The sequence below is a fragment of the Crocodylus siamensis genome, chromosome 4 (assembly GCF_052110815.1).
Source record: "Crocodylus siamensis isolate JL-2025a chromosome 4, ASM5211081v1, whole genome shotgun sequence".
NCBI lineage: Eukaryota > Metazoa > Chordata > Crocodylia > Crocodylidae > Crocodylus > Crocodylus siamensis.
In genome coordinates this window covers 43,474,884-44,051,599 of record NC_143398.1, presented here as the reverse complement: position 1 = coordinate 44,051,599, position 576,716 = coordinate 43,474,884, and the positions used below count along the sequence as shown (strand labels likewise).

Sequence of the window (576,716 nt, the reverse complement as noted above, 5' to 3'; positions counted from 1 at the left end):
TTGATAGTGATACTTTATTTTCTATTAAAAACTACAGCAAGCACTCATGAAAACAGCTAGCAATATTTTCCTCTCCTTGTCCCCAACAGATTTGGCTTTAAAATTTGTGTAACAAGTCTGTGTTGTAGAAATACAAAATACTAAGAAACATACTATCAAAAATACTAGGAACCTTTCATACTTCCAGCATACCAAGATTTCTTCTTTCTACAGTTGCCACCATGGTGTCTTGGCATATATAATATGAATAACTATCCATGCCTGAGGAAAGAGTAGAATTTACTAGGTACTCTTTGGAATCTGAATATACATGGCAAAAGTTGGCTTTTTTGTGTATTTCTTCCACAGCATATTTATCAGCAGAAAGTATTTTGACCCAGGGCAGCAATTCAGAGCTTCAAATTAGTTTGACTTATCCTTTTACAATAAGGACTAATTTATAAATTATTGGAGGGTGAAACCTTTGTCCCAGTGGTTAATGCTAATTTTGTTGTTGACTTTAATGGAGCCAAAATTTCACCTTCTATGTTCTGCTGCAATTAGAAAGTATTGAAATCACAAAGGTGGTATTGATTACTCAGTAGTCTGGCTTCTGATTCTTATTTTTCATGAGAGTAAGGAACTAACAGCACTAACTAAATCCACACAGATCCCAGACAGGCTTGTGCGAGCTTCCATGCAAGGCTGTTTCATTTGAATTTGCAACATTTCTCACTCCACAGAACTTCTTCATCAGTTTAAGCTGGAATGGCCATGTGCATTATATTTTCTGATGTGTTCTTTGAGGGGAAAAAAGCTTTTGCAGAATTAGACGAGAGCAGCATTACAGACAAGATTTTGTAAAGTTCTGAGTACTTCCTGTGAGATACATTGTGTCCTCTGTTCCCAATGAAGTTAAAGAAAGTTGAAGACATGTAGTCCTAGAGGATCAGGACCATAATCTTCTGACCTAAACTCCAATAGGTCTCTCTTCCTCCCACTGAAGTCAATAGCAAAATACCCCAACCCCCTATTTTAATAATAAAAGGATCAGGATTAACCCAGCTTACCATATATAGCAGTACTTAGTATGCCATAGTGAATGGCCATAAGGAAAATAGCTAGAGTGCATGGGTGGCTGGCTGCCAGTGCTACTGCTTTAAGTTTTTTATCTAATCCATTTAACTTTTAGTTGTGTAATGCATTATCACAGCAAATTAATAACACAAAGAGTCTTTGGATCAATATATGGGACATAAAGATGATTCTGTGGATGTTTAAACTTCATGCTGTTGTTAAACACAATGCAAAATTTCAATCTTTGGTGATTTTTTTTTTTTAAACAGCAAGGGTTAGAACAACTGAACATATAATGAATCAACTTCAGCAGTAGCAACACAGGTGACATTGGTTGTCACTGTGTTTGATAAAGCCATGTGAATACAGCTAGATTTAGTTTGTGAAAATAACTTGTAGTTTTTTTCTCTCCAGAAACAGAAGATGCATTTGCTTAAGATGTAATGGTCATCTGCATAGTACTGATAAAGTGTGATACATACAAAGAAAAAAAATCCCACCTTCACATAGAACAGTAAACTAGGCTCTGAAAACTAACATCCATACTTTTGCTTCAATTCTGGCTTTTCAAGGATAAAAAGCTTTCATTTTAATCAGTGGGAAACAACACTATGGCTGCATCCCCATGAGCAGGGGTGTGCAGTTGCTGCAGGGAAAAAAGCAGCAGCACAAATTTGTGCCTCTGCTTTTGCCCTGCTGCACACCCCTGCATGTAAGGAGAAAATGCTCTGGGTGGGTAGGGGAGGCTGGAGCCAGCACCTAGGCTGGCCCCATCAACCTTACCTGGGGTCCTGGGGGCTTCCTGGGGCTCCAGTGGCAGGAACCCAGGTACGCAAAGCCTGTCTGGCAGCTGGAGTGTGGCTCTGGGCAGCAAAGGTCCAGTTTCAGCTGGTGCGTGCTGCTGCCATGTGAGCCTCACCAGTTTTCTCCACATGCTTTTTTTGATACCAGGATTTCCTGGTATCTAAATTTGTCTCCATGCTGCAAATATGCAATGTGGAGAACCAAATCACGTGCGCAGGGTACGTTTTACGGTGCCTCAAAACTCACATGCATGCTCATGTGTACGCGGTGTATGTGTCCAAAGGCAGGTTTCTTGGTCCATGTATGTAACTAGTTGACAGAATATTTGAGTAGAAATGAATTTGAATTTACAAACTCTTGGCACAATATAAAATTAAAGAAAATATAAGGACTAACCTTTTAGGCTAGGTACAGACGTTCAAAAAGCCTAAGGTGAAATTGATCAAATCTATGCAGGTTTCTCTAAGCTGTGTAGATTAGATTGGGAGTGAACAGAACATATGTTCACCCTTTAGTGTGGGGGGGAGGGGGAAGGCACCAGATGCCTGCGTTGGCCAAAGCCAGAAGGTGGGGGAGCTCCCACATACCTCCCACTATGGCCTCTCTCCCCAGCTCTGCCTCTTCCGAGCAGTGGCTGTATTAGTGATAGCTGAGCTGGGCAGTGGCAGGGGTGGGTTGGGGTGTGGCGGTTCCTCCCAATCACACAGCCCCACCCAGCTGTGCTTGCTTGGGTCATGGGGGTCTGGGGCCAGGCTCATGCTGTGGTCTCCCACCCTCCTGCACTGCCCAGCTCAGCTGACATGGACAGGCAGGAGCTGTGGCTGAGAGGTGTGTGAAATTGTCAGCAGAGCTGGGTAGTGCCAGGGGAGGTGGAAAAGCAGAGGTCCACTGCTCTCTGGACACCCCCCCCCCAGCTGTGTCTGCTTGTGGTTGGGGGGGGCAGGGTTGGGGCTGGGTCCATGGGGCAGGGGCCTCTGCTTTTGCACCCCCCAGTGTTGTGTGGTTCCTGCCATCTCTGAGACAGCTGAGCTGGGCAGCAGTGGTGGGGAGGGGTGAGAGCAGAGGGGGCTGGGATGAGGCCCATGGAGTGGGAGCCTCCCCCTAGCTCTGTGTGGCTGCCAGTCCAGGCTCCTACCCTCTCTGTAACACCCTAGGGGCATAGCTGGACTGGTGCTTGGCCACAGCTTGGCCAGTTCAGCCAAACCTAGCATTCTGCCTTATGTGGGGGTGGGGGAGGGCTGCAAAGCAGCCTGGGTTGCCAGCAGACTGAGACCTAAGTTGAGTCAGGAGTGGATGTGGCACAGAAGTTCGATAGTGTGGTCTAACCTAAACCAATTATGTCTGATGCTACATCCATCCAAGTCTAGACAGGGTTCTACCATTTTTAAACCAGTCGACATATGCTGAACTTCTGTTCTGTTACAGGTTTAGACTGGTTTCCAGTTTATGTGTAATGTTTGTGCCTAACCTTAAGGACTAACAATAGGAATCTTTCACTATTATTTTATTTCACGACTTGAATATTTATAAAACATGTCCCTGAAGGTAAGGGCATATAGTGTTTCTGAAGTCATTCTCAACCATAGACAAACATAATGGAAACTGCATGCTGCATCTAACCATAGGGTCATCTTGTGTAGCAAATACAGAGTAAAACTAAGACAAAATTAGAAACAGCTAGTTATTTGCTAGCTTTATAAGGAAGCTTCAAATGGCAAAGTGATTGCATTGATAATTCTTTTCCTTATATCTAAGAATAACTTGCAGCTTGCATTTTGAAGTGCAAACTATGGTAAGTAAAATGCAGACCTGTTCATGCAGGAAAATACTATCATGTACTCACAAATGTGTATTTGTGTACACATGTATTTCAAATATTGGTCACTTTGTAGGACCAAATATTTAAGATTGGCCTGCAATTTACTTTTTTTTCATAAACTTAAAAAGGATTGATATGTACCTTAAAGGTTGTGTCCTTGTAAATGTATCTTGATTTCATGGGGGTTTTTTAAATTGAGAGTCAGAAAATTTAGCTGCATCTTAAGTATGAGAAAGGGTGGTTCCTTAGGTTTGAAGGAATCAAGTACATGTGGGATATTCAGCCTTCAGGTGATTGTCAAGTCCCTCTGTCACTTGCAGACCTGTAGGACACCACCTGCCGGCCAACTCAAGTGAGACAGTTTCTAATTTGGAGAACTACACGCCCACGCTATTTGCCTGCCACAATTTGGTGTTAAAGGAGTTGGTTCAGTATCTGGATGTGTAGTCCTGTTAGTCATCCCAAGGAAGTCCTATGTTCCTGAGGGCTCCGCCACCCCTACACCCTCGCCCATTCCACTGGTCTCTGATTGGCCTCTTGGTCCTTCAACGTGACTTCCATCCCGAGTAGAAGAAGAAACAACAACAACAAAAAACAAAAAAAACCCCAGGCACTCCTGGCCCTTGGTTACTGTTCCAGCTCCTTTTAGCTGAGCGAAAACAACATTGACTTTCATGAGGTCAGTCCCTCCTTTCAGCCCCTACTCACTCTTTGGGGGGTCTTCCCAAGCCTCTCATTGAGGTTGTCATGATTCCTCTCATCCCATTAGGTCCATCTGTGACACCATTTTGGCTTGTGCCATTCTTAGGTACTTTACAGTATCACAATTCTATGGTGCCCCTTTATTAGGGACTTTACAGTACAAAACTCTGCCGGGCTCCACCAGCTTCTGGGGTGGTAACAAACAGTTCCAAGCACTGCTGGGTCAGCAGTCCTCACTCTAAGTTCCCTCTGGGGAGCTCGCTCTCTGCAGGAGTTTCCTACCGGCTCTCCGTGTTGCTCTGAATGTTCCCTGCAGCGTGTGTCAGCTCGGTCCTCCTCCTTCCAGTTCTATGCTCCCCTCTTTGCCTGTTCTGGGCTCTTCTTTACACCTGGGTAAGGAGGGTTTCTGCTGGGCTCTTTGGGGCTGTGGGTCTGGGCTACTGACCCTTTGCTTAACCCTTGTACTTTTGAGCCCTGTGACTCTTTCGCTTCCTCACAGTGATACACCCAGTACCATACAGCTTACTGCAGGGGTGGACAACTGTAGGAGGCTTGGTGTCACACTGGTGTCACAGTTAGTATCCAATGCACTTAGCAGTCAGCCTGTTTTCCTACCCTGGCCTCCCTGGTTTTGTGTACCACATCTTTGGGCACCTATACACATGATAGACCTCTGCCCTGACACATGCTATTTAGCATACAACAGAGCAGACTTGATTAACATCAGAGAAGACTTGTGCCAATTAGCATGCTCCAGCAGCCTCCGTGCCATGTGCATTCAGTGTCTTGGTATTTCAAAATGGCAGTGGGGGCTCTTTAACTAGAGTTCATCAAATACACTGTAGTTTAAGTGCCCCACTGCCATTTTCAAGCATGTGACACTGAATAAATGTGATGCTGTGGGCGCTTTAATTACAGTGACTCTCAGAGCCGCTTTAATTGAAGCACCCCTCATCCACCCCGGAGCATGTGTACAGATGCTTTTTGTTCTTATATTTTGTTATAAATTCGGAGTCAGCCTTCAGGCCTGCCAGAGCGGCACTCTGGTGCCTCTTCTCACAGTATTTAAAGTATGTCCCTGCTTTAATCACTGTGTGGTAAACCACTCCAAACAACTGCTTGTTCTTTTCTCCAGGTTATTAATCTAGCCAGCCTGTCAGCCTTATTGGCTTCCCACAGCTCACTCCAAGTCATCTGTCACAATTCAGTGCTGCAAGGTCCCAGGGCCTTCCATTGTTGATGCAATATATTGGAGGCTTGGACACCTTCCCAGCTAGTACTTCTAGCCTCCCCATAGGCCTGCTCAGAATAATTCCACTACCTGCCTCTCTAGGAATTGTTTGCATTAAGGCTTACAGCCTTTAACAAGTCCCACAACAACTCACTAACAGGATTGGGGACTATGCTCTTTCTCAGAGTTTCTTCATTGCTGTCCCTGTACCTGAATAAACCATCTCAAGCCTTGCAGCAAGGCTTCTAGTCCTGGAAGTCCTGGAACTTGTCTTGCCAAAAAGCAACCAAAGATACAAACAAACCTCAAATGAAAACTGTCCAATTCACAGGGGACCTTTCCCTTTATTGCTGGTGTCTGCTAAATCTAGCCCTTCGGGGATTATGCAGCTTGTTGCTGTGTATCAGGGTCTGTCTGAAAAGAGCTCCTTCTTCCTTCCTGGTCTGGATCACAATGTTCTGCTCTGCTTCCGCTAGGAGTTATTCTGGCCTGGGGTTCCACCCTTCTGGGTCCTAATAGTCAGCTCTTAAAGAGGCCTCTCAGGGCTAAGAGGGCTATGGTTCCCTATTACACCAACAAATGGCGCAGACAGCCCCAACAGCATGTGGCAGATCTGGAAAGGGTTGAACACTGTGGTAAATAGGTCAGAGAGCAGAAAAAGCAACAGATCAGACAAGGAGCACAGGGCAGGGAACAGAAAGCAAAGCAGCAGACTGACCAGGGGAAGAGGATCAGAATGGCACTTGGATGGGCAGAGGGCTAATTTTTGGCATGCTTGCAAAAAATGTTGGCCTCCATCGGTTTACTGTATGTGGGATGATCTGAAGACCTGTCTGCTCTCTGGGGACAACAAAGAGCCTACAAATATTTATGTAAGCATAGAGGACTCCCTTATTTAAAATCTCCCCTTAAAATTTTGGGTATTGTTCCAGTAAGTTACCACCCCATTTAAAGATACTACAGACTAAAATTAAATGTAAAATTTAAAAAAACCCCAAAATACAAAAATTATGTTCATGTTTCCATTTCTTGGCTCCACTACGAATGGTTGATAAGAGGTAGGTGAGCTGGATTTGAAAACTCAGGTAATCAAGAGGTAATAGCTGTTTACTAGAGTGAACCTTTAAACATAAACACAGCTTACTCTCCCTTTTAAGGTTTTCAGCCAAACAGGAGAAGTTTTTATGGAAACACACAAAGGTCGAGCACACAGAATCAGTGTTCAGAACTGAAATTCTCAGGTCCAAAGTGGGGTGGGAAGAGAATAAATAGTACATGTAATTGCAGCTGTAGATTGGTAAACTACACGCAGACATGCTGCACTTATGTGCCGTAAGGGTAGAGTGATATTCACAGATTCACAGAAGTTCAGGGCTGGAAGGAACCTCATGAGATCATTGGGTCCAGCCCCACCCCTGCTCTAGGCAGGAAAAACTGCTGGGGTCAAATAACCCCAGCAAGGTGAGCGTCCAGTCTTCTTTTGAAGATCTGCATTCTAAAAGCCCAAGGCAGAATTGATTTAAGTTATGCAGTTTTCTTTAAGTAGTGTAGTTTAGATCAGTAGAGAACAGAACACACATTCACCCCGGGGGAGGGGAGGGGAGGGGGAAGCATTCTTAGACCAGCTTCCACCATTTTAAAACCAGTCTATGTGGGCTGAACTTCTATTCTGTTATGGGTATAGACTGGTATTCAATGTTTATACTGGTAAAAATGTAATGTTTGTACCTAGCATAAGTAGCTGTACATACAGCCAAGTAAGTACTACTGTATTTACTAGAATAGATGACTTTGATTATGAGATGACCGCCCAATAATTAGATTTTATCTATGGAAATTTATAAATTTGTTATAATTGTCAAGTATAGAATCTAATTATTAGAGGTTTGCCTTGAATATGTCCCCCTCCTGCTTTGGTGGAGGAGGGGTCATGTAGTTCCTTTGCTCTCTGTTTCTCCCCAGTTTTCCCCTTGGCAGCCCCTTCCCCCCTCCACCTTTCCTTACTGTCAGACTCTGTTCTTCCTGAGCACATAGAAATAAAGAGCAAATTTGAAAGCAATGACCTTGAAATTAAACATGGCCGTAGCAATTTGCGTATAGTACCCATGCAATTAATTTTTCTTGAATTGATTTATGTTACCTTTTTTCAAAACTGCTGCAAGTTTTAGCACAAGCAATCTATAAACACGCTTATGAGTAACACTTTAGCACCTGCTTATTTGTAGTACAAACTATGCACGATATTAGTTTAAAGCCAAAAGCTTGTGATTTACCACATAGATCATTGGGCTGGGCCCCACCAGATTTAACAGAATTTCAAGCCACAAACCCCACAGCTCAGCACTGCTCCAAATGTATGTATCCTCCAGATACCCCCTCACAAAGGATCCATGTGATAATTAGCCTCCACTCATGCTTGGAACAAGATGTTCTTGTCACAAGTCCTGGAATGCTCCAAAACATATACTGGCAGGTGAGGCACATGGCAGCCTGGTCCAGCTGATGATGAAAGACCAGAAGTAAGACACTGGATTCCTTCACTCTCAGGTGGCCTGCTTCCCCATCTGGGACTGAAGGCCAATGTTTTGTAACACTAAGCGTTGGTAGACAAAACATCCAATCATTGGGAAGTGGAAAGGCTGGGCAGACAAGGGATCCCCAAAGGTTGAAGGGTCATGCTTGAATCTGTTACACCATACTGGATGCATCTACACATGACACTATGTCACTGTAGCAATGTGCTATTGTGACATAGCATCTATGGGTAAAAATTGTGATGCTGCATCTATGTTGCCATAGTGATGCACTCCCTCGGTATAGTGCATGGCTATGGTGACAAAACAGCTAAAAATAACGGTGCGCATGGCACAGTAACAATGGCACCATAGGGGCATGTGTAGATGTGACCTTTGTGTATTATAACTGATTACTAGAGTTTTATGCAATCCTGTTGAGATCTTTACCCTCAGCCTTTTACTTCTTCTGTGTTTTATGACTTCAGGTGTTTTATCTTGTTGTATGTTTTGTGGTTATCTCCACACTTTGATTCTCTGAGAAATGATTCCTTTAAAGCAGTGATTCTCAGTTAGGGTGTCATGGCACTTGGGTGCCATGGCATCCTTTGGCAATATTAGCACTGGTAGGAGTACCAATGCCTATATGATTCAGAAGACGATAAACCTGTAGGAATACATAGCATCATTCTGACCTGTTGCAATCTTTCTGAGTCCTTTGCAACAGAATAATTGCTTTAGTTCTGTTCTGTAGTCAAAAAACAAGTGAAAGCTAAGAGGTGACAATTTCTGAGGGGTGCTTCGAGTTTAATGTGGGGTAACTTGAGTCTACCAATGTTGAGAACCACTGTTTTACAAATAAGCTGGGTTTGGCAAATTATGGGAGATCATTTTCTTATAGCTGAATAAGATTCTTTGGCCACATTCTCTACCTTAAAAATAAAAGGATGGTAACATGTGAAGAAGTTACTTTCTTCCACTCCTATTCAAATACTGCACTGTAGGTCTGATACTTACCTTTACATATTATTTATTTATTTTAATGATTGAGACAGTCACTTTCATTATTGACAATGCCCTCATTCTCCACCATCTGATGAACTATATGAGGCAGAGAGGAGGACAACCTAGTCATTGGACTGTGTGCTAGGGGAGAACACAAGCCTATAGAATAGTAATGGGGATTCTGCTGTGGAATCAGTCTTTCCAGCCCAAATATTAGCTGCCTTCAGGGTTTTTGCGCCTGCAAGAATTGGAACAAAGAAGGATAGAGACAATTGCTGTAGCCAGTATGAGTAATGCAATAAAACAGTAGGCGGTATGAATAATGAAACATTTATCAGCAGTTTATTCACTCTACAGTTTTAATCTGCACAAAGACATATACAAATAGAGGAAGTTAATATTCTTCAGAATAAAAGGACCATACATCCCTTCTCTGTATTAAACTAGGATGAGGAATATACAGAGGCATAATATGGTTCTCAGGGGCAAGATATATTGGTGTGACAATATTGATAAATGAATAAAATGCAGCAATGGAGGAGCTAATAAAAATGCCTTTAACTGTACTCAATATTGAAAAAAGGAGAGATCTTAGCATAGAGGCTTGGGCTCACTTTAAAGGATGGTTGCATACAAACAACTGAGAAAATTAAGTGGGAACATTAGGCTGATGCCCAAATTCAAATTGAAGTAAATTTATGCACTCCTTCCTCTGTGAGATTTATACTTCTGTATCCCAGTCTGTCAGCACTACACAAGCTTGGGACATGCAGAAATGCTGCCTAAATCCAGGGGAGCAGTCTCAAACACTCCCTACTTTTCCTTACTTCCTGTTAACTGACTGAACTTTACAAAGCATTCTAGTTGCTGTGAATCCCATCCAAATATGCCTACGTGTCTACTTCCAAGGTAGAGGCCTGGAACAGTCAAATGTTTTATTTTTTAATTCTGCATATGTCTATACATGCATGAATTTTCAGCAAAAAAATGCATGGAGAAGCAGTGATGAAAAGCCATAATGAACTGGGGGCTCCAAGTCATAGAATGACAGAATACTAGGACTAGAAGGGTCTTCAGGAGCCATCTAGTCCCACCCTCTGCACAGATCTAAGATTCACTATTTCTAAACCAGCCCAGACGAGCATTTACCTCTTTCTGAAAACCTTAGAGGAAGGAGATCTTACAACTTCTTTAGGCAGCTTATTCCATTGTCCTACTGCTCCAAAAGGAAATTGTCCTTGAGGTTTGATCTAAAACTCCTTGACTCTTTTTTAAAATACATTTGAATAGGTCCTACCTTCCCTGGTAAAGGAGAACATTTTTCTGCCTCTTCATGGCAGCCTTTCAAATATTTGAAAACTGCTATCAGATCCTCCTTAATCTTCTTTTACCCAAACTAAACATTGTCACATGTTGTATGGATGTACCCAAATTTAATGTGAAAAAAAATACAGCCAGTTTAATTGACAATTTTTTCCTGCAATTAACGTACTATTAAAGGGAATTGTATAAAGAATTTCTGGGCAGCTCCTTTTGATTCTAACTGCTACTTTTGTGTAATTTTTAGCTCAAATAGCATTGTATGATAGGGAATCATGATACCAAAGCCAAACTCCCAGTTACCAATTGTACTTGCCTGCTTGTGTAGATAACAGGCTACAAGAGCCCTGGAGTAAGCAGAAGAAGTTACATAAAAGCTGAAAGCTGTAGGTAAAAAACTTGGGATCATTAGATAGGTCTGCCTTATTTGTATATGCGTTTGGCAGTCTAGTAAAGAAACTGGCTATCGTAGCAGCAATTTTCAGTCATGATAGTGGCCCTGACTCTGCAGCAGTATCTGAACTATTGCTAGCTTTATTAGCCAAACGTAAGTGAACAATTTGAAGTTCAGGAGGATAGGAAGCTGGCCTAATTTACCTCCCCCATGTACTCTATAAAGTGTCTCCAGTTCCTGATATGAAGAAATAGCTAAAGCTTTCAGCTGCCCCCAGTGCTTGTGAGGGATGAAGTGAGCTAAGTGGCTAGAATGCCAGGGCTGGGGGGAGAACTGCCAGCTGTCCTGGCTGTGAAGAGTTGAATGCACTCTGCATGTTAATGCAACAGGCTCTCTCTTTTGAGCTAAGCTCAATGGCAGGCTCTTACTCTGCCTTCCACAGAATTCAGACTGCACACATATTTTACTTTGAAACATAGGATTCTAAATAGCCAGCTAGATCTAAATGTGAGCAGATCAACACGAAGATATGCCTAGGATAAGATGGTCAGAAAAATGGCTGTATTAAAATTCTAATGAATGGAAGGAGAAACTAATTCTGCTTTTAGAAGAATCATAGTCCATCTCTAAGTGACATAAAATTGCTAGATTATATTCTGTGTAAAGCTCCAGCAAATAAAGATGAGCATTACTGAGCTCAATAAATACACCTCCCCTTCAAAAACAAATGACTTACTTACTTTAGTTTTGTAGTAAAACAGAATCATCTGCAAAGCCCACCCATTGCTAGACAGTGAAGCTATAAATAAATGTGAGGGGTGTGTGTGGTAAAACAGCAGAGATTTACAGCTTATATATGGCTCCTTTACAGAGACAAAAAATTAAGGTTACTCCTTGTGCATTCATGTAGTTTATGAGCAAATGACCACCACAAAGACCTTCCCAGCATATACAATGCAAGTGAACACAGAGACACAGCCTAAGTACAGGCATTCAAGAAGGCTCCACTGGAAGTAGCCTAACTTTTGAGCTTTATTCTAAACATCCAAGACTAGATCTGGAGGAAGTCAAACATACGTTAGCCCTTGTGGCAGGGAGTGGCGAAGGTGGGGACTTGGAGCCTGCCTGCATGGCTAGAGCCCAGCAGGTAATGGGGGCTGTGGCATACCTTTCAGCATACCCCATGGGCTCCCTGGGCTGTTGAAAATTCCTGAGCTGAGCTAAATGGCCAAGCCATCCCTGATCAGCTGGTGGGGACATCATGGCTGCCTGCTTGGACCTGATGCAGTAGCCACTTGCCATTACATATGTCCTCGTGGCTACAGCTAGCCATTCTGTGCATGCCCACCCAGTACACCCTGTGCCCACCAAGTGTGTGTGTGTAGTCCTGGGTGCTTGTGTTCTGTGTGTATGTGTGTGTGCGTGTGTGTATCCCAGATGCCTGTATTTCTCCCTGCTGATATTGGTGGTTCTGGCCCCACACAGTGGCAGGCTATCTGGATCCACAACACTCTGGCCAACTAGCTCCTCACCCGCATAGACCAGGAGCCCTCCCTGTATGAGTAGGTCTGGAGGGCTTCAAGTGCCCCTGCCCTGGCACTAGGCTATGGGTCTCCAGCTCCAGGCTCCTCTGCCCCTGCGTCCTGATTACTCTTGCCCACAACCCACACTATCCCCCATATACTCTCCCTGCCCATTTGCTGCCCCCAGGGTCACACACAGGGGTGCAGGGGAATGTGGCATGAGGAAGAGACTTGCCTCATTTTAATCAAATGTTGAAACTGTCAAACATTTAGTGCATTTGTTAAACAAAAACTGTGGAATGTAGCCTGCTCCAAAACCTGGAACCTTCTTCTCAGTTAACACTGAGAGCGTGGGGAAAGACAATGGCTGCATTGGGCAGTTATGATGTTGAGGTGGGGGGTAGTGGGAGGGCTGGCAGCTGCACAGGGGCTTGACTTAAACACAATAGACCATGTAGCCTATTTTGTCAGAATGAGCTGGTAGGATTTAGACTGACGAAAGAACTTTCTTGCTAGTATCAGCTAGGTCGCTAATAAAAGGGTTTTGCTCAGGGTTTGAATTACACTTTGATTCCTGGGGTGGGAAGTAGGGAGAGTCTGCAAAAAAAAATTAAACTAGTTCATTGATTAACAAGTCCACCTACGTGAAGGATCAATCCAATCAGAGACTTCCTTCCCCCCCACACGCCTCCCCCAGTTATGATTTCAAATCTTACAGGGGGCTCTCAAATCTTATGTGGGGGGGGGGCGCTCAGGTTCACCAAGCTTCCCCTTAATTCATGTCCTGGTTTTGCTGGAAAAACTGTAATAGTATAGCTTAGACTGTAGAGACCCTCAGAGTATGGACATATGTAACATTTAGATTCATTTAAATGCAGTATACTCTTGAAGTGGATAGACATACAAGCCAGATAATCTGGTTTTAAAGGTGCACAAAGGGGTTAAAAAGTGTGCCTAGACACAGAGGAGCATGTGGATTTACTAAGAAAAGGACAATCAGTTCTGGTTTGTTTTTGTACCTTAAGAAGCTAGTTCTTCTAATTTAGCTTGTGATCAAAGTAAAATTGGATGAGGTTAAATAAACATCAAGCTGTTTGCTGGGATAAAGGATTAGAGAACAAAGATTTTCAGACAACTAAATAAATAACAAACAAGGAGATTGTTGACAAAATGGTCCAGAAAAGAGAAAGAGGCTCACAGAATCTGCATAACAATAAGCATTTGATATACATGGAACAATATATTCAGACATCCATCTGAGGACAGGTAAGGGCAAGATGCCTAATGGGAAAGTGTACGCTTAGAAGGCATGACTATATTCTGTCACTGCTGCTGCTGCTGAGGCACCCACATGCCCTTCCCATCTTTTCCATGCACCAGACCTAGGAAGGCAGTGGAAAAGCCACTCAAAAGGCATCTTCAACAGTTGCTCCCAAATACTTGAAGATCCAAGTTTTGAGAGTAGCAATGAGGTGACTCCTCAGAAAGATTCCACAGCCACATGTCCAGGTGTCATGTGTATGAGTGGGAGGAGGTGAGTGGGGTGTGTTCAACAGTGGGTGCCCTCAGCAGTGGCATGGACACAGCTTAGGCATACCCAGAGAGAGCAGAAATGAGACTAGCTTTACCTCTGTCTGCTAATCACAATGGCTTCCCTTACTGGTCTGTGTGGCAGTGGGCATGTCTACACAAGACACTTAATGCACAGTAGACTAATTCTTCTGTACATCAATGTATCATGGCAAAAGCTGTGCTAATATGTTAAAGTGCAGTAGAATCAGCCTATTGTGTATTAAGCAGCATGAAAAGACCATGCACAGGCGCTACCACGCAGTGCCTCTGGTTACTATATATATAGCTACCACCTCATATTAGAGGTACTAAACTTAATATGCAGTAACAACAGTGTACCTAATGCATGCGTAGACACACTCAGTGGCTTTGTTGAGTGGCAGACCTATGCAAACATTTTCCCTCTAAATATAAGTACAGGGAGCTGCTCTCCAGTGTTTTTACTGAAGGATTCAAAGGGATTTTTTTTGCCTACAAAAACAGTTGGATGTTAGTTAGGAATAGGAGTCAAAAGGCAGCAAAGACAATAAAACAAAATCTTAAGTTTTCTCCTGTACTTAAAATACATCCCCTTCCCCTTTCTGTACCTGTTCCTGGCTGCGTTCTATCCTTCCTATCCCTTCCCTCATTCTCTTTTGCCTTCTGATAATTCCTTCTGTATTGCCTGTCTTACATCCCCCATCATTAAAGTGTTTTCATTTATTTTTCAATCCTCTCTTTGTAATGATTCTGCCTGTCTATTGCCCTCTGGCATCTCAACCTACAGAATCTCCAACTGCTAAGGAATCCTCCTGGAAGCTGTAATTTCTGGCAGTAATTGAGAGAATATTCTTTTATCCAGCAATAACGAATTACAATTTTCCTGAAAGTTGTTGCTTTTAAAACATTGAGAATGTGATGTCTCAATAAAAGTCTGGAGGGGGCATATTCAAAGTGAAATTTTTTAAGAAGAAATTAATATTAGAAAAGACTGAGAAAAACACAGAAAGTCTCCTTAAATTAAGTGGTTTTCAGCTCAGGTATACCACATAGTCCCTATTCTTTCCATTTATTATCATAGTAAAAATAGGTTCTTCTCTAACTTTGTGATCCTTCCTTTGGACCCAAGTTTTACTAACTACAGAGCTGCCTGCTATTAGGTCATCCCCCCCCCCCCCGAGAGTTCAGCCCCTGTCATCATTACCATGTTAAGAGTTAAAACTATCCCAGTTATTTGCAGGAGATGCAAACTGAAATTGGCAAATCATTACACACTTCGGGCCGCCTATTTACAAAAGAGAAATTCTGCGCTGAAGTGCATGGAACCAGAAAATGAAGCATAGCATGGGACTGCGATACTGTTAGTTATTTTCTGTAGCATAATGGTATTTTTACAGAAAAATCCAAAAAAATGAAGCAGCAGAAGGCTAGTTAAATACACTGAGTTTTGGGAAGGCTTTTAGGAGAGAATGGGGACTAGACAAGCTATAGGATTCACCCCTGTGCCCCACTCCCTCTCTCACCATGGGGGCCTCAATCTGCCCCCTCCCCTCCTCCTAGCCCTTTCCCCTTTGCAGAATCAACTGGTACTTGCCTGCCTGCTGGGCAGCCAATGATCCATGCACCAGGCTGTGATTCTGGCTGCATGTACAGCCCTCCCTACCTCTGCAACAGCTGCCCCGGAGTCCATGGTTGGGCTGCCTTGCAGTCTTACCCATTCCCCTGGTGGCAGAGGGACTGCTTACCCTTTGGAGTAAGACTTTTTCACTGTGTGACTTTTGGCTCCACCTTATGCCTGTATTGAAAGGACTTCAGGGTACTCTTTCCCCTTTGAAGAGGTAAAATCCTTCTCTCAGGAGCTGAACTGGAGGGTAGCTCTCTACAGAAGGGCTAGGTATAACCAGGAAGAATCAAGGGACTGGAAGTCTCAGGTATCAGAGTCAGAGGGAGCCAAAGTTCACCCCACTCTAGAAACCACATCTGGGCTGGTTTCAGGGAGTACTTGGCAAGACCAGACTAACTGGGGGAGCTGAGCCAGCAGTTCCCTTGGGGAACCAATTAACAACCCTATCCTCCTTTACCTTTAAAATGTGATGCAGATGTATTGGTTACTATATGTCACAAAGAAAGAGGAGGCCTCTAACCACTGATCTCAACCACTCTATCTCATCCAAAACACTTAGGTTCTTTAATAATCAAAAGAACTCATTTCATTGCACTTGGAAACTAATTGTATAAATAATATACAATATAAGATTTTGTAATGCTTTACTGCTGAGCGTTTAAAATAGTAATGTCTAGGTTTTTCCCTCTCTAATGAATGATTATAATCATCCTATGTGCCTGGAAGGCAATACAAATGAACTGTGCTGTAGCCTTAATGAGATTGTTTGTGAACTTTTTAAAACAAATGATTAACTTGTTTTTTGATAGAGTATTTAGCTACATTACAAAAATCCTCTGCAACCACTGGCTGTGAATCTACTTCAATGTATTCAGTCTCTGTCAAACCACCTTGGTATTTGATTAGTAAGACGCGAAAAAACTGAAAAAACACAGACTTAATCAATGCAGGATACCTTACAAGTGGTGTTTAAAGTTACACTGTGTGTCACAGGCAATTTTAGCAATAAAAAGCATTAAGGAACCCGCAACTCCTTTTACCATATGAAAGGTAAAATGCCACGGTTTTTAAGTTAAAATATGAAAGAATTATTTGAGCTGCTCATATCTTAGGACTGTTGACTGTTCTGATGATCCACATAATCTTATTGATTCTCTGTGCTACCTAATCTGTCTGTTCTCTTTCAACTTGTTAGCTCTTTAGATTAGGGACCAAGTTTTTTCTTTGTTTTGCTTGTAAAGTGTCTAGCACAGTGAGATCCTACTCCTTCACCAGGGCTTTTGGGCACAATAAGGGGAGAAATAACAATGACCATTTTTTTACATTTGAAGTCCTTGGTTATTTGCTATGAGCCAAATCTTGAAGCCCTTGCTTCAGTAGAAATTTGTCTGATTAACACCATTAATATTTAATACTGAGTCTAGTTGCTGTGGCTACCATACTTAATGGAAATAAGATAATATTTTTAATGGTTATGTATGCCATCTTGATTAATGTACAATTTTAATTTAAACCTCAAGTCACATATAGGTCAGTCTTCTTCCAAAGAACTGATGGCAGAATTCTTATTGAGAGAAAAGTCAGGCCCATATAGACCACAGGTAAAATCTGAGATGGCTTCAGGAAAGTCAATGGAAATGTTGCCATTCATCTGAACAGAACCAACATTTCACCTTTAGGTCCTCTAAAATATCATTGGTCTTCAAATATATGAGTGGCTCAAATTTTTTCAAACATTTTATTGGCCTTCAATCCCTAAGAGAAGAGTGGAAATCCAAGATTTTAAAGTTCTGTATTCATATAACTAAAATACCGACAAGAGTATCACTTGACTAGAGTATTAATATAATCTTGCTTCTCCAAAAACTAGGAAGGACAAACATTTTATACTAACAACCAAGAGCAGAGGGATGAAGGGAGAGTATTTTCTCTCTGTGAAACTTTTACATAAACTGAATTACAGTCATCTTGCACCTGCATCAGCTACAAACCAACACAGCAAAACCAGGATTCAAAATTTTACATTCCCTGCAGCACCTGACTTCTAGTAGCTTTGCTCCATGTGTCAACAGCACATTAATCAGGGTCTTAACAGACAGTTGATGTAAAAGATCCAGTCCACAATGACAAACACACATTCCCATTCTCATTCATGTTATATCATGGAGTTTTGTTTTTGTTTTTTTGTTTTTAGGTTGTTGGTTTTTTTTTAAATCAGAGTGGTTTAGCAAAGGACATTATCTGAAAAACTGAATTTTATTCCTTGTACAGAACTGTGCTGTGGAGCTATCCATCAGCACTGACATTCATAACTGTGCTCTTTGTGCCTGTGATGTGACCACTGGTGCCTTACCAAATTTCTTGCTCTCTTGTTTGTTTTTTAGCTTCATCTATATGGCTCCTCTTGTGCATGGCATCTTCCCAATCATTGCTTAAATCCCTACCTTCTTTTCACTATGGCTCTAATCCAATGCCCACTGAAGCCAAAAGGCAGGTTGCTCCCATGGTATTGGATTAATGCTTCACTACCATTTCTAAAAACTCACTTTTGCAATTTCCCTGATTTTTTAAAAATGATAAAAATAAATGTACATCTGTTAACAGACTCATCAAGCTCTGTGTATAAGTAATTTTTCCTAACTGATCCTCTTATAACCCTGCTGTTTGTTTGTTATCCTCACTTGTTTCACACCTAAAATTTAATTTTTAAGCTCTTCAGGGGAGATGGCTTGTCTCTTTTCTGGATTTTTGCAGAATAATTATCTCTTTGGGCAATGGAAACAATTACAATAGTATGTCTGGTTAAAAAATTCTTTGAGAGGTGAGGGTTTCTTTGGGTGATATATGTTATTGGACCAGCTGCTTTCTAATGCAAGACAGTCTTCTTCATGTCTGAGGAGAAAAGAAAGCACAGAGATAGAAAAATGAGTTCCTGTGCTGTATGTATGTCTGTGTCCTTTTATATTTTTGTTTCTGTGAAGGTTCATTCTGGTGCACTGTTGCTTTTTATTTTCACCCACGTAGTTGTCAGGTAGTTTGGTAGACTGCATCTGTATTGGTCAGACATATCACATTTTAGGAAAGGCATATGTATGGTCTATGGATGATGATGATTTTGTTACCTGTAGTAACAGTAGGGATTGCAGCAAGCTTGTGGGTCTGCCTCAGTGCCTGATGCCCCCATGGGGTCAGACCCACCTGCTGCACACTCTGACTTCTACCTCCAATGTCTTGTCTGCCATGCCTTGATGTTATTGCTATTCTACTGGGGAGGCAGCCATTAGAGGCTGGAAGTAGCTTCCATGGCTTTCCCTCCCTAACCACTTTTTGGTTCCTTCCTTGAGCTTCTCTGCCTAAACAAAGTCCTGAGGGGTCTCTATGATTCCCTATGAGTGCTTCCTTTTTAAGACAGCTAGCCTCAAAGCACTTGTTGAGGCTTGAGTCATCCTGGCCTTGGGTTCATTTTTTCCTGACCAAACTCTCAGCGTAGGTCCATTGCCTTGGACCTCAGCTCCTGGCCTTTGGCCCTTCACACCCCTGTCCAGAGCAGATCTCATCCTTCAGAGTATGCCTGGCTCTTTGTCACATGGCCTCCAAACCTCCCCCACAGACATTACCCAAACCTTCAGTCAAACTTGACCACAGAACACCAACCTAAAGGGTTCAAACTCAAAAATAAACTTTTCCTTCAGTTTTTATTTCCTTGAGCCCTCTGACCTAGGCAAGCTTGTTTCCCCCCAGCCAACCAGGCACCTTGATAAGGCCAGCCACGCTGCAAACTGAAGTCAGTTTTGGTCGCAGCTCCTTGTCCTGTGGCAGCCAAGGTCAGACTGGCCCCTCCACATCCAGCTTTCAGCACACATGGCCCAGGTGTTGTTGATTCCTTCAGCAGCAACCTGGCTTTCTGTGGCCAGTGGCTCAGTTTACATGGGTGGCTCACACCTGCTGCTCTTTGCCATCAGGCCTTCTACCATCTTCCCTGGCTATGCTTCCCCTTCCTAGTAACAAGGATAGGTGTTCCCTGTTGACAGGTTAAGTGTTGATAGGTTATGTGTTTCTTGTTCCCACTTGTTGTCTGTTGGGCAGTATGGAGCTTGCTTCTGATGATGAGTTTGGCATGTCAAAGGGTTGTTTGAAAGCCAGGATCAAAGGGGCTAAGAATATTTCTCTCAAGATTTCATCTTTGTTGAGTATAAGTTTTAGCTGTTCAATTCTTCTGTTAGGTTTCAGTGTGATGATAGGTGAGCACCAGTGGTGTGCAGTCCCTGGGGTATTTGGATAGGTCTTACACATGTATTGTCTGTTTCTCTACTGGAGTATCTTTGTTGCATAAAGGAGGATTTTAGGCTGGTCAGGTGGGCATCCCAAGTGTTGTCTTCAGGGTCAATGTGGTAGTATCTGAGCACCTGTCTGCAGAATACAGCTTAATATGGTGTACTTGGGATGACTATTGATCTTGTGGAAATAATTATAGTAGTCTATTTAGTTTTTTTGTATCTGGAGGTTTGTAGGGTGTGGATTGTTGTATCTAGAAACTTGATATTAGCATAGAAGTATTCCATAGTTTCATAGTTTCATAGTTGGTAGTGTTGGAAGGGACCTAAGCAGATCATCAAGTCCGACCCCCTGCCATGGGCAGGAAAGAAGGCTGGGGTCAAATGATCCTGGCTAGGTGTTTATCTAGCCTCCTTTTGAAGACCCCCAGGGTAGAAGCGAGCACCACTTCCCTTGGAAGTTGTTTCCATATCCTAGCCACCCTGACTGTGAAATAGTGCCTCCTGAATCTACTCTCAGTCAACTGATGGCCATTATTCCTTGTTACTCCTGATAGTGCTCAGGGGAACAGGGACTCTTCCATTGCCTGCTGGTCCCCCTTGGCCAGTTTATAGATGGCCACCAGATCCCCTCTCAACCTTCTCTTGTGGAGGCTGAACAGGCTCAGGTCCTATGACGTCCCGTCATAGGGCCTGCCTTGCTGCCCCCTGATCATGTGAGTGGCCCTCCTCTGGACCCTCTCGATGCTGTCCACATCCCTCCTGAAGTGCAGCACCCAGAACTGGATGCAGTACTCCAACTCCAAAAAAGGTTTGATCAGGGGGTGATAACTGTTAACCCTGTGGTGGGAGCCAGTGAGTGAATTTAGGTTTTCATCATCTATGTAATACAGGTGTACTTCAGGCTTGGTGCAGTTTTCTAGAAATTCTTCCTCCAGGTGGCTCATAATGAGGTTGGAATATTGAGGGGCCTTCAATATGGGCCATAGCTGTATCCGTAGTTTGAAGGAAATGTCAATTTTGAACATGAAGTTGCTGTGGGTGAGGATGGAGTGGATGATATGAGCAACATGTTGCAAATATAAGTACTCCTTGTTCTTGTAGGTATTTTGGGCAGGCAGCTGTGTTCATGGTATGGGATGTTTGTGTACAGGCTGGTGACATCCGTGGTTGTAAGTATGGCCTTGGCCTTATATAGATTTATGTTCTGTATTCTGCTGAGAACATCTGTGGTGCCTTGTAAAGAATGTACTCTGAGCAACAAGTGGTTTCAGGATAGTTTCTATGAATACTGATAGCTCTTCAGTGAGGGTACCACAGTTAGACATGATGAGTTTTTGCCAGGGTTATCTTTGCCAGGTTTTGTAAATCTTTGGGAACATATGAGCATATAGAAAGTTCCAGGGGTGAGTGTAAATAGCTAAAGAAGGTGTGGGAAGGATTTGATGGTATTTCCGAGTTGCAGAGTGAATTCTGGTGTAAGGGACTGGGGTGTAGGTAATCTTGCCTAATGGTCAGACCACTGAGGGAAGGCAGGGGCCAGAGGCTGGTTCAGAGTTCAGAAGCCATATTACCAAATCCAGAGGGAAATCCGGGGCAAAGTCCGCTACACACTGGAGGGGCAGGATCTGTGGATCAGACGCTGAGTTAGCAAATCTAAGGGACAGTCCACAGGATGAAGTCCAAGAACAGAGCCAAACCAGGGTCAGGAGCCAGGAAATAGATCCACAGGGAAATCCAAAGCCAAAATTCAGAGTAAGCTAAAACCAGGGTCAGGAACCAGGAAAACTAGAATACAGGCACCAGAAGGCTTGTCACAGCAGCTTGGGTCAGAATTCTTGACGGGCCTGGAAGCTGTTGGTGAGACTAAGTAGGGAGCCTGAGCGCCACCAGCTCTGCTGTTTTGATTACTATTTCGTTGTTGAATCTTAGGGACTGGTATAGCTTTTGTCTCTGAAGAAGGATGTTGTTGTGGTCCTAGCTTTTGTTGAGAATGTTACTGTTACCTTTCTTCCTGAAACAGTCAATGTAGTACTCCAATGTGTTGTTACATATGCTGGTTATTGCAGGAGGGTTGTTAGAGGTGGTTGTGTCCTGGTTGTGGAAGTATTCTTTCAGACAAAGTCTGAGGAAGACTTCTTCTAATTCTACACATTAATATCTGGGCAGGATTTTTTTTCTCTGAGCAGAAGTTTAGGCCCTTAGAGTACATTTCAGAATGGGATAGGGCGTGTTGTGATAAGACAGCAGCACCCAGAATACCAATTTGATTCCCTCTGGTGTTGCTGGTGCATGGTCCATGACATGACTCCTTTTGTATAGCAGATTACACTTTTGCTTATGTTGGATGACTGTCATTGGGTGTTTTTGATAGTATGTTTGGGTCTGCTGCATAGTAGTCAGCTATGTCTCCAGGTTAATAATTCTTACCTTAGTAACATTAGTATCTCCTCTTTAAGTTGATCCCTATTGGAGTAGGTTAGGTGAAGAAGATGGTTTCTCAGTTTTTCCGAAGTTCTCCTGTACAGCTGTGTTGCATATATGGAGCTCTGTGTGTAGCTAGAGGGTTGCAGATGAGTCCCTTGGGATGATACATTTCTTCAGCAGGCTTGAAAGAAGATGTCACTGTAGTCTGGCTAAGTACGAAGAAGTAGGGACGCCTGATCTATACAAGCAAAGACTTTAGTAGCTTTTGCAGGATAATTGTATAAAGTATAAGGAAATTTTATTATTGTAAAAGACCATTTTATGGTCTCACAGGATGAAATTAACAGAGCCTGATCATATGAAGAACTGAACACATATAACTGTGAGGAAAATACTGGTAGATATTGAGCCGACCACCTAAGCCACCATTTATTGTGTATCAGGATAAGCCCATAATGAGAAAGAGAAATTGGATCAGATCCACACTATTTAAACAGATAATAATAATTAAAAAATGTAAAATGGACTAGAAAGTTTAAGAAAACCATAATGAAAATTAACTTAATGAAAGATAACTTGATGAAAGAAGAAAGGAATGGTTTAATTGTAAATCTGGACTAATTGTAAACTCCTAGGCAGTTTTAAGCCATATAGATTGCTTGTAGATATTAACACCCCCACCCCCACAACAGAGCCTTACTTTAAACTTGGCATGCTTCTGCACTGAGCCCAGCACATGCCCAGAAGAGGCAGTGCATTAGATGGACCCAGTTCACCCCAAATCTGTATAGATCAGGTATTTTAGTGGGGCTTTTTTGGTGCTTTTATCTAATAGCTGACTGAATCAGCTTTAGATAAAAATGCCAAAAAGCCCCGCTGAAGCACCCAATCTATACAGATTCGGTGGAGCTGGGTCAAAGTAATGCACTGTTTCTTCCAGGAAAGCACATTTTTTTGTTTCTTTTAACATCTGCAAGCAGCGGAATAATCTAAACAGGCAGAAAATCATTTGTCTTAAAGTGACTTTTTGTTCTTGAACCCAGTATTTTACTAATACTTGGGACATATACACACAATTTTACAAGCTTCACTTTAAGTCACATCAAAATACTGTACCTATCTAAATAATCATAGCTGGATTTTGGCACAGTGGGAGCAGAATGAATTATTCATTACTACCAGCATATAAAGTTTCACCTGAAGGATTGAATTACACTAACTTGTTCATGCTTTCCGTATTTACAGGGGGATTAGTCTTCAAATAAAAGAAGATAACCTGTGATTAAATTCAAATAAGGGGATACTTTTTGATTAAATTGAATCATCTAACCCAGGACCTCCATCTAACCCAGGAAGTGCACAGCCCCACCAGGGGAGACGCCTTGTTGGACCTGGTGCTGGCCACAGGTGATGACCTGGTAAAGGGGCTGCAGGTGCTCGACCACCTGGGCGACAGCGATCATCGCCTGCTGGAATTCACCATCCAGCGCAAGGTGGCAAAGGCCTACAGCAAGGCAGCAGCCCTAGATTTCAGGAGGGCGGACTTCAGTGAGATAAGGAGAATAGTCAGGGAAGCACTGAGGTCCCAGAGGAGAAGGGAGCCAGGTGTCCAAGAAGAGTGGTTGCTCCTTAAGGAGATGATCCTCCAAGCCCAAAGGGAGGTAATCCCAACACGGATCAAAGGGGGCAGGAGGGTGCAAAAGCCCCCATGACTCACCAAAAGCATCCAGGAATGTCTCCTAGCTAAAAGGGAGGAGCACACCCAATGGAAGGGAGGGGCCATCACCAGGGAGGATTATACTGCGGTTGCTCGGGGATGCAGGGGGCAGTCAGGAAGGCCAAGGCAGAGTTGGAACTGGGACTAGCTTCCCAGATCAAGGACAACAAGAAGTCCTTTTTTAAATACAAAAAGAAGGTTCTGGGTAACATGGGGCCCCTGCAAGACAAGCTAGGAAATTTGGTCATCACACCAGATGACAAAGCCAACATATTTAACGATTTCTTTGCCTCCATTTTCCTGAGCAGGGACCAGAACAGCCACCCCGACTCTGAGCCCCCTTTAGACCCCAGGGGAGGCGCACCTAGGCCAAGGGCTGGTGAGGAACTAGTTAGGGAACTTCTGGAGGGACTGGATGTATTCAAATCAGCTGGTCTGGACAATCTCCACCCTCGAGTACTGAGAGAATTGGCTGAGGTCATTGCGGGATCCCTGGAACGACTTTACAAGCACTCGTGGTGCTCTGGTGTGGTGCCAGAGGACTGGAAGAGGGCCAATGTGGTTCCCATCTTCAAAAAGGGGAGGAAGGAGGACCTGGGGAACTATAGGCCAGTTAGTCTTACCTCGATCCTGGGCAAGCTTTTTGAGATAATTATTCTGGCACATATCCACAAGGGGCCAGCAGGGGAGGTTATGCTTAGAGGCAACCAACACGGGTTCATCAGTGGCAGGTCCTGTCAGACCAACCAGGTGCCCTTCTATGACCAGGTCACCAAATCCTTAGATGCAGGGGTAGCAGTGGACATAGTCTTCATGGACTTTCGGAAGGCCTTCGACACTGTCTCTCACCTCGTTCTCATCAAGAAACTGAGGGACTGTGGTGTCGATACCCACACAGTCAAATGGGTCGCCAACTGGCTGGAGGGCCGCACCCAGAGAGTGGATGGGTCATTTTCGACCTGGAGGGATGTGGGCAGTGGGGTTCCGCAGGGCTCGGTCCTCAGGCCCACACTGTTCAACATCTTCATCAGTGACTTGGACGAAGGGATAAATAGCACCCTGTTCAAATTTGCTGATGACACTAAGATGTGGGGGGATGTGGGCATGCTAGAAGGGAGGAATAAGCTGCAATCAGACCTAGACAGGTTACAGGGGTGGGCGGATGAGAACAGGATGGGATTCAACACTGACAAGTGCAAGGTGATGCACCTGGGGAAGAACAATCAGCACCGTATCTAGAGACTGGGGAACTCCCTTCTCATCAGTGCAGAGGCAGAAAGGGATCTTGGAGTCATCATTGATGACAAGATGAACATGGGCTGGCAGTGTGGGGATGCAGTCAGGAAGGCCAACTGCACTTTGTCATGCATCCACAGATGCATCTCAAGCAGGTCCAAGGAGAAGATCCTCCCCCTCTATGCGGCACTGGTCAGGCCGCAGCTGGAGTACTACGTCCAGTTCTGGGCACTGCACTTCAAGAGGGATGTGAACAACATGGAGAGGGTCCAGAGGAGGGCTACTTGCATGATCGGGGGCAGCAGGGCAGGCCCTACGAGGAGAGGCTACGGGACCTGAACCTGTTCAGCCTCCACAAGAGATGGCTGAGGGGGGATCTAGTGGCCTGTTACAAACTAGTCAGAGGGGACTAGCAGGCATTGGGGGAGTCCCTGTTACCTCAAGCACTGCCAGGAGTGATGGGGAATAACGTTCAGAAGCTGGCAGAGGGTAGATTTAGGCTAGATATCAGGAGGCGCTACTTCACGGTCAGGGCGGCTAGGGTCTGGAACCAACTTCCAAGAGAAGTGGTGCTGGCTCCTACTCTGGGGGTCTTTAAGAGGAGGCTCGACGTACACCTTGCTGGGGTCATTTGACCCCAGTACTCTTTCCTGCCATGGCAGGGAGTCTGACTTGATGATCTGCTCAGGTCCCTTCCAACCCTAGAAACTATGAAACTATAACAGTTTATAAGAAATCTGGCTGAAATATGGTGTTGGAAGGTGTTAATGGCTGTCGTCAAGTCTCTGGTGTATAGACAATCACAGACTTGCCCAAAACTATTGGGTATGTTAAGAAGCCTCCTTTCAAACCCAATGGAAAAAGAATCAAAACCATTCATTAAATGTGATAGCACTTCTTCTACCACTCCAGTAGCCTACATGGGAAGGCCTCATCAGAAGTTAATTCATGAGTGGTTCCCCAATTGCAAGTGGAAGGGGTAGGAATCATTTGGCAAATGTGTGGGATTGAGGCAGACAATGGAGAAAATCCAGTGGGATGTAAACAAAGAATCAGAACTCCTTAAGCATAGAACTGACTATCAGACTTGGATTATGCCTACTGTTTGCTTTTTATATTTAGGGTAACAGCACTTTGTACCTTCTTTCTAGACAAAGGACTGCTCCAAAGAAATATTTGACTCCAAACATCCAGTGAACAGAGGCTGCAAACAGGGTAAGCAGTTTGCAGGCAGTTCTCAGGCCAGTTCCAAGGCCAATTCATGGGCTCTCCCCTGCTTTTTTAAGGGGCAAGTCTTTCAGTTTGACATGAGGAAGCAGAAGAAAAAAAGGAACCCTTTGGGGCCAACAAGAAATAAACAGGCCACTCCCAGGTGAAGGTCTGCTTGGAAGAAGAGCAGTAAGAGACAGAAGGCCGATTAAGAGGCCCAAGGACATGGCTGGAGGACATTGCAATGCCAAAGCCACTGCCACTGCCACTGCCTCTGCCTCTGTCTCTGCTTGTACCTGTGAGGCTTCTGTCCAGGCAGGACCACTCACCATCGACACTTCCACCCAGGTCCAGGTTTGGCGCTGTGGGGCTGTGGCTTGCAGGTTCCTTCCAATGATGGCCAGGCCAGGGAGTGCCTGAGGTGTGAGTGATGCTGCTGGTGGTGTCTCTCAGGCAACAGGCAAGAGAACTAAAGAAGGAGGTGGCAAGGCTCCAAAGCATCTTTTGCCATGAGGCGTTCATCAATTTAATGCTGGAGGAGCCCTCTGGGACTGTGGAGGAAGAAATGCCAGATGCAGCACTAGAGAAGAGAGAGGACATGGACACCCAAGAGGGTGGAAGCTGGAGGCTTGTGTTTTCTGGCAGCAAGCAGAAATCTTCACCTCCACCTGCAGTCATTCATCTGGAGAACAGATATGCAGACCTAGCAGCAGATAGGAAGGAGTGGTGGAGGAAGACAGGCCACACCTCACTAAGGTGGAAAGGATCAAGACAACCGCCGCCAACAAGAAGTGACTGGTTGTGCTGGTTGGAGTCTACCTTCTGCAGGGGATGGAGGGAGCTATCTTCTGACCTGACCTGTTGTCTCAGGAGGCTGCTTGCCTGGAGCCCCAATCCGAGAAGTCATAGAGGGACTACTGAGGCTCATTTGGTCCTCTGACTATTACCCCATGCTGCTCATCCATGTGGGCACCGATGGTACTTCCAGAGGAGATCCTGAGCATATCAGGAATGACTACAGGGCTCTGGGTGCAAGGGTGAGGGGGTCCAGGGCTCAGGTTGTAGTCTCATCTATCCTTCTGGTTAAGGGAAAGGTCCAGGCAGCAGCAGGTGCATCTTGCAGATAAACACCTGGCTGCACAGGTGGTATCACCAGCAGGGATTTGGCTTCTTCAACCATGGGATGTTCTTCCAAGAAGAAGGATTGCTGGGAAGAGATGGGATACACTTGACGAAGAGAGGGAAGAGGATCTTTTCAGACAGGCTCACTAACCTAGTGAGGAGGGCTTTAAACTAGGTTCACCAGGGGATGGAGGCCAAAGCCCTGATGTAAGAGGGGAAGTGGGAGACCTGGAGGAAGAGCAAGGAGGGAAATGTTTTCATACTTCCTGTGAAATCAGGGCGATCAGCTATTTACCTCAGGTACCTGTACACAAATCCACAGAGCCTGGTAAACAAGCATGCAGAATTGGAAGTCCTTGCGCAGTCACAATGTGTGATGTGACTGGAATAACAGAGATGTGGTGGGATAGCTCACAGGACTGGAGCACTGTCATGGATGGGTACAAACTGTCCAGGCAGGAGAGGCAGGGGAGAAGAGGAGGAGAAGTTGCACTTTATGTAAAAGAGCCAGATGATTGCTCAGGTCTCCAGTATGATGCTAAAGATAGACCTGTTGAGAGTCTCTGTGTGAGGGTCAAAGGGGAGAGCAACAAGGGTGATGTCATGGTGGGTGAGTGCTGTAGACCACCAGACCAGAAGGAAGTAGTGGATGAGGCTTTCTTTAAACAGCCAGTGCAAGTTTCCTGATCACAGGCCCTGGCTCTCATGGGGGACTTCAATCACCCAGACATTGGCAGGAAGGGCAATACAGCAGTGTACAGGGAATCCAGGAAGTTTTTGGAGAGTGCTGGGGACAACTTCCTGGTGCAAGTCCTGGAGTGGCCAACTAGGGGTCATGCTTTTCTTGACCTGTTGCTCACAAACAGGGAAGGATTGGTGGGGAATGTAGTAGTGGATGGCAAATCAGGTAGCAGTGACCACAAGATGATTGAGTTCAGGATCCTGAGGAAAGGAAGGATGGAGAGCAGCAGAGTAAGGACCCTAGGCTTCAGAAAAGTAGACTTGGACTCACTCAGGAAACTCATGGGCAGGATTCCCTGGGAAGCCATACTGAGGGGAGAGGAGTCCAGGAGAGCTGGTTGCACTTGAAAGAAGCCTTACTGAGAGGGCAGGAACAAACCATCCCAGTGTGCAGGAAAACTAGCAAGTATGACAGAAGACCAGCTTGGCTTAGCAGGGAACTCTGCAGTAAACTATATCACAAGAAGGAAGCTTATAAAAAGTGGAAACTTGAACAAATAACTAGGGAAGAATAGAACAGCATTGCTCAGGCATGCAGGGCTGAAATCAGGAAAGCCAAAGCACAATTGGAGTTGCAGCTAGCAAGGGATGGGAAGGGTAATGAGAAGGGTTTCTACAAGTATGTCAGTAGCAAGAGGAGGATCAGGGAAACTGTGGGTTCCTTACTGAATGGGGGGCCAACCTTATGACAGAGGATGTAGAAAAGGCTAAAGCATTCAATGCCTTCTTTGGCTCAGCCTTTACAGGCAAGATCAGCTCCCGGATTAATGCACCTGGCAGCACAGTTTGGGGAGGAGCTGAGCAGCCCTCAGTGGTGAAAGAACAGGTTAGGGACTGCTTAGAAAAGCTGGATGTGTACAAGTCCACGGGGCCAGATGGGATGCACCCAAGGGTGCTGAGGGAGTTGGCTGATGTGATTGCAGAGCCATTGGCGATAATCTTTGAAAACTTGTGATGACTGGAAGAAGTCCCAGATGATTGAAAAAGGGTAAATATAGTGTCTATATTTAAGAAGGAGGATACTGGGAACTACAGACTATTCAGCCTCACCTCAGTCCCTGGAAAAATCATTGAGCTGATCCTCAAGGAATCCATTTCTCAGCACTTAAAGGAGAACAAGGTGATTAGGAACAGTCAGCATGAATTCACCCAGGGCAAATTAAGCCTGACCAACCTAATTGCTTTCTATGACAAGGTGACTGGCTCTCTGGATGCAGGTAGACCAGTGGATATAGCGTACCTTGATTTCAGCAAGGCTTTAGATATGGTCTCCCACAGTGTTCTCACAGGGAAGCTAAGGAAGTATGGGCTGGATGAATGGACTGTAAGGTAGATAGAAAAATTGGCTGGAACACCAGGCTCAGACAGTAGGAATCAATGGCTCAATGTCTGGTTGACAGCTGGTATCAGGTGGAGTGCCCCAAGGGTCAGTCCTGGGGCCAGTTTTGTTCAATGTCTTCATCAATGACCTGGAAGATGGCATAGAGGGCACCCATGGCAAGTTTGCAGATGACACCAAGCTGGGGGGAGGAGTAGATATGTTGGAGGGTAGGGCTAGGATTCTGAGTGACTTTAGACAAATTGGAGGATTGGGCCAAAATAAATCTCATCAGGTTCAACAAGGACAAGTGCAAAGTCCTGCACTTAGAACAGAACAATCCTATGCATCAGTACAGGCTGGGGGCTGACTGGCTGGGTAGCAGCTCTGCAGAAAAGGACCAGGGGGTTACAGTGGATAATAAGCTGAATAAGCCAGCAGTGTGCCCTGGTTGCCAAGAAGGCTAATGGCAAACTGGGGCACATTGTTAGATGTGTTGCTAATAGATCAAGGGAAGTGATTATTCCCCTCTATTCAGCACTGGTGAGACCACATCTGGAACACTGTGTTCAGTTTTGGGCCCCCCACTACAGAAATGATGTTGACAAATTGGGGAGAGTCCAGCAGAGGGCAACAAAAATGGTGAGGGGGCTGAGAGACATGACTTATGTGGAAAGACTGAGGGAACTGGGCTTATTTAGTTTAGAGAAGAGAAAACTGAGAGGAGATTTAATAACAGCCTTCAGCTACCTGAAAGGGGGTTCCAAAGAGGATGGAGCTAAACTGTTCTCAGTGGTGGCAGATGACAGAACAAGGAGCAACAGTCTCAAGTTGCAGCAAGGGAGGTTTAGGTTAGATATTAGGAAGAACTGTTTTACTAGGAGGGTAGTAAAACACTGGAACAGGTTACTCAGAGAGTTGGTGGAAGCTCCATCCTTGGAGGTTTTCAAAACCTGGCTAGACAAAGCTTTGGGTGGGATAATCTAGTTGGGGCTGGTCTTGCTTTGAGCAGGGGGTTGGACTAGATGACCTCCTGAGGTCCTTTTCAACCCTAACTTCCTATGATTCTATGATCCATATTTTTTCCCAAGAGGATCAGTTCTAGAAGGCAGTTACTTCTGGCTAACTGCTTGGGTAAAAGGGGCAACAGTATCTTTGGACAGAAAATATCTTGGAAGATGAAAGAGAGTATCTAACTTAGGGTACTGAAATAGTTTTAAAAATGTGTATGTACATGTCTATGCAAAACTGTAATTGAGGATAGCTGATATTGAGGATAGCCAAGAGAAATTTACAGCCACAGGAGGTATTTGACCAAAACACCAAGATGTGACGGACATCCTAGGATTAAAGTTCTGTATACAAGAAGTTATAAGGAGGAGGCCAGGAATGGATGGAATGTTATGACAGTATTGAACTACTAATAAATATTTCTCTTTTATCACTCTTTTTAAAGGACAGCTCTTCCTACAGCAGTCAAATCATTCCTTCCTACACTGTAATCTGCACATGAAGTGGCAAGAAAAACAATTCCATTTCCTCAAGACTATGTTCCTGGCTGTGAAGTTCTGTGAACACTTAGCTTCAGTTTCAATTAATATAATTAATTCACAGGGCCTTTTGGTTGGCTAAATGTGAGCACTTTATTTTGGCTCAGTGCCATTAAGCACAGTACAAAGAGTACAAATAGTTGAATTTCTGTTGCACATTGCCTTTTCTGATACCTGCTGGACAGGAAGATGTTAGAGCCATCAGTTTACATCATCATAGGTGGATCTGTGAAAGCTCTTCCAAGTTCATTTTGTAGGAGGTTGGCAAATTCTTTGTTGCAATCTGCTTATGGATCTTGAAGCTCAGAAATGGTCAGGTTCAACTCAGCCTGTTTCCGTGACTGAATTTCACTGCCAACAAGAATAAATTAAGGATGCAGTTAAGCAGGAAATGAATTAAACTGAGTAAGCTGCTACAACATAGAGCCAAGTGCAAGCACCCAGCAGCTAGCTTAAATGATTGGGCTGTTTGCTGGAATTCTTGCTAGGAGCTTTTGGAAAAAAATCCTCTTATAATAATATGGAGCTATCTCTGGGGTTTCAGAGCTGCAGTAACATGCTGGGCTATTATGTTCTGCCTGCCTGGGAGAGTGTAGCGGATAGATAGGCATAGTCATAGATACATCAGCATCATTCCTGCTCCTCCTTCATCCCCTAGACTCTCAGATACAGGGGATCTGATAAAAAAGCTGTGTAGTGCAGAGTTTAGATACCTTCTAAATACCGTCCCATTCTTCTACTTGGGCTGAGTTATGGTCAGGATTTAACTAATTGTTGTTGTTCCTTATGTTGTAGCTGCAACCTAAATATATATTTTTGAGTTGAAGATAAAATTCATAAAACAAGTAAAACCTTTTCTTCCAAAGCATTTTAGTTTGGTTGCTTTATATATTGTATGTTGGATAGATAATACAAGTTTCTCTCACTTTATGCTGTACATGCATTCCTGGAAAACAGGGCATAACTCAAAGATGCATATAGGGAACCCAATTTACAACATAACAAATAGGGATATGTTCAAAGAACTCAATGGTACTGACCCCAAGACCCATTCCTACCACTTTTACAAGACAATGTTGGTATTCACCAACAGCAGACAGCACACACAAGCACACGGTGCTAGTGAATGTTTAGATGGTGGGGATGGCACCTAAAGAAACACATGTTGGAGACAGCACAGATTCACACAGGAGACTATATTGTGGTGTGTGTCACTCCCACAATGCACCACACAAAGCAGCTGACTGAGCTTTCCCACACCGATCGCATAAGAGTGAATTTACCTCACTGTGGCAGGGCACTGTTTGTACCTGCCACTTTAAGGGCCCAGCCAAGCAGCCAGCAGGTGCTTGATTGCAGCGGCCATTTTAGCTCTTTGGCCGCCTACATAAACAGAGCATTTTGCTGATGACAGGCCAGGCAGTAACATTGCCTGTCTGCAAGGCTGCATGTAACAACCTTGAGGTAAGGGCAGGAGCTATAGGGGATGGCTTGGAGGCTCATGGTCCTGAGCATGACCTAAAACTGCACCCTGCTAGGTGTGGGTGGCCTGATGGAGCTCTCAGTGGCATGGGAGTCCCCAGGAAATACCAGGCCAGTTACCAGCCCGGTGAAAGTTGGGCTGGGGAGCCTTAATAACCCCAGCTCCCACAACTGGGTTGGTTACCCACTACAAAGGTTCAGAAGGCAGACCCAGGAGTGAGAATGGGGTGATAGACTCAGAAGCCTGATTTGGGATCCCCTGACTGGTCAATGCTGGGGCCAGGACCAGAAGGTTCAAAGGACCAGGGGCCCACCGTGAAAGACACTGTGGGCCTGGGGTTCTGACTGGCCTAGAGGTGAGGCCAGGGCCTGTGTTGCCAAAGGTCCCGGGGGGACCACATCCATAAGGGGGAACAGATCAGGGAGCTAGGAAGCCATGAATGGAGGTGGAGTAGGCCACCTGAGGATTCTGGAGGATTCTGGGGCCCAGTGTGGTGAGGTGAACAACTCTGGATGCCATCTGCAAGGCTTGGGCTGCAGTGTAGGGGAGGAACAGAGCCGTAGATAGTGTTCCCTGGCATCGGGCCAAGAAATGGGCCTAATTAACATCTTAATTAGATAACAACAAGACATGGCAGGAGAGAAAGTGGGGGGTTGCCCCAGAACAGGTAGGTGGGGCAATTGGTAGGTGGGCCCCAAGAAGGCCCCCTGTTACACTTGCATATAATGAATTTTTGGTATAAAAAGGGTCATTGCATAACAGCAAATGCACACATACAGAACCTGCATAAAGTGAGGTAAACCTGTAATTAATAAGCTGGATAAGCAGAGGGGGCAGGAGCCCAGCACTCAAGGAAAGCTGAACAGACCTTAGAGGAGATAGGACTAGGAACAGAGGGGCCAAAGGCCCAGAGCCCAAGAAGGCTGGTGATGAACAATGACTGGTGGTAGAGGAAGGGACAGAAGGGGAGGCATGGAGGTCCTAACTGGCCCAATGAGAGAGACAGAGCAGGGGACCAGAAGGATGGAGGGTCTGGGTCCAAGAGGCAGAAAGCCAGAACCCATGAGGGGTAGAGTAAGGGGGCAGGGCAGACCTTGGAAGAGATAGGCCTGAGGCCCACAGAGAGAGAGAACCCAAAAAGGACTAGGTACTTGGGAGAAGGTCCAGTGCCTGGGGGGCCAGAAGAGTCTGGTGCCCAGGGTGGGACTAGGCACATAAAACAGTCCAGCGCCTGGGAGGGGACCAGGACATAGGAAGAGAGTCTGTATCTGAGGAGGGGACCAAGAGGGTCTGGTGCCCAGAGGGGACTACTCCAGGGTCTAGGGTCTGGGAGCCCATAGTCCATGAAGGGCATATGTCAGCAGATCACCTGCAAGGCTTGGGAGTGGGTACTGGGGATTCTGGAGCCCAAGAAAATAGCCCTTACAGCAATGACCATGAGCACCTGTGGTCTTAAGAGTAAGACAAGGCTTGGGAAGCCCTGTGGCAGCCTCCTTTTTATAAAAAAATAATAACATAAAAGAGTGGTGGGTGAGAGAGGCTCTAAGGGGAGCCAAGTTGACTGAGAGGCCACCAAGGGACATCGTGGCCACTCCAGGGATGAGCACTTGCTATGTCATGTCTAACAGTGCAACTGAATTCAGTAGCAAAGTTCCCCTTGTGGTTCAAGGCCAGACCTTGTGGTAAACTTTTTGCTACAGTCTAATCCAGAGGCGGGCAATTATTTTGAGTGGAGGGCCACTTACTGAGTTTTGGCAAGCAATGCAGCCCTCAGGGGGAGGGCTGCATGACAGGCAGCCAGAAGCAGATAAATATGAATTTTCTAAATTTTTTAGGGGTCCCGTGGGCCAGATAGAATGGCCTGGTGGGCTGCATCCGGTAATAAATAAAACTTATGCATATTCAATACTAATGTAATTATATTGTATTTGATGGAAGGCAGGGCATGGTGGTACTATAGAAACTAACTCATTTGGAGGCATATGCTTTCTTAAGCAACAGCATACATTAACATTGGACAAAAAGCTGCATCCTATGAATGCTCATGCCTCTCTTAATGAGTTACCATCCAGAGTCCCACCATGACCAGTTTTGCTTGACTTCAAACTAACACGGCCTCTCTCGATTCCATATGTGTGGCTTAAACATAAGCATGAGAGAATAAGAAAAGTGAGACCATGGTGCAAGGGTGGTGATCAATGATTACTTAAGTAGGTCCCATATTAAATTTAATATTTTATCTTAATTTTCAACCAGGATGCTGATACTGAATGTGCGGACATAGGGAATCAGGATATGGATGGGAATTACCACATCTTTAAGTAAAAACAAAAAACTCAAAGAGCTTTGTGTATTCAGTCTTAGAACTCTGAAAGATACATGAAACAGCATGAATCCAGTTGAAAGAATTTTTAGTACACATATTAAAGAGGAGATCATGCTACATGATTAATAAGAAAAAATATAATATCTACATTTTAAGAAGGAGCAAACGTGTCCCAAGCAGCAGTACTGCTAGCCAGATCCTCAATAGGATCCAATTTGTTTTGGGACAATTTTTGAAGGAAAACATGATGAAGACAAGAAGGAAATGGAGATAAGTAGAAAATGGGATAGAATACAATATGGATTTTTCCAAAGGTGAGCATTTCATGACATTTACTGATGCCTGAAAGTTGCTTGCTACTATTACAGAGGATTGGAGTACCAAATAGGAAAAACTGAAGATTGGATTAAAATAAAAAAAGGATGAGATTTCATAGTACACAAACAACTCCATGTCCTAAAATCAAAGTCTAACTTTACTAGTACAACAAATACTATCTTAGCAGTTTCTATATTCAGAGAGAGAAAATCATTCAGTACAATAATCTCACCCAATCCCCGATGTTACTTTGCTCAACAGAAAAGACAGTCGCTCAGTTCCTGGAAGCAAAGAGTACCATCGTTGGCTGGGATGGTCCAGACAGGTATTGAAGACTGGATTTATGATGATGACAACAATGCCTAGCTTTCTTGCTGCCCCCTTTTATGCTTTTCTTCAACTTCACTCCTTCAATGACTCTTTGCTTTTGTATTGGTCTCCCTGCGGTCAGCATACTGTCTGTCTTTTATCCTGTCAACATATTCATATTCCTTTGTTCAACAGACCCATCAAGAGCACACCTTTTAATTTGGCCTTTTTCTGGGGTCTTATGTTGGGGATTGTCCATTGGTGTCCCTTATCACATTTCATTAACATATCAAATTATTTCATCCCTCTGATTCAGCTGGTTAGTGCCAAGTTCAGTTAATCTGAGCTGGTAACAAGGCATTGCTATGTTATTGTAACCCAGGCGGTACTCCAAGAGGTACCCCCTCTCCAATTGAAGGGATCAGAGCAGGTGCACAAGTGCTGTGGGAGGTGTAGGGACTCGCCTCCCCCTATACAGCAGAGCCAGACCACTAATGGGGGACTTAACCATATACCTTTTAATACTGGGAACATAACAGGCATAAATCAGAGGGTATAGCAGACACTACAGTGCCCCAAGGAGGCAGGATTCAACAAAGGTTAGACACTTACAATCACTGACAAAAAACAGGGTTAACAAAATATAAAACACAAACAGCAGAACAAACAATATGGGGTGGTGAAATATAAAAAGGCACAAAATGCAAAATGTCAAATGACAAGAAAATATAGGGCCTTGGTACCTGGAAGGGGAAAAAGCACAATGGCCCCTTTCCACTGCAAGAAGATTTGCTTCTTGTTGTCTCACTCACCCCAAGTCATCCTAGCTAGAACTTGAACCCAGGTCTCCCATGTGATAGGCAGGAATGCTGCCACACAGGCACCACTGGTAGCAGTGTTCTAACCTGCTAGGGGTCTTGGTGATCCTAGAGCCCTGGCCTCACATCAAACTGCCTGGCCTCTGATTGGAGGAGCTGGAAGCAGAGGTGGGAACCTCTCAGATCACTGCTCAGATCCTTCCTGGAGCGGGGAAGCCTCTCCTGTTGGCTGCAGCCTCTCGTAAGGGATCCTGGAACCCAGTGGGGAGCCTCTCCTGCCGGCCGCACGCCACGCTGCTGAGGGTCCCACTGCTGCCTGCAGGTCCTGCCCTTTCAGGCTCTTCCAGGGCACTGCTCCTGCCCCGCTGGCTCAGCTCTTGCCAGCTCTGTGAAGCTCCTTCCTTGTTGTCCCTCACTGGTCTCTCCCCTGAGTCAGCCCGCGTTGCCCCTTTTATCCCCCTCCAGGTGACCCAAGGGGCCAATCGGGACACGGGGCAGGGGGGAATGAGTCTTTTGGGTCTGATTGATGCAGAAAGGGAATCCCAAGTCCTCCAATCATCTTTTGCCCTTTCAAAACCCCTGGGCTAAGTTGCTGCCAGCTAACCTGTCACATTATGTTAAAAAAACTTCTCACAGTGATTAAAAGAAAAGAAAAGATATAACATAATGAACACTATGAGCTCCACAAAAGCAACTCAAGGCCAGGTGATAAAAAAAGAAGTTAATAACGCTATGTAAAACTTAAGCAATGATAAAAATAAGGCTAAATATAAATAATACTATAATTCACCACTCTATAAGCAGGTGCAACTTCAAAGCATTACATATAACAAGCTACCCTAACAGTGGCATGAGCAAAGCTCCCAGCTGCCTGGCCCCAACCTGGGTGCAGGCAAAGACCCCTGCTGCTGGTACCTCACCCAAGGCCCCCAGCCCATGTTAAATTGGAGCCAGGCTCTTCCAGCTGGTCGCTTGTAAAGGCTGCTGACCTAACCAGCTTGAAAGTGGTATCTGATCAGTTCATAAAATGACTGGATGACATGGTTGCCTGTAAAAGCCAGGGTCTGGATTCAACCTAAATCTCCTTTTTAATGTAACATGTCTATCTTATTATCATTAAGAATAATTATGTGACTTGAACAGATATACCATATGAGTGGGTAGGGGCTTCAGAAGTTATGGCAACATTTAGGCTTGTTTCACTGCACTGGTCTGTTTGGCACATCTTTCTTCCTGTTTCCTGCAGATTTCCATGTATGTGGAATGTAAAATACTGGAGGTAAGAGCCCTGTGTGATTTGGCAAACTTCTTTTCTCCTATCATTTGCAAGCAGCTTGCTGAAATTAATCTAAAAATTCTTACACCCTGGCAAAGGATTTACTGTAATTGATTGTCATTTACAAGAACCACATAAGGTCACCTTTATACAATAGTGTTTTGCTGCAGTATTATCAGAAAATTGTTCCTAGCATTTGAAGAGCTGTAGTTTATCTTCCTTGGCCTTAGTGTTACATTTCAAAAAGTCATCTATTGAATGCTACTGCCATTCAATGAGAGGAAAGAGAAAACACATTCTGCATTGTGCATGATGAGTATTGTTAAACAATTGGTTCCAATTGTTTGCAATTTTTAGAGGTAAAGAAACAAAAACTGACTTCCTGGATAGTTGTAGTCATCCATCTATGAAAACAGTCCTATTGTGATGAGGAACCCTTGCTATAAATTTAATCCAAAAGGAAACATTACAACATTTCATTTTCCATATTGCTATAGATGAGAACCCAATGCTTGAGGATATTCATCGTCTTCACAGAGAGAGACCATCAGAACCATCAGAGTGGATCCAGCTAACTACAGGCCCAGTAGCCTGACTTCTATCCTGGGGAAGATCTTAGAAAAGTTTATTAAGGAGGCCATCCTTGATGGACTGGCCCAGGCTAACATCCTAAGGGATAGCCAGCACGGGTTTGTTGTGGGTAGGTCTTGTTTGACCCATCTCGTTTCCTTCTACGACCAGGTGACCTATCACCTGGATGAGGGAGAAGAGATTGATGTCATATATCTTGACTTCAAAAAAGCTTTTGATCTGGTATCCCATGATCACCTCTTGGCCAAACTGGCCAGTTGTGGCCTTGGCTCCACCACAAAATTGGCTGGGAAACTGGCTCCATGGTCAGACCCAGAGGATCGTAATTGATGGCAGTCACTCATCATGGTGCCCTGTGACCAGTGGGGTCCCTCAAGGCTCTGTCCTTGGACCCATCCTGTTCAACATCTTCATTAATGATGTGGACATTGGAGTCAGGAGTGGACTGGCCAAGTTCGCCGATGACACCAAACTTTGGGGCAAAGCATCCACGCCAGAAGATAGGCGGGTGATCCAGGCTGACCTGGACAAGCTCAGCAAATGGGCAGACAAGAACCTGATGGTGTTTAACACTGAAAAATGCAAGGTTCTCCACCTTGGGCGGAAAAACCTGCAGCATCCTTATAGGCTCGGCAGTGCTACGTTGGTTAGCACTACAGAAGACAGAGACTTGGGGGTCATCATTGACCACAAGATGAACATGAGCCTGCAATGCGATGCTGCGACTAATAAAGTGACCAAAACGCTGGCTTGCATCCATAGATGCTTCTCGAGCAAATCCCGGGACGTCATTCTCCCCTTGTACTCGGTCTTGGTGAGGCCGCAGCTGGAGTACTGCATCCAGTTTTGGGCTCCACAATTCAAAAAGGATGTGGAGAAGCTTGAGAGAGTCCAGAGGAGAGCCACGTGCATGATCAGAGGTCAAGAAAACAGATCTTACGATGATAGGCTGAGAGACATGGGACTCTTTAGCCTGGAAAAGCGCAGGCTCAGGGGTGATCTGATGGCCACCTATAAGTTTATCAGGGGTGACCACCAGGATCTGGGGGAACGTTTGTTCACCAGAGCGCCCCAAGGGATGACTAGGTCGAACGGTCACAAACTCCTGCAAGACCGTTTCAGGCTGGACATAAGGAAGAATTTCTTTACTGTCCGAGCCTCCAAGGTCAGGAACAGTCTGCCAGCGGAGGTGGTTCAAGCACCTACATTGAACACCTTCAAGAGTAAATTGGATGCTTATCTTGCTGGGATCCTATGACCCCAGCTGACTTCCTGCCCTTTGGGCAGGGGGCTGGACTCGATGATCTCCCGAGGTCCCTTCCAGCCCTAATGTCTATGAAATCTATGAAATCTATGAAACCTACAATGCCTGTTGACTTGCAGTATGTTAACCACCTTGTCATGAACCCCACAATATTTTGAGCTGTTCATGAGTTGTCATGCATGTTTTCTCAAGTTTGTCTAGCCCCTATGTATGGGTAGCACTGAGCTATATTTGACCTTGTCAAATCAGAAGCTGCTCATGCAGTCAGACTTCTCCCCTATGCTTGCTCCAGCACAGCTCCTTCTCCCTTGGCTGCTAGTGGGGAACTGCCATCCAGGCACCAGCCCTGGGGTTTAAATGTGAACCAGGCCCTGCCCCCTCTGGTCAGCTGACCACTGGCAGGTGTGGGTCACCAGCTAACTCTGGTTGCCCTGGCAACAGGCAGCTGGGGCTCCTCACTCACTGCTATGTCTCGTCCCTAGCAGTTTCCCTCTTTAAAAGGAGCAGGGCACCTAAGTGCTCTGCGACACACCTCCCCTGCTTAAGACTCAGACTTACCAGGATGAGTCTCCACATTTTCAGGTAGCACTGCCATTCGGGACTTCTCTTGGCTCTTCTTTGGTTGCCTGACAAGTCAGGAATGGGAGGCAGAGGTTTTTAGGCACCTCCTACTTGCCTTTTCCCCAAGGTCGCACCATGTGGGATTTGTTGGGAGTTACCCCGCCACAGGTAGTCCCCCCCACATTAGCCAGCCTTGGTAGGGTCTCACTTAGGCCTGTAGGGCCCCAGGCTTGGTGTATCCTTCTGGCCAAGGTGGCAATTGCCGTATCGTAGCCATGGGGGTCCGCCTCTCTGACGTCCCTCTATTTTTTTCTCCTCTCCTTTTATAAGGCCTTGACTGTCCTCCTCCTGTCACCTGACAGGCTGGCCATGACTGGAAGGGTCTGTACTTACTAGGAAGCAGGATGACTCCCCTAACAGGGTTAGGTTTCCCTGCTACACAACCCCTTCTCTTCTGTCTTGTCCAGGGTCTTTCCATTTCTCCTGGCCCCTCTTCTTCCTCGTATTGACTTGAGAAGAAGATGGCATTTGTATTCTGGGTCCCAGGGTGATGTTTTTTCTCAAAACAATATGGCTGCAGACTAAGGACCCACCTCATCAGCCTAGCAATGTCTGTCTTCATGCTCTGTAATCAGCGTAGGGGCACGTGATCGGTGATCTGCGTGAACCGACGTCCTAGTAGATAGTATCAGAGTGTTTCCACAGCCCACTTAATCGCCAAACACTTCTCTGTCATGGTGTAATTCCATTCTGGTGGATGTCATTTCCTACTTATGTAGACTATAGGGCTCTCTTCTCCATCTCTCTGAACCAACACCACTCCAATAGCTAATTTTGATGCATTGGTCTGCACCTGGAACGGTTTATTAAAGTCTGGTGTATATAGCAGGGGTTGTAAACATAGTACATCATTCACTTCTCAGAAAGCCTCTTCCGCAGCTGGTGTCCATCTCATCTTGGTAGGAGCCCCCACCTTTATCATGTCTGTCAAAGGCCTTACCAACTCCACAAAGTGAGGTACAAACCTCCTATAATAATTGGCTAATCCCAAAAAAGCCCTCATTTGTCTTTTAATAGGAGGAGCTTGATACTTCTGCCTTGCTTAATAATGGTCTCACCCTTCCACTTCCTACTAGGAAACCCAGGTATTGTATTTCCTTTTTCCCTATCGTGCATTTCTTTGGATTGACTGTCAGCCCGGCCCTTCTCAAGTCTTGCACTACTGTTCATAGTGCAGTGAGGTGTTCCTCCCAGTTCTTGGTGTAGATAATAATATCATCTATGTAAGCTGTGGTGTAACCCCCATAGGGAGCCAAAACTCTGTCCATTAGATGTTGAAATGTAGCTGCGGCTCCATGTAATACAAACAGCATGTGCTGGAACTGGGAAAGACCCTAAGGGGTGGCAAATGTTGTCTTTTCTTGATCTTTGGGTGCCACTGGGATCTGCCAGTAACCTTTTGTTAGGTCTAAGGTGGAGATGTAGCGGGCTTACCCAATATTTTCTATCAGCTCATCTATTCTCGGCATTGGGTAGGCATCGAACCTAGCTACTGCATTTACCTTCCAGAAATCAATACAGAGACAAATTTTTCCATCAGGCTTAGGTACTGCTACAACGGGGCTCTGCCAGTTGCTGTGGGATTCGCATATGATGCCCTTCTCCAGCATCATCGCTATCTCTGTCTTTATCTGGCTTTGCAGTCGCTGGGGAATCCGTTGCCAGTTCTCACAGATCACCTGGCCCAGAGGAACCCCAAGCTTCCCCAGGAGTTTCCCAGAACACATCTCCATACTCCCTGATTAGCTTGGTGGCCTGTCTTCTCTGTTCTTTTGATAGTCGCGGGGCCAATTCTACGTCCCCCAGTCCACTCTCCTCTGTCAACGAGGGTCCCAACTCTAATCCCTCAGGATGTAGGGCTAGGTTCATGCATTCCCAGTCTTCCCACTTCTTTAGTATATTAACATGGTATACCTGCTTCTTTTTCTTCTTATCTGTCTGGTACACCTCATAGTCTATGGGCCCCACGTGGCATATAACTTCATAGGGTCCCTGCCACCAAGCAAGTAACTTACTCTCCCATCCGGCAATAAAATCAACACACAGTTTCCCATGTCAAACTTCCTTTCCTGGGCACCTCGGTTGTAATATCTCACTTAACATTGCTGTGCCTCCCTGAGGTTTCCTAAGACTGCGCTCCAAGCTGCTTCAAGGCATTCCCGCAGGTGTATTACATATTGGATCAAGTTCTGGTCCTTACTCTTCTATTCTTCCCAACTCTCTTTCATCAGATCCAGGATCCCCCTTGGTTGCCGGCCGTATAATAATTCAAAGGGTGAAAACCCACTTGAGGCCTGGGGTGCCTCACTTACTGCAAACAACAAAGATGGTATCATTTTATCCCACTCCTGAGGGCTCTCGATCACAAACTTCTTTAACATCTGTTTCAGTGTTTGATTAAAATGTTCCACGAGCCCATCTGTTTGGCACTGCCGTCCTCAGGTGTTTAATTCCTAAAGTTTTACTCCCTCAAACACCCATGATGTAAAATTTGTTCCCTGATCCATCAGCAGTTCTCTAGGGAGTCCTACGCAGGAGACATCTTCACTAGCTCGTTTGCCACCTTTGGGGTGGACACTGTCCACATCAGCACAGCTTCCAGGTACCTCATTGCATAATCCAGTAAAACTAATATATACTGGTTTCTGGTGCTACTTTGGGAAGCGGCCCCATGATGTCCAGCACCACCCACTCAAAGGCAACCTCCACCAAAAGCATCAGAATTAAAGGAGCCTTTGGGGAATATCTTGGATTCACTTTTTGGCACATGGGACATGAAGTGCAATACCTCGCCACTTTCCACAACAGTCCTGGCCAAAAAAATCTTGCCTGAATACGGGCTTCAGTCTTGTCCCTGCCCAAATGTCCCCCCATAGGGAGTTCATGAGCCACCTTCAATAAAACTCGTCGATAGCGCTGAGGCACCAGCAACTGTATGACCTCCCCTCCTTCAGGCTTCCCTTGTTCAACCTGGTACAGGACGTTGTTTCTTATCTTGAATCTTGGCATCATCTTCATTAGCTCCGGCCGTAATACCTCGCCATTTCATTGGGCCAAGTGTCCTTGCAACGCAGACCGAAAATCTGGCTTCTGACTCTGCTCCAACTGGAAATGTTCATCTTCCCACAAGTGTGTGATGTCCACCTCTTGTTCAGCCCTTTCTTCAGGAGGAGGTTGTTCGATTGTGCCTGCAAACACTTCAGCCCTGTCCCCTGGCCTCACGCTGGTTATCTCTTCCAACAACTTGGGCCAGTCACAGCCCAGTACTACTGGATAGGGTAAATGCTCAGCAACCCCAACTAGCATCTTGCCTACTTGTAGGGTGGCCACCACCCTGTCAATTTCAAGGGAGTCTCCACACCAACATTGCACCTTTACTCAATTCACTACTCCCCTTTCCTTTATTGGTACCATATCACTCCGCACCATAGTCTGTAATGAGCCTGAGTCTAGCATAGCCTGTACCTTTTTCCCATCCACTGTCACTTCCATCATAAGGACGGGTGGCTCATCTCCCACCTCAGTGTCAACTCTGATTCAGTAGCTGCACATCCCTAACCAGATCGTTGGTCATGGGTGGGTGCTCCCAATCTTGTTGGCTAAGAGTGTCTGTTGTCCTGCAGCAGGATTCTGTAGGCCTTGTATTGTTAGACATAGCTGGTTCTCAACTTGCTGCTGTGACTCTGGGTCTGGGATTAGCGTCTGCTCCCGTTGCACTCTCTTGATGGACCCATTGGCTCTTTTCCTCATACGGGCAAACCACTGTCATATGATGCATACTGCCATATGAAAATTTCCCAGCCAATGCACCATTGTGACAGGTGCACCCCTTCGGGGTCTGTCCACTGGTGACCCAGCCCACCTGTTATGGGTCAACCGCCCGCCTTCTCGCCTGCCATGCCTTGTTAATTGATTAATTAGAAGATGTTAATTAAGTGGGAGGCTGCCCATTTACTGCCTCGATGCAAGCCTTGCTATCTGTGGCTCCTTTCCTCCCCTACACCACAGCCTCACAGATGGTACTCACATCATTTAGTCTGGGCCTTACTCTACTCTGGCCCCCTTGTCCTCCCTGGGCTCTCCACAGCCCTGTCTCACTCTGCGCCACACAGGGTGTTCGTCAGTGCTTCCCCCTCTTTGGGGACTCTCCCTGCCCCCCTCACAAGGGCTTCTCACGGCCCCCTCTCTGGGGGACTCTCACTGCACCCTCTCTGGGGCTGGGGTCTCCACGCTGCCGTGGCTCCCCTATGAGGCCTCCTCCAACCCCTGATAGCCTCACCCAAACTTCCAGTTCTAAACAGCAAACACAAAACACAAGCCCCTGGGTTATAACATAAAATCTAAGCCACCTGGCTAAAACATCATTCAATCCCTACCAGGGAATTCTCCCCCTCCATAACAGCAATCAGGAGCTGCTCATGCAGTCAGACTTCTCCCCTTTGCTTGCTCCAGCACAGCTCCTTCTCCCTTGGCTGCTAGTGGGGAACTGCCATCCTGGCACCAGCCCTGGGGTTTAACTAGGGCTGCCATCCTGGCACCAGCCCCTTCTGGTCAGCTGACTGCTGGCACATGTGGGTCACCAGCTAACTCTGGTTGCCCAGGCAACCAGAAACTGTTGCTTCTCAACCACCACCAGGGCTCTTCCCTAGCAGTTTCCCCTCTTTAAAAGGAGCAGGGCACCTAAGTGCTCTGCAACAGGGGGCCATAAGAATAACACCTGTCTATTTGAGGAAAGCCATTTCTTACAATGGGGAAGTTAAGTATGAGACAGTATCTTCTAGATATGTTTGAAGGGATGCAAATATTCTCCTGTCATTATGACTGATGACAGATATGAAAAAAAAACAAAGCAACACTTTACTGGAAGAGGAAGTGTGTTAGTTCAACCTGGCTCCCCAGCATCTGCATAGATCACGTGCTTCAGCAGGGATTTTTGGTGCTTTTATCTAATAGCTGATTGAATCAGCTATTAGATAAAAATGCCAAAAAGACCTGCTGAAGTGCATGTTTTATACAGACATTGTGTGAGCTGGGTCAAACTAACAGGATGCCTGTTTTGCGCATGCACTGTGCTTAGTGTGTGGTTGCACCATGCTTAAAGTGCTGGCTTTTTTCAGATCTGTATGCTGCCAATTACATCAGAAGAGACTTCCAGTCTGATAATGTTTCTCTCTCTCCCTCTATCTCTCTCTCTCTCCCAGGAGACAGGAGCATCTGCATAGTATGGTCTCCCCAAGAATCCAATGAGTAATGTATGTAAATGGACAGATAAGAAACCATACTTATCCTTGCCAGGAAAGCAAGTATTGTCTCTAGTTTTCTTGGGCATAGGGAAACATTATGGGCCTCCAGCTAGTATAAAGACTGAGTATAAATTAGATTAATGTATCTAAGATGCAGGGTAAGATCAGATTATTGTTCTGACATTTTCTTTTGTTTGCTCCTATATCTCTGTCTGTATCTCATCATATGGCTACTGATTTATGCTTGCTCTTGTTATAATGAATCTTCTTGTTATCTTTTATAAACTGTTTATTATCAGCGACAACTGTGATTTAAGAGCATTCAGCCATAAAGGCAGGCCTCTTCCAAGGAAGGGGGATCTCTCTTTTCTGAACACATAACTGGACTGGAGCATGTTCCTTCTAGCTGGCAGAATCATCTCTGCTAGAAGCTGGCAAGACCTAAGTGAGATAGGTAGGCTGAGGTGACGTAGGCCAAAAAGTTGGTTCCTGGCACAGTTGGTTCTCAGTGGTCAAACAGTGGATGGCAGAAAGGGGCTTGGAGTGGAAGGGCATCCCTGAAGGTAGGAGAACACACTGGGAGTATGTCTTAAAGGTGTACTTGAGAGAATCTGAGATCAGGGTATATTGCACACTCTATAAGATCCAACTTATTGTGACATTATGGCCCCTGCCACATGTTACATTTGAGATGTGATTACCTGGTCAGTCACATCTTAAGTAGTGACCTAGCCAGGCATTCACTCAATTTATGGTGTGTAACAAGGAACCCTTATACTGTGACTGAATGCAGGAGAAAGAGAGAGATGGAGGGGCAGAGGCTAGAAGGACTAAGAAGAGAGAGAGGGATACTGGGTAGGAATGAAGGGCCAGTCTCTTTAAAGATGAAACAGCAGGCAGCATAATAGTTCATAGATTAAGTAATTAGCAGCTCATTCATAGGTGCTCAGAGTTGAGCTGGTAGAGAGAGAAGGAACACCTGCCTACTTAAACACTGACAGGAGGATCAGAGAGGGGGAGGGAAGAGTATATGAGTGGGACTAGAGGCAGTGTCTGTGGAAGAAGGCTGGAGAAGCCAAAGCTTGGAGTTACTGAAGCTGGGGCAGTGTGTGGTAACTCAGCTGCAGGGATGCAGAGAGAGACTGCTGAGCAGGGAAAGGCAGCCTATTGGTGAGGCTTTACTGCACAAGGAGAGATACTATCATTAGACAGAACACTACTTTCAATTTCCATTTGTTTTCTGGTATTTTACCAGAGGTTGGGAATTTCTGTTGCTAAGTGGACATTTCATAGAATCATAGAATCAATGAGTGGGAAGGGACCTAGACAGATCATCGAATCCAACCCCCCTGCCATGGGCAAGAATGAGCACTGGGGGTGGGAGGGGTCATAAGACCCCAGCCAGGTGCCTATCCAGTCTCCTCTTGAAGATGTCCAGGGAAGGTGAGAGCACCACCTCTCTGGGAAGCCTATTCCAGGCTCTGGCCACCCTTACAGTGAAGTAGTTCTTCCTAATATCTAACCTAAACCTATCCTCCCTCAGCTTGTGGCCATTGTTCCTGGTGACTCCAAGGGGGGCCCCGGTGAACAGACTTTCCCCGAGTCCCTGCTGCTGATAAGGTTGTAGGCAGCCACAAGATCCCCCTCAGTCTCCTCTTGCGGAGACTGAAGAGATTCAGGTCCCTCAGCCTCTCCTCATAGGGCTGGCCATGAAGGCCCTCAACCATACCCTCCTCTGGACCCTCCTCGGGACCCTCTCCAGGTTCTCCACGTCCCTCTTAAAGTGCGGTGCCCAGAACTGGACACAGTACTCCAGCTGCGGCCTGATCAGCACCACATAGAGGGGGAGCAAGACCTCTCTGGACCTGTTAGTGATGCCCCTGTTGATGCATGACAGGGTGCAGTTGGCTCTGCCTATTGCTTCGTCACATTGGCAACTGATATTCATCCTGGAGTCAATCATGACTCCAAGATCTCTCTCTGCCTCTGTGCTGCCGAGAGGGTCAGCCCCTAACATATAACCATAATGCCGGTTCCCTCTCCCCAGGTGCAGCACTCTGCACTTGTCCTTGTTGAACCTCATCCTATTCGGATCCACCCACTTCTCCAACCTATCCAGGTCTGCCAGGATGCGGTCCCTGCCTGCCTGTGTATTCACTTTACCCCACAGCTTGGTGTCATCAACGAACTTGAACAGGGTGCTTTCCACACCCTCGTCCAGGTCGCTAATGAAGATGTTGAACAGCACCGACCCAAGGACCGAACCCTGGGGGACTCCATTGCCTACACCCTCCCAGATTGACATCAACCCATCCACCACCACCCTCTGGTTCGCCCCTGGAGCCAGTTTGCCACCCATGTGACTGTACATTCGTCAATGCCACAGTCCCTTAGCTTGACCACCAGAATTGGGTGGGAAACTGTGCCGAAGGCCTTCTGGAAGTCCAAGAAGATGACATCGACTTCCTCCTTCATAACTAACCTTTTTGTTACCTGGTCATAGAAAGAAACCACGTTGGTCAGGCAGAATTGGCCTGGTACAAACCCATGTTGGTTACCCCTCAACATCACTTCCCCTGCAGGGCGCTCACAAATGTGGCCCTTGATAATTTTTTCAAAGACCTTCCCCAGGATAGAAGTGAGGCTGACTGGCCTGTAGTTGCCAGGCTCTTTCTTCCTCCCCTGCTTGCAAATAGGGACCACATTGGCCCTTTCCAGTCCTCAGGGACTTGGCCTGAGCACAAGAAATCCTCAAACAGCCATGCTAATGGCTTCACATTGACACCAGCCAATTCCCTCAGCACCCGCAGATTAAGATTATCCAGGCCTGCCGACTTGGGTACATCTAAGCCCTCCAGGTAATCCTTAACTAGGTCTGAACTAACAGTCAGGGGACTTGCATCCTTCCTGGGCCTCTCTATGCTGTCACCCAAGAGCACCCCATTATCAGCAGACAGGAACACAGAGGCAAAGAACTTGTTAAAGAGTTCTGCCTTCTCTCGCACATCTGTCACCAACTGCCCTGTCCTGCCTCGTAGGGGTCCAATTTTACCCCGAGACTTCTTCTTGCTACCTATATACTTGAAGAAGGACTTTTTGTTATCCTTAATCACAGAAGCTAATCTAAGCTCCAGTGCTGCTTTAGCCTCCCTTACCAAATTCCTACAAGCTCGGGTCAGGGAGCTGTACTCCTCCTTGGTCCCTGCCTCCTGCTTCCACCGCCATTATGCTTTTTTCTTTGCCCTCAGGCCAGCCTGGATATCCGTGCTCAGCCATGAATATTTCTTGGACCCTTTTCCCGCCTTCCTGCGCAGTGGAATTGTGTCCTGCTGCTCCCCAAGGTTAGCCTCCTTGAGGAAGGACCACCTTTCCTGGACCCCCATACTAGCTACACCCTGGGCTCCAAGTGCCTCCCTGACTACTGCCCTGAGCACATCAAAGTTGGCTTTCCTAAAGTCAGGCATTTGCGCTGTGCTAGTTACCCTCCCCACCCTTCTCTGAATAGCAATGCTTTCGCCAGGCCTTGATCATCCCGTCCCTCGTCGCTTGGCTCTGGATCTTGATGATGGTCTTCCGCTCCGTCCCAAAGGTAATAGGGCCGCGAGCGCTCACCTCGGGCAGTCTTATCCCCTCCTAATCCCACCTGCCACGACTTTGATGATTCGATCACTGGTGGAGGGGTCCAACCGTCCGGGTTCGGTTATCTCAGGCTGAGGGGTGATGATCTTCACAAGGCTCTAACCTCCCCTGTACCTCGCCCTTTGCCCAGCCTCGACGGTGTGCTGATGTTGCCTTTCATGGCCAGCCCTCTCTATGCAAGAATGTATCCTTGGGTCTCGCTTAAGCCTGAGTTTTATGGCCAAGTCAACCTAGGCCCTCTAAATCCTTGGCCCGTTGTAGCCCTCTGCCTTACTTTACCCTGGCGTCCCAGGCAACAAAAGGGAAAATTAACAAGTAACAGGAAAAGATGCTAGCAGCAAACTGCTTGCTACCTCTCAATAATCTATAAATAGCTATTCTGTGGCATCTAAGTTACAGTGTGCCCCCCACCATCGACTGCCCCTTTGTGCTATCTATTCCCTACCCTTAGTGTACCCTATGTGTATCCAACCCCTGACGTCCCTTCCGCCTCGGAGAAGAAATCTTCCTTCAGAGGGCTCTCCTGAGTCTTCCTTCCAGGACGAGATGGTCTTAGCTAGCCCTTCAACTGTTCACCTTTCTCCTGTGCAATCCACTGGGACTGCTCTCTGTCACTGAGGACCCTCCTGCATGCTCTTCTCGCGGCTTCAAAATGATATGCAGCCTGGATACCTCAGTCCTTCTAAGCCCAGTAACAGTGTCTGTATGCTGGTGCTTGTCTGGGCATTCCCCTGCCCTGTGGGCAGCATTCTCCAGCTCCCCCTCCTCCTCAGTGGGTCCGGGAGCTACCTTCTCTTCACCCTTCCTCCACCTCTCCTCCTCTTCTGTCTTGCTGTTTCCCCTTCTTATCCTTCCGTGCTGGCTCTCCTCCCCCTTCTCTCTAGCTGCTGTCACTTTAAAAAAACCGCAGCTAATGAGCTGCGCGGGTCCCACCACCGCTTCTCGTCCTGCCGTGGTTCCTGCAGCAGGTAGGGTGTTTTTGTTTGCTTTTCTTCCTCTTATGTTTTCCCTGGGGTGTGTTGTCCCCCAGAGTCCCTCCTTGACCCTTCGGGGTCCAGGTCCTCCCCTTGCCCCGGGACAAGCAAACTGGATCATTTCTTGATCACTGTCCCTTAGCCTCCCTTGTACTAGCACATCCCCCACCAGGTCTAACACCAGATCCAGTATAGCATTTTCCCAAGTGGGGACGAGTACCTCCTGCATGAGGTGTAGGTCCTGTATGCACGTCAGGAACCTTCATGAGTGGCTAGACCTGGCGGACTGCTCCTCCCAGTTGATGTCAGGGTAATTCATGTCACCCATGACCACAACATCCTTTGCATGCACGGCCTCCCCAAACTGCCTGGAAAATTCCAGATCCAGCTCTTCCTCCTGATGTGGTGGCCTGTAGTAAACCCCTACCACCTCATTAGCTCAATTATTATTATTTTTTTGTTTATGAACTAGATAGTTGCTTGGATTGGGTCTGCTAGGGGAGAAGAAGGTCCCACTGGTGCCCTAAGAGGGCCAGAGACAGGGCAGAGGGACCATAGCCAAAGCTGTATCTGAGAAGGGCAAAGACAGGGCAAGGGCCCCAGGAGCTTGGACCAGAATAGTGAACCTTGAGCTAACAGCTCCAGCCAGAGAAAAAGGGGTTAAGCAAGATTTGAATTCTGGGGGAGCTCGGGGAGGAGGAGGACTCAGCCCTCCTCCCCACCACCAAGAGATGAGAGCCCTTCTGTAAGATTTGAAAATCATAACCTGGAGCAGTCTCTGATTTTATTAGGGCATTGTGATAGGAAGCCCATTTTTTTGCAGACCCTAGCAAGATTCAAAGTGTAATTCAAACCCTGGGGTTAAGGCTGCAAGTTGAGACCTCAACAAAGTTTACAGCTACAAGAAGGTCTGAAATCAAGGAAGGAGATGGGGATGAAGGAAGAAAAGGGCTTTGTCTGGAGAAAGAAAAGGACATCACTGATGAAGCTCCCAGCTACAAAAACTCAGAAACTCTGGAGCTGGGAGTATCAACAAACTGACAGGGTTCCCAGCCATGGGAGTGAAGACCACTGGTGTAGGGGGAGGCTGGGAGGTGACTGTGGCAGGGCACCTTTGGTGTCTGCCACTTTAAGGGCTAGAATAAACAATAGAGCAGCCTGCAGGTGTCTGCACTCTCAATCAGGAGTCATATGGCCAGCAAAAGGCCACCTGATTGGGAAGTAGGACCAACTGCTAGATATAAGAGCAGGCTTTGAGCAGTAGGGCCAGCAGTTTGCTACAAGCAGCCAGAGTGGGAACATTGCCTGCATGGAGCCACTGCATACATAACAACTTGGAAGTACAGGGAAGGAACTATGGGGATGGTGGAGGTTCCTGGTCCTGGGGCATGACCTAAAACTACACCCTGCTAGGGCTGGATGGTGGGGTGGAGCTGCTTCTGTTGGGGTGGTCCCTAGGAAATGCCATACCAGGTGCCTCTGTAGCGAAAGGTGACGATGGGGTGCTGTATAACCTCAGCCCCCAGAACCTGGTGGGTAACCTGGCAGTAGGGACAGGAAGGGGGGACAGGCACATCTACAAGCACCTGAACTCCTTGGGGTATAAGACTCTGAGGCCCCAGTGAAGGGGGACTGAGTGGTGGCCCCAGCAAGGGGGTGAAAGGTGGCCCCAGTGAGGGGCATAGAGTGGGTAGAAGGCCACACAAAGCACGGTCTGCAGAGGCAACCTGAAGGGCTGTGCAGGATGGTGCAGAGTCGGGTCTACATAGGCAGGCTTGAAGGGGTGCACAGGGGCATGTAGAGTAGGGTCTGTGTGACCTGAAGGACTGCGCAGAGGCTGGCTCCAACAGTTAAGTGATGGAGGTCCTAGTGAAAGGGCATAAGCTGGAGGCCCTAGTGAAAGGACCTCCAAGACGGCAGGAGGTCCAGGCATGTATGAGGAGGCCTGAGGCATTGTTTTTACTTTGGATGCCATCTACAAGGCATGGAACCTGGTATAGGGAAGGTCAGAGCCATGTATAACTCCCTTGGCATCAGGGCATAAAATGGGCAGCATCCTGCATTATTACATCTTTCTTTATACATCACATCATGGCAGGAGAGAAAGGACAGACTGCCCTAGACAGGTGGGCAGGCCAGCTTTGTGCCCGGCCTCAGGACATCCCCCTGTCCCAGTGATCCTGGCCTCCCTGTGCACAAGCAATATTGTGTGATGAGATCTAATGCTTGATTCTACAATTGTGCCTCCATAAACATGTGGCATGACAGGAAGTCTATAGTTGGGATTGTGTATTGTATCCCGTCATGCTTTATTTTTAATGTTTGTCAGTCATTAATTGGTATGCGTATTCTGGCCCAGCAATGATCCCAAATCGATTGCCAAGAAATAAATCCATCCCATGCTGTTGTGTGGGTGTGTTAGAGCAGTATCAGGAATATCTATCCCCAGTCTCAGGAGCGCACACAAAATGTCAGGGATGCCATCCCTAGGCACACTCCAAAAACTGAGCAGATTCTGCTTTTTCAGTATGTGGTAGGAGGGAGTCTATGGGGCTTGAAGATAGTGCACATATACAACTAATTCTCCTTTGAATTCTTATAGAGGGCTTAGTGAAGAGACTATGGACTACATCTGGTCTAAGCTGCCATTGATGATAGCATTTATGCCAGCAGAAGGCCCACCCCCAGGATTTTAACCTGCTCTTAAATTCTCTGGAGCTTGCTTTTGCAATGAGCTTGCACTATCCCCTCACAAATCCTATGTGCCAGTCTTGACTGTACTTGTGTCATCCCAGAACTGATAATCAGGGATCCTGGTTTTCTCTGATTTAAAAAAAAAATCCCAAATTTTCAGTTAAAAAAAAGTAACCCCAAACCCACATTTTTCCATGATTAAAATGAAACACCACTATATATATATAATTATATACACACACACACACACACATACACACACACACACACACATATATAATTATTGGTGTTTCATGTTAATCAAATTGGCCTCTAAGATGATGAGAATTTAGATCTCACTCAGGGATGCCTGGGGCAGCCTTCCATTTCTAAATACATATTTACACCAAGGCAGGTGGACAGAAGGGGAGGTGGCCTCAAGAGCAGGGTAGAACAGAGGCTAAGTGGTCTCTAGGTGACATCACAGCCACCCCTGGGGCAGGCCTTTTTTACAATATCCCCATGTTGCACTGCACTGTGTGTTGCAGTCATATTCAGCAATTTATTACTAAGAATCTCATTCCACTGAAAGCAGTATTTTCAACATGAGGGTCGCAAAGTTGAACCCTAATTGTGCTAATCAGAGAAATTTTTGAATGTGTGACAAATTCTACTGTGTTTTATAAGTGTAACTCCAACAATTTGACTTTAACTGAGTTGCTCTGGATTTCCCAAGTGTAACCATGAACAGGATTTAGCCTTTCAAGTAAAAAGAGTAACTTAATTCCACTGCTCCCTCTACACATGAAACTTAAACAATTCCACACTGTTTAGGTTGTTGAAGTGTAAATAATGTTGAAGCAATTGACTGAGTGCAGGTTATTATCTCCTGTGTGGGAGCACTTCTACTGTAGCGTAGGCGGGAGCTGAAGCAGGGGAAAGCTGAAACCAGCACTCAGACACTGACAAGTGAAGGCTCACTGCCCCTGACCTGTGGATGCTGCAAGCATATACAACAAACATTCATCACCCAAGTCACTAACAGAATATTCATCCATGCTGGTAATACATTTTCTCTCTTCTGCAGTTTAATGTATTTGCAGGATAGGGAGAAAAAAGAAAGCTGCTTGGTATATCATAATGCAAGAGGAAAAAATATGTAACTTCCTATTTATAGTTACTCTTCCCCCAGTGTGCCAGCAGTAGTTCATTTAGCATGGGTGTGATTGGAGATTTTTCTATTTATCTTGCTTCCGTCTTGGTCTCTCTTAGTCATAGGTTCATAGGAAAGTAGGGCAAGAAGGGACATCATAAGGTCATCTAGTCCAACCCCTTGTTCAAGGTAGGATCATCCCAGACTAAACCATCCAACTCAGAGGTCTGGCTTACCTACTCTTGAAAATTTCCAAGGATGGAGATTCCACAACATCTCTAGGTAGTCTGTTCCAATGCCTGATCAATCAGAAAATCCATCTAATCTCCAACCTAAATCTCCCCTGCTACATAGATTTCACAGACAATAGGGCTGGAAGGGACCTCAGAAGATCATTGAGTCCAGCGCCCCACCCGAAGGGCAGGAAGTCAGCTGGGGCCATAGGATCCCAGCAAGATAGACATCCAAATGTCTCTTGAAGGCATTCAAAGTGGGTGTTTGAACCACCTCTGGCGGCAGTCTATTTCAAACCTTGGGGGCTCGGACAGTAAAGAAGTTCTTCCTTATGTCCAGCCTGAAATGGTCACGGAGGAGTTTGTGACCATTCAACCTTGTCATCCCTTGGGGCGCTCTGGTGAACAGATGTTCCCACAGATCCCGATGAGCACCCCTGATAAACTTATAGGTGGCCACCAGATCACTCCTGAGCCTGCGCTTTTCTGGGCTGAAGAGCCCCATTGCTCTCAGCCTCTCATCGTAAGGTCTGTTTTCCTGACCTCTGATCATGCACGTGGCTCTCCTCTGCCCTCTCTCAAGCTTCTCCACATCCTTTTTGAATTGTGGAGCCCCAAACTGGACGCAGTACTTCAGCTGCGGCCTCACCAAGGCCAAGTACAATGGGAGAATGACATCCTGGGATTTGTTTGAGAAGCATCTATGGATACAAGCCAGCATTTTGCTTACTTTACTAGCCACAGCATCACATTGTTTGAGGCCATTGCTCCTAGTTCTGTCCCCCAAAACCACAGAGAAAAGCCCATCACCATTCTTTCTGTAATTGACCTTTGGATATTTAAAGACAGCTATCAAATCCCCTCCTCAATCTTTTTTTTTTGCCAGACTAAATAACCATAGCTCTTTCAGCCTCTCCTCATAAGTCATGCTTCCAAGACCCCTAATTATTTTTGTTGCTTTGTGTCAAACTCTTTCTAATCTCTGTATATCCTTCATGAAGTGTGGAGACCCAAATTGGATGCATCACTCCAGGTAAGGCCTCACCAGTGCTAAATACAGCAGAGGCATTACTTCCCTTGATTTGCAAATGACACTCCTGTTGATACAACCGAGTATACCATCGGCCTTTTTTCACAAAAGGAGCACACTGCTGGTTCAGATCCAGCTTATGGTCCACTATAACCCCCAAGTCCTTCTCTGCAGTACTGCAACCTAAACAATCATTTGTGCATGCAGTTTTCTGTCTACTTGTGCATGAAATTATTGTGTCCCAAGTGTGATTCCATCATCCATTTGGATATATCATCTGACAATGTAATAAGTTGAATATTGGAGGCTGCCCTTTTTCACTTCTCAATATTTCAGCTTCTCAGACAAAAACATGAGGCCTTTTTCCTCCCAGAAAACAAGTGTTCAAATATGGATTGCTTGAATGGTAATATAATAACGTATTTAAGAAGACAGCAGGTGCACCTGAAGTAGCAGGTGCAGTAGCAGAAGCTATCTACCTTTATATTTATAGCTTTTGCTGCTATACGTGTGCGCACACTCATACACTTCATAAAGTAAATGATTCTGGAGCAGCAGTACTGAAGGTTTTAAATAAGTGTCTGAACTGCATGCTTATACAATACTGAGCACAACCTTTAGGTTCTCACATCAGTAAATTGCAAGACTGAATATCCAAAAATTGGGCTTATAGATGCAGTTCCCCCCTGGCCCTTGGTGTTTGCTCCATATATAGTTTTAAAATGGAACATAAGGATGTCTTTACATGTGCTCCAGAGTGGTGGTGGGGGGACATTTTAAATTATAGCAGCTCTAGAAGCTACTTTAATTAAAACACCTGCAGGGTCTCATGTATTCAATGACCTGCACTTCAAAATGGTAGCAAGCAGTGGCAATGCACAGGGGGTGCACAAGGGTGCACGTGTACCCTCTGAGAGCGCTGGCACACCCCCTGACAGGCCACACTCCCCGCTTAGGCGACGGGCAGAGGAGGCAAGCAGGAGCACCAGGACACTTCCAGGAGTACTGCAGCCTCTTCCCAATTGGTGCAATCAGCTGCAGGGGGACTCCCCCCCCCGGTCACTGACTTGTTGCTGGGAGGCCATGTGCCCCCCCCCCTTACTAAGGTGGCACAGCACCAGTTACCCATGGCAGCAAGGGTGCTTTAACTAAAGCTCGCTTGATGACCTTTATTTAAAACACCCCCGCCGCCATTTTGAAATGTGGGGACACTAAATACATGTGACACTAAGGATGCCGGCGCATTCTGAGTTGAACAGTCCAGCAGACTTGATTAATGTTGATTGAGCAGACTTGATTAATTGAGTCTTCCCCGATGCATGCTAATTAAAACATGTTGGAGCAGGCATTGGACCTATGTATAGGTGCCCTAAAAGAAAAATATAAAATTCCTTCAAGCTCCAGAGAATTTAGCTGCCAAAGTCTAACAAACTTACATTATGAACATATGTGAATGGAGATTATTTCAGAGGGCTATAATGATCAAATTAGGCAAATGTTCATGGAAACTCTAACAGGTGCATCCCAGGTACTAGGCAGCCTCTTCCCATCATCCAATTTCAAGTTGCTGCTGCAAAATTTCTCAATTAAACAGTTATAATATAGCTGACTTATATGTAGCAATTTATTTTCTACTTTCTCAGAAATATCCAAACATTTTTAGCTGAAGCTTTCTAATAATTGTCAGTCTGTAGAAGCCACCTCACATTCAACTTTTCAGCTGAAATGGTTAAAAAGTTTGACAACTTTATAAGCAACTAACAACAGGATCATATAATGGGAAAGTACTGGCAACCTTAAATACAAGTATACTTCCTGGGCTGCCTATAATGAAATTAGACTCTGCACATATTTGTAGCCCTTGACTATTAAAAGTTTTAAATAATGAATTACAAAAAATACTAGTAAACTTGATCTCCAAATGAGTCCCCTGTGATTATACATTTACCTAAAGACATGACCTAAAGATCTTTTTATGGTGTTCATTCTGAATTTCCTTTAGGAAGACAACACCTAAATCCACTGAGTACTAAGGAGTAGACTGTGCCTTTGAATGTGCTCCTGAGGAGAAGCATAAGGGAAAACAGTAACTTCTCTTCCAATGTTATATAGATTACATTAATCTGAGGTGCATCTTGTTTAGGACTTCCTGGACTGAGCCACAGCCAGATTTTCATCTTTCATCTTCTGAGTTCTTCCAGGCACTGGCACATCTTAGGCCCGCTCTGCACATTACAAGTATTGTGCTATTAATGGGTTAATTATGAAATTAAGACCAGATAAATATGCAAAGTACTTATCATATGATAAAAAGCTCTACCAGCTACATAATTAGACCTAGAAGTGTGTATATTTTTATAGCTAGTTGCTTCAAGTTTTAATTTGCACATTTAGCAGGGTCTCCCCCATTACTGGGAGCTCTGTCAGCTGACAGGGCTCCCAGACACAGGAATGCCACAGGCCCAGCATGAAACCCCTTGGCCTGCGGGATCGTGACAGCCATGATCCCCAAGGCTCAGGGGTGTGTGAAACCCCCAGGCCTGCAGGACTGAGGCTGCTGCTATTCCCAAGGCTCGGGAGTGCCTGGGCCTGGAGGATTAGGCTGCCATGATCCTCTAGCACCAGGGTTGCATGAGGGAAGCTCAACTAAGGGGGCTTCCAGTTGCAAGAGCTTACTTCTTGCCGGTGCAAGGAGAGCCTGGATCGGGTTTCCCCTGCACCAGCAATAAGGCACAATGGGATCTAATGCACTATGTCCCAGGGAAAGGGTAGGACATGGACCCCAAAGGGTCAAGGAGGGACTCTGGGGAAAACAGAGGAAAAGAAAAAACAAGTAAAAACACCCTACCTACTGCCGGAACCGCGGCAGGACCAGAAGCGGCGGCGGGACCAGCGCGGCTCATTAGCCACAGTTTTTTTAACGTGAAACCAGCTGGAGAGAAGGGGGAGGAGAGCCGGCACGGAAGGATAAGAAGGGAAAACAGCAGGACAGAAGGGGAGGACAGGCTGGGAAAGAGCACAAGGAAAGTATCTCCCGGACCCACCGAGGAGGAGGGGGAGCTGAAGAATGCTGCTCATAGGGCAAGAGAATGCCCTGAGAAGCATCAATATAAAGACGCTGTTACCGGACTTAGAAAGACGGAGGTGACCAGGCTGCATATCAACCTGAAGCTGCAAGGAGAGCCTACAGGAGGGTCCTCACAGGCAGAGTCTGGTTCCAGCAAATCGTCCAGGTGTTGGTGTCACTGGGCATAACCCTAGGTAACTCAGAGGGATGGAAGACCATGAGTGTCGATGAAGCCCCTCTGCTCTAGGCCCGGGCAAGCCAGGGCCCACCCCCCCCCCAAACCTTTTTAACCCTTTCCTTGAACTTTTTGTAACCTCCTGTAATACTGGAAAAACAGGATGAGTAGCAGGCAAGCTGAAACTCCCTAAAACTGTTATCTGTGGAATGCAAGGACACCGCTCAGAGAGAGAAGGGAGGAGGGAAGGGGGTGGGGAGGGTGGAAGCCAACTAGTGGAAAACTACTGCTGGAAGTGACCAGGGTATAAAAATACACTGTTGCAGGGCTAGGGACACAGGATTTGAGACCATACAGTCTCCCTGCGCCTTTTACTTGAGCTCAAATAAACTCTGTCTACTTCTCCCCCCAGTGTGTTTATTGGCGTGACGCACACCGGGCAACGAACCCAATTGTTGCCTCCCTTGGGCACCTTGTGCCGGCAACAGTTTTGAAAGACGGAGGTGGCCAGGCTGCATATCATCCTGAAGCTGCAAGGAGAGCCTACAGGAGGGTCCCCACAGGCAGAGTCTGGTTCCAGCGAATCATCCAGGGGAGAGGTGAACGGTCAAGAGGCTAGCTAAGACCATCACGTCCTGGACGGAAGACCCAGGAGAGCCCATCGGAGGAAGGTTTCTTTTCCGAGGTGGAAGGGACATCAAGGATTGGATTTATACAGGGTACACTAAGGGTAGGGAATAGGTAGCACTAAGGGAGCAGTCGGTGGAGGGACGGTATAATCGTGGGGGGGGGGGCACGCTGTAACTAAGATGCCCCAGGATAGTGATTAGTGGATTATTGGGAGGCTGTAGGCAGTTTTGTTGCTAGCGTCTTTTCCTTTTATTTATTATTTTTATTGCCTGGGACGCCGGTGTAAAAGCAAGGCGGAGGGCTACGAAAAGTTGAGGATCTACAGGGCCTAGTATGACTTAGCCATACAGCCCAGGCTCGAGCAAGACCCAGGGATACGATCTCATATAGGGAGGGCTGGCCGTGGAAAACAAAATCAGCATACCGTCGTGGCTGGGTATAGGGCGAGGTACAGGGGAGGTTGGAGCCTCGTGAAGACTATCACCCTTCGGCCTGAGATAACCAAACCCGGGTGATTGGACCCCGCCACCACTGATAGGGTCATCAAAGTCATGGCAGGAGGAATTAGAAGGGGATAAGACTGCCCGAGGTGACAACTCGTGGCCCTAATACCATTGGGACGGAGCGGAAAAGCATCATCAAAATCCAGAGCCGAGTGGCGAGGGACCGGATGATCGAAGCCCGGCGGGTGCACACTATCCCACAATTGCACCTCCTACCATGTATGTGTGACATGGCAGGAGGCATTATTGTGTAGATCACGCATTAGATCCCATCCTGCCTTTAATTGAACATGTAGAGGGGCCTTAATCAGTAGCAGAATTAGGGAATGACAGGCCCATTGCAAGCATAATTTGATAAATGAAAATGATACAATGATTAATTATTTTCTATAAAAAGTTACAAAATGCACATAGTAATAAATAATATATACAAATAAATAAATAGTAACATAGTATTTGGGGGGGTTTCCATATACCACTGCTACTGAAACTTTATATTTCATACCTTCCTCTCTGCAAATTCATCAATAATTTGGTCTAAGTTACATTTCCTAGCCAAAGTCAAAAATGGTAATCCACAAAGCCTTTCATTGTCCTATGCAGATTTTTAATTATTTTGAGTTTCAAGAAGAAACGTTCAGCATTTGATACTGTTATGGAGATGGTTAAAAACAACACAATCACTGTACATACTTTAGAAAGCTTAATGACAATGCACTATTTTTAACAATCTGTAATTTAACCAAATCTTCCACTGTAAATTAATTTGAATTTTCTGATTTTAAACATGCTCTAAATGCAAGCAATTCTCCAGACAAGGCAATAGAAAAATCCCTGTCATATTGTTTAACAAAATTTTCAGCTTCCTCATACATACCTTCATCACTTGCTGAAATAAGTGTCTTTGTAGAATTACGTTAAATTTTATAATGATTGCATTGAAACTGAAAATGATTTGACAGATAAGCTAAAATTATATCCAAACAGCCAAAGAACACATTAACTTTGAAACATCCCTCAGCATCATTCAATCTTTCTTCCTTGCATAATTCATGAAAAAAATTCACTTTCTTTCCACATTTTAGTTCAGACTTAACCTCCACGCCACACTTTCTGATATTTTGATGGCATTTTGTTTGGTTTATTTTAAAATATTTTGAAGCAATACAAGCAATTCCATTATGTTGCAAAGTAATGTTGCAGCTGTGTCTATGCTTATGGCTTTAAATGGTAGACACAGGCTGCTTCCAGATGAGCATGGCCATGCTGTATGTGGCTCTGCAGATAGGTCTGTGGTGCTACATACTGCATATTCAGCTGTTCTTTGCACTGCAAGGGAGCAGTGTGTGTGTGTGTGGGGGGGTTGACCCCCTGATATCTAGGGGTAAAAAAAACACACCTATGCAAACAAAATGTGGAGCAGCAAACCAGAGCCTGGCTGGCTGGAGCCGTGCTGGAGCTGCCGGTCAGGCTCCAAGTGGCAGGATCACTGCTGCTGCAGCCCCAGGAGTCCCCCAGGACCCTAGGTAAGGCTGCTAGGGCCAGCCCAGTGCCATCACCAGCCTCTCCGACCCCACCCGGTGTAACCTGCTGTGTACCAGATGGCATGTTGGACAGGCATTCCCTGGGGCCAACTAGCAGTGGCACAAACTGTCCCTGATTTGATATGGCCCAATCCAAATCTGAAGATTCAGTGCTGATTGAGATAGACACAGCTTTAAAAGTTTTTTCTACATACCTTGAAGTAACAGGCACAGCTTGTGAATGCTGCAATGCAGGGGCGCATGGAGCGTCCCCCTGGAGTGCGGGGGGGGGGCCTCCACATGCTCAGTGGCAAACCTGGAAGTGGACCAGAAGTACTTCCAGTCCACTTCTTGGTTTGCTTGGGAGCACGCAGGGGACTCCCCTGTTTTCCCCGGCTTGTCTGAGACCTGGTTCTTGGTATGTTATCTTGCATTCCTTCCATGAACTCACAGTTATTACTCTCCTTGTTGTTACAATCACTGATGTCAAAATATGCATATTTTGGGTAGCTTCCATCTTCTGCTTTGTGCACCACTTCTGTGTTTAGGGGGCATGCTCAAGAGCAGCAAAATCCGAGTGGTCGCAAAGCATCTTATCATGCATGGATTACCTCTACCTGATTCAAGAAGTCTATGGGCCAATGAGAGGTAAAGTGCTGCTCAACCTGGTACTGGCTACTGGGGATGACCTAATCGGCAACCTAGTGATTGATGGGAAGCTGGTGACAGCGACCACAAGCAGATCACCTTCACCATCCACCATAAAGCTGACAAGTTAGTCAGCAACACTGAAGTCCTTGACTTCAGGAAAGCTGACTTTGACAAGCTCAGGAGGCTTGTCAGTGAGGCCCTAAGGGACCATGACCCCAGGGGAAGGGGAGTTCAGGAAGAGTGGTTGCTCCTCAAGGGAACGATCCTCAATGCACAAACTAAGTCTATTCCATCTCGGAGGAAAGGCAGCAAGAGGGCACAGCAGCCCCCTTGGCTCTCCAGGGATCTAGCAGACCTTCTGAGGCTAAAAATAAAGGCCTCCAAAGGATGGAGGATGGGATTCACCTCCAAGGAGGAATATTCTGCACTGGTCCGGTCCTCCAGGGAGCAAACCAGGAAAGCCAAGGCTACAACTGAACTCCAACTAGCTTTGAGTATCAAGGACAATAAAAAGTCCTTTTTCAGATATGTGGGGAGCTGGAGGAAAAGCAAGGGCAACATTGGATCCCTGCTAAACCAGATGGGACAACTGACGCCCAGGAAAAAGCCAACCTATTAAATGGGTACTTTGCATCAGTCTTTCATCAGTCCCATGGGATGCCCATGCCCACTATGGGACAGGGAGGTCCAGGTGAGGGAGATTCCCTGCCCTCCATCAATGCTGACCTTGTGAAAGAACACCTTGAGAGCCTGGATACCTTCAAGTCAGTGGGCCCTGACAAGCTATACCCAGGGTACTCAAGGAGCTGGCAAGCATTATAGCCCAGCCTCTGGCATGGATCTTTGAGAACTCCTGGCACTCTGGTCTGAAGACTGGAAGAAGGCCAATGTGGTGCCTATCTTCAAGAAAGGGAGGAAAGTGGACCCGGCTAACTATAGGCCCATCAGCCTGACCTCTATCCCGGGGAAGATCTTAGGAAAGTTTATTAAAGAGGACATCCTTAATGGATAGGCCAATGCCAACATCCTAAGGGATAGCCAGCACGAGGTTGTTGCGGGTAGGTCTTGCTTGACCAATCTCATTTCCTTTTTATGACCAGGTGACCTGTCATCTGGACAAGGGAGAAGAGAGTGTCATGTATCTTGACTTCAAAAAAGCCTTCAATCTGGTATCCTATGATCACCTCTTGGCAAAACTGGCCAATTTTGTCCTTGGGTACACCATGATCCGCTGGCTGGGAAATTGGCTATGTGGTTGGACCCAGAGGATGGTAATTGACGGAAGTCAATTGTCATGATGCAATGTGACCAGCAGGGTCCCCCAAGGCTCTGTCCTTGGACCCATATTATTCAACATCTTCATTAATGATCTGGACATTGGAGACAGAAGTGGACTGGCCAAGTTCACCGATGACACCAAACTTTGGGGCAAAGCATCCACACCAGAAGATAGGCGGGTGATCCGGGCAGACCTAGACAGACTCAGCAAATGGGTGCATGAGAACCTGATGGTGTTTAACACTGAAAAATGCAAGGTTCTCCACCTTGGGAGGAAAAATCTGCAGCATCCTAATAGGCTCGGCGGTGCTATGCTGGCTAGCACTATGGAAGAAAGGGACTTGGGGGTCATCATAGACCGCAAGATGAACATGAGCCTGCAGTGTGATGCTGCAGCTATTAAAGTGACCAAAATGCTGGCTTGCATCCATAGATGCTTCTCAAGTAAATCCCAAGACATCATTCTCTCGCTATACTTGGCCTTGGTGAGGCCGCAGCTGGAGTACTGCATCCAGTTTGGGGCTCCACAATTCAAAAAGGATGTGGAGAAGCCTGAGAGAGTCCAGAGAAGAGCCATGCGCATGATCAGAGGTCATGGAAAACAGACCTTACGACAACAGGCTGACAGCTATGGGGCTCTTTAGCCTGTAAAAGCGCAGGCTCAGGGGTGATCTGATAGCCACCTATAAGTTTATCGGGGGTGACCACCAGTACCTGGGGGAACATTTGTTCACCAGAGCGCCCCAAGGGATGACGAGGTCGAATGGTCATAAACTACTGCAAGACAGTTTCAGGCTGCACATAAGGAAGAATTTCTTTACTGTCCAAGCCCCCAAGGTCTGGAATAGCCTGCCATCAGAGGTGATTCAAGCACCTACATTGAACACCTTCAATAAAAAATCGGATGCTTATTTTGCTGGGATCCTGTGACCCCAGCTGACTTCCTGCCCTTTGGGCGGGGGCTGGACTCAGTGATCTTCCGAGGTCCCTTCCAGACCTAATACCTATGAAATCTATGATTACAACATTACAGAATTAAAACAAACTATCCCTATCACAAATTTGCATTCATAGGAGGAAAATGTTCATGTGAAATGTGGGCTGAGGCATAGATGAATCCAAGCCTCATGATGAGTTGCTTACTCTTCATGTTTATCGTGCATTTAATCTTGTCACTTGAGCTTGCTCAGGAAAATGACTGCCTGGAAACACCTTTGTCATTTGTTATGGGGATTTGGCCCTCATAATGGGAGAAAATCAAATGTCTTAAATCTTGGGATTCCAGTGAAGTTTCAGTGAAGTAAATTTATGTACAAACTCAGCAAATGATATTTGCTACCAAACATGGACACATCTAGCATTTTGAAAAGTGGCATGTTGGGAAGGTGGGGGTGGTGAGGCAGAGGCATACAGCACTCTGGGCAGAGGGGAGGCAGGGTGGAGGGAAGATATTTTGCCCACTGTAGGAGAAGTGAGAGAAAATAGTGTTTTGCCTGCTGGGTCCCCAGGCTCCCTGTACTCTGGTACTTGTTATACCAGCCAGGGATGCAGCAGCTGGGGCACATAGGGCTGAAGCAGTCCTGGGGTTTAGGCTCCCAATGGAAAGCCCATCCCCAAGCCCCCAACAACTGAGAACAGCCTGCCCCATGGAGGAAGCCCAGCTAATGGAGGGGTAGGGGTTTGGGGATTGGGCAGACCCTGTACCGCCCTTGCTGATTGGTGTAGCCAGCTATTTCTTTGACCTGGGAAGAGGGTGAGGGTGGTGAGGGGTTTGTGCTGAGCCCAAGAGATTGCAGAGGAGTGGGGAGGAAGAATCTTCCCAGCTGTGGCAAGGAATCACCCAGGGGCTGTTGGATCCAGCCCCACTAATCAGAAGCTGGATCCCACTTCAGAGACATTAGATATTAGGGCTGGAAGGGACCTCAGAAGATCATTGAGTCCAGCCCCTTATGCCTTCTTACACTGTGTCCCCCTGGTATGCAGCCAGCAGCTACTGCATGAGCCCTTTAGGTGCTACTGCCTGTCCATATGCAGAACTGGGCTGCAAAAGCCTCAGTTGGTCAATGACTAACAGTAATGGTTGGCTACACAGCAACGGGAGGGGAGTAAGGAGTGGGATCCTGCCTCCAATCAGCCTGGGTGGAGCCAGTAGGAGTTTCTACTGGTTCTTCCTGGTGAGTTCCTACTGAGCACAGTCCCCAGTTGTCACTCTGGCACCCTCTGCCTCCATTCCAGACCCCTGTGAGCACCTGGGGTGCCCTGATCTCTAACCCTAGTTACACTACTGCCCCTTGCTGCTGCTGCCACCACTGCAACAGGCTCAGCCAGCACTAGAAGAGAGAGAGAGAAGAAAGCCCTAGCTCCTGTGCACAGCAGAAATGGAGGAGGAAAGATGGGAAATGCAACTGCACCACCCTTGGATCTGCCGCTGCTACCAAATAATGTTAATATTTGGCATAATTATAACCTCCTCTGCCCCCAAGCCAGATCTGGCCCCCAGAACCAGGCCATCTGGCCTGTGGGGCTTCCCATGTTTATGTGCAGAGCACCATGGGCAGTGTCTCAGCATGCTAGATCAGGCATGCAGGAGAGCCTGATCCTGACACATCTGGCTGGGTGGCAGAGGCAGGGCTCCAAAGCCTGATCAGGGCACATGGGGCTAGGTGGGCTCTGAGGCCCCAGTTTTGGTGTATGGGGGCAGGCAGGGATGGTGCAGGGGATTGAGACCCAATCCCAGTACATGGGACCAAGAGGGAGCAGCTCTGGGCCCTGGGACCTGATCCAGGCAGAGGGGGACAGCACAAGGAGTGATCCCACTGCGCAGGGTGCAGGTCAGCCCACAGATCAGCCCTGCACCATTATCTGACCCATGGGGTCAAACTGCTGGGCACTGTTGTTTTAACCCATTTGCTCTTATATAAAGACAAATCTAAAACATTACATAAAATAGTTTTTTAACTAATGCATGGCAAACACAGACACATTCAACCATTATGTTGCAATTGATAACAATAGTAATTACTGATGTTTGTCATAGGCTAGATTTCTGCTAAATTAAATAAATCTCATGGAATGAAATATTCTATATCTGTGTATATGAGAGACGATGATCTTTAAATATTACCCTTATAAGGACATTATGACTACACTGCACAATGAATCCCATAAGTATTTCAAGCACTGGATGTGAGCAATGTTGAATATACTTAGCTTATCAAGAAGGAAGGGCCTGCTGTTTTATCTGTGTGGCCTGGTACAGTCATGCTGACTGCACTGGCTATTGCTTCACCCCTGATCTTAGTGATAGTAAAGTTTGCATCAGTGGAGGAGATGGCTGTGGATATCTCCATAAACTGTTAAGAGATGAGTGGGAGGAGGGGACAAAGTGTTAAACTTTCATAGGAAGGAGAGGGCAGGACTCCTCCTGAGTTGCTTGCTGTTCTGTCCCTAAAATGTAGCTGTTAAAATATTTCATTACCACAGCAAACATAAATGAACTGCCTGAACAGGTGTAAAGCAAGAGATAACCTGGGGCAGTTTCTTCATTATACCGCCTTCCGACTGAGCATGAAGCCAACATGATTACTCATGAGTGCTTCTCTTCAGGATGCCAGCACATTTCTAAGAGCTGTGTTTACAGTTCCTCACTGCCTGTGACACTGTCATATGATCACTCCAACTCCTCAAAGCATTTCCCTGCTGCTGCAGCTCTACTTTTGTCAAAATGTGCATGTACCTATAAGTAGGTGTCCACATGACTATAGCATTATGATTTTCTTTTATGACTCCATTTTTAACTTACTATTTGTTGCCTCCACTTCTGAGTCACAGTTAAAATGCCCCAGGCTCAGCCCTGAGTATGATTCAGAGAACAGCCATGCTGTCTCAGACAGGTAGTGGAGCAGAGTAATTTATTAGCCATCCTTTTTTGGAGTGCAGGATATTCTCCCTACACAACTCATGGGAAGATAGGGGGTTGGAGCTACACATCACCACGCTGCCCATACACTTGTCTGCACAGAACTCCTCATTTCCGTACAACTCAGGGCCTTGATTTCAGCAGGTCTTATGTGGCTATGCTGAGGGGCAAGGAGGACTACATTCTCCGCTTTCCATTGTGTCAGCAGAAAGACAACAAGGCTAAGTACAGTCAAAAAGCCCCAGGATGAATTGATTCAATATTTTCAGGTTAGTCTAAGCCAGGGTTAGGCGCAGACTCCAGGTGGCTGCAGCAAGAATGGCCCAGCAGCGGTGAGGGGAAGGGGCCACTTTTCCCCCACACCAGCAGCAGCTTCACACTGCTCAGCGTGGGCAGGTAGTGTGGAGCACACATGGGTCACCAGGTTGGGGCTCTGCGCATGGGTTTTAGCTGGCCAGGGTAAATCTGGAGTGGGCTCAGGCTGCGCTGGGGTTGGGGCTGCATGCTGTTGGTGTAGTAGGGAGGAGCCATAGGGTACATGGGCTCCTGGCTGTCTTGGGCTGGAGCCAGTTTGCTTATGCACATGTGGCCTCCCTTAGAACAGCTCCTTTGCAACCATCTCTTCTCCCCTGCATGGCAAAACCACACTAATCCTGGGGCTTGAAGACAGTGGCCTCAGGAGCTCGTCAATACCACACCCCCTAGCCCAGGCCCTGCAGCTGCCACTGCCATGGGGGCCTTTTGGCTTCCATAGCAATGGCTGGGGTGAGCAAGCGTGGCAGGTCTGAGTCCAGGTGTTCCCAGTCACTAGGGGAAGGCTGAGCAGAGGTTCCAGTAACCAGGACCGTGAGTGCTACAAGCTGCTACCAGCAGCAGCCTAGGGCTTAGTGGGCCCATCTGCCCTGCCCTTACATGGGGGTTTGCTATCTTGGACCTGGAAAAAAAACAAATCATATTTTAAAAATCAACCATCTATTATAACATATTTTATTTCAAAAATATTTGTATGTGGGGTGTGGTTGGAGGGGCTGGATATCTGTGTGTGTCGTGGGGGTGTGTGGAAGGGGTGTGTGCCATGTTGGTGTGTGTAGTCAGGGGTTGTGGGGGGGGTTGAGGAAGGGTGTGAAGTTTGTGAGCAGGTGTGGGTGTGTGAGAAGGTGTGTGGGGGGTGGATATGTAGGTATGATGGTGTGTGCATGACACACACAGATATCCAGCCCCTCCAACCACACCCCACATACAATATACAAGAGTAAGACTTTATTTTGAGCTATTTTGCAATTGACTCTATACACACTATGCAAACACATGTAACAAATATTTTTGAAATAAAATATGTTATAATAGATGGTTGATTTTTAAAATATGATTTGTTTTTTTTCCAGGTCCAAGATAGCAAACCCCCTTCCCAAAAGGAGTACTTCTGGGGGCAAGGAGAGGGACTTCTGGTGGCAAAGTTCAGGGGTTAGGGGTGGCACTTCCAATCCCAGAATGGCAACCAGGGGGCGGGGCACCTGTCAAGGGTTGGAGCTACCCTTGTGGCACTCAACAGCTCACCAAAACTTATTAAGCAGCCTTCCAACCGAAATAATTGCCCACCCCGGTCTAAGCTGTATAGATTGAACTGATAAGTGAACAGACATTCACTTAGAATCACAGAATCATAGAATCAATGAGTGGGAAGGGACCTAGACAGATCATCGAGTCCGACCCCCTGCCATGGGCAGGAATGAGCACTGGGGGTGGGAGGGGTCATAAGACCCCAGCCAGGTGCCTATCCAGTCTCCTCTTGAAGATGTCCAGGGAAGGTGAGAGCACCACCTCTCTGGGAAGCCTATTCCAGGCTCTGGCCACCCTTACTGCGAAGTAGTTCTTCCTAATATCTAACCTAAACCTATCCTCCCTCAGCTTGTGGCCATTGTTCCTGGTGACTCCAAGGGGGGCCCTGGTGAACAGACTTTCCCCGAGTCCCTGCTGCTGGCCCCTGATAAGGTTGTAGGCAGCCACAAGATCCCCCCTCAGTCTTCTCTTGTGGAGACTGAAGAGATTCAGGTCCCTCAGCCTCTCCTCATAGGGCTGGCCACAGAGGCCCTCAACCATATGAGTGGCCTCCTCTGGACCCTCTCCAGGTTCTCCACGTCCCTCTTGAAGTGCGGCGCCCAGAACTGGACACAGTACTCCAGCTGCGGCCTGACTTCTGATTCTAGAAATGCAGCCACTTGCCTGTACTGGCCCAGGCCAGAAGCTGAGGGGCACTAGAGCACACCCTGCTGCTGAGCTGGAGCAGACAGCTTGGGTCAAGGATATCCTATGAATCCTGTGAGCGGGGTGGGATTTGCAGCGGAATTGCTAAGCATCCTGTGTTGCTGGGGATCTGTGAGTTAACTTGAATCTGGAGGGGATCTGGGTTAGAAGTTCAATAAACTGATTTAACCTAAATCAGTTAAGTCTGACACTACGTCCATCCAAGTTCATCTTAAACTGGTTTCGGCCATTTTGAAAGTGGTTTATGTTCAATGAACTTCTGTTGTGTTACAGATTTGAACCAGTTTCTCATCACATATATGGGTTCATGTATAATTCCTGTCTCTAGCCCATGACCCAAGGAACTTAAGCTGAGAACTAAAGGATGATCTCATATAAGGAAGTAACACAATTTAAGCTCTTTCTATAATATGACTAGCTCTCTTTGGGAATTGCAGGAACAAGAACTCTGAGTTTATCTTAATGAACGTGCATTTACACAGGTGCAGGGAGTGATCCAGATGATGATGTAAATCACTTTAGATTGCAATTGTCTTTTTATGTCTTCTGTCAAGCACTTAGCATTCAGAGGGCAGACTAGCAATTTCAGTTGTGAAATAAATTGGTTTTCCTGTAATTCCATTGCCTCAGTTCATCTGTTCTTTTCATTGATGTTGTTAACAAGTCAGCAATGTTTTCTTATGTAGGTGAAAAACAGAGAATGTACCATATATGCAAACTACTCTGGTCAGGCTATGGATATGCCAGGTTTGTAAGACTAGTTGCCAAGCCTTCAAGGGACAGGAGTACAGAATAAGAGCCAAACTGGAAAAGACATATACAAGACAAAAACAAAGAAGATGCCTAAAAAGGAGAACACAAAGGGCAGAATTAAAAGATAGATAGATATGGGAGCTCAAAATCAGGAAAGATAAAAAAGTGGAGCCCTTAAACAGAAACTCTATTGACTTCTCTCCATTAAAAGAGGAGAGAGCTGAATCTCTATATTTCTTAAGTGAAAGTCTTCTAGAGATGAGCAGTTCTCCCTGAGAAGATTACCAGGCCTACCTCGCTTTAGAATGAAATATGCCATTTTTGCTGTCAGTGGGTGGGTCTACACATTCATTAATGCACTGTAATTACAGCACATTAAGTTTAAAGCCTGTAATAACAGGTACTAACTTAATGTGCCATAATCAATGCTACTGCGCATTAGCGCAGATTAATGCTTATTAGGTGATGCTTAATGTGAATTGGACTAATGACTGCGCATTAGCTCATTAGCAAAGCTTTTGCCAGCTGTGTTAATGTACAGTAGAATTAGTCCAATGGGCATTAAGGGATTTGTGTAGATGCGCCCAGTGTACCTGATTGGAACTCCACCAAGGGGACCTCTGTTATGGGAATTGTAGAAATGTAGGGTTGTATAGTCTCCAAAGGTGTGACTAAGTTTCCAAAACTCTGGGTGGTTACCCGTACGGTCTGAGGCCCTGAATGAGGGTGTTCATATTTAAATTAGCGTAAAGTGCTCCAGAATACACATGAAAAGCCTCTGATAAATAAGAGCCTAACACTGCTCCCACAGACCCCAGACTTGGAGAACTGTCCTTGGCAACATGTCTGCAGTACTGGCAACTATGAATGTCTCACACAGCGACTGCCCTCTTAACACCCCTTTCTCGTTCTTCTTTTGTTGCTTTGTAGTTTACTCACTTCCTCAGACCAGGCTTCAAATTCTCACAGAGAGCTCACTGGGGAGGTGGCTCTCCTTATTTTAGAGCCAATTTTTGTCTTTCACTTTTGTGTTATACAGTATTTAGCCTCTTGTCCCTGGAAAACCTAGAAAGTTTAAGGCCTAGACAGAGAACATTAATGGGAAGGAGACAGCTGACAAATACATTTTGGCAACCATCATGCTGCTATCACCAGAATGACACTGCATAAGAAAGTGATGGACAGCAGTATTCATGTTAGGTGCCCTCTAGGTTGAAGAGGGATGAAGCAAATGGAAACCCATCCATGGATATAGCATTTAGCATGCACTGGATGATGCAGAGTTTCTGGAAAAAACTGAAGGAGAAAACCTGCATTTGTTCTCTTCCTTCAATATATGCCATAGACTAGATTTTAAGATACTGTCTGGCTTTTCTTTGAGAAAAATTGCGGGTGCAGATACATGTGTGTGCTCAAATGCAATTATAAGCCTAAGGCAATCAGGACTTGTAGTAGAGATGATATCTTTTATTAGACCAACAAGATTTTTGCAAAAAAAATTCCTTAATTTTTTTGCAAAAATCTTGTTGGTCAAAATAAAAGATATCATCTCTGCTACAAGTCCCAATCGCCTTTTCCTCTAGACCAATAAGGCTACAAAATGGATACCTGACATTATAAGCCTACAATTTTGAGCAGCTATAGCCAAATCTTTGGGGTCAGCATTGGCTACATAGGAGCAAATTGCTCCAAAACTGAATGCAGTATATGTTTGAAGTGTATAAGGTACAAAGATTCCCTACACCATGCCAGCATAAGACTGTATCAATATAATAATATAATTATAATAATATAATTAGATATTTCCCAGGTGTGTTGGAAGTTTCTTACTTTTCCTATGGTCACTTGCTTGGGAATTTCTTTGTATTATAACTACTTACTCAAAATAAAAATCAAATTATAAAATCAATTACATGAGCTTCCTGTGCCTTCTTTTTCTTCTATTGGACCCAGAACACTGAGAAGAAGACCCAGAAAGTTTATATCAGAGCCTGCATCTGATCCAACTTTACAGCAGTGGAAATATTATTGTCAGGTCTCAGAGTCTGGATTGTTGCCAGCCAAATATAGCTTTAATAGGATCACTCTCTGATTACTGAAGCGGTGTACAGTGTTTGCCTGCCATATGTTCTCTATAGCCTTCATTTCTGTAAGTGTTGTGGAAGTGAAATTGTCTTGCTTATAGCTGTTCTAGGACAGATCAGATTGTTAAATGAACAGGGAGTTGAAGAGACAGGATATCAGAAAGACTTATGAGTTTGTAGATTGACCCATACATCATGAAGGCTAAGAACTAGTGAAAAGTGGCAGAAAATCAAGGTGCAGATAAAGACACAAACATTAAAACAGAGTGTACTATACAAAATTTAGAGGCGTGGATCAGCTTCCCAAGTTGGAAGCAACCATGTCAGTCATTATTTTATGAAATATTTATACATTTTAAACACAAATTCTAAAGCAGTGCTATATCTCAATCCTATTTTAATCAGTGTGCATGTAAAATCAACTTTGTGTTGAAGGCCTGGAATTTTGTTTTGGCAAAGTCCCAAGTTTTCTCGGAAAATTTGCCAGTGGACATGAGGGACAGAAATGTCTTAGCAGTAGTGGTTATTGACTTTTCAGCACTTCCTATGGCTGATAATTGTAAGAAGAAACATGAAGAACACAGTGAGTGACTAGGGAGTGATAAATATAAATGTCAATAGTTCATTTAGTGCTATTCTTCCCTGAGAGGTGTCAAATATCAAGAGCCAAATGTTTAGTCTCCATCCAGGTCTGCCCTGCATTGCTGTGCCAGAAGCAGTGCCTTGCAGCACTTATTTTGTCAAATCTATGATTTTACCAGTATAGGTTGTTTCATTTGAGGGTGATTGTTCTGTATGACTGCAGCTAATCAACAGACTTTATTTGGTACATTTTACCTGTATTCCTACAAGGTAAACATTCCTAGTGCAGATATAGTCTAAGGTCCCCATATACAGTGGCTGAGAAACGAGATACAGTTTTTAAATGTTGTTCAAGGCCTGCCTGTATGACAGAGCACTGACCAACCTGGTTATGGGATGCCTAGTGGAGATGTGGCATATGCCAACAGAAAGAGTTTTTCTATCCACCTAGCTGCACCACCTCCCAGAAGATACCAGCTAGGTCAGTGGTAGCCAACCTTAGAGATAAGCCCTGCCCGTACAACGTTATACTTGATAGTCTGCACCCTGAGGCCCCAGAAAAAGAGGAAGAGGGCTCAAGAATCTGGCCATGCAGATTGGAGCAGGACACTGCTGTAAGAGATGTCACTGCCAAAAGCCAGGCTAACCCTTCCCCAGCCCCACAGTTTTGTAAAGCAAGCAAGGTTCTAAAGCCCTTCATTTCATGGTGGCCTCAGGACCAGTAGCTCTGGGAAGTGGCATTGACACACAAGCAGAAAAACTTCTTTAAGCATATGCTGTCTCCACCAGGGGCTCTGCTAATTGCAATGCTTATGCAATTAGGCTCTGGGAATGGCGAGAGACACGCGGGTGAAAGCCCACTATGCCCCTGCTCCCCTGAAGTCTCCCAGAGATGCCCCAGCAGCTGTGGAGCCTCACACCGAATCCCAGCACAGCCAGAGGTAAGCAGGGCCTGTGGTGGGAGGGGGTTAACCCCTAGAGAGTGGGAGGAGGTGGCTGAGTGGGAGCTGCACCAGGTCTCACCCCACCCAGGCCCCTACTTTGCCCAGCTCCCCAGGTAGCCACGCGAACAGGATGCACTTGTCTGCCGGCACGTGAGTTAGCACAGAGTTCACACAGGAGGGTGCATGGGAGGGCCTGAGGCCCTGCCTGAGAGCCCTCTAGGGTAGACAGTTCCAGCTGTAGCCAGCCTACCAGTGGCATGGTGCGGATGGGCACACGCTGCACCCCAAGGGTCCCCTTGGGGTCTGCAGCTCTCCCCCCCGGCACCTCAGAGACCGCTATCCAAACTGAGCCCATGGTTCCAGGCTCCATGCAGACGGAGCCCCTGGCTCTTGGCTACTGGGGCTGCCTGTCCCTTTTTCAGGCTCTGGGGCCTGGGAGCATGGCTACCTCCCCTTGTGGGGTCTGCTTCATACTGGGATCTCTGGTGCTCCAGCTGGAGGAGCTCCAGGCCACAGTCCAGAGACTGCATGCCATCAGGGACTGTAAGCAGGAGATAGACTCCTACTGCCATGCCCTTCTCCCCCGGCACCCGAAGGGTAGACCACAATCTCCCTCCAGGACAAGGGAAGACTCTGGGACTTCCCATTCTATCCAGTAAGGGGATGGACCAAGGTGGTCAAGGGCCCTAAGGCCCACCACACCAAGGCCCCTGCCCCACTGGAGCTTAGCAACAGATATGAACCTCTTGCAGCCCCAGTAGAGCCTGCTAAGTTGCCAGATCCCGCAGGCAACACAGGCCTAACTGCAGATACTACACTCGCTCTCCCCAAGACAAAATGTAAAGTGTTTGTTGTGGGAGACTCCATCCTGAGGGGGACTGAAAGGGTAATCTGCTGCCCCGACCCCTTAGCCCAGGAAGTCTGCTGCTTCCTGGGGGGCCGCATCTGAGACATTGTGCAAAAGATCCCTAAGCTCCTCCAGCCCACAGACCACTATCCCATGCTCCTTATTAATGTGGGCACCAATGACATGGCTCGGAGCGCTCCCAACCAGGTCATGAAGCGCTACATGGATTTGGGAGCAGGGCTAAAGAGTCTGGGGGCACAGGTGGTGTTCTCTTTGATCCTCCCAGTCTCAGGGTATGGGCTGAGGAGGGAGAGGAGGATCCAGGTAGTGAACCAAAGACTGCAGCGCTGGTGTTGTCAGGAGGGCTTTAGCTTCCATGACCACAGCCCGCTCTTTGGCAAGAGAGGCAGTGAGCTGCTGGGAAGGAATGGCCTCCACCTCTCTCCCCTGGGGAGAAGGCTCTTCTTAGCCAGACTGGCTGACCTGCTCCACCGGACTTTAAACTAAGCCCACTGGGGGACAGGAGGACTACTATCACTGCTGGCCCACTGAGCAATCCTTGAAAAGCCAGCAGGCCAAGGCACTTAAGAGAGCCCACCCCTGCCCCAGCCCTGGAATGATCTGTGGGAAAGGCAGCAGCCCCCAAGGGGACACTTGCCTGCCTGTACACAAATGCCAGGAGCTTGGGGAATTAGCAGGAGGAACTAATTAGAACATCATAGGGATAACGGAGACCTGGTGGGACTCCACCCATGACTGGACCACGGGTATAGATGCCTATACCTTGTATAGGAGAGATTGAGTAGATTGAGTAAAGGGGCATGGGTGTAGCTCTCTACGTTAAGGAAAGCTATACAACCCTGCAAGCTGATGTTGGTGACCAAGGTGGACAACTGGTCCAGGTGGGGGAGATCCCCTGCCCTCCATCAATGCTGATCTCATAAAGGAACACTTTGAGAGTTTGGATACCTTCAAGTCAGCGGGCCCTGACAATCTACGCCCCAGGGTACTCAAGGAGCTGGCAAGCATTATAGCCCAGCCTCTGGTATGGATCTTTGAGAACTCCTGGCACTCTGGTGTAGTGCCTGAAGACTGGAAGAAGGCCAATGTGGTGCTGATCTTCAAGAAAGGGAGGAAAGTGGATCTGGCCAACTGTAGACCCATCAGCCTGACTTCTATCCCGGGGAAGATCTTAGAAAAGTTTATTAAAGAAGACATCCTTTATGGACTGGCTGACACCAACATCAGCCCTAATGTCTATGAAATCTATGAAACTACACCAGAAGAGGCTCTGCAATGAGAAACCCTCCATTTTTTCTAACAAAATCAAAGAATATTTAAATAAGCGAAACAGTACAGACATTTGCAACGTTACGAAACACTGATTTTTATGTATTGTTAAATTTCCAGAGCTGGTGAAAAGTTTTTTTTCACAAAAAAATTTAATTTTAACCAATCGCGAACCAGTTCTGTAAGTTGGAAAATTTTGATGCTCTGAAGATATTGATTTGAGCATGAGAATATGTCCAGTTTCATGACTGGGGCAAAGGGGTTGTTGTCTATGACACACCTTGTGGGGCATTCACATTGTCAAGGAATTTGTATCAGCTCCAAGCCCTTCTCTACCATCTGCTGTTTGACCACTGAGAACAAGCTGAGATGTGCTAGGGACAGACTCTAAGCTACTTCTGTCTTGTTCAGACCTTGACAGCTCATAGCAGAAGAGATTTTTTTTTTTTTACCAGAATAAGAATCGTACCCTTTTGCCTGGCTGAGCTAGAAATTACAGATCCCTGTCTCTGCAGAAGAAGCCCATCTATATTGACAAATGCTCTGAAATTAAACCACGCAAGGTATAAGAAATATAAAAAGGGTTTATTACATAAACATGGGAAATCATAAAAAGCATTAATCGCACGTTGAATACAAGGAGATACGATAGCAAACCAGAAGACTATGCTATTATCCCTGCATCTTTACCAAAATCGAAGTCCCTGCAAACCTAGCTATCAGCCTCCTCATCTGAGGGATTAAGCTATCCAGAGGTTCATGAATTCTTAGATACTATTTGTAATTAAGTATAGTTTGTATGGGAGTGCTTGTCCTAAAAGAGCTTCGTCAGTGGACAATAGTCCTGAGAGGCTAGGGGCCAGCCGATGCTGATATTCCACTAATCGGGGTGGAGCCACCAGGTAGCTTAAGAACTCCAGAGCTAGCAACAGAAATTACACATAAAGCAGTTTAAGTGTCCAAAAACTGGTTTAAACTTGTAACAGAACAGAAGTTCAGTGCACATAAATCCATTTCAAAATGGCTGAAACTGGTTTAAGATAAATCTGGTTGAATGTAGTATCAGACTTAACTGATGATAACTGATTTATGAAATTTTTGTCCCAGAACCATTCCTGGTTCAAGTTAAAACACAGTCTCCCTACATCCCAGCATGCTTTGCAGCCCTCTGCTGTGCTGTCTGTTCCAAAGAGCAGGGTTGGCCCTGCCCCTTTGCTCCCTAGCTGAAGCAGGGAGGGCTGGCTAGAGAATCTAACCCTATCTTTCCCACTTTTCTCCATTGTAAATACCTTTCTGAGAAGTTGCATCAGGATTATTTATCTCAGGCCATTTTTTCAACAGTGGTTAGAGATTTTTTTGTTTTCTTGCCACATCAAGCTACAGACTAATTAGGAATGAAGCTGGGTCCTTCTGAATACATGACATTTGAAAGGGCTTATTTATTACACCCTGACTACTGAGTTTATTACTTACAAGTTAAACAGAAGACAGTCAAAGTTCTTTTTGAAACCCAGGGGAAGAGCTGGATCCACCTGCTTGTGAAGCTGGGTGGAGAGGTGAGGGCGGGGTGTGCATGTGCATGGCTGGGGGCAGAGGGGCAGTGGCAACCTGAGAGTGCAGAGAGTGGGAGGAAGCCTCATACCCAGCTGGCAGCATGAGGAATGTGCAGCTGGTGGGGGAGGCAGCATGGGGCAGCCTGTGCATGAAGAGGCAGAGCAAGGTGTACACCCCAAGGGTCCTGGGGACCCCAATAGGAAAGGGCAGTGGCTGGCTGGGCAGCAGTGCAGAGGTGACACTGCAGCACCTGCAGGCAAGCACTTTGGCGGTGCAAGACTTAGCACTGTGGTGGCTAGCAGCAGTCATTCACTTGGGGGAGAGAACTGAGGTGGTAGATTATGCAGGGGAGGGGCAGTTAGTGCCTTGACAGCTGATGCTTTGGGACCTGGGCTGGGGTCTCATGGTGGGGGGTTTAAAGCATGCCTCCCCCTGACCTCACCTGTGCTAGCCCTGGGTTGCAGCCTAGCTATGCCCCCTCCGCTTGAGCAGGGATGGGGAAAAGCCTTGGAGGGTTTCTCTCTTCCCTTCCCTTTGGCAGTGGCTGTCAGGCTGGGAGGTGTGCTCTAGCACCCTGCAGCTTCTGGCCTGAGCCACTGCAGGCATGTGGCTGCATTTCCTGAATCAAAAGTGAATGTCTGTTCACTTCTTTCTCAGTTTAATCTTAGTTTAGACTAACCTGCAAAGACTGAATTGATTCAGCCTTGGGCTTTCTGACTGTATGTACTTAGCCCAGGAGGAAGAGCTGGAGGTGGAGGTAGGCTGTTGTGCTGAGGGCAAGTACTAAGCTAAAATTATTTCTCTCCTGAGGGCAGAAGGAAGGTAGAAGGGGGTGGTTAGTTTGTGTGTTTGTTCTGTTTATTGTGGAGGCAAGGTTTTTCTGTGTAGAATAAACTGGTCTGAGAATCTTAAAACCAGACATGACTTGTGTATTTGAAGACCAGGGTAAGTGACCTGCTTTCAGTTTTCATACCTGATCGTTTGCAGACTCCTTCCTTGGAATTCTGGGGAAGGAACTATAACGTCTGTCCCCAGGTGTGTGTCTGTTTATTAGACCAGATGTCTCTCCTGATCCAATTATGTTTAGAAAGCATTTGTATCTTTTTCTACCACAAAGATGTCTAATACAGTCTTTCATTTCTAAACAAAGGCTGTTTGGACAGAAGACTATTTCCCCCACTAACATCTCTTCCCTTTGAAATACAAGTTATCATGGTCTGGGTCTGGCTTCAAATGCATCCAGTATGCATAGCCATGCAAATGCAAATTCTCAGTGATTACTTCTTTCAGGGATCTAGGCTTTCATCCTCTTCCAGGTGTGAACAGCCTTTATCTGTCTTCCCTCCCCCTTCTTCCCCTTCTGGCCCACACCTAATCAGCTGTCACTTGACTCACTAATGTGAGTTTCTTTACATCAAATAGTATGGTTCCTACAAACATGAGAGGTAAAACATTAGCTACAAATAGATACAAAACACTGCACAGTAAATATAAACTAAACTTAGTATCAGCTATAAACAGAGGCTACACACTGCATCAGCAGACCTCGTTCATGAAACCATCTATGAGTGATATTCCATAATCACCCCAAAATATTGTGTGTTTGTAAAATAGTGAAAGACCAGCAAGAAGTCAAACAGCATATTATCACTGTTCTGGGATTAATGGTCTCAAGAATGATTTAGTTCTTAAATTAGATACCTGTGACTCTGCTATCTGACTTAAGGATGTCGTGAGGTGGATCCTCTATTGCAAAGTTGTCCAACTTCTGAATGCCTGGAAGCCACAGTCCCCCTGGTCACTCATCTTGCAGGCTGCACATGCCACCCCATGGAGTGGGTAGCACCGCCCACCAGCTGCTCTTTGTGGCAAACCCCTGTCTCCACTCCCAGTGCTGCACCTTATGGCAGGCACTCCCTGCCATACTGTGCCAGCATGTCAATGTCTTGTACACCATGCCATGCTACATCATGGGATTTCCCCGCCCCCCAATTCCAACTGTACTGTGCCAGTACCCCTGTATTACATACGCTGTGCAAGATCTCAGGCCCCCTCAAGCCATCCAAGTCCCCTCCCTTGGCCCTGCTGACTGCCCCACCTCCAAGCATACAGGCAGGCAGTGGAAGCCAGAGGAGGGAAGGGAACCCTGGAGACTCTGGCAATAGCAGCAGTTGGAGCAGTGAGGGGAACTGGACCCAGACCTAGAGCCTGGAAGCTGCACGTTAACTTCTCAGGAGCCTAACTCTTATTTTCACCAACTTACCAAGCCTTGCAACAGACCCAGATGCCAGGTGTACTCCCCTCATCAGCATAGTCCACATCATCACTGACCAAAAATGAAGAATTATAACATCTGGGGTTCATTCAGCTATTTGTCTACCAATGTCATATACAACACCCCTGTTTACAGTGTCCCTCAGCTGTCTACATTGGACATATGAGGTGATCCCTACATGAAAGAATGAATGGACACTGATATGACATCAATTCCAGAAAGACACAAAAACCAGGGCAGAATGCTTTAACCTCCCTGGACGTTTCATCGCTGACCTCAGAATAATTGTTCATAAACAACAAAGCTTTGTAAACCTCTCTGGATGTGAGACTGTGAGGCAAAAGATAATCCACAGATAGGATTGTGTTATGTATAGTTTTAGTAGAGACTCTGGGGGTGCCTATACATGAGTACCGAGTAATTGTAGTGCATCAGAACAGACTCAATTAATTGAGTCTGCTGGATCATGGTAATTACCATGCTCCAGCAGTCTCTTGCGTCTCATGCATTAGTATCCTGTGCTTCAAAATGGTGGTGGGAGCACTTCAACCAAAACTCGTTGAACAAGCTTTAGTTCAAGCATGCCTGCCACCATTTTGAAGTGAGGGGATGCTGATACACAAGATGCTGTGGCACTTTAATTAGAGTGGCTCTTAAAGCCACTCTAATTAAAGCATACCTCTGCAGCATATATAAAAGTGCTCTGAATTTTTATCCCCTTATCTGGATTAGCTTTTAAAACACAGTTACGTTGCTCAAGCGGTTCACTTCTTCATTTATCCTTTTTGATCTCTTCAACTGACATTCTCTCAGCCATGCCCCATCCCCCCTCTCCACCCCCACCCCACAGTCCTCTAGTACCCCTGCCCTCTGCAAGTCTGTTTGTAGCATCTGGCAAAGCAGGTCCATGGGCAGATCTGGCTTGCAAAGAGACTGTATCTAGTTTGTAAGGCTAGGGACAGACATTCAAAAAGCCTGAGCCTGAATTGATTCAATCTTTGCAAGTTAGTCTAACCTGCAGAGAATGAACCAATTTGCAAGTGGATAGATATTCAATTTTGAATCAGGAAACGCAGGCATGTGCTGGCAGTGGCTCAGATGAGAAGCTGGGGAGTGTTAGAGCAAGACTTCTCTTCGCTTCCACAGTTTTGAGCTGAGCTGGGGTGGACACTATGATTAGGGAGACAAAGGGGGAGGGGGAGGAGGAGGGAGGACCACTTGTGTGGAGTGCTTGCATCTGTTGATGATACTGAGCTTTCTAATCTCCCTCTGCCTGCTTCTTCATGCTGTCTGCAGTAAACTGACAGGCACTGTATTACTTGCAAACCATGTCATTTCTCACACCTTTCTCTGTCCCCTCTTGAATACTGACAGATTGCTGCCTTTGAAGTAAGCAAGCCAGCCAGGATCTTATCAGCCCATCAAGAAAACAAAGCCTCTCTCATTAGTTCAAGCTCTTCTTAAACAGCTTTTTCCAAGGAAGGAACAGGGGGACATTACCAGCTGACCTGTGGATTAGTTCCAAAAGGCCATAAGTGGACACTGTCCTGCCTGCCTTTGTTCCAGGGAAATTGGAGACACACCCACAGACACCTCTCAGCATTAGTTATCATGGGGGTGTGTAACAGGGAATTCTAGCCCTGTTACTAGAAAGCAGGCCCACCTCTTTAAAGCCCTAACCTTCTGGGCCCAGAGAACTGGCGTGGAAGAGGTTAATAGCTGGACCGAGCCATCTAGTCAGCTGACTGGAAGAGGAAGGACTATAAGAACCCAGGGCAGAATGGCAATAGGGAGGCAGGCAGCTGAAGGGGAGGGAGTGCATCCCAAAGCTCCAGGGAGGAGCTTGGCGACCTGTCACAGGAACCATGGAAACCCAGTGAGACAACAGACACCCCATGAGACAACAGATGGGATGTGAAACAAGAACCTGGTGTAAATGTATCACTTGGGGTTTTTTATTATTATTTTATTGAGGGCAGTTATGGCACTCAGACGGGACTGTCCATATTTCTTTTGATTATTAAAGACCAGTGGTTTGGGAGAGGCTATTAGCGGACAGAGGAGGCCTCATTTTTGGGACCCTTTATGGAGTGGGTATCCCAGTGCCAATGAGGGCGCAACTTTTGGGTGTCACAGACCCTAGTGCCAGTGAGGGCATAGCTTTTGGGGGCACAGACCCCGGTATTTGAAGGACAATTTTAAAAAGCCAGGTAGGGATGGGTGCACTGGAGTACAGTTATATTTTGTCTTTTTTTTTTGGATGGAAAGAGACAGGCTCAGGTTGCACCTGAGTTTTGAACCCATGACTCACTGGTTGTGGGTCCAGCTCCCATGTCTCTGGGCAAGGGAGTACTGGGCTCCATAAGGGAGCAGGAAAAGCTAGAGCCTCGGAGTCGAACCCTGTTTAATGGGTTTGGATGGGGAGGCCTAGCCAGAGAAAACAGGGGTCAAGCCCTAACAGGAGAGACCCCAACATACCCAAAATAATAGGCAGTCTCCAACTCAAAAAAAAAAAAAAAATTCCATCAAGTCGTGGCAGGAGAGATTAGGGCAGGACTGAAGAATTACAGAGAAGGCCCAAGGGCGCCCCGCGTAAGGCATAGATAACCAGAAAGATGGCACTGGGGAGGGTGACCTGTCACAGGATGGCATGGCCAGATGCTGGCTGGGGTCCATGTTGCTGGGGTCCCAGCTGTGGGAGAGGGAGGATCCTTCCTTGAGCAGTGAGCAAGGGGAGCGGGGGAAGGGGGAAGCCACACAGATGCTGCTGTCTCCTGGCTGCAGTCCCCCACCGCCTTCTCAGCCAGCTGAAGCTCTGGCTAAAGAGCAGAGAAGGCAGGGCCAGCCCTGCTCTCTTAAGCAGACAGACAAGACCAGCCTAGCTCAGGGCTGAAAAGCAAGCTGGGATGCTGGAGGACTCTGATTTAACTTAAACCAGGAAGGGGTCTGGGACAGACGTTCCATAAACTGATTTGACCAATTCTATTTTTTTTTTTAATAGATTTTATAGACGTTAGGGCTGGAAGGGACCTCAAAGATCATCAAGTCCAGCCCCCTGGCCCAAGAGCAGAAAGTCAGCTAGGGTCAAAGGACCCCAGGAAGATAAGCATCCAAGCATTTATTGAGTAAGTCCAGAGTAGGTGCCTGCACCACATCTGGATGGAGTCTATTCCAGGTCTTGGGGGCATGGACAGTAAAGAATTTTTTTCTTATGTCCAAACCAAAATGATCTTGTAGGAGTTTATGGCCATTGGTCCTTGTTTTTCCTTGGGGCACTCTGGTGAACAGATGTTCTCCCAGATCCTGATGAACACCCCTTGTGTACTTATAGGTGGCCACCACGTCCCTCCTGAGCCTGCGCTTTTCTATACTGAAGAGTCCCATGGCTCTCAGCCTCTCTTCATGGGGCCTATTCTCTTGCCCTCTGATCATGCACGTGGCTCTCCTCTGGACTCTCTCAAACTTCTTGAATTGCAGAGCCCAGAATTGGATGCAGTACTCCAGCTGCAGCCTCACCAGGGCTGAGTACAGCAGGAGGATGACATCCTGAGAGTTACTTAAGAAGCATCTATAGATGCAAGCCAGGGTTTTTCTTGCTTTACCAGCTGCAACATTGCATTGGTGGCTCATGTTCATCTTGTGGTCAATCACGACCCCCAAGTCTTTCAGCAGTGGTGCTAGCAAGCGTAGCACTGTCGAGCCTATAAGAATGCTGCAGATTTTTTCCCCCCGAGGTGGAGTACCTTGCATTTATCAGTATTGAACATCATCAGGTTTGTGTCTGCCCGCTTAATAAGCTTATCCAAGTCAGACTGGATCACTAGCTTGTCCTCAGGTATGGACACTATTCTCCAAAGTTTAGTGTCATCGGCTAACTTAGCCAGTGTGTTTCTGACACCAATGTCCACATCATTGATAAAGATGTTGATGAGAACTGGTCCAAGGACAGAGCCTTGGGGGATGCTATTGGTCACCGAGTGCCATAACGATTCACTACCATCGACCACTACTCTCTAGGTCCGACCTCGGAGCCAATTTCCCAGCCATCGGACCATAGTGTAGCCAAAGCCACAGTTGGCCAGTTTTTCCATGAGGACGTCATGGGACACCAGGTCAAAGGCTTTTTTTAAGGTCTAGTTATATGACATCAATCTCTTCTCCCTTGTCCAGGTGATATGTCACCTGGTCATAGAAGGAGATGAGATTGGTCAGGCAAAACCTATACGTGACCAACTCATGCTGGCTATCCCTCAGTATGTTGCCCTCAGCCAGCTTATCCAGAAGGGTGTCCTTGATAATTTTCTCAAGAATCTTACCAGGGATTGAGGTTAAGCTGATTGGCCTGTAATTCCTGGGATCTACTTTCCGCCCTTTCTTGAAGGTGGGTATCACATTGGCCTTCTTCCAGTTTTCAGGTACTTCACCTAAGTGCCACAAATTTTTTGAATATTTTTGCCAATGGAGCTAGCAGGTGTCATAGCCCAACCTTGAGTACCCTAGGGTGTAATCTGTCAGGACCAGCTGACTTGAAGGTGTCCAGCCTCTCAAGGTGATCCTTTACTAGATCAACACCAATGCTGGGTATAAATATGCCTTCACCCTGGCCATCCCATGCCTTGCTAGGCTAGGCGGTCCCATTGGACTTATGAAAGACCGACATGAAGTACCCATTAAGCAGATTGGCCTTTTCCTGGGTGTTGGCTATCAGCTGTCCCATTTGATTCAGCAGGGGTCCAGTGTTACCCTTCCTTTTTTTCTGACTCCCTACATATCTGAAAAAGGACTTTTTGTTATCCGTGATATGTGAAGCCAGATGGAGCTCAGTTGCAGCCTTGGCTTTCCTGATCCACTCCCTGCAGGTACGGACCAGTGCTGAGCACTCCTCCTTTGTCATTCCAACCTTCCATCCTTTATAAGTCTCTCTTTTGAGGTGAAGGAGGTCTTCAAGTTCCCTGCTGAGCCAAGGGGATTGCTGCATCCTTTTGCTACCCTTCCTCCGAGATGGGATGGACATCCCTTGGGCCATTCCTTGCTCCCTTGAGGAGCAACCACTCCTCTTGGACTCCTCTTCCATTCGAGTCGTGGTCCCTTAGGACCTCAACAACAAGCCTCCTGAGCTTGTCAAAGTCAGCTTTCCTGAAGCTGAGGACTTCTGTATTGCTGGACTGACTTGCCAGCTTTGCAGTGGATAGTAAAGGTGATCAATTCATGGTCACTATCACCCAGCTTTCCATCGATTCTTAGGTCACTGACTATGTCATCCCCTTTGGCCAGTACCAGGTCCAACAACACTTTACCTCTCATTGGCCCATAGACTTCTTGAGTCAGGTAGAGCTTGTACACGCACATGAGGAAACTGCGACCAATTGGATTTGGCTGAGTGCTCTTCCCATGAGATGTCCGGGTAGTTGAAGTCTCCCATGACAACCATGCACCAAGAGCATGCAGCCTCAGCCAGTTCCCTGGTGAATTCCTGGTCCAGCTTTTGTTTCTGGTTAGGAGGTCTATAGTAGACTCCTACCATGATGTCCCCTGAGCCATATTCCCCACTATTTTGACCCAGAGAAACTCCAGTCATCACTCCTGGGTGCCAATGTCAATCTGGAGGGATGTATAGCTATCTTTGACATAGAGGGCCACACCCCCACCCTTTTTATCTGTACGATCACACCTGTACAGGGTATAGCCATCTACCTGTGGCCCAGTCATACGTGGAGTCTTACCAGGTCTCCATTATCCCTATCAGGTAATAGTTATTCTTGTTTAGCAGGAGGACCAATTCCTCCTTATTTATTCCCCTAACTCCTGGCATTGGTGTACAGGCAGACAAATGTCCCACTGGGGGCCCTTGCCTTCCCCACATATCATTCCAGGGCTAGAGTAGAGGTGGGTTCCCTTAAGTGCCTTAACCTACTAGATTTACAAGAGTTGCCCAGCGGGCTAGCAGTGGTGATAATCCCTGCAACCCCCAGCAGGTTTAGTTTAAAGCCCAGCCAACAGGTCAGCCAGTCTGGCTGAGAAAAGCCTCCTCCCCAGCGGAGTGAGGTGGAGGCCATCCCTCCCCAGCAGACCACTGCCTCTCTCACCAAAGAGTGGACTGTGATCATGGAAGCCAAAGCCTTCACTTTCAGTTAAGTCTGATACTATATTCAACTAGGTTTATCTTAAACCAGTTTCTGCCATTTTGAAACTGGTTTGTGTGCACTGAACTTCTGTTCTTTTCCAGGTTTAAAGCAGTTTCTGATTACTTAAACTGGTTTATGTGTAATTTCTGTCCCTAGCCTAAAGGGGTGATCTGGCCCCATCTTACCACAGGCTTGTCAATTTCTCAGCCTTTTGATCTGGTCAGTGTTTTACTTATGGCAAAGGGATCCCTCTGGTTGCTTCAGCCAGCTGCGGTAGCCCATGTGAAGAGCTGCTTTTCCTCCCTGCAGCCTCTGCTCACTGTTGCAGGAGTGGGCAAAGGCCCCTGGTGGTGGCAGGGTAGCAAGCTGTTTGCTAAAGCTTGCCAGCCCCTCAAGTAGGCTATCACTTATGAAAGCTTATGTCTTCAATGGAGTTAATCTCTTAAACTGCCACCTTTTCCTGCTTTCTGCCTGACTTCAGGTTAACACTACTAATGACCTTTCTCTCAGTAATGTCATGAAGCCTGTATTAACTATAGGGTGAGCAAAAGGAGAATTCAGCAGACATTTGGATTTAATTTTAATAGAATTGCAGGCTACTATTAGTTTCTTCACTTAATATTTACAGCAGTGTGTGTGTGTCTGTACAATGCTAGACATTCAGTAAAGTCTTTTTGTAGACAATTGTTGCATTCTGCAATCTGTTTGTTGTTGTTTTTTCCAAGGAGCCTTACTTTGTGTAATTGTAAAGCACACTCAGTAGCCTGAAGCAGCTACAAGCATAATGTGGTGGACTTGCCAACAGAGGCCAGCACGTTGGGCTCAAGAAATCTCCAATGTAACTGGTGGAGCATTTTCACCAATCCAACAATGGATTGAAAACTCACAACACAATTGGTGGCTCATTTCCACCAATCAGGAAAGAACAGGAAGGAGACTGCCCAAGAGTCTGGACCTGATTGTGAACTGCACTTTTCAGGCCCAACAGACTTTGGGGGCAGAGTCCCTGGGGGAAATAAAAGGAGCAGTGTGCCCAGCATGTGAGAGATGCATCAAGGAACGGAGGTGAGAGTAGGACTAAGATGAGCTGGGGGTGAGCTGCCCTGTGGGTAGATGCTGCTGCTGCCCTAAAGAGCCCCTCGCCAGACAGGAGAGGCGGACAGCTTCAGCCATAGTCAGTGCTCAGTGCAACTCATGGGGCCAGACCCTGGGAGCAAGAGGCTTGGGTCTGCAATCCCTGGAGTGCAGCCAGGGCTCCCAGCACACAGCACAGAGCCAGACCCTGGGAGCAAGAGGCTCAGGTCTGCAACCCCTGGCATGTGGCCATGGCTCTTGGTGCACAGGGCCAGCAAGACCCCAGGAGCCATCCTTGGCAGCTCAAGACGCCATCTCCTGGCATGTGGCAGGGAACCCGGTGCAGGAGACACTTCATGGAGGGTCTGGGAGTGGACCCAGCCTTGGAGCTATGCAAGGTGGTCTGGGCTTCCAACCCTGAGGGAAAAGCCAAAGCCCCCCAAGAGCACGCGACAGTGCTTGAGGCTCTGACCAGGGAGCAGCCCAGGAGGAGCCAGAGGTTCCAGAGGCTTCTCTAAACAAGAAGTCACTCACCTGAGGGGATGAGGACCACTCGCCTGGACACTGGATTTGTGAGCTGCTGAGGAATAGGGTTCCCACAGGGGAGGGTAAACCCTTCTTGGGCAGAAAGTGGCTTCTGGAAAGAGGGACTGGGGAGGGTCCCTTCTGAGTTTGTGAGCATCCTAGGGGGCTTCGTGTGAGGCCCAAGGGGCAATAAAGGATTCCCTCATGGGTCACTAGAGCGTAATCCAGGCCCCAGGAATGTGGCGGGGCCTTGGGGACCCTTTTAATAGTTTAAGGTTACTTCTATGCTTATGTGCCTTATAATTTGATATTGAGCCTTATATTTCATGATATTGTATTTTATATTTTGTGATATTGTATCTTGTGAAGTGTGTGCTTCTGTACCAGTAAAAAAATGAACATTAGAACGTAAGATCCATATTGGGGTCCTGCTAGGACCCCTCCCCATTACTTACCTGTTTTTACTTGTAACTTACCTGAACCCCAGCCATGGTCATTCATTGTAGGGAAACAAGGTTATTAGTTGTATATTATATGTAAATATCTGCATCAGTTTTATATTAACAGTTATCTTTTAAGGTTCCCTGTAAATATTAATACATTTGTATATAGCTTAATATTGTCCTGGCCTGGCTGTATAGGGAACAGGGAGACTGCACTCCGCTTGCAGTTCTCTCTCACAGCACCCCTGCCTGCTGGCAATTCCTTTCAATCAGAAAAGAGGCTACATACCCTGGGTACACCCGGGCTACAGTAATTTTTCATATATGCTGCTTCTAAATCTGAGTCTTAACAAATTTATTCTTAAACTTGATTTATGATCATTACCACTGGCCCATGAATTATAGGGGTCTGTCATGTATGCTTAGACTCCTCATCCCCATTGGACCATGAGTTAACTGGGTCTGCTCCATCTGTTCGTGGATTCCGTATCACTGGACTATGATAATTTGATTGGGTCTGTTCTATCTGTGCTTGTTTGTAGCATCTGTGGCTATTTCTGTAGATGGGGTGAGGTTTTAGTTAACAGGAACATCCTGAAAGATTTTCAGCCCTATTCAAGAGAAAATCTTTCAGTATGTTCCTGAAACCTCACTCTCTGGCTGCAAAAGCAGCTGGGATCTCCAGGATTCCTCTCCCTCTTCTAGCTTTTGCTGCCTGTCCTGCCACAGGTGGTGGGGCAGTGCAGCATGGTCCAGCCTAGGGAGCTGAGGGTGAGCCTAGGACTGAGGGCACACAGTGCAGCAATTGTAGTGTGAGGGCATGCAGATGTACAGTGCAGCAAGAGAAGTGTCCACATGGTGTGCAGTAGGGCTGTGTGAAGCTTCAATCCCTGATGCGATTCAGCCTGATTCAGTGGCCAAATCTCCGAATCCGAATCAAATCAGAGGACTCTCTAATCTCTCCTAATTGAATCGAAACCCTCTGAATCAATTTGGAAAGAGTTGGAGATTTGGGCATAGACACAGCTTTAAATGTTTTTTTCTATATACCACTAGGCAGCAGGCAGATCTAGCTAGTGAGTGGCTCTGTGGTGCTGTGGGTAGCATATTAGACCTCTAGAAGGTGAAGGGATGCAAAGGTTCTGGGTTTGAGTCCTAGCAGAGTCATACTTTTCTCTTACTGGGGTCAGTTGATCCCAGCTGACTTCCCACCTGTGGTGGTGGTGGGGGTGCTGGACCCGATGCTTTCATGAGGTCCCTTCCAGTGCCTAGTGTCTATGAAATCTATGGATGCTGGGGCGCATGGAGTGAAGCGCTTCTGGGTTCACCACTGAGCATGTGGAGGCCCCCCCCTGCACTCCTGTGGGATGGTCTATGTGCCCAACTTCGCAGCATTTGCAAGTTGCTCTGGTATCTTGAGTTACGTAGAAAAAACATTTAAAGCTGTGTCTATGTCTATATTCTCTGAATCGGCATCGAATCTTCAGACTCAGATTTGGCCGAATCAAATCAGGAACAGTGATCCAAATCAACTGTCCCTGATTCGGGCTGAATCTGAATCCGAATTGAACAGGGCCTGCTTCACACGCCCCTAGTGTGCAGCCTGGAGGGTCTGTGGTTCACCCTGGTACAGCCCATGGGTACGTAACCTCCACTGATGTGACCACAAGAGCAGCAGTTGTTTAGAAGTTAGACAGACCTGATCTAGATGTTAGTTTTAATCTGTAAAATCATACATGGCTTGTTCTTGGCTATTTAGGGTCTATGCCTGAAGTCTGGCAGAGATTATTCTGACCTCAATGGTGCAGAATTAACCTGTTATGTGTTCAAATTAGTCATTTAGGTGCATAGATCAATACACTTCTTTGAATAACCCTCCCTCTTATCAATCTGCTTCATAGCTACTGAGACCAGCTGAAATATTTGAGCTGACTAGCCTTATATTGATCTGTCCCAGTGCCAGCAGCAGGACATTTCCAGATGAGAACCCTCAGCTAGAACTTGCTTTCTCTAATAAAACTAATTATACCTTGATTTCAAGGTTCTTCTAGTTACACTTGGGCATTTATTGATGGGGAGAACTAGATGGATGGACTACATTTGACTGTTTAATAATGTATGTTTATTTTATTCTGGCTTTGGCTCGAGTAGCATGAGACATTAATTTTATTTTCCAATTCGTGAAATGAGCAAATGGGAAAGTTCTGCTCAATTGTACACTCAACAATCTTGAATATGCTTCATTTTCAAAGAATTGCATAGAATTTTATCTGCACAAGGTCTGTTAAAAAACATGGCAAAGTCCAGTGCCTTAGGCTCTGACCTTAAACATGAACCCATTTTGGGTCTGGAAGGAATGTTTAGGATTAAAACCCTCTATATAAATTTGAAATAAATACAGATTTTTTTTTCAGGCAGAATGGAGGTAGGGATCTACAAAAACAATTCAAATGCTTTTGTAGATCCCTATCAAAGATAATAAAAAATTTGACTCAAGTTGAACATGAAGATGACGTATGTTGATAATTGTAATGTGGCTTCTTTTCCCATTCTTTGAGATTTCTAGGATTTTTCTGGGACTGGGGAGCTACAAAGCTTGCTACAAAGCTCAATTTTAGGATCATTGTTTTTTCTGATTTGCTTTTCACATTCTTGTGCACCTAATTAGATTCAGATCAAATGAAGTCATAAATGCCTAGGGATAAAGAGAAGAAACATAAAGGACAATGGGTTTAGATATGGCAGGCCTACAAGTGGAGATGAAATGATGGATTGGTTATTTGAACTTCATATGCAGAGTTGTTCTGACAGGACAAGTATTTTCATGCCAACTGGCTGAATCCATAGTTTAAGCAATATAGTTATATAAGAACAGTACAGAGGGAAAAAAATAGTACAGCCATTTTACAGACATCTGTAAGAATATCTTTAAGATGGCTACATGACAACTTTGCTTTGTGTTTCGAAATGCAATCTTAACCTCACCCACTAATTAGAGCATTATACTGAAGTCTAGAGAAGTTCCTAAACTCTGACAGATTGTGCACTACCAATTTAAAATGATACAGCCACCAGCAAATTTTTCCATTCAGCCTTAAGTACCATCAGCAAATTTTTGTCATGTAAAGTAATTAGAATAAATCTGTCAATATGTACCATTGACAGGTGTGCCCATACCACAGATTGGGAGCTGCTGGTCTAGATTGGAGTGGGGGTTCATGAACGGTGTGTCAAAGCTGACAGGTTACTTGTGTTGAGAGAATTCATGGGAAATACACTGTACTGCCTGGCTGATCCAGACCTGTAGTCAGCAGCAGCCACATGGAAGAGGAAGTGAATGCAGGGTTGGTCAGCCCCTCTGCACACAGCCAAAAGTCATCTAGGGCATCAAGCGCTGGGGTCTCTTCTCTACAAGACACTCATTTCACACTCTGAGCATGTCTTGTTGAAAAGTGGACTCCCCACTAGTAGCAGCTTTCTGACCTCATGAAAACCGTTCAGTCTCAAAATGTGAACCCTCACATTTCTTTTCACTTACTAAATCAGAGGGTCTCTAATTTTTCCCACCATGGCTTCGCAGAGAGCTAGGTCACTACTGCACAGCAGTCCTGTGGCCACCACAGCAATGCTTTAACAAAGCCAAATCATGTAATCAAATACTTCATGCATTGTTAGCTATTTTATTCAGTTAACCAGCTGGAAATAAGGAGCCAGCCTGCTCTCCATGGACCACACCGTGAAACTTCTCTGTTAATAATAGTCTTGCTCTTTGACCTGTTCCTATCTCTCTCCTCAATTGCTACATGCTCTCTGGCGTGTCTGTGCTGAGCTAGCTTGGGTGCTAAAAGCAGTATAGCTGCATAAGCATGCCCCTTGGCTCTGCCCAGACAGAGTACTGTGCCAATGGAGCTTTACTGCTTATAGTACTCTGGGCTGCTTATTTCTGCATTGCAGTACTTTGTGCTACCTGGACACACTGTTTGTGGCCAGACTTAGGTCTCTGTAATCCTAATGCTTCAGTCATCCTCCTGCTTCATCCACTACTTTTTCTTCCTTTCCTCTTCCCATCCTTCCTCCTTTTCTCATCTCTCTCCTGATGAAAACTCATTCCTTCCCCTATAAGAACCTTTCATTTACATCCCTATCACAAAACATCATATTTAAACACAATTAAAAAAAACCTGAACCAGTAAGCCACCTGCAGAGCCAGAAAAGCCCCCTCTGGATCTTGGATTTAGAATCCCTGGCCTTCATTTCACCTTCCCACTTCTCTTTTTTGGCAAGACTTGTTAGATCTCTGCTTAAACTGAATCAGTGATTTAGGACATGGTCTTTGCCCCATGGTTTCATAGATTTCATAGATTTTCATAGACATTAGGGCTGGAAGGGACCTCGGAAGATCATCAAGTCCAGCCCCCTGCCCAAAGGGCAGGAAGTCAGCTGGGGTCATAGGATCCCAGCAAGATAAGCATCCAATTTACTCTTGAAGGTGTTCAATGTAGGTGCTTGAACCACCTCCACTGGCAGACTGTTCCAGACCTTGGGGGCTCGGACAGTAAAGAAATTCTTCCTTATGTCCAGCCTGAAACGGTCTTGCAGGAGTTTGTGACCATTCGACCTCGTCATCCCTTGGGGCGCTCTGGTGAACAGACGTTCCCCCAGATCCTGGTGGTCACCCCTGATAAACTTACAGGTGGCCATCAGATCACCCCTGAGCCTGCGCTTTTCCAGGCTAAAGAGTCCTGTGGCTCTCAGCCTGTCATCGTAAGATCTGTTTTCCTGACCTCTGATCATGCGCGTGGCTCTCCTCTGGACTCTCTCCAGCTTCTCCACATCCTTTTTGAATTGTGGAGCCCAAAACTGGACGCAGTACTCCAGCTGCGGCCTCACCAAGGCCGAGTACAAGGGGAGAATGACGTCCCGGGATTTGCTCGAGAAGCATCTATGGATGCACGCCAGCATTTTGGTCGCTTTACTAGCCGCAGCATCGCATTGCAGGCTCCTGTTCATCTTGTGGGCAATGATGACCCCCAAGTCTTTTTCTTCTGTAGTGCTAACCAACATAGCACTGCCGAGCCTATAAGGGTGCTGCAGGTTTTTCCTCCCAAGGTGGAGAACCTTGCATTTTTCGGTGTTAAACACCATCAGGTTCTCGTCTGCCCATTTGCTGAGCTTGTCCAGGTCAGCCTGGATCACCCGCCTATCTTCTGGCATGGATGCTTTGCCCCAAAGTTTGGTGTCATCGGCGAACTTGGCCAGTCCACTCCTGACTCCAATGTCCACATCGTTAATGAAGATGTTGAACAGTATGGGTCCCAGGACAGAGCCTTGAGGGACCCCACTGGTCACAGGGCACCACGATGAGTGACTGCCATCAATCACAACCCTCTGGGTCCGACCACGAAGCCAATTTCCCAGCCAGCGGATCGTGGTGGAGCCAAGGCCACAACTGGCCAGTTTGGCCAAGAGGTGATCATGAGATACCAGATCAAAAGCTTTTTTGAAGTCAAGAAATATGACATCAATCTCTTCTCCCTTGTCCAGGTGATAGGTCACCTGGTCATAGAAGGAAATGAGATTGGTCAAACAAGACCTACCTGCAACAAACCCATGCTGGCTGTCCCTTAGGATGTTAGCCTGGGCCAGTCCCTCAAGGATGGCCTCCTTAATAAACTTTTCTAAGATCTTCCCCAGGATAGAAGTCAGGATAATGGGCCTGTAGTTAGCCGGATCCACTCTCCTCCCTTTCTTGAAGATCGGCACCACATTGGCCTTCTTCCAGTCTTCAGGCACTACACCAGAGCGCCAGGAGTTTTCAAAGACCCGTGCCAGGGGCTGGGCTATGACGCTCGCCAGCTCCTTGAGTACCCTGGGGTGCAGATTGTCAGGGCCGGCTGACTTGAAGGTATCCAGCTTCTCAAGGGGTTCCTTCACGAGGTCAGCATTGATGGAGGGTAGGGGATCCCCCTCACCCAGATTTCCCTGTCCCATAGCAGGCATGGGCATCCCGTGTGACTGATGAAAGACTGACGCAAAGTACCTATTTAATAGGTTGGCTTTTTCCTGGGCGTCAGTTGTCAGTTGCCCCATCTGGTTTAGCAGGGGTCCAACATTGCCCTTGCTTTTCCTCCGGCTCCCCACATATCTGAAAAAGGACTTTTTGTTGTCCTTGATGCCTGAAGCTAGTTGGAGTTCATGAATCCCGTGAATCCCGTACATGGTTATGTACCTACAGCACCGTTACATGCCAACTAAAGGATGATAAGGTGTGCTTTGTTTCATACTGCATGTGTTATGCAGGGACTTACCTTTTTTGTCAGGCTATTGGCCTGCAATAAGAGCAGTCTTAGCGTGAAGAATGACATGTGGACAAGTTCAAACAATGTCCCACATTGTTGACACATGTCCATTACTAGGCTACCGGGTGGCATTTAAGCTCTTCACACTGCTGATGACATCGCTTTAAGATGGTTGAAACAATAAGCCAAAACTGCTTACATTAAATAAATAAATAGCATGAAGAACAAATCCGCTTTTTAGGTAAAGGACTGGGATTTGTTTCATGGCCTATTTCATATAGCAAGCTTTTGCCATGCACCTTTACAATTTCCTTTTGAAAATTTATTTTTGACTGAAGATGGTGTGTTTTACTTATATGCCCTCCTTTCCGATTTCTAGGGCTGTCCACTTCATACAACTAGAGTAAAGAGGACAGTGAGGTTATAATGTGACTATTCCCCATAAATTTCCCATACCACCTTGGTTCAGTGGCTCAGCACCTCTAATTTGCATTTCATTCCCTTCTCCCTTGCCGTCATGCCTTGGGTGTATTCAGGTACTCTCTTCTCTCCTGTTTATAAGCAACAAAAATTTAAAATAAATAAAAGCTAACCCTTCCCACCGAAACCAACATTCTTAGGAAACTTAAAAAATTGCCATGGTAGTGGGCTGCCTTATAAGTCTGCTATCAATTGGTTTAGTCTAGTGAGTCCTCATGCTTCATGAGGATCATGCCTAAGAGCTTGTCTGGGTTATTCCTCAAAGCTTTCCTGGAGTTCACTTGCTCATAGTAGGAATAAATGCCATATTTTGTGTATTAACAACTGTTTTTCTTATTTAAAAGCATTTGGGTATTTCTCCTCTTTATTTGTTTAAATATTAATAAGGTATTTCTAGACCGCTTCTCAGTAAATTAAAAAAATCCAAAGTGGAAACATTACTGGGAAAAGGCATAAAAAGTACAAGGAAGGAGGAAGGAGCAAGTGGGTACAGCAAGGGCTGCTAGGAGGGAGCCAAAAATATGGGAGTTAGGTAGATGGGAGACCATTCAAGCGGAGGTAGAAGGGAGCAGATGACTCAGTGAGGAAAGGCCAACTCTGCTGCCAGATAGACAGAAGGGCAAATTCCCAAGCTAAATAACTTCGTGGCTGATTCTGCCATGGGACAGATATGCTTTGGCTGTAAAGCAATTCTTGATTAGGTTTTGCCCAGTGGAAACCTAGCAGCTCCAGACCTAGAAGCACATGGTGTTCTTGCTGTGCTAATTATGCAATGCACTAAGGGAGTGGGGCAGGCTTGTTCTTCATCTGGTTCTTTGCCAAGTACTAATGAGTTATTACAAATATTACTGGATTAAAAACATTAAAACGCTTTGAAGAAGTGATATAAAAGTACTTGCTATTTCATATCATGTTCTGTTTATTACAAGAGTATTTGCATGTTAAAGGGACACTTCAGATTCAGAATTAGGTTTAACACCTTTACTCTGTTGCAAATAGTCTCTGATTGTTTGCAAGTGATCGTACATTATTTGCAAGTGAATGAATATTGAAAATATAATTTTCTTTTCACCACCCATTCTGCTTACATGCTTTCTGCATATTGTTCAGCTGTGATGATGAGCACAGACCTTCGGGGTATCTTTGTTTCTACTCAGCATTACATGCACTATCACGTTGCTGTAAGCATTGCTGAGGGATTTTATTCCAAACCAGCGCTTCTCACCAATTGTATATTTAAATATATTGAAAAGAACTGAGTTCAGTTTTGTAAAGCTTTTCCCTGTCAGACAACAAAACAATCACAACCCCGAGCCAAACCCTTCCCCCAAGCTCTAAATGTTTGGACCTAAAATTAAGTCATGTTAAGCCATGTTCCAATGTTTAAGGATGTCATGAAGATGGTTGTAAAACTACGCTGAACTCCAATGTGTCAAGTGCTGAAGCCTCCAGGGGACTCTAGATGAGTTGCTAGAGTGCTACTTACACTTTCCTTTAAGATAGCAGTATATACTCACTCTTCTGAAGTCTTAAATTTTGAAGATGATTTAAATGTAAGTATAAGACTTATGCCCTGATCCCACAACAAGAAAGACAGACTTCTGTAGTCTCCAAGCCTTCAGTAAGGCTTTTTGAGGCTCCAGGATCTACCTGCTTCTACCACATTGTAATGTTTGAGGCCCTTATCTTGCAAAAAAAAAATCAATTTAAGGATTATTGGAAAATACATATCAAAATCTTTGCACGCTTGTGGGAAGTGAATCCAATACATGTCCTATTTCTGAATCAGGTATCTAAACAATTAATTCCCAACTAAGCTCCCATGAGATCTAGATTGGTGGTAGAAGGCATTAAAAATCCACCCAACTCTCAGATCTGTTAGTCAAGTATTAGGCTTTAAGACAGCCTGACATCAGGAGCACTGATGTTTTTATAAACACAGCATGTCATGCTCATCCTTAAACACAGACAGTGATAATGGTGCCCAATTTTTTTCACAATAATCTAGAGTTTAAAACACTCTCCCTAGAAACAACAAGATCCGAGTTTTAGGTCTATCTCACCCTGAAGGTATTCAAATCCATATTTCCCAGTTTCCAAGACAGTTTCCTAACATTTAGGCTCTACCTCTTCACTTGCTACCAGGCAGCCAAGATGATGAGATTTATGGGGCCAGAAGGAGAAACAACAAAAGGGAGCCAGACTCCAATGATGAGTTCTCTGGGAGGAGGGAGACCTGGCTTCTCATCTCTGCTGTCACAACTGTTGTTTGTCCTATGTAGGCAAAGACAACAGCATCCAATGGGGTCGGAGGAAGAGGGGAAGAAGAGAGAAAAGAAATGGGAAAGAAACAGGGAGGGAGAAAAGAGAAAAAGAAGGGAAAAAAGGGAAAAAGGAGAAAAGAGAAAGGAGCAGGGTAGAGGCTAGGTCATGTGGGTTCGTAGATGACTTATAAGCCCGATATTTGCTTTCAACAGTCTGCTGCAGCAGGGGCAGGAAAGCGATGAGGACTGGGTACAAGAGGTTTTCATTTTCCTGGACACATTTCTTCATTGTTTCTGCCGTGCATTGCTGTTCAAAGGCCAGTACTCTGTTCCGGATTGATGACCTCTAGGATGGATGGTTACAAATGATTTGCTCCCACACCTCCAGGTTGATGCCAAAACTTTTTAGTGACACCCTTAGGGTGTCCTTGTACCACTTCTTTGGTGCGCCATGAGAACATACTCCATTTGACATTTCGCCATAGAAGATTTTCTTCGGCAGGCGCGTGTTGGGCATTCTTGAAAGGTGGCCAGCCCATCTTAGCTGTGCCCGTTTCAGTAGAGTGTGAATCTTGGGGAGAACTAATTTTCCAAGCACCTTGGTGTCCGAAATCCTGTCCTGCCACTTGATCTTTAGTATCTTTCACAGGCAGCACAGGTGGAAGTGGTTTAGTTTCTTGACACGACACTGGTAGACAGTCCAGGTTTCGCAGGCATAAAGGAGGGTCGGGGAATGATGGCTGCCACAACTATTTCCTTTTTAATCACTGGCTGATCAGGGGTCCCCTTCAAAAGAGAGTGGATGGGGCTCATAGCCTGCTGGTTTATAACCTCGTGGGGCTCATACCCTTGGGTAGGGAATATTTGGGATTAAGTCCCTTTGTCTGCTAAAGGCCTAGAATTTAAATGCTTCACTTCCTGAACAAATGTTCTGACCATAAGGATATTATGTGAAAAAGTGGAACCACATGTCCTCGTATTCAAGAACAAACATGAGGTGATGTGCTTTGCATTACAGTCAGGATTGCTGTCAGTGCAAGTTTGGCATCCTGGTTCAGGTACACACCTTCCCCCCTGGGTAGTGTGGATCCTAACATGATCAAGGCATTTATTGTGCAGTTCTGAGTCACATGCCTATGCTCCAATTTGGAGCAGAAACTCAGGCCACCCCTCTGTCTTGCCCTAGGCAACTCCAGAACACCTAGGCATTGAGTAAGAATCTCCTTTGGAAGAGCCTCTCTTTTCATTGAGTAAATGGGGAGATCAGGCACTTAACTCTTGTTTATTTTGGTTTGCCTGTAATTCAGTGTGATATTTCGAAAGCTTAATTGATTATTTAAAAACAATGCATAACATCTCGTGTTCAAGGTATTTAAAAATAAATTCATTCTATTTTCTTCTAGAATTTTGAGCAAATACATGTGTAAACATAAAAACATGAAAATGCTACAAATAATATTATTTAGTTTAAGAAAATCTTTCAGGGTCCAAACTGTTCAAAATAAGTAAAATATTAGGATTCTTGACCTCAGATGGAGGACCTCCCCAACTCCCTACCTTCCCAATTTCCTCTTCCTGCAACCAGGCATCTGTTCTCCTGAGCAGATCAGATGCCTGGTTGCAGGAAGAGGAGAAATTTAGTCACATGTAGAGAATGTCAAAAAATGTTGCTGTGGGATTAAGAAGAGAGAAGTACAAAGGCTTTGGGAGATGAGAACATGGTGCTAAGGAATAAGTGTATCTCCTGTGGATAAGGACACACATGACACTTAGAATTGTTTAAATGTAGTTTAAACCTTAAGTAGGCAATCATATAAGCCTGTTAAATGCAAACAAAGCTGCCTGGAACTGTTCAGAAGTGTACCTTGACAATCAGTACTACTTTGAACCAGTTCACTGTGAATCAGTTCAGTGTTATGTGTGGACACTAAACATTCCATAATATGGGTCTGGTTAGTTCTCCAGGCATCCCACACTGCACTGCTCCTAAGTCCTTTCTCCCTCCATCCCCCTTCCTTCCCCCCCCACAAATGCTGCAACTGGCCTCTGGTAAGCAGCCAGAACTTTACTCCCCCCTCCTCCCTTTTTATCCCTCTTGTTGCCACTCAGTTATTCAATGAGCAATAGTTCTAACAACTGATTCAGCTTCTAACAACCAGCCCTGCTATCACCCCCTACTGGACTGTATTCCCTCCCCAGCCCTGACAGTGTGATTCCAAGTACTCCCTGCCCATCCAGGCACCCTCAAGTCAGGCAAGCATGCTGTAGAGTGTGATCAAGTGCAACCTACTGTACTTTACTGAACTCATGTTTAGAAGAGAAGGGAAAGCAGAAAAGTTGAAAACTCCCCTAGCCACAGGTCACCCACCCTGTGTGATCCCAAAGCATAAGTACAGGTATTCCCCTCCCTCCTTCCCTTCACCTATTCTGAGGCAATCTAGGCACTTGCTTCCACGCCTCGGTATTGCAGCCACAGCGCTTAACACAGCTGAGAACTGGTTCCCAATCAGTGACATCTGGGAATGGTTCAGTTATTACATGCATGTCTACATCCTCAGGTTTGCCTGTGCTAGAAATATTGCTTTATGCATATGCTTACATATACAGCCTGACAAAAAAGAGACTTCTCTTTTACTTAAAATTAAATGCATGAAGTTTATATGGGACAAAACAAAATTTATATAAAAAGAAAGTTCAAACAATAATGAAAACTGGTCCCAAAGTGCCGGTCAAACAGATGTTTAGAGTTGTGCTTCTGCAAATGCTTTCAACCAGCACAGCTTTAAACGTCGGAAATCTGCCTTGAAATCAGTGGAATGGTATCTGTGATTCTGAGTATATGTGAAGCTGTAGCCAAACTTTACAGTGGCCATTGTACATCCATCCTCATCTAGTAAAACTGACTCTACATTTTGCTATTAATACTCAAGAGATTTTAAATCCTTCGTCTTTAATGGTAACATTTTGGATGTTGGCTCAGATACCTGCTAAGTCAGTTGCTGGTGTTGGTTGTCTTCATTAACTTGAAAACAGCAAATTTCTTCAATCTGTAGCTCCTTGGAAATATTTCCCAAAATTACCTAGTGAATGATACTCCTCCTTGAAACACTTAAAGTCTGTCTAGCTTTTGTTGAATGATCTACAAGTTCATCAAAATATTTTAGGTATAAAGATTTTCTTCCATGCTGTGTCAGTATAATAATGTTCACAGGAAAATTAGCATGGACCAGCTGGAATCCAGGCTGCTTTTTATGACATTTTTATTTTATCTCCTAAAAGGTCAGTAACATTTTTCAATGGATCTATATTCCCAATAGGCACCTAGTTCTCTTCTGTAGGTACCTAAAAAGCAGACCAGTTCAAAGATACCTGGGAGAAATATTTTGTCGACACATTCTTCTCTGGTAACTTTAAATTTTCAAAGGTATTAAAACAACTAGACCAGGGGTTGGCAACCCTCAGTTCTCTGAGGGTGTGCCAGAGCATGGCACATGAGACCATGTTGCTCAGCATGCCAAAATGGCCTAGGCTCTAGGTAGCTGCTGCCAGCTATGGAGCCTGGGTTGCAAGCCCTGCTGCAAACAGCCCAGGCTGTGTGGCTGTCAGCAACTACCCAGAGTCCAGACCAGCTGCAGCCAGGATGCTGCAAACAGCTGCACTGGGCTCCGGAGCACTTGGCTGGGCTCCGTGGTGGTACGGCTGCACGTGCACCTCCAGCTGGACAGCAGGGAAGTGGCTGGGGTTGCGCTACCCCAGGCCCTTCTCCTGTCATCTGCCCAGAGGCACGTGTGCACCCACCATCATCATGGAGCCAGTGCCAGGGCTTCAGAGCCTGTTGAAACTGTTTACAGCCTCCCAGCTGCCTGCCACAGCTTCCCCAAGCTCTGAGCAGCTGCAGCAGGCAGCAGGTAGGCTGCAAACAGCTGCGCTGGGCTCTGGAGTGCCGATGCTGGCTTTGTGGTTGGTGGCAGCTGCATGCACACTCTGCACACCTGGCCCCTTCCCCGCCTTCCACCCGAAGGTGCACATGCACCCTCCACCAGCAATGAGGATCAGGCCCCTCATGGCTCCTGCAGTCTGCCCCTGGCATGCCAAGCTGAGGCATGGAGTACTCTGGCCAAAAACATTGCCAACTCCTGAACTAGACCATGTTTTAGAGCCAGAAAGTCCTCAGAGTAAGACAAATAATATAGGTGTGTGTTTGTTGCTTGTACAATCTCTCATTTGCTAATTACTTTGTCAGGATCTGCTTTTTGTTTGCCTTAGGTTGTTTCTAAAGATATTCCAATGAGATGTGCATCTCAATGGAAATTGGATAGTCCCTGTCCCCACCCCGTTCCTCTCCCCCCACTTAAAGCAAGACAGCAGTAAAATATCTATTTTGCAAACAAATAAGGGACATGGCCAAAATAAGGGGTTTTGTGTGTGCTACAAAGTCAGTCAGAAGTGTTTAACTAGCATATATGTTAGAAATCTAAGGGTGGGATACTCCTCTGAGATTTGGACCTGCCATTACTACTGAAGAAGAGTTGGGTAAGGGTTCTTTTAGCCCTATCCCCCCTTCATTGGAACCTCCTTTTGTGGTGAGAGACCTCAGAGCCACTGTAGCTTGGTCAGCCTTCTTCATAGCTGGTTGCAACCTATAGCTGCATTGCCAAGTGCCAGAATTGAATTCACAAGTATCGCCCGTCAGCAGTGAGACTTGGCAGGAGAGCATGTAACAACAGCCACACAGGGTATTATTATTATTATCAGTTTCATCATCAGTGCATCTCGTGAGAAGTAACTCATTAAACCTCTAAAGATGCCTGTGAGGAAGCAAATACATATTATAGTGTCACTTTGGACAGGTGAAAAAAAATGCAAAGGAGAGGTTAAGTGATACTCAGGGTTAGAACAGGAGAGAAAGAGTCAGTATTAAAGAAGACAGAGTTCCAAATAAAACATGTCTGGATTTCTAACTTACGTTGAAGTCACTAAATCAACATTCTTTACATATCCTGTCCCAGCATTTGCAGACTGAATAAGATTTGGCTATCTCCAAAGTCTGGGCTGCCTTCTCTGTCCTGCTGACAAAATCTTTGTTCTTTATGAATCAGCTGTTACTTTGACTACTGCAATCCTCTTCTCTCTAGGTTCCCTGACTCACTTCTTTCCCATGAACCCTGTCCACAACATTCTGAAAAAAAAAGTCATCTGCTCTCCCAACGCTACAAACTCCCCATTTCAATTTCCCACAAATCTCCCTCCTGCACAACTTTACTTAGAAGAAACTTCTTGGTTCTTCTAAACCAGGGTTTGGCAATGTTTTTGGGCAGAGTGCCCAAAACACCCACAACCTCGCTTGTAAGACGTTAGCATGCCAGGGGAGATGGTGGGGGAACCATAAGGGGCCTGATCCTTGTTGTGGCAGCATAGACCCGGTCCCCTCCCTGCTGTCTGCTCCAAGGCATGCGTGCAAAGCAAAATGCCTTTGTATGCCATGCTCTGGCACCCATGCCAGGGGCTGCCTACTCCTGCTCTAAACTCTACCCCTGCATAGCTCCATTTACCTATTAGCCCCCTTTGCACATCTTTTGCTCTGCCTATTTGACCTATGTCCTTGCTCCCATTCACATCTCTATGCTTCATGTTGCCCCTATTACCATGTTGCTAGGTACCTATCTCCACTAAGATGCCTAGCAACCTTGTTTCCTTCCTTTTATAACCTCACTTCTTGCCTTTTACCTTTCCACCAAGAAAGGTGTACTAGTGGACCCCCTTTTTTAGTATTACTATCTTGTCCAGTCATAGCTGTGTTAAAATAACACTGATTCAGTATACTCTGCCTTCCCACTAGAAGCAAAATGCACCCAAAAAAATCAACAAAATGTAGCAACTCAGAATGATTGTAATCAAGTCAGGTTTCCCAAGTGGCTTTCTCCTACTTGTATTTTGTAACTACTTAATCCTTCCCTCTCTTATGACACACACAATTAGTTGATGATCTCTTTGTGTTCATGCATAAATTATCTGTTGCTTCTACGTAAATTAGATTGCAGGCTCCTTGAGGCAGAGTGCTTGTTTTATAGCCAGTAATTATTTTTAGTTTCTATATAGCAATAGACCACACACACTGGTCTATTATCAGTTCATCCATGTTTAATATTCCCATTCTGGCAGTCCATAAAGACCTCCACCCAGTGGGGTCTCCACTGGTAAGTAGTGTGCAAACATAGTGATGGTGTTCAGTCAGTGGTGATAATGCCAAGCCGGGGTGATTGAGTCAAGAGCAGTGGCTGCTGACCCATGTGCAAGAAGTAGGGTTTTTTGTTTTGTTTCTAAAATCCAACAAGTTACAGTTCCTGCCTTAAAGCAGCAATACAATCACACTGTCACCCACAAGACAGGGAAGAAACATTTTGCTCTGTTATAAGCAGTCAAGAAGTTAATTTTTGAGTGTTATCCCACCTGTATATATGCCCCAGTGACATTGATATGCCTCTACACTTACAGCAGTGTAAAATTATGCAGTAATTCCAGTTTGTTTGCCCACCTTTTAATAGCTTGCACCAAATCCTTGGCAGAACCAAGATAAAAAGGGAAAGTGAGATTGAATTTCCTAGTTTAAAAGGACTCTGTTTTCTATCCTTTAATAGCATTGCTGCTAAGAAAGTTAACTTTATCTGTTTTCAACAAAGAATCCCTGTCAGTAGAGTTCTTCCACTAGATGGGAAACAGGAGCCGACTGGATACACCAGTGGGACCTGATTCTGATACTAAGCTGTTTTGTTTTCATACATTTCCTATGCTAGAATAGTTCACTGTTCTGAAAACCATTCTCAACCCTTTGAATGGCTTTTAAATACTTGGAAGCCACCCAGAAAATACTTGCAAGGAACTTCAGCTGGTGTAAATCTACTTATCACTTTCCACTTCAGAAGGACTATGCCAATTTGCACCAGCTGGGGATATAGTTCCTCAGGATTTCCACGTACCTTCTGATTTAGAGTTGATGTCAGTTAAACTAAGAACAGCTTCTTTGAGAGCTACTTTAGTACCATTGTGGGCTCAAGGTAGATGAAAATGTCAGTAAATCCTGATACTATAAGGCTGTGGATTAGTGGACAGTTTGAAATTTCCCAGAATCCACTGGATTTGGAAACTGCCAGAAACTGTAAGTACTTTGAGATCTTGGTAAGTACAGGAGTTTAGAACAGTGTTGGTTCTAACAGGAGCCAGGGCAAAAGTGAAAGTTCATCTGAATTCCTAATGACTGTGGGGAGTATATTCATTCTCAGGTTGGGAAACTGCCTCTGGCTCCACCCTGATGGGAAAAAGGACCTGTCACTCTTCTAAGTATGCAGGGAAATATGCTTGCCTTGTATAAAGGACAAGGATTTTTCTTTGTGAAATATTTTTACAAATATATATTTGATGTAAATGTTTGGATTTAAAAGAAAGGTTAAGTATTTCTTCTGTAGCTCCCTTCTTATAAGACAAGGCCTACACTGATTCTTCCTATTATTTAATAGAAAAACCACACCTGCCTTTTCCTACCTTAACTCTATCTTGGAGCAATTTTTTCTAGAGATCTAAAAATCTAGACTTATCCAAGTTATACCTTATATTATTTTAAGGGTCTCTTTCCTTCCTAAAAGAAGAGAGGAATGTTTACAGTATGACTTTATTTCATTTGGTATGCAGAATCATTGTTAACTGCTAATCTACTTGTTAAAACTTTTCTATCTCCCTCATCTAGTTGCATTGTAAGTAATAGAGGCTGGCATTATCTGGTAACACAGGATGATATCTTGCAGTAACAAAGAAAAGGTGCACACAGGGACAGAACCCATGCCTTATACATCTAGTATTTAACTTTTACTTTTCCATGAAGTAGGCAGGAAAGCAGCACTGTTTTACAGTTAGTGTGGCCAACTTTTGCTGTTGTTTAGTAACAGTGGTACCTAGGGTTACGTCTACATGGCACAATATAGAATTGTACGGAAATATCTGAGCTTGCTCTAAAATAGGTTAGCTTGGGTACCTGAGCAGTGTAACTGTAGTAGTTACTGCTGCTGAGAAGCAATATATAAATTAACTGCAGCAGAGCACTGCACTAATGAATCTATGCTACTTCCAGTAACCAAAGTAATTTGCTCAGAGTTAGCTTGGTGTTGCAGAGCACTTAAGTGCCCTGCTCTTTAGCAGTGAGTGGGGAACCCCAGCTGCTAATTACCAGGGCAACCAGAGGGAGCTAATGGCCCACACCTGCCAGAGGCCAGCTGACCAGAAGGGACAGGGCCTGGCCCACATATAAAACCCAGGGCTGAGGCCAGAAGGGTAGTTCCCTGCTAGTAGCTATAGGGGAAACAGCTCTCCCAGAGCAAGCAGAGAGGAGAAGCTGGACTGGGGGAAGGATAGAGCACCCCTGATGTGGCAGGAATAATGTTATAGATGAGCAGCTTGAATTTATGTTACAGCACAGGGGCTTGTGTTTTGCTTCTTGTTGTATAAAATGCTAGTGGTTTGGGTGAGGCTGTTAGGGGGTGGAAGAGGCCTCTTAGGGGACCTACAGTAGCGTGGGGGCCCCAGCCCCAGAGAAGGTGGCTGTGATTCTATGAGTGCCCAGAGGGGCGCGGTGCAAGCCAGTGTTGCAAAAAGCGGTTCGTTTCTTTGGAGGCCCGCAAAGATCACAGACACACAAACATCAGCCGGCACAAAAAGATATATATTTGTTTGCAAACAAGGTCAGAGTGGGGCATTGATGCCCAAATCAGCTTCTGACAAACTAATTGTGTTTGATGGAAAATGGAATTTATCTTCTCTCTCCTGAGCACGTGTGCAGACACCGGAACTCTTACAGCTACTTCCGTTTCATACAAGCATACATGTAGTTACATCATTACATACATCGCATGTATAGTATAATTTGCTACTTAAGTATGCAGGGCGGAGAGGTAAATATGCATCGGCTTATTAAGCATGCCCAGAAACTACAACAGTTCGCCAAAAGTTCATACCCCAAGGCCACAGTCAATTGAATTCCAGCTTCTGCAATCAGCATGAGAGAGGAGCCTTGGGCAGTATTTCTTTCTTATCAGGTGCAAGATGCAAGCTGCGCATTTTTAACAACAGAGCCCAGACCAAACAACGTTGGTACCATCTACGAGGCTTGGGCCATGGTAAAGGGGCAGTTGGAGCCATGCATAGCCCATAAGACTGGGGTGCACTGAGAAACCCATTATAGAACAGGACCAGGGGACAGCAGGAAACCGTGTCCAAAAGGATGAATAGGCAGCCTCCCTATTATACCATAACATCAAAGACGTGGCTGGCAAGACATGAGGGTGCTTTGAGGCAAACTTGGCATGGTAAGGGGGAGCTAGGGGACGTCACAGCCACCCCTAAGACCCTGCTCCATGACACTTTGCTATTTCTAGATAGCACTGTAAAGACTCCTAGATTATTTGGCTCAGCAAAACAACTTGCTCTGTGACTTTGGTTAAATCACTTAACCTGTCTGTGCTTTACCTGTAAAATGAGGATAATGGTGTCTACCAGGAGAGTTGTGAGTATAAAATGAGCTTTGTTAAGTTCTTGGTAGAGCTAGCTGGAAAACTTTCATAAACATTAAAAACTCCTAGTTAACACATTGAAACATCTGATTTTTTTTCTCTTCTGTTTATATTCTAATGAAACAGTTTGCTTAAGGAAAACTAACCTAAAGTTTAAGACTTTCATTAAAACAGATAGGGTACGCTGCCGGAGAACACAGGATATTTTCTTAGCAGCTGACCTTACTCAAATTTATTGTCATCTTTAAAAAAGGGAATATTTCCATGAATTGACACTTTATCACCTGCTGTATTATGCACTCTCTTATCCGTCAAGTAGAAATATGAAAAGCATAAACTTTGACACGCAATTATTAAAAAAAAAAATTAAAAAAAAAATCTTAGTTTTTTTTTTTATATCTACTACTTTTGAAAATAAGAGTTTTTACTCTTTGGAACAACATCAAATTTCATCTGTCAGAATTTTCCCCCTAAATGGAAATTTTTGAATGTCCGCCATCTCTAGTGCTGAGTGGTCCTTCAAGGAAAAGTGGTATAGAAATGCAAAAAATGTATGGGCCATCCAGGTCCCAATCTTTTTCAGAGATTCAGAAATACATTCAGCCCCATCACTCTTGGAAAAGGGCCAAGCCTGCATACCTCTTCTCTAGAAGCCCAGTCTTAGATTTGACACTTGCAAGTGGGTGGAACCTGCTCAAAATGTGTCATGTCCTTGACCCCTTTGCCTACCCACAAGTTTTGCTGCAGCTCCCTGACAGCTGTCAGTGCAGAAGGCAATCTCACTTTTCTCCAGGGAAAAGTGAAATTGTGCTTTTAAAAACAAAAAAAACAAAAAAAAAATCCCTTCATTTTGTGAGAGCACTTCCAGCTGACCTACATTTCTGGTGGGGAAAATTCCTCAACAGCTCTATTTACAGTTGTCAATTTGAGGTGAAGGAAGAAGTAGGATTAACACTAAGAGAAAGGGAAACACACTGGATATGGTGGTACAATCTCATGATTATTCAGGTATTGTGTCTGCACATGGTTCCATTGAATTATTTTTTAATGTTAAATATAACTTACTTGTTGCAGGCAGGGTAGAAGCAGTGCTAGGCATCTGTTACCTTCTGATTTTTATTAAAAGGTTGATATTTTGGTCTACAAAAAATGAGACTGCTCGCAGCTAATTAACATGTCAAATCACATTAAGGCACATAACAATTCAGAGCATGGCTGCAGTCGGAGGAAAACTCCAGATGATTATTTATCACTCTTATTTACAGAGACTCTTTGATGTTCTTGGCACTGCACAAAAAGAGATGAGCACAGCCGTTTTCCTGTGGAATTTGTAACCTAAGGACCTTGTGCCACTTAAGCAGAGGTCTAGGTTGGGAGAGAGCAGAGTTGCAACATTTCATGCTATGGGAGCGTGCCAGCTGTGATGCTCTTTCAGACAGTAAATCATACGTACAAGGATTGCTTGGCCAGCTCTTCCATTTTCCTTTGGGCAATGTGCATACCCATGGCCTCAAAGAATTGTAAATGCAATGAATGTTTGAACAGGGTGACTGTCCCAACAGTCTTTATAAGCACCCATCCTAATCAAGCCCTAATTCACTAGACCAGTTCAGACATAAAATATGCTGCATATGCAAACAATGGTCACATCTCAAAGTGGTCCAAGTCACTACTCTAACTGAAAGCAGTCTTACAAATATTTGTTTATATACTCAGTTTAAGTGCACTTGGCATAGAAAAGTGTGCTCAAGATGGGGGAACAAATAATGGTGGTCATCTGGCTGTCAGGGTTGCTAAATGGGTTAGACAATGGCTTGCTGTCAGCCTTGGCCATTTTCAAGAGGCCTAGCTAAGCTACAGAAGTGCTGCTAAACAGAAGGCCCAAAGGCTGTTTATGAGTGCCTGTAGTATGAACTTTTGCAGGTTCATAGATGCTAGGGTCAGAAGGGACCTCAATGAATCATCAAGTCCGACCCCCTGTCAGTGGCAGGAAAAAGTGCTGGGGTCATCTTACCCCAGCCAGGTGCTTGTCCAGTCTCTTTTTGAAGACCCCCAAGGTAAGGGGAAGCCCATTTTAGATTCTGGCAACCCTAACCATGAAGAAATGTCCAGCCTAAATCTATTCCCCATCAGCTTTTGGTCATTGTTCCTGGTTATTCCAAGGGGTGCCCTGGTAAACAGCATCTCCTATCTTCCTGCTGCACTCCCACCACCAGTGAATTTGTATACTGCCAGAAGATCCCTCCTCAGCCTTCTCTTACAGAGGCTAAAAAGGTCCAGGTCCCTCAGGCTTTCCTCCATAGGGCTTTTCCAGCAAGCCTCTAACCATACGAGTGGCCCTCCTCTGGACCCTTTCAAGGTTGTCCATGTCCCTCTCTAATTGTGGCACCTGGAATTGGATGTAGTAGTCCAGCTGTGGTCTGACCAGTGCCACATGGGGGGGAAGCATCACCTCCCTGGATCTGCTTGTGATGCACCTACTAATGCATGACAAAGTGCGGTTAGCTCTGCTAATTACTTCATCACATTGACTTGTATTCATCTTGGAGTCCACAATGACTCCAAGATCTCTTTCTGCTGCTGAGAAGGTCATCCCCTCCCAGCCTATAAGTATGCTCATGATTCCCTCTCCCTAGGTGCAGCATCTTGCACTTGTCCTTGTTGAACTGCATCCTTTTGTTCTCTGCCTAACACTCTAACCTGTGCAAATCTGCCTGGATTTGGCTTTTTCCCATCAGTGTGTTTACTTGTGCCATAGTTTGGTGTCGTCTGCAAATTTGGACAGAGTGCTTTCCACGCCCTCCGTGTTGCCGATGAAGATATTCAACAGTACCAGCCCAAGAACTGAGCCTTGGGGGACCCCACTGCCCACGTCTTTCCAGGTCGATACCAACCCGTCCACCACCGCTCTCTGGGTACAACCCCTAAGCCAATTTGACACCCACATGACTATAATCATCTATGGCACAGCTGTTCCTATCCTTTATGAGAAAAGGATGGGATACTGTGTTGAAGGCCTTGTTAAAGTCCAAGTAGATGATGTCTACCTTGACTCATGCATCTAAGCATTTAGTAACCTGGCCACTGAAGAGCTCTACTTTCTCTCTCCTATCTGCCACTAGTTGCCCTTTTTTTATCCTGTAGAGTTCCTATGCTGCTTACATGTGTCCCAGGACTAGGCAGGGAAGATGTGAACTAAGGTTCATGGGTTCATAGATGTAGGGTCAGAAGGGACCTGAGCAGGTCATCAAGTCTGACCCCCTGCTCTGGGCAGGAATGAATACTGGGCTCATATGACCCCAGCTAGGTAATTATCAAGCTGCCTTTTAAAGACCCCTAAGGTAGAAACCAGCACCACTTCCCTTGGAAGCTGGTTCCAGATCCTAGCCACCCTGACTGTGAAGTAGTGCCTTCTGATATCTAGCCTGAACCTACTCTCAATCAACTTGCGGCCCTTATTTCTTGTTACTCTGGGAGGTGCTCAGAGGAACAGAGTCTCACCCATTCCTCACTAGTTCTCCTGTTAAGTTTTGTAGATGGCCACTAGATCCCCTCTCTGACTTCTCTTGTGAAGGCTGAACAGGTTCAGGTCCTGTAGCCTCTCCTCATAGCGAGGAGATCATGTAAGTGGCCCTCCTCTGGACCCTCTCAATACTGTCAACATCCCTCCTGAAGTGTGGTGCCCAGAACTGGATGCAGTACTCCAACTGCAGCCTGACTAATGTTGCACAGAAGGAAAGGATCGCCTCCTTGGACCTGCTCATGATGCATCTGTGGATACATGACAAGGTGTGGTTGCCTTACTAACCACGTCATCACATTGGTGGCCCATGTTCATTTTAGAATCAATAATGATTCAAAGATCTCTTTCTGTTTCTGCTTTTGAGATGGGAGTTCCCTAGCGTATAGGTACGCTGCTGGTTCTTTCTGCCCAAGTGCAGCACCTTGCACCTGTCAGTATTGAATTCCATCCTATTCACATTTGCCAACCCCTGTAACCTTTCCAGGTCCAGTTGTATCCTGTCCCTCCCTTCTAGCATGCTCACCTCACCCCAAATCTTGGTGTTTGTCAGCGATTTTGAACAGGGTGCTTTTCACCCCCTTGTTCAATTTCTTTATTAGCAATTTGGACAGTACGGGCCCCAGGACCAACCCCTGGCGGACTCCACTGCCCCCGTCCCTCCAGGTTGAATAAGACCCATCCACCAGCACTCTCTACATGTGGCCTCCTAGCCAACTTGTAATCCACCTGACTGTGTAGGTATCAATGCCACAGTTGCCTAGCTTTTTAATGAGAATAGGGTGGGAGACCATCAAAAGCCTTCCTGAAGTCCAGAAGCTATCCACCACAACAACTACATCCAATGATTTTGTGACCTAATTGTAGAAGGGGGTTAGTCTGACAGGACCTGCCCCTAATGAACCCATGCTTGTTGCCCTTGAGCATCATCCCCCCTGCTGGTCCCTCACAGATATGTTCCTGGATACTTTCGTCCTGGGGAAGCACTTTGAGAAAGTTAAGACTAACAAGCCTATAGTTGCCTGGGTCCTCCCTCCTCCCTTTTTTGAAAATGGGGACCATATTGGCCTTCTGGCTAGGTGCACTTCTGGAAGAGCACCACGTAAACAATGGTCACATCTCAAGGCAGTTCAGCTGGGAGCTAAGCCAGCCCAATGCTGCTTTTTCCAGCCCCCTGCTCTCCAGCTACAGCCTAGGCACCGCTTTCAGCCAGTGAGAAGCTGCACTGGGGCCAGGCAGTTGGAAGCTGTATCTGCACTGCCACTGCTTCTCCCCCAGCTCCTGCTCCTTCATTTCTGGGCTCTGACATGGCTCCCCACTAGCTAGAGGCTATACCTGCACCACAGCCAAGGAGCAAGCACCTGGCGGAAACAACAGTGGCACAGGTACAGTTGCCTGGACCTAGTGCAGCTCCTTGCCACCCATCCCTGATACAGGCAGGTCAAAGCCTTCCAGCTCTGCAAGCTAGATGCAGCATCTCTTCAGGTTAGAGCTGGTCTGCAGACCATATGTTGCAAATGCCCTGTCTACAAAGATCATACTCATGTTAAGTACAGGTGAACTAGTAACTTTATATTTGTTAATATTTATTCTCTAGGTTAGGGCCATCCAACTAGTGCTGTGTAGGTTGCATGTGGCCTGCTGCCTGGCAACCACTTCCCACATCCTTCTTGCTGAAACAGAAGCCAGTCTCTGGGATTCTGATTTTGCTACCTGTTCCTGCCCTGGCCCCTGGGCTGAGAATGTACCTGGGGTCACACCAGCACACAGTGTAGTAGCTGGGGGAAAGGGAACAGTTCAGAGGGGTGCCTATAAAGATGCATGGTGCAGTAAAGCAGGGGAAGGGGGGGAGGGGCATCCATGTGTCATACCATATGGCATCAGGGCATCAGGTGACATCCCGCAGGTGCTGTTGACAGTGTTGATGGAGCCTTTTCACTTGTGGCTTGCCCCAGCATTTCCCATAGGTGTGCAGCTTCTGGTCACTTAGAATTTGGACAGCCTTGCTCTAGATAAATCATGATAAGGTTTCACATGCATTTAACAGTTGGTATTCAAGCCAAACTTGTTTGGTTCTGATTGTTTGCGGGCCTGATAAAGCCTGAAACTAGTCTTTTGAAGTCATTAAGAGTTTCCATTTTCTTCAGTAAACATTAGTTCAAGTGTGTCATGGGGAGGACCCGAGGGACGGACCCCAAGGAGCCAAGAAGAACCCCAGGGGTCAGGAAATCACCGGGACAGTGAAAAGGGGGGGAAAAAAAAAAAGAGAAAATTCCTCGCTTGTAGCAGGATCCACGGCGAAACCGGAAATGGTAGCGGGATCCAAGCGGCTCGTTAGCCACGCCTTCATACAACTGCGGCCAGCTGAGATGATGGGCAGCAGGGACCAGACGAGGGAGATGAGAGGCACCAGTGAGGAAAACGGGATGAGACCCAGGGGATCGCCAGCCAGGAAGCCACTCTCAGAACCCACACAGCAGGGAAGGAGAAGGAGGATTGTCTCCCGCAGCATGGAAGAGTGCTGGGGAGCCTGCCGCAGGGAAGACGGTGCTGGCAGTGGCTCAGAGAGAGACGAAGCAGAGGTATCCCGCCCTGACCGAAGACGCGAGTTAGATGACCAAGAGAAGCAGGAGGAGGTGAACAAATCTGTGGCGGTAGCCCTAGGCGGAGAGGCCAGCAGTGGTCAAGACACCAGAACAGGTGGGACCATCGTGTTCTCAGGAGGGCGCGAGAAGGTATCCCCAGTGGAGGACAAAGGACATAGGCAGTGTGAAGAGCTACGGAAGATGGACCCCAGCATTACAGAGACGACCCAGTGGGAGACGTGGGGAAGATGTACCCAGAGGGACCACCCTGGGGTCCAGCGAACTCGCAAGCTGGGCTAAGAGTAGAAGGGGGGACACAGCAGTCTGCAGTCCAGGACGGACTCAGTTTAGGGCCAGCTAGAGTCCTTAGGGGTCCGGGGGCCTAGTGTGGTAGGACCAGCTGTAGGAACAGGTGATAAGGGAGCGGAGTGCCTCTTGTAAGTATCTTTCGTATTTTTTTTTTTATATTTTTCCTTTCTGTTTTATGTTGCCCACCTTTTGGAGGGGTTGTGAGGCATGGTAGAGAGCCCAAGTGTTGACTAAACCAGAAAAAGGGGGTTTACAGTCTCAAGGAAGGCTAGACAGCTGTGAGACTCAGCGGGTAGGACAAGGGTTTGGTCCGGCTGACCTATAGCCCATCTCTGCGAAAGGATGCAGGGCAACAACAGTCGGGGATTTGGCTGAAGAACATCAGGAACCCGTCGAGGCAGAGGGGAGGTGGAGCCTTGCAGAATACCATCGTCCAGTGGTGCCACAATGAAAAGGACCCCAATAGTTGGACTCCCCTCACCACTGAAGAAGATACAAAGTCGTGACAGGCAAGATTAGGGGAGAGACTACCTAGGGAAGGGACATCTGGACAGGACTACAGGGATGGACAAGTGGGCAACTTCCAACATCCGGGGCCATGCTGTGTGTGACCGGATGTTCGAGGCCAGATGGGCACAAAGTGTTTAAACAAACATGACTCTTGTAATCGTGACAACAGCTTGAAGCAGTCATTCGGACTTTGACTCTTTCTGGGTGGGAGAAATTTATGAAGAGAGGAACAATTGGGAATTAGTAGGTTCTTTAAAATCTTCTCCTTAGCTGCATGTGACTTGGCCAGCACATCATTCCTCATCTGCTATAAGATTTATTGCTTTATGGCAATGTGTTTTTTCATGCTTATATGAAAGCTTATATGAAATGGTGTATGTGTTAGCAGGATGAAGGGAAACTGAAACAATAAATATTATACCCCTTTTCATCTTGCATCTCAGATTAACTGTTTGCTGAATTCTGTCTTTTTTTGGGAATCTTCAATGTATGATGCAGAGTTAAACCTCAGGGCTATTGCATGTAAATCCCTAATAAGTAATTCTAGTAGTCCCCCCCATCAACTTCGGAAGAGAAAGCAGGAAGAAATGGTATGGTGTTCTGTCAGGCCTTATCTAGACACAGGATTATTTTGCAATAGCTATTCTGATTTTAAATTCATAGCCTACTTTATTCTAGAATAACTTTTGCCTGTAAACATTGCCATTAATGTTTGCCATTAATAAAGCACATCCAGGAGACATTGTAAACAGTATTAAAAACATAATAAATAATATTTGGAGTACAATGAATAACTTATAAACAAAACCTGCTAAATAGTAAATCTACTGGTATTCATTCTAAGACTCCTTTATTGCTGTTATTTAAATATAAATGCAAAGTTAACCAAACTATTTCAAATTTCATGCTTTACACATGCAAACATAGTCCTCTCTGATCTCCTTGCAAAGATTCTTTAGGCTCCATAGTGTGATCTCTGACTTCATAAACAGGCAAATATTAAGCAGAAACTAAGAATTACATTATCTTTTAAAATGGTATTAGAAAGCCCAATACAGAAACACTGTCCAGATTTAGTGTCAACACATGGCAACAAGAGTGCTTGAAAGAATTCAGAAAAAGTAAAGAATGAGCTTTTTCAGTACTTACCCATACAGTTTTATTCAAGTGAAGGTCTAGCATTGACTTGATCACAGTCTACAAGTTCCCACTTGGACAGAACTTGTAGTGTGAAAAGGTTCCTGATGATGGAGGGTTCCAATCCTAGCAGACTGCAGACAAAGAATAGATTTCTAACAGTCAAAGTAATTAAATGTTGAAGCAACTTGCATACAGCTGTGACTTAAAATCTTTAAATCAACATTGGAATTACCACTCCAGCACAACCAGAGGAATGGGTTTGGTAACAGGTATTGCTTGGGCAGAACATTAAGCCCAGAATTTGAATGTAGGTCAGATAAGAGGCCTTTATTGCAGTCCTTAGGGATGTAATATTTATGGAAGGTTAAGTGGGCTTTAGCTTGCACACTTATGTGAGCTTTTAAGGGAAAGCAAAACACCCTCAGTAACGGCATCTTCGATAGTGTAAATCTGGTCAAATTGTTGTTTCTTTTTTTTCCAAATATGTCAGTAAATGCCTTGCATGTTGTTTGGCAGATGGAGCTCTTTGGGTACATGTGATATCTTTTTTATTAGACCAAATGAATAGTTGGAAAAATTGTTCTGTGCAAGCTTTTGGGCACAAACGCCCTTCTTCAGGAACAGGAAAACCCTGTTGGTGTTTATGTGCTTTTCTCAGTAGAATAGAAGCCAAAATGCAAAATGGAGGTCTGTGAAAATGCAAATACCTGGCAGTGAGGTTCAAAGGAAATGGGAGACGATAGGCGTGAAAAAGTAGTTGGGGAGGGGACAGGGTGAAAGGTGATAAAATATAGCTGATAAAATGCAGACAAGTTACCACATGACAGGCAGGTTATAATGTGCCATACATCCAATATCTATATTTAGTCCATGATTTTCTGTATCCAGGAGACTTATGAAGTGGAGCTTATAAGTTCATTTACAAAAGGTGTTTTGTAAATTCACTTTTGAGGCTTAGAACTGAGAGACTGGAGAGACAAAGTGGCTATCTTGTGAGAAGTGTGCACCTACAGGTAACTGGCGAACAAGGGTCTTTGGGTGAATCTGATATCTTTTATTAGACCAACTTAAATAGTTGGAAAACAATTTTTAAGCAAGCCTTCGGATTCAAAAACCCTTTATCAGGTTAAGGAAGTTTTAGCAGTTAATGTATGCTCCTCCTGGATGGAATGAAAAGTAAAGAAGCCAGAGGCTGGGCTGGCATGCATACAAGATGGGCAGTCCGTGAAGATGTAGAATGAGGAGTCAATGGGTGAGAGACAGGCTGGGTGGTAGGGGAGAGAAGGGGGATGAATAGTGGAGAAATACCTGGGAAGTCAGCAGTCAGGCAGGTTATAATGTGTCATAAATCAATGTCTATATTTAGTCCATGATTTTTAGTATCCAGGAGTTGATGAAGTGGAGTTCATAGGCTCGTCTCTGAGAGGTGTTTTGTAAGTTTCCTTTGAGGAACAGGACTGAGAGATTGGAGACAGAGTAGCTTTCTTGTGAGAAATGTGCCCCCACAGGTAATTGGGTATTCTAACACGGCTATGACCTACACCCCTGTACAGGCAATTTGATGTTTTTGTCTTTGATAGATTTTAGGCATGCATTTATTCTGGTACACAATTGTTTGTTTTTTCTCCTACATATCTTCCACCCAATTTTGGGTTCCATTCTTTTCTTCTTGGGGCCCTTGTACACATGATGTGGTGGGGGATTAGTCCTGTAGGGTTGTATTCTATGTTCCCTAAGTTGAAATGGTGGGTTTTATTTTTCTCTCACTGTTTACATGTCATCAGTCTTAAATCTCATGAAATGCTCAGTATGCTATTCACAATAAATTACTGCAGGCGGTACTGCATAACAATCCACCCTGCTGATCTCTTCATATTAAGTTACAGCAGGGGGTGCCGCACACCGCTAATCGCTGGTACAGACCAATGATGTCTATAGCTCACCACTTGCAGATATGTACAGGTGACTGAAACTGATGCAATTTCATTAATTTAATTGTCATTTCTTATTTATTTATTTTTATGTGTTTACACACTTTTAAAAAACCACTTTGAATTTTTATATGAATATTTTAAATTTTCTTTGTCTTTTCATTCCTGTCTCTATTTTTATTCTTACCTTTTATTTTATTTTCCTACCTGAATGTCACTGAAGGGGGAAGAGCGAACCCAGGAGCTAACCCCTCCCTGTTACTTACCATAGCAAAGGCAGCAAGCCAGCTAGCTCCAGCACATCATTTCTGGAGCAGGACCACCCTCCAGATCTGAAGCAATGTGGACCAGCAGGGATACTTCCAGCTGTGGAGAGGGGCCTCCAGGGACAGCATTACTATGCGTTAGTGATGAAGAGGAGGTGAGACAGGCGAGCACTGGGTGGGGGGGAAGAAGAGCTTATGGAGAGTAATGTGTTTTTTAGTTGTTAGTACTGTTGTTTTTATAGGAAATTAGGGAGTGGGCATTATTCCTGCATTAGTTTGGTTCTGTTTTAGTTACTGACAATAAAATAAATGCTTTGGTGAAATTAAAATGTATTTTCATCCATGTCTCCCTGCTGTAATGGGAAGGGGTGTAGGGGCATGGGTTGTGAGGGTGAGGTAAACCAAAACAAAGAAAACCAGGGTTGTTTCAGACGCATTGCATTAATGAAAGAGAGGACACACCACTTCTGGGCTGAAGAGGGAGCGGTGTTTGCTTAGAATGTGGGTAGTGCAGGATATAGTGATGAGCAGTAATTGGGGGTGCTGCACAGTGCCCTAATATTTACTCTGAAAGCATACAGCTTCTCAGCGCTCCCCAGCCACCCCACACAAGAGAGGAGCTTTCAAGGCCTGAGCTTTTATTACTGTGACCAGAGAAAGACACAGTGGCCAAACTAAAGCAGGCTGGTGGTGGGCTAACCCAGAACTTTGTTAATGTGGGGAGCAGTAATCGGGTGGGTGCTGCACAATGCATATAATAGTTCCTCTGAGTGCATACAGCTTCTCAGGCTTCAGGTGTTCAGCTGGTAATTGGCAGTGGAGGAAAACAAAGCAAACTTAAAACCAAGCAGGCAGGCTTGACTAGCTGCTAATGGCCACTACTGAAAGACACTCATGCCCATCAGCAGGTCATGCATGCCCCTCGCCCTACAAGCCAGCAACCCTCCTCCCCCAACCCTTCTACACTTCCCCTATTAAACACAGGGAACATGAAGTGAAGAATCAAACAAAGCAAATTTAAACACTTATTTACAAACCAAATATTAACCATAGTTAAACAAAACAGCTTTTGTAAGAAAGCGATGCATACTTACAACAGAAGATTGTTTTGTTTTACTACCATCACAATGCATGATTCATGAAAAAAAGTCAATTTTAAGCAATAATAAGTTTTAATTAGAAGAATTTGGCTTTAAGGGACTTTCCAAGCTTGACTGAACTGGCGGATGGCAGAGTATGGATTCATACTGGTATCTCCTACTCCTGGGCAGGCCTGGTGCCAACAACCAGCAGGTATAGAATCATTTCAAGGAGCCTGACCATTATTTGCCAGTCCTCCTATGTCTGGGAATGCCTCCTGGACTCAGAATGATTCCTGTTGTGCTGGATGGCAATGAATCTGCCCATATCCAGATGAACCTGTCTCACTCTCATGCAGCTAATCCTTACAGTCCCTGAGGGTATTCATGATCCTATCAATGCATGCATGCATTGCTGGCACCCTTCCCTGGTAGCTTGGGTGTCCTTGGTGGTAACATTGCAAGCAGAGCTGAAAATCAAGAAATGCAGGAAACAGTGATTTAAAAACATGCAGGTAGTGAATTTTGCAAGTGAATAAGAAGTAGTTGGCCCAAAATAACCAAGAAGAGGTAAGGCAGAGCTGTGTGGCTTTTGGCCTTGGGTGGGGAAAAGGGACCAGACAGGGGACTCACCAGAGGTCCCTTGATGCCTCTCTTGTCTGCAGGCTCTGCATTTGTGCATGCAACCCAAGATGCTGGATCCAGGATGGTTACCTGGACACCTGCAGAGCACCAGAGACAGGTGCATAGAAGGTACCAGTGACATGAGGACCAAAGTGGATCCTTGGTGTGGGCTGTTCCAATGGACAGGTTGTTGACTGCTCACCTGTGCTATGCTGTCGCACTCAAATGAGCTGCAGGCCCAGGAATGTACTGCAAATGTCCAAGAACAAGACCGCTGTCTGAGGGAGGCTGCATGTGCCACTATGGGACAGAGAGTCACAAAGGCAAAATATGGAGTTCATGCACAGGGTGAAAAATCACTTGGGATCCAGCTATGAAACCCCTGAGTGGTATCAGGGCCACCTCCTGCGGGGAGACCATTTCCCTCCCAGGCAGGTGTGGTGGGGCAGGTTGCATACCCCTGCCCACCCCCCCAGCATGGAGAGCCCTGCTCCAGGAACTACCCCCTGGGCCAGTATGCCTGGGAGTCCCATGGCAGGGGGCCCAGATGGCAGCCATGGGGGAAAACTCCATATCATGCATTCATTGGGAGATGCTGAGGGGGGACCTGGAACAGGAGATACGATGCATGGAAGCTGCTGACCTCTGCTCCAAAGAGCCAGGAAGGCAACCAGCAGGGCCTGCTCTGGGGAGTAGCACTGGGGGAGGGAGGGCAATCAGGGTGCCCAAGACGTGATGCCAGGCCTGGCTTTGAATCAGCCTGCCTTCCAGGGCCAAGTCACTACCCGCAGCTGCTGGCAGTCGCCAGCATAGTCACAGGACCCCGAAGAGAATGAGGAGGAGCAGCCTAGCAGGCCAGGCTGCTGCAGGCTCAGGTTCCACTGTGGAGCAGTAGCACAGCCTCTGTGAAGATAGGCAGCCCCTGGGTTTCCATCCAAGTTCTGGAGTGGGCAACGTTTCACAGTTTTCTTTATTATGAACACACAAAGTTTGGCAGCTGCAGCAATTAATTAAACCAGGGGGGCAGCAGTTTCACACAAGGCATTCCCCCAAGGTTTCATATTTGTTGAGCTCTCTGCAGCTGCCCACTCCCTCCACCTACATCATAACTGCCTGGTACAGCCAAAGTCTTTCCCCACTCTCTCAATGTTAACTGAGAAGAAGGTTCCAAGTTCTGGAGTGGGCAACATTCCCCAGTTTTTGTTCAATAAAAACACTAAAGGTTTGGCAGCTACAACATTTGATTAAAATGAGGCACATCTCTTCCTTGCTCTGCATTTCCCTACATCCTGGTGTGTACCCTTGGGGAGGGAGAAGGGAAGGGGGATGATGCTGGGGCAGCCTGGGTTGTGAGCAGCAGTGCCCGGGATTCAGGGCCAGAGGAGCCTGGAGCTGGAGACCCATAACCCAGTGCTAAGCTGTAGGCACTCAAAGCCCTCCTGCCCTCCTCATCTGGGAAGGGCTCCCAGTCCTTGAGGTTGAGGAGCTACTCAGCCAGGGCTTCACAGATATGGATAGCCTGCCCCATTTCAAAGCCAAGGTCAGGGCCACCAATATCGGTGGATGGGGGGAAATACAACAACACCCACACATAAAACTTGAAAGTTAGCGTGCTTCCGCCACTGGCTTCTTCAATACCTGTAATTAGCCTCTGAGTTTCTGCAGCAGACAAATTGCTCTATCATTTTTCTGTAGTCAAAAATAGAGTGAAAACTAAGGGCTGACAATTTTCTAAAGGGTGCCATGAGTCTACTGAGCAGTGACTTGAGTCCACCAAAGGGTTCCTTGAGTCTAAAAAAGTTGAGAAGCACTGGAATATACTGATAACATTTCTGGCAATATGGGGAAAGAATGGTGTCTCAAAAACTCCACCTAGAAAGCAGAATGTAGTCAGAACCTATTGTCGTGCACTGGTGTGACTTGTTGGTAGCAAGATAGATCTCTTTACCACCTCTGCTCCTCTCTGGAATTAAATTATAATCTCTGTAGATTAATTTTGTAATCTTGTAATTAATGTAGATTAATCTTGAAATGAAACAGGCAAAAAATTATGGTAGCCAGGTCAACATCAGGAACTTGCAAATTCTAGCCAGACATAAATGGAAACACAGACATGTTCGATACTGTAGCTACTTGCTTCTCTTGTGGAAGCTAGGGACCTAAATATCCCTCATGAATTGCAAACTCAAGTGACAAAATATACACACAACCATCTGTTGTCTAATTTATGTTGAGACCAAATCCACTTAGGTTCTAGAGCTACCTAAATACAACTTGGGTAGAATTTAGGTACCCTAGTTCCAAAGACAGATTCAGGTTGGCGCGGTTCCACAAGCCACTAAATTTGCTAGATACACTGATTGAATTTAGGTATCCGCCATAGACTTCACAGTTCATAGATGCCAACAACTGATCTTCAAGCACACAAAGAAGTGAGCCAATTTGATCACCCCAAGTGCTGATCCTCCATCTTTTCAAAGTGGGGAAGGGGTTAGAGACACTCAAGTCCCTGAAAAGATCTGACTAACTAGGCCTGTTGAGAACATGCCTATCTCCCGTTAACTGGATTGAGTTCAGGGCAGAAGTTATGCTGGTGATGTCTACTTTTTACTCATAGTTTAGTGGTTAACACACTCACTCGAAGTGGAAGACCTTGCTTACGTATCTTCCTCAGCCCAAAGGAATTTGAACTCACATCTCCACCTTTCCAGAAGTGTTCTGGGCCCCTCCCTTCCACAGGAATGTTGCAGTTACAAGGCTACAGTGACAGGCTCCATCTGGTTTGTTTCCTTCTTGCCCCTAACATGCCTCCTAACATGCAGTATGAAGCTGTTCTCTATGCGCTAGATGGAGGCAGGAGTTCAGATGCGCCCCATGCTCAAAGCACACTGACAAGCTATGAAAATATTGTCCCTTTGTACAGAAATATTATTGTCCCTTTGTACAGCTGAAGAAACAAAAGCACAGAATAATGGAGTGACTCATCAATCAGTCTGGGAATTTGCCATCACGGGGGGTGGGGGGAGGTGTATATGTGTATGCTGATCGTAATGCAGGCAGTTGGTCGAAGAGCCAAGAGCAGAACCCAGATCTCCTGCTACGTGGTCTGATGGTTTACAGCCCCAAGATTATTCTTAGTAATAATCCCTGGCCTTATTATTACCCATCTTGGGCCAGATTGAAATGGTCTCAGTGGGTGCTGTACTGGAATTTAGGCTTCCCTGCCTCCCAGCCCTGTTAATTAATTTTAAATTTGATAGGCATTGGGTTTTAAAAAACATAAACCTGGCAATAGCTATTAGAATGTACAACTTCCTCCCTGACCCTGGGTAGGGCCTTAATCACTGGGCTACAGAAGCAGATTCCTTCCTTGTTTTCCTTCTGGCCCCATGACTTGCATTCTTCCTGGGACACTAGCCGGACTTCAGCAGGAGGGGCAGAGTGCCATGTGCCCTAACTTAATCTACTCCATAGCTTTGTGATTAGGATATTCTACCACGGGATGGGAGACCTGAGTTTAAATCCCCTGGTCAAGGGAGATCCTGGAACACAAGTATTCCGTACCATGGACAAATGCAGTAAACACAAGCCTATTGGTCATAAATGGGCACAGTTACAAAGACAGAGAAGCATTCCCTGCCTACTCAATCCCAGGCTGTACACACCAAATCAGGAAACAAGATAGTGAAACTGCCCTGCGTGTGCCCCTTGCTACTACCTTCGAGTGCAACAGAGACAGTCCTTGAGAGTGGTGGCAGGAGATGCCCTCCAGATTGCTCCACTGCTTCATTTCTGGGTTTGGTGCATGTGGACAAAGAGAGCAGGTAGATGACTCATGCTTCTTGGCAGTGGTCTTAGTAACACTGTAGAAGCCGTATAGAAAGCCCAGATGCATCTAGGGCATGTCTAAATCATCTCCTTGGAAGAAAGAAGATGTAGGTATGTAAACCATAGCTGGACTTGGGGGTCTCTGAGATTTCTCCATAGACTCATCAGTGGAAATACTAGATGCCTAGTTGGGTGACTCTGAATCTCCTTTCAATGGAATGGCCTTAAAAGTTAGGCATTGTTCTGTCTAATTTTTGGTGCTTCCTAAGACTCCTATCTGAATCTCGCCCTTTGTGCCTTCCCCAAGTGCATTTTGTCTATGGTCAATTAGTTACTCCAGTCATCTTCCATTTCTGTCAGTTCTAATCTGCTATGTGTGATGTATATATCCTTAATGCCCTGTGTAATATTCAAGTGGCCCAAGAGCATCATCTCTACCAAGATGCTTAAATAATAAAACATAATCCAAAAACATACCATTTAGCAGACCAGTACACAAGGAATCCATTATTCAACATGGCACCTCAGTTATGCATTTCCTTCACATTCTTTGTACAATTCTCTTACGATGTTCTGCCAGCCCAGTTGCTTTCTGTGAGATGTTATGTAATGAATTTACTTCATTTACTGTGTTTGGAAGACTTCAGTGATGAGGCAGAAATGAAATCTGTGCCCTGATTCATTAAAATTTCCCAGGGCATTTCAGCTTTGAAAAAAAAACCTTTTTAAGGCTGGTGCAATATGCTAAGCATCAAAAGATTTCAGTGTTGTTGCCTTTGGATACCACATAACATGCTATCTAAATCAGCACAGAAATACTAAAAGATATAGAACCAGAAATTCACTAATTAGATCACTGACTATTCAGGAAAGTATATCTTTCATCTCTAGCAATTCAGAGCAATTATGTGGGGTTCCCCACAGCACCCTACAGGGGCAGTCAGATGATACTAATGTTTTTTGTGCATCAGTTGAGTAAACAGCTGACCCTCATGGTCACATTAAGATTCACCAATTGTATGCTTTTTTTCTTTTTTCTTTTTTGCAGTGCTGTATTTTGTAGAATGGCTAGATTTGTTCAGTGCTCCCTGTTTGAGAGAAGCTGGGTAGGACCTTGCTATTGCTTGTGTTCATTCTATTCTATCTTCATCCATTTGTTTTTCTTATAGTTTGGGCCTGAATCTGATCTTGCTTCCATCGGTTTTATTCCATAGAATTAACTGCATTCATTCAAAAAATTACTGCTGCTATTGCAGAAGCCCACAGCCTTTGAACTCTCTGGTCAGTGTATGAAGCACCCACACCAATTGTGCTCAGTCTGCAGTGTGTGTAAAATCAGTGGAACTCAATATTTTGGCCCCATAAGCCAGATGAATGGCACAAGGCTGGTCCACAGCCTGGATTGGACCCCATGTGCCAGGTTTGGACACTGCACTGCCCAGGGTGCTGGGATTGGGCCCTGTGCTACCTCACCTGGCCCCATGAGTTGGTATCATGCCCCATGTTGCCCAGCATACCCAATCTAGTGCACAGGGCCATAGTCCACAGGGAACCCCATGAGCTGGATGACCCAGCATTAGGGCTGTATCTGGCCTGCAGGCTGGGGGTTGAGCACCTCTTGTGTAAATCAGTTACGATCTGCATATCAGAGGCTAGTCCTTTAAACTCTAGAAGCCTCTGGCATTGGCCAAATGCTAGCTACTACATTCCCTCCCCGCCACCTGCCCCCATAACAGCTCATTGTACAATACACCATGCTACCTTACACTGACATCATCCTTTATATGAGGGTCTCTAAGCATATCGCAATTAGTTAAGCCTCATTACGCCTATTTAACTTTTTTTTAATTTACTTTTAAAATTAACGTAAAGGCACTGCTAATGCCAAAGTAAGAGCATCTGAACACAGAGCCAACTAAATGTAGGAATTTAAACCAGTTTAGCTATTTTAAATCCAGGCAGAGGATGAACGGAACGAAAGCCTAAAGGAATATAAATGGAGGCAGTATTCAGGGCCAAATGCTGCTTTCACTGGGTTTACATCTGAAATTACTGTAATGCAAATGAGAGAACAATTGTGAAAAGAGCCACTAGATAGCTCTGAATTAAACAACAAAACCGATCAAAGAAACTTCAGTGCAGCCATATTCCTATGGATTATGCCATTCCATTGCATTCTAAACACTTCACAGAATAAGGCTGATTTTTCACTGGGCTTTTATTTGGGGAAATAACCAAAATATGATTTTTAAAACATCCTATTTTGGCATTTTGGGGGACAAAATATACTGTTCATTTTTGTATAACAACTTTCTATTTTCTTTGTATACTTTTAAATAAAAATATGTACATTGAGACATGTTTCATTTCCCCACCACCCCTCCTCCCCTCCCAAAAAATCAGTATGGATTGATCAAAATGTTTTGAAGGATTTTACTTTATTCTGAATCAGAGTCATTGAAAAGTAGGACTGTATGAGACCTTGGGAGGCCATCTAATCCAACCGCCTGTTTGAGGCAGGCTCATCTAACCTGCTTAAAAGCTTCCAAGGGCAGAAATTCTACAACCTCTCCGAGCAGCCTGTTCTACCGCTTCACTGCCCTCGTAATGAGAAAGTTCTTCCCAATATCCAAGCTAATTTTTTCTTCCTGCAATTTAAAACCCTTAGTCTTTACCTTGTTCCTTGTGGCTACATAAATAATCTAGCAACATTAGGTCCTATGAGAAAGGAGGAATATGGATATTCTTGGCCCCCAAAATTAGATCATTCTCCTAGTCCCTGTTTCCAAATGGGAGTTCAAGGTGCCCCCTTCCAGGATGTACTGGGCCGCAAATTTCTTTCATAGGCTCTGATCACCATTCTCTTTATAACCAACCTTCAGGTATTTGACAGCTGTTATGAATAATGACCCCCCGACCCCCCTCAGGCTTCTCTTCCCCCAACTAAATAATTCCACTTTCTTCATTATTTCCTTGTAAGTCATGTCTCATAGGACTATTTTTTTAAAATTAGTTGCTGGAGCCTCCAACAAGTCTATATCTTTCTTGAAGCAATAGTGAACACATGTCATCCAGGTGAGGCATCCAGGTGACTGCTGAATAGAGTGAAAGAATCTATTCCCTTGATTTGCAAATGATGCTTCTATTAATACAGCCCAGCATAGGCACCAGCTTTTATTTTTACTGAGGGGAAGGGTCAGGGTAAGATAATGGACATGAGGAAACTTTTATGAGGTGACAGCCCTTTTCCTACGGGAGCCCATGTACTCAGCACCTCTACTGCCCAGCATGCTATTCACTTTTTTTTTTTTTTTGGGGGGGGGGGGGCAACAAGAGCATACTGCTTGGATTATTTTCAATTTAGGATTTACAATAATGCCAAAGTCCTTTTCTGCAGTACTGCAACCTAACCAGCCATTTCTTCATCTATGCTGTATATATAATTGTTCCATCCTAAGTGCAGAACTGTGCACTAGTGCTTATTTCATTTGATTAATTTGGAAGTCTTATTTTTTTAAATCCTTCATGAAATGAGGTTTCTTTCTGTTGCCCTGATCTATTTAAGCATACCTCAGCAGTTTTGAATAGGAAGAAAGTAAATATTTAGCATGAGAAGAAAGTAGATTTATTCAGGGCTGGCCTTAGGTTTTCATCATGGTGACAAGATGAAAGAAATTAACATTAAATTGATTTTTAAAGATTCATTGGACTTTTATCTGGGATCATGAACAATAAATGCTTTAATCCTCATCATTTGGGTATTGCATAGCATCATTACAAATAGAGTTAAGGTTGTTGGGATGCCTGAACTATGGGGTTCTATACCTTAACATGGGGATGTCAAAGATATCCCCTACAGCAGTGCCGGTCCGCGAGTCACTGGTCGCTGGTCCACAGCAAGTTGCCAGGAAAGAAATAAATATATTTTCAGAAGCATAACATTGATATGTCATAGCACCACAGTTCATACGTTCCAACACTCCAAGTGATGTCACGTTGTGATGTGAGGAAAGAGAAAGAAAAAGCCAGTCACGCATTTGTGTAGTGCTATTACATGCAGTTGCTGCCACCGGCTGAACCAGGCATCAGTCCCTGGTCCACTGGAAAAAGAATTGCCAGTCCACCACATCAGATAGTTTGAAAAGCACTGCCCTACAGCAAAGCCCATTCATCCAGCTTCCTGTGGTCTTTGGATCAGGCCCTACAGCAAAGCCCATTCATCCAGCTTCCTGTGGTCTTTGGATCAGCCCCGCACGCCACATGCAGCATCCACTGACCCTGGCCTCATGCAGGCGCATGGCACTCGGAGCCAGTCCAGCATGTGCTACACTTAGCAGTTGGTGCTGGACCTGGCACCTGGGGGCAATTTGGGGTACATTGCATACAGTGTGTAGGGCTGTCCAAGTCCACCCCACCAGTTCTACATGCTGGGGCTGGGGCTGGTCCAGATTGGCCACACAGACCAACCCCAGTGCACAGGCTGGTCCAGCATGGGGACTACATGCAGCACACACCCCAGTTTGGCCAAGCTGTTCATGGCGCTGGTCTGGGACTCACGATGCATGCAGCACCTGCATGGGGCTGGTCTGTGGGCCTGATCTAGCCTGCAGACTTGCCCTGTGCTCCTCATCTGGCCTGTGGGGCCAGATGAGTTTGATCCCCTTGCCTTAACACACTTAAATTTATTTTAAGTTTAATTTTAAATATGGATTCCCTGGAATTACAATGCCAGTCACTAGGAGTATAGTAAAGCACTGCAACAGACTACCCAGCAAGGTGGTGGAATCTGCATCCTTGGAGGTTTTTAAGACCTGGGTAGACAAAGCCTTGACTGGGATGATCTAATTGGGGATGGTCCTGCTTTGAGGCGGGGGTTGGCCTAGGTGACCTGTGGTCCCTTTCATCTCCATTTTTTTATGATTCTATGATTTTAGGGAGCACTATATCTTCCTGTAGTTTCCTTTTGTCCTTCTTGTATGTCCTTTTAACACATGCATAATTTTAAGTTTGACTCATCTCAAATGGAAGACTTCCATAAGCTTGTTTTCACAAAGGACTTGTGTACACATACATTCTTTAGATATAATCAATGTGTGTACCTTATACTTCAGAATTTTCCAAATTATCTTTTCCTAACAAGGTTAATCTACTTTGGAAGTAGGTTAAGTGAAAACAGTAAAATACATTCTTCTTCTTCTTGGCTAGGAGTGCCCAAACACATGTAGTTTTCTTGGAAAAACTTTTTTGCTTTAAATTCACTTCCTACCTTATTGTGGAATAAGTTTTCATGTATAGACAAGACTTTAGTTGTTGTTATGTTCTGACAGTACCCACAACACACACATGCATGTACACACACACTTGTGTTTTTCTTCCTCAACCTTTTTGTTCTCTGAGGTAACCTAATTTTTTCCAAACAGCAGCCTGCCAGAGCAACCCCCTTTTTAACACTATGAGAACGTAAGGGCAATACTGAACAGGTAAGGGGAGAAAAAATATAATCATGCTCTAGAAGGAAAGCATGTTTCAAATAACTAAGCAAGAAATTCCCTGCAAGAACTTGTATTGTAACCCACCTTGTTTATTTTTCACGACTGCACCTATAGATACAAAAATAATAAAGAAGCAGAGATTTAATACCCTGTAGTTTAATGCCTCTATATTAGGTTCTTGTATAACATCCTACAACATCCCAGAAATTAACACTAAGATTATGAAAGCAGCTCACAAAACGATGGACTCCTAAGATATTAATAAAATCCTGAAATGAATACCACAGTCAGAAGAAAAAATAGTCTATGGCTTAGGGTATTCAACCAGGAGCTGAGCAGTATCTTTGCCACAGGTGTCTTACGTGCGATATTGGGCAAGTCATCTAAGGGCTGGATCTACCAAAGTGAAGTCCTATTGAATTCCCCGTAGCCACCTATATCCAAAATTTAGGTCAGATTCCACATTGCAGGAGGGGGTTATGCCATTCGTTCTTCCTTTCCTCCTTTTATCTAGTTGTTCGATAATTACAGCACCCACACCAGAAGCAGGAGATCAGCAGAAGGAGTTGAACCTGTATGTCCCAGATGGATTCTGTAACCAAGAGGTTATCAGTTATCCGGGCATGGGTTCCTCTCACGCCTTTCCCGTTAGACCTGTTTCACTTAACATGGAATTAATAAACAGAGCAAGTGCAATCCTACAGCTTATTGATTAAGGTACTTACCTAGGAGAAGGGAGGCCTGGGTTTCAATCGCTGATCTAGCCAATACCCAATATGACAGGATATGTTTAAATATTCATTGGAGCCCTCTCCACAGTGTTTCCTTTCAGGTAGCATAGGCCGTCTTTCACTCAGCATGCTGGCTACTGTGGATCCCATTTTAAATATATAAATCTTCCCATGTAGGAGTACAGAGAGCCTAAATGCCCAGTTTAGGCTCCTTCCCCCTTTGTGGAATCCACAGCCCTAAGTCCTTTTCTGTGGATTTAGTCCTATGATACCCTGCATTTCCATTTCTTGAAAATGGACTGACAATGGCATTTCCCCAATTCACAGGGTAAACACATTATAGATTGTGAGATTCTGAGATACTATGGTAAGGTGGACTTAAAAAAAATTAAAGATCAATTGATCGTAGACTACATCTTATGCAGCAAAAATCATTTTTCATCTTCACTAGCCTCCTTCCAAATTTAAAAAAGAAAGAAATACATTGTCATTAGATACATATTGGAGATTAAATGCATTGCAGGCAACACTTGGTCACATGTTTTGATCATGACCTAGTATTATTTCTTTCCAAAAAGAATTGATAATTCAAGTTAATATGGGTTTCAACACAGCACTGATACATTTGGCTGGGGGTAGATCCAGAGCAGGTAGTGACATGGCTACACCCCCCTTTTGGAGCAGAATGCACCACAGGAGCCTCCAAGGACTTTTTAAAGTTCCTAGAACAGGTGAACATCTCTCTCCCATCCCCTTCCTACTCAAAAGCATGCCCCTCTGTGCTCCATCCTCTTCCTCCCTGTCTGCATTTCCCTGTAGTCTCAGGAGCTGGGAAGCACCAGAGCTCTTCCTCCCCACTGTGTGGGGGCTAGGTTCAGCTGGGTTGGGGACAGTGGCAGTGGGGTGGACAGGGGTTCCCCATCCCTGTGACCAGGCAGGTTTGGGGTGGGGGAACTACTCTCTAGCTGCCCTGTTGCTGCTGGCCCCTCCCCAGCTGAAGCAGCCTAGCTGGCTCTGGAGCATCCCTGCCTCAAACAGGTGGCGGCTTAACCTCTGGTAGCTCCAGGCAGCCTGCTCCCTGGCCAGATGCAGCCCCTCAAGGCTGCTTTCAGTGTCTTTTATCTTTCCCACTCTGGGCTTACATGGCTAACCCTCTCTCACTCCCCACACCTGTGTCAGCTCCCTTGTTGGGGGACTCACTGCTTCCTAGGACCTGGTTCCCCAGCCTTGGGTGAGTTCTCCCAGGTCTGGGGTGGGTGTGCAGAGGTGCTTCTAGAGCATGGGGCTGTTCAGACTGCCCTTAGTAACAGGGCAGTCACTCATCGTGGTGCCCTGTGACCAGTGGGGTCCCTCAAGGCTCTGTCCTGGGACCCATCCTGTTCAACATCTTCATTAATGATGTGGACATTGGAGTCAGGAGTGGACTGGCGAAGTTCGCCGATGACACCAAACTTTGGGGCAAAGCATCCACGCCAGAAGATAGGCGGGTGATCCAGGCTGACCTGGACAAGCTCAGCAAATAGGTGGACGAGAACCTGATGGTGTTTAACACCGAAAAATGCAAGGTTCTCCACCTTGGGAGGAAAAACCTGCAGCTTCCTTATAGGCTCGGCAGTGCTACATTGGATAGCACTACAGAAGAAAGAGACTTGGGGGTCATCATTGACCACAAGATGAACATGAGCCTCCAATGCGATGCTGCGGCTAGTAAAGCGACCAAAATGCTGGCGTGCATCCATAGATGCTTCTCGAGTAAATCCCGGGACGTCATTCTCCCCTTGTACTCGGCCTTGGTGAGGCCGCAGCTGGAGTACTGCGTCCAGTTTTGGGCTCCACAATTCAAAAAGGATGTGGAGAAGCTTGAGAGAGTCCAGAGGAGAGCCACGCACATGATCAGAGGTCAGGAAAACAGATCTTACGATGACAGGCTGAGAGCCATGGGACTCTTTAGCTTGGAAAAGCGCAGGCTCAGGGGTGATCTGATGGCCACCTATAAGTTTATCAGGGGTGACCACCAGGATCTGGGGGAACGTCTGTTCACCAGAGCGCCCCAAGGGATGACAAGGTCGAATGGTCACAAACTCCTGCAAGACCGTTTCAGGCTGGACATAAGGAAGAATTTCTTTACTGTCTGAGGTCCCAAGGTCTGGAACAGTCTGCCATCAGAGGTGGTTCAAGCACCTACACTGAACACCTTCAAGAGTAAATTGGATGCTTATCTTGCTGGGATCCTATGACCCCAGCTGACTTCCTGCCCTTTGGGCAGGGGGCTGGACTCGATGATCTCCCGAGGTCCCTTCCAGCCCTAATGTCTATGAAATCTATGAAAATCTATGAAATCTATTATAATACCTAATGAATTTAAATGGAATCCTTCCCAGGATGCACTCTTACAGCAGGTCTTATTAGTGATATGCGGGATTATATTACTGAACTGGAAAAGTAAGACATCTCCAGAAGTTGAAATCTGGTATGATGCGATGGCACAGTTGACATCTATAGAGTCATGTTTAGCAGGTGTAACTGTTTTGGAAGGGTTGGTGCAATTTGGAAAGAGTTCTTAGAATATTTTGGTAGCTAAATTATTACTCTTTATATACTCCTTTTTTCATCTTCTAACCTTCCCTCTTTCCTTCCTTTTCTCTCTTCCTTTTTATTGATTATTGTTTGTGACAGATGTACATCGTTCTGACTATTTTGTGTAATTGATATATATGTGTGTTTCTGATTTTTCTGTTGCATTTAAAAATTAATTAAAATATCAAAAATGTCCAGCTGTCTAAATTTTGGAATATAAAATACATAATATATCAAGAAGTAAGATGAAACATCAATATAAGTAAACACCTGAAAAATTATATAGGACATAAATCTGCTTATTTGGAGTGACTGTATATTAGTACATTTCTAAGAGGATTCATAGCTATTTTGGTTGATTTATATATCATTTTTCATGAACATAAAGGTGCTTTGCAGATTTAAAAACTGTCCATAGAGGCTTGTATTGTTAGAACTACACAACCAGCGAAATACATGGATAGTTGTAGGCCAAATCTGTAGGCAAAGCATACACTAATCCTCAAATTGCCTATGTCTGTGCATTCACATATGTAAGCAATTCTTTTGTACATTCATGTCTGATAATGTGCACATCAGCTACAGCACAGCAAAATTTTAATTTCATCATGAGCAACTGGACAGTATGCTTTACTTGCCTCCAAAATTATAGCTATCTTTTGTATGGGACCCTAAATAAAGTGACTTTGAACTGAGCGTCATATGCCTGCATGTGTAACTTTTTCACTCTAGGTGTGTCCCCACATGCAGGGGTGTGCACTTGCAGCAGCACAAAAATTATCAGCACAATTTTGTGCTGCTACTTTTTTGCTGCGATGCACACCCTTGCATGTGTACCACAGTGCAGGGCAAAATGCCCTGCTTTGGGTAGACTGCCCATTTCTCCCAACTTCCAGTATATTGGAGGAGCCAGGGCAGACCTGGAGGAGGAGAGACACTCTGGCCAGCAACCAGAACATCTCCCTGGAGGACCCAGACTCCAGTTTCTCGGGGACACGCTCCGCGTGTTCTGTGCAACTTCTTAATTTTTCCCTGCAGATTCTTTTGCAGCAAACTGGTTTGAGGCACTGCAAACTGCATGTACACACTGTCCGGACACATCCTATGGGTTCTACTCTGTTGATGTGATTACAGTTGTATGTGGGCAAAACATAATTGAGGTCGATGGGTGTAATCTTCAGTTTAAAACAGCTGCAAGAAGCAATTGAATTCCTTTATGAAATGGTAGTGACTCCACCACAAAACTTGTAGAAGTTCCTGCCAAAATAAAGGCAAGTATGAGGCTTCTTTAGTAATTTGAACTATGTGGCTTAGCTAGCTAATTTTTTTTTTTTTTTTTTAGTATAGGGCTGTGTGGGTGCCAGAAAGCCAGGTATATTTAGCCTAGAGAGCATGCTTTTAAGCTGAGAACTAGCTGAAAAAGGCTTGGAACTTAAGCTTATTTCTTTCTGAACTCAGTGGAGCAGGACATTGTACATTCTTTGTGAATGTAGGACTGCACTAAATATATTTGGCTCCATTATGAATTTTTCCTCTTCATGGAAACGGCTCAAAGGGCCTCACATTTTGGCTAATAGCATGAATCAAAGTAGATGGGATAGCCAAATACTGAGCTGTCAATTAACCAAGGAAAGCATGTGCAACTTAATTTCTCTGTGCCTTAGTTACCCATCTGTAAAATGGGGGTAACTGATAAATGAATTAATTTTTTTGAGACATGAGATACTTGGATAGCATAATTATGCGGAGCATGCAAATAAATGGGATAGAGATGATCAACAGTAGCCCATTAAGTTGCCTTCTGTGGAAAGACTTGTGAAGTGTCCATCGCTTAGTACTCAAATAGCCCAAAATCCAGTATTTACCTTCCCAATTTTTCTGTGAAGCATTAGTCTGTTCTATGAACTGAGGCATGCACCATCCTGTTCAAAATCTCACAGAGAAACTGAACATGAAGTTTTTCAGCCTGAAGCTAGCATGCTAACCACTCAACTATTCTTCCTTTTTTCTCCCCTAGAGGTTTATATCCCCTGTAATACCACGTTTTTTGGTTGATCCCAACCTAGTCTCTCAGCTGGCATTCCTGTATGTCTGAGAGAGATGAAGATACAGTTTTATGTACATGGTTATATTATAGGAGCTTGCAGTGAGGCTTTCATTTCACTCAATCCATTGAAGTCTTCCATTTATTTCACTTAGATCATGGAACAGCTGCTATAGTAGTGATTTGCTGTTGGCATGCTGTCATCAAAACCAGTGAACTGCAAGTGAGAATGTCATAAAATTGTGCCCATCCCTCAGGGCGAAGATTGTTTTCCTTGCACACCTTGTCTTGGACACCAGCCAGGAATTGAATCTATATATAGCTATTTACTCTGTTCTATAAGGCATTGGGGATGAGACTTCTCAGAATTGCACCAGCGCAAAATAATCTGGTACAGAATCTCGCCCAAGCTGATAGAGAGTACTTCCAGCTGACAGAAGCATAGCCAACGTATGTTAAATAAAATGAACAGATTTTTATCTTTGCTGTTTTGCCCAATTGTCCCCTTTTTAATTTTTTTAATATAACTTTAATATAAAAAACAGATGGGAGTTCTGTACTGTACAGACACAGGGATATTCATGAGAGAGAGTTGTTTAATGTAGTTGGTTTAATTTGGCTATTATGTGAATGAATTACTGGCCTTCTGCTTTTTCTCTTCAGGTTTTCTTTTGGTCTGGTTTATAAATGATCTCCCCATTTTTCAGTAGACAGGGGCATTATGTTCCAATAATATTCATGTTACATTTGGTGGGCCTATTCTTTGTATATAATCAGTCACCCTTAACTCATGTTCTAAGGGTGTTTTTATTTTGCTGGCAGCACCAAAACTAAAACACAATACAGCCCTTTACATACGTTGAACACAACAGGGGACATTTTTTCTAGTCACTGAGAGCATTACGTAGCATTGCAGTGGCAAGAATCTTACCTAGTTATCACAGTAAATTTGTTCTAGCAGTGACATTTAGATTGTCCAAGTGATACATACGATAATACAGATGGTTTTAAGTTACAGCTAAGCTGCTATTACGATCCAATGGCTTCCATTATTAAGTGTCCATTCTTATATGCAAGAGCACAACTAAGTAGATGTTGTAACTTCATACTAAATAGCATAGTAAAATTTAATATGGGTTTAAATAAAACAACACTGTTAATGATAGAAAAAGATCAGCAACAGGAGAGATGAACTTTTCACTAAAAATATTCAGTCTATAAAACACTCTTTAAGAGTGTCATTATGACTTTGGTTACGGTTAAAGTTCCAGAATGGTTTCTATTATAGCTCTCTTTACTTACAACTTTCAAAAGTATTTTCTGGACTGCGACTTTCCATGTTTTTGTCTAATATAAAAGCTGAGCTCTCCTAAGGGCACTTGTGATAGAACTTGCATCCCCTTCTCCATTGACTTTCTACAATAACATCCAGCAACATATTTTAGTGCAGTGAAACTATAAATAGGCTGTCCTCTTATGATTAGGCACAATGAATATTAAGCAAGTCTGAAGTTCTCCAGGGTAGAGATGAAGAAGAACCTTTATTCCGTGACTAGTATTCTTATGTGAGGACAAATCCTATCACTCTCAGAGGCTGGTACTTTTTTATATATTGCAGAATAAAAAAAACCCCAACTGTAGTACCAGATTATATCTTTATGCAGATCTTCTTTTGGCACAGCACAAAATCTGATGTGTTCAGACCTTAAATGTGTTCATTTGTCACATAATAGTTAGCAATATGTTCAGTCATTTTTTGTTGCTATCATGTTTTGGCTCTATATCTACATTTAAAACCTATTTCTCTGACAAGACAGTGAAGTATTTCAGTGGCATAATTTACAGTAGATTTAGAGAGGGGTGGAATCCCATGGGACCAGCCTATTTTGTACTTTTATCTCCTAAAGACAGAATTTTCATCTACTTGTATTTGGTTGCTATATAACTTCTGTTTTCTAGAGAAGTAGCAAATGCTCTTTACTGGCTCTATCGGGGTGGACAATTATTTGGGCAGAGGGCCACTCACTGAGTTTTGGCAGGCTGCCAAGGGCTGCATGGATAGCCCCACCCCTTGACAGGTGCCCCACTCCCTGGTCACCATCTTGGGACCAGAAGTCCTATCCCTAAACTCTGAACTTTGGTTTCCTTAATGTGGGTAAGCTGCAGGACTCTACCTCACCTTGACCTCTGGAATATTTCCAAGATATGGTTTTGTCTGTTACCCTTTACGGACACGATGGACTAGATCCCCAGGAGCAGGACTTTCCCTCGGTCTCCTCAATGGATTAAGTATTTCCAGAGGTTTTGGCTGTTTGGGTTTCAAGCTTATTCTTCATAGGGATGTGACAGTTGAAAGTAAGAAGGCATACAGGCTGTATAAGGATTCCTACACAAAACTACTCTGATTTTTGTCTATCACAAGAAATAGTACAGATCTATACACGAGGGCCAACATACCTGCGTTTTATTTCCCCATTTCACTCTCTCCACCATTTTGAGGTAGTTTACAGTTCCCTGAAGAGGACAGGATCCCTATTTCTGAAGATGGCCTGTCCTCTGAATCATAGCACTTCTGCTAAAATAGGACTTGCCTGCTATGAAAATCTATCCTTTTCTCCTGTGTCTGTATGAACTCTTCCAGTCCACACAGTTTCTCAGTCTTTATGGTTTTAAAAAGCCACACCAACATGTAATTTGTGTGGTCTAATGCTGGCAAAATACAACTGCTTCTATACCCTGGCCATCTGCAGAAAAATTGAAGAGAATCCCAAGACAACCCAAGAAGCTTCCATAGGAATGGGAGCCACTGGGGCTATTGACTCTTCATTAGCAGCACGTCTTGGAATTCCAGTCCAACAGGCAAGTAAAGAGACAAAAGAGAAGGGAATCAGCCACACAATCAAAACTGAACTTGCAGACTTACACAAGCCTAGAAAATCCTAGTATCAACAGACTTGATAAGTTATGTTTAGAGAGATTCCTCAAACCATCACACACAGACTAATAATTATATTATGTGATTGCATCTGTAAATTCCCATAACACATCTGTAAACTTCCATAACACACTTAGTTTAAATGACTAAGTAAATACACAGAGTGCAGACAACAGTATATGAAGGCTGCTAATCTAATTAAATGGGGTGTTTCTAGGACTAGCATTGCAAGCAGTAATTACTCATTTATCATGAGTTCTCTTGTGTCATCAATTGTTCTTGGTAACTGTTCTATTTACTGGAGAAAAAAGGAGTGTTACATGTGATCACATTTTTACAATAAAATGTTATCTTGCACAATAATAAAAACCCCATTATGATGGACCACCACTGTATGCTTTTTAACAAACTTTCATACTGGCTCTTTGATTGAACAAAATACATCCCCAGTAAGAATTGTTCTAGCAAAGGCCATAAACCATGTTCATGCCCACAAAAATGGGAAAACAAAATCTTTACTTCTGTAGACACAGGCATTATTAAGGAAAACAGAAGATAAATTTTGATCCTTTTGTACTTATCAGAGTGGATTTTTGGGGTTAATCTGTTCATTAATGCACAGACAGAAGATCAGCTCCCCATTGTAACTCATGGAGCTTTGCAAGAAGCCCAACAAGTTACAATGATCCCTGGGACCCAACAGCCATTTGCTATTGGGTCCCAGGGGGGTTACAGAATTGAGCTGCTATTTAGCATGGCTTTGAGCCTGCAGCCACTCTCCCCTAGCAAAGCCCCTCCCAGCCCCGCAGGCAGGAGGGATGGGGAAAGGTAGTGGAGGGAGCTCATTCTGGGGGTTGCTCAGCTGGCGCTGGAGGGTAGAGTGGGTGGGCTGGAGCTCCTCCCCACATCAGGGGAGCTCCAATCCACCCACTCTACCCTCCAGTGCCAGCTGAAAAAACCCCAGACCAAATTTCCTCTGCTCCTTTTCCCTCCCTCCCATTCTAAAGACAGCACGGGGAGCAGGGCTGAGCTGCTCTTGGTGCACGCAGACACAAGGTACTGAAGGTGCTTTGCTTTGGAGTATATTCAGCTGAACCCTATTGCAGGATCAAGCCCTTTTAAAGTGCTCTGCAGCCATGCACTTGTGTTTCATCACGACTAGAGCATTTTCAGGGGCCAGATTGGGTGAACATAGTCACTTCTATCTGCTCCTTAAGATACCAACTTTAAGAGAAAAGCATTGAATCTAGCTGAGAGTTTACCAATTCTTTTTTCATAAATTCATATTATATATAGTGCATGCAGTGGATTGCTGATAGCTGCCCAGTTCTTGGGTTGGGGTGTGCAGGAGTGAATTTCTTTGGCATAGCTTCTTTTCTTGGCAGAAGTCCTAGAAAGACAAGTAGAAGCAGGTGAACAGAAAGCACAAAAAGTGGCAAGGAGATGGAGTTACCTACGTGCCTTTTGCATTTGTGGTATTTCAGGGACTCGAGTAGATTTGCATTGGATTGTATTTTGATGTGTAAATACCACTAATTTGTAGACTATGATCTGGCCTTTATAGCTAATCCTTGATGGTCCTGTTTTCTGAAGCTGGGGAATGCATTTTTATCCATTTTGAATTATCCAAGTTAAATACCATCAACTTGTCATGAACACACAAAGTAATCACACAACTTCAGAACTGTAACCTTATCTCCCTTTGCCTCTGTTATTTGTTACTGACAATCCTTGTAATATATCTTAGATTACAAGTTCCTTCTGCCTGAGGTAGTGGTTACTTATTCATTTATTTGATTTCTGTGCTGCCCTCTCCAAAAAGGCCCAGGGTAGTTTGCAATAAAAACAAGATACATCATTAAAGAACAAATATTAAGATCATTAAGATCAAATATTAAAATAAAATAATAAGTAAATGAAGCAGCTCCCCAAACTAAGCTTTCAGTATTACTTGGGGCATAACTCTGTCTGCTAAAAGCCTGTAAAATTAAGTATATCTTACAACATTTCCTGAAGACGTCCAGGCTTGGACTCTGACAGGCCTCAAGGGGGAAGGAGTTCTAAGGCTGAGGAATAACTACTAAGAATGATCTCCCATGAATCTGGTGCACAGATGCAGGAGGTTGGTATCAGCTGATCTTGGGAATCACAATGGAACATAAAGGAGGCGATTTCTTAGGTATGTACAGCCTGTCCATTTAGGGCTTTATGGATCAAAACCAGCGCCTTGAATAGCACCCAGAAAGCTATGGAAACTAGTGCAGACTCTGGCTTCATTGTGAATGCTTTTTTCTCTGTAAAAAAAAAAAAAAAAAAAAAATTGCATATTTTTAGGTACCATAAAGCACAATGATAAAAATAATAAGGGTGGTCATATGAAAAACAGAAAGTATATTTATTGCTTATTTCTGACTTCTAATCCTAAAACAAAAGAAAAATGTTCTGTTTGGAGAGGGATATTAAAATTCTTTTCATGATTTTACAGGCACCTCAGTCTTTTATATCATTATACCCATTTGAAAGCTGGTTAGGAATGGAAGCCCAGGTCCACATATAAACGAAGGCAGTTCAAGCTTTCTGTTGTGAAGGACCTCATCACTTATCACTTTATTCAAACTGGCAATTATGTTTAAGTTGAACAGTAAAGTGTAACGTCTTTCGTCCACATAAGCAGAGCTGTTCATTATGATGAAAGGATGCCTGGCTATTAGAGAGAAGGTTTAGATCTAGGATACAGTGATATTTATGGGGGGGTTTTGCATATCTCTCTGTTTTTACATGTCTAAAAGATATCTGTTCTCAAACTTGCTTATCATATCTCTGTTCAATTTCTTCTGTACAAACATGATTTACAACTTTTGTTCATTTTAACACTTCCCAATGTACAGACCCCAGGAAATCGTCAGCTAATACCACAACTCAGAATAAGAGACTGAATGGAAAGATTCCACTGACTTCCACGGGCACTGGAGGAAGCTGAATCTTAGATCTAGATGAATGTCTTAAAATGTTTTGCCAAACAGTCATTTAAAAATAACTGAATGGAAATTGCTTTATCTGATTGCTATTATAAATATATCCTATAACTATTCTAGCATCAACTTGAACCAGCAGCTTTTCAGTACACAATAGGCAATAAATCAAAGCAAATGTTATACTTGTAAGGAAAACTGGTTGCACCTACACAAGAAGCTATGGTGCTATCGCAATGTGCTATGGCATTGTAGCATCCATTGGCAAAAACCATGACACCACCACTATATTGCCATAGCAATGCGCTCCCTCAGTATAGTGCATTGCTATGGTGACATAGGAGCCAGAAATAACAAAAAGGAAGTACTAAATTACAGTAACAACAGTGCCATATGGCCATGTATAGATGCACCCACTGATTCCAAATTAAGTTTACCTAGCGCAAGAATGTAAACAGAATCACATGATCGATGTGTTATACCAAAACTATCCATACTGTTCTGATTTTCAGTAACCTGGCCATAATAATCTTTAATAGCATATGGATAAAGAATTATTCATAAGACATTTGGTGACTAATGTTGAATTATATTTTTTTTATTTGACAAAATCAAGAAAACAACTTCCAGGCAATTTGTCTAGAAATAAGGCTAAATTATAGTCGGATTATTAACAGGGAATTAGTTACTCAGCTTTTCACAAGATATTCTTGATATATAATCTTAAATAAGTTTGTAAATCCTCCTTTGTAAATTTGTAATGATCAAAGGGTAAGTCTTAGTTGATTTGAATGACCAAATTATGAGCATTCACTGGTTTGTTTGTTTTTCTTCCCCCCCAAGTGTTAGACTATTCAGAAATGCCAGTCATATTAAATTGCTTTATAATTTATTTCATTATTATAAGAATTAGTCCAAGTAAATTTAATGCTTATTTTGAAAAGGATAATAAAGTTTTTTACAATATATTTTTTCTAATGTATATGTCCCATATATTTTTGCCTCCCAGGCACTCAGAGACATCACTCTAAATATTCCCCAGCAACTTTTTTTTGTGTTTTAGAAGAAGAAATTGTCTGGTCCTCATAGGCTGGGCTGTTTCAGTGTCATTCTGTCACTTATAAAGATTTATTTATGGCGTCCATTCATCAGCGAGTGATAGTGGATATTGGAACTGTTTTGCTGACTGATGGTGCATTTTCTAATGTGGCTATAGAGACTTGCAGGTCCTACCACAACGATCACCAGTGTACATGACATTGGGGGTACTATATTGGCAGGCTATTTACTTCAGTAACATTTCTCTTGTAATTCGAATGACCGTTTCTTGTTGTGATGTTGGACTCCATGATTGAGAAGGGAGTGCTACTTTGTCCTGTCTCCTGTTAAGGCCTCTCAAAGGTTTGGGTCTACTTCAAAAGCCATCCTATCCTGCTTGCAAACATCTTTGAAGTGCAGTTTTGAACACCCTACTCTTCTCTTCCCAACAGCAATTTGCCCAAATAGGGGATATGTCTATGCAAAACACTACGGCACTGTAGCTCATTGCTATGGCAACATAATGTCTAAAAATAACCATGCGCCACAGGGACTGTGCAGTACTGGCACGTACTGAACACACACATACCGGTGTGTACTGCACAGTCATTTAGTACTTGCTAAGCAACACTAAAGTAAGTACTAAGTGATTGTACAGTACTAAATGTGCAGTCAGGAGCATGTATATATGCATACAGGATGGACTTCAGGATATTCCCATCTTCCATCCTGCAGAAATGGCCAAGCCAAAGTAGGCATTGCTGTTTGATCGTTGGCTTTGGCGATGACCTTGGTGTTGGTGATTCTGTCTTGCCATATGATGTCAAGGATGTGCCATAAACAGCATAGGGGGAAGCTGCTCAGCTTCTTTTCTTAATATGCACATGTTGACCATGTCTCACTACTATACATAAGGACACCGAGGACACAGGCTTTGTACACAAGCCGCTTAGTTTTGATTGTGAGTTTTGTATTGTTCCAGGCTCATTTGGAGATCTTACTGAAAGTCATAGCTACCTTTCCAACGTGCATATTTAGATTTTCATCCAGTGATAGGTTGTTTCTCATTTGTTCACTGCCTCGAGAGGTGTGTTGTCAAGATGGTGACTGGTGAGCACCCTATTCTAGAAGCACAGTCTTCTTGAAGCTGATGCCATCCTGAAAGCATGAGAGAGGCGATTCATGGATATTTGTAGTTGGTTTTCTTCATGGGTAGCGAGTTCAGCATCATCAGCAAAAAGGAGCTCCCTAATAAGTACATGCCTCACTTTTGTCTTGGCCTTTAGAAGTGATAGATTGCAGAGTTTGCCATCTGATCTTGTGTGGAGGAATATGCCTTTCTCCAAGCCATCAAAAGCATAGTGCAGCAGCATAGAAAAGGTCCCAAAGAGTGTGGATGCCAGAACACAGCCTTGCTTCATTCCACTCTTCATCTCAAACCTGTCAGAAGTTGATCCAGCAAACTGAACTGTGGCCTGCATGTTTTCATGAAAGGAGCATATCTATACAAAGTAATGTTGGGGGGGCATCCAATCTTTATCAGGACCTTGAACAAACCAGCTCTGCTGACAATGTCAAAGGCTTTTGTCAGGTTGACAAATGCTGTGTACAGTGGCTTATTTTGTTTTCTGCATTTTTCTTGCAGTTGGCGTAGAGAGAATGTTATGTTTGTGGCAGGGGACCAGACTCGATCTTACAGGTCCCTTCCGGTCCTTCTATTCTATGATTCTGTGATCCACTGTTAATCTCCCTGCTCTGAATCTACACTGTGATTCTGGGTAAGCATGGTCAGCAAGTTGCTGCAAGCATTTCAGGATGACTCTGGCAAAAGCCTTGCCTGTGACACTGAGGAAAGAGATGGCCCTATAGTTGTTGCCGTCACCCTTTCTCCCTCATTCTTGTAGATAGTGATCATGCATCTCCTGGGGTACCTACCTACCTTTTTTCCAGCAGCACATTAGGAGTTGATGAAGATGTGGTAACAGACTAGCCTTCCTGCCCTTGAGAACCTCAGGTGGGATGCCATCCTCCCCTGGTGCTTTTCCACTTCCTGGAGAGTCTATGACCTTGCTAAGTTCTTCGGCTGTAGGTTCTGTGTCTAGCTGTGTCAGTGCACCTAGAGTTGGAAGATGATCCAGTGCCTCTTCTGTAATGTCTGTTTCATGGGAGTAAAGTTCTAAGTAACGTTCAACTCAGCGTGACGTGTTTGTTCTTATCAATGATTTTTACTTTGCCATTTCAACACTTAAGGAGGTGATTTTGGTTACAGCTGAGCCAAGGGCTGGCTTCATGCCATCATACATAACTTGGAGGTTTCCTATGTCTGAAACAAACTATCTTTTGACATGGGTCAGTCCAGTACTGGTTTGCATAATATCTGTATCATTGCCTTGGTATACTTCATCTTAGCCTGGGAACCTTCTGTTGGATTCTGGTTGTATTTCAAGTAGGCTATGTTCTTGGCTTCAAGTAGTAGCATCTCTTCTGAGTGTGCCTCAAACCAGTCTTTATTTGACAATTTATTTTTCCCAAATACTTCTGTGGCTGTTTCCTGGATGACTGCTTTTAGCTTAGTTCCAAGTTCCTTCAGCATTTGCAGTTGTAAAAGTCCTTCAAAAGTCAAGGCACTTCCTTGGGCCTTTTGTGCTGTGTATGTTAATCCTTGTACTTGGCTCTATGCAGCTTCTTTGATATATCACTTTTGCTTTGCTGACAATAAGGGCATGGTCTGTGTCACAATATGCACTGTGATAAGTGCAAGTGTGTAGTATACCGGGCAGGTCATTCCTCCTGGTGATCATGAGGTCTAATTGATGCCAGTGGCCAGATGGTGGGTGTCTCCATGATACTTTTTGATACACAGGTGGTTTAAGGTGCAGAGTTTGAGAAAAAGTTGGCCATTTTCATTCATTTTCTCAGTGCTGTGATGTCCCAGGCAGGTTGGCCAAGAGTTGCGATCTGTGCCTACTTGAGCATTAAAGTTCCCTAGGAGGAGCAGCCTCTCATTTGTTGCTCAATGACTTGATGCAGGGCATCATAGAAGTTATTTTTACCATTTGAAATTGCCTGTAAAGTTGGTGCATAGGCACTAGTGATGTTAACAAAACTGTCAGTTGACTGTAATTGAAACTAGATGATGTAAACTGATGTTCCAATGGTGGTCTCAATGGTTTTGACCAACCTGTTGCAAACTGTGAATCTGACCCCATGTAGGTGAGTATCTTCTGTGCGTCTCCCTTCACAAAAAAAAAGTGTAGTTGGTTTCACAAATGGAGCCTGAGTTAGCCAATCTTGTCTCCTGCGAGGCTGTAATGTTGACGTTAAGTTTTTGCAGCTCTGAATCAATCAGTGAAGTCTTCTGGACATTATCCAATATCTGTAAATTGTCATTCATGCCGGGACACACAGTCCTGACATTCCAGCTTCCCAGCTGGAAGGTTTTAAGATTCTTTTCTTGTTGCCTGGTACTTGATTTGCCATCTTTTTTTTTGCCTTTTGGTCTAGCCCCGTGCACCAAATGAGGCAGGCAGACCATGGTGTGTCAGCCCTTTACTGGGTGTCGCCTTAAGGCAGGTGGTAGCTGACTAGTGGAACACAATTGAAGGTGACCCATGGCACTCTACTCCATGCCAGTGCAAGTAGCAAAGATGGACTGTCTTCTCCATTCAGTCTTGGCTGCAATGACTTGGGCAGTTGATATGGAAACACTTGAGTTGCCCATATATCAATGTCCCCATCTCAGCTAAAGTGGATAATTTCAAGGTAAAGGCAGAAGCCAGTATATTTGGAGCCATCTTGGCTGCAGGAGCAGCCAGTATGAAGAAGATCTTCAATTTGTCTGCCTTTCAGGCTTCCATTCATAGACTGGTTGCCAACCAAGACTGAAGAGCCCAGTCCACACTGCCATGGCATCTGCCTTTTGGTGGCATTTCCTTCACCAGGGGTAAGGACTAGTACCCCACTCTAGATTTCTCCTCTACCTGAAGCCATTAGCACCATAAAGGTTGCTAGGCTATTTCCTGCAGCCCAGTAGGACTGTGAGAAGCTTTGTGTAGGGATTCGATTCAGAGGAGATTCGGCCCGATTCGGCAGCTGAATCTCCAAATCCAAATCGAATCGGGGCCAATAAAAAGGTCTGAATCTATTCAAAGCTCTCTGAATCTTCAGAAATGATTCAGAGAGTTTCAATGATTCTGGCAGACCCTGGTAGCTGCAGCTGGACTCAGAGCTGGTAAGTAGGTGGGGCTGCAGGAGTGGGACCATGGGAGAACCACTGCCAGGCCCCATCCCCTACCTGCTCCCCCAGCCTCCCAAATACCTGCCTGCTCCCCTAGACTCCCCCATGACTGCCCTGCCCATTCCAGCTTCTGATGTTTTTTAAAAATAGCCCCACTCACCAGGTGCTGCTGGGTGGGGGGAAATCCCTATTGCCTGACACTGCAGGGGGGCTCTGCCACAAGCCTCCCTGCTGCCTCCCCCTTGCTCTCCCTGCCATGGCTGTCCCTCCTGCCCCAGCTCCAGCCCTTTAAGAAAAAAGAAACAAGAAAAACACCAGTTCCTGCAGTGGCCTCGGGGCTTTGGGGGACTCATGGAAACACAATAAACTACTACCCAGGAAACGCAATAAACTCCTTGCTGCAGGGTTTTTTACTGCATGGCAATGCATTTGTAGACACTGACCTATGGGACCACCTGCCAGCCAGAGGTGTTCCAACCCTGCTCAGCATGCTGTAGTCCTGGGGACACATGCAAATGGTGTGCCCACACCGGAGTTTATGGCCTAAAATGAATGGCATGTGTAGACACACCCACTGAGTTCTAAGCAACTTGTCTAAAGCAAAGAAGGGAGTCTGTATCAGAGATGAGAACAGAACACAACAGTTCTATCTTCTGGGCCTATTACACCTAGATTCTCAAGGCCACATTTCCAGCTGCAGTATATACTTCTGCTAAGTCAATGGACCTATGCTGATTTATTTATTTATTTATTTTAAACCATCTGAGGATCTGGCCTCCTGAGACCAAATTACATAAGAAATTATGGCCTGTGTGACTTGGATAAAACCTACAGAGGCAGTAAGTATCAGACCTGGGACTCATTTTTTTTTCTATCCTGACTAATCTGACTTTTAATTATGATGAGATAAAAGGAGAAAAGCATAAACATGCTAGAGGAACTAGAAAAAGTTACCAGTTTAAATTGGAAAACACACTGTATTCTCCCTGTCTGCAATGCATTTTTATTATTTTCACAAGTAGGGAGATGTCACTTGGTGGAACCTTTTTCTTTTGGAAAGTCTTTGTAGCTTTCAAATAGGTTAAATCTCTTGTGATTTTGCAGATTCATTTAGTTTTTCCTTTTCTTAGCTGGTGAAGGGAGGATTATAACACTCAGAGATATACACGTTTGCTACAGAAAGTAGGTTACAGCAACTCTGGGATTGCATGAACCCATATACTTTTTCTTTTTCCCCAATTAATTTTCAAAGCTTTTCAATACTGGCTGCTGGCTTATAAATGCTTATTCTATCTGGTGCTATTTCTTCATGCTCTCTGCATTAGATAATCTCTTGTACTACTACATACTAGGCTTGAGTCTGATCTTATTTAAATTAGTCTTATGCAAATGATTTCAAGGGAATAACTCCTGATTTAGAGAAGTGGAAGATTAAAATCAAGCCTACTGCATTCAGAATGTTTGAGGAAAAAATACTCCACAAAGGAAACTGTGCAGAGTATTGTGGTCTGAATAATTTGTACTGATATAGTTCCTTCTATGCAAAGATCTTCAAGTACTATACAATGACTAATGTACTACAACTGATGTGTTAAAACGTATCTTGTATGGAAGATCTTTCTTTTACAGATAGGGAAACTAAACTTCAGAGGTTAAAAATTAAACATTTCCACTTCGATGCGTTACTCTAACACAAACTTGAAACTTCTGGCATAAGACTAATTTGTAAAACGTGGCAGGAAAGCTGAGGCAAAGGTGAGAATAAAACGGATCTCCTGACTCTGGGTCCTGTGCCTTAGCCTGAAGGCCAGTCTTTTTTACATGGGAACATTCCATGGTATTTGTTTCTAGAACAGCATTTAAAAATATGTATTAATACAGTCCTATGTCATTTATTTATTTTTTTCTCTGTATATTCTATTTTTTCATTGTGCTTTTACTTTTATAATGTTAAAGCATAGCTGTTTTATATAACATAAATGAGGAAGGAGGTATATGAACCCAGATTTTCAAATATAACCAACTGCTTTGGGTTCTTCAACTTGAGACATTGCAAAATAATAGCAGAAAGCTGGGGCTCAACCTTTTCTGAACATTGACTTCTGTAAAGTAGATGCATGTTGGCATCCAACACAGACAAATTCAGTCATCACTCATATTTGAAAATCACAGCCTAAATCACAGGAAGTCAATATTATCTAAATTTTGACCCAGAACAGAGCATATAGATGACTCTTCTCAGGCAAAAGGAATCAACGCCCAGATATGGGATTAGAACTCATTTCATGCTCTTAGATGCGATATAAAATCTTTCTATTTTTTTTTAACACCAAAACATTTGGGTTGCTCAGAATAAAGTGACCATAAAAGAACAGTTCTGTAGATACTCAGATTTTCAGATGCTCAAAAGCAGACCTTTTGGATTCCTCCACTTTCTGCTTGAATTACTTATAAGAAACAAATTTTATTTAACTGCCTTGAGTGCCCTTGGCACTGTGCATACTTACAGAAACATGATTCCAGGTTCAAGGATCAGTTCAGACACAAACAAAGTGGTTCAGACATGCAGAGCATGTGGGCATGAATGTGAGTAGATATAGGAGGCAATTAAAAAAAACCCCACAAATATTCTTTGAGGAGTTGCCTGAAGGAGTAGAAAGAATGAGAAAATGGGAGTTTCCATATGTAACAGGCAAAAAGAAAGAAGGCTATGTAACCTTTCCGCCAGACAGTAAAGAGGGCTAAGTTCAGTTTTAAAGGTTTTACACAAATTTTCTCCCTTGGCTTGGGCTTCCACTCAGAAACTTGAAAAAAATCCAAACTGATTAGGAGTTCCAGTGTGAACAGGCTTCACCACTCACAATCAATATAAAACTGTAACAGGTCTACTGAAGGGGAAGGTAAATGGGACAAACAAACAATCTTGAAAACGCCCATAATAGCCAACAGCCCACTATTAACAATGTATCAGAGTCAGTGAGTTCATAGTTCTTAGCTGTACAGAGAGTGAAGCTGGTAGCCAGCGTAGCTGCTAGTTTAAGCTTTTCCTTTGCCTGACCATCGTTGGGGGAAGGGGCAGGATGCTGCACCCCTGCTTCTGTTGTTGCTCCTTACCACCTTTCAGAGGAACTGCTCCACTGCTTTTGTTGTGCTTCACTGCCCCTGGGCCTCCAGTTCTGGGGGCTGCTGCTCTGCTGCTGCATGCTGCCACTGCTCGGTAGCGGTCTACTGCCAGGTGCCGATGCACTCTGAATTTTTTAGACCTTGAGCAAACCCAAGGATTTCAGTCTCCCAAAATCTAGTTTCAACCTGACCCACTCTGTGTACTCCAGATACTTGAGTTCTTTAAGAAACAACTGGGTAACAGGCCTCAACCTGACCCTATTACAGAGCGTTAGATATAGGGCCCTGAGAAAATCGCAGATTTCTTGTAGAAAATTTGCAGCGCTTGCATGGGGAAAGTATCATTTTTCATGGAATATTCTCAGAACTACCCCTGATCATGGCAAATGGGTCCTGGTAGATCCATGAATATTCTGTGTGCAGCAGGCACCATAAGTGGTAGGGGAAAATAGTATTTCGGAGCTGAGCTCCACCTCACCCCTGCCCCTCCCTTCCGTGGGGCTGTTGCAAGGTCAGCGCACATAGCTATGGCTGTAGGCAGTGACAGAGGAGCACACCAAGGGCCACCAGGCACTGTGGGATGGTGGTGCTGTTGCTGTTACCAGCCACCGCAAAAAGTTTTGGGGGGCTAAGGCACAGGTGGCGGAAAGCTGGGGCTAATGAGGCTTAGCTCCCACAAACATGGGGCAGTGGTGGCAGTGCAGATGGTCACAGGGCAATCCAGGTGCAAGCTCTGGGCAGCTTCAGCAGGCATGGGTGAGGGGCATGCACAGACTCAGACATGCAGCCACAGCCTGCATGCAGCCGGGATTGCAGCCTGGCGGCTGTGGAACACTGTCCAGCATAGCAAGTGAATCTGTGAAGGGGTAAAGAGGCGGGGGGGTGGGGGGGGAGCAGATTGAGGCCGCCACAGTGAGGAAGGGAGTGGGGCAGAGGCACAGAATGGGTTGAATGGGGCCCTGGGGCAGGTCATGGGATAGTTGGAGCCCAGGCAGCTCGTCCAGGGATACAGGGCTAATTTCACGGTATCTGTACAGTTCGTGAAATCATTTTTTCTCAGGGCCCTATTTATATATCACAGACACTTTTCTATGTGAGGCTTGATGGCAAACTGCATGCCATCCTGGGGAGTAGTCCCTAAAGGAAGCTTCTCCAAGACTCCTTTACCAGTCCTATGCTGAGTCCCTTCTCTTTATACCACCCCACAAGCCATGGTAAGAGCTGACTCTTCCATGACTTTTACCTAGTTTTCTCTTATAGCATCAGTATCCTTATGTGTTAAAGCTCATTAAGGCTGTGTGTGGACTGATTCAGGACTAAAATTAATCCTGAAAATTAAATGTGCGCACAGATGCGCACATTTTAAAATTAAGGCGGTGCCCTCTGGGTCTGGTCTAGTGATTCTAAACTAGCTTCCTCCACTTCTGAAACAAAAACTTAGAAGCATAAGAAGCTCCTTCAGCACCCAGGGTGTGTGTAGGAGAAAATTAGGCTGAACACTGGAGTGAAGGAGGATAGAGAGTAGCATCTTACCTGCTCTGACTCTCTAGACTCAGGTGGCAGATCCTACTACCGCAGCTGCTGCTATAACAATGTGGACTTAGGCTGCTGCAGCTCAGGGACAGGCTCACAACTTTCCTGCAGTGTAAGATCCCCAGGGGCCTCCCCTGGTGCCCCATTTGCTAGGCCCTCTCCCAATACACTGTTGGGCATAGGGATGTAGCCACCATAGCAAAGACTTCCAAAGCAGGGTGCCATTCCATTCATTCCTCCGCCTCCCCACAACCTATGCCACAGTGCCTGCCCAGCTACTGTAGCTGGGCAATGTGGGGTTGTTCCTGTCATGGCAAAAGCTCCTGGGAGAGACACCATTCTGATGCCTTCGAAGTCAGCACCTGGGACTTGTTCCCCTCCTTCCCCCTTCCCCCATTTACAGTACTGCACAAAGGTGTCCCCAACATATTCCAGAAACTCATTGGACTTTTTGTTTCTCCAACTAATATTTGGGTAGTTTGAGTTCCTCATTAGCGTATGGTCTCTTCCATTGTATACTTCTGTTCATTATTTAGAAAAGTTTCCTCAGCCTTTTTTTTCTCTTACCTCCTAATTTGAGGGGGCCTATTGTGGACCCCTACCATGATGTATACCTTATTCATGTCCCCTTGTATCCTCATCCAGACTTTAACAGGTTTGCCTCTCCCCTCTTATAAGATCATAGGAAAGTAGGACTGGAAGGGATCTCACAAGGTCATCTAGTCTATCCCCCAGCTCAACACAGGATTATGCCTCACTAGACCATTCCAGCCAAGTGTCTGTCTAACCAGCTTTTGAAAGTTTCCCAGGATGGAGAATCCACAACTTCTTCAGGTAGCCTGGTCCAATGCCTGAGCACTCTCATAGTTGGCAAGTTCCTCCTAATCTTGAGCCTAAATTTTCACTGCAGCAGTTTGAGACCATTGCTCAGGAAAAAGCCCATCTCCATCCCCTTCAGAATTGTCGTTCAGGTAATTAAAAACAGTTATCAAACCAGCCTTTCAGCTTTTCCTCTTATGTCTTGCTTTCCTGGCCCCTAATAATTTTTGTTGTTCTGTGATGGACTGATTCTAACCTGTCCATATCCTTGAAGTGTGGGGCCCAAAACTGGACACAGTACTCCAGGTGAGGCCTCACCAGTGCTGAATAAAACAGAAGAGTCATTTCACCTGATTTGCAAATGACACTCCTGTTAATACAATCCAGGATGCTGTTGGCTTTTGTTGCAGCAAGAGTACAGCATTGGTTCATATTCATCTAATGGTCTACTGCAACTCCCAAGTCTTTCTCAGCAGTACTGCACCCTAGCCACTCATTCCCCAGTCTCTATTTGTACATGCAATTTTCTTGTTGAATTTCATCTGATTGACTGAGGACCATTTCTCCAGTCTTCAGGTCATGAAGGACCCTAGACCTACTCTCCAGAGTATCTGTAATTCCATCCAAGCCCTCCTGTCAACACCATCTGTGGAGCCATGCATTTACCTCCAAATGTTCATCTATCCTTTTTTCACCTTTGTCTTTTCAACCAAAAGGACTGATAAGAATGTGCCCTTGATGCCTTCTCTTTCACTCCCAAAACCTTGTTTCTCATGTACTCAGGGTCATATTAGGCCATTCATGTTAATATGGATAAATAGCATAGGGTAATGGCCAGATGGTAAGTGTGAGCAGCCTATCTATAATGTCCCAGTTGAGGTTCTATGCAGGTATCTCACACCTGAGATGTCAGGTCAGTAAATTGATGTTTTTGTCCCCATCAGCACAGAACAGAGTTTGGCAGCAGTGGCAGTGAATCTCCCAGCTTTAGGATATACATCTCCTCTTCCCACACCATGAGGATCTACTGCTTTTCTTTTCATTCCAGGAGGGCATAAAAGTTCTTGACCTCAGTAGATCAGGGACTGAAGCTCATGGCCAATAGACAGTCTCCTGTCTGTGAAGCTGTCAGTTCTTTTTCCTTCCCAAATGCAGTTCTCTCTTCCTGTCCAACTCCTTTGGTTACCAATTGTCTTTGCTGAAAGAATCAGTGGATGAATTCCTTTGGTCCCTGAACTACCTAACCTGCTCATCCACATGTATTTATTTCTCCAGTCATGTGTTGTACTTTAATTATACAATTATAGTCCAACTCACTTATATGATACCACTATAGCTATTCCTGTCCATGAAGAGGACAAACTATATTAGTGCAAAGAACCTTTCATTAGCACAGTTGTATACACACTAAATATTGGACCAGTATACATGTTTTTGCTAAAAGAAAAAAAAAGGGCAGACTCCCTAACTGGTACAGATATATTGTTCTAGTATAACTCTATGTAGATTATGTCATAGAGCAGGGATCAACAATGTTTTTGGGCTGAGTACCAAAAAACCCCACAACCTCAACATGAAAAATGTTGGCATGCCAAGGGCAGATGGCAGAGGAGCCTCAAGGGACCTGATCGTTGTTGCAGGAGCGCAGACCCTGCTCTTTCCCCACCGTGCTCCCTGAGGTGTGCATGCAGCTGTCCCAGCAATGAGCTGGGTCATAGCTCCAGATCTTGGTGCAGCTGCCTGTAACCTCGTGTCTGCCTGCTGTGAGCAGCCTGGGCTCTGGATAGGACTCTTCTGCCCACCATGGAGTCTGGGCTGCTCCCTGTGGCGGGTGGCAGGGCCCTGCCCAGAGCCTGGGTTGCAAACTGCGGGCTGTGAGCAGCCCAGGCTCTGTGGCAGGAGGCAGGAGCTTCCCCAGAGCCTGATCTGGCTGTGGCATGCCAAGCAAAATGGCTTCATGTGCCATGCTCTGGCGCACATGCTGGGGGTTGCTGACCGCTGTCATAAAGCATTATGCCTATATTAACTGCACCATTTACTTGTCACATTCTAATAAAACCTCCTTATGTTTTTCATCAGGCTGTCTGTTCATGGCAACCCTTCATAAAAGCCTAGTGTCTGGAGCACTGAAAGTGCTTGTGTCCAAGTGCATGTATGTTACACTCCAACATCTAGGAGACAAAAGTAGTCCAGGATGCACAGCGACTTCTCATAGTATGGTCAGTTATGATGCAACTTTACTTTCTATCCTGAGCTACTGTGTAATGTTGTTTTACAAATGTCTGGAACATTGTATTTCCAAGAGAGTTGTATTTTGGAGATGAAGGAATTGATTCTTGTTTATAATATAAGGCACCTTAGGATTCTGAAGAGATAAAAGTTATGTAAGATTATTAATCTAGTCATCAGTGGCCTTTGCCATTAACTGTATTACAGAAGCTCATGGAATGCTATCAAGGGGCTCTAAAGAGCAGAAAAGTTTTGTGATATAAGAAGGATAAAGACTTCCTTAAGCAGTAGCCCTACAAGCTTTTAGAAGTAGAATAGCTGTGGGGAGCTATGTTGGTCATTTCCAGGTATGCACTAAAGCAGTGGTTTTCAAACTTTTTTCACTTGTGGACCTAGAAAAATTGGAATGGAGGTGCAGACCCCTTTGAATGTGGGTATTCACATACTTTTGGTTGAACATAGTCATCTTTTGCGGATCCCTTAGACATAGGCTGTGGATGCCCAGGGGTCCATGGATAACAGGTTGAAAACCACTGCATTAAAGAGTTGCTTTAGCCTTAGAATCATAGAAAATTAGGGTTGGAAGGGACCTCAGGAGGTCATCTAGTCCAACCCCCGGCTCAAAGCAGGACCATTCAGCCAGGTCTTTGTCAAGCTGGGCCTTAAAAACCTAGAAGAATGGAGGTTACTCTCTGGGTAACCTGTTCCAGTGCCTCATCACCCTCCTAGTGAGAATTTTTTTCGTAATATCCAACTTAAACCTCCTTTGCTGCAACTTGACACCATTGCTCCTTGTTCTGTCATCTGCCACTGCTGAGAACAGTTTAGCTCCATCCTCTTGAGAACTCCCTTTCAGGTCGTTAAAAGCTGCTGTCAAATCCCCCTCAGTCTTCTCTTCTCCAGACTAAATAAACCCAGTCCCCTCAGCCTTTCCTCAGAAGGCATGTGCCTCAGTCCCCAAACCATTTTTTGTTGTCCTCCACTGACTGGACTCTCTCCAACTTGTCCACATTTTTTCTACAGTGTGTGTGTGTGGGGGGAGTAGAAATTCCCAGCAACCTTTCAAAACTTAAGGCCAGTCCTGTTGTGTCTGGATCCCCACCTGCTCTCCTTCTGTACTGTCCTGCCACCCCTTGTGAGAGTAAGAAAAATATAATGGCAAGAGAAAGTAAATTTGGGGAGGTATGATCTTCTGTCTTGCTTCACACCAGGTAGAAATTGCACTGTGCCTGGGATCCCTGCTCTTATTTCCTAAGCCAAACTGTCTGGTACCCACACGCAGGGTCCCTATCAATTTACAATGTCTCTTTGACATAGTCGCTACTTAAATAGGGATCTTTATTCCTTAATGTGCCACTTATGTGTTCATTTGCATTCATGACTGCAGGGAAACTTTATTAAGTCTAAAGAGTCTCTTATCCCCATTTCTCATCCATCCCCATTATCATGTGCTGCCTTCACAGTATCACCCCTGGTAATACTTGCATTACCTTCTTGCTTTGTCTTGGATATTTTAACCATCAGCTGCCACACTCATCAGGATGCTGCTTCCACCTCGCATTCAAAAATCCCAAGCCAAATCTTCATTTGAGATAAGTTTCACTTTCCCTTCTCCTCTAGCAAGATTCAGCTAACTCCTGCTTCAGAGACAGGTGAATCAAATGACTTCTATGCAGCCTGAATGAGCCTAAACTCCTCTGTGCATCTGAAAGGCAATGACCTTCTGGACCGTGTGGTTTTAACTTCTGGTTCACGGACTGGAGTCAATTAGGATCCACTTCATTCCTGTGCAGGCTCTCATCGCAAATTTCCGCAATAATAAAGACCCCAGAATTTGAGATCTGTTACTTCAATATCTTTGCTTTTTTCAGGTATTTAACCCCTCCTTAGCAACAGGCAATGTCAGCTCCCCTCCTTGCAACAGGACTTAACAGGCATCCTGTTACAGGGGGCCCAAAATTGGACACAGGACTGCAAGATGTGGCCTCACCAGTGCAGAATAGAGCAGAACAATTACTTCTCTTGATTTGCTGGAAACACTCCTACTAATGCAGCCTAGTATGCTGTTAGCCTTCTTGGCAACAAGGACACACAGCTGACACATTCATCTTATTGTCCACTGTAACCCCCAGATCCTTTTCTGCAGAGCTGCTGCTAAGTCAGTCATTCCCCAGGCTGTAGCGGTGCATGGGATTCTTCTCTCCTAAGTAAAGGACTTTACTTGTCCTTGCTGAACATCATGCAAATTCTTTTGGCCTAATCCTCAAATTTGTCTAGGTCACTGAATCCTAGCCCTACCCTCCAATGTATTTATTATACCCCTCAGCTTGGTGTCATCTGCAAACTTGCAGATGAGTGCACTTGGAGTGCACTCCAATCCCATCTTCTAGATCGTTAATGAATATACAAAACTGGCCCCAGGACCAACCTCTGGGGCACTCCACTAGGTACCAGCTGCCAGCTAGACATTGAGCCATTGATTACTACCTGTTGAACCTGACAATCCATCCAGCTTTCTATTCATCCAACCCATACTTCCTCAGCTTGCTTGCAAAAATGCTGTGGGACATGGTATCAAAAGCCTTGGTAAAGTCAAGGTATATTACATCCACTGCTTTCCCTGCATCCACAGACCCACTTATCTCATCATAGAAAGAAATCAGGTTAGTCACAAATGACTTGCCCTTGGTGAGTCCATGCTGACTGTTCCTAATCACCTTCTTCTCCTCCAAGTCTTAGCAATGAATTCTTTGAGAACCTGCCCCATGATTTTTCCGGAGACTGAGGTGAGACTGACTGGTCTATATTTCCCTGGATCCTCCTTTTTCCCTTTTCTTAAAGATGCTCACCATATTTGCCCTTTTCCAATCATCAGGGACCTCCCCCAATCACCATGAGTTTTCAAAGATAATGGCCAGTGGCTCTGCAATCACAACAGCCAACTCCCTCAGTACCCTCAAATGCATTGCTTCCAGCCCCATGAACTTGTACATGTCCAGCTTTTCTAAATAGTCTCTAACCTGTTCTTTCACCACTGAGAGCTGCTCACCTCCCAAACTGTGCTGCCTGGTACAGTAGTCTGGCTGACCTTACCTGTGAAGACTGAAGTAAAAATGGCATTGAGTACATCAGCCTTTTCCTCTTCATTTGTCACTAGGTTCCTCCCCCATTCAGTAAGGAACCCACACTTTCCCTGACCTTCTTGTTGCTAACATACTTGTGGAAACCCTTCTTGTTATCCTTCACATTACTTGCTAGCTGCAATGCTAATTGTACTTTAGACTTCCTGACTTCAACCCTGCATGCCCAAGCAATATTTTTTATGCTCCTCCCAAGTTGTTTGTCCAAGCTTCCACTTCTTGTAAGCTTCCTTTTTGTGTTTAAGTTCACCAAAGAATTTTCTGCTAAGCCAAGCTGGTCACTTACTATATTTGCTATTCTTCCTGTACATTGGAATGGTTTGTCCCTGCACCCTCAATAAGGTTTCTTTAAAATACAACCAAGTCTCCTGGACTCCTTTCCCCCATCAGACTGGCCTTCCAGGGGATCCTGCCCATCCCTGAGGGAGTCAAAGTCTGTTTTTCTGAAGTCCAGGTTTCATACTGTACTGCTCTCCTTTCTTCCTTTTTGTCAGGATCCTGAACTCAATCATCTCATGGTCATTGCTGGCATCCTTTTTTATATCCCCCACCAATTCTTCACTGTTGGTGATCAGTAAGTCACAGTCTTCAGCTAAAGTAACTTCCTACATAATTATGGTAATTTCCTGCTCTGTGAAAAGGAGGGAGAAAAACAATGAGATGCTCCTGAACCCACAAAATACCTAATTGGTCCAAGGTGCAAAGTCAAGCTCCATATAGGTTACCTCCTGCAATGCGATCATGATAGTTGATTCTCAGGCAGCTAGCCCTCCTGCTCCCAAGGGCTCTCTCAGGTTGAAGTCTTTACTGATTTCTTCTGTGGAACCATCCATCTTGTCCTGTCTATTTTCCCAGCATTTTAAAACAGAAAATGTGTATTACTTAACATATCTGTGGTGTTGCTTATAATGGAGGCAAGTACAAAGGAGGTAAGGACTATATAGCTGAGAAGTCATGAAAAAGAATTTATTGGTGTTTTTTGACTCCACATAGAGGCATAAAAAAGAGTAAGTACTCTTGATCTGATCATGCAATGCTGAACGAAAGTTGTTCACCCTCTTCTTGCCTAGAACATGTAAGCAGGAAAGGGGTGGAGACTTGGCTCTATCTACCCTCAGTGTACCAACCAGAATAAATGTGGCAATGCGAGAAGGAGTGAATCAGCAGTAAACGGATCCCCCTGAGGCACATTTCCTCCCTGGCATGTTCCTGGGCACCATCCTTCGAATGGAATGTGCCCTTGTGTTGCCCACTGCCTGGAAGTACTAGTAAGATCAGATTTCTGCACCCTTCTGGTACAATTCCACCTTTATTATTGTTTCCCTCACATGTTATCCTAGTTTTATTCCAATTCTACAAAGTACTTTAGAAAGTACCTCACCATGAACAGTTGTATAGACGTCAGTGAAATTACTCCTTACAGCTAACCAGAGGGCAAGACTTGTTTCATGGTAAGAAAACAATTTGGTGAAAACAGAACTGTATCAAAATATCTATTTGAGTCTAAAGCTGGTGTGTGTATATGCACTAGCCTGGGATATAGGAAGTGAGGTCCAAGTGTTTTGTTTTTTCATCTGAGGCTAGCCTTGGCTGGTGCTCGATTGCTCCTAGGCTCTCACAAAGCCCTGCCTCCTATCTACAGCTGTCACAGTGGCAAGTTGAGGAGGGGGAAGCCCCTGCTATGTGCCCCCCAAATCTGTTCTGGCTGTGGTCTGGGGCTGCTGTCAGCAGGGCAGGGAATAGGGGAGAAAACCTCTATCCTATTCTGCCCCAGGCTACATCCAAGACACCAGTAAGCTGGGACCACCCTCCTCCCTGTGCAGCCCTGGCTCCAGATCCACTGCATGCTGCTGTGGGCAGGGCATTGTGCACATCCAAGCCCAGATTCAGCCCCACACATGCCCCTGAGACATGCCAGGTAGGGCCTGGGGCTGGGCAGCTCCTGGGCTGGTAGAGGCACTGGGACATCTATTTTATTCTCTCCCAACTTAACTTTAGACACTTAGTGTAAAGCACAAAACTTAGACCACCTCTGCCTCAGGCCTTATGGAACGTCTGTACCCTGAGTTGAAGGTATTTGGGATCCTTTTGCTCTGAATCAGGCAGTGCAGATATTTGAACTTGGGCTTCCCAAATCTCGGGCCAGAGTGCCTGCAGTTTTCACCCCACTGTGCCTACACACACACACAAAGTGTCACCCATGTCACAAGTTTTTTGCTTGTTGGCAGCTTGAAGTGCAGTTTCCCAGAAACCTCTGCACCTATCTCCTTGAACTTTGGCAGGCTTCATGGCCTCAGAAGGGGTTACCATCCCTGCAAGTTTCATCCAAATCAGGCAAGAAATTACAAAGTTATAGGCAGTTTAATACTTTCCTATTATAGCCTATGGGTGAAAGGTCAGAACAGCAAAAGAGTTTCAATGAAACGAGATGGAACAGGGGTTTTGAAGTGTAATGGAACTCAAAATGAAACACTGTCCCGTCAAAATCTCAAAACAGAACAGTGCTGTTTTGCTCAGTCCTAATGCACATGGCTACCAGGAGAGCAGCTCCCACAGGTAAGTGGCAGGGAGGGGAGGGGGACTGAAGGAGGGAGCTGGGCAGGGCAGGGCTGGGACTGCTGCCCAGCTGGGGAGTGCATGGGGCTTGGGGCATGGGGCTGGAATGCATGGCCGCAGGGCCCTCGCAGGGAGCGGGAAGAGCCTCAAGTGGCTCATCGGGGGAGTGGGGGTTAGGGTAGGGTCAGCTCCTTGCCACTGCATGAACTCCTGGGGAGTAGGGGGGATCCATGACCCCCAGATCTGGGGGCAAGGGCAGGGGCAGGGCAGGCTGCCCACCGCAGGCTGCCCACTGCAGGCTCAGGCTCAGCCTCCCACCCTCCTGCTCTTACCTGGGGCCTCCACAGCCCAGCATGTGCGACCCAGTGCTGCAAGGCAAAGCGGAGCCACGCAGGAAAGCTGTTTGCCTCTGTAAGCTCTGCACGGCCCTGGCAACACATCTCCTGTGTACAACCCTGTCCTATCACCCCCACTGGTGCTGTGCATGCAGGAGATGCATTGCTAGGACAGCACAGAGCTCACAGCAGCAAGCAGCTTCCCTGCATGACCCCACTCCACACTGCAGTGCCAAGTCACACCCACTGGCCTGCAGAGGCCCTGGGGGAGGGCATCAGGGCAGGAGCCAGAGCCTGCAGTGGGCAGCCTGCCCCACCCCTCCCCTACCCAGAAGTGTGCGCAGTGGCAGTGCAGCCAGCTCCCCCAACCTGAGCACACAGCAGGCAGGCAGCAAGCTGGGGGAGCCAGGCTGAACTCTGCTGCAGCAGCTGCCACCTCCTGCCAGGGCAGGGAGCTGCGGACCTGGGTCCCGGGCCCAGTAGCCCAGGCAGCTGGGGGCCCCCTCCAGCATGGCTGGGGGAGAAGGAGCTGTGGGTGGGAGGTGAGGGGCACCAGCAGAGCTGGGGGAGGGTTGTGGGGAGGAGTGAGGGGCATAGCAGGTCCTGGGGGCTGTAGAGGTGGGGAGTGAGTGGCAGGGCTGGGGAGGATGTGGGAGGGCCTCTCATTTTAATCATGGTTTTGTGGGGGTGGTTATCAGAGAATATGTGTTTGTTTGGGTTGTTTGGTTTGGTTTGGTTTGGTTTCATAGTTTTGCTTTGTTTTCGTCAGGGAACACTGAGATCCTTGATGATCAGGCCCAGTAAATGGCAGTTTTCATGTTGTTATGTAACTTGATGTCTTGTTTGTTCAGTTCTTTGCCCCAGTTAATAAGTAAGTAAGTAATAATTCAAAAGTGAGTATTACAGAAATAATGGTATCTCTTTAGTATGATAGAAAAAGCACTGTGCCATTTTTTTTCTCCCATTTAAGTTGAAATCACAGAATGGTGTCTTCTGATGTGCTGTTTCGTGTCCATTCAGTATATAAAGAAATTGAGCCTGTCTTGCATCGTGACCACCTAATGTGAAGTAATGCATGGCAGGTCACATAGAAATCAGTATTTTAACAGTTTGTGACAGCCAGGGATATAAAAGGAAGTACTTTGTAAAAGGGAAAAGTACAATTTTGATCATTTTTAAACATGTGGATAAGTAATTTCACAAAGCACAAGCAGAGTGAGTAATAAAGTCCTAAAAACCTGTAAAGAATCGTTTACTGTACCTAAAATCAGATGTGCCCCATTAAAATTGAAAGACAAAATTGTGTTTATATTTTTATACGCAGTAGCAAGTCATTACACTGAAATCCTTTTATTAATATTGTTAGATTTTTTTTAAGGTTGCTAATACCAAAGCAGAAGCGCTAGATAATAGTTTATGACAAGGGACCTGGTATAATATTGCTATATAGCTCTTGTTATTCCTAACCCTCTTCCAAAGCTTACATCTCACTCTAATAGGAAACATAATACAAGAGGTACAAGACAAGAGCACATGTCATTACAAAGAGCTTGTTCAGGGGGTGGGAGGGGAGGGAGCGGATAAGGGGACACTGCTGAGTATTCAGCCTTCTATTAAGACAGTGCTAAAACAGTAACACCAACAATAAATTTTATTTACATGTCAGTACATTTCCATGTGGGATGAACTAAGACAAGATGTCACGTAACTATCAAAGCAAGAACCCCCTGAAGTGCTTTTCTGATACTTCGTGTTTTTACTCAGGCACTTTTCTGTTACCAGCTCTAAATTATTTAAGCAAAACATTTTTAAGAAAGAAGGCTGCATATAAAAAGGATGCACTGTGTCATGAAATAAAAAACCTCTCTTGCCATTGTAGAACCTGTAGTTTGTGGTCTGTAATATTCCTGGTTAAAGCACCTCAGCTATATTCTGAACAGTGCTAACACCATTTGGAGAAAAAATAAAAGTAAACTTTAAAAGAATCTAGGAAGGAAAGGTGCAGTTTTCTTTTTAAGAGGTTCAGGAACACAGCACTTCCAGGACTAAAGGGTAAATAGTTTCAAAGAATGGAGATAAAGCCAGTGAAAAGAAGTAGCATGAAATAATGGGGCCTAAATGCACGGTACTTCTTAGAGTCTCAGTTATATAGAAAAGATTGACCACGGACACTTATTACCACCAAATTGTTCAAGTGCCTGGAATAAGACAAAACAACTGATAAACCATTAAAGCAACATCTTGTCAATCCAGTGGTGAGCCAGATTAGTTCAGAAGTTTAAGTAGTAAGTTATTCAGACATCAGAGACAAAATTGTCCCCCCAAATATACATACCCTGGTAGGTAACTGTACAACAGAGCAACAGTATATACACTCTAACTAGATAATTGTGAATACAAAATTATTCCTTTATATCTAAGAATCACACGGGAGCTGCTTCGCCCCCCTCTCTGTTTAAAAATGTGGCCCCAGGAAAGACAGCTTGGATACTGTGTATCGCTAATAACTGAAAAAGGTTCATTGAAGCTTGTATAACTAACTGCAGCAGAAAGGGTCACACAGATGCCTGCAAGCAACTGACAACAAAAATGAGAACACCGAGCTGTGAAAATAGTCCAAACTTCTCTTTTTAAAAGCTGGATCTTCCAATCCTAATTAAAACTGTGCAATTAATTGAATTTTCAGTTTGGGCTTGAACTGAAAAAAAAAATGGTTTGAGGTCAACCCAAAATGGAATTCAGCAAAATTATTACATCTTTGCTTAAAGTACCAAAACAATGGCAGAATTTGTTTTCTGTTTCTGAAATCCAGTCGATTTTTAAAATGAACCAAAATAATTAGTTGCCCCTCCATGTGGGTTCCTCTGCTGATGTGTTTGGCTGTCAAGCCAGTCATCTTTCTGATTTTTCAAAATCTGTTTCTCTCTCCTGTTGCTAGGAGAGGAGACCTATGGCAATCACATAAAAATTTATTAAGGGACATTTTGGAAGCCTTTTGTTAACACTGATGAACACTGATGATGCTGATACACTAAAAAACAAAAACAAGCTTGATTCCCTTAATAAATTCTGGTCATGGAAATCTATGCTGTTACTTACAATAATTGTACAGGACAGTGGTTTCTAGGCCAATTCTGAATTCAAAAACAGTTTCCTTTTTCACCTTGTTTAAATCGCTTTTTCTTATTTTAGCTATTCATTCACTACAGCTATTGTCAAGGCTACAAGAATGTTCTGTTTTTAAACCGGAGGGAAAACAGATTTTGCTCACCACTTATTTTTTATTTGCTGTTAAATCAAACATTTGGGGGAATAATAGATCCATAAGTGTTAAAACCACAGCAAAGGACAAATTTGATCAAATATAGATTTAATAATCTTATGTGTCGCTGAGTATAATAAGATGGAAATGAAACAAACAATACTAAAATTTCCATCTACAGCTGAATTATCCCAAAGTTTTGAGTCATTTAGATGTGAGGAGTTAATTTGGCCTCTTAGAAATACAATGTAATTAGGCTGAGTCACTCAAGCATATTGTAAAGTGACTGTATTTTAATGACTTTTGTTATGTGACATAAATCAGTATTCACTACCTCTAGTACCTGTTGCAAGAGTCAGCTACAAAGTTAAGACCTGGATTTCCTAAAGTATTAAATGATGGCTTTGGTTTGTGCCTAATTCAAGAAAGAGCATAGGTGCATATTTTTAGCTATCCGGGCTGTTCGCTGCAGCCACATTGGTCTAAAGACATAGGCATGCAAGGTTCTTGGGTAAATGTGATATCTTTTATTAGACCCAACTAAATAGTTGGAAATTTTTTTCCAACTATTCAGCTGGTCTAATAAAATATCACATTTACCCAAAGAACCTTGTCTGTCTATTTGCAACGATTGCTTTTCATTTCAGAAATCCTTCCTCTCTGGAGAAATTTTGCTACCCTCTAAAGTCAACATTAATGGCATTGCTTAAAGAATTAAGTTCGAAACACATTAGCATAGCAGGGGGACGTTGGGACAAGGCTCTTAGCAGGCAAAGAGATCATCAAGAATAAGTGAATTCTAGCCAAACCTATCCTGACACAAGCATTGATTAGCAAATTATTCTAAATGGTCTTGGAAGAGAAGCCAAGAAGTGAATGGACACAGGAACTTGTCACTAAAATATTTACTTGTCCTTACAGATGAACTCTCAGTCAGACATGGGGCATATTGACAGGATTATTTGGAGAAGCCAGACCTGCTCAGTACACCTTCAGTCTCTAGAGTTGTCAACATAGTACCGTTTACCAGGAATGAATTCACACAAAAATGAATAAATAAATGATCTGGAGTTGTACCAAGAGAGAACAATATCAAAAGATTCAAGTATAAATGATGGATCATTTCTGTCAAAAACATCTCTGATGTCTGAAAGACCAATGAAAAGACACCTGAGTGTCAGTGAGTGCATTTACATGTGCAATTAATGCTATATGTGTTTATTGAACAGTAAACCAGCCCTGGACAGGCATCTACATACACAGCCATTTGGGAGCAGATTTGCTCCTTTGCCTGCTCCAGGCCTCCTCTGCCCCTGCTCTGCCCCCCTGCAGCAGCCGAGGGAGCTGGAGGCTCCAGTCACAGCTGCCTGGGGGCCAGGGGCATTTTTTAAAAGAAAGCCCGGCACGATGCTCTGTGGCCACTGCATTTCTGGCCTGGAGCAGTCTGCAGTGTGCTGGCACAGCCCTCTGTTACTCTGTTGCCAGAGCCTGTGCCTGCTGTAACAATAGGTATGGATCTCCCAGGCAAAACCAGGAGCAGCAGAAAGGAGGAGTCTGAAGGAGGAACAGGAAGTGAGGGGGTGGAGACAGGAAGAGGAAGAGAGTTAGAGAAGCGGGGGGAGAACAGCAGGCCCTGTAATAGCTCTGTAAGAAACTGCTCTAATAAAGACACTGTTTATATTAAGGAGGGAGCTGCTCCTTGATGACCCATACAGGGTCACATGAAACATGGTGGCAGCAGAAAGTCTGTGAGGAAGCCCAAGAGAAGAGGGAGACCTGGGCCCCAGCAGTGATTCAAACAGAGTGCAAGAAGCATGGAGGGACTGAAGCCCCCAGGACAGTTGGATTTCAACACAAAGAGCCTGGCACAGACATGGAAACAATGGAAGCAAGACTTCAGTTTGTATACAGAGTTAACCATGGCTGATAAAGAAGAGAAAATGAAGGTAAAGCTGTTTTACTATCTAGTTGGGGGAAAGGCCATGAGGCAAGTGCAACACTGATGCCGCGGAACCCTGATACACTAAAACAGTTAATAGGAGCATTTGATGCACAGTGTGACCCCAGGAAAAATGAGATTGTAGAGAGAGATCAGTTTTTCACCCAAAACCAAGAGGAAGAGGAGGGAATAGAGGCCTATATCAGAGCACTAAAAACTCTGGTATCCTCATGTAACTTTGGAAACATAAAAGACTCCTTAATCAGGGATAGGCTTGTGTATGGTGCACAGGACTCTGCCCTGAGGGAGAAACTATTAAGAGAGGTAGATCTAACCCTGGAAAAGTCACAAAATTGCAAGGGCAGCAGAAAAAGGATCAAAATGATATCAACAGCCATATGTACAGAGCAGATTCACAGGCTCAACCTAAAGGGCTGTGGAAAGCAGGAATCTGACAGGCCAACTGCAAATGCCGACAATATCATTCAGTGTGTGTATTCTGGGAAGCTACATGAAAGGCAGAAGTACAAATGCCCAACCTATAGAAAAGAGTGCAAAAAATGTGGAAAAAAAGAATCATTTCAGGGATCAGTGTCACCCAAATAGAAAAAAAAAGTCCACACAGTAATGCGGGATCAGGAGACTACAGATGAGGAAGAAGCTTTCAATGCAAATTTGACAGATTCACAGACTCATGGGATACACACATTGCAGAAAAAAGCAGGCAACAACTCAGCCGTATTTGCAACAATGATGCTAGAGCAAAGACCTATAAGATACCAGGTGGACTGTGGAGCCACTTGCAATGTCCTTCCTGTGGATCTGAGTAGCAGCATCAGAATGGAAAATGTCACCACAGGCGTGTAATGTATAACAAAATAACTGTGAGGTCACTGGGATTCCAGCTGACTCTAATAAATACACACAACAAGAAACAGTACTGCCTGGAATTTATAGTGATTGACTGGGTGGACACCCATCCACTGCTGGACAGCTGGTCATAGATTTAATTACAGTGCAATACCACAACATCCTCCTGGTCACAGAAGACCATGTTATTAGGTTCACTACCTAACATTCTTTTAAGATATGGAGACATTCCAGGGCACTGAACTCTTTGAAGGCAAACTGAAGTTAGAAATAGATCCCCAAGTGCAACCAGTACGACAACCAAAATGCAGAGTTCTGCTAGCCCTGCTGGAGCCACTAAAAAAAGAATTGACAAACCTGCAGAAAAAAGGCATCATCACACCAGTTGAAAAAAGCACTGACTGGATCAGCAGCCTAGTAGTAGTAAGAAAGCCATCAGGCAAGCTGAGAATCTGCATTGATCCAAAACCACTTCACAGGGCATTCAAAAGAAGCCACTACCCACTGCCAAAGATTGAGGATGTACTACCGGACCTGTCTAGGGCAAAAGTGTTCACAGTTTGTGATGTCAAGAATGGATTTTGGCATGTGAAGCTAAACAAATCTTCCAGCCACCTGACAACCTTTAGCACGCCGTTTGGCAGGTATTTCTGGTTAAGTATGTCCATGGGGATCAGTCCAGCTTCAGAAGTTTTCCAGCAGAACATGAACCAGGATCTGGAAGGTCTTCTGGGTATCACAGTTGTGGCTGATGATATTCTTGTCATAGGAGGAAGGAATGATAAGGAAGAGGTGATCTGTGACCATGATGCCAAACAGCAACAACTCCTTAACAGATGCCAGAAAAGGAACATTAAACTGAATGCCAGCAAAATACAGTTGAGAAGAACAAAAGTACCCTACGTTGGACATCTGCTGGAGGTGGTGAGACCCGAAGGAGGTGAGAGCCATTATGGAGGTGCCCAGGCCACAGGACGTCAAAGGAGTCCAGCACCTTATTGGGATGGTTAACTATCTGTCCAAATTTTGTGCATACTTGTCTAATGCTTGTGAGCCACTCAGGTTGCTAACGCACAATGATGCAGCCTGGGAATGGGCACAGACCCAAGAGGAGGCATTCAAAAGAACTTAAAAACTCATCAGCGAGGCCCCAACACTGACCCACTACAACACAGCTGAGCAACTGGTACTACAGTATGATGCATCAGAAGGAGGTCTGGGAGCAGTACTGATGCAGAACCAGCAGCCCATAGCTTTGCTAGTAGAGCAGTGACTGAAACCAAAAGGAGATATGCACAGATTGAAAAGGGGTTACTAGCGCTATTGTTTGGGCTGGAACGGTTCCATCAGTTCACCTTTGGACAGAGAGCAGATGTGCAATCAAATCACAGACCATTAGAAATCATAACAAAAAAACCCTTGCTGAGTGCTCCTAAGAGACGTCAACGTGTGCTGCTGAGACTCCAGGCCTATGATGTGAGTATAAAGTACTACCCAGGGAAGTCCCTGCAAGTGGCAGACACACTAAGTACAGCATACCCTCCGGAGTGCAGCACAGATGGATCTGTAGAACAGGAGATAGAGTCCATTAATATGGTACAAGACTTAGCCGTTTCCAAAAGCAGTCTCAAACCAATACAACAGAGTATGGAACAGGATGGTGTCCTACAAGCAGTTAAACGAACCATCCTAGAGGGTTGGCCACAGCACAAGGCACAAGTACCACCAGAAGTTGCCGTATACTACCGATGGAGGGATGAACTCTGTACACAGGATGGGGAGGCAGGGTGGCGATCCCAGTAGCTCTGCAGTGAGACATCATGAACTGACTTCATGCTTCACACATGGGATTAGAATCACGCCTGAGGAGAGCATGGGAGTGCATCTACTGGCCAGGCCTGAATGCCCATTTGAGAACCTACATGGAGCAGTGTGAGGTGTGCAAGGAATACAGTGACAAACAGCAAAAAGAAACATTGAACCCTCATGACATCCCCTCTTGACCTTGGGACAAGGTAGGGACTGACTTGTTCAGTGTCAGTGACAGAAACTATATGGTCACCGTAGACTACTATTCCAATTCTTGGGAGGTGGATTACCTCGAAGACACTCAGGCAAGAACGGTGATCAGAAAGCTGAAGGCTTATTTTGTATGGCATGGCATACCTGACACTCTGTTCTCAGACAATGGCCCACAATACAGTCAAGAGAATTCAAACAGTTCTGCTCTAGATGGGAATCCCAGCACAAGACATCATCCCTTGGGTACCCACAAAGCAATGGGAAGGCTGAATCAGCAGTAAAGACAGCCAAGAGACTCTTGTTGAAGGCAAATAAGACTGCAGGGGATCCCTACCTGACTCTACTGGACCATCGCAACACACCCTCCCAAGGAATGGACAGTAGCCCAGGCCAAAGATTAATGGGCCAGAGAACTAAGACATTACTCCCCATGGGAGACTGTTTGCTGCAACCCCAGGGGGGAAGGGGACACAGTATATGAAAGCAGCTAAAAAAGCAATAGTCTCAGCAAGTATCACAGTATAACAGAGGAGCGAGGGACCTGAAACCACTGTGCAGAGGGGAAAAGGTCTGGGTACAACCAGTGATTCCACTTGTGAAAGAATGGCAAAAGGCCACCGTTGAGCGTACAGTGGGAGATAGTTCCTACGAAGTTGTCACAGATAGTGGACAGCAACTGAGATGTAAATGGAAGCAGCTGCAGAGTGCTGGCAGAGCAGAAAGACAGGAAGAGAAAGAGAGTTAGAGAAGCTGCGGGAGAACAGCAGGCCCTGTAACAGCTCTGTAAGAAACTGCTATAATAAAGACACTGTTTATATTAAGTAGGGAGCTGCTCCTTGATTACTCATACAAGACCACATGAAACACCCATTGTGTGATGACTTCTGCACCCCCCTGGCAATGATGATCTGTCCCCCTGCTCATGCTTGCCACCCTGCTTTCTGCATTGTGCCATCACAGTGACTGCCGCCTTGCCCCCAGGCAGTCTTGGTCCTGTCTGTCCCCCATGCTGTATGCCTGCATGGCCAGGCTCACCACTGCATCTGAGACTGCCTGCCCCTGCACAGATGCTAACCAGCCCCTGGCCCGTTACCCAGACCCCAACAGGGATGCCGATGATGTGCTGCATATGGATGCCACCACCAGTGCCATCCATGAGCTCCTGGGGCTCCAGCCCCACTACCTGTGGGCCTGCCAGCCTATATTATATAGACCACCTCTTCAGCATGGGTAAGGTGACCACCAGGGAGGCCATCCTGGAGGTCTGTGGCACCCTCCAGGATGTACTGGGACACACCATGCTCTGGGTCCATGATCTCCTGGAGGTGGTGGTGGACTCCCCCACTGAGATTCAGGATGGACTCAGGCAAGACTCCGCTAGGCCTAGGGTCAGGGAGGACCAGGTTAGGGAACTTCTGGACGGGCTGGACGTGTTCAAATCAGCAGGTCCAGATGCTCTCCACCCCAGGGTTCTGAGGGGATTGGCAAGGGTTATTGAGGGGCCCCTGGCACAGCTTTATGAGCACTTGTGGTGCTCTGGCCAGGTGCCAGACGACTGGAAGAAGGCCAATGTGGTCCCCATTTTCAAAACAGGGAGGACGGAGGACCCAGGCAACTATAGGCCCATTAGTCTTACTTCGATCCTGGGGAAGCTCTTTGAAAAGATTACCCAGGAGCAGCTCTGTGAAGGACCAGCAGGGGGGATGATGCTCGGGGCAACCAGCATAGGTTCATTAGGGGCAGGTCCTGTCAGATCAACCTGATTGCTTTTTACAATCAGGTCACAAAATCATTGGATGCAGGTGTCGTGGTGGATGTAGCCTTTCTGGACTTCAGGAAGGCCTTTGACAGTCTTGCATCCCATTCTCATTAGAAAGCTAGGTGCCTGTGGCATTGATGCCTACACAGTCAGATGGATCACAAATTGACCGAGGGGCCGCACCCAGAGAATGGTGGTGAACAGGTCATATTCGACCTGGAGGGATGTGGGCAGTGGAGTCCCCCAGGGCTCAGTCCTTGGGCCTACGCTGTTTAATTTCTTTATTAGAGACTTGAACGAGGGAATGAAAAGCACCCCATTCAAATTCACTGGTGACACCAAGATTTGGGATGAGGTGGGCACGCTAGAAAGGAGGGACAGGATACAGCTGGACCTGGACAGGTTACAGGGGTGGGTAAATGAGAATAGGATGGGATTCAACATTGACAAGTGCAAGGTACCAGCAGCATAACTACAGGCTGGGGAACTCCCTTCTTGAAAGCACAGTGGCAGAAAGATCTTGGAGTCATTATCAATTCCAAAATGAACATGGGCCACCAATGTGAGGACACGGTCAGTAAGACTAACCGCACCTTGTCATGCATCCACAGATGCATCACGAGCAGGTCCAAGGAGGTGATCCTCCCCACTCTGTGACACTGGTCAGGCCACAGTTGGAGTACTGTGTCCAGTTCTGGGCGCTGCACTTCAGGAGGGATGTGGCCAGCATTGAGAGTGTTCAGAGGAGGGCCACACACATGATCCAGGACAGACCCTATGAGGAGAAGCCAAAGGACTTGAACCTGTTCAGCCTTCACAAGAAAAGGCTGAGAGGGGATTTGGTGGCCATCTATAAACTCACCAGCAGGGACCAGTGGGGAATAGACACTATTCTCCCAAGCACCTCCCAGAGTAACAAGGAATAACAACCATAACTTGACTGAGAGTAGATTCAGGCTAGACATCAGGAAGCACTACTTCACAGTCAGGGCAGCTAGGATCTGAAACCAACTTCCAAGGGAAGTGGTGCTGGCTCCTAACCTGGGGATTTTTAAGAGGAGGCTTGATAATTACCTAGCTGGGGTCATACGAGCCCAGTATTCTCTCCTGCTCAGGGCAGGGGGTTGGACTTGAAGATCTACTTAGGTCCCTTCCGACCCTACATCTAAAAATTTATGTTCTGCACTGTGGGCTTCCCCCAGCTCATCGGGGCCCTGGATGGGACCCACATTCCTGTTAGCAGCTCACCCTGCGGCAACCACAGGTACTACAGCTGGCGGGGCTTTCATTCCATCATGCTGCAGGCTGTCATCGACCACTGAGGTGCCTTCAGCACTGGCTGGGTTGACAGTACCCAAAATGCCCTCATCTTCCACAACTCTACCCTGCCAGCCCTGGTGGAGAGCAGGTGCATTGCACTAGGGGTGCCAGACCTCCAGCTGAGTGAGGTGATGGTCCTGCTCCTCATTTCAGACCCTGCCTACCCACTCCTCCCCAGCTCATGCAGCCCTACAGTGGCCAGCTGGACCCCCACCCAGTATATTTCAACAAGTGCTTGAGTCAGACCTTGCTGCTGCTGATTGCCATGGTGCCCCAGGCACACCTGGCAACCTGACATGGGATCCTGAGCTTCAGCGGTGTGGTGGGCAAGCCTACACTTTCCCACAACTTTCATCACTGCCTGCAGGGGTACCTGTGCCTATATTATGTGTCTTGTCCCCCCCCCAGCTGAGGATGACATTGCCACAGGTATCAACACGTTTCTCCACATGGGAGATGCCTGTGACTGGCTAGCTGCAGTAGCACTGGCTGCTCAATAAAGTTTTGCACTGCCTCTCACCTCCCTGCTTGCTGTGGGAGGAACTCCAGGGGCCAGGGGGGAGCTTGGCCAGGCCAGACAGGGATGCAGTGCGGGGAGGGGACAGAGGCAGGGGCAGGGAGGGGAGGGGAGGGGAGGGGATTTAATACAGTACAGGGCTTGTATTGCACTGCACTTGTAATACAGTGCAGTGTATTACTGCACTCCTCCCAGTGCAGGGCTTACTAGGTGGGCATGGCAAGCATGCCTGAGTCTGCCCCACTGGCCACGATGACATGCAGCTCCCACTGACATCCTTGGGTGCAGGAGTGTGGCACCTGGATGACTTGTCAGGGTGGGTGGTGCCATCCCTAGGCTGGTCTCCTGGGTGGGGCTGCGCACCCAGTACTGGCAAGGCAAGCACTGGCCCAGGCTGCTGGAGCTGCAGGATGATGCTGAGGCTGAGGATCACAGTGGGACATGCTCCTGGTGCCCTAAGGAGCCCTCCCCTGCTGAGGACATGTCACTGCTGCCAGGCTGCAGTAGAGGATGTGCTCCACCCATGGTCCCAAAGCGTAAGGATGCAATCCAGCTGACACATAAAGGGCATAGTCCTGTGAGCCCATGATCTCATCCTGGGACCAGTTGGGCACCTGGGATCCAGTGACTGGCATCCAGAATGATGCCAGCATGGCTCCCATGCTGAGATCCTGGGTGCTGCCAGGCCTGGCCAGGTGCCTGCAGCACAGGGACGTGGCACAGGGCGGGTAGGTAGGTAGTGGGGCTGGGCCACAGTCCAGTGCTGGGGTCCATACAAGCTGCTGTGGCTGGCATGGGGCTACTGTTGCAGTACCCAGGGGTATTTGCAGGTAGCAAATGAACCATGCAGCAAACTAATTTACTGAGCAGTAAGTGCCACCGCATGTAGATGTTGATGCTTTATCATACAGTAAATTAGTCTACTGCATGGTAAAGCATCTCATCTAGATGTGGCCACTGTTGCGCAAAAAGAAGCAGAGAGGACAGATGACCTTTACCAGTGCTGATTGTAACTGTAGGAAGACCTTCCCTCTGCCACATAATCATGCTGAAAATCAACTGTGAGAGATTCAAGAAAAGAAAAATACTTTTCAGTTTCACCTTGAATTTTTCTGTGAGCCTGGAAAACAGTTTATGCAGAGGAATATTGCAATTTTTGTCATGAAAGCTGTGATTTGCTGCCAGGAAAGGTGACATTCTTTTGGGAAAGAGTGGCACCATTAATTTGTATCATGTTTCCATGGCCTTGTGATGAAGACTTCATAAGCTCAGTGGCTGGTTTTGTTCTCAGTGAAGTTAGTGGAAGAGCTCCTATGTAAACTTGAAAGGGATTTAAACATAGACAATTAATGCTAATACCCAAAGACAGTGGAAGAGAAGGAAGGGGCAAGGATTAAAGCAATGAATAAAACAATTGTGAGTCATAGGAAATTGCTCTTGAATAATATAAGCCTGTTTTTAATTTATTTTTCCTTGTGGTTTTTGGTTTTTGTTTGTTTTGCTTTGAACAAAACACAAATGGTTGAAGCACAGATAGGATAGATGCTTTCTGGGATTTCAGGAGGTCTGAGGAAACCAGATTAATTCTTACACTGGAAAAGGTGCAAGTTAATCATTTGTTCAAGGACTTCAAGGGGCCAGTTTGGTATTTCATGCTGAACCTGCTGCACTAGATTTTGGGCCACTGCACCATTGATAGCGATACCATGTCCTTATCTACTTAGGCTCTCCATATAACGCCTACCTCAGTGGCTCCTGCAAGGTGCCTACAATACCTGTAGTATACTCTGTTGGGAAAGAGGTATTAAATCTCTCTGCAGAAGCAACATGGAGAGACATCAGTCTGGTCAATATGAAGTAACTAGGAGACTGACAAAGATATTTAAAACTTCTGTGAAAAATCTTTTGATGTCAGTAAAGATTGGAAAGAATAATAGAGTGATGAAAAAAGAGTTAGGAGGATGATAAATAATGTAAAATGCAAGGGAAAAAACCCAACACCTTAACTGAATAATGCTCAAAGACAAATCCTTTAGGGGCAGGACTAGAGTGAAAAAATGTTTTGAGAAGGAAGGCAGTCCTGCCTATCATGGCAGAGCCAAAGTTTGAGAGAACATCTTGTTCTGAAACAGGTGGTCTCTGCAAGTGCCTCTTTATTTTACATGTTGTTGGGCTTTTGCTTGTGGCTGTGTTGTTCTAAGGACACAGGTAGGCAAGGTCCTTTGAGTAGATGTGATATCTTTTATTAGACCAACTGAGTAGTTGGAAAAAAGTTCTTAAAGCAAGCCTTCAGGTGCAATCACCCTTCTTCAGGCTGAGCAGAGACTTCCTATGCTTGAAGAAAGGTGATTGCACCCGAAGCTTGCTAAGAACTTTTTTCCAAAAGCTCAGTTTGTCTTATAAAAGATATCACATCTACTCAAAGAAGCTTGCCCACCTCTTCATTTTACAAGGGTATAAAATAATTTTAAACCTATGAAGGAATTACTGCTTTGCTCCCTGCTCTCTAAAAGGTTTCAGTGCAGCAAACCATGAACACAAAAGCATAGAAAATTAGGGTTGGAAAGGACCTCAGGAGGTCATGTAGTCCAACCTCCATGCCTAGTTAGTAAAGAATTTAATCACGTGTAAATTTAAGTGAATGCTTAAGTCCTCCTGAAGTCCATAGGATTTAAACTTATAACTAAAGTTAAGCACATGTGGAAGTGCTTTGCTGAATTCTAGTAAAACCAAACTGTTACCAGACTTAGTATTATACTTTAGGTAGTGGTACTAAAGCAGAGGTGGGCAAAATGTGGCCCGAGGACCAGATGCAGCCTGCCAGCCCATTCTATCCAGCCCACAGGGCCTCTAAAAAATTTAGAAAATTAATATTAATCTGCCCTGGGCTGCCTGTCGTAAGGCCCTCGATGGCTTGCCAAAACTCAGTAAGCAGCTCTCTGCCCAAAATAATTGCCCGCCCCTGTACTAAGCTCATAAATGCTTGAGCAAGTATAGTCCATTATCTGAAGAGAGAGCATAGCAATTTCAAACATAAGACAAAGAATAACAGAAAACTCCACCTTACCTAAGACACAGCCCAATAAGACACTGTGGGTACATCTACATGTGATGATTTAAAGTGAATTAGCCATTTTTAAGGCATATTAAGTGCATGGATCTACATGTGTACACACTTAATTCACCTTAAAAATGGCAATTTTAGGCTAATCACACCTAAATTTAATATCTGCATAAAGCAAGTATCAAATTGAGGCACAATTAGTTAAGGAGCCTTAACCCACATGTGGACCCCATCTGGCACCTTAATGCTATGTGACTGAGCGGGCCAGAACCGAGCCCATGGGGTCCTGTGCTGCCACTGGGCACCACCAAAATAAAGAAGCAGCAGATGCTGTTCTGGAAGGATCAGACCTGGAGCTGGAGCTGGAGCTGGAGCTGGAGCTGGAGCTGGAGTGGTGGTTCTGGCAGCAGCAATCCCTGTTGGTGTGCAGTAAATTGGCAGAGGGGGCAGGAGGTGTGAGGGCTTCTGTCAAAGCATAGGGGAAAGGTCCCCCTATGATTCTCTGCAGGGGAAGGGGCCAGTGCAGTGAGGGCATGGCCTTTGCAGCTCCCCCATGCCTCTTCTTGGGGTGGGTTTGCTGGCTGGGCAATGCACCTCTGCAGGGGCAGAATGCCTTGCCACCTGCCTGGAATTCAGACACACTTACAAACCCACACTGGGGCTCCCACCTGGAACAGCAGGTGGGTTTGGACTGCATCTGGCCCCAGTGCCTGGCACAGCTTTCCCTGCTCCACCACTTCTGTCCTGGGCAAGTGCCTGGCTTCTGTGCCAGCCACTGCAGGTGGGAGAGGCAGCATCAACTCCTGGGGGCTCTGCTCAGGCAGGATGGGTTCAACATGGCCAGGGGCTTGGTTCTTTCCTTGCTCCACCTGATCCAAGGCTGAACCCTCAGCCATGTTGCACCCACACTACCTGGGCTGAGCTGTGCAGAGCCCCCAGGAACTGACATTGTCTCTCCTACCCTTAGTGGTTGGTACAGAGGCCAGCTGCTTGCCTGGGATGGAAATGGGTGGAGCAGGGAAAGCTGGGCTGGGCACTGGGGACAGATGTGGTCCAAGCCCACCTGCTGTCCTGGGTGGGAGCCCCAGTGTGTATTTCTAAAGGTTCCTGAATCCCAGGCAGGCAGCAGGGTGTTCCTCCCCTGCAGGGCTGCATTGCCCAGCCAGCAAGCCCACCCGGAGGGAAAGATGTGGGGGAGTGAAACCCTTGCACCTCTTGCCCTCTCTGCTGACTTACTGCACACTGACTGGGACCACTGCTGCTGGAACTGCTGCTCCAGCTTCAGGTTCAGCTCTGCACCCTGCACAACAGCACCCACTGCTTCTTCATTTTGGCGGCACCTGGTGCCAGCGTAGGGCCCCAAGGGCTTGGCTCCAGCCCACTGTTGCACAACCATGGGGAGGTAGGAACATGGGGAGAGGATTAGAGCCAGGGCCAGGGCCAAGGCTGGGACTGGAGCCAGGATGACCATATCTGGTGGGACTGGAGGCTCCCACCCCTCGACTGGCACTGGGCTGCACTGCCCAACTATGCTGCCATGGTTTTCCGGGGGCTGTCCAGGGTGCTGACCAGGGCTGCCCAGCAAGTCATGTTAAGGTGCCTTAAGGCATCCATGTGTAGACACATGCCTACATCGCCTTAATGCAACTTAGGTTGAGGTGCATTAAGTTCAGGTGCACATAAATTCATGTGTAGACATGCCTAGTGACAGCAAAAACAACTTAGCCTAACTTCAAATGTGACATAATAAGCCAGAAAGACAACAGAAAGCTGTGCATTTTACATAAACCTTAGGGCAGAGTGACTCCTTACAGCCTGGTATTCAGGAAGTGTTTCTGGGAGATGTTTAGGTTTTCTTAGATGGTCAGGGCAGTCCCACAGGCCTCATCTTTTCCTGGGTTTTTATAGGTAATCTGTACTCTCTTCTCCCCCTTGGGTCCATTGCATATCCCATATCTCTCATGACTCTAACATATTCAGCATCTCTGTCTCTTGCACACCAGGTGTAGACATTACACTTTTACCAGTATAAGTGATCAGAAACTGGTCTATATCCACAATGGAACAGAAGTTTGGCACACAGACTAGTTTAAAAATGGTGGAAACCAATCTAAGATTTGCACTCCCCCACCAAAGAGGGAATGTGCGTTCTGTTCACTATTAATTTAGACTACACTGCCTACAGAATACTGCATAATTTTAGACTGGCTCTGTGTTGGGCTTTTTTAAAATCTGTACCTAGCCCTTGGGTATTCCAGCCTCTCACCCTTACAGGTTCTACTTTGAAATGTAAATGTACCCCCCTCCCCAGCCTTCTCCTCCTCCTTGGGGGTAAATCAATATTGCCCCATAGACAGAGTTACACTAACATGTACTAGCAAACATTTGACCCAACATTTCTTTCAGGGCAGTCAAGTTGTGACACCTTGGAGATGCTAGAGAAGCTTCCCACCAAGTGTGATATTATTGGTAGGGGTTGTGGGTCAGCTATATCACTTGTCTCCAGGATGAAGCATTAATCTCTTACTCCTTTTGTTCATTGTAGGATGCTAGCTCCAACATGTGGAACATATGAAAAGCAAATTCCTTTTTTTTCTTGCAGATTTAAATAGATGAAATTTTCTCAAGGAAAGATTGGGAACCTTTTCAGCATTCTGTTATGAAAATGTTGTTGTTCATAAAAAATAATATTTTGGAAAAGGGAGAAATCAGTGCTATTGTTCTTCATGTTAATATAACAGGGAAACTTGGCACATAGTAGAATAATCTTAACATGCTCTTTAGCACTAGTAAAATGAGGATGTGATAGAAAGTGTTAGGAACCCCTGACATTTCACAGAAAAATAAAAACATGAAATTATTTTTTAAATATTTTAAAATTCCAGTCTGAGAGTTTTGTGTTTCATTGAGGAGCACCAGTTAAATGACATATCACATATATAAAATAGTCTAGTATAGCATCCTGTGTATCTGAGGCTACTTAGTTTACTGAAATACTCTATATCAAGCCCAAAGGCTGGTTCACTGAAGCAGTTCAGTTCTCAGCAGCCTTAACTTGCATATTACAGTCAAAGAACAGGAGAGACCAAGTTGCAACCAATATCTAAGGGCCCTGTGGTGACAGAGAATTGATGACCTTCTTATCCCAGAAAGTAAGCCAGACCCCATACTGCAGAGGAAGATTCCTTCCTGACCAAAAATCTGGTCATAGGCCTGATCCTGAGCATTTGAGAAAGGCATGGATATCGTACCTCATTGGCAGCTCTGCATCATAGAACTTCATTAGTTGAACACTTGTTGAACTAATCTTACTAAGAAAACTATTCTACATATTTGCAACAGTCTTCACTAACAAATTGAGTACAATTCTATTTGTGGGTGGGTGCCTCCTTGGCCCCTGATGTCCAGCCTGCTGTTGTCCCCCTATTTACTTGCCTGCCATACTTGGATGGGAGAAAAGAAGAAATATGAGAAGGGGTTGACAGAAAATGGTATCAAGAGGTGTTTGATTCTCCAACCTCTGTTACAGAGCTCCACCACCCCTCATATCCCATCCACATCCAACCTGAGTCCAATTAACTGCTTGGCCCTCGTAGGACACAGGCACACTATCACAGGTTATTCCTTCAGTGGGCTTATTTCTTTGTCCTCCCAGTATTTCCTCCAGACAGGGATGTCCTCCCACCTTCCTTTACATTTTTCTCGCAAAGCTAACTATTTCACTTATGCCACTTGTGCTTTAGTAGCAACAGTCCTTTGGCTTGCCTAAGCACTTCATGCAACACCCAGTGGAGCACCTCTGCTTTACTCAGTCCTTACTCCATCTCACCACTCCAAGCGTTCGGGGTCTTTTCCTCCCTCCCCTAGAGGACTCTCCTTAGTCATCGGTTCAATAGTACCCAGTGCAATCCTTGGCACACCATGGACATTTCTCTTTGTCACTCAGTCCCTGCACCTCCATGCAGACTCAGCACAGCTTGCTCACTGCTCCTGTGTCCTTTCTCTGGAAACACGGATTATGCTAGTCTGTATACACATAAAAGGAAGAAAGACTTCTATAACTATAGCAGTTGGTAGCCTTGCAACCATTAATGAATTTTATTTTCACAATGCCACTGTAAGGCAGGAACTATATTTACTTGATCAGTATGATATGCATAAGAATGTATAAGAACACCATGAATTACTTTCCAAGTTCTCCTAATAGATGAGAGTTTCTGTTTGCCCTCCATAACACAGGGGATGCTGTCTCAAAGACATTTTTGTGTTTGGGTTGTTCAAATGCAGAGTAGAGCTGAATGAGAAAAGATGGAAGCCTAGACTAAATGAGTACATGATGAGGGGAGACTAAGATGCAATTCAGGCTAATCTTGTTTGCCACTGAATCATTTCCCTGGATATGAGATAAATTGCTTGGCAATTATATGACAGCCAAGTCTCCAGGCAATAATTTGGCACAAAATGTGCTCCTTCCTCTGATTTCCCTAAGGACCCTTAGAGGTACTTTAAATATAGAAACTATTACAGTGAACTATTGCTGCTTCTAAAGAAGCCTATCCTTTGTTCAGATGATATTGGTGGTTTTTGGATTTAAAACCCAAAGATGCATTGTCATATAATCTATAGGACAAAGCATAACAGAACCTACATGGGCAGGAACAACCCCATGTAGTGAGGGAGAAGGTACATAATAGGTCTTCCTTATTTCTATCTTCTAGATTCCTGAGTAATGAATGTATAGTAGCAATAAGCTTATCCGTAAGAAAAAGCCAAGCAATTTCATAAAGTGTTGAAGGTGCAAGGTAGCTTCAACTGATTGCTATTTTTGTTTTATTTCTAGGGAATTCATCACCGTACTATCAAAGCACAGAGTCCAATAAGTAAGATCAGGTTCTTCTTTGCCCCTTCCAGGTTTAGGATCTTTTTGCTTGCTACTACATTTTATTAAATCCAGCTTTGGAGGGGAGTTTTGCATAGTCTGTTCTGAAAATGTTCTTGGGTTGGGCTCACTTTTATCAGCCCCATTAGTTTGTTTCATGCCTGAGGAGCTACTCTTCTTAGAGCACCTCCCTAGGCACTATTAGCTAAACTGTCTCAGAAAAAAGCAACTAAATGGATCATTAACAGAGGCAGTTGATCACAGTGTAATGAGGGCATTTGACAACCCAGAGCTTCAAAATGACAATGAAGTGAACTAGGAAACACACATGGGTGCTTAGCATTGGTACTGATGTATTCTACATATTCCCCTCTGATTGAGAAGATGGGTTTCTACTCACTAAACAAGCTGAAGATTGTGTTGATTCCACTTGTAAACCCAGAGAGGCTTCTCTACACATGGTCAATTGGCACTGAAGGCAGGATTCAAAATACTGTATTTTCTTTCATGCAATATATCATGGAATATATTACCTTGTTTTTGAAAGGCATAATTATGGCTGTATAGAGCTGGGACAGAGCCTAATCTTTAGCTAGCTCACCCTCCCTTTCTTGCCTATCTTAAGCCAAACCCTAGCTCAGGCTGAGGAATAGTTTCCATGGGTGGATCTATGATTTTAAAAAGAGCCAAAGAGCCTCCAGGGCTGGGAAATAGGAGGAGAGAAACTAGAAACAGCTGGCAGACAGCAAAATTACACTAAGAAAGGTTAGTTGATTAGTGCAACATCAAGACCATTACAAAGGGGAGACAGTAGTTAACACTCATGGAGCAAAGAACGCTGTGCCATTAAATCAGCTGACTCCCTCAGCTGGCTGAACAGCAATGCCACAGCTGTGTACTACAGAGCAAGAATCAAAACAGGGTGCTTCTATCCTGGGCAGAAAATCAGCGTCCCCATTTAATACACATGCCCCAATTTTAATGGGGCTGATTTTGTGGAAAGGATGTGTTTTGAAGAAAATACGGTATGTTATGGAAAATATTGTTCTCAGTGGGCGTGTCTACACGTTGCCCTATGGCAATGCAGCAACATGCTACAGGTAGCAAGTATAGCATGCTACAGCAATGTATGGCATGCTACAGCAATGTAGCAACTACGCTACAGGTGATCGCCAGCTACATCACTGTAGTAGCGCACTCCCCCAGTATACCGTACAACGACATAGCAGTGAAATTTACCCATTTGCTGCGCAAATGGCACAATACTCACCCCTACTGCACTGTGCTTTAGTACTTCTAAAAGGAAGTACTAAAGCACGGCACCATAGCAACGTTGCCATACTTTAGACATATAGATGCATCCAGTTAGAGTTTAACACCTAAGCTCTACAGAATTATTCTCTGTGGCACCTCTTGGCTTTTTAAATCACCTTTGGATGTGATTACCTATCCATACCCAGTTTCCATATACGAATGCCTAGCCCTCAAAAACTGAATTAGCCACCTAATCTGGTCAAACTGAATCATCTTCCAGAGCAAGGAAGATGCAAGAAGGCCACTTGGATGCTGCAATGCCTAACTGTAGGCCTCTAGTGGATTCAGAGCCTCATCCCTGCTTAATTTGGTAATCCAAAGGTGTAAGAAGATGTTTCTTATTGTTGTTTTAGTTGGATACCCAGGATTATTGAGCATCCATCAGGCAAACTGTTTTGATTGCAAAATCTGTATTGCACTAATTCTTTTCTGTTTCTGAAAGTATGAAAAGTTAAAGGTAACTCCAATTGATGTAGGATCTAACCTGAAGATCATATTCTCAAATTATTTTACCAGTCATAGACGTTAAGCACAGATAGTCAAAAAGCCTGAGGTTGAATCAATTCAGTCTTCGCAGGTTAGTCTAAGCTGCATAGATTGAATCAACAAGCAAGTGAACAGACATTCATTTTTGATTCTGGAAATGCAGCCACATGCCTGCAGTGGCTCAGGCCAGAAGCAGGGGGTGGGTGGGGGCAGGATGCTAGACCTTGCCTCACTGCTTAGCTGGAGCAGGCAGCTTGGGACAAAACTAACCCACCCACCTTGTGAGGGGGAGGGGTTTGCAGAGTAGGTGCCCAGCACCCTGGGATGCTGGGGGACTGTGAGTTAACTTGAATCTGGAGGGGATCTGGTCTAGAAGTGCTATATACCAATTTCACCTAAATCAGTTAAGCCTGATAGTACATCCATCTAGGCCTATCTTAAAACAGTTTCAGTCATTTTGAAAGTGGTTTATGTTCACTGAACTTCTATTGTGTTACAGATTTTAACCAGTTTCTGATCACTTATACTGGTTTATGTGTAACTTCTATCCCTAGCCAGAATGTCCTGTAAACCAAATAGTAGTGGGCCATAAAAAGATTTAGACCTCAATCTCAGAGGAAGTCAGTTCAAGACTGAGAAAATATGTTTCTTTTACATACATCCTGTGACCTAAAGACCAGGTGGCTTTTATGTTATCCCGCAAAGCCACTGTACTCTTAGTTCAATAAAGACCTGATCTTTTAGGCAACACCAACTTTCAACACCCCTACATAGATAATTGCTTTTGCATTATTGCCAAACAAGTATCTATCCTTGCAACAGTTTTTGATCACTCTTGTCTCAAAGACAACTGGTATTCTGTTGTCCTAGATAATAAAAATGTGAACATACAATTCCTTTTCTAAGAAAATGTTTTCATGATTATTTTTTATAATTGCAAATTATTATAATTGTGAATTATTGCTTAATAATGGATGTCTTCCATTATGAGCTGCACGGTTTATCTGAAATGTATAATATTTATAATATTTTTCTCCTGCATTTTCTCCATGGGTGTGCTCTCTTATAACTAAAGAAAATTTAAAAGAATGAAAACAATAAGAATGAGTAGTTCACAAAATTTGGAGTCTTAATTATAAAAGGTTCTGTGACTATCTGCTACTCTTTTCACTGAGAATGGATATGATACTCTTCAGGAAGAAATTCTGACTGAGATTGATACCACAATAAGAATAAAAACCTGTTGGGGAAAGCCATGAGGGACTCAGAGGAACTTCAATGAGTACAGTTCTGAAGGATATTATTTACATTTCTTTTAATCTTTTAATTGTTTTATGCTGTTTTATGTGTACATCAATGCCATAGCTGTAATACTGCAGGGAAACTCTTAAAAAGAAAGAAGGTTTTTTGGGGGTGGGAATAAGTGGTTTAGGTGCACATTCACATTTTAAATGAGCTTACTGTAAAGGTCTCCATTTATTCCAAACATTGGTGGAAGGTTTTTGCTCTCCTGTCTTTGTAAGTGGAATCCAAGATTAAGTTCAAGCTCTTTGTTCTAAGTAATCTAGTGCTTGAGTTAATAGGTTTTTGCTACCATTTTCTAAGATGAATGGAAATGCCAGCAAGGGAGATAATATTTACAGGGTACATATTTGTTAACTTGTTCAAGGTCACATAGATGTGTCAATGGGAAGGAACATATATCTTGACTCACATACCTGAGGAAATATGAGGAAACATGCATATTTTAAATTAGAGCACTTTAACATTACTTTTCCCAATTGAATGTCCTATTGCTAAAAATTAAGCTGGCCAAAAATCTGAATATCTAGCCTTCAGGAAATTCTGAGATTTCAACATTTGATATAGACCTAAAATGGAATGAAACATGGAATAAAAATATGGTCAAAATGATTTGTTTGAACAAAGCCCAAATGGCTCATTCCAATGTTATAATTTCAGTTACTGATAATGCAATACAATTATATTGACCACTACTGGCATGATGCAGGTATCAAATTTATACTCAAGTCGGTATAAGTCACCATATTTATTGCACAGTATGGGCATGCATGTGTAGATATGCACCTGTACTGCACAATAATTTCAGTTACTGAGCAGTAAATGTGCACGTGTAGATGTGCCCACAAGGCCCTAAGCAGTCTGAGCCCTACATTTCAAAAAGACTACCTTTCCTTTATGCCCCATCACGATTCCCAAAAATCAGTTGAGAGCAACCTTCTGCTGATATCATCAATGTGCCAAGTTTGCTTTGTGAAAACACATGGGAAGTCATTCTTAGCAGTTGACTCTTCAGCTCTTGCACTCCTTTACTCTTGAGGTCCACCAGAACCCAAGCCTGAACATCTTCTGAAAGTGGAGTAAGACTTGTCTATTTGGGTGTGTTAAGCAAACAAAAGTAGGCTGAGATAGGGCAGTAATTTTCACATTTTTATAACCACATACCCCTTTACCTGGAAAATATTGCCACTCGTATGCCATATCCCTAATCAGTCTCTGCATGTTTACTAATGTCAACCCACAGCAATGACATTATTCATTCCTGTTGACCAGTCAGAACCTTCACCACCATTAATAACATTTAGCCATAGACCCTTTGACGAAACACCACATACCCCTGGGATATTTGTAACACAGTTTGCAAACTACTGGTTTGTTTTATTGTATTATTTCAATACTCTACTTGCTTTTGCTTTTATAAGTTATTTTGGTCTCTTGTTTTGTTCTCTTGTTCCTTCTCTTGGTTCATAAGTTATTTTGTTCTCCTACTTTAAACTGCCCTGAGACTTTCTTGGTAAGGGCAGAATATACATCTAATAAATTAATAAGTAAATCAATTTAATTCATTGTCCTTCCCCTGCACGTTCATGGAGGAATTGGAGCCTTACATTAATAATAGTTCCAGTTATCACTAAACAGAGCTGGGGATCCCTGCTGTTGCTGACTAAGAGCCACATCCTCCAAAATATTTGAACCCCTTATGCCATATGCTGTAGCCTGCATATCACATTCATTTGCAAAGGATGCTAAAGTTGCTCAGCACATGGACTTTGCATGCTCAAACTGTAACTGGGCTACCAAGCCAACCCCATTCTTTTTATCTTTCACAAGAAATACAAACAGGAAACATTTTTCTTCTTGAGACATGTCAAAATGATGAATATTATCCCTTCTCATTAGAGCAAGAGAGTGCTGAGGGTGTTGTGATGAGATTGCAGAGCCACTGGCCATCATCTTTGAAAACTCATGGCAATTGGGAGAAGCCCCAGATGATTAGAAAAGGGCAAACATAGTGCCTATATCCAAGAAAGAGAAAAAGAAAGATCTAGGGAACTACAGACCAATCAATCCCTGGAAAAATCATGAAGCAGATCCTCAAGGAATCCACTTCTAAGCACTTGGAGAAGTAGGTGATTAGGAACAGTCAGCATGGATTCACCAAGGGCAAGTCATGCCTGACCAACCTAATTGCCATCTATGATGAGATGGTTGGCTCTGTGGATGCAGGGAGAGCGGTGGATGTGGTGTACCTTGATTTTAGCAAGGCTTTTGATATGGTCTCCCACAGCATTCTTGTAGGCAAACTAAGGAAGTATGGACTGGATAGAAAACTGGCTGGAGCTCAGAGAGTAGTAATCAATGGCTCAATGTCTAGTTGGCAGCTGGTATCAAGTGGAGTTCCCCAGGTGTCAGTCATGGGGCCCATTTTGTTCAGTGTCTTCAACAATGACCTGAAAGATGGCATAGAGTGCACCCTCAGCAAGTCTGCAGATGACACCAAGGCAGGGGAGCAGTAGATATGCTGGAGGGTAGAAATAGGATTCAGAGTAACCCAGACAAATTGTAGGATTGGGCCAAAAAGAATCTCATAAATTTCAACAAGGACAAATGCAGAGTCCTGCACTTAGGATGGAACAGTTCCATGCACCAGTATAGGCTGGGGGATGACTGACTGGGCAGCAGCTCTGCAGAAAAGGACCTGGGGGTTACAGTGGACAGTAATCTGAATATGAGCCAGCAGTGCATCCTTGCTGCCAAGCAGGCTAACAGCATACTGGGCTCCATTGGTAGGTGTGTTGCCAGTAGGTCAAGGGAAGTGATTATTCCCCTCTATTTGGCACTGGTGAGGCCACATCTAGAGTACCATATTCAGTTTTGGGCCCCCCATTACAGAAAGGATGTCGACAAATTGAAGAATCCAGTGGAGGGCAGCAAAAATGGTGAGGGAGCTGGAAGACATGACTTATGAGGAAAGATTGAGGGCGCTAGGCTTATTTAATTTATGGAAGAGAAGACTGAGAAGGAATTTAATAGCAGCCTTCAACTACCTGAAGGGGGCTTCCAAGGGGGATGGAGCTAGACTGTTCTCAGTGCTGGCAGATGGCAGAACAAGAAGCAACTGTCTCAAGATTCAGCAAGGGAAGTTTAGGTTAGATATTAGGAATAATTTTCTCACTAGAAGGATAGTAAAACACTGGAATAGGTTACCCAGAGCGGTGGTTTGACTGTTTTCAAAACCGGGATAGACAAAGCTTTGACAGGGATGATCTAGTTGGGAATGATTCTGCTTTGAGCACGGGGTTGGACTAGATGACCTCCTGCAGTCCCTTCCAACCCTAAATTCCTACGATTCTATGAATGGTATCATCTCCATAATTTACATTTATAACAGGAGAATTGGAATAGCTACTTTTGAAGCACTAGACATTTTCCCTTGCTTGTTTGTCAATCAGCGCAATGGAGCTTCAAGCATCCGCAAGCACTTTTTATTTATTTTGATAAGGCCTTTGTCTCTTGTTCCCAGGACATGGAATTCTTATTGTGCTATTACAATAAGTCCAAAGAACTGCTTTCCCTCTCAACCAAAAAATACTTCTTTAGGTAACAAAGTAAAAATATTTCAAAATAACAATTACATACACGTTAACAACAAATGGAGTGACATTTAGTATTATGATCACATTGTCTGCCTCATTATAAAAGGATGACATCTTATTTCATTATGAAATTAACTCATCTTTTCTTTGAACTAGTTGCTCCCATAATGCTGAGGAGATAATTCTGTTGTACCATAATGTACCAATCACATTCATGAGACTGACTCATTTTTTTCTAGATCAATCTATTAAGTCCTAAGTACACTTTCATTAGTTATGTATAACTTCAGTTATAAAGCTCTTCACCCCATATACTGGGCTCTTTACAGCTATAAAAAGCTCTTCACCCCATATATTGGGCTGTAGACCCAAATACATAATTTTCCTGGCATTCACTTTTTTTCAGATCTCCTACCTCATATTCCGTGTTCTTTGCTTGACAATAAAAGGGCCAGTTTAATGATGGCTACTGCGTCGTGCTGCAACACAACAGAGATGACTGTGCATTTGTACATGCTGAGGCTAATTACATTCATAATAAATAACCAGCAACTGTGTATTGAAGGGCTGTAATCCTATCAAAGAGTCCCAGTAATGTCAGAAGCCATGAGACCAAAGACAAAATTGTCTATGCAGTTACCAGAATCTTTTGATGCAATTATAGTTCTATAATTAAAAATGTACTTATTTTTAATAGTTTGCATAATAAATGGATTTGAATCTAGATCAAACTCAGACCCCAAGCCTCTGCAGATGTTTCCATGGCTCTTCTCTCACTCTTCCACAAAGATCCCTTGGAGGTGTCCTGTGTTCCTTCCCAGTCAGCTCCCAGAGTTCCTCTATTTCAATTTGCCTTTCCAAGGTATTTCTTCTTCATTCTTATCCACTACTGCTTTTCCTCTCAAAGCTCCCAGGGCTCCTGCAGGTCTTTCCTAATTTCCTCTCAGAGCTTCTGCATCATATAGAATGGCTTCACCTTCTACCCTATGGGTACTCCTGCTCTACCAGCCTTATCCTCACCACTGCCAGTTAAGCAAAAACCTTCTAAACCTAATGGTGTTGAGATTATTGCATGGTCTGTAGTGCATGCTATTAAAGAAACCCTCCCTTTTCAATGGGATTACATCATTCAAGATTGCAAATTCCTTGACCCAGATTCTCCTCTGTTACACCAGTGCAAATGTACTGAAGAGAATTATGTTGTGTTGGCATAATGGCGAGTAGGAGTGTATTGAATGTATGCGTCATCTGCAATTAAAGACAGGTAATTTGTGAATACAAGCCCTGATTGGAAAGGGTAGTCATCACTTAAACATTTTGCGTTTTGTTATCTGATGTCAAAACACAGCAATCTCATTTCATATCTGATCTTAAACATTAAATGCTATTGACCATGACTTGCTTTAAAATCTATTGCAGTGGGAAGTCAGAGTTTGTTCTTTCACTGCAGATTTTGATGTGTAACAGGCACTGCCTAAAAAGCAAGATGAGGTAGCAGAGAAGAAGCAATGCTCTTCTATTCTATTTATAAACCAAATGCTGTACCAAAGGGATAACTGTATCCTAAAGTAGCAACCAGATTTTCAGAGGTACTGATCATCACCAATCATTCTTATTTGAAGCAATAGCAGCTGTGAGCACTAAGCACTTTTGAAAATTGGACCCTGTTGACTTGTTACTGCTCACTTTGAAGTTAAAGGCAAAACTTTCATTGACTTCAGTGGAGTAAGATCAAGGCCTAGATGAATGACCTATATAGCTGCAAGTTCATGAATGTAAAATTGTTTGAAGAGGCAGATGAAAAGAAGTGCGGTATTTTGATCTTCACCGATATGTCATCCACTTCATTAATCACTTTCTTCTCTCTTCAAGAAAACAAATGTTCTATGTCATCATTTTTTTTACATTGGTGACTTTTTTTACAATTTTATACAATGAAATAAACCTGGTTAAAAATGGATTTTCCATCCAGTTGAAAATTAGAGGATTTTCAAATTTAAATTTGACCCAAATCAGATTGAAAAAGCCCACATTTCAACATTTTTCATAAAAAATTTCCCTCGTGTTGATCAATGCAAAATGCTTAATTCAATATTAGCCCTTCATATTTTAAATTATTTTAATATAAAAGAGTAAATTTCAAAAATAAATTTCATTTTAAGGCTGGAAGAGACTATTATGATGAGCTAATCTAACCTCCCCTAGAACTTCAGCCAGTGCTTGTTATATGAAGCCCATACATTGCTTTGCAAGTTACCTTAGACTATTTACCAGAGCAAGATAGCCATTCCACCTGAGAACTGGGACACCAGAGAAACTGTATAGTCCACAATAAGGCTAGGAGTGACAGCTGTTGCACACTATACACCCATTTTGAAGCAGGCAGAATTTAAATTATTGAGTTAGACTTCCAGCATAAGCCTTGGTGTCTAGCATCCAAGAAATAGCTAGGTGCTGTTTGCTTCACTATTTACTTTGTCTTATCTGCATTGATTTATTTTCTCCATTTGCCACATCATATTTATAATTCCTCAGAACAGGAACTGTCCTAAACTATCCAACTGCAATTTCTAGGTGTGAATATACTATTAATAATACATAAGCTAAGAGTAGAACATAGGAACAGAAGACAAACCTTGCAAAGTTCATTACAGTTCAACTCTCAAACATTTGGATACTTATCAGATCATCTTATGATATATAGATTCATTGTTTTTTTAAGGCCAGAAAAATATAGAACATCTAGATTGATTTAGATAGCCGAGGATACTAACCTAGTTTTTGAATGATGTGACTCCAGCACTGGAGTCTGGCTAACTCATGTCTTCTTCCAGACAAGAATCCAGTTTTGATTCAAGGACACTGAGAAAAGGAGAATCCATAACTTTCCCTAGCAGTTTGTTCTAATGCTTAATCACCCTTACTATTAAAAGTGTGTGTTTTCTGCCTACTTATACTTTGTCTGGCTTTAACTTCCAGATATCTGTTATTTTTATACCTTTTTCTGGTAGGTAGGGAAGTGCATTAGTTGCCAGTATTTTCTTTATGAAGTTACACAGATAAAATAATCAGGTCACAACTTGATTTTCTTTTAAGTAAGCTAAAGAGACTGAAATCCTTAAATCTCGCACTTAGACATATGACCAATAAAGAAGTTCTGTCACCTTACAGGGAATGTTTTGATGTTTGGTTGCAAATCCAAAAGTCCTCTTCATTTGAGTGAAAAATAAATAAGAATATCTGATAATGTTAGTTTCAGTATAAGGACTCCTTTCCAGGGCTCTATGTAGCCAGCTTTACTAACGGAAATTAAAACTCCTCAGAACCTCCTTCAATTGAATCAAAAAGGTCCATTTGATTGTAATTCTCTCAATGTACATCAAAGGCTCCCTACCTTCCCACAATACTGTCACAATGTTTTACAAATATGAGCTGTTTTGTCTGACTGTAAAAAAGGAGACAGCTTCCCCAAAAATATTTCAATACTTAAATGCACATCAATCCAAGCAGAATAGTTGTTTTACAGTAGAAACACTATACCAAATCAAGGAGAAGGTGTAGAAATTTAGTTAACAAGGGGCACATCTGCACATGCAATTAGTGTGCCTAAATAAACTCTGGAGCAGTTCTGGAGTGCCTGGGACTACACCACGTTGAGCTGGGATGGAGCAGCCCCAGCTGGAAGAGGGCCTGGCAGGTAAGCCTGCCAGCCCAGGACTGCTCCAGCCTGGCTTAATGTTCTGTGGAGGGACTGACTGGAGGCCAAAGGTGCTTCAGTGCAGGGCTAACTGACAGACAGCCCCTGCACTGAAGCACCCTAATGCCCCAGCCAGCCCTGTCAGCATCTACATGTGCATTGCAGCAGAGTAAATAACTCTGCCATCAGATAGTACTGGTGTCTGGCAGTACTATCCTACAGTAGAATGAATTAGTTTACTCTGTCCTAATAGCACTGCATGTGTAGATATTGAAGTTTTACTGCAGAGCCAATTAAGCAACTACACAATAAACAACTTGTGTAGAAGCATCCAAAGAGTTTTTTGTAGCACGTGATCTATAAATGAAAATAAATCTCACAGAGCAATGTTCTAATAATTGCAAAAAAGTATTTTCAGAGCTATATGCCCAGGCAGGGCTGCATTCTCATTCAGTTTAGGCCCGTGTAAGGTTTTATTTCCCTTCTGGTCTATTGGGATGCTCTGTTTGAACCCAGAGATGTTCTTTGAGGCTGGTTTTCTAGGCAAATGGAGCACAAGTAGTTGCACTGTTTGGGCGCAGACAGAAGTGACAATTTTTGCCTGATCTGGCCCCTGAAAGTGCTCTACAGCCATGACCAAACAAAAATTCATGGCTGCAAAGTGCTTTAAAAGGGCCTGATCCCACAACAATCTGAACCATCATTGTATGAGGGTTCAGATTAAGATGTTTCAAAACAGCATCTTCAGTAACTTGTGTCTGCCTGCCTCCTAGCTTTGGAGATGTTTTCAGAATGGGAAGGGAGAAAGGAATTCAGTTTGGGGTATTTTCAGCCAGTGCTAGAGGTTGAGATGGGTAGATTAGAACCTGCCACCCACTTTGGATTGGATCCCCTCTTCCGTTCCTCCCTGCCATTCTGAAAACAGCACCAAGGTAGGAGGGAGGATGGGCTGTTGCTACGGAAAACCAGCTGCAGGTTTGCAGCCAGCATCTGGTTTCCCCAACTGCCCCCTCCCCCCTGGATCCAACAGTGAATTTCTGTTTGTTTCAGGGGATCATTGTAACTCAGAACGCTTCATAAAAAGCATTCTGAGTTACAGCTGAGAGCTGCTCTTCTGTCTGCACCCCTTGTTCTGCTCGGTGAGAATGTGTTAGTTAATGCTCGGTTTGCCAACCTCTGGGTGGAACTGGTGCACCAGGCCATATATGATAGTCAATCTGGATCTACATATTAGTAATGATTTAGGGAGAAAGAGAAAGGAAGAAAGGAATTTTTTTTAAATTGCTAAGAAAGAAGCATACAGTAATGTGATCTGGCTTTGTCAGATAATTTGAGTTACCATGGTTTTTGAAAGAGCACAGAAATTGCTGCTGTCTTCCATGCATTTTTGGTGAATGCAGAATTTACTCCATATCTCTCATCATTAAAAGACCAAAGGTAAATGATTCCTTATTATGCTGTATGTTGAGGTAAAATTGATTTTGCAACCTTCTCACATGTGAAAAACAAATGTATGTTCATGTATACTGCTATCATTATTTTGATGCATCACCTTTACTCTCCCTTCTTTCTGAAAATTACTACAATATAGTTATATCTGTTGCTTAATCTTTTCATTACAGAAAATACCAGGCATTTAAACTTCTCTTTCAGTAGAAACCTAACTCAAGCATTGACTAGCATGCATCAACTGCTTTGCCCAGTGTTGATTTTCCATGCTTCTTATCATGTCCTTGTGGAATATTCAATGATTTTCATTTATGATTATGAATTTCAGAGCCTGCATTTAATTTAAGTTAGAAACCAAGCATTAGTGTGGGGCACATACAGATATACAGATTTTAACTGTTTCCAACTGATTACTTACAATAATCATACCCTTGCTTTCAGATTGAAAAATATTTCCGTGTAAATCTGGTCATTTGCCTGAAACAAAGAAAAAAATGAGCAGGAATTGTATCTCATTTGGTTCTTCCTGATTAGGCATATGGAATTGTCTCTAGCAATTATTATTCTCTTTCAATGCCGCAAGTGGACCCGAATCCCTCATCATGCAGAAGCAGCCACTAAGTTCAAGCCTTCTCCTTGCTGAAGACTTTTCTATAAACAACAAGGGCATAGCTGCAATTTATTCACAGCAAATAGTTCTTCCAGGAAAATGCAGTCATCGACCTCCAATAGCATAGTGATCAACATGATAAAAAACCTAGGCTTGATTAAGTCATGTTAGGGTAACTTCAGTCTGCCATAGCGAGATAAAACAAGCAATTTGCAGTCCTCCAGCATCCCACAATGCACCATTCCCATCTCCCAGTAGGGAAAGAGCCCAGGTGTCCTAGCCATGCCCCTGTTTACCAGCCCTCTAGTGGCAAGTCACAGTTGTGTGGGCAGGAAACGATATTAAACCTTAATGTATGACTGCTTAACATTGCACAGATTTGGGAGACAGTGGTGTCAGCAAGAGGGCAATCTCTCATTTGAGGATGATCTCTACAATGGCTCATTGATGGGGCTTACAGTGACTTGAAAGTCCAATCTTGAACCAAAGATCCATTCACATAAGTTGCAGGTGTTTCAACAGAGAAGAGAAGATCATATTCTGGGTTTTCTCGCCTTTTCCTTCTTCCACTCTCTCTTCCCTGCTTCAAGGGCAGGATGCTTTACCTTGAAGTGGGCTGCTGCTTGGATGAGGTTGTAGTTCAACTGGAGTCAGCAGCCAGCTTTTGATGTTGTGTAAGGGAGTGAAGAGGGGCCCCAGCCTGGACGGCCCCGACAGCGGCGCGACCCGGCTCGACTTCCAGGTTGCGGCTGGTGGCGGAGGACAGGAACTTCCTCGTTACAGGAACCCCAACGTAGCCGGCATGGGAGCAACCCCGGGCAGTATAAGAAGCGCGCCAGAGGCGCAGAGGCAGGGGGATCCAGAAGCGGCAGCAGCGGCGGCTGACAGCGGCAGGAGCACGTTCCGGTGGGTCCCTGTGGGGCAGAGAAGTGGACGGACCTTTTGGAGTCGGCTGTGCCCCAGCGAGGCACGTAGCCAAGGGGAGCCAGCTTGACGGGGCCACAGAGACCTACACTGGGTGGAGTAAGCGGGATCCAGCCCAGACCACGCCGGCGGTAGACAACGGCAGGAAGGACCTCCGGGGAGCAAAGGAGTTGACGGTACCTTTTTTGTTTGTAGAGTTTCTTTTCTCGGTTAACCAAGAGAGACAAGGACAGAGCTGCCCCGTCGGACGGTGCTAGACTGAGGGGGGGCAGGAATTCCCCACCTCGTGGCAGGGGAGGAGTCTGGGGATCGAACGCCAAGCATTAAGGCCGACAACCACCCAAGGGACCTCAGCCGCGGCATTCTTTACATTTTGATACTGTACTTTATTTCGGGTGCACCTTGAGCTGGACAATTGGAGAACCGATCCAGAGGAGCGGGCATTCTGGTGGCTTTGAGCAAGGGTGTAGGGGCGGAGGAGCCCTCAGGACCCCAGGACGCGGGAGAAGACTAGAGTCTCACTTTTGGACTGCACGCGTCATACCATCTGAACTAATAGAGAATGACAGCAAAGTCGTGGCAGGCGAGACGACATGAGGGTCCATCAAGACGGGTGAGTCTACCCATTCATATTCCCCGAAGGGTCCCGGGAAGAGGAGGCAGCCCGGTTATAGCCGGAACCGGACTAAAGGCTGTCCTCACATGTTAGCATCTGTTGTCTTAAGGTATGCCTTCAGTGTGTCCTTGTAGCTTTTCCTTTGGCTGCCACAAGATCTCAGGCTGCAACAAAGCTGGTCATAGAGCACTTATTTTGGGATCTAAATCACGCATCTGCACATAATGTCCAGACCAGTGAAATTGGTGCTTGAGGATCACGGACTCAGTATTGGTAACATGGGCTTCAGCAAGGATGCTGGCATTTTGGGAAATCTTCCCATTTGATGTAGAGGATTTTCTAGAGGAATCATTGGTGAAACATATTTAGTATTGTCTAAGTGTAATGTGTAATTTCACTCTTACTTTTAGGCACAGTCTTATCTCCTGGATAATACAGGCCATAGAATTTAATTCAGTAATTCCTATGCTGAGCCAGTATCTGTTGACTGAATAGTGGGACAGGTGGATGAACTTTCCATACACGCATAAAAGTGTCTGCTTCCTCACTCTTAGCATATGCCTTTACACCGTAGGATATCTTATCACATCATGTCATATGAATGTTTCCTTTTGAACAGAGGTATAGTTTAGTAATCATTTTTGTGATTTATAGGGGCTTAAGGTCTTTTGGCTGATAAGAATATGGATATTGCTATTTTCTTCTTTTTATACCCTAACATAACCTATGCCAAGCTGTCTAATTCTTTAGGCAAAGATGTTTCTTCTTTTGGTATCTGCAGGCATATAAATCCCTTCCCCTGGCCTCCAAGGAAAAGGAAAAGGGAAAGAAAAGAAGCAAGCTTTAGTTACTTTGGAACAGAAGGTTCAAATCTCAAAGGGAGCTCAGTTCTTCATCTTTTTGAGGTAGCTAGCCCATATACGAGACCAGGTCCAGGTTGGTTTTTAGGACAAGATCTTTAAACACTAGAATTCAATATTCACATGACATATGATGATGGTTTGGGGAAATATGCCCTCCTTTCCTTGGATTTTTCTCTTCTGCTCACTCCTGTACAGTATTCTGCTGGTTTCTACCTTTTCAGGATGGCTGCGCTTCATTGGTCCTGTAAATAGTTGTAAAGGATCATCTTTGTTATCCTAATTGGAAAGGTAAGAGAGCTGTAATTTAAATACATTGTTAAGATATGGAGTGGAAAGACAAAGAGTTAGTTATAACTTGTCCCGATATCCTTTTGATTGAATCATATTCTAAAGTTCTCTCAATACTTAGCATATACTCAGTTCACTAGTGTGTGACCCAAACCTTTGCCGTGACTCGTCCTTACAGAAGCAACAGGCATACTAGTTCATAAATAAAAGTAAGTAAAGGAGATTTCAGGTCATAGTAGAAATCCATACCTTGAGCAAATATTTATTTTCAAAGTAGGCTGTCATCACAATGTGAGTTAAAACTACAAATCATAGCCAGACTCCTAGAAAAAGACACATTAACTGGTTAATCATCCATATAAATCATTGTGTGGGTTGCTAAATAATTCATTTGGAATATAGATCAGTTCTCACCCACTCACAGAGGTGATTCTGAGTGCAAGCAGCTTCTTTCATGTTCGGGACAAAACAAGTTCTACTTCTTAGGATTTACTAAGGATGATAAAAATAACTGAAGAAAATCTGTTCACATACACACATGCACATGCAGCTCTCCCTCAATCTGTGCAGCATCTAGCACAAGGGTGTCTTGGTCTTTCCCTGGGGCCTTTAGGTGTTGTAGCAATATAAATAAGTAATGGTAATGCTAATGCTAATCTTAGTGACATCAAGGAGAACTACATGTGGGGGTCACAGGGCAAAATCTGGCTCAGAGAATTTTGATCTGGAAAAGCACATAGAGCACAGAAACCTATTTCAAGAAGCAATTGTCAGCCTCTTCAGTGTTTTAGCTTTTATCCAGCAATATTATGTATTCATTTGTTCTAAATATGCAACAGTGAGCAAAGGATTGTTATGCTGTGATCCAAAAGATAGGTGCTATTGACTCCTTATTTGGATTGTAGGACTCTTATGTAGGTCAGGACATAACAGATGTAAAGACATTGCTTTCACAAACCAGTGGAACTTTCCTATGGCACTAACTGCAATAGGATATTCTGCATTAATAAAAAATATACAGCACTCTCTGATGACAGAACTTGTTTCCAAACTGCAGGTCTTGAATAGCAAAGGCTTATGAATTCTTTATAATGTGTATATTAAAGTTTTCTGTCACATATGCTTGACAGACAACATTATGAACTGTTACTCATCAGGAAAATAAATGTAATTGTCTGTAGAAATTCATTTTCTCATACTCCAATCATGTCCATGTCAAACCCCTTTTGGTTCATTTTTAATTTAACAATACAGTGAACATGCAGTAGTTGCTGTTAACTACTTTTTTTCCTTTTAAAGAGTTCATGTTTCATAAATTTGGCCAAAATCTGTTCTTGGAATCCTAAACCCAGTGTCCAGCCAAAATTGCTGTGCTGTTGTGGAAAAATATGCAGGGGGAAGTGAGGAAGCCATGCTTCTTAACCAAATCTAAGCTTTATTCCACACAGGATATTTTAGTCCTATGGCTACAGAAAGTGCAAGCATGCCAGAAGTGGCTACACTATTTGTCTGTTTAGTAGCAGATCAGGTAGGTTTACTGTGCCTCCAGTCTGCCCATCCTACCACTTCCTGCTTATTCTCATGTAGTAATGTCAGGCCAGGCCATGTGTACAGAGGGCATGCTTACATGCACCACTTCCCTAGCATAGTGAACATGCGCTGCAGATCTGATTCTAAGCCCACTGAATTCAGCTGAAGTCTTTCCACTGACCAGGTAATATGTGCTGCCTTATTGCCATGCAAGTGAGGACTGGATTGGCCCCTGATTTATGTTGGCAAAATTAAGTTGCTGGATACATGAAGATGAAGTTACATGCTGAATATTGTTTAAAAATGTCATCCAAGCTCCCTTCCAAAAATGCCCCATTAATTCTGCTTTAAGGAATACAAGCAACTTTGAGAAATATTCTCATTTTCCTCATGCAGTGGAATTACAGTATATGCAGTCTTTATAGTAAGTATATGATGCAACTGGCAAGTGTTAAATAGATGGCCACCCACTGTGGGATAACAGTGGATGCTAGGAAAAGCACAGTAAAAGCCCATCAAATAAAGGACCAAGATTCCTTAGACAACAGTAGAAACCCCAGGGATAAGGCAGTCGAGCATCACTTCCTGCTTAAGACAGATGACATTTGTATCCAATCAAAATAGCTGTTGAATCACAAGGAAAAAAATGCAGACCAGGTCCTGGAATCTAAATGTGAAGGGGCCCTATTAGCTGCACTTGTTAACTGTCCACAAAACAATGCATAAATCTGTAGTGCACGCTGCTTAGAAAAATAAAAGCACTATATAAACTAGTATATAATTTTTACAGTTCCTCATTGCAGCTGGCGATTGCTGAAATAGATGATCTCATAGTCTGCTGTGTGCTTGCCAGATAGCTTGCATGCAGATAGATGCCTTTGTGTTGCAGACCATAGAAACCTGCATAAAATTGGCCTTCTTTCCTTAATAGAGCTGCATGAACAAAGATGAGTTTGTTGCTGACCAAGAACTGAAAGCTTTGTTTTGTAAGACTCTCTGAATGTATTGCACTTTGCCAAAGGAGAAGGTCCTCATCTTAAAAAAAATCAGGAGAGAGAGAAGGAGAAAGAAAGAAAGAAAGAAAGAAAGAATAGTAAACGGAAACCAGACAACAAATCAAAGTGCATACCCTTTCTGGTGGATATTTGTCTAAAGTGGGCTGAAACTTTTTTTGTGAATACTGGTCACATTTCACAAGCTGAATAAAAATGAAAGAAAAAGGGACTTTAATTAATGGGATGCCTTTTGATTTGTAGAGCAAAACTGCCGGAGCAGATGTACCAGCAAAGAGGATTAGATTGTCCCTTCCCTGACACACTGAAAATTTCTTTTTCCCCCAGTAGTAACCCCCATTGAGGAGAGGCTGTCTTTAATGTCTAAGATTCAGCACTGCTAAAGAAACTGTTGTATTTAGGTACAATGGGCAGCTCTCACAAGACTAGACAGAATATGTGAGGAGAGAGCTAATACCCCTTTAAATCCAAGGTTGATTCCACTTTAGTATTTAGAAGAGACTTATAGAAAGGAGAATTTCTGAGTCTGAGTTCATTCAAATCCTATCAAATATGCATTAAAGGGAATCCTGAAATCGTCATGAATAATGTTCATCTTTTTTAAAAGCTCAGTTCAAAATCTGTTTTATTTATATATTTTAAATTCATACATTTGTTCACCCATTTCTGAGATCTTCATCTGCAGCTATAGTTCTTTAATCAGATTGGAATAATAAATTGCACATATAAGTGGTTAATATCAGTTAGGAATATCACATAGGTGTTTCCATTGTAAAGTATTTAATAATGATGTTTTTGAAAAATCTAGTTTTAAAGAAAAATTAGATTTGTTGTAATTTATCTGTATTATGCCTCTGATAAAAGATGCACAGAAATGCTGTCTTTATGGTATTGCTTGGGTCAAGTTCATCTCTTTATCCCTAAGCAATAACCTCAGTTATGACTTGCTGCCATTGAAAATGTCTGTGACAATCTGAACAGTGCTTATGTGGACATATGCCAGCCTAACCTATCCAGGGAAGGGTGTCAGCTCCAGCAAGAAGAACAAATACATGAATTTAGCTCCATCTCCATTTCAAGGAGTTGTAGAGTTTTTAGGGTATTTGTGTGTGAGCAAGGAAGTGCAAAGGGGGCATTTTACTTACCTCCCTAAATCACAAGTTCAGTAGTTTTGAACCATTTTAGATTTAAGGAACCATTTGTCTGATTCAAGGTATCCTTGTTTGGTTCAAGACTCCCTCCATAGTTTTTGTGAACTGAGCAGCACTCCGTTTCAAAAACCTATTTATTTATTACAGTGCTTACCTCCTTGGAGAGTGGCCAGATACTGGGGGCAGGGCAGCAGTCATTCAGGAAAGAGCCTGCACTTATCTCTTCACACCACACAGCACTTTTCAAAGATCACACAGTACCCTAGGGTTCCCCATCACTGCTTTAGATTTTGCTCTGGAAAAACAGAGAGAAATTGACCTTCAGGCAGCATTTTTTCCTGGCCTGACTTGGAGCAGTAAGAAAAGGTTTCCTTTATAATTGCTTTCCCCTACATGGGAAAATACCTTTTCAGAGCACACTCCTTGTCCCACTTTCTCCCCCGCCAGTTACCTAGCAAAAGACCTGCTCTGGGGCAAATTCCCCAGTAGTATTCCCAAAGTCTGGTCATATATAATGTGTGGGTTAGCATTGTCGCAGTGCACATCCCTGGCTATCATTTGAAGGTGGCTAGGATCAGTATGCCCTTTTCCAAAAAGAGATGCCTTCTTAGTTTTACAACCCAGAAATTTTTATTGGTCATTATCCATGGAAGCTTTTCCTTGAGCAAACCCTTACATCCTAAAATGATCTAAGATTGCCATAGCTCCTTCAGAGAGACTGACACATTCCCAAGTATGTTAACCATAACTAAAAGGAAAAAACCCAAAAGTCCAGAAGGTCATGACATACTGTTAAATATAAACAATTTTGTCACATACTGTGACAGAAGTCTGCCTTCATTATCTCCTCAAAGATAAAGAGGGAGAATTTTGCTTTACGAGGAAACTTTATTCAACTTTGTTTACCAAAGGATTCCCTCATCGGAGTTCCCTACAGTGGAGATAGAAAAGACACTGGAAGCAACAGGATTTTTCACAAGAGTAGTAATTTGTGTGTGCCCAGAGCAGGTATTTTATATCTATCCTGTTTGGAACTTAATTTAAAAAGAGAAAACAAAAAGCAGCATTTGCCATATTCTTCACCTCCTATGAGGGGCAATGTAATATGTAACAAAGATCCAAAGAAAAACCTTCAGTAAAAGTGATTGGTACGCCAAGAATTCTCTTTTGGTTCTAACATGAGCCTTTTCATTATGAACACATTTGATAAAGCATTTTTGTAAAACACAGTGGGAACACTCACTGCCATGCATTATCAACCCCTTTTTTGTTATTAGAAGAGTTTCTCAGGAGTGAGATCTTGCGAAAGAAACTAGCTGCCTTGTGCTTTGGTTTAGGGAAAATAACTGGAATAGAGCTTCCACCCATTCAGTTTTGCCAATATAAGAATCATCACTCAAGTGCATGGCTGAGAGAAAGCTTGGGAAAACTTGTCTAACAAGGCAGAGGAAGGGGAAGAGAGAAGATTTTAAAATAAGGAATTAGATCAGTGAGAAGAAAAGACACTAGCTATAGAAGCCAGAAGTACGTGATACTGGGCCTCCCTCCTTTCAAAGGATGAGCTGTTTAGGACACTGATGTCCTTTCTTGCGGGAACTATAATTAGGTGTCCAGGAAGCAATAGATTTACCCACTCATTCTATTACAACAGAATATAATGATCTAGGTTTAAATGATCTAGGTTTAAACTTGGCTGTTAAACTCTGCAACTGTATTGGAGCTTGGAAAAGAATCAGCTTTAGATCTTACAACACAAAGAATTTAGAGGTTTGAGAAAACATTCAAATATACAGCTTCTCTCCTAAGTGATACAATATGCTAATACACTATCAGGCCTTTCCAAATACAGTTCCTTTCATAACAAATCAAATGACACAAAACTAAATAATATATTGTTTGTTTGCTTAAGACAGCTGACCAATAAATTACTTGATGCTGTACATGATCATTTTCCAGATAGAGTTGCTAAGTGTTGCTAACTGTGATGCGATGCAGTTCATGTCCTCAGGATTGTTTTACAAAATTATATCCTCTCACCTCAAGCCGAGATGGCATTATACTCCAATTACTGCTATCAATGTCAAAAACGAGCATTGTTAGCCACGGTTCTCAGACTGTGCTGTGACCCCCCAAAGGGTTTGCTGTCACTTACAAGTCTGAGAAACATCGTGGATGGGCTGAGACCAGAAGTGGGATTGTATGTGATGATGAGCTGAGCAGAAGTTAGGCCATAAGCCTTCAGATGATAGCACTGATGATCTTTTGAGGGTAAAGCTTAGAAAGTTGGGGGTGACTGGTCTTTAGCATCAGCATTTCTCTTTTTTTGAACCCCGTGTTATTAGCAGTAAGCAAGATGGTAGTCAAGAAATCAGAGCTTTCCTTTAGTCATCATAGGACCTAGTTTCAAGTAGACTCAACACAGACAACCTATAGTCATTACTATTAAGAAGTCATGTTAGCAACAGAAACTATATGAAAGTATTATGCAAAGTATTATCCATAACTTCCCCATAGCAAAGAGGAGGCTGAGTTTCTTAAATGCCTGATTTTGATCTCACCTAAAAATCTACAGTAAAAAAATAATGAGCTCAAATTTGGTGTTATTAAGTCTGTAGCGGAGGAATAATTTTCCTTGTTATTTGATGTCAGTAGGACAAGTGATTCCTAAATCATGTTTTCCCCAAACATGAGGCTTTCACCAAAGCTCAAAAATTTTCTAATGGTTTTGCTAATTTGTAGCAAAAAATCAACAAGTAGTGGGGAGAGAAACATTGGCTCATTGTGCTCATGTAGTTTAATTCTAGTATGCAAAACCAAAAAGGAGCTGATTAGACTCTTACTTTCAAAGTTATTAACATTTTAATTAGTAGCATCAGCATGAGGTATCCGGAGCTGGTGCACTAAGACTCTTGTGGGAGTGCTGGGAAACAAAAGAGGATTTGCTTCCTCAACAGGTGTCCTGCACACAGGCTGGTCTTGACTCTTTTTTTAATATAAACTTGAAGAAGCCAAGCCAGATCTTACAGCTGCATAATGGCCTTAAAGTGAAAAATAGTCATAAAATTATGTTTCTCTTTGTTTAATGTTAAGCATACCACATTTATTCTGAAGGAATGTATGTTTCTGTTTTTCAAGAGAGTTAAAACGTGCCATCTTTTCCATTGGCTTTTCCATATCTGTAATGGCAAAAAGTAACCTACCGTTTGTGCATAAAAACTGAATTTGCAACAGAATCTATTCTGATTGAATCAAATGTCTATGATAGCATCCCTATCACATTACTTGCTCATACTGTGTTATGAAATTTCTGACCCAGGTTGTTAGTTGCACCCTGGATCCAGATGTGCAGCCTATTTGCAGTGCCACAAACCGCACACATTGCACGTTAAACCATGTGCGGAGCTGCTAATTTACCAAAAACAAACAAACAAACCAAAAAGCAGCACAAAGCATGTTAAAATGGTGTACACCAAGACAAACACAGAGACAGAAGAAGGCATCCCAGGGCTGCCTGCTTCCCCGTCTCCAGGCACTGTGGAGTCTCCATGCTGAGACACCCTGCTCCTCAGCTGTCTGGGGCGCACTTTGCCTTGAGACAGGGGAGCAGGCAGCCTTGGGCTGGTTGCTCCCCTGTTTTCGCATGCCTCAGTGCAGGGGTTCTGCTGTGGAGCCCCTGCTCTGAGGCATGTGAAGCCCCCCATGCTGAGGCACACTGCACCCCAGGTAGTCACAAAGCAGCTGGCTGGGGTGCAGTGTGACTCAAGACAAGGGAGCAGCCAGCTCAGTGTGGCCTACTCCCTTGTCTTGAGGCACACTGTGTCCCAGCCACAGGAGAGTGGCTGGCTGGGACACAGGGTTCCTCAGCATGGGGGTTCCTCAGCACATGGAGATGGAGGAGCAGACAGCTCTGGGCTGCCTGCTTCCCCATCTCTGGGTCCTGATCCCCAGCTAGCTGCCAGCTAGCCCCAAGATGAAATACCCTGTGCCCCAGTCAGACCCCCTGTAGCACATGGAGCTGTGGGACAGTGCCCCACTGCAAAGCACACAGGCAGGTGCATGCACTGCGGCACAAAGTCGTGGTGCTGCTACTATTTGTGCTGCTGCAAATACATGCCCTGCACTGTGGATGCGGCCCATGTGTCTACATATAGGAGGATCTCCTTCCTTTTTCTACTCTGGACTACAGTTAAGGCAGTGTTTTTTAAATCCATGCTTTGTTTGTGAAGTACTACCTAACTCTGAAGTCTAGAATTTCTAATTTTTGTTTTTAACTCTAAAGTTCTTGAAAGGCAATATACATACTCATCACAGTTTTTTTCCCAGACTTTTGCTTCTCTAACTTTTTATCCCTCTTGGATCTAATCTGTGTGAAATAAACCTGTAACTCCAAACAGTTTGTATTCAGGCATTTAGCATTTGAAATACAGAATCCCTACTTGATTTGGTAAAATCTCAGAGATAACCACTCTTGTTATTGGCATTTACCGGTACAATAGCAGTTAAATGATTGATGCTATTGTTTTTTGCTTCTCACCTCTATTTAAGTATAGCCATAAAGGATTTGAATTTATGACATAAAAAATAAAGTAACACTACCTCAGTCAGTAGTTTACTCAACCTTACTGCTTCCCAGGTGGTCCATAAGTTAACCCATTCCTGGTACATGCCTGCACCAGAGTTAATAGCAACTGAAAAACACTTAAAAAACAGACAAGAATATATCTCCAAACTCGAAGCTTCTTAACTGGCCCAAGGTGGTCCCTCATTCCTATGAAGGCACTTGAATATCTCAAGTGTAAATATTAGGCAATTGCCCTGTCATAGAATCCATTACCGAAGCAGAGAAGGAAGAGAAATTGGGAGAAGAAATTAAAATTTTCCCTTTGGCATTGCATGAAAGCAACTCGCCAGTTCCTGAATCCTGCAATATAAGGCATTTTCTCACTTTTGGGTCCACAACAGTTCACACACATTACTCCCATTACTGACTAACTGACCAGTCATTTTAATACGATATTTTATTATCTGTCTTTCAAAGAAGCTTACTGCTTTATTCATTGCAAGGTCCAATTCTTTCAATCTAATTCAGGGTGAATAAGCAAATTCTTCCACAAATACTTGCATCACCATCAATTAGATTATTTTGTGCAGTTAGGTTCCCCTGAATGTAAGTGAAATTAGCAGAATCATCCTTACAACAAAGTATTGTATACTTCACTTTCCTTAAAATATAAGACATTTAAAAAATTCTTTGTGGCAGAGTATCCGTCATTGGATTTCCTTCTTGGTTATTTATGAAAATGGGCTTAAAAGTTCTCAAAGGCCATATCTACACTATGTTACTGTACAGCATGTTAGTGTGATGTAGCAGTCATGTTTGTCTACAAAAGAAAGTACTAAAGCATGGTGCCATAGCAATATTGCCATATGGCAACGTGTAGACATGCCCAAAGACTCACAAAGCTTAGAACTAGTCACCAAAACATTTCCATATCCTTGGATGAAAGGTAGTATAGACTACAGGCCATATCTTTAGTTAGTATCAGCTGGCACAACTCCACTAGTTTCACTGGGTCCAAGCTGCTTTACACTACATGATTTTCTAGTCTTGTGAGTGTAATGCACAGTTTTACTGGATGAAAGGTATTTAAGCAGCAATATTTTGATGTGTTTCCTAAAAGTGCTGCCCTTTTAAAAAAGTTTATTTGTATTGATTTTTTTATTTTAGAGTGGCAGTGGATGTGGATTTAATTAAAATTCTTGATCTTGCAAGAATGAGAAATTGTTCAGGAAGCATGATTAGATGTAATATTCTCTGGTAATAGACTCACAGGCTCTCAAAAGTAATTTACTCCATGTACACGATATCAAAGCAAAACGTGCATAATGAGCACCTACCATTCAAGCGAAGAAACAAACATATTGCAAAATATGCACCAATATCACTCTAGCCAAAGATAAACCCCTTCCACTTATTCTGATGTTCAAACCACTTCTATAGACTTGCTTAAGAAAACCATCTTCATTTAATTGCAAGTGCTACTTTATGGCATCCATTCCACTGTAAAAGATTTCTTGACTCCTACATATAGAGAAGTTAGAATTTACTCCTACAGAACAGGTTTTCAGTATTATCATTTATTCAAACCTCAACAAGTCTACAGTTGAGTTCAAGGTCTTTTGCAAGTGAGGCTGATGTCCAGCAGATTTCTGGTTGTGGATTATTTCTGGCTAACAAGCAAATATCTTAATTAATGGGTTGAGCTCCCAAAGCTTGTCCTCATCACAAACTGCACAGGTTAACATATGTATGTGCTTAGTTTTATACTGGCTAACAGTTGCTAAGCAACACACTGACCCTTTTAGCTCAGAAGTGCCTGTTTTTAAGAGTTATTTTTGTATGTTATCTCTTCATTAATGAGAGATGTCTGGTAAACTATATAGTAGCTATACAATGCTGAAGATAACACCAGATACCCAGAGAAATTCTAATTCATATATAATATTATCCATTATTTATGAACCAGCTATGTTTTTTGCTCTACTAACTATATACTTTAATCAAAGGGACTGCTACGAATATGGCCCAGACTGCTAAGGTAAATCTATGCCTGCTGTTGGGGTCCCTGCATGACTCTGACAGGGAAATTTAGAGGAAAAATTTGGATTGTAATCTTGCCCTCAACTTAGTTGTTTTAATGCCTATTTTAAGTCCCTGACCCCAGGATGGTGATCTACAGAAACATGATTGGGCTACTAGGATTCCAGTACAGTGAATGGGGAAAGAAAGGTACCCCTAAAGAGTGATTCAGAGAACCCAGAAACTAGAAACTATCCAATAGGAAACAATGTTGTATCCTGGAACTCCAAACACTAGAGCTTAAGTGCCTGACTCATGTCTAGGGTGGTCATTATAGAGGACATTCCAGTTTTCTGCTACTCCGTCCTCTGCCCTCTATTGATATGAAACTGGATGCCCTTACGTCCTCTATTTTTCTCTTCAATAGAAAAACCATGCTCTTGTAAAGGCGTCTGGTTTCGTATCAATAGAGGACAGAGGACAACTGGACTGTCCTGTATGACGGCCATCCTACATGCCATATACTAGGTTCCTCCATCACCTTATAATCCAGAGCTCCAGGTATATGATGGTGGCACCACCCATTTTTTGCATAATAGCCAAGTGGTCAGCACACTTGGTCAGGATATGGAGAGCGTGGTTTTTAAGCCTTCCTCAACCAGGGGGGATTAGGACCCACATCTCCCATGCCCTGCTTCCCTAAGCCTGATCTGTAAACTAAATAAATAAAATTGTCCCTGTTGGAGATGGGACTCTATGACACTATGCAGAAAGGAAAGGAATGTAAGATTCATGGGATCAGCGGAGGAAAAAGCAAGATGGAGCATGCCTCTGTAACTCAATGACAATGGGGTTCCCCAAGTATCTGCTCCCAGGAGTATTTTATTTTATTCTGTTTCCCAATTACTTTCTAATCTAAAATACATTAATAGCCTTTGAAGCAGGGACATAAATCCATGCACTCCCCAGACCACTATACAGTTGTAGAAACAGGCTCTATGCGCTTGTTCTCCTTTCTGCTCTATTTTGGGTGTTGAATCCTCTCAGGCTGAGGAGGGTTTAGGTCTCCCAATTACTGAATGAGTGGTCTGACTGGTAGTCTGTTATACAAGAGTGCTCTGTGGGCATCAACACCTTCTTCATAAGCTGTACTGTTCAGTGAAAGTGATGTATTTGTGCTGAACCTGTTACTGTCTTTGTATGTTAAGTAGGCCTTAAGCATATCGAAGTGATCAGCTTCTCCAGGGGCTCAGGGAGAGTCCAATGCCATTACAGATTCCAGTGGACTTAGGTATCTAGCTTCTCAGACAAGGGTGCTTTTGCACATGTGACAAAGCCTAAGCTTAGACATCTACAATTCTCTGCAATTAAAAATACAGGTGACACAGGTAGCTTGAGCCAGTATCTTACCTTGCAACTTCTGTGTAACTACAAGACAGTCATATCAGATATAAAAAATGCGAATTGGAATTTGAAACAGTTAATGAGCATGGTTTGTTAACTTGCCAACCAAACATATGAAAAGGGAGATAGTAATTGTAGCTTACTCTTTAACTGTCATTCATTTTTCTTAAGGGAAGCAATTTAAACATTGCATAGAATCATCAGTCAGGTTCCTGGGTGCCCGATGAACTACGATAAAGTGTGTGTAGAAAACATAGAGAATCAAGCCATTCATTACTCATTTTTGTGCACAACTTTGTAGACAAGGTACCAGCTGCAGGAAAATCCTTTTTCTGCGCCCACGCTAGCAGTTGTAATAGGCCTATTATTCAGTGATAGGCTCTGGATTTCTAACGTAGCTGGAACCAGTTTAATGCTAGCATCAGTTGGTATTGTGCCATACATACTAACTGTGGCTTATTTACCTTCTTATTCTAGTTATCTCCATTGCAATGATAAAGCAAGCAGAAAAACCCTGGGATATAAGGCATACATTCATCTAGTGTGTAATTTAGGAAGGGAAGTATGAGGAGCTAATAAAGGGGCTGAAGAATTGATCTGTAGTTAAAATACTGTCAAGGGTGCAGGAACAGCAACTGGCTCTGCAAGGGCAGTTGCACCACTGCTCTCAGCCTTCCCTGGGTAGGCAGACCATAGGCAGCGGCTGGGTTTTTTTAAAGCCCCTGAATCGGGTAAGAATCTCCATTCCTGCCCCCATTCTCAGCATGCCCCTCCATGCTCAGCAGCACACCCCCTCCCCTCCTATTCCCCACCTTGCCATCTTTGTTCATGCCTCTGGGCTCAGGAAGGAGAGATTGGCTCCTGTCCTGCTCCAGCTGTAGCTGTGGGGAGCAGCTGTGCAGGGAGGTGGGTTTGGCTGGGAATGGTAGGAGTAGCAGTGGGTGGGTTCCTGCCCCCTGCACCTGCTCGTGGGCTGGCAGGGAACACCTGGGGGGGCTGGGCAGGGAGAGGAGCCCACCTGTCACTGCACTGCTGCTATGTCCAGTTGAGCTCAGCTCCCTGTGCAGCCACTCCCTGCAGCCCCAGCTGGAGCCAGGCAGGAGAAGTTATGGTGCTCTCTCTGCTTCCAGATCAGCTCAAGGCAATGGCAGCAGGTGGGTCTCCCTTTCCTGCACCCAGGGATATAAGTTGAGTGGGGAAAGAGGGAACGGGAAAGGCTGGAGGTACCACAGAGCACAGAGGGAAAACGAGGAGGCACCAAGGACAGGGAATGGTTTTACCCACTTAGACTTTACAACAGTCCCCAGCTCCTGCTCCTAGGGTGTGGTCTGGACTCTGCAGAGAACCCAGATATCCAGGGGCATCGTGCTCTGTGGTAGGGGTGGAGTGCAACTTTGCCACTGCATCTCCTCTAGATTAATCTATGTGTGACCCCTAGTTCCCCTATGCCTCAATTTCCCTCTGTAAAATGGGTATAATAATCTTTGTAGCTTACAAGAGTCTGAGAAGACATGTTGGTGCTATTGTAATAGATGCTGCAGAAATGCCAATAAACAGAGTAGCCCAAATACTTAAAATAGCAAGCTAGAAAAGTAAATATTAATGTTCATAGATTAACAGCTCTTTTCTGAAACCTCTTCATCAGAAAACAAGCTGAATTTTGTGTTATCCCATTTTGCTTTCTCTAGATGTTGGGCTGTGAAGCAAAGAATTTTTCAGCTGGGATCTAAACAGTTGAATGTGGGGTTTTTTAGGAACCAGACAAAGCTGCTGCCGTGAGTACTTTGTGTAAATCATAAGCAGTAAGATGTAACCAAGGATTTAGAAGGTGTGAGTGAGTGACGTCCTGTTTATACAGAAAGTAGTAATACTACTTACATAGAGTATGACACCTGCAAAGTAAACATATATTGGACTAAATTCAAGCAGGGCTTGTTCTATGTCAGTTAGTAAACTGTAATTTCAGCTCCCTTCACCAGTCCAATTAAATCTGACTCATTACTTCATTTTATAGAAATGACCCATATAAGCAAAAGTAGATTATAGTAAAATGAACTTCATGTTAGCAAGTACTGTTATTCTTAGTTCATTGATGGGAAACCAGAAGCAGGGATGTGAGATGCCTTTCTGTAGGCCCCAACAAGTGTGTCCACATCCTACACAACATTAGAATTCAAGATTTCCTTGGCTTTGGCCAGAGCTGTCCAACTGGTGTCCTACAAGCCACATGAGGTCCACAGAGGGTTAACACATGGCCCAGGGACTCTCATTTGATTGCTGTTCCTCTTGTTGCTTCAGATGCTGCTGAGGTCTGTGCTCCCCTTTCTACTCCAGCTTCTACTTCTTGACCATACCTCTGGGGGTTGGGTGGGACAGAGCAGCCCATGGGGGCTTGGGGAGCCCACACCTAGCAAAGCTGGGGGGGGCTATGCCCATGCCCATGCAGTATTGGTGGGGAGACTAGACTGCCTGTGCAGCAGGGAAAGGGCCCCACATGGTTGTAGCCCACAGATCACGTACTGTGCAGCCCCCAGCTTCTCAGAAGTTGGACATCTCTGGCTTAGGCCATTAGGATCTGGCTTTTGTGATATAATCTGCAGTCCCCAGGCCTTGGCATTGCCTTACCCACCCTTTCAAAAAACTTTTGGACTTGTGATTCTCAGAGTGCTGATGAGGCTTTTATAGAAAATGTCTTAAAGTTAATGCTGTTTGAGTTTGATATGTAGGAATTCATCCAGTAGACCTGCAGTCAGCCCACAGTACAGTGCTTCCCAAACTTTTCCTCAGCATGACCCCATTTATGACCCCGTTTCCTTAGTATGGCCCCTCACTCCCAACTTGCAGCCCCACATCTCCCCACAAGTGCCCCTCACTCCCAATCTGCAGCCTCCTACTCTCCCCATGTGGCCCAAGGCCAGGGCCCACAGCCTCCCCCCAGCAGTGCCTGAGCCTCAGCAGCTGCCAGCAGGATGCAGCAGCTGCTGAAGCTCCCTGCCCTACACCCCTGTCCCCTCCCCCGTGGGTAGCATGGCCAGCCTGTGGGGGTGGGGGATAGGATGTGGGGTGCCCACTGCAGGCTTTGGGCCCCCCACCCTTCTGCCCTTCCCCCGGCCATCTGTAGCCCAGTGAGCAGGGCTGCCACGCTGCAACCTCATCCATTGATGTTGTGACCCCATTTGGGGTCGTGACCGACAGTTGGGGAACCACTGCCATTGTGTATGTTTGGGCAACCAGATGTTTGCTCAATGAGCCAGTTTATTTAAGGGCCAGAGAGCCTGTCTGGCACTTGGAGTTCATCTGTAATCGTTCAGTAGTACCCAGGCTAGGACTCCTGCCCCAGACTGGAGTTTGAGAGCAGTAAAATGGCATTTCTGTGGCATCTTATCCAGTCACGCCTAGGGTTATTTCCTTCGCCATCAAAGGCTACAAACAGATGCAAAGTTCTCCTTGGTACTCCCTCCAGAGCTGAGCATGAGGCATGTCTTACCTCACCCCAAACCAGGCAAGGTAATGAACATGAAGCTCCTCCATTAAATCTCCATTCATCAGCAAGAGTAAGTGAAGGTTAAAGGCAGCAGAGAGGGAAAGTGAATGAAGACATAAGGCATAAGGGAGTGAGAATTTTGGATATTGCAGCTATCCCAACTTTATATCACTTCATCTGGTATGTTATGGACTACACACACACTGCATTATTTCAGAAGTAGTTTTTAAATGATTGCTTGGGCTGCTAGAACCCTTTTAGCACCATTTTTAAATGCAAAAAAACCCCCAGTCTTCAGACTAGCTGCACTTTCTCCTTCAAAATGATTTCTAAAGAGAGTAATTATAGGGGACAAAGAAGCTGTAGCTGTTATTTGCATGGAAGTCTGTTTTAAGTCAACAGGGATTTTGTGCACAGAGTAACTATAGTGTCAAGCTTTTATGGCATTTAAGTACTTGTATCTGCCATCCCTTTTCCTGACACAAATGCATTTGTGTTCACTGTTTAGAGCAAGTCAAGTTAAACATTCAATTCATGTGATTTCTTTTTTGTGTAAAGTAATTGCCTAAAACCTACTCTGCTCACCTGAATATGATCTTTGACACAAATGCTTGCAGGATCAGGCCATAAAGCTGCATAGACCAAGTATAAAAAGTAGAGTATGAATGGGCAAACAAATTCATACCATGTTAAACTGAAGAGAATGGGGCCTTGCAGCATATTAGCTACTCTTCAGTGACTGCTTCATATGGCTGCTTCTGTCTTGTTGTATGTGTAAGCTAAATGGTGGTAAATTGGCTCAGTTTCATTCAGGGGTAAGCCACCCCGGTTTAGCTTCTGTTGACTATGGGGGAGGAATAGATAAAAAAAACAGGTACTACAGAGCAGCTGACATAAAGTGGGTCTCCCTTCTCTGCACTTAATACAATTGTCTGTCCGTACCTGTAGAACTATAAACACCGGCAGTTCATGAAAACTGGAAGCAGATTACCTCCAGTCCATTCTTCTACCCCTGGTAATTATACCCTGACATTTCCTCAACCATATCTCTAAAAGGGCGTTATTGCAAAAAACCAAAAATCTGAAGGAGAAAGGGAAACATCTCAACAATAATATTTCACTACTTGGAACAAACAACCTTTCCCCACCTTCAACAGACTTGCTACAAGACCAGAACAACCCAAGGCATTCTGTGGAGGTAACAATAGCTATCACTGTTGGTAGTGTGTATCTGACTAGAGCGTTAACATACAAAAATTTTGAAATGACTTTTAACAAAAGGACATGGTTGTAAAATGGTATTTATAAGCAATATAAAATCATTTGGAAATCAATATGAGAAATATAGTTGGGCCAAAATATTACGGGACAAGAAGTTTCTCTCACAGTTGAAAGAAAATTCTGTTTTTCATCTGCAATAAGAGTGAAAAGTATTTTGGTGCCAAACATATTGGTGACATTGTTAAAGAACAGTCACTCCTCACATAGAAGTTGCCCTGGTAAAGCTGCCAAGGTCAGTGCCTGAATGGGTGATTTGCCAAGTAAGTGCCAGTTGTGTAATATATACCGTAGCAGGCATGGAAGCAGATTTCATTTTCACACCCGCCTTCTGAATTGGCATTCTTTGCCTCTTTTATACCAATGTTGCTACTCTTTCCCATTCTGTGCCCTCTCTTTTCACATGCATGGCCTCAGTCCTCACATATAAGCTGAATGTTCCACTGTTTGCTTGAAAACTAGACTTGCTGAATATGGATTTTATGGGAGTCGCATAAGAAAGAAAAACTGTACAAGTTTTTATGTATCAAAGTGACCTTACTGGGGGTAAAATGCTTCAGCAAGGCCCTAAATATACTCTGCCTTAAGATACGTACTTGCATATCTTATAAAACAGAGAATTTTATTATTATCATTATTATTATTATTATTTATTTGGTGCTCTCTTCCTTTGGCTTCCGCTGTTCTGTTCTTAAGTTTGTGTCTAATGTTCTCTTCATATTTAGCTCCAACTCTCGACTTTACTTATTTTTTCTTTTATGGTCTTCAGATTATCTTGTAGCTTTTTACCAGTACTTTTTAACCAAGCCTCTACCCAGTCTTCCCATAGGCAGGTACAAATTTGTTTACACTACAACGATCTTCCTGTATGCTAAAAATGATATGCAACCTCTAAATAGTTTCACAACTGTGCTCACTCAGGATTGAGCCTAAAGGTTAAGTCTAGTCCTCTCTGATATCCTACTGCAGTGGTTTCCAGTCTGTGGTATGGGTACCACCAGTGGTATACAGGCAACCTGTCAGTGGCACGCATCAAGATTTATTATAATTACTTTATATGACAAAAATTTGCTGGTACTTAAAGTTGAACAGATACAGTTGCTGGTGGTACTTAAGGTTGTATTGTTTAAAATTGATGGTGTGCAACCTGTCAGAGTTTGGGAACCACTGCCCTATTGTATTTTGTATGTGTCCTTTTGATGGAAAAGATGTAAGCAATTTTACCCACTCCAAAGCTGGACAGCCCAACCTTAGGGTAAAGTAGAACTATGGTTGGCAAGCCAGTCAATTGACTATCAAAGTTTTGTCAATTGACTGTATATTTTTTGACTGATCAAAGATTATAGCGGTTTTACAAAAACTACATTTTTTATCATTTTCTTGACAGAAATACGATTTTTAAAATTTTTTTTTACACATTTAATGGGAAATTTGTACTTTTTCTGTATATTATTTGTACCTATTCAAATATTATTTGAATATTGGCAGGTTTTTAATAATTTTTGACCAATATTTGACTAGCCAATTGTCCAATCTTTATTTGACTGGTCAAAAATCCAACACTAAGTAAAACTGAAAGAAAGGTAGTTTGGAAGCAGTCTCCTGTGGTTGGTGCTACTTTTGTAGTAATGGTACAAGTTAGCTCTAGAAAACAAGTGAAATACTCTCCTGAGAAAAAGTGCTTTCTACTGTCAAAAACATAAAACATATAGATACTGCTCAACCTTAAAAACCCTGTCTCTTGAGAAACTTCTCTACCACCACCTTCTTACGTCCTACTCCTTCGCTCCTACTCGCTCATAAATAGGACTATATTTGTCATTGACATCTGTTTCTGCTCATATTTATCTGACTATTTCCAAAGTTCAGCAACATTTGCTAAATTAGCTGTTTACTTTAGTAACTAGTTTTGACACTATTCTGTGGTTTACATCCTTTCAATAGCAATGAGAAAGTTTGAGTAAGTTTAGTACTTTATTGAACTTAGAATAACCTATAGGTGCAGAAAATCAATATCTGTTCTTCAAGGAACAAACAATGAAACAAATAATAAGAAAACATTCCTACAGGTCCAGTCATCTGCTGTTACTTGAAATAATATAAACATTGAAATCTTAAATAAGTCTCCTAATATTTATTCCAGTAGAATTCAGTTGCACAAAAGTTAAGTATGTAATATATATTTGGAAGGAACCTCGTGAAAATATGAGAATTTACTCCTTCTCATGACAAAAAATATATATTATCAACTCACATTTTTGTCTAAGATGACTGCCATTTTCTTCCTTAGAATTTGGAAATAATTTTACTTTTAATTCAAAAATGTTATTGAGTCAAAACTCCAGCTGGTCCTAATTCTGAGCAGTGTAAGGCAAGTAAAAATTACAGGTCCTCATCATATCCTATTTTTTCCAGGTATTCTACAATTCACAAGTTAATCATAAACTTCATATTTTCTTATTTCCATAACCTAGAATACTCAGTGGGCATATCTGCATGTGCACTGGACTGCACGCTAACTGGCATTATTGTGCAGTCCCAACACCTCATGGCTATTTGTAGCATCTACTGCACAGTAGCAACAAACTACTGCACAGTGGCTCATTGTTACTGCACAGTAGTGTCAGCATCATGGTTCATGCCCAGTAAAGTTATGTCGCCATAGCAATGAACTACAGCGATGTAGCTCATCACTACAGCGATGTAGCATCTCATGTAGGCACCCAGTGTAGTTTATGTACTTATTTACTTCTGCAGATGCCTAGCTTCATATTGCAATCAGAAATTTAATAAAATAGGAAAAAGCAAATGTTAGTAACTTTCCTATTTTTGTAATTTACTGGCATTTGATTTCCTGGGAGATGATAAAACCCAAGCAGATGAATATTTGGAAGAAAGAGAGAATTAAGAAAGCAGCTTACCACTGCCACACTATCCTTCATCTCTCAGTCACCTCCCTTGTCTGGACTTCACTGAAACATTTTTATCTTCACGCTTTTTTCTTTTTTAAATTAAGGTTAAAATTAGCTGGTGTATAGGACTCATAGAAGGGAAATCCTTCTCTTGTATACTTTATTAAGACATCTAAGTGGGGCCTTGTGACAACGCTGGCAGTGTGGTCTGCTTTTCCCTCCCACTTTCCTTCCTGGGAAGGACCATTCCCAGCTGAGGCGCTTGCACCCCTAACTCGATGGAAAAAAAGTCTATAGAATCCTGCCTCAGTAGCAGATGATACCTCATCTGGTTGGGGCAGTATTTTATCAGACTTGCAATGTCCTTGAATGTCATTTGCCAACACCCTTATGGGGTCCAGATTTGGAACTCCTCCACCCCTACACTCTTGTCATAGGCCTCCATATGGTTTCATGGTCACACCAGACCTGGGCTCCAGTTGTTGCATTGATCACACTCTGTCACACCAGCCTTGGAGTGTCTTAATGATACCTCCCTGTACTTGCACCTGAATTCCCAATAGTTCATATGGTACAAAAATAAAGAAACACGGGCAGTCTGGCTGCCTCTCACCCTCTTCCAGTATGTTTGTCTTTGTCCATCATCCGAGAGCTCTTCCTGTCATTTCTGGCAGCCTTTTACCTCTTCCTAGAGGCACATCCAGCCAGTCAGCATCAGGGCTCACCTCCCAGTGGTGGCTCATGACCCCTGTGGGAAGAGGGCCCACCTGAAGTGAGTCAGGGCTGGGACTCTTTTCATCTGAGGCATCAGGCTCCTAAAGGCTCTGTGTGCAAACTGGGCCACTCCTGGCCAGGGCCTCTTCCCCTGCAGTTTCCTGGCTGGGACTTCTGGTGTGCAACACACTGACTGTGTGTCTCATGGCACTGTGCCTAATACCCCAGCCACATTGACCCAAACAAGCAGGGCTTTTCACCAGCCCTCAGGTAAGGGAGAGGGAGATTTCTCCCTCCTTAACCCCTTCAACCTGCTACAGGACTCCATCCTGCAGAATTTTAGCAATTCCCATAGCATCTAGTGGGTGATATTCACATCTTGGACTGGAAGACTACATTAGTAATTACTGTGTACTTGCATCCTAGGATGATTTGCCATTTCTGTGCAACTCTTCCTATGGAATCTAATCATGTGGCCAGGATCTCATCTAATTATAGGGAGATCCTGCAAAAACATAAAACTTATGTTCTACCAGCATGCAAGGCGCAGACAAAAAACATAGGAAGTAAGGGTTCCCTATGCTGTGAGACTCCTTAAACTGCTGTTTTGTACTTAATATGTGGCACACATTTCAACATGTTTGGAGTCTACTCTTAGGTATGCTGGAAAATGGGCTTATCATGCAGACACCCCAGGATCTGCTTTTAGCAATTTATTTAGAACTAAAAAGTTGGAGCACACATTGCAAGATGAAAGAGTTTGGAAGTGGCACTAGGAAGTCAGTCTGTATTTATGCTAGTTGGAGTTCTAGCATCTCCATAGTGTTTTCAACATATAGTCCATTCAGTTTTTGCAATCCCAGCATCTTATCACATGAAAGCAGCACATGAAACAAGGAGTGTGCTACTTTGAGGTGACTAACTCCTAGTACAATTTATTTTGTTATTTAGTCTGACCAACAAAACAAAACTAGATATGTATGCTGTGTTCTGGCCTTTTGAACCATTATACTGCTTGTCACTCAACAGTACGGACCACTCCTATAACATATGCAGAGGTATTATCTTTTGTTAAAAATGGAGCACTGTGAAAGAGAGAAATATTTATTTGTTTTTTAATATCAGAGAACTGTTCATAGACTACCAAAAAAACCTTGGTCTTGGAGGGATCGGTGTTCTGTCTCTGCTTCATTTATTTTAATGTGCTTCTTACTGATCTCTTCTCTTACTCACTGAAAACCCTAGGCTTTCCCCTCCTCCTTTCCTTTCAACATCCTTTATAATTCTTTCACTGCTTCTTATACAGGCCTTGCCCTTTCCATTCAGTTTCTGCTTCTCATTCCCCTTTGCCCACTCCTCACTCTGCTACTTTTTGGGTTCAGTACTCCTTACTTGCTTTTATTCTCTGTGCAGTTTGAATAATCACGCCTCCTTTCTTGATCTCATTGGCATCTCAATAGGTCTTGCTGTGCTCTGCCCCTTACTCAAAAGGTGAGATTTCCCAAAGACCATATCCACTCCCTAATGGGGGAAAGAGCCCACTAAAAGCTCAGTGACCCTTTCTAAATTGAACGACTCATTTTATATCATGAGACCACTTAAAGGAAAACTGTAATACATTCGTCTGCTGAATGAGAATATTAACTTCGTTAGTGAACATTTTATTTAACAAGGACATTACATTCAGTGTTATGATTAAATTTCTGAGCTCCTTGATTGATGTTTAATATTAGAACTACTACAGGGAATTTCAAGGTAAGATTTAATGTAAAGCATTGGGTTCATGGCAATGCCTACAGAAGGCCAGGCAATGCATTTGAAATACAAGTCAGGAATCTAAGAAAAGTAGATGCATAGCTTACATTAGAAGAAGTTTTCAAAATGATGCTTGTAGCTTCACATCCACAACTTTTCAAATGTGAAACTTCTGCATGTAATTAAGCAGTCTGTGTAGACACGTGCATTGCATCAGTTGTCCTATCTTGTAATGGATCAAACCAAAGCTCTAAAACTAGAGGCTGATGGGCTCTAAATAAATGAATTATTAATGAATAGTATTATGTAGGGCTGTACAAAACTTCAGCAGCCATTTCATTTCAGAGGTGTTTCCAGCCATTTCAGCACCTGAAACACTGAATCCAAAATGAAACGGAAGGCTCCAAAACATCTCCAAAATGAAACAAAACCATCCAAAATGTTTCAGAAATGTTTCAGATGTTTTGGAGCTGGGTTTGCAGGGAAACAGGTACTAAGAAGAGGGAGGGGGAAGAGGGGCAGAAGGACTGCTCTGATATTGACATCTGTAGCTGGCCAGTGTCTGCAATCTGTCCCTGAAGTCCCTTCCAATCCCAGTGCTCTGTGGGAGGGACAGCAGCCTGCTGTCATTCTGCGCTCAGATTCAGGGGCCCACACCCCCTGGGAGGAGTCTGGCACAGCCCTGCAGCCCTCCTGGGGGGCATGTGCCGCCACATCTGCTTGTGGGATGACAGCATGCTGCTGCTGCTGACTGGGGCCAGCACCAGCGCCTGAGTCTGCTTGGCACAGCCCATGCCAAGCACAGCCAGGGGGGCCATGGGAGAAGCCCCCATGGCTGCCCTGCCTAGACCCATCCCCTGCCCAGCCCAGCCTCCTGGCATTTTAAAAAGAAAAAAAAAGCCCCACACTCACCAGCTGCAGCAGGGACTGTGGGGGCTGTGGGTCATCCTGGCAGAGCCTCCCCACACAGCCCCTGCTCCCTGATTGTGACCCCCCGACCCAGCCTGACCCCTGATGGGCCCCCCCCCAGAAGTCCGGGAATCAAAAAACCCCCAGAAACCACACTCACCAGCTGTAGCAGTGGCTGTGGGGGCTCTGGGGCCACATGGCAGAGCCCCCCCTGCACAGCCCCCACTTCCTGATCTCTCTTCCCCAATGCTCCCTGCCCAGCTCCAGCATCCCGGCAATGAAAAAAAAAAGCCCTGCACTTACTAGCTCTGGCAGTGGCAATCAGGGCCTCTGGTGGCTCATAGCAGAGCGGCGTGGCAATCAGGGCCTCTGGTGGCCCATGCAGTGGCAATCAGGGCCTCTAGTGGCCCATGCGGCGTGGGACAGTGGAGGCACCAGAGACCGCCCTCACATCTGGCAACTACGTGGCAGCTGCCCCATGGTGCGGGTGCAGCACAGCTCGGCAGGGTGCCGCACGCTTTCCTGGAGCTGGGGCAGCTCCACCTGCCAGCCAGAGCCTGGCACCACTCAGCCCCAGTGGCTCCAGCTCCCAGATAGCACGTGGCACCCTGCCGAGCTGCGCTGCACCTGTGACAGGAGGCAGCTGCCATGAGGGTGCAAACAGGGATGATCCTAGCTGCCCTTACTACCCCATTCTGTGCCAGGGGGGATCTGGCACGAGACCTCAGAGGCTCTGATCTCCACTGCCAGAGACAGTGAGTGTGGTGATTTATTTGTTTTTAAGTGCCAGGCAGGGGATGGGGCCAAGCAGGGCAGTCATGGGGAAGGGGCAGGTACAGCCAGAGGAGCGTCGGGAGAACCTGCAGCCGCCTGGCTGTGCTTGTCTCTCCCCAGCTGAACTGAATCTCCAAAACAGCATTGAAACTCCAAAACAGATTCGGCCAAATTGAAAGGGAACAGTGATCCCTATTATTTAGTCAATCCTGGTATAGCAGTGCAATCCTGGTATAGCCCAGTCATTTACATTGCTACCCACTGCAAATTTTCTAACTCCAATACATTCTTTTTGAGATGTGGACACCAGAACTGCACACAGTATACAAGATGAGAGTGAATAGATTTAGAAGTGGCATAATAATGTTTTGCTTTCAGTTCCACATTCTTTATGATGCTCAACATTTTATTAGTTTTTTTTGTCACCACTGAGTATTTAGAGAAGTATCTGCAATGGCTTTAAGGTCTCTTTCCTGAGTCATAACAGCTAGTGCAGAGCTTGGCATTGTATGTGTATTGTTGAGATTGTGTACAGATTCACAGATCTCACACATCTCATCCTCCCCTTTTGATATGGCAGTGACATAATACAGGCTATGTCTCTCAGATGCCTTGCATTTTCTTTATGGGTAACATTGATCACCTCCTTGATTGCTTGTGTGAGAATGTGTGCTACACTAACTACTATGTTGGATTCATGTTTATGTTTCCTTTCTGGGTAATGGCTGTCACTCTCTTGAACGCACTCCTGAGGGGATAGACTTCCTTTATCCATGTTGGATTCATATATCACCTCATTGGATGTAGGTTGCTGAACATTATTAGGTCCTGGCCAGTCATCATTGTTGCTTTCTGGGGTAGCATTCCTGGTCATTGCTGTAGGTTACAAAGCTGGTGGCCCTACAACAGGTGGGGCTTCAACTGTTGCTTATGTACTCTGTTTGGCAGTCACTCTTATCTCATAATTGGCCAATACCTGGCCAGCATACAAAGCTTCTGGCTAATGCCTGCATTTTTACAACTTCTGGTGACCTACAGGGAGCTCTTCTAAAATTCTTGTATGCAATTTGCATGGTATAACAACACAAATTGTATGATATACACTTGATGTATAACAAGTTTGTCTTCGCATGTATAAAAAGGTACTAAATTAGGATTATTCATAGGTTTCCAATCTTCAAGGGTGGCTTCATACACCTGTGCCAATGTGGGATCTGTCTTCATTTCTTGCCCACTCATGCTACAGGTCACTGGGGCATAGTCCAGCTAAAATTAGTTCACAGTTTCAGTAGATTCTGTTTCTATTACAGAAGGCTCTTTCACTGTAAATGAGAGTCCATCGGCATTTCCACGTGCCTTTGTTCTTCTGTATTCAATATCATAAGTGTTACTGGCTAAAAAGAGAACCCATTGTTGCATACGGACTGCATTTGTCCAGTTCCAGCCATGACTTGAGATTCTGGTCCTTAACAAGCCTTGCCACAGTCATTCATTACAGCACGTACTGCATTCCAATATAGCAAAAAGCTGGCGATCTTCTGCTGCACTGACCCTGCCTCTTCTTTCATGAAAAAGCAAGGCATTTTTGAAAGAGTCTGCAAATCATTCAGCCAGCCCATTTATGGTTGTGTGGTATGGTACACAAGTGATATTCCAGGTGCTGTTTTTCTTCATGAAACTCATCTGCACTATATTGTAGGCCATTGTCAGTTATACCTTGTTTTGGCAAATACCATTACTATGTTGCAAAAGAGGAAATAAAATCCACCTTTAAGTTGATTTTTCTTAAGAAAATTGAACCTTTCTGCAATAATCAGTGGCTTGGGTGTCAGATGTTCCTGGATAATTTTCACTAATTCCTAAAAGATGTTGCTCATTGGCTTTCATGAGGTGAGTAGGCCACACAGCAAATTGTATGTTTTTCCTCCCATTAAACTCAGTAATGCAGCTATGTGTTTCTGTGGAGGAATCTCATTTACTTCAAAAAACTGCACCACCTGCTCTGTATACGTAGGTCAGTCTTCCAGGATGCCATCATAAACTCCAATTGTTTGATCTAAGCAGCCATTTTGGATTCCAATGTATTTCAAGTACTCACAATTAAAGTGAATTCAAGTTGATTCAATGTGTGCCCTGCTCATGGAATCCCATCCTCATCATGAAAGATCCTGTTTTTCCCTGATAAAAAATTGTAAATACTCTGATAAAAATATTGCAAATTCTCTGATTAAAAACCCCAAATCCATGATTAAAATGAAAGGCTGCTATCTAGGTATAACTTGAACACAGTGCATTATTTATGTATTTACATTTTCGAAGCAATTTGGAAGCCTACCAGTGCCTCAATAACTATAATAAAATCTAAATTCTAAATACCTAAACATTTTGGTATTTGATTTTAGGTTTTATACCATGGAAAATCAAAACTCCCCCTGCCCTCTTAGCTGACAGAATGCAGGTCCAGGTCCCTCACTCCCGAGCCACACCCCTCCCCCCCCAGCCCTGCTGGTGCCCCTTGCCCCCCACCCACAACCCACTGCTCCCCCCCAGCCCTACTGGAGAGCGCCTCGATGCCAGGGCTATGGGGGCAGGTACATGGATCCACAGCCTCCTGCCCTCTGCAGCAGTGCCCAAGCCCCAGCTGCCTCCCATGGGAGGTGGTGGTTGCTGCAGTAGAGTAAAGTGTGAAGCCTGATTTCCCCCTCCCCTGCTGGCAGCACAACCAAAGCTGAGCACTTGGAGAGAGGGCAGGTGTGGGCTGCCCACTGTGGGCTTGGGTGGGGGATGGCTGGCTCCCTGCCACTGCACACACTTTTGGGAGGGCAGGGGGGACTCATGACCCCCAGATCTGTGTGCAGGGCAGGGGCGGATGTGGGCTGCCTGCTGCAGGCTCTGGCTTCCTGCCCTGCTGCTCTCCCCCACGTATTCCACAGCCCAATGTGTGGAACCCAGCAAAGCAAGGCAAAGCGGAGCTGCGTGGGGAAGCTCCTTGCCGCCCTGAGCACTGAGCTGCCCTGGCAAGGCATCTCCTGCCTTCCCTGCAACAGTGAGGGGCACAACCCCACACCACTGCCCCCAGGGCTGCTGGGCGGGCAGAGGGCACCTCACCAGGGCAGCACAGGGCTCACAGAGGCAAGGAGCTTCTCTGTCCAGCCCCGCTCTGCCCTGTCATACCACAGTGGCCCGGGAAACAGGGTAGGGAGCCCAAGCCGACAGCAGGCAGCCTGCACCTGCCTCCCCACACACAGATTTGGGGGGCACAGGCCCCCCCTGCCCCTTGGGAGTGCATGCAGTGGCAGGGAGAAGGCCCCACCACACCCTGGACAAGCTTCCCGTGGTTCCATCCTGCTCCCCGCTGGGGCCCTGTGGCTGTGCCTTCTGGCCCCAGGCCTCCCAGGGCTCTCAGCCCCAGCCCTGCCCAACTCCCTCCCTCCATCCCTCTTCCCCACCTCCACCCCAACTTACCTGTGGGAGCTGCTCTCCAGACACATGGCACCCCCTGCCTGACCACTCCTCCCACTCTCCCCAGCCCCTTGTAGGCTGGAACTCTGCCAGCCTGCAGAGAACTCTTTGCAAAAGTGCAAAATCCACACGATTCTCCATTAAAATGAGAAACCTGAATTTTTCTCGGGTAAAGGGGGAAACCCATGTTTTTCTTTTTCTCTGGGAAACAGAAAACCTAGATCCCTGCTCATCACTTATGTCTGTCCACAGGCATTCAGATGTAACAGACTGCCAATGTGGGTTTACCAGATTGACTTAAGATACTTAACTTGGACTAGAAACAGTGCCGGTGAACTCTGAGCAACCCCAAGGGTGGAGCAGGGGAGCCCTGCCCTGTGGAAAAGGAGAAGCCAATTGAAAGAAGGGGTTTTCAATCCCCTAATTCACATGGAAGGGGGATGGCTGGAGTTGGGGGCCAGCCACCCTGAGCCCTGGTTGGCCGGTTTGCAAGCCAGGAAGGGACTGCCAGAGGGGATAAAGTCAGCAGCCGAACTGGTGTGTGGAGCTGCTGACAGTGGCTCTGGGGAAATGACACAGGAGGCCTAAGAAAAGCTGGGGTGAGCTGACTCAGCAGAGGCAGCAGAGAGACCCTTCTGAAGAGCTTCAAAGGCTCTGGGAGAAGAAGGCAGTGGCAGTCGGCCACACCTCCAGCCCTGCAGCAGAGAGGGAGCAGTGGCCAGGGCTTGGGGCAGAAAGCTTGTACCCCAAGGCACCATCGCAGTGTACTGGATGTGCTGGGCATCCCAAAGGCTAGGGGTGGCAGTCAGCCCCCCACTCCACTGCAGAGAAGAGTCAGCAGCCAGGAGTGAAGGCGGCATCCTTATCCGGAGCAGGGATCTGGGCCGGTGAGTTGAGGAAACCCCTTACCTTCCCTGGGGAAGCGGGACAGCAGCAGGCAAGGCATTGGGATCCTGAGAAGCAGCAGAGTGCCAGGAAAAGTGTCCCTGGGAGCTCAGGGTGCAGGCATGCAGCAAAACCCCCAGGTTTTTTTTTTTCTTTTAAAATGCATTCCCTCCCTTTCCCCAACCATTTCTGACTTTGTCTCTCCCTCTGTATTCCCTATAGATAAGTGTAAGTGAGCTAAGACATAGAATAAGCTTCAGCATTTTATTTTGATAGCAAGTTTTATTTGTTTTGTTTTTTCTCCTGCTTTATATTGTATAATTACTATGTTTATATTGATTTTTACTGTTCTATATTACTGTTTTACTGGTACTATATGATTTAGGCCTACATATGTAAATTAGCATAAGTCATGTCAAGTTTCCATTTTGTTTGTCAAGTCTCCATCCTGTCCCCAGGCCCAGTTGTGTAACCCATGATTCATGCCTACCTCTCCTATGTAACTTGGTTCCTGAATGAATGGGGATGAATGAGGGTGTTTGAGAGACAATGGCAGGAGGTCTAAAAATATCTCCCTCTGAATAACCGAACCATCAACACCAATACCTGGACCAACAACCCAGCCCTTGGAACCACCCTCAGCATTCAAGAAAAAAAAGATGAGGCAACCCACTATTGTGCCAGGTTGCACATGTTCAGTAAGAACATTTGAAGCTGTCTGGGGCAGGACAGACATTGCCCTCCCTATAGGAGATCAGAAGTAGTCTGCCCCATAAAAAGGGGTAGTGAAGACTGACTCTTTGGATGCCCACTCCATCTGGACCAGCAGCATACCACACCACTTATCCACCCAGAGGCCCTGCCAGCAACCCCCCTCTGGACAACACCTACTGGACAAGGACCCCTTTCTAGCCTGGATAGATAGCTATCACCCCATACCCCCTCTCCAACCAAGGACTTGGACTCTGCTTCTCTTCCCCACCTGGACTCCAGCCCTTCCACTGAGTCTCTTTCTCCTGCTGCCATTGTGAGTGTGTGTGTGGGAACCAAAAACTTCATGGGGCTGTGTAACGTGTTGTCTGTTTAATAAACCTGTTATTTTGAGACCCTGAGTTGGGTTCTTGTCTGTTTCCTGACTGTTTCCTCCTTGCCACCATTTATCTGCCCCCCACCCCCCCAGTCTCTAAGCTGTCAGCCTGTTTCCAGCCCCAAGTTCCCAGGTTTCTGCCTCTCTCTCTCTCTTTCCTTGCCACCACTTATCTTCTACCCCCCCAATATCTCAGCTGTCAGCCTCAGTTTCCAGCCCCAATCTACCTTAAGTAACCCCAAGCCTCAGTTCCTCAGCCAGCTTCTTTCTAGTCCACCGGTTCTAATCTCAGTTCTGGCTACTTTCACTCCCTACACTTTACTCTCTCTCTCTCACCTTAACCTTCCCCCAAGTATCCCAGGTACCCCAAGCACACATACATACTGTACCATCCAAGTTAGGAACTTACCTATGTGTAGATGGGTTGTATGTGTGTGAACTGGTGAGTGTGTGTATATATGTATATATAATATATGTCTGTGTGTGTATATGTATATATATATCATTGTGTACATGATATACAAATTAGTGATCTGTGTATGTGTACTGAGTGTGCGGGTAGTGACAATTGATTTTTGTCTGATTTTTAGTGTGTAGTGTGTATGTGCTTGAACTGGTGATAGGTATGCATGTGCCTGGGCTGGTTTGGATGTGTATGTGCCTGAGCTGGTAGTGTGTGTGTGTATATGCACCAGATTGATTTGTGTGTCTGTATATGTGCAATTGTGTCACACCCTCCTGTCTAACAGTGCACTATTGAGATCCTGAGAGTTGGCCTGACTCCACAGGGCAACAGGCTGGCACTTGGAGCGGGATTGGCAAGCCGTGAGGCGTGTGGGGTGCCTGGCCATTCATCTGGAGCAGGATTTTAGAGCAATGACCCCTGAGAGCTGCCTGTGCTGCTGACCTTCTGCCACCGACTGCCCCAGAGTCCTGTCCCTTATTCTGCAGCTGATTGTCATCAGATGGAGTCCCTGAGCTTTGTGCTTGGGTCATGCTGATTGCTGCAGGAGCCTACTCTGTTGTTAGTTACTTGCCTTTTTGGTTGCCATGGAGGGTCACCCTTCAGTCTCTTTGTGGGGTTGGGGTTTGATACCATTTGATTGTTGCAGACCAGAACACCTTAACCTATTGCAATCTGTCGCTTAGTGGGAAGCCTGTTGGAGCTGCTGGGAGTGAGCACCTTGCTTCCTTGTGGTAGCATCTCAGCAGTGGCTGAAAGCTGCCAGTTACCCTACTTATGGTTCTTGAGTCAAGGGTTGACTAATGTATTCTGGTTTGTTTTGTGATTCTGGTTATGCCATTTAAGTTAATTTGTAAATAACCTTTAATATTATTCTTGTTTTGTAAATAAAGTGTAAATAGTTAAATCAGTTAAGTGTTAGACTTTCTTGGGACCACAGGCTGTTCTGTGGGGAGCAGGGGCTGGCTGCAAAGTAAATTGGTGCTGGCTGGAAGCCCTGCCCCAGTCTTACCACACCATCCCTGATATTGGGCAGGGGTGGCACTCGGGTTACACATAAAAAAATGACACCTGCCACAAGTGTGGAAAAGAGTGCTGACAGACTGACATGCACAGAATATATTGTAAACATACAGTGCACACAAAAGCTCCACTCCCAGCTGTAACTCGGAACGATTTCCGCAAAGTGTTCTGACTTACGACATTACCCCAGACCAAACAGAAGTTCTCTGTTGGTTCCAGGGGAAGGGGAGCCTGCAGCCAGGTTCCCATAGCAACAGTCAGGGCTCTCTGCCAGTGCTCGCTGTTTTCAGAATGGGACGGGTGAAAGGCAGCAGTGGGAGCTCATTTTTAGGACTCCCCAGCTGGTGCTGATGGGTGGGGTGGGTTAATTGGAGCCCCCACACTTCGGCTGAAACCCCCTCTGACTGAACTCCCTCTGCTCCTTCCCCCCACTTTAAAACAGCGACAGGCTGGGAGCTCCAAAGGCACAAAAGGTGCAACATTTTGTAACATCTTACCTGATAGTGAGGGGTCAGATTTTCACCCAGTCGGCCATTTTTAAGCTGTTTGCAGTGGTGCACTTGTGTTTGGTCATAGCTATAAGCTGCTTTCTGTGATCAGATCAGGTGAAAATTGTCATTTCTGTCTGCACCTATAAAGTAAAAGTATACATGCATTACCATTAGCAGATTCAACAGACAATAGGTTCATATGTGCAGATCCAACGCATTCACATTTCTCACAGTTGCCACAGAAAGATGTAATGGCAAATAGTATAACAAGGTTCATAAAGGGACTAGACAAAGTCATGGATGAGAGGTCCCTTAAGAGCTGTTAAAAAGAACTGTCAGGGCTATATTTTTAAGCAATGATGGTTGCTGCCAGGGGATGGATTACACTAAATACCATATGCCCTGTACATATACTCTCCTTTTACAGTATCTACTTCTTGCCACTTTTTGAGATAGGATCTTGGGCTAGATATACTGTTGGTCTGACCCAGAGTGGCACTTTGTTTGTTCTTATGAATATCCTTTTACTCTACATATTTAGTCTATAAAATAAAAATATATCTATCATCACAAATCTAATCCACAAAACCAGGAAATCCATATCAGAACTTTCTCAATATTCAGGGGTATTTGGATTTAAGTGATTCCATTGGTGTATTGCTTCTGACATGTAGAAGAGTAGACTGCTTAGATGACTGCAATTTTAATTTAGGTGCTTGTGTAATTCATGATGGGGGATAGTTAAAATATTCATGTTTTTCTATACCATTCAGCATAACAAGGACACAGATGAGGACTTAAAAATAAATATGTTGTGTGAGAGAGAATTATTTCTGACTATCATCCTGCAAAACCGGGCATGCTTCTGATCAATATTACAGATGGTTCTAACAGAAAGCCCCTTACAAAGGCACTTGTTTTTTCTGCTGGGAAAAGTGTTAAGACAGTGCTGAAAACCTATATCTGGTGCAGCATGCTTCCTTCTTATGCAGATTTAAATGACTGGAGCTAGCTGATATTGTCTGTTTCTCACATGTGATCTGAACATTCATTCACTAAAATCAGTGGCAAATTCCTTTAAGAGAATAGCCCTGGATCAGGCCCTTAAAAATATTCTTTAGCAGTTTCCTTTGCTTACCTTCTTTACCTATTTCTTTTCTCTTGCATATTATTGTGGTAATCCTGATGTTAGTGTAGTTTAAATCAATCTACTTCAGGAGGGGGAGGAGAAAAGGGGGAAGGAGAAGAAGGACGGTCCTCCTTCTATTGGACATCCCTTTCCAACTTTTAGGCCGAGAGATTCAGGCTATCCTGTCACTCAAAGCTAATTTGGTCCTAAGTAGGAAACTAATATCTGATCTATGGTCTCATTTTCCTGTAGTTTTCATAAGACAAAACCAGGTCAAAATTCTCTTCCCTTTTACTCTCGTGAATTACATTGACATCAATAGCTATTTTTATGAAAGATGAAAACACACACATTACTTTACAGCACAGGATTCTATCTGCAGTTTGCCTACAAAATAGCGTGGTAACGTTTAACGTATTGAGAAACTAAAGATTAATAACCAGTCTTGGAAGTAATTTTGATGTAAACACACAGAGTTGAGCTGAAGTGCCTTAAAGCATTCTCATCAGAAAAAAATTATATTTTCTTGGATAGCACAGAAATTGCATTTATATTTAATCTGTCTTTGAACAGATCATTGATTGTTTTGAATGTTTCTATTAACTTCAGAGGAAGCAGAATCAGACCCATTTTCCTTTCTTCCCCTCTCCCCTTTTAAGAATCTAAATAACACTCACATATCTACTTTTACCACTTACATTATATCCATATAAGCTATTTTGTGAAAAATGCAGATAGCAAATGTTCACAGGCATTTCAGTTCTGCATTCACTTTCTACTCGTTTGCATAATTTTCTCTTTAGGGATTCTTACGAAAAGTGACAGTGGGATGGAAGTCTTTTTTTTTCTTTTTTTTCCCCTTCAGCCATGAATTCCATCTGTTGTCATGGCACTGAACCCAGTGTGAATAGCAGCAAGCTTTGCTTTTGATGTTTAGTAGGATCAGTAGATGTCTGACGTTATTGGAAAGTATTTATTCATATGAATAAATCTACCTGAGTTTTATGCAAATGCTCATTTAGTAGAAAACAGCATGCTGTATACCAAGATAAAGATCATATGTTGCAGGCAGAAGGAGGGAATTCACCTGGATTTTTAAATCCTTTCTATTTTTTAAATGCATTGTATAGAATTTGCACAATACCTTTACATTTTGTAGAGCCAAACTAGGTTTATGAAGCATTCTTTAAAAGTACACGGTAACAAATACAGCTGAGTATTTGTAATAGCAATCTTGAGTTTTTCTAAAACATGGCAAAATCACTTTTACTTATAAGGTCTTCTAATCAACAGTCCTTCGGGATTTGCCATTCAGAATTCTACTTTTAATCTTGAAAGTGTCATGCCTTGGACAAAAATCCCATTGGTCCTAATTATGGAAAGTGCTAAATTTATAAGGTAGGTGACACTGACTAAATCAGAGATGCCTAAGCTTTCATGATCCAGAGCTCACTTCATCAGATGCTAGAAAGGATATTCAAAGAGCAGACTATGAAATAGAGTGATTTGGAAGGGAGAGATGGAGGGGGCATAGGAAAAGGAAGACAATGCTGAGAGAGGCAAATAAGTAATAAAGTCATAAGAACAAAGGTGGTCACAAAAGTAATCCAGGTAATGGAATAATAATTCCTATTCCCTGTTTGGACCATACTTAACACAATCTAGTCCAGGGGTGGGCAATTTTTTTGGGGCAGAAAGCCGTTTATTGAATTTTGGCAAGCCATCGACAAAGAAATATTAATATTCTAAATTTTTTAGGGGCCCCACGGGCCAGATAGAATGGCCTGGCAGGCTGTATTTGGCCCACAGACTGCATTTTGCCCACCCCAATCTAGTTTGTGGGTGATTTCTTGTGATCTCTATTGGTGAGTGGCATAGCTTGCATCAGGGTCTGCTTCAAGGTCTGGGAACTCAGTGGGAATAGGAGGTATGTAGCCTGTTGCCTGGGAGACACCATTTGAGGTTGGAAATAGTCTGTAAATCAGGACAGGTTTGTTCCCTATGGCTTACTTGATGGCCTCATCCAGACGAGTGTGGACATTTAGTTCCCTGGGGACAACTAGCACCAGGATACCTTATACTTCTGCTAGTTGTCCCCAGGGAATGCCTGTGGCACACACTCCCTGGCATGCAGCAGCCTTCCCCAGGTGGGGTTGGGGAGGCTGGGGCCAGCACTGGGCTGGCCCCACCAACCTTACCTGGGGTCCTCCTGGGGCTGCAGCAGTGGCAATCCCGCTGCTTAGAGCCTGGCCAACAGCTGGGGCATGGCTCTGGCCAGCCAGGGTCTGGTTTTGAGTGGCATGCAGTGCCCCTGTGTGTGCTGCTCCACCTTTTTTTGCATTTGTAGGTTTTTAGCATATCCCCAGCTCTGAAATAGTTGAGTACGAGGGCCAAACAGGACACTGTGATGGAAACAGACGCAGTGACCTCAGTGGGGATAATGTTCTTTGTAATCCATCCTCATGGGGAATGTTGGTGTCCTGAAATGCGACATCCATGGTAGCTAATATGATGTTTGCTGGAGGCTCATCAATGAATCCCAGATTCTTTAAGAATCCTTTGTGTCTTTCAAATAGTTGGCAACTCTAGTGGCATATGAGACTAGGATAGAGTCACCATAGCCCTCTGTGAAACTCCCTCTATGATGATGCCAATGCCAGAGACAGTGGGGCATCCTGGGTTGGTAGTTTTGTGGGTAATAAGTTAAAGTTGCCTGGCCTGGGGTCCTTGTAGGTGAAAGCATTAATTCCTTCCTGTGTTTCTAGAGGTAGTGTTGTTAGGACATTTATAAGAATTATATATACTCATCTAGGCACAGCACAAAATGGGGGTTCATCTCAGATTCTCAGGGTTCTGAACAAACAGCATTAGGATATTAGGCTTTTCCATGCTTGGCCAAAGACAGCGACTGTTTTGTTCCTAATAGATTTTACTGCTGGTCAGAAATTTTCTAATGATTTTTTTTCATTGCTAATTGCTGATTTTTTTTTCAAAAAAGAATGATTCTGCCAAAAGTTACCTGGGATGTGATTCAGAGAGACTTACTTTGGGAAGATTTCTCAGGTTCAGAATGGATTTTCTGGTCAAATAAAGGAGGCCATGGCAGAATAGCTATTAGTTGGAGTATTTACATAGATACAAGAGAGCAAGGTTTAGGCCTCTGGTCTGAAACAGGAAGAACAGCAAGTTGATCCTGCACTCCCACATCCAGTATGTGTTCTGACCACTATAGCTATAGCTATTAGCTGTTCTTTCTCTCACATTGATGACACATTTTAAAAGATTTTGGTTCTATTTTGCAACAGAATGGAAATAAATGTAAAAAAACTATCAATTTTTAATGAGGCAAAAATCTTGCTTTCTACCTGGTCCTAATAAACATAATCATGAAAAAGAAATTAACACTTACTTGATAGCAGAAGTTTAAGTAGACAACCAATATTTATTTCCTGTTCTTCCTTCTACTATAAACTCCTTTCTGAACTGTGTTCCTTGGATTTATACAGTATCTCTTAAGTAGAAAGACCATTATCTTTTCCAAAGCTCATTTTTATTATAGCAAGTCAATGCACTGTCTGTACATTTTTTAGGTTCAGTGTTGTAATGTGAAATATATTTAAAAGTTGTATTCTGTTTTCCCATGTGTAATACCTTTAAGCAAAACCCTGCAAACAATTCTATTAGCATTAATCTGGAAAAACTTCATTGATTTCAGTGACATTATTCTGAATTTACAGTGATGTAAATGAGTTTCCCTTTTCTGTGGTCATGTGTAGCATTATATTTTCATAGTTGAATTAACATGTTATTCAATTAATTAATCAACTTCTATTTAGAGATACAAACATGGAACCCAACTCTGCCTTGCACTCCAGCTACTAGGGCAGTTTTCCAGGTCTTTCCCTGAGAAGGGACTGAAGAAGATAAGACTCACTGAGGTATGGAATGGATTGAAAAAGGCTATTATTTTGCTATAGCTTGGTAGGGATTGTGTTAGAGTTGTATTTTGCCTTTGGATGTTATGCTTTCATATTTGGGTATATGAGTATTTAGGCCTGACTCATCATTGTGTAATGAAATCATTATAGCTTTCAGTTGAATTATACTGGTGTAAAACTGAGTGACTCAGAGGAGAATCAGGCACTATTATAAAGTTTTATTTTTTACTCTGTTAAAATAGCATAAATTAGATTACACTCTTTCTTTTGAGGAGGGCTAGCAAAAGCTTAAAAAAAAAGAGCTTTTATGAATCATCCAGATATCTGTCCTGCAACCCCTTCTCAAGCTTTTTACCCAAACCTTCAACTCAGATTATCAAAAGTGTATGTGTTTCCTATAATAAATCTGTTGATGCATGCATATATAGATAACTTAATCTTGTATGCATTACTAAGATGTGGCTGGAAAAATCAGTTGGCTCTGAATTAGCACAGCTATCTGACAGGTTTCAGCGGTGCTCTTTGCATCAGGTGTTACATCCCAAAGATGGATTAGAAGGGTCCAACTAATCTTAAAGAGGTTGGTAGTGTTGCAGAGATGAACATGCTACTATATATCATTTATCAAGTCAAGCCTTCATCCTGCCATGGAACTTGCTGTGTGGGCACATGGATCTGCCTGCATGGATCATATTGTAAGACGAGGGCATTAAATCATAAACTTCTTGGGGCAGGGATTTCACTGGTTTGACTCTGCTGAATTTGGGATGTACCCAGGAGTCACAATTGGTGTTATAGTAAGCAATGAATAATCAGAAGGCAGTGCAATTCAACCAAGGCTCTTTTCCCTTAGTCATGCCTTGTTTTTTGCTACTTAGGTTTAAAGGGTGCAACATAGAAGGCCAAGGACTTGATACTAATCTGTTATGGGCAAAAATAATCTGTCACTGAGATTACAGATTCCTTCCAACACTTATAGTAAGTACTCAGTGCTAAGTTTACAGGCCAATCATTTGTAACATATAAAATCAGATCATGCATTTTCATTTATGTTTTGATTTATAGAAAGCATCCATCACAAACTGCATGAGTGCAATGGTATTAGTTGAGCAACATCCCAAGAGTTTGTTAAGCAGAAGTGCACATATTTAAAAGCAGGCTCCATCAGTGAAAATGTCTTCATTTTTCATTGTCTTGATTCAGTCAACCAGATTGTGTTGCTCTTCATTAAGTAGAGTAGCTCCGTATGTCAAAATAACTATATTGGTTTCTGTAGGACAGCATATAGAAGAAGATGCTACTTAAAGAGAGCAAGGGTGGTGGCATCCAGCTCTGAATTCCAATTTCCATGGCAATTCCTGTCTCAGCTACCCCATATATCATACGTAGGGAGGGACATACCAAAATTGCAATTTCATTATTTTCACAGAAACCATGATTTCAGGCAGGGTCCATGAAAAAGTGCAGGCTCCCTGAAAAAAAGCTTACCAAAAATAAAATGCTGGCTCCCTCTGGGGAGCCAGCAGTCCTTCGTGGCCACTGCTGCCTGGCTGCTCAGCCTGCTGAGAGGAAATGGGGAGCTGCTGGCATGGTAAGATGGGTGTTGCCTCTGCCCTTCACTGCTGATTGGCTGTGCAGTGTCTATCATACAGCCTTACCCCTCGCCACCAATCAGCAGCAAGGGGTGCAGCCACATGATGGACAGCCCTCACAACTAATCAGTGGCGAAAGGCAGAGCTGCTGGGGCCCTTCAGCCAATTAGAGGCATGGTGGGCTACAAAAATGGCTGCCAGCCCCTTGATCTGGACGCAAAGTTGGCCAGCAGCCACCTCAAGTTCTATAGACTCCTAATAATACCCTATCAGGTAAAATGGTACAGGCCCAGGGGAATATGAACACAACTCTGGTATTGCCTCTAGAATACCTTTCCATTTGCATAGGCACATAGTATGAAATTTAGCTCCTTTGAGGGTGGGGAGAAAGACTTGGAAATTTACACTCTTCTAAAAGTTTTATTTTATTACATTTTCTTATTCATTTTTGGTTTTGTGCCCATGATGCTGATGGATGGGGTGGATTTTTTTTTTTTTATTGCTATAGCTCTCTGCAGTGTTAAAGGCATCTTTACTAATTAGCATAACATGATATATGTAAGTAATGAAATCAGAAGAGTAAATGGCAACATTAACTATTTTTCCTTGAGATGCCAGGATTCCTACCCTGCTCTCTATAGGTAATATTTCTCCCAGGAAAAATCATACAGCTAATGCAGATTAAAAAGAGAGAAAGGCTTTTTAAAATAAATGTTTTAGGGATAGATTAAAAAGCCCTTGTTGAGTACTTACATACCAAGTCCCAATGAGAGATGGTATGATCTTACTTTAAGCCATGAGATTATAGATCAGATTCTGTTTGTGCAGATGTTTGCTGGTGCTGGGAACTAAACTAAGCACCTAATCTAAGTAAGATTTGGGGAATGGGGCTGGCAGGTCCACAGGAGGATGTTGGCTGGTCCAGAGGGGACTGGTGGGTCCATGGTGGGGAGGGTTTGATAGGTCTGCATGGAGGGGTTGGGGTGTGTAGGGGCTAAAAATGGCCCATCATTGTGGGGAGGGTAAGAAGAGTGCAGCCCTGGGGCTTGGGCTGGGCCAAGTGGCTGGGCTTTCCTATACCTGTGGTTGTGCTCCAAACATGTAAAGATTGGGCTAACCTGTATTCTAGCTAACTTAGCGCATGTCCTCAGGTGAACTAAATTAGATCAGACTGGCCATTTTTTGGCCCAGTCTAACCTCCCCAAATCTCAGATCTCCACTTAAATCAACCTGATCCTAATTAGGTGAATCTGAGTGTAAAGTTTGTATGTACCCAGTGAATTCCACTACTTATTAGCATGTGAAAAGCTTCATAATTTGGCTATTTGGTTCTGAGTAAAATGATTGGCTTAAAAATGCACATTTGCCTTTCTGAAGCATCTTCAGCTGAAGCACCTTCTCAGTGTTGATCCCATTCTAGTCTAAACCGATCTAAAAACTGAACGTAAAAATTGAATGCTATATTCAGAAAGCTTTCCTGTAATTCCTGTTTGTATCAGGTATTCATCTCACTCATCCTGAATAAGGGTTATCTGTCCCATTCACCCTTAGGCATATTTACTAAGGTTTAAAAACTGAACAGTTCTGGTACATGTTCTTCAAGATATGGTGAAATATTCATTTGCACAACTCTGTGGGATTAGGATTTGACAAGCTGTACAGGTGGGTGCAGATTTCAGATAAGAGCAGAAATGTTTGTTTCAAAATGTAAAGAAAGAAACAACAAAAGCCTTAGTACTAATTTCATATGTCTAAGGCAAAATTTGCCTTCACTAAGGTTTCCTTGGGTGTAATAGAGTGGAAATTTTTCCATTTATACATATGGGTATATAAAAAACAAACTATAAATTTTCTGTCACTGCATATTAACAGGATTTCCAAATTTTCAACAGTTTCAATACAAAACTCCTGCAGTTGTCTTTACCTATACTGAAGTTCCCAATGCTATCACAATTCGAGGCAGGAAGAGAGAAATTACTGTTCAAAATATATTTCCTTATGCTTTTGATGTTATAATTTACTAGTGGAGGGAATGAATAAATATAATGGTGAACCTCAGTTCAGAGTAAAATCTGTCCTTTGCCTGTTAGGTGATCATGAATCTTAATGCCACCGTAGCTACTGTGCAGCAGTGCACATGTCAACAGCTGATCAGAAGTAAATTGCTTCTGGTCAGCCCAGGCAGCAGGGGAGAGGGAACTGTCCCTTACTCCAGACAGCTGTTTCCCAGCCCTACACCCCAATTTGCTGATCAGGTGTGGGGCTGGGAATAGCTGATGGGGAAGGGGAAAGTTTTCCAGCCGTGCATCCCAATCTGCTGCTCAGGGCACAGGGCGGAAAGGCAGCTGCCCCAGAGGTGGGACAGCTACCCCCACCCGCCAGAGCCCAAGCTTGACTCTGGTGCCCCCTGCCAGCCCATGGCCAGCACCTGGGGGAGCCTGGAGCTCCCCCTGTCTGCTTTAGTGGGGCAGGACAGGAGTAGCCTTGCACTGAAGTGTTTCCATCAGGAGCAAATTTACTTCCAGTAGGCACAAACGTAGACACACTCCTGGGGAAAGCTTACTGCAAAGTATTCTACTGCATACCAAGCTTAAAGTGCACGAACAGCACATGTAGATGTGCCCTGTGAGTAGCACCTGGAATAGTCAGTTTATCAGTATCACTTCATTCACCATTATTTGCTCTTCTGCTTATGCAATTCAGTTTTCCTTTTACCTTTATGGATCACTGTTGAACACTGAATTCCAAAGTATTTATTTTAGAAAATTTTAGTCCCTCTCCTAATCAACATGGTAAGAGATCAGAAATTACTTTATTAATCCTCCCTGACAAATGATTTTTTTAACATATATCCATATAATGCAATCCAATTAACAAACATTGTATACATCAATTAAAATTAAATAAAGTTGCTCTTAAAAATGCTTTTTTTAATTGGTGTTGTAAAGTCAGAATCATTGCTTTAATCATTATTTTCAAGTATTCACCTGTATTTATCATGATTAACAAGAAACTTTGCAAAATGCATAGCAACAGCTACAAAATGCTTTGTAACTACTGCACATGTGGTTTGCCTGACAGCTGGACTTATTCCAGTGGTGTAATAAGGGTTTAATTATGAAAATTATTACTCTCTAGACAAATGTGCTTTCCAGTACCAGAAAATGGCTCATGAAGTTTACATTTATTATATTAAACACTTAAGGTGTGAACATGTACTCTGATAGGTGGGTGCTCTGAGTGGTAGGCAGTTACACTTTATCACTAATTTGCTGTTGTGTAAAGCATCACAGCCTACACTCCACACAAGACATTTATGGTGGAGTTGCCTAATTAGCTCTGCAGTAAACGTCTCACCATCTACATGTGAAGTGCTATTAAGATGGAATAAATTAATTAACTTCTCCATAGATTAGTACTTGTAAACACAAGTACTATGCTATGGCAGAGTTTTTTACTTTGCAGCAACACATGTAGATACTGACCTAGCCAGCTGGGGCACAAGGATGCTTCAGTGTGGAGGCTGCTTGATAGTCAGCTCCACACTGAAGCACCCTCATGCCCCTGCCAGCCCTTCCACAGCATGTTGAGCTGGGGGGGAGCAGCCCCAGACTGGCAGGCTGACCCCTGGAGCCCCTTGCTAGCTGCAACTATAGCTCAGCTCAATGTGCTATGGTCCCGGGTGCACATCCAAACACAGTGCCCAGAAGCAATAAACTCTGGCGTGATATGCACTAGAGTTGATTGCTGCACATTAATAGCACATATACATGTGCCCACTGGGTGCATCTACATGTGCACTTAACTGCTCAGTAAACTAACTTGCTGTGGAGTAAAGCATCACAGACTACACATGTGATGCTATTAGACTGCAGAAAACTAATATTCATCTCTGTCAAGGACAGAAGTATTTTACATCAGTGAAAATAACGGCACCTAAGTGTATGTTTAAAAGCTGACCTGGGCCTAAATTGTGCCTGGTCAGCCCAGGAAGGAGGGGACTAGAACCCTGCCTGCCACCTAGCCCTGCTTTTTGGTCACTCTCATGCTCTAGCCAGCTCTTCTAGTATCTGATGCTGCTATCTGGAGTCTGGAGCTAAACTCCCAAGCCTGCTGCCACCTCAGCTCAAACTCCTGTGGTCCTGGGTGCACATATAGACACTGTGCTCAGCTGCCATTAACTCTGGCATAAACTGTACCAGAGTTTATCATGCCACACTAATTGAATGTGTAGATGCACCCAATTTTTCTCGATCTTTTTAATCTCAGTCTTTCAGTCTGTCCTCTAAAAATACGTTAAAGAAGTCTTTCTCCAGACTTTTCTTCTATCTATTCTTCTTGAAATGGATCTGGTACTTTTTTGACCACTGGTGACGCGTAGGGGGTGCATAGGGGTGCCACTGGTGGCATCTGCAGGTGATCCCTGATTGCTGCTGGCTGCTGCCACCAACACGGTCGGTGGCATCTGCGGGTGGTCACCAACCACTGGTTGGGGCTTGTCACCTCCCCCACCTCCCTTCCGCTGACACCGCTGTGGCCACCTGTGGGAGCTCCCCGCCATTTCCGCTGACACCTGCGGGTGGTCACCATGCCCCCTTCAGCCTCCAGGAGCATGTGGTGTTCATGCTTTGGACATTGCAAGTTACTTTGGGCTATTGTCATATTTAGGCCTGCAAGCAGGAGAGGGAAACTGAGTGACTCTGCTCAGATTGCAACCCTTTAGTTAGATTTAAGGTATAAACAGATATTGAGGAAGTTAAGGTGGAGATTAAATTGAGTTAAAAATGGCCACCTGATCTAAAGTAAGTTGGGATCAGGGGAGTTAGCAAGGGGACTTAGGAGTAGTGGGGGGCAAGTGTGGTCCATGAGGGGATCGGGGTGGGGGCAAGCATGGGCTGTGGTGGGGTTTAGGAGAATTGAGAAGTCAAGTAGGATCCTCATAAAAGGGATCAGAAGGGTCAGGGGGGAACTGGGGCTTGTGGGGGGTTGGGGGTTGGGGAACTAACCAGGGTCTACGAGAGGGATTGGGAGGATCAGGGAAGGAAGCAGGTCTGTGGGGGGTGGGGGGTTTGGAGGATCTAGCAGGGTCTGTGCAGGTAGGTTGGTGGAGACTTGGCAGGTTTGGCAGTACTTGGAGAGGCAAATAGGGTATGCAGAGGGCTTGGAGGGATTGGGGGGATAACAGGGTCCACAGGAGGTTGGTGGGGTCCAAAAGGGTTTGGTGGGAACTAGCAAGGTCTGGGGGGAGGGCTTGGAGGGTTGGGGGGTCATCCAGACCAGGAACTATTTTTATCCCCTGACCCTCCCTACCCTGTGACAAACAATCCCGCACAGTGAACCAACCCTCCCCAATCCCTCCCCTCCCGCCACCCCGACTTACTTCATTTGTCTCCCAGTACCGGGAAAGGCCAGTCTAAGTGTAAGAGCTGAACCTGGGCAAACTGAGTTAGATTGGATGGCCATTTTTAATTTTAACCTCCCCCTAACCTCCCTAAATATTTGTACTTAGCCTAAGTGTAAAAGCAGTTCATGGCAACCATAGTGGGATGCAGGAGAGAGAATACTGTACACTTTTGTCTTGACCTTTTTTAAAAATTGGTTTGGTGTAAGGGCTGACAATTTTAAAAAATAATTGCGAATAATTGTGAAATTAAAAAAAAAACCCTTACAATTAATCACAATTTTAATTACATGGTTTAAAGGACCACAGCTGGGTCCTTCTTGCTGTGCACGGGCTACCCTGTGGCCCCTCTGCACTGCCACCACTGCCCTGCTGGGTGGCCTGGAGATAGCAGTGAGGGTGTGGGCTCTGGGTGGCTGCAGCAAAAGGGCCTGGCAGCGGTGAGGAAGAGGGGCTACTTTTCTCCCATGCCAAACAGAAGCTTCTGCCTGGCTGCTGCCACTGCCACTGCTTAGTATTAGTAGGTGAGTTTGGAGCAGGCACAGGGCAGGCCAAGGTCAGGGCTGTGCACACAGGTTCCAGATGGTCCAGAGCTGGTCCACTATGCTGGTCAAAACGATGTGCCTGATTAACAAGATTGAAAAAATGCATTAATCATGTAAGTTAACTGCAATTAACTGACAGCCCTAGTTTTGAGATCTATCTGTTAATAAGTTAATTTGAGATTAAAAGTGAAAATATACTTCTGAAGCTGTTACTGCAGTGTGTTAATAAAAACAGTGAGAAAAAAAATCCCTGGCTAGTAATAGGTACCTTAGAAGCAGCAAAAATTGGAATGTAATTTTCAGTTCCAACCATCTCAAAACTATAAAGAAGAAACATGTTTGTTGCAAATTATAAAAATACAGAATACAGTATTACAGTTATGTCAGGAAGTCATGGGCATAATCACTGGTATATAGTGATGTCACAAAGTGAGTATTTTTAGAGCATTTTGGGGGGAAAATGGTAATACACAGCAAAACTCACAATTCTAATTTTTTCCCAAAATTAAAATTAAAAAAAAATAATTACAAATTATTTCATGAAATGGAAATTCCAATTTTAGAATTGGGACATTGACTAAAGTATAATTTAATACTGGCTCCATAAACTGGGGGAAAAAAACATTGACAGAGTAGCTTTTAAAGAGGACTTTTTGACACAGAAGGAAAGCTATCAGCTTCTAAATTGTACACTTTAATGTACCATGGTATATAATGCAGTTTACCACCTCCGTTAGGCAACACTATATCTTAAAACACTTTAAAAAATTCTTGGCTATAATGAAGGACATCAACAATAAGGAACTCCATTAATTAAATGACCACTATAACATCTGCCAACATTTTCAATACAATTTTGTTCCACTTTTAATTAAATGATACCTCTTCTGGCAACTGATCTTTGCTAATCCTCTAAATGTGTGAAAGGTTGACCTAAATATTTTTGGATATGAGAAAAAATATTTTTGTATTAGATTTGTCCTTTTCCTTGTTTTAAAAGATTGCAAGATTTTTGTCTTTTTTTTTCCAAATACACCAGAAGACAAAATGGCTGCTTTTATTTCCCCATCTGTGCAGCACCATGCTTAACAGGACTGTGCATAGCTGTGAGTATTTTAGTATATCTTGAATGAGCCTAATGGTGGCGATTTTTAAGGGCAGTTCCTTAAACTCAGCATTTCTGAGATGGCTGAATAGTAGTTTTTAAGGAAAATAGATATTTAAAATCAATGAGATTTCCCTCTGAATAAATGGCAGTTAAATAGTAGATCAAATTTACAGTCTAAAATGGTTGAAGTTTCAATTTAAAAATTGAAACGTACAATCTAAATTCAATCACAGTGATTGCTATCATTTTGTTGTACATTCAGTTGCAAAGAAACAATAAATACCTATTTTAAATAAATACCTGCTTTATTTGCCAACAGTAAACTATTCCTACAGTTCAACATGCTTTATTGGAAAACTTCTTTGCACAGAGTAATCAACAATGCTAACCAAGCATGATGATTATGATTAATTGTTCCAAGGACTTAACATCAACAGTGTGTATAGAGTTGAGTTTCTTGTAATAAAATTTGGGAAATATGGATTCAACTCAGGAAAAATTATTTGATTAGATTGTTACTCAGACAAAATAATTTTCTCTTGGCTGAAACTTGACTTACTGCATTTTAATTTCAAGGCTGTTGTGTTTCTCTTACTGTATTAAAAAAAATAAATGTGGCCAGTGTTAAAGTACGTGGCACGTTTTTATTTGTTTGTTCTAAAATCAAGTTTTTTGAGTATGCACAGGTGATTTCAATATGTTTCTGAAATAGATATGGAAGTTTTCCATTCTGGATTTCTATCTTTGTAAATGGACAACTTGTTTTATCTTTTAAGCATTTTGTATCCTGATGTACAGGGATCCTGGTTCTCTCTGTTTAAAAATTGCAAGTTCTCTGATAAAAAAATCCCAAATTCTTTTATTAAAATACCCTAAATATGCCATTAAAATGAAACACCACTAATATATATCAATTTAATGCAATGTTTTATTGATATATTTACAATTTAAAAATAATGTGAAAGCCTACCAGTGCTTCAACAATTATAATTAAATAAATTCTAAATACCTATATATATTTTGGCATTTGATTTTGGTTTTTTTATCACAGAAAATCAGACCTCCCCCTACCACCTTCATCACCAGGATGTGGCTCCAGCTGCGGCTGCTCCCCCCCCCCACCCCACACACACACACACACTCCTCTACCCCTGCGCTGCTTTGTGGCACTGAGAAGCCCTGATATGCTAGTGCCCTGACACTGCCCATACTGTTGCCCAACACTGCCAAGCCACAGCCCCCCACAGGCCATGCTCATGCCCCTCAATCCCAAACCACAGCACCCCATCCCTGCCAGTACCCCACTTTCCTAACTCACAGTCTGCCTGTGCCCCTCACTCCCAATCCACAGTCCCCTGCCCTCCTGAGCCATGCTGATACCCCTCACTCCCAACCCGCAGCCCCCCATTCCTGCTGATGCCCCACTCCAGACCTGCAGCCGCTGGCCCTACTGGTATCCTGCACTCCTGACCCACAGCCCCAACCTCCCCGCCCTACCAGTGCCCCTGACTCCTGACCCACAGCTCACTGCCTCCCTACCTCTGCTGGAGGGGGCCTCCAGCTGCCCCTATTTTTCCTGGGCTAGAGCGTGGCAGCTCTAACTCATGCAGGGGTGGCTGAGTGAGTCCAGCCCCAGTGTGGGCTGAAGGGAGGGGAAGGGGACCCTGCTACCCTGGACTGGGGTTCCCACACTGTGCCAGGTGGCCTGACCATGCTTCCCCCCGCCCCAACACACACACCCCACCCCGCAGCATCCCCAACCACCCCACCCCTGAAAGCACAGGCACTGGCCCTGGTGGCACTGGCCTGGCCATGCAGCTCCCCACCGCCCCTGAAAGACCCCCCTGCCCCATTCCCCTGCTGGAGGGGCAGGTGCCTCCCCCACTCCCCTGACCTCCCCTAGCCCCAGCTCCAGTGCCCAGACAAACCACACATTCACTTATATGCATGCAGCTGCTAGGGCTGCTCCCACCCCCTTGCCTGACTGTATGCCAGCCATATGCATGTGTGCATGCAGATGTACGTAGCTTCCCCTGTCTCCAATCACCCTTCTCCTGCCATTCTCCCTGCTTCACCCAGCCCTTAGCAGCTCTTGCAGGCTGGAAGGCTGCCAGCCTGTAAGGGGAAACATGCAGTTTCCCACAGTTTTCTCCTTTAAAGAGGAAAACCTGTGTTTTTCTCCTTCAAATGTGAATATCCGTTTTCCTGCAGCAAACAGAAAACTGGATCCCTGGTGATGTACATTATCTTGAAAAACAACAAAAAAGGAGTTGTTAATCACATGTGGGCACTTGAGTAGTTGCATATCTCAAACATTTTATAACTTATTTTCACAAAAGAAATGTTTTATCTGTTAGCCCACAGATGGCTTAATCAGTTCTCTTTTCTGCAGATCAGTATGGCTAACTAGATAGCTCCAAATTTTGAAGTCTTTCCCTATTATCTCTCCTACTCCTAACTATAGATATATCAACTATCCTGTCGCACCTTTGTAAGGAGTAAACCGTGACTTTTTGATATAGCTGTTTTCTGGGAGTGGTGTGAAAAAGCATTGCTTGAAAGGCGGGACTAATGGTCCCAGGTGGCTGGTCCTCTGTGTTTTCCAATGGATAGGGAATGTAGAACTGTAGCAGCACTCTTTCTTGCACTTCTTGAAGTATTTGTGTCCCCAGTGGATCAGGAGTAGAACTGTCTTCTCACTACAGTGAATACAAGAACTGTTACTGTTCCTGACATTTATATGGTCAGTTTTTCTTCCCCACAGATGCCCATAAATACATGGCAAAATCAGGCCCTTAGGATTTGGTTTTATTGTTTTGGAGTCTCATGTTAAATATTATATCCTCCCCCTTTCAGACCCTCCACCTTTCAGACCCTCCACCATGTACACACACTTAATGTATCTTTTTGAAAGATTAATTTTACCTTATCTGTTAGGAAGGTGTTTGTTGCTACCAAATGAATAATAGCATTGCCCTGAGTTGACATGTTAGTTTGTGAGAAATTCTGCCAATGTTTATAATGTTCTATACCTGTGTTTATAATGCATCATTAAATAATCCAAAATAAAAGAATACAGATTAAGGATATAAATGTGAAACATTGTTTTGTTTGCTTTACCAGTTGCAGAATACAAAAGGAAAAACACATATCAATTTGTTTAGAAAGAGTGCAAAAAAGGAGTTGTAACTAAGTTTGAAGTATTTTATGTCATGACTTGGTTTTCAATGAACTGAAAGTCTCATGGAAAACTTTAGAGCTTGATAGTGTATACTGTCATATTGTAGGGTTTTATATAAAATGCAATTGGAAAAGCCATTAATATATATGAAGGAAACTGGGGCAAATACTGTATATATTGTTCATGTTTGTGTGACTAAGCTGTTCAAAGTTTCCAGTTTCTGCTAAAGATTCCTTTATTGTATTCAAATTATATTCATTTTTAAGTATTCTAATCAGTAAATAATTGGGTAGGGAGTTCATTCTTCATCAGATATCCAACAAAAGGAAGCTGAAATGGATCAGCTAGAAGTAAGACTTTGCTAGAAGTAAGACTAATGAAATCCTTCCCATGGGCAGGCCAGGCCAGACCCATTTCTGCCAAAACAAATGAAATAACATAAAGTGCAGGTCCTGCTGTCCTTATCACATGTAACATTGCACCTTTTCAGACGATTCCTACTGAGACCTAAGACATTAAATCCTCAGTACAGAATAGTTTCCTTCCTTCTCTCCCTCTCTCTCCCTCTGGAACCTAATAGCTCTTCTTGGCACTTGATAGCACCTGTCTGTTACCAAAACCTATAATCTTGTCTTCTAACAGAGAGAAAAAATTGTACGACCTAGCATTCAAAAGCTGTTGTGTTGGAGGTAAAGGGAAAAAAATCATTTTTATCACTGGCTTCCCCCACTGCTTTTTCTTACCTGGAGATAAATTAATTCAAGATACCAACCATGCTTTAGGGTTGTTGTTCGTAGCCATGTTGGTCTAAGGACACAATGCCTGAAGAAGGGTATTTGTGCCCCAAAGCTTGCAAAGAACAATTTTTCTAACTATTTAGTTGGTCTAATAAAAGATATCATCTACCCAGAGAACCTTGTCTGTCCACGGTATCAATATTTATAAGTAAACTATGAAAAGAATTTGATTTCACATGGTTAGTATTGGCTCATAACTGAGGGAAATACAAACTTAATTGATACTTCCAGTTTCTAACATTCATAAGAAAGAAGCTTAGAGATCTACTGTTGATACTTTTTAAAAAGTGAAAGTGAGAGAGACATGCCATAGCTCTTATTCAGTGCAAAGAGATTGCTGAAAAGATGTTACAGTATTCTAATTAAATAGATTTTGTGTATTTAAATTAAATGTGGGATTTGATTATTGTATTATGCTGCTGTATGATATGCCTGTATGTCTACTGATTGTGAGTTAGAACAGGGTAGAGTTTGTCCACAGATTTTTTTATATACCTTTGATTTTAAATACATATTCATTATGTGAACTAAAATTTTGATTTTTCCAAGATTTCTATTCATTACACAGTAGGCACGTTTATGTGAGATGTTTACTGTGGAGCTAACTAATTAACTCCACAGAAAATATCTCAGCATCTACACATGCACCCCTATTACGGTGTAGGAAACAAAAAACTTTGCAGCAGGGTAGTACTCATACATACAAATACTACCCAATTGTGGAGTTTGTTTGTGCACAGCAGCATACGTGTAGATGCTGACCCGGCTGGCTGGGGTAGGAGGGTGCTTCAGTGCAGGGGCAGCAGCTAGCCTCACACCAAAGCACTCTTGTGCCCCAGCCATCCCCTCTATAGCACACTGAGCCTGACTGGAGAAGGCTGATCCCTGAATAAACATGAATAACTAGTGCGCATGAATGAATGCTGGAGCTGATTGCTCTGGAGTTATTTGCTCCTAGGCACACATTCAAACAGCAGCCTGGGAGCAAAAGCTCTAGAACAATAAGCTCTGGAGTTTATTCATGTGCACTCATTGCACGTGTAGATGCACGTGTAGAGACTCTTACATCTTAATTACTGAAAGAGATATGGACAGGAAAAGGAAAGCCACATATAAGCCAAGAAAGATTTAACAAAAATCAAATATGGCAGTGAAAAGAAAATCACTTACCAGTAGGGAAGCAAAAGGTTAATGCAACACAAAATTAACTTTATTCAGAAAAAACACAAGCACGCAAAACAAGCTGAAGAAAAGCTGAACAAGATACAAGTATGATTCATCATGGAAAATAACTAGGATTGCCATAATGCCAAAAAAAATCTTTATCAACAGTGAAAGAGCATTCACTAGACTAAGAACAAACTTAACACTAGATAAGAAAGACAGCAGAACTCTGTCCAAAGAAAATATTTAATATCAAATGAGAAGGATAAAGAAGGGCTCAAAACTAGACATGAAAAGGCAAAACAGTTAAAGAGGACGTCAAATAGGCAGAGATGGGAAAGATATTAATGTAGATCAAAAAGAGGATATAATTCTTCACAAACAATAACAAAAATAACAATACTGAGAAGAGAGAACAAATGGAAACATTCAGTGATGGAAATGAAGGGGTTTCATATAAAGCCAGAAAGTATACTGAAAAAGCAAGTGATGAAGGACCTGAGCCTCATTTTTAAAAAGTGGTCTGAGAAATGTTAACCAAAAGCTCTACACTTTTGTGTTGTACTGCTTCTGTCTCATGCTGTGAATTATTTGTATGGTATATAAAAGAAGACAGCAGTAATTAAAACTGAGGTAATTCCTTTGATTGTCAAGTTCCCCTAGCAAATGTTTTGCCTACTTCACATTCTAGGGATTCACTGAACCCTCCTCCGTTCTGATATCTATTCTTACAGTAATAAACCTCCCATCTCATAAATCAAAGAGGGGTGTTTTGGATTTTAGCATATTGCTTCATGCTTGTCTAATCATTAGCACTTCTGGAAAATGGGTATAACACACTGTAAAATCAGGCTGGTAGTATATTATTCTTTCTTTGCACAAAAGAGAACTTTATCACCTTGTCTGACCATCTCCATAATGCAGGCTGTAGAACTGCACAGGAATTACTAGATACAGAGACCAATAACATAGGATTGAACTAGAGTATATCTTGTCTCTTAAGACTTTAAGAGACTCTTACATCTTAATTTAAACACATAAAAAGGTTAAGAACCGGATACTCCTCTGGTAGTCTGTCCCTGTGGTTTATTACTCTGTTTTACAATTTTAAACCTTTTTAATAGTTGGAAGTGAAAGCTGGAAAGATTTTAACTGTTGGATTATAGAGCTTTCCAGTCTCTGTGTAGTCATTTATTGTGGCAAACTGAGAAATACTTGTATAATTTATAAATGTATACATGTCTATGAGTGTATGTTTATGATAGTTTGTTTACCATAGAGCAATATGAGAAGGGACACTTAGAGGAACCAAACTAAAAAGGCAAAATAATGGCTATAAGGAACACCCCAGCACACACCCAGTAGACAAGTTAATAACTGTGAAGAGGCAATGACTTGGCCCCAGTACTTGTTACGTACCTTTTTTTCCCCACTGAGAACTCTGAGATCTAAAGTAGGGCTGTCAAGCGATTAAAAAATTTGATTGTGATTAGTTGCGCGATTAAAAAAATTAGTTGCAATTAATTGTGATTGTAATCTCACAGCTAATAACTCAAAATTATGTGCAGAAAAACTCAAAATTAAGCAAAATTATGCAGGTACTTTGTATGGTTGGGGGTGGGTATGTGGTGTGTGTGTGAGGGGGAATTTGTGAAGGAGTGTGGGTGTGTGGGGGGGGTTTGGAGTCCGGGAAGGGGGGGTCCCTGCATGCCCTGGCAGGATGTGGGGTACTGTGGGTCAGAAATGAGGGGCAAAAGCAGGGCTAGGGAGGCTGTAGTTTGGGAGTGAGGGGCAAAAGCACAGGCATATCCCCCCCCCCCACGTTCTCTTTTTTGAAACTGGAAATATGGTAACAGGACTGCAGCCTGGGCAACATATAGAGCAGTGCCCAGCAGGTAACTCTATGGAGGGGAAGGGGCATGGAGGGGGCAGGTCGAGGTTGCCATGGTGAGAGAAGGAGTAGGGCAGGGACAAGGACTAGGGTGAATGGGGCCCCGGGGTGCCACAGGTCATAGGACAGCACCACAGATGGCTCATCCAGAGGTGCGAGAGGCATGGCTCCCCACCACTGCACACACCCCTGGGGAAGGCATGGGGGGCATGAGCATGGGGCAGAGGCAGCCTGCACACTGTGAGTTGGGGCTGTATGTCCTGCTGTCTTTGCCCTGGGACCCATGTGCTGGCCACACTCTGCATCTCCGGCCCACCTGGCACAAGTGGGAGGCACAACATGGTGTCGTGCAGCACTCAGGGCAAAAGCAGCAGGGTGCAGAGCCCCATCCCACAGCCTGCCTCCACCCCACGCACAAATCCAAGGGGCACATGCCCCCCTTGCCTCCCCTAAGGGTGCGCACAGCAGCAGGGAGTCTCACCCTGCCCACGTTCCTGTACGAGCCTTTGCCCTTGGCTCCATTGCATGATCCACCCTGGCCCCCAGTCCCATTCACTCCAGCCCCCCTGCCCCTCTCCCTCCCTTATCATGGGGGCCTCGGTCTTCCCCCCCATGCCCCTTCCCTCTCCCCTGCCCCTTCCACTCCACAGACTTATTGGCAGGGCACTGTTCTACACACCACCCAGGCTGCATTCCTGGCCGGGTGCATGTGTTTCTGTCTGTCTGTCCATGTCTGTGCCCCACCCTTCCTGCTGCAGCAACCCAGAACCTGCACTCAGGCTGCCCTGCCATCCTCTGCACTGCCATTGCTGCCCTGCTGGGCAGCCTGGAGGTGACAGTGATGGCAATAGAGAAGAGCCTCAGTGGGCTCCAAAACCACATATGTGTGTAATGCATTAAAAAGATTAATGCAAGAACAAATTACTATGCTAATCACACATGTTAATATCAATTAATTGACAGCCCTAATCTAAAGGCATTGACTAGTTAAAAGATCCATCGTAGAGAGGAAGGGGAAATAGGCACAGACCAACCAAGACTCAGAGTTCAAAAGTAGGTAGGCTCTCACTTGGTTCCCTTGAAAATGTGTGGGAAGGACAACAAGTCTAACTAGGGAATAAGGAGAATTCTAAGCGTAGGGAAGATGGAATGGACCAGATCCTACTGTGCTGCCAAAGCTTTCTAGGATTCTGGCCCCTGATCCTGCTTACAAGACTTTCTTCGTCTTACATGTTAACTGTCAATGAATAAAATGTATAAGCAGAAATGAGATAGTTTTTGTCCTATTGAGAGCCCAGAGACAATGCAGGGAAATCTCTCAGGGCTTACTGCCTCATTGACCCACACTATTGGTCTTTCTGATCCCGTGTATCTTTCCCTTTTGGGAGTGTCTAGCTTCAACAGGAAGGATAGTGGGCAAGCTTAGTCTTGCCTAGCCCATGGCCTAGGGCTAGGACACTTCTCTAAGAAATAGTAGATGCAGGTTTAAGTCTCCTTTTGGTGAGGGATAGGTACAGGGGAACCTCTCACTACCTGGGCTAGCACCCTAACCACTAAACTATTGGGGTAAAAGACAAGAGGTTCATTGTCCAGCACCAAACAGCTGCTAATCATAATTTTTTGTGAGTAACATTTCCAGGACTTGTGCAAAGTTTATGAACCTTCCCAGGTAGAATGAGATCACAAGAGAAGAAAAGTAGCCTAGGAAGATTCCTTCTCAGCATGCTTAGAAGGGCAAGGGTGGATCTAGAATCATAAATTCACAGAATCGTAGAAAATTAGGGTTGGAAGGGACCTCAGAAGGTCATCTAGTCCAACCCTCTGCTCAAAGCAAGATGATCCCTGACTACCTCATTCCAGCCAGGGCTATGTCGACCCAGGCCTCAGAAACCTCCAAAGATGGAGACTCTACCACCTCTCTAGGTAACCTGTTCCAGTGCTTCACCAGCCTCATAATGAGGAAGTGTTTCCCAACCTAAACATTGGATAAACCAAATTTTCTGTCACTTGAGACCTTTGTTCCTTGTTCTGTCTTCTGTCACCACTGAGAACAGTCCAGTTCCATCATCTTTGGAGCCATCCTTCAGGTAGTTAAAGGCTGCTGTCAAATCCCCTCAGTCTTCTCTGCTGCAGACTAAATAACTTCAGTTCCCTCAGCCTCGCCTCATAAATCATGTGCCCCAGCTCCAAAACCATTTTGTTGTCCTCCACTGGACTCTCTCCAACTTGTTCACATCCTTTCTATAGTGGGGGCCCAAAACTGGACACAGTACTTCAGATGCAGCCTCAGCAGTGCTGAATAAAGGGAAATAATTACTTCCCTTGATCTGCTGGCAGTGCTACTAATAATGCAGCCCAGTACGCTGTTAGCCTTCTTGGCAACAAGGGCACACTGTTGGCTCATATTGCAGCTTATTGTTCACTGTAAACCCCAGGTCCTTCTCTGCAGACCTGCTGCTTAGCCAGTTGGTCCCATACCTGTAGCAGTGCATGAGATTGTTCTGTTCTAAGTGCAGGACTTTGCGCTTGTTTTTGTTGAACCGCATGAGATTTCTTTTGGTCCAGTCCACCAATTTGTTTAGGTCACTGAATCCTAGCCCTACACTTCAGCATCCTAGCACTACTACACTCCCCAGCTTGATGTCCCCCGTGAACTTGTTTACCGTGCACTCCATCCCATCTTCCAGATCGTTAATGAAGATATGGAACAAAACTGGTCCCAGGACTGACCCTTGGAGCACTCCACTCGATACCAGCTGCCAACTAGACCTCAAGCCATTGACCATTACATGTTGAGCCCACGATCCAGCCAGCTTTCTATCCACCTTACAATCCAGTCATCCAACCCATACTTCCTCAGCTTGATTGCAAAAATACTGTGGGAGATGGTATCAAAAGCCTTGGTAAAGTCAAGGTATATTACATTCACTTTTTTCCCTGCTTCCACAGAGCCACTTATATCATCATAGAAAGAAATCAGGTTGGTCAGGTATGACTGGCCCTTAATGAATCCGTGATAACTGTTCCTAATCACCTTCTTCTCCCCCAAGTGCTTAGCAATGAATTCTTTGAGGACCTGCTCCATTTTTTCAGGAAATGAGGTGAGACTGACTGGTCTAATGCACTGAGTACTTCACCCTTTTCCTCCTCACTAGGTTGCCTCCCCTGTTCAGTAAGGGATCTATACTTTCCCTGACCTTTCTTTTGTTGCTGACATACTTGTAGAAGCCCTTTTTATCTCTTGCTAACTGCAACTCCTATTCCACTTCGGGCTTCTTGATCTTGTCCCTGCCTGCCTGAGCAATATTCTTATACCCTTCCCTAGTCATCTATCCAAGTTTTCACATATTGTAAGCTTCCTTTTTTGTGTTTAAGTTCAACAAAGATGTCTCTGCTAAGCCTAGCTGGTTGCCAGCCATATGTGTTATTTTTCCTGCACAGTGGGATGGTTTGTTCCTGTGCCCTCATTAAGGTTTCTTTAAAAAACAGCCAGCTCTCCTGGACTCCTTTCCCTCTCAGGCTGGCCTCCCAGGGATCATGCCCATCAGTTCCCTGAGAGAGTCAGTCTGCTTTTCTGAAGTCCGCAGTCCATATTCAGCTGCTCTCTTTTCTTCTTTTTGTCAGGATCCTGAACTCAATCATCACATGGTCACTGCTGCCCAAGTTGCCACCCACTTCTACAATCCTGTACCAATTCTTCCTTGTTTGTGAGCAGCAGTTCAAAAAGAGCAGAGCCCCTAGTTGGTCCCTCCAACACTTGCACCAGGAAGTTGTCCCTAACACTCTCCAAAAACTTCCTAGACTGCCTGCACGCTGCTGTATTGCCTTCCCAGTGGATGTCCGGGTGACTGAAGTCCCCCATGGGAACTAAGGCTGGCGATTTGGAAACTTCCTCTAGTTATCTGAAGAAAGCCTCATCTACCACATCCTCCTGGTCTGGTGGTCTATAGCAAACACCCACCATGACATCAGCCTTGTTGCTCCCCTCTAACCTTAACCAAGAGACAAGCCTATCTCCAGTTTCATAATGGAACTCTGAACAATCATACAGTTCTTTTACATACAATGCAACTCTTCCTCTTTTTCTCCCCTGCCTGTCCTTCCTGAACAGTTTGTACCCATCCATGACAGTGCTCCAGCCACGCGAGCTATCCCACCAAGTCTCTGTTATTCCAGTCATGTCACAGTTCCTTGACTGTGCAAGGACTTCCAATTCTTCCTGCTTCTCTCCCAGGCTCCACACATTTGTGTACAGACACCTGAGGTAGCTAGCCGATTGCCCTACTCTCTCAGTAAGAATGAGGAGGCCTTCTGTGTTGCCTTCTCCTACTTCCTCCAGGTCCCCCATTTTCTAACTTACCTCAGGGCTTTAGTCTCCACCCAGCAAACCTAGTTTAAAGACCTACCCCTAGGTTAGCAAGCCTGTCTATGAAGATGTTCTTCCCTCTCTGTCACATGGATCCCTTCTCTTCCCAGCAATCCTTCTTGGAACAACATCCCAAAGTTGAAGAAGCCGAGTCCCTACTGGTGACACCACCTGCACAGGACCTGCAAGTCCATATAACCATCTCTAAATGCCACTTACGTTGCTAAATTGAGCTACATACATGCCAATTTACTCACATAAAGGCGAGTTGGATTTGGGGCTAAGTCTTTAGGGGTACCTATACATGTGACAGATGCCTGCTCCAACACAAGGTTCCAGCACGTGTATTCAGTGTCCCTGTGCTTCAGAACGGCTGTGATGATGCTTTAAGTAGAGCTCATTGAACAACCTGTAGTTAAAGCACCCCTGCCACCATTTTGAAGTGCGGGACGCTGAATAAATGAGATGCTGAGGGCGCTTTGAGCAGCTGCTGAGAGATGTTTTAAATAGCACCCCAACCCACTCCAGATCATGTGTAAAGCCACCTTAAATGCCTACTAGGTGGAATACAGTCTGGGTCTATGTGTACAGTTCTCATTTTAAATCCATTCCTCTAAGTGCTGTGTATCTTTAGATAAAATCTAGGTTGCTTTGTTTTGAAGCAGTTGCTTTTGTGTCACTGCATACTGTTACTGTCCACAACCTTCCAAAGAGAAACTTTCATTGCTCAGCCTTCACAATTGGCAACCAGAGGTATTATACGCAAGGAAGCCCATTAGCAAACTGTTGAAACTTGGGATTCTACCCAAAAGACGTGGAAGTATGGTCCTATAAACTGAAACAGGCTTATTCAAGGCATGAAGCATGGTCTCAGAAGGGACGACTTACCCAGGAACCTCAAAACTTTTAGACTGAGATCAAGCCCCCTCTTATCCTTCAACTTCTCTTTGACAAAAAGTATGCAAATTCTTCTCTCTCTGTCTTTGAATCTGCTCTAATTTTTCAATATCAACATTATTTTCATCTGATGTTCCTCTACTGGTCTCAACAGCTGCTATTTGGAAGCGGTAAAAAAAAATTCTTTAACTTGGATTGGCATTTCCCTGTCCATATCTCCCAAGGCTCCTTTACAACTGCATCCAGATGTGCAGGGGTGTGTATCTGCAGTGGCACAAATAGTAGTGGCACAAATTAGTGCCACAGTTGTTGCAGAACACCGTGTCCTGCTTTGGGCCAACTGCCCTTGCCCAGATCCTCCTGGCTCCCAGTGTGCTGAAGCAGCTGGGCCATGAATAAAGGAGTGGAGATGCTCTGGCTGGCAACCAGAGTGTCTCCCTGAAAGACCAAGTCTCCGTTTGTAGTATGCACCAAGCAACCCTTTTTCCAGGGTGGGGGTTTTTTTGTTTTGTTTTGTTTTTTGCTACTGGGAAATCCTGTTAGCAAATTTGCTGCTGCACTGCAAATTTGCAGCGCAGGCCACATTTTAACATTCCATGCGTGTGGTTTGTGGTGTCACAAACTGCACATGCCTGCATGTGGGGACGCAACCTACAAGTGCAGGTAAAGGCACAATGAGATTTGATATACAATCCATATAATTGCAGCTCCTGCCACGGTTCATGTGCATGGCAGGAAGGTGTGATTGTGGGATTTTGCATTAGATCCAATTATATGTTATAGCTGGTGCGAGGGGAACTTGGGTTCAGTTGAGGGGCTCCCAGCTGCAGGGGTGCTCCACGCTTCCCCAGGGCTGGGGCATAACAGCAGCCATGATCTCCCAGCTTTGGGGGTGTGTGAAACCCCTGGGGCTGAGGGATTGTGGCAGCCATGTTCGCTAGCTGTTGGGACCTAGCTGGGTCCTGGCACCCAGAATCTACAGCTGCAGGTTTCTGGGTTCCCATGCTGCAGAGACACAGAGCTGGCAGCTGCTGGGGCTGAGTCCCTTCAGTTGCAGGACTTCCAGCCCCAGCTGGGCATGGTGCACCCCTGCAACTGACAGGACTCCCAACCGCAGGGGAGACCTTGCTACACATGCAGATTAAAGCTCAGCAGCTATAAAGCTAGTACACATTTTTAGATCTACCTTTATAGCTGGTTGGAGCTTTTTATGGTATGATAGGTACTTTGCATGTGTAGCCAGTCTCAAAATAATTGTGCAATTAATCAGTTAATTGCATGATACCTGTAACATGTACAGAGGGCCCTAAGATAGTATTTTATGTTGTTAGGTAGTTAGTTGATACCTTGCTTCCTAAATTCTCTCCAAGGTCACTGCCTTCCATGTGGCATTTCCCTTTCTCTCATTCATTGGTCCTAGATGTATGATGTTGCTCTGGCTCTCTTAAAATAACAACATCAGATGTATGACAGTGAAGGGTGTCTAATCAAATGCTTCTGATTTTGCTAAGGTCATTAAGCATAAACTTCTCTAGAAATCATACCTTAATGCTTTTCATTCAAAGCACTGGGATATGTGTGCTTTGTGTTGTTATTCTTACGTTGAGTACAAACAGCTTATATTGGGCTAATTGTGATAACAATATAAATTAATGGTAACACTACTTTTGCAACCTGTATGTGCATACAAATTTGGGGGCCAGGCTACTATATTCCCTGGGACCTGCCAGAATCTGGCATCTTTGAATAACTTGGAAATTAGCTGGCTGAAAATCATCAGTAAAACTTTCCCATTTGAATACCTTGAAATAGCAGCATTTGATGGAAGAATACAGTACACACAACTTTATTCTATATGTGATAACAGAAGACAATTTAAAAAGAGTGTCATTTAAAGCTAATCTTCCTGCTAATGAACCAACCTTCATCGTAACTAGGTTGTGTACTACTGCAAAAGATGCTGAACTTTCGCGATAAGACATGTCAGCTGTTTGTTCTGAAAACACAATCAACTCCCTGGACATGAATGCAATTTCTTGTATAACTTTTTTGTTCACTCAGAAATTTCCAATTTGCTTCATGTCAGGATGGCTCATAACTGTCCAAACTGCCAGGTAGAGCAGTCTGATGTGCGAAACAAAAAGCTGACACTGGATTTTTCCCCCCTTTATTTTCTTGAAGTGGAAGACTGAAGAATATGCTGCCAATACAGGAGAAAGAATAAGTTCAAATAGAAAAGCTTAGCTATCAAGCACAAAGGGAAATTACACTTTACTGTCTCAGCATTAAAAGTCTCATCTCATCCATGCTGAGTAGATGGTTTAACTCGGAGGGGAATAACATCACAAACACAAAAATAATTCAGACTGCTGTTGCTCTGTATTTTTCTGGGGGGGAGAGGGTGGCATTTAGGGAGGACTGGGCTATCTATAGTGAGGACCAGATTTTTATTCAAATATGCTTCTCTCTTCCAGGCAGGTTATTTTCAGGCTTGATTACAGAATATGATACCTGCCAAACCAGGCTGTAGGAGCCTACTGCATCAGCCGATGTTTCTTGTGCCGACACCCGAGGCAAATACACATGATAAACCTCCAGAATTTTCCTTTCTTCCTGAAGCAAGTGCTCTTCCTACACGCCTGCTTCCTCGAGAGGTCTGCTGCCCCCGGGAGGACTGAACACTGCCGCTTCCAGTCCAGGCTCTTTCCCTCCTGACCCTAACGCTAGCGAAGAGGCCACATCACAGCCTGTGGCAGGCAGCCGAGAAGACCCTACGGAAGGGTTTCGTCGGAGCTGGGTCGGCTCCGCTCCACACCCCTGGCAGGCCAGCCATGGCAGGCAGCGCTAGGGAGAGGCGTCCCTGGCTCGTGTTGCTGCAGCCCCCGCGCTAAGCCCCGGGCAATGCCGCCCGGTCCCAGCCGCGAGGCAGCCCAGGCTGGGGCTAGTCACGGAGGTGCCGAGAGGGCCGCGCGGGCGAGGCTGCCCCTCCGCAGGTGTCCCCGGGGGCCCTCTGCACCGCCCCGCCTGCATGAAGCGGGGCGGCGCCCCCTCCCCTCCTCCCGCAGGTTGCAAGGCGGGACCTCAGCCCGGTGGGCTCCTCCCGCTCCTCCGCGCGCGCGCACCTGCCCGCCTCCGCCTCCGCCTCGCCCCGCCTCGCACAGCCCCGCCGCCGCCGGCCGGGGCCAGCCGCGCTCGGGCTCTGCGCCGCCCCGGGAGCTCGCCCAGCCCCGAGCGCCAGGCGGGAGTGCAGCCGCAGCCGCAGCCGCAGCCGCAGGGAGCCCGGACGGCGCGGAGATGCGGCTCGTCGGGCGCTGGCTCGCGTGCGTCCAGCTGCTGGGCGTGCTCCGCGCGGGTGAGTGCGCCCGGCCCCGGCCCCGGCCCCGGCCCCGCCGCGGGGGGCCACCAGGCAGATGGCTCGCGCTTTGCCACCAGCCCCGGCGCAGCGCCCTCGCCTCTAGCCCGCCCCTCGGGCGCAGGAGGGGAGACCGACAACCCGCGGCTTGACAGCAAGCAGCGCCCGGCCCTAGTGCACTGGCTCTCGGCTCAGCGAGTATTTTAGCGTCGTGTAGGGCGCTGATGAATTGGGGCGCTGCGCCGAAAGGAGCGGGGTTGGAGGATTTAAAAGCAGAAATGGGTTGGTTAGTCCCTTCCTTCGCCTCCCTCCACCCCCGCCTTCGGGACGCAGCCTCCGCTGCGCGCCCAGGCAGACTGCCTGTTTGCCTGTGGTGGCATCCGTGGGATGGGAGCGCGTCCTGGGGACCGAGCTGTTCCCTTCCCCTTCGTCTCGAGCGCACAGAGCCCGAGCGGATGAGTGCGGATTGATGCGAGTCGCTGCCAGCCCTGTCTGACATGATCCCTTGCCGAATATTTCACTTCCAGTAATGCATTTTCACAGCGTCTGTCAGGCTGCATGTGTGGTGGTTTGCTCTTGTCCAGCTGAACCTGAAAAATTGCCTGTTGGCTTTCACTGAAGTAGGAGAAACTTAATACCTTTCCCATTTGTATGCAAAACCAGTTTTACAATAGATGGCTTCTGACAGAAGTAGATATTAACCTACATTTTCATCCAATAGGTGGTGCTGCTTCTGGTACTGTAAACCTTTCTAAACAAAGATCAGTGTCATGTACTCCCAGTGTAAGCGATTTCAGTCTAGCTGGAGCGTCATTATAGTGTTATGATTTCACATATGAAAAAGAAGTCTATGTTCTTTTCCAAAAGCAGAGTCGGAGGGATTCCTTTACAAGTGTGATGTGAGCAACTGACCTTTAATTAGAAATATTTCAGTGAGATGTAATAGAGATGATCAAAAGTTAATAATCCTACATTTTAACGTTGAATTTTTAAAATATTTATCCTAAAATAATAAGCTATCAGTTAACTATGCTTTTTCTGTAACAAATCTGAGAAAAGTCTGACCTGCCCAAACATTCTTGATCAGTTTTTATAATATCCTTCTTATGTTCCTAACTTATTTCCTAAGAATAAATTAAATTCCCAGGCATAATCTGAAAGTTGAAATTAATGTATATTTTATAACGTGAGACAAGAGATAGGGCAGGGTGGCACCTTAGACATGAACTAGTTCATAGAGGCATGAACTTTCATATAGGCAACGTTTGACAAAGTAGGTTTTTGGCTCCAAAATCGCATGCCTCCCTGAACCAGGTAGTCTCTACGGTGACATCCTCCCCTACTTTCTGCCTGACTTAACACCTCTGATTTTTAACGCCTAAGTATATAGGTAGTTTGTAGAGGATATCATGATATTTGCTCTATAAAAATAATCATAACTTATTTTCTGACAGAAGTGTGTGACATAGGAGTTTGCATTCCTGCTTTTGTGTTCCTGTGGTCATTTTATATTATAAACAGTGGAAAATTTTATAAAGTAAAGCTTGAACGCTCTAGAGAAATGGAACTTTTCCTTCATTGAGAATGTGATAGGGTCCATTTTTGCCTCTTTAGATACAAGGTGCTTATTTAAAATCTAATATTTTAATAGTCAGTACACTTATGTGGACATGGTGTATTCACAAACACAAAAAGTCTTCACTACAAAGCACCTTTTTTTTTTTATTCACATACATGATATATGAACCGTTACTTCATTTATCTCCCCTGACTGATGCACCATTGTTTTCAAACCAAACCTGAAGGGGTCGCACTTCTAAGAGGTGATGGATGATTTGGTTGCAATGGTAACTTATATTGAGGACTGATGAGCTGGACTTCACAGTGTGTTGAATGATGTGAGTGTTTCCATGGATAAATACACTGCACAGATTGTTAGACTGATCTTAATCAGATTTCAGCTGAATATTTTTCTCTCTCTAGGCATGATTTAGAATACTTCTAATCTATTACCATACTCCACAATTTTAAAGATGGTTTTAGACTCTCATATGATTTAATTTGTTCTATCAAAATTAATAGTTTGTCATTGGTTATTGTGAATTTTATAGGCCCCAAGTTTTTTTGTTTTTTTTTAAATTGGGCAGGCCTGTGTTCAGCATTCAACCAGGAACGGTGTCAGTTTGTTTTCTGAATGGAACATTGCTGAAGAGCATGATAATCTGCATCTTCATTATGAAGGAGGCGCATATTATTTAAAAAGTCTATAATCCAATGCTGCTAGGTATTTTGTGAATTTGCTGTGTTCTACAGATCCAACCAAACTGGCTTCTAATGTCAAAAATAAATCCTCTTTCCACTTGTACTGTAATCGTCAAGGAAATTCTTCCTACAAGTTCTATTTGGGAGTTTCACCAGTGACTTCAGAGAAAGAAGTATGAGGCACTTAGTCTGTGAGAAGTATGTAAGGCCAGATCACTCGCATGCATGGAGAAGCTCATAAGAAGAGATTGGGACGGGCAAGGGGTAGGTAATCTTCTTGGGCAAGCACAAGCAGTGTTTTCCTGCCATGGGCTTCTGTTTGCAACCTGACCTGCACTGTGGGCTGCAGATCCCCATTTCCCCCAGCCAAGAATGCCCAAGCCTCCTGCACTTACCCTTGCTGCCAATCCCCATCCCCAGCAAACAGAGAGAGGCAAATTCCCACATCACCCTGGATTGGCCCTTCATGAGCTGGATCTAACCTCTTTGCAAGCCAGATCCGGCCTGTGGGCTGTCAGTTGCTGACCCCTATTCTTAGGATTGAATAAAGGCAGGAGCTTCATTCACTATATTATTGAAGAAATGATCATGGGTCTGATTGTAATGTCCTCACATTCAAAAAAGCTTCTTATTCCACAAGAGGTCTCACGGAAGTCAGATGAGGAACTGAAGTAATTGGAACTACTTACAGAATCGGGTATTAGTCAGGTAGGTCTAATTACCTTCAGGTCTTCTGTTGGCTTCAACAGGATTGTTTGTGGAGTAAGATACTATTCAGTCACATGTAAGGCCATCAGAATTTAGGTGTAGTGACTGCATAAGAATTATTTTGTGCAATCAGATAAAGATTTCCTAAAAAATGTTATTTTCTATTAAAATAAAAAAGCACTGAAGATAATATAGTTATTTACATGGTAAAAATACCATATAAGAAGTAAGTAACTTGGTTTGTAATTACTTTTATTCAATGATATCTGTTAAAATTCCGACTTACTGCCATTTTCTACAGGATGTACAAAGAGGCAATGACTGCTAAGCTTTTTTTCAGAATTTAGGCCATTATCCCTTACAGCAAAACGATATTGTGGCTTTTCAATAAGTAGACTTAGCTTTAAATCACTGAGAGCAAGAAAATGTTTTAAGCACCAGGAACACATTTTAACAAACTGCATCATAAAAAGCGACTAGTTCTGAGTCAAAGTGACTGAAATATGCTATGAAATTAACAAATATTGAAGATTATTTTCTGATTCTATTTTGGCATGTTATTAGAGACCAATTTAAAAGCGATTTCCCAAAATTATATAAAGAATTCAATTGGAATGTACCCGTGATACTTTTTTCCTATCAAAATCTGTCCCCACTCAATACCTCACCCTCCAAAATTACCAGTCAAATCTTTTAATTAGTGAAGTATCATTTAAATATTTACATACAGTGTGTTCCTCAGTTTCTGTCAGAATAACCAGCCGTCATTAACAAAGTAGCAGTTTTCCCATAAGTAACATTTTCTATTATTCCACAAATATCTGGGGGTATATTTCTGAAGTTGTGTTTGGGAGGTAAAGTACAAGATTTAGCTCATCCAAATAAGACCATTTGCAAATACACTTTTTCAAGTTTACTTCTGAAACGCATTCTTAGCAATTAGCATTAAGTGGCTTTGCGAACCTTCCTAGATGTTACTTACAATTATTTCAATATTATTTTGTTTCTTAAATCCTAAAGAAAAACACAATTTATTGCTAAGTATCTGTAGTTATCTGAAAACATTATGATTATGATCAGGATTATGGTTTGTAAGTGACATATAACCAAATAAGTCATCTATTTTTTTATATAAAGTTATTTTCCTTTCTTACATTCATCATGTAAGTGGTCACTTCCCCTCTGAGTCCCTTAATTAGGAACTGAAGGGTAGGCAGGTTCTGCTCTTTTACTTTTCGAATAGGCAGTGCTTCTCAGTATTCTCTGTGGGGACTGAAAGTCTGAGTTAGTTCCGGAACCGACATCACCCATTTAACAGCTTGATTCTTACAGTTTCATGCACCATTTATGTGGCTTTCCTGTATGAGACATCCTTTGGGTATTCAGTAAACTTCTTTTCCCATAAAGACAAAAGTCACCTTTTTGAATGCATGTCAAAGGTTCTTCGTTAGAAAAATAAATGAGCAGAAAAAGAGGATTTACAGTATTAAATGAGCAAAATCCATTAAATGAAAGATAGGGATTTTCCAAAAGAGGCCGGACTTGTAAATGAAACTTGGCACTGTATGAAGTAGCATGGATGATTCTGGATGTTACAGCTCCTAACAGTTCAAATTGGATATTATTTTCTTTTTCTTTTTTTCTAGTTTCTGCTCCAAGGGTATTATTTAGATTTTGCTGTGTTCTAATAGATGTAGCTATATTGCACCCCAGAAAGTGATTTGTTTCATTGCTGATTGAAGGAATTTTCATATATGCAGGCCACATTCTCATGTTCTTATGTGGCAAAGCTTCTGCTAACTCCAAAAAGATTTTAGGCTAAACTGAGTAATGGCCTTTGGTGTCTAAAGTAGCTTGTAAGCAGGTTCCTAAGACCAAAACTAACATACAGACTGCTTTATCTTGTAGTTTCTTAATTTTACTAGTTTCAACAGATTAATTTTGTTTGAACTGCAAGCTCCATAGCAATTTCCCAAACTCTTCCATTCTCTTTAGCTCAGTGAGTCTCCCTTCCTAAGTCCAATTGGGATTTAGACATTAGGCATTTTTCTGTCCAGGTCCCCTGAGGTGCTTGATCCAGCAGGTGTTGTCAGTTCTTGTCTAGCACACTCCAACGGGATCAGACTTAATACAAAATCCAGTTGCAGGCACCAACTTCTTTTAAGAAGGAGAAAGAGATCCATCAAACCCCACTGTTCATGTAATACCATAGTGGTCAGATGACTCACCGAGAAAGCATAAGACCTGTGTTTGGGTCTTTCCACAGCCTGAGGGGGTTCAAACCAATATGCCCTACCTTCCCAGGCAAGTGCTATAAACATCAGATGTTTAGGTTGGTTTGGGCATCCTCTACCCTATCTATTGAAGATGCCCCACTGTACAACAAAAAATGCAAGATATTTAGGGGAGTAGGCGGAAGAGAGAAAGATGGAGAGGATAAGGGAGAGGACACAGGACTGAACATGATACTGTGTCCTAGTGGTTAGGGCTCTCATGTGCAGATCAGAAAGAAGTGAGCAGGACCTTATTCTCATCAGTGATCCCATATTCCACCAGGAGGCTATACAGACTTATGATTTTTTGCAGTCACATGCAGTGACAATTGTTCATGTGCCTGTAACTAACAGGGAGCAGGAAATTACCATGCCTCAGCTGCTTCACAGTAATTGTCCCAATGCCTGTTCTTACCCCATAATGGGCATATCTACATGTGTGCTTTACTGCCAAGTTGACTAATTAGCTCCCCAGTTGAGGTGTCGCAGTCTATACGTGTGCCCATATTAGGGTGCAGTAAATTAACTAACTCCACCGTCTGATAGCACTGCCTGGGACAAGTGCTGTCCTATGGCAGAGTACTTACTTGCACTCAAACACACGTGTAGGCTGTGACCATGGCTGGCTGTGGCACAAGGGTGCTACAATGTAGAGCTTGCCTGCTGGCTAGCCCCACACTGTAGCACCCTCATGTTCCAGGCAGCCCCTCAACCGCCTAACATTGCCATCTGGAGCCTGGGGCTGACCCCCTGGAGTCCCCCTGCTCTGGGTGAACTGCTCCCGGGTGCAGCATCTACACATGTGCCTGGGACTGCCCCAGCTTGAATTGCTGTGGTCTCAGGCACACATGAAGACACTGCACCTGGGAGCAGCTGACTCCTGCACAAACTGACAGAGTTTATTGTTGTGCTAATAGCACGTGTAGGCGCACACAGTAAGAGCTAAACTAGAGCTGTTTACACCTGAATGAAACAGAGCTACATTGCCTATGGTTAGCTAAATGTTCCAGAATTGAAAATACCGTAGCAGTAGTCAGTGCTTTGTGATTTTTGTTCCAGCAACTGCCCCATTGGCTTTGAAATGGCAAGTGTTGTACTGCATAAGAACAGTCATACAAACCCATGGCTAGAGGAACACTCTCCTGAAGAGAACAGGTTCATTGAAGTTACAGGGATTACTCACCTAAGTAAAGATCCCTAGTGTGAGGTGAATTTGCTGGACCAGTCTTGCATGCCAAATTCTCGTATTCTGTGTCTTGGGCATTCTCCTGTTCTAGATTGCTTGATGGAAGAACAATAAAAGAGTTACAATTAGGAAAAATTGCTGTCCTCACTTGGTTTTATGTCTCTTTCCTAAGACATGATAATGGTAAAAGCAGTGAAGATTTGGCAACGTTAGTGTTACAAAAGGTGGAACAAGAGACTGCTAGAGTATTCTAACTTTAGTGAAATAGCATGACAGATTAGGTCTTTGAAATGCTGTGAATAAAAGATGCTGGGTGCAAATAAATTAAATCAAATGCATTTCAGTGAATAAAGGCCTATGCTCCTGTACATGCACTAATTGAATGTCACAGAGAACTACTAACTCATTTAAATTGTCCTGACAAATCATTATGTCAGTCTTTTAATGCAACTGGTTTTCTGCTGATTTAGAGCGGTCCAGTCCAAGGGTCCAACCCAACTTCTGTTGAAGTCAATGAAGATCCATTGACTTCAAATGGATTTGGCTCTCCTTATTTCATAATTGATTAAAAATCATTTTGCAAATATAACACTCTTGTTTATCTGTCAAAGCCTAGGAAAACAGTACTTTGCTGGGTTTCAGGGAGGCAGCCATTATCAAGGAAGATATCTGAAGATTTTTGTGAAGGCTAACACTGCTTTTTTCGAGATATTTTGTAGTCTTTTAAATGATTCCTTGATTCTGCAAACTTGCATGCAGAGTTTTCTGTATGCAAAACTCTCATGGCCTCAGTGGAATTTCCAGAATGAACAAGCTGGACTGATACAGGATAATTGTCAGAAACAGCTGACTGTATAAAAGTTTCCTAATAATATTAAAGGTAGCTTACAAAAAAAAAAAAAGATGCTTTTTTTCAGTCCCAGATGCATCCCAAAACTGGTTAGCTATGTTAGCTATCCAGCTTTAGCCTTTTTGATTTGTTTTTTGCCTTGTAGAATATTAGATAATTTTGTGCATTTCTCTGTATTATCTCTTTGTATTTCTGATGGTTATTTTGTCATTTATGCATTTTTACATTAGTATTTTTATTTATAATTTGCTTTGAATTTTGGATCTTTCTTAAGTTTTATGTCTCATACTATCAGAGTTGTCAACCCAGGATTTTTTTTAACTAATAATCTGCAAATGTTTTACTGAGAACCAAACATTTTTATTAAAGCATTTTTAATAATACGTCTTACAGCATGTAAATGTACCCTTCTTTCAGGCCCTGTATGATGCTTAGGGAGTCTGAGTTCAAATTTAAGGGTTTAACAACCATGGTAAGCAAGTTCAGTTTTCAGTAAAAAGTTTGCAGAATGTCAGTAAAAAAAAATTCTTTGGTTAGCAACCCTGGCAACATTGCTTGATTGGATTAAAGGTTTCACACTGTGCTTCCCTTACCTTACCAGTCCCCTACTCAATTTACACCCTTACAACCCTGTCTGAGCCCTGCATCATGCTGCTGCCCCCATTTGCCACTGAGGGAATGGACCCCAACCCGCCACCTCTCCTCCCCCAGCCCAACAGCTCAGCCCCATCTGTACTACCTCCCTCCCTGAACTGACCAGTTTGGGGCTGCACTACCTTGTATAGCTTTGAAGTGAATACAGAGTAGGTATAGGCAGGAAATGGCCAGGACGTGCAGTGGCAGCTCGTGGCTGGCACAGGAGGAGGGAAGGGGCTATTAAGGCTCCCCTGGGTCGAAAAGTCCTGACAGACAGTATCCTGCAAAGTGCCAACCTGCTCTCCCACTTAGACATTAGATGCTGCAGCTTGGCTCCGTCTGTCCATTAGCACTTGAATGTAACCTCATTCTGATACCAACAACAGATCTTCCAATTTGCTCACCGTTTCTTAGGTTTTATGGACAGCTCCATTTTTTAGACTTCATGGACAGGCATTTTTAGTTTGTTTTTTACAGACTATCTGTGAGTTTACAGACAGCTGGCAAACCCGCATACCGTGAAGTTTAGGTAGTACAGCTAAATAAGGGAACTGGAAGGTATAGTGACAAAGGACAGGGGGAAATTTTGGGCACATATTACAGCCCTTTCCTGTTTTCTTGTCGCCTTTCATTTTGGCCCAACACCTCCGCTCTGTCCATATTCTCAGCCTCCTTCACTGTTTTGTCAATTTCTCATTCATTTCCCTCCAGCCCTCTCTTTGCAGCCACCATATACATTCTTTCTAATATCATCTGAAAAGCCTCGAACCAGTTCACATATGGCCCTGCTAAAGACCCAGTTTGTGATTAGGCCTAGGGCCAGACATTCAAAAATCCTGAGCCTGAATCGATTCAGTCTTTGCAGGTTAGTCTAACCTGGCTAGGCTAAATCAGTTTTGTAACTGGACAGACATCCCAGAAATACAGGCATATGCCTGCAGTGGCTCAGACTAGAAGCTGGGGGCCATTGGAGCAGCCCTCCCTTCCTTCCACATCATGGAGCTCACGAGGGTGTGGCCAGACTCAGCAGGAGCTCTGATTAACCCAGCAGGAAATTGATAACAGTGTTTATCACCCAAGTAAGAAAACAACAGAGGGACATTACCAGCTACTTGTTGATTGGACCTGTTGATTCATCACTACTGTAGCCAGCATGTGGTCTGCTACCTAATACACAGACACTTCCTCAGCAAGGCAGAGGGGAGGGGGAAATTCCTGCTTAGCGGGGAGGGGAGAAGCAGCCTGCAGTCCCTGGAGCTCCAGCCAGGGAGCAGAGGGGTGGGGCCAACTCTGCTGTGGAGCAGAGAGCCCCGCCTAGCCCAGAGAGCATGCTGGGATACTGGGGGTGTGTGGTTTATCTTAAACCAGCAAGTGGTCTAGGACAGATGTTGCATAAACTGGTTTGAGCCAAGTCATTTAAGTCTGATACTACATTCAACCAGATTTATCTCAAACTGGTGTCAGCCATTCTCAAACTGGTGTATATGCACTGATCATAACTTCTGTTACAGGTTTAAACCAGTATTTGATCACTTAAACCAGTTTATGTACAATGTCTGTCCCCAGCCTAAATGTGGGATGATTCCTGAATCTGCACGAGTGTCCTTACCAGAACTTGTGTAAGGTTCCTCTTGAAAGCTTTTTGTCTTCCTCAGATTCATATCCACAGAAGGAAGCAATTTCCTCACTTTTCCTAACCACTGCCTCTTTTGTTTTCTCCATATCATTGTTAATTAAATTTACCCTAATGTACATTCTTTATTTAGTTGCCTTTTTTTCTTATTTTAGTTTTGTTTAATACAAAATCTCTATGTAATAACAACTTAAGCATATGTCTGAATCAATCAATAGTAATCTTTTTTTTTTTTCCAACAACCAAGCAGTGGGTAAAAGAGAAAAATATGTAAATTTCCTATTTTTCTTTCTGTGCCAGTTCTATTTTCTGCACTATTGTCTCATCATTTTGCATGGAGGTTTACAGTGTTTGGCATCTGTTGATTAAAGAAAGCAGATTTCAGTAGTTAGCAACACAGGCATTTGAACACTGCTTAGTCAGTATTGGACTCAATAGCATTCATTCAAGTACAGCTAAGAATACTTTCAGCCTAGGAATTATTCTTCTCAACCATTGCTGACAAATAGACCTGTACAAAAAGATTTTGGGGAGCTACCCTTTAGATCTGAGTAGTTTTGTGTCTTTTCTGAATTGTGCTGTCAGCTGTGCGATTTGTATTGTGTGAACTGGCAGAGAAAATGTACCTCCACATAGCATTATTCTTTTCTGTCTACATCAAGAATTCTGACTTTTTTGTGTGAGGTGATGTGACTGTGACACTGAATCTTTCAGCAATTTGTGTGAGTGGTTGTACTGTTAAGCAGAAAACCTGCTAGAAATGTGCAACCAGAAAGTATATAGCCTTCCCCTTGGGAATATGTGCACATCTTAAATGAGCCGACTAACATTCCCAACCATTTAAATGTTTACAATAGAGAAAAGGACTCATGATGTGAAAAAAAATACTGGTGCAATTTAGTGTAGATTAGACATAGCATGGTTGCCTTGCTGAATGAAAGAAAACAGCTTCACCTCATTCAGATGAAGATGATAATATGGTGGTGCATAATAGAAAGTTTTAGGTTACATATCGTTGAAAGAAATAGAAATGCATTCTTGTTTGCACTAAGGTTGATGATGTGGGTTAATCAGTTGATATGAATATGATCTACACATTTTATCCCCAGTGGTGATACTGTGTGTGAATAAAATGCTATCACAGATCCTCATGAAAAGGCTGTAAGTGTAGACACTACTTGTTGTTCATTATTTATAGAACACAGTGGGTATGCAAGAGGTTTTCCTGGCAAATACAGAGATACAGGGTGAAATATGGGCCTCACTGAAATCTGTGAGCTTTGCCACTGACTTTAATTGGAACTGGAATTCAATTACAGTTTTTGCCTGGAGGAGGTTAGAGAACTGGGGCTGTCTCCTTCATAAGTGCACAAGGGAGGAAGAGCACAGAAGAAGCATTTATTTCCCTCACTTCTCCCAGCTTCTCCGCAAAATGGGAGAAAACCATGTATATTGTGAAACTTTTGTGTTAAGCTCTTAAAAATGTGCCTTTCCCCAAGGTGTACTCCCCTGCCCCTGCAAGTTACCCCCCCCCCACTTACCCTCGCATATTACTTCAGCAATGGCACTGCTTTGCAATGGATATGTCTATGTGGTGCCAGCCAGCATTGTGTAAAACACCTGGGTAGTTCAGCATATGCTAGTTTGTGAATTAGGAACCGTTTAAATACAGTCACATGATGCTGGGTATAGGCTAACTGCCTGTGTGAGAAACAGAGCTAATTGGCCTGCACAAACTGCTGCCTTTGTGTTACATGGCTTGAAGTTTGGGAGCTAACACAGATGGACCCTGAATGGCCTTGTGCCCTGTGCAGCTGAATCATTTGCACTGCCCTTGGAACAACCTCATCATAGGGCAGACAGATGACAGTGTGGACATTTCAGAGGAGACTTCATTCAGGATGCAGTTAGCTCAGGCTGTCTCTGGGTTAGTTCCCACTATGCCTGTGGGTCAAATTACCATAATAAAGTGTGGAAAACATTAAATTATAGTGAGGGAAAGATAGTCAATGGATAACTAGACTCAGTGGGTGTGTCCACACATGCAGACACATACACTTGCAGCAGCTCCAATAGGAGCAGCACAAATTTGAACCAGGGATTTTTGCCTTGGTGCATGTGTCCAGACATGCACTTTGGTGAGGGGCAAGATGTGCCACTTGACACAAAATAACCCTGCCCAGCTCCTCCCAGTTCTGGGCAACTGGTTTGAGACTCCGCAAGAGGCATGTGTGCGCTTATCTGGATGTGCCCAGTGTGTTCCACATTCCAAGATCCACCTGTATCAGTGGCCCAGCCTCCTAGTGGAATCTTTTGTCTTCATTGTTCATGTACATGCATTTTTGTTTCAGATAAAGCCAGTCTTGATCCCGCTGAAACCAGTTCAGATTCCTGCTGACTACAATGGGATTGGGAACAAGCTTCTCCAGCAAGAATTTTCTCCAAATACTTATGCTTTAAAACAAAATCCAATTTTACTCTTCACATTAGATATGAAAGCCCAGATCATTTTGAACCAGATCCAAATCAATAAGTTGGGCCCCACTGTCAAGCACAGTCTTGTTCCCATTCCATGTATATTTAACACGTAGATGGGGCTGACTCTGCTGTGAGGGCTTTCCATGCCACTGCTTGAGTCCTCTGGCTCTGACATGCTCTAAGAGCAATGGTAGAGCAAATTCTTTGACTCATTTACTAGTTTGGCATATGCAGAGTAGGACCAAGAAAACGGGCTATGTTTCTTGGCAATATGCTCAGAAGCACTATGGAAGCAGTGTAGCTGTATCCTAAATGTGACATACATGACATTTAGGTGCCTAAGTCATGACAATTTTGTGGAAAATGCTCTTCCTACCAGCTACTATATTTACTTGAATCCAAGAGTTGGGGAGATGAATTAAGATGGCCCTCCCATTATTAGATCTGATGCATGGAAAATTATAACAAATTATTTTCTGTTAAAATAATCTTAAATTTGTTCTGGATGCAGGTAGATATGGTGTTTTATTGCTCAATGTAATATTATAGCTCAATATGATATTTTATTGCTCAACAGTCTTGATTCATAGATTCATAGACTGTAAGGCTGGAAGGGACCTCGGAAGATCATTGGGTCCAGCCCCCTGCACCAGGCAGGAAAGAACTGGGGTCAGGTGACCCCAGCCAGGTGACTGTCCAGTCTCCTTTTGAAGATTTCTAGGGTAGGTGATGGCACCACCTCTGGAGGAAGCTTTGTTCACAGTCTAGATGCCCTAGCTGTGAAGAAGATTTTCCTAATGTTGAGCCTGAAACAGTCTTCCAGGAGTTTGTAGGTGTGGCACATGTGTTTGAATTGCCTCAGGTCAAGGAGGGGCAAAATCTACCACTTCCTCGTTGGGTGTTCTAACCATTGAGTTATAATATAAAAATTGAGTGGTCCCACCTTCTTCTTTCCTTCAGAAAACAATTCAGAAACCCATGACAAGGATATGTTAGTGCAGCCCATTTAAGTAAGATATAGTGCCCATTGTGCTCAGTACCAACTGTTTTTCAACTCATGGTAAACCACTATATTGAGTACATGTTGGCTTCCTCCTCACTTCAACAGCTGAGCTGTGCCTTTCTTTCCTATTTCAAATGGTTCCTGTTTCTTCATCAGCCTTAAATGTCTGGAAAATAGCACCAAATTTCTGTTTAGGTAAGAGGCTCTGTCACTCTCTCTCTTGTCCTGTCACATGTGATTAGTGTGGCCCTTCCCTCCGTAAAGTGGAACAGGATTAGGTGGCTCTGCATCTCATCTGCATACAAACTTTTGAAGGATCCCAGGACAGGAACATACAGTTCCGGTTGTAAATGGGCTAAGTAGCACATGGATCCTTTGTGGGGGATATCTGGAGAACATACACATACTGACAAGTACTGGGCTGTGGGGTCACCATGGCTTGAAATGCTGTTAACTATACGATACATTGTGAGCCTTTTGGCTTTGGACTAATATCATGCATAGTTTGTACTACGTATATTTACCTTGCTGGGGAGATACCACCATGAGGTGGTTTGCAGCCCAGGTGGTTTTACCTACCAGGCAGGGGAGGTACCCTTCTTCTTGGCCTTAGCTAGAGGGTAGAGACCTGACCATTGCACTGTGGGCAGGCCACCCCTATGAGAGTCTACTAAAGCCTCTCAGTGGGAAGATCTTGGCTACACAATTTATAGTGATGGGGACCTGCTCTCTGGCTTTCCCTCTAGCTTGTTCCTTAGATCTGTTGGCTAGGGGCAAGTGAGACTAGAGGGTATCTGAACTCCAAGGCCTCTGGGCTTGGGGCTTGTACGTAAGATGCATGCAATAGATTTGGGAGCATCTGAAGACCCAGGCTGAAGTGTCTGGGAGATAGGATACTTTCTGATGGTAGCACCACACAGACTAGAGCAATTAAGCTCTGCTCAGTGGATAGAATTCAAAACTGATTTGGTTCATTTGACCCAAGGCATGAAATTTAAAAACAAAAGAAATTTGTACTACGTATAAGTAAGTTCAGAAGTGCTGCTTAAAGGTGCGTGTATGTAGTACTTGTGCTAAAACGTGCAGTAGTTTGCAAAAAAAGCAAAAATGCCTAAATTTTGGCAGAACTAAGTCTGTGGGTACCTGTAGTAATTTGCCTATATGCAAGTTATTACAGGCATGTTTATTTCAAAGCATTGTTTTTAAATTTGCCCCTCACTTTCATGTGCTCAGGGAAAGCAGGGTCTGACAGCAAGGGCTGGCAGAAAGGTGCTGCATGGAGAAGAAGTTGCAGGGGTGGGGGGCAGTGGGCAAGGGGATCACTTGACCTCCTAGATTTATTTTCCCTGGTGTAACAGTGCAGAGGGACAAATTGAAGGCAAACCTCAACTAATTAGATTCTATACCTGGAAAATCATAACAAATATATACATTTTCCATATATAGAATCTAAGTATTGGGGGGGTTGCCTTATAGTCAGTAACATCATATATTCAAGTCAATACAGTAATGCTAATTAAGGAGGGAAAGCCTTTATGTTTGTAGCACAAAGTTTGCCTAGGTTGAATCCATCTTTCCTTGTGATTGGGACCATATAAGATGGGTACATTGGCAGCAGAGCGTGCTTGGCTTGTGTTAGGTTAGGCTCATGGTTAGAAAGTATAACTCCTCTCAAGTAGTCTTGCATCTGTGCTGGAGCTGCTGATCTACTGCATCTATTCTATTTGGTTGGCTGTCTCATTTGTAATTTTGCAACCTTGTGCAGAATGCAAATTTTACTTTTGGCTTAGTTGCCCTAACATGCAAGATTTTTTGGAATCTATGAAGCTTCTTGGAGGCTGCACCTCCCACATTCATACATATTCCAGAAGTCTGCTCTATTTCAAGAGAGCTGGTAAGGCAGAAAGTTCACGTTGTGTACTTTAAAGGCCATAGTTGTATAGCCGAGGCATGAATATGCCATTTTGTGTTCAGATCATTGTGTGGTGGTTGTACCAGCTCAGATGAGGGTGCAGGAGGCTTCAAATAAGCATAACAGTTCCTGAGCTTGCTAAACATGCAGCTTGCATGTTCCTTGCAGCTTGCATGTTCCTTGCTAAACATGCAGCTTCCTGAAGGAAGATATGACATATGCTCCTTTTCATAACAAGTTAGTTCCAGATGACATGAAGATGGCAGAACCTTTACTCCAGTAAGTCACTAAGCTTCCCTGATGCACAGTACCTCCCAGAGCTTTCATAAAGGTGGGGCATTTTAGACCAACCATAATGTGAGCCAAAGCCCAAAGGCTTAATCAAGATCTTAATGTTTGCACAATGCTAAGAAGATAGAAAGCACTGGAGAATAATTATCATAATATATAGTCTTTATTGTTTCAGATTTGCAAAGCATTTCCCAAAAACCCTTTGAAACAAGCAATTATAACTTGTTTGAGATTCAAAGGCTTTTGATCACCCCAGAACAAGAACAAATATCCAGCTTGCACTGGTAAGATATATGTACAGAACAACTATAAATTGTTAAATATCCAGTCCATGACAGAAAACTAAAGCACAGATTTATTATTGCTACTTCTAAAACCAGATTTTCAACTTAATGCATTCCTGTAACTATGGGCAAAGTCTTAGGGTATTTGTAACCTGAGCATGGATATAATGAAGAACTTTACTTTCCTGTTCTCTTTCAGTAGTGTTTTAACTCTTGCATAAATACAGAAACAAATTCCAGCAGTTACTTGACATGGGGATAATAAACATCTATTATTGCCTTCCTGTGTACTGGTAAATGGATGGATTAATACTCTAGGAACACCCCCCCACACACACACACACACCCAGCATTAATCTGATGTAGATCAGAATATTCCATTTCTTCTAATAGTAGGATTTTCTTGTAGAGAAACTGTCCATTAGGCTTAATTCAGCTTATTTGCATGCAGCAAGCAAAAAACGTAAACTTCTTCAGCCTGTGCTCGATTATGCTTCTTCAGTCTGATGTCACTGGCTGCTTATAGACTTGGGGGAGTTTGCCCAACTTCTGTGTAGATTGCGTGCTTCAGCGGAGGTTTTTTGGTGCTTTTATCTAATAGCTGATTGAATTGGCTATTAGATAAAAGCACCAAAATGCCCTACTGAAGCACCCGATCTGTACAGATGCTGGGGAGCCAGGTCAAACTAATGTGCTTTCGCTTCCAGTTAAACAGTGCTGGGTTTTTTTTTAACAACCGTTAGTGCCCACAGTAACTATTTTTTTTTTCCAAGAGACAAAAGTTGCAAGTATCATCTGCTTGAATTACTGGTGCTGGCTGCAATTTCTCTGTAGGTTCAGAAACAGGATCTGCCAAATGCATCCCCATCCTACTTAACTTTTTATGACATGATCAAAATTGAGGAGGAAAATGCCAGAGGCTTATTGGCATACAGCAGTGAAGTCTTTGTTTGTAGTCTCCCTCCATGCCTCTTTAAAAGAGTTACTTATGAACATACTTTTAAATAAAACTAGAAAAAAGGCACTCAGAAAAGGTATGTTACAAAAAATAGTGCAAAACATTTTATTTAGTTTGATTAGTAGCTTCATAGAATGTTTCCTTATAATGTTCAAAATAAATGAAAAATATTCTTCAATATTGTACCCTAAGGCAATAAAAATAATAATGTTTTTACAGCAAACAAATTAATTAGCATTTTCCCCCATTTTTCTTGGGAACTTTTATATTAACTCAAGTAGCAATGTATGAACATTATTTGAGTTTGGAATTTCTTTTATGAAATTGAATGATCCACAGGTAGGAGAAAAAATCTCTCAATACAAACCTGCTTCTTTTAATTTAAAGATGAAATGCTATTGCTCTGCTTACTGATGTAATGTTATCATACTTTAGAACAGGGGCGGGCAATTATTTCGGGCAGAGGGCCACTTTTTGGCAAGCCATTGAGATCCACATGACTGGCAGCCAGGGGCAGATAAATATTAATTTTCTAAATTTTTTAGGGGCCCCGCAAGCCGGGTAGAATGGCCTGGCAGGCCACATCTGGCCCCCCAGGCTGCATTTTGTCCACCCCTGCTTTAGAAGTTTTGTCAGGATATCAGGAATATAGCTATTTTAAAAAAATCAATGAAGGGTATAAATTGGGAGGGACAAGGGAGCATAAGACAACAAGGCAATGTTGGGTATTATGATAAGCAAAGGACTTGGCATAGCAGCAGCTTGACTGTCAGGTCTTTTACAGCCATCACAGCAAAAGGGAAATAGTTGTCTTTTCATCCTGCCTCTGAAACCTTGGGCAAGTCACTTCATCTTGTCCTATGGTGACGCTGAAGAGAAATCACTTTTTCTACTTTCTTTAATACCAGTGTTGTTGGGGACCATAGCCTTTTCCCATCACTGCTCTAACTTATTTCTGCTACCATGTTACACGTCAAATAAATAGAAAATGAACACACTAAAGGAATGTACTTGTTGAGATTTTGAAGTGTAACATTACAAATAAGGCTCTCATTTGAAAAGGAAGAGGGGAAATCCTGCAACCAGATTATGACAAAAGGTCCACCACCTTTTATGGAAGGACTATCATTATATTTTTGCGTGCTATGATCAGATAGACATCTTGGAAGACAATTGTGGTACAATAAATAAATAAATAACAATGATAATATTTAACAATTGAACAAGGATTGTGAAATTTAGACCATAATTATCATTATAGAATGCCAAAATACTGAGTAACCTTGATCTGTTTTAATGTGTAAACATGTCTTTTTTATAAAGAACATATTAGTGGTCTAACTTCTCCCTTCTGTAATAAAGGAGATGCAGATTGGATGTTAGAACCCAGTCCCTCACCCAGAAGTCAGGGTGATCTATGTTACTAAATTGAGGAAGGACATTGCTGTATTTTAGAATGGGAAGGGCATTCTTAGACTGTTCCTGATGCAATATATATCATAAAAATGTTATTTTAAGATTCCAAATAGGGCTCTAGTATGAAAGAAATATATGCTTGGTTAGGTCATATTAATTCTAGCAAATAAAGTTAATGTATGTTATGTTTGCAGTTCCCAAAGGAAAATTCCAATTTTTTTTCAAGAAATAATTTCATTATTTCATAGACATCAGGGCTGGAAGGGACCTCGGGAGATCATCGAGTCCAGCCCCCTGCCCAAAGGGCAGGAAGTCAGCTGGGGTCATAGGATCCCAGCAAGATAAGCATCCAATTTACTCTTGAAGGTGTTCAATGTAGGTGCTTGAACCACCTCCGCTGGCAGACTGTTCCAGACCTTGGGGGCTCGGACAGTAAAGAAATTCTTCCTTATGTCCAGCCTGAAACGGTCTTGTAGGAGTTTGTGACCATTCGACCTCGTCATCCCTTGGGGCGCTCTGGTGAACAGACGTTCCCCCAGATCCTCCAGCTGCGGCCTCACCAAGGCCGAGTACAAGGGGAGAATGACGTCCCGGGATTTGCTCGAGAAGCATCTATGGATGCAAGCCAGCGTTTTGGTCACTTTACTAGCTGCAGCATCGCATTACAGGCTCATGTTCGTCTTGTGGTCAATGATGACCCCCAAGTCTCTTTCTTCTGTAGTGCTAACCAACGTAGCACTGCCGAGCCTATAAGGATGCTGCAGGTTTTTCCTCCCAAGGTGGAGAACCTTGCATTTTTCGGTGTTAAACACCATGAGGTTCTCGTCTGCCCATTTGCTGAGCTTGTCCAGGTCAGCCTGGATCACCCGCCTATCTTCTGGTGTGGATGCTTTGCCCCAAAGTTTGGTGTCATCGGCGAGCTTGGCCAGTCCACTCCTGACTCCAATGTCCACATCATTAATGAAAATGTTGAACAGTATGGGTTCCAGGACAGAGCCTTGAGGGACCCCACTGGTCACAGGGCACCACGATGAGTGACTGCCATCAGTTACAACCCTCTGGGTCCGACCACGAAGCCAATTTCCCAGCCAGTGGATCGTGGTGGAGCCAAGGCCACAACTGGACAGTTTGGCCAAGAAGTGATCATGGGATACCAGATCAAAAGCTTTTTTGAAGTCAAGATATATGACATCAATCTCTTCTCCCTTGTCCAGGTGATAGGTCACCTGGTCATAGAAGGAAATGAGATTGGTCAAACAAGACCTACCCGCAACAAACCCGTACAATCAGAAAAAATTATGCTAAGGGGAAACCAGCATGGGTCCCTTCCGACCCTAACATCTATGAATCTATAGAAGAAAAAATATTTTTGGGTAACAACAATGGAAAGAAAGAAAGAAAAGTATAAGAAACAGACAGAGAATAAATTGTTTCATATATCCTAAAAATATGTTTACCAGAACCTGGCAGAGAAATAAGTTCAGACTAATGTAAATTATAGTTAAGAGAAACTCTTATACCTTATACAGTGCCCTTCCAGTACCATTTGTGATCACATGCAGTAAGACCATAACCTTTTTTATTTTGTGATCCAGTGTTCAGCAAATGGAAAAATAAGACAGAGGTAGTTTATAGTAGCAGTATTATCATTAATAGTTAGTATATATTTGTTCAGCACCTACTACTGGATACATAGAAATCAGAATATCCTGTAAAAGTGAGGGAATAAATAAGAAACTTGGACATGTATGCCTTTATTGTGCATTACTGAAGAAGTCATATTTTAGAAGAGTTCGAATGAAAAACAGATTTGTAGCTTAGCATGCTAGGGTTGAGAGTAATGCCACATATTGGGGATGACCTGAGAAAATCTGGGTGGGTGACAAAAGTTAAAGGAGAAAATCATGCCATTAAGTCTAATGGTATTGGTAGAGTGGAGAGACCTGAACACAGTAGATGCATCTACATGTGCAGTTAATTTGCAGCAATAAACTCTGGAGCATATTGCTCTGGAATTTATCGCTCTCAGGTGCACTGTTTGATCATGTGCCCAGGACCCCAGCACATTGAGCTGGTTTGGAGCAGCACTGGCTCACATGGGACCTGGGGGGGGCGGGGGTCAGCCTGCCAGCCTGGGGCTGCACTGACCAGGCTGCACATGCTGCAGAAGGGCTGGCTGCAGCATGAGGGGGCTTCAGTGAGGGGGCTAGCTGGCAGGTATCCCTGCACTGAAACACCCCCGTGCCACAGCCAGCCCTGTCCACGTCTACATGTACGATGCTGTGCATGAAAAACCTCTTCAGTAGGATAGTACTTGTATTTACAAGAGTGTTAGGTAATTATTTCAGCTGAAGGACTCTTAATGAATTTTGGTGAGCTGTCGAGGGCTGCAAGGGTAGCCCCACCCCTTGACAGTTGCCCTGACCCCTGGTTACCATCATGGGACCGGAAGTCTTTCCCCTTGCCCCCAGAAGTACTCCTTTTGGGAAGGGGGATTGCCATCTAGGAATCGGTGGGGGGGGGGAGGGGAAACCCAATTATATACTAAAAATCAAAATCTGCTATAACATATTTTAATTTTATTTAAAAAATATATTTGTGCTGATTTGTGTGCATTTGTGTAGCATATGTAGAAAAGATTGCATGTAGGGCCTGGAATGGATTCCCCACAGGGGTGGTGCAAGCACCTACTCTGGACACTTTCAAAAAACATTTGGATGCCTGTCCTCCTGGGATCCTTTGACCCTAGCTGAGTGCCTGCCCCTTGGGCAGGGGGCTGGACCCAATGATCTTGCAAGGTCTCTTCCATCCCTAACGTCTATGAAATGTCTATGATTTGCTGCAGTACAAAAAGAAAATCCCCACAAATCGCACACCATTAGTCATGACTTACCACCCTTCCCTGGAATCTATGGGGAAAATCCTCAAACAGTTGCAACCTGTTTTGGAAGAAGACACAATTCTTAAAGAGATCTCTCCAGAACCACCCATCCTAGCCTTTAAATTAGCACTGAACCTCACTAACCTCATCACCATAAACAAACTCCCTATGATCCAAACCATACCTAATGGATCCAGACCATGCCAGGCCAAGAAATGCAAAACCTGCCAACACATCTCCACCACTCCCACAATAACTACACCCCACAACAGAACCATCACCATTCCTAGATCTTACACCTGCATCTCCAGAAATGTTATATATCTCATCCAGTGCGCAAAATATCCTCATGGGAAATAGGTAGGAGAAAGCAAATAACAACTGCACACCAAAATGAATGCACGCCAAAAATCTGTCAAAGACAAGAATACTTAACTACCTGTGGGGGCACACTTCTCACAAGACGGTCACTCCCTCTCCAATCTCTCAGTTTTAATCTTCAAAGGGAATTTACAAAACACCTTTTGTAGACGAGTCCATGAACTTCACTTCATAAATCTACTGGACACAAAAAAATCATGGACTCAATATAGACATTGGATTTATGACATTACAACCTACCTGACATCTGATTCACCTGCCTGACCTTTTACACTTTTCTTTCCTCCCATTCCTCCTTTTCCCTCCCCTCCTTTTCTACCATTTGTCCTCCTAATTTCCAGCTAGTTTCTTTTTCACAGACAGCCTCTTTTCTACCTTGGAAGACTATTATAGTGGAGTCTCCCTTACTTAATTTTGGCCTTTTCCCCCCTTGTTTCTCCCGTCCCTTCCCTTTTCTACCTCTTGTTTTTCTAATTTCCACCTATTTACATTCTCACTGTTATCCTGTCTCACTTCATTCCTTGGAGTCACAGAATAGCAGAGACCCCCCTATTCCTGAAGAAGAGTGATTGCGCCCAAAGAACTTTTTTCTAACTACTCAGTCTAATAAAAGATATCACATCTACCCAAAGAACCTTGCCTGCCTATATCTAAGAAAATAATTTGAAGAATAGAAAGTGTCATAATGAGATTAACAGAAATGGAAGAAAAAATTAATAGTCTGTTTTCACTAGAGTAGAGGGGATGCATCTGTAGGGAACAGGTCTTTTCATTCCTAAAAACAGGTTCAAACCACATAGAGGGCTGTATAGAGAGGCGATAAATACAATAGGCAACCTTCAACTCACCCCACAAATCCCTCAATACTCATCAAAGAATATATAGTAAACCATAAATATTTGAAGGAATGAATGAATGAGGCTTAAATCTCACATTAATAAATTGATAAACTGCTAGTGTACAACTACAAGTCTTTTAATCCAATTTAGAATTTGGTGATAATCCAGGTTACTGTAGGTTAATTAAAATGTTGCCTCTCAATCTGCACCTGATTTTGCATTTTATTGACACTGGTTGAACAAACTAAAGCAACAAACCTGATATTAGAAAAGAAATACAGGATGTGACTTCACTTTATACAACACTTTAATCCCTCGTTCTTTGTATACTTTAGAAGAAAACTGAATTACCCTAATAATGGAATTACTATTATTTTTATTAACTAACATGTATCGTACCATTAATTTGGAGGGTGGGTATTTATCATCTAGCTACATTGCTCCCATTCTGTGGCTAATAATGACAAGAGGGAGAGCAGCGGTTGAGGAGAAGGAAGGTCTGGCAATTAATGAAGAGGAAGGGCAAGAGCAACATTGGCAAATTTTGAAAGAGAATGCCTTACTAATGAGTAAAGGCCCCAATATAAGGGTCTAGCATTGCTGCAAGAATTACATGAGGGCAGTAAAGAAATGAGTACAGTATTGAAACAAGGTTACCCTGGGGGGTGAGAAGGTGATGAGGTGGAAATCACATTGAAGACGTGAGTTGAGATGGCTGAGAATGATTAGCTTGAATCTGATGTATTAAGATAGCAGTTCTCAAACTTTCACTCCTGCAGGCTGTATGAGTAGGGTGGAGTCAGTCTGCAGGCCTGATCCTATTTGTGGGCCTGGGTCCCGTGTGCCTTATGCTGGATTAAGCCCACTGCCTCAGCTGCAGCCCTGCACATGCTGGATGAGGCCCCCCATCCTAGCCTGACCCTGACTTTGACCCTGTGCTCACTAGATTGGGCCTCCTGCCTTGACCCCAGCCCCAGCCCTACATGTCGTGGACTAGGCCCACAACCCTAGCCTGAGCCCTAGCCTCACATGAGCCTGATGTCCCAGCCCCATTTCTGTCCCCAACCCTGACCCCAAGTGTGCTGAATTGGGCCCATACCCCCAACTCCGATCCTGTGCTTCCCCTCTGCATCCCATGCAAGTCATCTTAGCATAAGGCTTGGGAATTTGGGGTGGAAGCATTGGCACTCTTCACTGCCACTTCTCTCCTGCTGTCAAATTTCTGGAACCTTTGGGAGCCTTGCAGGCTGGATCTCATGGCTCTGTGGGTTGGCTCTGACCTGAGAGTTGCAGGTTGACTACCCTGTAAGAAACAGGAATCTGGAGAGGAGAGGGGAAGAGAGCAGGTAAAAATAAGGATCTTAGATGGTCAGGAGAAATATTTAGAATGACATTCATTTTTGTGCAGGGAGCAATGATAGAGAGTATAAACTACTTGCATCTTGTTTTGAGAAATTAGGTGGAACTCAGTGGTGTGTAGCTGGGCTGAGGTGGGCTGACATTTAGCAAAGAAATAAATTTCCTCATTAGAGAATTAGAAAAACAGGAGAATTAGAGAATTCTCCCTGGCTCTTGGCTGCGGGGGCTGCCTGTCCCTTTTTCAGGCTCTGGGGCCCGGGAGCATGGCCACCTCCCCTTGCGGGGTCTGCTCCCTACTGGGGTCTCTGGCGCACCAGCTGGAGGAGCTCCAGGCCACAGTCCAGAGACTGCGTGCCATCAGGGACTACGAGCAGGAGATAGACTCCTACTGCCAGGCCCTTCTCCCCTGGGAGCCGCAGGGGAGAGCTCCGTCTCCCTCCGCGACTAAGGAGGACTCTGGGACCTCCCGCTCTGCCCAGTCAGGGGCATGGACCAAGGTGGTCAAGGGCCCCAAGGCCCGCCACACCAAGGCCCCTGCCCCCCAGAGCTTAGCAACAGGTTCGCACCTCTTGCAGCCCCAGCAGAGCCCACGCAGTTGCCAGCTCCCACAGGCAACCCAGGCTCGACCGCAGCTACTGGCCCCGCTCTCCCCAAGACAAAGCGTAAGGTGTTTGTTGTGGGAGACTCCATCCTGCGGGGCGCTGAGAGGGCAATCTGCCGCCCCGACCCCTTAGCCCGGGAAGTCTGCTGCTTCCCGGGGGCCCGCATCCGAGACATTGCGGAGAGGATCCCGCAGCTCCTCCGGCCTACAGAACACTACCCCATGCTCCTGATTCATGTGGGCACCAATGACACGGCTCGGAGCACCCCCAGCCAGGTCATGAGGCGCTACAGGGAGTTGGGAGCGGGGCTTAGGGGTCTGGGAGCTCAGGTGGTGTTTTCCTCGATCCTCCCAGTCTCGGGCTATGGGCTGAGGAGGGAGAGGAGGATCCATGCGGTGAACCAAAGACTGCGGCACTGGTGTTATCAGGAAGGCTTTGGCTTCCATGACCACAGCCCGGTCTTTGGAGAGAGAGGCAGCGAGCTGCTGGGAAGAGATGGCCTCCACCTCTCTCCCCTGGGGAGAAGGCTCTTCTCAGCCAGACTGGCTGACCTGCTCCACCGGGCTTTAAACTAAGCCCGCTGGGGGATGGGGGAACTACTGCCCCTGCTGGCCTGCTGAACGGCCCTTGCAAAGCCAGTGGACCAAGGCACTTAAAGGGGCACTTAAGGGAGCCCACCCCTGCCCCAGCCCTGGCACAATCTGTGGGCAAGGCAAGAGCCCCCAAGGGCACACTTGCCTGCCTGTACACTAATGCCAGGAGCCTGGGCAACAAGTAGGACGAGCTCGTCCTCCTGCTCAGTGCAAAGAAATATGATGTCATTGGGATAACGGAGACCTGGTGGGACTCCACCCATGACTGGACCATGGGTATAGAGGGCTATACCCTGTACAGGAGGGATCTTGTTGACAAAAGGGGCGGGGGTGTAGCTCTCTATGTGAAGGAAAGCTACATGTCCCTGCAAGCTGATGTTGGCGACTGGCATGGACACCTAGAGACCCTCTGGGTAAAAATTCGTGGGGAATTCGGCAGAGGGGACACAACGGTGGGAGTCTACTACAGACCTTCCACTCAAAGTCCTGAGCTTGACCAGGAGTTCGCCCATGAACTGACTGAGGCCGCTTGCTCCAGGACCTTGGTTGTCATGGGTGACTTCAATTACCCGGACATCTCGTGGGAAGATCACTCAGCTAAATCTGAGTGGGCGCAAAGCTTTCTCTCGTGCGTGGATGACCTCTACCTGACCCAAGAAGTCTATGGGCCAACGAGAGGCAAAGCGCTGCTTGACCTGGTACTGGCTACGGGGGATGATCTAATCGGCGACCTAGTGATTGATGGGAAGTTGGGTGACAGCGACCACGAGCTGATCACCTTCACCATCTGCCGTAAAGCTGGCAAGTCAGTCAGCAACACAGAAGTCCTTGACTTCAGAAAAGCCGACTTTGACAAGCTCAAGAGGCTAGTCAGGTCAGGCCCTCAGGGACCATGACCCCAGGGAGTTGGGAGTTCAAGAAGAGTGGTTGCTTCTCAAGGAAGCGATCCTCAGTGCACAAGCTAAATCTATTTCAACACAGGAGGAAAGGCAGCAAGAAGGCACAGCAGCTCCCCTGGCTCTCCAGAGACCTAGCGGACCTACAGTGGCTAAAAAGGAAAGCCTACAAAGGATGGAGGACGGGATTCACCTCCAAGGAGGATTACTCTGCGCTGGTCCGGTCCTGCAGGGACCAAACCAGGAAAGCCAAGGCTGCAACTGAACTCCAACTAGCTTCAGGCATCAAGGACAACAAAAAGTCCTTTTTCAGATATGTGGGGAGCCGGAGGAAAAGCAAGGGCAATGTTGGACCCCTGCTAAACCAGATGGGGCAACTGACAACTGACGCCCAGGAAAAAGCCAACCTATTAAATAGGTACTTTGTGTCAGTCTTTCATCAGTCACACGGGATGCCCATGCCTGCTATGGGACAGGGAAATCTGGGTGAGGGGGATCCCCTACCCTCCATCAATGCTGACCTCGTGAAGGAACCCCTTGAGAAGCTGGATACCTTCAAGTCAGCTGGCCCTGACAACCTGCACCCCAGGGTACTCAAGGAGCTGGCGAGCGTCATAGCCCAGCCCCTGGCACGGATCTTTGAAAACTCCTGGCGCTCTGGTGTAGTGCCCGAAGACTGGAAGAAGGCCAATGTGGTGCCGATCTTCAAGAAAGGGAGGAGAGTGGATCCGGCTAACTACAGGCCCATTAGCCTGACTTCTATCCTGGGGAAGATCTTAGAAAGGTTTATTAAGGAGGCCATCCTTGAGGGACTGGCCCAGGCTAACATTCTAAGGGACAGCCAGCATGGGTTTGTTGCGGGTGGGTCTTGTTTGACCAATCTCATTTCCTTCTATGACCAGGTGACCTATCACCTGGACAAGGGAGAAGAGATTGATGTCATATATCTTGACTTCAAAAAAGCTCTTGTTCTGGTATCCCATGATCACCTCTTAGCCAAACTGCCCAGTTGTGGCTTTGGCTCCACCACGATCCGCTGGCTGGGAAATTGGCTTCGTGGTCGGACCCAGAGGGTTGTGACTGATGGCAGTCACTCATCGTGGTGCCCTGTGACCAGTGGGGTCCCTCAAGGCTCTGTCCTGGGACCCATACTGTTCAACATTTTCATTAATGATGTGGACATTGGAGTCAGGAGTGGACTGGCCAAGTTCGCCAATGACACCAAACTTTGGGGCAAAGCATCCACGCCAGAAGATAGGCGGGTGATCCAGGCTGACCTGGACAAGCTCAGCAAATGGGCAGACGAGAACCTCATAGTGTTTAACACTGAAAAATGCAAGGGGAATTGCAAAAAAAAGCACAGCCCTTGACTTGCTCCCTTGACTGTAGCTTTGTCAACATAGTGCCTGAGAAAACGCTGGTTCTTTTTACTCATGTAGGAAGAACTTCATGAAAGCAGTAATACTACTTATTATTAGAGGAGAATGTGTACTATTTAATAATAAGGGAGACAGAAGCATTTTTTCACTTGTACTGTTTCTTTCTGGTGTGGCTCCTGTCAGTTATCTACCTTTGTGGGCTCCAGATAGATTTGCTATAATGTTATCTGAATACTTTATATTGAAGCTACGGTTAGCACAGAGCATAGCCTACATAGCTTTAGGGACTATATTCCACCAGTAATCCTAAAATGGCTCTGGGTTCTCATTTACATACATGTGTAGTTCTACATGATGACATTAACATTTAACATCAATATTTATTTTTTAGCTTCCTAATAAACTACATTTCTCTTTAATGTACAACTGCAACAATTGAGTTCAGTAGATGTCTTAGTATAGAATGACAGTACGCTTCAACATTAATGATTTACATATAAAATAAACATATATATCATAAAAGTTGAGAAATAGTGCATATACATGGAAAGATACATAATCATCTTAATCACTGCTCATTGTATGCGGAGGTAGAATTTTGTATAGATAAGTGGTATCAAAGTGGGTTTGTCTCCCAGGGCTCCCCATGGGTTGGATCTGGGCAGGATGAAGGGCAATGAAGTGAGTATCATAAAGGAGCTGTAGGGGTTAAAACAACCATCACTTGCCTCCTGCTGCCATTGGGCATTACCAAAAGGACTCTATACCCCAGAATTCAATGGCAGGCCCTGCTCACAAATTTCCAGCTGCTCCAGAAGCCCCTCAGGCCAGATGACATGGTTCCATGGGCCAAATTTGGCCCACCCAGCCGTAAACATGAATGGTCTTATTCACTGCCGCAGTACTCTGGTTTGACATTAATAGATGTTTGAAATCAGTAGCTAGAATAAAGATGGAATTACATTGGTGATATAACCCAGAATATTGTACAAGGGAGGTGTGATTTGACATGTTATCTGTTGGTTGTATTGGGGTTTAGTGGTGTGAACAGAGCGCTAGAAAATAAGGCTACTAAATTGTTTTCCAAAATCTGCTAGCAACTTAAGGTGTGTAACCATGGGGATCATTTTGCACTCATTTTAAAAAGAGACCAAGGTGTTAAAATGCTTGTCTTAAAAAAGGTATGCCTTTTCAGGTTAACTAACTAACGTATAGCCTCAGGTTTTAACTTTGAGATCCCCAGATGAAACAGTACCACATATTGGAGAGCATGCTGAATGGTGGCAACATAAACAACCTCCATTTGTTTGTTGGTGGAGTCAGCTTCCTTGTCATGATAATAAAGTGGCTCAGCAGTGTATTTAAAATAACTGAATTATTGGTGCGGATAATGCTGTTATTTAATTATCTATTATCCTTCAACTGCATATACATCTTTAGTAGGAATGATGTGTTATATTTTGGAAGGAGAGAGCTATATCTTTGTGGTGTTACCCAAATTCAGGAGTTAAGTTTGACCCTTTCTGCTAATAAAGAGACAAGCCTATATCTTATTTATTAAAGCAGATAATTTATTAAAGAATAAAGGTGGGATCTAGCTACTGTACTTATTTGAATACAAGGCAAGGGTTTTTCCCCAGTCAGCATAGTGGGGAAAGCCTTTCATCTTATAACTGCATGCAAAGAAACCGCATTAAATACATTGTCTGTCATTAAATTGCTGCCAGAAGGAAGCAGCATGTGCTCAGTTAAAGAAACCAGCTATGAAGTTGATTAAATGCTGAGCATGACTTTAAACACATGACCCATATGGGGTAAACATACTGATGGGAAACGTGTGTGTATGTGTGGTCCTTAAAAAAAATGGGCTGGTGTTTCTTCCACAGGGAACTGGCACTGGGCCCAGAGGTACTGCAATAACAGGCTGGCACCGGGAGTGCCAAAGCCAGTCCTGACACCCTCCCTTTGCTGCCAAAAATGCTTGATCTTAGTCATCAGGATAAGATACTAATGGGAACCTTTTTTTTTTTTTTAAACAAATTTTATTTAAAATACACTTATCATCCTACACTTAAAAAGGTACACATTGTTTTACTGAGACTTTGTACCACAGAAACAACTACATATAAAAACATACATATATTAAACCCTTAAACAATATACATGAACTTCCCCCCCAAAAAAATCCTTACAGAAATCTTTTTCTTCATACAGAACCCCATGAAAAACTGGTAGCTAAGTAACCACCTGAAACTCTCACCCCTCCTCTCAGTCCTCTCTGTTGGTTTAGTGAAATAGATGTGTCCAGTCCTTTTTCCTCCATTTCTCTGCCTCTTCCTCTCTGATCTCTTTCTTTTTTCCCAATCAATGTAGTATTTTAGGCACCCACTTTCAGTAAAAGCCAACCTTAAACACTCAGTGGTTTCTTACTTTCCATAAACTACTTTTAGCACATTCTAATCTAGTCCTTAATAACATGTCCTCTCATCCCTTTGGTCTGAGTCCATATAGTACCCTCTTCCACGCTAATGATAGGTTTATTTTGGTGACATTCAGAAAGTGGCATATCCTTTCCCACACCTGTTTTGCAGGTGTACACTCCCAAAACACATGTCCCACCATTTCTTCTTCCCCACACCTGTCTTGGGCACTTAGATGAGCTCCTCAAGCCCCATCTATGTTGCACTTCTCTCACCAACGAGATATTTCTTACAACCATCCACACTAAGTCAGCATGTTCACCTTTTGATGGTTTACCCACCACTGCTCACCATGTCTTCTTTACTTTTCCTTCTGCGAAAGTTCCCACTGGTGCCATTCTGTCTCTCCCTTACTACTTTCATCAATTTTTGATGATCCTTCAGGACCTCCAGCCCTACCTTCCCTATTTTATGAATCCTTTCATCTTGATGTTATGAGTTGGCAGTTGCCACATCCATGAACTCTTCAAAGAGGTCTGATATATTCCCCATTTCCTCAAAATTGCAGCTGCGTGAAATTGGGTAATATGCGCTCCCCTCTCCCTCCATCGCTACCTCGCATATCATACTTACATATTTTGCACAGATGAACAATCCCAAGTCTGGCAGGCCCCATCCCCTCATCTCTCTTGCTTTGTACAGTTCAGCTCTAGCCAACCTTTCTCTTTTGGCATTCCAGAAGAACACATGCATATTTCCCTCTGTACTTTTGCTATCTGTTGCAATGCTAATAGAAATACAATTCTCGTGTTTAGCATAATCAGCAGTAGCACAGCCATAAATGCTGCCACTTTTCTGGAAAAGGTCAGTATCCTCTGAACCATAACCAAAGTATTTACTGTAGCCTTGCTGTCACCTTTTCCCATGTCAGGGATCCATAGCACTGATTTCTCTCTCTGTTATTTGAAAGCCCAACTTTTCCAAGTCCCTCCAGTTTCCCACTCCCATTATGATGCTTTTTGATCTGTTTAGTTTAACCCCTGTCACTTCTCCATATTCTGATGTGTGCTTTAGCATCCTTTCCATTGAAAGTCTATCTCTAATTGGTACATTTATATCATCTATGTGTAGTAAGCATTTTACCTCACCCCCTCCCCACATATTTACTCCACTCATGGCCTTGTCTTTTCTTATTCTTTGTGCTAATAGTTCCATGCTGCATACACATAGCAGTGGTGACAGATAGCATCCTTGTCTCAACCCTGTATGGATTTTAAAGGCCCCACTTAGGTGCCCATTATTTTGGACTTGACTGATTCTTAAAATCTGGAACAAGGAAGAAATGCCAGCTGACCTAAGGGATGCCTTGATTGTTACTATCTTCAAGAAGGGGGCAGAGCTGATTGCAGAAACTACTAAGGCATTTCATTGTTGGTCACTGCTGGGAAAGTCATTGCCTGTATCCTCACTAACGGCCTTCTCCCACTTGCGGAAGAAATTCTTCCAGAATCTCAAAGTGGCTTCAGACCATCTCAAGGAACTGCAGACATGATCTTTACAGCAGGTCAAATCCAGGAGAGGTTGATTTTGCTCACAACACTTCTCTATTTGGCCTTAATTGACCTCTCTAAAGTCTTTGATTCTGTAAACCGTGAAGCCCTATGGAAAAATCTTGTCCAAAATTGGCTGCCCAAACAAGTTCATCAGTGTTCTGAGACTTCTCCATGACAACATGTCAGCCAGGGTTCTCAGTAACAGGAGTCAAACAGAACAATTTGAGGACTGGAGTGAAGCAAGTTTGCGTCATTGTTCCAACTTTGTTTTCCATCTTCATCTCCACCATAAGCAGAATGCTCTCCCGCCTGGAATTGAAATTGTGTGTAGATTGGACAGACCACCCAACCAAGGGGAAGAGCTAGACCAGGAATTCTTAAGTCAGCTCACGGAGATAGTTAGGTCAAAGGACGTGATCATCATGGGTGACCTGAACCTTCCACACATCTGCTGGGAAGAGCAGTTACCCAGGTCTGACCACTCACGTAGGTTCCCTGTTGTACCTGGTGCTGGCCATGGGCGACAACTTGGTAAGGGAGCTGCGGGGGCTTGACCACCTGGGCAGTACCGATCATCGCCTACTGGAATTCACCATCCAGCACAAGGTGGCAAAGGCCTGCAGCAAGGCAGCAGCCCTAGACTTCAGGAGGGCAGACTTCAATGAGCTAAGGAAAATAGTTCAGGAGGCACTGAGGTCCTGGAGGGTTGGGGAGTCGGGTGTCCAAGAAGAGTGGTCACTCCTTAAGGAGACAATCCTCCAAGCCCAAAAGGAGGTAACCCAACACAGATCAAAAGGGGGCAGGAGGGCGCAAAACCCTCCATGGATCACCAAACACATCCCGGAATGTCTCCTAGCTAAAAGGGAGGTGTACACCCAATGGAATGGAGGGGCCATCACCAGAGAGGACTATACTGCAGTTGTTCGGGGCTGCAGGGAGGCAGTCAGGAAGGCCAAGGCGGAGATGGAACTGGGACTAGCTACCCGGATCAAAGACAACAAGAAGTCTTTTTTTAAAAATATAGGGGGCAAAAAGAAGGTAGCAGGTAACTTGGGACCCCTGCAAGACACACTAGATAACAAAGCTAACCTATTTAACAACTTCTTTGCCTCCATTTTCCTGAGCAGGGACTGGATCAGCCCCGCCGCTGGACCCCCTCAGGCCCCAGGGGAAGCGCACCCAGGCCAAGGGTCAGTGAGGATCTAGTCAGGGAACTTCTGGAGGGACTAGACATATTTAAATCAGCTTGTCCGGATGATCTCCACCCCAGAGTGCTGAGGGAATTAGCTTAGGTCATTGTGGGACCCCTGCATGGCTTTATGAGCACTTGTGCTCTGGTGTGGTGCCAGAGGACTAGAAGAGGGCCAACGTGGTTCTCATCTTCAAAAAAAGGAGGAAAGAGGACCCAGGAAACTATAGGCCAGGTAGTCTTACCTTGATCCTGGGTAAGCTTTTTGAGAGAATTATCTTGGCACATGTCCACGAGGGGCCAGCAGGGGAGGTTATGCTTAGGGGCAACCAACATGGGTTCATTAGAGTCAGGTCCTGTCAGACCAACCTGGTGGCCTTCTATGACCAGGTCACAAAATCCTTAGATGCAGGGATAGTGGTAGACGTAGTCTTTCGGGACTTTAGGAAGGCCTTTGACACTGTCTCCCACCCCATTCTCATTAAAAAACTGGGGGACTGTGGTGTCGACACCTACATCGTCGCTAACTGGCTGGAGGGCTGCACCCAGAGAGTGATGGTGGATGGGTCATTTTTGACCTGGAGGGATGTGGGCAGTAGGGTTCCACAGGGCTCGGTCCTCGGGCCCGCACTGTTCAACATCTTCATCAGTGACTTGGATGAGGGGGTATAAATCACCCTGTTCAAATTTGCTGACGACACTAAGAAGTGGGGGGGAAGCGGGCACGCTGGAAGAGAGGAATAGGCTGCAATCAGACATAGATAGGTTACGGGGTGGGCGGATGAGAACAGGATGGGTTTCAACAATGACAAGTGCAAGGTGATACACTTGGGGAGGAAGAACCAGCAGCATACCTACAGGCGGGGGAACTCCCTTCTCATCAGTGCAGAGGCAGAAAAGAATCTTGGAATCATCACAGATGCCAAAATGAACATGGGCTGGCAGTGTGGAGATGCAGTCAGGAAGGCCAACCATACCTTGTCATGCATCCACAGATACATCTCAAGCAGGACCAAGGAGGTGATCCTCCCCCTCCATGTGACACTGGTCAGGCCACAGTTGGAGTACTGCGTCCAGTTCTGGGCGCCGCACTTCAGAAGGGATGTGGACAACATGGAGAGGGTCCAGAGGAGGGCCACTCATGTGATCGGGGGCGGCAGGGCAGGCTGTACAAGAAGAGGCTATGGGACCTGAACCTGTTCAGCCTCCACAAGAGAAGGCTGAGGGGCAATCTAGTGGCCATCTCCAAACTAGTCAGAAGGGACCAGCAGGCATTGGAGGAATTCCTGTTCCCCTGAGCACTGCCAGGAGTAACTAGAAATAAGGGTCACAAGCTGGCAGAGGGTAGATTCAGACTAGACATCAGGCGCTACTTCACTGTCAGGGTGGCTAGGATCTGGAGCCAACTTCCAAGCAAAGTGGTGCTGGCTCCTACCCTGGGGGTCTTTAAGAGGAGACTAGATGAACACCTTGCCGGGGTTGTCTAACCCCAGTACTTTTTCCTGTCATGGCAGGGGGTCGGACTTGATGATCTGCTCAGTTCCCTTCTGACCCTACCAACTATGAAACTATGACAGAAGACTCTTCAACTTCAACAGACCCAAGTCCAAAATGAAGACCACGACAACATCTATAATGGAGCTTCAGTATGGAGATGACAATGCTGTCATTGCTGAATCTGAATCGGACCTCCAAACCATTCTTAATGTAGTCTCAGAAGTCTGCGAGAGTATTGGCATAACTCCTAAACATTCAGGAAAACACAAGTCCTTTACCAATCTGCTCCAACCCCACTTCCATTCAAATCAATGGAGAATTGCTGGAGAATGTGGATCAGTTTGCCTATCTTGGAAGCCATCTTTCATCAAAGGCAGATATTGACATGGAAATACAACACTGTTTGAAAAGTGCGAGTGCAGCCTTTGAACATCTGAGTAATAGAGTCTTCTTAAATCCTGCCATCCTTGCTAAAACAAAGCTCTTGGTTTATTGAGCCATTGTCATTCCAACTAGGCTGTATGGCTCTGAAACTTGGACCACATACAGAAGACATCTCAAGAGCTTGGAAAAGTACCACCAACAGTGCCTTCGCAAGATCTTTCGGATTATCTGGGAGGATAGACACACAAACATCAGTGTCCTGGCTGAAGCAAATTCCAACAGCATTGAGGCTATGATCATCCAAAGTCCAACTTCGCTGGCAGTCATGTTGTTCGCACGCCTAACTCCAGCCTTCCAAAGAGAATCTTTTTCTCACAGCTGAAAGAAGGTCAGCGAGTAGTGGAGGGCAAAAAAAGCACTTCAAGACACCCTGAAGGCAAACTTGAAGAGGTGTAACATTGGAATCAACACTTGGGAGGCCCTTGCTCAGGACCTACTAAAATGGAGGAAGATTCTTTGGGAGGAACCTCAACACTTTGAAACAGCTTGTCAACAGGCAGAAGAGAAAAAGAGGAACAGACAAAAAGAACATCAGAACATCCAACACAGCAATACAGTGTCCATCCCTCCTGGAAACACCTGTCCTCACTGAGACAAGACATGTGGATCTAGAATTGGGCTATGGAGCCACCTGAGGATTCACTATTAAGATGAACCGTCTTATTCGTTCATGAGCGATCGCCCATCATCATCATTTTGGACTTGACTCTCCACTTGTCTATACAATAACCTCACCCAATAAATAAATTTTTCTGGGAACCCCATTTTTCCTAGCACCTTGAATATGTAATCTTGATCCACAGTCTTGCGCTTTTTCTAGATCTAGGTTTGCTATAACTGTGTTTGTTTGCCTCTCTTGGATATGGTACAGTGTATCTCTGATCACTCGGATCGCTTTGGAGAACCTTCTACCTGGTACTGCACATACTTGGTCTTCATGTATTATCTTCTGGAGGTTTTTCCTCATTCTCAAAGCCAGTGTTTTGGCCATTAACTTATAATCCATATTAAGGAGTGTAATCATTTTCCAGTTTTTCAAGAGTTCCTTCTCCCCTTTCTTGAAGAGTAAGATCACAAGCCTTTTGTAAAATTTTAAGCTGCCACTCCTGTTTCCACTATTTCCTGAAACACTTCCACTATATCCTTCCCTACCCAAGCCCAAAACTTCTCATAAAATTTCATAGGCAGTCCATCTGCTCCTGGTGATTTCCCTCTTTTAAAGGTTTTTAAATACTCCTCTGCTTCCTTTAAGCTTATCTTTTCTTCCATCTTCTTTGCCTTTCTCCTCCTCTACTTTCTCTTCAGTCTCTTCCAAGAAATCCTTCAGTTTTTTCCTATCCATTTCCTTTTCTGGTACAGAGGTATAGCTCTTCATAAAATCTTGTTGCCTCCAGCACCTCCTGCTTTTTCACCTGGGCACCACCTTCTTTCTGCAGTGCTTTAAGCTCTCCTTTTGCTGCCTTCATTCTGGCCAAAAGGTATTGGGACTACTCTTCATTTTCTCAGGGTGCTTGTGCTAAGACCATTTTGTCTCTTGTCTTTCTTCTAAACCAGGTTTCTAACTCTTGCCTTGTTGCTTTTAGCTGTTCTCATACCTGTCTTCCTTCTGCAGCTTTCTTTAGCAGCTCCTGCATCTTTCTTTGCAGCTCTCTTAGATCTTTCATTCTTTTCCCTGCACATCTTCAGCCTTCCTTCCTGAAGAATTCTTCTGTCCTCTTCACTGTTATCTACCATTATCTGGTACTCCAAAAATATTTCTTTAGTGTTTGCCACCCCTCGTACTGTCTCATGTATGTTTGACATATCTCTGGATCTTGTAACAGCCACACATTTAACTTTTACGGTCCCTTCCCTCTCATGGAACTCTTACCAAGATTTATTTCCACCTTCATCATCCCGTGATCACTAAAAGCCATATGTATGGGTTCTTTTTTTCCTTATTCCTATTTCTTTTGATGCAAGCACAAAGTCAATTCTTGATTGTTTCTTTTCACTGGGGTCTGTTCTAGTGGAAGCTTTCTCCCCTGCCCACACATCTCTTAGTGACTCTTATTATTATTATATTTGTTAATAGTCTGGATGAGCTGTCTAAAGCTCTTTTTGCTCCTTCCCCTGTTCTGTCACTCACTTATACAGTTGGAATCTCCTATTATGTGTGGTCTCCTTCCAACCATGTAAACAGCTAGCTTTTTAAGCAGTGCATTCTTTCCCTTCATCTCCAGTGGTGCATATACATTGAAAATTTCTAATTCTGTTCCCCTGACTGATAATATCATTCATTGCAATCTTCCACTTATGCTCTCAGCTCTGGGTTCTTGAATAATATTGCTACCCCTGCTGCTTTTTTCTTATTCATCCTTGACCACCCAGATGAACCCTATCTCCACCTTTCTCAAATAATTTATAATTTTCCTCCCCTGGAGAAAGTCAGACCCTCTGAGGAACAGCAAAACCTGGAGGAGAGTGGAGAAGAGGGTTGGTCACTGAGGTAGAAATGGCAGAAAAACTCCTGTAGCAGGGTGAAACGGAGAAGGAGCAGCCAACATTTCTGAGATTGAGGCAGTGCAGGAAAAGATAGGAGGTGGAATGGAAGGGAAGATGAGAACAGCAAGCAGCTCAGACATGGAGGTGGAGATGGGGAAGAAAGAAGACATCCTACAGACAACAGATGTGGAGATGGAACAGGAAAAAGAACCAGAGAGACAGGGCAGGAAAAGAAAATGCAGGGACTGAAGACCAGGAAAGAGAAACCTGATAATGAGAAAGATGAGTCTGAGGAAAAGCTGGAGAGCAGTTTCCTGCCACTAATGCCTCTGGGCTTTATAGCCTGGAGTGGAGCCCAGAAGATGGGAAGTGGGAATGTGCAAGCCTTCGTAAATGCAAAAGTGATCTGGCAGCTTGCAAAAGTTATAGGAATGCAAGTGAAGGAGAAGTCATCATCTACCACCCTGAACAGTGGCACAGATGAATCGTAAAAGGCACAGATGCACTCAACTCAAAGCAAGCAGAGATGAACTTTCAGGGAACAGGCACACTCGTTTTAAAACGAGAATAAATGGCATTGGCAGTAGTTTCATAGAAGCATAGAAAATTAGGGGTTAGAAGGGATCTCGGGAAATCATCTAGTCCAACCCCCTGCTCAAAGCAGGACAATCCCCAACTTTATCATCCCAGCCAAGGCTTTGTGTAAGTAGGTCTTAAAAACTTCCTAGGATAGAGATTCCACAACCTCTCTGTGTTTCACTTACCATTAAGTAAGTATCTTAAGTATCTTAACAAGAAACAGATGGGAACAGAGTGAAACAATGTTGAACGAAGTCAGGACAATCTGCCTACAAGAAGGTGGTCAATAAGGACTTCTCCTTCATGACAAGAACACCCAGTTCCAGTCACGAGTGGGGGGTTAATTCACACATGGATCCTTTGTGCAGGGTATCTGGAGCAGGGCAGGCACATATACTGAGCAGGGCTGAGTTGTGGGGTCACCATGGTCTGAAACACTGTTGACTCTGCTGGACCCCAGTACAATTAATTATATGATAAGTTATGAGCCTTTTGGCTTTGGACTAATATTTTATATAGTTTGTCCTATATATAGGTTAAGTCCAAAATGCTGCTTAAAAGTGTGTTTATAGAGTGCATGTGCTAAAACTTGCAGCAATTTCAAAAAGGAATGCCTCAGTTCTGGCTGAACTAAGTCCATGGGTATCTGAGTAATTTGCCTATATGCAAATGTTGCTCTTCTCTTCTATATGTTCGGTGAGAGCAGGGTCTGAGAGTAAGAACAGAGGGAAGAAGTTGGGGGAGCAGGGAGCATATGGGCTATCTGATCTCCGGATTTATTTTCCCTCCTATAGCACTGAGGACAAATTCATGGTAAATCTCCAATAATTAGGTTCTGTACCTGGAAAATTATATCAAATTTACAAATTTTCCATATATAGACTATAGTTTTTTGGAGGGTGTCTTATATTCAGGGTCATCTTATATTAAATGTGGTAATTAATATCATTGTTATCTAACTGTAATACTCTGATCTATCAACAGCTTCTTCAGTTGGATGACCTGTCCATCCTCAGATGATCAGGGGCTGCAGCTGCTTTTGCTGCAGTTTCTTCTCCTTAGGTGTCCAAATGAATCTGAATATCCCCCCATCGCCTATGCTTTCAGTTTATAACCCATTTACACATATGTAAACCTGACTTCCACTGCTGCTGTATTTTACCACAAAACCCACTATTCTTACCATAAAAAAAAAATAACAGGACCCTCTGAGGAAGCACAAAACCACTGAAATCTTTGATGTGTCTTTGCAAACACCACTATTCTTATAAAACAAAATAAGAGGAACTACATGTATCTTAATTTCTAACAAATAATTCTTTTACAAGCTCAGCTATGTAGCAGTCCTTTAAAAATAGCATCAGTGAGTCTAAGGCTCTGGCCTACAATGGCTAGTTGGCAGGTAGAATGTATGTAAGTATATCCAGGTTTCTAATGATCAGCATATGCAAGACAAATGCAAATTTGTTCTAAATTGTATTTGCAGAAGTAATATTCGGAGCTGTTAGACATTTTAAAGGAAAATACATTATACACTTGCTCTGGGATTTCTTGCGCTCTCAAATCTTACCTGAATGTTTTGGGTAAAATCTTGGTCCTGCTGACATCAGTGGCAAATCTCCCACTGAATTCCTCATTGGGAATGCAGGATCAGGCTTTGTGTCTCAGATTGTTATATGGTAGTTTGGCTTAAAAAATCTTTTCATAGCTTGTCATGGAAACTAGTAATTAACCCTGAACCTAGAAAATTTCCAGCCTTGAGCATCAAAGTGGAATGTGTTCAATTTGTAATTATCTTTATGGACTATAAAAATAGATTCCAGATTAAAGAAAAATAGAGTTCCTTTTATTAAAACGCAAGCTTTTGTTGAAAGAAAATAGCTTTTTAATAAGACTGTTGGCTTTATTTTATGGTTGTGTTTCGGTTTGTTTGTTCAGTTCTGGGTTTGTTTTTTTAACATCAGCATGAATCTATTAGGCAAGAAGGAAATGTTTGTTACAAACTAATGTTGCAAGATGCCAATCTGACATAAATAAGACAACATTACAGGAATTATGTTCTAGGTGGTAGAGGTTGTTCTAAGAGCTTTCAATAGCAGGATTTACAGGAGGGGCAGAGAAAAGGTAGTTTGTGTGTGCTGGAATAGGCCTCTTTTAGGAACAAATTTTTGCTGTACCTACTCCACAAGTAGTCCCTATTATTGATTATGTAGAATATTTATTATTTACTCTACAGGTAGTACAATAAGGCCTTTCATAAAGACTCCTCAAAAGACATTACTGTGGCACAGTGCTTAGAGTGCCTGGCACTTGAAGAGTTGAAGCATCCTGCAGAGCAGCCTAAAGGTGGGGACCAGGGCTAATTGCAGAACCAGCTGACCCAGGGAGCCTGCAGGTAGTGTTAGGGCTGAGTGATGGAGTAATCTGATTGGAGGAAGGCTGGTCTTAGGCATAATATAAGCCCAGACCTTGAGAGGAACCAGCAGTAAGATCTTGGAGCCTGCTGAGAGAACATCACCTAAGCAGGATGGCTGCAGTCCCTGAAGGCCAGCAAGGAGAGTAACATCTGAAGCAGTCTGGAGGTTTGGGAAGGAACTAAGGAGGTAGAGGAGATTCCTAGGAACCCATTGTGGGGGCCAGAGCCCTGAGAGAGGGACTGAGTGTATGGAGGCCTATTGGGGGGTCTGGGTGAACCCAAAGAGAGGGGTTGCAGGTGGGAAACCTATAAAGGAGTCCAGGTGAGCCCAGAGAGAGTGGTGCTGGGTGCATGAGGTGTGATGGGGGTCCAGAGCTCTGGAGAGAGGAGTTGTGTGAGAGATCTACTGAGGGGCCTGAGAGGGCAGAGCCATAGATGAGAGAAGGCTGATAGCCAAAGTACTGACCCACAGAATCCCAACCAGCCTGTTCAGGGCCAGGGCCAAAAAGGGGTCAAAAGTTCCAGCAGGGACTGCTAGAGCCAAGACAGCCTGGAAATCTCAGTTGGCCTGAGGTGGGGCCAGGACCTTGGAATGGATAGGCCAAAGGTCCATGAGTGGCCAGAGAGAAAGGGGATTAAGGGGCAGCCAGCCCAGGATGAAGATGGCTAGAGCAGTGTCATCTGAGGAGAAGAATGTGAGGAAAAGGGGCCCAAAACAGAGACAGCTGGAGTCAGTGGGGCCCAGAGGTGAGACTGAGCTGAGGACAGGAAGCCCGGAGATCTGTAGCGCAAGAAGGGAAAGGATGCTACCATTCTAAGTAGCACAGCTGCAGAAACGGATCTCAGAGTCGTAGTCGACTCCAAGATGAACATGAGTCACCAATGTGATGAAGTAGTAGTAAGTAAAGTTTACTGCACTCTTTCTTGCAAAAGTAGGTGCATCACAGACAGGTCAAGGGAGGTGATACTTCCCCTCTATGCAGCACTGGTCAGGCTGCAGCTGGAGTACCGTCCAGTTTTGGTCACTGCACTTTAGGAGGGATGTAGATAAAGCTGGAAAAGGTTGAGAGGAGGGCCACCCATCTGGTTAAAGGCTGACAGGAAAAACCCTGTGAGGACCGATTGAGGGACCTGAAGTTCTTCAGCCTCCACAAGAGAAGGCTGAGATGTGATATTGTACAAACTCATCCAGGGGGAGGGAAGAGACAGCAGGAAATAGGGGATACAATGTTTACCAGGGAACCCATCATCGGGGTAACTAGAAACAATAGCCACAAACTGACGGAGAGCAAATTTAGATTGGACATCAGGAAAAAATTCTTTACTGTGAGGGTTGCCAAAATATGGAATATGCTTCCAAGGGAGGTGGTGCTGCCCTCTTCCTTGGAGGTATTTAAGAGTAGATTGGACAACCACCTGGCTGGAGTCATCTGAACCCAGCACTCATTCCTGGCCAGAGCAGGGGGTTGGACTCAGTGATCTAATAGGTCCCTTCCAACTGTAAAATCTATTAAATCTATGATTGGGGCTGGAAGGCTGCAGGCCAGGAGGGGTATGTGACATTGCGGGGGAGGAGGATAGTTGGGGGGCCAGGATAGTTGGGGCAGGTTGGCCTAGAGATGGTTCCTGAGTAAGACTTGAAACTATTGGGGCTGGTCAGCATGGTAGGACTGCCTGTGGCTGGGCAGCCTCCACAAAATGCCACACATTGTCACCCCAGGGATAGGTGAGTATGGGGCACCTGAAGCCTTGGCTTCCACTGCCTTATGGGTCAACCCATGGAGTGGGAAGGCTAAGGGACCATACCCTAACAGAAGAGGAAGGGAAACATGAAGCAGAAGGGGATGGAGGCACAAACAGCAGCCAGGAGGAAGAGACCAGAAGGGTCCAGAGGCTCAGAAAGTGGCCAGGAGATTGGAAGCAGAAGAATCCAGAGGCCTAGACAGCAGCCAGGAGAGAGGTCCAGAAACCAGAGAGTGGCTGGGAGAAAGTTTGACCCCAGAGAAGGGACCACATGAGAGACAGAGGGGTCTGGCAGCCCAGGGAGGGTCTGCATGTGTAAAGGGAGAACAGCAATGAGGATTGGGGCATGACATAGGGGTAGAATGGAGCCATCCATTTTTCCTATAAGGTACTGATCATAGACATCTGATGGTCATTATAGCAAGACCATGGCAGCCTCCCATATTTTAATGAACAATAACATCAAGGCATGGCAGGTAAGGTAAGGGCAGACTGCACATATTACAGAATACAGGAATTTTTTTGGCTCCAGAGGCTTCACAGCCACCCCTGGAGATGTTACTCTGTGACACTTAGACTTTCTCCTGATGCTACACTTCAGTATAGGAAAGTTCTTTCCTACTTTTAGGGAGAGATTTTACAAAGCGCTTAGAGGATTTAGGAACAGCAATGCTAAAGACAGGGCATAGACTTGGGAAAACAGAATACTTTAGGAATGTCTGAAAATCTTCTCTAAATATCTTAACTAAATATAGATGCAATATTTAATATCGCACCTGGAGGTGGAAGGGCGGGGGGAGGGGAAGGAGAGGGTGGCTTTCTAAACCCTATACTCAAATCAAGCTCTTACTGTACTCAACATTGACAATGTTGACTAACTGACCAAAACAAAGTTGAGCAGAACTACAAACAGGCATTGCATTTGTCCCAGGATAAACCATTTTGTCTTGAGACAAAGTGCAGTCGTTCAGGTGCCCATGTCCACTGTCCTGGAAAAAATCCTAAAAAGGTTTGTAGCAATAAAACACACTAGCAGTTTATCCTGGGGCATCACAAATGCATCTAAATGGTTATCCCAGGATTGTCATTGAATCAGTTGCAGAAGAGCAGCATTGCATTCAACTGCTCACTAAACTCTGTTTAAAAGGGTGATGGGTGTACACACCAATCCTGGGACTTTTCTGTTTTAGGATAAACAGAGGCACAACTTGTCCAGGAACAAGTGCAATGTCTGTCTGTAGTCTAACAGCCTTGTCTGAATAAAGTTTGTAAGATTAAGCCTCAAGTGATAAATGATGAATAAGTTATGTTAAAGGGACCAGTTAGGGCAATATAATCAGTCATGCCAAAAAAGCATGACAGCAAAACTAAATTCTATGTAGCTTCTTGATCAAGGTGTGTGAGTTTGTCCAGTTTTGCCTGCAGAATATTCACATATTTCCCTGTTAAGATGACATTTTTGATATCACAAAAATAAAATATCACAAAAATAAAATATCAATTAAAAATATCAATTTTAGGTTGGGTATTTTTAAATGTATTTGTTTGTTGTCATATTAAATGAGTTTAATGGAAGTAGATATTGATTAAAGTAGTATTTGATATACTTGTCTATAAACAAATATTGAATTTTCTTTTTTCCTTGAACTTTACCTGAATTTCAGATTTCCATTGTAAAATGTATTTTGAAAGACAAAAGTATGTATTTTTTTAAAGTTTCATCACAAAACCTATGCCAGTAAAAAAATCAGCTGTCTGTTCTCTTTCAGACTTATGTAAACTTCTGGGGGCCTTGTGTGAATGGAAAGAGTCTGAATTTGTGTCCATGGCAATCTGTTCAACGTGTGGAGGAAGTTACAATGGCATTAACCATGAAAAGAATCAGTTGTTTTCATGGAAAGCAGTCAAGACATGCTTTGCATTCAGATAGGCAAGTTAATCAGAGTTGAACATCATTTATTAAGGGTTTCTCTTTGAAACAGCTTAATGCCAGTCATCTGCTGTAGTCACGTATGTCACTTATAACTACAGGAACATAAGACAATTAAACACTTAACAGAAAAGTTGTAGAACAAAAACATCACAAGACAAAAAGAATAATCCTATAACTGCTTATAACCTCAACTTGTGAAACTAGAAGCATGAAAATGTCATGTAAGCCCATATTTATTCCTCAGTGTCTGTCAGCGGAAGGTGACTAAATTCAAGCTGTGATCACCTAGTGTAGAGGTGTCAAATCTGTTTAACCCCCTGCACTGGATCTGGATGATAGGGCTATTTATGGGCCAGGTTCAAACCCACCCATCTCCAGTAGCAGAATGAATGGTGGTGAAGTGAGTGGTGTTAGGGAGCCACAGGAGTTAATGCAGCCAGTAGGGCCATGTGAAATTTCAGCAGCTGTTTTGTTTCATATTGGATTTGGATGTTTTGACGGTCAAAACACTTAATCCAAAATGAAATGCAGGGCTCTGAAACAGCTCTGAAACAAAACGGGCCATCTGAAACATTTTGGAAATCTTCCAAAATGATTCAGATGTTTCCAAAATGTTTCAGTGCTGCAGGCAAAGAGGGAGGAAGGATTGCTCTGATATTAATATCTGTAGCTGCCCAGTAACAATGATCTATCCCTGAGGTCCCTTCCAACTCCAGTGCTGGGGAATCGAACCAGGGGCTGGGAAATTGAGCTAAGGGCTAGGGAAAGGTCCCTGAACATTCCCCTAGTTCCTGGTTCAATTCCCTAGCTCCCCGATCTTGCCCCCAGCTCTTTGATCCCTTCCCTCAGCATTTTCTGGGGGGGTGCAGGTCCCTGGATGTTGCAAGATTATAGCAGGCTGTGGCTCTGGGCTATTTCCCTAGGTGGCAGCACCGGCCTGCTGAAATGCTGCATGCAGATCTGGGGGCTCGCGCCACCTGGAAAGAGCTGGGGGACTGATCAGAGAGCTGGGGATTGAACCAGGAGCTCCAGCTGACTGCTAGAGCCACCCTAGCTTGCAGACCGCATGCAGCACCCTGCCAAGCAGCACTGACCCCACACCATGGTGTGGGTGCGGGGGGGAGTCCAACCCTGCTGTCCCCCGCTGCCCTGCACTGCACAAGGGGGCTCTGCCATGAGCCCTCAGACCCCAATCACCACTGCCAGAGTGGAGCTTTTTTGTTTGTTTGGGGGGGTTTTCTAAAGCTCCATACTCACTGGCTGTGGAGCATGCAGATGACAGCATACTGCTGCTGCCAGCTGGGGCCAGCACTAACACCTGAGTCTGCCCAGTGCAGCCTGTGCCAAGCACTGGGAAGAACCCAGTGCTGGCACTGGCCTCAGTCAGCAGCAACAGCCTGCTGTCATCCTGCACGCAGATCTGGGGGACTGCACCCTCTGGGAGGGCTGCAGGGCTGTGTCTGACTCCTCCCGTGGGGAGTGGGCCCCCGAATCTGCATGAGGGATGACAGCATGCTGCTGCTGCCAGCAATTGATACTAGTTTTGCTTTGAACAGTTTGAGGTGCAGTTTCACAAAAACCCCTGCATGTATCTCCTTGAAACCTGGCAGGTTTCATTGTCTCAGCAGGGACTACCATCCCTGCAGTTTTCACCCTGCTCTGCCTTCACACTCACACATCACGAGTTTTGCTTTGAACAGTTTTAGGTGCAGTTTCCCAGAAACCCCTGCACCTATCTCATTGAAACTTGGCAAGCTTTGTGGCCTCAGAAGGGGCTAGCATCCCTGCAAGTTTCATCTGAATCAGGCAGGAAATGACAAAGTTATAGGCAGTTTTGTGATTCACCATTATAGCTTATGGTCAAAACACTGTCAAAATTCCAAAACAGCTCCAAAACAGTTTTGGCCAAAATGAAATGGGACAATGAATCGAAACGAATCACTGAAATGAATCAGTATCCCTCCAAAATGCCGAATATGAAATGAAATGAAACACAGCTGTTTCGGACAGCCTTACGAAACACCAAAACGAAGCACTGTCCCTCCAAAATGCTGAATCTGAAATCAAAACGAAACACCGGTGTTTTGCGCAGCCCTGGCAGCCAGCACTGTCTCCCTGCTGCCAACAGACATCCCCAACAGGGCTCCATATGCTGGATTTGGGGGCAGGCCCTGCTCCTAAATTCACGGTTCCTCTAGGAGTGCTGCAGGCCAGATGACAAGCCTCCATGAGCCAGAACCCATGAGCTGCAAGTTGCACCCTGACCTAGAGACAGAAAGTCTGCAACATAATACCCTCAGATTTTACTGGAGGGCGTGGAGATAAGGAAGCCAACACATGTAAAAAAAAGTAGTCATGGAGTGGACAAGGCACCCTGAAAGAATGATTCAAAGGATTTGTCAGGGACCTTGGATGATAGGACCATTACAGGAACATAGCCAGAATTTTTATCTCATTACCTAGTGGAAGGAAAGCTTGCATTGCCCCAGATGAAATGCTGCTACCAACATAGGTGCTGTAATGTGGTCAGGGTGATTCAGATTACATATCTACATACCTCAAAGGAAAAATTCAGGCCATAGGCTTCAATAAATTGCATTGATCATAACATTCCAGTAAGTGAACAAGTGGCATTAAATAACCTGTGTTTATTTTGAGGGTCATCAGAGATTACATTAGCAAGATCAAATAATGATTTAGCTTTCTCATAATATCATTTGATTAAAGTAAAAGATAATTTAACTTCGTAGTAATTGCATGCTGCCATATGTTAATTAAGATGCTTACCATTTTACTTCAATTATGGGCAGTTTACTGATGATAAAAATAATCAAGGAGTCTAATGTAATAGAGTAATATGGATTACATGTATAGAACTTTTAATTAGTGTCCAGTTTAAAATGTTTCAGTCAAGTAGCTATTGGTGCTACCTAATATAGCAGCAGTGAACCAACCTGATGTTCTGCTATGTGGAGATGAATTCACACGATATTGTAACTGTATTTCATGGTCTTCTCTTAAAGGATAACAGTGTTCAATAGCCTTCCAATGGGAAGAAATATGTTTTTGTACTTTGAGTTCTGAATTAACATTGCAAATACAGCTAGCACTTGCCCCTAACAAAATTCTGGTAATTATTTTCATGAAAGATATTGTGCCTCTGTTCTTTTTTACTGATGGGGATTCTTCAAACTAGAGTAGGAGACATGGTGGCTCCCTAAAGACCAAATAAGGCACAAATGGGGAGGCTCTGATGATCACTGATCCTGAGAAAGCAACAGAAACATCTCGGTTAGACAGACGAGTACCAAAAAGGTAAGCAGCATAATAGCTGGCATTTTTGATGGAAAATAAAACTGTCTCTAAATGTTAGTCTTTTTTCCAAGTGCATTAACAGCAAAAGCAAGAACTTTCTGACAAGTTAATACAGCAGAATAAGCAGCTGCCACTGTTCAGCACTTTCATTGGTATATACTAAGAGAACACATAAAGGGACAACCAGTGTTCCCAGGCTGAAGTCAAGCAGACACTGTGGGCATGCTTGTGCTGCCTCCATGCTACCTGTAGGAGCACTGCCATGATGCAAACTCAACACATTCACTCCCCCTCTACCCCAACCAACTCTTGAAAAAGAAACAAGGTAGCTGTTCTACAGCAGCCTCAAATGTGTGCCCACCACCTGCTCTATACTTTGTCCTATTGTGCCATTTGACTATTTTATATGCAGGTAGTTAAAGTCCTCCATTATTGTTTTGTTAGACTTTTCTGACTCTTGCTGTCTCTTTCATTCTCTTCTTAATTCCAAATAAAGGTAGTATCACCTTAATTTGCATTCTTACAGTTTGAAATGTGTATCCAGACAGATTCAGGTCTATGCTTTTTACATATAGCAATATTCCTCAACTTCTTATCCTAGTCTGCAATGGTATATAAATATAATCCCATTTTTTCTCATTCTACCATGCTTCCATATATGCTGTTCCATTAGAAAATGTTCACCTAATCTTGCTTTTATTTCTTGTTGTAGCAGGTAGCCAGTTTTTTCTTCAGAAAAAAATGATTAGTTGCACAATTATATTCAGTTATAACACTCTGCTGATTTTACAGCATTTACTTCTATGTTTCTGTCCTGTCCTTGTTGCAGTTCAGTTGTTATTTGCATGTACCCTTTATTAGAAGTGCACACAGTGTTGTAGAACTGCTGCTTTTAACAGAGGTCTCTGTTCAACTTTTGTATTCCTTAATTCCAGCTGTTTTCCCCACAGATCTTTTTTAAGCACTTCTCTCAGACTTCATTTATTTTATATTTATTTTTTATGCTGGCTCTTTTTATTAAGAGAGAACCCATCTTCTCTGGTTTCACTCTTTCCCCCTAAGTCTTCTTCAGTGCCAACTAAAGTAAACCCACTCCTCTCTGTACCATTTTCTCAAGCATTCATTGAAAAACCAAACCCCTTGGTTTTAAGCTTTCTGCTTCTAAGTCTAAATTTAGCTTCTAAGACCTCTTCCTTACATATGTCAACATTGCTGGTAACAGTATGCACAGGGCTCCACTGGAAAGCATAATATGTATACATATATTTTTTACTGTGACAAAGTATTACATAGGAATTATTGTCTAAAATGGAATCCAAAGTCAATGGGAGTCTTTGTGCTATAGACTTCTGCTTGAGCTTTGAGTTAGTCATTTCTAAAAGTGACTTGGGGCTAACCCAACAGAAAGAAGTTAGACTGTGTCGCAACGCCTAATTCTTTTGACGTGTCCTGCCGTTAGGATCCACAGACTTGAGTTAGGTTTCTAGACTCATCTTGCAATGCTGTGCTGTGGCACACAAGAAGGGGGTTCACAAAATCCAGAAAGTTTAATTAGGATTGTCAGAAACTGACCGTCTCAAAGACAGGTTCCAGACTTGTTGGAAATATCTGTCTTCACTTAAGGTGTCTTTACATGTGCTCCAGGGGGACTGAGGGGGTGGGTGCTTTAATTGGAGTGGTTCCTAGAACTGCTCTAATTAAAGTGCCTGCCGTATCTTATGTATTCAACTCCCTATGCTTCAAAATGGCAGCTGGGTGCTTTAACAATTGACGAGCTTTAGTTAAAGCACTCCTGCCGCCACTTTAAAGTGCAGGGAAGCTGAATACAAGAGACATGGAGGCTGCTGGAGTGTGCTAATTAGCCTGCTCCAGCAGACTCGATTAATTGAGTCTGATTCGATGTGCTGTAATTACAGCATGTCGGAGCAGCGTCCCTATATGTGTGCAGGAAACCTTGGTGTTCGCAGCTCTGAAGGGTTCCTGAAGGGTTTTGAGCCTGCTTCTCCCACCTCAGATACCAACAGAAGGAAAGTAAAGAAGTATATGAAGATAAAAAAAGAGTTAAATATTGACTGGCCAATTAAAAGAGAACCACCATCATTAAAACTGAAAATAGCATTTGCAATTAAAAGTGAAGGATTGAAAAGCTCAGGACAATGCACCAACAGAACTTCTCAAGGTAGGTGGAGAAGCAGAACTAAACGTGATACATTCAAGCTGAACAAATGTGCAGGGGAATCTTGAAAGTGGGCTGGTGACTGGATATTGTTAACGTACATTCTGAAATCAAAGAAAGGTACCTGCAAGGAATGTGCAAATTACAGGAAAATTTCTATGGTACTGCATGCAAGCAAAGTCTTAGTGGTCATTCTAGAAAGGTTTCAAAGAAAAACAGAACAAAAGACATCAGTTGAACAGGTTGGATTTGGACCTGGAGGGAACAAAAGAGATCCAACGACAAACCTTAGAAACATGATGAACAAAGCCATACTTCGTTGATTTCACCAAGGCATTTGATTTGTTAACACAAGTTATGGATGATGATACTCGAGATGAATTTCCCACCACAGCTTTGTTGCAGAGGATCTCAAACGTTTTAGACATGAGAGATCCTTAGAAATTGCTAACTTAGTTTTCACGGGTGTTTTGACTATGGCAGAATATTACAGCAAGTTTTCTGTGGCAAAAAAACTTAGAAGGTCACAACAAGGACACAACCCTAGAGTAGTGGAAGACGCATTAAGATGGACACTGTCCTGGAAGAGGACTTGAGGTTTCTGGCAGAAACTACCACTTTGCTATTTATCCATTTTATTTAGAAACATAAAGTACAAGGTGCAGAAACAGGCATTAGGGACAGGGGACAGAACCCAGATTCTTCTCCCTGCCCACTTTGGGATACCATTCATCTCGCTAAGACAGACTTCTAGCTTACACGTTTCCTGTCGGGTCCATCTGGAATTTCCAATTGGCCAGCTTTGAAAGGAGGGCTGGAGAGTGCTCTGGCCTAGCTATTGTTTAAGTGGTTAAAACACTTTCTTGGGAAGTGGGAGATGTGGGTTCAAAACCCCTCTGGGTGAGGGGGACCAAGAGCCTAGGTTTCCCATTCTCTAGGGAAGTGTTCTAGCCACTACAGTATTGGGCTAAGAAGCAAGAGCCACCACCACTCAGAAGAGATAGGTTGTGGTTTTTCTCCAGCTATCATTGTGGCATCGCCAAATAATTATTTGTGTGCCTAGACACAGCTGTGTTATGCTGGAGCCTTCTGAGCATGCAGCCGCCTAAGGAAATGCCAGGACCAAAGACCTCCCTGGTGAAAGGTGGTTAGGAGGCACTTTATAACCTCCAGCCACCGCACACACGCTGGGGAAAGCCCCGACCTCTAAGATCTTTGAGAGGCCTGAGTTTGCTGGTTGCAGTAGAGTTGTGAGGCTCCAAGTGAGCTCAGTTTAGCTGCCTGTGATGCCATCTGCGAGGCCTGGGCCTTCGGGTGTAAAACCCTTAGGCTGAGGAAGCATTTAGTTGGATCTGCATGTGCTCTTCTTGGATGGAAAGAATAGTAAAGAAGCCAGAGGCTAGCATCCAATGCAGGCAAGAAAGCCACACAGTGAAAATGGAAATGGAGGTGTTAGGGGGTGAGAGACAGGCTGGAGTGGGGGGGGGGATGTAACAGGTAAAAGTGGAGAGGTACGTGGGGAGTCAGATGTTAGGCAGGTTGTAGTGTGTCGTAGATCCAATGTCTATATTGAGTCCATGAGTTTCTGTACCTAGGAGGTTGATGAAGTGAAGTACATAGGCCCATCTATGAAAAGTGGTTTGTAAATTCCCTTTGGGAATCAGGACCAAGAGACTGGAGACAGAGTGACTTTCTTGTGAGAAATGTGCCCCCACAGGTAGTTGGGTATTCTTGTCTGTAATAGATTCTGCGCAGTTTGTGGGGGTACTGGAGATATCTTGGAAGTTTTTGCATTTCTTGTCATGGTCTGGATCCATTCGGTGTGTTTTGGGCTATAGGAAGTTGGCTTCTAGTGATGAGGTTAGCGAGGTTCAGTGCTTGTTTGAATTTATAAACCACTTTTCACAGGTGGGCCTATGAACTTCACTTCATCAACCTCCTAGATACAGAAACTCGTGGACTCAATTTAGACATTGGATTTATGACACACTATAACCTGCCTGACATCTGACTCCCCAGGTAGCAGCAGGTACCTCTCCACTTTTACCTGCTACATCCCCCTTCCACCTCCCCCGCCCCAGCCTGTTTTTCATCCCCAATGCCTCAATTTCCATTTTCACTGACTGGTTTTCTTGCTTGCATTGCATTCTAGCCTCTGGCTTCTTTATTCCTTCCATCCAGGAAGACCATACTAGATGCTTCCTCAGCCTGCCAAGGGGTTTTTAAACCCGAAAGCTTGCAAAGAAGAATTTCTTCAACTATTCAGTTCGTCTAATAAAAGATATCAGATTGACCCTAAGAACCTTGTCTGGGCTTTGTCCTTGGATCAACACAGCTACAACCTACACCCCTTAACACACACAAATGGCACAAATTTTGCTTTCAGCAGTTTGAGGTGCAGTTTCACAGAAACCCCTGCAACACTCTGCCTGAAACCTGGCAGGCCTCCCTCATGCCTGCACAAGGGGCTATGTAGGTGGCAGGATGGGTGCTAATGAGGGTGGCTATTTAATGCCCTGTTCTTAGACCTGGAGGTGGCGGTTTAGTTTCTCATCAGCCAGCAGGGGAAGAACATATCCCTGCTGAGCTCCCATGCCAGGAAGACCTTGGAGGTATAAGGGCTGGGGCTATATGGAGAGAAGGAAGCCCTTGGGCTTGACCTAAAACTGCACCCTGCCAGGCTAGGGAGGCCTGGGTGGGACTGCTGGTGATGTGGCAGCCCCAGGAAATGCCAGGACCTTGAACCTCCCTGGTGAAAGGTGGGTAGGAGCAGGAGGCACTTTGATATAACCTCCAGCCACTGCTCAGTCTTGGCTGGAGAAAGCCCAGACCTATAAGATCTTTGAGAGGCCTGAGGCCTACTGGTTGCAGTGGAGTTGTGAGAGTGAGAATAGGGGCTACCATGCCTGCAGTTTTCACCCTGCTATGCCTCAACACACAAAGTCACACACATTGTGAGTCTTGCTTGTCAGCACGTTGAGGTGCAGTTTCTCAGAAACACCTGCACCTATCTCCTTGAAACTTGGCAGACTTCATGCCCTCAGAAAATGATACCATCCCTTCTGTTTTCATCCAAATCTGCCAAAAAATGACAAAATTTCATAGTTTCATAATTTCTAGGGTCAGAAGGGACCTAAGCAGATCATCTAGCCCGACCCCCTGCCATGGCAGGAAAGAGTACTGGGGTCAAACGACCCCAGCAAGATGTTCATCTAACCTCTTCTTAAACACCCCCAGGGTAGGAGCCTGCACCACTTCTCTTGGAAGCTGGTTCCAGACCCTAGCCGCCCTGACCGTGAAGTAGCGCCTCCTGATATCTAACCTGAACCTACCCTCTGCCAGCTTGTGACCGGTATTCCTGGTCACTCCTGGCGGTGCTCGGGGGAACAGTGACTCCCCCAATGCCTGCTGATCCCCCCTGACTAGTTTATAACAGGCCACAAGATCCCCCCTCAGCCTTCTCTTTTGGAGGCTGAACAGGTTCAGGTCCCGCAGCCTCTTCTCATAGGGCCTGCCCTGTTGTCCCCTGATCATACGAGTGGCCCTCCTCTGGACCCTCTCCATGCTGTTGACATCACTCTTGAAGTGTGGCACCCAGAACTGGACACAATGCTCCAGCTGCGGCCTGACCAGTGCCACATAAAGGGGGAGGATCACCTCTTTGGACCTGCTCGAGATGCATCTGTGGATGCATGCCAAGGTGCGGTTGGCCTTCCTGACTGCCTCTCCACACTGCCGGCCCATGTTCATCTTGGAGTCAATGATGACCCCCAGATCCCTTTCCGCCTCCGTGCTGACAAGAGGGGAGTTCCCTAACCTGTAGGTATGGTGCCGGTTGCTCCTCCCAAGGTGCATCACCTTGTACTTGTCTGTGTTGAAACCCATCCTATTCTCATCCGCCCACCCTTGTAACCTGTCTAGGTCTGATTGTAGCCTGTTGCATCCTTCCAGTGTGCCCACGTCCCCCCACATCTTAGTGTCATCAGCAAATTTGAACAGGGTGCTTTTTACCCCCTCCTCCAAATCACTGATGAAGATGTTGAACAGTGCGGGCCCAAGGACCGAGCCCTGCAGAACCCCACTGCCCACGTCCTTCCAGGTTGAGAAGGACCCATCCAGCCAGTTGGCGACCCATTTGACTGTGTGGGTGTCTGCACCACAGCCCCCCAGTTTCTTAATGAGAACAGGGTGAGAGACAGTGTCAAAAGCCTTCCGGAAGTCCAGGAATATTATATCCACTGCTACCCCTGCATCTAATGATCTGGTGATCTGATAGTAAAAGGCCACCAGGTTGGTCTGACAGGACCTGCCACTGATGAACCCATGTTGGTTGCCCCTAAGCATGCAGTCCCCTGCTGGCTCCTCCTGGATGTGTGCCAGCATAATTTTCTCAAACAGCTTGCCTAGGATCGAGGTAAGACTAACCAGCCTATAGTTTCCCGGGTCCTCCTTCCTGCCTTTTTTGAAGATGGGGACCACATTGGCCCTCTTCCAGTCCTCCGGTACCTCACCAGAGCACCACGAGTGCTTGTAAAGTTGTGCCAGGGGACTTGCAATGACCTCGGCCAGTTCCTTTAGAACTCTAGGGTGCAGATCATCTGGGCCAGCTGACTTGAATACGTCCAACCCCTCCAGAAGCTCCCTAACTAAATCCTCGCTAACCTGTGGCCCAGGTGTGCCTCCCCCGGGGCCCGAGGGGGGCTCAGCAGGGAGGTGCCTGTTCTGGTCCCCACTTAGGAAGATGGAGGGAAAGAAATCGTTAAACATGTTAGCTTTGCCATCTGGTGTGACGACTAAGTTTCCCATGGTGTCCTGCAAGGGCCCCACATTACCCGGGACCTTCTTTTTACCCCCTACATATTTAAAAAAGGACTTCTTATTGTCCTTAATCTGGGAAGCTAGCCCCAGTTCCATCTCTGCCTTGGCCTTCCTAACTACCCCCCTACATCCCCAAGCAACTACAGAATAGTCCTCCCTGGTGATGACCCCTTCCTTCCATTGGGTGTAAGCCTTCTTTTTAGCAAGGAGACATTCCCGGATGCTTTTGGTGAGCCACGGAGGCTTGTGTGCTCTCCTGCTCCCTTTGATCCTCATTGGGATTACCTTCCTTTGGGCTTGGAGGATCATCTCCTTAAGGAGCGACCACTCTCCTTGGACACCTGGCTCCCCTCCCCTCTGGGACCTCAGCGCTTCTCCAACTATCCTCCTTAGCTCATTGAAGTCTGCCCTCCTAAAATCTAGGGCCGCTGCCTTACTGCATGCCTTTGCCACCTTGCGCTGGATGGTGAATTCCAGCAGGCGATGATCGCTGTCGCCCAGGTGGTCGAGCACTCGCAGCCCCCTCACCAGGTCATCACCCATGGCCAGCACTAGGTCCAACAAGGCATCTCCCCTGGTGGGGCTGTGCACCTCCTGGGTTAGATGGAGGTCCTGCACTCTGGCCAAGAACCTACGTGAGCATTCAGACCTGGCTGACTATTCTTCCCAGCAGATGTCCAGGAAATTCAGGTCCCTCATGACTATCACATCCTTAGCCTTCACTACCTCTGTGAGCTGACCCAAGAATTCCTGGTCAAGCTCTTTTCCCTGGTTGGGAGGTCTGTAATAGACTCCCACCATTAAGTCCCTTTCCCCTCGACTGCCTTGTACTCTAACCCAAAGCACTTCAGAGTGCCCCTCCCTTGACTCCCTGCTAATTAACAAGGATGTGTATTCCTCCTTAATATAGAGCGCCACGCCCCCACCTCTTTCCTATCCTGTCCCTCCTGTACAGCCTATAGCCCTTGACATTGACCACCCAATCATGCGTTTCGTCCCACCACATTTCCGTAATCCCCACTATGTCCGGGCTGGTGTCAGCCAGCAGGAGGGTAAGTTCCTCCTGCTTGTTGCCCATATTATAAGCATTTGTGTAGAGGCATTTGAGGCCTCCTGTGGGTTTGTGTACTGACCCCCTAGTCCCAGCGTTACCCTAGCCCCTCTCTCTTACCTGTTTGTTCGCTTCGCTCATTGGCTGGGCTGGGCTGTAGTTGTGGGTGCTGTTTGGTCTGGCAGTCTGATGTTTCCTCCGCCCTCATCTTCCCCTTCTCCCGACAAGTCTAGTTTAAAGCCCACTGGAGGAGGTCCACCAACCTAGAAGAGAACACACGCTTACCTTTAGGGGAAAGGTGGAGCCCGTCCCATCCCAGCATGTCTCTCGTCGTGATGTGCCAGTCGTGGCTGAGGAAGCCAAAGCCCTCCTCGAAGCACCATTCCTGTAGCTGCCAGTTGGTCTCCGCGATGCACATTTCATGCCATCTGCCTCGTCCACTCACTGGCAGGATAGAAGAGAAAACCACCTGTGCGCCCATCTCCCTCAGCACGCACCCCAGAGCATGGTAGTCCTCCATCAGGCAATCAGGGCTCCTCCTGGCCGCATTGTTAGTGCCCATATGGACTAGGACCATGGGGTAATAATCGGTGGGCTGGATTACGGTCCAGAGCATCCCTTTCACATCCTGAATCCTCGCTCCAGGTAGGCAGTATACCTCGCGTGCCAAGGGGTCCCGGCGACAGATGGGGCCCTCCGTACCTCTCAGGATGGAGTCACCAATGACGATCACGTGACGCTTCTTCCTCCTGGCCTTCTTGCCTCCTTCAGCTTGCATGGGACGCGGTGTGCGTGGAGTTGCCTCCTCCCTGGTTTCATCCTCTCCGTCCTCTTCCTCCAGGGCTGCCAGAGCTTCGTACCTGTTCTCCAGCCGGACTGTAGGAACTGGTGCTTCCGTGTCTCGAGCAGCCCTGGCACAGGAGGTGACCGTCTGCCACTTAGCAGTGGAGGGCTCATCTTGAGGTGCATCCTCCTTGGTCGTACAACCCTGCAGGGAAAGAAAATAGCTATCAATTTCTTCCTCTGCCTCCCTGATTCCCCTCAGCCTGCTAACCTCCTCCTGGAGCTCCCTCACCTGCGCCTCCAGGGCCCTAAGGCGGGCGCCTGCAGGACAGGTGTGGGGGTCTCCAGTCCCTGCCCCCCCCAGGCCCTGCTGGGCAGCTCCCACAGGCCAGGGGGTTGGGGGATGCCAGCCCCCCTGTGGGGTCCGTCTGGGTGGAGGCCTCAGACAAGCCCTGGGAAAGCCATGCCCCCCAGGCAGGGGCCCTGGTAGCACTCCGTGTCAACACCATCGTAGGAGTTTCTAGCTGAGTTCGGGTCCTCTGGCCCGTGCTAACACGAGTTGGCCCCTGGGCCCCTCCTGCTCCCCCTCTGGCGCGAACGCCGGGGCAAACGCCGGTGCACCGTTACAGACAGCGCCTGTTTGCGCGCTCGGGAGTGCGGCTCCCTACCGGCTCAGCTAAGAGGGATCCGGGGGGCTTCCCCACCAGATCCAGCTCAGCTGCGTCGGCCCCTCTGCCCCACTTACCTTAGGGGGATCAGCTGCTGCTGCCCCCGCTGCTGCTCCGCTTGCCTCTGCTGCTTTCGCCTCCGCTCCGGGTCAGGTAAGGGGGCACACGTGTGTGTAAGACACACATGTGCCTGTGTCCTTCCTCTCCCTGCTGTTCCTAGCTCCCGAGTGCTGGAAGCTATGTCAAACCGCGGCTTTTAAAGGCTGCGGTTTGAATTTCCCGCCTCCGCTCTATCCGCCAATCAGGCGCTCCGGACTTACCGGAAGTGCCTACTGGCAATCCTGCCCCCCTGCTCTCCCTCACTGGGGGGACCCGGTGCCTTCCCGAGGGATACCCCCCGGGGGTGCTCCCTGGCTTGGGGGACAGTCCCCCCCAGCCCACCCTGTTTGTACGCTCTGTTCACGCAGCTCGGGAGCACGGCTCCCTACCGGCTCAGCTAAGAGGGATCCGGGGGCTTCCCTTCTGGATCCAGCTCAGCTGCGTCGGCCCCTCTGCCCCACTTACCTTAGGGGGATCAGCTGCTGCTGCCCCTGCTGCTGCTCCACTCACCTCTGCTGCTCTTGCCTCCGCTCCGGGTCAGGTAAGGGGGCACACGTGTGTGTAAGACACACGTGTGCCTGTGTCCTTCCTCTCCCCACTGCTCCTAGCTCCCGAGTTGTAGGTATTTCAGTGATTCCTCATTATAGTCTATGGCCAAATCTCCGAATCTCTCCAAATAATAGACTCATAGACATTCAGGCTGGAAGGGACCCCACAGGATCATTGAGTCCAGCCCCCTGCCCCAGGGGCAGGAAGTCAGCAGGGATCATATGACCCCAGCAAGATAAGCATCCAAATGTGTCTTGAAGGCATTCAAAGTGGGTGCGTAAACCACCACAGGCGGCAGTCTATTCCAACCTTGGGGACTCGGACAGTAAAGAAGTTCTTCCTTATGTCCAGCCTTAATATGTCGCAGTGGAGTTTGTGACCATTCAATTTTGTCATCCCTTGGGGCGCTCTAGTGAACAGACATTCCCCCAGGTCCTGGTGGACACTCCTGATAAACTTATAGGTGGCCACCAGATCAGCCCTGAGCCTGCGCTTTTCCAGGCTGAAGAACCCCATAGCTCTCAGCCTCTCATCATAAGGTCTGTTTTCCTGACCTCTGATCATGTGCGTGGCTCTCCTCTGCACCCTCTCAAGCTTCTCTGCATCCTTTTGAATTGTGGAGCCCAAAACTGGATGCAGTACTCCAGCTGTGGCCTCACCAAGGCCAAGTACAACAGGAGAATGACGTCCTGGGATTTGCTTGAGAAGCATCTATGCAAGCCAATGTTTTGCTCGCTTTACTAGCTGCAGCATCACATTGCAGGCTCATGTTCATCTTGTGGTCAGTCATGACCCCCAAGTCCCTTTCGTCTGTAATGCTAACCAGTGAAGCCTATAGACCTATAGGCATGCTGCAGGTTTTTCCTCCCCAGGTGGAGAACCTTGCATTTTTCAGTGTTAAACACCATCAGGTTCTCATCCACCCATTTCCTGAGCCTGTCAAGATCTGCCTGGATCACCCTCCTGTCCTCAGGTGTGGATGCTTTACCCCAAAGTTTAGTGTCATTGGCAGACTTGGCGAGCCCACTTCTGAGTCCAATGTCTACATCATTGATGAAGATGTTAAAAAGTATAGGCCCCAGGAGAGAGCTTTGTGGGACCCCACTGGTCACTGCGCACCACGATGATTGGCTACCGTCGACCGCCACCCTCTGGGTCCTACTGCAGAGCCAATTCCCCAGCAAGCACCAAATCTTCCAAAGCCAATTTGACCAAATCAATTTGGGACAGTGATCCAAGTCTCAAAATCGAATCACTGTCCTCCAAATCAGCCAAATCTGAATTGAGTACTTCCCTATTCACACAGGCCTAGTGGTCAGCCCCGGAGCCTGCTATACATTTGAGTAGATACCATCCTGTGACTGTCCCCCTCATAAGCCCCCCCATCATAGGAATGTTTCCCTCTCCACCACCCCAGTTTTGGTTGCAACTAATAGAGGATTCAGTAAATGTTTTCCAGACTTCATGACTGACTCACTGCAATTGACCATAAGGAGATAATAGTTATAAGCTCTGTTATAACCGAATAAGAATGGGCTTAGGAATTTTCCAGCTATTTTAGTTGGTCTAATAAAAGATACAGAATTTACCCAAAGAACCTTGTCTGGAAATTGTAATGGAATTCTTGAGCTTTATCTCATTTTTTTGAAGATTTAATTTACTATCTTTAGAAAGTCACAGTCAATTTGTAGTTGGTCAAGGAGTATTGACAGGTGAATGTTACATTTATATAAACTTTCATTTACACTGAACTAATTTGTTCCTATGACAAACTGACTGTGATGAAGTTATCCAGTTGAACAATGTTACATATGAAGTACAAGGCAAAGTAACAAAATACCATAACCCCCATGTGGTTCCACAGAAAAATTAAGCGCTTTCATGGTGTACCAATACTGCATGAAAACTTGTAAATAGCTTCTTACTGTATTTTCAAAAGGTTGGATTGTATAGGGCATGGTAAGTGCAGAAAGATGGTTTCATATATGCAGTTTTTTATTAAAATATTGCATCTTTGCAGAGGTAAATAAAGCTAACTTTTAAGGGACAATTGCCTGTCACCTTATTTCAGTATTTTGGGGCAACCTTGAAACCTCAAAAAATGCAACAATTCCTACCTATGGTATAGGGAAATGTTCCCGTGCATAATTCTCTAAGAGCAACCAGAACTCTAATTTGTTTACACCAGTTTGTAAACATAGTGCAGCATCATGTTCATATAATAGGCAAAAACATCACATCTTACTGGGCTGAGGACTAGACAGTAGCCAGTATGCATCTCTTGTATTCCTATGTGTGGTGACCAGAGGCAATAAAGCTAGACAGCAAGAGTCTGGTATTCCTCTGGGCTCTAACTTCCTAAAATAGGTGAAGACTGGGGCATGACCCTAAGTATATGTGCATCAACAGGTGGCCTGACAGGGCATAGAGGGGATTCCACAATCCACCCTCTCCTGTGGAGCTACTGTTATGACATATATCCTTAGAAGCTCAGATTTAATGAGGAACCATATAGCAAACTTCAGAATAACCCTTCTACATCCCACTGTAGTGTACCATATTATCTAATGACTGGTTTCAACCCTGAGTGAAGACAAAAGAATATAGAATTGTAAAAGTCTAGGGTAAAGTCTTGTTTTATGAAATATATTGACAAAGTAAGAATAGTTGACCTTTTAACACTGAATACCTCATTTAGTGTCTAAATCAAGTATTTTTGCTATCAGAAACAAATATTCAAATTGAGTAATGAGTTTGGGGGGGAATTTTCTCTCTCTCTTTCTCTCTCTCTCTCTCTCTCTCTATCTATATATATATCAGCATGCTAATTAATAATGATTAATTACTTTGGGGGGGAAATGATCATATCAATGTTTCTAGTGATGACTTGGAGTGAAACCAAGAGAAATAATAATAAATGACAGAAAATGCATTAACAGATAATATGGTACAATGCTTTCTCCATGCTTTGTATAAACCCATTATCTTCATCTGTACTACTGTGTCTGTTTATCACATTCTGAGGAAATAATTTTTAATAAACAGCTGCAATATGTGTATGTCTGTGTGCCACAAATATTTCTAAGCCTATAAAACACTTCGGCATGTTTGTACTTGTTTAGGTGAGTACAAGAAAGCAGATAATTCTGTCATCTTCCAGTCTGTTTTGTGAGTAGACCAGCCAACTGATTAAAACACTGCTGAGGAGCTCTTCAGTGCACAATAGATGAAAGGGGGACAGTACAGCCCTAATTCTGAGCTGGAGCTTAATTTTTTTTTTAATCAAAATTAGTGAAAGGTTTGCCTATTATTTTCATTTGGCGCAGGACTGGCCCCCCTGTGCAACTGGATTGTGTTGACCTGTGTGAATGTACAATACAACTGGGAAATGACATAGAGAGGAACCAGCCATGTGCTTGATACATGAGATGTGGCAAGGTTCTGAAAAGGGTTGAAGAGCCCCAATGCAAGGCTAGCATTAATGAAACATGTTATAGCCTTTAAAAAAAAAAATCTATTCCAGAGCAGGAAAAAAATTTTGGTTGAAAGCACCAAGATTTTTCTTCTGCCTTGGTGGGAGATGAACACTGTTTTCTCATCTTTCCCAAGTTGCACTGTATCTTAAAACAGAATTAGTCCTTGTGTGATGGGGAATATCCCTAACAGTTGCCACTCAAGTCAAAGGTAAAATTACCATTGGTTTACAAAGGTAGATTTAAGCCATCAGGGTGAGATCCATAAACAAACTAGGGCGCACCGATACATCAATCCCATTTTGGATCAGCACTGTTATAAGGCAAATAGACAGTATCGGCAATCAGATATTTTTGCCTGATGTGGCCAATAATGCTGCTGATGAATGCTGCGTGCATGAGCGCAACTGCAGCGCAGCACGCAGGCGGCCTGAAGCGCAACCTGGCAGTGTGGAGAGCAGCATCAGGCTGGTAAGTCTGTTGTGGGGGAAGGTACAGGGTGAGGGAAGGGGTGCCGGGGAGCAAACCAAGGCCCCCACAGTGGGGAGGGAATGGGGCCAGGGCAGATGCTGCACGGGCAGGGCAGGGCACAGCCACAATTCTGATACCACCCACCCTGAGCTTTGCCCAACCCAGTCCCACCAGCAGGAAGAGACTGGTGCAGCCCCACCCTGCCCCTGCCATCAGTATTGGCTCAAAAAAATCTCTATTGGTACACCCTAAAACAAACAAATGAGGGACAAGTAGAAAAGGATTTGCATGCCTAAATTATGGCACTACAGGCAGACTAAAATAGGGCAGTCTGAAATCTCTGTTAAGTGCTTCCTAACTTTGGAAGACCTAAACTACAGATACATATTTAGTTTGACCTTAAAGTCTCTGAGGTGGAAAAAATGCTGCTTCCAAGCATGTCCAAAACTGCCTCAGTCTCAATAGTGTGGAACAGTTTGGATAAGTACAGAGTCAAAAAGGCTGAATCAATTTAATCTTCTCAGGTTAGTATAAACTGCATAGATTGAACTAATCACATCTAAAATAGGGTGGGTTCCAGATACTAAGCAATTCTACATTCATCTTCCCTTGGAGTCTCTATCTGCTATGCATTCTCAGCAGACTGGGCTCCACACTCAAGGCAGCTGCAGCCATCACATTCTTTGAAAGTATAGCCAGAAGAATTGGTAGTGTTCTTCTTTCATAAAACAACCTAGCAGTTTAGAGTACTCATCTCTCTAAGATTGCCTTTCTCAAACCTCCCAGAGTTCAAATCTAGGAATTGTTAATGAGAACCATCAAAATGAATTCAGGTTTTGAGATGGTGCAGAGAAGTGGCACACTTTTAGTCTGCAACTTGTACTGTTACTACTAGCAGTTATTGCTGTGAATGATCCTATGAGGTAATTTGTGTGAGGTATACTCACAGGGAGAGCCCTATGATAGCTGTGATTGTAAATGTTTATGTTAACATTGAGGTATGATCTCAGTGGTGACAAATATGAGAAATAAACTCCCCAAAGGCCAGTTAGATGTGCCCACTGAGGTCTTGGTTGTAGTAGTTTTATGACATAAAGTTTATAGTGTTGTTTATAATACATAGTAATAAAACTGCAGTGCTGAGGTGCATGTAGAAAAAAGTCTTTTATTTGTGCGGGTGGAGAAAGTTTTTTAATATAAATGATAAAATATAATTTATTCATTTATATTTTACTAGTAGTTAATCTGTATCTTTCCATACTTTCTTCTGATTACTGAAGACATTTTAGCAATTCTCCTTGATTTGTCTGTGGAACATCATTTAAATGATGTGCAACGATCTGAAGCAGGTCACTATTTGGCCCACTGAGTTTGAAAAAGTCCAGTTCTGTTCTGGTTCATCTCCTCCCCACTTTATTTTGTACTGAGTTCATAAAATGAAATTCATATTTAAAATAATGGGTACGGTTCAAATAACTTGAGAGCAGTTGTGTTTTCTTATACCAAGGTCAAATTTATTCATAACTCATGTTTTTCCCTTAATTTATATGTCAGTATAAATAGAAACTCATATTATTTAGCAGAAGGGAAGCTGAAAAGTGGATGGGTGGTCTTATGAGCAAAAGTTATAGAAAAAGACTGCTTTTTTTTTGCTTTGTTTTCAAACTTGCTGCACTGTAATATTTTTCTACCGTAAAATGAAACTTTTTTTACTGGGTATAACAGGCACAAATGCAACATTTTTAATTTTACATACCCAGATGTGCTGCCAAGTCTTATTTAAATGTATGTGATAATCTTTAGCTGGTATTATACAGAATACAAATCGAGAATGAGGGTTGTATTTTTAAATCAGTTTTAATTCATAGTATTCCTCATGGGTAATGTTACAATAGGTTAAATAAAGAAAATGCTTCTAATACTTCAGTATTTAATAATATCTGTTTTGAAATTAACCTGGTCATACTTTTTAAACCAAAAAAGTCAATTAAATTTCAGTCCATTACTAAAAATACATTTTAAATGTAAAATAGTGAAAAGAGGTGGCTACACTTACATTGTTTTCATTCAGAATGTAAAATGAAGATATGGTGCTGTACTTGTGTATACAGCATAAACATGATTCATCTTCCTCTGCATGGTAATGTATATACTGTTGCCTAATATGAAGCTATGTAGAAGAACAGTGTGTAAAATTTTCAGGAATCCATAAGAGACGTACACATTTAAATCCCAATTTCAAAAGTAACCAAGGTAAGTAGGAAAGGAAGATCCACTGACTTTTTACTAAGATGATATGAAAAATGGGAGTTGGCATTTTAAAGATTTTACTAGTGATGTTTAGAAAAAATAAATAAAACAGCTGTCATTCCAGCTGTTGAAGGATACTTGAAAATACAAAATACTCTAGAAGGGATTTGTAGAGAATTCTTGCTAACAGTCATTTACATATTGTTTGCATGTTAAGGTCTGATTCCTCTCTGACTTGCACAAATGTAAATAAGAAATCATTACAAACAGATTACACTGGTATAAAAATGGTGAAAATGAAAAGAATCGAGATTTTTTTTTTTTGTCTTTAGCAGGTGTAACACAAGCAGTCAAATTATATAGGGAAAAGCATTTTATACAGCAACAGAAGGTTTTAACCAATCTATTTGTTTCTGAAGTTGAACATCTTTCTTAGGATATATGTAGGTTGGTATGTTTTTTGTTAATGTAGTTTTCCTACATGTGGAAAAATACTAGACATGGGGTTGTCAACCAGGGGTGCGCATAACCCTGGGGGTACTTGGGAAGTTCCTAGAGGGGTATGTGGTGGCAGTGCAGAGAAGCAGAGATACTTGGGAAGTGGTGCCACAGGGGGTGGGGTCGCTGCCGTGTGCCGCTTCCCTGTGCCCAGGTACCCCCACTTATCTGTCGCCCATGGGTGGCACAAGTGGGGGGCTAACGGGGCTCAATCGCCCCAAACACAAGTCAGTGGTAGGGCCACAAGGCAGCATGGCTCTGGGCTTCCCATGACTGCAGTAAGGGGTAGGGAGCAGTGCGTGCAGTGGTGATGGAGTTGGTCTAGGGGGCTGGGGCTGTGGCAGGCACTCAGGGCAGGGCACAGGATTGGGCTATGAGTGGCTCATCCAGAGGGCATGACTCCTGCTGCTACACATGCCCCAGGAGGCATGGGGGGCATGTGCCCCCTGATCTGTGCAGAGCTGGGGCTGGGGCTGCACTAGGCTCTTCCCGGCAGGGTGAGGGGGCAGACTGCACTGGAGAGGGCTGCAGCCACCCCAAGATATGCTGTAGGCCACCTGACCCCACCACGTCCTCATGGGATGCGTGCAGTTACTGGAGCCACCACCCCTCTCTGTGCCCCCCCAGATGAGCTGCGGCTCTGTCCTGCACTTTTACTGTGCAGAACCTGGTGGGGTAGGCATGGGAGTCCCAGGGGTTCTGTCCCCTCCAGCCCAGTGGTGCAGCCAAGGCTGGCCCTGGGCAGTGCGGGGCCAGAGCAGAGGGGCATCTGGAGCCGGGGTGGAGCTGGGAGCAACAGATTTGTTGGTGTGGGGGGTGCTAGCACCGGGCAATTACTCTGGGCATGGGAAGGGTGCAGCGGGCTGTGGCCTGACCCTTGGCCAGGCTCAGCTCAGCTCCCTCCCTATCCCTACTGAGTCTCAGGCCCAGCCCCCTCTCCCCCTCACAGCCCTTTCTCCTCCCCCACAGACTTTCCCACGGCCAGCTGGGCAGTGGGAGGGGGTGGGGATGCTGATGTCATCACTCCCCTGCCCCCGTTGCCCGGCCAGAAGAGGGTATAGTCCAGAAGAGATACCCACAGAAGGGTTTCACTCCTTAAAAAAGGTTGAAAACCCCTGCACTAGACATCCTTTTGCTAAGTATTCATTGTTAAACATCTTGTCTGTGTCTAGTTGTGCCGAGGTAAGCACCTGCAGTGGCACAAACTTGTGCTGCTACTTCTATGTGGCAGCATACCCCTGCATGTGTGCTTTGTTGTGGGACACTGTATCCCACTTTGGGCAAACTGCTTTTGCCCAGTTCCTCCTGGCTTGTGGCATGCTGAAGCAAATAAGGCAAAAATTTGCAGTGTGGGGCAGGCACATCTTAACGTTCTACAGCTGCAGTTTGTAGTGCCACAAACCACACATGCCTGCATATGGGGATGCGCCCCATGTGTCTGCGTACTTTTCAGAGTAGTTGCACATCAGTTTTGGCTCCATCTCCCTGCCTAATTTTGGTTACTTTGCCCTGTGGCCCAATTCTTGGTCATATAGTTATCTTGATATATAAGGCAGTAGCATAACTAGAGTTGGGTGACCAGGGCAGGAGCCACATGTGGTGACTGATGCGGGTGCTGAGCAGGAGGTATTACTATGAGGAAGGCATGTGCCCAGCTCACAGATATTAGGTTAACTGTCTCACAGTTGCTGCCAAATTTAGGCTTCCACAGGATCATCCTATATGCAGTTCTTTGGCAGCTGAGAACAGATTAATTTTGCAGTGGTTGGGGAGTGAGGCTGATGGTTTGGGGAATCATGGTCCTGCTCCGCATAGCTGGTGCTTCCAGCCCCCTCTTCATGAGCCTATCATGTGCCAGGTAAGACTCTGCTGGGCACAACCCCTTACCCACCCCCACCTGGTTCTGCCCAGGATGCGAAAATAGGTAACTGCATCTCTGATATGATACACAGTTTGCTTTCTGTAACACTCTGCAACTGATATGCTCACATTACTGTTTGATTTGAGCCCCTTTTACAGTTCTAAGTAAAAGGATTAGGAATTTCATGTTTTCATTTATATGTATAGATGATTATAAAAGGGTAATAGTATATAATGTACAAAATGCTTGCAGCAATTGCACTGTTAGATCAGAGATATCACAAAGATGAATCTACTTGACTTTGTGAGTGACATAGAAGCTACCCATTTAAACATTTATGGCCAAATCTTTTGCTTATGTATATTGATATAGCTCCATTCGCTTAATGGATTTTTGCCACTTTATATTAGCTGAGGTTCTGGCCTGATGTGTGTGGGGTCTACGTCCATATGAAATAGTTTGCCCAACATTTGCATGAGCACCATAGCATGTAAATGTAAGTGTAGATAGCAAGGGTACCACATGAGACAACAGGATTCTTTCAGAGAAAGATTTTAGGACTATAAATATTTTCCCTTGGTTCTTTTACATGACTTCTGGAATGCTGAGGGATCCTATAATTTTTCTTGATTTACCCACACAGGTCTGATCCTCCTCCCATTAAACTTTAATGACTTTAATAAGATCTATGCCAATTACTATGCCTCTAGGCTAGGGACAGACATTATGCATAATGTCTAAGTGATCATAATGTTTAAGTGATCACAAGCTGCTTTAAATCTGTAACAGAACAGATGTTCAGTGCACATAAACTGGTTTAAAAATGGCTGAAACTAGTTTGAGATAAACCTGGTTGAATGTAGTATCAAACTTAATTGATTTGGGTCACACTGGTTTATGCAATGTCTGTCCCAGACCCCTTGCTGGTTTAAGATAAATCAGACTCCCTCAGCATCCTGGCATGCTTTGTTTTCTTAATAGGTTGATAAACACTGAGTTAGGGGTGATAAACATTCCCTACTAGGCTGCTCAGGAGGAGGGAGAACCCCTCTCTAATCATAGTGTCCTGCCAGGGCCTGGTCTTACCCCTCAGCTCAGGATTGTGCAGGAGTAGGGATGGTTGCTGTAGTACTCGTGGCTTCTAGCCTGAGCCACTGCACGCATGTGCCTGCATTTTTTTAAGTCCAGAGAGGATGTTTGTGCAGTTACAAACTGGTTTAGACTAGCCAGGTTAGACTAACCTGCAAAGATTGAATCAATTCAGGCTCAGGCTTTTTGAGTATCTGTCCCTAGCTCCAGTGCTCTATAGCCATCCATATATCCAAGGGTGTCTTGCCTTTAGAATCTGTCCTTGTTGCTCCTGAATTTGACTTGGCCTAAGGGAAAATGTTGAGTGATCCAAACATTCTCACAATCCAGATGCATTTAATTTTTAGTTCATAAAATGTGAACTAAAATTAATAATGAATTTTTATGCAGCATTAAGAGAACATCAGCACCAACTTTCTTTATTTTTGGAACACTGCCTAAAGACAAAAATATATATATTTTCTGAATATATCCTGATTTCTGTAAGGAAAAGTTTGTAGTCACAGAGTCTCACAGGTATAGGGTGAGATTTGTGATCTCCTGCTGGGACTCTGGAGGTCTCTTCCAGCCCTGCTTTTCTCTGATTCTGTGAAGCTGCAACTTTGGAACAGAAGGAGCTAAGATAACTTTTTAAGTTACTTTTTGCTTTTTGCTTGTAGGAGCTGGAGGGCCCTTCAGCATAATTTAGACAACCTTCATGGCCTCTATCTCTGCAGTATCTAACATCCTGTATCTCCAACCTAATGTACACCACCTGTTACAAGCATCATCTCCCACATATGCCTTATATCAAACTTTGGGAGGGGTTTCTAGATGAGGCTGGCTGCCTCAGATCCTGTGCTGGGGATATTCCTCTAATTAGATATGAGTTTGAAATGACATTTATGCAACTTTGACTTCCTTTAACAGGCGTGAAGTGGTGAAGCTTGAGAATCCCTCCCTTAGACTTTTTATCTGTATAAACATTCATTACTTATTTTGAACTTTAATTTATAAAAATTCTGTTTTTAAGTGTTTTCTTACATAGAGATAAATTAGAAATAATTTTTCTAGCATTTCTTCCTAGTGGAGCTACAGTATAAAGCTGGTATAAATGAGAAAAGAGTCTAACTTGTGAAAAGTATCTGTTGGATTTTGTTACTGTCCATCCTACCCTTTAACCAGAAGAACTTATTCCTTCATTTGCTCTTCATGTCTGAGGACTGAAACATGAGCCTAGGTCAGCAACATCAAAGTCGATTTAGTAGTTATTCTAGTCAATGTAGTTTCTTGCAGAAAATATCCCTGAAGTTATGCATCTGTGGGAATGGAATATGAACCACTGAAATATGCAGTAATTAATTAAATTAAAGAAAACCAGTTTCATAGCCTCCTAAAGAAAAGTTTGGCTATAAAGAAATGTGAGCATAGGGAAGAAAATAATTATTTTTTATTCCTAATGAACTTTCATAAAAGGTAGTCTATGCATCTAGTGAACACATGATCCTGTAACACATCTGACTCAGTGCATGAATAAATCAATAAGCTGTGGAAGCGTGTTTTTAGCAGCTTCTTGTAAACAACTATGCACAGAAAGACATTAAGTTGTTTTGCTTCATATTTTTAAACATTCAGCAGTAGAGTCAAACTATTTTAAATACTAAATGAAATACAGTAATATTGTTGTCACAAAAGCCACATTGGTGTCTAATCCCTTTTAATAGTCTTTTCTCCTTTTTTTGCTTTCAGTTCAATCTAATTACTTTAAACGGTGCTACCACACAGATGCCTACATCCATATAGCCAGTAGTAATGTCAGTGCTGGTTTATTAACTTTTAAACCAAAGTAAATCATACCAAAACACCCCACTCCCATTTCAATAATACGTTGTCAGCTGGTCAATATCAAATGTATACACAAAACTTTATGTAAAGAATTTTTCCCACAATAGCATTACAATAGTCTCACAAAGGAAAAAAGCCTGTTAGATCGCTCTCTCTCTCTCTCTCTCTCTCTTTCATACTTTCTCTCCCTTCTGTCCTCTCTCCTTCTGTCATGATGTATGTTACTGTGCCATCACTTCCTACCTCAGGTGCAGTTCTATATTTTTTACTTATCTTTTTAAAAATGTTAATGCTAAAAGTCAGTAAGAAATGAGAAAAACGGTGAAATAGTGTTCATTACAAATGTGGGAAAGTATATTGTTCAATAAGTCAGTTTTCTGTGAACATATTGTTGAGAGCACAATAGGAGAATAGGAAAGTAAAGAGGTGTATGAACACAAAAAGTCCTCTGCCATTTATACAGACTTCCCACAAGTTTTGCAGATTATAAAAGTGTGCAGTGCATCAAAAATTGAATCCTGCTTCTTTTTTGTTGTTCATTGAAGCTATCACTCCTTGTCCATCAGATCTCCATGTGGAATTTATAAAGTGGTGGTACACTCTCACGCCCAAATCCTGCTTCATTAGCATATGAATTCCCAACAGATTGTTTGAAGCAACAATTAAGAGAATAATGGGTAAAGGAAACTAGAGAGAGCAACTAACACCTGGAAATCGAGTCTTAAACAGCTTTCCTTTATGTGATTATTAAAGAAACAGGAACAAATGCACATTCATACAGAAAAAGTGCTAGTACATAAAGCATCACTTGCCAGTGATTTCAGTTACACAAATAGCTCTCACAAATAGCTAATTATACCAATAGCTCTTTGAATTACACAGATAACTTACTCCTTTGCACCTCACAAGTCTGATCCTGTTGATGTTATGCACACAAAACTCCTATTGACCATCATGGATGTTACACTTGCATAAGTTAAAAAAAAAAGTAAAGAAGTTACTCATGTGGATGAGACAGCTAGCCTAGTGAAATCAGCAAAATGCTTCTACTGAAAAGAAGCAACTAAAAATATTGTTGTGTATGTAAATAGTCTCCCAGTAAACTAAAATGGTAATGTCCTATAATCAAAATCATTTGGTGGTTTTCTTTCAGTAATTTAAAAAATGAGAAATGTATCCTAATGAGAGACTTTTTCTCTTAAAGTTCTATTTATTGCATACTATGAGCAGAATTATACAGCATCCAACAGTATTTTGTTAAAGGATATGTTCCCTTAGGTTGTGAACAATGTTAAATGAAGTTAAAGTAAGATTATGAGCATGAAAAGTCTATATTTAACTATTTAAAATTAATAAAAGGGGCAAAGTCATGCTTTTGGTTATGTCTGAACACAACGATAGTTACTGGAATAGTGTGGGCCTTAGTAAGAGCAAGACTGAGTTTGAGTGTATTTAATAGCAGAATTTAGCCTAGTCCCCTGGCATATGTTCATTAATGGCACAGTGGGATCTGATCCCAACAATTATGCCTCCTGCCATGACACATGTGCATGGCAGGTGGCATAATTTTAGATCAGATCCCAGTTGCACCATTACTACTTGCCAGTGTAAAGAGAGCCTGGGACAATAATTCCAGACTCACCCTGCACTAGCAAGTCCAAAGTTAGGTGCCATGTAGGGCCAACAATCAGCTGTCATCACCAAACTTTGGACAGGCCAGGGTCTAGATCTTCTGTGGCTTTCAGGGCAGACAGTCAGCCAATTGTTGGCCCTGGCCACATTAAATTTAAAGTGTCAAACAAACCAGCCATAAAAATGTTTGCCATTATACCTGGAACATGTTCATGGCTCATTTTCCATTTATATGCCTTAAATTGGGTGCATGTGTAGCACCCTGCCCATCTATGCCAGTATTAACATGTTAATCACTGAATAAATATAAAGTGTAGAGGGGGCCCTAAATGCATCAATAAAGAGTTTGTAGTTTATTGTTTTTTCTAGAGAAAAACCATGGCATAAAAAACATTATTATTCAGCATTCTCCCTCATTCATTAAAAAATATTGCTCAAATGACATTTCAGAAAGTATTGTCCTCTACCAGTAAATTAAGTCACTAATCAGATGTTGAGCAGCAAAGGTCTTTGGATAAAGTCTTAGTTCCATTGAAGGCAGTGGAAGACTCCCATTCACCTATGTGAGGCCCCGAAATATTTTGATAGAGAGCAAAAAATATATTTTCTGTAAATGAGAAGTCTGGTACTAGTTGCTTTACTTTTTAAAAACTGGAAATTTAGATATGATGGAGGTTGAAAAGATGGAGAGAAAATGGACATGGGGTAGGAAAAAGAAATCTAGACGCAATGAAGTTTTGAATGAAGAAACCTGTGTGTTTTCCTATTTGTTAGTGTGTATTAGTAAACTAAAATGCCTTGGTAAGTTATGGGTATACAACTGAGCAACAAACCATATTCAAATAAGAATAACAAACACAATTTCATAGTCCTTAATTTCTATTTGTGTGTGTGTGTGTGTGTGTGTGTGTGTGTGTGTGTGTACACACTCTGTAATATCAATGGTATTTTATTCTACTATCCTGCATTTATTGTTCACAATCCAAAATAATAGTTGAATTAGAATAATGCATATATATTTTAAATTATGAATAATTGTTCATGGGTTCATCTGTTATTACTTGTTACTTGATATCTTTCTGATTTTGGTTTGTATTTTTTGCAGATTTGGTTTATGGATACTATAGACAGCAGCGAAAATTGACTGAGGAGATTGATTGGTCCTATACAGGTAAGTGCACTATCTGACTCAAGAAAAACAATTTTGATTATAACTGTTATCCTTGTATAAAATTGTGCTGAGTCTTAAATACACCAAGGATAAAATTTAGTCTGAAAAGTGTTAGATACAAGTATTCATTCTGCTATTATTTTCTTTGCATTTATTATCTTTGAAAAGATAAAATCCCAATAAAATCAAGTTATTTCAGGATGTCTAAACTTTATGTATTTAATAGGAATACTCACTTTTTGAATGGTAAACACCTCTATTGCTAGGTTCTCTCCCTCCACCTTAATATTATACATTAGGCTGCTGATACATTTTACATCTTTCTCTCTATCTCTCTCTCTCGATAGATATAGATCTACCTGTCTATGTTTATATATAGGCCTATAGAGGTGTATGAGTCTCTAGATATCTATAGATATATATGGCTGGTTTCTATCCAACTTTAATTTGAACATGTAGCAGGTCTCTTAGGGACACAGAAGAGACAGGAGCAAGGATTGGTCCAAGACCCAGTGATAGGATACTTACATGTATCAGCTCTGTGTCTGCTGCTGGACCTTGGTAGGTTTTAATTTCCAAATAACTTGTTGCGTCTATACAAGTCATTAATGCAGTTTAGGTAATGCATATTAAATTTTGTACCTTCATTGTGAGGTACTAGAAAAAGGTGCATTAGTCTATTTTAATGTACATTAGTTAAAGAGCATGGGTTTTTGTGATGCTTTATAATGTGCATCAGAATAGGCCAATGTGCATTAAACCACATGTGTATACATGCCCACTGAGTGTCTTTTCTACATCAGTTTCAAAATCAGCGGTCAGAGAAAACTTTGGTGACCCTTGGGATTTACACACTTGAATTTTTATGAGTTCTGCCTAAGAATATATTGAGCATGGAACTTAAGGATTTGGCTTCATAGATCTGGCAATAAAGGACAGTGTGCTTTCAGACATATTGAAATGCTAATTTTATTCTATAATATTAATTACATATTAATCCAGGGTGGGCAATTATTTCAGGTAGAGGGTCGCTTACCCAGTTTTGACAGGCTGTCAAGGGCCACATGGGTAGCCCTGCCCCTTGACAGGTGCCCCGCCCCCTGGTCACTGTCTTGGGACCAATGTCCCAATGTCTTGGGACCAGTATCCCAGGACCAGCACTGGTGGGGCCTAGAGTGGGGCACGGGTTGGCAGGGGTATGTGGAGCCGGGCTGGGCTGCACCAGCAGGGAAAGAAGGGAGCTGGTCCGGCTACATAGAGCCCCTGCCAGCTGGAACCCGCCAGCACTGGCCTCGTGCTCCCACTGGCTCCCGCACCTGCTCACTACCAGTGACCCACAGCCCCGTGGTACAGGTGGGGAGCAGTGCACAGGGCCAACTCCCTGCTCACTGGCAGGGAAGTAGCTGGTGTTGAGTGAGGGGAAAAGCGTCCCCTCCCCTACCCCACGGCTGGCGCTCCCTGCTGCAGGCACTCGCAGCCCACATGGAGCTGTCTGGAGCAGGCACAGTCAGCCCCACACAGGCTGCAAGAGGCTACAGCGCAGGGTGCTGGGTATGGTGCAGGCAAGGGACTGCTTTTCCCCATGCTCAGCACCAGCTTGTAACCTGCTGCCAGCCTGGGCCCCACGCCGGCTCCGGGCTCACCCATCGGGGCTGCACATGGCGACAGCAGCTGCAGCCCCGCCGCTTGCCGCGCCAAGCAGCGTTGGCTGCTGCTGCCTCCCTGGAGCTCACGAGCTGGGTAGCCCAAAGGCAGTGGTGGCACGGCAAGCAGGGGGGCTATAGCTGCTGTCGCCATGCGCAACCCTGACGGGCAAACCAGAGCTATGCAGGGCCCAGACTGGCTGCAGGGCTGGGTTACAAGGTGGTGCTGAGCACTGGGGGGGGGAAGCGGCCCCTCCCTGCCCTGTGGCCAGCACCCCATGCTGCAGCCTCTCACAGCCCGCCTGGGGCTGCCTGTGCCTTCTCTGGATAGCCCTGGGTGGGCTGCAAGTTGCTGCAGCAAGGAGTGCCGGGCACGGGGCAGCTTTTCGCCCCCTACATTCAGCTTTTTTCCTGGCCACTTTTCCCCGTGGTCGTTCCCTGCCTGGGGTCCTCCCCTGCCCTCCCCACCCCCCTTACTTGAGTTTCCAGCCAGGACTGCCACATGCTTCCAGGCCAGAAGCTTGGGCTGGGGCTTCTGGTTGGGGGGTGGTGCCGGGCGGGTCCTGTTGTTGCGGGAGCCTGCCAGGCTTCCCCTCGGTCCTACTGCCCGTGGTTCCTGTCATGTTTGACAGGTGCCAAGAGCAGATAAATTTTAATTTTATAAATATTTAGGGGCCCCGCGGGCCAGATAGAATGGATTTGCAGGCTGGATGCGGCCCACAGTCCATATTTTGCCCACCCCTGTATTAACCCATACCCAATAAAAATATTTCAAAGATTTCATAGATTTCATAGACATTAGGGCTGGAAGGGACCTCGGGAGATCACCGAGTCCAGCCCCCTGCCCAAAGGGCAGGAAGTCAGCTGGGGTCATAGGATCCCAGCAAGATAAGCATCCAATTTACTCTTCAAGGTGTTCAATGTAGGTGCTTGAACCACCTCCGCTGGCAGACTGTTCCAGACCTTGGGGGCTCGGACAGTAAAGAAATTCTTCCTTATGTCCAGCCTGAAACGGTCTTGCAGGAGTTTGTGACCATTCGACCTCGTCATCCCTTGGGGCGCTCTGGTGAACAAACGTTCCCCCAGATCCTGGTGGTCACCCCTGATAAACTTACAGGTGGCCATCAGATCACCCCTGAGCCTGTGCTTTTCCAGGCTAAAGAGTCCCGTGGCTCTCAGCCTGTCATCGTAAGATCTGTTTTCCTGACCTCTGATCATGCGCGTGGCTCTCCTCTGGACTCTCTCAAGCTTCTCCACATCCTTTTTGAATTGTGGAGCCCAAAACTGGACGCAGTACTCCAGCTGCGGCCTCACCAAGGCCGAGTACAAGGGGAGAATGACGTCCCGGGATTTGCTCGAGAAGCATCTATGGATGCACGCCAGCACTTTGGTCGCTTTACTAGCCGCAGCATCGCATTGCAGGCTCATGTTCATCTTGTGGTCAATGATGACCCCCAAGTCTTTTTCTTCTGTAGTGCTAACCAACGTAGCACTGCCGAGCCTATAAGGGTGCTGCAGGTTTTTCCTCCCAAGGTGGAGAACCTTGCATTTTTCGGTGTTAAACACCATGAGGTTCTCATCTGCCCATTTGCTGAGCTTGTCCAGGTCAGCCTGGATCACCCGCCTATCTTCTGGCGTGGATGCTTTGCCCCAAAGTTTGGTGTCATCGGCGAACTTGGCCAGTCCACTCCTGACTCCAATGTCCACATCATTAATGAAGATGTTGAACAGTATGGGTCCCAGGACAGAGCCTTGAGGGACCCCACTGGTCACAGGGCACCATGATGAGTGACTGCCATCAATCACAACCCTCTGGGTCCAACCACGAAGCCAATTTCCCAGCCAGCGGATCGTGGTGGAGCCAAGGCCACAACTGGGCAGTTTGGCCAAGAGGTGAACATGGGATACCAGATCAAAAGCTTTTTTGAAGTCAAGATATATGACATCAATCTCTTCTCCCTTGTCCAGGTGATAGGTCACCTGGTCATAGAAGGAAATGAGATTGGTCAAACAAGACCTACCCACAACAAACCCGTGCTGGCTGTCCCTTAGAATGTTAGCCTGGGCCAGTCCCTCAAGGATGGCCTCCTTAATAAACTTTTCTAAGATCTTCCCCAGGATAGAAGTCAGGCTAATGGGCCTGTAGTTAGCCAGATCCACTCTCCTCCCTTTCTTGAAGATCGGCACCACATTGGCCTTCTTCCAGTCTTCGGGCACTACACCAGAGCGCCAGGAGTTTTCAAAGACCCGTGCCAGGGGCTGGGCTATGACGCTCGCCAGCTCCTTGAGTACCCTGGGGTGCAGGTTGTCAGGGCCACCTGACTTGAAGGTATCCAGCTTCTCAAGGTGTTCCTTCATGAGGTCAGCATTGATGGAGGGTAGGGGATTCCCCTCACCCAGATTTCCCTGTCCCATAGCAGGCATGGGCATCCCATGTGATTGATGAAAGACTGATTCAAAGTACCTATTTAATAGGTTGGCTTTTTCCTGGCCGTCAGTTGTCAGTTGCCCCATCTGGTTTAGCAGGGGTCCAACATCGCCCTTGCTTTTCCTCTGGCTCCCCAAATACCTGAAAAAGGACTTTTTGTTGTCCTTGATGCCTGAAGCTAGTTGGAGTTCAGTTGCAGCCTTGGCTTTCCTGGTTTGGTCCCTGCAGGACCGGACCAGCGCGGAGTAATCCTCCTTGGAGGTGAATCCCGTCCTCCATCCTTTGTAGGCTTTCCTTTTTAGCCACAGTAGGTCCGCTAGGTCTCTGGAGAGCCAGGAGGGGCTGCTGTGCCTTCTTGCTGCCTTTCCTCCGTGTTGGAATAGATTTAGCTTGTGCACTGAGGATCGCTTCCTTGAGAAGCAACCACTCTTCTTGAACTCCCATCTCCCTGGGGTCATGGTCCCTGAGGGCCTGACCGACTAGCCTCTTGAGCTTGTCAAAGTCGGCTTTTCTGAAGTCAAGGACTTCTGTGTTGCTGACTGATTTGCCAGCTTTACGGCGGATGGTGAAGGTGATCAGCTCGTGGTCGCTGTCACCCAACTTCCCACCAATCACTAGGTCGCCGATTAGATCATCCCCCGTAGCCAGTACCAGGTCAAGCAGCACTTTGCCTCTCGTTGGCCCATAGACTTCTTGGGTCAGGTAGAGGTCATCCACGCACGAGAGAAAGCTTTGCGCTGGCTCAGATTTAGCTGAGTGATCTTCCCACGAGATGTCCGGGTAATTGAAGTCACCCATGACAACCAAGGTCCTGGAGCAAGCGGCCTCAGTCAGTTCATGGGCGAACTCCTGGTCAAGCTCAGGACTTTGAGTGGGAGGTCTGTAGTAGACTCCCACCGTTGTGTCCCCTGTGCCAAATTCCCCACGAATTTTTACCCAGAGGGTCTCTAGCTGTCCATGCCGGTCGCCAACATCAGCTTGCAGGGACATGTAGCTTTCCTTCACATAGAGAGCTACACCCCCGCCCCTTTTGTCAACACGATCCCTCCTGTACAGGGTATAGCCCTCTATCCCCGTGGTCCAGTCATGGGTGGAGTCCCACCAGGTCTCCGTTATCCCAATGACATCATATTTCTTTGCACTGAGCAGGAGGACGAGCTCGTCCTGATTGTTGCCCAGGCTCCTGGCATTAGTGTACAGGCAGGCAAGTGTGCCCTTGGGAGCTCTTGCCTTGCCCACAGATTGTGCCAGGGCTGGGGCAGGGGTGAGCTCCCTTAAGTGCCCCCTTAAGTGCCTTGGTCCGCTGGCTTTGCAAGGGCCGTTCAGCGGGCCAGCAGGGGCAGTAGTCCCCCCATCCCCCAGCGGGCTTAGTTTAAAGCCCGGTGGAGCAGGTCAGCCAGCCTGGCTGAGAAGAGCCTCCTCCCCAGGGGAGAGAGGTGGAGGCCATCTCTTCCCAGCAGCTCGCTGCCTCTCTCTCCAAAGACCGGGCTGTGGTCATGGAAGCCAAAGCCTTCCTGATAACACCAGCGCCGCAGTCTTTGGTTCACCGCGTGGATCCTCCTCTCCCTCCTCAGCCCATAGCCCGAGACTGGGAGGATCGAGGAAAACACCACCTGAGCTCCCAGACCCCTAAGCCCCGCTCCCAACTCCCTGTAGCGCCTCATGACCTGGCTGGGGGTGCTCCGAGCCGTGTCATTGGTGCCCACATGAATAAGGAGCATGGGGTAGTGGTCTGTGGGCCGGAGGAGCTGCGGGATCCTCTCCGCAATGTCTTGGATGCGGGCCCCCAGGAAGCAGCGGACTTCCCGGGCTAAGGGGTCGGGGCGGCAGATTGCCCCCTCAGTGCCCTGCAGGATGGAGTCTCCCACAACAAACACCTTACGCTTTGTCTTGGGGAGAGCGGGGCCAGTAGCTGCGGTCAAGCCTGGGTTGCCTGTGGGAGCTGGCAACTGCGTGGGCTCTGCTGGGGCTGCAAGAGGTGCGAACCTGTTGCTAAGCTCCGGCGGGGCAGTGGCCTTGGTGCGGCGGGCCTTGGGGCCCTTGACCACCTTGGTCCATGCCCCTGACTGGGCAGAGCGGGAGGTCCCAGAGCCCTCCTTAGTCGCGGAGGGAGATGGAGCTCTCCCCTGCGGCTCCCGGGGGAGAGGGGCCTGGCAGTAGGAGTCTATCTCCTGCTCACAGTCCCTGATGGCATGCAGTCTCTGGACTGTGGCCTGGAGGTCCTCCAGCTGGTGCGCCAGAGACCCCAGTAGGGAGCAGACCCCGCAAGGGGAGGGGGCCATGCTCCCGGGCCCCAGAGCCTGAAAAAGGGACAGGCAGCCCCCGCAGCCAAGAGCCAGGGGCTCCGTCTGCGTGGAGCCCGGAACCATGGGCTCCGTCTGGGTGGCCGTCTCTGAGGTGCCCAGTGGAGGGGCCGTAGAGCCCGAGGGAACCCTCGGGGTGCGGCGCGTGCCCATCCATGTCATGCCTCTGGTAGGCTGGCTACGGCTGGGGCTGGCTATGGCTGGGGGCGGGTCGCAGGCAGGGTCTCGTGCCCTCCCTCGCCCTCCCCTGCGCGAACTCCGCGCTAACTAAAGCGCCTGTTTACGCAGCCTGTTCCCGCGGCTCCGGTCGCGTGGCTCTCTGGGGGCTGGGCCAAGTAGGGGCCTGGGAAGGGGCTTGACCCGGCCCGGAACCAGGCAGCGGCCTCCTCCCAGCAAGTGAGGAGTTAACCCCTTCCCACCACGAGCCCGCTTACCTCCGGCTGTGCTGGGGGTCGGCAGGGGGCTCGGCGGCTGCTGAGGGGGTGTCTGGGGGGCTTCGGGGGAGTGGGGGCGCAGCGGGCTTCACCCACGCGTCTCTCACCGCTCCAGAGCCTACCTGAGTGTGTTTTTGTTTTCTTTTTTTCCCTTGGCTGGCGGGCCCTTTTAAACTACGCGCATGCGCAGTGGGCCTGCCGTCGGGGAACGCTGGCTTCTCAGGCCAGGGAGGCCCTGCCTGGGATTTGGGGAGCCCTGCCCTACAGGAGGGGGACTGGTGAGTACCCCCTCCTTCACTCCTCTCTCCCTGGGGGCTGGGCCAAGTAGGGGCCTGGGCGGGGGCTTGACCCGGCCCGGCACCAGGCAGCGGCCTCCTCCCAGCAAGCGAGGAGTTAACCCCTTCCCACCACGAGCCCGCTTACCTCCAGCTGTGCTGGGGGTCGGCAGGGGGCTCAGCGGCTGCTGAGGGGGTGTCTGGGGGGCTTCGGGGGAGTGGGGGCACAGCGGGCTTCACCCGTGCGTCTCTCACCGCTCCAGAGCCTACCTGAGTGTGTTTGAAAAAATTACTGTGGATGCAGCCACTTAATTTTTTATAGTTATACTTATTCCATATTAAAAAGCAACACTTTAATAAAATAGGTGGGAATCTATGAGAACTATGCTTCTAATAGTTTTGTTTTAGAGAGGTTTGAAAACAAGAAACTTTTAAAAATCATTTGGCATCTAAAACCATAGTGTGAACGAGTCCAGTTATCCCACCGTCTGTACCCGTCTGGTCAACACCTTCCGGTCGGAAGTGCACGGTCTCTGGAGCTGCGTACGTCAAAACCCGCCTGCCACAACTTTGATGGTTTCAATGTTCAGTGTTTTTCTTCTGACGTGCACAGGTCCAGAAATAAGACTTCTCGTTATTCCAGGTGTGGGATCCTTGAGGGCTCCTTCCTCCCCTATACCTTCACCCGGGCCTCCGGGACAAATAGCAGTTGGCCTTCTAGTCTCTCCCCGCCACTTAGGGAGCGTGAAGGTCAACGCCTCAAATATACGAGTCCCAAATCAACAATTATGAATCACACAAACAGTTCCACTCCTGGGCGTTCGGCCTCAGGTTCCTATGGGTGGTTGGCTTTAGCAAAGCCCCAAAATCCTTTGTCAGGGAACTCCTTTCTGTTCCCTTCCTGCAGAAGTCTGTCTCAGTCCTCAGAGTTTTCCCCTTCCTGGAAGCAATCCTGCCGCTTGCTGGGGCGCACTGTGGCTGAGGTTAGCAGACCTATGAGCAGAGCTGCCCGCCGTACAGACCCTGCCGTGGTGAAGCGCCTCCAGCCGCCACGACTCACGCGGCCAACTTTGGGGTCTATTGCCCCTGTTGCCTCGCCCCTCCGGGGCCTTACCTTTGCTCCAGAACGTACGGGCCGGTCGCGTGTCGGCGTGCCTCTGCGGTGCTGGGCTTCCGCCGGCGATCTGCTCCCACGCCGGCACTTCCAGTCCCCCGCTCCTCCGTTCCAGTCTGGCTTTTAAGCCAGCCGGCTTCACCTCACACCTGAAACAGGTAAGTGCCCCGCCCCCAGGGGCCACAGGCGGGCCGTCGCTGCGGAGCCTTCCGCCCCATGGGTTTTGGGGCTTGTCTGCCCCGCCCCCGGGGATCACGGGTGGGCAGTAGCTGCAGAGCCCCCCGCCCTGCGGGTCTCGGGGCTTGTCTGCCCCGCTGCACTCGCACACATAGCTCTACATAGATTTATTTCTCTCATGCACAATTTTTAAGATGAAGCCTTCTCTTCTGCAGGCTAAAACATGTCTAACAAGTGTGATCCTAGAAAGAACTGAAATGGGCAAGTTACAAAACCCTCAGAAACAAGACTTATAATAAAGACTCCCATTTCAGTATCTTGCACTATAGGACCAGGTGTGAAATCAATCAGCACAACATTCTATATATAAATTTATCTTTTTATAACACTGTTTTGAAAGAGAGAGAGAGGGATAAGCACCAAGAATGTATGCACCCAAAGGGTCAAATCCTGTTTCCTATTCAAAGCCTATTTATGAGTTCTTTGCACAAATGATTCGTAGTTTCATAGTTTCTAGGGTTGGAAGGGACCTGAACAGATCATCAAGTCCAACCCCCTGCCATGGCAGGAAAGAGTACTGGGGTCAAACGACCCCAGAAAGGTGTACATCTAGCCTCCTCTTAAAGAACCCCAGGGTGGGAGCCAGCACCACTTCTCCTGGAAGTAGTTTCCAGATCATAGCCGCCCTGACCATGAAGTAGCGCCTCCTGATATCTAGCCTAAATTTACCCTGTGCCAGCTTGTGACTGTTATTCCTGGTCACTCCTATTAGTGCTCAGGGGAACAGGACTCCCCCAGTGCCTGCTGGTCCCCTCTGACTAGTTTGTAGACAGCCACTAGATCCCCCCTCAGCCTCCTCTTGTGGAGGCTGAACAGGTTCAGGTCACATAGCCTCTCATAGGGCCTGCCCTGCTGCCCCCTGATCATGCAAGTGGCCCTCCTCTGGACCCTCTCCATGTTGCCCACATCCCTCTTGAAGTGCAGTGCCCAGAACTCCACACAGTACTCCAGCTGTGGCCTGACCAGTGCCGCATAGAGGGGGAGGATCACCTCCTTGGACCTGCTTGATATGCATCTGTGGATGCATGACAAGGTGCGGTTGGCCTTTCCGACTGCGTCCCCACACTGCTGGCCCATGTTCATCTTGGAGTCAATGATGACTCCAAGATCCTTTTCCACCTCTGCACTGAAAAGAAGGGAGTTCCCCAACCTGTAGGTATGGTGCCGGTTGTTCCTTCCCAGGTGCATCACTTTGCACTTGTCGGTGTTGAATCCCATCCTATTCTCATCCCATCCTATTCTCATCCGCCCACCCCTGTAACCTGTCTAGGTCCGATTGCAGCCTATTCCTCCCTTCTAGCATGCCCACATCCCCCCACATCTTAGTGTCATCAGCAAATTTGAACAGGGTGCTTTTTACCCCCTCATCCAAGTCACCAATGAAGATATTGAACAGTGCGGGCCCAAGGACTGAGCCCTGGGGAACCCCACTGCCCACATCCCTCCAGGTTGAAAACGACCCATCCACCACCACTCTCTGGGTGCGGCCCTCCAGCCAGTTGGCGACCCAATTGACTGTGTGGGTGTTGACACCACAGTCCCCCCGTTTCTTAATGAGAATGGGGTGGGAGACAGTATTGAAGGCCTTCCGAAAGTCCAGGAAGACTATGTCCACTGCTACCCCTGCATCTAAAGATTTGGTGATCTGGTCATAGAAGGCCACCAGGTTTGTCTGAGAGGGCCTGCCTCTAATGAACCCATGTTGGTTGCCCCAAGCATAATCTCCCCTGCTGGCCCCTCATGGACATGTGCCAGAATAATTCTCTCAAAAAGCTTGGCCAGGATTGAGGTAAAACTAACTGGCCTATAGTTTCCCAGGTCCTCCTTCCTCCCCTTTTTGAAGATGGGAACCACATTGGCCCTCTTCCAGTCCTCTGGCACCGCCAGAGCACCATGAGTGCTTGTAAAGCCGTGCCAGAGGTCCTGCAATGACCTCAGCCAATTCCCTCAATACTCTAGGGTGGAGATTGTCCGGACTAGCTGATTTGAATACATCCAGTCCTTCCAGAAGTTCCATAACTAGTTCCTCCCTAACCCTTGCCCTAGGTACGCCTCCCCTGGGATCTAAGGAGGGTCCGGGGTGGGGGGGAGTAACTGTTCCTGTCCCTGCTTAGGAAAATGGAGGCAAAGAAATCATTATATATGTTGGCTTTGTCATCTGGTGTGATGACCAGATTTCCTAGTGCGTCCTGCAGGGGCCCCACATTACCCGGAAACTTCTTTTTGCCCCCTACATGTTTAAAAAAGGACTTCTTGTTGTCCTTGATCTGGGAAGCTAGTCCCAGTTCCATCTCCACCTTGGCCTTCCTGACTGCCCCCCTCCATCCCCAAGCAACTGCAGTATAGTCCTCCCTGGTGATGGCACCTCCCTTCCATTGGGTGTACGCCTCCCTTTTAGCTAGGAGACATTCCCGGATGCTTTTGGTGAGGCATGGGGGCTTATGTGCCCTCCTGCTCCCTTTGATTCATGTTAGGATTACCTCCCTTTGGGCTTGGAGGATCGTCTCCTTAAGGAGTGACCACTCTCCTTGGACATCTGGCTCCCCTCCCCTCCGGGACCTCAGTGCTTCCCCGACTATACTCCTTAGAAAAGGATGTTTCCTTGGGCCACAAACACAAGCAGAATGGCTATGCAGCTAATCCTGTAACTTCAGAGTACAGTCGCACCTGTAATGCAAGTGCATCGCACTCTCCCTAATTATTATTATTACTGGATTCATATCATTCAGGTATAATTATCCCTATGGAGTTTCTGTAAAGTATGGATCACCCAGAACATCTAAAACAAGCAAGTTCTCTTGCCTTTCAAGCCTTCAAAGATATCTTTGCAAGCCAAAGGAATTATACAATAGTCTTTATTGGGTGGGTCTACATGTGCCCCGCATGGCGTCATTTAGTATTTGCTTTAGGAAGTACTAAATGATGGTGCAGTAACAGCTGTTACTACGGTGTCCCGGCAGCACATGGTTTTTTTTTTAGCAGCTATGTCATGGTAGTGGCGTCACGGTTTGTGCCTGCTGATGCTACATCACTGTATCACATTGCTACAGCGATGTAGCATCTCATGTAGATGTGCCCACGGAAACTTTCCTAGAATTATATTTTCAAGAATCCTCGTGTGGATGCCTTTTCCCTAAAATTTTGTATTTCTGTGTGTATATAAGGTCCCCAGTGCTTCCAACTGTATACATTTTATTACAAGTCACAAAACAGTTGTTATTCTTAAAGCCACAATTGTCAAACTCAAGAGAATACCTGAGTGTCTCACATTCTATTGAAGAAAAGGTTTGCAACCTTTAAATGTTCACATCTTTAAATCTTGAAAATGTGACCTGGATGTATCTTATCAGCACCTGCTGAAGTGAGCTTCAGCCCACAAAGCCTGTGCTATGTATGCATATCTACTTTGATTAGTCCATACGGTGTATATCTACCCTGTCTTCTACTTGGATTCAGACAAACATGGCTAATTATGGTTTTCTGTATTTTATGGAGAAGGCAAATGCAAATAAGAAAACTCAACATTTTTTTGTTTAATGTCTCATTGTTTTTAATTTAGTCTCATGATTTTTTTTGGGGGGGTGGGGAATGGGAAACTTGGCTTATGATTTTTTAATGTTCTGGATTGTCCACACTGAATACTTTTCTGTATGCAAATTAAGGTCTGGAAGTGCAAGTGCAATCATTCTTTACTCAGTTGTATGTAGTACCTGGTCTTGAGACAGAGCATCAAAAGCCTAGAGGTCTCTATAGCAAGTGTCCCTTTGCAAGCTTTTGAGTTCTGAAACTGTTGAGTCTTATCTGCACAGAGATGGAAGAGTTCAACCTTGCAGCTGTGTAATCCAATTCAGGTAGTCTACCCAGAGTAACGGTCTGTTCTGGTGTGCTGCAAAATAGTAAATGCCGTCAGGTTTGGATACACTTAAATTTCCCATAACAAAAAAATTTTTCACACAGTATTCATGCATATCTGGAATTTGATCAAATACTATTGTGAGAACAATTGTATAAAAAACCTCTGAAGTGTAAAGCAAACAAAAACAAGCTAAATCTCACTTCCAAAAACTGAATATTTTCTGAAAATATAATTTTGATAATAAACAGCCCTTGCAAACCACAGTATAGTTCACATATCATTTAAGATAGGCTTTTGATCAAAGGTTGTTGAAAAAAGTGTATACTGAAGGTATAAATGTTATTGAATGCCATTTGTAATCTGTATCAGGACCTAACTTTTAACTGTGGACAAAACGCTTTATTTGTATGCATAGACAAATAGATTTACATGTGCAGTATACACAAGTATTGACTACTACAGGTGCAAAAAGTCCAGATCCTTCCTTAAGAATGGGGTAGAACTAAATGATATTCCTTCACTTTCTGGAGCTGGGATCGGTGCTGTCAAGCACAGTTTCGAGATGTGAGGTGTCCTTGAACTGAGACGAAACATGAGTTGGAAAATAGGCTTTTATTTTATAAGTTACAAATGAAGTCAAAAACAAATGAAGGGGAAAGAGGGAAGTCCATTGGGTCACAGGTTTGAGTCAGGACCCCTTGCTTTCAAGATCACGGACGACTTTGGTGCGGCTGGCCAAGACTCTAGTCCCTGACCTGGTCAACGGCTCATAGTTAGGTATTTTTAGATTATAGATAAGGTTGTGAGCCAAATGATAACAAAACAGAAAATCATAACTACAATAAAAACGAGGGCAAATCTATCTAATTCACTTAACTCAATGCACATGCTGAATTTTGTGAGACAAAAAAGAAGGAAAGAGAAAAGAAAAAAAAAGAAGTTAGTTAAATAATACTTACTGCCCAAAGCAAGCTTGCAGTCAACAAAAGGAGAAGCATCGCTGATACGTGACTCAGTTTGAAAAAACATGCAAGGACCCTGTGGAACCGCCGCTCCGAAGAGGGGGAGAGTGTGGAGAGTTGGGGTAATCAGTCCCTTTTCCTAGTGACCTAGATTTTGGTGATGTCAGTCTGGTCTCAAAAACTGTCCCTGTCTTTTGTGTGAGGGGGCTTATGTACGTACAAGTAGCCAATTGTTTTGTGCCGTGCCGTTTCTTCCCTTTTTTGGCAGAATGCGGAAGTTTTCTATGTGTTTTTTGTTTGTGCCTAATAAGGTATATTCTTGTGCATCACTTGCGATGGTGTACGGGTCACGCCGGCTCCCCGTCGTGACCTGTAAACACCCAGAAGCCTTTTAGGCTTAGTTGTGCGTTGCCGAGATGGCCTGGCCATTCATCCGGGTTTCAGGATGTGACAGGTGAGCCCCCAAATGCGGTGCTCTCTCTGGCACTGGGTTCAGTGTACCCCCAAATGCCCTGCCCCTTCCAGTCAGCTGACAGCTGGCAGGTGTGGGCCACTAGCTCATGCTAGCTGCCCTGGTAACCAGCAGCTGGGGGCTCCCTACTCACTGCTAGAGCTCTTTCCCTAGCAGTTTCCACTCTTAAAAGGAGCAGGGCACCTAAGTGCATTATAAAACAAGCAAAATGTATTTAGGATCATAGGAAAGTAGAGCTGGAAGGAACATCATCTAGTTTTACCCCATTCTTAAGGCAGGATCTGCCTAAACCGTTCCATCCAAGTCTAACCTGCTCTTGAAAATTTCCAGGGATGGAGATGGAGTCAGGAAGGCCAAAGCACAGTTGGATTTGCAATTAGCACAGGATGTAAAGAGTAACAAGAAGAGTTTCTACAAGGTTGTTGGTAGCAAGAGGAGGATCAGGGAAAGTGTGGGTCACTTACTGAATGGGGGAGGCACCCTTGTGACATAGGATGCAGAAAAGGCTGAAGCATTCAATGCCTTTTTGCCTCAGTCTTCACAGGCTAGGTCAGCTCCCAAACTACTGCATCAGGCAGCACAGTCTGGGGAGGACATGAGCAACCCTCAGCAGTGCCCTGGTTGACAAGCAGGCTAACAGCATACTGGACTGCATTGGTAGGGGTGTTGCCAGTAGGTCAAGGGAAGTGATTATTCCCCTCTATTCAGCACTGGTGAGGCCACATCTGGAACACTGTGTTCAATTTTGGGCCCCCCACTACAGAAATGATGTGGACAAGTTGGAAAGAGCCCAGTGGAGGATGATAAAAATGTTGAGGGGGCTGAGGTACATGACTTATGAGGAAAGACTGAGGGATACGGGCTTATTTAGTCTACAGAAGAGAAGACTGAGAAGGGACTTAATAACCTTCAACTACCTGAAGGGGGGGCTCAGAAGAGGGTGGAGCTAGACTGTTCTTAGTGGTAGCAGATGACAGAACAAGGAGCAACGGTCCCAAGTTGCAGCAAGGGAAGTTTAGGTTAGATATTAAAAGAATTTTTTTACTAGGAGGGTAGTAAAGGACTGGAACAGGTTACCCAGAAAGGTGGTAGAAGCTCCATCCTTGGAGGTTTTCAAAACCTGGGTAGAGAAAGCTTTGGCTGGGATGATCTAGCTGGGAATGCTCCTGCTTTGAGCAGGAGGTTGGACAAGATGACCTTCTGAGATCCCTTCCAACCCTAACTTTCCATGATTTTGTGATTCCCTAACCTCTCCAGGTAGCCTGTTCCAGTGCTTGAGCATCTTCATAGTCAGAAACCTCTTCCTAATTTCCAACCTAAATTTTCTCTGCTGCAGTTTGCAGCCATTGCTCCCAGTCTGGTCTCTTGCTGCTACAGGGAATAGCCTATCTCCATCATCTTCAAATACCTGAAGGACAATTATAAAGATTGTTCTCAAATCTCACTTCAGTCTTTTATTCCCCAGATTAAATAATTCTACCTGTTTCATCCTTTCCTCCTCTACTATATTTTCCAGAACTCTAATCATTTATGTCATTCTCTGCTTTACTCTTTTCAATTTCTCCACATCTTTCTTGATATGTCAGGGACAGAAATGGAAATACTACTCCAAGTGAAGCCTCATCAATGCTGAATAGAGTAGAAGAATCACCTCCCTTGGTTTGCAAATAACACTTCTGTTAATGCAGCTCAGTATGCTATTAGGGTTTGGTTTTGTTTGCAATAAGTGCACGCTGTTGGCTTATATTCAGCTTATGCTCCACTGTAACCCCAAGGTCCTTTTCTATAGTTCTGTAGCTTAGCTAGTTATTCCCCAGTCTGTATTTATTCATAGAATTATTCCATCCCAGGTACAAGACTCTTCATTGTTCTTGTGGACTTGCCTCTGATATTGGACCATCTTTTCAATTTATCCAGGTCATTTTGGATTGTCTGCAACCCACACCAATATCCTACACAATATCTGGTACTGGCAGACGAAAAGTCAGCAGTGAAATAGCTAACAAAGTTAATCTTAACATTTCCACACACATATTTCATATTCAGTACTCTACTAAAAGGCAACTCATACCAGTCAGAACTATTGTTTCAAGTTTTCTATAGTAAACATCAATGAGTGGCACACGCATTTCATTTCTCATTTTATAGGTTATCTCTGCAACCAGGAATCATGGACATTTAAGCAAAAACTTCAAATATAATCTATAGTTGGGTGTCTGAATTCATAGTTAGGCTCCCAAATTAAAGGGGGTTCATTTACAGAAGTACTGAGCATTCCCACTTCTATTCATTGCCTAAATATGGATTAATGTGCCCAAGTTTGCATGCTTTTACCTTAGATTTTGCTTCATGATTCCTAAGTACTGATGGATTCTGTGGCAAATAATAACCAGAAAAGTGCCAGGGAAAGAAGTCTCCACTTATATTTTGATGAATGCTCACCGGCATGAATATTGTGCTTTTATTTTTCAATAAAGTATTTTTCATTTTTCCGTTAAGCAAAGGGGTAAAAAGTATCTGCCCTCCTGTGCCCAACCAGACCTTAAGAGAACAACTGTGACACACAGAGATGGCCTTTTTCTGCCTTTTTTTCCAAATGGAAGTAGTCTGTTACCGGCCCTTAGCAATCCCCTCATCCTGGGCCGACTAAAATAAGTTTGCTTGATATTTGGGGTATACAGCATAAGCCTTCACCTGCTCTCTACCCTTTTCTGTTCCCTTTGCACACTGTTTAGAAGTGTGTAGTGCACACAGCCTGATTCAAGACCCCAAGTTAGCATGTAAGGTGTGGAGAATCTGTACTGGGGATTGTGTAGAATTTTGCTCCCATTTTTATACCACCTATACATGGCCAAGATCTTGTCCTTCTAAAGTAAATCATACTGAACTCTGTCTAGATTGAAATTTTTAAACTAAGATTTTAATATAATTTAAACTATCAAATCAAACTTGGTAATTCTTTCTTCTTAGAGAAAGGGCTGTCCAGTACATGCCTTTGTTTCCAAATCACCACAACTGTGCTGATTAACAGCATATAGGGACACTTGTATTTCAGTCTTATCCAAACTTGGTTTGACATGCTTTGAAGTGTGTTAAGTTGCATGGGAACAAGAAATAGTAATAAACTATTGCAGGCTGATGTGTGGGAAGCATGTCCAAGAGCAGCCAGGGAATATTGAAATCTGGAAGTATTATGGAGTGCCTACTGTGCCTACTGTGGGTACATACAGACATTCAGGTAGGTTAGGGGGAGGTTAGATTGAGTTCAGAATGACTTCTTGATCCTTAGTTGGGATTATGGGGGGGGGACTAGCAGGGGAGCTTGGGGGATCAGGAGTGTTAGTGGAGTTCATGGGAGGGCTATGGTGAGAATAGGGGGCTAGTAGTGTTTACAGGGGGGTTGGTGGGCTCTGGAAGGTTTTGGCAGGATTTGGGGGGGCAAGCATAGCCTTCATGGGGATCAGGGGAGCAAGTGGAATCTGCAAGAGGGTTCCTGGGATCCAGGAGGGTTTAGCAGGATAAGCCGGGGGAGGAGGCTAGTGGGGCCATGGAGGGGATTGGGGAGGCTGGCGGGATTGTTCAGGCCCTCTGATATTACCAACCCCTTCCTCCTCCGCACCAGACTCCCCCTGCCCTCCCTGGTGATGCTGAACTGCCCTCAATCGCACAAACCGCTCCCGGAGCCAGTTTTACTGGTGTTCACTGGTCCCAGGATCCTGACTAAATTAAGGTAGCTCCATCGGGGCTTTGGTAGGATGGTGGGGCTCTCTCCCCACCATGTGGTCAGGTGCTCTATTTAACCCCTTGACCCTCCCCACCCTCAGAAAACAATCCACCCCCTTGGCAAACCAGCCCTCCCCATCCCACCCACTCCAAATTACTTCCTCATCCCCAGCACTGGCAAATGCTGGTAAAACCAACTCTGGGAGTGGCTTGTAGGCAAGCCACCAAGGGGCTAAAAATAGCCTGTTGCCGGGGGGGGGAGTAGGAAAAATGCAGCCCTGGGGGCTGGAGCCAGTAGCTGGGGTTTCCCAGCTCTGCAGCTCCACTAGGAACTGTGCAGATTCCCTCTTACAGATTCCACTTGCTCCCCTGATCCCCATGAAGACTATGCTTGCCCCCCCCATCCTGCCAAAACCTCCCAGACCCCACCAACCCCCCCTGTGAACACTACTAGCCCCCTGTTCTCACCATAGCCCTCCCATGAACTCCACTAACACTCCTGATCCCCCAAGCTCCCCTGCTAGTCCCCCTCCCCCCCACAATCCTAACTAAGGATCAAGAAGTCATTCTGAACTCAATCTAACTTCCCCCTAACCTGAGGGCAGAAGTTTAGTTAGATCAGTCTCTCCAGACCCTATTTAAGACTCTATCTGAGGTGCAGTTAACTTGGGTTAGCCAGTTTTAGATTGATCTAATCTTCCTGAACTTGTGTACAGTTTGCACTTAGATTGACCTAACTAGGGATCTAAGTGTAAAGTCCACATACGCTAGATCAGTTGGCTATTTTTACATAATCTAACCTTGCTGTAAGCTCCCTGAATGTCTGTACCTAGCCTATAAGTAGGATCAAGTCACATCAGTTTCATACTTCTTAGTGTTAGTTAACAACCGTGACAGAACTGGCATAACTTTCTAAGCAGACCTAAAATTGCTGTTTTTTCACAGGAAAGAAATCATTGTGGCTAAGTTAGACAGTCAAAAGCCAAAGGCAGAATTAGTTCAATCTAGGCAGCTTCCTCTAAGCTGCGTAGGTTGAACCGATAACAAACTAAACTTGTGTTCAGTTTTCAATTTTTAGCCTCCTCCTCAGGAGGTCTCTCTCAGCCTGGGTACCCCAGTTCACGCTGCCCTGGAGAACTGAGGACAATTCTCCCCTCCCCCTTCTCAGCTGCCACAGGAGAGAGGAGTCCTCTGGGCTGGGTGCCTGCTTATGCAGCCCAGCATGGGGGTATTGCCCAGGTTCCCCCAGCCTGGGGCAGCCCCAGGGAGCTGAGGGGAATTCTTCCCCTCCCAGACCCTAGAGCTTCTTGCCTTAGTTGCTGCAAGTCTCAGGGATAGCCTGTGGCAGCCACAGGGAGTGGAGGGAAATTCTTCCACTCTTTGCAACTAGTTTTGCCTCAGGCTCTCAGCAGCTGAGGCAAAGTGGCTGCAGAGAAGCACAGTGGCGTACCGTGGGTCTCCAGCACCCAAAGCCCAATGGTTCCATATGGACCTCACTGTCTGCAGCCAGTCACTAAGTAGGAGGTTCCCCCTGCTGGCTGATCACTGAGCCTGGAAACACCGGCAGCAAAACCAGAAGTGAAGCCAGGGGATTGAGTACCCCTGGGGGGCCTAGCCAGCACCCCCCCACACAGGGTGGCAACTGAGGGCATGGCCCTCCTGCCCCCCCCCCCCCGCGGTCAGTATGCCACTGGACAAGCAAGAGAATTTCTCTCCACTTCCTGAGGCTGCCTGAGATTTGGGCTAAGGCAAGCAGCTCTTGGGTTTAGGAGGGGAAGAATTCCCCTCAGCTCCCTGGAGGCTGGGGTGAGGTGAAGTTCCTAGGGCAGGTACTCCCTGGTGCCACTGTGCTGGACTGTGTGGGGAGGCATCTGGACTTCTCCTTCCCTCCTGTGGCAGCGACTAAAGCAATCAGCAGCTAGGAAGAAGGATGGGAAAGGGCTGCTGAGGGTTGAAAATCCCCCACCACAGGGGCTTTCCCTCCCCCCACAAGCTCTGTAGACCCTGGCTAGGTCTGTTTCCCTGCCTATCCTGCCCCCTCTCCCCCGGGTTTCTGTGGACTGAGGGATGCAGACAGGCAGCAGGCTAAGTAGCAGAGGGGTGAGGCAGTCCCTGCTCCATTGGAGCAAATAGCACAGCCCAGGGCTGCAAAACATCCTGGGATGCTGGAGGACTGTGAGTTAACATGAACACGGAAGGGATCTGAGACAGAAGTTCCATAAAACTGGTTTGACCTAAATCAGTTAAGTCTGATACTAATCCAGTCAGATTTTATTGTAAACCAGTTTGGGCCATTTTAAAAGCAGTTTAAGTGCACTGAACTTCTGTCTGTTACAGGTTTAAACCAGTTTCTGATCACTTAAACTGGTTTATGTGTAATTTCTGCCCCTAGCCTGTGGCATCATCCCACATGTTATAATGAGTGACAGCATAAATCAGTGCTGTAAATAACAAAGAAAAACCAGGCCTCCTGGGTAATAAAGATTTTTTCCATAAGCTATAAGAAATCAAAATAATGTGCATTCTTTTATTAACTACTTAAAAGAATCTTTCAGTAGAGGCAATCTTCATTTTTCCAGTTGTCTATCCACTTATGAGACTGCCCAAGTATTTATTACATGATAGTTCATTATGCACATTTCTGTCCCTCTGGATCATCACTTACAGCTCCAGTGTTTTGTCAGTAAATTCACAGGCTCATTAATTTTAAAAGTTATTAAATAATGTGTTTGGAAAGATTGATGATTCAGCAACTTAAATTAACATTCTGTATCTGTTGTTCATCATAGGGTTGGAAGCCTGCAGTTACATGCATATGTGTCAAATGCCCTTTTTCTAGATAGTATATTAATTAAGCAAACAAAGAATATTATTTCAAATAAATGAGATATCTAGTCTATATGTTTGGTCAAATATCAGGCTCTTGTAATCTGTATAAAAAGTGTGGTTCAAAATAGCCTCTTTGCTCAAATGAAAATTACTTCTTCTATTTTGAGACACAGTCAAGTTGATCTTTGGGAACAAGGAGAAGGCTAAAAACAGAAAATTACAACTTATTTTACTTTGATTCAGTCAACAGTTTTTAGAGTAAACTGTATGGAAAACTATGTGATGGAGCTATTGTGTATAAATTGAACTCTTCTATGGTTACATATGGCCCTTAAATGTCTGATGCTTATAATAAGAATAAAAACAGCAAAGAAACAAGGAGTAGCTTGATTGTGACCCCAGATCATGCTTGCTCCCACTCAGAGAAAATTCTGTTATTTTTTGTCTTCTAATGAGACGCAATTAAGATGGCAGTGATGCTGTCAGTGCTGATCAGGCCAATCCCTTTCTTACTTGAGTGCTATAACTATTGTGAAATTGAAGACATTGAGTAATGCTGCAAATTACTGTGTCATCTTCTTATGATCATTTACTAGATTAGTCAAATTTGTAGTACCTTCCATAGTTTTAGAAATGAAAGAGAAGGAAAGTGAGGAGGTACTTATGTAATATATGGTACTATTGTTCTGATGAAAATGTTATAGGGTTACAATGGCATATATATGACCTACTAGCCAATTGCCCATCAAGAATGACGGGGAGGGGCGGGGGCTGGCATGGAGTACCACCACCTAACGTCCCATGCTGCCGCTGTTCTGCCTCTTGCAGGGAACAGGGTCGGGGAGGCGAGGCCAACGCTGCTGGTCTTGTCTCCCCCATGTGGCTTTAGAATTATGGTAGTGCTCCCCCATGCTTGGAGCACTCTGATTGGCTGTTTCCATCAGCCAGTCAGAGTGTGACTAAAGCATTACAGACAGACAGACTTAGGCTTTTATAATATTAGAATTAGACAAAAGCAGTTTTATACTAGATGTTTTTTCTAAGCTTAATGTTTGTGAAGGCACCAAAATAAACTAACAGTGTGGGACATTTCAAAGTAGACTACAGGATTTGGTTAAGCATTTTCACACTTCAAAAGGATCATAAACCATCTTCCAGTTTATAACCGCTGATCTATTTTTCATTTGCAAGTTGCTCAACCCTACACAAAGGGTAATAAATACTTTAGTACACACTTCTGGAATGTGCAGATGCCTAACTGGAGGTTAATACAGTTAAAATTTAATACAGAATCAGTTTATGAGTTGGTGAAAATCAGAGTCCTGAAAACTTAGGATTCATTCTGCCACCATTGTTCATGGCTATTATGTACATTACCCTATTAGCAATCCTACTGTTTTAGGACTCAGTTCTTAAATTGTTAAGGGGGTAAGCATTTACTTGTATGTGATCTAAATGCATTGCCTATAATGTGTTCATTTGCATTAAGGCTTATCAACATGAATAATGTGCATATAATTGATTCCTTGTATAATTCACTAGCCAACGTAACAACTCATGGTATATACCATGTCCTAGGCCAAAAGGGTTCAGCCTCTGGCCTGCAGGCCAAATTCAGCAGGTGGAGCCTTGGAATCTAGCCTGTGGGGCTTCCAATTGCTTGGAAAATTTGGTGGTAGGGTAAGCACTGGCAGTATTGCAACCCCTGCCTGCTTCCAAAATCCTAAGTCTTGTGGGGCAAGTCAGAGCTAGGCCATGACCCTCCCCCTCACATGGTTAGATTGGAGCCAGGCCATTCCCCCTTCCCTGCCTGCTTGGGGCTCAGATGGCTGAGATCTTCCTGCATGGGCAGGCCACACCCTCTCTCCTTCCATGGCTAGTTTGGGGCTGGGCCATGCCCCTTGCCGTCTTCTACCACCTACCTGGATTGGGGCTGGGCTTCTTCCTCCCCCCTCTACATGGCCAAATGGGGCCCTACTGGATCTGACCCACAGAGGAATTGGGCACTACCCATCTGGCCAGCTGGCCAAAAAGGTTGAGCACCACTGCAGTAGACAATTAGAAAGTGACAAGCATTTTATGATGAGCATGTAAGCATCAATAGCAAAGAGGGTAAAACACAGACAGATCAGTAATTATGATATAGGGGAAAGAAATGAGACCATGCCGATAGAGTTAAAAATGAAAATACTAGGGAGGGATGTTATAATGAAAGGTGCATCCTGAGAAGACTTGTGTAGTGATTCTGAAAAGCTCTCTCTAACCAGCAGCAGCAATTCTCAACCCACCCATCTGTTTTTCTTGTTGTACCTGACTGGGGGTGTTTTTTGATCCCTCCTTTTTATTCATTTCATGTTGTTTGTGAACAGGTACTTTGGAAAAAATCTACCAGGCACAGTTTTTATGTACTGAACTCTGAATCTCTTTATGTGCTTTTGCATTCTCTTGTGAAATCAACCCATCTCGGTCTTTCTCCTATTCACTTCTTAACTCTACCATCCTGTTCTCTTCCATCTAATGCCACCTATCCCAACATATAAATACTGCATGTAATATTATGATAAATTAATAATTTGGGAGTGAGGGAAAGTAAAATTGAGTTAGGGCCATGTAGAACTGCAAGTATGCTGAGCAGCCCTGCAAACAGGTTATCATCTGTCACTCATGCATAGGTATTGTGGGGGGGGTTTATTGGGCCAAGTATGTCTGTGCTAAGTAACAGCTTTTGATCCACAATGATAGGATTCTCTCCTTGATGGGTAAACTGCATGATCAAAAAATAGTTACAGCAGGGCACTGTATCAAGAGAGATTCATAGCTAAGGGGAATTCACCATGCTCACTGGTTATATCACTGTACTTTTCTGTGAATAAAATATGCCACTGCCTCTCCATCGTAGTTTGTGTTGGGTCTCTTTCTTCAATCCATTCTTGTCAGGAATCTGTGGTTTATATGTAATCCCTAGAGGTGGTTCTACTTGGGTTCCAAGAATGGCAGCACAAGTGTATCATGTATCACATACATATCTAGTGGTAAGTGAGGAAGTCTTTGTACTAAAACTTCTGTCACCAAAGAGGACTCCTATTATTGACATATGCTTTGTTACAGATTCAAAAGCAGAGGAGGAGGATTTACCTAGCCAAGCTTTTAACTGGTCTCGCCTTCATTTGATTAAATCCATTGTACACCTACTCTAAGATATTAGGTGGTAATTTGAAAAATAACTGGCCCAATTCCAAAAGCCCCATCAATCAGCTTTTGTAATACTCTTGCAATAAGTTTTCAGGCTTTGTGTCCCTTTTTTCCTTTAAAACAATCGAATATAATAATATAGGGTGGTCTTTTAGTTTATTTGCTCATTTTTAAAATGAAAAGAAGAAACTGCTGCTAACGTGTGATAATCCACATTTGGTCCAAATTGCCTCAGTGTGGCCATGAAATTTTATACATCTTAAAAATAGCCTTTTTTCTGGATCACCTCCATGTAGAGTAACAGAGGCTGTTGGAGCACTGTCCCAACTGAGTTATACAACAATGGGAAAATGGTTGGGGGAAAGAAACTGCACTAAATTCAAGGAGCAAATACAGGCACGGGGCCTCTGCAAGGATGTCTCTAGCTGCTTCCAATCCTATTGCACTTATATGCACCTTTGGAAATATTTGCAGCATATATTTTTTATTTGTGGGGAGGGGAAGTGAAACAATCTTTGACAATCTGGGGGAGCAACAAGGAACAATCTCCTCAAAGAGAATCTCATAATACTTTCCTGCCTCTGAGTCTGCTTGAGTGGGTTTTCCTCTGGGAAACAATAATCCTCCCTTCTGTATTCACTTCTGCACATATAGTCTATTCAAGTCTCTCAATGGCTCCTGATAAAACATACTCAGCTTGTAAGTATAAAATTTGGGGGTTTCTTTTCCAACTATCAGACTGGTCGACTCAGCCTAAGATCAGGGTAACTCCTTGCCTTCTCCTATATCAGGGCTGTCCAATTTCTGAATAGACGGAGGCCACAGGCCATACAGACTGTACATCCCCTGATGCACTGCATTGCATGGGTTGCATCTCCATTCCTGCTGCACTGTAGTTGTCCCTGGATCCCTCCAAAACTCTCAGGTGCAGGCTCCCTTGGCCTTGTGGACCACATCACCTGCTCAAAAGAGCAGGGGCAGGAAGAAGAAGCAGGAAGAGGGAGAGAGAGCACAGAAACTCCAGTGTCAGTAGCAGCCAGATGGGTGGAGAGGGTGTGGCCAGATCAGGAACCTTGGACCACAGGTTAACCCTCTGTAACTGTATGCGGCCTGTAGGCCACCAGCTAGACTCTGCCCTTCATTATTACCACTGATAGACAACTGGCAGATCAAGCTAGGCTGTAATTGTGCCTGTACAACCCTGGTGTCCTAAACAATTCTGAATGACTGAAACCAATTGGAGTTTTCTTGATGAGATACAGGAACTATTTGGATCCAGTTCAGTACCTACTAGCTGTGTTGGATCTGAAAGTCTTGCAAGAGTAGTAAAAGCCTATTTTTATCATCAAAATGAGAAAATGTGACTGAATTCAAAAAGTGAACAGATCTGTTTAAGAAGATGCCATTTTTACACTGTCCCAGTGTTGAGCAGTATTGTACTTTAAACACCCTAGGAAGAACTTACTGTTAACACTACTTAGGAGGTTTCTTTCTTTCTTTCTTTTTGATGAATTGGTTTTCTGTTAGAATGTCTGAATCCTCCATGTCAAAACTGTTTCCTGGAGAGAGAGCCGGTTTAAAAAAAACTTTCAAAATATCACATTTCAGCTTTTCAAAATGAAAAATTCTATTTTTTAGTTTCGAAACTTAATATATAGCAACTTATGCTCATTTAAAATGAACATTTAGAAAAGAAATTAAATAGTTCAAAATGACACATTTTGACTGCGCCTGTTTTGGAGGGGAGAGTTATGCTCCAATGGAAATCATCAAACCTCTACTATACCGTTTCTGTGCTCTTCCTAACCTCTGCCCAATCCCTAGCTACCTGCTTCAGGGGAAATAGCAAGCATATAGCCCTTGTACTTTTGTGGGGAGTCTGAGCAGAGTGACTCAGGGTTGTTTTAATCCATCTTGCAACACTGTGGGGCATCATAACTTGGACTCTACTATCTTAGGAGAAACTGTCCCATCCCCCAAAACCTTTACCCCACAAGAAAGGGAACCAGCTGATTCTGTTTCCTTGACTATCCTGTGCCTTCTCTCTCCCCAACAGCCTTTCTCTGAATGTCACAAACACTCTCCATTTTGGTTACCATGGTGCATGCTGTTGGAATGCCTGCAAGAGTTCACACAAGCCACCAGCAAACCAGCAGCACATTTTAAGGAGCATGTAATGTGCAAGCTATACAGCTGCTATATTACCACTTAATAGAACATAACCAGAGGTTATTGGAGTTTCTTTTACATAGGTGTGGCCTGTCTTTTGGCATCCCAAAAAGAAAGATGTAAATCTATTTGTTGAATTACATCTCAAAATATTGTCTGTTTCCCCTGCCCATGGTGTAAATATATTCACTGGACTGGTGAACTTTTCAAATTCACTGATCAGTTTATAAAGATTAGCAATGATGGGGAAACAGTTTAAAATGACTCGTATTCCAGAATCATTATCCTCTTGAAGGATACTGGAAAATTTTATCCACAAATGATCAATCACCAAATTTATATCTTCAGATTAAGTGTGGCTCTTACAGTTTGCAGTTTAGTTAATTTATAAAGGGGTGACAGACCTCATTGTTTATACATTTTATATTTGTAATCATGGTTCTGCAAACTGTTTTAATGTATTTGGTAGACAATATCAGGTAGGTCCCACAGGGTTTTGTTCAGTACTGTTCATGAATTTGGTTGTTAGATAATACATTCATAGAGTCTGTGGATAACAGAGCTGGGAGGGGTTGCAAGGACTCTGGAGGATGGGAACAGAATTAAAAATGATTTTAAGTTGGAAAAAAATTCTGAAATAAAATGCATTATCAACATGATGACAGATAAGTGCAAAATACTGCACTTAGAAAGGAAAAATCAAGTCTGGAGGTCATAGAAGGAAATACCTTAATTTAAATGCAGAAGAAGTGGGCAGGGTTAGATAGGGACAAGGACCTCTGCGGGTACTGGAGAGATTGGGACTGACTGACACTTGGAGCCAAGGGGAAGAGATGGGGACTCACTTGGTACAAATACTGGAATCGGTAGCTGAAGGTCAAGATTGAGACTAGCTGGGCAAGAAAACTCAGACTCTAGGAGGGAAGTGGGAGAGGGGGGCTTGGAGTGAGTAGGTCTCTGTGCCTCAATTTTTCATCTGCAAGATGAAAATAATAACACCCCTCTGTTACTGATGTTGATGAAAATAACTTTATTAACATCTTAGAATCACTGAGATTCTTTAGTGATGAGTATCATGAAATAACCCATGAGGAAACTGATAATTCTGTCTTCATGGTAGCATTGGAATGGTGTTACAGTAGTTAAGGAATAGGGCCAGCTATTGAAAAAATAAAATAAAATGATATATCAAACATCTTTTTATTTGGGGATTATCATCTGTCTTGTGTGCTTAATGATATTGGGGTTGTCAGGAAAAAGCAGTATGTGCTTGTACCATTAAGTAATGTGTTGTTGTGAGCATTGGGATGGGGAAAGCAAATTAAAGTTAAACAGACAACATTAATTCTGACTTTTCCTAATTATTAAGTGCTTGACTTTACAATTTAATAATGTCCTCTTAATGTAATTTTGCGTGGGTGAAATAATATAAAAAATCTGAAAACATCCAAGAAATGCAATTCCTAAACAAATCAAAATCAGCTCTTGCATGTGCCATAATTTTCCAGGTATAAAATTTCATTATTGGAGGTTTGCCTTGAATTTGTCCCCTTCCTACTACTACAGCAGGAAAATAATTTGGGGAATCAGGTGGCTCCCTTGCCATCTGTCCACCCAACTTCATCCCCCTGCATCACCTTCATTCTCTCCTGGCACATGGGAGTAAGGGGCAGATTTGAAAAATACTGGCTTTGAGATGAATATACCTGTAGTAATTTGCATGTAAGTAAAAAAATTTACCCATTGACTAAATTCATCCAAAATTGATGCATTTTACATTTTGAAACTGCTACAAGTTTTAGCATAGGTATTTCATAAGCACACTTTTAAGCAGCACTTTTATACCTACTTTATATATTATAGTACAAACTGAGCAATTAATGTGCCTGAATTAATTAATTAATAGTACATATGCAATTAATGTGCCTGAATTTACTGCGCAGTAAATTTAGGTGCATTAAACTTCTCATGAACACATGTTTACAGCATGTGTGTACTCCAGATACCCCCACAAAGGATCCATGTGCTAATTAGCCCCCACTCAAGACTGGAACTAGGTGTTCTTATCATAAGTCCTAGGATTGTCCAAAAATTTATATGTGGATAAGATGCAGGGCAACCTGGTCTGGCTCCACCGCATGGACGGCTGGGCCTCTTTAATCACATTTGACAAGCTGAGGGGGTGACTCAGGGATTCTGGATGAAATATTTGGTGATGTTCACCAGGTACCTAAGACTGGTGAAGAAACAGGAGTCAGTGGAACTGAGAAAGAAAGGAACAGCTCAGCTGTAGAAGTGAAGAGGAAGTCAAAATATATTCAGTCTAGTGGCCCACATGACTTGAAAAGGAGTCAACAGTGAGAGGGACTTAGCACAATGGGCACCATCATGTATCTTGTTCAGATACACTGCACTAATCTAGCCTTGTGGTAGGTTCCTGCCAGCATGTTGTTGGTGTTCGCAATGCAAGACCATGGCTCATGGGCCCACTGTGGTTCTATGAGACCCTGAACGAGTTGCACAGCATGTTTGGTCTGCACAGTGCAGGCCCCACAAGCATGACCAACCACAAGAAGATACAGGAGGCAGTGAGAAGCAAAGACATCATGTTGCCCATGGACCTGCTTCCAGGCGATACTTGCAAAGACATGTGGGAACACATCTTCCACAAAGACGTGCATAAAGACCACAGAGACTGGAACTGGCTGGTAGCCCACCAAGCCCTCCCAGTGAGGGCCCGGAGACCGAGAGAGGGGCAATCGGGGAGACCAAGCTGCCTGAGGGATATCTGCCAAGGTGCCACAGAGACTATCAAGCATCTTCTATGGCTCTGCTTGTACACCAAAGAGGTGTGGAAGAAGATAAAGTGACTCTGTGAAGCAGTGACAGGGGTCAGACAGCTGTCAAGAGAGGCAGCACTTTATGGATACCTGACTAAACACCAGGGTAGCCCATCAGCCCATTTTGATCAGTTCGTGTCATATGTCAGGAGCACCTTGTGGAAATCCAGGAACCTCCTGATATACAGACACATGAACCTTGAGGTGGTAGACTGTGTTAAATTGGCCTTGAATGAACTCCAGTCCTACTACCAGAAATAAGCAGCAGAGGACGGTGAGGTCACAGTCAAGTCAACCTGGCAGGGGGACACATGGAACAGGATCTTTCAAGACACACCCCACAGTGGGGAAATTGACAGTAATAGCGAAAAGGATGATGAGACAACTGGACTAGAAGACCATGATGAGGACAGCAATTTCTGAATTGACCCTGATATGTTTGTAAGAATAAAGGTATCCAAAAAATATATTCTGAAAAAAATCTGAAATTGGCTGAGCTAGAACCAGTGAATACTGATAAAGGAAGAATGCATTTTATGCCTTCATTAAATAGACAAGTCTGTTAACTTTATTGAAGATCTTTAAAATTTTATGAAGGCATAAAATGCATTCTTCCTTTGTCAGTACTCACTGGTTCCAGCGCAGCCAATTTTGGATTTTTTTCAGAGTATATATATATATTTTTTTTATACTCTACCTGTTGAACAGCTGGAACACAAGTCTGACTGCTCACATAGAAGGTCCTGTATTTTGGCTAGGAACCATCTAATCCAGGAGGTGCATAGCCCCACCAGGGGAGATGCCTTGTTGGACCTGCTGCTGGCCACGGGTGACAACCTGGTGAGGGGGCTGCAGGTGCTCTGTCATCGCCTGCTGGAATTCACCATCCAGCGCAAGGTAGCAAAAGCCTGCAGCAAGCCAGCAGCCCTGGACTTCAGGAGGATGGACTTCAATAAGCTAAGGAGAATAGTTGGGGAGGCACTGAGGTCCCGGAGGGGTGGGGAGCCAAGTGTCCAAGAAGAGTGGTCACTCCTTAAGGAGACGATCCTCCAAGCCCAAAGGGAGGTAATCCCAACATGGATCAAAGGGGGCAGGAGGATGCAAAAGCCCCCATGGCTCACCAAAAGCATCTGGGAACGTACCCTACCTAAAAGGGAGGCATACACGCAATGGAAGGGAGGGGCCATCCCTTTCATTGGGTGTACATTGGGTGTACTACAGGGAGGACTATACTTTGGTTGCTCGGGGCTGCAGGGAAGAGGTCAGGAAGGCCAAGGTGGAGCTGAAACTGGGATTAGCTATCGGGATCAAGGACAACAAGAAGTCCTTCTTTAAATACATAGGGGGTAAAAAGAAGGCACCGGGTAACATGAGGCCTCTGCAAGACATGCTAAGAAATCTGGGTGTCACACCAGATGACAAGCTAACCTATTCAACAATTTCTTTGCCTCCATTTTCCTGAGCAGGCACCGGATCGGCCCCCCCACCGGGACCCCTTCAGGCCTCAGGGGAGGTGCACCCAGGCCTAGGGTCAGTGAGGACCTAGTTAGAGAACTTCTGGAGGGACTGGATGTATTTCAATTAGCTGGTCCTGACAATCTCCACCCCAGAGTGCTGAGGGAATTAGCAGAGGTCATTGTGGGACCCCTGGCACAGCTTTACAAGCACTCATGGTGCTCTGGTGTGGTGCCAGAGGACTGGAAAAGGGTCAGTGTGGTTCCCATTTTCAAAAAAGGGAGGAAGGAGGACCCAGGAAACTATAGGCCAGTTAGTATTACCTCAATCCTGGGCAAGCTTTTTGAGAGAATTATCCTGGCGCACTTCCATGAGGGGCCAGCAGGGGAGATTATGCTTAGGGGCAACCAACATGGGTTCATTAGAGGCAGGTCCTGTCAGACCAACCTCGTGGCCTTCTATGACCAAGTCACAAAATCCTTAGACACAGGGGTAGCAGTGGACGTAGTCTTTCTGGACTTTTGGAAGGCCTTCGACACTGTCTCCCACCCCATTCTCATTAAAAAACTAGGGGACTGTAGTGTTGACACCCACGCAGTCAAATGGGACTCTAACTGGCTGGAAGGTCGCACTGAGAAAGTGTTGGTAGATGGGTCACTTTCAACCTGGAGGGATGGGGGCAGTAGGGTCCCCCAGGGCTCAGTCCTCAGGCCTGCACTGTTCAACATTTTCATCAGTGACTTGGATGAGGGGGTAAAAAGCACCCTGTTCAAATTTGCTGATGACACTAAGATGTGGGGGGATGTAGGCATGCTAGAAGAGAGGAATAGGCTACAATCGGACCTAGACAGGGGTGGGCGGGTGAGAACAGCATGGGTTTCAACATTGACAAGTGCAAGGTGATGCACCTGGGGAAGAACAACTGGCACCATACCTACAGGCTGGGAAACTCCCTTCTTGTCAGTGCAGAGGCAGAAAAGGATCTTGGAGTCATTATTGATGCCAAAATGAACATGGGCCGACAGTGTGGGGACACGGTCAGGAAGGCCAACCATACCTTGTCATGGATCCACAGATGCATCATGAGCATGTCCGAGGAGGTGATCCTCCCCCTCTATGCAGCACTGGTCAGGCCGCAGTAGGAGTACTGCGTCCAGTTCTGGGCGCCACACTTCAGGAGGGTTGTGGACAACATGGAGAGGGTCCAGAGGAGGGCCACTTGCATGATCGGGGGCAGCAGGGAAGGTTCTATGAGGAGAGGCTAGGGGACCTGAACCTGTTCAGCCTCCACAAGAGAAGGCTGAGGGGGGATCTAGTGGCTGTCTACAGACTAGTCAGAGGGGATCAGCAGGCATTGGGGGAGTCACTGTTCTCCCAAGCACTGCCAGGAGTGACCAGGAATACCGGTCACAAGCTGGCAGAGGGTAGGTTTAGGTTAGATATCAGGAGGCGCTACTTCACGGTCAGGGCGGCTAGGATCCGGAACCAACTTCCAAGCAAAGTGGTGCAGGCTCCTACCCTGGGGATCTTTAAGAGGAGGCTAAATGAACACCTTGCTGGGGTCATCTAACCCCAGTTCTTTTTCCTGCCATGGCAGTGGATCGGACTTGATGATATGCTCAGGTCCCTTCCGACCCTACCAACTATGAAACTATGAAACCATGCTCACTAACGTTTATTATATCTCTGAGACTAAAGCTGTCCACAACAAAAAGCTAAGACAGGAAAATTTCCTTTCACAAGATGCTGGCAACTTCCCTTGAACTGGATTAATAGCATTTTACCAAAGTGTTTGACTGGTTTAAATCAGCAGTACAGCCAGTAGTGACAAACCATTTGTATTCTTACTGGCATCTGCTGTTTCTAAGTTTCATATATGCAAGAATATGAGGCAGCAGCTTTGCTAAGCCTGGCATTTTACTACCTTTTATATTAGCTTCTTTAAGCAACACACTGGGGCATAGCACCAGTCTAAACAGATCAGAAATCATTTTCCATTCACGTATCAATTTCCTTTCCCTGATGCTATCTTTTTATTTCTTAACCATCTAATACTTTCCTTCCTTCTTTACAAGATGTGGCTACACCATAGTGTGTGATCAATCTATATCCATGTATAGGTAAAGTTAGGTAGGGGTGTGCAAAGCAGGCCCTATTCAATTCGGATTCGGCCTCAATCAGGGACAGTGATTCGATTTGTTGATTCGGATCACTGTCCCAGATTCGATCTGGCCAAATCTGAAGATTGAATCCTCATTTGGAGAATCAGCAATTCAGACACTGACACAGCTTTGAAAGTTTTTTTCTACATACCTTGAGGTAGCAGGAGTGGCTCATGATCACTGCAATGCTGGGATGCATGGAGCATCCCACAGGAGTGCCAGGGGTATCTTCACGTGCTCGGCAGTATCCACTTCCAGGTCTGCCGGGAAGCACACTGGGACCACCCCCCCCCGTGCCTTCCTGACTCAGCGATTGGCCACAGGGGGACCCTGGGTGCTCCCCCAGACCCAGGAGGCACCAGTTACCGAGCCAACAGGGCACAGGGGTCCCCCATGCATTCCTTGGCAGATTCAGAAGTGGACTGGAAGTGCTTCTGGTCCACTTCTGGGTCTGCTGCTGAGCACACTGGGGACCCCCACTGCGTGCCTGTGGGAGGCTCCATGCGCTCCAGCATGGCAGCATTCACAAGCCTCTGCTACCGAGAGGTATGTAGAAAAAACATTTAAAGCTGTATCTATGTCCAAATCTCTGAATCTCTCTGAATCGATTCAGATGGTTCTAATCTGATTTGGAGAGATTAAAGGATCCTCCGATTTGATTCGGATTTGAAGATTCGGCCACCAAATTGGGCTGAATCACCACCAAATCAAATGGGGGACTGAAGCTTCGCACAGCCCTAATGTGAGGTCTCTTCCTTTGTCAACATGTTATAGCATAATGCAGGCACCCAAAGGTAGCATAGTTACAAATGAAATCAACCAAGCAAAAATCAGAGTTGAAAAAAGAATAATTATTTTTAAAATGTCAATCTTTGCACCTGGCTATCTTCACTCCCCTTTTGTGTACTGTATATTTTTTTTAAACAAATTATTTAAATGTTGCTGAATAGTTCATTTTCCCCTAATTATCACAGAGATGGGAGGATTTAACTATCCTATTATAGGTATACTGTTTGGGCAACTCATTTAAATCAATGGTGCAATAAAGTCCCAAAACCTCCATTGATGTGACTGGGATTTGAAGGCTTTAATCTATAGGCTTGAGTGCTTAGCTGGTTCTATACTTTTTTTCAAACTTAAGAGATAAAGTCGGAGAAGGAAAAATTCTGATCCTCATCATTCAGTTTATTTATTTAGATATAGTTCAAATAAGACAACAGTGTAGCACAACTTTCATATTTGGGATATGTAAAACAGGAGTCTGATATAATAAAATCTGTTTTCTGAAATTCATATATTTATTTCCTGGTCAGCCTCCATACCTGGTTTGCTGTAAAGGTGGTACTTTTGACTATGTGAGCTTTCACCTACAGCAGGTCCTACTGTTTAACCTAGAACCTTTGATGAGGGAAGTTACCTGAGGCTGGCTGAGGAATACATGATCAGAATAGAAGGTGAACTTACTGGGCCGTCACATTAGACTATTAATGGGGTAACTCAGTTTTTCCAATATGTCCATAATCAACCTCTATGTTGTTATCTGTCAGTTTTATAATAATTTATTGTGTGGCATAGGTATTACTTTTTTATTTAAAGATACAGGAAGAAGTTCACACAAAACACACTGTATTCTTGTTACACGCTCAAGACTAGTAACAGTCCTTTTACACTGGATATCTGACAGTAGTTGTATGGCCATTTTCACTTTTTCCCTTGATTAGTCGTATCAGTTTCTTGTTTTGTTTTGCTTTTGTATGCTTATAGCAGAGTACTGCACAGGAGAAAGCCTTGTTTTTAAAAATAGGAAATATGATGGAAAAACCTCAAGGATGGGCAAGGATTACTCAGAGGCATGTCTAATACTCAAAATTGTAGTAGCATATTTTTTTAAGCAGCTGATTGGATTACATGTTAAGTGTTCTTCAATTCTGTACTGGGTAGCAATACTGTAATTTAAAAACCCTAAACTTTAATTTAAATACACTTCATACAGATAAACCATTTCTTAAGGACTATTGAAAATCCACTTCAAATTATCAGTAAGCAATTTCAGTAAAAGTTGTTTTTACATAAAACAAATCATGTAACGGGTAGTTTGAAGAATTATTAATAAAAGATTCATACTTTCACCCCTGAGGATATATTGTTTATACCATAGCAGATGCAGATTACATCTCAGATGGATGGAGCAATTGTTTTCGAACAAGCCTGTAAAACAAAAAGCAAAATCAAATCTCAAAAACATCAGTTAAAATATGATTACAGTTGTCTGCAGTTGTTAAATCATGAAACAAATTAGGAAATATATGTCAGCATCCATTATTCCAAAGGCAGCTTTGTAAGATTTTCAAACAATGTAAGTAGATGCCAGACTTGCAAGGCAATGACCCGCTTTGAGACAATACCTCAAGCAGAGAAGAGAGAACAAAAATACGGATCTGTTGACTTGTGCAGGGTTGTCAAGTTAATGCTTCATAAGTATCCAAATCACTAATCACATTTCTTGAGTGCAAGTTTATCATTTCTTTGTGTTCCTCCTAAGGTACCTCTTAAATACTCATTAGACAATTAAAGTTGAAAACTTGTAAATTCATTTTCAGTGTCAGCTACTACAAGCATTTTTGGCCTTACTTGATGCAGAAAAGACAACTTGATACTTCTTGTGTCTCATTTTTAGTTAAATTATGAGAACTTTTTTTCATGATCTGTGTAAAAAATAGTAATAGTATAGTTCTTAACATCATATTGCATATCATTTCCTTCATGTATGAAAAATTTGACATATATATAGTACGTAATATAATATAGAGCACATAATATAGTATAAGTAATATACATATTACAATCACAGAGCAGGACTATTCCCAACTATTCTATCCAGGGCTTTGTTTAGCCAAATCTTAAAAACCTCCAACAACAAAGATTCTACCACCTCTCTGGGTAACCTCTTCCAGTGCCTTACTACCCTCCTAGTGAGACAGTTTTTCCTAATATCTAACTTAAACTTCCCTTGCTACAACTTGAAACCATTGCTCCTTCTTCTGTCATCTGCCACCACAGAGAACAGTGTAGCTCCATCCTCTTTGGAACCACCCTTCAGGTAATAAATCCCCCTTAGGACAGGAAGCCCTGAGAGACGTGAGGAATTTGGGGAAGCTTCGTGTGTTTCAGGCTGTGGAAATCCCAATGGTTCTGGTGCTGCAGACTCCAAAGAGGATCCTTCAGACTAGAATCAGGTGCTCCTTGGGAGGGAGCTGCATTTTCCATGGAGAAAATGGCAGTTAAAGATAGCAGAAAGCTGCAGTGCTCAAGGTGCTGTGAATCAGGGAAGGATTGCTGACAGCAGTGACTCAGCACCACCAGGGACCTGATAGTGGTGCAGTGCGGGAGAAGTTATTAAAGTGATAGCATTCCTGGACTGCAGTTTTGTTTAGCGTAGCTACTCGTATCCCAATTAGAAAAAAGGCAGGAGGGTAGGTACAAGAGGCTGATGCCTATATTTCTTTTGGTTTCCTTTGGTGTTTAAGTTAGGTCATAAGAGCAGGCACTCAAAAGCTGGGCCCAAAGGGCCAGAGCCTGGATCGGAAACTCAGTTCTCAGATACAAGTTCTAGCCAAGAACATGATTACACCATATTCTGGCATGGGAAACCAGAAGGAGAGAGCAGGGAGTAGGCTTTGCTATTTGAAATAGCTTGCTATCTTTCAGTGAAAGCCCCACTGCTGTATCTAGTCAAATCATGACACTCAGAGTGCATACGCAGAATGGCTTCATCATGTTGTTTTAATGTCTATGCACCTACCCTTCAAGCTAGTGACACAGATGAAAACTTTTGCTACCAATAACTTGAAGAAGAAATTGAGAAAACTTACACAAATTAGACCATTATAATACCTGGTGACTTCAATGCAAGAGTTGGATATTGTTTTAAGAATTGGCCTGGTATTCTGGGCAAACGCAGAATTGGTAATATGAATGAAAGCGGTCAGTGAACGTTAGAATTTTGTGCAAGTCAAAATCTGTGTGTTACCAGCTCCTACTTCACTGGAAAAATCACAAGAAAGACATTGTGGAGATGGCCAAAATCAGGGCACTGGCACCAAGTAAATCTAGTACTGACCAGGTTTAGTCACATAAAAGAAATCCTGCACATGAGGTTTTATTACAGTGCTGGCTATGACACTGCCTATGTCTTAGTCAGCTGCAAAGTCAATGTAAAAAAGATCCACCATAACAAAACTACCAGTCATTTTCAGGTGCACATCAGCAAAACTAAAAACATAGATAAATGCAGACTGTCCAGTGAAGAAGTTGTGAAAGCAAGTTTACCTAATGTGAGAAAACTTAAAAACAAACTTATACAATGCTGTAACAGTGTTTGGCAAAAAATGCAGGAGAAATGCAGACTGATTTGAAGAGCACTCTAAAACCCATATAACACTGTTTGAAAACAGAAAGAAATGCTAACCAACTATAAGAAGTCTCCCTATGCTCAAGTGGGGAGGGAGGGAAAGCCTCCCGAGGCTTTCCTCCTTCTTTCCCCCTACCAGGCAGACCCCAGCAGGGGTCTGGTGTGGGCCAGGGTTGGGGTTTAGACCCCCTGTTCCCCCTCATCCTCAGCTGGCCTAGCTGGGCTGGGGCCTGGCCACACCCATCCCTTCACTTGAGAGGGGGAAAAACCTCCGAGGGCGTTCCTCCTTCCCTTCCCCCTACCAGGCAGACCCCTTCTCCTCACTCCCCTTCTCTGCCATCTAGAGCAGTGGTAGTACTCTGGCTAGGGAGCAGAGGAGCAGGCAGAGCCTTCTGTGCTAGAACAGGGTGTACAGCCCAGGGCCGCAAAGCAATCTTAGATGCTGCGGGACCGTGAGTTAACTTGAACTGGGAAGGGATCTGAGACAGAAGTTCCATAAACTGGTTTGACCTAAATTAGTTAAGTCTGGTACTGCATGCAACTAGGTTTATTTTAAATCAGCTTCAGCCATTTTGAAAGTGGTTTAAAAGCACTGAACTGCTCTTCTGTTACAGGTTTAAACCGGTTTCTGATCACTTAAACCAGTTTATGTGTAACTTCTGTCCCCAGCCTATGGAATTCTGTACTCCAGTGAGACAGAGTCAACCACAAAGAGCTCAAAGGATTACCATAGTGCAAAGTTATGATGGGTTTGGACAGTTAGCTTACATTAGAAGATTTGCAGAGATCCATTAAATCGGTTCCTGGGTACAAGTCATCCAGCAATGACTGCTTGCCTACTGAAATCTACAAGTGTGTCAACAACAAAGTACTTAGAAAGTTTCATGAAGTTATACTTCTCTGTTGAAAAGAGGAAGTGATACCCAAAGATTTCAAGATGCTCAGTTTGGACAATTATACAAAAACAAAGGGGAAAGAAGCAACTGTGACAACTATTAAGGTATCTCCCTGTTGAACATCATTGGAAAAATTCTCACTGCATCATCTTCTTTATGTTGCAATTTCTGTCCAGCAAGTCAATGCAGTTTTCACTTGGGACATTCCACCATTGATATAATATTTTCATTCAAGCAACTGCAGAAGTAGTGTAGAGAAAAACAAATACAGTAAAAGCCCTGTTTTCTGGTATGAGTGGGGAATAGGGTGTGCCAGAAATCTAAAAATGCTACTTACCTAAGGCACAGGGGTTTCCCGCTGCATGCAGAGCAGGGGGCAGCAACAGCCACATGCAGAGCAGCGGCAGTGCAGGGTCGTGGGCCATGTACAGGCTTTCCCCTGTGCACCCCCTCTTCCACTCCTGTATGTCCACTGGCCAGCCAGAAATTCTGGTTAATAGAAATGCTACTTAGTAAAATAACAGATAACAGGGCTTTTACTATATTGCTGTATATAGCCTTTATTGATTTGATCTGACAAAGGCCTTCAATAGAGTCAACAGACATGATCTTTTTACTGGGACTATGTATGTATAAGTGAGGGCAGAATCTAAAACTTAAATATATATTTATTATTTTTATGAAGCGTTTACCCACAAAACTGTTTGGAGTATTTTCTGAAGTTCTGAAGAAACTGGGTTGTCCCACGAAACTGTTGATCACTTGCTCATTACATCAAGGTATGAAGGCAACTGTAGTGTATAAAAACAAAGACTCAAACACCTTTGATATCAACAGCAAAGTGAAACAAGGGTGTGTCTTAGCCCCTATGCTTTTTAACATCTACATGTCATTCCTACTTCTTCATGACATTTATCTTTGAGCCAGACTATATGGAGGCTTGTTCAGCATTGCAAGTTTTAGAGTGAAAACCGAGGTGAAAGCACTTGTTCTGAGACATTTCCTGTTTCCCAATGTTGCAGACATAGTTGCCCCCCAGTGAACTTCTCTGAAGAACCTCTTTGGCAGATTTTCTGCATCATGCAAGAGCTTCAGGATGGCAATTAGTCTCAAGAAAACAGACTGTGTACCAAAGGGTGGAAGAACCAATACCTGGCATGACTCTGGAAGCTAAATTTGTTAGTGTCATTGACAGTTTTTGTTACTTGGGTTCTGTAATCAGCAGGAATCTTGATCTTCAGACTGAACAAACCGAATTAGAAAAGCATCAAGCTATTACAAAAACATGCATGGAATAACAGCAAACTATCAACTAAGGTGAAGATGCAAATCTATGAGACTTGTATGTTGTCATTCATGCTTTATGTTTCAGAAACATGGACAACATATTAGGGCTGTGCAAAGCTTCAGTTGCCGTTTCGATTCAGAGGAGAAACAGCCCTATTTGGGGACCAAATCGCTAAATCTGAATAGAATCGGGAGACCAATTAAAAGCTCCAAATCAATTTGAAGTCTCCAAGTCAATTCAGAAAACCTTTGGAAAAGATTTGGTGCCACTTTGGACTAAACAGGCAGCTGGCAAATCTGTTGGGGTTGGGGGAGGGGAATGGAAGGGATATGGGGGAGGGAGGGATTGGGATTGGGACTGAGGTGGGGACAAGCTGCCCAGCTGGAGCGGGGGGACGTGGGATTCGGGGAGGAGTGTGGCGGGGAACGGCATGCGGGCACAGCAATGCTGGGAGCGGGGCTCTGCCCTGCTGCCGCTTGCCCAGGCAGGGCGAGGGTGGGGTGGGATGTGGGCACAGCTCACTCTGGGTGGAAGGGGGCAAGTGGTAGTAGGGCATAGCCCCTGCTCCCAGTGCTGTCACACCCACATCCCACGCCACCTTCCCCCCGCCCCAGCTGGCAAGTGGAGGCAGGGCAGAGCCCCTGCTCCCAGTGCTGTCACACCCACATCCCATGCCACCTTCCCCCCGCCCCAGCTGGCAAGTGGAGGCAGGGCAGAGCCCCTGCTCCCAGCCGCTTGCCAGCCAGGATGCTGCTGCCGCTTGCCAGCTGGGCAGGGTGTGGCATGGGATGTGGGTGCAGCAGTGCTGGGAGCAGGGGCTATGCCCTGCTGCCACTTGTCTCCTTACACTCAGAGCAAGCCACGCCTGCATCACGCCCCACCCCACCTCAACTGGCAAGCGGTGGCAGTGCAGAGCCCCTGCTCCCAGCACTTATGTGCCTTCTTCCCGCACCCAAATCAGCACTGGGAGCAGAGAATCAGCCAAATCTGAATCTGAAGCAAATACTTGCCGTTTTGCACAGGCATTACTACACATGCTAGACACATTCAGAGACTCAACAGCTTCCACATGAGATGTATGCATAAGATTCTAAAAATAAAGTGGGAAGACAGAATACCAAACACAGAGGTACTGAAGCACACAGGACTGACACACTTAGGAACCACCATCAAGAAGAAGTTGCAATGGATCATCCATGTCAGGAGAATGGGAGGAGACCCATATCCCTAAGAATATTTTGTATAGTGCGATTCAAGACAGCTCTAGAAAACAGGATCACCTTCTATGGTGCTACCATGATGGTTGCAAAAATGATATGAAGGTATGAACATCAATGTAGAAAGCTGGGAGGAGTGCCGAGAATCCCATTGATCTGGAGGGAATATCTGGCACAGGGTGCCAGATAAAGTGGCTTTGATTCAGAGGATGGAAACAAAGTGAGAAAGAAGAAAGCAGTGTGCTTTAAACTTGGACTCCAACTCAGACAGTACATGGATCTATGACTCTTGTAACAAGCTGTGTCCCTCTTGAATTGGTCTTTTCAGCCAAAAATGGATTCATCAGGCATCAAACTAGACCTCTTACATATATGTTGTGATCCAGAGGATTGACAGTTGCCTAATAGTAATAAATATATAGGGGGTGGAAGTCCTTTAATATAGTGGCATTTATACATGTGCTTTGGGAGGGGGGCAGGGTGCTTTAATTAGATCACATGTATCAGCATCCTCGCACTGAAAAAGGACTCATGGAATGAGCTTTAGTTAAAGCACCCCTGCTGCCATTTTTCAGCATAGGGACACTGATGCACATTACGCTGGAGTCTGCTAGAGCACGGTAATTACCACACCCCAGCAGGCTCAATTAATCGATTAATCAAGTTTGCTCCAATGCACCATAATTGCATCATGTAACTGAAAAGCTGGATACCTACAGCTGCCAATTTTTTAAACAGGCAGCACCATCATTACTAGCAAAAGGATCATAATACTTTGCACAGTTGTGATATTTAGTTTATGCAACTAAACAGTTTGTCATAAAACACAATTAAATTACATAACAAATTAAAGAGAAGCCCTTGCATTTCATCTTCCTTTCTGGCTTTATGTTTGGTTAAAGGATGAGAGTTATTTTTAAAAAGTGATTAAATGTTTTCTTTAAATTGGTTTTAATCTAGTTGCATGTAATTAAAAAAGAAAGTGATACTGAAAATCATTTGAGGGAAGAAAAAATAAAATTCCATTTGGAAGTAAGACTGAATTTTCATCTTCAGCATGTGCTGTTGTCTCTCCGTATTTCACTACGCATTACACTGGAGGTGTAACAGTAGTAGAGGTGGCTGTGGTGTGTAAAAGGGCCCGGGGTGAACCTTTTTGAACTAAACAACTATTACATGGATGCCCATGATCAAGGGGGAAACTGAAGTTGTCAGTTTCCTTTCCTAGCTTTCTATAGTAAAGGAAAGATTTTTGGGTGCCTGTTCTCCAGAGAAATTAGTATAAACAGATCCCCATTTTATGTGCTAAAAGTGCTCTCAATGTTCTGTGAGCTTTCATTTCAGTTACTGTTTCTCTTTGTTCTCCCACCTGTGAAGCTTGCTTTTGTCTGTTGTAATGTGCTATTGCATACCATGAAACTCATGTGAAGAAATATGATTCACTTATAAGGCATTTTGATCAGCTATTTCACACTCTAAGCCCTCTGTAAATGTCATACAAGTCATGTCATGAATAAGACTCTAATCCCTTCATATTGCAAAATTCTGCTCAAAGATGTATATTTTATGCAGGAAGAGAATTTGCTCTAGTTAATTACTTTATTCTTTCCTATACAAATACTAAAGGAAAAAGAAACACAAGTGCATATGAAATACATATATGTTCTCCTCGCCTATGGATTTCCTATTGGGTCTGGTTTCTCTGTATATTTCTTTTAGACTGTAAGGCCTTCCATAGAGGAAAATACCTCACACCATTTTGTGGGTAAACTCCTCATAAAAATAATAAATAGTTTTAGATTCTGCCCTCACTTATATGTATATAGTTCCACTGCTTTTAATGGGAGATCAGTTTTTAAAGTAATATAAATTGCCTAGTATCTTTCAATTTGGTAGTGGGTCTTGGCTAAATCTGGTCCAGGGTAGAATTTATTACTTTTTTAATTTTGAATTTAAGGCCATTTATGTTGTTGTACTTTTACAACACCTGGGTGACAGTGATCATCACCTGCTGGAATTCACCATCCAGCGCAAGGTGGCAAAGGCCTGCAGCAGGGCAGCAGCCCTAGATTTAAGGAGGGCAAACTTCAATAAGCTAAGGAGAATAGTCAGGGAAGCACTGAGGTCCCAGAGGGGAGGGGAGCCACGTGTCCTAGGAGAGTGGTCACTCATTAAGGAGATGATCCTCCAAGCCCAAAGGGAGGTAATCCCAACAAGGATCAAAGGGAGCAGGAGGGCACACAAGCTCCCATGGCTCACCAAAAGCATCTGGGAAGGTCTCCTAGCTAAAAGGGAGGCGTACACCCAATGAAAAGGAGGGGACATCACCAGGGATGACTATACTGCAGTTGCTTAAGCCGGTCCGCTCCCCCTCTACATGACTTTGGTCAGGCCACAGTTGGAGTACTGCATCCAGTACTGGGCGCCGCACTTCCAAGGGGATGTGGCCGGCCTGGAGAGGGTTCAGAGGAAGGCCACCCACTTGGTGAGAGGGCAGCAGGACAGGCCTTATGAGGAGAGACTGAGGGACCTGAACCTGTTCAGCCTCAGCAAGAGGAGGCCGAGGGGGGACCTGGTGGCTGCCTACAAACTCATCAGAGAAGATCAACAGCAAATAGGTAGAGCCCTTCTCTCCCCAGCACCACCTGGGGTGATGAGGAACAATGGTAATAAGCTGATGGAAAATAGGCTTAGGTTAGAGATCAGAAGGCAATTTTTTACAGTTAGGGTTGCCAAAATCTGGAACCAACTTCCCAGGGAAGTGATCCTCACCCCTACTTTGGGCAAATTCAAGAGGAGATTGGATGATCACCTGTCTGGGGTCTTGTGAACCCAGCATTCATTCATTTTACCATGTGTGCAGTCTGCAGCAGCAAAAGAAAAACTGCAGACATGCTTCATAGTATTTCATAACTTTTCTGCTTTTTTGTTATTAGTTGTCATTATTGATGATTAAGGCCCCATAGGCCTCTATATTTGCTAGATAATTCATATAAATGTGTTACGTATGAGTCCAGTTCTCAAAAATATAAGCAGAGAAAAATTTTCCGGTAGCTCGGTTCTGTTACAAAGCAATTGAGTGTTAAGTATAGTGTTGAAGATAACTTCCCCTTTAGCATGAACAAATACAGCGATTTGCCACCAATAGGTAATAGGAGCATGAAGGAAGAGGTAAAAGTTGCTTCGCTAAATCAAATTTTCATAATATCTCCCAGTATAGGAGCTCCTTCACAAACAAATGACACAGTTGGGATTATCTGAATCCAGAGAGGCTGGAATAGAGGAGTATTCCCAATAATAAATCTTCAACAAATGTTAGCTTTCTCTGTGTGACTTCTGTTCTGAGGGGAAAAATCATAGGGCGTAAATGCAGAGGGAAAGCCAACTTCATCTACCTCCTGCTCTCCATACTACTTAAAATAGGAGACTGACTGATGCTGGAAACAGTCCTTAGCTAAAGTCATGACTCCATTGCATTTCCCCTTGAAAAGGCTTTATGAATACTTAGAAGAATATTGGTGCAGATCTTAAACAAACATTTACTTTGATCTCTAGGTAACATGTGGAGAAAGAAAATAATATTTACTTTTCCTGATCCTGTGCTATTATTCTGCATGTGGGAGTGAGGGAAGGTAAATATTTTTCTTAAGTTGAAAAACATAAGAAGTGCTACACAGGGTCTGACCAATGGTCCATCTAACCCAGTATTTTTGAACAATAGCAGAAATGGATGCTAGAGGGAGATCACTGAACCCAATATCTACAGAATGCTCTATCCGCTATTCAGTATCTTCCTTGGTATCCACCATTATTGGTTTAGAGATGCCAAAGGAAACATCTCCAATCATTTACAGCTCAATAGCCATTAAAAGATTTATCATCCCATGAATTTATCAAGTCCTTTTTTGAACCTGGCTGTGCTATCCGCCTCTACTGGCTCCTATGGCAGTGAATTCCATAGGTTAACTACAAGTTGTATAAAAAAGTAATTTCTCTTGCTAGTTCTAAACCTATCACCTACTAATTTCAGAAGGTGCTCCCCAGTTCTAGTATCCTGGGACTTGGTCAACAACAGTTCCCCGTTTATTTGGTCTAAACCCTTCATGATTTTATAGAGTTGTTGGTTGTAGCCATGTTCATCTAAGGACATAGGCAGGCAAGGTTCCTTGGGTAGATGTGATAACTTTTATTAGAACAACTAAATAGCTGGAAAAAGCCCGTTTAGCCTCTTCTGATACGGCAACTGCTTTATGCCCCTGATCATTTTGGCTGCCCTCCTTTGTACCTTTTCTAATTCTACTACTACCTTTTTGAGATGCAGCTCCTCACCATTAGCTTGGGACTTGACTACCAAGAATAATTTGGTAACATCTGCAAACTTGGAGATTTCACTGTGCTCCCCCATTTCCAGGTAACTGATGAAAATGCTAAACAAAATAGGGCCCAGCATGGATTCCTGTGGGACCCCACTTTTGAACTTCCTCCATCCTGAAAAGTGACCATTCAGCCCTACTGTTGGCTTCCTGTCTTTTAAACAGTTCTCAATGCACAAAAGCCCTTCCCTCCGATACCACGGCAACATAACTTTTCTAAAAGCCTTTGGTGAGCCCATGTCAAATGCTTTTAGAAGTTTCCAAATATACTATGTCAACTGGATCTCCCTTGTCCATGTGCTTGTTAATACCCTCAAAGAACGCCAGCAGATTTGAGAGGCAGGATTTCATTTTACAAAAGCCATGTTTGCTCTCCCCCAGCAGATCATATCCGTCCATGTAAGCAGGAAATAAAAAGAAAGGAAAAAAGATGACTCAGATCATTTTGAAAACTGATTGTATATAGATGAAATAAAAAATGAGGTTCCCAAGCCATTAAGCAGTTTAATGATTTTGAAAAGAACAGTTGAGAAAAGTGGAAACTTTGTTGTGGGCTTTGCAGAATTTACATTAAAATAAAACTGGAGGTTTCCATAGAAAATTACTTTTTAGTAATGTTATTTCATGCTGATGACAATATACAAAGAATCATAGAAAATTAAAGCTGGAAGGGACCACAGGAGATCGTCTAGTCCAACCCCCTGCACAAAGCAGGACCATCCTCAACTAAATTATCCCAGCCACAGCTCTGTCTAGCTGGGTCTTAAAAAAACTCCAAGCATGGAGATTCCACAACCTCTCTAGGTAACCTGTTCCAGTGTTTGAGTACCCTCCTAGTGAGACATTTTTTCCTAACATCTAACCTAAATTTCCCTTGCTACGATTTGAGACCATTGCTCCTTGTTCTGTCATCTGCCACCACTGAGAACAGTCTAGCTCCATCTTCTTTGGAAATAACCTTCAGGTAGTTGAAGGCTGCTATCAAATCTCCCCTCAGTCTTCTCTTCTGCAGACTAATTAAGTCCACTGTCCTCAGCTTCTCCTCAGAAGTCATGTGTCCCAGCCCCCTCACTATTTTCATTGCCCTCTGCTGGACTCTCTCCAATTTGTTCAAATCCTTTCTGTGATGAGGGGCCCAAAACTGAACGCAGTACTCCAGGTATAGTCTCACTAGAGGTGAATGCTCAATAGAGAGAAATAATCACTTCCCTTGATCTGCTGGCAACATACCTGGCAACACTGTTGGCTCATATTCAGCTTATTTTCCAAAGTAAACCCCAGGTCCTTTTCGACAGAGCTGCTGTCCAGCCAGTCATCCCCCAGCCTGTACTGGTGCATGGGATTGTTCCATCCTAAGTGCAGGACTTAAAGCTGGGCATATTTAAATGAGTAATTTATTAGCTGAAAAATACATTTTATGGAGATGGTGGACAAAACATTCATGAAGTTATGTCAAATTCAGCAAATAGTTTTAGTGGGAAAAATACTAAAAAGTCTTTAAGTTTTGCTTTATTGCTTCCAAAACAATGGGTTTAGATTTATTTTTTCCTTTTTGAAGTTACGTTTGAATTTAAAAACTGCTAAAGTGTAATCTTAAGAAGTGTCAAAAGAGATCAAAAGTCCGAAGACAAAGCAAAGTATTTCATTTAAGGTTAAATAAAACCTATTGGGCAGCCCAAAACAAAGTATTACCAGACTTTTCATTTCACTAAGAATTTTTAATTTCCCCAGGAATTTTTTTTAAATTTCATTTAGTTTCATTTCAAGTAAAACAATTTCATTTTCTTGTTTTTGGACTTTCCCAACACCTCCACCCCCTCAAATAAACAATTTAGTTATACAGTTCTAATGACCTGTTAGGCTGCGTACGCGTGTAAAGTATCTCTATGTAATAATGTCAATACATGCTGGGGGGCGGGTATAAGTATTTTTACTGTTAACTGACATATTTATATGTGTACAAAAACTGGGTTTATACCAGATCTAATTAAAATTAGGATTCATGTTTCAGGATTAGCACATCTTTTTGTGACTGCTTGTTTTTAAGATTCCCTTCCTTAATAGAAGCTTTTGGTTTTGGCCCCCACAACTTGTTATTCTAGTGTGCTATCATGCCTTTCCTAAGCCCTTTAGAAGCAGTAATTACCACGGTCCTTATCATCTGTGACTGGCAAGCATTGCCACGTAACTGTTTGACAGCTCTAGAATTTATGGGAGCTGAAGATAACAAATTGCCTTGTCAGAATTTGCCAGGCTTAAGGACACTCTGAACTGAATTTCAGTAAAGGATAGAAGAACATGCATATCCTTATATATTGAAGGCAGAGGTTGAGCAAATTAGTCTGATAATGATCCTAGTTTGATGATGATTTTTTACACAAATCAACTTTAACAGGTATGCTTTTATGGGTATTATCCCAATGAGCACGCATATGCAGTTTGCATGCCTCAAACCCATTTGCGTGTGCACCCATTCATTGCACTGCTAATTTGCAGCATGGTCAATTTGCTGTGTGCCAGAGCACACATGCAGCGATGTGCCCTCTTGTGTCGCCACTATTTGTCCTGTGGGAAATAAACAACCCTGCCACATGTGTGCGCTTGTCAGGACACACCCTGTAATTCAGTATTTGCTCAGCACTGATTGTGTTGTGTCCATGCATTTTTGGTTATGTATGTAAGGCATAATTTCCTAATATTAAAACATGATGAAGGACAGATAAGTAACTACATATTTTTTATCCTTTTTCTTTTCCTTAATGCAACTCATACCAGTAATTACCAGGAAAATAGGATTTTTTTTGTCTGTTTCATTTTAAATATGCCATACTGTATTAGCAGTATATATTATGGACTAGAATCAAATCATTCTTATAGCTGTCTAAAAAGGATTTTGATAGAATTTCATCACCTAGGTCACAGAAAGCAATCCACATTAGCCCCATTCCAGCAGTCATATAATCATACTAGCAGGGGGAGGACCAGGGGGAAGGCGGGGGAACAGACACACAACACAGAGCATCACCACTATGCATCGCCACTGCCTTCCAGGAGTGGGGGGAGGGGAGCTTACCTCTCCATCCCCTCCATCCCCCTCCACCAACACCTCATGCCGCCACTGCATCCAGTGCTGCTGGCCTAACTGCCCCGCTCCCCCCTCTGCCCTGCTCCTCATAGGTGGCAGAGCACCACCAGGATGGCAAAGACAGAGCAGAGCACTCTGTCCCCTCTGTCTCCACTGTCATGGCAGCACTCTGCATTCTGATTGGTTATTTCACTAACCAATCAAAGTACTCCAAAAACGTTATGAACAAACAATCTCTTTATTATATAAGAATAGATATTAGATGCTTCAATTTTGGCTGAAAGAGATCCCTGCAGACCTGCACTTGGACTACCAGATGTGCTAGAAAGCAATCCACATAAGCCATCTAGACCAGGAGCATGCAGTTATTTCGAGCAGAGGGCCACTTACCCAGTTTTGGCAAGTTGTCAAGGGCCGTGTGGGTAGCCCCACCCCTTGACAGGTGCTTCACCCCTTGGTCACCATGTTGGGACCAGTGTCTTGGGACCAATGTCCCAGGGCCACTGCCAGTGGGGCCCAGAGCAGGGTGCAGGCTGGCAGGGGTCTGTGGAGCTGGATTGGGCTGCACCAACAGGGAGAAGAGGGAGCTGGCCCGGCTCCATAGAGCCCCTGCCAGCTGGGACCCTGTATTCCTGCTGCCCTGCTCTCAGCCCTGCCAGTGCTGGCCATGGGACAGCGGTGTGGGCCTCGTGCTCCGACTGACTCCTGCATCCACTTACTCCCAATGCCCCCCAGCCCTGCTGTACAGGGCAGGGGACAAGCTGGTGCTGAGTGCAGGAAAAAAGCAGCCCTTTGCCTGCCCCATGACCAGTGTTCCCTGCTGCAGCTGCTTGCAGCCTGCATGGGTCTGTCCTGAGCAGGCACAGGCAGTCCCACATGGGCTATGAGCAGCTGTAGTGCAGGATGCTGGCCAAGGGGCAGGTGAGAGGCCGCTTTCCCCCACCCAATGCTCAGCACCAGCTTGTAACCTACCCCACTGCCAGCCTGGGCCCCATGCGGCTCCAGGCTCATCCAGCGGGGCTGCGCATAGTGGCAGCAGCTGTGGCCCCCCCCCCATTTGCCATGAGGGGCAGTGTTTGCCACCACCACCTCTGGGCTGCCCAGTGTGTGAGCTCTGGGTGGACAGCATCAGCAGCAAACACTGCCCAGCACAGCAAGCTGAGGGGCCACAGCTGCTGCTGCCATGCACAGCCCCGACAGGTGAGCCCAGAGCCGGCACGGGGCCCAGGCTGGCAGCAGTGTGGGTTACAAGCTGGTGCGGAGTGCAGGAGAAAAGTGGTCCCTCCCCTACCCCGTGGTCGGTGCCCCGCACTGCAGCCACTCGCAGCCCTGCATGGGGCTGCCTTTGCCTGCTTGGGACAGCCCTGCATGGTGTGCAAGTGGTGGCAGCAGGGAGCAGCAGCCATGGGGCAGGCAAGGGGCCACTTTTTTCCGGTGTCCCCCCCTGCCCGCTGCCCCCTGCCCTTACCTGAGGTTCTGGTGTGGGGCAGTCACCAGTCCCAAGCCAGAAGCCCCTGCTGGAGCTTCCAGCTGGGGGCATGGAGATGGGCAGGCCCTGCTGTTGCGGGAGCCCGCCAGGCTTCCCCTGGGTCCTACTGCCTGTGGTTCTGTCATTTTTGACAGGAACCAAGGACAGATCAATATTCATTTTCTAAATGTTTTAGGGGCCCTGCAGGCAGAGTAGAATGGCCTCGCGAGCTGAATCCAGACCATGGGCCATATTTTTCCCACCCCTGATTTAGCCACTTAGCTTCTATTTAACCTCCACTACAATCCAGATCAGTGCTGAGAGGCACTGAAATTTATCTCTTGGGATCTGAAGTCCTCCTAGTTGGGGGTGGGGGACACACTGTCTCCCCTCATAATGCTGTTTATGTGCTTTGCAGTGAATCGTTATTGGGTAAAATGTATAAACAGCATTGGGAGCATGGACCAAAACCCAGTACTCCCACCCACAAAGTGCCTTCTTATTAGGCTACAGACTTATGCTTCCTTCTAGTCCAAGGACTCTTGTATTCTTTTTTGCCAAATAGATAACTTCAGGAGAGTGATAGATAATGCCTTCCTCCCTGTCTCACTCCAATAAAATTGTTTATAATCAATAAACTCTTTAAAAATGAAAAAAAAAACCCATAAGATTTTAGGTAGAACAACTGAATGTTATTAGTTGCACAGAACTGAGATCTTTAATCTCTGATCCACGGCCAAACTATATATGAGAAAATGAAGGGGAGAAGAAAAGATGAGAAGAAAGGGGGGAAATTGAATCTCTGTTTTCTTTCAGCTGAAACTCAGCATTTAAAAATAACTTTTCTAGGGTTCCAGTGCTCAGACAATAAAGCAGAGAGTGTTATAGAAAACACAGGATAGTTTCAGAAGTGTCTTCCATGGCTGTTTTTTGTACTTACTGTGTTACTTGCTCCAGGGGCTATGTTTAATTTCTGTGACTGAAAAGAGAGATAATTCAGTTTGGGAATAGCATTGACATTCAAATGAGTTATGTTATCCAGTCTTTCTATAATGCTTGAAATCCTAATACTATCCTTTTAGTATTATCAAAGTTTATGCCTATGAAATAGGCATAGCTTCTCCATCTCCATACTTACAGAGTATTTCTCACTACTAGTAATTCTCATTAACATTAAAATTTCTTCCATCGCCTCTACACATTCCCAGCGTCTTACAATTAACTGCTAAATTGCGTAATTACCTTGAGACCAGCTATACATGCAAAGTACTTATCACACAATTAAAAGCTTCAACCAGCTATAAAGTTAAATCTCAAAAGTGTGTACTAAATCTATAGCTGGTTTCTATCAAGCTTAAGTTTGCATGTGTAACAGGGTCTCCCCTGCAGCTGGGAGCCTTGTCAACTGACAGGGCTCCCAGCCACAATGGTGCACCTTGCTTAGCTAGGGGTGTACTTTGATCAGCTGGGGCTGCAATTCCTGCAACTAGTCAGGTCTCTTAGCCCAAACAAGTGGAGACTCTGGTAGCACCCTTCAGCAGCCAGGACCCAGAATCCCACAGCTGTGGATGCTGGTTCCCTGCAGTGTGCCTCCTGGTGATCCTCCCCACCCCAGGGGTGCATGAAACCCTCAGGGTGAAAGGATTGCTACTGGAGGGATAGTCCAATCCTGGGGGTTTCATGCACCCTCAGGACTCTCCCACCCTGGGGATTTCACACACCTCCAGGATGGGGGGATTCCCCTGCACCAGCAATAAGGCACAATGAAATCTAATGTGCAGTTGTGTGCCATGCCTTCACCTGCACATGTAGAGGGGGCCTTATATTTCCTTAGGGAAGATGCACCAACTGTAGCTCAGTTCAGGAGAACACATGATCCTAATCAGATACACTCTAAGAACATTAATACCATAGTGTTGAAACAAGAGTTTGGGCTGATGATACTTGACTGAAAATGAAATTTTCAAAGTACAGATCTCTCCATAATAGTGTTTAACTTTATCTAACATAATTAATATTGTCATAAAGCCAGAGCACCCTGTTTCTTGTACAAATATGTCCATTCTCAATAATGAAATGAAATACTATGCAGTATTTGTTCTTTGTTTCAGAATTACATTCCCTTGATTCCAGGTTTAAATTTGAATTCTTCTATTTGATTTGTTCTATCCTGCACAAATCAGATACCATTGCTGTCTACATGTGAATAGCAGTAGACAAAAAATTTGCTTAAGTTCTGTGTATATATGAATAGCAGTGTGTCAGCCCTCTGAATAATACTTCTGCTGAAGAGCTGCTGAGTGGACTGCAGCCTCCTACTTTCACAGCTTGTCTTCAGAATTCTGTTCATGCTTAACTTGCTCGGGATACTGAAATGCAGAATCATCCGACAGATGCTTTTCCTTCTGGTGCTTGAACAAAAGGCAAACACACAGTAATATATTATGGGCCAGATTTTCAACAGAGCTCTGGCAAAAGTAGCTAGCAGCAGCTCAAGTTTCAATGCAAGGAAGGATCATGAGGAGTAGGGATGGTGCAAAGAGGGGTATGAGAATCTGACAGGGAAAAAGACAGTATAATCAGCTTTTCTTGTAGCTTATTATCTGTTGTTTTCATATTCATTCTTATTCATTGTGAAGCTTCAGATATTTCTTCAGAGTTGACAGTTTTGCCTCATTTGTGTCTGAGTCAGTTACATCATGCTTATCTTTATTTGCCTCATGCTTCCTTTTGGCAAAGAATAGTTTTCTAGGATTATTTTCTGAGCTTTAGTTTCCACAGTTTTTCCAAAATGGCTGCAGTTTAATGCATCTCACCAACAGCTCCATAAGCAGGAATTTGGTCTCTACTCCACATTTTGCCAAAGACTTATCAAAGCTGTAGTGAGGTACTTGACTATTTGGATCTGAGAGGTAAAGGCAGCCAGACAAAATGTTAACCACATCAGTTCCTTGTGACCCATCAGCAACAGAAGCAATTAAACCTTAACCATAATATTCCTACTATGCTCAGAAATACCTTTTGACCTAGAGTTAAGCAATCTACTTGGGGGGGGTATGTCTTTAAATCTTTTTTCTTTTGTTTTTTTGGGCATCATGTAAACTGGCAGTTTTACCAACTGTCACTTTTAACATGTATCCAGTGCTTGGACAATTTGTGCAATGGGGCTGTCTCTTGGGCATATAATTATGAATTGCACCATCAACCTTAAACTCCAATTCTTTTAGTGTATCTTCTCTAAATTTATGCCATTTGATCAATGACAAAGTTGTAGAACTCTGTGTTGAGCCTAATATTTGAAATGAGCACATGAATCCTAATTCCTGTGTTCAAAATTATATTCTTCATAGTTTGTTGTTCTTGGGACAGTGTTACATACCACGTTTTTGCAAAATTACTTCCATTTTGTCTACCTCTTTGGCATTCGTATCAGGAAGTGCAGTGAAATGACCACATCCACATTTCAGATGATACCAAGAGAGCGGCAGCCAGGACCATTTTTATGTCCCTGAAGCGCATAACAACCTCCTGTCCCATCTTCTCCCTTCTCTTCGCTTTCCTCCCGCCCCTCCTGCCACTGCTGTGGGTGGGATGGGGAGGAAGCTCCAGAGCTACTCATGCCCTGCTCTGGCCAGGCCACATGGGGAGCTGGGGAAAGCAACAGTAGCAGTGGTAGCTGATTTCCTGCTCGAATCTCTGCCAGTATTCCCCATGGCAGCAGGTGCAGGGAGGGGAGACCACACACTCCATTGCTGCTGCTCCTGGCTAGGCCTGGCTTCCTACATAGGCATCTCCCACAGCCCCAGCTGGAATGGCCTGAAGCACCTCTGGAGGTCCCCAGCCAGGAACAGCAGCAGTAGCAGTGGGTTGGGGCAGGAGGGAAGGGAAGAGGAGAAGATGTTGACCATAGAGGAGGAAGCAACAGGACTGCTGGGAGTGGGGAGATACTTTTACCTGATTCAGAGACTTTAAAGAAGTCCCTGGCTGCTGCTTCCATGGCATGTTCTACCCCCTGGGGGAAGTTGGGAGTGGAGATGCCCATCACCCCTGCAGTGTTGCTCACTGCTCCCTCACTCCCATTTACAAAATCCTGGATCTGCCATTGAGTATCACGTATTTGTAATTCTGGAATAGTAAACATAATATTGATCTTTGTTTATCTAGTTTTTCAGTTGTATCTACTGCTGTGACAGAAAAGAAAATGCTTTGAAAAAGTTTTCAAATATTAGTGCATATTTCCTACAAGATGCCCTGAAAGTGTAGGCTTGATTAATTCATCTTAGCTTGAAGTCATCTCTTCTGTTGCACCTTTGAAGCTGCCATTTCTTTTATTCTATTTAGTTTTCAATGAGCATTCATGGAACCAGGGAACAATCTAGCTTTCTGTCAAATAGAGCTGTGCCCATTTCCTCTGTGGGCCAGCTCTGGCTGGGGTTTGGCTGTGGGAGACAGCCTGGCCCTAACGTGGCCCCGTAGGGGAAAGGAGCTTTACTTGGCCCCATGTGGGTGCAGCCCAGGGCTGACCCAGAAGTTGGTAGGAGAGGGTGTGGCTTGGTTCTGACAGACCACACAGAACTTGGGGTTTGGGAATTTGGCAGAGGGCAGGGTAGCCATATTAATGGCCATTGCTCCCCAGCTGCTAAATTGCTGGACCCTAGGGAGTCCAGCAGGCCAGAAGCAATGATTCTGTGTACCTCATTTGGCCCAAGGGCTAGAGCAGGAGTCAGCAGTGTTTTAAGTCAGAGTGCCAAAACATCGACCACCTCGACTTGTAAGGTGTTTGCATGCCAGGGGCAAATGACAGGGAAGCCTTGAGGGGCCTGATCCTTGTGACAGCATAGCGTCAGCCCCTTCCCTGCCATCCTTCCTGAGGCTTTCGTACCAAACAAAATGCCTTTGCATGCCACAATCTGGCACCTGTGCTGAGTAACCGGCCCCTGGGCTAGAGGCTGAGCACCTCTGAACTAAACAGTGAGAGGAAGAATCCCTGCTTTATTCACAATGACTCTTAGCAACTTATGTCAACAAAACACAAAACTATCAGGGTTGTATAAGTACCTTCAGGGGCATCAGAATTCACACACTTGGTAGAATCTTGATCACTGGGCATGTATATGCAGCAAAGCTGGCTGGAAAAATAGGAATATTTTTTCTCCACAAACTTTGTCTTAAATAAAATATAATTTTTTGGTAAACAAGGAGACATTCAAAATAGTTCAGCCAGCTCTAGCTGTTAAGTTCACAAGCCTTTTGGGAGATAAATAGGGTCTGTTTCCTTCTTCTTGTCTGCTCTTCCATCCAAACACATTCTCATTTCCCCTTCCCAAGTCAACTGGAGCCTTTTATAGCCATACAACTTCTCTTCCTTTAGCCATCCTGTCATGCATAGCCAGATGCCTAGCCGCCACCATCCCTTTCTCTGGCTCAGCCTTCTGACTACCCTCTTTGTCAGTTGCACATCTCTTTCTAACCCTACATCTTACAGTTTTCCATTAGTTCAAATGCTTTTACCATAAGACTGGAGGAACTAGCAAACTCCTCTGGACCCTTTATAATTATACTGCTGAGTACAGGGCAGTGCTATCCAGCTCCTATGGCTCCTGAAGGGATTCTGGCACCCCCTATAGTTGGCACCCAGGGTTGGTGCCCTGCTTGCCCCCCTCAGTTACACTATGCCCTATTTTAGCTTGGCAGAGTTTATTTGAGGGTTTAATGGGTGTCATTTTCTTAGAATGAAAATGGCATGGACCTGGGATGTAGATTTAAAGGTGAGGATATTGATGCAGTTGTAAAAAACAAACTCATTGTTCTGGGCAATAGTTAGAGACAGGTAGAGTGGTCAATATTAAGTTGTTTGAAAAAGGGAGCTATGAGAGTATTTTTTCATGTTGAGAAAAGGGAGCTCTTAAGGAGAAAGGGGTTAAGCCAAACCCAATGCATTATGAATTGTAACTGATGCAGTAAGCTAGTGTGCATGCATTATTAAATCAAGAGTCTGGCAACCACTGATCCACTGACCAAGATCTAAAAGAGGTATTTCACCTTCAGTGTTGTCTAGGCTGTGGAGATTGTGCAGTGATTGCCACTGTGGATGGGGAAAAAAGAGGGGGTGTTACTGAAAGAAGAGAAGCAATAGGCTGGCCAGGCAGCTGGCCAATTAAATTGAATCTGGGACAGAACTGGTCTCAGTGATATCAGGCAGAAGGCACACCTTATAAACTAATTAAATCAGAGATACATAGCATAAACTTTCATGAGCCCAAGCTCACTTCATCAGATGCTGTGAAAGGACACACATGAGGTAGCATATAAAATGGAGAGAATGATTTTAATACAAAAGACAGGAAGAAGGGAGGGAAAAGTGGGGATGGAGAAAGGGAGAGAGGGAAGACAGTGCTGGGAGAGGCAAATAAGCAATAACCCCCAAAATGGACAAATCCTGGTAAATTACAAGGTCTGTTCACTCTAACCGTAATAGATGTGTGGAACAGATTTGATTAGAAGATATTTGACTCACATTTTCTTGCTTGTAAAATACAGTCCTTAAGGCATGCCTGGAGATTGCTATAGTTGTATATGACAAACAGTTCTGTGGGTAGTATTTTTTTACTGGACCCCCCTGTGTAGTTGGGGGATATGGGCCAGATTTTGGGTACCAGGTACCCTTTCACAGGTCTCTAACAAAAAAACAGACACAGCTTGAGCTAAATAGCAGATAGAACAGGGCTCTATCCACATGTACGTAAAACAAAACAAACAAGTTAAACAAAATTCCATATGTAAATAAGAACAGGACATAAGAGACATTATGAGGTAACAGATCCTGGTAAGTGGAAGAACAAGACCATTCAAGAGGGTGGTTATCTACTTAAAATGTAGGGAAACTAAATTTTTGCAGGTTGGTCACAGTATAAATAGCAAATTCCAGGGATATTTCCTGGATGTGCTTATATATGATATGCAATAAAGCAAAATATATGTAGAGTCATACAAAAAAGTTTAGAACTATTTATTTATGCTTACCTTAATGAAAATAGCCCATTAAGGTAGGTGCTTATGCCTCGGCAGGGGGTGGAGAGATGAGGGGGCAGCTTCCATCTTGTGAGCAGCTGGAACCAGGTGGAGCAGCCCTCGGCAAGGCCTTGGCATGTCACCTCACCAGCTGGCACTCCACCCCCAGCCTCCTGAGGTGGGGGAGAAGGCCAGGCCGGGCTGCAGTGGCAGCAAGGCCTGCTGGACCTCACTAGGGTGCCAAAATTTTATTTTTATTACGTTTTTTTTTTAAGTTGATTTTGCAGACAATCCTATTATTCACATTTTCCATGAAATCCACAGAATTGCAAATTGAATAGACCTTCAGGCTGCTTGCAAACACTAAAAAAACAAAACAAAACTGTGCTTTACTTTAAACTTGATGCGTTCCCGCACAGAACCCTGCACATGCCCAAAAGAGGCAGCACATTACTTCAGGCTGGCTCTACAGTGTCTGTAAAGAATGGGCATTTTAGTGCGGGTTTTTTGACACTTGTATCTAATAGCTGATTGAATCAGCTTTAGTTAAAAGTGCCAAAATGTCCTGCTGAAGCACCCAATCTTAACAGATACTGCAGAGATGTGTTGAAGTAATGTGCTGCTTCTTCTGGTAAAGCTCAGTTTGTTTGTTTTAACATCTGCAAGTAGCCCTACTTATCATCTGGGCTAGGGATAGAAGTTACACATAAACTGGTTTAAGAGATCAGAAACTAGTCTAAATGTGTAACAGACCAGAAGTTCAGTGCACTTAAACCTCTTCCAAAATGACCAAAACTGATTTAAGATGAACCTGGTTGGATGTAGTATCAGACTTAACTGATTTAGGTCAAATTGATTTATGGAACTTCTATCCCAGATCCCCTCCCAATTCAACTTATCTCAGGGTTCTCCAGCATCCCAGGATGCTGTGCAGCCCTAGGCTGTGCTCACTGCTCCAGCAGACCAGGGCAGCCCCACCCCCAGCTGTAAGAACCCCAGACCCTGGCAGATTCCCCCAGCCCTACCACCTCCTCCTCTGTAGGAATTGGCTTGGCTCCCAGCTGGGGTAAAGGGAGTAAAGCCCCCACTGTGGGCTTCCCCTTATGCTGGGCACAGCCTGGCTGGGCGTTCACAGCTGGGAAAAGAGTGTTTCCCTCCCTCCCCAGCCGGCCCGCAGGCTGGGGAAGAGGTGTGGCTGGGTGATTGCCTAGGATCTCACCTCAGGTGGGGGGAGTAAAGACCCCACTGTGGTCATCCCCCCCCCGCAGTGCCAAGGGAAGGGGAGGGAGAGTGAGACCACCCAATTCCCCCCTCAGCCTGCCTACTGGCTGGGGAGAAGACATGATTGGATGATCATCTCAGTTCCCAGTTCCCATTTCATATGGGGGGAGTAAAGCAGTGGTGGTCATTTTACCTCCCACTCCCTCCTCAACCAGCCTGCTGGCTGAACAGAGGCCCTGGCTCCCAGCTGTGGGGAACCTCACAGTGGAGACTTTACTCACCCTGCCTCAGCACTCTCCCTGGCTGGCAGGCCAGCTGAGGACGGGGTATGGGGGGTGGGGTGGGAATGGCCTCCACTGCAAACTTCCCCCTATGCCGGGCACAGCCTGCTAGGAGTGGAGGGGTCAAGAGCCAGGTGTGGGGGCCATTTCCCTTTTCACTCCCTCCTCTGCTGGCTGAGGAGAGAGCATGGCCAAGTGATCGCCCAACTCCTGGCTGCAGGGAAGCCCACAGTGGGGGCTTTACTCCCCCTGCCCAAACCAGGAGCTGGGGTGATCACCCAGCCATGGGCACTCCCCCTCCTCAGCCAGCAGAGTGGCTGAGGAGGAAGTGGGGGAAAAACAGCCTCCGCTGCAGACTTCTCCCCACCCTGCACCCAACACAGCCTGGCTAGGGGTCCAGAACCAGAGAGGGGGCATTTCCCCTTCCCCACTCCCTCCTCAGCTGGCCAAGGAGGACTGGCCAAGGTGATTGGCCCAGGTGATTGGCCCAGTTTTGGCTCTGGGAGCCCAATCCAAGTAGACCCTAGCTCAGAGCCCGGTGGGGGGGGGGTTCCCCCCATCCCCCCTCCTCAGCTGGCTGGAGGCTGAAGAGGGAGCGTGGCTGAGGGACTCGCCCATCTCCCTGCTGCAGTGGCCGACAGACTGGGAGGCATGCTCTAGCTGTGTCCCCCTCCACCCCCCACCTCCTGGTATAGGCTACTACAAGGGTCTGGCTACCTTTCAGGTTGAAAAGTGAATGTTAGTTCACTTTATTATTGGTTCAATCGAATTAGCTTATGGAAACCTGCAAAGATTGAATTGATTTAGCCTCAGGTTTTTTAACTGTCTGTACTTGGCCCTGTAGAGTGCAAAGAGATTAGTGGGGAGAGCAAAAACCTGTAGCTGTTCTGTCAAGCTCAGGGGTGATCTGATGGCCACCTATAAATTTATCAAGGGTGACCACCAGGATCTGGGGGAACATTTGTTCACCAGAGCGCCCCAAGGGATGACGAGGTCGAACGGTCACAAACTCCTGCATGACCGTTTCAGGCTGGACATAAGGAAGAATTTCTTTACTGTCCGAGCCCCCAAAGTCTGGAACAGTCTGCCAGCGGAGGTGGTTCAAGCGCCTACATTGAACACCTTGAAGAGTAAATTGGATGCTTATCTTGCTGGGATCCTATGACCCCAGCTGACTTCCTGCCCTTTTGGCAGGGGGCTGGACTCAATGATCTCCCGAGGTCCCTTCCAGCCCTAATGTCTATAAAATCTATGAAATCCTCCTCCCATTATAGCGTACTGTGATCTCTATGCAAATATACCATACTTACCAGTATTTTCAAGGAAAGGTCTTCTTTTGTTTCAGTCCGCCTTTCAACAACAAGGTGTGTATCTTATTTGGGGACACGTCAGATGCAAGAAAATACATTATTTCTCTCAAGGTCTGTCCTTTTCAAGTAAAAGCTATAACTGATGATTCCTCTTACAGTTCAACTGCAGGAAGGTACATAACAACCAAGGGTGTGGGGTCAGTGAGGGTTTTCTTTCCATATTGTAGTAGGTGGCTGCAGAGTATTTACACCTGGTATTTTGAGTGCTCTCTAGTCATTGCTCTCCTACAAGATGTATGTTTAATGCCAAGCATTCTTAAATAGAAGCTTTGAGAGACAAAATAAAACATGGTAGAAAATTTGCCACGCATCTCATGTTCTTTTTTCTCTTATGAAAATTCTGCAAGAATAGAGATGATTTCCTTACAGAGAATTGAACCAGAAATTCTACCAACACTCATACTTATAACTATATATAACTGTATGTAGTCTTAGACCTTGTCCAAAATAAGGATAAGCTGCACATGGGCTGGAAGTTTAGACAGTCTGGGGCTTTCCCAGAGGTCCACTGTTTACTCTGCACAGAGATATAGGACTAAGTCCTTCTTCCCTTTACATGTCCAAATGGAACATACGCAGCTGCATAGCTGGCACTTAAACACAATGTGGCATTGTTTCTCACCCAATGGTGAATGAAAATTGGCCTGCTGACATAGCTGCTGGAAGTAAGGTGGTAAAAACCCTCCAATGTTTTGATACAATAATCTGGTTTTCAGGACACTTGTGTAGGAGATAGGAGATCTAAACTGGCAGTTGGAGAGGTATTGAATGAACCTGTACCTCCTGCTTCCCAGCATAGTGCTCCAATGGCCAGACCATAGACATAACATTGCCTAGACCCCACTCCGGCCTTCCTTTCAGAAGTGGCCCACTGCACATTGGATAATAAACACTGGGAAAGTTTTTGGCCCACTGGAAGCATGGACCCCCTCCCTTCCAAGCCAGCCTCCATCTCAACAAGCCGTATTTTCTTTGGCTTATTCTTTTTTCCTGGCCCCTTTCTAAGCCTTTACCCAGCTTTTAATGCAAATCTGGGCAAACCTATTCACCAAACAGCTTCTTGGCTAGAGTGTAGCAGTACTAACATGTTCAGTAGCCATGTACACACTTACTTGGATGTGAATTAAGTGCCAAAATTTATAGTTACATAGCTGCATATGTGCCATTTAGGAATGTAAAGGAAAATACCATTTAGCCCATAACCACCAGCTCCAGAAAATTCAGAGTTACAACTGAAACTCCTATTAAATCTATCTGGCTTGCTTGAATATTACAGCTGTTGGTTTCTCATATCAACATCTCAAAATAATAGATGAACTTTCATACTAGCTGACCTATATTACCAATGTGGAGTCCGGTGTAAGGGGTTGGGGGTGTACCACGTACCGTGGGACCCAGAACCCCGGATGTCCCCTGGAGAGGAGCAGTACTCGGTGGACCGTCCCGCTTCGCCGCTCTCGCCTGCCACGACTTGATGGAAAATATGGGGTTCACCCGTGCCGGGAAGCTGGCGGTCCACGTGGGGTACGGTACCTCCAAGGTCCAGGGGTCCTGAGGGCTCCTCCTCCCCTACACCCTCGCCCGGTCCTCTGGGTTGAGCCTCCGTGAGGGGCTCCCTTGGTAGAGTCCCAGTCCGGCGGGAGAGGGGGGGTCCCTCCCCCGGCCGGACCCTCACCGGTGTTCCCGCGGCACCTAGTCCCCCTGGTGCCGCTGGCTCCTATGGTCTGGGGTTATCCCAACCCCTGTACGTAAGTCTCCCGCCAGGCGGGTTTTACACGGCCGGCCTTCCCCGCCCGCGGGTCGTCCTGCGCGACCACGTGTCCCGAAGTCTCTGTAGAAGGGTTCCCCCGTCGGTGGCCCCCTTCCCGGTTGCCCCCGGGGTCTGTGTTACCTTCGGGTCGTCGCGGCCTCCTGCCGTCGCTGGTTCCGCAGCTTCCTGCGTCACGGGTCCCTCTAGGGCCGTGTGGGGCTTCACCGCCCTCCGGGACGCCGCTGCTGTCTCCCGCCACGCGGCTCCCGGCTCCGTCTCCACCGGCTGCTCCGCGGCCGGCCCCTGCTGCGGGGCTCCTGGCTCCGCCTCTGCCGGCTGCTCCGCTGCCGGCCCCCGCCGCAGTGCTCCCGGCTCTGCCGCTGCCGGCCGCGCCGCCACCGGCCCCCGCCGCGAGGCTTCCGGCTCTGCCGCTCCCCGACTCACCGTCTCCGGATCCGCGGCTCCTGGCTCCGCTGCCGCCGACTCCCGCCGCGTGCCTCCCGGCCTCACCGCACGTGGCTCCGCCGCTCCTGGATCCTTCGCGCCCGGCTCGGCAGGTCGTGGCTCCGCGGCTCCTGGAGTAGGCTCCGGGTGGAGCCTCCGTCTCCCTCTGCGGGTAAGCGTTTCCTTTTTATCCTCCCGTGCCGGTCCCGCGCCGGCGCGGTTCAGGTTCCGGGAAACATTAAGTTCCCCGCCGGGTTTCCGGGTCCTGGCCCGGAAACGGGGCGGAACTCTGGGGTTCTTCTCTCGGGCCGGGCCCCGCGGGGTCCTGGCCCCCTCACACACCCCACCCCTCCAGATGCCGCTAGGTGACCCCTTTTCTGTGGGAAATTCGCCCCCCGAGGGCTTTTCTCCGCCCGCCCGGGGCGGTATCAGGGGCTCGTGGGGGTTCTCTCTCTCTCCCCACCGGGACAAAAAATCTGCCACGGTGTTACTACGGCCGGGTTTATACCCGATTTTAAACTGATATGGCTGGAGTGCCAGGGCCCACCGCATTATCCGGGCATTCTCAGTTTTAGCCGAGTTGAGCCACCGTAGCGGGGCGTGATCAGTTATTAACCGGAATTCTCGGCCCAATAGGTAATACCGAAAATAGTCTATTCCCCAGCAAATGGCGAGACACTCCCGTTCAATTGTAGAGTACCTCTGTTCGTGCTCGTTCAAACGGCGGCTGGCGAATGCCACGGGGCGTTCGACTCCCTCCACTTCCTGGGAGAGGACTGCTCCCAGGGCGTACGCTGAGGCATCCGTCTGCAGGATAAAGGGGGCGTTAAAGTTAGGGGTATGGAGTACCGCTCCTCGGCACAAGGCTTGCCGGAGCTCATGGAACGCCTTGTGTCTCTCTGGGGTCCAACTGATGCGTGGTGGTTCCTTCCCTTTGGTGGTGTCTACTAGCGGGTTCGCCAGTTCCGCAAACCGGGGAATGAACCGCCGGTAATAGCTGGCGAGCCCCAAAAAGGCTCGCATCTGCCGCTTGGTTGCCGGGGCCTCGTAGTCCCGCAGTGCCGCCACCTTATCCCGTAAAGATCTTACCAGCCCTTTGCCTACTTGGAAGCCGAGGTATTTGGTCTCGGACTTTCCAAGGGCACATTTCTTTGGGTTGGCTGTCAGGCCCTTACCTCGTAGCTCTTGCAAGACCTGTCGCAGGGCCTGGAGATGTTGCTCCCACGTCTTGGTGAAGATCATGATGTCATCGAGGTAGGCCGCGGCATATTCCTGGTGGGGTGCTAGTATCCAATCGATTAACCTTTGAAAGGTTGCGGCGGCCCCATTCAGCCCGAACGGCATCCGTTTGAATTCATAGAGGCCCCAGGGGGTCCCAAAGGCTGTCTTAGGTTGATCCTCCCTTCGAAGGGGGATCTGCCAATACCCCTTGGCTAAATCCAGTGTGGAGATGTAATTGGCTTGCCCGATACGTTCTACCAGCTCACTTATCTGAGGCATGGGGAATGCGTCAAACTGGGTGATGGCGTTCACTTTTCGGAAGTCAACGCACAGCCTTAAGCTGCCGTCCGGCTTCGTCACCGCCACCAAGGGGCTTCGCCAGGGGCTGCGAGAGGGCGTGATGATGCCTTGAGCCAGCATGCCATTAAGCTCCTCTCTAATTGGTTGGTGCCGAAAAAAAGGAATGCGCCGCCACTTTTCCCTGGCAATCTGGCCTGGGGGCGTCAGAATCCTATGCTCCACGCCTTTAGCCCTCCCTGGGGTCTCTGAAAACACATCCCCAAACTCTACGATCAGCTGTTGTAACTCTTTCTGTTGGGAAGGGGACAGGGACGTCTCTTCCCCAAGTGGTTCCCCGTGCCGGGTCTCCGGCCCCATCTCCTCCTCTTGACACTCCCCATCTACCGGCTCTCGGTCCATTTCTAAGAGGAGCCCGTGCGGCTCCTGCCATTCCTTTAGTAGGTTGATGTGGAGGACCTGGGACGCCCTCGGATGGCCTTCCCTTCGGACCTCATAGTTGACCGGGCCGGTTCGTCTAACGACCCGGGCCGGCCCCTGCCACCGCGTCTCGAACTTACTATGAGAGCTGGGTAGCATCACCAACACCTTCTGTCCGGGCTGTAACTCTCTCTGCCGGGTTCCCTGGTCGTATCGGTCTTTTTGCTGTGTCTGGGCCTGTTTGAGGTTGTCGTGGGCTGCTCTCTGGGCCTGGTGGAGTCTGTCTTGCAGTTCTTGCGCGTATTCCGCCACCTGGCGGCCCCCTCGTGCGCCGCCTTCCCAGCTCTCCCTTAGGATGTCCAACAAACTTCGGGGTTGGTGCCCAAAGACCAAGCTGAAAGGGGAGTAGCCTGTGGAGGCCTGCGGGGCATCCTGCACTGCAAACAGCAAGGGTGGTACCAGCAGATCCCACCTGGCTGGATTTTCCTGTGTGCAGCGCCGGAGCATCCCTTTCAGTGTCGCGTTGAAACGCTCGACCAAGCCATTCGTTTGGGGATGATAAATTGACGTTTTTAGGTGCGTGACGTGGAGCACCTTGCACATGGCCGCCATTACGGCCGACATAAAGTTCTTTCCCTGGTCAGTCACAATTTCTCGCGGGATCCCGAAGCGGGCAACCCACTTCATAAGCTCCTCAGCCACCTTGGAGCCCGTCACTGTCCGTAAGGGAATCGCCTCCGGGAACCGGGTGGCGTAATCGATAAGCACCAGTAAGAACCGGTGTCCGGCGGTGCTTCGTGGTAGAGGCCCCACCACGTCGAGTGCCACCCTAGTGAACGGCTCCCGTATAACGGGCATCACTTGAAGGGGGGCACGCGGGGGTTTGTGAGGGCTTACTAACTGGCAGTGACGGCATTCTTTACAAAACCGCTCCACATCCTCGTATAGGTGGGGCCAGAAGCACCAGCGTATCAGCCTGGCCTCTGTTTTCCTTTTCCCCAAATGGCCTCCCATGGGATTCCCATGGGCTAGTTGTAAGAAGGGCGTGCGGTAGCAGCGGGGGATTAAAAGTTGGCTTCCCTCCCGCCCTGTCCGGGGGTCGGACTTAATCCGGTAAAGGAGGCCCTGTCTTAACTCGACCCGGGGGCCCTGCCCGCGATCTGCCGTGGGGCTTACCGGTTGCCGCTCCCGTTGAAGCGCCTCCTCATGGAAGGGTCTCAGCTCCGCGTCCTCCTCCTGCACCTCCCGGAACTGGTAACTGATCGCCAGGCCCTCCAGCTCGCCCGGCCAAGGCGGCTCAGGTTCTTCCCCGGCTAGGCCTTGCGGGGGTTCCTTTCGAGGCTGGAGAGCGGCCAGCACCTCGTATATTTCTGGCCAGTCCCGTCCCACGATCATGGGGTGCAAAATATCCTCCTTCAACCCCACGGGCAGGCGTCTCGAAACTCCATGCAGCCGGACCTCTAGTATACGCCACTCGAAGTGTGTCCTCTGATTGTGCAGGCAGACTAGGTGGATTCCTGCGCAACGCGGGGCGTGTCTCCATTCCACCAGTGATGGCCTGACTAGGGTCTGTGTGCATCCGGTGTCAATTACGGCCATGAGCAGTCGCTGCCCCACCCAGGCCTTTACTCGCAGCAGGGGCCTGGGAAAATGGTCTCCCCTGCCGCCGACCCCACAGTCCATGGGTTCCTCCCGAGTATACTCCCCTGCTCCGCTGTTGCCTCTGGGGAGCGGGGCTCCCTTTCCGGGGGGGGTACTCAACTTCGGTCGGGCAGGACCGGGCAAAGTGCCCCCTGCCGCCGCAGCGGAAACAACTAACCCCGGGGTTCCCTGGGACCTTCTCCGCCTTACCTCCCCGGCCCTTTCGGGGAACGTCTTCAGCCCGCGGTTTTCCCCGGCCCGAGCGCCGACCCACCTGGGCTGCGGTATATTGCTCCGCCAGCTGTAGTGCCTGCAGGGAGGTCGTGGGGCCGTGACACCTCACCCACTGTTGGGTGTCGTCTTCCAGGTCCGTCAGGAACTGCTCCAGCAGAACTTGATCACATATTTCTTCTTTCGTGGTCTCCGCCGGCCGCAGCCACTTCATCATTTCGTCCTTAAGGCTGTGCCACAACACCTTGGGGCTCTTTTGGTCCTTGGTCTTGTTTCCTCGGAACGCCTGTCGGTGCTTTTCCGGGGTGATGTCAAGGCGTTGTAGAATCTCAGCCTTCACCCGCTCGTAGTCGCTGGCTTCGGCGCGGGTCAGGGCTCGGTAGGCTGCCTGGGCTGGACCGGTTAGCAGGACCCCGAGCCTACTGGCCCATTTCGTCCGGTCTATGCCTGTAGCGAGAGCCGCTCTCTCGAAGGTTTCTATGAATGCCTCTGCATCGTCTTCCCGATTCATGCGGGGCATGTTCATATCCCCGCTATACGGGCCAGCCCGCGTCTGCTGCTGTTGGAGCAAATGCTCCTGCACACTCGCTTGTCTTAAAGCAGTCTGCTGGTGCTGCTGCAGCAGCTGGGCCACCAAATGCAGCGTCTGCTGCGTCACGTCCGTGCTCGTAGGGAGCTCCATGGTATGGTAGTGCTTTCCGAGCTAGGCCGGGTTCGGTTCCCGGCCAATGCACCAGTTGTAAGGGGTTGGGGGTGTACCACGTACCGTGGGACCCAGAACCCCGGATGTCCCCTGGAGAGGAGGGGTACTCGGTGGACCGTCCCGCTTCGCCGCTCTCGCCTGCCACGACTTGATGGAAAATATGGGGTTCACCCATGCCGGGAAGCTGGCGGTCCACGTGGGGTACGGTACCTCCAAGGTCCAGGGGTCCTGAGGGCTCCTCCTCCCCTACACCCTCGCCCGGTCCTCCGGGTTGAGCCTCCGTGAGGGGCTCCCTTGGTAGAGTCCCAGTCCGGCGGGAGAGGGGGGGTCCCTCCCCCAGCCGGACCCTCACCGGTGTTCCCGCGGCACCTAGTCCCCCTGGTGCCGCTGGCTCCTATGGTCTGGGGTTATCCCAACCCCCGTACGTAAGTCTCCCGCCAGGCGGGTTTTACACGGCCGGCCTTCCCCACCCGCGGGTCGTCCTGCGCGACCACGTGTCCCGAAGTCTCTGTAGAAGGGTTCCCCCGTCGGTGGCCCCCTTCCCGGTTGCCCCCGGGGTCTGTGTTACCTTCGGGTCGTCGCGGCCTCCTGCCGTCGCTGGTTCCGCAGCTTCCTGCGTCACGGGTCCCTCTAGGGCCGTGTGGGGCTTCACCGCCCTCCGGGACGCCGCTGCTGTCTCCCGCCGCGCGGCTCCCGGCTCCGTCTCCACCAGCTGCTCCGCGGCCGGCCCCTGCTGCGGGGCTCCCGGCTCCGCCTCTGCCGGCTGCTCCGCTGCCGGCCCCCACCGCAGTGCTCCCGGCTCTGCCGCTGCCAGCCGCACCGCCGCCGGCCCCCGCCGCGAGGCTTCCGGCTCTGCCGCTCCCCGACTCACCGTCTCCGGATCCACGGCTCCTGGCTCCGCTGCCGCCGACTCCCGCCGCGTGCCTCCCGGCCTCACCGCACGTGGCTCCGCCGCTCCTGGATCCTTCGCGCCCGGCTCGGCAGGTCGTGGCTCCGCGGCTCCTGGAGTAGGCTCCGGGTGGAGCCTCCGTCTCCCTCTGCGGGTAAGCGTTTCCTTTTTATCCTCCCGTGCCGGTCCCGCGCCGGCGCGGTTCAGGTTCCGGGAAACATTAAGTTCCCCGCCGGGTTTCCGGGTCCTGGCCCGGAAACGGGGCGGAACTCTGGGGTTCTTCTCTCGGGCCGGGCCCCGCGGGGTCCTGGCCCCCTCACACACCCCACCCCTCCAGATGCCGCTAGGTGACCCCTTTTCTGTGGGAAATTCGCCCCCCGAGGGCTTTTCTCCGCCCGCCCGGGGCGGTATCAGGGGCTCGTGGGGGTTCTCTCTCTCTCCCCACCGGGACAAAAAATCTGCCACGGTGTTACTACGGCCGGGTTTATACCCGATTTTAAACTGATATGGCTGGAGTGCCAGGGCCCACCGCATTATCCGGGCATTCTCAGTTTTAGCCGAGTTGAGCCACCGTAGCGGGGCGTGATCAGTTATTAACCGGAATTCTCGGCCCAATAGGTAATACCGAAAATAGTCTATTCCCCAGCAAATGGCGAGACACTCCCGTTCAATTGTAGAGTACCTCTGTTCGTGCTCGTTCAAACGGCGGCTGGCGAATGCCACGGGGCGTTCGACTCCCTCCACTTCCTGGGAGAGGACTGCTCCCAGGGCGTACGCTGAGGCATCCGTCTGCAGGATAAAGGGGGCGTTAAAGTTAGGGGTATGGAGTACCGCTCCTCGGCACAAGGCTTGCCGGAGCTCATGGAACGCCTTGTGTCTCTCTGGGGTCCAACTGATGCGTGGTGGTTCCTTCCCTTTGGTGGTGTCTACTAGCGGGTTCGCCAGTTCCGCAAACCGGGGAATGAACCGCCGGTAATAGCTGGCGAGCCCCAAAAAGGCTCGCATCTGCCGCTTGGTTGCCGGGGCCTCGTAGTCCCGCAGTGCCGCCACCTTATCCCGTAAAGATCTTACCAGCCCTTTGCCTACTTGGAAGCCGAGGTATTTGGTCTCGGACTTTCCAAGGGCACATTTCTTTGGGTTGGCTGTCAGGCCCTTACCTCGTAGCTCTTGCAAGACCTGTCGCAGGGCCTGGAGATGTTGCTCCCACGTCTTGGTGAAGATCATGATGTCATCGAGGTAGGCCGCGGCATATTCCTGGTGGGGTGCTAGTATCCAATCGATTAACCTTTGAAAGGTTGCGGCGGCCCCATTCAGCCCGAACGGCATCCGTTTGAATTCATAGAGGCCCCAGGGGGTCCCAAAGGCTGTCTTAGGTTGATCCTCCCTTCGAAGGGGGATCTGCCAATACCCCTTGGCTAAATCCAGTGTGGAGATGTAATTGGCTTGCCCGATACGTTCTACCAGCTCACTTATCTGAGGCATGGGGAATGCGTCAAACTGGGTGATGGCGTTCACTTTTCGGAAGTCAACGCACAGCCTTAAGCTGCCGTCCGGCTTCGTCACCGCCACCAAGGGGCTTCGCCAGGGGCTGCGAGAGGGCGTGATGATGCCTTGAGCCAGCATGCCATTAAGCTCCTCTCTAATTGGTTGGTGCCGAAAAAAAGGAATGCGCCGCCACTTTTCCCTGGCAATCTGGCCTGGGGGCGTCAGAATCCTATGCTCCACGCCTTTAGCCCTCCCTGGGGTCTCTGAAAACACATCCCCAAACTCTACGATCAGCTGTTGTAACTCTTTCTGTTGGGAAGGGGACAGGGACGTCTCTTCCCCAAGTGGTTCCCCGTGCCGGGTCTCCGGCCCCATCTCCTCCTCTTGACACTCCCCATCTACCGGCTCTCGGTCCATTTCTAAGAGGAGCCCGTGCGGCTCCTGCCATTCCTTTAGTAGGTTGATGTGGAGGACCTGGGACGCCCTCGGATGGCCTTCCCTTCGGACCTCATAGTTGACCGGGCCGGTTCGTCTAACGACCCGGGCCGGCCCCTGCCACCGCGTCTCGAACTTACTATGAGAGCTGGGTAGCATCACCAACACCTTCTGTCCGGGCTGTAACTCTCTCTGCCGGGTTCCCTGGTCGTATCGGTCTTTTTGCTGTGTCTGGGCCTGTTTGAGGTTGTCGTGGGCTGCTCTCTGGGCCTGGTGGAGTCTGTCTTGCAGTTCTTGCGCGTATTCCGCCACCTGGCGGCCCCCTCGTGCGCCGCCTTCCCAGCTCTCCCTTAGGATGTCCAACAAACTTCGGGGTTGGTGCCCAAAGACCAAGCTGAAAGGGGAGTAGCCTGTGGAGGCCTGCGGGGCATCCTGCACTGCAAACAGCAAGGGTGGTACCAGCAGATCCCACCTGGCTGGATTTTCCTGTGTGCAGCGCCGGAGCATCCCTTTCAGTGTCGCGTTGAAACGCTCGACCAAGCCATTCGTTTGGGGATGATAAATTGACGTTTTTAGGTGCGTGACGTGGAGCACCTTGCACATGGCCGCCATTACGGCCGACATAAAGTTCTTTCCCTGGTCAGTCACAATTTCTCGCGGGATCCCGAAGCGGGCAACCCACTTCATAAGCTCCTCAGCCACCTTGGAGCCCGTCACTGTCCGTAAGGGAATCGCCTCCGGGAACCGGGTGGCGTAATCGATAAGCACCAGTAAGAACCGGTGTCCGGCGGTGCTTCGTGGTAGAGGCCCCACCACGTCGAGTGCCACCCTAGTGAACGGCTCCCGTATAACGGGCATCACTTGAAGGGGGGCACGCGGGGGTTTGTGAGGGCTTACTAACTGGCAGTGACGGCATTCTTTACAAAACCGCTCCACATCCTCGTATAGGTGGGGCCAGAAGCACCAGCGTATCAGCCTGGCCTCTGTTTTCCTTTTCCCCAAATGGCCTCCCATGGGATTCCCATGGGCTAGTTGTAAGAAGGGCGTGCGGTAGCAGCGGGGGATTAAAAGTTGGCTTCCCTCCCGCCCTGTCCGGGGGTCGGACTTAATCCGGTAAAGGAGGCCCTGTCTTAACTCGACCCGGGGGCCCTGCCCGCGATCTGCCGTGGGGCTTACCGGTTGCCGCTCCCGTTGAAGCGCCTCCTCATGGAAGGGTCTCAGCTCCGCGTCCTCCTCCTGCACCTCCCGGAACTGGTAACTGATCGCCAGGCCCTCCAGCTCGCCCGGCCAAGGCGGCTCAGGTTCTTCCCCGGCTAGGCCTTGCGGGGGTTCCTTTCGAGGCTGGAGAGCGGCCAGCACCTCGTATATTTCTGGCCAGTCCCGTCCCACGATCATGGGGTGCAAAATATCCTCCTTCAACCCCACGGGCAGGCGTCTCGAAACTCCATGCAGCCGGACCTCTAGTATACGCCACTCGAAGTGTGTCCTCTGATTGTGCAGGCAGACTAGGTGGATTCCTGCGCAACGCGGGGCGTGTCTCCATTCCACCAGTGATGGCCTGACTAGGGTCTGTGTGCATCCGGTGTCAATTACGGCCATGAGCAGTCGCTGCCCCACCCAGGCCTTTACTCGCAGCAGGGGCCTGGGAAAATGGTCTCCCCTGCCGCCGACCCCACAGTCCATGGGTTCCTCCCGAGTATACTCCCCTGCTCCGCTGTTGCCTCTGGGGAGCGGGGCTCCCTTTCCGGGGGGGGTACTCAACTTCGGTCGGGCAGGACCGGGCAAAGTGCCCCCTGCCGCCGCAGCGGAAACAACTAACCCCGGGGTTCCCTGGGACCTTCTCCGCCTTACCTCCCCGGCCCTTTCGGGGAACGTCTTCAGCCCGCGGTTTTCCCCGGCCCGAGCGCCGACCCACCTGGGCTGCGGTATATTGCTCCGCCAGCTGTAGTGCCTGCAGGGAGGTCGTGGGGCCGTGACACCTCACCCACTGTTGGGTGTCGTCTTCCAGGTCCGTCAGGAACTGCTCCAGCAGAACTTGATCACATATTTCTTCTTTCGTGGTCTCCGCCGGCCGCAGCCACTTCATCATTTCGTCCTTAAGGCTGTGCCACAACACCTTGGGGCTCTTTTGGTCCTTGGTCTTGTTTCCTCGGAACGCCTGTCGGTGCTTTTCCGGGGTGATGTCAAGGCGTTGTAGAATCTCAGCCTTCACCCGCTCGTAGTCGCTGGCTTCGGCGCGGGTCAGGGCTCGGTAGGCTGCCTGGGCTGGACCGGTTAGCAGGACCCCGAGCCTACTGGCCCATTTCGTCCGGTCTATGCCTGTAGCGAGAGCCGCTCTCTCGAAGGTTTCTATGAATGCCTCTGCATCGTCTTCCCGATTCATGCGGGGCATGTTCATATCCCCGCTATACGGGCCAGCCCGCGTCTGCTGCTGTTGGAGCAAATGCTCCTGCACACTCGCTTGTCTTAAAGCAGTCTGCTGGTGCTGCTGCAGCAGCTGGGCCACCAAATGCAGCGTCTGCTGCGTCACGTCCGTGCTCGTAGGGAGCTCCATGGTATGGTAGTGCTTTCCGAGCTAGGCCGGGTTCGGTTCCCGGCCAATGCACCAGTTGTAAGGGGTTGGGGGTGTACCACGTACCGTGGGACCCAGAACCCCGGATGTCCCCTGGAGAGGAGGGGTACTCGGTGGACCGTCCCGCTTCGCCGCTCTCGCCTGCCACGACTTGATGGAAAATATGGGGTTCACCCATGCCGGGAAGCTGGCGGTCCACGTGGGGTACGGTACCTCCAAGGTCCAGGGGTCCTGAGGGCTCCTCCTCCCCTACACCCTCGCCCGGTCCTCCGGGTTGAGCCTCCGTGAGGGGCTCCCTTGGTAGAGTCCCAGTCCGGCGGGAGAGGGGGGGTCCCTCCCCCAGCCGGACCCTCACCGGTGTTCCCGCGGCACCTAGTCCCCCTGGTGCCGCTGGCTCCTATGGTCTGGGGTTATCCCAACCCCCGTACGTAAGTCTCCCGCCAGGCGGGTTTTACACGGCCGGCCTTCCCCACCCGCGGGTCGTCCTGCGCGACCACGTGTCCCGAAGTCTCTGTAGAAGGGTTCCCCCGTCGGTGGCCCCCTTCCCGGTTGCCCCCGGGGTCTGTGTTACCTTCGGGTCGTCGCGGCCTCCTGCCGTCGCTGGTTCCGCAGCTTCCTGCGTCACGGGTCCCTCTAGGGCCGTGTGGGGCTTCACCGCCCTCCGGGACGCCGCTGCTGTCTCCCGCCGCGCGGCTCCCGGCTCCGTCTCCACCAGCTGCTCCGCGGCCGGCCCCTGCTGCGGGGCTCCCGGCTCCGCCTCTGCCGGCTGCTCCGCTGCCGGCCCCCACCGCAGTGCTCCCGGCTCTGCCGCTGCCAGCCGCACCGCCGCCGGCCCCCGCCGCGAGGCTTCCGGCTCTGCCGCTCCCCGACTCACCGTCTCCGGATCCACGGCTCCTGGCTCCGCTGCCGCCGACTCCCGCCGCGTGCCTCCCGGCCTCACCGCACGTGGCTCCGCCGCTCCTGGATCCTTCGCGCCCGGCTCGGCAGGTCGTGGCTCCGCGGCTCCTGGAGTAGGCTCCGGGTGGAGCCTCCGTCTCCCTCTGCGGGTAAGCGTTTCCTTTTTATCCTCCCGTGCCGGTCCCGCGCCGGCGCGGTTCAGGTTCCGGGAAACATTAAGTTCCCCGCCGGGTTTCCGGGTCCTGGCCCGGAAACGGGGCGGAACTCTGGGGTTCTTCTCTCGGGCCGGGCCCCGCGGGGTCCTGGCCCCCTCACACACCCCACCCCTCCAGATGCCGCTAGGTGACCCCTTTTCTGTGGGAAATTCGCCCCCCGAGGGCTTTTCTCCGCCCGCCCGGGGCGGTATCAGGGGCTCGTGGGGGTTCTCTCTCTCTCCCCACCGGGACAAAAAATCTGCCACGGTGTTACTACGGCCGGGTTTATACCCGATTTTAAACTGATATGGCTGGAGTGCCAGGGCCCACCGCATTATCCGGGCATTCTCAGTTTTAGCCGAGTTGAGCCACCGTAGCGGGGCGTGATCAGTTATTAACCGGAATTCTCGGCCCAATAGGTAATACCGAAAATAGTCTATTCCCCAGCAAATGGCGAGACACTCCCGTTCAATTGTAGAGTACCTCTGTTCGTGCTCGTTCAAACGGCGGCTGGCGAATGCCACGGGGCGTTCGACTCCCTCCACTTCCTGGGAGAGGACTGCTCCCAGGGCGTACGCTGAGGCATCCGTCTGCAGGATAAAGGGGGCGTTAAAGTTAGGGGTATGGAGTACCGCTCCTCGGCACAAGGCTTGCCGGAGCTCATGGAACGCCTTGTGTCTCTCTGGGGTCCAACTGATGCGTGGTGGTTCCTTCCCTTTGGTGGTGTCTACTAGCGGGTTCGCCAGTTCCGCAAACCGGGGAATGAACCGCCGGTAATAGCTGGCGAGCCCCAAAAAGGCTCGCATCTGCCGCTTGGTTGCCGGGGCCTCGTAGTCCCGCAGTGCCGCCACCTTATCCCGTAAAGATCTTACCAGCCCTTTGCCTACTTGGAAGCCGAGGTATTTGGTCTCGGACTTTCCAAGGGCACATTTCTTTGGGTTGGCTGTCAGGCCCTTACCTCGTAGCTCTTGCAAGACCTGTCGCAGGGCCTGGAGATGTTGCTCCCACGTCTTGGTGAAGATCATGATGTCATCGAGGTAGGCCGCGGCATATTCCTGGTGGGGTGCTAGTATCCAATCGATTAACCTTTGAAAGGTTGCGGCGGCCCCATTCAGCCCGAACGGCATCCGTTTGAATTCATAGAGGCCCCAGGGGGTCCCAAAGGCTGTCTTAGGTTGATCCTCCCTTCGAAGGGGGATCTGCCAATACCCCTTGGCTAAATCCAGTGTGGAGATGTAATTGGCTTGCCCGATACGTTCTACCAGCTCACTTATCTGAGGCATGGGGAATGCGTCAAACTGGGTGATGGCGTTCACTTTTCGGAAGTCAACGCACAGCCTTAAGCTGCCGTCCGGCTTCGTCACCGCCACCAAGGGGCTTCGCCAGGGGCTGCGAGAGGGCGTGATGATGCCTTGAGCCAGCATGCCATTAAGCTCCTCTCTAATTGGTTGGTGCCGAAAAAAAGGAATGCGCCGCCACTTTTCCCTGGCAATCTGGCCTGGGGGCGTCAGAATCCTATGCTCCACGCCTTTAGCCCTCCCTGGGGTCTCTGAAAACACATCCCCAAACTCTACGATCAGCTGTTGTAACTCTTTCTGTTGGGAAGGGGACAGGGACGTCTCTTCCCCAAGTGGTTCCCCGTGCCGGGTCTCCGGCCCCATCTCCTCCTCTTGACACTCCCCATCTACCGGCTCTCGGTCCATTTCTAAGAGGAGCCCGTGCGGCTCCTGCCATTCCTTTAGTAGGTTGATGTGGAGGACCTGGGACGCCCTCGGATGGCCTTCCCTTCGGACCTCATAGTTGACCGGGCCGGTTCGTCTAACGACCCGGGCCGGCCCCTGCCACCGCGTCTCGAACTTACTATGAGAGCTGGGTAGCATCACCAACACCTTCTGTCCGGGCTGTAACTCTCTCTGCCGGGTTCCCTGGTCGTATCGGTCTTTTTGCTGTGTCTGGGCCTGTTTGAGGTTGTCGTGGGCTGCTCTCTGGGCCTGGTGGAGTCTGTCTTGCAGTTCTTGCGCGTATTCCGCCACCTGGCGGCCCCCTCGTGCGCCGCCTTCCCAGCTCTCCCTTAGGATGTCCAACAAACTTCGGGGTTGGTGCCCAAAGACCAAGCTGAAAGGGGAGTAGCCTGTGGAGGCCTGCGGGGCATCCTGCACTGCAAACAGCAAGGGTGGTACCAGCAGATCCCACCTGGCTGGATTTTCCTGTGTGCAGCGCCGGAGCATCCCTTTCAGTGTCGCGTTGAAACGCTCGACCAAGCCATTCGTTTGGGGATGATAAATTGACGTTTTTAGGTGCGTGACGTGGAGCACCTTGCACATGGCCGCCATTACGGCCGACATAAAGTTCTTTCCCTGGTCAGTCACAATTTCTCGCGGGATCCCGAAGCGGGCAACCCACTTCATAAGCTCCTCAGCCACCTTGGAGCCCGTCACTGTCCGTAAGGGAATCGCCTCCGGGAACCGGGTGGCGTAATCGATAAGCACCAGTAAGAACCGGTGTCCGGCGGTGCTTCGTGGTAGAGGCCCCACCACGTCGAGTGCCACCCTAGTGAACGGCTCCCGTATAACGGGCATCACTTGAAGGGGGGCACGCGGGGGTTTGTGAGGGCTTACTAACTGGCAGTGACGGCATTCTTTACAAAACCGCTCCACATCCTCGTATAGGTGGGGCCAGAAGCACCAGCGTATCAGCCTGGCCTCTGTTTTCCTTTTCCCCAAATGGCCTCCCATGGGATTCCCATGGGCTAGTTGTAAGAAGGGCGTGCGGTAGCAGCGGGGGATTAAAAGTTGGCTTCCCTCCCGCCCTGTCCGGGGGTCGGACTTAATCCGGTAAAGGAGGCCCTGTCTTAACTCGACCCGGGGGCCCTGCCCGCGATCTGCCGTGGGGCTTACCGGTTGCCGCTCCCGTTGAAGCGCCTCCTCATGGAAGGGTCTCAGCTCCGCGTCCTCCTCCTGCACCTCCCGGAACTGGTAACTGATCGCCAGGCCCTCCAGCTCGCCCGGCCAAGGCGGCTCAGGTTCTTCCCCGGCTAGGCCTTGCGGGGGTTCCTTTCGAGGCTGGAGAGCGGCCAGCACCTCGTATATTTCTGGCCAGTCCCGTCCCACGATCATGGGGTGCAAAATATCCTCCTTCAACCCCACGGGCAGGCGTCTCGAAACTCCATGCAGCCGGACCTCTAGTATACGCCACTCGAAGTGTGTCCTCTGATTGTGCAGGCAGACTAGGTGGATTCCTGCGCAACGCGGGGCGTGTCTCCATTCCACCAGTGATGGCCTGACTAGGGTCTGTGTGCATCCGGTGTCAATTACGGCCATGAGCAGTCGCTGCCCCACCCAGGCCTTTACTCGCAGCAGGGGCCTGGGAAAATGGTCTCCCCTGCCGCCGACCCCACAGTCCATGGGTTCCTCCCGAGTATACTCCCCTGCTCCGCTGTTGCCTCTGGGGAGCGGGGCTCCCTTTCCGGGGGGGGTACTCAACTTCGGTCGGGCAGGACCGGGCAAAGTGCCCCCTGCCGCCGCAGCGGAAACAACTAACCCCGGGGTTCCCTGGGACCTTCTCCGCCTTACCTCCCCGGCCCTTTCGGGGAACGTCTTCAGCCCGCGGTTTTCCCCGGCCCGAGCGCCGACCCACCTGGGCTGCGGTATATTGCTCCGCCAGCTGTAGTGCCTGCAGGGAGGTCGTGGGGCCGTGACACCTCACCCACTGTTGGGTGTCGTCTTCCAGGTCCGTCAGGAACTGCTCCAGCAGAACTTGATCACATATTTCTTCTTTCGTGGTCTCCGCCGGCCGCAGCCACTTCATCATTTCGTCCTTAAGGCTGTGCCACAACACCTTGGGGCTCTTTTGGTCCTTGGTCTTGTTTCCTCGGAACGCCTGTCGGTGCTTTTCCGGGGTGATGTCAAGGCGTTGTAGAATCTCAGCCTTCACCCGCTCGTAGTCGCTGGCTTCGGCGCGGGTCAGGGCTCGGTAGGCTGCCTGGGCTGGACCGGTTAGCAGGACCCCGAGCCTACTGGCCCATTTCGTCCGGTCTATGCCTGTAGCGAGAGCCGCTCTCTCGAAGGTTTCTATGAATGCCTCTGCATCGTCTTCCCGATTCATGCGGGGCATGTTCATATCCCCGCTATACGGGCCAGCCCGCGTCTGCTGCTGTTGGAGCAAATGCTCCTGCACACTCGCTTGTCTTAAAGCAGTCTGCTGGTGCTGCTGCAGCAGCTGGGCCACCAAATGCAGCGTCTGCTGCGTCACGTCCGTGCTCGTAGGGAGCTCCATGGTATGGTAGTGCTTTCCGAGCTAGGCCGGGTTCGGTTCCCGGCCAATGCACCAGTTGTAAGGGGTTGGGGGTGTACCACGTACCGTGGGACCCAGAACCCCGGATGTCCCCTGGAGAGGAGGGGTACTCGGTGGACCGTCCCGCTTCGCCGCTCTCGCCTGCCACGACTTGATGGAAAATATGGGGTTCACCCATGCCGGGAAGCTGGCGGTCCACGTGGGGTACGGTACCTCCAAGGTCCAGGGGTCCTGAGGGCTCCTCCTCCCCTACACCCTCGCCCGGTCCTCCGGGTTGAGCCTCCGTGAGGGGCTCCCTTGGTAGAGTCCCAGTCCGGCGGGAGAGGGGGGGTCCCTCCCCCAGCCGGACCCTCACCGGTGTTCCCGCGGCACCTAGTCCCCCTGGTGCCGCTGGCTCCTATGGTCTGGGGTTATCCCAACCCCCGTACGTAAGTCTCCCGCCAGGCGGGTTTTACACGGCCGGCCTTCCCCACCCGCGGGTCGTCCTGCGCGACCACGTGTCCCGAAGTCTCTGTAGAAGGGTTCCCCCGTCGGTGGCCCCCTTCCCGGTTGCCCCCGGGGTCTGTGTTACCTTCGGGTCGTCGCGGCCTCCTGCCGTCGCTGGTTCCGCAGCTTCCTGCGTCACGGGTCCCTCTAGGGCCGTGTGGGGCTTCACCGCCCTCCGGGACGCCGCTGCTGTCTCCCGCCGCGCGGCTCCCGGCTCCGTCTCCACCAGCTGCTCCGCGGCCGGCCCCTGCTGCGGGGCTCCCGGCTCTGCCTCTGCCGGCTGCTCCGCTGCCGGCCCCCACCGCAGTGCTCCCGGCTCTGCCGCTGCCAGCCGCACCGCCGCCGGCCCCCGCCGCGAGGCTTCCGGCTCTGCCGCTCCCCGACTCACCGTCTCCGGATCCACGGCTCCTGGCTCCGCTGCCGCCGACTCCCGCCGCGTGCCTCCCGGCCTCACCGCACGTGGCTCCGCCGCTCCTGGATCCTTCGCGCCCGGCTCGGCAGGTCGTGGCTCCGCGGCTCCTGGAGTAGGCTCCGGGTGGAGCCTCCGTCTCCCTCTGCGGGTAAGCGTTTCCTTTTTATCCTCCCGTGCCGGTCCCGCGCCGGCGCGGTTCAGGTTCCGGGAAACATTAAGTTCCCCGCCGGGTTTCCGGGTCCTGGCCCGGAAACGGGGCGGAACTCTGGGGTTCTTCTCTCGGGCCGGGCCCCGCGGGGTCCTGGCCCCCTCACATCCGGCAATATTGATAATTTATTGAATTCAGTTTCCTGAATTATTTACTTCAAGATCAGTTGTTCTGTCTGTCTGTCTCTCTATCAATCTATCTGTCTTTGGGTTTTATGCCACTCTCTGTTTTCATAGTTACAGGAATAGTTTCACCTTTTGACTTTTTTTTGCCCCTTCTGATATACTTCCTTAAGTCAAATTATGTAATTCTACCGCTGCTTCTGCTGTGTCCTGTCACAATGTTCAGTTTTCAGTCCAAAAATGGGCACATACTATTACTTGATCTGTAGCCATAGCAAGGTCCTTGTTGGTGCATGGTTCCCCCGTATGTGGGCAGACCATGAGCTATTTTATTGTTTGAAAGTTTCCTCCACATTCACACATAGTATTCACATCATTAGAGCACCCCAGTTATATGTTCATTTTAGTCTTACTGACCCCTGTTTGGAAGTAGTTCAAGCTTCTCCATGTTGACCAAACAAGGTCTGTGCCTGCAGGGAGATGTTTGGCAGCTTTGATACTCATTCTGACTCCCTCCTGAGGTATCTCTAGGCATGATTGCCACATTTTTCATGTGGCTATCAATGTTTCATCCAGTGGCTGCATTGTAGAGAGGAAACGTTTTTGCAATTTTAGTCTACCAGGAGTCTCAGTGTGGCCATGTAGTGGGTATATCTTATCTTTGGTCTTCCGGGTATGTTCTGTTTTGCTTGCTACTGTTCTCCTGATGTTTGGTGGGGCAATTCAGATGAGTAAGTGGAGACTGTTGACATTCACTGATTTAAGGCATTTAAGTAATGTACTTACAGCTTTTGTTCAGCACGTTATCTAGCTTCTTTCCATGTGCTGATCTTTCCCAAACTGGGCATGCATATTCAGCTCCCAAATAACAAAGTACAAGCACAGTACGTCATAACATTGTTGGATTGCCCCCTATACAGAGTTGATAAGCATCTTTAATATGTTACTCTGGGAACTAACTTTGTACTTTTTCTTTTCTATTTGTGCTTTATATGAAAGTGTGCAGTCTAGTGTCACTCCCAGGTAGATAGGATTCAGGCATTGGGCAAGAGCTATTCCATTCCAGGTTTGGATGGGTTGCTTACAGGTACGTCATTTCTGATAGTGGAAAAAACTAACCCATGTTTTATTTGTATTGGCACATAGTTGCTTTTTGATTTAATAGTCTGACAACCAATTGAGTGCTGATGCCAACATGGCCTCGACCTAGGCAAAGTTCCTAGCTTGGGCAGCAATACACAGATTGTCTGCATAAATAAAACCTCTCATGCCTGAGTAAATTGGTTGATCATGAGTGTAAAAGTTAAATAACATAAGTGCAAGTACCACTGCCTTGAGGTAGGTCATTACTTTTTTTTTGTTTTTACCATCAGCTCTATTTATATAATTCAACATAGAATCATCAATTTTCTATCAAGGATCATATTATTTGTAGTAGTTGGTAATCTTTCACCAGATCACACCTTTTTGCAAGGAGCCTCTGGTGGTTTACAGTGTTATGAGCTGCTGAGAGGTCTATGGACATGGCACCAGTGACCATTTCTTTTTTCAAAACCATCTGCAGTGTGCTGTGTGATGTCTAATATTTGACCAGTGCATAATTTCCTTGGGCAGAAGCCAGCTTGATCAGAGGTTGGGTGTTCTTTGAAAACTGATGACAAATAGTTTAAAAATAAAGCATTCAAAGAGTTTGAAAAGATGACAATAGGTCTGAAGTTCTTTGGGTCTGAGGGATATTTTTCTGTGTCTTGGAGAACTACAATATGCACTTGCCAACGTGTGTTAGGTATTTTGGATGTGATTACACATACATTGTACAATTGGGTTAGCCAGGTCCTTGTAATTGGTCTGAAATGTTTTATTTGTTCTGTGCTTTGCCATCTTTGTCCCAGACAAATTATCCTACAGGTAATTTCCTGCGGCCTAATATGGGGGCATGTGTAAATGGTGACACTTTACTGTGAAGCTAATTAGTCAGCTCCACAGTAAAGCGCATGTGTAGATGTGCCCAGTATGTTGGAAATAAGACCTCAGAGCAGATGTTTTAGAATTGGCTCTTAAGTATTGGTAAATGGCTGGCCATCTGAAGCAACTGTCTTTTTTGTGCCTGTGTATGTGCAGCCAAACCTTGTTTGAATTAACCCCTTGTTAATTTAGTTTAGATCCCTAAAGAATCTCCTTTTCCATAGTCAGACAAATCAAAGCATGTAATAACCATAAATTATTACAGGGCAATTCCAAATCTGTCACACCTCTCATTATAATACCTTCATGCTTTGTATGGAATATTAAGAGCAACAGTGAAGTCCTTGGTGAAGTTCCTGGAGTCATAGAATTCTTTTTCAGGGTAACAATTCTACAAAAACAACGTCTTTACTCAAGGAGTCAGAACTCTTGTGGTAGAGGTGATATCTTTTATTATACCAACTAGATAGTTGCAAAAAAAAAATTACTTGCAAGCTTCAGGTTCACACACCCTTCCTCAGGCAAAGGAGAGTGCAGAGATTCTAAAATTGCTCCCAGACAGAAACGAAACTTCATTTTGCAAGAACTGGAGGGTGGTATAAGTTCTCCTGGGTGGGAAAGTTTATTTAATTCTGCTTCTTTTCTTGTTAAGTTGTTTCATCTTGCACAGGAGAACTGGTGGATGGAATGGTTCTCCTGGGTAGAGAAGTTCAGTTTTGGAGAAACTGCTTTGTGAGTATGCAAATTCAGCTCAAACAAAGGGCTAGAGCAGGGAGTTTGTTTTGAAGTCTCAGGGTGTTGGATTTTGCTTCTTTCTTGTAAAATTGTCAAGTTTTCATTTCCAAATGGCTAATTCCAATATCTTCCACGTTTCAGGAATATAGATTGTAGCTGTGTTGGTCTAAAGGCAAAAGCAGTCTGAACTCTTGTGGTAGAAGCAATATCTTTTACTATTTTTTGGTAGTTAAAAATTGTGATATCTAGAATTGGGGATGTAGGTCATATACATTGGTTGCTAAGGTGCAAATGAAGGCTGAGAATTGCAAATTTTCTGGCAGCCCATGACATTCTGTATTTCCCCTTTTTACATGTAAAAGTTAGAAATATTAGCTTGCAATTAAATATTTACCAATTGTGTTTTTATTTTTAGGAACTTTGGATCAAAATAATTGGTGGAAGAAATATCCAGCATGCAATGATGGTAAACAGTCTCCTATTAATATCGATGAAGACCTTACTCAAGTAAATGTAAATCTGAAGAAACTTCAATTCCATGGCTGGGAAAAGGAATCTTTGGGAGATACTTACATTCACAATACTGGCAAAACCGGTAACATGTCAAAATTCATGTTTCAGTTTAACAGAGGGTCAAGAAAATGAAATATCACCGATGGGTTGCTGAGGTTTTTCAGTAATGTTTATTTTATTTTTTTTCAGTTTTGCATTTCTGGCTTTTAGCAATTAGACAAAATCCAGGTGGTGATAGCAGCCAAGTGTAATGGAAAAGCCACAAAAATAAAGAATATAAATGAAAATTATGGGCATAGAGAGATATAGCCAGAGCAATCATAACATTAGTGTCATCCCATAATAAGTACTTATATACTTAAATAATAATTTAGCAGTTGCCACAAAATAATAATTATTACTAATAATATCTGTCTGCAGGATGCAATTAACATACAAAAATGACTTTTCAGAGTTATCTTGAATAATTTATCCACTCACCAGTAAGTAGATCATGGGACCAGCTGTGTATAGAACTGTCACCTCGGTTTGCTATTGGAATCTGGTATGGTAATGACCAAAAGTTGTTTCTATCTTGCTGAGGAGCAAGAGTGTGTCTTGGGGGTAGAGGGCAAAAGAGTATTGCTGTTCTAATGCTGTTCCAGATATAGAACATGGACAAAAAATCTCTTTACAACAGTCTCCAATGAGGGAACCTCTTCTATTTTCTTTGGAATACTATTCCACAACATTATAGGCCCTCACTCTTAGGAAATTATTTCTGTTGTCTAGCCTAAATGTTCTTTTCCTTAGTGTCATTTCATTATTCCTAGGTTCTGTTCTTGGCTCTGCAGTATGTTTTCTTAATGTTTACCTTTTAGTCCCTAATTCTTGTATGTTTGCTTGTATGTTTGCTTGCACATGTCCATTGACCATACTTTTTTGTCTCTTTAGTGGAAATTAATCTGACAAATGATTATTATGTCAGTGGAGGTGGCTTAGATACAGTATTTAAAGCAAGCAAGATCACTTTTCATTGGGGAAAATGCAATAAATCATCAAATGGATCTGAACATAGTTTAGAAGGACAAAAGTTTCCTCTCGAGGTAACAACTATAATAAATTCTGATACTGTATATTCCTGTAAGTAATAAAATTACTTGTTTAAGATGTTACTTTATAGTATGATTATGGTACATGGTATGAAAAATCCATGTTCCAATTTAACAGATTTTTTAATATATTTTTTAAAAATGACTTAGGACTTGATTTAAAGGACCTAGGATTTCTCATTCATTTCAGTAGCCTCTGAATTAAGTCTCCACTATACAATTTGATTTAGTTTGCTGTTTTAAAATTAAAATATGAATTTTCAAAATTCAGAGTTGTTCAGGAGACATGGACACAACATTTGATATCAAATCATAGTCTAGCCCTACAATCTAACATGGGCCAAACTCCCACTAGTGGTAAAACTCCTGAAAGTTATGGTAGATTCATGGGGGGCTTATTTTATAAAGTATACAAAAAATACAAGCACTGGACAGGGGCCATTGGTGAGGAGCTTTCTCTCTTCTGTTCCCATGGGAAGCTATTATTTAGGAGTACTCTCAGCAGTGTAGTCCAACCAGTCTTCCTAGCTGCAAGACCAGTTTAGAATTTCTACTCAGACTTCCACCCTCTGTCATCTATCCCACCAAGATGTCTGACAGCAGAGTCTCCTCTGATAACCTGTGAAAGAAGAAGGGGAGTGACAAACTCTGCCCTGAGGTAGAAGGTTTCCCTTCTCTGATATTTGAGGATGCAGAGCCTGGCTAAGCTATGAAACTCCAGCTGTGGAATAGCTAGGACACCTCTGCTTGTAGTCTGGGGAAAACAGAAGTTGTGAAATCCTGCCCTGATGAAGACAAGGGAAGTTTTTTTCAGGCCAGGCCAGACAGGACCAAGACCAGGCTACAGAAAGAGCTTACAGATATACAACAGGTTCATTTATTAGAATTATAGTTTGTTACTGTTGTAAGACTTTTTTTCAAAGTAAAAATCTCTGAAATAAATGTTATTATTTATATTCTCTCAAATACATTTTTCTTCTGTATCTTATATATTTGTATGTATAATTATATTTACAGATGCAAATCTACTGCTACAATGGAGATGAATTTACAAATTTTGAGGAAGCAGTTAAAAGAAGTGGGAAGTTAAGAGCTTTATCAATTTTGTTTGAGGTAAACATTTTTATACCTATGACACTAACTTTGCTTTGAGTTATAGCAAATATCCAAAATCAAGCTAACTAGTTCTTTTGCATGATAAATTGCATTAAAATATGTTTATTGGGGGTGAACTAATAGAGATTTTTTGGGCCAATACCAATGGCTCACTTTTAACAACTCATATCAGCCAATACCTATCCAATTGCTGATATGAGGCCTGGTGACATGGAGAGCAGTGTTGGGCTGATAAATCTGTTGTGGGGGAAGGGATGGGGGGAGGGAAGGTGCCCATGGTGAGGGAGGGAGTGGGGCTGGGGCAATGGCAGGCACTGAACAACTGGGGTGGGGCAGGGCACAGGACAGAGCCATGAGTAGCTTGTCCAGGGACACCAGGGGAGCACCCTGGTAGACCCTGGGAGAGGCAGGGGTGCCCTTGGATCTGTGCATGGGTGAAGGCAAGCTGCCACTGAGGGCTGGAGCTGGGTGTGGTGCCAGGCTCTTCCCAGCAGGGATCTAGGCCAGAGCTGTGCTTGGGACAGGTGGCAGCAGTCCTGGGAGAGGGGTTACAGGGGGGGAGGGGGCTGCAGCCACCCCAAAATCCACCGTAGCCCTGCTCCCAAAACCAGCACTTCCCACCCAATGTGCAGCCCTGGCCCAGCCCCACCCACGATGGGAAGAGCCAGGCACCACCCCCAGACCTCAGTGGCAGCTTGCCTTCACATGTGCGCAGATCCAAGGGCAGCCCCGCCTCTCCCAGGGTGCCCCCCTGGGGATTTGGTGAGGAAGACTAAAGCAGCACTGGAGCTTAGGTTAGCTTCTGGGATTAAGGATAACAAAAAGTCCTTCTTCAAGTATATAGGTAGCAAGAAGAAGTCTCAGGGTAACACTGGACTCCTACGAGGCAGGGCAGGGCAGTTGGTGACAGACGCGCGAGAGAAGGCAGAACTCTTCAGCAAGTTCTTTGCCTCCATGTTCCTGTCTGCTGACAATGGGGTGCTCTCGGGTGATAGCGTAGAGAGGCCCAAGAAGGATGCGAGTCCCCTGACTGTTAGTTCAGACCTAGTTAAGAATTACCTGGAGGGCTTAGGTGTGTCCAAGTCGGCGGGCCTGGATGACCTACATCCGCGGGTGCCGAGGGATTGGCTGGTGTCATTGCAGAGCCATTGGCACAGCTGTTTGAGGACTCCTGGTGCTCAGGCCAAGTCCCTGAGAACTGGAAAAGCGCCAATGTGGTCCCTATTTTCAAGAAGGGGAGGAAGGAAGAGCCTGGCAACTACAGGCCAGTCAGTCTCACTTCTATCCTGGGGAAGGTCTTTGAAAAAATTATCAAGGGCCACATTTGTGAGAGCCCTGCAGGGGAAGTGATGTTGAGGGGTAACCAGCATGGGTTTGTGCAAGGCTGATCCTGCCTGACTAACCTGGTCTCTTTCTATGATCAAGTAACAAAGAGCTTAGTTGGGAAGGAGGAAGTCAATGTCATCTTTTGGACTTCCAGAAGGCCTTCGACACAGTGTCCCACCCAATTCTGGTGGGCAAGCTGAGGGACTGTGGCATCGACGAATGCACAGTCACATGGGTGGCAAACTGGCTTCAGGGGTGAACCCAGACGGTGGTGGTGGACAGGTCGATGTCAACCTGGGAGGGTGTGGGCAGCAGAGTCCCCCAGGGCTCAGTCCTTGGGCCGATGCTGTTCAACTTCTTCATTAGCAACCTGGACAAGGGTGTGGAGAGCACCCTGTTCAAGTTCACTGATGACACCAAACTGTGGGGTAAAGTGAATACACCGGCAGGCAAGAACCGCATCCAGGCAGATCTGGATAGGTTAGAGAAGTGGGCAGATCTGAACAGGATGCGGCTCAACAAGGACAAGTGCAGGGTGCTGCACCTGGGGAGAGGGAACCGGCATTATGGTTATAGGTTAAGGGCTGACCCTCTCGGCAGGACAGGGGTGGAGAGGGATCTTGGAGTCAGGATTGACTCCAGGATGAATAGGAGTCACCAATGTGATGAAGCAATAGGCAGCCGCACCCTGTCATACATCAACAGGGGCATCACTAACAAGTCCAGAGAGGTCTTGCTTCCCCTCTATGCAGTGCTGGTCAGGCCGCAGCTGGAGTACTGTGTCCAGTTCTGGGAGTTGCACTTCAACAGGGACTTGGAGAACCTGGAGAGGGTCCAGAGGAGGCCACTCGTATGGTTGAGGGCCTCCATAGCCAGCCCTATGAGGAGAGGCTAAGGGACCTGAATCTGTTCAGTCTCCGCAAGAGGAGACTAAGGGGGGATCTTGTGGCTGCCTACAACCTTATCAGGGGCTAGCAGCAGGGACTCGGGGAAAGTCTGTTCACCAGGGCCCACCTTGGAGTCGCCAGGAACAATGGCCACAAGCTGAGGGAGGATAGATTTAGGTTGGATATTAGGAAGAACTACTTCACTGTAAGGGTGGCCAGAGCCTGGAATAGACTTCCCAGAGTGGTGGTGCTCTCACCTTCCCTGGGAATCTTCAAGAAGAGAGTGGATAGGCACCTGGCTGGGGTCTTATGACCCCTGCCACCCCCAGGGCTCCTTCTTGCCCATGGCAGGGGGTCAGACTAGATGATCTGTCTAGGTCCCTTCCAACTCATTGATTCTATGATAAAAAAAACATTTGTCAAACATGTTTGGTTGATCTTCTTTGAATCATCTGTAGTCATTTGAAGTAAATTATAACTTTCAGTTCTTTTGTGAATCACAATTTTAAAATAAATTATTCAATCTCTCTTTAACAGATTGTTCCTGAAGATAATCTGGATTATGAAGCAATCATTAAAGGAGTAGACAGTGTTAGTCGTTTTGGTGAGGTTTTCTTCCAGCATTTTTATTCATTAGGGCAAATTCAGCTTTTGAATTCATATGTAAATGTTAGTGGCACAGTTGTGAATCATTAAACTCACAAAGCTGGATTTGATCGATTGTTGTTAAAAAAAAAAAATACACACACCCAATTGTATAACAAATTTGTTGTACTTCCACAAATTAATATTTGAAAAAAGGAAAAAGAGCTCAAGTCACAAACTGGATACATATAACTTTTTTCAAGTATATGGAATCAAATGTTTAGTTTGCAACAAATTTTTAATGAAAATCAGAGAGATGTAACTATAAAACTGAAGGCTAATGTACAGTAGAGGAAATAATTATGAATTGATATTTGTTGAGAAGGGGAAGTTTTTAAATGCTGTACTAAACATAGTAATAATGACACACAACGAATTAAATAGATATGGGTTAAGTTTTTATCCAGGATAGCATCAAAAAGGACTGGTGGTATTTTGAATCCACACAGACATCAGTTCATAGAAGCGTTTGTTTTCCCAAAGCTGTAAAATTTTCCCATTGGAAGAAATCGGTATAATTTCTGATAGTTCCTCTTGCAGTTTCCTGTTGCTGCCATAAACATACATCTCACTTCTCTGGATTGACTCTAAATAAGCTCTTCCTTATCCGAGCCCCTGATTCATCAAAGTACTGGGTCATATAATAATCCACCAAATAGTTGTGTGTATCCCTATTTGTGTTACTGGGTTATGTCCATTTTCTATAGGATCCCAGAACATTCAAATGAACTGGAATGTTCATCCTGTCTCTCCCAGTCTTTGATATAGAGGTATACAAAAGGGGGGTATTGTTCACAAGGCAATCTTCACCTCCTTCTTTGGAACAGTGTTCCTCAAGCTGCCCTTCTTATTTACTATCTCAAGCAAGTTTGCTCCCCAGAAAGGATTCTTCTCTAGGCTAGATGAAATGCAGTGTGTGTATTAAAATGTTTGACCTGATAAAGAATGTCTTGCTTTTGAAAGCTTGTCTAACTCTATCCCCAGTTGATCCATTAGAAGATACCACCCTAAGAATATCACCCTTGCCTCTCTATATTAAAAATATAATGTTTCCCCAGACTCTAGTCAAGCCATACACCTTTTTCAGTATCCTCTTTCCCTTACACAGAGTAAGACTTGTTGAGATACTGAACAACCTGACTAGGGCTAAGTACAGACAGTCAAAAAACCTGAGGCTGAATCAATTAAATCTTTGCAGGTTAGTCTAAGCTGCATAGATTGAACTGATAAGCAAGTGAACAGACATTCCCTTTTGATTCCGGAAATGCAGCCACATGCCTGCAGTGGCCCAGGCCAGAAGCCAGGGGGTGCTAGAGAATACTTCCCTGGTCAACTGGAGCAGATGGCTTGGGTCAAGGTTAGCCCGCTCACCCTGTGAAGGCAGGGTTTGTAGAGGATGTGCAAAGCATGCTGGGATACTAGGGACTTTATGTTAACTTGAATCTCGTGAGGATCTGGGACAGAGGTTCAATAAACTTATTTAACCTAAATCAGTTAAGTCTGATGCTGCATCCATCCAGGTTTATCGTAAAACAGTTTTGGCTGTTATGAAAGCAGTTTATGTGTACTGAACTTCTGTTGTGACAGAGATATAAACTAGTTTCTGATCACTTAAACCAATTTATGTCTAACTTCTGTTCCTATCCTATGAGTTTAGTACATGTTAAACATGCAATACTTTATGGGACAAGGTCCATGATATTGTTTCTCTAAGCATGCTGTTGAAATGAAAACAGGAGACCTGAATTTTTTATTCAACCTCAATTTTCCACCATGGCTCTTTAGATTCTTCTGCTGAACAAGAATAATTCTTATTATCGGATTTTTGTTTAAAGTTGAGTGCAAAGGGTCCAGTCTTTCATTTTTAAAGCATCCTTTCTCAAAGCTTATCTAATTTGGAAGCTCCATGTTTGTTTTATTCATCTTTTATTTAATTTTTTAACAATCTGAATATAAATAATATTTTTCAGGAAAACAGGCTGCTTTAGAGCCATTTGTTTTGCTGAACCTTCTGCCGAATTCAACAGACAAATATTATACTTATAATGGATCACTGTCAACTCCTCCCTGCTCAGAGACAGTTGAATGGATTGTGTTTAAAGATACCATAGGAATTTCTGAAAGCCAGGTAATTCATTTAACCCATGAAAAAGAAATAATTATTCTTATGTTTAAAGAAAATGAATTTGATAAATATATCAAATGATAAAAGTGCATGGCATTGATTTCCAGCCTTCACAGCCTAGTGCTTCATTTATCCAGCTTTTAATTTGTACATGCAGCAATTAAAAACCTGTTTGTGTTAACATTTTTTTTTTTTAGTTAAGGACTATATTCTGAGCCTGTGCCAGGGAGTAAAAACTTGTCCTATACCTCTGTAACCTCAGCTATGGTATAGCAGAATGGGAAAAGCTGCTTGAATGTTTCTCTTAGTAAGAGAAGGGTAGAGAATGAGCAGAGCTTTGGCTCCATCAGGGGGTTAGTTGAGTTGGCATAGGAAAACTAATAATTTACTAGTCATGGAGGGATTCAGTAAACTACCAGCCTGTAAGGCAAGAAGGAAGTACTGGGATAATTGTAACCTAGAGGTATATCTCTGAATTGCAATGCCTCCTGGAATTACTACTACTCTGGGACAGTTTAGGTACCACCCTTTCCTTAAGGTTATAGTTTATTTCAGACTCTAGCTAATTTTCCAGACTTTTTATAGGAGTTACCCTTTTTTCCCTTTAGTTGGCTGTATTTTGTGAAGTCCTTACAATGCAGCAGTCTGGCTATGTCATGCTTATGGATTACCTACAAAACAACTTTAGAAAGCAACAGTATAAGTTCTCTGGGCAGGTGTTTTCTTCATACACTGGACAAGAAGAAATTCATGAAGCAGGTATTTACTGAATGATTACTTTATGGGTTATAAAGCTATTCTAAGTACAGACATTAACCCTAAGAATGACATGCATATTAGGGGTGCGCGAAACGGGCCGTATTCGATCCTGATTCAGCCCGAATCGGGGACAGTGATTTGATTCAGATCACTGTCCCAATTCGATTCAGCCAAATCCAAATCTGAAGATTCGATGCTGAATCACTGATTTGGCCATAGACACAGCTGTAAATGTTTTTTCTACATACCTCGAGCTACCAGGTGCAGCTTGTGAATACTGTGATGCTGGGGTGGATGGAGTGTCCCACAGGAGCGCCCGCCCCTCCCCACCGTGTGCTTGGCAGTGACCTGGGGGCACCACTGTGCACCCCCGGCTTGGCAATCAGCCACGGGGCAACCCCGGGTGCTCCCTCAGATGCAGAAGGCACCAGTCGCCTAGCCAGGGGGACACAGGGTGAATCCTGTGCACTCCCCAACAGACCCAGAAGTGGACTGGAATTGCTTCTGGTCCACTTCCAGGTCTGCTGCCGAGTGCGCTGGGGACCCCCCACTGCACTCCTGTGGGATGCTCCATCCACCCTAGCATCTTAGCATTCACGAGCCACCTGGTACCTTGAGGTATATAGAAAAAACATTTAATGCTGTGTCTATGTCTGAATCATCAAATCTTTCAGAATCAATTCAGAGGGTTCCAATTTGATTTGGAGAGATTAAAGGGTCTCCTGATTCAGTTTGGATTTGGAGATTCAGCTACCAAATTGGGCCAAATTTCCTTGAATCAGCGACCGAAGCTTTGCACAGCCCTAATGTGTATTTTAACTTGAAATAGAAAAAAAGCCACAAGCTTTATTTTTGCTTATAAATCATGTTATAGTTTTGTCTTTTACTTTGAAAAAACACTAATTACTCATAAATCATGCTGAATTAAATAATGAAATTCTTGCAACAACAGAAAACATGTACTGAGACCACATCAGTTATTATCTGTTTCTCCATGAATGTGTGCTTTAAGACTGAACAGTGTAGCTATTTCAAAGACTAAAAGGGGACTTCATTTTCAATGCATATTTAGTTCTTAATTGTGTCATGTAGACGTATATCCAATACAACTAGAGTAAACCTCCAAACTTATTTTACTTAGCCTACTAAGCAACTGTAAGATGTATACAATATCAAAAATCAGATTTCATTTTCTATAACCTCACTGATATCAATATAAACTACATTATGTAATGGAAAGCAAAATCTTGCTGAAGCACTACAAAAAGTATGTTTAAAAAAACCCTCAAAGCATGTCTGACATACAGCGACAGGAACAAGCTTCATGTAAAGCACAGCACTTTCATTCAAAGACATGACCACCAATGAGGATGTCTTTTGTGTAATAGCCTAGAGCACTAACCCAGGAGGCAGAGGAGCTGTTGCTACTGCTGCTTGCACCTACTTCTTATCTGACAGTCTAGAGCAGGACTATCCAAGTACTGAGCGGGCAGGACCTCATCCTTCATAAGCCACACCTGCAAAGCCCCCAGCTCCCTGGACCTCATGTTGCACAGGCCTGCCACTGATGCCATGCTCCCTCCTCCACACCCCCATCCCCGCCAAAAAGCTTCACTATACCATGCCAGGCCATGCCATGCCAGGCAGGTGCCCCCTAGCTTGTTGCATTGTACTACATACACACTAGGGTTGGCATGTGTCCATATATATGTAAACACTAAAAAAAAAAAAGGGTAAGAATGCTTGTATGTAAAGTCCAGAAAAAAGGAGCTGTCTACAATAAAATAAAACAAAAAAACCCTAAGAAAACATAAACTTGACTGAAGACCTGTCATCAGAATGAGGCTGGGTGCAAGAAATGTCGAGGGACACCCTGTTGGGAGCTCTCCTTTAGGGCTTTGTGGCCCATGGGAGGTGCCACAGTCGCCTTCCCAACAGACTTGGTTAGGTGGTAGCTCCACTGCACTGGTTTACTAGTGACTGAGACTGTTAACTATGTGGGATTCACCAAATACTTAATGGTTCAGATTTTCTCTAAGGTTTGTGTTTATCCATGTTTTCCTGTCATAAACCCTGTTTTGGTTGATCGTTGTTTGTGAGTAGGGAAGTTTGTTCACTTTAGAACACCTGGTTAAAATTTACTTTCCCAAGTTTCTGGGTGGGGGCTTGAGCCAGATTTAGTAAGCTGATGTTAAACTTCTATATTTGAACCTAGTCCTTGTTATTGCTGTCCAGGGGCTGTAAAACGATGTCAATAAAAATGTATGTCATTTAAAAGTTTGGTTGCCAGTAAGAAGTTTGCAGATTTTCAGTAAAAAAAATAAAATAAAATTCTTAGATTGGACACCCTGGTGGTCACCCTGCCAAGCTGCCAAGCTGTGGGCCACGCAGGGCCGAGAGCAGACAGCTAGAGCCAGAGGATAGAGGGGAGCCTGGAGACTGTGACAGAAGCAGCTGCAGCAGCAAGAGCCAGAATATGTTGGGAATGGTGCCTGGGTGGGAACCTGCAGGTTGCGATTTAACCCCTCACGATCCGCATGCAGTCTGCCGGCTGCAAAGTAGATAGCTCTGGTCTAGAGAGCAGAGAATTAACCCAGGAAATAACCTATATACATTATATTCCCTTCTTAGCCTGAGAGATTCAAACCCATGTCTTCTACTTCCTAGGAAAGCACTGTAACAGCCAACCTAAAAGCAAGGTTAGTGTGGGTAAGCTCTCCACCCCTCCACAGCCAGGAGTGTGCAGGTTGTGATTCTGTGAAAACAGCAAACACAGGAAGGAGCTTGACTCTGTAATTCATTGACCATCTTGGAGCAGGGAGACCTGGTCCCTGCTACCAGGATTGCTTGTATATTTTGCATTAAATAGTCTTTGTGTAGAAAGTGTAAACCTTTGGGAGGTAACCTTTGACTATACTGTCATTCTCCCACTTTTTCTCTCTTTCTGGCTTCATCAGTTTTCTGTTCCTTGCTCTACAGAGACTCAGCTTCATCAGAACTGTGGAGAGTACCTCCCTGTCTCTGTGCACAATCCAGGTGCACATAACTGGTTTCTTGCCCTTAGCCTGGGAGTTAGGATACTCCAGGAGGTGGGTTGTGTGAACATCAGACTGCAAAGGGCATAGATACCAGGTCTTCTGCTTCCTGGGTGAATGTGCTAATGTCTAGGAAACTCACTAACCATGTGTTTAAAAAAAATGATTGAGTCTTCTATTTTTAAAATACAGTTAGGACTATTTAGGCACCCATGTCTGGGAGAAAGTTTTCAGCTGGGAATCCTGATTTTACAAAATTATCTCAGTGAGTGCTGCAGGGAGGTACCTCTGTCCCAGATATGGGTAGGATTTCAGCACACACCCTCTTCAATGTTTCTTATTGCCTCTTTGAAGGGTCCACTCTGGCAACATGTTGTCTATTGTGATCCTATTCCTAGATGCCTAACTCTTTCTGCGTACTGTATTTTAGTACTGTAGTTTTATTTGTATTAATATTTCCACCTGATTCTATGCTGAAGGGCTCTGTGCTTGGAATTTTCCTTTAAGTCAGCAACTGTTGGGTATTCAGACCTACCAGACTGAGTCACATACATGGGACATTAGTTGCACTGAAATATTGCTGTATAGGGTGGACTTACAGCCTCATTAGTAGTTAATCAAATGAAGCTTCAGTTCTGAGCTGTGCTTTGTACTTCTCATAAATATCTGAAAATCATTGTTCTGGGAGCTGAAATTTCTCATACTTAGTGTCAACCAAGAAATTAATTTTTATCAGAAAGCTTCATAAGAATGTATTAAGCTGTGTTTGATTACTTGAAACATAGGGATAGGACTATGGAAAGAATTTTAGATTTGTTAGAATTGAGCTTGAGTTATTAAATATACTGCTGTGTAGAAGTATCAGATTTTTGCACACTTTGATACTTTTATATGAAAACCATGCAGTCAGCCTTAGTTGGAGAAATTTGATTTGGAAAATAGCTAAAATTATCCCTTCCCAAGAGAAATTTGAAGGTGAGCTCAGAGTGGTATCTCTTCCTTTCTATTTTAGGGTCCCATGGTGTCAGCCATGGTGAGGGCTTCTCACTCCTGTGGGTTCTTGTAATGGATCCACAGAGAAAGAATGTCATGGACAAGGGATCCCATGTCCCTGGAGACAAAAGCTGTCTGCATTGGTGGCACTCCTTCCTATTTTGATTAACTGGCCTCCATCTTCCTTTGATAGCATTGCTACCAATGACTGGTCCCTGAAATTCACTAGCGTCAGCATAAAATCAAAGGGAGTTAATGTGAATGTGATCTGTGTCACCCCTATGTAGATGTCCACATAGGAAAACAGGGACTAGACAGGAGATTGTGCTGCAGAGTGAGCCTCTGTTTTCCAGTACTTACCATACCTGAAAGCCTTCTGTGCCAACTCTTAGTAATGTGTGGGTTTACACAGATGAAGGTTAATACTACAGAGGAGATTGGCATCCAGCCACTTCCCCTTCTTGACAAGCAGAAGATCTATTACCAGAATCTCTTCTGTAAACATATATGGAGAAAATGTTCCAGCCTACAGTTAGTAGAGCCTCTTTACACTCTCATTAATATCAGTGTAAACTGGGAATAACTTCAGTCCTACTAATGGTTAATTATTTTGTACTGAGTATCCAAAAGGCCTGACTGCTGTGCCATTAAAATTTCATACATAATACTGCATGTGTATAAGTTTTACTATAGTTTACAGGTTCAAGGTAGTACAATAGACTTTTTCACATTTGGCTGATAGTTTTGTATAACACAGAGCAAAGCATCTTTAATCTACTGAGTGTGAGAAAAATATATTCTGGACTTCATTTCACTATGGGAACAAACACATTTAATATTTGTTTCAAAAGTAGATACTTAAAGTAAATAATTGTACATTAAGCATGCTGCTCTAGACAAAAAGAAGAGACAAACAGGCAGTAGTAAAAGTCCAAGTACTCCTTCTCTGTACATATTTCACAATAAAACCTGAAGTGTAAACTGTCCATAATAATAGCAAATGGCTTTATATTCCTGATGGACCACAGTTAGCTTCCTTCAATATAACAGTTAGTTGGCCACATTTACATGAGCAATGGATTGTGCAGTTGTTACTGCACAGTCATTTAGTATTTGTGCAAAGCCACATACTAAATTACTGCGCAGTAACCGGTGTTACTGTGCAGTACTGTCACCACACATTTTTTTCCCCGATGCTACTGCATAGAAGCAATGAGCTACTGTGCAGTAGCTTGTTACTACTGCGGAGTACAGTCACTGCACAGCTAGTGCCCAGCAATGCTACCGCGCTATAGTGTCTCATGTAGACATGTCCTTTATATCTAAAATTATGTTCACCTGAGTTCTTGAAGGTACAGTATTTGAGGAACATTAACATTTGTTACTAAAGATACTTACAGAAGAGTTTTAAAATGTTATATATAACAAGTGAAACAAGAAAAGCTAAATCCGATGTATAAACAGACTCACATTTTGTATGTGCTATAACTGAGTTGTCATAGCTTACTTCCCCTTAATTGACACAAGAAAACCTAGAGCTGTGAAACATATTGACTCGTTACTACACAGCAGCAGCATGGCTGGGCACAAACCATGACATGGTGGTACTGCACAGTAAGCATCACTAGGCAGCTGTGCCAGGATGCTGCTGCACAGTCATGCTGGTTACTGCTCAGTCGTTTAGTACTTGGTCATGCATGTACTAAATGACTGTGCAGTAACAACTGGCCAGTCAGCATCTCATACAGACATGGCCACTGAGATACCCATTTGAAAAGTTACATTATATTGACTTGCAGACAAAATCTTGTCTATCACAACCATGCAGTTGATCCAGTAAAAGATGCACTCAAAAACATTCTTGCCTCTTACAATATTATACTAAGAAAGTTAGAGTCCAAACTTTCTCCTGTTTGAGTAAGTACAAAATCTCACTTTATTATTCTTAGTAATACAGACTGTTTGTTAAACAGAGTAGAATATTCTTATAGGGACTAATTGGTTGCTAGTCATGGAAAATAAGCTTTCTGTTGCATTATAAACTTGGTTCAGGAATTGGTTATCAAGAATTTTCACACTGCTACTCCAACTCCAAACCCTTGTCCTTGGAAGAACTATATTTTAGATGTGAGAGGTATTTCATTTTCCAGGCCTGCACAGTGTTACATGTAATATTGTTATGTGGCATACTTCTCCTAATCTCCTTTAAACACTAATCTTAACAAGGCCATGCTTCAGACTCTAACTCATAAAGCTTTCAAGGAAACTTTAGTCCTTTATCTGCACAAGTTCAAATAACATGAAAATCTATTTATAAAACCATCAGCTGTTGTTCTTAAAAATGTGAAAATAATGTTGACAGACCGAGCTGATTTTATAACATTTCAGCAAGTATAATCAGATCCAACAGTGCCTGTAGGTATATGTAAAAATATAACTCTTGGAAATCTCACCTGGCTTCAGTAAAGATATAAAAATTTGCCTGTAGATTTTTTTTCCATTTTCAACCTGTTGAGAATCAGGGCAGCCCTTGAAGAATGCCAGTTCTTCATTTAATCTCCTTTTTTGACCACAGTAAATAAAGCAATTTTTCTGTTGCAAAGAATTCAGAAGGACAACACCAGGTCAGAATGTTTTTAATGATACAGATTCCTATTTGAAATCTCTGGGTTTATACTGTAAATTGTTTCCAAGCTAGCAGTGCTGACACTATGAGGCACCCCATGGCACCCTTTAAAGGATTTCAAGGCACCCTAGTGCCCTGATTGAGAATCTCTGCTCTATCATAACATTCTTTTAAACTCATATTATATTTTCCTTTGAATTGGAGCTGCATAAAGTTTAAAATTCCTTTGACATATTTCATGCAGATACTGGGCCATAGACTAGTATTTTTATAATAATTATATTACTGCAGTGATATAGTGCTTTCTAAGACTATCACAGAAAGCAGCGAGTAGACTCATCCACTTTGTGTTAATTGTTTTTCAGGTACTTAAAGGTAGGATTACAGACACCTAAATCCACTTAGATGCTTAATGGGTGGAATAGGATCTGGTTCCATGTAATTTTTTTTAGGGGTCTGAAAATGAAAGAACGTTGAAGGCTACTGGTCTAAACTGTATGAGTCTATGGAGGTCTCTGGACTTCTGACCCGATTCATCTGATCTCATTGACCAGGTTAAGTAGAATTTCTTGCTCTTACCGAACCTGTCGCTCTCAGGGTCACTAGCTGTGCAACATGAGAGAACATAAGTAGACCTACTTACTGTTGAACACTACATTAGAAGATTTAAAGTAATGATTTAAACTTTAGCAGTGGTATATACAGTTGTCACTAGTAGCAATGCTATGGCCGCAACTTGCTGTAAGACTACCTAAGAAGAGCTAGCCACTGATAACATTTAAGACTGCCAAAACTCTTGTCATTGCTTCCTCTCCTTCTCACCATGGACAGACTCTATATTCCCAAGTAAATAGAAAGGTATGTTAGTTCTTTCCCACACATCCAGGTAAACAGAAATAGCCTATTGCTTTCTATACATTGACAGCTCTGCAATATTGCTCATGTCCTTGTCTAAGTTACTTTGTCTAACTAAACCGTGTTTCCTGCACTCTGAAAGAAGCAGAAGTGTAGGAGACATAGGCTAAATTACTGACAGTGACCACTGAAAAGCCTATGACTTCTTTTGAATGTCTTATATCTTCACTCTATAACCTAATTGTGAATACCTGTGCTGTTATTTGAGACACAGAGACTTCCAATAGATATGTAAATTTTAATAAGCATTTTTCCTTATGACTGACAGATTTGGGAACTACCTTCATTAAAGATGGTCTAGAAGGATTCTCAAAAAAACAGAGACTTAATAAGCAAAAGCCTGGAGCCAGTGTAGGCATTGATTCTGACCCCTTCTCCCCCAGCTTGTCTTCCCATTACTGAACAGACTTTACTGAGAAGCCAAAAGAACAGAGCAGTAGAGTGAGTAAAACAGCACTGGAAAAGGGGAGGAATGTGGGAGAAGAAGACCAGAGACGGATGTTAAGGGAAAGGGACAGAAAGATGGAGAAGCACAAAGTCAAATAAATGAATAAGCTGAATACTAACCAGAAGTCAAATAAATGAATAAGCTGAATACTAACCAACAGTGTGCCCTTGTTGCCTAGAAGGCTAATGGCATACTGGGCTGCATTTGTTGCCAGCAGATCAAGGGAAGGGGTTATTCCCCTCTATTTAGCACTGGTGAGGCCACATCTGCAGTACTATATCCAAGTTTGGGCCCCCACTACAGAAAGGGCATGAACAATTTGGAAAGAATCCAGCAGAGGGAAACAAAAATGATTAGGCGGCTAGGGCCCATGATTTAGGAGAAGAGGCTGGGGGGATTGGGCTGATTTAGTGTCCAGAAGAGAAGACTGAGAGGGGATTTAATAACAACCTTCAACTACAAGAAGGGTAGCTACAGAGGATAGAGCTAGACTGTTCTTAGCAGCGGCAGATAACAAAACAAGGAGCAATGGTCTCAAGTTGCAGCAAGGGAAGTTTAGGTTACATATTAGAAAAAACTCTCTCACTAGTACCATGGGAACAGGTTACCCAGAGATGTTGTAGAATCTCCATCCTTAGAGACTTTTAAGACCCAAGCCTTGGCTGAGATGATATAGTTGGAGGTGCTTTGAGCAGGGGGTTGGAATACATGACTTCCTGACATCCCTCTCACCTGTAATTTTCTATGATTCTAACAATGTGGCTTCACATCTTTGGAGTTGGAACAAGATGCCTTTACTGTTCACATTACTACAAACTGGGAGGTGTAGAGAGTCTTTATACTTAAAACTGTCTCCACCCTGGGGGACACTATTTCACTTTGTATGCAGCCTTCAGCTACCTGAAGGGTGGTTCCAAAGAGGATGGAGCTAGTGGTGGCAGATGACAGAACAAGGAGCAACAATCTCTAGTTGCAGTAAGGAAAGTTTAGGTTGGATATTGGGACAAATTTTCTCACTAGAAGGGTAGTAAAACACTGGAACAGGTTACCCAGAGAGGTGGTGGAATCACCATCGTTGGAGGTTTTTAAGACCGAGCTAAACAGTACCTTGGCTGTGATGCTCTAGTTGGGGATGGTCCTGCTTTGTGAGGGGGTTGGACTAGATGATCTCCTGAGATCCCTTCCAGCCCTAACTTCCTATGATTCTATAATTTAGGTGGATAAATAGTGGGTAAAGAGAAGTAGGAAGTGATTGGAGGTTGTTGTGAAGGTAAAGAAGAATGTATATAGGGAATATAGTAAGTAAAGGAACCTGGATCAAGGCAAAAAGACTACAGACAGAGAGAGATCTGTATCCTGTTAGAAAAAAATATAAAAAGTTAGGAAAAAGCAAAGAGAACAGTCAGATACACACACAGAGCTAGAAAATATTTTAGAGAAAATCTTTTAATTATAAAAGAAATTTTCCCCCCAATTAAATTTTCTCTCAATTAAACTGAGGGAAAACATAATCTAGAGATTAGAGAAAAAGATACATTATGCTATGAACAAACTGTGGAGTGTAAGTATAGAATAGGAAAAAAGGAAGACAGGGAAATAGAGGAGGTTTATTATTTTTAAACAAAATTACTTTGGATAATCTTGGTTATATTTTATTTTTTTAAAGAGTTTTAAAAGTTATTTGAAAACACAAGGCACAAGGAAAATGTTAAAAAACACCTTAGAGGTTGCACTTTCTCCCTTGTGGTTTACTATGACCAGAGCAAAAAAGAGTGTAAGTGTAGTTAAAGCATATTGATTCCCTTCTGCCATCTGGTGGACATGTACTGAAATAGCAACAATATGCATTTAATAGAATTAAAAGTGGTTTGAAAAAACAATTTAATGTGATTATTATTTATTTAGTAGATTTATATCCTACTATATCCAAAAGGGTCAACCCACGGACAAGAAACAAGAATAGATGCACCAAACAACACCCTAGTGAAGAAAGAAAAAAGTTTCGGGCTTATAAAGTTAAACAGATACATCCCCATTTCTGAATAATAACATTTGAAAATAGGAATTGAATTAGTCATTTGAGAATAAACAGTGAGTTAAGATTACATGTGTTATATTACAACCAAAGGAATAGACTCTCAAAAGAAATTATCGCATCACTGTAGATCTGAAACATGGGAACTGACACGAAGATAGATTTCAGAATAATTTACAACAATCTGCAATGTATTGTGAGCTCAGAAGAATACAATTTTAGTCATCATCTTTGTTTTGTTTCTTTATGTAAATAAAATATTTAGTAGTTTTCCAACAATTCATTATAGAGTAGAAATTTGATCTTCTAAGAGAGTGCATAATTTTGAGTGCCCTCTTGTGTTCAAAGGCAGTTTGCAAAGTTAATTAAAAGATCCAAGTTAGATTTTCATTCCTGTGAAAATTTCAGTTTTGTCCTCAAAAGGTTTGGTATCAAAGTATGCTCTGAATTTTTATTATAAACTTTAAGAAACTGTAAGAGATTCTCTCTTAACCTTTTAAGTCAGTGGTTCTCAAAACTAACCACTCACAGCTGACCGGGATGTGCTAAACAGTCAGCAGCTGATCCATGGATCACCCTAACCATCTCTCCCTTTTTCAATGAAAAGTTTGATGGTAGAGTCACATAGTGGTCTACAGCAGGTTCTGAGCTATTGCTCTAAACTGAGAACTACTGATCTATATACTTAGCTTATTTATTAATATATCACATGCACCTTTTCCCCCAAAAATTACCTGCCAAAATTAGGGTGTATGACTTAATCAGAGAGGCTGATTTCTGCATTGGAATGGAAGCATAAATATTCTGGAATGGGACTGTGCTTCACTCCCATTTCTCTGGCCAGCATATAGCAGGCGTGGAGTCCACTCTATAGTATCAGAGCTAGTTTTAGTCTTCTTGTGACCATGACTGAAAAAAAAAAGTGATTTTTCATACCGAAACAAAGCATGTGTCTTATTTTGGGGGGTGTCATATGCAAAAAAACCACAGCGTTTTAGATTATTTTAGATTATTTTTCCTTATATCCTTGGATTTCATTTAAATAGACTGTGTTGCTTTAAATATACATTTTCTATATGTTTCTCTAAATAAGGGATACAAACTTAATCCCTTGTATCAAATGGTAAATCTTAACAAGATTTGAATCAGTTAAGAAATACCTGCATTTTTCATAGCCATTTAGTTATGCATGAATTGAAAACTTTCCAGCAGTAATTGTTTTAAACATTTGGTAGCTGAAATGAGGTAATAGAAATGATATAATAAGTGAAATAATAGAATGAGTAACACAGCCGTTCATTACATACTAAAATTTTAAAGAAAATTGTTAAACTGAAGGCAGCTACCAACAATGAAAAATTCAATTCTAATGGCAAGAGTCATAGAAAATAACAAGCAGCTGAAAACTGTCTTGTCAAGAGAAACATTAAGTCACATTTACTTAGTTGGAAGTTTTAGAGCTAGACTGAGCTCCCATGAAAATAAATGAGGTGACTTCTCCTGGTGCAAGTATTGGAGAGTGCCTGTACACGAGCAGACTCAATTAACTGAGTCTGCTAGAGTGTGGTAATTACTAGGGCTGTGCAAAGCTTTGGTCCTTTATTTGATTCAGTGGAGATTCAGCCTGATTTAGTGGCTGAATCTCTGAATCCGAATCAAATCAGAGGACCCTTTAATCTCTCCGAATCAAATGGGAATCCTCCAAAATCGATGTGGAGAGATTCAGAGAGATTCAGAGATTTGGACATAGACACAGCTTTAAATGTTTTTTCTGCATACCTCTAGGTAGCAGGGGTTTGTGAGTGCTGCGATGCTGGGGTGCATGGAGTGTCCCACAGAAGACAGGGGGCTCCCCAGCATACCCAGAAGTGGACCAGAAGCACTTCCGGGTCCATCGGGGAGCATGCTGGGCCCCCACCCCCCACACTACCCCAGCTCAGTGACTGGTGTCTCCTGGGTCTGGGAGGGGCACCTGCACTTCAACATTGCAGCGATCATAAGCCACGCCTGCTACCTCCAGGTATCTACAAAAAACTTTCAAAGCTGTGTCTATGTCCGAATTGCTGGTTTTCTGAATCAGCATTGAATTTTCAGATTTGGATTTGAACTAATCGAATCAGAGACAGTGATCCAAATCAACAAGTCGAATCACTGTCTCTGATTTGGGCCAAATCCCAATCTAAAAGGCCCCCATCACACACCCCTAGTAATTACTGCACTCCAGCAGCCTCCAGCATCTTGTATATCAGTGTCCCCGCACTTCAAAATGGCAGCAGGGGCACTTTAGCTAAAGATTATTTGACAAGCTTTAGGTAAAGCTCCCCCACTACCATTTTGAAGTGCAGGGGGACACTACACCTCCCTCCCACACACACACACTCCCAGAGCACATGTATAAACTCCTGGAGAGACCGACTAGGGGCCATGCTCTTCTTGACCTGCTGCTCACAAACAGGGAATAATTGGTGGGGGATGTAGAAGCAGATGGGAACTTGAGCATCAGTTACCACTAGATGATTGAGTTCAGGATCCTGACAAAAAGAAAAAAGGAGAGCAGAGTATGGACCCTGGACTGCAGAAAAGCAGACTTTGACTCCTTCAGGGAACTGATCAGCAGGATCATCTGGGAGGCCAGTCTAATGGGAAAAGGAGTCCAGGAGAGCTGGTTATATTTTAAAGAAACCTTACTGAGGGCTCAGGAACAAACCATCCTGATGTGCAGGAAGAATAGCAAATATGGCACAGAACTCTTTGGTGAGCTGAAACAGAAAGGAAGCTTACAAGAAGTGGAAGCTTGGACAAACAACTTGGGAGGAATATAAGAATATTGCTCAGGCATACAGGGATGAGTTCAGGAAAAACAAAGCACAATTGGAGTTGAAGGTAGCAAGGGCCTTGACGGTTAACAAGAAGGGCTTCTACATTTATGTCAGGAACAAGAGGAAAAAGTCAGGGAAAGTGTGGGTCCCTTATTAAATGGGGGATGCAACCTAGTGACAGATGAGAAGGAATAGACTGAAGTACTTAATGTAATGCCTTTTTTACCTTGGGCTTCACAGGCTCCCAGACTACTACACTGGGCAACACAATTTAAGAAGCAGGTGAGCAGCTCTCAGTGGTGAAAGAACAGGTTAGGGACTATTTAGAAAAGCTGGACATGTACAAGTCCATGGGGCCAGATGCAATGCATCTAAGGGTGCTGAGGCAGTTAGCTGATATGATTGCAGAACCACTTACTATCGTCTTTGACAAGTCATTGGGGGAGGTCTGGGACAATTGGAAAAGGGTAAATATAGTGCCCATCTTTAAGAAAGGGAAGAGGGAGGATCCAGGGAACTACAGACCAGTCAGCGTCAGCTCAGTCTCTGAAAAAATCATAGAGCAGGACCTCAAGGAATCTATTTCCAAGCACTTGGAGGACAACAGGCTGATTCAAAACAGTGAGTATGGAGTTACAAAGGGCAAGTGATGCCTGACCAACCTGATTGCCATCTATGATGAGATGACTGGTTCTGCTGATGTGGGGAAAGCAGTGGCTGTGATGTACCTTGATTTTATCAAGGCTTTTGATACTGTCTCCTATAGCGTTCTTGCAAACAAGTTAAGGAAGCATGGGTTCTATGAGTGGACTGTAGATGGATAGAAAGCTGTCTGGATTGTCAGGTTTAACAGGTAGTGATAAATGCTTCAAGGTCTAATTGGCAGCCAGTATCAAATGGAGTGCCCCCGGGGTCAGTTCTGGACTGAACAGTTTTGTTCAGTATCTTCATTAATGCTCTGGAAGATGGGATGGAGTACACCCTCAGTAAGTTCATGGATGACACTATAAGAGGGGGCCTTGTCAGGGCCAATCTACCAATGCCCCACCCACGTGTTCTGGGCCAACCACCTGCCTTCTTGCCCAGCACACCTTGATGACATTTAATTAAGTTGTTAATAAGTGGGAGGCTGCCCATTTCTTGCCCCAATACCAGGGAGTGCTATCTGCGGCTCCATTCCTCCCCTACACCACAGCCCAAGCCTCACAGATGGCATCCACTGTTTTTAATGTCACTGGCCCCCACTCTGGGACCCAGAATCCTCCCATCCAGACCCCTACAAGATCCCTCCACTCAGGCAGCCTACTCTGCCTTCATTCTGGGCTGCCTAGCTCCCTGATCTGTTCCCCCTTATGGGTGTGATCCCCCTGAGACCTCTGGCTACACAGGCCCAGGCCTCGTCTTCAGGCCAGTTGGAACCCTAGGGCCTCAGCTTTGGGCATCCCTTGCAGTGGGCCCCTGGCCCTTACACCCTTCTGGTCCTGGCCCCAGCATTGACTAGTCGGGATTTCAAGGCAGGTTTCTAAAACTATAACCCCACTTTCTCTTCTGGGTTCACCTTCTGGACCCTACTAGCAGGTAACCCACCCGGTTGTGGGAGCTGGGGTTATTAAGGCACCCCGACCTGCCTTTCACTGGCCTGGAATTTCCTGGGGGCTCCCATGCCACAGAGTCCCACCAGGCCACCCACTCCCAGCGGGGTGCAGTTTTAGGTCATGCCCAGGACCAGGAGCCTCCAAGCCATCCCCTACAGCTCCTGCCCTTACCTCCAGGGTGATACATGAAGCCTTGCAGCCAAGCAATGTTGCTGCCTGACCCTCCAGCAGTGGACTGTTCTGTTTATGTAGGTGGCCAGAGATCTAAAATGGCCACTGCAATCAAGCACCTGCTGGCTGCTTGGCGGAGTCCTTAAAGTGGCAGGCACCAACAATGGCTGCTGCAGACACCAAGCTGGGAGGAGTAGTAGATATCCTGGAGGGTAGGGCTAGGATTCAGAGGGCATGTCTATATATGTGCTTTAATGCTCATTAGTCAATTTTAATGCACATTAAAGCATCACTAAACCATGCTATTTAGTTAATGAGCATTGAAATAGACTAATGTGCATTAAGGGTCACTTAAAAACCATTCTCTTTAGTTAATGCATATTAAGACAGACTAATGCGCATTTTCCTAGTACCCCAGGGCACCTATACACATGATGGACCTTTGCTCCAATGTGTGCTTATTAGAACATGTTGGAACAGACTCAATTAATGCGAGTCTCCTGGAGTGTGCTAATTAGTGTACTCCAGCAGCCTCTGCATCATGTATATTCAGCATCCCCACATTTCAAAATGGTGTTGGAGGAACTTAAACTAAAACTCATTTGACAAGCTTTAGTTAAAAGCACCCCCACTGCTATTTTGAAGTGTGGGACACTGAATGCATGTGATACTGCAGGTGCTTTAATTAGAGCAGTTCTCAGAGCTGCTCCAATTAAGGTCACGCCCCCCCCAGAGCATGTGTATAGTCACCCTCACAATTGAGATACTAGATTTAATGTGCATTAACTAAAGTGTGTTAATGCACACTTCTACTAATGTAGAAGCACCCAGAGTGACCTAGACAAGTTGGAGGATTGGGCCAAAAGAAATCTCATGAGGTTCAACAAAGATAGGTGCAAAGTTCTACATTTAGGACAGAAGAATCCCATGCACTGCTACAGGTTTGGGACCAACTGGCTAAGCAGCAGCTCTGCAGAAAAAGATCTGGGGGTTACAGTGAACAATAAGCTGAACAGTCAACAGTGTGCCTTGTTGCCAAGAAGACTGACCTGTATTAGTAGGAGTGTTGCCATCAGATTCAGGGAAGTAATTATTCCCCTCTATTCAGCACTGGTGAGGCCACATTTGGAGCATTGTGTCCAGTTTTGGAACCCCCCACTACAGAAAGGATATGGACAAATTGGAGAGAGTCTAGCAGAGGGCAATAAAATGGTTTGGGGACTGGGGCACATGACTTATGAGGAGAGGCTGAGGGAACTGGGCTTATTTAATCTAGAGAAGACTGAGGTGGAATTTGATAGCAACCTTTAACTAGCTAAAAGGTTTTTTCAAAGAGGATGGAGCCTAGACTGTTCTTAGTGGTGACAGATGACAGAACAAGGAGCAATGGTCTCAAGTTGCAGCAAGGGGAGTTTAAGTCAGATATTAGGAAAGACTTTCATACTCAGAAGGTAGTAAAGTACTGGAATGGATTACCTAGAGAGGTGGTGAACTCTCCATCTTTGGAGGTTTTTAAAGCCTGGCTTGACAAAGCCCTGGCTGGAACTATCTAGTTGGGGATTGTCCTGCTTTGAGCAGGGGGTTGGACTAGATGACCTCCTGAGGTCCCTTCCAATCCTGCTTTTCTATGATTCTGCAATTCTAGGACTTGTACTGACTTCTGTGGGATGTGAATTAGCCCTTCAGTACTTGGAATTAGTGATGCTATTTATTAAAATGATGCTGTTGCTGTTGTTATTGCTATTGTTATTATTTTAAGTTTGCAGCTCAGAACCAGAAAATGTCCAAGCTGATCCAAAGAACTATACTAGCCTACTTGTTACCTGGGATCGACCTCGAGTTGTGTATGACACCATGATTGACAGATTTGCTGTCTTTTATCAGCAATTGGATGGAGAAGACCAAACTAAGCATGAGTTTCTGACAGATGGGTATCAAGACTTGGTAACTAACCTCTTCAAGTTTCATACAAAGTGTGGGTAGTGAAGCATTCACAAAGAATTATGCTGGGTGATTAAATGATGTCACAGAGCTTATTCATTGAAAATTAATTTGTTTGGGTGCTGCTCAGAGAAACTCCACTTCTCTCCTTGATTATGGAGCCTCGGAGACAAATTTAAAAAAAACCCCAACCTGTGTGGGGGAGAGCTGTCATCACTGAGGTAGTATGGCTTCCTTAAACTTCTGTTCTTTTTTCTCTGTCGAACCAACTAAAGAGTGCTGTGCTATCAGGCTCCAATCTTACTGATCATGTGGTTCTTTCTCCATACGGTGAAGAGCCTGCCCCATTGATCAGTAATGTATAGAATGACATACATAGGCAAATAATAAAAGATTCAGTATCTGAACAATTATACCGGAGAGACTACTATGAATATTGATTGATTTGTAATTTGATGGTGCTTTACCAATATAAAAAATCACTCCCTTTGAAGAGCCATACACTGAACAAAAAATAGCAGTCTATAACTAGTATTCAGCATAGAAAAATGTGCTCTGTCCAGTTATTCAGTATTCTCCATTAGGACATTTCACAGGATCTAGTTTTAAAGGGGGTTTTTGCCTGTTTTTCTCACCAAAATGTAAAAGTCACATATTAGAATATACTGGAACTGTTTCTCATTGGTTCATGTAAGAAAACAACAATTTTAGGAAAAGATTTTAGGAATCAAACTTTTTTTAATTTGCTGGAAATTCCCATTTATATTCTTAACCATTACTTTTCTTTTAGGGAGCTATTCTAAATAATCTGCTGCCCAATACAAGTTACGTTCTTCAGATAGTTGCTATTTGCTCTAATGGTCTATTTGGAAAATACAGTGACCAAGTCATTGTTGATACTCCTCCAGATGGTCCAGGTAAGTGTTCTCTTGAACCTAATTCTTTTTCTGATAAAATGTATTAGGAGAAATAGTTTGCTTGCAAACCAGTTGAAATGCTTAACTACCCAAATGCTATTAAATTAAATTTCAAAATCATTTGTGTTAACCATAAATTTAGTTAATGAGACTTTTTGTTACTCATTTTCTATCATTGAGTATGTAATTCTCCATTCATTTTAAACTTTAAATAACACCATCTGTAAAGTTAATTTTTATTGTTGTTTTTTTAGCTCTAAAAATATTCTGAAGGAGTTGCACATTATTTCAGATCATATTTGAAATTATTTCAGTTTGAAACTTTTTAATTTATGGTTTCAGCATACTTCTGCTTCCAAACTTGAATACACTTAGTAAAAATGTAAAGCAAAAAATTAAAAAGATAATACAATTTTAAAATATGTATCTCAATTGATTTTGAAATTTTATTACATATGAGCACTTGGAGTTTGATTTAAAACACAGGGTGGTGGAATTCCCTTGCTTCTTAATGTTGAATCATGATGATCAAAAATGCTAACAATTCTCTTGTTGATTTCAAAGCCAGATTTAACTCTTCTGCTTGTAAGTTAATCACTGGTAATTTTCTACCACAACAGAGAACCTTTACATTTATGGCCATCAGCTTGGGCCTTTCGTGTGGACTGATCATAAGTAAAGCTATAATTTTTTCATGGGAGCTATGGAAACAACAACGAATATGAAAAAAAATAACTGACTCTCCTGATGCAATTCCAAGGAAGTAGTGTTCCCACTATAGGAGTGCATTCAGTTTAGTTGTTGTAGGCACAGAGCAAGTATGATATGTAACTTTCCTATAAATATTAATTTTCTTCTTGGAGAGCTGCTGAAAAATGTACTAAAAGTTACCTAGACACAATTGTAGCCTTAGTCATAAGAACAGGCCATCATGGTCTTCAGTATGTTCAAGCATACCTCAGTTTTGCTTATCATCATATTCATTCTTTTTGTAAAAGTATGTATTATGTAAATCTGAATCTGTGTACTTCCAAGAAAGTCAGTGAAGTTAGCACGATATGCCTAGGAACCCTATATGAGCTCTTTTGGTTTCTGTTTATGATGTAGATTGTGTGAAAGTAATTATATCTAAGCATAAGATAACACATTGTTATATGGGGTGTTTAGAGGTTAAAAGACACAAGCTTTAAAGACACAGCTTCAAACCCAGAAGACTACTATGGCAGCTACCATTGGCTGCTGTAATGTAAACCAGAGACTGAGGGTTTGAGAGCAGGTTCAGCCTCAGAGCAGGCTCACCAGCATCTTTCTGGGCTTGTCTGCAGGAGATGCTACTGCACAATCGCTACTGTGCATTTATTTAGTACCTGTATTACCAAGTACTAAATAAATGCACAGTAACTGGAGTTACTACACAATAGCGGTGGCAAATGTCTTTTAATTGAAGCTACAGCACAATAGCCTAAAAATGCTGTGTAGTAGCGTATTAGCACTGTCCATGCTGTGATGCACTGCTGTGCGGTATTAGTCTGCTACTGTGCAGTCAGCAACTTGTGTAGACATGCCCTCTGTGTACAGACCATGGGCCTGGTTGAGCAGGGCATGCATGTGGTATGCTCAAGTCATTGTGGCTGGAATGCACCACAACTGCTGCAGTGCGTACAGATCTTAAGAGACTAGTCAAGATTTTACCCTATAGTTTTTTTCTGTTTGTTTTTTAATATTGTTTAGAACTAAAGAATCTTGAAGTGCTTTACCTATACATATAAAAATATATTGGATAGATTTTCAAAACCAGCTAGAAGATATAACCACACAACTATTTTTGAAATTAATGAAAATTGTGTAGCTAACTGCCCTACCCATCTTTAAGAACATTTCAATTATTTGCTTTTGGAAGTGGCTCCTGAATGATAATCTAAATACATTTATTAACTTTTTAAGATAATATTTTTTATAATTGTGAAAGCTTTGAAGTACTTCTGCTATACTTTATTGGTACGTATATGCTTCAGCTGACACAGGAAGTGAACCTAAACATGTATCCTCGAATTTTTCTATATAAGCATGTCAACCGGAGTTTATCATAAAAAAGCAAGATATAGCACTGAAACACTTGTTCCTTATACAGCATCTCATACTGACAGCAGTTCTTTGTAACTTCTTTATAATTGATATTAAGTATATATTAAATGCTTCCCCAAGGGGAGGGTGGCTTATAATGCTGTTTCTGTTGATAATGTGGAAAATCTAAGTGTTTCATTTAAAGGTCTTAAAGTATTTTTACGTGTATTCTTACAATATCATTTATTGTGTATCGTGGCCTGCAACTGAGAATAATTTATTGGGTGAAAAATATCCTAAAATTATAGAATAGGTTGGTTTAAGAACATGCTTAAAAGTTAAAATGTTAAAAAATATTTTAGGCCCAGATCTTATTTTCACCCAAAACAACTAAGACTGGATGGCTGCTTCCCTCAAATTTATGTTAAGGCTTAAGAAAGCAATCCTGTTCTGCATCTATGATGCCTAGTAGGGCTGTGCAAAGCTTTGGGTGCTGATTCAATTTGGAGGAGATTCAGCCTGATTCGATGGCCAAATCTCCAAATCCAAATCAAATCAGGAGACCAATGAAATGGTCCGAATTGATTCAAAGCTCTCCAAATCAATTCAGAAAAGATTCAGAGAGCTTGGGAGATTCGGGCAGTCCCCACTGGCTACCGTAGGGAGCTGGACCTGGACTCTGTGCTATTAAGTAGAGGGTGGTGGAGGGAAGGCTGGAGAAGCGGGGAGGGAACCATGGGATTGACCCTTACCAGGCCCCATCCTCTATCTGCTCCCCCAGCCCCCCTGAGTGCCCCCTGACCCGCGCCTGCTGTCCCAGCCCTGCCCAGCCCCAGCTCCTGTTTGTTTAAAAAAAAGCTACTACTCACCAGCTGCTGCCAGGCAGGGGGGTGATCCACACTGCCCCACACTGCCTGGGGGGCTCTGTCACCAGCCCCATGACCCCCGCCTGTTCTCCCAGCCCCCTCCATGGCTGCCCTGCCCACCCCAGCTCCTGACTCTTTAAAAAAAAAAAAAAAAGCCCGAACTCATTGGATGCTGCAACAGCCTTGGGCCTTCTGGGGACTCATGGCAGAGCCCCCACCATCCAGCACGAGGCAGTGGGGGGTAGTGGGGATTGCATTCCTGCCTGGCAGGAGCTGATGAGTTTGGGGCTTTTTTTTTTTTAAGAGCCGGGAGCTGGGCTGGGCGGGGCAGCCATGGGGGAGGCTGGGAGAGTGGGGGTTAGGGGGTTATGTAAGAGCCCCCCATATGGCATGGGGCAGTGGGGGACAGTAGGAATTGTCCCTCTGCCTAGCAGCAGCTGGTGAATGGGGGCTTTTTTTTTTAAGAGCTGAGAGCTGGGACTGGGAGAGCAGGCGGGAGATTGGGGGCTTGTGACAGAGCCCCACCACACAGCATGGGGCAGCAGTGATCGCTTCCTGCCTGGCAGCAGCTGGTGAGTTCCAGGCTTTTCTTTTCAAAGAGCCAGGAGCTGATGCCATCTGGGGCAGCTGGTGGGAGATGGGGCCAATTCAGAGATTCAGCCGACTTGGTGGCGGGCAAATCTCTGAATCAGATTCAGTCGAACTGATTTGGGACAGTGATTCTGATCACCAAATCGAATCACTGTCCCCCAAATCAGCTGAATCCAAATCTGAAGTGAATACTAGCCACTTTGCACAGGCCTAATGCCTAGGTCTTCTGTCCTCTGGAGGGACAAAGGTATGGGCAGTTTTAAGCATTTGGATAGTGTTGGGATCCAGTGCACTCTAAATCAATGAAAGTAGATATGCCCTGTTGGGATCTAGCTGACAGAGAAGTTATCTTACCACTACATCTAACTGAAAAACATCAGCGTTGACTTCAATGTAGAATCTTGGTTATGTCTACCTTTTGTCTAATAGCCTTATGGTTAAGATATTTGCCAACTGAGGAGGAGACTTCATTTTTAGGTTCATCTTACTCAGGGGTATTCAACTATATTTCCTACTTCCCAGGAGAGTGCCCTAATAACGAAGTTCTGTTTCCATTTTCTACCCTTCCTCTTGAAACTAGGCCATGGTTGGGAAAATAATACAAGAGCCTTTGGGGCCAGAAAAAAAGCACTCAAGAGGTAGTTGTCCCTGTAGGCCAGTTGCATAGGTACTGCTCCAGAAGGGAGGTGTCCATTGTCCAGTGACTTCTTAAGGAAAGATGCATAAACAAATCTGGCAGTAGGGACTGAAACCAAGTCCGTACTCTAACCCACATGCGTGTCATAATCACTAGGCTCACTCACTGGATTGTTTATGTATTTACGTTAGATTGTCATTTGCTAAAAACAAAAACAGAAATAACCCTGGTTGTAGAAGGCAGAACCTAGGACATCCCCTTTAAAAAGGAATGCCCTCTTCACTGAGCTAGAGTCACACTTCCTCTTACCTCTACTCCATTTGGCCTTGCATCCTTTATACTTAGTGAGCTAGCTTTGACCATAGGATACTCTCAGCCATGCTTGATTCATTGGTGGCTAGGCAATTGGATCAGCAGAGTTCAGTGTCATATTGGATTGCTTCTGGTCATATGCACTCATCCAAGTCTAGTCACCTAAGATGTAAGTTCAGAAGGAATTAAGAAATTTTTTGTAAAAATTTAGCTACTGCTCAAGGAAAAATAGGGTCAGGTTGATCATTTTAGATGCTGTTAGCTGCATTTGTGCCTCTTTCATGTCTTAGAAGTCTAAGAGAATCTTAGTTATAAAAAGTTTCCTTTAGTCTTTGTACTATTATTTCTGCATCTGTTATATGGAAGTATTTCTAAAAACTTTCTAATCAGTGTATTTATTCTTATCACTTTAAAACGTAAGTTATTGAATAACCAATTTTTGCAGTTATAGAAAAAATAAATATTTCATTAAACTATGTAAGAGACTTTCCCTTGTTTGAGAAAATTAGCATATTACTAATACATTACAACCTCATTACAACAAGCAGTTGTATGATCAGGATAAAAGTTTATTAAGAAAAGGTGTTCACTGTAATTGTGTTGTCAATTTGTTGCATCATAATGATAAAAAAATGGTTTCTACTGTTGGGTTTGGTAAAAGGGGGTTTAGTAAGCAGTTTTTATTGTATGCTATTGAACTTAGAGGTAAGACCGGCAAAACCAGCATAAAGAAATATTTAAAGTGGTTCTGGCAAGTAGATTTGTTTTGTTGATATCTAAACAAAAACACAGGTTTTCAGTGCCCAGAGATTTAGTGAATCTTTTTAATTATATGTATTGTAGGGAATTCCCATTTAAAACACAAGGAAGAAATCATAATTTTACTTTGGTGGAACCAGAGAACCCGTACACCTCTTGTAGTTTTCATCAGAGTGAAAAAAACATACAGATACTATTAAAATTTAACTGTAAAATCACATTTGTTTTTTCCTCCAGATATTCAAAAGATAATGTAGTTACTCTAGAAACATACATAGACCTGAAATCAGAAAGAAAACATTAGTTTTATGTGTTCAAATCAAAATTAGTCCCAATAGCAAAATAATCTTATATATTTTTCATTAAAGTAATTAAATTTTGCAGTATTAAGAATTTTCATATTGCTATTTCAAATGTAAGTGTAAACCATTGAGAAGCCAGGGAACATCATCATCTTTTCCTTCTAGCCTTCTAAAAGACACAGGTAAGATAACTTTTCTATGTTTTGTTAATATAATCTGTCAAGTATGTAATTAAATTGTTGCTAATTATAAAATGATTTCATGCAGAATTATTCATTCAATTTTTACATTATACAATCTATCAATATGCTTGTTTTAGCTTGTTAATGTAATGAACAAAAGGTATATTACACAATGATATATTGTGGAATACCAACCTTAATATCATTCAGGAAAATCACTAAATACAATCTGAAAAGAATGCAAATTAACTCTTCAATCTGAGGCTGGATTTGCAGGGCTAGCAGTTGTGGTGGGGGGAAATTTTATATTTGTATACTCAAGAAGCTTAATATGGAAATCAGTGTGAAACAACAAATAGGATACTATGTTTAGAATACTTTTTCAGACTAGAATTTCTTAATTCAGTCAGACCTAGCCACTGGCATGTATTGTTACTTAACCTGTGAAATAATTGCAATAGGATGTTGAGACAGAAGTCTCAGCAAGATTCAATAAGGCATTGAATATAAGAAGTATTTGCTGGTATTTGGAAGATACCTAATGCTTTTTCCAAATGATTGGAAGGTTTCTCATGCATTGCTTTGAAAAATCTAATGACTGCTGTCAGGAAAGGTCAAAGAGCAAAAGAGGAAGTGACAAATACAGAGTAACTATAATCTAACGGTGTGTGAGAGTATCACATTCAAATGGTTGCATCAACATTTATTTAATAACTTCTACACAGCAAAGCAGCTTCAACAGGATGAAAGAGTCATCCTAAAACACACTAGCCTGGTAAAGTATTCTCCTAGGATATGAAAGACCTGGGTTAAGGTTCTAGTTCCAAATGAGGCAGAGGTAGGGCTTCCAGCTCCCAGTTGAATACTCTTAACTACCAAGCTATTAGCTGTAAAGTGGTTCCAAATCTAGTATCCAGTCCTGAGCACAGGAGATATATGAGCTGGCAGCACTTTTCCCCCATAAGTGCATCAAGATGTATTACGTTCTCCACAGTGGTGTGGATTATGCTGTATACCACCTTACACATACTACCCTGCAACACAGACACACTTTTTTCATCCTTTCTTCATTTGCATATATTGTGCCAAGAAAAGATGGCAGGGAATTGTTCAGTCCAGTCTGATGTACCTGGCTGTCTTTAGCCTTTCCTTCAGCAGGTGTGTTCATGTTGGCCTACCAACTATAGAGTAATATATGTATAATTTCAATGGCAGTAGAGAGCCAAAGCACTTCTCAGCTGGTAGTGTGTGTCCTTTTTCCCTTGTCTGCCTGCTAGCCCCAGGTACATCATTTAATCCTCAGTGTCTTGCCAACATGCAGCCAAGTTGTGCTGTAGCATCTGTCCTGGGCCAGTCAGAAAATGCTGAAACTAAGTGCATGCTTGCTGATTGTTGCTCCTTTTTTTGTTACTCTTTTTTGCAGCTTAGTAGCTTCTCAAAATAGCATTCCCTAAATATTCCTAGACCTAAGACTAATGGGCTTATTGGAATTTAGCTCCATTAGAAATTTCTATGGAGTATAAAGAAGTTTTGATCTACTGTAATCACAAAATTTATACCCTTTGAAAAGGAAATTTTTCCTTTCAAAATCAATAAATCTGTGCATTAAAAATGTACTATAATTTAATACATCTGTTTGTTTTGTAGATATTGACCTCTTCCCTGACTTAAAGGAAACAGAAGAATATGAGGTATCATGTAGCATAATTATTTCATTTGTTCATTCATTAGTTTTTTAAAAAGCAAGAATTGCTTAAAGTCATATCTTTTACTGGACCTACTATGTTGCTAGGATAAAGTTGAAGTTTGAGTATGAGACATTCTTCATCAGGTTTCAGTTCACAGGAGACTTGACAAACAATATTTTGAATTGGAACATTTATCTAACTTTAGCCCAACTACATAGTTGGTCCAATAAAGTAAATCACCCTAAACAGTTCTTGCCTCTCATATAATTTCTGGACCACCATGGCTACAACATTAGTTTTTAGAAGCTTGTTTTGAAAATATTACAGAGCACGCTTCATATAAATGTGATAATTGCAAATTCACATGATAAAATTAATTTATTATATATTTTAACCTACTTACATATACTCTGTCCACTATCTCAGATGGAATCATTCCAGGACCCTGTGGAGCTTCAAAAAATTACACTTAAAAATATCCCTCTGAACTGAAGTGCTTCTTCCTTCCCTCTAAATATAGAATTGCCCTATTCTTCAATACAGATTATTTAGGTCTGTATTAGAGAAAGCTCCCTTTCAGACAGTCATAGGTCCATATATGCAAAGTGTCCAATGCCCAGTTCTCTGTAAAACTACAAATGGAAACTTGTCTACTTCATCTAGTAACCCCAACCAAGTCATTCATCTTTCCAGCCTAGCCAACCAATTCATCTACTTACTTATATTCTTTTAATCTGTTTAGCTAGGAATTTATACTGTATCCAAGAACATGTTATTTTAATGTTAATTTCAGCTGAAATTTAACCTGAGTTAGGACTGAATAAAAAATGCTGGCATCAGCCTTGAGAGAATTGACTTTCGGAACCAAATGTAAAGTCCTACTGTATATCTTTTTCAGAAGTGGCTTCAACTGTTCAGTAAATAATTGCTTGCAAACCTGTAACAGAACTTTTTGCTAGTGAGATCACTAATGTTGACTATGAAACTGTTTGAACTGTCTCAGGGTCATATTGACCTTTAGGGCATGTCCAGACGAGCGTGCACATGCCTCTTGCCCTGTCTCAAACCCTTTGAGATGGGTCAAAAGGCCGTGTGGGAATGAAAAAATGTTCCTTGTGCTGCAAATTTGCAGCATGGGGACAAAATTAGACCATCCAGGGGTTAAAAAAAAATGCTCCGGAGAACAGCAGAGCAAGGCATAGTTCCAGACCGTGCCTGGAGCTAGCATGGGACTCAGTCCTCCAGAAGAGACTCTCTGGTTTTGGCCAGAGCATCTCTTTGGTGCTCCTGCTGCCCCTGGCACTGTCCAAGGTGAGTTAGGGAATGGGGGTGGGGGGACTTTATGGGTGTGGGGGGGCAGGGGGATGTCAGGGGCATGTTGGGAGTGCCGGGGGGGGGATGTCCCCGGGGCTGCAGGGGTGAGTGGCCCAAACAGCCACAGTGAAGCTGGCAGCACACAAAGGGACCTGGCCCAGACCAGTGTAGCTTGCTAGTCTGGCTTTGCACCACAGTGGGTTGCATGGCTTCAGGAGGCGCGCGCAGGAGCCGCACCTCCCAGAGCCATGTGACCCACTCCAGTGCAAAGCCAGACTAGCAAGCCTCATGGGGCTGGGCTGGGTCCCACCACATGCTACCTCCCTGCAGGCAGAGCAGGGAAGAGCTGGGACCTGGCATGGCACGTGGGAATCACACACCGAGCCAAGCTGGGTCCTGCTGGCCCTGGGGTTGCTCATGCTGCCTGAGCCCATCCAGGTCCTGCCGCCATTGGACCAGCTCAGCCAGGCAGCACAAGCAGCCCCAGGGCCAGCAGGACCCGGCTGGGCTTGGTACATGGTCCCTGAGAGCTGGCAGCTGGCAGCAGCAGGCTCAGAGCACCCCACTCCCACTGCTGCTGCAGAAGTTAAGTTATGAGCCCTATGCAGAGGGGGCTGTGGCCCTGCAGGGCACCTGGGAACTGTGTGGGGGGGGCTATGGCCCTGCAGGGTACCTGGGACCCTGTGCGGGGGGGCTGTGGCCCTGCAGGGTACCTGGGACCTTGTGAGGGAAGGCTGTGGCCCTGCAAGGGGGTTCATTCCATGTGCTGGGGTGGGGGGCTGTACCCTGTGCGGACCAGGGGACCCACCCCTCCTGAGCAGCCCCACACCTACCCACATACCAACCACATCTCTCCACACACACACCTTCCCCCCAACACCCCTTCCTACCCCATTTCTGCAAACACCACATCCCCCCATCACAGACCCATCATATGCGAAGAAAATCAAAAGCACACATCAGCACATATAGTTATTTAGAATTTATTATCATGATGATAGAGAGACTGGTAGGCTTCCAAATTGCTTTACATTGTAACTATACCAATAAAGCATTGCCCAACTAATCAGTCCCTCACTATCTGTGTGTGTGTGTGTGTGTGTGTGTGTGTGCGTGTGTGTGTGCGTGTGTGTGTGTTGAGTGCTCTTTTGTTTTTGTGGAAGAACATGGATTTTGGAGTATTTTTAAAAATGGATTTGGGATGCTGCTGCAGCAGTCAAGCTGGCACAAGGGATAATGTCCCCAGATATCAATTGACTGGGCCCCAGAAGCTCCTGAAAGCGAGTAGCCCTGAGCTGCTTGCCAGGACAGCTTTTTATACTGCTGGGACCAGCCCAGGTGCTGGCCCCAGGTTCTAGTTCCTCCTGGCTTCAGATCCAGGAACAGCCAGGCAGGGTTATTTTGCCCCAAGTGGCACAATTTGCTCCACAACAAAGTGCATGTCCAAGTACGTGTGCTGAGGCAAAAAGTCCCAGCTCAAATTTGCACTGCTTCTATTTGAGCAGCTGCAAGCACACGTGCCTGCATGTGTGGAAGCACCCTTAGTGTCCATACCTCTTGTCTTCAGTTACTATGAAAATTAAACTATTTGAAGACAAAATAGATAAAACATCCTCTGTTTTTAACATCAGCGAGGGCTATACTGATATCAGAATGTTAATGCATATCTCCAAGACATTTTCCAGATAAAAATATTCTCCTACTGACAGTTGTATTGGGCCTCTGGTTTTTTTTATCTTTACTATATGAAATAAATACTTATATAGAGCTTTCTGGATAAATCATACAAAATACTATGAGAGGTTTCTTTATGTCCCAAAGAGATGAATATAGCAATAACACAAAACTTAAGCAAGTCAAATGATCTATGGTTCTGTGTCAGTCTTACAAATTAAGAGCAACACCTAGTTTCAAGTAACAGATGACATGCATGTTTTTGTAGCTATAACAGTTTAATCACAAAGGCTCATGGCCATTTCAAATAATATCTGCAATTTCTTCTGTTTTAATTTGTGGAAACAGTATTATTACACTATTTGTTCTGAATTTTCCTGTTTATCTATATAAATGTTCCTTGTGGATTTTGACTACATTGAAATTTTTCCACCCATAGGAAGAAGATGATAAGGAAGCAGAAATGGATGAAGACATCACAGTAATTCCTAGTACTGATAGTGCTATAAACCAAATAAGGAAGAAAGAATTCCAGGTGACTACATCTAGCTACAGTCAAGAGAAAATGGGAACAAAATCCAATGAAGCAAAAACAAACAGATACTTAAAACACAAAGAATCACATGGGAAGGATATTTTTAAAGCATTTTTTTATCCCACTTCCCAGCCCATTACTGAAACTTCAGATGAAAAGGAAGATACTTCTTTGGAAAGTCAGACTGTAACCAGAATGCCTCCTCAAGTTAATGACCCCACCAAAGGTACTGAGGAAGAGTATGTATATAGTTCTTCTGGCACTGAACCAACAACAATGTCTGCTGCTGGTAGCAGCGAAGAAGATTTTTTATCACCAGTTTTCAAGCCTGATCAAGATTCAGATGATTCTTGGAGCTCCATTCTTACCACTACTTCTATGCAGTTTGTTACTGAGGAAACAACCCAGGAAGCCATCCTTCCCTCAGGCAGCCCAGATATAAGCATGCATGATTTTCATTCACAAGGCTATAATCAGAATGTTTCAGAAGTTGTAGCACCCTCAGAAGCTGAAGAATTTGCAGATAATGCACCTTCTGATGTTGATGGAAAGTTGTGGTTTCATAATGCTACAGATTTGACAGATAGAGCTGTTGTTCCATTGGATAGAAAGCAGTTATTTCAAACTAGTTATACCAATGCTTATATTGAGGGATTAAAGCCAGCTACAGTACCCTATTCCAGTGGTCCAGTCATGTCACAAGATACTTCAGATGCGGATATAGAATTGCCACATTATCCTACTTTTGCTCTCTCCCCTACTGAGTTATCACTTCATTCTGTCTCTTCAAGCTCTGGAGAATATGGTTCTTCTTCTGCTGCCAGTGAGGTACTCTCTCAGACAACTCAACCAGTGTATAATGGTGAGATACCTCTTCAACCTTCCTACAGTAGTGAAGTGTTTCCTCTAGTCACCCCTTTATTGTTTGACACTCAGATGCTCAACACTGCCCCTGCTACACCAGGTAGTGATGTGACCTTGCATGCTACACCTGTATTTCCCAGTGTTGATGTGTCATTTGAACCTACCCTGTCTTCCTATGATGATGTACCTTTGCTTACATTTTCCTCTGCTTCCTTCAGTAGTAGAATGTTTCACCACCTGTATACAGTTTCTCAAATGTTTCCACACGGTACTCCAGCTGTTGCAAGTGATAAGTTGTCCCTGCATGCTTCTTTGACATTGGCAGAAAGTGATACATTAATACAGCCAAGCCTTTCTCAATTTTCTGATGTGGTGTCACATCAGACCACTCATGCTGCTTCAGAGACATTGATATCTGGCCATAATAGAACTCACGTATTTCCTCAAGTTGAACCATCCAGCAGTGATTTAAAAATGCATGCACTGTCTACAATGTCTGAACTTGCTTATGCTTTGTCTAGTAATATGGGCTACCTCCAAACCTTTACTGTTTCTTATGACACTCCAGAATTGGTGCATGATTCTGTTGGCGTATTTCATCAAGGTCCCTTATTTAGCAGCTATAACAATGTACTGGTGCATAAGCCTTCTTCTGTAATATCACAAGCTGATACTTTGCTACAGCCTACACGCTCTCTATCTAGTGATACGGATTGGTCTGAAGCATACTCTGGTAGTGAGTCCCTTTTGCCTGATACAGATGCTTTGGCCATACTTAAAGTTTCTTCATCTGATTCTATAGGTGAATTTACATATGCAACACCTGGGTTTAGTGATGTTAATAAGACACTTCATAAAAGTGACATAAGATATGGAGATGAAAAAGAACTGCAGTTTTCCTACTCTTTCAGTGAAATGGCTTCCCATGCTGAAAGTAAAGTGATGCATGAACTTCCTATATCAGTTTTTAACAAAGATATAATTAATCAGAATACATCTTTGCAAGAAATCCCACTTCCTGTTTCTAGCACAAAGGGAATCCTTCCAGTCTCTCTTGCTTTTCCCACTACTAAGAGTTTTGATCATGATATTAGTAAATTTTCAGAAAATCACTTTTCTGTTCAGCCTTTGCATGTTGCACCTACAGCCTTTGATGACACTTTGCTTAAACCTATGCTTAGTGCAATCTCAGATCAAGCTCTCTCTGCCCCTGCTTCTAGCAAAATGTTGTCTCCTTCAACTCAACAGTACATTTATGAGACCTCAGCTGCAATAAATAATGAAGCATTTCTACAAAACTCCTTCCAATCTTCTGGTGATGGCTCTCTGCTTAAAACAGCTGCAACTGTGCCTAGTGATCCAATATTGGTTGAAAGCTCCCAAGTTTTTAAAATTAGTTCTACATTTGACCAAATATTGCATCCAATGGCACCAGATTCTGCTACAAATAAAACCATGTTGCATTCTACATCTGCACCGTCAATAATTGATAATTTGTCCCACCCTTCTAGTAAGCCCACAGCATCACTTCAAGGTTTAACTGTTCCTTATGTGAGTGAGGAACATGTTTCATCCAATTTATTTAACAGTGAAGATATTCAGCTGGTTCCTCCTTTATTGCATAGTAGTGGTGTTTCATTCCAGTCAACCAATTTAGAAAACACAAATGCCATTCCCCCACAAGTAGCAAATGCTGCAGTGGCTACTCCTTTCCTAACAGTTGACTCATTACCAAGTATAGCTACTTCTGTAAGCAGCCACATTTCTTCAGATGTTTCTCAAAGAAGTGAGGCTACCAGTTTTTCAAGTGCTACTGTTGTTAATGGTTCTGTTCATGTACCTGCAGTTGTTTCTGATTCTCGTGTGTCTGTTCATCACACCCTTCCTTTACCCAATGCGTATTTTTCTGTTGCATCTGTTTCTCCCAGCAGTGAGGGCCATTTAACCCCAACCAAGTTACAGGTTCCCTCTAAAACATCCTCAGGGCTGTCCCCCAGTGCCAATTCTGATACTAATTTGTGGTCTTCTGTAGTAGATGATGATTATGATGAATATGATTATGCCTTACCTGTAAGTAATTGTATCACATGCACTTCCCATAAAGAAATTCAGGAAAAGGTAGTAGATGAACAGAAAACACAGGTAAACAATATAAAGGATCAGAATAACCACATTATAAATTCACATTCTGAGAAATATGAAGAAGAAAAGAAAATTACACCAGCTGCATCAGACAGTCAGATAAATCATGCCATGGACAAGCATAATTATACATCAATACTGACATTGACAGCAAGTGAGATACCTAAGAAGCACAACGATCCAACAGTATTGGAAAATCATATCCAGACTGTTAGTATCCCATTACAAAACACATCTGAATCTAAATCTTGGGCTGTTTTTACAAGTGATGAAGAGAGTGGTTCTGGTCAAGGTACTTCAGATAGCCTTAATGATAATGAGACTTCGACAGATTTCAGTTTTCCTGACCTTAATGAGAGAGACTCTGAAGGGGCAGTTGAAGCAGGTAACTCAGAATTAACTCCTGGATCATCACAGTCATCAGCACCATCTGTAACTAGTGATCACTCACCAGTATTCAACGTTTCTGAGGCAGGTTAGTTATGGATCAGTCTAATGGATAATGTGTGCACCTGTGACAATTTTTTTGCCACAGAGAATGAAAAATTATTTTAGCATAAAATATGAGAACAGGAGGAATGTTTCAGTGACAGGAGAATGTAATAGGGCAATGGGCCTGATTAAGGAAACACGGTGGAACAGGGGATAAATGTTGAAATGATTCTCCTGTAAATGCAGCTTCTAATGACAAAATGAAAACTGAAATACCCTGAAGTATTCAGATCCAAATTCTGCCTTTGGATATGTGTGTATTGTCATTGGGAGTTGGGTGGCACACAACTCTGAAGACAGAATTTTCTTTTTAAAGTTTTAAGAAGGACCTGGACCCTCTATCCTTTCCTAAGAAAGCTCATTATAACACTGTTTTATGGTAATACATTTTTTCTTTATGTTTTATTTTGTATTAGTCAAGATGAAAAAGATGTTTCAGTCTGATTCATCTTAACTTGTAAAAAAAATCATTTTGTTAATTATTTCTTCACCCATTTTCAAATTCCAGAAAGCTACCGAAGTTTCATGCTAAATCTACTCCTTTCTAAAATCACTAATGGCCAGCTCCTGCTATATTTGCTTATGTCTAGTATTATCTGGCTTTGTGATTAGCCTAAGTAAAAACAACAGGAGTATTTGTAGTGCATAATTCTAAAGATGAGTAAGGGTAACAAAATTGGACCCTGCATATATATCTTGGTCATTTACCATGAGATACATTTATTGTCAAAGGCTTAAATCAATCAAACAAAAAACTTGCTTTGCTTATTGCCATTTGTGTTGAAAATGTAAGGGTAAAATCAGAACCAACAATAGTTGTACATAATTTAAAAATTCAAATTTCTTCTGATAATGTAGTGAATATTTTATGTTGAACATCTGTTGTGTGTTTGCTGTATCTGTAGAGGGCAGTATCATCCAACTAAATATGCTGTTTCTTACTTCCAGTCAAGAAATGGTATACATAAAGAATGGAGAAATCCTAGGTCTAATCCTATAAATAACCAGCTGAATAACTTTGCAAGTAACTTTATGCACAGAAGTAGTCTAGTGGAACTAGTAAAGTTAGTCATGTACCTAAAAGTTGCAGTCCTGAGGTGATGCTATTCACAAGCTATATTTTTATAGTATGCCATGGTGACAGACTGACCATCTACATAGTTCAGTTCAAAATAGCACTGATAAATTGATCAATCTCATTGAAATTAGCAGCAGATTTACACACATAAGCAATGCAGAATTTAATCAATTATTCTGATATTGCCTAAAGCAAATTAGATCAAACAAACATACAAATTTGGTTCCTTAATGTCCAGCAAAAAAAATTAAGTAAATGTCATCCCTAAAGTTACATGAAGGTTGTCATAAATTATTTGTAGATTATTATAGTTAAACCTAAATTATTTTATTGTTCAGTTAACAATGAATAGCTTTGATTTTTGATGGATATGTCTTTATCATACATTACTTTCTTTTTCAACAAGTTGGAGCACTTCTCATGAGGCCTGCTAATGAACAAATATATATGATGATTATACATACTTGCATAGTTACATCTCCAGTTCAATTTATAACAGAGAAATATTTATTGAAAGTTAACTAAACTTTTTACTATTGAGATTCTGTATAATTTTTAAAAATGGCTCATTGGAATTTTGGCCACACTTTATAGCTATATGGCCATTTTCATGGCTATTCTGAAACAAGACTTACTTGGGGTTTCTGTATAGCACCTGCAAGGTCATTAAACCCTTTTACGCTTTTAACTGCTTCAGGAAAGGCAATGTTTCACTAACAACCCAATTAGGATAAAAGTATCAGCTTCTGTCCCGGCTGCCTATTAGCCAGTGCATAGAGAATGAATAGGCTGCCTGGCCTGGAGAACAAGTCCCAGGATGACAGTTCCAAAAAGGAGCTGAAGTGGTTAGTCAAGGAGCTCAGAAGTTTCCTGTGGTGACAAGAACACTCTTGCATGGATATCAGGGGAAGAAGGAGGTGCAGGCTGGTGTATTAAAATACCACTCATTCAAAGGTAACATGTTTTCTTTTGTCAGTGTCTGCTGTGATCTTTCACTTACTTAGTCATAGCTCTGCAAAAGCCCTGTAAATATAATGCAGGGAAGAGGATGGAGATCTCCTAAGCAGTGGCCTCCTACTCAAGAGGTATAACAGCACAGCTTGGGCAGCATGAACACATTGGGGCAGCAGTGATTTCCAGCTGCTGCCCTACTGACCCAATTTGGCAGCTGCAGCATTTTTTTCTGACCCCCTCACCTGCCCCTTCCCTCAGCCCCCCTACCCTAGGTATGTTGCTGCTTCTACTCATCAGCAGAGCTTTAAAATTTGTCAGTCCAGCACAGAGCTGGCTAAAATATGACATTTACTCCCAGTTAAAATTTGGATCCTAGCTAAATCGGTTATAAACAATAATGATCAAATAATATCAGTGTTTATTTTCATAAGCTATTGTTTCATAAATGATCTATTTAAACTAGTGTTTGAGCAGCCAGTGCTTAATTATGGTGACATTTATTTTATCTCATCTCACATACAAACTCCCAAAATGTATTTTACTCAGTCTTTTGTGGAGGAAAGAAAATGAATGAGCCAAAAATTGCCAGAAAGCAAAGAGCAAGAAACCTAAGCTACCTTAATGAGCACCGTGGAATATAGAAGTTTCTCTTTTAATGATGCATTGAAGAAGCATCTCTAAATTGTAACCTGACCCATGGATACATTTCTGTTTTTGTGCTGGTGGATTCAAATATGAAATTAATTTCTATTTTAGCTGTGCATAATTTTATCATATATATATATGATATGTATATATCATAAAATATGATTGTACATAATATATTTATGTATATATCATATAAAATGTGTATTGTACATAATATATAGTTATATATATAATATTTTATATGTACATTATGCATATAACATGTTTATACATAATATATGCAAGTATATATTACGTTACATATAAATGTATATATTGTGTGGGTGTGTGCTTATATAGTATATATATTGCTATATTGTATAAATGATATATGTATATATACGATATATGTAATATTTAGTATATAATTTAAGGGGTCCAAAACTGTCAGTTGATATAGGGAGAAGTACACACCTAGACTATATATGATTCTGCTCTTCTAGTGTTTACTATAGGATTTGGCATTTGGAGACATGAATAAAATGACAAAAGACTACCTCAAGCCTGGAGGAAGGCATTCTTCTTGCCCCCCCTTGCAAGTAATTCTAATGTAAAACACTAAGCATGGTACTGCTTACAAGTGTAGGACCATGTTCTACCCTGTGAATATCTATCTCCAAGCTTGTATGAGTGTAGACAGTGCAAAGGATCATATCCTCATCTCGGATGCACATGTGTATTGAAATCATGAAATGTGTATGTGTAACCTTTAGCTTATTCACCAGAAATTTTAAGGTCCACTTTTCAGAAATAGCCTCCAATGCTGTGAATATAATCTGTATCTGCAATTAGTTGTGACCACAAATTATATTATTTGCTGTTTGCCTTTCTGGATTATGGGAGCAGTCAGTTCATTAGATGTTCACATGTTATAAATTAGGAACAAAACTGTGCCTGCAAAATTGGAAGCTAGGTAGAGGTCTTTCTCTACGTCATGCCCTTGGTCCCAAGAATATTGAAACTGGTTGTAGGCTGCTGATTGTCTTGTCATAAAACCATTTTAATCACATTGATAATGCTGACAACTGCAGAGGATCAATTAGATCAATTTGTAGTGCCTTTGCAGATTTAATTTGGTACTTGGCATTCCAGAAATTAGGGCTTGCTCTTGTCACTCTTATTAGGACATAAATTCCATTTGATTTACTTGTAATATTTATTGAGGATCTTCTCTAATGGGAGTTTTATCCAAGCAGAAATGTAAAATTAGTCCCTTAAGCCCCAGTCCTGAATTTGATTGCAAGCAGGAACACTTCACTTCTCATGTAGAGGTTCACTGATTTAGGGCTCTGTATCAATGCAGGAATCTGTCCACGCAGTTCTTATTGAAAGAATGGGGCTCTGTTCCTAACAACTGCTCATTAAAATCCACAACCAAGTTCATCCACTTCAAGTTTAAAGATTGAGCAGCATCCAAGTTGCAGTGTTAGGCCTCTAACGTTTTATTTTAATGGACTTTTGAGACTGTTTTCACAAATTCTGGACATGTGCATTTAGTCATCCAGTAGTCATCCACACAGCCATATGAGCTCTATAGAATGTATCTGTTTTTCTAATCATTTGATTCTCCTCAAAAAAACAAAAAACAAACATGAGGTGAAATTCTGGTCCCAATGATGTTGATGGGAGTTTTGTCATTGACTTAAATGGAAGTAGAATTTCTTCTGCATGTTAAGGCCAAAATTACAAACCAAGCAAAATATTAAAATATTAGTTTCAGAAGCAAAAGTGCAGTCATGTAGTTCTATATTGTGCTAAAGAAATTGCCCTTTGATTCTTATTGATCAAAGGAACAGTGCTTTTCATTACATAGATAAAATTGTAAGATTGCGATCACTTCATATATTTCAGTATCATATATTTAGATCCTGCCCCTACATAGAGATTTAAGAATGAAAAGCTTTCATATTTAAATTTTACGTTAACAAAAAGTTGCATTTCTCAAAAAAAGTAGTTCTACACTGCTGGGATGCTCTAATACTTTGCTTTACTTTCTGTCTGCTTACTTCCTTTAAACTGGTTTGCAAAAATGTATATTTTGTGCAGTACACTAAAAATTAGGTAAGTGACATTACCTAGGGCTCTTATAAACACATTCAGTTACACCATGCCTTTTGTTAAAGTTTAAACATGGATTATTTCAATTTTCTCTGACTACAGAGGCAAGTAATAGTAGCCATGAGTCTCGTATTGGTCTAGCTGAGAGTCTGGAATCAGAGAAGAAGACAGTTATACCACTTGTGGTCGTATCAGCCCTGACTTTTATCTGTCTAGTGATTCTTGTGGGTATTCTCATATATTGGAGGTAAGTAATTAATTTTTGCAGTTCTACAAAGCCCAGATTTTGTCCTGATTAGAACAGTGTGAGTGGCATTACTAAGCAGATTTGCAAGAGATAAAAATGGAGCCTGATACCAGCAGCTGTTATAGTTATCATCATCACCTTCATAATTTATTTGCATTGCAGGAACACCTAGATGCTTCAGCCCACGGTCCTAAGCACTGTACAAGCATGTTACAAAAAGACAGTCTTTGCCTTAAAGTCTTTGCTTTAGCTATAATTATGTTTTGTTTCATACGGAAATATCTCATTTCCATATGAATAGATGTTAATAAACAATTATTTGTGTGATTACTTATATTTGGAAATAAAATGCAGCAAGGAATAAAATAAACACCACAGTTCCTTTCTACATATACCATAACTGTAAGAGTAAAGAATGGATCATTTACAAACCAAAGACTAGAACCTGAAATCCTTGACATCACTGGGAATTTCGTAAAGGACAGCAGGAATAGACAGTAAGTCTCACTATACTATATTTAAGCTAATGATCGTTCTATAAATGTGAACTATGATTCTTACATGTTTTTTTGCATGTTTTAAGATCTGGTTTTGGACCCCTTCCATAACTGAAGTGATGTACAAAACAGTTCCCAGCCCAAGACTTTTCTTCCCCTCAAAAATTGCTAACAGAAACTAAATTCCACCAACAATACAACAGATGACAGCAGACAAGATTTCTCCTCTGGTTTCTCTATCTCTCTGTTTCTGTCTTTGACTGTCTCTCTTTCACGTACACACACAAAGAACCAAGCATAGAGGTGACCTCTTCGTTTCTATATAAGATAGAAAACTAACAGATGCGCCATAAACATTGAATCTGTACTGCATATACTGACTAGTCGAATTCAATAGAAAAGGAGGATTATGCCTATGGAGTTATAGTGGCTCCAGGGAACTGACTTATAGCATGGCTCCAATGGAGCCACACATGATCTAATGGGGCTAAAACCAGTGAGGAGACTAAAGGTCTGCATCAGAATTGTCTTGGCCTCTCATGAATCCTTCAAGATCCATACAGAGCTTTGATAATCTTTTCAGTCCAAAGATGGCTACCTTAGACCTGCAAGAGCTCAACCAAACAGGTAGGAAAGAATTCCATTGCAGAAATTTCATCCCCTAGAATCTCCTGTGGTTCCCAGTGATCTGGTCCCACACCTGTGGATCTGGCACTGTGATAAGTTGCAGCCAGTAGTAGAAAGACATTAGGCACATTACAAACAAGGAGGAAGACACAAGAGTAGAACTGTTCAAAAAACAAAAAAAACCTGCAAACAGGTGTTGAAAAGTTCCACAAATATTTTAATCAGAAATTCAGTATTTCTTAAAAAGGGCCACCACCCCCCACCACCACCACCTCACTAAGCTGGTCAGAAATCCTTGTACAGTGTTAATATTCTTCACAAAATTCATGCATTCCTGAAAGTAAGAAGTGCTAAATTCCTATTTTACAGATGGAGAACTGGGAAAGAAATTGAGGGCTAAATCTGAATAGTTTTCTCATAGTTACCTCCAGTAAGATGTCTTCCCTTGAGAAAGCAATCCAAATCAAATTAGGCACTTAGGGTCCCTATGGAGATCATGGATAGAATTAGGTACCTCTACTGGGAAACCAGCATGCTTACATGCTGATCAGGGTGGTGCCTACTGTTAGCTAGTAGAAGCAATAGGCTTTAAGGCAAGGCTAAATGTCCACCTTCCTTGGAACTTAGGTCTGCGTATTAAGTACTTCCATTATCATGTGATCCAGAGCACTCAGAAGGAGAGGTACATAATGTACACTATAGCAGTGGCGTTCAGTTCAGTTCCAAGCATAGCATGCAAGGCCACTCTAAACATGCTTGATGTTCGTGGTGCTGGTGCCAGGGCCCATCTTTTATATAATAGCTTAGTGGCTAGAGCACCTACTTAAGAAATGGGAAATTTAGGTTATTGGTCATCCTCAGCACTAGGGGACTCAAACTCACATGTCCCAATTCCCACAAGAATACCATAATTCCCCAGGCTGCAGGATAATCTGGCAGAAGGTATCTCCATCCCTCCTGCTCGAGCCTGGACACTAGACAGCCAAATATGCAAGTTTTATGAGGCGAGAAAGACAATAAGAGGGGTAAAAAAGTTAGTAGCCTAGACAGAAGGATGTACTCCTGGGTTCTTGTCCATTTTTCTGGGCATGTTTTTGGATTTGACATTAGTTATAGTTGGTTAAGTAATGCAATTAACACTGGGGACAGAACTGGAACCCAGGACTCCCCGTCCTAGGGCAGTGCCCTCATCATTAGGTCAGTCAAGACTCTTCTTGTTTGTCTTCCTTCTGGCCTCATGACTCTCGCATTCTTTATTGTCCAGTAACCCAGCTTCAACAGGGAGAGGTGTAAAATGCCCCCATCTAGCCTAAATCATAACATAGTGGGAACAGGACTTCTGAGAAATGGGAAAAGTGTCATTGACTCTAGAACCCAAGTTTCCTACATCCTGAGTGAGATGTCTAACCACTGGGCTATGGTGCAAAAGGTGGATACTTCCACTACCGCAAGTCATGTTTGAGGTAGCCAATGGCTCTGTAGTTTGTACTGAAGTTGGTGCCACTGGTGTTTGTCAGAAGTTAGGTATGTCCTGCTCTGAGAACTTAAACAGATACCAAGTTCTTTCTGGCAGCAATATGGATTGCAAAGTGTGTAGGTTGGAGTAACAGCCTAGGTGATGAATTCAAACTGCTTCTGACCAAGGGAATTTTCACTCAAGTATTACGGCCTTTTGTAGTTCTAGGTACCTAAGAGGTATTGTGGCCACCAGAACAGGGTTGATTGCGATTCCTTTTGTGACTTAGGTGTATAAATCCTAAGTTCCATTTAAACACTTATGAGAATGATTTGGATGTGGCCTTGAGTGTCAGGAAATCTGTTATAAAGGAGAAAATTGAACCTTTTCTCAGGTTACCACTCTAACCACTGGAAGTCTTTGTTCAATATTAGCACACTGTTTGAATTAAAAAAAAAAAAGATTTATTTTTCTTATAAAGAAAGTACTTATCTTTCAGGAGAGTTAGATAATTATGAATGTTACCATAGCACTTTCTGCTTAATCTTTTCCATTTTGCTAACAAGCTTTTCTGAAATTTCACATTGTCCAACATGCCAAAAGGTTTTAACTTTAATGTTAAATGGTATGTGAAATCTTCTGTATTTACAAAGACAACACTGACATATACTTTAAGATCTGGATTGCATGGTGTAGTTTTAGTAATCCTACACATGTTATAAACTTGACCTTGTCAAATAACAGTGTGCTCATTTGGTAATCTTTCTCTGTGAATGACCAGTTCCATAACTTAGGTCTTTCAAAACAAAACAAAGATCCCATTAGTGATAATATTTCTAGATGTTGAATTTAATCTTTTCTGTATTTCTCATGTACTACAAAATAAAATATGGGGCTCCTTTTTGCTAATCTTCAAGAGAAAATATCATTGACATTATGATAAAGCCAGTAGTATATTTTCTCAGCTTCTTGGAGGAATGAAATCTAAATATTATCTACTGTAGGCCTCTGTAGCCTGATTTTTCAAAGATGCTGGTTGTTACTATTTACAGTTCTTTTGGAAAAATTTTCTTGTAATTTCATTTTCTTTGTACTTGTAAAATATTCTGTAGGAAAAAAACTTTAAAAACTGTCATGACTGAGCTTCTCTCTTGTTCAGTTTTAATTGGTTTTAAGTTGTTAGCTGTTAACAGTTATGAGTCTTATTTTTAAAGTCTTTTCTTTTTTTAAGTTTACATTTGGTGGACCAGTCTTATAAATATGTACCAATTGTTTTAGATTTGCAAGAAGTTTTCCTCCATATGTCTCTTGTCAGCAATTGTAACAAAAATGATGGTGGTATGGCCACCACTGCTTTATAGGTTGAGATTGTTTTTTTGATTCATCTTCAAACTCAAGTGCTATGCTAAGTACAAGATGATGGATATAAGTCCCTAGTATTACTATTTTCCCCCTGAAACAAAAGTGACAGGTTGGAGATTTTCACAAAAAAAGGAAAATTATATTGTTCTCTCCTCAAATTAGTTGCAAAAGTAAATAGAAATTCTAGTCAATGGAAAACTGACAGTATAACTTTCCCTTATACCTCTGCGCTTAGTACAAAATTATGGCCTCAGAAAAAATTCTACCAAAACTCTTGTTGTATGAAAAGGATTTTTGCTCTTTTAGTAGTGAAATGCTCATTTGACTTATAGGAACTCTTAATTTTGATATTTTTGAGAGCTTTTATCATGATCAGTCTGCACTCATTAAATTAAAATGTATAGCTCTATACTGCTTGAAGTTAGTGGTTAAAAGCCTCTTGTAATGCAAGCAATGGTTCTCAAGACAATATAATGTTCCTTTCTGTTCTGTTTAAGGTTTACAGGGTGTGTCTACATGAGATTTCATAGATGTTAGGGCTGGAAGGGACCTCAAAGACCATCAAGTCCAGCCCCCATTAGACTAATGCACAGTAAAGCATCACTGTCTACACGTGTGTGGGACTTGCTGTACAGTAAATTAAGCTAATGAGCGGTTTGCTAGTACCAAGAAATACAGGTACTAGATTAATCATGCATTAGCTACTGCACAGTAGCACACATGTTGATGCTGACTGGTAGCAATTTGCAGTTCCCCAGGACCCGGGAGCTGAGCAGCGCCAGGACAGGGGAGCTCTCTGTTCCCACAGTGCCAGGCCAGGGAAGGAGAACTTCCCCATCTCCTCAGTTCTGCTCCTGCCCATGCAGTGCACATACCAGTACACTCCCACTCCCTGCCTGTGCCTGGGGGGAGCCAGAAGCTGAGCACTACTGGGACTGGGGGGAGCCACAAGGGGGTAAGCAGTGCCAGGGCAGGGGGGTGGCTTTCCCTGGTCCCAACACTAGTCAGCTCCCAGCTCCCCCCAAGCACAGGGGGGGCTCAGGTGAGGGGCAGAAAAGCTCTCTGTCCCTGGCCCAGTGCTGCAGGGAGAGAGCTTCCCCATTCCCTCAACAAGCAAAGTGAGGAGTAAGCTCAGGCTGTTGCTGCTGCTCGGCCATGGGACATCACCCCAAGCCAGCGCTGCCAAGCCAGGCTGTGATCCTGAGCTCCACACAGCTGAGAACTGTCCCCCACTCTGGGACAGTGACCCCGGCTCCCTTTAGCCTAGGCCTGACCCCTGTGCCCCTGCTGGCCCAGGGCTGGTACCAAGAAAGCCTGGAGCTCCGCTGGTTGCTGCATAGGGGCAGAGCAGAACAAGGGGGTGAAAGCAGCTGTGGACTCAACTGCTTCCTTAGGGAGCAATTTTGCCCCCAATGCAGGCACATTCCCAGGCAGTTTGCCATGCCTTATTTTAATGCGCAATAACTTTAGGGTGCATTAATTGCACATGTAGATGCATCCACAGTTAAATAGGTAGGCAGAGAGGAACTTTTACTAAGTTCAGAGCCTTGTCTCTCTGGATATGTGTGGTTTCCCAACATTTGGGAGGATTTTCTTTGCAGAAATAGAAAAGGAGACAGAGGAATTCAGTCTTCACAACAGAACTTCATCAGAAATTCTTGGATCTACTAACTGTGCTGATTTCTTGTTTGATGCTATGGGACAAAAATCCATTCTTGATGGCTTAGTCTTTTCTACCTTGGTTATCAATATGAAAAAAAACAACCTGGCAGCTAATGGATTGGAAAGATTATTTGTACTCTTATAGAAGCTGTTTTAACAGACTTGAACAATGAATATTAACTTGCTAGGAGGAAGAAAATGTCAGGTTGGAAGAAATATTTCAGAGAAGTTATCCAATTATCTGAGGAGGATAATGGCAATAGTAATAGGGGTATGAACAGTGATTAAAAGGCTAATAGGGGTTCTGCAGTTAGGTTAAAAAGTATAAGAATAGCATAGTGGCACACTGATGTAAAGACATAGTACTTACGATGATGTAGAGAAAATGAAGCACAGCATTCATATAGCTGTATTGTCCATTTACATTTCCTGTACAGATGCTGTGGTTTATCAAGCTGTCATCAAGTCTCCCATGAGTTGCATTAAGTTGATGAGTAAGGGGTGACCAATATAATGGGGTACACTCCCAGAAATTTTACTCATAATATTTTATACTTCCTTATCCTTCCTGTATTTCTGCAACTTAGACAGTAAGAGCTTGCTTATTACCCTATGTAAGGTTGAAACCTATTCCTTGAAAACTTTATCAGATAACTTAAAATAGAAATGAAAGCCCTTATGGATGAGATTTCAGTTTGCATGCTCAGATGTACACTGGAAATGCATTTAACTTTATAAGAACAGGAAACGGAAATTTAACTGTACAGTTTAAGTAAGCACAATTCAGTCACACTGTCCTGACTAGAAATGAAGAATGTCAGATAACAAATCAAAGAATACATAAAATATGAAAAATAAATTCTGACAACTAATACAAAGTAAGGAATAATTCTGGGAAAATACCATTCTACTGCCAAATATTCCTTGGACAGCAGAGGACAAGACATTATTGGACTAAAGAGCTAGATTATGCCAACAGACATAGCCTTGTATGTGGATGTGTAAAGCTTGAGGCATGTTCCCTACTTAATGCTCACTTGCTTTGAGTTGGGATTAGCAATTTGCAGTTGGTCTGTTGATAGAACAAGATACACCACCACTTACACCAGCAGAGCTGCACTGTGTACAGCATATTCAGGGTTAGAGGCAAGGCTCTGTCTACTTCCATGCATCATCTGCTTATTCCTGCATGCTCAGGTCCAAGATCTAGGAAACCTCACTCTGTGCCTTGCCGAGGTCTAGGAAACCCTTGCTCTGAGGCCTTTGTGCTGCTGTATAGTCCAAATCACAGTCTTGCCCTAAGCTGTTCAGACTGAAACCTTCACTAATGACAGTATAATGTAGTGCTGCTTATCCTGCACTATGGTTATAGCCTCTTTAATTAATGCAACATTTTTATACTGTCTCAGGTTTTGAGTGCTCTAAGAAGTACGGTTATGAATTACACAGTTTTAGGTTGGGGATCTAAATACTGTGATGAAAAGGTGTAAATTTAATAATCAGGTTATCGTTGATTGATGGAACCTTTGTTTGCAAGTTTAAAACACTCATCGCTTTTTTCATTAAAAATGAGTGATAATTAGCAAGAGGCGTTATTAACACTTAGCTTAGTCATGAAAGATTTCACTGCTGATGCCGAGCAGATGGAATACTTATGATGATTCTTACTCTAGTTTAAGTAAGATGCTTAGAATTTATTTCCCAGATGTGTTAAGGTATAATTTACTTGAAGCTATAGCCTACTTGCTAAAAGAAATAAAATATAATAGTAATTGTTGGAATAATTAACGTATACAGTAATACTTTGCTAGGGTGTTTTTAAGAACTCTTTTGAATATTACACAATCATTACACAAATAAAATGTTTTTTAATTCAAGTCCCTTTGTGTAAAGATTGAGTAAAGCCTTGTAACGTTGCTGTATAGAGGATATGAAATCAGAACATTTATAATCATCACTGCATCATCATTTATATATATATATCTATCTATCTATATAGATAGATATATATAGATATATATAGATATACACACACACACACACACACACACACACACACACACATTTTTAAAAAAAGCATGCCCCATTTAAATACACAGTGCCCTTAAAATTTGTAACATAATTTTAAGGAGTGGCTAGTGACTTTGATTTTTGGAAGTCCTATTTGAGACATTTTAGTCAAGCTTTATTTTGCAGAATATACTGAACACCAGCCTGGCACTTGGGACCCACCTACCCAAGAGACTACTATAATTGCACTGGTTCTCATACTCTCCAAATATACTTAGAGTTGGTGATTTAGATCACAGCCATCTCAACCTTGGTCTCAGATTGCCCAGTACTACAAGACAGATAAAGAATTTCATTATAGCCACTTTAAGGGTATTAGCATTTGATTAAAAATGATTTACTGGTTAGAAGGGGAACTGAGATTTATATTTGTTTCTGTAAGTATCAGAATCTAAGTATTGGGGGGGGGCATTTGGAATCAAAATAAAGTATAATGAAGTGCAGACCCCTAGACTCTTAGAAGATTTGAAAGCCATGGAAAACATCCAAGGCTTTGAAAATATGTCTTCAAGAACTTCTTAGTTCAAATATTTTTTTATTAAAACTCCTGTGATCCATGTTCATAGTGTTCAAGAGAATGCTAATATTCATATTAGCTGTCTTTTATTATGCAGAGTTGTATGTTCTGCAGTTTGTCGTTATAGATACGGTACTATATAAGTTGATTCAGCACAAAGAGTTCTTGGTGATCCACTTAGGCTGTTGTCATAGTGGACTTGGAGGCTATTTCACCAATAAAGACCATCATGAAACTAGCAAAAAGAATAGTCTGAAAATGAGGCAAAATATAAAACATCAGGAGCTATGGAAGAATTTTATTGACATTAGAATAAATACATTCACAAAAATGTTGGCTGAAGTAGAGCACAAAGGGATGTAGTTAGCTGTATTAATCTAAAGTCAAGTAGAAGGCTGGGTAGATTTGTACCTCATAGACTAAGTTGATTATATATAGCACAAGTTTTCATGAGCTGAGGCACACTTCATCAGATGCTGTGAAAGGATGTGCACAAAGCAGTGTATAAGAAGGCAAGTCAAAATGTAGGTAGAGCATCACAGAAAGTGAAACCTTAAAAGTAAAATTAACATGTTTGAAATTACTGAGATAATGGGATAGGAAATTTATGGAGAGGTTTTGGAAATGAAACAATGGAGGGTGATAAATGAGGCAAATAGCTAATTGTGGTACAATAAATGGAATGAGGAAAGATGATAGATGTGATGAATGGTGAGGCAGTGGCATTTTTCCTCATAACTTTCACATAACCTAGGAGGAGAATCTGCTGTCTTCATCCTAACTTATTTGTTCTGCAGAAATCCAAATCTTTCTCTCCTGAAAACATTATTCTGGTGGTGTTTTATAATATTGGATAGGACTGGGAGTGACTGAATCCAGGAAAACTGAGCGCCCTTGTTTCAAAATACAAAAAGCTTGATAAGACTACTTGATTATAACATCACATAGATTAATTATATGGTGCATTTATTCTCTGTACAGTGTTGTTAATTCAGAGAAACTATACTCAAGAAGAATTTAGCAAGTTAATAGCCACAAAAATGGCAAAAGACCATAAAACCATTTTAGCCAATAGCTTTCAGTGAAGGGAAGCACATAAATATAAAATGAAATTAGTATTTTCTCTGATACAGGTATTGCTTTCTAAATTAAGCCAGTTGTGAATAATATTTCAAATAGATTAAATGACCCACAGCAAAGAGTGTTATTAGCAGGTTTAATTATCTGGAGATTTTTTTTTAATTAAGGACAATGTGCAATGCTTAAAGCAGCAGTTGGTTATTTGGTCTCTTGAATAGCTTGCAGTGTGCTCTCACCAGATGCTACTCTTATTATCTTCACATCTGGAGTGTGGAATAGATGCAGGTAACAGCATGGGTCATAGTTAAGGTTGATTCCATTTGTATTCATCCTTAAACCTCTCTGCAACAGGGTTAGCATCTGCTGGAATCATAAACTCCCTTGCTTTCAGTTATTTGCATCATGATGACCTACTTGGTTAAGAGACTCCTCTGTGCCATGGCTACATTATGAAGGAACTTTTTTCTCCTAAGGAGTATCATTTTGTCTTTTACACAGCATGTTGCCTTTTACTGCATTTCAGTATCTGCTTTAAGAAAGATCTTTTCCTGTACTATCAGAAGTGTTTTTGAACACGATTCCAGTTCCAGAATATCACAGTCCATAAAATAGGAAAAAGAACAGTAGTTAACCATGTGAATTTGGATGAGTGATTAGGACAATGGAGTTTCATTTCCCTTGAAAATGCTGTGCATCACCTACAATAGCTCCAGGTGCAGTCTTGTTCCCTCAACTTTCACCATGTCTGATCTTTTTTCTGCATTTGGTACAGGTAAAAGAAAATGTTTATTCTGCTGAGTTAATCTTGACTGCTGTGGGGTCCTAGATTATAGGCATATTGTTGCTTATCACTGCAACATGGTTGTATTTCAAATGAATATTTATATGATAGCAAATGTGTTTTGATATCCCTCAGAATACATCTCAGAAAGTTGATTTTTGAGTTAATATTGTCAAAATTCTAGGATATCTCAGAGAAAAATGTGTTTCTTGTATTTATTCCTATGATTTTGTTTTGTTTTGTTCTATTCTGCTTTAAGGAAATGCTTCCAGACCGCTCACTTTTACTTAGAAGATAACACATCACCTAGAGTGATATCGACTCCTCCTGCACCAATCTTTCCAGTCTCAGGTAATTTATTTTGAAGTGTTTGGGGAATTATTGGTAGCTGTTGAAGAACTCTGACAAATATTGAAGTTTCTTTTATTAAACAGGAGTGTTTGGTATATGGGTCAATATGATAAACAGAGAACCGAGTTTTACATTTCTCACAGGAAAATGGAGTAAACCACAGATTTTACCTTTTACCAGAGGCAAAGGTGGATTTCTCATTTTACCAGAGAAATCCACAGATTCTGCAGTTTTGCAATGAGCTCCCTGCAGGCTGGCAGTGCTGGGAGGGAGTGGGAAGAGCAGGATCAGGCAAGGGGCACTGTATGTACATGCTCATGCCCCAGGCAGCCTGGAGAGCAGCTCCCGCAGGTAAATGGTGGGGATTGAGGCCCCCATAGGGAGGGAGTTGAACAAAGCTGGAGCTGGGGTTGGCGCTACTGGGCAGCTGGGCAGTGCCTGGGCCTTGTGGCCCAGGACTGCAATGCATGGCTGCAGGGCCGCAGCAGGAAGCAGGACAGGGCTGCAGGGGGCTCAGCCGGGGAGCGTGGGGCCAGCTCCCCCGGGGGGGGACACTGCTCCCAGCTGCTGTGTGCTCCGCCGGGGGACAGGGAGCACCCACGTGCCCCGGGGCACGTGCAGCCCGGCGCCGCAGCGAACATCGGAGCTGCCTGCCTCTGTGCTGCGTGCAACCTGCCGTGCAGCCGCCGCGCAGGCAGGGGGCGCCTCACCAGGGCGACTGGGAGCTTCCAGCAGGTCTTTGCAGCAGAGAGTCGCACACGCCAGGCTGCAGAAGCGCCGGGGAGGGCAGCAGGGTGGGAGCCTGCAACCACTGCGCCACGCACGTGGGGGGCACGAGTGTCCCTAGCCCCTCAGAAGTGCACGCCAAGGGAGGGAGCAGCCCCCCTCCCCCCCGGCCTGAGCAAGTAGTCGGGGGGAGAAGCCAGGCTGTGCTCCACTGCAGCAGCCTGTGCCTCCTGCGGGGGGCAGGGGGCTGTGGACTGCCTTGTTCCAGTACGACGCTGGCCCCATAGCCCTGCCAGGTGGGAGCCCCCTACAGCAGGGCTGGGGGATCAGGAGGTATGGGTGAGGGCAAGGGGCACCTCAGAGATTTTGCATTTTTTAGGGAAAACCAGGATCCCTGGTGATAAATGAGGGTTCCTTGTGTATGGTCTGAGACATAAGCAATTGTTTAATTCACTTTTAAGGCGTATATGAATTTGGCATTGCACCCATTTCCATTCAGTGGAGTCATCTGTGCTTGTAAAGAGGCTTTATCCCTAAAAAAGGCAGACCAGTACTGCTACTCCTCTTCAGGATGTTGTATCTGAGTGAAGCACTTCTGACTTAGAGCCAGAGACTGCCCAGGAGTTTTCTGAATTAGTATATCTCCTGTCTTTACACCTTCTAGTAAGCCTCTCCCTACAACCTGCACTGCCCTGAATATACAGCTTATGACTCCCCATGGAGTAGGGTAATGCACGGAAGTATATATAGTTGCATCTTCCTCCTTTCAGTAAGTCTGCCATCTATTGGGGAGCCAAAGTCTTGGTTCAATCCTCAGTTGCAATATTTACCAGAGTTGTCTGTTTTTCTGTCTCACTTATCTTCATATAAAAGGTATTTAAACAATCTAAATGCAAAGGGGTATTAAATTGTATTTTTATCCCTACTGCATTTATTTGAGTTATTTTCTCCCAACAGACACCAAGAGAGAACAGTATCCTTTCCCTCCCTTGTTCTTCCCTAGTAAGAGAGGGGAATATTATTTCTGAACATAAGGGGTACTGACAGCAGTAGCTTTTTGGTGCTATGAGAGAGAGGAGAGTTAGGCTATGGATGGGCATTTATTTCTACCACTGCAAATTTCCCAAATTCCTGAGAAAACTGTAAGCTAAACTCTTCCACATTTACACAAAAAGATATAAGACCGTATTTCACAAGTATTGCCATTGTAAACAAGGTCAATCCAGTTTGGTCATGAAACTTAGGCAGAATTTAAGCTGCTAAATTTCAAAGAACAATCTTTGAAGCCACAAATCAGCCGCAAATTCCTTAGCTGCATACATGGAACTTTTTTGCACATGTGCAAAAATTGTTCAGTACAGTCAGTATAATCATGCCCAACTTGCATCAAAAGCACTGCATCACAAAAAATGACAATTTTGGCAGTGTTCACTTTTAGTCCAATAGCCTAGTGCATAGAACAAAAAAGGAAGTCTGCAATGGTAGCTATTATTGCAATTAGAACAATAATTGCAAATACACTCTATATCTCTCTTGATATTCTTTATTTCTTCTGTGAATTTTCAGTAGCACCAGAGATGTCTGGGATAAGCACTAGAGATTTGTAGCATGACTCAATGAGTCAGTGGCATGTGCCTAAGTAAGCAATGCTGGATTGTTAGGGTGGAGCTAAAACCAATTCCACCCTTTGAACAATGCCTATGGCATCTGTCAGCCATTGATATACTTCCATAGTTCCAGTATAACTTTGTATTGTTCATTTAAAAAAAAAACAAGCTATAATCTTTGACTGTCCAAGGCCCCTCCCAGTTTTACCTGCCTCCCTTCCCACCACAGATGTTCCCACCACAGACATATTATTGTTCACATACATTTAAATCAACCGGGGGGAGAATTTGCTGCAGAGGAAAAGAGCCTACGCTGCTTCCCAGAATTATTTTCTTTAAGATCAAAAGGTTGTAGTACTCAGGAAATGCTTAAAATATTTGTTTATACACTGGATAGAAGAGACTTGTATAGCATTTAACCATCTTGTTACCATTTCAAATCAAACTTCTGCATACTCTCTGTGGTAATGGTTATAAACTTACAACATATTAGAACAGGACTTGATCCTGTACTGATTGAAGTCAATGGGAATTTTGCTGATTTTGTTCATGAGTAAGAATCAGACCCAACAGGAAGGACGCTTAAGCCATTTTATATATTTTGGTATGGATTATAGTGCTTGTTTCTATGATCTTAGCTCATTAAATGACATATTTCATGCCAGGATCCTTCTCCTAGGTGTGAAGGTGGCATTACACATTTGTGCTGTTTTTCTTAGGCTTGACTGGCTAATTCAAGTTTAGTATTCATGTCCATTCGTGTAAAAGAGAGAACAGATGGATATCAATACAAATCAACAAATTCTGGGTAACTGAAGCCTAAAAATATTAGGTGGTTAAATGATGAACATCTGTTGATGTAAATAACTGTTCCTTGTTCAATGCTTCTGATGTTTCCTTGTCATATAAAACAGTTATGAAATTCAACGTTGTGAAATAATAATGCTTAATCCCTGAAAAGGGGGAAAAAAATCTTTCTCTAGAGCCAAAACTACTTAAGATAATATGTAGGGCCTTTTAACAACTAATTAACAGAACAGATGACTTTGTTTGCATAGCATAAGAATTCTTGGAGATCTACAGACTAAAAGTCTCGAAGGTTTTTTATATGATCCTTAATGAATATTCTGTACACAAGTATTTTTCTATATATATAGTAGAAAGATGTCCTGAAATATAAATATCAACCTGAAAATTCACTATCAATTCTTCACATTTCTGTATTAAGAGAATCAAGAGTGTAAATATTTTACTTTTGCTATCCAAAAAGTCTTTCCTTATGTGTATAATTCCTGTTAATGTTGATTTGATGAGAAGTGCCTTTGAGAAAATATCTGGAGTTAAGAACTGAATTATCCAGCCCAATTCTGAGAGTTTACAGATGCTCAATGTTTCTTGGGATCAGGCACAAAAATTATTACAGCCACAGAAACTATTATATGTACAACAAATAGAGAAAAAAATATTTCAGGAATTACTCATTCCAGAAGTGAAAGAGAGAGAAAAGTTTTTATCTTTCTTTGACTTTGGAGCAGACACATGCATCACGTAAAGCCATGATATTGCATGAAGTTAAATTACTTTCCCAGGATTGAGTCCATATGACTAGACCAGGGGTGGGCAAAATGTGGCCTGGGGGGGCAGATGCAGCCTACCAGGCCATTCTATCTGGCCCACGGGGCCCCTAAAAAAATTTAGTTAAATTAATATTTATCTGCCCCTGGCTGCCTATCATGCAGCCCTTGATGGCTTGCCAAAACTCAGTAAGCAGCCCTCCGCCCAAAATAATTGCCCACCCCTAGACTAAACTATGTTGTTTAATAGGGCCCCACACACCCAACATAGTACCAGGTAACTCAAAGTATTTTGGCTCTGGTATCTAATTTCCCCTTTTTTGGTCTTTGCCAGAATAACCGAAGAGCTCAAGCTCTACTTCCTTCCTCACTTCAAACACGCTCCAGCAAGTTGCTAAAATTCTCCATTCACTTTGGTTTTGGTGGGAGTTCATAACGTTCTTCAGTTCACAGGGTACATTCAACATCTTGCTGGATCTGTTCCTTAGTTGGGAACATATGATGGCAAGGCAGAAATGAGGCAGAAATGGAGTCCTGTCAAAGGTGGAGGGAGAGAATGTCTCATTTCACAATAGACTTTTAAATACGTATTATTAAGCATAATGTAAATAGTGTTAAAGAGCAATTATGATTTTAAAAGAAATACAAATCTCAAAAGTTCTTGCGCGTAGTTTATTATGGAATGTTTTATAACTATGCTTAAATATGACACACTTTTTGTATTGCTCCAGCTTTTTATACCTCACTAAATTGTTTTGTTTGTTTTTTCTTACCACTTAGATGATGTTGGAGCAATTCCAATAAAACATTTTCCAAAACACGTTGCAGATTTACATGCAAGTAATGGTTTTACTGAAGAATTTGAGGTATGGTTCTATAATATCTTTTTTTTTAATAAAGCTACAAATAATGTCAGAACACACTGCATTTGAAAATAAAGAATTAGATATTCTATCCTCATTGTGGAACCAGTCCTGAAAATGTTTATGGATGCGAGTACCTTGAACCTGATAAGATTACTAATATACATACAGATAAGCACTTACTGTTAGCAGCACTGGGGTCCAAATAAGAATTCTGGCTCAGCTCAGCTACTACTGAAAGACTATCCAAATATAATAGTAAAATTACACACTGCAATTCATCAGATATACATTTTTTAAAAGTGTTTTTCAATAATAAAACCAGTTAAACTTTGCAGATACTTGCCTGGCTTATTCAAAACTTTTATACAAAAAAATTGTAAATGGCTACATCTTCCTAGAGTTCTGATTACCAAGTGAAATGATACATATATGGGAGTGAGAATCCTGGACTTATTATGTTATTGTATAATATGTGTTTCTCAAAATTGACACAATTGATTTCATCCTACAGTTAATTCATTTTGCCCTTTGTAACTAATGAATTTCAGTGTAAATTAAAATTCTCATACGTAGGTCATTAAAAGGCTTTTGATAAACATTTTTATTTTATCATGTATTGTATTTGCATACATTTATTAACATATTTGTCAAGATAATTTATAAAATAAGAATCAACAGTTCTATTTTTATATTCAAAGATTCATTGTTAAATCTTATAGATGCACTCCAAAATAAATAAATTGCGGGGGCATATTTAAGATTGTTAATTAAATCATTTTTATTAATTTTAAACTCTCTTAGCATTTTATAGTTGCAATTTTTAAAAAACCAAAAAAAAAACAACCCTAGAATTGAGGAAACCTTTTCAGATTGTTTCATTTTGTTTCTCAGCCCATTCTCAATTTAAGCCAGAAATTCTTCTACATTCACCTACCCTACTCTTAAACATTTCCTTCATAGACAGAAATCCTAAAACTCAACCTATATGGCATACAGACATTCTCCCATTAGTTCTCAGCCAAATACACCAGTGTTCCACCATAAATAGGAATCCAGTGTACAAAGCATACCCTTTACTCTCAATTTCCCATTGTGGTACAGACAGCACAGTTATTCAAAATATGTTGTTCAAAACCGAGTTTATTCATAGTGTCGTTGTGCCTAACGGGGAACCCAAGCTCCCTATCTGTCACCTAAAGTCCTTGCTTGGTCTGTAAACTGCCCCAGAATAGCTGCCCTCAGTTTTCTCTCTACCCCTGCAGTATTTACAAAACATGCAAGACTGAACTGAAGTTGTAGTCTTTGCAGAGCTGTCAGAACTACTATTCCAATAGTTTTACTTCTGTTATTATAAAACAAAATTATATTTCAAAACCTAATTTAGCAGGTTAATAATCTTAAGCTGTGGCTAGCAACCTTTCCTTGTATTCTTTTTTTATCTTAAAAAACTAGGATGAGTCCCTGAACATACCAAGAAACATGATTATTATTTGTTTAGACCACAGGAATATAGTTCCTGCTTAACAGTGTGCAATTTTAGAGGAGCTTGAGCTTCCTCTTGAAATTAAGGACTCCATCAAATAAAAACTGAATTAATACTGTCAAGATTTTGTACAATGTTATGGCTTTTGCCCTTGATTGTGGAACCATTAAGCAGTCCTTATTAATGCATTGGATGCAGTACAACAGCTTCTGTGAATAAGTGTTACAGTATCAGGCCTTAATATATCAGAATATTATCACATGAATGTATAAACAGTGCACACAGTGCTTCTCAATTGAAGTTTTAAAATTTACTTCAATAAAAGCATAAGAATTCTTGTTTATTATTATTTTTTTATTTTGATAAGAAAGAAATAAAAATTTAACCCAGTAACATGGACCAAGAATTAATGACTTGATCCTGTGAACCTTTATGAACCTACAAATATTTATTGAACATGAAGAAATTACTCATGTGCATAAGTGCTCTCGGGCCTATAGCCTAAGTTAAGTCAGTCTTTATCATGAAAACTATTATTCAGAATTGTTCATTTCTTTTCCTTGCATGTATTACGTCAAAAATATTCAGCTTTATTCCTGTATTGTAAACATATGTATTGCATGACCATAATTGTTTTCCATTATAATTGTAACGTGTATAAGCACTTTTATCCATTTGTTGTGTGCTGTGGAATTTGATTTTTTTTTTTACTTTCTTTGCATTCATTCCCTCATTAGACACTGAAAGAGTTTTACCAGGTAAGAAATTATTTCACTGCACTTTTTTAGAAAAGTAGTAGTTGGTAATATAATTCAGTATACGGTTGTGGGGGTTTTTTATTTTAACTCCTATTGTAAGACTTTACATTTGAGCTATTATTTATTCAAATAGCACTTGTACATTTTCTTTTCAGGAAATCCAGAGCTGTACTGTAGATCTAGGTATTACATCAGACAGCTCTAATCACCCAGACAACAAGAATAAGAATCGATACATAAATATTGTTGCCTGTAAGTAAACACATACACTTGGTGTTGTATCTTAGAGGTCAATGTGGAAAATTGTAGACTTATGTGTTATCACAGGAAAATATTCATGCTGATCTGAAAAATAGGGCTCCTATTAAGGCAAAATGTTCTGTGAGAAGCAAAATAGCTTTTCACATCTTGTTAAGTTATTTCTCTGAAATTCTACTTCCATAACAAAATATCATTTGTTATTGAGGCCTATTTAGGCTTTTGTGACAAGCCAAAAAAGGATGGCAGACTTCATTATAATGCCAAGGAAGCTCTGTTTTGATTACCAAAGTTAATCCATCTTTGAGCTGGAATAAGGATGATTTATCCTCTTTAGGAGGCTGCAGAAACTCAGGATCTGTATTTGCTGTATAAGTATAGGTCCACAGTTTTCAGGTTGTATTGTGACCAGTCTGATTTATTACTGAAGGTGATTTATTAATGAGTTTCATTACCTAGAACAAATTTTTCAATTGCTTTTCCTCTCTCACTAGCCCAGTAATTTTTAGCTAAAATGTCTTAATTTCTATTTCTCAATCTTTTTTTGAAGTCAGTGCCTCTAGCTTCCTGATCATTTATGTTCCTTATTTTGTTCTGAACTTTGCATTTTATCAATATTTTCTGGTAACAAAATACTCAGACCTGATGAGGAATGTCTTGCATTTGAAAGCTTGTCTAATTTGATCCCAACTACATAGTTGGTCCAATAACAGATACCACCCCAGGAAATGGTTGCCTATTGCAGAATTAAATAAGTCTTCTTGGAGTAGTTGTCACAGAACGTTATTGATAAAAGGACAAATTCAGCACATCTGGCAAATGAACGTGAAAATTATATCTCCAATACCAAGGATACTTGCTATATTCCACTGGGATTTCACCATGATGGAAAGGCAGTTAGCAATTTGCATCTGATGCTTTATAGGAGTACTATCCACATCATTTTGGTAATTTTCTGGAAGGTTTTTAAAGATAATTCATAGCACTAAAACTTTCCAGAGCAGTTCATGTTTTAAGGATACCGGCTGCCTATATGTCCCAAATGCAGGAGAGGTTGTGGCCACTCAGTGCAGCCAGTTACCTCAGAGGCTAGCTATAGAACCCCAGTTTATGCCCACAAAGGTTAATGTAAACTGAGTCACATCTGACCTAAAAACTTTGTTTATGGTCTCTAATGAAGAGTGTATCTGTATAACCTGCCCAAACCGCTGTTGCTGCTGTTATTATTATTTGCTGCTGCTGCTTTTGTATCTCACTACAAATTCATGGCCAGGTCTTTATTCATTATCAAACTTACATCACCCATAGCAGGATAATGCTATTTTTCATAGGAACCTTATCTTCCTATCAGTTGTATGTACACATTTTCTGTTCACTTAAAAATGGAATTCTATATATGTAACTGACACGGTGATCATCTTTTCCTCACCCCTTAAATAAGCTTCTTACTGTTTTTGAAATCCAGTTCCTGCTGTGTATTAGCTTACATTTTTCCAGACTGAAAATTTCCGTCTGATTCTCTGTAGTCATCACTGTACTACCCGTATAAATATACTGAAATTCAGTTACCTTATTTAACTTTGAAAAGTTTCTTGCAGGAAAAGAACTGTGCTTTTTTAAATGCTGTGCTTATTTTATCTGTTGGTTTCACTGCAGATGATCACACTAGAGTTAAGCTAGCACAGCTTGCAGAAAAGGATGGAAAACTGACTGATTATATTAATGCCAACTATGTTGATGTAAGTGCATTTATTTATCATTCTGTCCATATATTTCTAAGATGGCTGAGGTGCTGCACCATTCAGGTTTCATAAAATACATAAATTCTTAAATATTTGTAAATAAAAGGCCTTTAAAAGGATATTTAAGGATTTAACTCTAATCCCACAAAAGATGATATACAGATAAATCTCTAATTCCATCTTGAACCCATCTTCTTGCATGCAGCTATTGTAGAGTCTTCAGAACAGTGGGGGATTTTATGTCCTATGAAGTTATACAAAGTATCTCCACTCTGAATAAAGTGGAGTATTTTTAAGAATTTGCAAAAGTTAGTATGTTACTTAATTCTTCTGTCTGGTATAATCACATGAAATGTATCTGCCATTCCGGTCAGCCTTGGGAAGTATCATTTATTTAATTTTAGTAACCCCATCATTCATATGAATGATACTGTTTTATTTCACACATTAATATCATAGAAGATGTTTTCTAAAAAGCTATTATGTCAATATTCTGCCAGAACAGAGAGTAGTTTAATATGTATTCAGATTCTATTCCTTTTGTTGGGATGTTGCACACTGACATAGTAATTCCATCCACATTGCATCTACCACAGGTTATATCTGAATGGTATGCTTATCACTGCAAAAAATGTGTAAAAATGCATGAGGATTTTCAACATAATACATGTCTAAAATATCATGTTCTCTCCCTAGCACCTTTTTTCATATAAACTGGGCATGTCTACACATGCAAGGGTTAAGGAGAAAATTCTCACCCAGTTCCCTACAGCCCTGCAGTTGGCCCTTGTTGCCACCAGGGGGAGTTCTAGGCTCCCCCTGGGTGCTAGCCAAGGGCCTGACAGAGAGCACTGGGCCAGGAGACAGGTGTCAGGGGATAGTGCTGGCAGATTGGGGCAGGGGCCTGGGACCTACCCCAGCCCTGCAGCTCTTTCCAAGCCTTGTGCTTTCATCACCCAACTGGGGCACAGGGCTGGGACCTGCCCCTGACTGGGACAGTTCCTGGCAAGCCCCAGGCTGCACAAGGAAGTCCGCATGTGCAGCTTGAAGCTGGCTGGGGACTACCGGAAACAGAATAGTCCTCAGCCACTGCCAGGCTGCACATGCTTCCCTGTATACCCTAGGGCTGGCTGGGAACTGTCTTGGTCAGGGGTAGGTCCCATCTTGAGCTCCGTGGGCACAGGACTTACACTGGGAGACCTTTATGTCCTAGCCTGAACTCCACAACTGTGGTGCTTGGGCTGGCCGATAATGATCTCCCAGCCCTACTCCGTGATTGTGATCTCAGAACAGAGGGCATAGTCCCCACCCGGGCTCCTGTGACGAAGCCCACCCCGGCAGCAAGCAGCTCCTGGGGCCAGGAAGCCATCTTCTGCCCCTGGTGAATGGCTGACTGGGATCTGATTTTGTTCCCAGTCAGGCATCTACATGAGTGCTACAGTGCCATTACTAATGCCAAGTAAATTTGCTACTTGCATTTGCAGGTAGCAAATTTACTTGGTATTACGGAGGTTTACTGCAAAGTAAGCATGTACATGTGTAGACGTGCATATTTATTTAATAGTAAACTATGCTAATGCGAAGTTAAGTGTCTTGTGTAGATGCACCCACTGTAAACTAACAAGTTACATTTATTTTATTTTAATTTAGGGTTACAACAAGCCAAAAGCTTATATTGCAGCTCAAGGACCATTAAAATCAACAGCAGAAGATTTCTGGAGAATGATATGGGAGCACAATGTGGAAGTCATTGTGATGATAACTAACCTTGTTGAGAAAGGAAGAGTATGAAAACCTTTATGTACCTTTATATTACCTGTTTAGTACTGATGACACATACTAAGATTTCTCTTTTTAGGTGCCTGTTCCCATGTCTTTTTCTAATTCTGTTGCTGTAAGAGTCATAGCAAGTGAAGACACTAATCTGCTGATTAATGCAAGATCAGTGGTAGATAAAAAAGGCAATCATCTTAGATCTTATTCAGGATGAGGCCTTCTAAAGGTGCAGATCCCCATCCTCCCAGGGGGATCTTGCAGATCTCAGTAAACTGGCTAGGGGGACTAGGACCACGGTTGGTGGAGAGATGTCATTACTTCCCTCTGTGAGGGCAGAGTACCAGAGATTCTTAAATCTGCAATTGGCCAGAGTCTATTCTAGAAACCAACTTTTAATGCTGACTCCCCAGTCATGTATTACCCTGTTTCCACCGCCCCCAGTCCCCACACCTTTTTTTTTGGCACAGGTTCTTGAATGGATTCCTGGACCTTTGTCAGTCTGGCTTTCCTCCTGGATATTGCATGAAGACTGCATCTGTGGACTTGGGCAGCAGTTTTTGCTTAGAGCTATGCAGGGGAAACTGTGCCCTGTTGATCTTAATAAATCTTTCAGCAGATTTTGATATGGTTGACTATGAGGTGTTGCTAAAGTGCTTACATAACTTACATAATAAGTAAACCATATAATTGGGCCCAGTGTGATGCATAAAAGTGTCTTAAATGTTAATACAAAATAAAAATATTAAAGATTGATTATATTAAATATTAAATACATAATATTCAATAATTCTAGACTAGACAAGCCTGATGATATGCCAAATTGTAATGGTTCTCTCTTTCAGTGTTGTTACAGGGATGCAGATAACATGGTTTTAGTCACATGGAGCTTCTGCCAAGTCCTAGATTAAATCATGATCAGAGAGAAGCAAAATAATCAGAATCTCTACATAGACAGCACAAAGGGGTGCTAACAGGGCTTAGCGCCCCCAAATGCGGGGCAACAGTAGGAACTCAAGGCAGCCTGGCTGCGAGTTTCTGGCTCCTGCAGCAGGGGTAGGGAGGGGTGTACACGCAGCTGTGAGGGAGGGAGTGGGGCTGGGGCAGATTCTACACAACTGGGGCAGGGCCACGAGCAGCTCATCTGGGGGGCATGAGTCCTGCTGCCACATGCACCCTGGGAGGCATGGGGGGCATGTGCCCCCAGATCTGCATGGGATGAGGGTGGACTGCTGCTGCAGGCCAGGGCTGGGGCTATGCCAGGCTTTTCCTGGTGGTGAGGGCTGGGCTGGGCTGCACTCAGGGTGGGTAGCGACAGCCCTGGGAGGGTGGGTTAAAGGGGGGCTGCAGCCACCTCAAAATTTGTTATAGTCCCCCAACTCCCCCTCCCAATGCACCACTATCTGCCCCAAGCGCTGCCTGGCCCAACCCCCCCACCAGGAAGAGCCTGGCTCCAGCCCACAGCCCACCTTCACCCCACATGCAGATCTTGGTCACACACCCCACCACCCAGACAAGCTACTTATGGCTCTGTCCCACGCCCTGCCCCGGCTGTGCAGGGTCTGCCTCTGCTTCACCCCCACTCCCTCCCTCACTGCCATGGGGGGTGCAGATCATGGCCCCAGCGGTGAGGGAGGGAGAGGAGCACAGGCAGGAGCAGGGAACGGAGTGAGTGGGTCCTGCCTGTGCCCTGCTCCCTCCCTCACTGCTGGGGCCTCGATCTGCTCCCCCCATGGCCCTTTCCCATCCCCCTGCCCCTTCCCCCACAGACTTACCTGCTGGGAGGGTGAGTGCATGCATGTGGGCACATGCTCAGCCCCCACCCCCCCAAATAATTTTTGCTCCCTCTGCCTCTGAGTATCTATCACTATTTTATTATTACAGAAAAAATATAACAAATTGAGAAAACAGAACACAAGCAGCAAACAATGAGTGTTTCAGGCCACTGACAGAAGTTAATTTAAAGGTGTGATGGGATCTAACAGTCGCACGCGTGCATGACAGAAGGCATGATTTTGGGATCGGAGATCAGATCCAAATCACACTGTATTTGTTAGTGCAGGAAGAGCCTGGTATAATGATCAACTAATGATCAAAATATATGTAATAACTTTGTGGCAAGTTTCTTTTATTACACCATTAATCATCTGAACCAGGTTACACTGTAAGGCTATTAACTAGTTTATCATGTCTTAAGTTTAATGTCTGCCATGGGCCTCAGATACAGTCTCTTCTGTATAGTTCTCTGTGGAGAGTTTTAACATGGTTTATATCTTAAGCATAGACTGGTCTCTCTGGAGACACTTTGTCCTATATAAGATAAAATGATATTGATCCCAGTATCAGTAGTGTGTCCTTTTTTGCCTATCCTAGATAACTAAACAGTCTATAGGGACAGGGAATTTTGTTTAACAGATGGCAAATCCTGTTTATTTTATTGTGGATAACAACTGAAATAATTTATAAAAAGATAACATTGAGTGATTTTTACTAAGTCCTATGGACCCAAAGAAAGTGTCTAGATTCAGTTACTTTTTAAAAAACCATTCAAGAAGCTATCTTGAAAAATCCAGTTTAATTAATATCAAGAATCTTTCATCTCAATTAAATCCCACCATTTCTATTTACCAGACTTTACTTACGTTGTCGTACCACTGTACAAAATTAGTAAATTTCAGAGAATGTAAGGACGAAGAAATGTCTCAGTTCAGAGAAATGTATATCCTTTTCTGTAATCTCCCTGAAGGTGTAAGTAGGAACTCTTTTCTGGAGCTTTGCTGGAGTCGGATATTGTCTATTGCCACCTTTCATTGGTTCAATATCGTCATGGAAAGGTCTTGGTAGCATTTTTAGTGAATGAGAATGTGCAACCTGCTTTTGACTGTGAAGCAGAGATGTAATTTTTCTTAATGTTATAATTAAGCTTTTGTCTTTTTGGCAGGAAACTGCTAGAACATCTCTATGCTAGTGGCTTTTACTTCGTTTTCTATCATAACCTTTTAGTACCATCAAAGGTTAAGAAAAGCGTTGCTGAAAGGGACCTCTTAAGGTCATCTACTCTAGCCCTTAAAATAAAATGGATGTGCGGCCGAGAGTGGACCAAGGCATCCAGGGTCTTGAATGAAGGACTTGGGCTGGGAATTGAGAAGGCTGACCCAAGTGTTTTTCGTTCCTGTATCAAAGTCCTTCAGGTCTTAATAAACTTTTTAACATACACGATTGTGAAAGAGAGTCTTTAGATTTAAATAGTTATAAAATAAGTTATTGTCTTTTCCTCTTAATGTGCTTTGTAAACAGTTTTTGCTTTCTGAGTTGGGTAAGGAGTTACTAAAACACCCCCAGAAAACTATTTACAGTACTTTCCAAATTAGTGTCACTATTTATATATTTATCCATGGCTTCTTCCATTTCATTTGTAATATCACATAAATTTGTTATAATTGTCCAGAATTCATCTCATTCATAAAACGATGATATCAAGAAGTTAGTGTATGAAGAGTGACATTTAGATCAAAATGTGCACGAATCTGCATCTGAACAAAAGTCTTTGCTATTTTAAGCACTAAGAGAATGCAGGTTTTCATCTCAAAAGCAAGCATAAAATAACTTAGGTTTTGTAAAACATTTTTCCCACCATAAATGTTTGTCCTGAAATTTTTAAAAATGGAGACTTCACAGTACGGGTAGATCCAAGATTTACCAGAGGGTGTTTGGCACACTGCCCCCAGACCATGGGCGAATGCAGGAGAGGCATGGATCAAGCCAGAATCAGGTGCTTGAAGGGGGGAAAAGGGGGTGGCTGCTATCACTCCTGTTGTCTCCAGCTGACCCAGATATGGATGAAACCCTAGAGCTGCTCCTGCCCTGCTCCTGCTGGAGACTGCAGGAAGAAGCTGCATGGGGTGCTGGGCTCAGTTGGGTCAAGGGTGGCAGCACACAGGTTTCTCCTTCCAGCACCTGCTCCCTGCCCTACCCCAGCCCCCAGGTGTCCCCTGCTGGCCAGGAACAGGTGCTGGAAGAAGGAACCCACCACTGCCCGGGTCGACATAGGCACAGTAGGGAGGCCAGAGCTGCTTCTGACCTGACCCCGCTCCACACTGCAGGAGTAGCTGTGCATGGAGCTGGGCTTAGCTGAGGACATAACACATGGGTTCCAGTTCATATTGCTTCAATACTGAATGATATTTCTTTTTGTGATGTGAAAGGATAAAAAGCATTACATTTTTAAAATGTGCTTAAAGCTCTGAGGACTTATTCTAGGTTTCACTTCTCTTCAGCATATCCTGAATGAAAATGTTCTTTTATATAACATATCTGTGCTAATACATAAATACACTTAGAAACTTGTTGAACTAATGATCAGCTATGCTAAACTTGGTATATATGGAATTCCCATTGACTTTTATGGGATTTTGTACCCTCAAATTACTTCATTTTACTGATATATTTTCAAACCATGTTTTTATTTTTTATAACAGAGGAAGTGTGACCAATACTGGCCTGCTGATGGTAGTGAAGAATATGGGAATTTTTTGGTGACTCAGAAGAGCGTTCATATACTTGCCTATTACACTGTGAGGAATTTTACTATTAGAAACACCAAGGTCAAAAAGGTTGGTGACATCTCAGAGGACTGTCTGGACACAGGCATTTTTTATAACATTCAGAACTTAAAAATAAATATTAACTGCTTGATGTTACATATTAACAGTTGAATCCTTCAGATTTTCAGCTAGATCTAGCTATTACAAGGTTGAGTACTCAACTGTGCCAAGACTGAAAGAATATGCCTACGCCGATAGGGTCATAACCTTAAGGTCAAAGACAGACAGACAAAACTTTCTTCAACTTCAGAAGAGAAACATGTTCCCTATCTAATGCCCATTTAGAATATTAATGGTAATTGCTATTGAGAATATACGTTCTCTTTCTTAACAAGTACAGGCATGAACAGACAGTCATGTATCTTATGTAATTTACAACAGTTTTGTGCTGTAAATTACACCAGAATAATCAGTGCAGACATCTTGGGGTAGCTTATACATTAGGTGGCTCTTACTGTGATTTGCCACTAGGCAGCGGAGAAGCAAGCAATAACTTGCTAGCATGGGCACAGACAAAGCAACTTAAGGTGTAACTTTATCCAAATATAATTTTATCCAAGATTGTCTTGGGGATAATTCTCCACTGAATTCAACAAAGTTCTCCTATTTAGGAGATTGTATTGTCTGTCAGCTACTTATTTACATCAGTGCAATGCTGATGATACCAGTGCAAATATTCCAGCTATCATGAGTTATTTGAGAAGCATCGTGAAAATATCCATCCAGATTCTCCTGTTACTCAGATTGGGAGTAATGCTAATGAAGGTGGTCACAGTCTGGTTTTACTGACATCAAAGGCAACCTGCTGTTGATTCTCTGGTTTACACAAGTGTAAATGTATATGAGATTGTGAAAGAAACAGGAGAATAAGATGTCTTGTATGTATTAGAAATGGCAGCGAGGAACGTAGTAAGAAACAGCCCTGCTGTCGCTTCTAAAAAAAAATGAAGCTTGAGCTCTGAATAGCACTTTAATCCTTCAACCATCTGGTGCTAAGGGACTAGAGCTGGGTCATTTTACCATTCATTGCTGACAAAAACATTATCTTTCCCTTTGCATGCTGGATTTGGATTGTGATTTTCCCCTAGACTCCTAGCCCCATCTAGGACTTCATTCAGTACTTAGTAGTATCATTTGAAACCAATTGGCCCATAGTGTTCCTTTGGAGGTGAGACACAGGGTGGCCATTATAGCATATATATAACTACATGCTTCTGCTGTTAGTATTTGAGAAGTTTGGTGTAGTTTTTACTGAATAGAGACTAAGGTAATTCAAGCACAACATAAAGCATTAAACTACACAAATAAAACAGGAAAAAAATGACCTTCCTCTTGCTTCATCTATTTATATATATATATGTATATATATTTATTTTTTGTTTCAGGGTTCCCAGAAAGGAAGGTCCAGTGGGCGTGTAGTAACACAGTACCATTATACCCAGTGGCCTGATATGGGTGTTCCAGAATATACCTTGCCTGTGCTCACTTTTGTACGGAAGGCATCATATGCTAAGCGCCATGCTGTTGGTCCTGTTGTGGTTCATTGCAGGTGTGATTTTTACTTCAGTAAAATTGACTTTAATTTGTAACTTATTTGGGGAAAAAATGGATTTCTGACTGGGATATTAAACACATTTTACATTAATATTAAATAACTACTGAAGAAGGAAGATGAAATCCTGTAGCAGTCGTTCTAGCTATTATAACGCTGAGTACTCAGCTGTACAAGTTCTTTGAGGGTATGTCTACATTAATAGTATCATCCTTAAAGTCCCTCTAGCCACCAAGGGGGTTTACACGTGTTCCGCGAGTTGGGGGGGGGGGGTGGCGGGGAGGAGGCACTTTAATTAGAGCAGCTCTGAGAGCTACTTGAATTAAAGCACCCAGAGCATCTTGTGTATCAATGTCCCCATGCTGAAAACAACAAGCTTTAGTTAAAGCACCCCCACCATCATGTTGCAGCATGGGCACACTAATGCACAAGACACTGGAGGCTGCTGGAGCATAGTAATTACCACACTCCAGCAGACTCAGTTAATCAAGTCTGCTCTGATGCACTGTAATTACAGCACTTGCAGCAGCCTCGCTGTTCATGTATAGGCACCCCAACAGTTTGTATTAATCTTAACTCAGCCTCTAAAAGCAGTCTAGCTTGATCATGGAAGGTCTGCTGAGCTTGCTGTTTAAAGTTAAACCTGTCTCCTCTTGCCTTCTAGTCTCCTTTCTGCAATTTGAGCACAACAGACTTTGACATTGACAGACTTTCTGTGGTCAGTCTCACAAGTCTCTAGTCTTGACTTCTGACTCTTGCATTCTTGCACTGCACTTCCTTTCTCTAAGAGTAAAGATGTGTCTTGGAAAAAATATGAATGGTTCACAAATTGATTCCTAGAAGGGCTCCACTTCTCAAATAAGAAGCACAATGGTAGAATGTAGGATATGAGCACCTGCCACACATTATATGTATTACTCATTTAACTGGTTAATTGTGTAAAAAGTTTAGACGGGCCACATGTGCAAAGTAATTACTACATAATTAACTGGTTAATCAAATTTAGACTGGTCACATGTACAAAGTAATGATCATGCAGTTATGTGGGTAATTGTGCAGTGAAGTTAGACCTGCCACAAAGTAATTATCATGCCATAAGGATGTCCATTCCACTATAAAAAAGAGCCATCCAGCTATAAAGTTCATGCTTGAAAATGTGTAACAACTTTAAAGCTGGTTTCTACCCTGCTTTAATTTGAATGTGTGGCAGGGGATATGGAGGGGAAGAATGAGATTACATGGCTCAGGTTGGTTGAAAACAATTGGTGCTGACCATAAAAATCATTGTAGATATACCTGAATCTCCCAGTGACTGTAAACAAGGGGATGCTGCTCTGTGCAACATTCATTTTTTTGCAAAATGTATTTTTATTTAATTTTTATGCATTTATATATTGCTTTTTTGGTAGCTAAAGACTTACCTGACAGATATATTGTTATAATTGTTCACTTCTACAAAGATATGTATCTTTAGTGTTTTCAGCCCATTGTTTTTTTTCAGCTGTTTGGTGCAGGGATACAAAACAATTATAGAAAGAGACTATGCTACAAAGAAGAAAAAATACAATTTCCACCAAGCTACAACTCTTGTTCTTAATATTGCTCTATGCTCTGTCACTGGCTTGCAATGGAGGAGAATTCTGGGGGACTGTAGGAGTTCTGCATATGCTTCCAGTTGCGGGCAGGTGTGCTCCTAGTGTGCTCCTAATGCTCACTAAGACTGAAGCTGGTAGGGAAAATTGGTTGAAAGTTGCTTGTAAGCCCTGGGATTACTTCACAATACCAGTGGAGACCAGGTTATTGTAAAATATATAAGCAGGTTCTGATTTTCCACTATAGTACGTCAACTTTGATGGAACAATTGAAAAGGGAACCTCCTCATGAAATCTGTCCTTCTGGAGCTGATTCTGATGAAGCCCACAGGTAAAGTTGCTTCAGAAATGCTGCAAACAAAGATATTTTTTCTAGGATGATCTAATTTTTCTGAAACTTATTTTTCTCCTGGGAAAATCAAATTACCATGTTTTCTTTGTTATGATGATATCTCTGCTCTGTGAAGTCCAAAAGCAGAGCTTCCAAGAATGTGGGTTGAGGTCTATGTCCAAAGAAGGCAGCAATCTTCAACATAATATATTGTCTTTTTTTTTTTTAGCAATGGTAAGTTGTATGGTTTCAGTCAGACTTCTCCATTGAGTCACATGCAGATAGTTATGTAAGCTAGTTGTTTTGATTCCCTTTTCAGGTTACACAGAGAAAATATTCCTAACAATGACATTTTACTTCCTTATGTTCTTTCACTGGTTTTGTTGCTCCACTTTTGTAATTTATAATAAGCAAAGATTGTGCCAGGCAGTATTTTTAATATAATATGTCTTAATAATGTGCTGTTAACATGGACACATTTGGTGTTACATTTTTGTGTTCTTGCCAAATTTTGCACTGGGGTCAGGTCCAAAGCATTCTCATAAGTACTTCCATTTAGGCACTGAAATAGCTAAATATAGAAGTCTTGCCCCATGACAGAGATGCTAATTGATAGGGTTTAGCTTCTAGGATCCCTGTATATGGAGACAGTTAGTTGCCTCTCTAGGACAGTCTGCTGAACAGGTTCTGAACTCCAGTTTCTCTTTGGAACCTGAACATCTGACTCAGGCTGAATATTAGGTGCAAAATAACCTGGTGATTGAAAAATGTCCAGGAAGTGGGAGCTCTGTGTTATAGGATCTCCTCAATCTATGGGGAGATTCTTCTGTATCAGATGAGTGCCCTAACCACCGGGCTAGGAGATAGTCTAGGTGGGAGACAGACTTCTTCCTCTCCTGTTGAAGCTGGATCACAAAGTAGTGTAGCTGAAAAGATTCCTGGGGCCAGAAGAAGAGCAAGTAAGGGGGAGCCTGACCCAGAGTCCAATGGTGAGGGTATACCTCTGGATGGGCAAGCAACCTTGTTTTCAGTCCATACTCTCATGACTGCTTATGCATTTTACATTAGACAATCACTGGCTAAAAATCGAAATAACCCTGGCAGTTGGAAACAACCATTTATTTCCATCTTGTAGTAGAGTGCTTTTGTCACTAGGCTTGCACTTTTTCTTCTTTGATTGCCTTCTGGTCCCATGACTTGTGCCCAGTAGCCCAAATTCAGCAGGAGGGAGAGGGACACTTCACCCAAATTAGTCTGTACTCCAGTTGTTATGGCATGCTCTGGGAAATGAGAGATTAGGTTTGAGTCCCCATGGGCAGGGGGGAGAGTCAAGCACTTAGATGTCTTGCTTTCTGTGGAAATACTTTCACCTTTAGTGATATTGAGTAGGTGGTACCATCACCCCAGCCCCATTTTCAAGAATGAATGTGGGGAGCTATGCATTGTAGTGACTCAGTTCTGCTCATGTCAGTCAAGGCTTCAGTGTGGTTTTCATGCCTATGAGATCGGGGCTTAGCCAGTTGTTAGATATCTTGCAGCACAAATACTGATGGCTTCTGAGTATTTGCACAAACTTAATCTGAAACCTTTTGGGACAAAATGGAAGCCTCAAGTCTTTTTGTTACACGTATCTCCACTACTGATTATAAAAGTACCTAAGCAATTTTGTGGCCAGTCTGGACAGTTAGATGTTTAAAGCCCCACAGAGGTGCTTACAAGACTAATTTGTATGTAGCCATTATACAGAGTTGCAATTATCATTCAGTGAAATTGGATTATCAATTTGAAGAAAGAAGCTTAACTTTACATTGACTTTATAAATCTATACATTTATATAAATATAATTTTGTCATTAACATGTGAATATGGAACTATATTGAGTCCTAACGTACTTGCACACCAATTGCCTTTTCACATAAATGGTCACTTTTTTTCAGTTTGACTATTGACCAAATTGAGTTAAAAGGTTGAAAAGAAAAAAATTAAATCCCATTCTTCTTGTTCTTTTAGGAGGGCCTCATGCTTTGCTTCTGCCTCCTTAGCTAAAGGCAGTACAGTTTTCATTTTCTAGCATTCTTTCAGTAGCTCTGAAAGAAAGGGACCATCCTTTGAAAGCTCCCTAGACATCACCTGAATGTTCAAAGTGAGGTAAACTCAGCCTCTCCTTTGAAATGACATGTGTCACAAAATAGATTCTGTAAACGTCAAAGACCTAAAGCAATGGCATATGCCATTCCGCACTTTCTATAACATGCTACCAATGCCCATTGCAAAGTATCCTAAAGAGCATCAGAATCCTGAAAACCGTAGACCACCAGGAAACTACTGTTCTTATTTCAATAGGGAAGTTCAGATAATAATTGAAGGAACTGAGAATTAGATCTGCACCTTTAAAAATAAGATTGGGAAGGAAGGGAAGGGATTCTTCGTCATCACCTGCCTTCCCTTATATTGTCATATATATGATATGTGCAGGTGTTGAAGAGCTCGAATATGAAAAGAAAGCTTTTCTCTGTTTATTGACAAACTGGTTTATAGAGAGTAATACAGTAATTCACCTCACACTAGTTCTTTTCTTGAGCTTCAGGCTCAAATGCATTTCTTTTATTTTACAGTGCTGGTGTTGGGCGAACAGGCACATACATAGTACTGGACAGCATGTTGCACCAAATTCAGCATGAAGGAACGGTCAATATATTTGGATTCTTGAAACACATACGTACACAAAGGAACTACTTGGTGCAGACTGAGGTAAGAAGAGAAATGCATTATATGAATTATGCCAGCTTCTATGACAGGCCACAAACAGATTTTCATTTCTAGTGGTTTAAATTTTCTACCACTAGAAATATTTCTGGGAGAGGGAGCAGTACAGGCATTCAGTCTGCAACCAGTCCCCTCTCCTCTACAGTTTCTGCCTTCCCAAGAGCAGGTGATTGTGATTTTGGTGAAGAGTGGGGAGCAGCACTTGTTCCACACCTACCATTTCCACAGGAACTGGAGCAGCAGGGCCAACCCTCTGTCTGTTAGTCAGACTGAGGACCCTAATCCCAGTGTTTTTCCCTTCCCTGTCTACAGGAGAGGCAGAAGCTACTGTCTCCCATGCCTTCTTTAGACCAAGGCTACTCTGATCTGTGAAAAGCATGGGAGCCTTTCACCATCACTCAACTTCTCCTGGAACTGGGAGCTGTTCCCTGTGTCCTCCTCAGACCAGGGTGACCACAGTCTCAAGAAGGTATTGGGAGCATTTTCCCTCTCCTCAATGTCTCCTGGTCTCTACAGGTGTCAAGCAACAGGAAAGTGTATAGACATTCACTGTTCTGGGAGAAATTGTAATTGCCCATAAACTCATGGTTTCTACCAGGAGAGTTGCAATTTTTCAGCTGCCACTTCCAGGGGCCATGGGGGGAACCCCTCTCCCCCAGCTCACTGACTGGCCATTGTGGGGGGGCAAGTGCCCTCCCCCCCGCCCAACTCAGGAGGCACCAATCACCCATGGCCAGGACATCGTATACGTTTCAACTGAGCTGTGTCTTTCTTTCCCATTTCTAATGATTCCTGTTTCTTCACCAGCCTTAAATGTTTGATAAACATCATCAAACAGGGCCTCACGCAAGTTCTCCCAGTTCACCCAGTATCCCTCTGTGGCCCCCTGTCTCAGTTTGGTTAACTAGTGTGGCCCCATCCTCCATGAGGTGGAGCTGGACCAGGTTGCCCTGGTCCAGCTCCTCATATGCATACCAATTTTTGGAGGACTCATGACAAGAACATGTGGTTCCAGTTGTGAGTGGGGGTCTAATTAGCACATGGATCCTTTGTAGGAGATATCTGGAGTTCACACAATTACTGAGCAGTGCTGAGCTGTGGGGTCACCATGGCTTGCAATGTTGTTGACTCTGGTGGGGCCCAACCCAGTGAACTATGTGGTAAATCATGGGGCTTTTGGCTTTGGACTAATATCATGCATAAATTTGATGATGAATACAATGATGAGTTAAAAGACTGGGAAACAGGTGGAGGAGTTGGGCAGGGACGGGGGAGAAGGAGTAGGAGAGTGGACACTGAGGTGGTCCCCTATGTAATTGTGAGAGATGTAGATAATAGTGATAGGCGAACAGGCATGCACTGTGCAGTTTTGTAATTGGAATGAGAATGGTGTAGCTGTAAAGGTGTTTTGGACTGCCGAGTGAACCACAGTGGTCACAAGGCAAGTTGATAGAAGTATAGCTGTAGTATATCTGTAGTAATTGGTCTGTATGTGAATTACAACAGGTAAGTTTATTTCAAGATCAGTTTTTTCAAATATGCCCCTTCTACGTGCTCAGGAAGAGTAGGGTCTGAAAGTAAGGAAGGAGGGAAGGGACTTCAGGGGGAAGAAGTTGCGGGGGCCGGAGGGCAAGGCAGCTACTTGACCCCCCCCCAGATTTATCTGTCCTGCTGTTGCAGTGTGAGGGCGACAGATTCAAGACAAAGCTCCAATAATTAGATTCTATATCTGGAAAATTATAACATTTATAAATCTTCCATATATAGACTCTATTGTGGTGGGGGGGTCTTTTATTCAGGGTCATCTTATATTCAAGTAAATATGGTAATTGCATAAACTTTCAACATCCTAAATTTTAGAAGTAAGATTCACAGTCGTTTAGAAATATTGTCTTCAGCCAATAGTGACACACTGGTCAAAGGTGGTGTCCATGAGCATTACTGACAGCTATTAGAGCTAGAATATTTGTTGCTATTTCCTAGGAACAGTACATCTTTATCCATGATGCGTTGGTTGAAGCCATACTCAGTAAAGAAACAGAAGTCCTTGAGAGTCACATTCATGCCTATGTTAATACTCTCTTAATACCTGGACCAACAGGAAAGACAAGATTAGAGAAACAGTTCAAGGTGAGTTCTTTTGATTTTCAAAACTGAAAGTTTTATGGCAATGTAATTTTCATACCTCTAGCCATTATAGTAAACAATGGAATTGAAAAGTGCAAGAATAGAGATGATACTGATTGAATATTTTCTTTATTCCTAACTACTGAAACTAGCTCCAAAGCAGTATAGCAAATAGATGCAGGATGTGAGAGAACCTTATTTTGAACATAAACAGGGGATATTTTATGAAAATGAAAAGTAGATGTTGGGCCAGACATACTATAGTGTTCTAGTTAAAGGGTCCACAAAGGTGATAAGAGTGACTTAAGAGGAGACAAGGAATAAACTTTTTCAATCGTGCCATTGGGGAAGGTGCAGTTTGCTAGCTCGAGTGAACCTGACTCATTAAGTAAGAAATTTGCCTTTACAGATGAATTTGAATTATAGGCAATAAATCCCAGTTTAATGATTGTTAGCTTGTATGGTACAATACAATTTTCACTCTAATTTGAACCTGGCTTCATAAGACCTTTGCCTCTAAACACTCTGATACGCTAAAGGAATGGTCAATGTAAATAACACCTCTTTGGAATAGTAGATTTATATTCTCTTTCCCTGTAACTATTGGAGCTCTCCAAATAAATTGCAGCAGTTATAATTAACTATAGAACATGAATTAAATTTATAAAAGTAATTCATAGATGATCTCTCTCCTGGCTAGAAGGAGCATGGGGGAGTTGCCACTTGCCCTGCGTAGCTGGAGATAAAATGTAAATGACATTGGAAATGACATACAGGATCCCAAAATAATTTCTGTATTAATATTAACAATGTGAATATCTTGCTATAATTCCAACATTGCTGTCACCTGCTTTTTGGCTGAGGAAAGTACAGCCTAACAGAACTTCATGGAGTGTATCTGTGTTTCTGTCCATAAGGCAATAAGACCACATCTGGTCAGTTCCAAACCAGCAGGGATTTTCCATATATCAATGGGGAAAAAACATTAATTTTGTGAAAATCAGAAAAATGAAAGTCTGGAAAAGCCTTTTTTTCCCCATAGTGTTTATTTGGTGTTGCAGGGAGAGGACCATAACTCAGCCAGTCATCAATCACTCCCTCCAGTTCATTTGTCTATGCCAAATGTTCAAATGAGTCAGCAGATAAAGCTGCAGGTTAAAAAGGATTTCATACACCCTAAGGCTTCATAGAGTTCATGTCTAGAATAGCAGAGCCCATTTCAGAATGGGAACTATATTGGCTGAGTATGAGTAAGACTGGAGGCTTGCACAGTGGCTTCATCTTCAACAGGAGGGACTGAGATAACCTCTTATTCCAGAATATCTAGTTGCCTGGAGATTAAAATATTTTTTCTAATAGAACGGTTTGTTGCACAGTGGCTTCATCTTATCCTTGGTTCAGGCATGACCATTTGTTTTTGCCCAGGCAAAACTGCTTTCAATGATATAAACAGGAATCTCTCTATGACCATCATTTCAAAATGGCAGAAACAGTTAAGGCAAATAAAAGGGTTAGAATTGAAGGCTGGGTTACTGGAAGGAGAGCTGATGCCTGAGTAAGTTCTCTCTGATGTCACATACTTATTCCCCAGGTGCCTCTGCCTGCAGTGCCACATCATGGTCACTGCTAATAAGAAACTCTTAAAGAGACCACTAGTCTGGGAAAAGTGAGACCTGGGTTCAGACTGTACTACAATAAATACTCAACATAAATTAAAATATTAATTAGGGCAGGGGACTGAACCCATATCTCCACACAATGAATAATGGTTTAAACCACTGACTTTAGAGTTGCTATTCTCCCCCTGACACATTCTCTATACCGCCTTCACTTCCAGATCAATAGATGTATAAAATATATATGTAAAATACCTTCAACAGGAGGGACTGAGATAACCTCTTATTCCAGAATATCTAATTGCCTGGAGATCAACAAACCGTTCTATTAGAAAAAATATTTTAAAGTCCTTTAGTGAACCCTTAAGCACCTGACAAGGGGGTATGGAATCCCCTAGGCAAAATGCCTAGAAGTTAGATGCTGCATTGCATCTTTTTGTAGATCTAGTCCTATGTTCTACAGCTGCAGTGAAGTATGCAACCTCTTCTTAATGCAGCCAACTAATAGTGTCCCCTTTATTTTCTCTACTGTATAACACCATGATTCTTTTATCTTGTTGTTTCAGCTACTGAGCCAATCTAATATACAGCAGTGCGATTATTCTACTGCACTGAAACAGTGTAACAGAGAAAAGAACAGAACTTCTTCAGTTATTCCTGGTAGGCTTATTTGAATTGATTTCTTTTGATGACAATGGTTTTAAATGGATTAAATGTCAAATGACATCTTTCCTTAGCAAAATCTGCAGATAACTGCAGTGGAGTGGGGCAGAGGGTGCATCAATTCTGTAATATGTTTTTAGTGAAGAAATGTAAGTTGCTACACTGAGGAAAACAGCAGATTCAGTTCTGTGACATTTAATCTTGATTCTCAGATCATTATTTTATTAGCATTGCTACAATAAATGAGCCATATAGACTTGTTCACAACTTTCTTTTACAGTGGAACGATCTAGAGTTGGTATCTCTTCATTGTCCGGTGAAGGTACAGATTACATCAATGCTTCATATATTATGGTGAGTCAAATCATGGTACTGCTGAAAACTTACCTTATTTTTGGAGTTCACAGGTATTTACATTAGTGGCAGTGTCCTAATTTTATATCTGTAGCTGTGTGTGTGTCTGTATCACTAATAATAATAAAATAATGCAACATCAGTGAACAAAAATTACGGGGGAGTTCCTAAAACTACTTAAAGCTAACAGGTTTTTAAGGGTAGAGTATATCAGGGCCTTGTTACACGTTGCACTTTGAACTGCTCAAAGGTTGATCTGTGTTAGGGCCAGCTCAAGTTTGGAGCAGTCACACCTTAAGGCTAAAAACTAGAGGTGCACCAATACCTCAGTCTGATACTGGATAGGTACCGATATAAAGAAAATTTGCTGTATCAGATATCAGCCCACTGGGGGCCAATAATTTGGCCAATAAATGCCCATGTTGTGTGCAGTTGCAGCGCAGCAAGGAGCAGAACTGGAAGTGTGAAGAGCTGCCTCCAGGTGGTAAATCAGAAGGGGAGAGGGAGGGAAGGGGCATGGGGGTGGCTCCATGTCCTGCCTCCATCCACGTGCTGGGAACAGCCAAGACTGCGCTGGGCAGCTGGTGGCAGCAGTGGTGCTAGGAGCAGAGCTCTGGTGAAATTTGAAGTGGCTGCAGCCCCCTCCTAGTACCCGTTCCAAGCCCAGCCCCTCCAGAACAGCCTTGGAGCAGACGCCGACAGACTGCCCCCTTCCTGCCCCCCCCCTCCCCCCCCGGTTGCAAGCAGCAGCGGGAGCTGCCCCCCGTCCCCATGAGCTGTGCCTCCATCCTGTGCTCCCATCTACCTGGGCAGCACCTGCCCCTGCCCCCTCCCTCACCATAGGGGGCATTGATCTGCCACCCCACGCCCCTTCCCTCCCCCTTCCCCTTCCACCACAACGGACTTACCAGTTGGAGGCAGCTGTATCGGATATCAGATCAGTATCAGCCGATATGCCTCCTTAAATATCAGCTATCCGTATCAGCCCCCAAAATCTCTATCGGTGCATCCCTACTAAAAATTGTCTCTGACTGTCCCCCACCTGCACAGCTGTGACTCGCCACTAGAAGGCTGGCGAGCAGGGGCCTGACTAGGACCTATAGCTGTGAGTTGCCACCATGGGGCTGGTGAGCCAGGACAGGCTTCTGTCACTGCTGTAGGTGTGGGGGTACGAGATATGGATTGAGGAGAGTGGGGCATGAAACTGGGAGGCAGAGAGTTAATGGGGTAGGGTGGGTAATGAAATGGGAGGTGGAAAGGAAATGGGGGTAGGGAAGGGGTTGTGAAATGATGGAAGTCAGCCAGTGAAGGATAAAATAAAAAGAATTTAAAAAAAAAAGAATTAAATAAAGTCTCATGTTTTAATAAATTGGGATTGGGGTGTGGGGATGCTGTTCATGCTTTTGGGGTGACTGGGATATGGGAGCAGTGAAGGAAGGCACTTTTGGGGAGCAACTGCCCTTGCCCCATGAAGGAAGCCCCAGCTGTTGGGAACTTGATTTAGCTTCCTACCTTGTTGCTCCCACCACCCACTCTGGACCCCACTCCTGGACCTGTCTGTACTCTGTGACATGGGTAGCTGACATGTGTTCTGCATGCCTAGGGTTGCATCCCCAGACGTGAGAGGAGGAGTTGGCTTTGTGCCAGAACCACCCCCTGAGCCGTAGAGTTCACGGAGTATAAAATTTGTCTGCACAGAGCAGGCAGGTGGGAGAGGGGACACTGCATCCTGGGATGCTGGAGGACTGCAACTTGGGCAACTCATCTCTGGGGAGTGGGTATGCATTAATGGAACATGAGCTGGGTAACACAGATCAGAGATAAACCTGCCTTGGAGAGGTGTACTTAAAACTAGTTTCAGGTGTTAATGTATAGACAATCTGGAAGTTAATAGTGCTGGGAGCCACCTAAAATTATTGTGTAATAAAGCCCTAATTATAACACAGATGAGGTATGTGTGTTAGTGGAGGGGGTCATAGCTCTTCTCACGCTCTCTGAGTGATACACAGGGCATGCAGTGTGCCATCTCCCTCTTCCTGTTTCTCCTGTTCTGTCGTGTTGTTTCTCTTTGTAGTCCCTCTGTTCTTGGGCACTACTCTGGCACTGAGGATAGTGAATGGGGAGCAAGAAGAAGAGAAAGCCTTAGTTGTAATGCAAGAAGCTAGGTTTGTTTGGTAATACCTATTATTGAACCAACTGTATATTTGGGAGAGAGAACAGATTAGGGTTTCGGGCACAAATGCCCTTCCTCAAGTTTACAAAAAAAGTAGGTACAGCCTAAGCCAAGTGTCAGGAAGAATAATTATTTTTGTTGCCCAGGCTCATCACAAAACATGTCATACCTAATCCAATACAAGAAATGTCCTGTGTTTCACCATGTGGGTGAAACTGTACACCTACAATGCTCCAGAATGAACTCTCACAGAAAAATGATAACACGACAAACACTCACTCACCAGGGTGAGAACACTTCACTGAAGAGCCACTCCATCTCTGACCTCAAAGTCCGTGTACTCAAGGGAAACCACACAATGACTTTAGAATATGGGCTTGCAACAAAAATTACAACTTTATTGGACAACAAACATCATGAATTTAACACACAGAATGGTTTTATGGCTGGTTACAACCTACCTTCTCCCTTTTCTAATTTCACTGTTCTCTATAGGTGATAACGGTCGTCTTCTCTTTGAAGTGGTCTTATCACAGAGCAATAAACTCGGGCACATATCACGTGGCAGTTTATTCCTCTGGGATGCTGCATTCGCACATGCACCCAAGACTGCAGCATGTTAAGCCAGATCAGAGCAGCCCTGGCTAGCAGGGAGCTCCAGGGGGTCAGCCTGCCAGCCCGGGGCTACTCTGACCTGGCTTAACAAGCTGTAGAGGGGTTGGCTTGGGAACAAGGGTGCTCCAGTACAGAGCTAGCCAGCAGTCAGTCCTGCACTGAAGCACCCTCGTGCCCCAGCCAGTCCCATCAGCATCTGCATGTGGGTTGCTGCTCACTAAAGAATGCAGCCTCAGGATAGAATACAAGTACTAACCTGCAGCAGAGTTAATTATTTCCTTGTGGCCTAATAGGGCTACACATGCAGATGTTGAGACTTTACTGCAGAGCTAATTAGGTGGCTCTGCAGTAAACATCTCATGTAGATGCATCCACTGGCACTTAGCTTAGGCTGTTGCAGCTTCTGTCCCAGACTAAAGAGGAGGGCATTTGGTGCCTGAAAGCCTGTCTAACATCTCTCCCAACCATGAAATTACTCCATTAGAAAATATTACCAAATGAATTATGCTTTTCTCATATTTTTTGGACCATCATGGCTACAATATTGCAGTATTGGCTGCGTATAAATAATTTACAGGAGCAGTGTCTTTTTAGCTGGGAGGAGTCAATCCTTGAAGGAGAAATACTGTTCAGAGCCTGCAGTTCTGTTTCTGTATGACATTTCTCCAGGCATGTGAGAGAGAGACAGAAGGATCTGCCACTCTCAATAACTGGGACTCGCAGAGGTGTCTGGGATGCCTTTCATAAATTAGGGAAGTGTCAGAGAACTTCATGGAGCTGCCAGGAACTCTTTTTTCCTGCATGGCACCAACACTTTTAGGAGCCTGCACAGTGAAGAGCAATCTGCACATGACTGAGCTATATGCATTTTCATTTAGAGGTGGCAGTTCCCTTTAATTCCCCATTGCTTACAATTGTTGGTTTTTTTCCTTTTTGGAAGCTTGAATTCTTTTTTTTCTATATGTGCTTTTCTCCATTTCCATTTAACATAGATTGACTTCTCTGACTAACATCCACATGAAGGAAAAGCCAAAATGACTCCTATTTGATTTAAACATCAGTCTTTGTATGAAAAAAGTTTCCTCTGCATATAGTATTGGATATCATTTCTGAATCTGATTTTTGTCTGTCTTCTTTTGTTTTGTTTTGCAGGGTTATTATCAAAGTAATGAATTCATTATCACCCAGCATCCCTTGTTACATACCATCAAGGATTTCTGGAGAATGATATGGGACCATAACGCCCAGCTAATAGTCATGCTTCCTGATAGTCAGAACATGGTAAGATGTACGACTGATTGCTGTTGTTTGATCCATCCTGTTCATAGTACTATTCTCATGGGAAACATGGCTATAAAGACTATTTTAAAAGGATGCTAAAAACATTAATTAAAAATACAAGAAATCAAATGCTATAATTAATTGTGGGTCAAATCCTGAGGTCCTTATTCAAGGAGACTTGGTGGAGCTGTGTAATCTGATCCATGGGTTACTGGACCAACACCACATGCTAACCCCAGCCCCTCACGCTGCGTATGGTTCATGGCCTGGACTCAGTACCACTGTATGCTAATTATCTAACTTTGTGGCTGTTTTTTTAGGCTGAAGATGAATTTGTTTACTGGCCAAACAAAGATGAACCTATAAACTGTGAGAGCTTTAAAGTGACTATGATTGCTGAAGAACACAAGTGTCTGTCTAATGAGGAAAAACTCATAATCCAAGATTTTATTTTAGAAGCTACACAGGTAATATAATTAAAGTTGTACGCTTAGAGAGTTTGATTTGTTAAACTTAGTTTATGTTAAGCATTAAAGGTTTTAGTATTTAAAAAGAATATGCTAGGGGTAAGAGAGTACATTATGGTTAGCAAGTGCTGATTCTAAGGAGTGTTAGTCCATGTTAAGGTTAACTAGTACTAGTGATCAATCACACTTTCAGGGTTAATATCCTTTCCAATATACACCACACAAAATGCTGACAGAGGACTGAAGAACCTGGGTGTGCCTAGGAGGTGCAGGTGTGCTCTATGCCTGCTCTGTTTGCTGGCTTTCTAGCCACAGTATGGGGCAGAGGGAGAAAGCCCCCTCATGCTGCTTGGATCATGCCCTCCACCCACCCCCTGCAATCAGCCCCTTCATCCCTGGATTGCAGGCCCACTCCAGATCACTGCCCTGCCTCCCCCAGTCAGCCCATGAGTAGTGTTGGCAGCTGCAGGGAGAGGTCCCCCCCTCCTTGCCTGCTTCCTGCAGCCCATGCCATCCCTGTACCTGGATCCAGTCCCAATGGGCCCTGCAGCTGCCTGGCAGCTCCCTGCGACCCGTGCCCCTCCTCCTGCTTCCCTTTCAGTTTCAGGACCTGGCAAGGGCTGGACCTGGGTGCACTGGGGCAGTGCAGTGTGCAGGGACCTCTGCTTATGGGCGGGTTTCCCCTCCCTGCCTCCTCCTGGGGTCCCTACACCCCACACTTTCAGTCTGGTTGGGGGAGGCAGGTTAGTGATCTTGGATGGAGGGGCAATGGGGGCTATGGAGAAGTTTGGGTGTCAGGGAAGTGTTTGGGGGTAGAAAAAACAGTTTGGGGGGTAGAATTGGGAGGCAGCAGCCTGGCGGTTCCCACATACCCACTGCATCTTCCCCCTACTCCTCCTCTTCCATACCCCATTTCACCCCTTTTCCTTTTCTCCCCACTCACCCCATATCCATCTCTAGCCTGGCTGTTCCCAGTTGGATGAGAGCTAGTCTACCTGAGAGCAGTGTCCCCTGGGATACTGGAGAACTGCAAACTGATGCAGTGAACTGATGCAGCCCTTAGGCTATAATGTAGGAATCAATATACAACACTTGAAAGACAAATAATCTTTTTGCTGTCTTATTTTGAAGCGTCTACTAGCTCACAGAAAGAAACAGGTCCTTGTTAATTTAAAGAAAAGAAAAATTTGAAAGATGAGGGTTTTTTGTGAAATTGATTATAGGCAATGTACACTGTTCTCCCAAGACACTAGTATAAAGACAGTCTATTCTTTGAAGTTCTTGATGCATTCCAATTTTTATTTTCAGGATGACTATGTTCTTGAAGTGAGGCATTTTCAGTGTCCCAGATGGCCTAATCCAGACAGTCCAATTAGCAAAACATTTGAACTTATAAGTATCATCAAAGAAGAAACTTCTAACAGAGATGGGCCCATGATTGTGCATGACGAGTAAGATTTATAACTTTCAATTTTCTTTGGATACTGAATATGTTGGCATTCTCCCTTCACATCCATGTTTGCCTTTCATGAGTCTGAGGCATTGAAACCAAACCCAGAGCCTCTACATGAAATAGATAACACAAGCAGCAGAACTGTTGTGTAGGTTTTTGTTTCACCTGAGTTGCATCAGCAAGACAAACACTGAACTAGATATCAAGCATAGCCTTTTTTGATTCTTAGTTTTTCATAACCTCATGCAGTCAAGCTTAAATGATTTTATTTCATTTTTTAATTATAGATAGAAATAAATATGCTATTTAGATATGACTTCTCACCTGCTCTGTCTCCTTAACTATGGAGAAAAGTGGTAGCAGTGTCAGGAGGACCTAAAGAACCTTGTTCCAACTGTGAAATGGTTCCCTCTCTTCAGGCATTGTGGAAAACAGCCATCAGGCTTTCAGAGGAGCCAGCAGGGCTCTTTAAGTTATGGTGGGAGCAATGGAGCATTAGAAGGGTACAAAGCTAATTTAAAGACATCATAGTCACTACCTCCTTCTGTGCTGCACTTCTGAGGCCTGCTTTACACATTACAGGTATTGTACAATTAAAAATACAAGAAATCAATTAACTAGTTAACTGGAGACCAGCTACACATGCAGAATAGCTATAACACAATAAAAAGCTCCAACCAGTTATAAAGTAGACCTTGAAAATGTGTACTAACTTTATAGCTAGTTGCTATTGAGCTTTAATTTGCATGGGTAACAAGGTTTCCCCTGCAGCTGGGAGCAGCATCAGATGTCAGGGCTCCCAGCTGCAGGTTTGCACCATGCCCAGCTTAAAACCCCCAGGCCCTAAGAATTATGGCAGCTGTGATCCCCAGGGCCCAGGGGGTTCCTGCTTGCCTGAGCCCTAGGGATCACTCTCTGATACCCCCCCTAGGGCTCACTCTCTGATACCAGTACACACACACACACACACACACACAAATTCTCTGATTAAAACCTCCAAAATCTGCAATTAAAATGAAAAGCTACTGAGATATATACACACACACACATAGGTATCAGTTGAACAAAATGCTTTATTGATATATTTACAATATATGTACCTACCAGGACCCTGCTGCGATCCTCCAGTCCTGTGCATTTCCTTGCCCCACCGGTTTCCCTTGGAGCAGGGAGGTCACTGCACTGACAGCCCTCCAGCCTCAAGGGCCGTGGGTGGGAGCCCCTCAGCTGGGGTGTATAGGCTCCAATTGCAGGAACCTGCCAGTGCAGGAGGAGCCTGGGATTGGGTTCCCTCTGCACCAGCAATAAGGCACAGTGGGCTCTTATGCATAATCTTACAAGTGTGCCTTCTGCCTTGCAGGTGTGGCATGGCAGGAAGTGCAATTTTGTGAATTGAAAATTAGATTCCATTGCTCCCTTATCTTCTTGTGTAGAGGGGGCCTGAGGCACAGCACAGAAAGACACTGTAGAGATTCAGGGGGCTTCTGCATATTCCTGTGACAAGCTACCCCAGTTCACCCAAATATTTTTTTTAATTTTTTACTTTCCAAAGGCACGGAGGGGTGACAGCAGGGACCTTCTGTGCACTAACAACGCTTATGCATCAACTGGAAAATGAAAGCTCTGTGGATGTCTATCAGGTAGCGAAGATGATTAATTTGATGAGGCCTGGAGTTTTCACAGATATTGTAAGTAAATGAGCAAAATCTCTGCATATTTTTATCTCTGTATGTGGTAACTTTAGCATAGTTTGATGTTGGGACAATACAAGTGCAGCTTTAGTGTGTTAACTCTTTCCTGGCTCCAGGTCTGGCAGCAGCAGAAACATGCAGTGGAGCCGTTACGGGAGGGGAGGAGAAGATATTACCCCCCTTTTTGCCACTGATGTATATATCAAGCTGCCAAAAAAACACTGGCTTTTGGTGGCAATAAAGAGAGGGGCATCTTCCATCACCCCCAGCAGAAAACCTCCAGCCACTCTTCCACCAAGTCCTCCTGCTGCTTCTCTGTCCTTGCAGATGCCAGAGCAGAGAAGGTGCAGGGTAGCAGAGGGATACAGGGTAGGGGGGTGAAGTGTCATCCCCCTTGCCCCACTCCCTTCTAGTGCCCCATCTTCTTAACACCTGGGCCTTGTGCCCCATTGACCTCATCCATTGTTACGCTACTGACTTTACTCCAGAGTTGGTGGTGTGACAAAGAGAACACTTGTTATCAAAGTGAACTTTTGGCACAATTTAATTGGAAACGTTGTCATTAGTTACATGGAGGCTAGGATTTCACCCCATACGTTAAAAAAACAAATGTACAGGGATTTTTTTTCTCACTTGAAGCACATGCACAGCATCCATTGATAATGAGGTCTACACTAGGCAGGTGGGGCTATTTGTCACAAAATTAATACATCAGCCAATGAGTGACTTTGTAAACTGCAGGGACACATATACCATAGCAGTTGATATGTCACTTCAAATTAATTTGGTGTAACAGTATTGCAAGATGATCTAGCATTATTATTTAGAACAATACATTGAACATACCCTCTTTTTTCTGTAGGAGCAGTACCAGTTTCTGTATAAAGCTATCCTCAGTCTTGTTAGCACAAGGCAAGAAGAAAATCCTTCTGCTTCTATGGACAGTAATGGCACAGCTTTACCTGATGGAAATGCAGCTGAAAGCTTAGAATCTTTGGTTTAACTAACTCAAAACACACACATGCATGCACATACATTCATATGTATACACGCACATGCACACACCACCGTTGTTGTTTTCTTTTTTATATTACACGGGGGAGGAGGGAGCTGCCCAATTATTATATAATCTGTTCATTTCCCTTGTTCAAGCAACCTTTATTTCTGTTGCATATGACTTTACTGCCGAACTTACACCATTAACAATGTGTGCCTTTTTTGGGAAGATTTCTTGTTACGTCCAGACTAACTTGATTGAATTTTACAGTGTTTCTAAGAACTGACTTGTGGTATGTTTTTTCAGTATTAGTTTCCAATTTGTCTGGCTTTACTTTTAACTTAAAAATTATCATATTTATAGATGTTAGAGAGTTCTCAATGACAAATAAAGGTCATGTTTTTAGTATCTGATTTACTTGCTGTATTTATAGCAATCCTTGCATTTGCTAGAAATATAACTTTTAATATAGTAGAATGTAAATAAAATTATGTTCTCTATAATATTCAGCATTTTAAGACTTCAGTAAACACTTAGACTAGTAAACTGATACTTACTGTAAATACTTCTATAGTGATTCCATGGACCAAATTTATATTTATAATTGTAGATTTTTATATTTTACTACTGAGTCAGTTTTCTAGTTCTGTGTAATTGCATTGTTATAATGATGTAGTTCAATATATGTTTTTATTTTAACAAAAGTCTTCTGATATATAATTGTGCATCTTAAGTGATTAATCTTCATATATCTGCATGTAATTTTAACTTTTTGTGGGGAATAGAAAAACATTTGTTTTGAAATGAGACTTTTTATGAGAATAACATCTGTACTTGGCATTGTTTTTACCTACGGCATTGCAAAAATAAATATAAATATTCCAATCTGTACTTAGAACGCTGCAACATACAGTAAACACTGCATTGTTAATACCCAAGATTTTATAAATTCTGCCACTTGCTCTCTTCTCTACTCTTCCACTTTTATAGCAGATCAGCTTCCTGTTTTACTAATTTACTCTCAGCTGATGGCTTCTCCCGTGGTTATGAATCATAGAATCATAGAAGTAGGGTCGGAAGGGACCTTGTAGATCTTCAAGTCCGACCCCCACACCTGGGTGGGAGAAAAACTGGGCTCAAATGATCCCAGCCAGGTAGGCATCAAGCCTCTTCTTAAAGATCCCCAGGGTAGGAGCCAGCACCACTTCCCTTGGAAGTTGGTTCCAGCTCCTAGCCACCCTAACTGTGAAGTAGTTCTTGCGGATGTCTAATCTAAACCTACTCTCCAATAATTTCTGTCCATTATTCCTTGTCATGCCAGGGGGCGCTAGGGGAAACAAGGTCTCTCCCAAACCCTGCTGGTCCCCCCTAGTGAGTTTATAGATAGTCACCAGGTCCCCCCTCAGCTTTCTCTTGTGAAGGCTGAACAGGTTTAGGTCCCGCAGTCTTGAATAGTTGAAAGATTCAAGGTCCCTAGTTACTTGCCCTTATCCATGATGGGTTTTGTACCATCTGCTTGTGCCTTTGCTCTCAGCTGCTCAATTCTTTGCTGTCTCTTAGGATCTAGAACCAGTAAGCATTAGCTAAGCTGGAAGTAATGTCAGTGTGGCCCTTTAACTATCTTTAAGCGTCTAGGAGCCTTTTAATTTGTACTGTAAGTCTAGATTGAAATTAGTCCCACAGTGTCCAGTAAAAATGAAAGATGCTGAAGTAGATCTAGTTTTAGTGAGGAACTTCTCAAGTAATGATAAACTTCTCACTTTGGTACAGTTGGTTTTAAATTTTAGGAAAAAACACAGTTTAATCCATGCCATGGCATCTACAGGGGAAAGGATTTAATTCCAGTAGAAAACTAAAGACAAGTGAAGAAAAATCTGCTTGGGCTTAGAGCTATTTGAATCATTGGAAGAGGCTTTTCTATACCTTATGTGAAGAGTGCCTGGCAACAAATAGGTAATAAAGAAAATTTCTAAGGTCACAGCAAACTCAGCATTCAGACCCCAGAGAAATAAAGGTACTAACACATTGACAGGCTGTATAACTTCAGAAGAAAATGATTTACTGGACTTTGTCTCCATCTTCCAGATTTATTGGCCAATCTTGGATCTAAACATTACCTCTTTCCTGCAACAAAAGGAAGTGTTTCCTTTTAGAAGTCACTAGGCATGTCTTCACGTGAAATTAATGCAACACAATAAACTCCGGCGCAATATGAGCCAGAGTTCATTGCTCCTGGGTACCACATTTACCCCTGGGACTGCAGCATATTGATCCAAGTCAGAGCAGTCCTGACTGGCAGGGGGTCCAGAGGGTCAGCCTGCAAGTCTGGGGCCACTCCAGCTCTGCTCAACTTACTGCAGAGGGGCTGGCTGAGGAACAAGGGTGCTCCAGAGTAGGGCTAGCCTTCGGGCAACCTCTGCACTGAAGCACCTTCATGCCCCAGCCAGCCCTGTCAGCATCAGCATGTGTGTTGCTGAACGCTAAAGAACACTGCCATACATAGTACTTGTGTTTACAAGTACTAACCTGCAGTGGAGTTAGTTTCCTGCAGCCTAATAGGGCCACGTGTGTAGATGCTGAGACTTTACTGCAGACCTAATTAGGCAGCTGCACAGTAAACAACTCATGTAGATGCACCCACTGTTATTCAGTCAGCTCCACCCAGCAGTGCAGGATTTCTCTAGGAGGAGAGGCAGAATGTTAAGTAGTGTATAAAAAGGTAGTATATAAAAAGATAAAGCCAACCTAATCTAGATTTAGGAAGATCTAAAATGTAAAGGAATGAAGCACCTACCATTCATGCTGAGCTAAGGCACAGTGAAACTGATGGCCTTTCTCGAGAGACAGACTAGCGCGTGGATTGCTAAAAGTGTGGCAGATTTATTCATGTTTCTATTTTTGTCCCCTACAAATGAAATTTCAAGTATGGGTGAACTAACGGGAATCAGTCAAACTAAGCCAATGCACAATTTGTCTTCTAAAATTGTGCCAATGTGTTCATTCAGTTAAATCCCCTTTTCCACTTGACCTCTTCTCCTTCTAGAGCTATGCAGACTGTGCCTCCTTAATTCAAAGGGTCAGCCATTGCATGAATAATTCATAAGGCAACAGCAGAGCTTGTTTTGTGAATCAAATTTATTCCCCACTAAGCTTACACAGTTCTCTTTCTCTCTTACTTGTCATATTTGTATGTTTGCTATTTCTAGGTAGGAAGCATAGCACTGTGAGATTCATTACATGTGAGTATGCAATGAAAATTACCTATGTGTAGTTTTAATCACCTGAATTACTGTGAGAGTTTCAATTTTGTTTCAAATCCTGTATTTGTACAAGTACTCATGGTTTAAATGGTATATTTTGTAATTAGACTATAAGAAAAAGTTACATATGTGCAGTACCTGCTGATTTCTACCAAATATATTTTTATTTATGATAGCAAACCTACATACATTGGATCTCTGAAACCTTTAGGTATTGAGTTGCAATTGAAAAAACAGTACTAAGTTCATTCTTAAATAGAAGACATAATCGTCCAAGGGGTGTGGGCATCTGCTTACTTACTATGTCTTGCCAAGGCACTGTCTTCCAGTGACATAAACTTCCAACTTTGCCCAACTGGTTCAACAGCACAGATATGGACTGCATGTTGGATAATTCCCCCATCTTCTGTTCCAGAAACATGGAATATACACAGACAAAATAATTTTTCTTTTCTTAATCCCTTGGGGTGCAAGTGCCAGGGAGGTTAATTTTGATCTTATGGCTGCTTCCTAACCCCATTTCCTAATCCTCTTACTTTATATTCCCTCTCTTCACTATAATATTGGCACACAGCAAGGGTATAAGTAATCTCAATGCTTTTGTCTGCTACTTCTCCAGCTTCTGCTCTAGAAAAATGCCTCATAGCCTTACACAAGTTCATGTTGTTGATTTTTTTTTCCTGTGACATGTATAAGTACTGATCTCACTTTTAAAATACCTCCATACAAACCCAACATTTTTTACAGCCCAATATGTTCTACTATATTGCTTATGTAAAAGCAGAAAGAAATGTTCCTTTGCCACCCCAACCCCTTGAACTAACTGTTCCTTTTAAAGTAAACTGATTGACAGACATTTTAAAATATAATCCAAGGAATCAAGTGTTGTGCCAAGATTTCTTCTATCGATTTTTTTGTAATCACATTCATCATCTTAGCATGCTGACAAGTTATTTCAAACATAAGTCCTTAGAATAATCTCTTTACTGACACATATTGGATCTAGAAAAAAATTAAGAATCATAAGAAATCTTCTATAAGCTTCAACTTGTGATGGATTACTGATTTTAATAAATGTGTTTCAGTTCCTAAATAGAGCTGGCAAGTAATTCTCAGACAAATGCCATATTCTAATTATTTTTTTTCTTGTAATCCAAGCTACAGACTCAAAAGACATATATAGTCGTCTTTGCAAACTGGGTCAAGTGTGGAAAATATGTTAATATACTGCAAATCTCCAAATAAGTCATAACAAACAATGTCAATTTAAGGCTTTTTAAAAAGTTATAACAAAGCTATGTATGTCAAGAAGTGATTAATGTCCCCTCTGCTAAGAGACAATTAAAAAGCAAACACTCTCTACCCCATACCCCTCCCAGTACTGTTCATCATCCACCAGCACCCAGTCCTTGAAAATAAAGCATCTGTTGTTGTGTTTTAACATCTGAGTAAAAGCTTTACATAAGTAGTTTGTGCATCACTTGCAACTGCTTTAAAGGTACAATAACCTATGATTTGCTCATCTGCCTCCTAGAACAGTGGTCTCCAAACTTTTTTGATTGCACACTCCTATCAGTAAAAAATTTTTGAGCACGCACCCCCAATATATGTATATTTACATAAATATAAATAGAAGTTCTAATATTTTCTTCCCGCACCCCAATGGATCATCATGTGCACCCCACTTTGGAGACCACTGCCCTAGAATACAAGTGGTGGTTTTAGCAATTAAACAATTACTTCAGTTATAGGAGGAAAAGGAAAGGTAGTGATGCCTGACACATGCTATTATTTACTCATGATTTTGCCAAACTTTAATCATTTGGGCTGAAACTTTCCATTCCAGGTGGGAATGTCATAACACTTTTATGAAGTCCTGTGTCCCCAGGCTTTAGAGCTACAGCTTGATTTTGGTGAGGAGAATGAAGCAGGGTTTGCTGTAATGTCAGGGATGTGCTTTATACCATCCCTATATGAAGTCCCCCAAATTTGTCATGGCATATGGCAGTAGAGATGTATTAGCATAGGACAGCATAAGTGCCTGACAGTTCTATCTGTATCACATGCAGTCTATCCTGAAGCATCCCAGACTGAAATGGACTTTCCTACCGTTTCTCACTCAGAAGTCAGAGGAGCTGCAATGGTACTGAGTGTAGGAACTGAGAGCAGGGAGACGGAGGAGGAGGAAGGCAGCTTAGAAGCATCAAGAATTGGGAGAGAAGGAAAGGAGCCAGAGGTAGAGAGGGGAATCAGAATGGGAGGTTGGCGTGATAGGTGGGTGGAGAGCCTAACATCCGGGATTTTGTCCCTAATGCTGGGCTCCCCACTTGCCAGATGTTCCAAGGTTGCCCCAGGCAGTTGCAGTCTGTGATGCTGTGCTTCATGTGGTATCCTTTCAACTTGCCAACATGTGAAGAGCCCATCAGTGGTCCAGCCCTGTCTGACACTGAAAACCATGTGGTTCATCTCCATGCAGAGATGAACCATGCAGCTGTCAGGAAGGTCTCCCTTCACTCTGGTACCTAAGGCACCACAGCAACTAAAACTCCCTTGTCTCTTGTCTCCAGCTACCTAGAGCATGTGCACCTTGGGGCCAGGACTGTCCCCACACCACCCCAAAGTAACTGGTGAACTTAAAGACCCATGATGCAGCCTGCATTGAGATTCATGGTAAGGCTTTTCCTTGATACATACTCAATTTAAAGTGAGATGGAAACCAGTCACAAAAAAGTTCCACAGATTGTTTTGTTGTGCCACTAATTGCCTGAACACATGGCAGTTTTATTCTTCATGGCATAATCAACATACATCGTAAGTGTAAAATCTTCCAGGGGCCATAGACTTAGAATACCAAATGGATGCATCTAGAGCACTACTTTGCAGTCCAAAATGGAGAAGCCAGATGAACTATTGAATTGGCTACAGCAGAGCCAATCTGGGCCACTGTTTGAAACTTGGACACATTGGATATTTAGGTACCAGAATAATCAGTCTGGCCTGCACCCTTAATCGGCACCAAGTTACTGGAACTGGGACAGTCCTGGACATTCCTAGAAGCAGCACTCCACCCACCTGGAAAACTTTAAAGTCAAACAGGGCAGGACCACGGCAGTTTAGGCAGCAGCTGAACGGAAGTTCTTGCTGCCTTGCCATCTAAATTCTGCTTTAGGCATCTACAAGTCCTTTATTAGATCTAGCTCTAGCTGCCCAGCTCCAGGAGAAGGTTTAGGGTTCTGCACACCCCTAATGGAGGGAGGCATTTCTCTGTAACCCAAAGGAAGGCAACTAAGTCTACTAATCCCTCTTCTTAGCTTTTCCTAACAGCTAGGTTAGCTGACTTCCTGATCAGTCAGAAGGAAGGTAGAGATGTACCTTGTATAAACTAGAGATTAACCAAGGCAGAGATGCATAAGCTTTCATGAGCAAGAACTCACTTCATCAGATGCTATGAAAAGTTATGTAGAGGGCAGACTATCAAATAGAGTCATTTGAACAGAAAAGGTGGAAGGGGTGGCAATGCTGAGAGAAGCACAGGGATCAAAACAACTAACCCAGGTAACGGGCCAATAATCCATAGCCCCTGTTTAGACCATACTTAATACAATCCAGTCTAAGGATGGTTTCTTATTCCTCAGTTTCACATGCAAGTTGACTCTCACTGTATAAGAACAGGTCCTGTGGAGCTAGAAAGGTTAGTGTTCTGGCACAGGTTTGTGCGCATTTTGGACTTGATGTCAGATTGCTTTCCTCTCATCAGTGTCCTGCTCACATAGGGATTGCCCAGTCTGTCCAAAGGAGGCAGCAGAGGGACACTGCAGGTGATGGTGAAGAAGATAGTAGAGGAGCCAGTGAATGAACCTGAGCTGTTATAGTCTATGTTATTTGAACCAGTGATGATGTGGTCTGTGAGGTATTGCTGAGGGGGCACAGCTTTGGGTCTATTGCAAGTCTTGATGCTTCGATGAGAATAAGAGTTAGGTAGCCTGCTGCTTGAGAGATACCGTTTGAGGTTGTGGGAGCTGACTACAAGCCAGGACAAGTTTGTCCCCCCATGGCCACCTTGAGATGGTCGTCATTTTCCAGGACGGGATTGGAGGTAGTGCTGTGTCAAGCTGGGGGCTAAGTGACAACCAGAAGCAGTCTGTTGGTCTTATCTTGGGGTTGGTATTGGAGCGGGGTCTGTGACTGTTTCTTTTGGAGACAGGTGGCTACAGGTTTGGGCTTGTATTGTATGCATAGGAATCCCTGCTCCAGATCTTGCATCCCAGTCAGTGGGACCACCTGTTTATTGTGCTAGCTTGTAGCTTCTGTGTCTAACTGGTCCCATGTGATAAATAGGGAGCCCTGAGGCCTGCCCTGAATGTTTGTTAGGATTTCTATTATAGAGCTAGAGGCCCCCAAAAAGTGGTGAGATGTCCAAATCCTTTTCTGGAATAGCACATGTATTCCACACCTTGGTCGCTCCATATCCATGACTGCCCCTATGACACCAGGGGTAGGTAGGGGGTGTTCCTGAATTGATCACAGTATCATATCCATGCCTAAGATCACTGGAGCAGAAAAAGGAGGCATAGCAGGGAAATTAATTAAGTTTTTAAGAAAGAAAAAACAAAACCGCTGAGCCTCCACACTAAGACAGAGTGCATTACTCTGCTCTCCCTGAACCCTGCTCTCCACAGAGGGGGGGTTTTTTGTACTAGTAGGATGATTTCAATTAAGTGGATGGCATTTTTCATACTAAAATCATGGGACTGGTGCAAGCTCTAGTGTGGTCACAGTTGTAACAACATAGCTTGTCCTCCTCTTATGGAAATCTGTTACCTTGCCTCGCAGCTCGAGGTAGGGAGGGAGGTAGCAGTGAGGAATATACTGCTGTATCTGTACGAGTTTAGTTAACCCACTGTCATTACTGTGTGTGGCCCAGGCAACTGCAACAGAGCAGAACGAGCCCCAAGTAAGTACAGCGAGGAGTGTAAAGTGGGTGTTGATGATAGTTGTTGTAACAGAGATGTGAAAAAAAATTATCAGGAGGCCTGAAAAAGGAGTGTATCCTCAACATTGCCTGCCAGCTCCAGAGAGGCAGAGCTAAGACTGTGTAGTGATATGGAGGAGACTTTACCCCATAATGGCATACTTGTATTACACTCAGTAGCTGGTCAATGTATAGATGCTAGCAAAGCCCTGACACGACCAGGATCAGAGTGTCATGCCCCTTACCTGTATGTATGTACAGTTCCATTGTACTTTCATTGGAGAGCCAGTCGACCACCCCGTAACTGAGCCATATAACACTTCTATTCATTTCAGTGTGTTGCACTCTGGATCCTGGACTAGAGAAGAAGCATTTGGCTATCCTTTTATTCCAGTGGAGATGTTTAGCATGTAGTAAGGTGCTTCCCTCTGCTTAGAATACTACTTCCCGCTGGTAGCATAATGCATGCATGACTCAGTAGGACGTCTGACCCAAGCCAATAGATAGCTATATGCATGGATGGGAGAATGAAGCAAAGCACTTGACCATGATATGGGCAACCTGAGTGCTAGGGCTTGAACTCATCTTCCTTATGTCCAGTGTCCTTAACCCCCTAAGCTAGGACTACCTTTTGTGCCCCTCTTTTTGAAGTTGGCACACTGGATAACCAAGAGGGGGAAAAAAACCATGGGGGGAGGCCACCAGGAAGAAAGGAGTCTTCATTTGTAGCTCAGGGTGACTGCTGCTGCCTTGGAAGAGAAGGGAACTTAGGTCTGCCACCCCCTCTCCCAAGGAGAGACAACCAGGGAGAACTATACTGTGGTTGCTCAGGGCTGCAGGGGGGCGGTCAGGAAGGCCAAGGCAGAGATGGAACTGGGACTAGCTACCCAGATCAAGGACAACAAGAAGTCATTTTTTAATGCATAGGGGACAAAAAGAAGGTCTGGGTAACATGGGGCCCCTGCAAGACACGCTAGGAAATTTGGTTATCACACCAGATGACAAAGCTAACCTATTTGACGACTCCTTTGCCTCCATTTTTCCTGAGCAGGGACCAGATCAGCCCCGCCATTAGGCCCCCCTCATGCCAAGAGTCAGTGAGGATCTAGTCAGGGAAGTTCTGGCAGGACTGGATGTATTTAAATCATCTGGTCCAGATGATCTCCACCCCAGGGTGCTGAGGGAATTAGCTGAGGTCATTGCAGGACCCCTGGCACAGCTTTACGAGCACTCATGATGTCCTGGTGTGGTGCCACAGGACTGGAAAAGGGTCAATGTGGTTCCCATCTTCAAAAAAGGGAGGAAGGAAGACCCAGGAAACTATAGGCCAGTTTGTCTTACCTCGATCCTGGGCAAGCTTGTTGAGAGAATTATTCTGGCACATGTCCACGAAGGGCCAGCAAGGGAAATTATGCTTAGGAGCAATCAACACGGGTTCATTAGAGGCAGGTCCTGTCAGACCAACCTGGTGGCCTTCTGTGACCAGGTCACAAAATCTTTAGCTGCAGGGGTAGCAGTGGACGTAGTCTTTCTGGACTTTCGGAAGACCTTTGACACTGTCTCTCACCCCGTTCTCATTAAAAAAACTGGGGGACTGTGGTGTTGACACCTACAAGTCAAATGGGTCGCCAACTGGCTGGAGGAGTCATTTTCGACCTGGAGGGATGTGGGCAGTGGGGTCTCCCAGGGCTCAGTCCTCAGGCCCGCACTGTTCAACATCTTCATCAGTGACTTGGACGAGGGGGTAAAAAGCACCCTGTTCAAATTTGCTGATGACACTAAGATGTGGGGGGATGTGGGCATGCTAGAAGGGAGGAATGGGATGCAATTGGACCTAGACAGGTTACAGGGGTGGGTGGACGAGAATAGGATGGGATTCAACACCGACAAGTGCAAGGTGATGCACCTGGGGAGGAAGAACCAGCACCGTACCTACAGGCTGGGGAACTCCCTTCTCATCAGTGCAGAGGCAGAAAAGGATCTTGGAGTCATCATTGATGCCAAGATGAACATGGGCCAGCAGTGTGGGGATGCAGTCAGGAAGGCCTTGTCATGCATCCACAGATGCATCTTGAGCAGGTCCAAGGAGGTGATCCTCCTCCTCTATGCAACACTGGTCAGGCCGCAATTGGAGTACTGCATCCAGTTCTGGGCGCCGCACTTCAAGGGGATGTGGACAACATGGAGAGGGTCCAGAGGAGGGCCACTCGCATGATCAGGGGGCAGCAGGGCAGGTCCTATGAGGAGAGGCTACAGGACCTGAACCTGTTCAGCCTCCACAAGAGAAGGCCTACATCAATGCAAGTGGGAGGGGACTGGCTTGCAGTGCACAGCAGGATCTGAAACCAATCCTTAGTGTTCCTATGCCACCCTGCTAGGTAGGCTGGATGTGGTGAGGTGTAATAGGGGATTTCAGGAGAGATTGGAGACTAAAAAGAATAAGTTGGTCCCCCTAAGGCAAGGTAAGCTAAAGCAGCGGAGACTGGACAGTGCTGAGAGGTGTCTGTGTGGAATTTCTTTTTCTCTAAAAGTCAAAGGTTTTTGAGGTTTGCTGCCTCAGAAGATAGCACCTCTTCCCCCGCTTCCCCCTTGGGCAGCACAGGCACACCACACTCCCTGTTAGGAAGTCTGGGTCACGTCTTTCCTGCATAAAATAGTACTGTAAGAAGGACAGTCCCTAAAGTGTTTTGGGGCAATGCCAAAAGCACTCCAACCTCAACTTGTAAGATGGTGGTGGGCCAAGGGCAGACGGTGGAAAAACTGCAAGGGGCCCATTCTTTGTTGGGTGCAGTGCAGCCCTGGCCTTTTCCCCACAACCCATGCAGGAGTGCACCTCCACCCACAGCCAGCAACAAATTGGTCTGCAGAGCCTCAGCCTTCAATGCAACTGCTTGCAGCCTCTGTGTCACCTTCTGCAAGCAGCCTGGGCTCTGTGGCTCATGGCTGGGCCAGCTGGGAGGCTGCAAGCCACCGTACTAAGGTCTGCAGAGCCCAAGCCTGGCTCATTGCTGGCAGCAGGTGCATGCATGCCTCAGGGCAGCTTGCAGGCAAGCTGCAAGATACCCGCCCCTTGCTGGGGTACAGCAACCCCAGTCCCTTCCTTGCTGTCTGCCCAACAAGTACCTGCTGCCAGCAATGAGCCAAGCATGAAGGAGAGCAGCCAAGATGGTAACTACCCCCTCTCCCCTTGGCCGCTGATTGGCCAAGATCACTGCCTTTTGTGCAGCCCTGCCCCTTGGTGAGGGGCAGAGCCACATGAAGGGCAGCCCTCTCTGCCAGTCAATGGCAAGGGGCTTACCCCTTTTCCCCCACTTGGCAAGCTGTGAGGCCAGGCTAAAACGGGGAACTAGCATTTTATTTTTAGTAAGCTTTTTTTCCAGTGGTTGCATGCGAAATCATGGGGAACACCAGTTTTCACTGTTTCCAACCTAGTCATAGGCAGTAGCCACATTCCTTTTACCCAGACTAGGCAAATCAAGTTTTTTAATCTCTTTGAACAACAGACTATTCCCCTGACCATCCTAGCAAGCCCTGTTCCAGCTTGTCTTTCTAGAACATGGATAACCAGACTCCAGAGGTCTCACCGTGCTTTATACTACGGTATCAGTACTTCTCTGTACACCTTGCTTGATGCATTCTAGGATCACGTTTGCCTTTTTCATGGCTACATCACATTCACAGGTCATAGCCAGATAGAAACAACAGAAGAGGAGAAAGTCCTAAGTGACAAGCCCCCAGGTTACAGCAAAAAAATTCTTATTAGCTCTTACATGCATGACTGCCTGTTGTACTATTTTCATCCATTTCTATTACTTCAGTCCTTGACATCATCAAATTATTCCTGTATAACAGTCCAGTCCTCTTTCATGTTGATGCTTCCTCCCAATTTCTGTCATAATCAAGTTGCATTAGTATATTCCTACCTTTTAATGCCACTGTCACTAATGAAAATATACAATAAGATTAGTTCCTAAAACTGACTTTTGAAAACCTCCAGTAGTAACCTCCCTCCTTTCAGTACACCCCCTACTGTCTCTCAATTCCTTATGTATCTTATATTTTTATTAATTCCCAATCTTCCCTAGTTTAATTATTTCCATACCTGGCACCACACCAAATGCTTTACCAAGTAGATCAGATCTATTGCACTTCCCTTGTTTTAAAATAAACGCACAAAAACAGTTATCTTTCCAAGCAAAAAATATCAGGTTAATATAACATGTTTATCTTTAATCATTAATGTATAAAGTAGTCATTGGGTCAGGAAGCGAAAAAAAGTGAGAGTGTCTCTAGAAGTTGGTTGTTAGCACACTGCACAGGAAAAGCCAGGTTTCAAGATATGTTATAACATAAAATCTGTATTATACAAACAGCTGCAACAAAAGAGACGTAGGCTCAACCTTGAATATCCTACAGACCAGTGGAGAAACAAGTCTGGAAGATGGGAAGATCTAGGTTCAATTCCCTGCTCTTAATGAGACAAAGCAAGGATCTGAAACTAGTCTCTCTCACTCCATTGCCTGATTAGATACAGGGGGGGAGACACCTCACTATCATTGCTTTTTGGAGGTAGGGTTAAGGCATGCTCTGAACTCATCTATTTGATAAGGGCCCACAGGCTAAATTGATGGAAGAATGTCTAGCTTGTGAATTCCACTCGAGTTTAGGTATGAGCTAGGTGTCTAGCTCTTAGGTGGCTGTTTTTCTGTGCATACCCTGCAATGACACCTTAAGTGCTAAGGGCCTTAGGTGCCCAAAGGGATAGCAGCAGGGTTCTATGAATGCCAGTTACCAGATTCCTAAAGGGAAATTAGACACCTAGGTCCTCCTTGTAAATCTAAACCTAAATATAAACTCAAATATTTATTAGAGTATGTGAAACATTACAGCAGAAGCAGCTGGCCTCTAATAAGCTCCAATGTGGAGAAACCCATCTTATACACCAAAATAATGTAAATCTCAGAAAGTATATAGAAAAAAATAAATCATTTCCATCCCCCTGCATTTAAAACACATTAACATAGAAATAAGCCACAACAACATACATTTTTGTGGGTTTATTTTTTCAAGCTGCTGTTGCAGGATGCAATTTTCAGTGCTTTCTTTAAAAGGAAGACTTTAGTCTTCCTGAAGAAAACATCAGTGGCATATTTGCTTTTAAAAAACTTCAGTGTAGCAAACAAAAGCAACATTTCTTACACACAGACTTCAAAAAGTGCAGAGGTATTTGTAAGAAGAAAACATTAAAGCCATTCCTTCTCTCTTGTTCATAAGTTAGATTATAACCAAATTCAGTTCCATTCTATTAGTGCATTATCCTTCAGCCTTGGGGGCGCCATTGGGAGTAAGAGGGTAGAGGAACCAGCAGGTTTCCAGAACAGATGGAGAACAGCAGGGGAGAAAAGGGCAGCTTTTGGACAGCTGCACAGGCTGATACTGGTCCGCTGGCTAAGTACAGACAGTCAAAAAGCCTGAGGCTGAATCAGTTCAATCTTCGCAGGTTAGTCTACACCAAGGGTGGGAAAATGCATCTCATGGGCTGGACGTGGCCTGCTAGGCCATTCTATCTGGCCCGCAGGGCCCCTAAAAAATTTAGTAAATTAATATTTATCTGCCCCTAGGCTGCCTGTCATGTGGCCCTTGATGGCTTGCCAAAACTCAGTAAGCGGCCCTCTGCCCAAAATAATTGCCCACTCATGGTGTAAACTGTATAGATTGAATGAATATGCATGTGAACAGACATTCATTCAGTTTTGATACCAGAAATGCAGCCACATGCCTGCAATGACATAGGTCTGATCCCAGGGGGTGCTAGAGCATGCCTCCCTGCTTGGCGGAAGCAGACAGCTTGAGCCAACACTAACCCACCCACCTTGAGAGGGAGGTTTGCAGGAAAGGTGCAAAGTATCCCGGGATGCTGGGGGACTGAGAGTTAATTTGAATCTGGAGGGGATCTGGGACAGAAGTTAAATAAATTATTTATCAATTAAGTCTGATACTACATCCCTCCAGGTTTATCTTAAACCAATTTTAGCCATTTTGAAAGCAGTTATGTGCACTGAACTTCTGTTGTGTTACAGATTTGAACTGGCTTCCAATTACTTATATTGGTTTATGTGTAATTTCTGTCCCTTCCTCCTGATGCCAGTGGGAGAACTACCTGACTAATGTCCTGGATGGAGATTTTCAAAAGGTTTTAAGTGGTGGAACAACAAGAGGAAAGAAAAGATAAATATAAGACCAGAATAACAAATCAGTATGTCCTAGATTTAAACCTCTAGGCCTGCAGTATCTTGAGGTCCTTATACCACACCTCCTGTTTATTTTAAACCTTTCCAGCCCACTGAAGTGGAAAGAGTAATCTATAGTAAACACACTCAGGAGCTTTTCCAAGTGATATTTCTGACAGCTTTATATTTACATCCCAAATGCTCTCACTAACCCCAAATATAGAACTAAATGCCACTGAGCTCTAAAACTAAAAAGCAAAATATACTTGTTAATATTGCAGCATATCAGAACAGCCTTCTATTCTGCAATTGGAAACACTGGTTGTTTTTGTTTGTTTTTTTGGGGGGAAGTGGTGTTTTTGTTTTGTTTTTGTTTTTTTGGGGGGGGGGGGTAGGAACTAAAAAAACCTTTCCCAACTAATTGTTACACTGATTCCAGGTCCAGAGAGACACATTTGGCAGATACAAATACATTTTCAACTTAAAGGCATTTCAAGATTACACAGGAATTGATTTTACAAGTGCACTAATACATCTAAAGCTATTACATAATTTCTCACATACAACATACACACCTCCACCAAAATCAGCCCCTAACACTGGAGTGCATGTATTAAGCAGGAAAGCCAATTTTTATGCCTAGGAGAGAAGGACTCTGCTTCTCAACAGTGCAGCAGCTGTGGTATTAGTGTTCAGGCAGCTAAAGGAGTAAATTGACTTAATGGCTTACTGTTCTCCACTCCATAAGTATTAATGATCCCTCTCCTTTTTAATGGTCTTGATGTTCCACTAATCAAGCTCAAGTTTCTTAGGGAAATTTTGCTGTCTGCCAGCTGCTCTTGATCTCTCTCCTCCTATTTCACAGCCTAAGCAGGAACAGGAGGGTAAAACAGATGAAAATTAGGCTCTGTCCCCTGTTCATGCAGCCATAAAGCTGGAACTGTTTTTTTAATTCGTTCTCCCTTTCAAAAACATGATGTATATTATATTTTGGAGCATGTTATATGCAGGAAAATATGGTGCATCTATCGTACTGCCTTGAAACGTACAAAAATATTGTTGCCCATTTTCTTTACATCGACATTCTCTTTTAATAAGATGTATATTTAAATATATGGATGTGTGTATCAAAGTAATAACCAGATGCAAAAGTATAAATGATTTAAATGACAAGAATGATTAAGCATAATAAATTACTTACTGGACCGACTTATTCTTGTCATATGAATAGCCTCATAAGACAATACACACTATGTTTTCTTTTCAACTGAGGTCTGTCCTTTTGGTAACAAAAGTCCCATGTTCTAAGCATATGCTTTCTGTTTAAACACAAAACCGTCCTTAGATATTTAATTAATTAGCAAAGTGCTTAATGACAATAAAATGTTAGTAAGTATTAAATGCGTATGTTGTATGCATAATAGTTCCTTGCTATATATGTTGATGTCAAATGATTTTTGGCACTTTACGATGCATGGGTTTTTTTTTAAAAAACATTAACTAGCCCTAATAGGCAAACAACCCCTATTCCAAAAGCACAAAAAAAAATGATACAATTTACGCATCTAACTACTTAGAATGTGCTCAACAGAATCAGATAGGTAGTTTTATAAATGGCATCATTTGTGTCTTGGACTGTAGGCACAACCATTAATGGGCCCATAACTGAAGGCCAAATAGACTCCTTTACAAAAATAAAATCAAGGTCAATCTGTTATATTCAGTTATTGTCTGATAACGCTTTGGGTTCTATATACAATGCCTTCTGATCTAATACGCTCAAGTACTGGTCCATAGATATTCTTCGTTAATGGAATTACCATGCCCTTGGCATCAATTTCACCTGAAATATAAATAAAGAGAATATTACAGAGAAATGTACAAGTATCAAGCTCAGCTGACTAGTTAGTACTGATACTCTGCAGAGGTGGAAGAAAAGTCAAGACCCACAGAAACAGGAACTTGTCATATGTACCTTCATAAACATTTTGAATGGATTCAACAAAAATACGGAGAAGTCTTTTAAAACAAAAGTGAAAGGTGAAGGCAGATGATAAGATTTTTTTTCACTTCTGCTTAGCCAGTAAAGAAGCAGAGACCCAAAATATCCAGAGGTCTAAATGACTTACCAATGAGTCATTTTTTCATTAAATATGGCTACAAGAAGAGAGAATGTGCTTATTTACACATAAGGCTAATTGGTTAATATTATTCCAAGTGGGAATTCTAATTGATTCTGATGGTGAGTAGTAGAGCATCTAACTTATTGAAATACTGCAAGATAGAATCTCTTTCTGAATGTAGCAGGAGTTAATTTACCATGTCAAAGACCTCTGAGAACTAGCACAGTGGTGCCCAACCTTTTCAGCCCACAGGCCAAGATGAGTGGTCCCAGGTTCATCCATGGGTCAGATCCCATCTGTGAGGCCCAACACAGCTTCATGAGGCCAGGCCATTTCATTGAACTTGTGTCAGGCCCTGGCTCAATCCAGCCATGTGGGGGTGGGGTCTGACTCCTCTGTGTAGGGCTGACCCAGCCAGGACTGATCTAGCCCTGTGGGGCTTGGAAATTTGTCAGCAGCAGAGCAATGGCAATTAAGTCCTACCACCCCCATCCCACCTAGCCCAGCAAATTTCTGGATCCATGGGAAGACCTATGGGCCAGATTACATGGCTCTGTAGGCCAGATCTAGCCCATGGGTCAGGGTTTGAGCACCCCTGTGCTAGCAAAATAATCAGTAATCTTTAAGAATAGTTAGCATTTGACAAGTGAGCTGAAAGCTCAGCATGCAGGGTGGAATACAGTTACAAAAGTCAACCAAAAACAAACTGTATAGCTAGAATTCTGTTTTAGTTATGCAACTAGAGATAATGGAATAGGGAAAGCATGAATGTGTAATGAAAATGGTGACCCCTGTTGAAGCAAGAAATAGTCTGCTTTATCCAAGCGGAATGCAAGCGTTCCCTCAAGAAATGAACTCTCAGTACTGAAGACGATGGTAGATATTTAGAACTTCTGCTTGATGCAAGCAGCCCCTCTCACAGAATAGATCTATTGTAGCCTTACAATCAACTTCCCAAACAGTGAGAAAGCAGACTAAGTTCAAACACAAGACTCTGTTAAGCAGGGATCGGTGTTCAGACAGAGAACTATTATGGAATAGTTACGGAACTTTAAAATTCACATTTGAGCTTATTTTGCAGTAGCTTCCAAGTGTAGGCAAGCTGTAAGAAGTCTCTGTTCTCCAACTTTAGTTACTTTTTTATTTCCCTTTCCTAAGGATTTGCAGAAGACATATAAGTGAACTTTTTAGCATCCTTACAGACTATCCATAGCAGAATTGGCAAACCCAGTTCACTCCTGCCAATATGTTAACCCTAAATCCCTATCACCCAATTTTATTTCTAAATACTAATTAATACTCCAGAAGACATTTCTGGGGGATAAATCTAAACTTCCCACAAAACACTCTCCCTAGGCTAAATTCTGAATACATAAAACTGAAGTAACTAATAAGGCCTGTGGCCTCTTTAAATCAATCACTGGAATTTCTCTTGGTTTACAAAATTAGACAACAAAATATAGGAGTAGGGGAGAGCTAAAATGACATAGGAGTTCACTTGTAATCTACAATTTATATATTTTAACAGTGTTTGGAAACCCCCGTGCAGAAGATTCTCTATAGGTGACAATCATTCACAACTAGGGGTGCACCAATAGAGATTTTTGGGGCTGATACCGATAGCCGATATTTAAGGAGGCATATCAGCCGATACCAATCCAATACAGATGTCTCCAGGTAGCAAGTCTGGTACGGTGGAAGAAAAGGGAGGAGGGGAGGGGCATGGGAGGACAGATCAACTCCCCCATGGTGAGGGACAGGGCGGAGGCAGGCGCTGCCTGGGGGGGTGGAGGTGGTGCAGTTCATGGGATGGGGCGGCTCCAGCCATTGCTTGCACCCCAGTAGGGTGGGGGGGATGTGTGCCCTCGGATCTGCAGTATGCGCTGCAGCTACGGCATGGAGCCGGACCCAGTGCTGCACAGGGCTTTTCTTGCCGGGGTGGGCTCAGAGCAGGCTCCGGTGGTGCTGGAGGGAGGCTGCAGCCACCCCAAATTTTACTGCAGCTCCACTCCCAGCCCAGCACCACCACAGCTTTTCCCTGTGCTTGGGTGGAAGTGGGGCATTGAGCTAGGCGGTGGTACAGCGCTGGGAGCAGTGCTCCAGCAAAATCTGGGGTGGCTGCAGCCTCTTCCCAGTGCTGCCAGAGCCACTCCAAGCCCAGACCCTGGTGAGAAGAGCCACACAGCACCAGCTCTGACTCAACCCCACAGCTGCCTCCCACCCCACACCACACAGAACCAGGGGGACATGCCCCCCAGACCTCCTGGGGTACAAGCAACAGTGGGAGCTCTCCCCACCCCATGAGCCACGCCTCTTTCCCGTGCCCTCCCCCACCCCTGGCTGGGCAAAGCCTGCCCCTGCCCCTTCCTTCACAGCAGGGGTGTTGATCTGCCCCCCTCACACCTCTTCCCTCCCTCTCCCCTTCCCCTTCCAACTTACCAGCTGAAGGCAGCTCTCCACACCGCCAACTCTGCGCTGTGCTGCACTGCAGCTGCATGCAATACGGGCATTAATCAGCCAAATTATTGGCCCCATAGAGCCGATATCCAATATAGACAATTTTCTTCATATTGGTACTAATCTGATATCGGACCAATGTATTGGCGCACCTCTATTCACAATTGCCACTAAAATTACTGTAGCAAAGCTTAGATGTAAAAAAAAAAAAATCAGTATGACAAAATGCCTCTATTATAGACTTTTCTAAAGGGTGTTTTTACAAAACGGCATGTATACTTCTTAGAAAAAAAGTTTACCTGTCATTACTTAAAACAATAATTGCATAGATATAATTTAATTCAAACGGAAAGGAAGGTACTTACCATTCAGAACCATTTTAGCAGCAATAGCAGTGGGATACCCCACAGTTTTAGCCATTGCAGAATATCCTTTATCATCACCATAGACCACCAGATCAATTAATTTGTCTTCAAAATGTCCAGATGGATGCCTGAGACCTATTTCATTTCTCATAACAATCATATCTCGCTCTCCAGCACCTAAAAGCAGCAAGACAGACCGGCATTACTAATTTTATTTATATTGTTGCAATACTGACATCAGGAGCCTAGTGTATTAGTCATACATAAAATGTCAGTTCTGCTCCTAACCTCCTGACAAGCAGCTTATAATGCAAGTGCAGGAATGTTCTGCTTTATTCTCTTATTTCTGACTAATCACAAGCACCCCAGCAGATGGCTAATTGTCTAGTCCTGAATACTTCAAATACAGAATAAACCAAGTTAAAATAAAATGAATTCTATTGTATGGACGTGTTGACCAGAATTATTGTTTCACCTACTCTGGTTCACTTTACTAGAGACATTCTGTCATTAAAGAAGTAAAAGTACAATGACAAGTCAGACCCCTTATAACATGAAAATACCATCTTAAAAAATAGTAGAAATAGTGAAATTGCACAAGATGCATTGATGTTTCACCTGGATAGATAAACCTACAATGTGGGACCCTGAAAGGAGTAAAAATAAAAATAAATCATGTCTTAATACCCTTTAAACTACCTAAGTTCTTTCTAATTATAGGTCTTCTCTTGGAGATATACCTTTCAATGACAGAATTACTAATTCTTCTACTTTAATTCTACAATATATAAAGAACTATTAATGATCATTAGGAGAGATCCCTAAGGAGAAATTAAATATTGAGACTGATGACAACAACTTTCAGGCAGACAATGCAATTAGTGCAAGAAGTGCACCTAATCGGTCTATGGAACTGGGAATGGTCAGCCAGAAACACCTAATGTGGTTATAGACTAATAAAAGGAGCCTGTACAACAAAAGGAAGGAGCCTGAACTACTGCTGGAGGAGATGATACTTCACATTATAACAATAAGGACCAATGATGAAATAGCAATCATATGTGCATCACCAGTATTAAAGTGTATGAATTCTTCAGAAAAAAATGACAATTAAGATAAATGTGGCACTACCTGGTAATGGATTCAGAAGGAGCAGCATGGATGAAACAGAATCTGTTTGGGTTAAAACCACTGGGAGGATGGATAGTAAAAGAGGTTCTCTAGGGTAAGAGTCTGAAGTCCGCTCTAGTTCCCTAGGGTCAAATATGGATTAGGAGAGATCTCCGAAATGTTACTAAATAGCTTCCTAGCAACAGTTATCATTATGGGAGACTAGCTTCCTGTTATAAATTGAACAGCAAACATTACTAATTATGGCAGTGCCCAGTTATTTCCAAATACAAGAGCCAAGAAACACTCACTAAATAGTCCCTGAACCAACAACAGGTAAGCCTATTTTAGACTTGATTTTGGTAAGTAAAATGACATCAAAGAAGAGCTGGTTGTAGAAAATAACACTGTACTGAGTGATCTCAAGTTGATCCAGTTTAAACTAAATGAAAGGATAAATAACAGCAAGGCTGGAACTAAGAGGCACTTTTACATGAGCTCCAGAGGTGGGGGGGGGCAGCGCTTTAATTAGAGTAGCTCTTAAAGCCACCCTAATTAAAGCACCACCGCGTATCCTGTATCAGTGTCTCTGCTCTTAAAAATGGCAGTGGGAGTACTTGAACTAAAGCTTATTCAATGAGCTTTAGCTCAAGTGCCCCCGCCCCCATTTTTAAATGTGGGGATGCTGATACACAAGATGCAGGAGGCTGCTGGGGCGCAGCAATTACCACACTCCAGCAGATTCAATTAATCGAGTCTCCACTTGTGGATAGGTGTCCAAAAATTTTGCTTTCAAAGGGCAACTTTATTTAACAGAAAAAGTACTAATCAATTAAATCAACCAAACTGAGAAGCTCAGGAACCTGAATATGGAGGTGACCTGGAATCTCTAAGTGAATGGTGCTAAGCTACAGACACAGGTGATAGTGGTCTCTAGAGCTTAGCACGGGCAAAATGAAAACAACGTCTCAAGGAATCCTCTGGACCAGAGTGAAGAGCGAGTAATATTTTGCACATGTGGAGTGACTTATGTAAAACAAGCTTAGTGCTTGAGTGGAGGCATGAATAGACAACTGCTCCTTGCTACCCCCTGATTTAACCTGAATTCTGCCTTAGTGAAGGTGAGATGTTAGTCTTTGGGAAAAGAGAACATGAACACTAGGCCTGTGCAAAGCGGCTAGTATTCACTTCGGCTTCAGCCAATTCAGGGGACAGTGATTTGAATCACTGTCCCGAATCGATTCAGCCAATCTGATTAGGAGATCTGTCTGCTGCCAAATCTCCAAATCAGCCAGGCCCATGCCCCCCCAGCCCAGCAATGGCTGCTCCGCCCACCCCAGCTCCTGGCACTCGTGGAAAAAAAAAGCCCCGACTCACCGGATGCTGCCAAGCAAGGGGCAATCCCTGCTGCCCACCACTGCCCCACGTTGCACAAGCCCCAACCCCCCCTGCTTCTCCAGTCCCCCCATAGCTGCCCCACCGACCGCGGCTCTGGCTCTTTAAGAAAAAAAATGAGAAAAACCCCAGCCTTACCATTCCTGCCTGGCGGGAGGCTATCCCCACTGCTCCCCACCATGTGGGGAGCTCTGCACGAGTCCCCTGAAGCCCCAAGGCCACTGCAGGAGCAGAGAGTCCCAGGGCTTTTCTCAATTTTTTTTTTCCTTAAAGGGCCAGAGCCACGCCAGGCGGGGCAGCCATGGGGGTGGGGGGGGCTGGGGCAGTGCAAGGGGGTGCCAGAGGACTCATGAAAGCCCCCCATGTGGCGTGGGACAGTGGGGGCAGCAGGGATCACCCCCTGCCCAGCAGCACCTGGTGAGCACCAGGGCTTTTCTTTAAAGGCTCGAGAGCTGGGGCAGGCAGGGCAGACATGGGGGGTGCTGAAGGAGCGGGCAGGGGCTGGGGGAAGCGGGCAGGGGATAGGAGCTGACAGGGGTCCCCCCATGGTCCCCTCCCCCCTCCTCCAGCCCCCGCTCACACACCCCCTACTTACCAACTCAGAGTCCGCTGCAGCCCCCTGCTGCAGCTACCGGGGACTGTCCAAATCATCAAAGCTCTCTGAATCTTTTCCGAAGATTCAGTGAGCTTTGAATTGATTAGGACCTTTTACTTGGTCCCGATTTGATTCTGATGTGGAGATTCGGCCACCGAATAGGGCCAAATCTCCTCCAAATCAAAGCACTACTCGAAGCTTCGCACAGCCCTAATGAACACTGAAGGATATAAAGTGTCTGGTAGATCTGTGAGGACAGTGTTAGCCTGCATGATGGAACACTGCTCCACGACAGCAGGGTTACGGCTGCATTGCAAGAGTGCCACATAAGCTAGTTCTGTTATTTCATTATTTACACTATTTAAGTGTACTCCACATCCAGAGAGGCACAAGACCCCACCGGATCGCTCTAACTCTGCATCAACAAAGTTTTGGGGCACCTAATTACCCGTCCAAAATTTTCCAAAATAACACAGTGCAGCATCTCCTCCTTCCTCTTCACATGAAATCCTTCAAAACCTGTATTTTCTTGTTGGGCTGCAGTAGGCTATGAAATATTTCTACAAATGCATCCGAAGAGAAATGGCCACACAACCATATACAGCCTGCAGGAAAACGTGTCCCAAACCCATCTGCCTAGTGACAGCTCCACAGTATATCTCTACAGTTGCCTGCAGTAACATTACATGATGATTTGGATTCCTCCTGAGGAGGGATGTGAACTCAGAGTAGTTGTCTGCTTAGGCAACATACAACCTGCAGGATGGATTCAGCCTGGAAGGCTTTGTTTCTGCTTCCTGGCCAGAAGCCCCTGCATCTGGAAGCTGCACCTGCATCACTGTCGCTTCTCTCTGCCCCTCCCTGCACTGAGCCAGGGCTGAGCAGCTTCCATCTGTACCCACACTGCAGCCAAGGGGTGCAGTGGCACTGTGGACCAATCTTCTCTCCATAACTTCCATGAATTTGGTGGCACCACACTTGAAAAAAAAATTACTGTTGTACTGCCTTAGCTTACCAGGGAACTTCTTATTCAGCTCCACATGCCTCTGTTCCCAGAAGACACAGGGGTGGGCAGTGTGGACCATCTTCCAGCTACCAGCTCAGTTCCCCACCAGCTGGAACCTGTGCTTATGCCTCAGCTGGGGAGCCGGTGGGATGGAGAGGGAGGACTGCTAGGAAAAAGCAGCAGCATCTGGCTCCAGTGTGGGTGCAGACAAACCCCCCACTGCTGACATGCCACCAAAGCCCCCTGGCCCACACAGGACTGGGGCTCGGTTGTTCAGGTCCATGACTTATCAGGGTTGCCAGCCCATGCTTTATGGCTTTAAGGTGTTTGCTTTACTTTTTCCTCTTCTCCTACCAGAAGAAGAAATAAAAGAAAAAGCAGAAAGATGCCATTCAAACCTGAAACAACACAGTATTTTTCACATACCAAAGGGCAACTTTCTCTCCATGTGCTTTGCAAGTGCCCCTACAATGGAGTCAGCTATAGGAACTGGCTCATCTCCAAGTAATCCTAACCTAGTGAGAGAGAGAAAAGAACGAAATGAGTACTGCTTTCCTTTGAAAATTGTATCTTCTATTGCCACAGCCTCAGAGATCAGGCCCTTTGTACACCTTTTTCAGAAAGAGCAATAGGGCATTAAGTGGAACGGTGATCATATGCTCAAAAGCTCAAAAGGAGGAATAAAAAAAGCAATTAAAAATTAGAATTTCATACATTATTTAAAAAACAATCTGCTTTAAATTACATCTGAATTTCTGACAATCTGGTTTAAAGCTTAAACTTCTTATAGCCTATTAAAAATAATATGCTGCATCAATGAAACCTTAAGTTTTAAAGAGATAGACTGCTGGGGTTTTTTAATTATATATAGAGTCAGGAGAATTTTTTTCATCCTTTGAGATCAACTCAAATGTATAGATGAAAATGTCATATGCTGTACTAAGCATCTATATTATTATAGTATTTACAATGGCAGAAATGGCTATTTACATTTTTCCAGACATCTGCAGACAACAGGGGACAAGAGATTGCTCCCTGCCCCCCAGGAGTTGCCTGCTGCTGGGGCACAGAAGCCTGGGCGGGAACAACATCCCTGTGCCCCAGCAGCAGGGCACTCACACTTTCCAACTCCTAATCACAATCACAGAGCAAAGGCTGGGGAGATTGTTCCCAGATGTAGCTCCCCAGTCGCAATCGTGGAGGAGGGGCTGGGAACAGGCTGGGAGCCTAAAGCTTCCCCTGTCTGCTGCAGAGGGCCGGTGCAGGGCCAGAAGCAGGCTGCTGCCACGAGCAGCAGGATCTGCTCCCGCATCCCTGAACGTATAGACACCTGCCCAGGGTGGGTTTAACCTAGAGTAATTGACTGTAGAGTCAGCCCACCCCAGGACAAAAGCACGTGTACATGTACCCACAAAATAGCTGACTGGTTATCATATTTTGAGGGTAAACGGTATATTTTCATATATAGCTCTGTGAAGGCTGTGCAGTACTTCCGCAAATGCTCCAAAAACAGAAAGTAAAGGATAAAGTTTTACTGTCTGAAAAAAATTTTTTTTCAAGGTTCTTTTTATTTTACTTTCTCAATGACTGAACAGCACATTTGAAAAACAGCATCTGGAACCTGAAATGTCTTCTCCATTGGATCATAACAAAGCTAACAGAACCCAAAATCACAACTTTGCCTCTGCTCTTTATGGCATGTTGTTCTGCTCTTACGGCAGACTGAGATGACCTCCAAAGAATCCATTGCTCCCCAATATTTTGGATACCTAAAGACTCAAACCTCTCAATAATTCTCCAGTATATTAACAGTGAAGGCTCAGGCTAGCTGAAGTCTCTTTTTATGCAACACTTCCACATGTGAAATATTTGGCAAAGCCTGCTGTTAATCTGAATAACTGAAACATATTTAAAGTAATAGAACCAGCAAGTAATTTTTAAAGCTTCAAATAGTTACTTTAACAAATATCCCCATTCTCATTCTGTGCCTTTTTTTTCTGGATGTTTTAAATGTTTTGTTTAAAGAACAAACATTGCTGGAATCTCCTACCATTCCACTGCCTCCAGCTGACTGTTGTCCTTTCCCAGCTTATTGTAGACAGCTTCTTTAAGACTGCTGGATTTGACAGATGGTTTAAGTCCAAGAAGCTGGCACATCAACCCTTTCTAGGTACAAAAGAAGTTCAAACAGCAAATTACTACCTTAAAGACCTGCCCTCATTCTCTGAAGATTAAATCCGGGGCAGCTAGTTATTCTACGGGTGCGGGTCACTGAGGACTGGCTAATGTGCAGGGTTTGAGAGAGAAGAGGATTGTCTGTGCTCAGAGGGAAGCAGGGCTAGACAAGAACTCTTAATTGCAAGTGCAAACTGGTCTCCTCTCTGATTAGCACACTTGCATAAATGCACACATGCACACACATGAGCACACGCTCGCACACACACTTGCATTTTTTCATCAGCACCCTCTTTCCTGGCCTTGTGACCTGCCCCCTGCTTCAGCAACAGAAAAAATCTACCCAAATGCCAGTAGGGTAGGACACATCAAATCCAAAAGTGCTTTATGGTGACTGGTGGCCAGCAGCAAACAGCAAGTGAATGAGAAGCCTAAGGCCCTCAAGGCAGGTGTGAAAGTTGGATTTAGAATGGTTAAGATCTCAGTCTGAACAAAGGAGGTATCCACTGGTGAGATTAATATGCCACAGGCTGAGAGAAGGTCATTTGAAGACAGGTGGAGCTACGTATCAGGTGCCTAAGGGCCAATTATACTAACAGTTCTAATTTTAGACTCACTGTCTCAGAAGAATATTTACCAAAAATGTCTCAGTAATTGTTATAGATAAGCTGATAGGCTTTTGTGCTGTTAAATGATAAAGACTGCTGGTTTCACCCTCTTCCAGAAGCGTAACAGTGGAAGTTATAAAGAAAAAGACATGAAGTGATGTCTGGCTGTTATAAAGTCAGTTCAAAAACCAATGCCTTAGGAAACTGTACAAGAGAAATGCCTCGCCTGCCTATCCCAGTTCCCTGCCTCCCTGTAGCCCCATCCCATGTGCCCAGCCAAGTGCACCCTGCCCACAGGAGTCCCAGCCAGTCTCCATGAAGACCCTGGCTGCTCCCCCACCCAGCAGTGAGTGCAGGGTAGACAGGCCAGGTTGTCCACGCAGTGGGACCATGTCCAGCAGTAGTAATGCAGGCAGCAGCAACTGCTGTGAGGGCTCCGAGGAAGCTGAGTCCTGCTGCCATACCACCCCTGCCCTGCACACCTGGGGACAGTGGGACCACCCTCACAAGCCATAGCCCAGGCTATCCTCTGCACCTGGACCAGGTGGGGCTGAGGGATCTGCTGTAGGCTGGACAGAATCCCATGGCAGGCCAGATCCAGCCCTGCAGGCTATATTTTGCCCCCCCCGAGCTACATCGTATGCCCTGAGAGCAGGAAATCTGGCTTTTAGGCCCATCTCAGTCAGAAGGGTTTAAACCTGAATCTCTTGCTTCTCAGCAAAGAGCTCTAGCTATTAGGTTACAGGTTAGGTATTAGCCTATGTCAGTCTCTTGAAGTTGACCCTCTGGCACCTTGCATTTAATGATCATTGGCCAAAATGGATATACGGCACTGGGGAAGTTTCAGCATCCCTGCAGACTGGGGCCAAGACTATAAGCCAGTTCTCCTCCTATCCAGGGCAGCATCCAACTAACTGAGCTACATGCATGCTTGCTTGTTCTTTTCCTCCTGGCTCCATGTATCCCCCTCTCAAATGCCCGATCTCCACCTGACCCTTTCCACATAGCATCATTTGCAGACATCCTTGAACAAACAAAATCAGGCATGCTGTGGACCAGTACTGTGGAGCAGGGTGGATAAAAATCAACTATTTTTTTATTTAACTGTATTTTTAAATTTTTTTTGTTAAGATGCTTTTAAAAAAAAAACCTATATAAAGATAGTTTTAATTTAAGATACATTATTGCTCGAAGATGGTATCACAGAATAGGAATAGGGACTATAATGTCTAATGATATACTATTTGAGACAATATATTCATGTAACCTTTTTGGAACAGTTTTATAAATAGGTCACAATAGGCTATGGGCTACATTAGGGGCCCAGTCTTATAGGGTTCCCAGACCCTCCTCCACAGATTAGTAAAGATTAATGAAAACCACTCTACCCAATGGGACTCAGTGCTTAGTCTAGATGATCTTATTAAGCACCTCTGTGATACTTAGTTTCAGTTCTCAAATTGTTGACTTGTCTCTCCAGTGATAACATCCTTATAAAAAGCAATATATGAAAATAAAAAGCAACAAACCTCACTACCTGCCCTCAACTCTATTATCTCTCTGCAAGTTTGCATATACAGATTCAAGCCCTTACCTCTCTCTAAAAGTGCAAAGTTTCCAGAAATTAATTGAACAGAGGATTGTTGGGGGGTGGAGTAGATCTGGGCAAGGGGGAGGAGTCTGGAGACGAATGTAAGGAGAGAGGAACAGTAGAAACAAAAGATAAACATTTTGAGCAGACTATTACAGAAGTCATGAGGGATAAGTTTCTGAGTATAGAAACTTATCTCCGTCGATTTGAGATCTAGTGAGGGAATGATATGGTAGAAGGGAAAACCAATCATGGCAGCAGGCTTGCAAGGCCATAAAAGAGACCCCATTTGGGAATATTTTAATGAAGGTTATATCAAACAACAGTAATGCACTTTTTGTAGAAAACAGTAATTAAATCGAGGCTTCCTGACCAGTGAATTAAATCATGACTTAAATTGATTTGATTTAAATCAAATCCACCCTGCTGTGGAGTCACCAGCAGTTACGTTAACAATGGAACTATGCTGATTTATACCACTGGAGTATCTGCCCCTGGATAGTGTTTGCCAAAGCAAATCAGCAGAAAATTTATGGGAGAAAAGATACCAGTCATTAAGATGAGCCTCCTTGCTAACAGAAAACATGGGAGAGTAAACTGCAACACAGGATTCCCAGTGTGGCTTAGACCCCACTCATGATAACAAAAAAACCGAAGGAAAACAGACAACTAGATAAAATCCTATACTCACCCAGGTTATAGATGGTGCAGTTGCACTCACCAAAGGATAAGGATCTGAGTTTACTAATCCCAATTTTACAAAGCCTCCCATTGCTTTAGAATATCCCTAAAATAAGCAAATGTGTGGTTATATATACTTGTCACTTGACATTAAGGGTGGACAGTTTTAGGCTTTCCAGTAGATAAATAAAATGAAAAACAGCCCTGGTTAATGTAGCTCACATGGGAAATCTGCCATAGTCACATATGCCACAGGGGCAAGAGCCTCACTAAATGCCACCTATAGAAACTTCAACTTTATAAAAACACTTTTTGCATTGAAAAAAAAAATGTTATTTGAAATTTTTTTATTTTTTAAATCAGATGTTTATATACGATTCTATTAACCTGGTACTTATTCTATTTTTAAAAAGCTATAAACCACCCTTGACAGTTTCTTAAAACATTTTCCTAGCCTTGCTGGTATCTGATTCACACAAATTCACTAGCTGACTGAAAATGGGAAATAGAGAAACTTCTCCTTGTTTCTTGGTTATAGGCAATTTTTGTCATAGCCACAAAAGTAAAGCAAACATGAAGGTAGAGATATTTTTACACTTTGAGCTGCAGTTTCAACAACCGTAGCTACCATTTGTAAAAACATCAGATATGGAAAAATGGCAAATTGACTTAAGTGTTTCTTTGATTTGCACTACTTAAAAACTATCCAAATTGTGTATGTTCTTAGTTTTTCTCCTCTTTTTTTTTTAAGCACATACTTCCAAAGATCTTACCTTGTATCTTAAGGTGCCTCTCAATAAAGTGTGAGCTGACTGAATACCATATGGTTCAGCATATTTTGTACTGTCTCTGTTGGGAAAACCTTCCAAATTTAATCCTGGGAAAAAGTCCATGGGAATAACAGAATCCAGCAAAGCTCCTCCAGCTGGAATATTAATCACCTAAGGGTTGTGAAAAAAACAATATCAGTCTAAGTGCACTATAATTTAGGTTGTTTATTCAAAGAACAAACAAGAAGAACGTTTTTCCTTGGAATGCCCACTGTACTTTAGCACTATAATTTATTTTATGCTTAGTAACAAGGAGCCAGCTTCTGATTTAATTTATATCACTGTAATTCTGGAGCCACTGCACTAATTTGTACCAGTACAAGTAAAACAAGAATCTGGCTACATGCAGGTTTGCATCTTGCGTTTTTTTTTTGGTTTCTGGATGTAAAGCCGGGATGGGAAACAGATTTTTTTTTGATGATAATAAGCAAGTGCCACTACATGAGTATAAAATTGCCTCCCACAAACAACTTCAATCACTACTAAAAAGCAAGCAAATATAAAGAATGTATTGCTGGGAAGGAATGAGAGAAAAAAGATGACTAGCTCTATTATCTCTGGTGTCTCAAACCTTGAACTTGGCTTTCTTCAAGCAGCTGATGCACAGATTTGCTAACCAGCATCAATAAAAATTCCTTTTGTGGCTTCTGAGCAAGAGAACAATATTTCCTTCTAAAAGGCAATGTGTAGCAGTGAAGTCTGTAGCAATGCCACAGGGTTTTATTGTGTGTTACCTGGGTGGAAGAAGCCCACACAAAACAGGCAAAGAGAACTATGGAACTAGGGGCAGGGAGTAGGAATTGCTGCATCTACTAAAAAGCCCACAAAGGACCTCATAACAAATCCTTGACATCCATGCTGTAATTTTTACTAGCTCTGGATGAACCAGCCCAAAATTAAACGAAAGATACTATATATCCACTAAGAGAAAATTTCATTTAAATTTGTACTGATTTATTTTTTCACAAAGAGATTCAATTCACAATCCCAAATCTCCCATGATTTTTCAGGGTCACTAGAACATGAAAGCTCCAACGTGTCACAAAACAGCCTATTTTAAAAGATTTCCAACACAAGTTTTCAGTTCCGAGGAAAATTATCCAAATTCTAATGTGGTTAGACAAAACTACACCACTAGACTTTGAAAGTCAAACTATGGAGCAGTTTATAAAGGCAAGCAGGGATGGTTTAATAGCTCAAGCACAGGACTGGACACCAAAAACTCAGTAATCTTGGCTCTGACACTGACTTGCTATGTGGCCTTCAGCAAGTTGCAATCTCTGTACCTTTGTTTCTTGGCACCTGTAAAATGGCCATAGCAATGCTCTATTTATATCTCTACTTGGGCTGCGTGAAATGGCTGTGTTTCGATTTGGTTTCAGATTCGGCTGTTTCGAAGGACAGTGATTTGTTTTGGTGTTTCAGATCACTGTCCTGTTTTGTTTCAGCCAAATCTGTTTCAGAGATACAGCTTCACTGAATTTGTTTCGAACGGGCTGCAAGCTTCACACAGCCCTATGGCCCAGCCAGGCGGGGCTGCAGGACACCCGCAGGTAGCAAGATGGGACCGTGGGTGGCTCTTCTAGGGGAAGGGGAGGGCTGCTGCCCTCCGTGCAGATCTCTGATCCCTGTCACGCTGGGTTGCAGGGCAGAGAAACAGCACAGAGCGGTGAGCAAGCCTGCTAGTCCCTGCCGCTCAACTGCTCCATGGGGAGCAGAGATCCACACCAGGCATCTCCCTCACCACCGTTGCCTGCCCCACACTGCCCCAGATCTCTGCTCCTTGCAGAGCAAGGTCATGCAGCAGGAACCACCACTGCCAGGCAATGTAAGCTGGCTCCACAGGGAGCAGAGATCCATGCCGGAAGTCTCCTCGCTGCCACTGTCCACCCCGCACTGCCCCAGATCTCTGCTCCCTGCAGAGCCAGGTCGTATGGCAGGGACGAGCACTGCCCTGCTGCGTGACCTGGCTCTGCAGGGAGCAGAGATCTGCACCGGGGGTCTCCTCGCCGCCACTACCCATCCCATGCAGCCCTGCATCACCAGGGTAGCACAGGGCATGCAGTGGCATCATGAAGGCGCCTGGCACAGATCTCAGATTCCTGCAGAGCCGAGTCGCCCAGCAGGGCAGAAGCGTACAGCTGTTTCCCTGCAAGCCTGGCTGCGAAATTTTCCAAAACATTTACAAAACATTTTGGATGCCTCGTTTCGTTTTAGAGATGTTCTGGAGCCTTCCGTTTTGATTTGGATTTAGCGTTTCAGATGCCAAAACGACCCAAAACGCCTCCAAAACGAAACAGCTGCCAAAATTTTGCACAGCCCTAACTTCTTCAGATGTTTATACAGAATTTTACCACTGACTACACCACTAGTAAAACAGGGTTCAGATAATATCCTATGAGGTGCTGACAGCTTTACGACAGCATCTAACAGGAACTGTTATTTACTTTTACTATTGGCACTACAGTAGCATCTACAGTGCACCCCCCCCCCACGCATGATCAGGCACGGGCAAGGCACAGCAACAAACACAGAGACCATTCTCAACCAAGGAGTTTGTATCTAAATAGACAAGAGAAATATTAGGAGCAAAGAGACATTGCCATCTCTGTTCTGCAGACAAGAACCAGGCACAAATAGATAAGTGACACAAAAAACATGTGGCAGGGATGGGAATGAACCAGTCTTCAAATCCCTCCAAATCCATGTTAGCAACCTGTGACCTGTAGGCCAGATCTGACCAACGGACATTGGGCTTTGGCTGCAGGTTCCCTCTTCATGCTGCCATGGGCAGAAGCAGCAGCTGCAAGCCAGTCCTAGTACCTACCCATCCCTCTCCGACCCGAGCTGAATCACTCTGGTTCAGCAACCTGAAAAAGTTCCTGACCACTGCTCTAAGTGACAAATATTAGCTTGTAGCCACAAGCTACAAAGCACACTAGCATGGCAAAAGGCATGGCAGTGCCTTATACTAGCCCCAAGGCATAGCAGTTCACAATCTGAAGTTCAAACACAAAGATAACAAGTGATACAGTGATAACAAGTGATACAGTGATAACTACTTAAAATCAGAGGAAAGACTTAAAAATAATGCAACATCTCACAGATTCCAATTCCCTCTTTAGTTCAAGACGTCTCTTCCCCCTCATATTTAAACTGAATTCCCAGAGTTACTTTACCTCTCCATTTTGTAAATATACAGCAGGTTGAACTGTATTCAACAAGACACCCTGTGGACTCCAGCTGAATTTGTATCGCAGAGGGTTGTCAGAATATTCAGGAGCTGGCAGGCCACCGCAAAAGGAAGTGTAGGAGACAACCTATAAATAAGCACAACTGATTAGTGGAGTTCCACTGGTTCCACTGGAGCAAAAAAAAAGACAACAACAAAAATAACCCACTTTAAGATGCACAACAACAAAAAGACAGCTACTGGAAAGAATCACCACTGAGCTGCTCCATGATGCTCAACACTGTCTGTATATTAAATCTCTTTTGCCAATATTTCCAGGAAGGTGTGAATGAGATAGAAAAGGTTTAAGATTATTTTATGCAAAACAGCATTCATGATTTTTACACGTTCAAAAAGCAACCTGGAGTTTATTCACTGGACTGTCACTTTGGGGACTTTGGAAAAGATCTTCAGCCAGTACACTGTAAGATGTGACAGCTCCCCACTGACTTCACTTGCTTGAAGTGTCAGTCTTTGGCAGTTAGGGATTCAATTCCTCAGCTCTCATCAGGGTGGAATCCCTAATTGCTTGTTTTCCACCAAGAGAATATCATCCATGTTGTAATGTTGCCAAATATTTCCCAGTGTTTTGGGACATCAGTCAGCTTTGCTGAGGAAACAGTTTTTCAGTTAAGCCTGAAGTCAGTACGGCCTTGTTTAAGCTTGCCTGGTCTGCCACTTTGTGGTGCCTGACACTAGCCTCCCATTTCCAGAAACCTACTTAAGGAAAAAGCAAACTCAAACACAGGAAAGACAATCCAATCAGCAACAAGGCAAATTCATTTCAGATGGAGCACAAATAGAACAGCAGCCACCAGCAGCTATTCAACACACCTAGTTACGTGACTTGTTGGCTTAGCAACAAAACTGTCTGGAGACCACTACTCTTGGCACTTCCACTGCAGTCTCAGCCAATAAACCAATAACTGAGCATGGCAATTATGCACCATCTATACTCTTTTACTTCCCACAGAAATGGTGAGGCAGAATGGCCAGGCTGTGTGGGAGAATATGGACTGTCCTTCCCTGGTGACAGTCTTGCACATTTCAAAAGTACATATGTAAGTACGTGTACACACACACACACACAGCGTCCAATGGAGTTTTGCTAATTTATCACAGCTAACCCACAAAAACAACAGTTTTATTATAAAAAGATATCTTCATGTGAGCTGAGTCTAATGTCTATTGCCTCAGAAGACAGGCAGACAAATAAGGATCCCCATTCTGTTGCAACCCTGGGCACGACACTGGAAACAACAAGGAGGATAGGCTCATGGCATTTAAAATGGATCAGCAGACTGCAAAAAGGATTTCTAGAAGTGACAACCATAAAGTTTTGGAGATTTTAAAGAGACCAAAGGTAAGGAATTTGTTGATGTGCCTATTGGGCCAGGAGCTAATGATGGATTATGAAGAATATTTACAGTTTATGTTTAGCAAATCTTAGGCTACTGCAACAAGACTTCTGCAGTAGCAACAAAATGTTTTCTAAGTCAATGATGGCTCTTTTGCTTTAGTCCCTGTGAGAGCGTTGAAGCATCTCAACCACTGAAAACAAAATTGACACTTTTGCCCCTTTGCTAACTGTTACCTAAGAAATGCTTCTTTCCAGCAGCAGGTGCTCCATACACTTCCATTCCCTACTTGCAGTGGGAAAGAGCATGTTGCTTTCCAAAAGATTAGCTGTTCCATTGTAACCGTATGCCATGTGGTTGTACACTATGCTACTACGAAGTGCAGTCACTTCCCAATTCTCCAGTTTATGCAGGCTAAATGCAACTGCTTTGCTAGCATTCTTACAACCAGGTCGTCCAAGTTTTAAAATACAACTATAAAGATTTTCTAAAAGACTAGGAAAGTAACTCCATTGCATAGGTATATCCCAAGGCGAGTATCACTCCATTTTGTACTGGCATTTAGCATCATCAGACAATTTAAGCTGTGGACATTAGCAGCTGACTCATCCAAAAAAGCCAGTCAGCAATGACAGCAGCAAGTACTAGTTCATACTGAAGGGACAACAGGTTTAAAAGAACAATTTTGGCAAAAGTGTGCCTATGTATCATGTCACCCTTACCGTAGCGCCTACTTCTTTTGCCTTATCAATACATTCCATTGCCAACATATGATCAAGGCCAGGATCCAAACCCATTTCACTGATAACCGTAATACCAGCAGCTTCTACACTGAAATAATAAAAGTACAGTATTGTCAGAACGTTCCATAATGCAGGACTTTTGTTCCTGAAGCTTGAGTTGTACCATGACAATCCAATGGCATCCATTACTAGCTAGGGACAAAATATAAATATTAGGACCAATTCTGTACTGTGCCTGCAGTCTGTGGAAAATAGAGAAGCAAGTTATCTTTGTAAAGCCCACTCTTATCTGCTAAGGGGGCTATTGGGTCTGCTATAATTTATGGCAGACTCTACAGCCCAAAACCAATTATTCTGTGAATAACAGACAAGTCCTCTGTGCTGGTAGTTATGTGGAAGGTCAACAGAGAGCTGCTTACAGTAGATCTACGCAGCTCCTGTGCAAAGGGAATTCTTCCCCAACCCCTTATGTTAGCTTGTTTATTCTTTTAATGACCCCTACATGTACTAGGTGGGGAGTGGGAATCTTCCCCATGGAGCAGGGGTGAAGAGAAAGGTTATTTTTAAATTCTGTTTCATATGGTCTCAAATGAAAATTAAATCAAATCCTTTTGACATAAGTGTTGTCTTGTTTTTTCCCCTCTGGTGAAGTTTCTTTCTGCCTACTAAAGCTGCAAAATATTAGGCAAGATTTACATTATAGGCATCAATCAGCTATGTAGGTTAGAGTTCTGCTGAGGTACAATTTGTGACTAACAGCTGCGCAGGCAAAAAGTTCCTGGCATGAACATATACATACCAGCAACATTTGCTTTATTCATGAGGAATAGTTTTATTATGCCAATGAACAAATACAGCATTGCTGATATATCTAAATTTACAGTAACATTACTTTACCAGTAGAATATATTGGTAAAATCTGCATAATATCCTCTGTATTAGTTGATTAGCTATGTAGTAAGGGATATTTAGAGGGCCTTAAATATTTCTTTTAATTCACCCAACCAAAGCCTCTGATCCATAAATGTGTCTGTCTTCAACCCCAACTCCTGAACATGCTCCTCAGTATCAGCCTCAAATTCCTTGCAAATTATTACAATGACTTATATTACATTTGCATTTTAGGAATGTTATGATGGCTTTTCAGTATTTTTAATATGTTCTTTGGATATGGATACTATAAATTCATGGGAAAGAGAAACAAGTATCTTATCTACCTGATAGACTTCTTTAGGTTACTTCACAGTGCTGTGGAAGAGCAATGCACTAATGACAGGAAGACATTCTTATCTCATTCACCTAAAATAACTCTACTGATTTAACAGCAGAGCATTCGAGTTGAGCAGCTGACTGAAGGGCTGTATCCCAAGCATTGTTTTTGTCCAAATGTAACTGGTGATAGAAAAGATGCAGTGGAATAACATGAAGTGACTTGGCAGGTTCCAGTGATTAGAGCATTAGCTTGACAAGCTTTGAGACCTGCATTCAATTTCCTGATTTGTCAGTCGACCACTATGAGTTTGGGCAAGTCAGTAACTCTGTACTTCATACAGTGTCAGCTGCCATAGTAAAATCAGAAAACCAGTAAGCCATGAGGTCTTAAGAATCTAAATACATCAAAGATTGCAAGGAATACAAATAGTAAGGGAACATGGACCATATTAAGTACTTAAAAAAGAATGACAGCATCTTACTACTGACTTTCAGACCTACCTTTCTTGGAGTTCTTTCATAGCTGGTGTTAGGTAGCTAGCTGTTACCAGGTTTACTTTACTATCAATGCATTTCTTAGCAACTAAAGGATGTGCTGAATAAGGCAGCAAGCTGAAAACAAACAAAAAATGTACATCAAAATCTAACCAGTTACTTGTATTTTGACTTGAGGACAATTTGCAAAAAGTTTTCCTGCATTTAGAAAGTCTATTAATACAAAGGACCTTTGGCCTTGCACTACTTTCAATGTAGGTTTATGCCTATGCGAGTGAGCATAAAATGCTACCTAATTGGAATAGCTTGGAATAGCATTGTTTAACAACTACTTCATACAAAGTGCACACAGGGGAAGAGTAGGTTCAAGCACTCTCAATTCTTTGCATGCCTCATCTTTTACATTTCCCCTTGTGAAAACAGAATCATGTTTTCTTCTCAGTGCCACGTTCAAAAATGGTGGGCACTGTGTTTTATCATTTAAATCTGGTAAGCTGGCTTTGAAACAGCTTTCATGAAAATGGTCTGGCTGAATTACCTCCCAAGACAGAAAGCCTGAAAAGCAGCCATCAGGCACAATATATCTCAGGTATGGAGAGGACTAGAAAGCAGTTTCCAACCCTACTTCAAAGCTCAAAAAGAGAACAATTTCTGTAACTGTTTAGTAGCGAAGGTTGAATTTTCAGAAGTTGTATATGTACTGTTACTTGTTTGCACCATGTAATTTGCACATGCAAATGATAGGTTTGTACATGAAAAAATCATCTCATGTAGACTCATGAGAGTTTAAGCAAGTAAAGTTGCATACCCACAAAAACAGTCTGCTTTGAGGCTCGTTCAGTTATCTTCCCCTTAAAATCATCTTGCCACTTTAACAATCAGGAAAGAGTTATACTGCAGTAGAGACAATTCTGATGTACTTGTTATACGAAGACACAATGTCCAGTCACATCCCCTTCCATGCTCCCAGCTCATGCACATTTCCTGACACTTGGAGCTATGAGCAAAGAAGACCTATTTTGCTTTACACCACTTGAGAATTCCTTGCACACTGGTAAAACCCTATGGTTAAGTACAGGCATTCAAAAGCCCAAAGCGGAATTGATCTAAGTTATGCAGTTTTCTGTAAGCAGCATAGTTTAGATCGGTAGCAAACAGAACACACTTTTGCACTTGGGGGCGGGGAAGGGAGGCAAATCTTAGACCTGGTTCCACCTGTAAATGTGCCAAATATCTGTTCTGTTATGGGTTTCCAATCACTTATACTGGTAAATGTCTGAACCTGGCCTACGTGGCTATTTAGAGAGCTATACAGATGCCTTATTGCAGCAGAGTTCAGTGTCATGCCTACCACATTTTACTCAGAATTCTGACCTGATTACGAGATCATGCTTCTTCACCAAGGTGGACAATTTATCTTCATGCTTAATAACATCCATAATTACAGAAGTGACATTGCTGTGTTTCTTGGTCAGCTGTTCAAGTTGTTCCTTCATAAAAGATGCTGTTTTAAAAAATAAGAATATCAACTGATAAATAGAAATCAAGTCTCCCCCTAGCCACATGTGAAGGTGAGCACCAACAGTACCTTCTGCCGTACTGAATAACCCAGTTGTCATGCAAACTCCACTACCAGCACTTCTGTTGTGCATGTGCCTTAGCAAATGGATAATTATGCTCCCTGTCAATCTCTCTCTTTCCAAAGTAAAGCAGTTGCACTGACCCAGTAAAATAAAAAACAAAGCAAAAACAAACAGTTGATGGCAAACCAAATGTAAAGCATCTTGCTCCTTTAAACATCAAATTTCTAGTGTCAAGCTATAGACACAATAATTTAAAAACAGGGTTCTGCTGGGAATATTTATCCTCAGAAATAAAAAGCCGCCTATGCCAAGGGAATTGCAGAATCCCAACAAGGAATCAGAACCTTTGCTCAAATTGTTTTAAATTATTTAAATTTAATTTTGATTCCAACTCTTCATATGAGCCTTATCTGCTGTCTTGAATACCATCAGGTATTTTACCATAAGAATCAGAGTGATTTATGGTCTCACCTTTAACTTACTGGACACCAGCATTAACCAAAACAGGGGTGTGCTCCATGTACCATGGAACTATCACCCTTCCTTCCAGTCTCCTTACAACACAGCTCTCAATGAAAACCATGTTATTCATTGTCAAATTGTAAAGTCTGCTTTGAAAGACAGCTGTAACTTCTACAGCAAGGGTGGGCAACATACAGCCCACCAACTGGATCCGGCCTGCCAGGCCATTCTATCCAGCCCACAGAGCCCCTAAAAAATTTAGTAAATTAATATTTATTTGCCCCAGCTCCCTGTCAAAGCTGGCTGGAGCCAGGGGCAGTAAGACCCAGAGGAAGCCCTCAGCGGGCTTGCAGGCTTGAGCAGCCCAGCCCCACCCACCCCCAGCCAGTTCCCTGCTTTTCTGCCCCTGCCCTGCTCAAGCACCACCTGGCTGTGGCTCCCGGCTGCATCCCCAGACCACAGAGCATGGGACCGTGCTGGTAGGGGTGTGTATGTGTGTGCACACGCATGTGTCAGCAGGCACAGGGGCAGAGTATGTGTGTGTGCATGCATGTGTGTGTGTGTACGCGTGCACATGCAGGCACAGGGACAGAGAGAGACAGAGAGAGAGTGTGTGTGTATGTGCTTGCGTGCAGGCACAGGAACAGAGCGTGTGTGTGTGTGTGTGTGTGTGTGTGTGTGTGTGTGCGCGCATTCATAGGGTGAGTCCCACACACACAACCCTCCATACACATGCACCTACGCCTTCCCTCACACAGCTATACACAAACCCCAACCACCCTCCCCCCATACCTACCCACACACCCACAGCCCCCACACACCTATACCCACACGCCACCATATACAAGAATAAGACTTCATTTTAAGCTGCTGTGCAGTCACCTCTGCATAAACTACACAAACATATGTAAATCAGGACAAAAATATTTTTTGAAATCAAATTAATGAATGTTGTAGATGATCACTTTTTAGAATATAATTTGGTATTTTTCTGGTTCTGAGCTGGCAAAACTCCTTGCTGAAAGGAGTACTTCTGGGGGTAAGGGGAGGGACTTCTGGTGGCAAAGGTCAGGGGCTAGGGGGTGGGACTTCTGGTCACAAGATGGCAAACAGGGGGCGGGGCACCTGTCAAGGGGCAGGGCTACCCATGCAACCCTTGACAGCTTGCTAAAACTCAGTAAGTGGCCCTCCGCCTGAAATAATTGCCTGCCTCTGTTCTAGAGGATCCTTAAATATTGTGCTGGGCATCTCATAGTACCTGTTCTTTAGATGCAACTTAGAGTGCAGAAACAACTAGTACCCTGCCTGCTACACCAGACAGAAATGAGGAGGTATGCAACTCCTTGTAACCAAACCAAGTGAGAGAATAATTGAATAACTTCTAACCAGACCACATAACCAACGTCCTATGATAACTCTGTGATTAGAATTGAAATATGCCTAAACAGAGGAGGTCTGTAAAGAATCATCCAGAACTCACCAGAACATCAGTCATTCTGCAACCACTGAGATGCAGAGCAGACTGGGATGGTGTGAGGGTCTATCCACTAAAACTTATACCAAATCTACAACCAATTAATTACATCAGCTCTTCAGTAGTGTTTTGCCCTTGCTATGAGCCCAGGCTAGAATAAGTCTATCTTTCTGTCAAAAAGTAAGCACTGTGTAGTGAGGTATGCCTGTGACATTGGTCTCACCAGCCATCCTTTATCCATATTTGTTCTATTGTTCTTCCCAGCATGCTTCCCAGCATGCACTGCTCTGCTTACATTAAGTGTGCATGTTTGCAGCCCTATGAGACAGCTGCCCACCCTTTACCAAGGAATCAGTGATCCAAACGCTATCAGAAAGTATAGCAGGTGAAAGACACATTAACATGGTTTTCTCACATAGAAAGGCCCTTGTGTGAACATAATTCAATGGAGCGGATTTTTTAAAAAAGAATAAAAAACCTGTGATAGGATGACTATGTCATGACTGATTACAAACCCTCCACAAATTGTTATAGTTTAGGCTGGAGTGGAAACTAATCCAAAGCTAGTTCTAAGTGGAAGAAAGTATTGCATCCCAAAAGGATTGAGATAATATATTTATAGATGAAAGCCTGAGCCTCAGACTCTCAAACAAACTTCACACACACACTTAAGCTAACTTTTTTTTTTTTTTTACTGGAAAAGACATCTAGAAATTCAAGCGAATTTAAAAGAAAATGTGCCTGGACTGTTAAAACAGATCAAATTCCCTTAGTCACTAAGAAATATGCTTCTAGAACTGGACTCAGAAGATGATCCATTTAACAAAATGCTTGAGATATTCTTACATAGAATATAAAAATGTGAGGGTCTCTACAATAAAACTGTTTAGGACAGAAAAATATTTGGTCATGGGTCACAGGGAAAAATTAATTATTTTTTAATTAAGAGAGAGGCACATAATTGACAATGTCTAAAAATGTATTTCTCCTGGATTATTAATCCTATCACATGAAGCAATATGACAAGAGCTGAGAAGATACTGACAGAAAATACAGCAAAAACTATTAGTCCATGCAGGCAAACAGTACCTGTTGTGGGATAAAGGGTCAGCGGAGAAACTGTTGGGGAAAAAGTTAAGAGGATCAAACAGAAAAGCTTGAAAAGAAGAGGAACGAGGCAAGTGAATCATTCATCCAGTCACTTCAACACCATCTAATAGATAGCATCTAGGATGCCATGATCCATTAGGTAGGGACTTTTCTTTTTCTGGTTACTTTGGTGGGAAATGACTCTATTACAGAACTAGTTTTACGGAATATCTACACTCCCTCCAATTGTGCTAGGGAATGCTGCTCCTGCTTCAAGCATGCTAAACAGAAAAAAATATAACAGCATTGGGCAAAGACGGAGAGTGGCACAGTCTGCACCCTCAGTGCACCAAAAACCAGCTACATTTCATTATTTGGTATAAGTGCATGAGATGCTTTTCACAACAGCACTGCCTCACATGGTCAGAGGGCATGTAGACATGTCCTTAGTGTTGTGACGTAGGAGCCAGTGACTCAACCCATAGTCAAGTAGGCAATCACACGGGTTTACTCACCAAAGTATTGGTTTGTAAGACAAGGTATGTGGGCTTTAATAGTGAACCCAGGAACTGGGTTCAGGGTTCTGTGTTGCTCTTGCAAGAGTTAAGATGAAGCTGTCTTAATTACACTGCTTTAGGAATTCTTGATCTCATCAGCTTTCAGGAAAAAACGATTATGAGCACCATGAAAGGGTAGGTAAAATAAACCGTACGTATATATTTTAAATTTTGTTTATAGGTTTAGGTTTAATACATTAATAAATTAAGACCGTAAACAAGTTCAGGGATTTGTTTTAATTCTTGCAGTACCACAAAAGGCTGTGTGGTACCTTTCAGTTTAATAGGAAGATGAATTATTGATCTAAGGAACTCAGAGTCTACGACAGATGGCAACACAGGTAAAAAACAGGCTGACCTAGCAGGTAGTGGGGTGACTACAATTATAGATTTAAGCCAAATCCAAAAGTTGGGCTTTTTTAATTAAATCAGATTTTTATTTTAAAATAAACCTATTTTTCTTTTTTTAATTGTTTATTTTAAAAATTTAAAATTTAAAACTTGTAATTAACTACATCAAGCCTAAGATTACTATAATTTAACACAATCATTTAAATTAAAATGAAAAAGATAAAATATAATTATTGCCACTGAACTGGTAGAAGTCACTAGCCAAGCACCTCGAGCCAGAGTTTTGTGAAGTGCTAACTCAGTTGTTGACAGTATCATCTTTTCTTCTGATGCAAAACAAATTATTTCCTCTTTTTCCTTTATTCACTAGGTCAGGTCAGTGACTAGCTCATTCAAGTTTTGAATGACAGAAAAATCTACCTTGTATTTACTGTATGCTAAGAGTGGATGAATTGCTAGTGAGTACAAACTGATCCGCTGTAAATTTACGACTTGGCTTACCTCAGAGTAGCTTCACGTAGACAAGCCCTTACTGTTTGCACATTGCCTAACACAACAAACCCTTCAATACAATTGTGTTTCCTGATGCTACTGTATTTATAATGCAAATATATCATAACTCAAATATATTGCACAGCCATAGCAATGGGTGACCAATAAGGCTTGGTAAGATTGTGCAGAGGATACACAGAGACAAAACAATTATACTGAGTGAAAATGGGTGAAAGAAGGAACTTAAAATGGATCAGCTGAAGTGAGGTATTTCTTTCATATACCCACTCATGGAATAGTGGAAGCTAAACTGTGGTAATTTAGCAGCTATTTAGTTTGGCTATAAACTGCCCCAGTTTAGCTTCACTTAGTGCCAGATACAGCAGACGTATGAAACTGTTACAACTGATCAGACACTAAGCAATTCACAAGCACTAAGCAATTCACTCCCAACTCCACACATTTAGAAGCAGTCTAGCTGTTTCATCAGTTCACAGAGAAAGATCTTGACAACTACCTCCTTAGGTTTTTTGAAGAGGGACAGGATCAGCTCCAGTTTTTTAAATGGGCTAATTTCAAAAGAACCCACTAACTGATAAAGTACCCTTAAAATTAGAGCCTAACTGGGGAAAATGATAATTTTATAAAGATAGTTGTCTTTCTCTGATTAGATAGGTGTTTTGGAGATATCTACAACAACAACCATTGACACTCCCTACACCATACATTTTCTGTTTGTATGCTTTTGCCTGCCGCCTGTTCCACAGTAAATTATGTACTCTCATAACTACTTAAGCACCTTGCAGGGACTAGGGAAAAGATAGTGTAAATGATTCCCCATTTTCAGAACAGCACATAAAAGAGATGTCATCATGCTATCACACAGGACAGAAAATGCAACTGACAACCAATGAAAGAGTGAGACTGACTATACACAAAGTACTGTCAAATGCATGATCCAAAAAAGTGAAGTGAACAGAGAAATAGATCTTCTCCCCAATTTCTTTTTAAGGCACTATATACAACAATAAATAGCTCAAAATTGAAATGGCAATATGGTATTAAAATTGAGGCATCTCTTCAGAATGTTCTTCAGCTATAAAGTAATTTGAGATTGAAATTACTGAATAGCAGACTGAATAGCAGCTCCATATGTCAATAAAAGAATAAACAGTAAACTGCAACGTGATGTTAAATTAAATTATTCCTTATACATGCATGAACCCTAATATAGTGCTTCTAACACTGGAAAGTAAATCCTTAAGTACCTGCTGTGATTTGAATGTTGGGATCTCTAGTGAGGTATTCTATCACAGGGCCAGAAACATAGCCAGATCCAAGTAACAAGACCTTTTTCTTCTTATCCATGGTCAGTGACTGAGCATATTCCCTAAAAGGGATTATAACCAAAATTAAAACATGCAGCATAAGCAAAGAGTAACCTGCTAAAGCTAATGCAATATCAGTAAGTTTTAGTTAGTTTACAAACCAAGAGCTCTGTTCAGACAAAAGTTTAAGTTTTGGGGCACTGCTCTCTAACACAAATCCAAAACATCCTTTTTCAAAAGCATTTTCAGTTGAACTTCTAATTTCAAGGAATGTAACTAAAATGTCTAAGACTAGCTTCAAACAATCACACCACTGAATCCTCTCTCTTTTTGCTTCTCCAACAGCTATTGTTACCTGATCTTCCTCAAAAGCCATCACATCTTCCTTGATAGCTAAGCCATCAAAACTTCAGGAGGGAATGACCCAATTTGCCATTTTTGAATGATGCTGCCATGTTCTAGATTATACCTACCTCTCTACACCTCCTCTGCCACCTCTAAAGAATAGGAATTTATGTTGCTGAAAATGTAACTTCGGATAAACTACACCATGGTAATTTAAGATGCCTATAAGAATAAAAGTTTTAGACTATAGCTAGCTAGTAAAATCTGTTTCTACTTATGGCCTCAGATTGTGTGACAAAAGTCCCATCCAGGGAGGGGGATCCAATTTAAATTAAAATGGGAAATACTCATTTAAATTAAAACTAATTTGCATTTTTGTTTTTTTGTTATTCTCCTAAAACAAACATATATTCTCACTGACATAACTATTAAAATACGTGGATTTGAACCAAATACAACATATCTTTAAGCTAAAGTTGTTGATACTGTTTGCTAATGAGAAAGAAACGTGTTATCTTGATACTCTTAAGTAATGTATGCAGATTCTTAATTTTACATTTTGCATTATATTAGAAAAGGAGGAATACTTAATTTGTTTACTCAGTGCCAGATTTTCTGGTGCAAGGGTGGATCTGAGAAGCTACTTTTGGAAGGAAACTAGAATTCAATTAAAAATGTACAAAAATAGAACCTTTAAGTTGCTCACTGTAAATTATACTATTATGCAAGAGGCAAGGATTTTTGTGGGAAATATCTTTTATTGGTAGGATACACTTAAACACGCTTCTGAATGCAATGCATTCTTCAGATCTATTATATTGTAACTTTTATTGCAACTAAAGCCACTTTAAATATGCTGGATATATGAAGGAAAAGTGTAAATTTATCCAAACATATATTACATTTAATAAGTCACGATTTCAAATTTAAATGAAAACAAGTTTACTGTTTAATTTATTGTTGTAATTACTGATTTATCTCCCTTGGCTTGATAAGTCAGGCCTTTTAAATATTCATAATGTATATCCTCTGGTAAGATAAGACTAAGAATTTTACCTCCAAGAGGCAAACTACAGACTCTGATCTAACTTCCTTCTTCACATGGATACTACTCTCATACCAAGAGAAGAAAACTTAAGGCACAATTGTGAGTGGTTTATACGATCAGAAAGTATGAAGAGAAAAAGTAGGCTGCAACTCCAGATCTAGCACAGAGAAAAGCCTTTCTTGCAAAAGAAACAACTTTTACAGTATTAGGCTCCTAAATACATTGATTCCTAGTTTAAATTATCCAGCAGCCAAACTCTGGTCAAACTGGACCAGAATTTGTATGTTCCTGGAAGGGAAAACTATGGACATCTCTCAGCATTACTGTTAACATGATGTACGATTTGCACTCTGCAAAAGCAGCACATAGTCAGTATCAATTAAGCAAAAAGGTAAAAAGAAATTGGAAAAAACAACTTAAATGTACGTTCCTCTCTCTTGGGGCCCATCACCCATATTAACTCATATAACCTGGCTGTTCTTTGGACAGAGTTTATTAGCGTTCAGAAAGTAACACTTAGCATTTAGTCTAAATAGAGCCCTTAGCTATCAGACTAAGTATTATGTTCTATTATGTTAGAGCAGTAATACAAGTCAGATAACTCCCTCCTCACATCCCAAATCTGAAACCCCATGAGTAAACTATTGCATTTTAAAGAGCCAATTTGTTATTATAATTGCATTATTTCCAAATAAATCCAAAGGGAAAAAATATCAAAAAAGTGTTTGGGTTTAGTGGGTCCTGTTCATTGTTTAGTCAAGTGAGTTACATTTAAAAAAAATGACACACTACACATGCAACACACAGTTCTGCAGAAAGATCAAAAATCTACCCACACTTAAACCCCTTTGGAAGACAGTCTCCAGCTTCTTAGGCAGCTCATACAAGACCATGCAAGAGGTTAAGAGGGGAGCCAAAAGACAGACCACAATGCTGTGCAAGGAATAAGAAGGTATGTTAGCGAAGACAGCCCCAGGAGATTTTCCACCAAAATAGCATATACCATAAAATGTAGCTGTAAGCTGTGATCTTTGGGAAGCAAATGGCTTGCTCCATCCCTATGGAAAAGGGCCTGTAAATGATTAAGCTATATGTGATGGACTTTTCCTGAAGTCCTCATAGGATTTCCTCATTAATTACATTATTGTATTTTTAAATTTCCTACAGCCAAAACTGTAGGTGCATGGGGAAGTGACACATTATATTGTCTAAATGTCTATTAATGCATGTAATGTTTAAGCCCATACTGATTCTGCTGTGTATCCAATTTCTACTGTTACAGATATGAGTGTTCCAGCAATTCCTAACCAAAACCCCATGAAGATAGAGTTAGCCATCATTGCCAAAACAGTGAGGTTCTGTAATAAGAACAAAAATACAATGCGAGTTACTGAAAAATCCAGGATTTTCATACTTTAAGTAGTGAGGTGGTGAGCTTTAAGGGAGTTAAGCTAACCAAATCTGCTTCATCACCACTGCAAGATAAAAATACAGAGGAAGTAAGGAAAGAATCATGTACAATAGCTACTGTCCTAGTAAAGTGAAATGAGAAGTCAGAGGCCTTTATGCAGAATCCTGAATATACCCAAACACTGAACAAAAATGCATGTAAGTGGGAAGGATTAACAGCTTCCTATACTAATAAGTAGAAGGCTTTAAAAAACATTGGAACTACTCCTATCCCAGAAATCCCTGAATAGGCCAGTGCAGTATGCATACATTTTGAGGATACAAGCAACAAAGAATAATATTAGCATTCACTTATGTTGGGTCTTCAAGAAATCAACATAGCAGGCATTGTTTGCTCATGTTCAGGAGCAATTAGTAATATGTGCTGCTAATGAAGTTAAGCACTATAGGGAGGATTATAAACCCAAAACAAAATGTAACTACGTAAAGCGATTCCACCAAAGCTTAAATTAAATAAATAAATGCAACAACGATCAGAGGCAGACATGCTTATTTAAAACCGGATACACAGAATCAAAATCATAATGCAAATCAAAATCTATATATTACCTGCTCTCCCTCAGTTTCTGGATATATTTATACTTAGGAGTCAATGAACCGTTGGATGCAATCACTGCCTATAAAGTATATGAAACAAATTACTTTTTTTGCATCTGGACTTTCAATACCCAGGTCAAAAAAGGAAGGAAATTAGCTTGTAGAACTTACATCTCGAACAACAGGTGAATAGTTCTGGCTTTCAAGAGGCTCAGAGCCTTCAGATAATAGCTGTAGAGGAAAAAACTGTTTCAGTCAGAGCACTTTATTTCGTTCATGCTTTTACAGATATTTAAAAAAAATAAATCCTCTTTGGAAAAATATGCTTCATTACAAAGAAAGAAACTGTTAACCTTTTTGGGTTAAAATAAAACACAAACAATAGGAGAACAATAGTATGATGTAGTAATACTTTGGAAACCTGAAACACACCTGGCTTTTACCTCGTTTTAAACTGACTTTCATTGAAATTTAGGCTCCTAAGCCACTTATGAAAATGGAATACCAGATCTTTTGAAACATTTTGCCTAGTACTCTAGGGAGCATCCAATTTTCACACATAAGCTATGTTCTACAGCAGATTTTTTTAAACCAACATATAGCAGAGCAGAATAACCACAAAATATGAACAAAGTATAAGACCAAATTTCTTACCAAGCTCATAAAACCTTACCATCTCTTCAATATAAGGGAAAAGCATGTCTCCAAAATATTCTGTTGATTCTATGGGAAGCTGTGCTGGGAGGTTGTCAATGGAACACATCAGAATTCCAGAACCTTCAACACTAGAAGAAACATCATAGAAATGCAACACCATATTTTCCTTGTCCTTAAAGAATATTACATCTTTAGCAGTTTTCCTTGAGTCTTTAAATAATAAGTTTAATATGCAGGGGGTATAGAACGCAAAGAAAAACAGTGCAAAGTAAAGGCACTCTCACCTGTCGTGAATAATATGCTGGTCAGCATCATATATACAAAATGGATTGTTGATTGTTGTACACTCCGTCATAAATTCTATAGATCCTCCTGTGTCTGCTGAAATGTCACATATTGCCAAAAGTCTGAAATAAAGAGAATAAAACAATGAACAAGAACATTAGCCACACCTCCAAATAAAGAACCACTACGAAATATAAAGATAAAATAGATCAAGGACCAAAAAGGAAAAAAAGAGAACTAGGAAGATCCCTCAGAGATTTAGCTCCAGACAGAGAACCAAGTCACATCTCTCTATAGTGCCTTCAATTACTACTGACAAAAGTGTGCTTCATGAAAGGTTACATCTATAAACCAATAGAAGGAAGGGATACAGTAATATTTGTCTTGACATGTTTAGGCATCCTTTGTTTCACCTCTCACTTTAAAAAAAATATATATAATTTAAAGCATTAAATGCTATTATAATTTTTTTTTAAAACATTAAATGGATTTTAAGCATTAAAAGCATTAAATTGATTTTTTTTCTAATGAACATGATTACAGCTGCTAGATCAGCAGCACAGACACCCCTAATCTTAGTGCCACTCAGAAAGACCACAACATGTTGGAATGATTTTCTATTTGAAATCTCTGGGGTTATCTTGTGAATTACATATAGGTGTTTGCACATCTGAAAGGGCTAATTTTGTGTGGCACCTTTAAAAGGATCTTGCAACACCCTGGTTGAAAATCACTGTTTTAGGGAAACATCCTATCTGCCAAGAAACACTCAGTCTCTCTCCTGTTTACCCTCTAGTCCCAAAAGCTTTGAAATATGCTTGAAAAGAGAGGGGTTGCGGAGATGGAGTACAAATGGAGTACCTCAGCCCAGCTTAGCCTACAGCCTGATGATTAGGTGGGAGACACGAGTGTGAACCCATTCAGGCTAAAAAAAAGTATAAAACTGATCTTTCACTTCTGGTTAAGGGCTCTAACTACACATGTAAGGTTATTTATACAAAAGATGGACTCCTCCTCTTCATGCCCAAGTCTTTTTTGGATCTAGCCTTAAATTCACACTCCACATTTCTATATGAAGAGTTATTCCAAAGCACAAAAAATACCATTTACTGTCAGAGACTTGTTATTGAATCTGAATTAGATGAATGCCAGAAGAGACAAACTTTACTAAAGAAACAGCTTTAGAAATTTTTCTAGCTATGGTGGTGCACAGTGTGTTTGTCTACATGCAGTACAGAGAATGTATTTTAATGCATTCTATTATGAACTGGGGAAACCTTTACTGGGGATCAAAATGTAAACTTATTACCAAAAGAAAAATTAAAATTCTCATAGCTATTTGTCTTGGGTAAAAATTAATTATATATGCAACAAAACAAATTAACAGGGAAACAGACATAAAAAGAAAAGTAAGATCTAGTTTGTGTTTTACAATACATAAGAAAGGAGCTGTTTAATTAGAATCCAGGAGAATTATTGTCACTGAACAAAGAAGACTTACTTGTGTGGTAATTCGGGGCAACCCTCAGTTGCAAGAGAAGGAGATTTATTTGGAGCTAGCAGCCTTTGTGCATCCTGTCGGCTTAACAAGCGAGGAGTATCTTGTTCCCAGTATATTCCATTAATTAAACAGGTAGTGTAGGGTGCAATCTGCAAAGACAGTCAGAAAGTCCCAAGGACTTCATTCAGCTATTATTGATAGGCAAAAGTATTTAATTTGATCCAGCATACTAATGAATTCCCAACTAAATGGAATGTGGAAAAATGGTAGTTATTGGCAGAGTTTGGAAACCCTTATACTGAAAGAACAGAAACAACACTTACATCAGTGTTAAAACGAGAAGTGTAGAGTTCTGGGTGTTTCTCATATTCTGCTGGGTCATACACTCCATCACTCTTCCTTACAAGATGATGGTGACGACTTAGCACTGTCCCATATACTTTCCTAAGGTCTACGGTAAAGAAAAGGAACTCAAGTTCTTTAAAAAGCAAAACTATTGGCCAAAAAGATTCTGAAGGATATTGCATTACTGGCTTAAGGTTACCTCCAGATTTAGAAACTTCCTTCAGCTCATGTGGTTCCACAAACTCACAAGGGAGTGCATTGAACATTTCTTGGGCACCCTGCAGATAAAAAACTATATATATCAATTGCACAGGCATCAGCATAACTTTAGAATATTGAAAATAATCACATAAAGAACATTTTAATTTATCCTGAAATAAGCATAAAGGTTTACTTTAAACATGTTGCACTGATTTTCACAGAATCCTTCACAGAACTAGATGTCAGTGGATATAACAAGTACCCACCAAAGAAACAAGGCTACATAAAATCTGATCCACTGGGGAACATCATCTAGTGGTCAGTTTAGCTTGTGAACTGGAAACAGTCACCTGGTTTGGCATATACTACAGTCATGGAATTTGATGCAGCATCTTCCCCTTGCTGCAGAATTTTGATCACAATTCTTTTTTTAAATGCAATTTAACCTTCATGTTTGTGAGAAAAATGTTTGCAGTCTAACTCCAATATGTCACTTATGAACTGAACCTACAGGTACTAAGTTCATTCTGCAACATGGTGAGTTGATTCCACTCCCAATCGCTCTGCTGGGAGTGGAGGGTGCCCAGCAATTTGCAGAATCAATCCTGTTGACAGCTTTAACACAGAGGCAAAACTGGTACTTGCATGGAACAATGCTTCCTTCCCCATGTGTTTTGTGATAACTATCAGGAAAGCTACTGAATAGTATTGCTGAGGTATGAAACGGGGCTACATTTTTCTATAAATTCACATTAGCCTTTATGCACATGGGACAAAAACACAGGGAAAGAAGCAGGATCAAAGGTTCCTGACTTGACATCCTGTTGGAGAGGCAATATTAGAGACTGAAGTGAGAAAAAAAGAATAGCAAGAACTATTTCTCCTTTTATTATAACCAAAGTTTCCAAGATCTTTTCCTAGCAAATGTGACCTCGCAGTGAATTCAATCTAATATTTATCACCAAAATCATTAATAGACACTTCTCCTGCAGGTTTCTATCTCTTCCCATAAGGCTGCAGCTGTTCTGAGGACTCCCTTGTCCCCAAAGCTGGTATGAAATCTGATAGTCCCCCTGGCCCTTCCTTTTTGTTTCATGGCTGCATGACAATGATGTCACAAGAACTTGGCTGGCTCTAGTAAGGAATTTCATGCTTCACTCTGACCAGCTACTCCTCTTCAGTGCATATCCATTAGCTACTCCTGACAAACCCTCACTAAGGTTGCCCCACAGGGCAAACAGCTTCTGTGGATTCAGTGATGACCCCATTTCCCAAGTGCAGCGCTACTTATAACTCAACAACCCACCAGACTAATCATCCTTTCATTAGTAAAGGACTAGTATCCATCTATTAAATAGCACAGTAAAAATCTAGCCTTCTTTGGGAAAAAAAATAGGCTGTGAAATAGAGCAAATGGAAAATATCCAGCACTGCTGTTCTAATCCATTCCAGGGCAAGCTTCCCTTGAATGTGCATCCAAGTCTTTATAAACCACTGCTAGTGATCAGCCACAGAGCTCCTCCAGAGGCAGCAGTCTAGGATGTTTACGAATCCATATTACATTACGACAAAAGGAAACCCAAAAATCAAAAAACAATGCACAGATTGAATTTATCTTTAAAACATGCAACAATAACCTCAAGTGCATAAAATACCAAGTAGCACTTTGGGGGGAAAAAACGACCATCTTACGATATTATAGTTGAGGGAAGTCATGGGGGCAAGGGCTTCTTACCTTAGAGACGTTCCCAGTTCCTGTAAACACAAACGTCAAGGGTCCAAGAGACTTTGGCATCAAACCCAGAGAAATCTCATAGCCAGCATCCCGCACTGCCTGCACAGCCTGGTTGCTGTTCCTGTAGTTATGGGCCATCCCAATGTGCTGAAACCAGATGCAGAAGGGCTTGCTGAGGAATGTGGCCTTGTTTCACTATAAATGCCCAAATGACATGTAAAAGTCTTACCATGAAAGGAGTGTGATGTCCCAAGGCAAGAAATCGTAATCCCATTCCATGTAAAATATTGATCATTCCTGTTTAAGAATTACACATTAATATCATGAACATACATAATCAGGTACTCTAGAGCCTGACTAATCCAAAAAATCTTCCTGAACTCAAAACAGCTTTTTCCATTTTTAATACTATTATTTTAACTGTAAAATAAGTTGGTATAGAGTTGCAGAAGATAAATCTGTAATTCCAGGACCACTTGAAGACTTAGCATACTGCTTTTTATATCCCTCATACATGCCAACATTTTTTGAGGGAAGAGGGTAAAGAACACATGGGAATTAAAAAAGAGACAGGCCTATGTCAATCTGTTCTACAGAAAAACATTAGAATAGGGAGCTTTTTGAAGGACAATGTAAACATTTGATTTAAAAAATAAACTTTGTAAAACTTTAAAAAACAAACTCTGATCAGTTTGTGTACTCTAAGTCCACACTGTGCTTAGGCCAACAGAAATTTAGGACACTAACAGAAATTTGTTTCTGTTGGCCTATGGATACTGATTCTTCCTCAGGTGAGGATGATTCTTATTTCGAGGATCTGAACAGATTGTTGGGACTTTTAAAGGAAAGTAAAGAAAAGCAAGAGATTTGGAAAAACTAAAGTAGACTGCTTGCCAAAAAGACAAACAGTCGCAAGAAAATAATTTAAAGAAAAGACAGTGAGGCAGCTGAGTAACTATTAAATACCAAAAAGGTTTTTAATTCTTATGAAATTAATGTAAATAAAAGAGGTGAAGAAAAGGTATTATTAGCTCCGTTATACTTAATGCTTACCTGCCACACCAGCCCATTTTCCAAAGGCTACAACTCGCACCCCTCTATGATCAACCATTTTTTCATAATCAATCAGTCGAATTTCCTGAAAACAGGCAATAAGTTGTTGTTACATATTTACTGAAAATCTTATTTTTAATAGGAAAAATGAATTGGGTACTGTTTCTCATGGAATAGTTTGTATGTGCCCCTTCCACTGTACTTAGTGCAAGGCGCATACAGTTGGCAGGGGTAGAACATTTACAACTACATAAAGTGACTGTTTGCTTTAAAAAAGAAAAATGGATTGCTTTTGGTTTTAAAGGCAGTCAGTATGTTTTACTAAGGAAACAAAACGTCAGCATTGTGAACATGAAAATAATAGAACTGGAGAAACCCTGCTGTCCTTAATCAGGGAGAATTCCCTATTGATTAATTGGAACATTTAGCCATGTAAGAAATGAACATCAAGCCAAGTGGGCCTGATACCGGTGTCAGCTATGCTAATACAATTCTATTTGGTTCAGATTCTTATTCTTTAACTGGGAGGATGTCATTTTCTGCCTCAGGGAAGCATACTTTACATTTGAGTAGGGGGGGGGTTTGTTTGTTTTTTTTACTGCATACCCAAAAATAGCATGGCTTCAAACAAAGTAGTGTATTAAGATACAAGCAAAGAGGAACCAATTCAGTTCCCAACAGAAACCAGTAATAAAAACTGCAGCCAAGGACAAGTGCTTAAAGTTACATCATAAATACCAAAATGGAAGTCCAGAATATACAGCATATGATAAGAATTTGAGGACTCGTTCCATCTCATTGATGTATGCGAGGTAATGTCACAGATAAACAGGTAATCTATAGATTCTGTTTGGCTATATACTGCCCACTCAAATAGTCTTCTTTCCATATATAACCCATCTACAAATATGTTCAAAATTAAATACATCCTATAAAATACTGACTGAAGACAGCAAAGACTTTTGGCTGCTTACAGAAGTAAAAAAAACCCAGCACTTTACATTCAGCCCATTGCGGCCCTGTGCCAAGAGCAATGCATGCCCGAAAGAGGCATCGCATTAGTTTGCCCTGGCTAGCCCATTGTCTGTATGAATCAGCCACTTCAGCAGGGCTTTCTAGCGCCTTTTGAATCAGCTTTGAATTAGCTTTAGATAAAAGCACCAAAAAGCCCTGCTTAATGTGTCCACTCTATACAGATGCTGGGGAGCCAGGTCAAACTAACATGCTTCCTCTTCCAGTAAAGCACCATTGTTGTTTTATTCACCTCTGTCAGCACCCTTTGTTATTATATTATGAAAAGCAAGCTCAGAGATCTATGAATTCTTAGGTTACCTTTAACTGAACTTTTATATTTAACCTGGTTTCACCTAGTGATAAGTCACTGATCTTTGTAACTACAGTATTTACCCGTCTCAGAATCTCATCCAGGAGAGACATATTTGCCTCCTGGGCTTTAATAGTGTGCGAGAAGAATGCATAGTTTTTTTTAGGGATTAATTTATCCTCTGGAGGTCTCTTCACTCCCACAATTAGAGAAGCCTTAGAAATATCTTCCTGAATAATGCCACCTGCTTTGATGTAATCCTGTAAACAGAATATTAGATTGTAATGCAGGAAAAACAAAGGAAGTCTTAAAAAACACAAAACTTAGCAAACAAAATAACACAAAACTGAGTCAAAGTACTACGATACATGTACAAACTGCTTTTATGATTTGAAGACCTTGCATATTCATACTTTTTTCTCAAATCTTAAAAGTATTTCCCTTCAGAACTGCTTCTGAGACTACTTAAGTTCAGTAAAATACTAATTCGCATCCCTGAAACTCTGATTAAATAAACTGTAACTGGATAAAATATTTTTATCTTAGCTATACCTGGATCTCCATTAGTTCAAAAATATTTTCCAATTCAAACCTTTAAAATGACAAAAGGTATGTCCTTAATGGGGGTCTCTTTGGTGGAAACCAGCATTGCTCCCTATTAAGAAGAGTGATATGTACACATACTCCTTAATAGTTACCTATTACAGTTACATCAGGATTTGTTATTAATTGGGATTAGTAACAATATCAGGTATATTTTGCAATGATTTAGCATAATACAGTTGAAAAGCCCTATTAAGATTCAGGCTAAAAAAGCTGCAACACAGACAGTTAACAAGGCTTCAAAGATGGTTGCCTACAATAGTATGGTGTTCTGTAATCATCTCAGGCTAATTCAGCTAAGCTAATGTGCTCAGTGGAGAGAAATACATGTGCCCTTTAAGAGTATGTCTTGACAGTTAAAAAAGTCATTAAGAAAATGACACATGAATTCAGTTCTGGGGGAAAAGGCACACACAAAAACAAAACTAGCAGTCAAATATGACACTGTTAATTACGCAAAGTCCCAAAGTCTCTGCACAAAAAACCATAGGGAATTTCTTCAGTATCAATGGAAAGGATCAAAACAAACTAACTAAAAAAATGTTAAAAATAAAGCTAACTGGTATTGCATTATATGTCTAACCAATGAGGCCCAGTTCTTTAGTCAGTATGAAAGATTATTCCTTACAGTAATAAACAATGCTCACAACATACCTCCTTTATTACTTACAACCTTTAAATCATCTAATCTGTCTATGAAATTGCATCATTTCCGTTTTTAAATCTATATGAAAAGCATAACAGCACTTACCTTTTCATGGATGGCTCGCCGATTTGATGGCTGTACTAAGACTTTGTATCCCAAATGTGTTAGTTCTTTAACATGCTTTGGTGCTAGGGGTGCTCTTCTTTCCCAAACATTAACATCTTCCCTCCTGATTGCCAGCACAGATTTATGATGATCCCGGCTCTGTAGGTGATGGCGCCCAAACTTACCATTCGTATGTCTAAATGCTCGGAGCATGATAAAACCTGATGACTGCAAAGACAAAGTAGTGATACAGCACAGCATTCAGAAGGGTGCTTAAAAGGCTTTGTGTTTGTAAAGAAGACTGGTTTTAGAAATCTGCTGTAAAACATAGCCACTAGTCAATATAACGATCATAACAATGTACACTAATTAATAACATCCACACTCAGAACTCTGGTACAAGAAAAATGTTCATGCTCCCATATATCATATAAATTAATATCATAGTTGAAACAGTAAGTTAATATGTACAAAGACTGGTTTTGGTGTCACTTCGGCTAGATGGCTTCACAGTACTGTTGTCTCTACAGGTTCTTAGATGCCTTGTGCTCTTTTAAATTTTATTTACTGCGTTTGTGACGGGTATAAAAACACCAATAAGATGTAGTTGCAAATATAAAGATGCAAAACCCAAAAACAATCCAAGGCCGGCCAAAGAACAGTAATATGGAAGGGACTCGCCCATAAAAGCAATAAACTGAAATTAAGGCTCTCCATAAAGAGTGACAAATTCCTTTGGGTTAGACCTTTTTAAGATATTTGAAGAAAACCACCTAACTTGCATATATCAATGGAAATTAGATATAAAGATATTTTAGACAACCCTAGTAAAGGCTAGACACATAACAGAAACTGAGGTGCTGCAATGCTGAGTATTATCACCCCACTTTAGAGTACACTGGGGAGGAGTTTTCAGTCTTTTGAATATTCATTGAGCCAGAGGAGGACACACACAGGGTCCATAACACAGTTTTCTGGCACTCACCAGGAGGGGATAAGAGTCGTCCCTGCTGCAATGATAGACTGATACTCAAATTGGAACAGCATCAGTAGGAGTTAGGGAGAGTCCCACCCACAACACACTACCCTGGCAGTCGTGGAAGGTTCTTGGAAGGTGACAGGCCTGGGTTCAAAACTTCTCACATGGATGGAACGATTTCAATCTGAATGTCCTGAATCCCAGGTAACTGTTCTAACTACAAAGTCAATAGGTGAAAAAGGAGATCCTCCTGGCTTTCACTTAGCCCGTGAGACTCAGACTCTGTAGGCAAGATCGATAGGGAAATGCCCAGCTTGTAAATCCCAACATCCCTTGGCATAAATTAACTGTCTAGAGCAAGAGAAACCAAACTTTAGCAGGCATGATACAAATGAAGCCTTGCACCCTCAACAAGGCCAACTCTAATTGCCTTCCCCTGCCCTGTTCTGCTTTCTGCTTCCTGCCCTATCTGCCACTATGTTCCCAGCCCCCTCCCTGATCTGTCACGTGCCACACACAGAAGCTGCATTCGCCATCTGTGGCACACATGCCATAGTTCAGCCACCTAGGCAGTAAGGCCTTAGGTGGTTCTGTACGCACAACAGTAGGTATTTAAAAATCTCTATGGCTGAGTGATAGCTGAGCAATAGTTAGAAGGATCTAAAAATTGCACTAGGACACCTCTATCTTTAATGGATTTAGGCCTAGCTACTTATCTGCATCTTTAGGCACCTAAATACCTTGCAAAATCTGGGCCTCCAGATCCAGTTTTGCAAAGTGCTATGTGCACACCTAACCAACCACATGAGAGGAACCATTTAATTCAGAGTTTGTCACCATGTGAGTGTTAATGCTGTAAGCCAGGATATGAATGTGCTACTCTGCACTAATTCCTATTGTGCTTCATCTGGACAGATGCTTAAAGTGATCTTTACATGCTAGTCTAGACCGGGAAGTACTGTACAGTAATGTAGAGCACAGACATATGACACATTAGAGACTCCACACTAACTCCCTGTGTGGCCACTGTTAGTGAACACTAAATGGAAGGGAGTTTATTCCAAAGTGCAGTAAGCTGTCACACAAAATGTCACTCAACGCACACAAAGTTTTCATACATGGAGTTAAAGCCAAGTAACCACTGTGTGCATTTTCATCCCTTAGATTACTCCCCATATTTTTTTCATGTAATACAACTTCTATGGAAATGTCCGCACGAGCAGGAACATGGGTTTCCCTGGGGACAAACAGCGGACAAATAGCAGACATATTTGTGCTACTGCTAGTTATCCCTGGACATGCCCCCGCATGCACACTCCGGCGCACAGTAAATTGCCCCAGGTAGAGTAGGGGAGGCTAGGGCCTGTACCTGGGCTAGCACCAGCAGCCTTACCTGAGGACCTGGGGGCCTCCCGGGGCAACAGCAGTGGTGATCTGACCACTCAGAGTCCAGCAGGAAGCTGGAACATGGCTCTGGCTGGCCAGGATCCTGCTTCTGGTGACAGACACTGCAGCCACATGCACTGCACCACTATTTTTGATGCAGTTTTTTCAGATACCAGGATTTCCCAGTATCTAAACTTGCTGCCACATTCCAAATGTGCAATTTAAACAAATTAATGCGCCACATGCATTTTGCAGTGCCTCAAAGGGCTATAAGATACTGAAAACCACACGTTCCCATTCGTGGGGACACGGCCTATGTGAATAGTCTACAATAGTCTACATCATGTGCACCCTGCACATCATGTGCACATTAAAACTCCATACAGGGAGCTGGTGTAAAGTAACCAGTGCACTGTAAAATTACACCCTAACATACTGCACTAACTTCCCCACACAGACAAGCCCTCAGTGAACTACTCTCCAGCTTAAAATGTTAGGCTTTTGGGCATATCTTTGTAAGGTTAGAAGCTTAGCAAGAAATATTGAACATCCTACAGTATCAGAGGAAGCTACTTCAGAACTGGAAAGGCAAAGACCTTCTAATTCTTCTCTACATTCTTCCACATACCCTCCTATGAAAGGAACATCCTTCACATCACTAGCCTGCAAAGATGCAGCCCTTCTTGCAGAAGGCCCATATAACCAAAAAAAAAAAAAAGACATTTGACTGGCCATAGGTTACACAGGGATAGTGCTAAGGGTCTTTCAGAGAGTAAAACACAAAGACCAGCACTGTCTTGGAGTCTAGGCTGGTGATTCAGACAGCTTACTACGTGAGGGTGGCCAAGCATTGGAACCACTAGCACATAAGGCTGCAGAGTCTTCATCGGTGAAAGTTGTCAAGAGCCTGCCAGGCAGGCACTAGGTCGGGATGGTTTAGTGCCTGGAGCAGGGGGCTGGACTAGATGACTTCATGAGGTCCCTTTCAGACTGCTCTTCACAGAAGCATAGAGAAGAAGGGCTGGAAGGGACCTCCAGAGGTCCAGCCCCCTGCCTGAGGCAAGATCAGCCCTCTCCAAACCATCCTATCCAACCATCACCTACACGCTGCATAAGGCTGCCGTCAGCCCCGACACACAGCACAGAGCTGGCCCCTTAACCTGCCGCAGGTAAAGCCAGGGCAGCAGAGCACCCGCCCTCCGGCTTCTATGCCAAGCCGTCAGCGTACGCTCCCGACCTCCTCTGACCCCGTCTTGGCTTTTGAGCCTGTCAAGTGCTTTCCAATTTGTAACCTGAGGCCCTTTAAAGGGGACGCTGCCGCGTTTGCCCTCAACCCCTTTCCATGAAACTGACGAAGCCGCTGTGGAAGCTTCCCCTTCCCTTCCCTTCCCCCTCCCCCGCTGCAGACACAGCCCCGGCGCCCGCGGCGAAGCGGCGCCGCCACGGCAGAAGGGGCGGGAGGCTCCAGGCAGCTGCGGGCCCCCCCGACCCGACCCGGGGCTCGCGCGAAGCCAACTTGGTGCATTTAAGCGAGCCAAAAATAACGGGCGCGGGGAGGCGGGACCCGGACGGGAGCCGTCGAGTAACACAGCGACCTTCCCCGCCACCCTCCGGCGGCACCCCGGCGCGCACCCGCAGGGCCAGGCGGCCCGATCCCCCCGGCTCCCACGTTCCCGGGCTGCGGGCAAGCGGGCCTACAGCCCGGCCCCATGAGGCGGCGGCGGCGGCCGGCTACGCACCTACCTGCACGGGCGCGGGGCCGGGGCCGGTTACGTAAGGGCGGTGGCGCTGCTCCCCAGCGCTATTTACAGAACACAGCGACGAAGAAAAGCCACCCCCGGCTGCAGCCAATCGGGCGCCGCCTTCGGGGCACCGCCTGCCCTCTGCTCCAATCGGAACCGCCCCCTCCAGTGACGTCACAGCAAGAGTCTCTCGCCTCCGGTGCCCAACGTTCTCTCTATGGCAATCGAAACCGCGGCCCACGCAGCCGCGTGTGCAAGCCGCGCCGCCCCCGGGCACTGCTCGGACAGAGCAGACGGCAGCGGGGAATAGACGCCTTTCTACCCGGGCACTGGCACGGAGCCAGCGAGGTGGACGCTGGTGAGAGCACAGAGACATGAATGCAAAGGATGCAATGAGAGAGGTTCTTTGGGTAAATCCCGTATCTTTTATTAGACCAATTGATGAGGGAGGTAATAACTGCGACTTTCCCAACTTGGCTTGTAAGGCAGGAGGGAGAGACAAGGAGGGTATTGCAGAGGGGATCTCGACCTGTTGCTCTCCAGCACCGTTACTATTAATATGTAGAAATGACATGGATCTCGACAGGCTTAGCTACACGTGTGCAAGCTGCTGTGGCAGCAGCACAAGACAGAGAGGCCTGCTACCAGACTTCCATAAAAGACTTGTTACACAGTTCTTCTCCACTACCCCAGGGGTGTCAAACACACACGTCTCAGGCTGGACTGGCCCACCGTGCTCAGTGCTGTGGCTGTGACGGGGTTAACCGGTGCAGCTCTGGAACCCAGGGAGTTGACACCGCTGGTCTCCCCCTCCCCTGCCATCAAAATTAAGGTTTTCAGTCATCCCTGGTGACCTACAATTAGCAGTAAGAGAAAAGGGAGGTGATCATCAGCAACCTGAACTTTGTGGGTCCTGGAGCCATGCTGAAACAGTGGCCTCTGGCAGGCAGGCAGGTGGAATAACACAACCACTTGTGGGTCATTCAGCCCCCAGTTTAGATCTAGCTCATGAGACCAAATGAACTTGACACCCTTGCACTATATCCTCTCCTCCCTTCATGTGAAAGGACACAAAAGAAATGAGATGGGTGTTACTATCAAAATGGTTATCCATGATGTACAGCTTGCTTCAAATTAAGTCTGAAAGGTGGTTAATGATTTCTCACTGGTTGATGCATTAGAAATATCACAAAAATAACTCAAAATGTGTGCACGTATAGCAGCCATACCCTCCTGATCTGTGGCAGCCAGTCACAGGGAATCACTTGACTTCATGGCTCATTATAATCTACCTGATCTCGTCTAATCCCTTCATTCCACAAGTATTAATGCCCATCTCTTCTATTTAATGGTCTTGATGTTCCGTCAGTCAAGCCATCCTTTGTACTGTAATTTTGCTCTGTTAGCTGCTCCTGGTAATGAAGCTCTTATTTCACAGCCCTGCATACTGTTCTTAAAAACAAATATAACTTCATTGGACTGTGTTGCTTCAATCTAAAACTCAGTAATACAGCCCTAGTCCCCTATTAGTAAAGTTTCTAGTTTATTTTTAACTGGAGCAAATATATGTGGTTTTATATGTAATGATGCACCTCGCCATCTGCACCCCACTTTTCAAGATTCGAGATGGTTAAGGCACACCAGTTTCCATAGCCAATAGCTATTCCATCACCAATAGCCAATTTACAGGTGGACCACTCAGCACAAATTCCGGGCAAGACTTGATATCATACCCTAAGAGCAATAGCAAAACACCTTAACCGCTCTGCCAGCAACCCTTTTCACACAGAACGCTCCAAGTATTTATAAAGGGCAGCTAATCCAATCCAAAACATATGACCTAAAAATAAAAATCTATAACCTATATGAATTTGCTGTCATGAGGTAGTTGATCACTCCCCAGGATGCAATGGTTAGGCATGTGAGCCTGTGTTGGCAAACTTGACATTGATTTGCTATTTCCTTTATCTGTATAGTCTGTGGCCACCACATGACATTTTTAACACTGGGTACATAATTGAATGGGATTGTGCCCAGTAAGGTAGGGCAGAACTAGAGCAGCTTTTTGCCACATGCTTGGCATTAAGCTGTTCTGTTATGTCTGTTCTAATTTAAACAATGGAAGAAGTAAAATTGTGAAGAAAAGTAAAAACTTCCCCAAACTGTATTCTTGTTTGCCAAGTAAAATCAGCCTTTATGTTTTAGATGAAAAAAGGACGTGTGCTATAAAGATTATACCTTTATAAAAATCCATAGGAGATTGCTTGTGTTGAGGTTATCATCAGTCTTCTGGGCTCATGGAGCTGCAGGGGCAGATTAAGATGTACTGGGGCCCTGGGCACACACAAAATTGGAAGCCCCCCTCCCCATGGGAGCTGGGCTGCAGGGGGGGGGCCCTTCCCCTCCTGGTGGGGGGACACATGCCCCTCTCTTCTCCCTGCTCCCCACTCCCCTTCCCCAGCTATGGCCAAACACACACACACACATACAGATGGGCACGCACTTTACTCTTCCTCCCTCTCTGCACATGGACACACAGACACAAACATACTCTCCCTGCAATAAACAGATACGAGTGAATGCATGCATACACACATGCACACACGCAGATGCACACATGCAGATGCACAGACGCAGAGGCACAGATACAAGCAGACACACGTACACACACGCACTCTCTCCCCACAGGACCTCCCACTCCCCACTCTCAATCACTCTGAGGCAGCCCCCTCCTCCTCCCTTGTCCCCCGCCTACAAGCCAGCTACTAAGTCTCACTCCCCACCAGCCCTGTTGCACTGACCAGTGGGGAGCTGCTGCCCGGCTGTTTTCAAGCCACTACGTGCATGCATGGGGCCAGGCCGGCTCAGGCCAGGAGCACCATGCAGCACCTCTGCAGGCGGGTGACGCTGCGTGGCATTCCCAGCCTGCTCCACCCCAACACCCCAGCCCTATTGGGGGAGGGGCCCTGCTCCCAGCTAGAGCAGGGAAATAAGTGTGAAAGTTGGGGTTTTAAAAGCCCATGGCCAGTTTAAAACCCTGCTTTCACTTCCCTGCTGAGGAGGATCCTAGGGCCCAGAATTGGTAGGGGCTCCTCAGCTCATGCTCAGCTGACCTTGCATTAATCTGCCTTATGCATGGAGGACACTGCTACAAACCTGATCAATATCAATATCCTGTCACTTCCACTTTCATCAGGACCAGTGACCTTATTAGCAGAACAGGTGAGGACAAAATGAGCTAGCGAACAGGTTTCCCCATTTAGCACATATGTAATAGTAAGGACCCCCCCCCATATTTAATTAGGGGCGTTTAACTCATTTCCATACACAGGCTATGCTATTTGCATCAGAAGTACTAACAGGTTGACCTCATACAGACAAATTTAAATTTCAACTATATTTTTCATTAAAACAGAGTCTGGTTAAGTCAAAACTTTTTACTAATGATTAACTCTACTTTTATATAATTTTCTCACCATCTTTAGATATGCAAACAGTTTTTCATGAAGTTTAATGTTCCTTCCTCTCTTTTATGCCTTTCTCTTTCCCCAAAGTAAGGTTCATCTTAGAGTTAAGACATGAAATTGCAAATAAGTCAACTGAAATCCTCCTGGCTTTGTCACAGACTTCTTGAATGATGTTGGGCAAGTCCCAACAATCACTGCATTACTCAAATTTTCCTGGAAAAGCAGAACTGAAGATAACAGCACTTCCCTACTTCACAGTGATGCTGCAAGGATGCATTTATCAATATTAAGCTGTCAGACATTATAGGGATGGTAGGCCATATGCTAGATACAGTAGCAGATCCAGGGGTGCCGCAGGTAGTCATACCCTCCTTTGATTCCCACTGTCTCCAAAATGACCCAGGTTTATGGGAGCCCCAGAGCTGCTCTTGCCCTGCTCTGGCTGTGAGTTGGGCCTGTGTGGGTGCCAGGCTTGGTTGGGGATAATGGCAGCAGTGGGCAAGTTTCCTCCTCCTGCACCTACTTCCTGCTGCTCCCCAACCATGATACCTGCTGGCCAGGAGCAGGCACCGATAGGAGGAGCCTGCCCACCACAGCTGCTGTTCCCAGCTGACACAGGCACAGGCAGAGCCCTAGAGCAGCTCCTGCTCCGCTCCACCTGCAGACTACAGAGAGCAGCTGTGTGGGAAGCTGGGCTTGGCCAGGGTGTGCTTCCAGCCAGTGGTGGACACTTGTGGGGGTGGGAATAGGGAGCATGGATGGGGGATAAGGGTCATAGCAGCCACCCTCCACAGCCCCAGCTGGAACAGGCCAGGGGCAAAAACTCGGGTCAGCCAGGGACTGTGGCAGTGGACAGGTACCTGCCCCCCAGATTTGTGCATCTGCTCCTTGCCTGGCTTCCCGGTGTTCCCCACTAGCCTGGGGGCTCTAACCATGACTTGCTCCCATCTGCCTATGGATTGAAGTACAGTGTGCTGCATTGACCTTCTGTAAATTCACCCATGACTAGGTAGATGTATCACAACTCCTTTATAAAAGAGGAACTGGGCCAGCTGTAGGGGATCAGGAAGTTGGGGGGGGTTTCACCCTCACATCCCCATATAGCTGAGCTGGGTGGGAGCTGCATCAACAGGCCAGGCAAACAAGCACACTCTTCAGGGGCATGCCAGAGTTTGCGTGGAAGTCTGTGCAGGAGGGAGAGCAGGAGAGGCCTGAGACTCCACATGTCAGGAGCTTCTGATGGAGATTTCAGGTGAGTGAATGAAGAGGGGGGTAACTGTGGGGGTGGTGATACAGAGTGCAGCCAGGGACCCTGCCTTGCTGCTGTCTCTGGCCCAGAGCTCCTGTGAGGCTTTCGCCCAGACAGGGCCCTTGGATGAGTCCACAGTGCCCTACCTCCCGGTCTGCAGGGCTTGCCTGGCAGGACATCTGAAGACTGGGGGTAGCGTGGGAGTTGGGAGTCCCCTTGCCTGTCCCACATGTGCCCAGATTGAGGCTCTGGAGGGGCAGGTGAGGGAACTCCAGGCAGAGGTGAGCAGGCTGCAGGGGGATCAGGGCTGCAGAAGATGAAATTGATGGGTACTTTCAATCTCTGCAGGACCAGACACCTAGTGCAGAGACATCACAGGAGGGTCCCAAGGCAGCTGAATGGAAGACAGTCACCTCCAGAGCCAGACAGCGTGCAGCTGTGACTGCTTCCCCAGCACAACCAGGGAACAGATATGAAGCCCTGGCAGCACTGAAGGAAGATGTATTAGAGGAAGCTACAGGACAAGACACATCAGCAACAACCATGCAGGCTGAGCGACAACCAGGCAGCCAGAAGAAAAGATGCTGGGTCATCGTGGTGGGTGACTCCCTCCTGAGAGGCACAGAGGGGCCTATTTGTCGACCAGATTCCACAGCACGGGAGGTTTGTTGCCTGCCTGGAGCCAGGATCCGAGCCATCACTGCAAGGATTCCTAACCTCATCCAGCCCTCCAATTACAATCCCATAGTCCTCATCCATGTGGGCACAAATTATGTGGCTAGGAGTAATCCAGACCACATCATGAGTGACTACAGGGCTCTGGGGGCCAGGCTTAGGAAGTCGGGGGCACAGGTGGTCTTCTCATAGATCCTCCTGGTCAGCAGTTGCCATCAACACCAAGACACCTTTATCAGAGAAGTCAACCTGCAACTCCGGAGTTGGTGCCATCATGCAGCTTTTGGCTTCTACAACCATGGGCCACACTTCCATGAGAGAGGTATCCTGGGACGAGATGGTCTTCATCTTTCTTCTGAAGGTAAAAGTCTGTTCTCTTACAGGTTGGCTGATCTCTTCCAAAGGACTTTAAACTAGGTTCGTCAGGGGATAGGGATGCAGTGGACAAAGAAAACTTAGGATCAGAGAGCCACAGGCCATGCACTGGATCAACCCAGGTAAGCACTAAGGGGCCCGATAGACATCAGGACGGGGGTATCAAGGGCACCCACTGGGGGGCTTAAATATCTCTACACTAATGCTAGGAACATGGGGAGCAAGCAGAGGAACTTGCACTCCTGCTTGCAAGCAAAAACTTCGACCTGATTGAGCTAACTGAAACGTGGTGGGACCCTATTCATGATGGGGCGGTAGGCATTGAAGGTTATAGGTTGTACAGATGGGATAGAGTGGAAGGAAAAAAGGGGGAGGGGGCGTTGCTCTCTGTTAAGGAGCAACATACATCTTCTATAATCAAGATGGGATCAGAGGAGGGCCAAACTGAGATGCTGTGGATTAGGATACAAGGGGGTTGGAGGGGAGAGGGACTTGGTAGTGGGGGTCTACTATAGACCGCCGTACCAGGAGGCTGAGCTGGACCTGGAATTCTCTGGGCAGCTCTCAGAGGCCATACGGTCAAGAGATACGTTTGTCATGGGTGACCTAAACTACCCTGACAACTGTTGGGAGGATCAGTCAGCCAGGACTAACCGCTCATGTAGGTTCTTAACCTGCATACAGGACCTAACACAGGAGGTATACAATCCCACTAGGGGAAATGTCTTGCTGGAGTTGGTGTTGACTACAGGGGATGACCTGATGGGGGATCTGCAAGTACAAGGTAACCTAGGGGATAGTGACCATCAATTAATTGAAGGGTGGGAAAACTAACCAGCAGGGCAGAAGTGCTAGACTTCAGAAAGGCTGACTTCAGTGTGCTTAGGAGATTAGTTAGTGGGGCATTAAAGCTCAAGAGCATTGATAAAATGGGGGTCCAGGAAGGGTGGTCGTTCCTCAAGGAAGAGATCCTGTGGCTTAGGAGGCAGCAATCCCACTGTGTAGGAAAAGGGGGAAAATTGGCCAAGAAGACCTCTTGGCTAAACAGGGAAATACAGGAAAGCCTAAGGACAAAAAAAGGGGGCATACAGGCAATGGAAGCAGGAGGTAGCTACCAAGGAGGAGTATACCTCCTTGGCTCACACTTGCAGGGAATCATTTAGGAAGGCCAAAGCAACATTAGAACTTAAGCTGGTGACAAAAATTAAGGACAACAAGAAGTCCTTCAGGTATATAGGGAGCAAAAAGAAGGTGCAGGGCAGCATAGGACCCCTACAGGATAGACTAGGCCAGTTGGTGACAGATAGGAGGGATAAAGCAGAGTTCTTCAATGAGTTTTTTCCCTTTGTTTTCTTGAACACAGATCTAGACAAATCTCCCAAAAGCATTACAGGCAGAAGCAGGAGGAACACCAACCCACTTACTGTCAGTGCCGACCTAGTAAAGAGACACTTGGAGGGGCTGGTTATGTTTAAGTTAGCGGGACCAGATGAGCTCCATCCAAGGGTACTGAAAGAATTAGCCAGTGTCACAGCAGAGCCAGTAGCACAGCTGTTTGAACACTTGTGGTGCTCAGGTGAGGTCCCAGAGGACTGGAAAAGGGCCAGTGTGGTCCCTATTTGCAAGAAGGGGAGGAGGGAGGAACTGGGAAACTATAGACTGGTTAGTCTCACCTCTATCCTTGGGAAAACCCTTGAAAAAATTATCAAGGATCACATTTGTAGGAGTCCAGCAGGTAATATAATGCTAAAGGATAACCAGCATGGGTTCAGAGCAGGTTAGTCAGGCAGGATCTGCGTTGTTTCTTTCTATGACCAGGTCACTAAATACTTAGATACAGAAGTCGAGGTAGATGTCATCTACTTGGACTTTAAGAAGGCCTTCAACACAGTATCCTACCCATTCTCATAAACAAATTGAACAGCTGTGCCATAGACAATTACACGGTCATGTGGATGGCAAATTGGCTTAAGGGTCATACCCAGAGAGTGGTGGTGGATGGGTCGGTATTGACCTGGAAAGATGTGGGCAGTGGGGTCTCCCAAGGCTCGCATCTTTGACCAGCACTGTTCAATAGCTTCATCAGCGACCTGGATGAGGGCATGGAAAGCACTCTGCAAATTCGCAGATGACACAAAACTATGGGGTGAAGTAAACACACTGATGGTAAGAAACCGAATCCAGGCAGACCTGGACAGATTAGAGAAGTGGGCAAAGAACAGTAGGGTGCAGTTGAACAAGGACAAGTGCAAGTTGCTGCAACTTGGGAGAGGGAATCACCAGCACACCTATAGGCTGGGGGATGACCTTCTCAGCAGCACAGCGGCAGAAAGAGATCTTGGAGTCATTATCAACTGCTGCCTATAAATTCATCAGAGGAAGGCAGCAGGGAATAGGAGACGCCCTGTTTACCCGGGCACCCCTTGGAATAACTAGGAACAATAGCCACAAGCTGATAGAAAGCAGATTTAGAATGGACATGAGAAAGAGCTTTTTCACAGTTAGAGTTACCAGAACCTGGAATGGGCTTCTAAAGGAGGTGGTGCTCTTCCCTACCTTGGGGGTCTTCAAGAAGAGACTGGTCAAGCACCTAGCTGGGGTCAGATGACCCCAGCACTTTTTCCTGCCACAGGCAGGGGGTTAGACTTAATGATCCATTGAGGTCCCTTCCAACCCTACCATCTATGAATCTATAGTTAACAGGTCAGCTACTATTGTATATAATTTATATAACAATTCCACCTGTAACTGTGCATCTCCTACAGGAACATAATCTGCAAGACAGTTGAACAAATGGATCGTGTAAACAATAAGGACTCTTACTGTATTGTTTAGTTTAGTTTATTGTGTTAGGGAAATTGGTTTAAACTCTACCCAGAAAAAGGACTCTTGCCAATGTAAGCTATGTCTCCACAAAGGGGAAGAGTTAACACTTACAAGTGTAGCTCAGACAGCCCCAAAAAGAGCATTTGTAGCTCACTGGGCATGTCTACATGAGACGCTTAATATGTAGTAGACTGATTCTGTGCATTAGTGTACATGGTAAAAAACATGCGAATACGCTTATGCGCAGTAGTATTAGTCTACTGTGCATTAAGCATCACACAAAATGCGTGTGATCATGCTAATGTGCAGTACAGCAGCTTGCTACTCATTTATTTAGTACTTGATTATACAAGTACTAAATTTAATGCACAGTAGGCACTGCGAATTAATGAATTAGTAGATGTGCCCACTGTGTCTCATTCAATGCAAGTATCATTGCAATGAAGGAAGTTTCCTTGTTTCTTAAGCTTCTTAATCATAAAGTGTTATTAAATACTGTAGACATGCACAAATTATGCAATTCCAACTTTGTAATCATAGGGGTTACAATATTTCCAAATTCAGTATAGTTTACAAAAGCAGTGAGAGGAGCTGGACTTGTTTCTCCCATAGATCCTTCCCAATGGAAACATTTAAGAGCCTTTGGGCCACTGTTAGAGGTGGCAAACAGCAAGCTGTGTATGAGTGGCAATTCTGTCTTGTTCTTTGTGTAAGAATGACAGGTAGATACTTTATAAAAAACAAATGCAACCACTTTTTATCCTGGATCTAACCAGAGACAGATGGCATCAAAGTGATTATATACAGGAAATGAAATGACAGGCAAATGTTTAACATTAGCACCCAATTTATGTATATATCAATGACTAGATTAGTTCAGTGATTCCAAAAGAGTGTGCCAGGGCATATTAGTGTGCTGTGAGAGCAACAGAAGTATGCCATGAGCTCCCCCTGTATGAGGTAAATGCTCTCCTCCGCAGTTCAACAGCTGCTCCTCTGGGGACTGTAGCCACTGCTGCTCCCTTCCCTCTCCTTTTCCCACCTTCAGGAAGTCCATGACCCCACCACCACCACCACCATGAACGCTGTGCTCTGCTGTGAGCAGGCGGATGCACAGATGGAACAGTGCTTTGCAGCCCAGCGTGTCCCATCCCTCTCTCCCATGCAGTGGTGGTTGTGGGTGGTTGTGAGTGGTGGTTGTGAGAGCCTGCAGAAGCAGCCTGAGATACAGAGCAGGGCTCAGGAGGGGGCAGACAGCAGAAAGAACAGAACACAAGCAGGATGAGGTCCTGTCCCTGTTGCCCTTAAGTGGCACCAGCTATATCAGCAACCCCCAACCCTTTTAGCCACCAGGCTCACCCCCATAACTTTTCTGAATTTAGATCCATCTCAGTGACTTCCAGTTACGATGCCACAAAATTCAGAAAAATTCTGAGAAGTACCTTGAGGCTAAGAAGGCTGAGAACACTGGTATAGAAAGTAATCCTTTGCTTAAAGAAAGATGTGTTTGGTATCATTTTTTTAACAGTACATCTCAACACTGTATGATTTGCTCTGGTAGGAGAATGGAATGTGTTGTATGTTTTGGAAAAACATACACACATACACACACCTTTTTGGGTATAAGAATAGACTGTCCTGCCAATTTTAAATTTAAAATATGCCCCAGGTATCCAAATTTGGGAAACACTGGATTAGTCAGTTTGACTTTGGTTCTTGTCAGTTTTCTTTCTGGTTCAAACAAGCTAACAGGATGGTACAATATGTGGGTTACAGACATTGGAGCCAAGTGCTTAAATCTGAGTGACAGAAGTGTTCTAAATTTTAATATATATATATAAAAAAATGAGTTTCTATTAAAACCTGCTCTCACTACAATGTAGAGTGCAGTCCTGTGGAGAGTACCTGGGAAAGGGAAAACAGGTTCAAGAGCCAAGAACAAAATCTTCAGATGACGTGCTGGTTTCTGTGGATCCCCTGCAATTCACAAGGTTTGGAATGGATTTGCGTATGCCCTTGGGAGACTAGTCTGAGGAGAAAAGAAGGCCCTCTTAAGGAAAAGGAGGGCTGGCTGTACTTTAAGGAGGCTCTCTTAACGGCACAGGAACAAGCTATCCCAACGCAACAGAAAAATAGGACATGTAACGAAAGACCAGCCTGGCTAGAGAGCACTCTCTTCAATGAGTTGAAACTCAAAAAAGTATGCTAGAAGAAGTGGAAACTTAGTCATATTACTTGGAAAGCGTGTAAGAGTATTTGGGCATACGAGGAAAAAAATTAGGACAGCCAAGACACGATCTGAGTTGCAACTAGCAAGGAACATAAGAGGCAAAAAAAAGGGATTCTACACTTATTTCAAAAGTAGAGAAAGACCAAAGAAACCACAGGTTCCTTATAGAATCCAGAAGGCAATCTAGTTACAGATGATGCAGAGAAGGCTGAAGTACTCAATATCTTTTTTACTTCTGTCTTCACAAATAGGGGCAGCTACTAGACAACGAGTGCAGATATCAGCAAAGACAGGGAAGGAGCCAAACAGCCTAGGGTAATATCAGAACAGATCAGGGATTACTCAGAGAAGCTACATGTCTTCCAAGTCAGCAAGGCTGGTTGGAATGCATTCTAGACTGAAAGAACTGGCTGAGGTCATCTCAGAGCTATAAACTGTGAGAACTTGTGGGGGTTGGGTGAGGTCTCAGGTGTTTGGAAAAAGTCAAATATAGAGTCTGTCTGTAAACTGGGGAATTACAGAACAGTCAGCCTGACCTTGATATCTCGAGGGGGAGAGTGAGGGAAATCACTGAGCAAGTGAATCCTCAAGGAATCTGTTGTGAAGAACCTAGAGGAGAACCAGGTGCTTAGGAACAATCAACATGAATTCACCAAGAGCAAGTCATATGCCTGACTAATTTGATTTCCTTCTATGATAAAGTGACAAACACTGTGAAGATGAGAAGAAATCAGTGAATATAAATATACCTTGCCTTCAGAAAGGCTTTTAACACTGATTCCCATTAAAATTCTCATTAACAAGTTAAGGAAATACAGTCTAGACAGAATTACTGTGTGGTGGATATAAAAATGGCTGTATCACCGTGCTCAACAATGCCATCATTGGCTCAGTGTGGCACTGCAGACACTAAAGAGTAGGGCTAGGATCCAGAATGACCTGGATAGACTGGAAAAATGGTCCACAATCAATCAGATGAGATTCAGCAAGGACAAGTGCAAAGTCCTGTACTTGATATGGAATAACTACATACACAAATACAGACTGGGGAATGACTGGCTAGGCTGTAGTACTGCAGAGAAGGACCTGGGTGTTACAGTGAACCAAACTGAATATAGCCAACAGTATGCTCTTGTTGCAAAAAAAAGCAAACAGCATATTAGGTTGTATTAACCTTTTTGTTGTTTGCAAATCAAGAGAAGTGATTCTTCCTGCTCTGTTCAGCATTGGATGAGGCCTCACCTGTCCAGTTTTGAACTCCCTCACTTCAAGAAGGATGTGGACAGTTTGGAAAGAGTCCAGTGCAGAGCAACAAAAATGATTAGGAGCCTGGGAAGGAAGACTAATGAGGGAAGGCTGAAAGAACTAGGGTTATTTAACCTGGAGAAGAAAAGACTAAAGGAAGATGTGACAGTAGTGTTGTAATACCTGAAGGGTGATTATAGAGAAGATGGAGATGAGCTTTTCTATATGCCTGTAGGGAACAGAACTAGGATCAACAGACTCAAACTGCAGCAGGAGAAATTTAGGCTGGAGATTAGGAGGTCAGCCATTGTAACAGGCTACCTAAAGAAGCTATGCATTCTCCATGCTTGGAAATTTTCAAGAGCAGGCTAGACAGATACTTGGGTGGGATGGTTTAGTCAGGGATGATTCTGCCTTGAGCAGAGGGTTGGAATAGATGATCTTGTGAGGTTCCTTCCAACCTACTTTCCTACAACCCTATAATCTCATTTAATAATGGAATAGAAGCACCCTGTGCTTCTGTGTCCCCACTGAATATTGAATCTTACTGACTTTCTTTTTTTTTGCCCAGGCCCAAAGTCACAGAAAAGGACATTCTAGTGATATTTCATAAAGGCTTCAAGCATATGCTTCAGGATTATAATTTACCACTTTTCATGCTTAATAAAGCATGTGCAGTGCATTACACTTTAAAGTAATGGGTGTACAGGTCTTTAAGTTGGCTATATGTAGTGTGTGATGTACAATTATGTCCACACCTTTTAGGAAAGGCATATTTATTCTGCTTTATTGTTGTTGCTCCAAAAAACAGCCTAAATAAAGGCAATTACATTCTGAATTACAGGGGGTGTGAACTATTCTCAGACAGGGAATTTTGAGACTATTACACCATCCACGCACTCTTGCACTCAGTGATTCTAAACTACTTTTAATAATACCTTTTTAGAGGCTATTTGATTATATAATAAGCTACAAACAGTGGGTTTGGCATGAATGAAAATGTTAGTGTGTGCAGCTCCCTAGTTCTCACCTTCTTTCATGTATATAAAAATGCAGCTGAAACATGGGCCTGCTTTTTGCAGAGAGTATAATTAGTTTGCAACCTTAGAAGTTAATTCAACCATGTAATTCAAAAAAAGATACGAGGTTAAGGGTCTCTCACAATTTTCTGCTCTTTGATACTACTAAATGATTATTTTTGAACTACATGTACTACTAAGAGGGTTTGCCTTGAAACAAACATCTTGGCTTCATGAACTAACAAAGGCATCTTAAGAGCCATTTTGATTCTTGTCGGGTATGAACAGAAGGAATTGGAAATAGTACTGCAAGAATTGAACCAAACTAGAAATGCTATAAAAGTTATTCTTTTCTCTAGGATTCCTACTTTTTAAGGCTTTGGGAAATTTTCCAGTGGGTTCTGATCTCATTCAGTGGCATCTTGGGTATTTAGATGTCCTACGTTATCATGAAAACTTCACAACACCTCTGTAAGGTAGGGAAATACTCATCTCCATATTTGCAAGTGACACGCAGGGCCTCACTATGACCAGGGAACAGAGGACTGAGCATGTCCACACACCTGCCAGAACATTCCAGAACCAGAATTTTCCTCCCAACGCTTGGTCTCCAATCCTCAGTCCCTGGTGGGTCTCAGAGCGGGCCCTGGAGACCAACCCACAGCAGCCTCACTGGCAATTGTTCAGCTCTGGAGTGTGTCAGCGGACATGAGTCGGTCGGTGGGGCACAGTCAATTCCTTACTCCATCAGGGATGGCTGATGTGGTATAGGTGAGCCCGCAAAGACACTAAGGTAGAAATCCACAATGATGGTTCTGTAAACTTGAGTCCACAAAAACTTGTGTTCCCTGTATGTATCTTATTTAGTTAGTTTATGAGGCATGGGCAACTGCTGCCAGCTTACTCGGGGGGGGGGGGTGCCCCGCCAGCAACCAGTCAGCGAGTGGGGGAGGTCCCCCCACAGCCAATCTCATTCACCGGCTTCCTGAAGTGGCCACAGCTCTCCTACTCCCCAGCTGGCACTCATTGGCGGGGGGCGGCTCCCACCAGTCCCCCTGCCTGTTGCCTAAGCAGGGAGCGCAGCCTGTCAGGGAGTGCACCAGCATGTGCACCCCCCAGATGTCACTGCTGCATAAAGGTGCATATCTACCATGCTTTTTTAAGTTCCCTGCCCCCACGTGGAATTTGCAGCCTTGAGTTAGACACACAGGGTACCTATACATGTACACTGAGGCTGCTCCAAATGTGCTGTAATTACAGCATGGTGGCACAGACTCAATTCTAGACCATGGTAATTACTGCGCTCCAGGTGACTCCAGCGCCAGATGTATCAGCAGCCCTGCACTGAAAAATGGTGGCAGGGGCACTTTAACTAAAGCTTATTCAATGAGCTTTAGTTAAAGTCCCCTCACTGCCATTTTTCAGTGTGGGGACGCTGATACATATAATGTTCCAGGCACTTTAATTAGAGTAGCTCTCCGAGCCAATCCAGTTAAAGCACCATCCCTCCTCCCCCCCCGCCTCCCTGACCATCTGTATACATGCCCACAGTTTTCCCACAAAAGCAAGCGAAAAGATGCACAGAAGCTAGCAAGCTGAGCAGGAAGCCACCTAAGCCAGTCAGCAAGAAAGACCAAGATGACAGGCAAGGCCCAGGTTGATGCCTCAGATGTAGTTAGGTAGCAAACTCAATGCTGCAGGGAGATTCCTATCTTTGCTCACAATTCTCAGCTATGAACTCTTCCCTGAAGTTAACTGTTTATGCCAAATCAGCCCTTTCACCAGAGTTCCCATTATTTCCAGTAACCTAATGCTTCCAAATCACTGTTACTTTCAGTTGACGCTTCAGCCTAATTTGGAACAGGGATCTAAACCTGAGTATACTGAATCCCTTACTACTAGAAGTTTGGGTATAAAAGCATTGGATTAGAAGAGACCTCAAGGATCATCTAGTCTAACCTGCACAGAGAATGGATTTCTTCATCCCATACTATCCCATAATGATGCTAATCACACCTCTTTTTGAAAACCTTTAACAAATAAGATCCCAGAACTTCCCCTGCCTGCTTGTTCTACTGTCCTATTGATCTCACAGTTGAGAAGTTTTCCAGGATTTGATCTAGACCTTTATAATATAGTGAGTCTTCTTCAATCCCACCTGTTTAAACTATTCCATTTTGTATGGATAGTGTAATTGTAGTCAGGGTTGGAACCTGACTTTACCATCACCCAGGTGAATGTCCTCCCACTGGCAAACTCCTTCTCATGTCTTTGCCTGCTGGCTGTCTTCTGTGCTCTGGAATGCCTATCAGATCAGACTTCACAGGAGATATAGGTGGGACCATGCCTGACTTAAGTGCCAGCACCATTCTTAGGCATGAGCTAGTGCTCTGAGCAGCTTGGTGACATTCAGACTTAGATATCTATGTTTTGTTTTGTTTTTAATGTTCATAGCATCTATTCCAGGAGTAGTAGTCAAGACAAGGTTTCAGGAAAAGGGATTTTCAATAGGATGGTATTTGAGACCCATCATCTGTTGCTACATGACTGTGATTAATTCTAATTGATATTCCATAACACAACTGGCTGTTGCTTACTATGGAGTATCAACAATATTGGATTTACTGTTCAAGATATTTTGCCTTCGACACAGAAGGAAACGTAAGGAAGGCAAAATATCTAGCCCTTAAAGAGACATTTATGTACACCATATTATTTAGACGCTAATGCTTTGTGTAGCAGAGAGAGTTCTAGACAGGTCCCTGGAAAACAAAGGAAATTAATCTGGAAATCAAGCTTTGTGGAAGCCTGTTACTATCTAATTATAGTTGTTTTCTCTAATAAACACTCATCCTTTTAAATGGACTGTAATTCTGTCTGTCACTACAGTCCCTCTTTGTAAAGTCTAATTTTGGCCAACTGGATACTTTCTACTCAGCACTGCTGGGAAAGAGTTGGTGCCTGCTACAGTAATGATAAGCTTCCCTGAGCACCTTGAGAAAAGTAGACTCTAGATTTTTTTCATAAAATATCAAGCCTAAATAGTGGCCCCACTAAAGCTGGTAGAAATCTCCCATTGATTTAAATAAGGCCAGGAGTTCACCCAGTGTCTCAAATGAACAGGAAAATCAGCCTTCTGAAAAGACTTTTGCAAAATATAAGGCTGTACCTAAGCAGACTTTATTTTCCATTTAATTTCAGCTTGATACTGCAAAGATCAAAAAGTTCCAAGAAGCTTTCAGGCCTTTAATCAGAATGAAACTATTGAAAAACGTGACCTTTTATTTCAAAGCCACTACCCTGCAGTGGCTGTTGACTACCACTGTGAATACAGACCTCACATCAGAGTAGTAGCCATCACTGAACATTACAGAACACATTGCTACAGGCACGTAGGAAATCTATTACAATGCATTGTCTTGCCCAACAGGAAAAACTACTGTCGCTGCAGGTTTTGAGGTATCTCAGGAATGGCTCTGTACTTTTCAGTAATGGCTACTAAACTCAGAGTCGATGTAGATCAAGTCACACTTTGCTGAATACTGGTGTAGCATCACATCAATAATAACAACAACAACAATAATAAAAATAAAGCAGTCAAAACAATGTGGGCGTAGGCATAGGCTCCAACAACTGCCCAAATTCAAAATGCAATCCTAATCACAACGTTTCAAAAATGTTTTTACATTTATCTGCAAATAATCTTAACCGTAGAAAATGGTAGCCTGCAAAATCCAATTAACATGCTGATTCATGTTACGAGTGCACTGCTCAGGTCACTACAGGAAACTGCAGTGTCTTATGAAGACAAAATTATCTAATTTACTGTGCAAATAATGTTGTTTCCAAGGCCTGCATTTTAGAAGTACTTTTACCCTATTTATCAGCACAGCTCTTCTGGTGTAAGGTCAGCCTGCTGAGTAACAAAACAAGCTGGCACTGCAAAAGAGAAAGGAGGAGATTCACCAGTTCCCCAGGATTCAATACTATCAATGGACAAAATGCAGGAGTCTTTCTTGTGTAAGAAGCAAGAGTGTGTAAAGATCTTTGGGTGAGCTTGGTGTAAGTTCATGGATCATGTACATTTTATATCTGCTAAGGAAGGAAAGGAATTTTGACAGAATTAAATGCTGAAGAAATCCAAAACTCAGAAATTTCATCAGCATTTGTTTAGATTTTTTCCACTTTCTAATCAGCAGTACAGGGATTATGTCAAGATCTCTATTTAAGAAGTGTGTAGTATACTGTGCTACCTACCACAGTCTAAGCAAAAAAATTATAACTGTTTGTATGCAAGTCTGGGAAAAATGTAAGTGCAGTAAGATCTTCACTGTCTATTAATTAGGCTTCTTCATACTCACATTAGCAGAGCTTTCAAGTCAATACCAATCTTCTATTAAGTATGGTTCATGGTGTGAATATAATCAAAACCTTGGCTTTTCTCTGAAAGAATCAGGGGTTTAGTCATTAAAGAGTCCATTAGAGCAATTATGTCATAGTTACATTAAAACTGCAGCTTTGCTTATGAAGCTTGTTGAGCAAATAATGGTTCTCCCTGCCTTGGCTCATCCAAAAGCTTTATCTCAGTCAGAAAGAATTAAACCTCCTATAGAGAAACCCCCACAAAACAGTCCCATTTAGCACTTTCCATTTTGCAGATCACTGTAAAGTAATTGACTAATGACTTCTATACCTCAGTAGTGTGATGAGGATTGTGTACTGTCACCACTTCGCAAAGGCAATCGCAGAGACAGAAGTTGTGACTTCCCCAAGATCACATGGTAAATCAATGTCAAAACCACAACAGCAGCTCAGGATTTCCTCACAATTGATTTCATGGTTATATCCCCACAAGAGTCCTTGAGTTAGTAATTTTGGGCATCTCTAGAACCAGAAAACATTTAAAGGTGATTCCAAGATAAAAATGAACATAGAGTTGAATATATAAGTTGTGAGCTGGTAGAGTCTACACTAACCAAATGTTAATGAAGCAAGAGTTCAGAACAAAATTACATATTAACAGACTTAGAAACACAGAGAATCATAGAGAACTAGGGCTGAAAGGGACCTTGACAGATAACCTGCCTGAGGCAGGATCATCCATAGCCTAACCATCCTGTGCAAAACTACACAGTCAACCTGACACAACACAAGACATAACACCCTAATATGCCACAGATAAAGCAGCAGTACCATGGCAAGAGGGAATTTGGCACCTAAAGTCTATTCCACTGCCTCACTGTGCTTTGGTACCCAAATTCCCCCTTGCTGTTGTATCACTGCTTTACCTGTATATGGTACCCAAAGTCCTGCTACGTCAAAGGTTGTTAAAATCTGCTTAAGAGATCCCAGGAAGAGCCACACCCTCCGCAACAGAGAAAGGCAAAAACCCCTATAGTCCATACCAATCTGACCATGGGGTAAAATTTCTTCCTGACGCCAATGTGGCAACTGGTCTGACTTGAGCAGAGAGGCAAGACCCTCTAGTCAGGAAATTCTGGGTTTCAGTCCCAGCGGGAGCATTGGCACACCCCAGTCAAAATCCCCAGCTTTGGCTGCAGACAATACTTAATGCTTCTGAGGAAAGCATTAAAAACTCACTGACAAGTAACAGCAGAGGGTGGGGGAAGGGAGAAAATTCTCCCCTGACCCCATGCAGGAACCAGCAAGGACCAGAAGCATGGGAAATACCTCGTAGAACATATGCATAGATACTCCTAGATTATCTCTGGCCAAAGGCCTGTCCAGCCTTCTCTTGAACACCTCCAGTGACAGAGATTTCACAACTTCCCTAGGCAGTCTATTCCACTGCCTCTCTGTGCTAACACTGAAGAAGATATCCAATCTAAACTTACTTTGTTGCAACGTCAAGTCATTGGTACACATCCTACTCTCCACAGCAAGAGAAAAAAGGTATTTTCTCTTACCTTCTTTATGGCACCCTTTCAGTATCATAGAATCATAGAAAATTAGGGTTGGAAGGGGCCGCAGGAGGTCATCTAGTTCAACCCCCTGCTCAAAGCAGGACCATCCCAAAATATATAATCCAAGCCAAGGCTTTGCCTAGCTGGGTCCTAAAAACCTCTAAGGATGGAGATTCCACAACCTCTCTGGGTAACCTGTTCCAGTGCTTTACCACACTCCTAATGAGAAAGTTCTTCCTAATATCTAACCTAAGTTTTGAAGACTGCTACCATGTCCCCTCTTAAGTGCCATTTCTGCAAGTTCAACATGTCTATTTCCTTCAGCCTCTCCTCATATGTCTTGCTTCCCAAACCCATTATCATTTTTATCTCCTGCCTCTAGACTCTCTCCATTTCCTTTTTAAAATGCGGAGCCCAAAACTCCACTCAATACTTTTGATGAGGCTGAACCAAGTGTCAAATAAAATGGCACTATCACCTCCCATGTCTTGCACCCAGTGCTTCTCTTGATGCATCCCAAAACTGCATTCACCTTTTGGGCAGCTACATCACAGTGCTGACTCAGATGGGTCTTTAATCCACCAAGGCTCCCAGATCCTTGTCCCTAGTGCTGCCAGCCAGCCAGATATCACCCATTTTGGATCTGTGTTTTTTATTATTCTTCCTGAGGTATAGCATCTGGCATTTGTCAGTACTGAATTTCATCCTGCTTATCCTCCAACCCAACTTTCCAATCAGTTGAGATCCTTCTGAAATATGCTTCCATCCCACAATGTGTTCACAGTCTTTCCCAGTTTCCTGTTATAAGCCCCTGAGAGTATTGGTGCACCCCCTGACAGGCAGCACTCCCCACTTCGGCGACAGGCAGGGAGGGCAGGCAGGAGCACCAGTCTCCCCCCTGCGAGTGCCGGCTGGGGAGTGGGGGCACCAGGTGAAGCACCACTGGCACTACCGGGAGTGCTGCTTGTGCTCCCTGGTGTGGTCAGCCACAGGGGGATGCCCCCAGGCACTAACTGGCTGTTGGTGGGGCATATGCCTCCCCTGACTCAGGTGGCACCAGTCGCCCATGCCTGCTATCTTTCTATGCCAGCACCCAAATTGTTAATAAACATGTTGAACAAAACTGTGCCCAGTCTAGGGCAGCATTTCTCAACCCATGGGTCAAAACCCAAAAGTGGGTTGCAAGAATATATGAAAGGGTTGTGAACCAGCTTTAAAAGTAGATCAACAAACTTAAAAATGGATTTTCCTTTAAAGGAGAAAAATGTGGGAAACTGTAGCTTTTGCAGGCACAGTTCCAACCTGAAAGGAGCTGTGTGGGGCCATCCATGCCCCAATCACACACATCCCTGCCTCACACACTGGAAGGCTGGGGGCTGGGGCCAGGCAGCAATAGGTCAGAGGTGAGGGGCACTGGGTTGGGACTGGCCACTGATGTTCATAAATGGATCCTGGTACAAGAAAGGTTGAGAACCACTGGTCTAGAGCAGTGGTGGCCAGCTTTTTTGGCAGGCATGCTGCAAGGCAAGCCCTGCCCCCTCTCTGAGTTTCAGTCTAATCACCCTCTTCCCCTTGATCTGCCATGTCCCAGACACAGGCTGCCTGCATCATAGGCTGATCCCCTTGCTTCATTCTGGGTTTTTTTAGATTATTTATAAACCATTGGTGACCAATGGAAGTATTAATGCAGGAACTCTTGATAATTCTAGAGGGAAGACATTAAAATGCCCACTAAGGCCACTGAGTTCTAAAAAAAATAGCTGCTGCTTAATGACAAACTTTTTTCATAACTTGTACTTTGCCTTACAGGATATCTGCAACAAGGGAATAATGCAGCTAATATACCTTTAGAGTGTACCTAGCCAACACCAGATATGCATGTTCTGGAACATTGTAAGTCAGAGGTTTTCAACCTTTTTTAAGGACTGTACCCCTTCTGGTGGCGGCAGCCAGATGTGGAACAGGGGAGGCTTGCATGTGGCAGCGCTGGTGCAGGATAAGATGGTGGTGGTGGTCACATGCAAGCTCTCCTCTCGCCCCCAACCCCCTGTCTGTCTGGCCAGGTGGCTCCTGTGCAGCCCACAGAGGGGAGCCACTGTACTCTCCTCCCCTGCCCTCCCCTGGCCCTGCTCCTGGGAGGCAGTGGTGCAGGGTAGTGGGTAGCAGCACTCTGTCCCTGCCTGCCTGCACATACCCCTTAGCATCTTTCCAAGTACCCCCAGAGGTACACATACCCCTAGTTGACAACCCCTGTTGACAAGGCTTTGTAGAATTCAAGATTCTTAAGTTTCTTGGGCCTGCAGGGTTTCAAAAAGTAGAAAACTACCTATAGGCAGAGAACTCCAACAAGTAAGCCCCTCTTCTCAGGATTCTCCAATAAACATGTTGAGCAAGAAACAACCATCCCAACAACTCTCCTCACTGCATAGCTCCTCCTTTTGAGCGGGTACAGAGGGAGCTCAAATTACCATGGAAAGACCTTGGCAAAGGACATGACTAGTGTTGAGAAGCAGCAGCTGAATGACAATTCAGGAACAGCAGGGGAAGTTGACGCAGACAGAAACTTCCCACCTACCCAGGAGATGTGTGTAAAGTAATTGGCAACTAGTCCTGGGAAACTATAGTGATACAGGGTGTGACTGTTGGACCTTGCAATCAGGAACAGGTCTATAATGGATTTGTAGGGAAACTGGACAGGAAGCCGGAACACTCACTGATCCTGACTGGACAGTGGCAAGCTCCTATTTGCTTCTAATAAAAGACTAAAGAAAAGGCATGCAAAATCCTAGGCCTTTATGCCACTGTACCAAGGGTATATGAAATCTTTAACTTTTTGCCTGCCTTAGTTTTAAAACAAACAAAAAACCTTTCACTTGAGTTATGTGATTGCATAGTTATAGAATCTGCCTGCTGAAACTCCTGCAGCATTTGCTTCCAAATTACATACACCCCAAAAACAATGGGACCCAGTTCTGCATTAGCAAGTCAGGTGGTCTCCAGTTCCAAGAATCTGATTGTCAAACATAATTTGGCAATTAAACCTTGCAGGTCAGAACTTTCACTTGGGAGTGGAACAAAGCAGCAACATCCCAGCAGGGATGCTGTCAGCATTCAGTATTGGGTAGAGGAAAAAAACAGCTCCTAAATCTTCCAGACTAACAGAGTATGTATGCGTGCCATCAGGAGCAGATCCAGGGGCAGCCTAGTGGCTGAGTCTGTACTCCACCCTCATCCCCTGAGCCACTTCGGACCTCAGCTGGCAGCTCCTCCATGGAGCCATCGCCACAGGTGTGTATGAGATGAGCTTCATGGACACTCCGGTTTCCTGCCCCTTCTGCAGGCAGAGGGAGACCCTGGCACACATGACCCTCAAA

At 44.2% G+C, this 576,716-nt stretch overlaps 2 protein-coding genes and 1 pseudogene across 7 annotated transcripts; 2 read left to right on the top strand and 1 right to left on the bottom strand.

Annotated features, from left to right (window-relative positions):
- Window positions 1-205,925: 205,925 nt before the first annotated feature.
- Window positions 205,926-510,268, top strand: PTPRZ1 (protein tyrosine phosphatase receptor type Z1). 4 transcript variants are annotated; one of them, XM_090042193.1, is made up of 31 exons: window positions 205,926-205,977; window positions 323,541-323,606; window positions 404,137-404,316; window positions 405,168-405,319; window positions 406,343-406,438; window positions 409,192-409,258; window positions 411,270-411,427; window positions 412,033-412,183; window positions 428,580-428,764; window positions 429,552-429,678; window positions 437,039-437,082; window positions 440,507-444,083; window positions 448,980-449,124; window positions 459,436-459,527; window positions 464,215-464,300; window positions 466,521-466,541; window positions 466,697-466,793; window positions 468,456-468,538; window positions 470,192-470,326; window positions 474,793-474,927; window positions 476,304-476,467; window positions 478,310-478,393; window positions 481,009-481,144; window positions 483,143-483,289; window positions 485,469-485,562; window positions 485,846-485,919; window positions 489,860-489,988; window positions 490,309-490,455; window positions 491,764-491,906; window positions 493,461-493,596; window positions 494,462-510,268. In XM_090042193.1, exons 1-31 carry the CDS (start codon window positions 205,941-205,943, stop codon window positions 494,600-494,602), a joined length of 7,029 nt encoding a protein of 2,342 aa, XP_089898319.1. In that variant the 5' UTR covers window positions 205,926-205,940; the 3' UTR covers window positions 494,603-510,268. The 4 variants fall into 4 exon arrangements, with proteins under 4 accessions (XP_089898319.1, XP_089898318.1, XP_089898321.1 ...); XM_090042192.1 differs by lacking the exon at window positions 205,926-205,977 and adding an exon at window positions 252,610-252,800; XM_090042195.1 differs by lacking the exons at window positions 205,926-205,977; window positions 478,310-478,393 and adding an exon at window positions 252,610-252,800 and having other exon boundaries at window positions 440,507-441,464.
- Window positions 509,442-554,464, bottom strand: AASS (aminoadipate-semialdehyde synthase). Of its 3 annotated transcripts, none has more exons than XM_090042196.1 (25): window positions 554,334-554,464; window positions 550,226-550,453; window positions 548,955-549,131; window positions 547,548-547,632; window positions 546,724-546,791; window positions 546,495-546,641; window positions 544,758-544,836; window positions 544,537-544,664; window positions 544,214-544,362; window positions 542,712-542,834; window positions 542,444-542,555; window positions 541,942-542,001; window positions 541,783-541,850; window positions 538,311-538,432; window positions 535,643-535,672; window positions 532,409-532,538; window positions 531,041-531,151; window positions 529,307-529,415; window positions 527,174-527,314; window positions 523,938-524,105; window positions 523,175-523,270; window positions 520,160-520,275; window positions 518,536-518,624; window positions 514,004-514,180; window positions 509,442-510,901 (listed from the first exon to the last, which is right to left on the bottom strand). In XM_090042196.1, the coding sequence occupies exons 2-25, from the start codon at window positions 550,436-550,438 to the stop codon at window positions 510,783-510,785; spliced, it is 2,817 nt and encodes a 938-aa protein (XP_089898322.1). In that variant the 5' UTR covers window positions 550,439-550,453; window positions 554,334-554,464; the 3' UTR covers window positions 509,442-510,782. The 3 variants fall into 3 exon arrangements, with proteins under 3 accessions (XP_089898322.1, XP_089898324.1, XP_089898325.1); XM_090042198.1 differs by having other exon boundaries at window positions 554,330-554,351; XM_090042199.1 differs by lacking the exon at window positions 535,643-535,672.
- A 3,003-nt stretch (window positions 554,465-557,467) lies between these two features.
- Window positions 557,468-567,097, top strand: LOC149865676 (uncharacterized; annotated as a pseudogene).
- Window positions 567,098-576,716: the final 9,619 nt, after the last annotated feature.

Coding starts and splice junctions, on each gene's coding strand:
- PTPRZ1 (XM_090042192.1), top strand. CDS start 252,743: ATGCGGCTCGTCGGGCGCTGGCTCGCGTGCGTCCAGCTGCTGGGCGTG. Junction 470,327..474,792: donor ACCTTGTTGAGAAAGGAAGA/GTATGAAAACCT, acceptor TTTTTATAACAG/AGGAAGTGTGACCAATACTG. Junction 474,928..476,303: donor GAAACACCAAGGTCAAAAAG/GTTGGTGACATC, acceptor TTTTTGTTTCAG/GGTTCCCAGAAAGGAAGGTC.
- AASS (XM_090042196.1), bottom strand. CDS start 550,438: ATGCTCCGAGCATTTAGACATACGAATGGTAAGTTTGGGCGCCATCAC. Junction 535,673..538,310: donor CAACATTCAAATCACAGCAG/GTACTTAAGGAT, acceptor TTTCCCCAACAG/TTTCTCCGCTGACCCTTTAT. Junction 523,271..523,937: donor GAGGCACCTTAAGATACAAG/GTAAGATCTTTG, acceptor TGCTTATTTTAG/GGATATTCTAAAGCAATGGG.